The sequence below is a fragment of the Ictidomys tridecemlineatus genome, chromosome 10 (assembly GCF_052094955.1).
Source record: "Ictidomys tridecemlineatus isolate mIctTri1 chromosome 10, mIctTri1.hap1, whole genome shotgun sequence".
Lineage (NCBI taxonomy): Eukaryota > Metazoa > Chordata > Mammalia > Rodentia > Sciuridae > Ictidomys > Ictidomys tridecemlineatus.
In genome coordinates, this window is record NC_135486.1 from 88,955,686 (window position 1) to 89,471,433 (window position 515,748).

The 515,748-nt window shown below is 37.6% G+C and overlaps 3 protein-coding genes, 1 long non-coding RNA gene, 1 other non-coding gene and 1 pseudogene across 8 annotated transcripts; 2 read left to right on the forward strand and 4 right to left on the reverse strand.

The window, feature by feature from the left end:
• Positions 1-28,994: 28,994 nt before the first annotated feature.
• Positions 28,995-39,458, forward strand: LOC144367377 (uncharacterized). Its single transcript, XR_013426706.1, has 2 exons — positions 28,995-29,448; positions 38,849-39,458. It is a non-coding gene; the product is annotated as an uncharacterized LOC144367377 (long non-coding RNA).
• Positions 39,459-156,868: 117,410 nt separating this feature from the next.
• Positions 156,869-163,825, forward strand: Fzd8 (frizzled class receptor 8). The gene has a single exon (XM_078023372.1). The coding sequence runs from the start codon at positions 157,737-157,739 to the stop codon at positions 159,825-159,827; it is 2,091 nt and encodes a 696-aa protein (XP_077879498.1). The 5' UTR covers positions 156,869-157,736; the 3' UTR covers positions 159,828-163,825.
• An 18,931-nt stretch (positions 163,826-182,756) lies between these two features.
• On the reverse strand, positions 182,757-197,729 carry Gjd4 (gap junction protein delta 4). Its single transcript, XM_013360970.4, has 2 exons — positions 185,953-197,729; positions 182,757-184,301 (listed from the first exon to the last, which is right to left on the reverse strand). Exons 1-2 carry the CDS (start codon positions 186,014-186,016, stop codon positions 183,175-183,177), a joined length of 1,191 nt encoding a protein of 396 aa, XP_013216424.2. The 5' UTR covers positions 186,017-197,729; the 3' UTR covers positions 182,757-183,174.
• Positions 197,730-216,444: 18,715 nt separating this feature from the next.
• Ccny (cyclin Y) lies at positions 216,445-435,794 on the reverse strand. Of its 3 annotated transcripts, none has more exons than XM_021730225.3 (11): positions 435,299-435,794; positions 344,796-344,924; positions 297,995-298,069; positions 286,300-286,334; positions 270,071-270,171; positions 265,285-265,320; positions 261,851-261,908; positions 261,642-261,761; positions 230,346-230,512; positions 222,380-222,542; positions 216,445-219,870 (listed from the first exon to the last, which is right to left on the reverse strand). In XM_021730225.3, the coding sequence occupies exons 1-11, from the start codon at positions 435,450-435,452 to the stop codon at positions 219,754-219,756; spliced, it is 1,155 nt and encodes a 384-aa protein (XP_021585900.1). In that variant the 5' UTR covers positions 435,453-435,794; the 3' UTR covers positions 216,445-219,753. The 3 variants fall into 3 exon arrangements, with proteins under 3 accessions (XP_021585900.1, XP_040134150.1, XP_005330915.1); XM_040278216.2 differs by having other exon boundaries at positions 344,808-344,924; positions 435,299-435,793; XM_005330858.5 differs by lacking the exon at positions 344,796-344,924 and having other exon boundaries at positions 435,299-435,778.
• On the reverse strand, positions 388,113-406,150 carry LOC144367379 (NTF2-related export protein 2-like; annotated as a pseudogene). The gene is made up of 2 exons (XR_013426707.1): positions 398,806-406,150; positions 388,113-396,644 (listed from the first exon to the last, which is right to left on the reverse strand). The product of XR_013426707.1 is annotated as an NTF2-related export protein 2-like (transcript).
• A 12,519-nt stretch (positions 435,795-448,313) lies between the features above and the next one.
• Positions 448,314-448,419, reverse strand: LOC120887759 (U6 spliceosomal RNA). Its single transcript, XR_005731085.1, has one exon. It is a non-coding gene; the product is annotated as a U6 spliceosomal RNA (small nuclear RNA).
• Positions 448,420-515,748: the final 67,329 nt, after the last annotated feature.

Sequence of the window (515,748 nt, forward strand, 5' to 3'; positions counted from 1 at the left end):
TAGGTTTAACACAACAAACCCAAAGGAAACAAACCAGCCCCACAGGGAACACAGCTCATAGCTCTATATTCCGGTGACTGACAGTTAATATGGCAAACTGCTGGAGGATATTCAGCAACTCCAGCCCATCTCTAGCTGAGGATTCAGATCTGACAGGTCAAATGAAACAAAATCATCCTTTACACCTCCCTGATCAAGTTTTCCAGAGAAACTGGTGAGAGAACAAAAAACAAATCCCTAGAATAATCTTTCATCAAATCCTTCTCAAGACTGTAACTAAACTAAAACAAAAGCCAATTTTTAAAAAAGCTAAAAGTTTTTCTCATTTTGTTTGAATTATAAGAGTCATGTTCTAATCTGGATAAGACTCATATATATATTTTTTTCTTTTGACTTTAGACACTAATAAAATAAGATTCTCACTAATCTATCATGAAAATACCTGAACAAATCTAAAATTTATGCTGTGATTTCACCTGAAGGAAATGAAGTCTGTCAAGTGTCTCTAGAAAATGTTTTCTATTACTAATAGAACCTTTTATTATTTCTATTATTATTATTATTATTATTATTATTATTATTAATACATGGACTTCTTTGATTTTCTTCATGTGATGCTTTGTAATGAAAAACTGGTAAGTGCATTAATTAAAAACAAAGACAAGATCTTTTTTTCCTCTCTCTCCAGAAAACCCTAGTCAAACTCCCTGCAAACCAACCTCAGTGTGAGCCTGCAGCCTGCCATCAGGGCCCACTGTTCAGGTTTCTGTTATTTGATCTGACACAAGCTTGATTCACTGATTAGAAGCGGTATTAATTGGAGGGTAAGAAGAAACCACGCAGTTGAGACAGGCAGAATGGGCACTTTCAAAATCTAAAAAGATGGTTCACCTACCTCCTGATTCCTCTGCTCTCTGCCCTCCTCTACCTCTAATCACATCTTAGGATCAGACTTGAGAAAGGAAGAACAAAAGGGGGTGGAGTCAAGGCTTCTCTCTCAGCCCTGGAAAGAGCCTGAGTTCCGCTTGCTTTCCACTATATGAAGAAATAGGTCCCAGGTGCATGGGGGACAGTATCATCTGAAGGCAATTCACAGGATCAAATTGTTCTATCTTCTCCTTCCTCAGGAAAACCACCTGTCATAAATGACAGTATCCGAGTACTACAGATAAATGTGTGCTTTCAGCCATATTATCCCATTTGAACCACATAAATCCTCACTAGGTCAGTAAGAGACCTTTGCAGTTTCAAGAAGAAACTGGTAGGTTTGCCCAAGATTGCCCTGTAGGAGAAAGAGAAGACATCATACCAGAATTTGGGTTTTCTTGCCTCTCTAACTTTCTTAAATGAGTAACTATCACAGAGTTAAGGAAAATGAAGAAATGCTAGATTCATCCATCTCTATCATCCAAGAACTTCCTGTTCATTTTGAGAATACAGGATGTCATACAGCTGTTGAGTTATAAGGTGTGAGATCTTAGTATAAATATTCTGATGTTAGGGAAGGGGCAATGAGTTTACAAGTTCATTCTAGGTATGGTCAGCTCCTAAGAGCTCTCTAGAATGCCCAGTCCAGAATTGGGTGAGAGTACTTTATCATAAAGGGCCACATGCTGAAATAGCAAGTGTAAGGTCTCCTGTTATTATTGTGACCAAAACCACATTTTGCTTAACAATATGGTGGCTCCTCAAAAAATTAAAAATAAAATTACCACATGATCCAGCAACCCCACTTCTGACCATGTTACCCCAAATAATTAAGCTGGGTATTGAAGGAATATTTGAACACCCATGTTTATAACATTATTATTCAAGGTGGCAAGTGGGCAGAAATCCAAGTGTCCATCCAAGTATGAATGGATGAACAAGATAGGTGTATAGAGGTGATGGAATTTTCTACCTTCACTTGAGCAAGGTAGAAAATTCTGATATATGCCACAACATGAATAAACCTTGAGGACATGGCACCAAGTGAAATAGGTCACAAGATAACAAGTACTATGTGGTTCCACCTAACGAGGTACTGAAATAGTTATAAAGAAGTGGAAGGATGGTTTCAGGAGCTCAGAGGATGAGATAATGGGGAGTGTTTAATCCATATAAAGTTTCCATTTTGCAAGATGAAAAGAATTCTAGACATGGATGGTGGTGATGGCTGTACAATAATGTGAGTGTACTTCATGTCATGAACTACACACTAAAAATTGTTAAAATAATAAATTTTGTATCATATGAACTTTACCACAATTTTATAAAGAAAAGAAAAGCTAACATTTTGCAAGTAAGTATACTACATGTCAAAAATGGATTTTCATTGCTGAAACTAGTGAATTTTAAGTAACACGATTAATATCAGTTGTCTTTCATGGTTAAAATTAAAAGCATTTGGAGCACAAAGATTCACTAAAATTGTTTAGAAATACTCCTCAGTCTTGCATGAACTGGGCATAGAAGAGCATTTGGCCAGGACTGAGTACCCAAAGGATAGCACTTGAAGTCCACTCTGCAATCAGGACAGAGTGTAGCCAGTCTGCCTGAGGCTGATAAAGCCCAGAATCCTACTGCAAGGTGCTATTTTAGAACCTCCATGGTGAGAACACTGAAAAGACCAGGGATTAGGATTTCACTGAGTTGCAGATATATCTAATTGTGTAGATATTTGGTGCTTGTTATGATGAATATTTGTCTAATCAATGCCTGGGTTAAAATGTCTGTTTACTATAACAGGGTATAACAGGGTGTGAGGGATTGCCCAGCCCTCACCACCTTGAACATCTTTTCAAAACTTCAGCTAGGGCTGGTGATGTTTCTATAGCAAAGCCCCACTTATGTGAGGACCTCTTCTCAAACTCTAGATCTAATTCTCTAGGCAGTTTTGCAGGTTTGTTCCTGCAAAATTAAATGCATTTTCAGGTCTCACAGTCCATGGCTAGACCCTGGATTTGGGAATGACTAAGTAAGCTTAGGTCAGTTCTCACACCTGTTATCTGGAAGTAATAATCTGATTGTTCTCCAGGGTACCCCCCTCCCACCCCTGCCTTTCTTCTTTGGACCACAAGGACCATTTTTCCTTCCCTGATCCAGGAGAAGATTAGGGGAAAATGCAGCCTAAGTTCCAGGCAAGACTCCCTGTATGGTGTTTGCTAAACTAGATGGACCCTCTAGGGTCCATCTAGATAAGATGTGGCTGGGAAAGAGAAGAGGAGGGGAAAGGGCCACACAGAGGGCACACTTGGAGTCCCCATGGGGACAAAAGCCTTCTGATACAAATACAGGGAACCTGTTGGAAGGACCCAATGGAGAAGACCATCTTGAGGTATGGAAACCCCAGTCACCTATGATGACTGACATATGTCAGTGTCCAAAACAGGGGTGGGGAACTTGGATGCCTTGTGTTGCAACAGGGAAATATAGGGAGAACCCTGACCATGGTGAATAAGAACCTCGCCATGGAGAGTTAGACATGGTGGTGCCACTTCTCTACCTAAGTTGAAAAATAAAAAGTCCTACAAAGCAGCATCCCCCAGGCATAGCAAAGAAACATCAGAGAGTAGCAGAAATGGAGGTTTTGTAATCTGATGTGAGTTCAAGTCTCTATCCTGTTGCTTAGGGGGGTGAGTTGTTTGCAGCAAGTCAGTAGACATTCTAGAGTTTCAGTTCCCTCTTCTGTAAGCAAGAAAAAAAAATGTTTACTTTTTAGGATTGTTTAAAGTCTGAAATGAAAGAATACATGTGAAGAGCCTACACTTAGTAGCCGCTTCTTAAGTATCAGTAATTATCATTCAGATGACCTCCTCCACTTTGCTCCCAGAAGGTGCACCAACAGAGACTGGTCAGGGTAGGGCCACGTTGGCAGAAAAGACCGTTTTGTTCTCCACGGTTGTTACTCAATCCCCTCCATGAGGCATTATTTCATTGTATCACAAACCCAGACATTTTTATGAGGCCAGAGAAACTGCATTAAGTATTTTTAGGTGAAAACAGAACCTCTGTGCTTCTATTATTAAATTGCCAGGTTTGGATTTTTAGAACCAAACGTGTGTCTTTTTTTCCACCAGCCAGTGTCTCCATCCCAACTTTTGCACGCCAGGACCTGCAAAAGTGTACCGGCCATCCCCACTTACAACCCTGTTTCTGGGTGGGTGTAGGTTTTATTGTAGAAATTCCTCATTCACTACCCTTTTCCTATCCCTTGTGTGTATTTGGCCAGCTGAAATTCCATAAATAGCTGCCAGGAACCAGGTTATGACCACCCAAGACCAAGAAGCAACAAGCCAAAGACAGAAGACAAAAGGCTTCTTCCAACCTCCTCAACAGCCCTAGGAAGGCAGAGAGAAGACCCAGCAAGATACCCACTCTCTAGTGCCAAGACTGTATTACCTCCTTCTACCTCCATGGTTTCCCAGAAGGAGAAAAGCAGAGCATGTATTTTAGAATTACTCATCTGGAGTCAAGCCTCAGCTGCTTATTTTAAAAGTTGTGTGATCTGGATCAAACTACTTACCCTCTCTGAGCCTTATTTACTTTATTTATAAAATGAAGAAAATAATAACATAATGTTGGGTCTCAATGAGAACTAAATAGTCTGTGATATGCCTGATAGACATTAGGTACCTACAGAGCATAATATCTGTGATGGTTTTTATTATCAAGAATAGTCTATAATCTTCCACAAGGGACTTCTCAGTTCTCACACCAAAAAAAAAAAAAAAAAAAAAAAAATCATCAAAACCCAGAAGTGTGAGACCCTGCCAGGACAACCAGGAGTCTCTGCACCACATGCATGGCACGGGACAAGACAACTGGCCTAAAGACATAGGAACACAGGCAGGAGGATGGGAGTAAGGAATGCTGCCTCTTGTCTGGGATTGGTTCAGTTACACTGCTCATCAGATCCTACTAGAACAGCATGAAGAAAAATTACAAATATTTCCATTTTAGCCTGACAAGAGATAATCACACGACTAGCAAAACTGACTTTATAACACATAGAGTAATAACTATTCTCTATCTTTATCCTTTGTAAAAATGTGCCTGTGTGCTTGCTATTTTCCAACTCCAGACCATGCCACCAAGGTTGCTGATCTCTGACAGGCCCTGTCAGGGCTACCTTCCCCTGGAGCACCGTGATTTTGTTCTTTTTCTTCTTTGGTACCCCCAAACTCCATTCCAAACTCAAGGGAAAAGCCCAACAGCCCATATTCAACCAGAGGTAACATCAAGAACAGTCATCAACCTTGCCCACTTTTTTACATCCTCCCAATTTCAAGGTGATCTTCTTCTCTCTCTGGCGACTTCTCGGAAACAATTTGAAAACTGATTCCCTTTCCTTTTGCCTTTCCCAGGGTCAGACCTTTCCCAGCATCTGTGCAGAGCATTCATATGGAGAAGGAAGGGGATGTGTCTGACTTTTCCTCTCTTGCCTTTGTGGCTTCTTTCTGTTTGGGCCACAGAGGGTTTTGCAGGAAAGGAGAGATGAAATCACGTTCTTTTTTTTTTTTTAAATCTCACCCGCTGAATATTCATCAGGTGATGGATTCTACCTCAACAATCAGCCAAGGGAATAAAAATAGTTTGCAGCGAGCTCTTTGCCACAGATAGAGCTCCAAACCATTGTAAGGTAGACTTTTTCCTACCGGGTAAGGTTAAGACAAGCAGCTGTGATTTCCCCAGACATAGACCCATGTTCAGAGCAGATGCCTGTCACACCAGGCCCCTAGTAAGTGGCAAGAGTGATCTCACTTCCTTTCCCTAAAGGTAACCATCCTCATTACTCTCATTACTGAGCTGAATGAACCTTGGGTGCATAATAGAATTTTCTTTAAAATATTCATTATCTGACAGCTGATATTTCAACCATATTTCACTTAAAGACTACAGTGGGAGATGGAGAATGAGCAGCGGTGCTCAATTAACTCCATATTTTACTCACCTCCTGAAAGGACTTTTCAAGTTCAAAACTCATTAAAAATTCATGGCACCGTGTAACATGTTACTCTCCTGTGAGCTCTCAGTGCAGGACAGAGGTGGCCACTGATGCACAAACTGGCCTGCTGACACCTACCAGCAGCTTCAGAAATCAGGGCTTGTCCTGCAAGGGAGAAATGGAAATCTTCCTCACCTTTTCTTTATGCTCCTGCTTTCCCCAGTGCATCATTTTATGCAAAAAGAATTAACACCTCTTTCTAAGACCCAAGTGGGGTCTTGCAAGTGAGTAGACTATCTTTTTTTTTTTTTTTTTTGTGGTTCCAGATTAAAAGGAAGACTTGGGTTCACAGGCACACATTTGAAATATGGAAGTGGGAAAAGCTTGAGACAGACGCTTGAATTCACATCCCAGTTTTGCCATTTGCTTTTCTGAGCCTCAGTTTCCTCATCTATAAATACAAGGTTAAAGTGTAAGGATTAGGAATGGCAGAGAGAAGACATATTAAACAGCATCTGCCACTTGACGGATGCTAAATAAATGGCCTCTGGTATCCCCACTGTGGGGGAGAGTACTCAGTCCCATCTGAGGCTACCACAGACCACCAATTTGTCTTCTCTACTGCAAGGTAAGCTTACAAGGCCAGGGCCCATGCCTTAGCACCTTAGTCCTCAGTGCTCAACAGCATCTGGCTTGTGAAAGGTATTCAATTGAACTTTTATGAGGTAATTGTAACCACAAGTAATTTTAATTATTCTAATTATTCATTAATTCATAAAATCATTGTTTTATTATAATTATGCATTACTAACCCCTTCATCATTATAAATTCTGAGGATATGAAAATTATGAACGGAGCACAAGTTAGTCGGTGCCAATATAATCATTTGGGGGCAAAATTTTAACAGGAAACTGACAAAAATAAGTTGTTCTTCTAATTACTGTTGCTGCCAGGTCCTACGCAAGCGGGAATTGCACTTCAGAGGAGAGCAACTGAAAACAAAAACTGACCCTTTGGACCTAGGCTAAAAACCAGCTTGAGAATTGCATCCTAGTTGCTAATGGACATTTGCCCATACCCCCTAAACCATCCCATAATTTGAAAATCTTTGGTTTGTTTGTCATTTCTCAGTTTGCTGAGGTTCGGTTTTGTCTCCACATCCAAATGTTCAGAATCTTATTCAACCTGATCCAAACCACTCTGGTCTAGAAATAAGCCTTGAAATCTGGCCAGCCTGGGGTTTTATGCAATATTTCCAGTACTTCTGCTTTCAAAACAAGGTGGTGGAAAGAGAACACTAGACAAGCCCTACTGTGGTATTCCAGAACTTTCTCAGTGCAGCCTGGATATTTTGATCTTATTCAGAGAATTTTTGTGAGATACAATCAAGAAAAAGAAAAATAACATATTAGTTATACTTTACCTTTGTTGAAAATTTGATAGTTACACTTATATCCTAACGGGATTCACTATTATTTAGCAGGTGGTATAGCACAGTGGCTGGTCACTCTAGAGTCAGACTGTCTGGGTTTAATCCTTTCTCTACTCTCTGTTTGGGGATGTAGGGCCATTACTTAAACTCTCCATGTCTCTAGTTCCTCAGCAGCAAAACAGTCATACTACTATTAACTATCTCATGGAGATGATGCATTAATGGTTTTAGAATAGTCCTCAGCACATGGCAAGCACAAGATAAGCTTTTTCTATTATTATTGACTACCCAGATCCTCCAGATGATTCATTGCTGCCTTCCACTCTATGCCATGTAGATGTACTGATCTCTGCTGTCCTGAGTGCATATTGTGTAGTACAGTGAGATTAAATTCCCTGAGGGCAGAGGTATTTTGTTATTCATTTGGTCCCTCAAATATCTAGAAGAGTAGTAGGCACACAGTCAGAGATTAAAAAATACAAATGGAAATGATAAGCCAATTTTAAACTCTTATGTTGCCACATACCAATTCCAAAGTCTCCAGTGCTTTCTGTCAGCTACAGATCAAGTCTGACCTGAGCCAGGGTGCTGAGTCTCTCTTAGATGACCCAAGGCTTCTCCTCAACCCACCCTGCTCTTGTCTTGGCTGATCCACTCAACCCAGGATGGCAATTCCTACCCCACTGTCACTTCTTGTTTTCTTCTTCTACCTCAGGTGCTCTTCCCTGTGCTTTGCCTATCTGAATCATATACTCCATTCAAAGTCCACCTAGCCCCTGTCAAGAGTTGCTCTCCATCTCCTCCTGTCAAACAGTATCTTCATCTTCTCTTGACTCATAGAGCAGACATCCACAGCTCACTTGAAAGGTCTTACATTAAGTCTCCCATCATATTTATTTTTTATTTGCTCTTATTAGTTATACATGACAGTAGATTGCATTTTGACACATCATACATGAATGGAGTATAACTTCTCCTTCTTCTGGTCGTACATGATATAGAATCACACCAGTCAGGTAATAACATATGCATATGAAGTAATAAAGTCCGATGCATTCTACTATCCTTCTTACCACGGTACCCACTCCTCTCCCTTCACTCTCCTCTGTCTAACCCAAAGTACCTCTATTCTTCCCTAGCACCTACCCGTTGTATTGTGAATTAACATCCGCATATCCGAGGAAACATTCAGCCTTTGGTTTAGGGGGAGGGGTGGTTGACTTATTTTGCTTCTCATGATATTCTCCAGCTCCATCCATTTACCAGCAAATGCATGATTTCATTCTTCTTTAAAGCTGAGTAATATTTCATTGTGGAGAGATACCAAGTTTCTTTATCCATTCATCTGTTGAGGGGGACTTAGATTGGTTCCATAGTTTAGCTATTGTGAATTGAGATGCTATAAGCATTGACCATCATATTTATTTTTTAACTGATTGTCTCCTTAACAGATCATAAACTATGGAAGTTTGCAGGCATGGCCAGGATTACTCTCCATTTTGACCACCAAAATAGCACCTGGCATAGGCCAGCTGCTCCGTGTATTAGTTATCTATTGTTGCATAACAAATCACCTCCCCCCCCAAACTTGGCAACTGAAAACAAAAATAATCACTAATTGCCACTCACATTTTCTGTGGGCCGGGAATTCAGGAGCAGCTCGTCTGGTGGTTCTGGCTCTGAGTCTCCCTTGAGGTTGCTGCAGATGTGGGCTGGGGCCGTAGGGATCTGAAGACGCCACTAGGGCTGGAGGATGTGCTTCCGAGGTAGCTCACACACCACGCTGGCAAGTTAGTGCTGGCTGTTGGCAAAGGTCTCTGTGCTTCCCACATTGGCCTCCCCAGAGGGCTGCTAGAATGTTCTCCTAGCAGAAGATGGGCTTTCTCCCTTCCAAAAGAAGAATATGAAAGAACGCTTACAGAAGCTGCAACGTCTTTTAATGACCCAGCTTTGGGAGTCAAACAGTGACTAGGAGTCTGGCTTTTACAGTCAACAGATAATTGCTTTTGATTAAGAGTCTTTTTTACTAGTTTATAAGCTCTTTGAAAGAAGAAACCCTCTCACCCTCCTTTCAATATTTAGCACAGTGCTTTGTGTCGAATAAGCACTCAGATCTTTAATGTATTTGCAATTAATAGAATTAATTCCTGGTAAATATTGTTCAACATTTTCATAATCAGCCAACTTGAGATTTCATTTTTAGGTTTTCGTCAAAGAATTATTATATTTACAGAAATAATGTTTGAGGAAATAGAATTCCTGTCTTCGAAATTCTTTAAACAAGCTGGGAATTTTGATGGACACCATCAGGAGCAAGTTGAAGATAATCTCCTTTAGCTACTGAGCAGAGCGCTTTGTAATTTTCTTATTTAAGTGTTATGTCTACATGTTTGAGGTTTTCCTTTGCTTTTGTTGGCATAAACTCACTGCTTTTAGACCACCAGCACTCCTAAAGACCAAAATTAATTGCTAGTTTTATAGTTTTATATGTCTAAATGATAGGGATGCCAGATTGTTTCAAAATGAAAACACATCCAAATTTAATGAAGTTCAAAGGAAGAAATGTTTATTTATGGATTAAAGAATAAAACGATCTGTTGCTTGTAGTTCCTGAGATTGTGACAGCTTGTCTTGGGGGGGGTGGTCTGGGCAAGCAGAGAAGAGCAAGGCAGAAAGTCCTTCTGTGATGCCAAGAGTGAATCAACAATCCAGACAGACAAATAAAAGGCTCCTGGGTCTTTTGACACCAGTTGAGAACTCAGATGATATACCAGTGAAGTCTGAGCAGGGAGGGGGGCCTCTGGTAAGAGGACGGAGGTTTTGTTCTGTCAGCTCATCACACATCTGCACGGGCATGTGGCGACATATCTTCAGGAACAGAGCACACTTTGTCCCTCTGGGGCACAGCTTTTCTGGTTGTTGAACTTCAATGATATCATTAAACATTCCCAGAGTTGCTGGAATGGAGGGCACAGAGAATCTAAACTACGAGGCCACCAAAGAGATGTATTTCCATGTCTTTCATAACTACCAAATCCCTGTGCAAACATTGCTTGAGAGCAAACCATTGGGTGTCATAGATGCTGGAGCAGAAAGAACTGGCCAGGATGTATTATAATTGGGCAGCAGTCTTGAACTAGTCTTTAAAGCTCTTGATTATCACCAAGCACTTAAACAAAATTTTTAACCTTAAATGTAACAATCTGATTTCTATTATTATATTTTAATTGACACATGATAATGGCACATCTTCACAGGGCACATTGTGACATTTCAATACATGTATACAATGTGTAATGATCAGTTAAAGGTGACTGGCATCTGCTACCTCAGACAGTGGTCATTTCTTTGTGTTGGGAACATTCAAAAATCCTTCAGAACATCTCAACAAACACTTTTTCCCATCACAGGATAGACCAGTATCTAATTACATTCATTTCATACTGTAAGACACTGAAACTATTATGTTCTTCATTTTTGTTCCGTTTGAACTTGGGCTAATTCTAGAATTTGTGAATACTTAACGATGATTCATAACTTATACATTTAGGTAACTTTATTTTGTTAATCTACTTTTAAATTCATCCAGACTCGACATCAGCTTTCTTTGAAATGAATTGCACTTTGGATGTAGTAGAAGAACATGAGATCTAGAGTCAGAAAATCTAAGTCCAAATCTCAAATTTCCTGCTTATTTTCCATGTGATCATGAATACATCACTTAAGTTCTCAAGTTTCGACTCAGTTTCATCGATGTAAAGCAAAGATAATCCTATATCTGCACTTCACAGGTACTGTGAAAAACTAAATCATTGATGTATGTATATAAAAGTCCTGGTAAATAGAAGACTCACAAAAACTGAGATTTGTAAATGCTTTTTTCCTTGCACATAAAATATCCAAGAACAATATTTCCACTAACAGCCAAGATGTTCCTCTACACTTCTACCTCCATCCTGGCTTAAAAAAGCTAAGTGGTCATGTTAACTGATCTACTATAAGCTTCTTATTTCATAGATAAGCATTGTCCATGGGTCAATTTGTGGGTACTGGTGTGGATTGTCAGCTATTGATGCCCTTCAAAGCCTGTTCATAATCCATTACTAGCAATCTGAGTGGGCAACAATGATTTTCTCACAGATCCAAATTTAATTCCTAATGGTGTGGGACCAGGCTGTTTTCTAGTCCTCTTCTTGCTACATGTCTAATTTAGTAATCATCTTTTTGATGAATTAGAGATATAATTTTACTACAGTGAACATAAAAAGGTCTCAAGGAAAACAAAAACAAAAAAGACTGGACCTGACATTTAATAACCATGAAAAAGAACCACTCAACAAAAACAGTCATCATCTTGGCCATACCATCTCTCCCTACAGGCTAGTCTGGTTATGTGGTGGCACGTTATGTAGCTAATTCCCAGTGTAGAGAGACAGAAGCACTCAAGACCAAATGTTCCACAGGAATCATGGCAAGGTTTTTTCATGGTCAAGCTGGCCAACTGGCAGTACCTTGCCTCAACATTTTCCAGGCGAGTCACCGATTCCTTGATCTATGGCATGGAACAGTGGGTTTTAACTATAGCGGCAAATCCAAAGACAACATCCCCCCAGCTCAAATCCTCACTGGGATGAGCAGGGCTTTCCTAGCAAGGAGGTATTCTGTCTGCAAGGGTCCCATGACCTTCATGAACAAGTGTCAGTTTTGCTACCTGTGTGTTGGGTGTCTGATTAATTAGGAAGTCCCTTCAATCAGCCCCAGAGGCTCTGCCCTTTAGGCACTTGCCAAAGAAACCTTGCCAGGCTTGAAATCTCAGCTTTTGGTGTTGCAAAAAGCCCATGGAAACAACCATAATTCAGAACGGGAGAGTTCCAAGTCCCTTAAATAACGATCCACATGATACATTCCTTTTAGAATTTAGTACCAAGAAAAAGTCTGTTTCTCCTGATGAATTTCCTTCTTTATTTTATCAGAAAAATGAAAGTATAAAACATATCTCTCCATCGGCTATTCAGAGGTGAATTTATTATCGAAATATAAAAGCTCAGTTAACCTACAATTTTAATTCTATTCCTCCTTCTCTCTCTCTTTAAATTTTCTCAGTGGATGTAAATGTACACACAACATAGACACATTGTCATCAGCCTCATCAAGTCTAATAACTTTTGGAAATAAGTAAAATACAAATTACAAAGAAGTATATTTTACCAATTTCAGGCCTTTAACAAACAGAAGATAGCAAGGCCTGAAAACACAAAACAAAGTATACATTATTGGATTTAAAATATCACGAATGTCACCATAAACCAACGCCTAACACTAAGCTGATTAATTTGTATTCATTACTCAAAAAATCTCAGGTCTCTTCATTTCTAAGAAGCTTTTCAACTCCCCAGAATTCCAGCCTCTGTTTGTCCGCCTGCCCTATAGTCAATGGTGCATATCATAACCCCGAGTACACTCTGCTATAACTTGTGTGCTTCCTGAGATGGGGAACCTTTCTTTAAGACCCAAGCATCCAGTATAAGGTCATGCATAGAATAAAGACATTAAAAGGTATATAAAAGGGCTGGGGTTGTGGCTCAGTGGTAGAATGCTTGCCTAGCATTTCTGAGGCCCTAGGTTCTATCCACAGCACCACATTAAAAATAAATAAATAAAATAAATGCATTGTGTCCAACAACAACTAAAAAATAAATATTAAAAAGGTATATAGAATAAATATCAAAATTTGTATTATACTTCTCTTAATAAGAAGCAGCTACTTTGCAAAGAATAGATCAGACACTAAAACATCTGGTTTTAAAACTTAAGTCATTAAATTCACATACACTGAAATAAGCAAGCCCTTTTATAGAATGTTCCAACATCAATATTGTTCTTTTGTCAAAGGAGAATTGGCATGAATATTAAGTAGTACACCCTTAAAATATCTTTAAACTGACAAGTATCAATGTGCCCATCTTGTATTAGTAAAAGACATAGGGTAAGAGGTCTCTAAGGAGACAAAATGCACTTTTAAGAAAAATTTAATTTAGAAAAAAACAATGAAAATTAAGCCTTCTGAAGGAAACAAGTGAAAATGTTCATGATAGATTCTTCAAAACAATTTTAAAATACCTAATGTTGGTCAAATGAAGTCTAAATTTATACATAGAATTACCCCATTGAGATTTTATTTAATTAGATATATAAGACAGCAGAATGCATTTTGATTCATTGTACACAATTGCAACACAACTTTACATTTCTATGGTTGTACACAAAGTAGCATCCCACCATATGTGCAGTCATACATGTACATGATGTCCATTTCATCCCACCATCTTTCCTAACCCTAACCCCATACCCTCTCCTTAACCCTCCCTCCCCTTTGCCCCATTAAAGTTCTTCCACTTTTCCCATGTCCCCCCACCCCATTACAAATCAGCATCCACTTATTACAGAGAACATTCAGCCTTTGTTTTTTGGGGATTGGCTTACTTAGCATGATATTCTCCAACTCCATCCATATACCTGCAAATGCCATGATCTTTTTTTTTTTTTAATACTGAGTCCATTGTGTATATATACCACAGTTTCTTTACTCATTCATCTACTGAAGGGCATCTAGTTTGCTTCCACAGTTTAGCTATTGTGAATTGAGCTACTGTAAATATTGAAGTGGCTGCGTTACTATAGTATGCTGATTTTAAGTCCTTTGGGTATAGACTGAAGAGTGGGATAGCTGTGTCAAATGGTGGTTCCATTCTAAATTTTCTGTGAAATATCCATAATGATTTCCAAAGTGGTTGTACCAATTTGCAGTCCTACCAGCAATGTATGAGTGTGCCTTTCCCTCATATCCTTGCCAACATTTATTGTTGTCTGTATTCTTGATAGCTGTCATTCTGACTGGCATGAGATAAAATCTTAGTTTTGATTTGCATTTCTCTAATTACTAGAGATGTTGAAAAATTTTTTAATATATTTGTTGATCAAATGTATATCTTCTTCTGAGAAGTGTCTGTTCCAGCTTCTTAGCCCATTTATTGATTGGGTTGTTTGTTTTTAGGTGTTAAGTTTTTTGAGTTCTTTGTATATCCTGGAAATTAGTGCTCTATCTAACTGCATGTGGCAAAAATTTGCTATCCAAATGTAGGTTCTCTCTTCACTTCATTGATCGTTTCTTTTGCTGAGAAGAAGCTTTTTAGTTTGAGTCAATACCATTTTAATAAATTAATTTTAAAGAATTAATTTTAAAGAATTAATTTCTTGATTTTTTTTCTTACTTTAGGAGTCTTGTTAAGGAAGTTGGGGGCCTTGAACATGATGAAGATTTGGGCCTACCTTTAGGCATAGGGTCTCTGGTCTAATTCCCAGATCCTTGATTCACTTTGAGTTGAGTTTTGTGCAAGGTGAGATAGGGGTTTATTTTCATTTTGCTGCATATGGATTTCCAGATCAATATTCCTGATGAACATTGATGAAAAAATTCTCAATAAAATTCTGGCAAATCGCATACAAAAACATATTAAAAAAATAGTGCACCATGATCAAGTGGGGTTCATTCCAGGTTGGTTCAACATATGGAAATCAATAAATATAATTCATCACATCAATAGACTTAAAGATAAGAATCATATGATTATATCATATGATTCATATCAGAGAAAGCATTTGACAAAATACAACACTCTTTCATTTTCAAAACACTAGAAAGATAGAAAGAGTGTTGTATTTTGTCAAATATTTTGACAAAAGAGTGTTGTATTTTGTCAACATTGTAAAAGCTATCTATGCTAAACCTGAGGCCAACATCATTCTAAATGGAGAAAACTTGGAAGCATTCCTTCTAAAATCTGAAACAAGACAGGGATGCCTTCTTTCACCACTTCTATTCAACATAGTCCTTGAAACTCTAGCCAGAGCAATTAAGCAATGAAAGAAATTAAAGGGATACAAATAGGAAAAGAACTCACATTATCATTATTTGCTGACAACATGATTCTATACTTGAAGGATCCAAAAAAACTCCACCAGAAAACTTCTAGAACTAATAAATGAATTCAGAAAATTATCAGGATATAAAATCAATACCCAGAAGTCAAATGCATTTCTATACATTGTTGAGAGCCACAGCCAAAGGGGCCCCAGCAAACTTCTAGCTGCCAGCAAGCTTCCAGCTGCCAGCTGATGATTGGCTCTCAGTGGCCCCAGCAACATCTAGCTGATTGGCTCCTCTGCAGTGATGTTCATTGGGCTGTTTCCCTGCCCTTCAGACTGCCAGCTGATGATTGGCTCACAGCGGCCCCAGCAACATCTAGCTGATTGGCTCCTCCACGGAGCTGCTCATTGGACTGTTTCCCTGCCCTTTCAGACCACGGAGCTGCTCATTGGGGGACTTCTTTGGCTCCGCCCACATGACCCAGCCAATCGGCCTCAAGAGCAGGAGGATTGTGGGAGGTGGTGAGGGTTGTGTGGGTGAGAGGCTTGTGGAAGCCGGTGGTGGCAGTTGGGCTCTGAGGGTTTTTCCTGAGGAGCTGTTTTGCTTGGTTTGTAGTTCTAAAAATAAAGTTAGTTTCTTTTGACAAGTGGCTCCTGAATTGTGCCCAGCCAGACTGCGGCAATACATCAGTGATAAATCCTCTGAAAGAGAAATTAGGAAAACTACCCCATTCATAAGAGCCTCAAAAAAAAATAAAATAAAATACTTAAGAATCAACAAAAAAAGTGAAAGACCTCTACAATGAAAACTATGGAACACTAAAGAAAGAAATTGAAGAAGACCTTAGAAGATGAAAAGATTTCCCATGCTCTTGGATAGGCAAAATTAATATTGTCAAAATGGCCATACTACCCAAAGGACTACACAGATTCAATGTAATTCCAATTAAAATCCCATTGTCATTTCTTATAGAAATAGAAAAAGCAATCATGAAATTCATCTGGAAAAATAAGAGACCCAGAATAGCCAAAGCAATCCTTAGCAAGAAGAGTGAAGCTGGAGGCATGACAACACCAGACCTTCAATTATACTACAGAGCGATAGTAACAAAAATGACATGGTATTGGCACCAAAGTAGACATGTAGACCAATGGTACAGAATAGAAGACACAGAGACGAACCCACAGAAATATAGTTATCTCATACTAGACAAAGGCTCCAAGAACATACATTGGAGAAAAGATAGCCTCTTCAACAAATAGTGCTGGGAGAACTGGAAATCCAAGTGACCTTAATATTAATCAGAAAATCACAAGAATTTTCAATCATTGAGAAGCACACATGAGGGGCTGGGGTTTTGACTCAGTGGTAGAGCTCTTACATAGCATATGAAGACACTGGGTTTGATTCTCAGCACTACATGTAAATAAATTTTAAAAAAATAATAATAAAGGTCCATAAACAACTAAAAAATATTTAAAAAATAAAAAGAAAGAAAGTACACATGAGAAGCCAATGAGAATAGAATTAGCACTATTATGTGTTCCCACCAAAACTCATGTTGAAATTTAGCTGTCACTGTGTTAGTATTAGGAGATGGGACCTGTAGGAGTGATAGAGCAAGGAAGACTCCTGCCTCCTGGATAGGATTAATGCCTTTATAAAAAGGAAAGTTTAGCCCCTTTTTCTTCTTGGCCTTTCTGTCTTCTGCTATGTGAAGATCAAGGCTTTCTCCCCTCTAGCGGATGAGGACATAATACGCCAGGTGCCATGTTGGAAGATCTGAATGGCCTCCCCAGGCATCAAACATTCTGAAATGTGGACTTTATTTCTCATACCCAGAACTGTGAGTTAAATAAGTTTCTATTGTTTAGAAATTGCCAAGTCTCAGGTATGCAGTTATGGCAAAAGAAAACAGAATAAGATCTGACCATCTGGTCAGTAAAATTAGAAGCAAAGTTTCTATATATTCTATTTATCTCATGCTTTTGAGATTGGATATTAAGAATTTCAATAGATACACAACAGATGTACAACAAACACATAAATATACTTACCAAAAAGCATGCTCCCTGGTCCCTCTTTCCATGGCCCCATTTAGGAAAGCTCTCCTGTTGTCCTTTTTAAAGGTCTCACAACTACAATGTTCCTGAAAAAGTTTAAATCCTCATGATAAGAGCTGGTTTTTCTGCCATCTTAGTCACTATGTCATTAACAGTGGGTCCATCAGATGGAGTAACCTCGTGAGAGATTAGATGGGACTAGAATCTGGCCTGTCTGAAATTTGTTGAGTGTAGGGAGACATAGTGCTCAGGAGCCAACTGTCCCTTATTAAGAAAAAAAGGGGAGGTCGTAAAAGAAAGCTTGTGACCACAGAGCCCAGAGATGGCATTTTAAAAGTCCCCAGAGAAACCCATTGCAGACAGCTGAGATACAAATTATATCTATTGATGTTTTGTATAAATGTGCTCAGCTTTTCTTACATGTAGACATGCCTACGAGGATGTGCAAAAAGAGAGAACCTTTAATGTGACAGATTGCTTTAACTAAACTGAGTTCATGTAAAAGACCTAGAAGCACAAGGAAGATGTGGTAGGAAGAGTTGGCACTGTTCATGACACAGGAATTTCTCCTTCTGAATTTAAACACGTACCCCTGAAATAAAATAGGAGAAATATCATACCCCTAATACATTCTGTCTCTGAAAGAGGGGCATTTCTCTTTTTCTCTCTTGCTCTATTTCTCTTCCTTTATGCCCTCCTCATACACTACCACCACACACACACACACACTCACTTTATCAAAAAGTAAGCTACTTATTTTCTTTGTTAGTACACAGAATGTCCTATAAACAGCATACGGTACGGCCTCTGAGAAAATCCATGCAGCTTTGGAAAATTAAACCAGAAAAATAACTCATAGTATGTACGTATGTGTTTGTGTATGTGTGTGCACAGGCTCGCCCTCCCACACACATAGTACACATGCATGCACATGTATGTCTATGTGTGCATGTGTATCTGTGCATGTATATGCTGTGTGTGCATGTGTGCTATGTAAGTCTGCACGTGTGTTTTGGTGTATACATTGTCTGTATGCATGTGTGTGCCTGTGTGCACATGTTGGGCATGGGGAGGGCGCATAACCAGAAGGGAGAAGATAAAAGAGGGACCAAGAAAAAAAGAGACTTCCTAAACACCTAAGGGATTTCTGCCTAAATAACCCAGCCACGCACTGTCCACAACAAAAACAAAGTCAAATAAAATTAGGGATGGAGGGATTTTTTTTTTAATCTAAGGAGGGAGGGGAAACATAAAACAGAATAAGCAAGCTAAGAAAAACAGGTCTCTACCTCAAAAAAAATTTTTTTGGCCAAATCCAAAATGCACTGCCTATAACATTGGCAGTTTACAATGGCAATTAACATCAATCCCAGGGTCTAATTAACCTCAATCAACAAGTCTAAGTAGGTTAATTAAATAGGATTTGGCTAAGCATAAAGCACAAAAATACAGCTGTCTTATTTAAATATGATTTACTAAGGAAAGTCACCATGTACCAAAGTTTTCAATTTCTTTTCCAGCAGCAGAGAATATTGGTGGGGCTAGGAACTGGGGAGAGGTGGAGATGTCATTAAGGGTCTGCCTCTTTGGGGGTTCCTTTGAGAATAGCCAGTCACAGGTAACTCAGTGCTTACCTCCCGGTTATCTGCATTCATCTCCAAGTAATGTTTTCTAAGCCTCAACTCATCCCTTTGTTGTTTACTTCTTGTCTATCCCACCCACGCCCACACCCACCTTATATTACAAATACCTTCAGGGCACAGAGCTTATTTGATTCATCCTTGCCTCCTTAAAATCATCAAGCAGAGTGCTTTGTGCGTAGTAAGTGCCCAATTAATTGTTCCTTTAATTGGATTTTCATTGAAATGTACTTTTTTCTCACCACATCCCCCATCATAATTTGGATTCCTAGGTTTCAGGATAAACTACCTAGACTCTCAGTGGGAGGGTGGCATCCCAAGTTTCACTTGCCTTTCTGGTCCTTTATCAGTGCCTTTTCCACCCTCCCCGCCCCACCCTCCATCCTTCTACTTCTAGGACCCGTGCCTGTCACCACGTTGCCAACCAGGCCAATTAAGTCAATGGTTGCCTCAAAGGTCCTGACTCTACTATTTTCAAAAGAACTTGCCAGTATCTAAATTAGGAGTCCCATGAACTTATGCCTCTGCCACTGCTTCACGAGGTCAAGCCAGCCAATTCTTATTCGGTACCGAGTCTGCCACTAGTAACCATCTACTGAATAGTGTGCCTTCATGAAGATGTGATTTTTTTTTATTAGACATATTTGGACTTGCCTAGGCAGAGCTGCTTTCTCCATGGCAGATGCAAATCTGATAGGTGGCTATCTGATTGCTGATCATCTGAAAGTAAACATGAGAGCTTTCCTGGATCTGTGTTCTGAGATCACAGAATCCTGATTGAAAAGGGCCTTAGAAGTCAGCCAGTTCAGCCCTCTGTGTCTGAGGCTGTGGGATAAACCAGTGGGCCAGTCCGCACCACATGGGACACACAAGCCAGGGTCACTGACCCCAGCTACCCCAGAGCTGGTTCTCTGCCTCTGTTCCTCTAGTTGGCAGGGAGCTGCTGTCAGTCACTCCAACAGGAATGAAAATACAGCATCATGCAGCTGGCTACCGCTACACCAGGTACGTGGAACTGCAGAATCCAGTGGAATTATTAGGTATTCCTCAGGGATTTGGTGTTATTTGCACTCACTCTAAAGAAAGGAGAGCACTACCAGATATGGTTTGCCTACTCAGGGCAGGGGACAATGCTGAGAATTATTTCCACATTTAATCTTCATAAGAACTCAAAAAAATCACTTTAATTCTTATTATGATGTTTGAACACTAAAGCTCTTTTTTTTTTCTTTTTTAAATCCAGATCAAATCCTACATTTTAAAAATTGAGCTAGAAAATTGGACAAGTTAGACTTAAGATGACATGAGCCATCCTAGCATTTGGACCAAGTCACATAAGGAGCCAATTATCCCAGACAAAATAGTTTAATAGTTTCTCTCCCCACCGCTCTCCCTCTCTCATTAGAACCTTGTCTTCTACTGTCTGCTCCACATTAATGCTTATTTTTCCCATTGTTTTTAAACGAGCCAGTTCTTATCATATGGCCTCTAAAATTGCTCCTCCTCTTAACCCCCATGCCTGTTTAAGATGATATGATGGTTTGTATGTGAGGTGTTCCCCCCAAATTCCCTGTGTTTATGCAGGAATAATCAGAGGTGAAATTATTAGATTACGAGAGCGTAACCTAATCCGTCTATCCTAGTTTGAGTGGACTAAGTCTAGGTGTCACTGGGGGCATTTTGCCCTGCAGCTCCATCCCCTTTCTTTTTCTGCTACAAGGAGCAAAGCAGCTAGCTGTCCTACAACATGCCCTTCTGCCATGTTGTTTTGACTCACTTGGGTTCAGAGCAGTAAAGTCGGTCAGCCATGGACTGAAACTCTGAAATCATGAGCCAAAATAAACTTTTTTTCTGCTTTAAGTTGTTCTTGTCAGGTATTTGGATCACAGTGATGAGAAGTGGACTAACATAGGTGATTTCATCCTCCAATCCCTCAGAATAGAGCTCAGAGTTACTGACTGAATTCTGTTCTCACATGTGATTCTGTCCACTCTGTCTACAGTGAAATCCATCTTCATTCCCACAGCCACTACTGTGACCCTTCCCCAAGCCGATTACCTCTTCCCCCAAATCCAGACTACTGGCCAATACTAGGTTACTCGTCTTAAAGAGAGCTTTCAATCTACATATTATATTACAGACCCGCCCTACCCAACAGAACTGTGTTGGACACCGATAATGAAAATGTTCTATGTTTACACGGTCCAGTATGTAGCCAGTAGTCATATATGGTTAATGAGCATGTGAAATGTGGCTGATATGACTGAGGAACTGAATTATTTTTCATTACTGCTTTATCTTATTTTATTTTAATGTATTGAAATTTTAAATAACCATATCTGGCTAGATGCTATTATATTGGATAGCACAGTTCTAGGCAAAGGTCTCACGATTACACTCTCATAATCTAATCTCTGTCTTTACATTTCCATAACAGCAAAAAACAGTGCCTGCTTTGTTCACAGCTGCAACCCAAGGGCCTAGACAAAGTCTTGAAATGTGGTATGTGTCCAAGAAATGCTTTAATAAACAAATATGTCTCTCCCACCTGCCCAACTCTTTTCTATTAATCCAAAAAAAAAAACAATAGCATGCAATACTATGTAACATTTGGCATAGAACTATAGTACAAGTTGTATTATTGCACAAATTCTTATGTGCTTTGCATTATATTTTTCAAGTTTCTTGAAGGCAAAGACCAAGTCACATGGACTTTGAATCTCATGGTACCAAATGCTGGATGCCACACATAAATGGTGCTTGGTCACTAGTGGACACTGTTTCTTAACTTAGTTCTCTCGCTTAGGTCTCAGGGCACCAGCACATCCTTTTCTTCTCAGCTCAGGCTGTAGCTCACCCTAATCCCCTGGCTCCTGTGGAAACTGGAGAAACTTCTTCCAATTAGTCTCATTTCTCAGACCACAAAGCTGAATCTCAGCTGGTCTCAATCCAACAGCAGCTTCTCTTTCATAGCAGTCAGAAATGTTCTCAGTGATACTTTTTCCTTATATACAAGAAAATGCCAGAATGGTAAGGAGAAAACCAGGGAAGTGGGCATCCCAAGAGCCATGTTCCCTCTCTTACTAATTACCTGGATTTCCTCAATGAGAAAATCAAAATAATTAAGAGTTGTCACATCTACTTCCCTAAGTGGATGTAAATAATTGTATATGAAAGCATTTTTAAAAATATAAAACCTTGTATAAACGCAAAAAATATCTAGGTCTGTGCATAGATGAATCACTGAGATTTTTACACAAATTATCTGAATAAACTATTGAGCTCATTTATTCAACAAAGTTTTTCTGAGCTAGATGGCATAGACACAACAAGACACATACAGCTCTAGACTCAAAAGAGTCTTTTGTCATTCTGCTTCTAGAGATAATAAACAATCGTTTTAAGCAATAAACATAGTAAATTAGATAATATTGTGATGTGAAGAGAATAACTCATAACACAGGTATGAGTACAGGAGAAGGAATTAACTGAGTAAAGCCTGACTGGGCAAAGAGAACAACCAGTACAGATACCCTGAGGTATGAAGGAGCGTGGGCACTTGAAGTAATCAAAGACGAGACAGCTTGAAAGCCATGGTCAGGAGTAGGTGGGAGTGAGAGTTAGTGTCAACGTGGAGGGAACGAAGGAGAGGTAGGGGAGAAAGAAGGTTGGAGGGAGAGGCAAGGACCAGATCAGCAGAGCCTTTAAGATAGTGGCTTTAGCCCAGTATCAATGGAAGATCACTGTATAGTCCTAAGAATGTAAGGTTATAAACAGATTTGTGTTTTTGGAAGATTTCTCTTGGAGTCTTTGTGGAGAGTGGACTGGTGGAAAGCAAGAGTAAACAAAGAGAACCACTAGGAGCCTCTTATAGTAAATTGGATGATGGGTGGTGTTAATTCAACCAGTGGTTAGCAAAGAAAATAGAAGTAAATGTGCAGACTCAAGAGCTTACAACTGTATTTAAGGAATACAGTTGTAAGATTCCTGGATTGACTGGTTATTAGCGAGAATTAAAGAAATAATAATATTTACCATAATAAAGCACACACTAAATAAGACACCACATACTGAGACAGTTAAAACCATTTATATGCATTATTCTGATTATTCTTCCACCTTACAGATGAAGGCACTGATACTCACCCAAGTCCCAGATGTAATAGATGGTGGAGCTGAGATTTGAATCCATGCAACCTAGCTCCAGAATCTTGAGGATAGAACTTCAGCACTATCAAGCCCCTTATAATAATAATGACTCTCAACTTTCTATTCCTAATGTTCATCACTAAGATAGGAACACTGTATAGAGACCAGGTATGAAGGTCCTGGGTGTGACAGTAATGAGTGTGTCTTTGGGGATATTAAAGATGCAGTCTGTGAGATGTTCTAGATCAGCTGTACATACCAGTCTGGAGTACAAAAGGAAATTTTCCACTGGAAACAGAACTGTCCATATATAATTGGTAACCAAAGCTATGGGTTTAGGTCAGAAGCCACAAAACTATGGCCCGCAAACCCAATCCAGCCTATCACTGGTTTTCGAAAATAAGTCTTACTGGAACACAGCCAACATCATTTATAAAGCTATCATCTACAGTTGCTTTCTTGCTGCAGTGGCAGAGCTGAGTAGTGGAAAGAGACCATAAAACCCACACAGCTTAAATATTTACTATCAGGCCTTTTATAGAAAAGGTTGTCCTATCCTGGTTTAGATGAAGTCACCCAGAGACACTGAGTCAAGTGTGAAAAAAAAAAAAACGGAGAAGAAGAAGAAGAACTTGACCAACATGTTTAAAGGCAAGACAGAGAAAAACTTAATTACTGGAAAAAGAAACTAAGAAGAACCTCAGCCAGAGAAAGAAAAAAGGAGTGAAGATGGTAGGGAAAAAAGAGGGATGAAATGGCATCAGAAGAGCTTACAAGAAGAGGAAGTGATTTGCTGTAAATTGAAAATAGAAAATGCTACTCAGTGATCACATAAGATGATGGAAAAGTGTCCACTTGATTTAACAAGATGGAGATTATTGATTCATTACTTTGTGGGTGGTTCAGTGCCTTGAAAATGCTAAGCTTAGAAATTACGTGACTGACAATGTTCCATCTACAACACGGACCCTGCAGTATTAAAGAGAACGAGGCAGATGCGCATATGTATGGAAGAATCTTCAGATATATTGATAGATGGGAAAAAAAATCAAGATGTAGAACCTGTTTCCAGGATGCCAATATTTTCAGTGTGCCAATATTTATGTTATAAAAGTGATAGGCATTTTAAGAAATATGTCTTTCTGTATGGAGTGCTACAATTTGTATAAGTGTTTCCCAAAGGCCCACGTACTGATGGTCAGCCTATGGCACTGTGGGGAGGTGATGAGGTCTTTTAGAGGCAGGACCTTCTTGGAGGAAATTAGGTCATCGAGGGTGTGCCTTGAAAGGAATTGTGGGATTGTGGCCCCTTCTTCTCTTTACTTCCCAGCCACCAGGATGTAAACAGGCCTCCTCTGCCATGCACTCTTACCATGATGATCTGTACCATCACAGGCCCACAGCAGCAGGGCCAGGTGACTGGACACTGGAACCTCTGAAACCAGGAACCAAAAAATAACCTCCTCCTCCTTTTAACTTGATTATTTAAGATATTTTTTCACATTAACACAGAGTATCTCTGAAAAAAAAAAAATGCAAAGAATGATAGTTTACTCTGAGGAGAGGAACTAGGGACTGAACACTGGAGTAGAAGATTTAGTTAGCTGAGTGTTTTACCATGCAGTTGCATTATCTAATCAAAAATTGATTAGATTTTAAACTACGTTAATACCTATGGTATTTAAACAGAGTTTGAGAAGCCAAAAGGGTTAGAATCTTAGAGAATTTTATTATGAACCTTTAAATTAAAAAAAAATTTCTCTTCCATTTCAAAATTCTCTACAAAATCCCCATATAGTTTATCCAAATCATTTTCCATTTAGACACTAAAAATTTGGTTTCCAAAAATATTTATACATGTAAAGAACTTTAAAAGTACAACTTCTAACCTCATTCTTTTCATAACTCTATTAATTTATATACTTTTTTCATTAATATTACCTTGACTTAAAGATACATCTTTGTACTTATATTTGGGTGCCATTTATTCATTATTCTTCAAAACATTTACATGAGTTAGTTTTTTATTATCCACATTGGAGAACAGAAAATAAAATATCGAACAACTCCTTGGTGTTTTTTATCCTGTTTTTCCCTGTGTCTATCAATATACCTTTAGCTAATGCTAAAAACATCATTTTCTAGAATTGCATCTGTTACTTGTGATGGGTAATGGTTCTCAAACTAACGGCCTATTGGTTGTTTCAACACTATCACCTCTTTCATAATGGTACTCGGCACTGGGGATGATGGTGGGGATGGATGTTAGGGCCAAGAGTAAGACATTCTAGAATTCTGTCCAGTCAATTTCTTTCTTTTTTTTTTTAAGTTATACATGGGCACAATCTCTTTATTTTTTTTTTTAACTTGGTACTGAGGATCCAACCCAGTGCCTCACATATGCGAGGCAAGTACTCTGTCACTGAGCCACAATCCCACTCCATGTCCAGTCGATTTGAATGATAAGATTTCCAAGGCAGTACTTTCTAGCCAAATGTAAAGACTGAGTGCTCCTTTATTGCCATCTGAGCTCGAAACCATCCAAGGCTGAGCCTCTCTACTCACCCTAGCTGGAGCACTTAGCTTGGGCTCAGGCTCCAAGCAGGGTCTTCCCTTTCTCTTCTAAATTTCAATTTTTATTTTTTGGGGTTTTTTTGGTTTTTTTTTTTTTTTTTTTTTTTTTTTTTTTGTGTGTGTGTGTGTGTGTGTGTGGTTCTGGGGATTGAACCCAGGGCCTTGTGCATGGGAGGTAAGCACTCTACCAACTGAGCTATATCTTCAGCCCCCTAAATTCCAATTTTGAAAGTGATTGACCACAACTACATGCAGCATTCCCAGACACCCAAGTCCACACTGAGGAAGTGAGAGGAGATGGGGAAACTAGTGACATCCTACAATGAGCAGGCAGAACTCGGGCCTCTATGTTTTAAAGTATTGTGACATTGACCACTAGTAAAATAGCCAACAGGGTCGTGGTGTGTGACCAATGAATGAGTAACCTCCAAACCCAGGAAAGAGAATCAGGACAGAGGAAGAGACTCAAAACTTTCCTCTTCCTCATACAACTTTTAATTATCTCGAAATATATGTTATGAGTGTGAATAATTTCTTTAAAAGATATCACAATCTGCTTGAGAGCTAAAAGAACAGCTGTTTTTTGGATTTGTTTGAATTGCTGGATTCTTCCATGGCCTTCCTGATCCCATGTTTTCCTTAGTGTCAAGGACACTAAGTAGCAGGATACTATGTCAGTCTAGTCTTGGGAGGAAGGAGATGTATATCTCACTGAAACTGGTTGGAACATAGCCACTATTTTTCCCAGTCTCCCACTGCTACATAGAGCTTGAAAGATCTGCAAAATTAGAGCCATAATTCTTCTGGTTCACATGGGACCCAGTACTGGGAACCTGTTGTCATCTCCGAGGAGCAGAAATATGTAGAAGATTGATGGGCTAACAATTTGAGATATTCTTGAATTTAAATGGGATAACAATATAAGTAGACTTTAATACAAGAAAGCAAGTATTAATCCACCCCAAACCATCACAAGCCTAAATATATTTAGCAGATTGTGCATTTATGAGCAGAGATCTCTTCCAATTCTCGCTCATCCACCTTTTAGCTAATTAATGGCAGACAAGCTAGTCCACTTGAGCTTTCCTTTCCTCATCTGCAATGAGGCCTTGCAAAGTCTAAGATCACTTTCATCCTCACAAATTTACTAGGGTTGGAAAATCCAAGACTTTCAGCTGAAAGTGTGATAAATAGTTTATTTGTGCATTTTAACTTTTATAAATGTAAACTGACTTTTAAAGTGAACACTGTTGGCTACCAGGAGTAGAAGAACCTCTCCCATCATTTTACTCATATAAACTTAAAAATACTCAAAATCTACCCAGGGTAATTTTGTGTGAATAATTTTCATTTCATTTCTTTTCTTTCTTTTTCTATTTTAGAAATAAGAAACTCTAACCTTAAGTCACCCACAAGCCACAAAAGCTGCTCACAAAGTACAGAAGAAGCACTATACATTTCATGCAAAGTCAGAAATTCACAAAAGTATATGCATATTAATTTCTACCTTTGGTAAGGTTATTCAAACTATTTAATCTATCGTATTAATTTGGAGGAATTTGGCATTTCACAAATATACTTGTGCAATATGGATTTGGAGAGGTTAGTCTGGGTAAGAGGGAGAAATGGCCTTTCTATATAAATATTGCACCAAAAGAGAATAATATTTTCTCCAAAAAGGATTATAGCTTAGCAGATTTAAACCACAAAGTATCAAGCTTCTCTTAGAAATAGTTACCTGATTTAAAAAAAAAAATGAAGAAGAAGAAGAAGAAGAAACTAATTATTTAGCCCTAAATACTGTCCAGCCAAATCATCTGATGGCAAAGAAGGGATGGTGGGCATCACCAAGCTTTGCTTGAGCCACTTTATTCCCAGTTACCTTTTGCTGCCACAGCCATTACCTTTGACATCTATGACATATTTCCATCATTGCTGCAGGGAGAAATCATGACGGGCCATCCAGAGAGACTCAGGGAAGCACAACATGACAGCAGAGTGAACAAACACTGTCACACAGGCCCAGAACAGTAGCAAGCTCTGCAGGAGTGGAGGAGTTCTAGCAACTTCTCTGCATTTTTGCGCAATGCCTGCAATAACTTACAGGTACTGACTTTATTAGGAATTAAATTGTTCCCACCACTTTTCTGCTCCTTCAGGCCACAATAATGTTGGAGGATTATTTTTAAATTTCACTTCAGCAGCAAACTCTGGGGAGGGTGAATATGTAGCAAAGAGTCGCTTCATCCAAAGTCTGCACAATCAATAAGAAAAATGGAGAGCAGAATCTGGAACTACCTCAGGGAAATGTGCAGTTAAAGAGTATGGAAATAGGGTAGGAAAGATTTCATCTCAGATTAGATGTCAGGACACATGACTGAATAATAAGAAAGACATTTTAGGTTTGGGTGAGGTGGGCGTTTGGAAATGGCTGGGCACCCGGTCATATATGCAACTCAAAAATACCCCTTGAGAATTTCAGTTCTAAGAACACAAAGGTTGTAACATATACACAGAGTTCAAACTTTTTAAAACAACATGAAGCATACCATGGTAAAAATAATATGAGCATTGGACACTAAAACAGGCCTGTGCTCAAATCTTTCCTCCAAACTTTTGCAAACTCGAACATGTCTTTTAAACTTTCTGAGCCTTGGTTCCTTTGTGTACAAACCATGATCGTAATCCCTACTTTTCAGGTCTGATGGGCATTGAAGAAAATGCACGTTCAGGGCTTCAAGTTCATTCTCAACAAAGAACAGTGGTTATTCTTTTATTGTTACATCACCAGAGGAGTGTAAAGGCTTCATGAGTTGGTGGCACTTTCCTTGGAGGAAGTGATGTTACCAAACCCTTCAGATTTGAAGGATCTCACCTGGCACCTGTCAGACTAAACCTCTGCCAAGATCTGTGTGTCTGGCAAACTCTGTCCCTCTTACCATCTATAGTGTTATTCTGTCCTCGTCCTGCACAACCCACAAATGCATATCAGTTCCCTATGAGGCGTGTCATGGTAACATGAGAACAGAGAGAAAATAGCATAGGACAGAAATTATGTCAACTACATTTCCTTCTCCAAAGGAGATTAGGAGCCAGAGTGACATGGACCCATTCAAGTTGACCGTTCATGCTGAATGTCACGCACAAGCTGGCCTGCCCCCGATGCACTGGCCAAGCACAGGGAACTGCCCAGCCTTGTCCTTGTTTACTTGATTGACCTGTCATGTGGCCTTTGGACGGGGAACGTGGCCAGGGTTGTTACTCTCTGAGGGATCCCTTATTTTCTATGAAGCCAGGGCCTGCTGCTCTAAGGCTTGCTCCCACTGTACACATTTTGGTCTCTCTTTGGTTTCTTCTCTGCCAACGTGTGAAACTTGCCTTAGATCAGAGTTGATGCACTGACTGACTAACTGACAGGCCACCCTGAAAAACTGCCAACCCAGGCTGGGGTTTGGATAGCAAAATATGAGGCTGGAAACCGCCTGAGAACTGAGCTCAGCTCCCTCTACTGAGATGGGCCTCTGTCCAACCTACAAGAAATGAAGAACAGTGGCCATTCAGCCAACCAGGAGTTCATTTCCAAATAATCCTTCCCACGACCTCGACAGAGTCCCCAAGCACAGCTCTGCAGGGGCATGTTCCAGAGGCCTGTGGAGCCCCACACCCCGGCCTGGCAGCCCCCAGCCCTGACTGCTGCCTGCTGCCCTCCTGCTGTGGCTAGCCAAGGAGAGGAGAGGTGAGGAGAGGTGCTGGGAGGCGGGACTGTGCTGTCCTGCATGCTCTGCACTCATGAGCCAAGAGGGAATTTTTCTGGCTTCAGAGGGACATTTGATTGCAATAGCCAGCAGTCAAGCCCCTTCGCAGATGGGACCTCTGAAGGCCACCCTTTGCTGCTGTGGCTACTCTCAACCTTTAAGGCTTTCCCTTTACCAGAGAGGTATCTCACAGGGGAGCTTTTCCTGACCAACCCCAGACAAGTCCAACCCCTGGTCTATTCTCCCTCAAAGCTGTATCACATTCTTGTCATGTTTCCCAGGCCCTGAACTTTGGGTGTTCCTGGAGGACAGGTTCCAAATCACATTTGTCTCTGAATTTTTATATCTGGCATATTCCTTGAATTAACATTTAAAATTTATTAAGTATCTAATATGTGGTTGACATTCTACCTGTTTAAACATATTGATTCTCACAATAACTTTAATATTGCCATTGCCATTTTATAGCATGGGAAAATCCAGAGCCATTAAGTAACTTGTGCAAAAGCACACTACTATCCAGTGACTGATTCCGAAAAGGTGTGTTTCCATTAACAGCTGTAATTGTACATAGTAGGCACGAATGTGTTTAAATATTATCCACCTACCACACACTCTGCATTCCATTTAATAACAGTTTTCTTAATTTGAAGGAAGAATGTGAAAGGAATTGAATTGCTCAGATATAATTACACAACGACTTTTTAATAATGTCAAATATAAGAGTGTTTTTCTTAAGACAGTGCTGATGAATAGCCCGCCTCGATCACAGAGGAATAAGAAAGTGGGAACAATTGTCAATTGAAGTAGGAAAGAACTTACTCTCTGAGAGTTCAACCAGTAAAAAGAGATATGATATTTTGGATCTTCCATCTCAGGAGATTTTTGAAAAAGAGAATGGGGATACCAGCTGTCCTGGATGGATTAGTCATCAAGCAGGCCTGGGTGTCCACGGGGCTTCTGATAAGAGGCCCCTTCGAGAGTCATCATTCATCATTCAGCGCTGGTATTCCAGGCCTGATGGAACAGGCCTCTCATTTGAAGAGCTTCTTGCAAAAGTGGAATTTTTCAGCTGGAATTTCATGCTGAAACACACAGAAAATGCCTGGTTGCCATTATACAAGCTGACTCCAGACAAAATTGAGATGTAGCATTTCAGATTTGCTTAAATTGTCAGCCTTCCCTTCCCTCACAAGCCTGTTCTTATACCCTCCTCGTCTCATTCTCCTCTCTCCTCATTCTTTCCTTTGATCAAATTCTGCTTCACCAGCAGTTTTTTGCTCTGTTTACATACTTACAAGCTATTAATTTGCCACAGTATCTACCTTTGCAGAGGCCCACTGGCCTTGTTGTCACCCATGAACTCTTCCCTTAACACCAATCTTATCTGTGACTTGAGATTCTTACCATGAGCACAATTCCCTTGATGCTTTTAGTTATGTTCAAGTTGGCTTCAGTGTGGTGACAGCTGTACCAGCTCCATGCCTCACACATAATGGATCCAAGTACCCTTCTCACTCTCAGAAAGAGAAGAAAGCACTCTCGTCCTCTCTCTGGTAATAATTTTATCTCATTTTCAAGCACATTGTTATCCATTTAATCTTTACTTTTATGAATAGTACCTTACTTGGATTCTCATGCAGAATCAGTAATCAAATTTATCAGAGAATATACAAAGACATCATCAGGAGCTTTTATCCTGAGCTGAGGTCCTAATTAAGCACTGTCACAGAAGTGAATAGTTTTGAGACTGATCTGGTAACCACCGTGTTCCCATTTTGAAGTGAATTTATCTCATGATGAATGGTTACATGTTTAAAGTGGGAAAGATAAGAGGTGCACCTGCTGCTACAAGCAGGAACCACACTCCTAAGAGAGGCCCACTTTTCCCTGCAGGTATAATGTGGCATTTTCTAATACTAATGCTGAATTGATGCATTTCCTCAGGTGTAGGACCTTACCAGAATATAAATTGGAATTAATGATGAAAAGTCTCACTATGACCTGAACACGCATAGATCAGGTTATGAGAAACCACCGCAATTGTTTCTCTGGCTTCTGTCTCTCTGTTCCATGCCATGAGGACTCTGTGGCCACAAATGATTCCAGGAATCAGCAACAAGCCAGACAAGTAGAAATGCAGACCCTGAAGCTGGTAGCTGTTAAACTTATCAATGATAAATCATTTCCTCCACCATACCTGTTATGGCTTTGAATTTGTAACATCTTTATACTGGCAAGTCCCAGCTCAGATAAGTTTAATTATTTATAGCTGCTGCTAAATTCAATTTTTATAAGACTTGAGCATATGTATAAGTATTCTATAGTCAATGAAGCAAATAAGATAACATCAGGAGGAATATAATGGAGAGGGACTTTATTACAGTTTAGAGAGAAAAAGCATTCTCCTTCTATAAATAAAGCCCATGCCTGCTATGAGTGTCTGTGTCTCTGAACACTCATCTTCCCAGTACAACCACCATACAGCATAAAACAGAGGAAGCTTCTAGAGGCAAAAGAGAAACGTACAGCAGAGCAAAGTACAGAATTTTAAGTACAGCAGGATGGGTAATACACTCCTGGGTCACAGCTCACTGCCTAAAATAATGAAAACTAGTCTTTTAACCAAGGTGATCTGCACATTCCAATGTCTAAATGATGCTTTCTTGCTTTTTGTTAATTTATTAATGTGCTACAAAACATTTTATTCAAATCTTTGGCATTGTTTTCAACATTCCTGATTAAGTAGTCTATATGTTCTACTATTTCTTAAAACAACTTTTTAAGAAGGATAAGAATCATTTGCTATGGAAGTTCTACCTTACAGATTGGAGGGGGAAATGATGACGTATGCATATAGTGCTAATAATTAAGGGAAGGTAAGTTTGGTATAACTCATTTAAAAATGTCATTTCAGTTGCTGTCATTTCATTTTTGTTTGTTTACTAAGAGCACTTTTTTAAAAAAATTGCTACAATTAATATCTCTCTAATTAAGACCTAGCAAAAGATCATTGATTCATTTGTTTTCTTTTTCCCTTCAACAAAGATGCATTGAGCATTTATTATATGCAAGACACTCTGATAGACACTGAGGGTTCATAATGAGTCAGGACTGATCCCTGCCCTTGGGGGACATGGATGTAAGATATATAAATAAGGGCTCAAATAAACCATTGTACACTATGTCATAAAGGCAGTGTACAATAGTCCAAAAATGAAAACATAAGTTCCATCAAGGCTATTAATGAGGACCTTCCCCTGGAGGCAACCCTGGGGTGTGAGTAGGAGCTCACCTGGCCAACAAGTGAGGTGAGTCACTCCAAAGAAGAGAGTCACATGGGGACAGGCACAAAGGGCTGGAACATGTACTTAAGCACTGACAGGTGTGTGCCCCTGAAGTGTCACATGCCCTGCAGTACAATGAGTAAGGCAGGGCCAACCAAACAGGCTATTACAGAGATTTGGGCCTTAATCCTAAATATGAAGGGAAGACTTTGCAGGATTGTCAGCAAAGGAATGGTGCTACAGTCTGAATGCTTTGATCTCCCAGATTCACAGGTTGAAACCTTTTCACTCATATGAAGGCATTAGGAGTGGGGCCTTCAGAGAGGATTCAATCATTATGGCAGAGACTACACAAATGGGATTAGTACCCTTTTAAGAGGTGCCAGATAGCCCCTTCCACCACGTGAGGACCCGGTGAAGGCACCATCTATGAGGAAGCAAACATTCACTAGTCTCTGATTCTACCAGTACCTTAATCTTGGACTTCCCTGACTCCAGAACTGTAAGAAATATGTTTCTGTTGATGACAAGCTACCAGGTTTCTGATACAAAGAATCTAAGGCAAGTAGCAAACTCACCTTTGCATTCTACAAAGGTGAGGGCTGACAGCACCATGCAAGGTGAACTAGAATAGATGAGGACAGAGAGGGAGAGAGGTAGCCATCATCACAGAGACCTAAGTAGGAGCTGAGAAAGGTTTAATCCAAGGTAGTGCCACAGGAGTGGATCCAGGTGACTCATTTTTACTCCTATGTGCCACGAAAGTGTAACTCCCTCATTTTTTCTGTAACATATAAGTTCCATCTGCTCAGGTGAGGAAACAAACTTTCTAATTAAAACTAATACAATCTACCTGGCGCCAGCAGCACATGCCTGTAATCCCAGTTGCTTGGGAGGCTGAAGCAGGAGGTTTGCAAGTTCAAAGCCAGCTTCAACAAACTTGAGGTGCTAAGCAACTCAGTGAGATCCTGTCTCTAAATAAAATACAAAATAGGGCTGGGAATGTGGCTCAGTAGTTGGGTGCCCCTGATATCAATCCCCAATGCCACAAAAAAAAATGTAATCTCATATCTTCTAAATTTTGTCTTTAACCCATGCAAGATTCAACTTCTTATCAGCACTGATGTGGGTTTTCTCTTTAGACAACTACAGCTCATTGGGTCAATGTTCAGTCTCTTAACTCTCCAGGGTAGGGTCTGAGTGGATGAGAAGTATTCCCTCTTAGCAGGAGATGGAGGCATTAAGATCCACATGTTCTGGCCATCTCACTGTCCTTGCTGGGGTGCTGCTCACCAGGTGTCATTCTCTGGTCCCAACTAGCTTTTTTGAATTATCCTGTTGCCTCCTTCCTCTGGGGTTTAGACCAGACCATCACAACAGGAGGAAAGATAGTGTAGAGGGACAGATGCAAGGAGGTAGCAGACAAGGTAAGGAAAGCGTGTGGTTACCTTTGCTTTCTCAGTTAAATAGGAAGCAAGAATGAAGAACATGAATGAAGAAGGTACAAGCGAGAAGAGAGGGAAAGGAGTCACAGACAAGGGCTCAGGGGACGAATAACCAGAGAAATATGGTCCAGTTACACATTGTATGCATGTAATGAAATTTCACACTATAATCCATATATATGTATAATTACTATGTCAAGAAAAAAAATTGAAAAAATATTTAAAGAGAGAAATGTAGTCTGATTACCATATGCATTCAAGGCCTACTGGAGACTCATGGTCATTTATTAGATAGGTCATGGGCCTGGGCGTCTGGTTTTCTCTGGCCGCTTTTAGCTATGTGATGCAGGTACAAATTAAGTGGAAATGATTTAACCAGTGTTCAGATTTTTCAAGGTAAGTTGGACGAGGAGAGAAGGGGAAAGCAATGAAGAGTGATTGAGGAGACTGGTTATAGAACGAAGCTGGAATCCAATCCAATCCCATCTGGATGTGTAGGGGAAGAAGGACATAAGGGAGTGAGGGACAGTGGAAAGGCAATAGGGTACATGAGCTATTGAGCCACAGCAATGCTGAGGAAGGGGTAGTACAGGAAGTAAGCAACAAAGAAAGAAAGCTGCAGCAGGAGGTTGGGATGTTTTAAATGGACAGTATAGAATCTCTAGATAGTACAGGGGATTGCTAAGAGGTGAGGATTGAAGAGGTGTCTAGAATGAGATCTCTGGAGAAGAGGTCAAAGAATTGAGAGACCAGTTTATGTGAACAGACATTTTAATCACCAAAAAATAGGGCAGTCATTGGTTTGGACAGGTCATCGTGAGCCAGGGAAGTAGCTCTGGGGTGGTGAATGATTGCAAGAGTGAACAGGCTGTGGATGGTTGTTTGACCCAGGAGTTCTAGAAGAGAGGAAAAGAGAGAAGGGAGAGTCTGGAAATGGCAAAGCAAAAAGTTACAAGGTGTCGCCTACCCCACCCAGAGCCTCAACATTAGGAAATGTATAAGAGATAAAAAGCTGCTTTTTTGAGAAGGGTGCAAGGAAAGAAAGGCATTAGCCTATGTACCAAGAAATTTGGTACTAGGGGAAGCATTCCCTCCCTCTCAGCAGACTGCCTCTTTCACTATTTGCAAAAATATTTTAAAAGGGTGATGACTTTTGAGGCAAAAAGACAAGATATGTTAAATGTTGGCTTTGTGGAGAAGTGCATTATCCCAGTTTATAGCAAATGTGAGAATCTATTAATACTGAACTGTGCCTACTGTATTTGGCTGGAGACATGGAAGAAATCTAGATCGATAGACCTGGGGTTTCCATTACCACTCACTCTAGTCTTTGTCCCGAGGTAACATAATAAGCAGTTTGGAACACTGTCCTATTGTTCACATTATATGGGTGGGAAGACTAAGCCCTTAATTAATCAGGGAATGGGTAATTGATAATTGCTGAGTCCCTGACAGTAGTCACGATTACAAACAGGTCTGTGAAATTGATAATTGTCTTTTTCCCTCCAAATGGTCATGATTGCTTATGAGTCATTTTGTAATGAACACTGAATCACCGTTCATTTGCCTGGGAATGGTGATTAGTGGTTTGGTAGAGCTGAGGGTTTTCTCTGTGTGGAAGCCTTCCCACTATTCATGTCAGCTTCCTTTGAGAAAGAGATTTCCAGATTTAAATACACCTGGAAGGGTTAAGGAGCAATGCAGGGGGGAAAAAAACTTGCAAAAAAGAAAACCGAACTTTTCAAACAAAAGTAATTTGAATTCAATGCCCAAAGAAACCTGGTGGCAAGGTTACCTTAAAGAGAAAAATTTCAACTCACAATATTAAATCTTGTTCTCAACTCTTCCCCCACTGGCATCATCTTTGTGGGAAGAAAGGAGAGGAAGGAGAGGAAGGAAAGTAATTACAAGTATGAATACAGAGTAACTGCCAACAAGACTTTAAAATTCACCTCCATTTCCTGGCTTTAATGGTCTCAAGTTAAGGATTAACTTTATCCGTGTTCTTCAAGTTATTGTTTTCCCAAAAACCTTCTTTCTGGGCTATGTTGAGACAAAGAAAGAATCAAAGGGGTTCTTTCAAGGCACAGCATCTGCGGTGTGTCTTCAACAGAAAAGTTCCTCTCCTTCTGCCAGACCTGCTGTTACCCTGGTGCTGAGAGCATCCACATAAATAAACATGATTGGATGCAAGCATGCAGCTCAACTTCACAAACACCCACAACACTTCCTGGTAATGTCATAGCATGAACTGCAAAGAAAATGAAAGACTCGCCAGGAGAATCTTCCTGAAGAGGTTATATAAATTGTCAGTGCTGGACGTGGTAGTTAACACACAGGGCCTTGATCAGCCATTGTACAAATGTTTATTCAGACAGATTTAGAAGGGGAATTATTTATTCTGCCAACTGCACTTGCCTGTTTGGTCAGGCAGTAATTCCCTCAGATTGTGGAAGAAATTCGAGAGCTATTCAGATGACTCTGACCTGCTCAACTAGAACTTGGGCTAACTGCGCACAGCACGTTCACAGTGCTCCATAGGAGCTGATGCAGGTTCGCTGAGCAAAGCAGATTCGAGGTAATTAAGACTTAAAAAGCAGAAGCAGTGAAAAGATTATTCACTTAACAATAAAACAGCCAAAGAATGTGTACTTCATCAGAATCCAACTCACTCCCACATTTCCTTAAATAGCAATATCTCTGAAAGCAATTTAAATATTAACTTTTATTGAAAAGGTTTTATTTACTGTTTTGCACAATGAAGCATCCCAGTGCATTAGGACCAGTCCCATGTCAAACCATCAGGATCAGGAAAAGTAAGTTAAAACAAAGACTGGATATCCTTGTCTCTTCTTTTTGCAAACACATAAGAATTCTTCATTCATACAAATGCCCAGTTAATACTGTATAATCTTTTCAAGCACGGTTTCTTCAATCATAGATTTTAAAAGAGGACATTTGATTTAGGAATACTTACCTTCTCTCTCCTCTTGCTTTCCTTCCTTTTGCCATTTCACCTTCAGCTCTCACAACTCTTTTTTAAATTTTTTAATTTGTTTTAATTAATTATACATGACAGTAGAATGCATTTACGCACTTTGATATATCATACATAGATGGGATATAATTTCTCATTTTTCAGAGTGTATGTGTTGCAGAATCATATTGGTCATATAGTCATATATACATACAGTAATAATGTCTGTTTAATTCTACTCTCCTTCCTATGCCCACATCCCATCCCCCCCCATCACTTCCCTCTACCTAATCTAAGGTAACACAATTCTTCCCTAGTTTCCCCTAACTTATTGTGAATTAGCATCCACATATTAGAGAAAACATTTGGCCTTTGGTTTTGTGGGATTGGCTTATTTCGCTTAGTATGACATTCTCCAACTCCAACCATTTACTGGCAAATGCCATAATTTCACTCTTCTTTAAAGCTGAGTAATATTCTATTGAGTATATACATACCACATTTTCTTTATCCAATCATCTATTGAGGGACACCTAGGTTGGTTCCATAGTCTAGCTATTGTGAATTGAGCTGCTATAAACATTGATGTGGCTGTGTCACTGTAGTGTGTTGATTTTAAGTCCTTTGGGTATAAACCAAGGAGTGGGATAGATGGGTCAAATGGTGGTTCCATTCCCAGTTTTCTGAGGAATCTCCATACTGCTTTCCATAGTGGTTGCACCAATTTTCAGTCCCACCAGCAATGTATGAGTGTACTTTTTTACCACACCCTCACCAATATTTATTGTTGCCTGTATTCTTGATGATTGCTATTCTGACAGGAGAAGTAAAATCAAGAATCAATAAATGGGATGGAATCAAATTAAAAAGTTTCTTTTCAGCAAAGGAAACAATAACATGAGGAGAGTGCCTACAGATTGGGAGAAAAATCTTTACCACATGCACCTCTGATAAAGCATTAATCCCTAGGATATATAAAGAATTCAAAAAAACTTAACACCAAAAAAAAAAAAAAACAAATAACCCAATCAGTAAATGGGCTAAGGAACTGAATAGACACTTCACTGAAGAAGAAATACAACTGATCAACAAATATATGAAAAAGTGTTCAACATCTCTAGCAATTAGAGAAATGCAAATCAAAACTACTTTAATATTCCATCTCACAGCTCTCTTGATGCCCCCTAACAACCTACAAGAATACAACACCTGTCTGCTCCATCCCTCCCTGGCAGGATCATATTGGGTCATCAAAATGTACCAGTTCTTATGACTCCGAAGGCTGAGGCAGGAGGATTGTGAGTTCAAAGCCAGCCTCAACAACTTAGTGAGGCCCTACACAGCTTAGCTCTTAACTCTTAACAACTTACTCTGTCTCAAAAAAAAAAAAAATAGAAAGGGCTAGGGATGTGACTCAGTGGTTAACTGCACCTAGGTTCAATCCCAGTACAAAAAAAAAAAAAAAAAAGTATCATTTCTTTGTCTAATTCTTCCAACCCTAAAGCCTGAAAATCTAATTTTGGAAACAAACCCATGCCTCAGTATTAATAGATAATAATTTCCATAGTATTGCCCCTTCTCAGTAATACATTTGCATTTAATTTGACTTCAAGCCAAAGATTGGAAACTCAAATCCCCCTCACATTAATGTCTTCTCTCTTTCTGTTCCCAGGACAGATGAAGATTCTTCCCTCAGTAACCCAGGAGAACATTTCTTATGAGCTCTGAAGAAGAATCGAAGCTGCCAGGCACATTTTATGGGTCATATGAAATTGATTTCCTGACTCCTGCCTTCACTGAAAATCACTAAACTGTGATAGAAAAAAAATTATGTGGTCTTTTTTTTAAAATCAGACATATGACTCTAGCTCAAATTAATGAAGATAAATTCTATGGGAAGCTGCCCCCGCCCCAAGACCTCTCTCCTCCAAACAGATTCTCATGTCTAATATTAGGATGGAGCATGAGACAGAGGGTTAGAAGGTCAGAACAATTCAAGAGAGATGTGATGTTTTTAAATGTTTGTAAGAGAAAATTGAATGAAAAACTATTAAGTAAAGGTACAATAGGGACCTGATTAAGATGGTTCTTAGTGGAAGCAATATGACATTGGAGGACTGAATGGCAGAGGGGAGTCAGAATGAGATGAAACATAAGGCTCTTCTTGGGTGACTTCTGACACTAGAAGAGACTGAGTTGAAACCAGGTAAAGCTCCAAAGGACTAGTCAATGGGAGCCAAGATAAGAAAAGACAAAACCTGAGAATAAACAATAGAAAAGCTTATTCATGGTGGTTTTCAATAATTCATGTACTCAACATTTTTTTTTTTTTGGTGGAGGTGGATTCTGGAGATGAACCCAGGGGTGCTTTACCTCTAAGCTGCATCCCCAGCCCTTTCATTTTTATTTTGATACAGGGTCTCATTAAGTTGTTAAATTGCTCATTAACTTGCTGAGGCTGGCCTTGAACTTCCTCCTATCTCAAAGTCCCCAGTTGCTGGTATTATAAGCATGCACCTGGCTCAACAAAACATTATTATGCATCCAAAATTGCTTGGTTAACAAGATACTCATTGTCTCTACTCTCAGGAAGCACATACTCTATTGAGGAAAATAGGTCATAAAATAAGCAATAACCTCAAAGGAGATACATAGGACCTCCTATGGAAACACAAAACAATAATACCCCTCAACAGAGATGGTGGTCCGATGGAGTTGTGATGGGAGACGTTAATGAAGACTTTCTAGAGGAAGTAGTATATTTAAGCTGAGAAATACAAATCAATGATTCTCATTTTAGACCAAATCCCCTCCTTTTTGTTACACATACTTTATAACATACTCCTTATTATCCTGAAATACAATTAATTGGTGATATAACTTTTTATACATATAATGTAGTCAATATGATTCCTTAACTGTAGTAAAGAAGAAAAAAAAGAAAAATCACTTATCAAAACGTGTTTCAATATGCAAATATATTGCTCATTTAATCAAGCCATCATAAAATCACCATGAAAAGTGATCGCCTCTGAGGCAGATTGATATCAGGATACCAAGATGGTAACTCAAACACCACTCAGGCATTGCTATTGGTAATTGATTTTCATAGATGATGAACAACTCTCAGCTCACTTCAAAACAACATTGTCTTGATCCTCAGCAGGACTGAAGGGTAACATTTATCGGGAACCTTTCAGAAATATCAATCTCACAGAACTAAATAAAGTATACCACAAATTTCCTCCCTGTGGAAAATCTCCTCGGGTACAAAAATCACTCTTTTAAAAGCACGTTTCTTGTCATCATATAACTTCCCTTAGGTATGCCATACATTTTTCCAACAACACTGCTAAATAAAAAATCATTGAAAGAAAGGAAGTTATTGAAATCCAGAAGCTGCTGAATTTAAGAATGCTGACCACACCTGGCATACTGCAATATGACATCTAACTTTTACATTAAGCATATTATAATTGGCCTTCGGATAAAAGAATTGGAAATTTCACAATAAGAATAAACTTGAGACCAATGTTCAATATCCAATGAGAACCAGAGATGGAAGAGAAACATTAGACAGGGTACTAGGCGTTCCTTCCATCCATATAACAGCTGTGTAGACAGAGGAGGATAGGAGTCCCTTCTAATATGGATCTGGAATGTCCAACATAAGCCTATGTGTTAGAAGCTTGGTACTCGGCCCACGGCACTATTGGAAAGTGGTAGAATCTTTGAGAGGAGCCTGATGGGAGATTGAGTTGTCATTTTTGCTTCACTGTGATCAAAAAACTTGACAAGAATACTACCTTTAAGTGAGGAAAAGTTTATTTTGGCTCCCAGTGTCAGAGGTTCAGTCCATGGTCAGCCTACTCCATAGCTCTGGGCCGAGTGTGAAGCAGAAGGATGTGGCTAAGGATAGCAGCTCAGGACATAGCAGCAAGGACCTAGAGAGCTCTGTTCACTTATAAACCCCAGAGGCACACTCCCACTGACCTACCTCTTCCAGCTATACCCTACTTGCCTACAGTTACTATCCAGTTAATCCAAATGAGTGGATTAAGCCACTGATTAGGTTACAATTCTTATACTCTGATCATTTCGTCTCTTGCATTCTCTCACACATGAGCTTTTGGGGGACACACATATCTAAATCACAGCAGGCCTTACATCATTGTGGGTGTGGAACCCCAATCTCTTCCTTTCTCTTTTTCCCATCCCAGCCAAGAAATGAGCAGCTTTGCTCCACTGCACATTCCCTACCATGATGTGCTGCCTTACCACAGGCCCAAAAGCAAGAGTCAACCAATTGAGGACTGACACCTCCCAAACTGTGGGCCAAAATAAACCGCTCCTCTTTATAATTTTATTATATATGGTATTGTTTTACAATAACCAAAACTGACATTATTCCAAGAGTAGCAAGGGACAGAGCTCATTTTCTAAGTCCAATTATCTTTAACAATATATCAAGTTGTTATATTGAAATGCTTCAACAAATTTCATGGAAAAAAAAGCATTTTCATTTTATTAAAGTGGCTTATTTGCAAATGATTGTTTCCCAGAACTTCCTGGAGGCCCAGGAGGCTTGAGAAGTGGGTTGCTTGGGCTCCTGATCAGGCCAGATCCAGTGAGAGAGCAGGTACTAGCTGCCCATTTTCTATACTGACCTTAGTAAAGGAATTTGGTGGAGAAATGTCAGCAGTCCATTTGTGTTCTGCTGACTTTCTAGTCAACAATTGCTCCTTCAGACGCATCCTCTTTAGCAAACTGGGTAAGATCATAGTTCACTTCTTGCTCACAATGGCCCGCTGCATGTCACCATCTCTGACTTTGGACACCTCTCCAGCATTTTATATTTGGATGCAGACTAGGTAAAGTGTGAGCCATTGGAGAAGATTCTATTCATTTCTAGAAGCTGCTTTTCTACCAACAGAATCATTCTAAAGTTTCTAGGGAGGTATAGCAAATGCATATCTCTACTTTTCTATTTCCATCATAAATAATCATTTGTAGCACAACATAAACACACTTTTAATTCACTTGCAGAGCTATGCACAGTTCACCTGTCATCTCATAACATACTTTCTGTGTTTTGTATATTTCAGTTTTTAAAAGTAGATATCTTTCAAAAAAAATGTTTATTCAACTATTTAGGAACATTGGATGTTAAATAAAGTTACTTAGTCTCCCTTTTACTTTTGGATTGGGAGACATCCTCCCAAAACTACTTCTGCTGCTCCTATTGAGCTTGGGAAAACCTTCACAAAATTCTTCTAAATACAGAAAGTGTCCTTCTATTGTAGCAGAGAATTTGGGAGTCATTTTTCTTTCATTATTCAAAATGTGCCTCATAATACTATTAGTTGAGGAATGCAAATTAAAACATTGAGATAGCATTTCTCACTTGCTAGAATGGACAAAATTCTGAACACTGACAACTGCAAATGCTGGCAAGGATTTGGGGCAATAGGAACTCTCATTTATTGCTGGTGGAAATGCAAAATAGTACAGCCACTCTAGAAGACAGCTGACAGTTTCCTAGGAAACCTAACATACCCTTAACATGCCATCTAGCAATCTCATTCCTTAATACTTACCTAAATTAGAAAAACATGTTCTCATAAAACCTGCATATGAATGTTTATAGCAGCTTTTTTTCATAATTTCCAAACTTAGAAGCAATTAATATGTCCTTCAGTTGGTGAATAAACTGTGGTGCTGTGTTAGTCACCTTTCTATTACTATATCAAAATACCCGAGATAATTGACTTATAAAGAAAAGTTTAGTGTGGCTTATACTTTTAGCAGTTTCACTCCATGTTTAATTGGTTCCCTTGTTTGTTTTTTTGTTTTTTGTTTTTTTGTTTTGGCCTATGGTAAGGCAGCATATCATGGCAGGGAGCATATGGCAGACCAAAGCTGTTTACCTCATGGCAGGCATTCAAAATAAGAAAGAGGAAAGTGCTGGGATCCTGTCTCCCCTTGAATGGCACACCTTTGATTACCTAAAACCTCCCACTAGTCTCAGTCTCTTAAAGCTTCTACCATCTCTTAATAGCTCTGCTCTGGAGAACAGGTCTTTAAAACATGTGCCTTTGGGGGACACTTCAGTTTCAAACTACAGCAGGTATATATAATTTATTATATAATATAATATATAATTTATTCTGAACTAAAAAGAAATGAGTTATCAATCCATGAAAAGACATGGAGGAAACTTACATGCTTATTGATAAGCCCATCTGAAAAAGCTGACCACTGTATGATTCTGGAAATGCAAAACTATAAAGAAAGTCAAAAGGTTAGTGGCTTCCAGGGTTTGAGGAGTAGGATGGATAAACAGGCAGAGCACAGGAAAATTTTAGGGCTGTGAAAATATTCTGTAGACTATGAAAATAAATACATAAACTCTCATATAAACTATAGATGTTGAGTGATTATAGTGTGTCAATCTAGTTTCATCAATCATAATAAATGTATTATTCTAAAAAGGGATGTTGATAATGGGGATGACGGATATGCATATGTAGAGGCAGGGGTATATGGAAAAATTCTGTACCTTCCTCTAAATTCTGCTATGAATCTAAATTTTCTTTAATTAAATTAATCAAATTAAATTAATTAAAATTAAATTCTTTAAAAATACTATGAGTTAGTTGCAACCTTTAGATCACTATAATTATAAATATTTGAAAGACAAGATAGCACATACTTATGAGACTTTTTTTCAGGGTTACCTGCAGCCACTCTGTAACCAACAAAACTTTCCCCAGCATTCAATAACAACTGTCCTGATTCAAAATTAGTTGAATCTTTTCAGATCCTTTGTAAGAGAGTTCCCTGGAGGGTTTTATTTTCCACTAACTTGTACAGAAATACTATTGGATTTCAAATCTCCTGAGCATGGTTTAGCTTGTAGCAGGCAGCAGTTTCCTTTCTGGCCCAATTTGTCTTATGTATGGTAAGAGAGAAAAATGAATTTCCAGATCAGGAAGTACGGTGAACCCTGTGCCTCCTTGTATTTACCAACTTGGGCATCCTCACCTTGAAATACTTGACAAGCAGTTTATTCTTAAGGGTTATTTTATTTTTTTATTCTTTGTGACTATCATATTCCAGAGGACAGAATAAGTAATTTTTTTAAATCAACCACAGGAAATGTGGCATATCAATATTTTAACATTTTAGTTAATTGTATTTTCATTATGTTTATCCTGAGGCATTGTAGGCTAAGAATAAAATGTATTAAATCTAAAATGGAGAAATCTAAAATGTAGAACTGAGTTAAGAAAACTAAAGCAAGTTCCTCAATGGCATTGGTTTCAGATTTGGATGGAAGAAACTATTGCATTGTGACCTTGGTAACACAGATAGCCTCTGCAGGGGTATTCTAATGAGGATCAAGTCTCCTGGTCCCAAATTAGCAATATCTCCCCAACACACACACACACACACACACACACACACACACACACTTAATGCCTGTTGTTACTTTACTATTTCTTTTGCTCTTGAAGGCTTCCTGGTCTTTTAAAATACCACTTGAAGGTATTAAGCCTTATCAGTTCATAGCTTTGTTATCAACCAACACCTTGGTTGACAACCAGCTGAGAGTGAGAGCTGGCCAGGAATGTGACCTGCATAGGTGCTGGGCCTGGGGAGGGAAAAGAGTTTGTCAGGAAGGAGAAAAAAGTATGAGGGAGCACAAGGACAGTCTAGTGACAGCCTGGGGTAAGATGCAGCCGGCCTTGCCATTAGGCAGGTTTTGCTCAGTGTTAGAGTTAAGCTTCCTGGTGAGAAAGACCTGAGCCTGTAGCATTAAGGAATTGAAAGGAGGGTGGCATCCAGGCTTTCCCCAATTCTCTACTCAGTCAGGGTCAGACCTGGTTGAAGAAGGGAACTGTGTAGCCAAAAGAGGTGATACAAATCCTGCTGCTGTCATTTGACAAATGGCTCCTCATGATTCTCAGACTATTTATATCAATGCCTCCATCCATATTGACAATGCAGTAATTCATATCATCAACGTAACTAGCTACCAGATGTATGACTGATGCTGCTTCTCACACTCCATTCTGAATGCTTTGAGTTTATTCTCTAATTTGATCCTTACTGCAGCTGTATGTGTGTGTGTGGGGGGACCAGTTATATGATCCACCAATTTCTATGGAGTAGAACTGAGTTAAGAAAACTAAAGCAAGTAACCCAAGAGCACACATTTAATAAACAGAAGATATTCTGCTAAACAGGATTTAAATGAAATCAGTATAATTCCAGAGCCTCGAATTTTAAAAAGCCATCTCCTTTACTTTGTTATATTTATGAAATGCTTTTAAAAACTATTATTTTACTTACTCTCAAAACATTCTGAAAAACATTACATAGTGCTCTAATACTGCTATTCTAGAAGTTAAAAACCAAGGACATAAAGTTAATGGCCCTGAGTCTTCTGTAAATTGCAGAGCATGGGCAGAAGGATGTCTTATAGGACCTATGTAAGATATCTTGTAAGAAAAAAATATCTTTCTTTTTCACCTCTCAATAATGTAAGTCTCATTTTTATTTGTTTGCTTTTGTTTTAGCATTTGCTCTGTTATCTCTTATTTACCATTGAGGGTAAACTGCTATATCAAGACTTGACTTGCAGCCTGGCTAGGCACAGTGGCACATACTTGTAATTCCAGCTACAGAGGAGGCTAAAGCAGGAGGATTGCAAATTTGAGGACACCTCAGACAACTGAGCAAGATCCTGTCTCAAAATAAAAAGCAAAAAGAGAGCTGAGGATGTAGCTCATTGATAGAGGTTCCCCTGAATTCAATCCTTTGCAAATTCCATTCATGGACTCAACTTGGTGCTTTCAAATATAATTTAGATAAAAATTATTAAATTAGAAAGTTCCAATTAGGGTAAACTGCATGAGTCATGGTTATCCTAAGCATTCCTAAGAAAGCCATCCCATGATCATATAGACTCGGGACAGTCCCCTGAAGAAATGGAATAGAGGGTACACAAAGTGACTGCCAACACAGCTTCCCAGAAGCTTTAACGAGCAGCCCTAGTTTTTTATTAACTGAAAGGGAAATGGAGTCAAGAGGGAAATTTCAATAAAATGGTAGGTAAGTCAAAGGTTTGTTTTTGTATCTACGGATTAGTTCTCACACATTTCCTGTTACTAGACTTAATTTTGGTAACGTGTAATTATAACCACAAACCTACTATTAGGCAATGAGTACTAAACTCTATTTCCTGATGAACTTGAGAAAGGTCAGAGGTTAATAAGGCCATGGCTAGTTAAAATGTCTTAAGCTTAAAGATATAGCTATTCCCCTCTAGGTAGAACCCTAAAACATTATCAGAAGCAGGGACAGTTGAATGGCTTTATTAAACATGAATGTGTTGGTTTTAGAGAAGCCAATCTAATTTTGTCTTCACTATGCTACACTAAATAAACTGTTCAAAACTTCCTGAGACCTTAAGAAAACACAAAAGGCTCTTAGTCTTAGAGTCTGGGCCCTACCAATATGACCTTACATCCCTGCCCTCACTACAAAGAACAGAAGCAACTGAAATTTATACTCATCATCAATTATGTAGAATCAGATCTGTCACCAAGCGCCAAGGCTGAATTTTCCTGGGGAAAATGAATAGCATATATTAACAAAAAGTCCAACAGGGATTTAGAAGGCAGGAAGAGGAACTCTTAAAAAGAGTTACAAAAGGTCTTGTGTATGTGTGATCACAGATTTGCACTGAAAAGTGAGTTCCAAATCAGACTTAGCCTAGAAATTCCATCAATGCCTCCATCCAAGAGTCCAAATGAGCAGTTTTTCGGAAACATAATTTTTAATTTTCACTTAAAATTTAAGTGACACACAGTGAGGTTGTTTGTCAGCAGCTAAGATCAGGTATGGAGAGAATAATTCCATACATGAATGTTCTTTCCAAGATTTTCCATCTTGGATCAGCAGAACCAACCAACCAATGAAGAGCCATGTGCAATTGCCCAAAGTCCAAGTCATAATAGAAAAGGGTATTAACAAAGAATTTACAGATAAGATTAACCAGGACAGCTGCTATACAGACTTCAAATCATATTTCTGTTTTCAGTTAATTGCTTAAGTTTCTTCATTTTGGTTATAATTAAAAACAAACAATAAAACTTGTCCCAAAAGCACGGAGTTGCTGAGAGCTTTTAAACCTCTCTAAAATCAGCTCAGTGTATTGCTGAAATCCACATTCCCAGGGCAAGAGAAGAATGTGTCAACAGAAGGGATTTAAAAAAAAAACTTGTGAACTAATTTCTCACAGGGACAAGTTAATGAAATGTCTTGACAGAAGAAACCAACAGCTGAAAGAAGATTTTGTTACTGGTACATTCTCTGACCATTCATTCAGAGCTTGAAGACAATCTTTCAAATGGAATAATATCTGACATTCCTTACTGAAAGAGAGTCTGGTATTTTAAATGGTTTGAATCATTTATTCAAAAAAAATTCTAGTTTAACTTAACAAGCTTGAGAATGCTTGATTTGGACAGAGAAAGGTGGAGATGTTTTCATGTTTGGGAAGATAAAAGATACAAATTAAAATTTTTCTTGATTTATATCTTTACATATTTTTACTCTAAAAGTATATGTTTGAAACTCTGAATGGCAGTATAGTGCTTTAAATATGACATTCATGTCCCAGATGCTAGTATGAGTCTTTCAAGGAAGGAATTAACATTCAGCCAAATTCTCTTAGTAAGTGAATTACAGGAAGAGGGCACATGGGGAAGTGACAGCACACTCTACAACACGTTCTGAAATAACATTCTTGATTTTTAGAATGTTATACAGTGAAACATTGAGAAGCTTAGACTGCTTGGTCATTTATACTTGCAGAACTATCCCATACAGAAAAAAAAAATGAGCTAATAAAAATGAACCATACCCTGCTAGGTGCCTTCCTTCAAAAATTTAATAAATCTAACAATATTTTTTAAATGTTTAAAATGTTTCTCTCCCTGATAAAATTTATGAAAATAGATGTTTATTAAAGCAGAAAGAAAAACCATGTCCATTAGGTTAAGCCAAAGTACAGAATGTAAAAAATGCATCATAGAGAAAAAAATACTAAAAATTAAAATAGGCACGTAGAAAATATGTCAAAACATTACCAGTGATTGCCCCAGCAATGCACAATTTTTCTTGATACTTTTCTCAAACTACCAAACTTTGTATAGTGAATAAGTATTATGTTGAAAGCCATTAAAAATAGAAGACAAATTCAGAACTTCTAGCCAAGATAGGTTTGTAAACCCATGATTTGAAAAATTCCCTTTGCTCCATACGTATGTGCTGAGGGCCATTGTCAAGTAGGAATGACGCATCGAAATTTCCTTGCCAAGCGTACCCCATGCTGCTTAGAGGACATTCCATGGGACATTGCATGCATGCTTTAATAAGGTGACCTTGCTCAAGGACCAAGGCGGATCCGGGTTTAGAGCTGATCAGGTTTGAGGAAGTAACCAGGCTCCTTGAGTTTAAGGCGTTGCCAGTTTAAGACAATGGGTTTTAGGGAAGTTGGAGGTTGAAGATTATTGCTGGGATTAGGGTGTTCCTGCTGCTTGTTCCCGTTGAGTTCTCGTGAGATTAAAATGGGATTTGGAGATAGCCTCGTGGAGTAGGTGAATTTTGCGGGCAGACGGCAGAACGGGCTTGCCCCTGGACCTGTGTGGAGGCGGTGTGAGAGCAGGAATAAAGAATTGCTGTTTGAACCTACAAAGGTGTGTGGTGACTCGTGATTCTGGTGCCAAGCCGAGACCTTGGCACGTATGCATATGACAATCGCTGATACAAATTTTTTAAAAAAGAAAAGTGGAAAGTATGCTTAAAGCATAAAAGATCAATAGTCATAATATACAAAGAACCCACATATAACAAAGTAGCTGAAAATGCAAACAGTAAATTTGCAAGAAAGATAGCCAAACTCTCTAATAATATGGTAATTGCAAACTGAAATAAGGTACCAAGTCATACCCATAATATTGAGAAAATAAAAGTATCAAAATTCCAAGTTTGGGCAAGCATATGAGGAAATGGAAATGTCATGTTATTGGTGGTCGCATAAATCAATATATTACTTTGGAGACAATTTGATGATGTCTAATACAAGGCATTTAGGCAAATTCTATGACTTATGAAAACTGTTACAAAGCACAACTTTACCATCTCCTCAGAAAAGGTATGTACGAGAATGTAGCATTTCTTGAAATGCTGACAATTGGAAACAACCTGCCAGTAGAAGAAAAGATAAATAAAATCATAATATTTCAAAAATAGATCACTTTAGAGAAATTTTTAAAAACAAGATAAAGTTGTATAAATATAGATGAACATTTGGAACATTAATTTGAATAAGAAAAGCAAATTATAGATTAATTCACTGTATACTTCATTATGGAACTTTCTTTTGGTATGCAATCTATTACCATTTGTGTGAATTTTAAATGCAAAAATAACACTGCCTATTAAATAAATGTCAACTTCATAATAGCTAAATAAATAAACTTTATTGCTAAATAAACAACCAAAAAACTTTCTCCAGGAAATTACAAAGTTTTTTTTTAATTTTGTAACTGAGCACATGGAAGTATATCCTATTATTATCTATATTTTTTGAAAAGCTTGTATATTTAATAATTTTAAAAATCCAGTGAACATGGTATTTGTCAATTAAGAGGCCATTTCAGATTTTAGTCAGAATACAGTTTAGAGTGGTAAGGGGAAAGTCTTTATTTCCAAGTCTAGAGAGAGAAATAGACTTAAGAGTTTTTAATTAATATGGACAAGATGTGAACTTGTTTATAGACCAAAGGGGCATGAAGGAACTGGAGTTGGCAAGGAACAGGGTAGAATGTGAAGCAATGATGGATCCCTGACCTTGTGAAGGAGAATTCAACCTAGAGGCTAACTGGGAGAAATAAGGTCCTAAAAGTGTTTGCAGTGGAAATGATTGAGGCCACGGAAGGGCTCAAGATCATGGAATGTTCTAGAGTATAAGGGTGACAGTGGTAAGGAAGAAAATGGTCAGATAACAGAAATCACAAGAGCAGTTCCAGAGATTGTTCAGGTTTAAGAAAACATGCAGCAAATATACTGAGGTTGTACTTAAGTGAGGGAGGGGCCACCCTAGAAGTCCCTGCGATTGAGCTGGGCTCTGAAGGAGGCAAGGAAACAGAAAAAAAAAAAATACTGTGAGCTGTAAAGCCAACACTTGAGGTAGCTGATGAGTGATGAGAGGGAAGCCACACAGAGGAAGACAGAGAGGGCCTTCCAAAAGAAGACTGCCATTACTTCTGCAAAAAAAAAAAAAAAAATTGTAATTAGGAAAAGCAAACACTGTTAGCAGAAGTGACTTGACATCATTTGAATCTGCCATTTCTAAGGCTCCTAGAGAAGGTCTAGCAGTACATTTGTAAGGGCACATGCTTTTGTGCAGTTCACTGCACTCAGTTTCCACTGCAATCTTTCTACTCTAATTTCTGCTCTGTGACACCACTGAGTATTGGACAGAGTTGTAAGTGCCCTGGACTTTTTTGCAATCTGGTTACAGAGATGAGATGAGGGTACATTTCATCTGGACCCAGAAGGATATATTTATACAGTTTGTAGTCACTTCTATATATATATAGTTATTGGTGGTCATCACATGATAGAAATGGCTTCCAGAATAACCCTACTATCCACCCTGCCAACTCATTTAGCATCATCATATAAGGGTCAGAAGTTTCACTATTAGAATAATGAGTCCCATGGTGCTCAATGATAGAAAAAGAGAAACAACATTTGAAACAGATGGAGGCAGAAGCTAGTCTGTGAAAAATTTTTTCAAATCGTCTAATGTTGTAAAATTATAAATCAAGGAAATGCAGGTAGATAGTACTTTAGCAGCATGTCATGGATTCCTTGGAAAAGATATTGTTGTTTCCTACATTTATAATGTTTGTGAAATCTGCCAAGCTTTTGTAAATGTGTGGTTTGATGTAATTTTTTTTTTCATTCTAAAGAAACATTCCATTTCAGACTTCACTTGATATTCACTTTAAAGAGGGTCTTTCAAAATTATGAAAGCCTCAGGGCTCCCCCAAACTTGGATTCTTTTCTGGTGAATAAAATTTAGATTCAAAACAATAACAATTAAAAACGAAATTTGCTTCTCCATCTTCAGTTCACAAGGTTTTGCCTTTTCCCCCAAAGAAATACAAGTTAAGATGTAGCCAAACATCATTTATTTTATTAAAATTTATGTAATCACTCTTCTTCTAAAATGTAATCCAAAGACCAAGGAATGAGACCAAAATTTTGAATATAGGAATTCTTGCCAAGTTTAATGACCTCCTAATGGTATGAGAGTTTCCATGAATTTTTTTTATTTCTAATTGCTTTTGCTATTATTGTTTGGACAAAACTTTGCAAAACAAAACAAAAACTATTATTAATGATAATCATAGATTTTTATTTAAATGAGAATGGCAGAATTCTGCTCATTATAAAAAAAAAAAAGAAAGAAAGAAAGAAAAGAAAAAAAAATCCAAACACTTAATCCCATAAAGCCATTTGGAAACAATCCAGAAGGAAAAGTCACAAAATCCCATAGAGCCCAACTAGAGTATATATGGTAGAAATTAATTCTATCCATACAAAAAGAAAGAAAATAGCTGCAAATCTCACAGGTAAAAACCACTCGATTCTGCACATTATTCCACAGAAAATGGACAAGCTTGCATGGTCATCAGACTTCAGACACATTTTTTTTTAATTACCTGTTTGGATATGATATATTCCAACTATAAATGTGTATTGGAACATTCCATTTAACAATACCTTCCAGTGATTTACTCATTCACTAAGCCATTAAAAGGCTGGTCTTTTGTCTTTCCAACAGGTCTCCTTTCATGTTTGAGATAGCTTAGGCTTTCTTCTTAAAATATCTTTAATTCTGTTTTGTTTCTTAGGAAAAAGTAATGACTTGTCCACTCAAGAAAAGTGTAAGCTACTCATTATGTTCATTCTTGGATTCTTTTGTTCCCGACCTGGAAAGAACATGGAACACAGAGTTCACCAGAGCCTTGCCTAATTCCTCCTTCCATGAAGTTTCCTTCACTGCTCTAGAGAGGGATCTCAACACCACCCAATCAACTCTGCTTCAAGTCAGGAAACATGTTCAACAACATGCTTTCTTTGATTGACCTTTGCCGGACATTGGAAATTGGAGAATGAAGAGTACCTTTTGTTAGAATTTACTAGTAACTGCTAGAATGCTTTTTAAATGTGTTTTTATCTTCTCTTGGCTCACTTGCCTATTTCCTATTTTTCTTTACTTCTCTCTTATCCTTTCTTTCTTGTTTTTTGTACATCAAAATAAGCAGGAAGCAGTAACTTTGATTTCTCCAAAATATTAATCTTTTGCTTACCAAAAATTACTCACTTCTGGGATAAGAAGCCATATCACCCAGGATTTTTTGGCAGTAAACAAAGAGGCAATAAGCCCTCAAGACTGGATGGGACCTCAGAGACCACCCACTCCAGCATGTGCATTTTATTTGAGGCCTAGAGGTAGGGGCTTACCATGGGTACGCTGATAGCAGTGAACTCCAAGACCACTAATTTCTGGTTTACTAGTTTTCCCATTATTCTAAGATCACCTGCTGAGTTGAAATGAAAACTAATAATTATACAGTTTAAAGAAAATTTTTTCTGGTAATTTTTTTTTTTTTTTGCCTATGTGCCTTTAAGAGATGTAATCTAAGCATATTTCTCCAGTCTGGCCCAAAGTATCCTCTATTCTTACCTCCTAGCTCTCCACTCTACAAACCCTAGCTAGCAGCCCAGCTGGCTTATGCATTACTCCAGATAGCTTGAATCTGGGAACTTTCTGGGGTCTTTGGGCTTTGACTCAAGCTATGAATCCTCTCTTGAGACTCTCTCTCCTCCTATACAGGTATAGAAAACCCTGCTAACCCTTCCACGTGTTAATTCAATTCCCACCTCCCTAACCCTGTGCTGGTCCCAATGGTATGTACAGAAGATCTTCCCCAATTCCCTTTGACATGATTCCTTTAACACTGTGTCTATAACACAATGAGAAAATCTTTCACTGTCACTTTCAGCTATTTGTACCTCTTGTGTTTTTGTTTAACATTTTCTGAATTTATACCCTAATATCTCAATTAGATTGGAATACTCTTATAGGGAGAGCTCTTTTTGATGTAATTCTCTACTTTCTAGAAAATTATTTAGTACAATTCTTTACTTACAGCAGGTACCCAATAAATATTAGTTATCTAATTTGTAAGGTGAATGGATAGAGGATAAGTAAACAAATTACACATCTATGCATAAATTATTAAGTTTAGGTATATGAATTCTAAAGAATTGTAATAATCTATAGCATATCCAAACAGAATTCTACTTTTTTATCTACTTTTGCCCACATCAACACTGATTTCAAGGATCAGGTAGCATTGTAGAGATAGATAGATGATAGAACAATAGAATGATTGATAGATAGATAGATAGATAGATACATAGATGAATGATAGACAGGAATAAATGAAAGTATATATGGAGAGAGGGATTCTTTAACTCAGAATATTATCAGAATGATGAAAGAACTTGTTAAGAATTACTGAACACTTGGTTCATGAAGAGAATCCTGATAATTTATGAAGCATATGTTTACATAATGACATACAACACACTAGTTGGGTGATAGAAGTTCTGTTCCTCCTGATTACAAATTGGCTGGTAATCCTATCCAGCAAGGAAGGACATCATTCTTCCCATCTGAATATTTTGAAGGTCCCACACAGCTCTATGCCATAATTATTGTTCTGGGGAATTTGTTTCCTAAAAGAACCCTCAAAACAGTTAGTGTTTGCTTATGCATTTACTCAAAGACGACTAGTACATACTGAGTCCTTAAGCACTACCAACTGCAGAAGATTCTATATATGCTACTCAAAGCTGATTGTAGCTGATTGAGTCATAGGTACTTCGCATGAAAAATGGTCTGGGCCTGGGATCTTCAATGTGTCTATCACTTCTCCATAGATCAGACCTTTCCTCTGTGTGAAAATCATGAGAGGAAATCTGAACATAAAAATTCAGAGTGTTTGAATAAAATGTTCTCCTTTCAACATGAAAACTTGGCAAAACTGTCAACAAAATCAAATCTCCTTGGATCCTCATAGGAGTGGTTTCATATCCAAAGAGAACCTTATAGACTTTATGCAAACTTCCAAGGTAAATGACCTCCATGAGAAACTCAAAATCAATTCAAACCATGAATTAAAGAGTCTCCAACAGGTCCCTTATAAGTCTAGAAATATTGACTTTACTATTTAAAAAATAATTAAAAGTTACTTCATATAAATGATTAGTTCAAAACTGTCTCCTTCTCATCTCTTTGCACTGAAACACAGACTATATTCCAACAATTAATTCACATGTCTCAGATATATTTCTCTTGTGGCACTTTTACCCAGTTTGTAGATGTTTACAACATACTCTACTTAGTTCCCCTTCAGGACCCTATCTGTGTTGGGTTCATCTTTGTGTCTTACACAGTGACCAGCACTAAGCTGTGCACATTTAATCTCCATAAGTATTGCTTGTATAAGGAAGTGCATCAATCTTTTTTTGTATTTGGCAAGATCAGAAGAAAAACAAATATTTTGGTGCCAGAAATAGGATGTCTAGGGCCAAAAATCATCCTCAAGGTAACAGATCATTCTCATTGTCTAATTCCTGCAAAGAAGAGTCACACAAATAAATTAAGTGCACTTAGTATGTGCCAGAACCCAGCAGTAGGCTTAGTAAGTCTATCTCTACTCCAGAGAAGGGTGTCTATCTATCCATTCATTCATTCATCCAGTAAACACTCATTGGTTTTATGAAAATAAGTAAAGCACAGAGGGTCTTCAAGAAACTCCCAGTCCATTGGGAAAGAACTCTAGTTCAAGTTACAAGTAAAAAAAAAAAAAAGAGCAAGGGCTAAAAGATTCAATACAAGGAGAATTAAAAAAAAAAAAAAAAAAAACAGTGTTTTTCTCCTCTAAGAACCGAGACGGGCTTCTGAAGGGAGATGGTGTTTGGGCAAAATTCTGTTGAAGGAAAAGTGTACTAGAGTGAAAAGCAAGGAGAGAATAGTTTAAGATGAGAAAATAGCCCATGGGTCCTGGGAGGAAGGTTAGGGTGAGAATGACAAGGTCAGAAAGAAGTCCAATTGGTGTGGCTCCTATGTGGAGTCAGGCAGAGCAGGGAAGACAGAAGGTGGAACTAATAAGAAATGTCAGGACCGATTATAATGAGTGTATGACATTAACATTCACAAGTTTGGGAAGCTACTAAAAAAAAACTGAAATGCAAGACAAACACAATGAAAAGGTGAAAATAATAAATAGGAAGGACAGATCTGAGAGTCTGCCTATGCTTAAGTGCATCCGCTGTGTTTCTTTAGTACTTCCATTTCCTGGAACCAGCTCTGGTTAACTTAAGCCCAAAGGGAAGCTGTTGGCAGGATCCACAAAGCACACTGTGTTGCCCAAGCAAGGCTAGAAATGTAGGCTGAGACAGAAGCAGAATGCTTGCCCGGGTCAGGGGAGTGGGGATTGTGGGAGAGTCTCATCCTGACATAATCACAGAAGAAAATGAACTCCAGCCTTGGTCAGACTCTTTATCACTCTGCTCAGAATTTGAATTCCAGTGGAAGGGCTCACATTCCTCAGCTAGGAAAGGGAAGGACTCCCGGATAAACAATCTCACCAGATTGTACCCAATGAGGGAATTGCAGTTCCCCCCAAAGAAATTAGGCTAGGGTCAATGACAGATCATTCAGAAACACAGACACAAAGACAAAAAGTTCATTGCAATAAGCAATACTCCAGAAGGGGAGCCAGTACAGAAAGAAGAAATACCCAGAGCTAAGAAGAATATATTTCTAGGCTGAAGAAAGATCTCCTCCTGCACAGCCATCATTCACAAACAGCTGGAAGCATTAATGAAAAGAATGTGACACCCAGCTATGTTCTGGAAAAATGTTCTTGGTGCCTCTTGTTCTTGTTCTGCACGAGGAATGAAAGAATTGTTCCTGCTACACTTGGAGAAATGGATAGAGGGAACCACACCCACAATTTGAACTGAACTGATGAAAAATGGAAGTGGATCTGCCCATTCTTTGGGTCTGTTAGTAGTCATGCCCAGAGCAGATGGTGGTGACATATACACAGGAGGATGAGTAGGGACTCATACAGCAGCTTTAGATGACAGATGAAACATTTTCATTACCACAAGCAGGAAAGCCCTGTATATGGTGCCTTTCGGAAAACAATTCTCTGAGCTGATTTTAAGATATTTTCAAAGATCCTCTCTCTCTAAATTATTATCTGTCTTTGGGAAAGGGGAAATGTGTGCTACTGAACATCAACCACAGACCAAAAGGCTTCATGTCTTAAGATGGAAGAATCACAGCTTCACCACCCCCGACATGCTAATAGACACCTTGGGAGGTGACATGGAGGTGACATGGACATTCCATACATATGAAGTAAATGTAATTAAATAAAAATCACCTGGATCTAGAATTCTAGTTTTATCAAAAAGAACTAGAAAATGAAGTGAGGAGTGACAGGAGAATTATTTCATTCAAAGTTTATCCTTTTTATAAAAAGGGAAAAATCTCATGAAAATAGAAGGCAAGGTCAACCAGTAAGGTAGAGGAAGGAGAGCTGGGGTAGGGAGGCAGGGAGGTGCTGGGAAATGAAACTGACCAAATTGCACATGCATGTTCAAATATGTCACAGTAAATCCCACTATGGTGTCTAATTGTATTGCATCAATCCAAAAAAAATTTGAAAAGCTTGATTCTGTCAGATTTTTTTTTTTTTTTTGCTATGACCAAAAGAACTGATAAGGACAATTTTAAAGAGGAAGAGTTTATTATGGGGCTCATAGTTTCAGAGGTCACAGTCGTCCATGGACAGGCAAGTCCATTCGTTAGAGCCTGTGATAAGGCAGAACATCATGGCAGAAGTGTGTGGCAGACAAGAGTGGATCAGGACATGGCACCAGCAAGCAGAGAGAGAGAACGTCACTCAACCAGGACAAAATATATACCTCAAAGGCACGTCTACAATAACTCATATTACGTTACCAGAGTAATGAGTGATGCTTGCTTCTACGTGCATTTATCTTTTCTTCTTGGCCACAAAATTGTAGGAGGCGTGGAGGGGCAGATAACAGACTTTCAGAATGAAACATTAATATTCCATAGAATTCTTTTCCTAGCTAAAAAGCTCACCAATCAAAGTTTTGGCCATATAATGAAAATGTCACTATCACAAATAGAAAATAGGATACCTATTAATTCTTATTTCCTCGGTACTAAGAAGTCTGTATCTTGCATTTTTCAGTTTATGTATTTTCCCTTTCCAGTCCACCAGTGAGACTAGGAATTACAGGAGTTTTCTTGACTTTTAAAAGGAATCAGAATTTTCACCTATGCTTTCCATTTGGTGAAATATGACTATGTATGAAATTATAAAGAATTCCTATGTCAGCTATCACAAAAATATTTTTTTTCATAGACGTGAACTTATAATCTCATACCAATGGCATGACTGTCAGCGATGACTTAAAATATCTGACTATGGTGTTTCTATATTACCTATTAAATATGAGGACTTAGGTAGATGACTTCTCATTTCTGCTTTTTACAAGCTGAATTCTGGGCTAAGTCTTTTGGCTTTTGGTCCTGGTAATTAAAGAGGGATATGTATGACTCTGTTAAGTGACACTCAATTAAAGAAGGCACCTTATACATTCCAACCTTAAATTAGGTCGAGAACTGTTCTTACATTTCTACCATCACTCTCAAGAAGAAAGAAACACTTGCAAAAGTTTCAGATTATTCTTAATACTCTACAGACAGATTGGACAAGAAAGCTTTCCAAACTAGCAAGAAAAAAAATTGTTTTTAATTAAGAAAGGTAACATTGGCTTTTATTCCAACTTTGATTCTCTAAGTCTAAGGAATTTTTTTAATCTAATGTTTATTTCTATTTGCTAAGTGGGTTGAAATTTAGGAATAATTCTTGAAAATTAAGCAAATATTCTGCCTTATGATAAAATTCTCCAGGAAAAAAAAAAGACAATTCTAGTTTTGATTAAGATCTCAGCTTTTATTGGTATCATTTTATATACTGCTGTCTTGAAACTAAAAGAACAATAGGTCTACAAGCCATAGGTGCTAAAAGCAATAGATCTGCAAAATATATCCTTCAAACACTTAGTTATTTGTTTCAGTTATAGCCAGGAATGACTGAACAGGCATGAAATAGGCCCTCACATTCCTGAGCTGTCTTTCCTGTATATTTAACTCCAAATTCAGCAGCTCATTAGATACCAACATGGCCATATGACCTGTCCACATTTATTGTGTTCATTGGCACAATTGTAGACAATTCATAGTCACATAGATATGACCACTGCATTTTAGGTTCAAAAAATAACCAAAACTCATGTGTTAGCTGTCTACTATGCTACCTAGAATTCTGCTGAGTGTTGTCCAGGATGTTGAGTGAAATTGTTTGGGCATACTTAGAAGAAATGTGGAAACAATGTAAAACTTATTTCATTAGAAATGCCTTTTAATATTTTATCTCCTGGGAAGACTGATGAATACTGATTACCCATTTTTCCATGTTCATTTCTCCTCACTGGTAAGACTGCTATATCAGACCCTCACATAATTGAGTAAGTACTATATGATGGGCATTATGCTGAGGACCGGACTTTAGTGATCTCATTCAACACGTGCTAGGTTTGAATTGTTTCTTTCTTAAAGTAGTTTTATTTCATAGAGTTTCCCTTTAGTCACATACATACCTTGGTCATTTTCATTGTCACAGAAACATTGCCCAAAGATTAAGTGTACATCTTTAAAACATCTCGGCTTAATATTAAATAGAGTTTATTGTTCATTTATCAGTGACTGAAATGTCAAGAGAAGCAAACCATGACATGTTTTTGTCCAATTAGACCTGGGCCAAGAAAGCTGGAACTCAGTTTTACAATCATACAACAATTGGGTCAAACTTGATTGCATAAACATTGATTTCAATGTACTCAGTTGTTCATGAAGAGGTGGGAAGAGCTGAAATCAAGGTGGGGGAATAGAATCATCCTCAATTAAAATTAGATTCCATGCATCTTAAGCACTGAAGCGCAGATTCAGACTCTGCCAAAGAACAATCAGACAGATGTCCCTCAGGAGTTGCTGAACAATTAGAGGAATCGGCCAGGAATGTTTCCTGGGAATACACGCTAGTGCCTATAAATCAGAGTTTGGCTTTCTTGGTTTCTAAAGTGGAACCACACGATATTCGCCCACCCTACAACATTGTGTACAACTGAGAAGCCCCTTCATCTCCAAATCATTTTGAATGAAGAAATTTAAATTAGTTTCTATTCCAGCTATGATTACAATAAGTCTGTAAAATACGGAAGCATTATGTTTGCAAAATTAATGGTAGAGATGAATGTAGCCCTGCATCAGTTGAGAGTGCAGAGCTCAATTCTCCTGGCTAGCCCAGTGGTCTTCTGTCTGCACACCCCTCCTAACCTGCTCACTGGAGCCCCTGGGAGTCAGGAAATGCTAGAGTATGGAACAACTATACTAGGGATGATTTGTTTCACTTGATATTGTTTTATTAAAATTTTATGTTAAACCTCCTTGGGTGCCTCTCTCTCCAGACTTAACCCAAAGTCAAATTAGACTTAAAGTAGAAAAGATCACTTATAGCTCTTTAATTTTCAAAAAGGCTAGCAAAATTCTAAAATGAAAAATATTACACACAAGCATCACTCCCCTCAACACACACACATACACACAAACCCTTTAGTAAACCACTGTCAAACTACATGCAGAAAGGTAAAACTATGCTCCTATTGCATCATAAAAAGAATCTACTCAAAATGGACCAAAGACCCAAATGTAAGAACTGAAACTATGAAATCACTTGAAAGGAAACCCTTCAGGACATCAATATGAACAAAGATTTTTTTTGGAAAAGACCCCCAGAGCCCAAGCAATAAGAGCAAAAATAGACAAATGGGTTGTGTTAAACTAAGAAACTTCCATACAATAAAGAAAACAATCAGTAGGATAAAGAGACAGCCAGAAGAACATAGGGAAATATTTGCAAATTATTCATCTGCCAGGAATTAAGAGCCAAATCACAAGGAATTCAAATAACTGAATATCAAAAACAGACAAAAAAAATCCAATTTCTTTTTTTAATCTTTATTTTATTGATTGACTTTTATGTAGTGCAGAGGATCAAATCCAGTGCCTCACATGTGCTAGACAAGTGCTCTACCACTGAGCCACAACCCCAGCCCCAAAACAATCCAGTTTCAATGTGAGCAAATGATCCGAATACACATTTATCGGAAGATGAACAAATGACCAATAGGTATGCGAAGAAATGCTCAAAATAACCAATCATCAGGAAAATGCAAATCAAAACCACAATGAGATCTCATCTCATTCCAGAAAGGCTGTAATCAAAAGGACAACAAATAATAGTAATAGCAAGTATAACATGTGTTTACAAGAATGTAAAGAAAAGAGAATAAGGGTACACAGTTTTAGGAATGCAAATTAGAATCACCATTTTGCAAAAGTATGGAGGTTTCTCAAAAAACTAAAAATAGAAATACCATATGATCCAATAATCTCAGTACTGGGTATATATTCAATATAAATTATGTGGAAGAAATATTAGTACTATCATGTTTATTGTAGCACTATTTACAATAGATGACATAGTTAATCTAGGTGTTCATCAATGGATAAATGGGTGGAAAAATGTGGTATATAATGAAATAGATCAAATCATGTTATATGCCTGTACAAATATGGCATAATGAATCCCACTATCATGTATGCACCAATAAAACTGTTAAAGGAAAAGAAAATGAACACAGATACACAATGGAGTATTGTTCATCCATTTAAAAAATAATTCAATTCTTTTATCACTTGCAATAATATGGATGGCAGTGGAGGACATCATGTTAAGAAAGACAACACAGTCACATAAATTCAAATGCTATCCCTGTTCTCACTTATATGTGGAAGCTAAAAAAAAAAAGTTGAAATCATAAAATTAGAGAGTAGAATAATAGTCACAAAAGATTAGAAAGGGGAGCAGGGGAAGAATGGAGAGAGGTTGGATGATGGGTACTAAAATCCTGTTGGGATAAATAAATTTCAGTTCTGCAACACAGTAGAGTAACTACAGTTTATCTCGTTTATTATGTATATCAAAATAATGAGAAAGGAGGATTTAAAGATTTCCAACACAAAGAAATAACGAATGTTTGAATTATGGAGAAGCTAGTTACCCTGATCTGATCACTACACATTGCACAAACACACTGAATTATCACACTATAGCTCATAAATATGTAGTTATTACGTGTCATTTAAAATATACAGATATGTGTTACTATTTGATTCCTTGAAACATATTTTTGTGGATAGTGAGAATTAAGGGGGGTCTAATTTCCTTACCCCAGTAGAGAGTCAACTTTCTTAAGAAAGTTATTAGTACCATTTCTACCCCATTAATCTGAAATGTCATCTTTATCCAAATAAAATTTCTATCTGTACTTCAGAGAAACATTTCTAACTATGGTTGAATTTGGTAGATGAAATTATAGAATCTGATGATGACAAATGACCATGCTGCAGGGAGAGATTTCAGAGCATCCTGAGGAGACTGGAGAGGCAGGGAATCCCAGTCAGTGATCTAGAAAATAGGAAAACACTAGATATTTTGAACAAAGAGAGTTAATATGGTGATCTGGTTATAAAATTAATGCAAGGGTTGCAAAAACAGAAAATAACAAGTAAATTAACCCAGAAAATGATGATTTTAGGAAGACTGTGGGTATGACAGAGACAAAGGCTATTAGTTCCAGTGTCCCTCTCACAGGAGGGTCTTTTGAAGATTGTCAACTGACTCGGACCCATTGTGACCTTCAGGCTCAACTCCATTGTCATCTTGGGACCCAGTTGAGTAAGCACAAAAGATATGACAAAATGAGAGACTAAGTTGAGAAGAATGTGGTCAGTTCCGTGTGGCATGAGATTCCTCTAAGGAAAAGCAAGATACCAGATGAGAGTAGCTCATTGAAATATAGATTGACTTTTTTGTTGAGAAGACACAAAACACATATTTGAATATTATCAAGATACTTTTCATTTGGATAGCTCTGTAATCACTAGTAACAGTTTTCATTTTGATAACTGTTTAATCTTTGCACTGTCACAAACATGGCTCCATTTGATTTCCACAAATTACAAAACTGCAGAAGGAAGAAGACTAGCAAAGACAAAGAAAAGGGTGACGGATAGATCCCTTCAGAAGGACAGAAAGACTGTCCAGGGGCCCCTTAGTGAGGAGGAGACCACTTCAGGAAGGAGGTGCTGGTGAGATGCTACCGACATTAAAAAGGAGGTGGTTAAGAAATGGCAGAAAAGGAGCCCCCTGGCAAAGTTCATTCAAGAGACCCGAAGGACAGAAGCAGGGTAACAAAGGTGAACAGAGAGTCAGAATAAATGGAAAAGGCAGATCATGAGACAACACTTCAAGAGTGTGTGTGTGTGTGTGTGTGTGTGTGTGTGAGAGAGAGAAAGAGAGAGAGAGAGAGAGAGAGAGAGAGAGAGAGAGAGAGAGAGAGAGTTGTTGCTGTTGGATTTTTATAATAACATTTACATTTTGATGTTTTTAAATTCTCTCCCTCTATGTCTCCGCACCCAACTTCCAGGGGAAGAATTACCAGGGATGGACAGAGGACACATTTGATCCAAACTGACACTCGTGTTTTTGTTTTCTCCCTTTGACTTTTTAGATGTTTTACATGCGGAGAAAACTTGTCAACAGATATCATCTTTGAATTAACAAAAGAAGTCAATCCTCAATACAATAAATATCCTTTTTGATGATAACGATTATTCAATTCCATTCCACGTTTTGAGGTTCCATTTTCCTGTTACCATCTCACATACAGGGAAATGGATCCTATTTGAGCATCAACGTTCTAGAAAATCATTCCAAATAGCACTACCACTTCTGGTGGAAAATAGGTTTAAATCTAAAAGAAAATGATTTAGGTGGACTTGAGGGGGAAGTTGTCTGTTTGCTTGGTCTGTTGGGTTTTTGTTGTGTTTGCTTATTTGATTTGGTGTTAGGATTGGAATTCAGGACCTCATCCTTGTTAAGCCCTCTACCACTGGGCTATGTCCCCAGCCCTGGACATTAGTTTTCTTTTGTTTATTTGAGGCCCTGGGGAAAACCAGTGTTTTGACAGACAGGACAAGAATCTCTCACTGGGGTCTTCAGAGTTAGGCAGATTCCGGGGGGAGGTGAGGTCTTGCCTAATTGCTGAGGGACACATTTCCCATCACTAAGGACTCCAAATCTGGGTTTACCTACTCACCAAGTTACAGGCCACAAGGCTGGGGCAGCATCATCTGACTTAAATGGATTTCCTGCTAGAGCAATATTATTTCACTGGAATTCATTCCTTCTTCCTCTCAGACATTTTTCCTTTTGCTGTTGGCAGACAGTGCAGTCCTAGGTGAGGTTCCCATTCTCATTGGGTAACTCTTTCCAAACAGACTAATGAAGAATTGGCCCCTGTTGATTACTTGAAAAACACAGTTGCTGCTCCACACAAGTCCCTTTTACATGACTTCAAGTATTAAAATTTTCCACAAACTGTGTCAGACGTTTGCCTGTCTAACTCTTTTTTGCTAAGACATTTTTAAATAGCTTAATCCTCATTTTACGCAATAGACCAAACATGACTGAATCAGTCATAGGCTAACGGAGGCCTGTTAAATCATATAACACCTGCCCTCTGGTATTATCTGGAAACCATCAGCTTTCCATCAACCTCACCAAGAATATCAGCCTTGTTAGACTGTATCACATCATGCTAGAAAGAGGTAGATTAAGGGGTTGAAGCTAGCACTCCTGAGTTCTTATTCACCCTCAAGTCTTCCTTCCCATGATTCTCCAGAGCCTATATTCTCTGCATCATTACAGCATTACTCAAAGAGTCAATATCAACTGCCACCTTTCCAGTGAAATCTTCATCAATAGCATTAGCTCAGAGTAATGTCCCTCACCTGGAATTCTGATAGCTTTGAGTCTGTCCTGCTCAGTAGCGATGAAGCATAATATGGCACCCCATATTATCATTTATATTTTCATGTTCTGCCTAGACTCTCATTTTAATATAAGTATACCCAAATTAAAAACACTTTGAGAATAGGGTTACCTCCTTTGTGCTTGCTGTGGGGATTGCCCATAGTAGTTGCTCAACAAATAGGAAAATGATTCCATGCTTATCACAACTTGCCTTGATGTACTCATAGCTCACTAAGCTCATAGGTCTTTTTCCAAATCATAACTTTATAGAGAACAGGACTATTTTCCTACACTCTTTGGTAATATTCATAGTGCTTAAGTCGGACCTGATACTCTCTGTGAAAATGTGTTGCTTGACTGATGGAGCCATCTTAATGCCCTATAAATTCTGGTGGACCGGAGGAAGTCCTGGTTCTGAGTAGAAAAAGTTTCAGCTGACTCAGCCTCTCTGTTTTCCTGTTTTAGACTTCAAAGGATCTAAGATGTATAAAATCAAATATACTCATATCAAAACCAGTAGGCCAGTCTGATGCAGGGCCTGAAGAGACATGTAAAGCTATAGGCTTCCTTTTTATTAGAAACCAGCATCCAGAATGTCTCATTGCAAATAGCTTAAGCCTATACCTTTTATGAGTCAATTAGCATTTTGAGCCAATGAAAAAACATAAATCTACTAGTTTTTAACCAGTTTGGGGGGGTAGGGAGATGCAAATATTTGAAATGAATAACTTCAAACTTCAACTATGGATACTGTGAAATCAATTCCCTAATTACATATATAATAAATCACTTTTCCCTCAGCAAGAAAACTAATTAATGAGCAAAACACAGGCAGACTATCACCCCCTCTTAACAGATGCTTATTTTTTTAATTGTCAAGATACCAGAAAAGGTTGTTTTCAAAAGGAATACATTCTAGTTCTTTCCATTTCCGGTCTCCCTGCCCTCGGTAATAATTGCTAGCTATATTGAAAGCCAAAACTCCCCTCAAGGAGAATAATCAGTGCACTGACAACTTGGAAACCCAGGTACCAGTTAATAATTCAGGAGCAGTAAGCTATCAAGTTGTTCTTGTGTGCTCTCTTCACAGAAATTTCTTTTTGGGCAAAGGATCTCTTGGAAAATTTTCCATCATTTCCACCAAAAAAGAGACCATTCTAGGAGGAAATGCCAGACCCTGACTAAGAGTCTGAGATAGATTGCAGACCTCACAAAACAGAGGCCATATTTTTAAAGATTTTTGCTTCTTTTATTGACTAGCTAAAGTAGTGTTACCTCTCTGGAATATCTCCTTTCATTTGAATGATAAATAGTTCTTGCACTTGCCTAGGCTCTTAAATGTTTGCAAGAGACTTCAAGTGACTAACTGATTCCTTCCAGCCTTCCAGACCTCCCCGCCTGAGCATGAGCTCACAGCTCTCTAAACTCCAATCCCACCCCGACCCAAAGGGCTGGAATTCAGGGCTGCAGCTCAGCTTCTTGCTAATGACTTTCAGCTCCATGTCTGTGCTCTCCTTTGACCTCCTTACTCCATTAGGAAACACTGTAGTATCACGTAGCTACTACTGAATTTTACTGCTCGGCTTCTTACCTGATGACTGCCAGAAAGCAGGTATTAAATAAGTAGGACTGTTTATAGCAGTTGTTCCTTCAAATTTGGTTCTAAGAAATTAGACTCTCTCTTCCAATGGTCAGGCTCTACCCTCTCCTTGAAAATTCATCCCAAATGGGATTCTGTGCAACTTGCAAGAGTACCTGGGTCCACAGTGAGGTATCTAAAAATTATTTTTTTTAAATTGCTTCTGAAAATAACAATAAATCCAGAGCCTTCTAAATGTCCCCTGCCTAATTCTTTGTTCTCACCAACATTCTTGGGACACTTGGTTAATAAAAAACAGAAATGGCCCTCAATCTTTCTGTTAAAAAAATTTTTAAAATCCCAAAACAGCTCATTTACTGCACACTCACCACGGGCTTGCCTCTAAGTCCTCACAGGCGTCATCTTATTTCATTCTCTGTGGCTCTAACAATAGATAGAACCGTCTATTTCCATAATCACCTCTGTTTTGCAGAAGGTGTGACCAGGCACCAGCTATGAAGCCTTTGTCCACACATTCACACAGCTGGAGTGTGAGGAGCCACTGGCCAGGAGGTCAGCCCTGCTCCTCACCTCTGCAGCATGCCACCTTTTCTCCACCAGCATCCAAACTCAATGGGCTCCTTTCCTGGTCCTCATACGACTTCTGGTACACCAGTTCAACCCAGGATTGATGAAACTTATCAAAGTTTCCTGATTGAAAGAGAATAGCTCTTCCTACCCTAATAAGTACCCTAATAATTCCCAGTTGTGACACTTTACAAATTCAGGGGTGCCTTGTCTTTCATACAAACAGCATCATCTGAAGTGATATCAGATAGCCACCCAAATTCCTTAGGCCTCCTTCTTTATTCTTTCTTTGAGAATCATAAGTGGTATTCATTTGAATATTGTACAAGTACAAAATGTGTTTGAGATTCTTGTGTTCCTGGATGCTATATAACTTAGAATGCTTCATGCTATAAGTCGTAGAGACTAACTCCAACTAGCTTCGGCACAAAGAAAATTTACTGGCTCATATAATTGAGAGAGCATCCAGGGGGTACACTGCCTCAGGAACAAAAGAATCAATTTGGACGCTCAAACAGTGTCATTAAGATATGGTCTTTCAATTTGCTTTGGTTTCTTCTGTACTGACATCAATCTCTTAAGATAGTCATCAAAAGTCTTTGACTTATAGCTAGCAATGATAGAGTACAGAAACCAGCATTTTTATGTAGTTCTAACAACAGGTCTGGTGAAGGCTCTAAGTGACCAGTCTAGGTTATTACCCATTCCTAAACCACTCATGTGTTCAGATGAGTATGAAATTCCAATTGGCCAAGCCAATGTGTTTGAGCCACCTATAGCAAGGTCACCAAAACTTGAATCCACATGAGGGAAAGGGGATGGTGAACAGAAAAAAAAGTCTAATAAAAATCCTGTCAATGAACATCAGAACACAATTAGAAGACATTCCCAAATGCAGTATTTTTTGTATACAATACTTTATCCTTTGCAGAATCTAGTAGGTCAGGCAAGTTAAAAGGATGTTCTAGCAGGCTGGTGACTATGGATAAATCAAATGCTATCTCTGAGCCTCAGGTTCAAGTGAGTAAACTGGCCTAAATTGACATCAAGAACCTCCTTTTCTTAAGGGAAAAAAATGCATAATTCATACAGCTTTCTCCATAAGAAAAATATGAACTCAAGGAATTACAGCATACTGGCAATCAAAACTACATTCTTCCCCATCTGCTAGATCACAGAATTATGCAAATGCTTTAATGCTTTCAATAATCTGAACCACAAGTTAACACAATAACTTTGTAAGAGAAACACTGCAGTTGCTTATTGTACAGGCTTTATCTATCAAGGATCATCACAGCAGCTGTACTCACAATTTGACTTTGAAATTTTGAAGTCTATGTTTCCTAAAAAACTACTTGAATTTGGCAGCATGGCAGTTTTGTTTTGTAGAACCCTTCATCAAGCGAAGCTATCCTTTTTGGATTGTTATTTTCTGGGAAGAAAAATAATTAAATGCGCCATAGTTTTTAGCCCCGTTCCCTCCTGACCTGCGGGAGAGATTGGGGGGCATGCTCCGACCAGGACGGGCCAAGAAAGGTAAAGGTCGACTGGCCGCCCGCACCCAGATCTCCCTCCCCGGAGGACAATCAGAAGCACCAGGGAGAACAGTCAAAGCAGAATCTCATTTATTGAGAAAACACACACAGCTAATATAATGTACAGGAGCCAATCAGGGTAAAGGTCAGCAGGGTGGGGAGAATTTACATCTACACCATCCTACAGGCAGTAATGGGAGACACAAGCTGTCAGTGAGGGCAGAAGGGTTCTGAGCCTATCCTAGAGGTGGTCCGATTCTTCATCACAACCCACCGCAATGCCTTCTGGCTAATTGCTAGGTGCTCTCTTAGCCACATGTGGCCCCAGGACTGGGAAGCGGGTAGCAGCCAGCAAGTTAGGTTTCCTCTTTTCTGATGCAACATGTCCCATGTTACATCATGCCCTACACATAGTATATTCCAAAACTTTTTTCACTGAAAACTGCATTTTCAATCTACACAAATTGTAACAAAGCAGACATATTCATGTCATGAGATAAAGGGCATTCAGTACAGAAATAAGGCCAAATACAAGGAAGAATGAAGTGTATTAAGGAAAGTCCCATCTTTGCTGATTTTGCCCTATATCATTTAAACTCTGCTTATAAGAAATTAAGCGGGTCAATTGATCTTTTTCTATATGGTAATATAAATGGGAAAATGCTTACCATAACTAAAAAATGTTTGAAGAATAAATTATAAAGCTCACATTTTGCCTCAAAACTTTCATTATAACATTTAAAACAACTTTCATCATTGCTTAAAAATCACAGTTTATGTTAAAAAAATCCAATAAGAACACACAGTAATAGCTAAGTAAGATGTAAAAAAATATCAGCCAGGCATCCAGATGATCTGGTTTTTTCTAAAATCACTAATGACTCTAGGGGAAACTTTGAGAATTTCAGGACCATGTAGCCAAAGTATAAATTCAATGAAACTTGCTTTCTTTCTTTGGCCTATGAACTCCTTTGTGTTCAACTCTACCGAGGTTCAATTATTCATACCAGTTATAATCTTATCATGTAATACTTTAATTTTAAATTTGACTCTGTATTTCTATTTTGTAGAGCCTACAACTTAATAGTCTTAAATTAAAAATTCACAAATTCTAACAAAGCAGACATATTCATATCTCAAATAAAAAAGTTCTTGCGAAGTGTTATCCACATCCTAGGACTGTGATTATTTATCTTGAAATATTGGTAGCATTTAGCTTTTCTTACAATTGTTCTCAAGCATGTTAGTATTTGACTCCTTTGTTTTGTGGTCAATAGAAAAATTTGTAGGACTCTTCATTGACCTTCAGCTGAGAGAAATTGCAAAGGATAGCTCAGAAGCAATAACCCTCAGGAAGTCTCTCCCAAACTCGAAATTCAAGCTTTATCCAGTTAAAAGGATGTCATAAATCCATACTCTGGGGCTGGGGTGATGGTGTTTTTAACTGCTGTATATACAGAACATATCTGTCATTATTCATAATATGAATCTGAAGAAGAATTAACTGCTCCAAATAAGAACAGTTTTATTTCATGACACTGATTGTGAGTTTAAAACAGCTCTAAGGTTCTTTTAAAAATAATAGTTGATAGGTGTTACTTGAATTGCAAATTCCTACAAAAAGGAATATTATCAGCTCAATTTGCAAGATATCTTAAGTCTTTATATAGCATATTCTATTGAAAAACTCTGGACAACTTTTTGTCATATTAACCCCTGAAACTGGTTTGTACCTGTTCCTTCTACTATGATTTCAAATATTTAACTGCAAATTCTTCTCCAGTGATAAAAGATAAGGGATTTTTATTTTTTAAAAAACTAATCAAAATATTATTGTAAAATAAAATTGCAATTAGTCCTAGTTTATGATTACCTTTACCTCAGCCTTAATTGCCAGTGGCCTACTACAAAACCACTTCTCCCTGGATTCCTGCATCAGAACATTAACTGGTCGACTTGCCCAGTGTCACCTATCTACAGTCTGTCCCTCTTATGCTTTTCAGCTAGAAACAAGCTTTTAAATCCCTCCATAGGGGTCCTTGTCTACAAAATAAGTGTTAGAATTTGAGCACACAATTTTTTCCCTTCATCCTTACTAATAAAACTCATAACTTTTATTAGAGTAGTAATGTGTCCAGTTAAAACTATCTATTTCCCCAGATCCACTGTGACCAGTTCTAGCCAATGAGATATAATGAGAAGCCACTTGGTACTTCTGCAAATATTGATTTCCAATCAATGGAAGAAATAACAGAAATTAGAAGTTGAATTCAAGTTCACTGGCCAAAACAATGTGGTGAATTCACACTTAGAAGTATCCTCTCTTTCAAACACAAACAAATTAGATCAAATTGTATTAAACCGTTTTCTATTGCTGTAACAAAATAACTTTTCATAAAGAAAAGAGACTCACAATTTGAGAGGGTTAAAGTCTAAGATCAGGCAGTCCCATCAGTGAGGGACTCATGGTAGATGGCCTCACAATGGTAGGAGTACATACAAAAGAGATTATTTGGTGATAAAGGAAGCCAGGAGATTTAGGGGCCAAGCTTGCTGTTTTGGTAAAAACTGTTTTCCTAGGAACTAACCAGCGTCCTCCAAGAACTGCGTTAATGCCTTCCAAGGGCAGTAACCCCAGTGATCTAATTACTTTCCACTAGGTTCTGCCTCCTGAAGACTCCACCATCTCTCAACATCTCCACACTGAGGACTAAGATCCCAGTACATGAACCTTTGGAGAGACAAACCGCATCCAAAGCATGTCAGAAAGTAAAAAGAAAGAGATGCAATCAGTCTCAAAATCAAGAGAAAGATATTCACAGAAGAAGGAAACAAAACAGCAAGTCTGAGTAAAACCACAAGCCTGCCTAGAGATGGTAGCCAGAGGTTGGTTCCTGTGGGTTAGACAAAACCAGACATTCTGTACGTCACATGGTTGAACAGGACTAGGCTTGAAGCCAGAAATGGGGTGGTGCTCTGTGCTGGAAGAAAAAAAAAAAAAAAAAGAAACCAGTACTGAACACATCCCCTAAAGAAATAGAGTTAAATAAGCTGCAGGCTCAGAAAAGGAGGAAAGTTCAGACACAACTTAATGACCGAAAAATTAAACAAGCCACCTGCTAGCCCAGGGACAACATACCCAATATCGATAGTGTGATTTGGGAGGGGAAGTCCCAAAACAACATTATAAAACCTACTTGGACTGCAGCCCAGAGGTCCCAAGGGAAGAAAACTTCAAAAACAAAAATGACAAAAAAAAAAAAAGGAGTAACAAAAAAAAATTTAAACCTGAATTTTAGTATTTGAAATTAACCTTAAAGTCTGAATTTGGAAAATTAGAGGAAAATCAATACAAACAATATAACGCTGGGAACAGTGGCATACTCCAGTAATCCCAGCAACTCAGGAAGCTGAAGAAGAGGATCCCAAGTTTAAGGCCAAATTGGGCAATTTAGACCCTCCCCAACTTAGCCAGACCCTGTCTCAAAACAAAAATTAAAAGGACTAGGGATGTATATAGCTCAGTGGCTTCAATCCCAGTACTAACAAGCAATCAATAAATAAATAAATCAATAAGATAGTCATAAAACTTTTTTTTTAATGGAGGTGGTATGAACTAAATGTTTGTGTTTCCCTAAAATTTATATATTAAAATCCTAAATCCTCAAAGTGGTGATATTTGGAGATGGGATCCTGAGGCAGTTATCATCACTTACAAAGAATCCTTCAAAAATTTTAGAAATAAATTTAATCAAGTAAACTTCATCAAGAAACCTTACCTGGATAAATGTAAAAACAAAAACAAGACACTAAACAAGAGAACTGGAAAGCACAGTGCTGAGGAACACACCTGAAACACAGGACAAAGAGGGTTTTTAAACACATGGAAAATCAGCTTAAGGCTTGCAAGTATTTTTAGGTGATTTTATCAATCAGGCACTGTTGACATTTTGGGCAAAAGAATCCTTTGGTTAAGGGACTGTCTTAGGCTATGTAGGATGTTTCTCAGAATCTCTGGTCTCTACTCCAACAGTCAGTAGCGTCCACCAGTTATCAGAACCAACCGAAATATTTCCAGGCTTTGTGAAATATCTCCTGGCAGGCAACTGTCTAAAATGTAATAAGAAAGAAGACAGAAAAGACAATGGAAGGAATGGAGAACAGTAATGCAGGAGAGATAGAGTACAACTTTTCAGAAATGAGTGCTCAAATTAAAAAAAAAAAAAAATTCTTTCCAAGTACTCAACAGATAAAGTAAGCAAAACCTACACAGAAACACATTTTGTTAAACATTATCACTAACAAGAAATCTAAAAAACCCTAGAAAGAAAGGGCAAATCACTTGTAGAGAAAAAGTAATAAGATATCAACAAAAGATTTCAAAAGACAGTGATGTAAGTGAAATTAGATAAAGAACTTCTCAATCTAGAATTGTATAAATTTATAGTTATAAGAGATATAACTAGATATTGACATTAATAAGCAATCCCTCATAAGAAAGGACAAAAAAATTGGAGGTATTTTCAAACATTTAAAAAGTTCTCTCTAAATACTAATGTAATAAACATTGAATTGGTACAAGAAATTATGTTAAACACAACAAATAAAAGCAGCATATTTGTTCATTTAATCAAAATTTAAGGGAAAAAACAATTTTTTGTATTAAAAAACTCATCAAAGCAAAACTAGATAATAATCATAAAGGAGTTATGGAGTGGTATTAATGGAACAGTATGCTAAGATTCACATGTTCAGGAACAGGAGAAAAATACTGAATGACTTTAATTCACATTAGAAAAAGTATGAGTTAGGATATATTTCTGAAGTAAATTAAAATATGATAATATAATGTATAGCTTCTAAATCAGCCAACATGAAAGAAATAATAATTTTTTATTAATTTCATTTTGTACTAGGATCTGCAAATTATATAACCTTGTAAACAGAGAAGTTCAGTGGCTCTGATAATCTGAGGATAGACTCATGGTGGAGGCAAACAATAAACCAGAAGAATATTCAGGAATTTAAAGGGTAGTTTAGGAGATGAGAGCCTTAAGGAGCTTCATAAAGAGCTCCAAGTCAACTTTCATTCCTGACAAAGCCCATGCACAGGCAGAGGATGCAAAAAAAAAAAAAATGGCATGAAATAATCACTGGATGGACTTGAAATGGGCTGTCTGACATTTTCCCTAACGAATATAAAGCAGAGAGTAGAGAAGCCTTACTGGCTTATTTATTTGAGTACAACCTCTGACTAATCTCTAACTGAATTCTAAGATAGGCAGACAATGGGACAAACCCTAGGAAACAAGGCTTAAAAATAAGAATTTAAAAAATACTGAGCAGAGACACCATCAGTCACACATTGTGGGGAGACAGAATCCCAGATTTAATCAGGAAAGATTAATACATAACAGGCAGACAATCCTCAGGGAGAAAAAGTCAAAGTCTAGGGTTTCATCAATATATTATCTAAATGTCCAGAATTCAACAAAAGCAAAAGTTAGTACAAAGAAATAAGGAAATGTTTCTCAAGAAAAGAAATAGTCAGTAGAAACAGTATCCCTGGATGTTGGATTTAGTAGACAAAGATGTAACAGTCACCTGTTATAAATATATTCAAAGAATTAAAAAGAAATCATGCTTAAAGATTCAAGGAAAGTATGACAACAAGGACTCAATAAATAAATAAAAAGACCAAAAAAATTATTTTTGAGAAGAACCAAATGGGCATTCTAAAGTTGAAAACTACAATAACTAAAAATAAAATATTCATTTGAGAAACTCAGTGGCAGATTTGAGATTCAGATGAAATAACTGGTCAACAGAAATTTGATAAACAAGGGAAAAAAGACTGAAAAATTTCATCAAAATATAAAAGAACTATAGGACATTAAGTGTACAAATAATACTTATTATAGTAGTTCTAGAAGAAAAGAAGAAATAAGGGGCAATTGACCTATTGAGTCAATGGAATCCCTGTTAAAGATCCAGTAGTGTTTTTTGTAGACTTTGACAAGATGATTCTAAATTGTAGAGGGGAATGTACAGGATCTACAGAGCCAGAATAAATTTTTTTATTTTTACTTATTTATTTGTTCTAATCAGTTATACATGGCAGCAGAATGTGTTCTTTGATTTATTGTATACAAATGGAGCGCAATTTTTTTACTTCTCTGGTTGTATCCAAAGTAGGGTCACACCATTCGTACAGTCATACCTATGTACCTATGGTAATGATGTCTGCCTCATTCCATCATGTTTCCCATCCCCATTCGCCTTCCCCACTCCCCTTTGTCCCATCCAAAGTTCCTCCACTTATTTCATGCCCCTCCCCCATTGTGGATTAGCATCCAACATTTGGCCTTTGGTTTTTTGGGATAGCCTTACTTCACTTAGCATGATATTCTCTAACTCCATCCATTTGCCTGAAAATGCTATAATTCTATTCTCTTGTATTGCTGAGTAATATTACATTGTGTATATATACCACAGTTTCAGCCAGAATAGTTTTGAAGATGAATAAATTAAAATATATACACTACCCAATTTTCAAATTTACTATAAAACTGTAATCATTAAATCTGTTTAGACTAAGAATAGGTTAAGAACAATACAACAGAATTAAGAATTCAGAAATAAACCTTTGTATTTATGTTCAATTGGTTTTTGACAAAGTTTCCAAGATAATTCAATCAAGAAAGTGTAGTCTTTTCAACAGACGGTACCAAGACAACTGAATATCTATGTAAAACAAGAAAAAAGGAACTTGATACTATACACAAAATTACTCAAATTGATACCAGATCTAAATTAAGAGTTTAAACAATTAAAACCACCTAAAACAAAATATAGGAGAAATATTTGTGACCCTGGGATAGGCAAAGAGTTCTTAGATATAACATTAAAATCACAAGTAATAAGAAAATTAAATTGGGCTTTATTAAAATTAAAAATGTTTTGCTTCTAAAGACACAAGTAATTGAAAAGACATGCCACAGTCTGGGGAAAATATTTGCAAATCATGTGTCTGATTTAAAAACTTTTATCTAGAATATATATAGTATTCTTTCTACTGAATATTAAAAAAACAGTTAAATAACTAATAAGCACATAAAAAGATGTTCCCCAGCATTAAATAGAGGGAAATGCATATTAAGACCACAATGGGAGTACCATGACACATCCATGGAATGACACTGTTCAAAAAGAAGATATCAAGTATTGATGATGAAGTAGACAGAATGAAACACTCAGCCATTGCTGATGGGAATTCACAATAGCATAGACACTTTGGAAAGCTGTATGGCAGGAAAACATATCTACAGAAATACTTATATGCCAACGTTGATAATAGCATTAATCCTAACAGCTAAAAGGCTAAAGACAATTCAAATGACCATCAACCAGTTAATGAATAAACAAAATATATTATTTTATCCACACAATGGAATACCACTCAGCATTAAAAAAAAAAAAAAAAAAAAAAAAAAAGCCAGTCACACTAGTGTACACCTATAATCCCAGAGGTTTGGGAGGCTGAGGCAGGAGGATCACAAGTTCAAAGGCAGCCTCAGCAAAAGTGAGGCACTAAGCAACTCACTGAGACCTGTCACTAAATAAAATTAAAAATGGAGCTGGGGATATGGCTCAGTGGTCAAGTGTCCCTGAGTTCAATCCCTGGTACTAAAAAACAAACAAACAAAAATACATGGGACAGCATAGATAAACCTCAAAAACATAATGCTTAATGAAAGAAGACAGACTAAAAAAATCATATGTGATTCATATATCAGCAATGTTCAGAAAGTAGACACAGAAAGTAGATCAATCATTGCCCTGTGTTTGTAGGAGGTAGAATGAGAGCAAAAACTGACTGAAAGAGGCTCAAGAGAAATTTGGGGAGTGTTGAAAAAGTTCTAAAGCAACATTATAATGATTTTTGCACAGCTCTTTTTTGTCAAATTATAAATTTTGTCAAATTTATAATTTGACCAAAAAAAACCTCTGAATTATACACTTCAGTGTATATAATCTGAATTTTATGGTATACACAATAAAGTCATAAAAATTCATGGATAAATGTAACTTGAAAAAGACCACAGACAAATCTGAAGGAATAAAATGGAGAAACATAATAAAGACACATATGGAAATAAATTAAAAATAAAATGAAGTAAATAAAGAGAAACAACATGAACAAAAGTTGATACCCAGGGGAAACATTGAAGATGGATAAGCCACTGGCAAAAGTGAGAAAATCAAAAAAGGGAAAATACAAGATTAAACAAAATTGGGGATAAGAAAATAACACAGGCACAATAGACTTACATAAAAGGAGGATGGAGACATATAGGTCAGGAAAGAATACGAGAGAAATTTACTTGAATGTTTGTAGTAGAGAAAGTAAATCAATTTGACTATTCTAGGAAGAGTAGTGAGAAATAACACCCAACATATGTAAGAAATTGTATTCTTTGAATGTATCAAATTAAAGTCATTAGAAAAAAAGTCAAGAGCTGAAATAAATCCTAAGACATGGTAAACATAGTATCTATGGTCTACGTACACCCTACACCCCCCCCCCCGCCCACACACACACACACACACACACACACACTATGAATAGGCTCAAACCTGAAATCCTGAGAAACTCTTATGTGGCAAATTCCACATAAAAACATTATAATGAAGAAGAGTGATATTCAATTAGAACAACTTATACTGAACCAGTGTGTAGAAATTACACTAGAATTCATGGCATATCAGGTAGTGTGAATGTAGGAATACAACACTGCCTCTCCAAATGGCTCAAGATTTTTCCAAATAAGCTCTTGTGTTTGAAAGAGCACCAATTCTAGTTTGTTATGATTGCAAACCTAAACAACCATCTATCAAAATCTACCAAGTACAAGAAGAAAGTCATATTAGCAATTCATTACCATCATATGTAACAAACTTGGTAGCTTCAACTGGAATATACTCACCCCTGAGAAGAAACACAGCCTTTTAACACCTCCATGGCTCACTCCCATCCCAGTCATCTGGTCTGGTGGAAAGGCATAAGTTCAAACTCAAATGGCATTTACAGCATAGTATAAATGATCTTTACAAATAGCATAAATTTTCATTACTTGTGAAGAAGGTTCCACATATTCAATTAGGCTAATATTTGTTGAGCTAATAAACATTGAACCATGAATGAGACACATTTTCACCTTGTAGGTCTCAAATGATAAAAACTGGAACATAAGTAAATGCTCAGATATGAGGCAAATGGTGAGAGGTATGGCAAATAACAAAGTTGCACCATGTTCAAGTGACCTGGGAAGGATTCCAGTGGAGGTGGAAAAGATTGAAGAAATGGATCTGACAGGTTACAGGACAGAAACAAGGCTATTCAACCAACACAAGATGACTTAGGCAGAGGAGTAGAGAAAAGGAAGTAGAAAAGGTATAGAAGAAACAGGATTAGACTCAGGGTTCAGAAGTGAGGAAGATAAGAACTGAAGAAGAAAGCAAGTAGAGAAACTTGAATACCAAGCAGAAAAGATGAACTTTGGTGACTAAGGAATGGGAAGTCATTCAAAGTTTTCCAAGAGGAGTAATAGAAGCAATAAGATCAGAGGATGATTTAGGTAGATCTCTGTATGAGTGGGAGGGGAGGGCTTTCACAGTAATCCAGACAAACCAAGAGACAGGACAGGGAAGACAGACACAGAAAGTTATAGAGATAGAACCTCCTCTTCCAATAAGTCATTGTTTCATAAAAAGTCATTTTTGTCAGTTTAGATCAAAGTCTTGACAGAGTCTTTCTTTCTTGTAAGACATAAATAAAGTTATACCACCAAATTTTCTTTCTCCTGGGTAGAGAATTTTCCCAACCTAGAGGTGCACGTCATCTCAAAGTTAGGAGGCATCCCTTGCTTTGAACAAGACCCCACACTGTACAATGGAATACAGATATTTTACATGAAAGTCCTCAACTGCACAATTCAAGTACAAGACTAGAAACCCATTCTCCAAAGTTCAAAAACTGAGTTTGAACATAAGCTCCTCTAGGTTTCTAAAGGCAGAAAGCGGCAGGCATAAAATCTCAAAGCTCACACTTCTGATAAATTCAAAAAACTAATGAGTGTTGAATCCCTTTCCTCTGTTTCCTCAGGTCAGCTTTCGATATTCCTAGCATGCAGAAAGTACCTGGGGAGCTCCCAACTTTGTCACAAATGTGCTCCTAGTGGGAACAGTAAAGCCATATAATTATAATTCAGACTTGCCAGTGTGCAAAATTTATTTAAAAATTTTTGTCAAAGAATTTCACAACATATTGAGTATCTTTGAGCACTTCCCCATATTAGGTATTTTACAATTTTTTTCTGTGCAATAGTCTCACAATGACCAGATTAAAAGGGTCTGGAATGGTATTTCCATTTTACAAGTAAGAGTAAGTCTCATGTAATGAAGCCTATCAGCAGCATGCTCCTCATGGTTTTGGGTGTAATGGCTACTCTTCAATAAACACAAAATGTATATACATAAATTGTTGTGGGCTGAATTGTGTCCCCCAAAATATTATGTTTTTATCCTAACCCCCAGTATCTCACCATATGACTGTATTTGGAAATAGGGGGGTTTTTTTACTGAAATAATAAAATATTATTAACTAAAAATTGATGCAAAAATAAAATACAAATCACAAGAATGGAGGAGGAAAATATTAGGGATAAAGATAGACTAAATTCTTTTGTGCATAAATGACATATCAACGTTTTTTTTTTCCAGTGTTAGATTTATTGTGTTCTCTAAGTTCAGAGGCATTATAAAAACTTCTCATGTAGATTATAATCGAATTGTATCTATCCAGTTGGAGGCATCTTGTGTCCTGAAGGCAGAGTGATGGCGAATGGCTTCCCTATCCACAGTCAACATGTGTTTCTCTCTATTGTGCGTTCCTTCAGGAAGGCTAAGTTTAGAAGATGGACTGAAGGCTTTCCCCACACAGAGAGCATTTATTGTGAGCTCTCTCTTGCTGTCAGGAACGAGAAGATAGACTGAAGTCTCTCCCACACAGATGACATATATATGCTTTCTCTCCATCGGGAACTCACTCGTGTTGCCAAAGGTGAGATGATTTCCTAAAGGCTTTCCCACACAGCAGGCATTGAAATGTTTTCTCTCCATTGTGGGTATTCTTGTGTTTTCCAAGGTTAGATTATTGACTGAAGGTTACTCCACACAGATGGCATTCATTCATATGGTTTCTCTCCTATATGGATTCTCTGGTCGTGTCTAAGCTCAGAGATGTGGAGATAGGTTTGAAATGAAGTTATTAAGTTAAAATGAGGTCATAGGACCTGATTTAATATGACTGGCATCCTTATAAGAAGAGAAAAATTGAGCCCATACAAGTGGAGAAAGAAGATCATGTGACAAAACAAGGAGAAATTGGCTGTACAGAAATCAAAGAGAGAGCTTCAGAAGAAATGAGCCTTGCTGACAACTTAATCTTAGAATTCTAGCCCCAGAACTGTGAGAAAATAAAATTCTCTTATTTAAGCCACCCAATCTTTGGTGACTTGACTTTACTATGTCAACTCTAGCAAACATATATGTTTTATGTACATAATATACATGGTTATTAGATATAATATATATGGTTATTATATAATATATAGATTAAGTGGATATGCATTATGTATAATATATTCTATATAGATAATATAGTTATAACATTTAAATTATATATAATATGCACATTAGCAAATTAATTATCTATGTATATATTGGCAAACTCATATACATTTCTATATGTGCTTACATATATACATGTACATATATACATGAATTTGTAATATATACACACACATATATAAATGTATGAGTTTGCTAATATATATATATACACTCATATATATATGATTTTATGATGTATATGAATAGACCTTTTAGATATAATTTAGTGAAATGAGAAATAAACCAATAATAAGTGGTTTAATCATTTTTCTACCCAGTTTTGGAAAAGAGTTAAACTGGAAGACCTTGATTCTGTCTTCTCACAGCTCTATGATCTTAGAAAAATCACCTAATCTAAGTTTCCATTTTTCTTATAGATTGGCTAAGGAACTGCTAACCTAGGTGAGTATTTTCCAAACTATATTGAGCACAATCTTAGGATTTCAAAAAGGTACCCCAGGAACTGCTGGGAACAGCAACAGTAGTTGTAACCTCTCCCTCTTTATTCTTTCAGCTTCTGCATGAGAATGTAAGAATTCATTTTTGATGAGAGAATTTGAAAAATAAATACTCCACTAAATGATCTTGAAAGGCACTCTGTCTCTTGGGTTCTGTATAATTCCACTCCGGAGCAAAAGCATCTCCACTTGTCAGTTCTATGTTTGTATAATATCCAAGTATTCATGACAAAGTGCAAGTCAGTCGACTGACCAACCTCAGGCATATTTATCAGAATGTTACACAGTGTTTCTCAATCTCATCACTATTGAAATTCTGGCTCACAGAATTCTTTGGTGTCGGAGGCTTCCCTGTGTGTTATTACAATCCTGTCTATACTTACCAGATGCCGGCAGCACCAACAACAACCCCACTCCCACTTTTGACACCTGAACATCTCTCTTCTGGTAACTGTTTTCTTGTTTCCCTGCCTCCAATCCCATCCTTCAATCTGATCTGCATCTCAGAGATGTGCCTTTCCAAAAATGTTTGGATGGCTTTGCTGTGTAAAACCTTTTTATGACTGCTGACCTCATTTGGGGGAACCATTAGTAGTTCCTATTATTGAATATAAGTTCTTTTGTGTTCTGGCTATATTTCCAATCAGGCTACATTCTCAACCTCAAATTTCACAATTTCTGAACACAGACCTTCCTTTACTGACACCCTTTTAGCAAAATTCTAAAATTCACCAAACAGAATATTCATATGCCTGTCTGTGCCTTTCTCGTGATATTTCCTCTGCCTAGAAGGTGTTTCCCCTAACTCATCCTAAATTTTAATATTCTTTTTTCCAAAATGTCTTCTTAGAAAACCCCACCAAGGCTGCCCATCTTTCCAAATCTCTTGCACCTGTGCCATTGACTGCAGCTCTCACCATAAAGCATCTTAATGGCTAATCTACTCATCTGTGTCCTATTTAAACTGTGATCATCTTGGATATAAAGATTGTGTCTTGTGCACCTGTCATGCACCAGAAGATAGCATGACATTTGCTCAATAGTTTTTTGGGGTTTTTTTCCAAGTAATGTGATAAGAACAGATGAATCAGAGATGATCTAGCTGACACCAGCCTATCTATTCTACTCTTAACTGAATTGCTATTAGAAAAATTAATTTATTCTGCTTTCCTGGAAATTATGGTTAATTAGGTTGATATTCTTCAAAAACACGTTTTTCCCTGTTAAGCACCAACTAAGTCTCTGTTCCATGGGCCCAGACCATGCTTGCTTTTGCTACTTGTGTCCTCCTTTTGCTACTTGTGGAACTTTAGCAGAGTGTCTGGAATATAATGAGTTCTCAATAAATATTTCTTAAGTGAATGAGTAAATAGGCCCCATCCTGCATAGCCCAGTTTTACTCTTTAGGAAATCCGATGGGTTTAATAAGTATTCTGTGAAAAAAAAAAAAAAGCAGATAAAATTTAAGAACTATACTTATATTTGGCTCCAAAAAAAACATCAAAGGTAAAGTCAGAAATAAGAGGCATTTATTTATTTACACATATAGAAGAAGGGGGGGAATTTCTTTAAAAATAAATTCTATGAAAACTTTAATATTCTGCCAAATTTTAAAAATACACCAATGAACTAGGATACCACAGGATAAAGAATGTCTTCATTTCCAGAATCACAGTAACATCTGCATCATGTTAAAGCTTGTATTGTGGTTTTGTAGTGATGGGTTAACCCAAACGGTTGTAACTGAGATTAATTGACCATTTCTCTAACAAAGTGTCCTAACTACTACTGAAGCTCACAACCAGGTGATTGAGGTTCTACAAGGAAATTCCTACTGCAGATAGAATTATAATCATGATCATGGAGTAAACTTTGTCATAATGTTCTGAATGATCTCTAAATGATAAAAAAGGTAATTTATAGGTTAATGATAAGCACTATATTTTTACCCTGGAAATTTTCCAAATAGTGATTAATGAACATCATTAAATTGACTAATGTGGGTCATGCAGCAATAGGTCAAAGCTGAATTAATTCTGAAAACTGACCTTTCACTGAGGTCTAAGAGAAGCACACAATCATTTCTCACCTTACATTGTTTTCTAAAGAAAAATAACAAAAGCAATGGGGTGTTCTACTTTCCTAGTTCTCCAATAATTAAACCAAGAAAGCTACCTATCATGGTCAATTTAATGTGCATTTGAATTCCAGAGGCAAATAAATGTCTGTTTCCAGGATATGTTCATATTCAAAAACTGCCAATCTGTCTCTGATTGTCTGCTAGCAAAGTAAGGAAGGAGAACAAATGGAATTGTATCAAATTTACCCCCTTCACAGCAAAAAAGTGAATAACAAAACAAACTATTTCAGTTTAAGTAGCTACTCCAATAGACAATGAAACAATTTCTAATGCATAGTGGACATGCAATCTTTTGAGTTGTAAATCTCAAGCATGGTGGGGTTATGGGTGGGGTTTTTTTTACATATAAAGAGCAAATATCAAATTATTCCAGATAAATGACATTGTGGAAATTGGCAAAAGCCTTGAATAATCTCCACTCCATTTCTAGTGTGTATTTTCTTATAATTCAAAATAGGAAAAAAAATCTCAATAATAAACGGAAAGGATAAACTTGAATACAGAGATTAGAATGTATAAAATAGTTGCTCATGGGAAATAGTGCCAAAAGTATTGAAAATATGAATATTTACAGCAACTTTTTATTCCTTATTGCTTGTCAAAAAATATGCTAGAAATTCATTAAGAAGAAAAAAATGTTTTCTTCCTCATAATTGCACCACTATATGATACCAGGCTTATCTGGTGATTGCAAACAACAAGTATTCAATTAAATTTTACTTTTGTGAATCATTATGAAAAAGAAGTTCCTATTGGTATGGATTCTTTTGATGGTAAATAATAGTATCTGACACAAAACGGCTAGAACAAAAAAGATTTTTTTGCTAATTCTCAAAAAAGAAGAAGAAGAAGAAGATGATCAGATGTAAGGAAACTTTCAGGTAGAGTTAGCAGCCTGACAATAACATCCAGAATCTGGTTGTTTTATATTTCTCCAATTTTCTATGCTCAGTATTAGTTTTAAATGTAGTAGTTCCTGGCACCCCATTCAGCCACAATAGTACAGTGGGAGAAAGTAAGAAAGAACAACTCTCTTGCAACTTTCTCACAAAAACTTTCCTCCCAGAGATGTCCTAACAGACTTACCGTCAGGTGTCATTTTCCATATTGGTTCACAAGCCCTCCATAAACCAGGCAACTACAAAAACAAATCAGATTAGCTCAGTTTTCTTTTCTGAGGCTCTTTGGTGATGAGGAGTCAACCACAATGAACACCACAAGCAAAACATGGCTTTCCCATCTGGTATGTCAATGCAAAGAATCTGACCCCTTAGCACAGGACAGATGGACATATGGAAGGAGCTGGGTCCCTAAATCACCATGTAGTGTGAATGTCCCTGCTGACCACTCACACTTACGTTGGGCCATTAGGTGAGTAAAACATGTGTACTGTGTTCAACTACTGAATCTTGTTATTTGTTATTTGTGGCAGCAGTTAATGCTCCGGTGTTTAAGAAGGATTTTTGAGGGAACATAAAATTTGTTGAGAATAACTGAACTCATATCCAGGAATCTGGATAGCATGTAGTGTATTCTGTGTCAATTGGAGCCAGTGAACCCTGCAGAATTTAAAGTGGGTCTTGACGTCTGACTCCAGCTTTCCATAGAAAGGAGCCTGTGAAATCTCTCTTGGGGAGCCAAGGACTGATTCATGTCGTATGGTCTCTGTGGAATATTTGCTTTTTGATTCAAGGAGCCTGTTACTCAACTTTGGGCTGTGTATGCACCCATGCATGCTCATGTGTGCTGCATTTTGTGTGTGGATTTCTACACAAATCTCTGCTCTCCTCCAATACACTTGCAGAATTCTAACCACCAGGCTCTATTGCTGCAGCTGATGTCTCTGGAACAGGAAAATGTAACTCTGATGTGTCTGTGTTCTTTTTAGAATCAGATTTTGCCCTGTGATAAGGCAGGAGACAGAGAAATGAGCAAAGTTGGTAGGGACCAATGGGATGGGATGGTTAACATCCTTTTATAGAGAAGACTTGCTTCCTCCTCAAAGGTGGAAACTTAAGCTGGTTCTCCAGTTTTTTCAGCACTGGCCCATTTAACACATCCACACAACAATCATTTGACATGGTTATTTATCCATACCCTGCCCAGCATTTTCTAGTCTATGATTGCATGAACAAAATGAATCTTTCGCTGAGCACGGTGGCACACGCCTGTAATCCCAGCAGCTTGGGAGGATGAGGCAGAAGGATCGTGAGTTCAAAGCCACCAGCCTCAGAAAAAGCAACTCTCTAAGCAACTCAGTGAGACCTTGTCTCTAAATGAAAAATACAAAATAAGTCTGAGGACATGGCTCAGTGGTTGAGTGCCCCTGAGTTTAATCCCCAGTACCAAAAAAAAAAAAAAAAGAATCTTTCTTCATGTTCTAGGATGTGTGTTGATTCAAATTAAATAATTCTAAAATGTGGAATTTAGGCAACTCATTTTGGAGAATACATGTTTTGAAGATCAAATTTAGGGTTAGGGTTAGGGTTAGGGTTAGGGTTAGCTATAGCTTAGTGGCAAAGCGCTTGCCTAGCATGCATGAGGCAATAGGTTTGATCCTCGGCATCACATAAAAATTAACAAATAAAATAAAGGCATTCTGTCCATCTACAACTACAAAAAAAATTAAAAAGAAAATCAAATTAAAAGGGGAGAATATTTTCCTCAGTTTTGGCTAGACCGTGTTCTGAAACGAATAGGCACAAGAATGGTTTTTGACCTTTCAGAAGGATTGGGATGAGTGAAAATTCTTCAAAGCAAAATTGAGTACATTATTCCTTCCTTTATTCTATTCCTGTTTCAAAACTGAAGGTTGAAGGGGAGTCGAAAGGGAGAGACTATTAGAATGCACCAGTTTTATTCCAGCTGGTTGGAAAACGTTTTGTGAAATAAGTGGAGTTTTTCAGGGTTTAGGTAATGACATAAGAGAAAAAAATTGAGCACACCATAGTTGAAGGCAGTAACTCAAGAGTAAGATGTCCTGACCCAGGCAAACCTCAAAGATGAAACAATTTATAAATTGAAGTCAATTTCATTTTCTCTCATCCATTCAGTCAAAAGGTTGGATTCAGAACTGGACATAAACACCTTTTTTTCTGAGTCTATGAAATGGGTCTTATGCCAAAATCCTGACTCTTACCACTTTTTGCTACAACTATTTGTCTCTTCAGCAACAAAATAAATCAACAAGGCACAGATTTTCTACGAACTAGCCATTATTCAGCTAGTCCACACATTTCTCCTAAGGTTGACTTAGAATATGATAGTTGTATTGATTTCTGAGAATTTTAAGGACAAGAGAGATTTAGTGAGGGAAAGCAGAGAAATTTTTTGCTTTGTTTTAAAGCACACTGGCAGATGAAGAAATTAATTTGTAGGAAAAAGTCTCCCAGAAGAGCAAAAGCAATTATATATAACAACTCACCCCCATAATGGAAACTCCCCAAATCTGCCATAATCATCTCACTTAAGGACTCAAATTATATGTCATCATGGCATGCCAGAAAGGACATGCAAGATTTCTATTCCAACATCCTATTTTTCAAATAAGAAACCAAAGGTCCAGAGACAGTCGGTGACTTTCCTAAGATTAAATCAGGAATTCTGAATTGCCTGAGCAAGAATTGTGACTAAGGGACCGGGGCTGTAGCTCATTGGTAGAGCGCCCGCCTTGCACGTGTGAGGCACTAGGTTCGATCCTCAGCACTACATAAAAAAAAATAAAGGTATTGTGTCCAACTGCAGCTAAAAAAATATTTAAGAAGAAAATAAAATATGTTTAAAAAAATTAAGAATTATGACTAAAGGTCTTCCCACTGCAGTAAACTTATTGTGGGAACATGCCCAGTTGCCTTCTCTAGGATTATTTATTAAACCAGTGGGTTTTAAATGAAGAAAAGGATAAGACACGTCATGGCTACTTGGAGAAGTTATTTGAAAGATGTTTGCTCTCTCTAGGTAAAGTTTTGCTATTGGTCCACTTGTCAGGAATTTTACTTGGTAAATCTACCTTTGAAAAAAACAGTACAGATCTTTCAAGCAAAATAAGTGCAAATGTGCACCAAGTTTCATTTTTATTTTATGAACTGAAGCATATTCTCAGCTTACACAAGAATTTACAAAGTCTGGCTCACTTCCTCTAGAAATTACGGGGTGTAGTAATGAGACTCACACACTAATTCCATTGTATTTCTAATTCCATTGACAACTTTGTATGCACAAAACCTCTAGTCCATGGCATAAATGCTTTTGTTTTCCTACTTCCATGTAATTATTAAACATGTAGCCTCAAAACATGCAAATTTGTAATAGTCAATGGAGAAGGGAAAAGTGTGGTTAGAAATTCTGCAAAACACCTAGGAATGTAAAAAAGAGGGAAAGGTCTACTTTAACAGCTTTTGCATATTGGAATTTGCTGCATCTTCTGAACAAATATTTATGGAAACGTAATCAAGACCTGTTCAAACTTCCTGCTTCCTCTTTAACATTTTCTTCCAATGTCTTAATAAGTTTAGCATTCCTTTCGTTTTCCACTTTAGCTCTTACTTAAAAAGCATCTGAATGTACATAAATCAAAATCAGATTAATGTTGTTGGATTTTTATTTTGTGAATTAAAATAAAAATAGTCACTGTTTCAATAAACACTGTAAAGTATAGGCATTTTCTGCATTTTAATTATGAAAATGTAAAACAAGGCAAAGAATCTCTGGGGAAAATTAGTCCAATATTTAAATTGCTTTAGCAATTACTCAAAGCCAATGGAAAAAAAAATAATCTACATTAAGATCACAGGCCGACAAATGCAAGATTTACAAAAACCAAATATTAAGAGCACTATGAACCTTCTATCTTTCTCTAATCCTGAAAAAAAATATTCTGGACTAATAAATAGACCAGTAATTGTGTGGAGACTTCAATTTTTTACTAAACAACTAGAATTCCTTTCCAAATTCCATCAAAACTATATTGCCATCTCCCTAAATTTACTGTTTACGGATTGGCTTTTTCTCTGCATCCATCAAAATAATATTAATAATAGTATTAAATGGGGTTGAAGAAATTAATGGAAACTGAGAATGAGAAAGGGAAGAAAACATGGAAGAAGGGAAACCCCTGAAGTACAAACTCTATATGATAAACTTCCACCTTCAGTTTAAGTCGCCCAGCTAGTACAAGAATAAATAAGCCACTGTGCCCCACTTAGATATTCTAAAATGATATTTTGTAATTGACAAATTAATAGGTGATTGGATTGACCATGTAGATTGACCCTAGAGAAATATCTACTAAGCTAAAAAGAGCCCTGGGCTTGTGTACTTATGAGTCCATAAGGAATATTCAGTTTCACTTGGCAACATTAAATGAAAAAAAAAATTATTAAGAAGGTTCTCAAGCAAATCAACATCGAGAATTTTTACTTCTCTCACTGACTACTTAAGTCATACCCTCCCTTCATAAATATAGAAATTGTATCCAAAACAAGAAGTCAGCCTGGCCCTTGAGGATATTGTTCCTTGAAGGGTGCTTTGGTGCCAACTATACACAAAATAATTTTTATAGTGAAGATTAATAAACCCTATCCCGAGATTCTCCAGGTTCTTATATTTACTGTTCTTCGTATGTAATTTTTAAATTGATCAAGTTTATTGCATACACACACTCATCCTTTCCTCCATCTCTTTGGGGATGACTTCAAAACCCTGAGGGACAATCTGTGGTCTCTGTCTCCGGGCTCTACATTTCCTTCAAGGTTCTCTACTGAAGGTTACTATTTTTAAAGGAGCATGTATGATTATTCTGAAGACTTTCTTTCCTAAACATGTTCACAATTTTTTTTCTTTTTCTTTAATGTTTTCAGTGGGATCTCTAGCAATTGATCTCTTTTCATTCATTTTACTTAAATTAGTTCTTTTATTTGTTGTTTTTAGATATACATGATAGTAGGGTGTACTTTGATATATTAAACATGAAATAAAACCCATTACAATTTTGATCCCATTCTTGTGGTTGAATATGCTGTGAAGCTACACTGGTCACATGTATGTACATAGGAAAGTTACATCTGATTCATTCTACTGTCTTTCCTATTCCCATTTCCCCTCCCTTTCCTTCATTCCCCTTTGTCTAATCCAAAGAACTTATACTTCTCCTCCCTACCCTCCCTTGTTACAGGTTAGCATCCACATATCAGAGACAACATTCAACCTTTGGTTTTCTGGGATTCGCTTATTTCATTTAAAATGATAATCGCTAGAGCCATCCATTTACCAGCAAGAGTCATAAAGTCATTCTTTTTTATGGCTGAGTAACATTCCATTGGGTATATATACCACATTTTCTTTATCCATTCATCTGCTGAAGGGTACCCAGGTTTATTCCATAGCTTAACTATTGTGAAATGAGCTGCTATAAATATTGAGGTGGCTGCATCACTGCAGTATGCTGATTTTAAGTCCTTTGGGTATAAGCCAAGAAGTGGGATAACTGAGACAAATGGTGGTTTCATTCTAAATTTTCTGAGTAATCTCCATACCGCTTTCCATATGGTTGCACCGATTTGCAGTTTCAGCAGCAATGTATGAGTATACCTTTTTCCCCACATCCTCGTCAACATTTATTGTTACTTGTATTCTTAATAATTACCATCTGACTGGAGTGACATGAAATCTCAGTGTAGTTTTAATTTGCATTTCTTTAATTGCCAGAGATGTTAAATATTATTTCATATATTTTTTGAGCAATCATATTTCTTCTTCTGTGAAGTACCTTTTTACTTCCTTTGCCCATTTGTTGATTGGGTTATTTGTTTTTTTTGTTTTTTGGGTGTTGTTTTTTTTTTTTTGATGATACATTTTTGAGTTATTTACATATCTTTGAGATTAATACTCTATCTGAGGTGCAGGTGTTAGAGATTTTAATTTTTATTCTTTGGTACTAGGGATTGAATTCGGGGCCTTGCCTATGCTATGCACACAGTCTACACCACCAACCTAAACCTTTTTATTGAAGTCTTCCTTTAAGTCAAGAATATTTTCTTTGAAAGGATTTGGAATGTCTTCACCATAAAGAAATGATAAATGTTAGAAGAGGTAGACAAGTTTATCCTTATTTGAACGGATGCAATGTATATATGTTCCAAACATTGCATAGCACCCAATCAATATGTACAATTTTATGTGTCAATTTAAAAATAAAATAAAATAATGAAACATTTCAAAAAATATTTTGTTTGATATTTTCTTATTTATGTTATTCTGTTCTTTCTGTTTTATTAATGAATTACTATTATTCTTACACAGATTACATGCCAACTAAATGCTATCCCTAAATATTACTTTCTTTTTTATATTTTCATCCTTTTATCTTTTTCTTCTTTGTTCTCCAAAAATTTTTCAAGTGTGCTTTCTGTCTAGCTGCTTTGATTCTCTTCAGCTAGCAATCTTACTACCTCTGTTGAATTTCTTTTTTCTTATAATAATTCTTTTTTCAGATTATTGCAACTATCTCAAAAATTAATTTTATTTTCTTTTTCTTTTTTGAACCCAGGGGCAAAAACCACTGAGTCATATCCCAAGACCTTTTTATTTTGAGACAGGGTTTCACTAAGTTGGTGAAGAACTCACCTGGTGATGGTGGCTTTGAACTTGAGATCTTCCTGCCTCAGCTTCTGGAGTCCCTGGGATTATAGGTGTATGTCAACACACCCAGCTCAAAAATTACTTTTTAATATTTTTTGTATTACTTCCATTGATAGGGAGATGTTCGTCCTTGAGTATTACTCAATATAAGTACAGTTTGGCTGTGTCTCCGATTTCAAAGAAGAAAAAAAGAATTTGAGTCAGTACAAACTGTTTTTGCTCAAGAAAGAGCAAGCTTTGTTTTACTTTCTTTCTTCTGCTAGGGTTTAGAAGATAACTGTTCTACTGTGAATCCTGGCAGAAGAGCCACCTTACAGAGCTCAGTACGGTGCATTCACGGCTGGAACCCTCCCTCTGCCGAAAAATAGATGAATCCCCAAAGGCTGGCCCCAGGTTCAGGTCTGTTTTATGTGCAGCCACATTGGAATCAAACAAGAGGACTTTAAAAACAGTTGAGAACCTACACTAGTGGCTCACAAACTTCAGGAAAAGCCAGAGAATCAGATGATCTGAAGTCCAGTCCACCCATTTCCATTACCATCTGGGCCCTGAATGTCAAGTTTCACCTCTCAGTAGCAGGAGCTATCAGCCAGCTCTGGTGGGCATCCTCATAGCTACACACAGTCCTCTCAGGACAAGTGTCATGATTTTGCTAGGGGTTTTCTTTTGTTTCATTCTAAGCCCGTTGGCAAATATTTAGCAGAAATTTCTCAGGGTTCCTGGTATGTGCATGGATCAGAGAGATTGAAAAAAGAGAGCAAAGGTTAGAAAAGAAGAAAATTGGTTATTTTAAAAGGTATTTATAGATAGAGGAGTTATATCTGTGTCCCTAGACTGACAAATAAACATCCTGCCTTGCTTCAGAAAATGTTCAAGTGTCCCCAAATTGCAGTATGTCAATGGTCATCTATAGGTGAGTCAGACGTGACTCTATTTCAATGGCACCTTCTTCACATAACCCCTCCCCATGGTTCTCTTTCTTTCACACTCCCTCCTTGTTTCACAGTCTCTAGTCCCAGTGTTAACTGTGAAACACGCAGAATGCATGCCCCAAGAAGAGCTCATCCTGTGTGGCTTGCCAGTCAGCCCTCAGTTCCCGCTGAGGTGGGGTCACAGGCCCTCACTGGGACCCAGACTGCAATGCAATACCTTGTCTGGCTCTTACTTAGCAGATGTGATGTGTTTTTACCCATAATGTTAAAACCAGGTTCAAAAATCGTCCAAAATAAGCAATTTGCTGTCATTAGAAATTTCCCTTATACCACAAAATGAATTCACACACACCAGACCTATACTTTCAGGAATCCAGAAACATCTCACGTTCAAGCCATGCAGCCAGTTGCTGTTCATCCAGGCCATTCAGCACCTTCAGGTCACTCATGCATTACTTCAGTTTTTCAGAAATTGAACTGCTTTGAGACCTTTGGGTCCCTGTTGTATAGCACAGAGCCAAGTATTGTGTTACAAATGCAAAAATTAATCACAGAAATTAGTCAGGAAAGGGAGGTGTCAGGGTCCCAGTTCCTGCAGCAGAGTTGGGTTACCACACATATATCACCACAGATAGTGCTGCAGTGAAGGTTGGATTGGAACCTGGAATTCTTCCATTTTAATTTCCTCATGGTTCTCAAATCTGGAACTGCTGATCATGAAACAACAGCAACAACAACAACAAAAAAAAATGCTGTTTTAATTTGCTTTGGGATACCTAGGGTTTCTCTACGTTGCATATCTTAATGAAAATAATCTCCCAGTGGTCATTTTCAGTTATGCAAAATATACACGAGACTCAAAATATCCCACTCCAAAATGTCTTTAATCCCTTTACAATGTGGACAATGCTTTTGTTTAAGCACAATCTCTTCTTTCACTTCTAGAAAGGCACAGGCTGTATGACCAGGTGCTAAACTATTCAGGAAGTGCAACAGAAGTTCAGCAAAGGAAGAGGTCCCAGGGGCCTAGAGTGGAAATGCTTTATGAAGAATTCAGGCCTTGAGTGAAACTGTGAAAGATCAGTGGGCAACGTAGAGGGCCAAGGGAAAGAGAAGATAGAGTGGTTGGATAAACAGAATATAGGGAAGATGGGAATCCAGCAATTACATAAAATAGATGCAAGGTGCTGCTCCAGGGTCTATGGAATAAGCAGATAAAATGTGTCCTTAAGAGTAAGAAACTCATTTGGAAAATTCACACAGAATTAGTTAGCGATCTATTTTGGAATGAGGAGCAGTCATTTAAAGCACTCCAATGAGGGATGCTGTGAGCAGAGGTGTGAAAGGAGGAGGCCTGAGGCCAGGGGTAAGAAACACATGGTGAGAAACTGAGTAGATGAGGGAAGTCTGGTCCCAGTCAGGGCTTGAATCTGACAAAGTGATAAGGAATCTGTAGATGTGTTCTTGGTCCAAGAATCAACACCAAGAAGGCAGAATTACCTGTTACCATATTACAGCACTTAAGACTGGACATGAATCATTTCATTATCTCATTGTTGTCCTCACAACTACATTTTATTACTGCATTTTATTACACTGCAAGGAAGATAAAGTAAATATTAAAAGGATGACAAGTTAACAAAAATCAAGACTCCTGTTTATCAAGAACAACCACTACTAGTTTTCCTCATTTCAAGTGCAATGTTCTCTCTACTCATCTGTGAGATCCTGAACTGGATTCTTTTTGCTTTCAGAGAGGACCTCTCCTCTCTCTGACCTGTTCACATATATTGCACAGGGCTCCCATTGCACTTGGCAAGGATTCAGAAGTGATTCAATGAGAGACTGGATAAGGCTGATCACAAGGAAGACAGATAAAGAGGAAAGGGGTGCACTCAACAGAAGAGTCAAAAAGACCCAAAGATTGATTAGTCACAGAGAATCAGGCACTTTTGCTGTCATGGACCCCTTCCTCCATAGGGGCAGAAAGAAATTTAAAATATATGTACATTTTATTACTGCACTGGTATAAAGATAAGTATATTCATATTATAAGAGAATTTTTACCTGAAAATTTTCTTCTTATTTAAAAGAAATTTAAAGCATTCATGGGCTCCTAGAATTATCATAGGCCCTAGGCATTGAACTTGGCGCTTGATGGATAATTCAGTCCTAGCTGAGGGGATAGGAGGAAGATAAGAGTTTTAAATGACTGCAAAACTCCTGACAAGCAGTGAAGAAGTTAAGAAGAGACATTCATTTGAAGAGGAAGATAATCATTTTTACTTTGGACTTGTGGAACTTGAAATGACTAATAAAAATCCAAGCAAAAAAAGGCCAATACATAATGCAAAATGTAGCACCTAGGTTCAGACTCACTTGAAAATCAACAGTTGTAATGGTGTTATTACAAACTGTGGGAGACTGTGGTGTAGCTCAGAGGTAAAGTCTCTGCCCCACATATGTAAGGCCCTCGGTTCCATTCCCAGAACTGCAAAAATAAAAGAAAAAAGAAAACCAAAAAAGTAAGTGATTTCAACAAAGTGACTTTATAGGAGGTACTGCCAACTAATACCCAGATTTATGAAATTCCCCATAATTAAAGAGAAAGAAGAAAAAGGGTTGGCAATGATTCCCCTGACCTGTAGAAATGGTAATTTCTTGTGCTCCTGAGGAGAGCTGTTGATGCTATGATTAGGACTGTGTCTGTATTTAATTTTCAAAATGTAATCCTAATTAGAAGTGGCATAATTACAAAGAGTGAAGATGAAGACAGAAGATATATCTTTTTCAGTACTGATTCCTGTGTCTTTGGTGTCCCTAAAAATCCAAACACATACACACACACACACACACACACACACACACACACACGTCCAACACCTCCAACCAAAGGCATCTAACTGCTAAATGAAGATACACAGATCTAACTGAAGGAAACAATCTGACAACTCAGCAACCTGAGGCAAGCAGAACAACTTGGCAAAGAAAAATTATAGAATGCGCATTTCTGGTCAAGATATGAGTAGAAGGGAAATTCAGAGCCTTTTTTTTTTTATCTAAAAAAAAAAAAAAAAAGAACCCTTGTTGGGTAAATGACTTCTTCCACAGCGTGCAATCCAAATTGTCCTAATCATTGTCACTGGCTTTGCTGAGGAAGTATAATGGAAGTAATACTTACAACTTATTATGAAAGGCTTGTTTTCTGTCCTAAAATTTCCTTAAAGAAAATTGCCACTGATGAGGATTGCAACACATTTCCCCTGAGACTGTGGATACTAGGTATTTTGGTGCAATTGCAGTAACCCACTCGGAAACAGATGGATTTGTGAATGATTGATGGATGAACAGGGAGGTGTTGTTTAAGGTCAGTCATCTGAATCATGTCCTGGGAGAGTTCCCAAAGAGTTACATAGGATGAAAATCTGGGCCAGTATTCACATGCCTGGATATTGAAGTAAGAACAGCTGCATTTATTTCAACATTCTCAACCTCACACATACATACATGCCAGTGAAGCTCAGAGGTTAAAATGCAAGACAGAAATCACAAATAGGATAATGAGAAAACAGAACTGAGAAAAATTATCCTGGAAAGTTAAGTCGATGCCTTCGCAAAGCTGGAAAATAAATCTGAATAAATTCTTCAGTGTACAGAGGAGAAGAAGAAAAATGGGAGATATTATGAAACATGGAGGAAAGAATGAGAAACTAACATCACACTGGAATCTTAGCAAGAGAGTAAATTCATAGAGTACAGAAAATATTTAAGGTGATAATGGCTAAAATTTTTCCAGAATCAGTCATGAATCTACAAATAAAGGAAACACAAAACACAACTTGCAGGTAAACAAAAGGAATATAATAATTTTTTATAATGAAATTGAGGAACAATTTTGAGAGATAGTATTAAAAGAGAGAAAGATCTTAGAAGCACCCAAAAAGAAAACCTAGATCACCATCCAAAGAGCATGGAGACAGCAGACTTCTCAGTAGCAGTAATAGAAAACAAGCAAGAGTTGAAGATCTTCAAAAAGATGAGATGCTTCATGTCAATGAAAAATTAGGAATTGAGCAAAACTCAAGAATAAAAATGATAATCAAAACATTTTTAAATTTAAAAAATATTGTAGTTGTAGATGTGGACAGCATGCCTTTATTTTATTTGCTTCACTTTTATGTGATGCTAAGTATGGAAGCCAATGCCTCACACATGCTAAGCAAGTGCACTGCCACTGAACTGCAGCCCCAGCCCAACATTTTCAGATTTTAAAACACCTGAAAACTCTAGTGAGAGAACTTTAAGAAGAAAGAAAATTATTCCAGAAGGAAAATCTAGTTTATAAGAAAAAATATGAGGAATAAAATCGGCAGCCATTCAAAATACAAACAATAAAAAAAAAAAAAACAATAGCATCTACTGTATGAGGTTTGCAGAATAGAAGATGAATTTGAAAGACCAGGCAGCAATAGCATGAAGGGCATGATGGGAGTTCGGTTAGAAGCATTTGTATTTTTTCCAGAGAAGTATGAAAGTTATTGATTTTTTTACATTAAATAAGTATAATTTTAAAAGAAACCAACAAAGAATTTAAATAAAATTGAATTTCCATATAGTAAGAGATGAAATGAAATACTAAGGGAGGGTGTGGATACAGCAAGAAATATACAGGGAGGGTATGAAGCAGATTAAAAGCAGGACAAGCAGTAACTAAATAAAATGATATAAGAAAATCCAAAGGTAAATAAAACTCACTGGTTAAGAGACATGGGATGATCACAATCTCTTTGTACAAATGAGATTTAATCATGGCCAGGGGAGCCCGATCCAGAGGGAAAAAAAAAATAGACTGAAGGTGGAATATTTCTAGTTTGAAATACTTTGGGGACCAAAAACAATTCAGATTTTAGCATTTTCTAATTTTTGAATGTATGCATATACACAATAGGTATCTTGGAGATGAGACCCAAATCTAAACACAAAACTCATTTTTTCCATATATACCTTGTACACATAACCTGAAGGTAATATCATACAATATTTTTCTGACTCATCACATAAAATCAGGTGTAAAATTTTCCATTTGTAACACTGTGCCAGCACTTCAACATTTTTAAATTTTGGAGTATTTCAGATGTTTGGATTGAGAGCACTCAATCTGCCTTACTAGAAATTAAAATATGCATCACTAACACTGTTGCTAAAACTGGGCAGAGGACAAAGAAGAGGGAAAGGTGACCGTGGCAGCAGACACAACCAGGGTGAGATAGGGCAAATATTTCACCAGAGTTTTATTTTCGGCATCAACGAAATTGAGATAATAATAGTATCTACTTCTCAGAATTATTATGAGGATCGAATGAGAAATGTACAGTCTTTAGTGCTTGGTGTGCGGATGGACACAGAGCAACTATTATTAGTGTGGCCTTGGGGACCTGGACGGGTTTTATCCTGCAAAAACCATTGAAAAGTTGGGGGGAGAATCAGGAAAGTAGAATAGTAAAAAGGACAGAAAATAGAAAAATATGCACAAAGCCTAAGAGACCACACTATGAAGATGAGAAGTTAACTTTAGGGTGGAACTCAGGCGGGCTGGCTGGGGACTGCCTCTTGCTTCCTTAGTATCCCATTTCCTCTTCACCTCTATTGTCCCTCCAGGATGTCTTACTGGAAGTCAACAGTTACCAGGAGAAAACATCTGTATCTGAAAACAGCTGTATGCGCATTCATCTCATTAAAAACACTTTTTCAGAGTTTGGACAATAATAATGTGTGTCACTAGCAATGTCATGAGAAATCCAGAGAGAAAAAATACGTTCTGTGCAATTAGTAACCCTCAGGCAATAAAGCTTCTGTTTCAGATGGTGTCAAAATTCTACAAGATCCAGAGAGGCAGAGTCCATTGCTAGGCAAATGTCTAAACTCTCATTGTTGCTGGATTCACAACCCACATACACATGCACACACACACAAACATATGCATGCACCCACACATGCATGCACAGGCACAATGCACGCACCCACATATGCCAAAACAGGACACACAAGCATATTCATGCACACATACATGCATACACAGGCATCATGATGCATGCACAGCATGTATATGCATGCATGCATGTGCCACATACATGCATACATACACCATATGTACACAAAAACTACACATGCAAAAAATATCTACTAGCAAAATAATTATTTGCACATAGAAATAACTTAATACCTAGCTTCATTTCAATTCTATATTTATATTCCTTGCACTCTTCCCAATTTTTGAATCATGAAAACAAGCCCTATCAATGTTAAATTCATTTTAGGAATAATTAAATATATTCTTAAGGGCTTACATTATTCAAATAGTATTCTATGTTTGAATCTGTCCTGAGTAATGAATTCATTTATGTACCTTGAGAATAGAGTGATTGTAATTTAATAACTATAAAATTCTCTCTCTAAACCAACAGTAAAATGTTCTATTGCTTTATTGTATTATGTTCCTGGTTAAACTATAGCTATATAATAAAAAACATATTTCTGTGTAGGCCATCGAATACTATTAAATTTGAGAAGGAAATCTTTGGCACAAAAATCATCTAACACTTGTAGAAGACAGTACAATGTTCTGAATTATCTGCTTACCTTTATGCCAATATGCAGCAATTCCTTGTCCTTTCTCTTATTTTCCCAATTCGGTTATGAATCTAAAATAGTTCAACTTTTCACAACTTCTTTTGTGGCATAGCAGAAAACAAAGCTACTTATAGATTCTACTATAATTTATCCTGGACCATTAGGGGGAAACTTTTCAAATTGTGTGTGTGTGTGTGTGTGTGTTTGTGTGTGCATGTGTGTGTGTTGAGGGGTACATGAGAGTCGCATGTGACCATACGTTGGAGATGTGTGTGTTGGTGTGTGTATTGGTGTGTATGTGTGTGAGTGTGTTTGTATGTGGGTGCATATCTGTGTTGTGCATGTATATGTTGGTGTGTATGTGTCTGTGAGTGCATACATAAGTGTGTTGGAGTTGTGCGTGTGCATTTGTGTGTGATGACAAATGTATAATCCTATGAAATCAGCTAACTCAAGAAAGCAATTCATATTAACATTTCCATACTAAGTAATAGCATATGTGCATATGAGATTGCATCTTTTGTAAAAAGCCTTTCAAAAAAAAAGAAATTTGTATAGAATTGATAAGCTTTAATTGTTATATGAAAAGTAAAATGGCTCAACAAAAACAGAATGAAATCAGAGTTTAATGTAAGTCATCCTATTTTGTGGTTAAAAACAGAATCCTTCACGACTACCATCCCTGTTTCACCAGCAAGACCCAGGGAGTTACCATGTTCTCTCACTGAACATGATTTGCTCCAATTTTGGTCTCTGAATTTTAAGAGGGGTAGGAAGACATCAATGAAGATACAGAGAAGACTAACAAGCTGACCAGGGGCATGAAGACAGGGCCGACAGAGGAAACACGAGAAGGCATTATTTCAACCAGATGTGGATAGCAGAAAAGAAACTGGTTGCTGTCCTCAGATCTAGAGGAGACCATTACACTGTGTATCTTCTTTAAGGAGGAGGGGTTGGGAGCCAGATTTGTGCATCATTGGTGGAGGTATTGGCTATTTGTTTGGGGCCATCCTAAAGGAGAACTTCCAACCAGGTCCAGATCCCCTCAGAAAGTATTAAACTCAATTGTTCATTTTCTGGTAAGAATACGTTTGGTGAGGCATTGCACTGTAGAAATCAGCACCACATTGCACTACAGTTGATGAAAGCGTGGGGCCTCCTACGATTCAGAAACAGAAGGCCCGGGATCAGGTTGAGTCATAATCTCTGCCACTGACTAACAGGAAATTTGGTCAAGTAATTTCAGCCCTCTGTTTCTCCATTTCCTTATCTACAACATGAGGACAGTGATCACAGGTACCTCCTAGGAAAACAAACAAGTCCAGTATAGAAGACATTCACCTGGAATATGGCACATGGTCAGCCCTCCGTCTGTCAGGTAGTCTGTACCATTTAACCATATAGTCAACTGGGAATGGTTGACAAAAATAGCTAAGTGAAACTCAGGGGTTTTCAAAGAACATGCTGTATGCTTTTTTAACCAACTATTTAAACTATGAATGAGGACACTTCCTCATCATTTCTGATGGCATGAAGTGAACCCTATATTGGAATTCAGAAGACCTGGGTTTTCAAGTTCACCTCCATCAAATCTACACATGCAGTGCTCTCCTTGGGCCTGGTTTTCTCATCTCTGCCCCATTTATCTCAGGACTGTTGTGTGAATCAAATGAAAATATGTTTGTCATTTACCTGGTGTCAATAACTGGGCCACAGCCTGGGACGACTCCACAGGGAGGAACCTCAGTGGGAAGAATCATCATGAGCCAGTGTGCAGAGCTCTCAGATAGATGTTGGCACTAGGTGTTCCAGTGTTCTCTTAAGCTTTAAGGCACTGTGCTAGGTTAGTTGCTGTTGTGCATATTAAAACTTCTGGGATGCATTACAAAGTGATAAGCAGAGACTTGTAAAACTATTTTAAAATCCAAAATGGTATCCACCTAATATAAGCAGTCTAAATGTTTAGTCATTGAATTCAAATTCACATGCAGAACCAATGAGGTCAGAAAGACTTCCTTAGGAGTACACAGGATTCTTACAACCTCTAGGAAATTTAAGGTTTAGTGTTAATGCTTTAGACTTCTGCAATATCTAACCTACTATTTCTCATCTAAATTTGTTTTGGTGTAAATTCAGTCATTCTTTACAGTTTTGTCCCCATAAGTAGCCAGCCAGGTTAAACTGAGTGAATAGTTCACCCTCACTCAGGGCCTCATTTTTGACACCTATGAATGCAGCAGTGGTTCACACTTGTCCCAAACACACAGAGAATAAATTTTGAGGTAGGAAAGGACATTTTGAAGTAGTAAAATGTTTCTCCCTCAAAAGAACATATATTGGTATGTCAATAAGAAAGGAACTTTACAGTTTATTGGGAAACTTGGAATTAAATAACCAGGGATACTCGCCAGATGGAACAAAGAGTAAATCCTTCCCTTGCGGTTTTCAAAAGCAAAGGAAATGAGAAGCCTATACAATCAACTTTGCTGCTGCTACATTTATTTCAATCTTGCTTGCAAATTATTCAGGTCAATCACTGCAATTGATAGAATTATCCATTAGTTTATTGAGAAGATGCTTATATCCAAAGATTGAAGAGATTTAATGTGCCCTTTTGGAATATTAAGCCTCACCTAGATTTACTCCTGAAAACTTATCTACTGTGACAGCACATAAATGTTTTAAAACAGTGGGTTGTCAAACATCCATCAGCATCGTGGACAACTTAAACAAAGAAAGGAACCACTACTAGGTTTCCCCAGTTTCTGAGTGGCCTGGGAAGAGTGAGATGGGGGAAGAAATCAGACCACTCTGGCTCACAAGAAAGGTTTTCTGCTTCCAGGGACTGGCTGCCTTCCCAATTATTAATGAAGAAAGACTCCTCTTTTCCATTCCCTAATGATGTCCACAGTTGAAGTGCAAACTGACTACAGCTGAGTATTTAAGTGAAATATTTCAAGGACATTTATCATAAATGGATACAGACACCAGACTCCTGTTTCAGCTTCAAGGTTTAAATGTCAAACACCTGGAGACATAATTACTCAACCTTAAAATCTTTCTATGAGTTTATGGCTCTGGTTCAGGGAAAGTCAAACTACTAAGTTGAGTTCAAGGCACTGTTTGCGCTGGAGGAAGAGGAGACACTGAGGGACACAAGGCAAAGGGAGATGAGTCATGACCGTGTACTTAACACCCCTGGCTTACTTGCCCCCTTACACAATAGCCAAGAGTTCACATGCTGAGAAGACATGTTGGTGTATATCTTGGAAGGGAAGAATGAAAGTTTACCTGTGCATTTGAGAAATCAGAGGTACCAGCAGTTAAACTATTCTTACCAACAATAAAAACATCTAAAATTTGCTGTGAAGAGTTTTTTATTGGGACAGGAATTTTAATATTAAGATAGCAGCTTCTCTGATTCAAATTTAAGTTAACTAGTGTTTCTAATATCTTAGACCTAATTGTTTAGATCTAAAGGAGCATTCACAAGCATCAGCAAACACCAAGAACAGAACAGATATTTATCCTTAAAGTATATTCTCCTCCTGAATACTTTACACACTACACCCAATCCCCATCTACTATTCAGCCACCATATTCTTTTAGTCAAAGTCTAAATGTAAGTGACAAAGCAAAATAATACGTATGTTAAGAATGATCCAATTAATTTCATAACTTTCAGAAACCCTTCGATTTAAAAATGTTTCAGAATTCTGACAGGCAAAATTCACACACGCCTTTAATACACTTTTCTCGACTGACCAAATTCCATAGTGTGTTAATGTTCATAAATACAATTTTCCATTTCTATTGGACGTGGAGAACGGATTCCTACTATACTTGTATAGTAGTTAGAAAACAGCCTCTTAGCTGTCTTTACCAACCCACAGCAGCCAGGAATCATCCTGTCACCCCAGATGACTAACACCTACTCTCTTGGTGTGCCATAACACACACATGAAACTTATCAGAAGAGGAAGTAGGAAATAAAGAGGGAAAGTAACTCAGAAATAGTAACTGAAAAGGCAAACTGGAAGCATTCCTAAACTTATGACCTACCTAAGACAATAAAAATGCTGAATTCTGGTATGTTGTATGTATTCAAAATACTTATGATTCCTATCACTTACAAACACACACACACACACACACACACACACACACACACACACACCATTTTATTTTCCTGAATGTCCAGTGGGAAATTGACTCGAAGCCCATCTTATTCTCTAGAAAAAAAGATGAAAATTATGTTGATTTATTCACTCTTACTAAACACCAAAGGGAAACAATTCAAAAGAATTTTTTGACTCAAAGTCTCCATTTTAATTTTTCAATGTCACACTCCCACTTATTAAGAAGGTGAGAAAGCCTGGTGCAGTAATCCTGTAAGCCCAGCTAACTCAGGAGGCTAAGGCAGGAGGATTATTAAATCCAAGGACAGTCTCATCAAGTTTAGTGAAACCTTGTCTCAAAATAAAATTTCAATAGGGCTAAGGATGCAGCTCACTGGTAGAGCACTTGTCTGACACATCCTGGGTTTGCTCCCCAATATCTCCTGAAAAAAGTAAGGAAATAGAAAACGTAAATTGTAGCTGTGTTAGAAAGCAAGTCACTTCCATTCCCAAATGACCCAATTGACAACTAAAACCAGTTTTCTCTACAATGAAAAGTAGATAGGATAATCTTTCTCCTTGTTAAAGTACGGTTTACACAACTTTCTGCCTTTTAGAATGTCTTTCTCCTCCTGACCAATTGCTAAAGAAGAGAAAGTTCATTTCAATCTATTTTCACCAAAACTGAGTGTGATCATTTCAACTAGATTAACAGGAACCCTAGGGATACATATGCCATATATGTAAGAAGTAGTCAACATCAATCAAACCTAATTGTAATATTCATAGGACAATTTCACATAAAAGAAAAGTCAGAAAATTGGTAATTACTATACTATTTAAAGTCTGGTCAATTCACCAATGCAGAAAAATTCTCAAATTATTTATTTCACTTCCCAAGAGTAAGAGTTCAAAAATTCATTTTCCTAAATGGAGAGTCAAAGAAAGTAATTGTTCTTTTATGGCTATACTTAATCACTCGAAAACAACCAGCCCTAACCCTTTTTGCATGATCATTCATTCAAAAAAACACAACCCAAAGGCACTTTGCTAAGTGCTAGAAAAACTAGGGTAACTGGATGTGGCCTTTTCCATTAAGGAATTTACTATCCAAGAAGTAAGATAAATATAGAACTAATTTTAGAACAATATGATATAAATTAGTATGAAAATGTTATGTGATTTTCAAAGGAAAAACATTTAGATGGTCAGAGCATTACCTAGTGAAAATTCAATGCATACTTGTTGGATGAATAAATGAATGAATCAATTTTACAGGTGAGAAAGCAAATCTCAGAGAGACTAGGTCATTTTCCCCAAGTCACACAGCTAGTCAACTGAAGGGAAAGACTAGAACCTGTGTTCTCTAATTTGTGGTCAGTTTTTCATCTCCTCACTCTTTACAAACACAACCCCATGAAATGTTCCAGCCAAAAAGCGACTGTCATTTATTCTGTATTGCAGGACTCCTGCCTTGTTGGAAATCAAGGAGCTTTGGAGTAGTGCTCATTCCCTTGCATAAGTTCAAATTCTTGTTCTAGAGCTCCCGATATCCAGAAAAGCTAAAGAAAAAAAAAAAAAGAGACCCAGAGCTTAAGATCAAGCCCCCCCCCAAAAAATAAAAATAAGATGCCAATATAAAAAAGATCAAGCCCATAAAAGAGAAAATAATCTTAAATAAAAATTTTAATGTTAAAATTAGTTTTGAAAGGAAGGAAGACATGATGAATACAAAACTATTATCAGCAACTTGAAAACATGAACAGCCCCCTGCCTGGAGAAATTTAATTGAATAGACAAGAAATATGGGGGAAAAGTAGAGTCAAAAAATGGGCAGAGCTGGGGATGTAGCTCAAGCGGTAACGTGCTCACCTGGCATGCGTGGGGCACTGGGTTTGATCCTCAGCACCACATAAAAATTAAAAAAGGATATTGTGTCCACCAAAAACTAAAAAATAAATATTAAAAAAATTCTCTCTCTCTCTCTCTCTCTCTCTCTCTCTCTCTCTCTCTCTCTCTCTCTTTCTCTTAAAAAAATAAAAAATGGGCAATCAATGTTGACTCCTTGCTGAGTGATCAGACCCAGACAATGGAGCGTTCAGTTAAGAATTTTACTGCAGTGGTCAGGGAAGCTTCTACAAGGAAGGGAAACTGGGCACAGCTGTGGGAGATGGATAGATAAGATGAGGGAAGGAAGAAGGCAAGATGTGGCAGCCTGGGGACTTCATCCATAAATGTACAAAATCTGTCTGAGCAGTGTGTCTAACTATAGCATATTTACACACAGGAGATACTGGGACCAAATGTGTGGAGAATTTGAATTTATTCTGGACATAAGCAAAGGAGTTTAGGAGTCCACTGGATATTTCTGAGCCTGTGAATGACGATGATACCAAATAGTTCATTAGAAGGATAAATATAGTTATGGTGTTCAAAATGAACATGTGAAGCAATAAGCAACTTTTCTTTTTTTTTTTTATTGGTTGTTCACAACATTACAAAGCTCTTGACCTATCATATTTCATACATTAGATTCAAGTGGGTTAAGCAACTTATTTTCTAACAACAGAAAAATCTCTTGGCTCATGAGATTATCCAGTGAGAGCTTAAGTAGGCTAGCTGAAGACAGGATGAAATGAAACAAAGACAAGTTATGCCGAAAATATAGGGTGTGACTTAGAAATTGGTTGGAATCAGAGGGAAGATACCCCATCGATTTCCAAACACCACAGCAGATAAAATGGTGGTTTCATGAACAAAAATAGGAACTTGGAGGCAGAAAAATCACTTTTGATTTAGATAAACATGTAGGTACTTGAGAAGAAAATGATGCTTCTGGATTGAAATAGCCAACAAAGAGTCAGAAACCCAAAACATAAAGGGAAGTCAAGTTATGACATCGTTCAACCTAGGAACCCAAAAGTGTAACCTCTGAGGGTCCCAGGTTCTAAGGGCCTCAAAGGAAAAGGTGTAGGACACTGGGACAGAAGATGAGAAGGGCTTAAAGAGATGAGAGGAGAGCCAGGAGAAAATGGAGCCAGAGAGATCCCAGAGCAGAGAGCTTCCAGAAAGAAAAGCAAGAAGCATCCACAGGAAGCCAACAGTGAGGTTTAACAATCACCCCACTTGCAGTAAGCCAGGTTAGTATGTGAAAATGTTCATCTATGATCAAATTCTGATCATCTCATATAATCATTTAGAGGGCACCCTTAGGGATGTGGCTGTGATCGAGAGCCCTTTTTAAAATACAGCATTATCAGCTTCTCCAAATAGCCTTTGGATTTCAAGAGTGTTCAGGTTTATTGAAATTATTTTCCTATATTGTAAGCCTAAGAAGTCGAAAGAATATATTTTGATAGAGAGGATTTTAATGTTCTAAACACAAAGAAAGGACCTATGTCTAATGTGATCCATTCACCAATTTCCCTCATCTGATCTTTACACATTAAATACATATATTGAAATGCCACACTGAACCCTATAAATATGTGCAACTACTCTGTCACATAAAGTTAAAAACATCTTTTTAAAAACATATTTTAAAAGGGGGGAGAAAGAAGCTTACTGTATGTGTATAAATTTTGCGTGCTGTTTTAAACAGTTTAAAAGACTATAAAATCAATACTACCATGTTTCTTCGTGGCAGCACAAAGTACAGACTGCAAACACAAATAGGCTTCTACACTCACTTTATAAGGCCAAGACCGCATTAAAAAAAAAAAAACTCAATTTGCATCAGTATGACTTAAGAAGTTTTCCCTTCTCGCTTCTGGTTTTCTATTTTTTTATATATTCCTTTTCCAGGGAAGGTTACAAAAAGAAGAGTCCCAGAGTTGAAAATGTCAGCATTTGATTGATTAGAGTAGCTTTCCGGGCTTAACCAGTAAGTTGATTTGAACTGTTCATCTGCTAATACAGTAAAACACATGTTAAAGATTACAAATTGTTTAACAAGTTTTGACAAACAATTCCCCCGGTGGTCTGGAAATTTCTGTGAAGCAGATGGAAGAGGTACAATTTTATAGATTCCCCTTCCTATCTGCACAAAGCCAAAGAGGTCTAAAGTAGGTATTAGTGCAAATAAGGGACATCATCAGACAATAAAGAGACACAATTGCCTCTGTTAGCACAACAATTAATTTTGTTTGCAGAGGACCAGTCCGTCTATTTGTTACCAGGAATGTGCTAATTATTCTTGCTAATTACATGCAAAACATTCATTATCACCTATAAGTGGAGCTGGACCCCTCAGGTTTCAGTGACAAATTAATTACTGTGTTTTCCTTCTGAATGTATTTCCAGTCAGTTCCTGGTATTATCTGAAAAATAAATTGTTTAGCAGCTCTCTTGTCTCTCAGAGCCACTCATTAAAATGAAAAGTAGGCATGCAGAGCTGTATCGGTTTTCCTTCCCTGTTCTATTAGGACAGCGGTTCTTGAAAGTCCCCAATTCCAGCACGGATTTAGGAATCCTGAAGACTTGTAAAACCCACAATGCTAAGTTTCATTAGGTATTGGGTATGCGTTATACTCTAGCCACTAACTGAACCACAGAAAAGAAGGCAAACTGTGCCAGTACCTGAGATGGCAAAGTAACCTTCACCTATCCACAAATGTGCCTGCACCCTTCATCTTGTCTTTCAAAAGTTCTCAGTAATATTTAGTAATCTGGTCCAAATTGGGAGTTTTATTCCCAGTTTGCACTTTTGAGAATCCCAAAACAAATCCTGAATTCCCAACTTACTCCTATAGTCCTAGCACCCTAGTATAGATGCATGTATGTTTATTCTAAATGTGACTTGCACTGTAAAAACATGGTCATATATAATTTTGCCTTGATCCTAAATTGCCTGGTCTTATCCTCTGGCTGTGTTCTCCTTAACAGGGAAGGGGCCCATCTTCCTCTTTCACTCTCTTTCCATCTTATATTTGTTCCTCTCGTGGCAAACAACTAAAAGCCTTCTGGAATAAGAAGATGAATCTGCAGGGCTTCAGACCCATTCCAATTTGCATGATGAATCAATACATTAGGTTTGGCCCTTTCTCCTTTGTCTCCCCACCTTTCACTTCCAGGAAGACTTCAAATAGAAAGCATTGCACCTGAAAGGGGAATAGAAAAAGGCTCTGGCACTAACATTTCAAGGTCCCCAGGAGCCCCTCAAAGATTCCAGATAGGTGCATGACTTCCTGGAAAGCCAAGATCTCTTTGAACACTTAATGGGTTCATACAGAACCAGAACCTTCATCTTACGTAGGAAAAACTAGCTCTATTTAAATCAGTCTGTTCACTGACCTACTGTTTGTCTAACACTGTCATAGCACATTTTGCAAAGAACCAGGTACATACAGTCCCATGTGTCTGGAACCCTTTTTTTTTCTAACTATTCTTCCTTCTTGGTTCCTTCATATTTGCTTTGGCTCTTTTCCAGGTGCACATTCCAGGTGACACACTGTACACAAATGGAGCATAACTTCTCATTCCTCTGGCTGTACGTGGTTCAGAGTCACACCAGTAGTGTAATCATACATATATAGGGTAATCATGTCTGTCTCCTTCCACTATCCTTCCCATGCCCACCCCGCTACCCCTCCACTGACTCCCCTCTGCCCAATCCAAAGTTCCTTCCTTCTTCACTATCCACCCCACCCACCACTATGGATCAGCATCTGCTTTTCAGAGAAACCATTTGGCCTTTGGTTTTGGGGGATTTGCGTATTTCAATTAGCATGATATTCTCTAGTTCCATTCATTTACCTGCAAATGCCATAATTTCATTCTCCTTCAAGACTGACTAATATTGCATTGTGGATATGTACCACACTTTCTTTATCCATTCATCTGTTGAAAGGCGTCTAGGTTGGTTCCATAGTTTAGCTATTGTGAATTGAGCTGCATCAATGTCTTAGAGATTGAACATTGATGTAGCTGCATCACTGTAATATGCTGATTTTAAGTCTTTTGGGTATAAATTGAGCCTTTTGTCTGTCTATATTTGATCTATTTATATAGCAGCTCCACAACACTGAAGCAAATGGTAGTTCTTAATCATAGTAAAATAGGAAGGAAGTTTTCAGTGTCATTTAACTTACCTGTTCCAACCATGTTTTTCAATTTAGAACAATATTTAGAAACAGGAAATATAGGAAGGTAAATAATCCTCCTGTTGAGGTGCACATAAATATCACAGCATCTGAATAGCCCATTGTAGTTGCTTTTTTCTTCAGAATTTAGGTTATGGCTTTCATGTGTTGCACAGGAAGGAGTTTCAAGTTGTTTGGTTTTAGTAGATCACATGTATTTCTTTCTTTAGTTCCCTTAAGTTTTAATCATCTTGACTTAAATGGGTAAGTTTAAATGACTAAAGAAAATCACTGTGTGTTCTAAGACCATGGAACCAGAAAGTGTCTACAGCAGTCAAATAATGGGGTATTTGTGCCTGGTTTCTACTATGATGAAAGAGAAGAGGCCCATACACTAGGAGACAGGGCTGAATTCACCTCCATGACAGGTCAGGTCTGTCTCACCTTCCCTTTCTTTACGTGTCTGTCCCTTTATGATGTCCTGTTTCCTCTCCAGCCACCACCAAGTCAACTCCCTCCTCCTATTCCTCCCACCTTTCCCTCCCCCACCCCTGGTTTTCACTGACTTAACAGTGATTGTTTACTATATTCTAGGCACAGTTACACACTTTTATGTAATTATAACTGTCATATTTTCTATTATTTCAAAGTTTTGCTAATATGATCAAATCATTCAGGTTAAAATTTTAATGTGTAATTTCAATCACTTTCCTACCACTTGTAGATTATCAAGGGATATCTAGAGATCATTTTTAATCCAAGTAGGATGAATTTCTTATGGTAGAAATGGCTAATGATATAGGATTATGGTGATGGAATTATTTGGGGAGCAGGAGGAGACCACTGGCAACCCAACGTTAGATCATGACCAGTGAGTGACCACTTGGTCAACTAAAGCAGTAAGTCCTTTGAGGCCCTCAGGGGAAATGATCTCCCTCAGACATACTGTGAAGGAAATCTCTATCCTTACTTTGAAGTCAAACAATCAAATATCTAACTTATTTTCAATTTCATAAAAGTGTAGTTCTTTTACAATAGAAGATAACTGTTATCTCGAAGAGAATCATCCAGCATAGAACCTGGAATGTCAGGCTGGAGAATGTTCAGGATCATGGGTAAGGCGGCCCTTTGTCAGGGAAGGTTAAAAGCATGTGATTTGGAATCTAGGAGACCTTGAGCTTGTACCAGGCTCTTCCACTTGCCAAACATAAATCTTGCTTTCTGTGTGAGTCAAATTATGAGAACAGCACAGGGCAATGTGAGGACTAAAGGGGAAAAAATACCTGATATTTAACCACTCCATTTGCCTAATAATTTCAGATGTAATTTAAAAACATCCTTATTATCTTTGCATGTTTTATGGGCAGTGCATATCATTATCCCACCCAACTCCTACGAATTAAAGAAATAAGAAAACCAATTTGAGTAATTTTTAAGACTGAAGATTTTTTTTTCATTTAGCTTGCCCTTTCCAAAAAAAAAAAAAGAAAAAAAAATTCTTGCACAAGGAACTAAAAAAGAAGTTTCATGAATTTCTAGTATTAATCATATTATCATGATGTAGGCTTGGGGCCTACAATGAATCTTAGGACAAGTGGAAGGAGTGGGAAAAGAGGCACAGTGGGGCAGAAGAGAGGAGGGGACAGGCTTCAGGCCACTTTGGAGGATGATGGACACGAATTGTAGCAGGTTTCTCTGTAGTCCAAAGATAAGGATTCAGCTCTTGAGCTCCCCACACAGTATGTGAGTATGTAACCCTCCACCACTGACAGTCCAGCCTGAAACACACCCATGCTATTGGCAGCAGATAAGAGGAAAAGTCAGGGGAAGGCTTGGCATATCTCTGTTCTAGGATTGAATTTCACTTGTAAGTCTGAGCTTCCAAAACCCATCAATTCCTTTCTTCTTCTGGAGCAAGCTAACACTAAACTTATGTTTCTCCCAACCTATTTCAGAGCTGCAGATTCCAAAAGTCTTCCTCAAGAATAAGTTAAAATTATACAATGTATCCTTCATCAACATTCTTTTTTATCAATTCTTGCAGATACAGTAATCCAGCCCAGGCTTAGCCGTGGTTTCACTTTCCATAGTATAAACAATCATGGTCCAAAAATATTAAATAAAAAATTCCAGAAATAGATAATTTGTAAGTTTAAAATTGCATGCCATTCAGAGTAGCATAATGAAATCTAGAGCTGTCCACTCTGTTCCACTGGAGACATAAATCACCCATTTATCTAGTGTATCTACACTATGTGTATCACTTGTCCATAAGTAACTTAGTAGGCATCTTGGCTATCAGATTGACTCTCAGGATATTACTGTGCTTGTGTTCAATGATATTTTATTTAATGGCCCCCAAGCATAAAAGTAATGGTGTAGGCAACTTTATTACAGTATATTGTTATAGTTCTTCTGTTATTTCATTAGGATTGTGTTGATCTCTTAACTGTGCCTAATTTATAATATAAACTTTGTAATAATATGTATTGATAGGAAAAAAGAAATACAGTTTATACAGGGTTTGCTACTATCCTCAGTTTCAGAATCACCTAGGGGGCTTGTCATATATTTCCCAAGTCTTTCAGGAAGGACCACTGAAATGTCAGACTCCACTCCAGCAAGGGGAACTTTTGGCATACCACTGGTATGAACTACTAGGCCAGAATGAGTGTTCTGATCTTCAACTCTTCTCCAAATACCTCCAGCATATTCTACCCCCATACACATGCTTCTTTTCACAAACCAGCAACATATTATTATATTAGTCTCAAAGGTGTTTAAGAAATATACTTCCTTTTCATTTGGTAACTTTCATGTCAGTTGATTGAAAACATCACAGAAAGAACATACCTAATGAATGATCTTTCTGAGAAAGTCAGAAAGAGATTTCTGCCTCCTTTCCCCAGCTAAAAGCTCACAGCAGAAAGAAAATATAATCAGTGTTCCTTTAAGTTTTATTACCAAAAAGAAGTGATATCTGCATCCACCATTTTCTTTAGAACTTATAATACAACAGAAGATTTGAATCATTGCACCTATATTAAGATAATACATCCCTGGCAGAAAAAAAAAAGCCACTCGGATTCATTTCAAAAGAGACATCTAAGAATCAAATAATTCTTCCATATTCTAGACAGTGCTTAGCATATAATAGGCAATAAGTTCTAAGAGAATTGAGCTTATAGTCATCAATTAGGAGTCTAAAATCAAACCTGTTGTCATCTAGTATGGTCATACTATGAATTCAAGTGACCACAATAGGAGTCACAGCAAAAGTGAAGACCCCATTGAAATATGAAAAAGCATTTTTATGGAGGGCTAGGTCTTCTCTTGAATTTAATAAAATTAAGTAATTTAGTTAGTAAGACAGATTCAAATGTGTGTTAGGCATCTGAATTTTAAAGAATGGGGATGGAGGTTCTAGACAGTTCAGTTTTCCCATCTACTGCTTAATGAAAGAAATGCCCCTAGCTCCTGCTATTGCATGGTGTCAAGGTAACCAGCTGGGAGCCCAATGAGAAATAGTTGATGTGACCAGGACAGTACATAGATTTTTGTGAACTGATAATTAAAACTGGGAAAATTCACATAAAATCTACATTTCCAACTTCTTTATAAAATCTGAAATGTTGACGATAACAATGATATCTTGTAAATACACATCCCAGATTCCATACCAGCTAGCCTGAGTACAAACCACTCTCTTTAGCAGAGGCTGGTCCTCTTGGAGACTCCACTGTCCCACTTTCCATAGTTTTCAGTCTGACCCACTTGACTCCTACATTATCTGCTTGGTCCATGTTTGCATGAGAGTTTCTGACCCTGAGCTGTAAAGAAGTAATGAATGTATTAATCATTTACTGATTTCTTTATCTGTATTTTTTTAAAGGTCACCATGATCTTAAAGACAATCTTGGCAGAAAAAAAAATGGAAAGACTTTTAGTTACAATCTGGTGAAAAGAAATGATTTCTAAATAATTAACCCCAGAAGGGCTGAACAGGGTCAGACTCTGGAATTCCAACCAGGAAAGTTAGGAGAATAACTTGCATATGATCAAAATGTATATGAACAACTCTTTTCTTGTATAGACTAAGGCAATGAAGTGAAACCAAACCATTCCTGATGAAATTAACATATTGCCAGGCAAGTGGCAATATGTTAATTATAATCCCAGTGGCTCTGGAAGCTGAGATACCAGGATTGCAAGTTTCAAAGCCAGCCTCAGCAAAATGAGGTGCTAAACAACTCAGTGAGACTCTGTCTCTAAATAAAATACAAAATAGGGCTGGGGATGTGGCTCAGTAGCCTAAGTTCAAGTTCCTAAATTCAAGCTCTAGTACCAGAAAAAAAGAAAGAAGGAAATTTAACATATTTATGTTTTCTGAGATGTATTACACAGGAGGAGTACTGTATAAACCAATGTGCGCCTAAAAACTTGTATCAGTTTTATAAAAGATTTTGAAGTTAATTTGTTGATTATGATACTCTATGTGTCAGCTTTCTGTTACTTTAACAAATACCTGATGTATTCAACTAATAAGGGAAAAGGTTTATTTTGGCTCACAGTTTTGGAGGTTTTAATTCATGAATGGTTGACCCCATTGCATGTGGGCACATCATAGCAGGAACACATGGCAGAGGAAGCAGCCCATTCACCTCATGGCTGGGTGCAAAAGAGAAAGGAACAGAAAATGACTGTGATCCCACAATCCCATTTGAGAGCACGCCATCAGTGACCTAAGGACCTCCCATATAAGTCCCACCCTTTAAACTTACCGCCACCTCCAATAGCACCTTGGGCCAGGGACTAAGCCTTTTTAACATGTCAGCCTTTGGGGGGAACACTTACAATTGAAATTATAGCAGAGACCACTCAGAGATGGAAGTGGAAGGACAATAAACTATCAGAAAAAAATAAGGAGTAAAACAATCTCCAGAAAGATTAAGTAGTCTTATTCTCTAAGAAACAAGGTAGATATTGGGCAATCAGACAAATCAGGACAATCTGGACGAAATGATCCGAGAGCAAGCCCTCTCACAGCAAATCTGATGCTCGTGGCAGCTCCTAATGATGTCATAACCCACGACAGCAGCAGCAAACCCAAATCAAGGTTAGCAATGATAGCTTGTAAATCCTACATTTAAATAATGTTTAAAATGGTTTCACTGTTGGTCCAAAAGAGTCACCGAAGAGCACAGTTAAAAGGAACCTTGAAAATCACCTACACTAAAATTGTTCAACTTACAGATGAGGAAACCAAGGCTTAACGTTTTTCTCCCTTGGTTATGCACAACTAGTTAGTCAGTACACAACTAGTTAAAACTCCCTGCCTGCCTTCCTGTCACAGGAGCCTTCCAGTTTCTGAAACAATGCAAAGCACCATCCCTCAAGGAAATAGGAAACTTTCTGATGTTTTGAGTAAAAAAAAGAAAAAAAATCTTTGGAGAAAAAAATCTGAGTGAAAAAGGAGATAGAGTGGGCTTACTCCTTATTAATTGATAAGAAGGATTCTTCTGAAAGATGCTTATCATTTGTAGCTCTCATCTCCCATCTGCTTTTCTTTACCTCAGAGTAGAAAATGTTTCAAATATTTAACAAATGAAGCTAATTATTCAAAAATAGCTGAACCTCTAATATAATGCCTAAGAGTATTCATTTTTTGAGTATTTCTTTGTTTCCAATGTGAATTCCAAGAAGATAAGACGGCAGGCAGGTTTGGAGAAAGAAAAAAAAAAAAAAAGCCTTTACCTTTATTTTCAGGCCTGCACTTGACTCAGGAAATAAGTTAATTATTAAGCCTGATTCATTTTTAAAAAGTAAATGTAATCATTCTTTCTTTGTTCCAAATGTATGCTTTACTTAGGAGTAGAGATGTCATTCTATTTGAAGGACTGTTTGCTTGAGCTCAGAATTACCCCAGGGCAATGTATTATTGATAAGTCCATTTTCTTGTATAATCACCACTTCACATTTTACAACATTTCACAGGATTCCATCTATAACCTTCATGTGATTTTCCTAGGCAAGGGCACTGCAATCCATATTGTCCAGAGAAAGCAACCTTGTTTCTATGGGTTAACTTCTGCATTTGAATTTCCAAGGTAATTTGGTAAGACTTTCTCACAGAAATCCCACAATTGAGGTTACTTGTAGCTATAAGGCCTGCAACATTTTAAAACTCATATGCTTATCTGCATACATTTGCATGCACTTAAAGCTTCTCCATTCAGAAATAGAAAGGTCCACTTTATAGAGATGAATATGGAGGGTATGACTGAATGGCAACACAAAGGCCTATTTAAATGTTATTTGTCTTCACATTCATTTATTTTCTGATGACAGAAGGGTCACCCAACGACCTTTATCTCAAATTCACTTCAGTAAATCAGCATTGTCCTTTTCTTCTTCTTCTTTTTTTATTGTTGAGGGTTGGTTGGTTGGTTTTTGGCTTGTTTTTGCTTTCTTGTTGTGTATTTGGGGTTTATTTGCACAGTAGGGGGAAAAAGCCTCTGCCAGCCAACATGAGGTGAGAAAAATGCATGGTGTACTATTGCAGGATACTCAGGAATCTCTCAAGTGTTTGAATAAACACATACCACGCCAATTTACAAAAAAAAAAAAAAAAAGAAAGAAAGAAAGAAAGAAAAGGAAGGAAAAAAAAAAAAGAGCTGGTTTAGCAAAAAGACAAACACAGTCTTCTGAGCCTGTCCAGCAGGCAGGCATGTTCAAGTGCATTCCTGGCGCCTGGGATGGCCCTGACACTTCCTTTCAGCCTAATGGGTCCTGAGCCCTGTCCTTTGTCTGCTGATTAACTGCTCTGTTCATTGACCAAACCACTAATTGCATGTTCCTTATAGTTACCCTACATTACTGTAAGAATTAATGAGACACAATTACAGCTCCCAGAAATCTCAGGTCTAGCCAACTGCACAGCACTCCAAGTGAATTAAAACTCTCAAAGAGAAAAGAGGGGGGGAAAACTAGTCAATTGTTCACAGGAAGCAGAATGCTTTTTGTTTAAAAAAAAATTTGTATTTATTTGAAGTTGTTTCATAATTAGGCCCTGGGGGTGAAGGTAAGGGGGAAAAGAGAAAGAATAGACAAAGGACTTGGGAACTCGGCTTACACTGAGAAATGATGATGGATGCAAGAAAACATGTATTATGTAGTTGTACGAAAAACTTTGGAAACAGAATGAACAAATTCAATGTTGCAAATAACATATAAAACCAGTAACAAATCCTTGATTTGAATTGAGCATGTATTGCCATGGAAAATCACTACAGGAATATGCCTTTAGTCGTATCCTCCCACAGACATGGTATTTTGCCGAATTTAAGAAAAACTTCTATTTATATTGCTTGCTGTTCCTCAGCTTATGGAATTTGAGGTTCATTAGAACTCAGGGCTTATTTACCAAGATTTGCGGAAGAATTGCAAGTGGCCAAAGAGCGGTTAACTCTTTGATGAGTGAGAGAAAAGAAATAATTTTCCATGTACCAAACTTTTCACACTGAAAAACAGAATTAAAAAAAAAATTGTGTGGATCTAACTCCAAGACACTTTAAATGGCAATTATTCCAAAAGTCTTTTGCTGATCTCGGAGGTTTTTTTGTTTTGTTTTGTTTTTTTGTAGATGGTGACTTGTTCTGTTAAGATTAATTTTATTAACTATCTGATAAAAATACTAAAAGAATTATAATCTTAATTCTAAAAATAAGAACATATTTATGTATACATATATGCATAGACAGAGGATAGATAAGATGGCAGAGCAAGAAAAGAAAGGTGGTCGATTGATGATAGTTAGAAAGAAACTGAGAGAGAAAGAGCGAAGATAGCTCGTTATACAGACAGATAAATAGAAATTAGGATCAACGTCCCAAGTGAACTGACTGACTCCTTTTCAAACCTCAATACCAGAACTGTACTTTGGATGTTAATTTAGCATGGAGGTAGGGGTGGAAAGAATATCACCTTTTCAGGTTCATGTCTGAAGATGTCATATCCATATAAATAAAAGCCTTCCAACTATAAGAGAGGAGGCAGGATGCTTTTCAAAGCAGACAGGCCCCCAGGAAGAGGCAGAGCATTGGCAGAGGCTGAAACAACTCCGCAGGCCCACAGGAAAGCTCCGGTACAGATATGCATACATGTTCAATTTCTTAGCATTTATCAGAAGGCAAGAGAAAATCTCTCTGTCTCTGTGCTTCCATTAAAAATCCTGCCATTGGGTAGTATAGATTGGTCTCAGAGTGCTTGATTGGCATCCTGGAGGCCTTAGGTTCCAGCACCAGCATAGAAAAAAAAAAAAAATCTTATTGTAGAAAAAGAAAAGAGGGCTACAAATGATGTTCAGGTACTTCTTAAACAAATGATTGCTGGGGCTCTCAGAGGAGCGTACCTCCACACATCTCATCCGTTCCCTCAAGGCTGTGTCTGCGACCATATCTCCTTCCTCCCTGTGGAATTCTCTCACCCTCCCCTGCCTCTCAAATCTTATCCACACTTCAAGGCCAGTTCCTTTACACACCTACCTCCCAACCCATCCTCCTGTCAAAGAAAATTTGTCTTTCTTCTGACATCTCAAGGCACATATTGCTTGTACCAACTTGTACCAAACATTTGTCACTTAATCATATGCCCTATCAACTTTTCTATGAATATACGCCTCAGTATCCATTTAAATTACAAATTCCTGAGGAAAGATGAGATATTCCCCCCGCCCCTCCACGAAGGCCCACTACCCCCAGGGCACTTAGCAGGGTCTCACATACTTTGTGGATGATTAATAAATATCTTAAGGATAAATGAAGCTAGGAACAGATGAATCAGTACAGAAAAAAAGACAGTGAAGTGAAAAAAAAATAGGTAAGAAATGGTAATAATCAAACAACCTAAGTGGTTTCAGTACCAATATGGGAAGATTTGGCCCAGAGTTAGGGTTTAGACAAAAGACAGGACCCCATAGCTTCCTCTGATCCCCTTGATTAGGGTACGCTTCAGTGGTAGACAAGCTTATAAAAGAGTTTAAGGGGCAGGAGGACTTCCTCTGGAGCTGTAGAGGACCAAAGACCCCTTACAAGGAGGACCAACCAAGCCTATGGGTTAACTGGGCAATGAGAAGAGATGAGAGGTATATGAAGGAAGACATTTAGAGGCAAGAGTTTGGGCATTATTATGGAAATACCAAGAGTGTGAAAATGTTTATTTTAGTACCTAAATTAAGAATAGATGTGGTTGGTGGAGGCAATGACATGGAGACAGGAAAGTAGCCCAAAGTTCATACACTCAGCTCCTGTACCTCTGTGGTCAATGTTTTCTAACTCATCCAACTGTGGACTGAAAAGAGCCATATTTTCTGAATATACATATTTCAGTACAGATAGTAAAAGTGAATCTATACTGATCATGTACAGATATTTTTCCTCTAGTCTCCAAGCAATTTACTGTAGCAACAATTTATATAACATTTTCTTTGTTGGCATCATGAGTAATCTAGATAGAGATGATTTAAACTACATGAAAGGTTACATATAGGTTATATACAGTATTTACTATATATATACATAGTATTTACTATGCCATTTTATATAAGAGACCTGAGCATCCATGGGTTTTTGTATCTGCTGAGAGTCCTGGAGCCAATCTCTCATGGCCACTGATAGACAACTTCAATTTCCTTGCTCCAAAAATATACCTGGCTTGAAGGAAGATGGCACTGTGAATATAGAGAGGAAAGGAAGACACAGTTGTGAACGTACTGGAATAACAGCACAAAAGGGAAAATATAACAAGCTCTCTTCTCTCTCTAGAGCACTTTTTATCTAGACCCCTACATACCTTGGGACTTTTACCAGATTCAATTAGTTTTTCAAACAACAACAGCCAATGTTATCAATACCAGAACTATTTAATAAAGTGAAAAACAAGCTAGCTAAGAAAATAAAGCTTTGCTATGTAAATAGTTATTCAGTTTGGATAGGAAGTAATAATCTTAAGTAACCTTAAACTTAACCTGAATATTTAAAAGATTTTCAACAAGGAGAGCAGAAAACAATATATATTCCTATCAAGCACATAGAAAGTTCTGCAATTAGGGGCACAGAGATACTGAAAGAGGAAAATAAATTTTGAAGATAATGATGAAGCACTGTGAAGCCAAACATCTGGGTATCTTTTTGGGTTTTTTTTTTTTGTAGTCTATAGATTTTCAAAATAAATTTTCACTTTTTATCCAGATGTGTAATATATTGTCAAGATCATCAGAATGATCAATTTTGTAACTTTCAAGATGCTGTGTCAGGTTTTTTATAAGCTAAGCTTCATCAAGTTACACTTTCAGCTACGATCATTAGCTACTGGCATTCACAGTGTCAGCTAAAATCCAGAACAAAACCAAATACATCACTTTATCTAGTTACTTTAAAAAGTCAGTTGACTTGACCTCTTTAAATTTTTATTAAAGAAATAAACAGGTTAACTATAAAATCATGTTTGAACTAGCAAGACAGTAAAGTACTCAACTAGAAATTGCATCCTTAAAATATTGTGTTCTAATTAATGAAAGCATATCAGAAATGCTCAAACTCACTAATATTGTATTCCATGTGTATATCAAGCTTATAAATAAGAATTTTTACCCATCAAGTTGATTTAAGAAGATAAAGGATAAAAGGTTGGCCATCAAATAATTAGGCAGAAGTTCAAATGGGTAGCTTTTTGGAAGGTCATTTATCACTAGCTATTAAATTGAAAACATGCGTATCCTTTTTTACATATTATTCACCTTTACCTAATTTAGGTTTGATTTGCATCACCACATGGGGCTGGCAGCCACCATATTAGGTAGCACAGTTTTGTTTTTCAGATTTTTAAAAATTTGTTCGAATTGTTATACATGGCAGTAGAATGCATGTTGATACATCATACATAAATAGAGTATAACTTCTCGTTCTTCTGGTTGTACATGATATAGAGTCACATCAGTCATGTAATCACATATGTACATAGGGTAACGATGTCCAATTTATTCTACTATCCTTCCTACCTCTTCACTCCTCTCTCTTCACTCTCCTCTGCATAATCTAAAGTACCTCTATTTTCCCTAGCCTGCCCTCCCCCTTATCAGCAATTCTACTTATAGAAATTTTACTAAGGAAATGCTCTGGAAACACAAAGATCTTTTCAGCATTTTTTCTAAAAGTAAAAAAAGTCAGAAACAACACAGATATTCAAGTAGCAATTGATCAAGTAAACTGTTTAGTTTGTAAACAATGAAACAATATGAAACATTTTAATGAAATTACATAAACTAACCAAAACTGTATATGAGATATCATCAGTGAAAAAGTTAGTGCCAGAGAAATATTTATGTTATATGTATCAATAATAATTGGTTATAATTATTAGAACATATAAGAAAATATCTGAAGGAATTTATAAAATTTGACAGCAGTGTCATGAAGAAATGGCAACAAACTACAATAACATTAATTTCTGCGCTTCCTAGAGTTTTATGATAACAGGCATGTTGTTTGTGAGATTAGGAGGGGAAATTTAAAAATAAATAGCAAACACTAACTCTTTTGAAATTCCTTCCCAAGCAAGGTCAGCAATTCTACCATTAGGGAACATATAAAATTTGTTCCTCCTGAACAACATACCAGATAACATTACAACACATGCTCATAAACTAACCAGAAACTTTCTCAGACTCCTCAGTTTATTAGTTAATTTCCACATCTATCATTAGTCAATTCCATCATACTTTCTATTTTTTTAAATGTTTCAAAATGTATCTGTAACCATATGCAAAGAAGATGGAAATAATTTTAGAATTTGTAATTACGAAGAAGACTTTTTAAGTACAATAAAAAAGGCAAGCCCATCAAAGAAGTAAGTGATAAGCTGGACTTCATTAAAATTAAAAACTTTTGTTCTGTGAAGGATAATCTCAAAAGAACAAGAAGACAAGCCAAAAACTGAGAGAAAATATTTGCAAAAGATACATCTGATAAAGTACCATTATCCAAAATATACAAAGAACTCTTAAAACTCAACCGTCATAAAAAAGGAGTAAAAGATCTAATAAGATACCTCACCAAAGAAAACATGCACATAGCAAATAAACATATAAAAAGATATTCAGGCTTCCTACATCATTAGAAATTGCAAATCAAAACAATGAGCTACCACTACACACATGTTAGAATGGTCAACTACAAAGCACTGGCAAGACCAAATGCTGAAGAGAATGTGGAGCAACAGGAACTCTCATTCATTGCTGGTGGGAATGTAAAATGGTACAGCCACTTTGGAAGATATTTTGGCAGTTTCTTATAAAACTAAACAAACTCTTACTATGCAATCCAGCAATCACACTCCATGGTATTTACCCACATGAACTGGAAACCTAAGTCCACACAAAAATCAGACCACAGATGTTTATAGCAGCTTTTTTTTAAAAAAAAAAAAAAAATCATGCTGAAACCAGAAACAACAAGTTTGTACTTCAGTAGGCAGATGGACAAATAAACTGGTTTATTAAGACAATGAAATATTATTCATCGCTAAAAAGAAATGAGCGGGCTGGGGTTGTGGCTCAGAGGCCTACCATGCATGAGGCTCTGGGTTTGATCCTTAGTACCACATAAAAATAAAAGATATTGTGTCCATCTATAACTAAAAAATGAAGAAAAAAGAAATGAGCAAGAATTTCTGAAAAAAAATGTGGAGGAAACTTAAATGTATTACCAAGTAAGTGAAAGAAGTCAATCTGTACAAGCCAAATACTGTAAGATTTCAATTATATGATATTCTAGAAAAGGCAATCCTATGTAGACAGTAAGGAGGTTAGTGGCTACCATGGATAGAGGGAAGAAAGGATGAATAGATAGAGCAGAATTTTAGGGCAGTGAAACTACTCTGTACAAAATTATAAAGGTGAATACGTATCATATTCCTATAAAACATATCATATAAAATACTTTTGTCCTGATCTGTAGAATGTAAAACATCAAATATTAGCCTTAATGTAAACTATAAACTTTGGATGATAATGATGTGCCAATACAGGTTTGCCAATTATAACAAATACACTGCTGCAAGACGCCAGTAGTGGGAGAGGCTGTGCATATGGTAGGATAGAGTATATATACATATATATATGTGTGTGTGTGTGTGTGTGTGTGTGTGTGTGTGTGTGTGTGTGTGTGAAAACTCTGCACTTTTATAGTTTTATGCTATAAACCTCAAACTGCCCCTAAAAATGAAGTTCATTAGTTTAAAAAGAGAATGAAATCAGTCTACATTCTAGAAATTGCTCACTGTGTCATGATCAAAATGAACCCTCAATCATAATGATTTTTATAATTGGAATTTGTCTCAATTTATAATATACTTATACATTCAAATTATTTTAAGATACTAAATATATTAACTTCTAGATGTATACCACGAATCAGAATGTGCAGTCATCCTTTCTCATAAGACCTTATCTTTGCAAGGATCTAGGAACCAAGGAGACCCAGGAACTCTGTAATAATGTGTAAGATTAAACAAGATGTTGTCACCTATTTCAAAGCTGAGATAGAACTATTTTTAACAAAGATACCTGTCAGCTTTATTCTTCACACCACAAATTTGCTCTTAAAAGCCCAGCTGTTGTCATTATTGTTGGTATTAAGGCTGAAAAGGCACAATTTTGGAATTAACATGTAGGCCAGAGGCATGCTCTGGTTTGTACCACAGCTGGTTGTGGGCATAGGTAAGTGTGGCTTTCAGCCTGTTTCTGTCACAATCTAACTATGTCTACACACACAAAGACATAGAATGAACTATTACCTTTATCACACAATTAAATCCATCCTTTATTAAAGGTGCAAAGTGGTTTTGGTCCAATTTATTGGGTTAATTGCCTGATCATTCACATCAGTTTGTTTGTACAAGCAAAGACTTAGCATAAGAAGCTCCACTTTTTTTTTGTCATAGTTAAGTAAATAATGCTGTTTTTTCCAGTAGCAATATTTACAAAGTTCAAAATGAAATATTTATTTAACATTATAGACTAAGGCTAAACAATTTGAATTTAATCTATACTATACAACATGCTCTATAAGCAATAACAAGTGCCAAAACTTGAGGATACACTCATTAGATAAAATTTAAATCTTATTACAATTTTTCATCTATTCTAATTTTGTCATCTAGTTTGAAAAATGACCATGACTATTTAATTTTACAGATAAAATTCATCAATTCCATTTTTAGAGAAAAGAAATATGTTCTAAGTCTTAGATTAAGGAAAATTTTGTGAATTTACTTTCTAAATTAAAAGTAATGTGTACATAATTGTAAGACTTACTTGAAAGTATAGATCTACTTTAAGCATCTACCATAATGTGTAGGATTTAAAAAATTGCATTCAGTTTCTATTGAATGCATTCGTTGAATACCGACAATGTGCCAGGTGCCAAGTTAAGCAATGGGAAAAATAAATATCACTATCTTCATGGAGTTCACAATTTGAATGTTTATTTCCCAAACCTGACATCCTGGGAAAATGATGATCAACACAAAATTTTTTTATTTACTCATTTTTCTTCACCAATAGTCCCTCTTACCTAAAAGACCTTCCTCTTACCTACATCAATTATTCACTGGAATATGATTTGCTAAATTTTTCCAGTAGATGATTTTGGTAAAAATTTAAGAACTGCTGAATTCTGCATCTCTTCAAACAAATGGAAACACCTTCATGGACAAACTATTAATAAAGTGGCTGCAAGTTCCTTTGACATTGGCAATGAGGTCCTACTTTGGCTACACGTGTTTCAGCTGTACCTTTAATGCAGCTGCTACTTTTTAAAAATGGCTGGTGTTTTAGGAACCTCATGAGTAGCAACTTTTCTCCCAACTTACAAAGTTTTCAAGAAATTTGGCTTATGATATAGAAATCTTTATCCTTGTACATTAAGCCAAACAAAAGACCATTAAAGACAATTTTTTTCTCATGAAAATTCACTCTTTATGGCTCTTATACACCATAAAATGTATGTTATTTTGTGTGAGTGTGTGTGTGTGTGTGTACTGGGGATAGAACCCAGGACCTTGTGCATGCCAACCACACACTTTACTATTGAGCTACACCTCCAACCTATATAATTACATCTCTGCCCACTGGAAAAGAAAATGTTTAAGGCCAAAGAATGATAATTATATATTTTTTATAAATGTAAATAATTACATTTTAAGGTCATCTATGTTCAAACTAAAAGCATTTTCTGAGCACTATCTTTTTGTAAGTATAAGAGGAAGATTATATTTATGAGAAATGAATTATACCAAGAAAGATGAAAGAAGGAAGAAATAGTTTTGTATTATTTTATTTAGCAGGCATAAATCTGCAAATATTTAATACATTTTACAAGTCTACATGATTAGTGGTTCCATTTTAGAGGGATTTTTATTTTTATTTTTATTTTTTTTACATTGAAACAGAAAGTCCTGAATAAACCCTAGGTCATACAGGAAATGCTGGAGCTGGGATTTGTGGCCAAAACCTAGTGATCAACCTATTCTATCAATTATTCATATATTTCTATTAAAATGTGAGCTTTTTATGCCTGAAGTACACATATTATTGCTTTATGTCTTAACTTACTTTTATTTACAAACCATGGGAAACCTGCAATTACTAACAAAGTGACAAAATTCAGTACAACTTTTCCATAAAAGCTTAAGAGACTCTATTAAAGCAATGCAAAAGGTGAGGTCAAAGATAGTGCCCTTGTACATCTAGCCCTAGCACAAATTCATAAATTTTGATAACCTTTCATTTGCAAGAATCTCAGAAAATAATTTTAGCTTTCTGTCAGATATTTTCTCCAAGCAAATCTTGGCCTCGCCACTCCCCTCTGTAGCTCTGAGCTTATCTCCCATTCCAAATTCTGCTGACTTTCCTTCCAGCTGTTGCTACAGCATAAATAGGGCCCTTCATTTTATTTTAAATGAATTATCTTATATCCTCAATCTTCTGTATCTCAGTCCATTCCTCATTTGAGTGTATGGATCCTGGCTATACCACACCATTTCTTTTCTTTACAACCATCTGCTAATCTAAGGACCAAAGCCATTGCAGACTTCATGCACCACCCCACCCCAAACACATACATGATAAATATCCATTAATTTATTAGGGGCTTTGCAGTGGTTCAAGTTTTTGTTTCCATCTCAACTTCTACACTGGGGATCCACAGCATCAATATTCATGCAGAGGAATTCTATTTTCAGGAAGGACCTAAGGGATCAAAGGATACCTTCACTCCTGTTATGGTAAAAGAAAAAAGTAAACCAAAATCATGTTCTTAATGATCATCAATTCCAAAGGAGGCAAATAAACTAAATTTCAAAAGAAGCAAGACCTTCACAGATAAGCAAAGTTCAGCAGCTGCTTCCATATTTGATGACAACTGCATACCAACTGGGTGTGAGAAGATAGAAATTAGGGACTACCATAAGTAGAAAGACTGCTGAGGTATGGAAAAGCAAGCCAAACCTAACAGTTGAGCTGGCATGACAGACTGACTTCTGAAAGAGTCCTCTAAAATAAATCAATGTTTTCCAGAAGATAAGAACAAATAGATGATAATGATGATGATGAAGATTGTGGTCATTAATTAGGAGATAGATACATAGATAAATTGTTATTAGGAATTGGCTTATATAACTATGAAGAAGTCCCAAAATGACCAGTTGAACACCCAGGTCAGCCAACAGTACATTTTCAGTCTGAAACCAAACAATTGAGAACCAAGAGCCAATTATATAAGGTCCAGTTTGAGTCCAAATCCAAAGGCAGAAGAAGACCAATGTCCTAGCCTAGAAAGTCCGGCAGAGAAAAGTTCTTTCTTAGCCTATCTGTTCTATTCTACCCTTCAGTGTATTAGATGAGTACCAGCCACATTGGGCAGGACAATATACTTTACTCAGTCTATCAATTCAGATGTTAATCTTATCTAGAAACACTGTCACAGACACAACTAGAAATTACATTTAACCAAATACATGGGCACCCTATGGCCCAGTCAAGTTGACAAATAAAATTAACTATCACAAGTACCAAAAAAAAAACAGGTATGTGTTGCTTGATGGCAGACATATGTTCTCAAAAATGCCTCTTTAGGTGATTTCACTATATGGATATATGTACATCTATAATGTACTTATACAAATCTATATGGTATAGGACAATCACTCAGTGTGGCCTCTTGATGCCACCAAAAGACATGGTAAACACAAGATGTATGAGGTTGCTGCCAGTATAACACAGCATACAGTTTCATAGTAAATGCTTTAATAAGTAAAAAGAGTATACTCTAAAATAATAATTTAAACTATAGTAACCATTAAACCAGAAACAGTCATTTGTTGTCATTATCAAATATTATGTGCTGTACATAATGATATGTGCTATACTTTTATGGTACAACAAGTGCATTAACCCACTAACATCACTACAAACACACAAGTAATGCATTGTGCTGGGATCTTAAGCTGGTAATAACAAGCTAAGTGTGGTGGTGCACACCTTTAATACCAGCAATTCAGGAGGCTGAGGTAAGAGATTCATAAGTTTGAAGCCAGTTTTATCAAGTTAGTGAGGCCCTAAGCAACTTAGCGAGACCCTGTCTCAAAATTCAAAATAAAAAAGGGGGCTGGGGATGTGGCTCAGTGGCTAAGCACTAATGAGTTCAATCCCCTGTACCATAAAAACAAATAAAAGAACAAAAAGGTGGCTATGACATCATGAGATAATTGGACTTGTTTGGCTTCATCATAATTTTATGGGATCATTCTTTGTATTTGAGGTTTATCATTGACTAAAAATATTGCTGTATGGCTCATAACAGTAAGTCCATTAGCCTAACAATTCTACCCTGCAGAAATATTGCTGAGTAAGAGGCCATGGGGTAAAACTGGATAGTACTGAGATTTCATAGTTTTGTTCAGTGATTAGGTTCTAGGTCCTTGATGCCACTGATTTACAGGCAAAAATGGAAACTAACTAAAGATGAAATCCTATTTCTTGTCAGTCAAGTCCTTTAAATATCAAATGGATAAGGTTCTGTATAGCAGCAAGAACGTTTTGAGTTAAGCTAAAGGGTAAAGAGAGATCTCTATAATCTTACATGCAACCACAGGTTAACATAACTGATTTAAGCTGCAACCAGTCTCCTGCTCAGTTTGACCCAAGGTGGGATCTGAATGGTTATTTCCTCACCCCAGTTGCCTTCCATAGGAAAAGGAATACTGTGTCTAGGAAAAGCAAAGCAAAACAAAAACTATTGTCTAGCTCAGTCTTCACTGTTCTTTTATTAAAAAAGAAAAGTCATGCATACATTTTAACATTCAAGTTGTGGGGGAAAGAAGGAAAGTGATCAATAAGCAAAAGAAGAAAAAAAGCAAATAATAGAGGTATATCCACAAACGATCCTGATGTTGGAATTAGTAGACAAAGACTTTAGAAAATAGTTACTAGAAGTAAATTAGAGAATTTAGGAAAAAAATATGGATCAAATAAGTGAATGGATAGAGATTTTCATCATATAATTGTAAACTCTAAAACAGCAAATAAAAATCCTGTACTGAAAATCATAACACAGGAGATGAAGAATTTAGTGGTCTGACTGACAAGGTCAAAGAAATGATCCAACTCAAATTCAAATCAACTGAAAATACCCAAATTGAAATACAGATAAAAAGAGTGGAAAAAAAAAGCTGAACAGAACTTCGATAACTCTGGGATAATACTGTAATAAATGATAAATGTAATTAGAGTCACAAAAGAAGAGGATAGAGAGAATGAATAGAAGAAATATTGGGCAGAATTCTTTCAAAACTCATGGATAACCCTCCTCAAGAAGAGTAGGAAATCCCAAACAAGATTTAAACAAAAGAAAAAAAGATAAGCACCTATGCACCTCCTAGTCAAATTGCTGAATCTCAAAGAAAAAAAAATATTATTAGACAGTGGAATGACATCATAAGTATTCTTAAAGAAAAATATTGCCAAATTTAATTCTATATCCAGTGGTATGTGAAATATTTTTTTATATCCATGTGGAAAACCCAGGCACCACCCATGAAAGTTCCTAAATCTGTCAACAATCTCCTCCTCTGATGACAATGAATTCATAACCAAATCATTTCTAAGTAAATCACTCTTTACAACTACAGATGCCTTTTCTTTGAATATACTCATCTCCTTATTTTTACTGCATTTTCTCTCTCTCTCTCTCTCTCTCTCTCTCTCTCTCTCTCTCTCTCTCTCTCTCTCTCTCCTCTCTCTCTCTCCCAATTCCTTCACAGTCAATTTTAAATATTCTCCAGATATTTTCATCTTAAAAAATATTTTTTAAAGCATAGTTGGTCCTATATCTCCTTCTAGGTGTGACAATTTCTTACCATTTTTTATGGCCAAGTACTTCAAAGAGATGCTACATGTACTGCATTTATCTCCTGCAACTTGACATCTTCCCCACCAAACACCATTTAAACTACTCTGGCAAAGATCACCAATGGCATATTGTCAAATCAAATTGACATTTTCCAGTATCATCCTAACCTTTTAACAGCATTTAACCCCATTAACCACTCTTTTCAGGGAATTTTCTCCTCCTTTGGCTGTCTTTTCTGGCTCTCCTCCGGCATTTCTGATTACTCTTTTTCAGTTTCCTGTACAATGTATTACTTTTCTTTATTATATCACTTTTTTCCTGCCTTAACTGTTGTGGGGCTACTTGCCTGTAAGTATGCTACCTGTACCAGAATTCTAATATTTCTACACTCTTGGTAATAGAAGATTATACATCATTTCTCTATATGTGAGTGTTTTAAAATACTAGTGGCTTTTAAATGCCTGTTTGGAATGCCTGTTTCCAATATACTGAATCCCAGTGATTCAGAAAATCACATAGGATAATGAATTAAACCACTTTGAAAATGATGAGTCCTTAAATTTTGAGGAGGAAGAAAACCTTCATTATGTATTTTTACATTTTTATTCTTTCAAATAACTATGATAGTCACAATAATTTTAATTTCTATTTAAATTAAATAATATTTTTGTGCTATACGCTAGATATTATTATTCAATGAACTGTTTTAGGATATACATGAAAATGACAATGAAACTCTTTCAAATTTTGTTTGTTGTTGTTTTACTTGGACCAACATATTAAAATATTGGCTTCTATATTCTGTAGCAATAATTTCATTCCAATTTATTGTGTTTTGCTCCTGGCTTTATGAGAATGTTAAATCTGAATGTGTGTGTTTGTGTGTGTGCGTGTGTATGTGTTCAGTTATCAATTACCACAATAATGATGCATAGTAAACAACCATAGAACATCAGTGGCCTACAACAATAAGCATGTGTCTTCTGTTCACAAGTCTATCAGTTGTTGGGGTGACTATTGGGTTTGACTGATCTCAGCTGGGTCATTTGAGTCTGGATTCTGAGAGTTGATCCACTGGTGACTGATTTGTCTAGGGTGGTCTCAGCAGGGAAAGTTCAGTTCTCCTGCTTATGGTTTCCCATCTTGCAAAAGGCTAGCCCTGGCTAGTTCTCTCAGCAGTAGTGACAGGGCACTGGGAGACCTAGAAGAAGTGAACAAAGTTTTTCGAGTCATCAGTTTAGGAGTGAGTCATGAGGTCACTTCTGCCATATTCATAGTGTCAAAGGTGTGGATTCAAGGAAGAGCAAAGAGTTGGGATCATTTAGACAATTGGTTTATCACAGTATCCAAACTGATTTTATACTCTGACTTGCTCTACAGTTACAGATAATCACTGAATAAGTTACCAGTACATTGTTTAGTTATATTGTTTTCTACACAAACAAAAATAAAACACATACAAATAAAAGTAGACAGATATAAATATGTCCAGGCATGTGTGTTTGTCTGCCTTTAATTGCTGTGACCAAAATATCTGACCAGAACAACTTAGAGAAAAAAAAGTGTATTTGGGACTCAGTTTCAGAAGACAAAGTTCATGGTTGGCTGACTCCATTGCTCTGGGCCTGAAGTAAGGCCCATCATGGTAGAAAGATGTAGTAGAGGAAACTACTCAGCTCATGGAAGCCAGGAAATAGAAGTATTAAAAGAAAGGAATCAGGGACAAGTTATAGTCCAAGGGCACAAACCCACGGCCTACCTCCTTCAGCCATGCCCTATCTGCCTGCTGCTACCACACATTAATTCATTCAATTTTTTTTTATATTTTATAGTACTGGGGATTGAACCCAGGGTTGCACATGCTAGGTAAGTACTCTACTACTGAGCCACATCCCCAGGTCTCTGTTCAAATTATTAATTCAGCAAATGGAATAATTCATTAATGGATTAATTCATTAATTAACTCATTTGCTGGACTAATCCACTGATGAGTTTATTGCTCTCATAACCTAATCATTTCACCTTTAAACTTTCCTAGATTGCCTTACAACATGAGCTTTTCTAGCAATACTTCATATGTAGATCATAACAGTATGTACATGTGTGTTGCATATGTAGATCATAACAGTATGTACATGTGTGTTGCATATACAGCTCACAGACACATACACACCTGTATATATTAACTACATCAATTTCTACTTTTTCACAGAATACTAAAAACTTATAAATTACTATTGGATTCTGATATATCATATTACTTTAATATTTTCCCTGTATACTCACTTTAAGTTCACTTACAAGGAACATATGATAAAATATATTTTTCTGAAGAGAAGTCAAAGTGTATTCAGAAATGTACACACAGTATTTTCAAAAAAAGACCAGTATGAATCTCCTGAAACTGTATAGGAATATGTAGAAATAAATATATTACTTCTTTCTCTTTTTGACTTATAGTAATTTGCCTTTATCCAGTCTTTATTTGATACCATGGTGTCTAGAAGTGTGTTGCTGTCTTGTTGTCATAGAACTAGACATTGAGAAAACTCAAGAAAAGGGCATTAGAACAGGATGTTAGAATCACCTAGGCCTAGCAATTTTCTGTGCTAAAGCTACAGAAAGAACTGAATGAGATCTTTAAGAAAAACATCTCTGAAATTCTGAAATGCATGCAAAAGTCACAGCCATAAGCTCACTTCCCTCACTTCTTGTCCTTATGCCCCATCCAATGTTGTGTGAATGGAGGAGCAGGGTGCTAACCTAGAAACAGGCAATCAAACATGAACAAGGACATAACTGATATAAAAATTGGTGAAAGATTTTATATATGAGGTTGGAGCTTCTCCTCACCTACATTCAGGGACCAATACCCACTAAGGCATTGTTACACCAAGGAGTTTTCCAAGCCTGAGAAACCAGACTGATTCATTGCTCCTGACCAACTGGAAGGCCCTGATAACTTTCCTCCTTCACAATTTCTCTTCTGCATGCTCTCCAAATAAAATCTTGACTAGAGGTATCAGAGTCTCTCACTTTGGGCTCCTGACTATGTTCTCAGACACAATAAGTCACATTGCTATCTAGTCCCCTTCTTGCCTAGCCATCTTCAGTGGACCCATTTTGTGGGATAAAATCCATGTCACATCAGCATCTACCTCCTGCTATGACATTGAGCCTGGCACCAAGGACTTCCTGCTTCTGAGCTTTACTTTCAGTCTCTTGATTGCACCTCCCTACTCACCATCCCTACCAACAGATTTTACTGATCTTTTAAATTTTTAAAAATTTTTTAATTAGTTATACATGACAGTAGAATGCATTTATGCACTTTGATATATCATACATAGATGGGATATAATTTTATTTTTCTGAGTGTACATGTTGCAGAATCGTATTGGTCATGCAGTCACATATATACATAAAGTAAAAATGTCTGTTTCATTCTACTCTCCTTCCTATGCCCACATCCCCTCTCCTCCACTCCCATCACTTACCTCTACCTAATCTAAGGTAATGCTATTCTTATCTAGTGCCCCCCCTGCCTTATTGTGAATTAAGATCCACATATTAGCAAAAATAGGTTTTGTGGGATTGGCTTATTTCGCTTAGCATGATATTCTCCAACTCCAACCATTTACTGGCAAATGCCATAATTTCACTCCTCTTTTAAAGTGAGTAATATTCCATTGAGTACATATATACCACATTTTCTTTATCCATTCATCTATTGAGGGACACCTAGGTTGGTTCTGTAGTCTAGCTATTGTGAATTGAGCTTCTATAAACATTGATGTGGCTGCATCAATATAGAATGCTGATTTTAATTCCTTTGGTTATAAACCAAGGAGTAGGATAGCTGGGTCAAATGGTGGTTCCATTCACAATTTGCTGAGGAATCTCCATACTGCTTTCCATAGTGATTGCTCCAATTTGCAGCCCCACCAGCAATGTATGAGTGTACCTTTTTCACTACATCCTTGCCAACATTTATTGTTGCCTGTATTCTTGATGATTGCCATTCTGACAGGGGTGAGATGAAATCTTAAAGTAGTTTTGGTTTGCATTTCTCTAATTGTTAGAGATGTTGAACGCTTTTTCACGTATTTGTTGATCAATTGCGTTTCTTCTTCTGTGAAGTGTCTGTTTAGTTCCTTAGCCCATTTACTGATTGGGTTTTTTGGTTTTGGGGGGGAGGGGTTAAGTTTTTTGAGTTCTTTATATATCCTAGAGATAAATGTTTTATCAGAGGTGCACGTTAAAGATTTTCTCCCAATCTGTAGGCTCTTGCTTCACATTATTAATTGTTTCCTTTGCTGAGAAGAAACAGCTACTGATCTTTTAAGAAAATATCTGACTGCTACCTTCCCTAGGAAACCTCTTCAGAATTTCTTCCTCTCCCATTCTCTACACAAGAAAATCAGCCACTCCTTGTCAATCACCCTCCTCCTCCTGGCACTTGTTCATTACATGGAAGCTTTACATGGCTGTGCCCCAAGAGCAGGAGTCATGGCTCACTGCTACTGTAACCTGAGCGTCTGGGACTGGGCCTTCATCTAAGAATCAACTGGACTGAAGGTGTGGATGAATTCATAGGACTGAAGCTGTGCCTGGACATGCAGCCACATTGAAAACTGAATAAATGAATTAATGTTAACTCTTTAATCACAAGATTTACAATAGAATCAATTAATTGAATCAACATAGACTTTCCTTAAATAAACAACCAAAGGAAGTTACCCCAAGAATAAGAGCATCAGTGCATGATTATTTAACAAAACCAAACAAAGATATCAACAACAGATCCCTGCCGTTAACTAGGTCCATAAAGCATTTAAGTGTATTCTCAAAAGCTAGGAAAATAATCCTATTTTCCATAGGCATTATTTAAAAATCTATTCCAGTTCTTTAAAAGGGGAGAAATAAACACATTATGACAAAAAAAATGTTGTAACATAGCTTTAAGAATCTCATTCTTATTGAAAATCTTTCTCGAATTTGTGCGAGACCTCCTGATAGTTTCAAACCTGAAACTGTAGCAGCCCTTGTCAGCCTGGATGTCCCTGAAAGCAGAGCCCTTGATAAAGGCTGTTGTGCAGGTAGTTTAATTGGGAAGTGATCCCAGGGTGCAGAAGGGAAGGATTAGGGAGGATGAAATAAGGCCAAAGGGACAGCCGCTGTGGGGATGTGTAATTGAATTGGCCACTGCTACAGGCAACTGGTGCTAGATCCTGCCAGGACCTTCTGAGGAGCCTCATTGAGATGCACGTCAGAACTGTCTGCCTGGGGGAGGAAGAAGAAAAACATGTATTCATTGGCTTTTTGCCCCTTTTGGTCAAGGGTGGCCCCTAAAGCTATAACTTGCACATTAACTCTCCCTACACACACACCCACACACACACACACACACTCACACAGAGACTTCCTGATTGCTTATGCCTGATTGTTGAGTCAGTTCCATGGCTGAGTATCCCACCCAAAGAAGCTCCAAGACAAGTAGATACAGGTACTTGTCACATGCTGAGGTGATTACACTCTCAGAGTATGCCTGCACAAAACTGGTGAGTGCAGAAGCAGCTGGAAAGAGACAGGACTGAGCTGATGGTTCATGAGCTGTACCCAGTGGACTCAGGAACTATGTTCCCACTCCATCACTAGTTTTTAACAGGTGTTTGATGTACAGGCTTATATACTACATTGTAATGCTTTTTACTTAACAAATTTTTAATAAGAGACCTACTGTTATTTCAGTTTCTTTCCCAAAGATAATCTTCTCTCTCATTAGTTTAATGAAAAATGGAATGGAATGTTTTATTCATTCAATCAATGCTTACTCTGCATCAAAGTATGTGCCTCTTAGTGTGCTTTCTGTTACAAAGAGAAAAACTTGAAAAAGGAAAAATTTATTTTGTCTCACAAATTCAAAGGTTCAGTCCATGGTCAGAAAACTCCATAACTCTGGGCTTGAGTTAAGGCGGAACATCACTGGTAGAAGGGCATGGTGGAGGAAAGGTGTTCAACTCAAGACAGGAGGGAGAGAGAGAGAGAGAGAGAGAGAGAGAGAGAGAGAGAGAGAGAGAGAGAGAGAGAGAGAGAGAAAGCCAGAGAGAAAGTATGAACCCCAAAGGCATGAACCCAGTGACCTCCTTCCTCCAGCCACTCCTTACCTGCCTATAGTTACCATCCAGTTAATGCATTCAAATGGATTAATCCACTGATTCGGTTATAGCCCTCATAATCTGATCTTTTCACTTCTGAACAGTTTTGCATCATCTCACACATGGGCTTTTGGGGACAATTCATATACAAACCACAATAAACTGTAAGTGGGTATGTGGCTGCAGTCTGGGGACATGGAAGCTGCCAACATGAAATGAATATGGAGGGAGATTTTGAGGGGCTTTGTATCAGACCATGAGTTGACTTGTGGTGAAGAGGCGAATGGACTGAATTGTAAAAGAAGTAGAGTCATGATCAGATTTGTAGTCCTATGAAGTATGATAAGAGGTAAGAGAGAATGGAGAATATCAGTTAGGTGGCAGTTACAATCAATTAAGTCTATACATTTGGCACACATTTGTTGTATCTTGTATGTGGCAGGTATTGTGGGAACTAGGGACATATTAGTAGAAGGGCAGGTTAGGATGGTGATGGATGGTGGTGATGGGTATGACATTTCCAGTGGCTATGATAGTCATGGTGTGATTGTGATTGGTAGTGGTTATAGTGGTAGCAGTGATGGTCATCATGATGGTAGTGATGATCATGGAGTGATGATGGTGTTGAGGAAGACAAAAATGGTGTTCATGCATGTGATGTTAATGAAAGTGGTAATAATACCTAAATTTATTTGTCTCTGTACCAGGAAATTCCTAAGTATTTGACATATATTTGACTCATTTGATGCTCTCAACTATCCTATTAGGTAGATACTACATTATATTCCATTTCACATGTAGAAACTGACACCTAAATTATAGGGAGGCCTTTATAAGAAAGTAATGTCTAGCTAAAAGTTGAATGACAAGAAGATGCCCAACACACAAAATTCAGGCTCATCAGGGAGGGGTCACTTGGGGACAGGGGGACCTTCCAGGCAGAGATAAGCAGTACAAAGGCCTTACAAAGCACATGAGCCTAGAAAATCCCAAGACTCCAAGGAAGGAGGACCCATGAAGCCCACATCACCAGAGCTGTCCTCAAGCTAAGATGGTGACAACATCCTCAGTCAAGTGACAAATGGGGCAAGGCAGTGGGAATAGACTTTGACAGGAAAGGAGATCTGAGAGATTTAGGAAGTGGAATCATCAGGGATTGCCTGAGACCTGGATCAGGAAAGCTAAGTGAGAATGAAGAACTTTGGGAGACCAGATGCATGACAAAGCACTGGCCAAGGCACAGTTTATTTATTTAAAGAAAATAAATAATGTCTAAGGTCACACAGCTAGTAAGTAGTGAGGCAGGCATAATAATAGTCAATATGTCTAATTCCATAACAGAATCTTTCTTCCATAACAGAGATTTAGAAAAACAGTAAGAACTGAAGCCACTTCTACATGTGACATTATCAAGGACTTCTAACTTCCAATTCTGCTACTAATTCATAAATCACTGGGGTCCCAACAGGTTTTTCAGCCACCAATATAAGTAGATGAATTATACTTTTATGTTACATATAAATTTTATAGATATTCTACAAAGAACAGTTATTTCATTTTTTAAGAATTAAAATTTAAGCTCTTTTTAAAATTCATCATTGTTTTACCCCAGATTACATAAAAAGAAATTGAGGTATTGAAAGGCTCCATAATGAATACAAAATTACATGACACTGAAAGCAAAAAAGTCAGGATTAAAACTCTTACTGTCTAAATCCCACTTGGGCCATTAGCCACATATTGAAAATGTTACATTCTTCAATTATCTGAAAATCAAAAATTGGTTGATTCTGTCTAAACAGTGTAGAACTCTACCTTTAGTTAAAGCTCTTTCCCCACTTGTATATATTAAAAACAATTTTGATTCAAATGAAACAGAGAAGATGTTTAAAAGCTTTTCTTCCTGACAGAGTAATATAAATGTACACAATGAAAAAGAGCCCTTCAGCTGGTTTAATCTAAACAAACAAAAAAATTAAGAATTCAGCCTTCCTTTACTTTTTCCCCAGAAGATAGACTCATAATTAAACTTTTCACCTTTTCAAATTACTAAGTCTGTATCCTGCACAGTGGGTGGCTTTCTTTCCAGACATTCTGACTTGGAACAATGTATAAAGCAAGAGTCCTTGAATGGAATTTATAGCTAAATTTAACCAGGCATATTTTAATAAGATTAGCATATCTTTGTCTTTCAACACTAAGTACCTTACAATTAACTGAATGTAGACAGCACATTGTTTCATCAGAAGTGAGATTTGAAGGCTTCATTTCCATATTTATTGATGTTGTATGTGGAAGGAAGTCTAAGTCAAAACTGTTTGTGCCTGCCCTAGAAAGATCTCAAGAACAAGAGTGCATTAACCTTCCCAGGGAGTTTACAGAGACCCAGAATCTCACCTTCTCCATACTGACTTCTAGACAACATCACCATGACTTCTGTTGGGTCCCAGGGGAACACACTAAGGAGGAATGCGTCCATATTATAACTCTGGGGACTCTCTCTAGTCATCAAGGAACTCCAAGGGTATAAAGAGAATATGGCAGCCATTCAGGCTGATTCTTCTGGAAAAAACTATAAAGAAGACATTTTCAGAGCCTACTGTCTTCCTTGTTACAATTAAGTAACCAGATGAAAACTTTCAAGGTTAAACAAATCAATGTGTCTTGTTTTTCAATGAATTCAAAATTAGCCAAAGATCTTTAAAAGCATTTTCATGATGATGTCACCACAGGAACACAGTTTTTAATAAACTATTAAAATCAATCACGAGGGGCAGGAAAGATGGCCCTTTTTCATCTTCAAATTTTCCATCTTGGAAAGCATGTTTTAAAGAAGTCATCCAGTGAAGAGTGTGCATACATAGGCATTACCTACAGAGAACTACCTTGAAGGGGAGAAAATTAATTTGGCAAATTGCTCAATTCCTTACTAGAAGCTGCGAGCACAGCAGTTGGTCACTGATGGGGCTGGCTCTGTTTGCTGCAGGTAATGAGAGAGAGAGAAGAAGCTCTTCCCAGGTATGGGACCATCTCCTCATGGGGCCACAACCAAGAGCATGTGTAGAAATCTCCATCCCCCTTCCCCAAGCTAATTAGCAGCAATGCTGCATGTAAATAAACCCAGGAGGAGGTAAATAGAAGTGAGGAGAATTAGAGCTGCAAGTTATCACACATAAATAGCTGTGTGTCAATAATACAGTATATAAGATAATGAAGAGTTCAGAGATGTCAGAATCAATATTTCCCACATGTATATCTATGCTCTTTTAGCATATTACCAGATTTGAAACAGGCTTCTAAATATGAAGCCATTGTCTACCAAAATCAAACAGATAAATCATCTTTGCTGAACGAAAATTTGCACCCCATTAGCATGAATACCCTCTCAGAAAATAACATGTCACTATTAATTGAAACTTTTAGTGGTAGAGTGGACTTAAACATTAAACTGTGTTCATTTATTTGCACTAACAATGTGGCTACATAATAAATCTTATTCACTTTTAAGAAAACTGAATGAACTCAAAGATAAACATTTATAGAAGTCTCATTAACACATCCAAATATTTAATAATAAAAGAGTTTATTAAAAAAGAAAGTGCTATATGTTTTAATATTTCACTGACATATGGGAAACATTTGTAACAAATTCTTCCTTGACTCACTGTCCATAATGTTCTTTGTCAAACCAAATGCTTTGCTTTCTGCTGCTGTCCCTAAGTAATCGTCATCTTACAATTTGTGAAATAATTTACTAGTTTTCTGACTTTCAACAAACTATTTTATCTGGTGTACTGCATTGTACACCAATTTGGAAAAAAAAGTTTAAATATTAACAGCAAAATTTTTATGCATGCATCAGTTGCAACACAATTTCACCCAATTAGTATGGTGGCACTTGTAAAGGACACACAATACTCTAAAACCTAAACAGGAACCCACATAAACTCCGTTGAATCCAGAAGCTTATGGAAATCACCCACATTCCCATTCATATTTCATGGAATCCTACAGAAAGACTTAGAGATCTCATAATTTATAGGTATGCCAGTATCCCATTACTACCATTGGTTTTATGACATCAAACTGAAAAACTAAGAGTTTTCCTCAGAGAGAGGCAGTCTGTCCAAATAAATGGAAATGATGACATGAGGCATACTGTAAAAGAGTAGCAATGCGCACCTGCTTCATCCCTGGGTAATTGGTCCTCCTTAGAGAGCTAATGAACAATGGTGCATGTGTGAGTGTGTGTGTGTGTGTGTGTGTGTGTGTGTGTGTCTGTATGTATTATAAGAAAAATGAGTCTGTGTGTATACATTTTAAAACACAATAGGAGAGAACACAAATGTTTTTAAAGCCTGCAAGCCAATACATGAAATAGCACATTTTCATATTGCCAAAGTTTTTACATGAAACTTTGTATTTAGCAGTTGTAAATTTTACCTTTGAAATGACAAATCAGTACATTATGTAACCATACTATTTAGGCACATGTATAGGCAATCAATAAGAGAAAATAATATCATATACTTATCACTAGTATTCAATGGTTTCTTAAGTGTATAGTTAGAAATGTTGTGTTTTCATTCTTCATTTCTGTTTCTATTCTAATTGTTCACTAAAATGAAACAAAGCCTGCACTTCTTTCTGTAACTTATATGGGCAGGCTGAGGAGATAACTTTGGTATTTTTCCTGGCATTATTCCTTTCCCACAGAACCACAAGATGTTAGTATAGACAGACAAATAATAATTAAATGGCCAATCAGTCCCTAAAGACAGTGGATCGACTTTATATACTAAACTGTGGAATTATGCCTATTGGCCCTTTGGGCACCATAATCACTAAGATAAATGCTATAATTTTACCCTTATTTGGATTTAGTTTGTTAACTTTGAAACTCCAACCAAGTGACACAAAAGTAACTTGAATGATAAGACTGAAACACAATATATGAAAATCACATAAAGTTTTTCATTTTAAAAAATGTTACTTGTTTAAGTAAATACATGAATGCATTCATTTTTGTAAAAGAAAAAAAATTAAACAAAATTTCCTATTGACTATTACTCAATCCCCCCGACAGATGTAGCTACTGCTATTAATATAGTATTTATGCTTCTAAACATTTTATTATTCATATACATATGGTAAAATGTATATGTACTTATAGCAATTCAGCTTTCTGTATGAACTGGGACTTGTGTATAGTTCAGCTACTGGCTTTTTTTCATATTAAAAAATTGTCTTTTTAGGGCGACATACATGAATCTATAGTATTCTCTTTGCTTTTTGGTATTCAATACCAGTGGATTTTTGTTGTTGTTGACATTACCATTCCTCCATTAGTGAATATTTCAGTGGTTTCCATTTTTTTCCATTGTAAAAAGAGATTGACATAAAAGCCTTGTATATACCTGATATATGATATGTCACATGTGCAAGTCACCAACTATCATTGACATAAAAAAGAATGTATTTATTTTATATTATGGTAGATCACAATAATGGCCCAAGAATTTATCACCATTCCTACATGTACAATCTTAATAAAGTGACTTTCTTCTCCTTCCATCAAGAAATGCAAATTTCTGGGCTTACTTTGGCCCATGGGACATTAAGAAACATACCACAAGTAGAGGCTTGTAAAGTGTTTCTGCATCATTTACCTTCTCTTGCTGCTCTTCACTGTGAAGAAGCATGGACTAGCCTGCTGGAGGATAAGAGTTCATTTGGAGCAGAGGAAAATGTTATTTCAGCTGAGACTCCTTCCAAATGAACCAGCCTTCCAAATACCCAGACAAATGAATGAAGCCATCCTAGACCAACCAGCTCAGAGCAGGCCCAGAGAGAAGTGCCCAGCCAACTCACAAAACTGTAAGAAGTAATAAGTGTTTATTATTTCTAAAATGCTCGGTTTTACAATGGTTTATTAGATGGCAAAAGCTAATGAATTAAGAGAAAGAGTCAAATTGGCTATACCCTTCTATAGTCATACCAACAGGCAATGAGAGTTTCCACCTCCTCAATATTGTGGTATAGAAAAATTATCAGGTAATTAATTACCTTTCAAGTGAAAGAAAAAGAAATGCAACCAAATAGACATACAAAAAGGTGTTCTCTCTTCTTTTTAGATGATTAGCTACTCTGCATTTCTCTGACCACCATTTTTATCCCTACCCCCATCCACTTTTGTTTCTTTTTTCTTTTTTTTTTTTTTTTTTGTCTAACCTATCTGAAGTTACAAATCAGCAACTTGAAGAAGTACATTGGCAGCTGGGTGCAGTGGCACACACCTGTAATCCCAGCGGCTCCAGAGGCTGAGACTGGAGGGTTTTGAGTTCAAGGTCAGCCTCAGCAACTTAGTGAGGCCCTAAGCAACTCAATGAAACCCTGTCTCTAAATAAAATATGAAAAGGAGCTGGGAATGTGACTCAATGGTATAGTACCCCCTGGGTTCAATCCTTAGTACCAAAAAGAAGAAGTGGGGGGAGGCAGATGGAAGAAGAAGAAATAGTAGTAGTAGTAGTAGTAGTGGTGTTGGTGGTGGTGGTAGAGGAACATCTGCTATTTGTGGAGGTGACAACCAAAGGCTCCAGGGGGAGGAACTTCTGATATCTCAGATGTATAGCTGAGAAAGGCTGGCAAATCTTCAGAGGAGGCCTCTGACTTCAGTCTGATTAACTCACTCTGGGTGAGTAAATATATCGCCTTAAAAAATATATTTTACAATGTCCAAGGTTTCAATGAACCAGAAGTTGGGGGGAAAAAAAAGACACTAGAATTCCACTTTATTAAAAGTCTTAACTGCTTTGAATATTAATATAAATTTAATTATTTTAAATATTTATAAAATACATTGTGGAAAGAAAAATGCAGTGTTCTCAGAAAGTCCATAGAGAGGCAGAATGGGCCAATGAAAAAGCATTTCTAGAATCCATGAAAGATCTAAAAATGCAAGATAAAAATTTAATGCAGACTTTAACTCAGAAGATAAATTCCCAACAGCCAGCCAAAAAAGGAGGAGCCTGAAAATTAGAGGGATGAGTAGGGATAGAGAAAGGAAAGTAGAGAAAGAAGCCCGTTGCACATTTCAAGGGCGACTGACATGGGACTAAACCAGAGCCATGGAAAGGCTCTATTGCAAGGGGAAGAGGAAAATCCCCGCCTAACCTGAACAGAGATGTTAATAATGAGCTTATTTTTAAAACTGAGGGAAGAGGCAGGTTTAGAACTCAACTTATACTACCCACCCATTATCAAGAACTATAGCCTTCTTCTTCCCCTGTCCTCAGGGCAAGAAGTCTGTATTCATTTTAGCTATCATTTCAAAGTAAGGGCATAAAGCAGACATTTTCCATGACAAATGGTGCATCTCAGGAAAAGAAAACTGAATCCAGAAGGAAGAAGTGAAATATAACAAAACATATTAGTAAAGGTATGAATAAATCAGAGTAAGAATTGATCATAAAATAACAAAAATAACAATAACTTGGATTATTAAAAACAAGTACCTAAGATTGACTAGACTTTGTCAAGTAAGATACTGGATGTTAAATTCTACCTCCCCAAAAAGAACAAAATCACAGGGTATAATTTCCAGTTCAACAAAAGAGACTAAAAACACTGACCAATCTAATAAAGGGCAGGAAAAAAAGGAGAAAATAGTCCAGAAAAAAAGGACATGTCAAAGAGAAAACATTAAAAAAAATTTATATTTTTATATGTGTGGAGATATGTCGTCAATTCTAAGGTGCGCATTTGTTCACATTTTAACATCTCTGAAATCAGAATTCATATTTTTTTGATAATAGATCAATTTTTCTGGCAACCATGCAGCAAATGTGACATAGATGTCAGTGAGTAACTATACAGGCATGAACATCAAAAGTGCCAGAATCAGAACTTGCATAATGGGTGTTGGCATCTCAGAAAAAAAAAATTCTAAATTACAACAGTATTTAAACTCCTAAGAACCAAAAAGTTGTGGGAGAGAAGCAGGAAGGTCATGATCAAACAGGTTGAACCATATTCCCAAAAGCTGGATTCACAGAGAGGTTTGTTCCACATAATTTCAAAGTCAGCTTATGAGCAAATTCTAATAGCTTTTGTTTTTCTGAGAAATTCTGTATTATCAATGCTCTTGCACATATGGAGAATGATGGAGCCTGGAAAAGCACAAACAAAGAGTCAAAAAGCAATTCAGTAAGATTTGTGAATGTGATAATTTTTTAAAAATAGCTGTGAAATTTTTTCACTTATACATGTGCATAGGACCAACATATGATTTTTTTAATTATAAAATGTCCCTTTTAATTAGTTCAGAAAAGCATTATATTACTATTTGATGGTATTTTTTTCTTTCTTAATAGTATTTAAAATGATGGTGTATCTACAGCCAATGGTATTTTAGATTTGATGACATAAAGTATAAAGGTCTTCATAGTAAATATAAATAAACTAGAATATCTAAATGAAATACAAAGACTTTCAGACTTTATTTTGAAAATCTAGTTGTACTTCATTAATCAGAGACTCACCTTAAATATAAAAAAATTGAAAGTAAAAGAATAGAGGAATATATGAAAGTATTAACAATAACAACATAAAACCTCATATAACCATCAGCAAAATTAAGAGATGGGAGAAATTATGAGAGATAAAGAGTCATTGCCTACTAATGAGAGGAACAATTCAACAATCAGCAATTTGAACTTTTAAGTACATAGTAACATAATCTCAAAACAAACAAAATAAAGAAACAAAAATAGATTTGTGGAAAGAACCTAGAAATTTACAATTTTATCTGGGGATTTTAATTTATACTTCTTAACAATAATAACAATAACTTTATTATTATATGGAGCCTGCACATACAGAGAAACATATTCTTTCAACCACATGTGAAACATTTACAAAAATTTTCAATGGACTGAACTGCTAAATCTCAAAAAGCATCTTCAGCATAAAAAATCTGCTCTCTGACCAAAGTGCAATAAAAATTTGAATTTAAAAACACATAATTCATGATTCAAAAAAGAAACTAAAATAAAATTAGAAAGATTCAACAAAACCAAAAGCAGATTTCTTTGAAAGAATATTAAAGTGGACAAATAATGGAGAAACCAAACCATGTATACAACAGAATTTGCACAGATCTTGTGACAAGGCGGTCCTGAAATTCTTGGGAGGAAATGGATAAAAATAACTAACGTAATTTTGAAGAGGAAGATCAAGGTTCCTTCATGAGGAGCTAAATCTTACAAAACCTTAGCAATCAAAATATGTGTTAGAAGGGCAGAAATCATAAATAAATCAATGAAAATGAATAGAACCTAGGAATAAACTTAAGTACCTATAAAATTTGAGTATGTAGTAAAGGTTCCATTACACATGAGGAAAAGGAAAGGACTATTCAATACCCACGCTATCTTAATTGTTGACACACATGAAAAGAAATAAAATTAGACACCTACTTCACACAAATCACAAAAATAAATTCCATATTAAAACCTAAATATGACAAGAAAGGCTCAAAACTTTTAGAAATAATAGAGTAGAATAATTGCACCACATATTAAGGGAGAATTTCTTACATAGGACAAAAATATATAAAGGAAAAGATTAATAAAACTGAGTAGATTAAAAATCTAAAGTTATTTTTACCAAAGATACAATAAAATTAAAAGCCATAGACTCAGAGAAAACATTTTCTAAGCAAAAGAATGAACATTTAAGATATTTTCAGAAAGTCCCCAAATCAAAACAACAACAAAAAAGGTAAAACACAGGAGGAAAAAAATGGTCAAAGAATAAGAAGAGGTAAGTTGGGGGAAAAGTAACTCAACAGGTAAAAAAAAAAAAAAAAAACACGTAAAATGTGCTTACTGTCATTAGCCATCAGAACTGCAGACTAATAAAACAATGAGTTTCCTCCATATACTCTTTAGACGGGTAGGGTCAAGTCTCCCCAGGGCTGGTGAGGCGACAGGAAATCAGAAAGTCCTCTAGGCTTCAGAGGGTATGTGCTTGGTTCAGCCACTATGAAGAGTAACTTAGCAATAGATGGTGAATTTGGTGGTCTATATATACTCTACACATCATACATTTCATCTCTGGATAGCTACTTTAGAGAAACTCCCAAGCATGCATACAATGGGATATACACAAAGAATTCACAGCATCAGCAAGTGTTATCAATGGCAACAGAAGATCCACCAAATTATCACTCAGTTTCAGGGTCGAAACGAGGTGTGGCTAATTCATACAGTGGAGTGCTCTTATATGTGTAATAAGAATTGTAATGGGAAAAAAAACAAAGTACATGTATAAAGATACGAATTGTCATGAACATACTCTATATACAGATGTGAAAAATTATATTCTATATGTGTAATAAGAATTGCAATGCATTCCGCTGTCGTATATTTAAAAAAATAAAATCAATAAAACCAAACTAAAATAAAATAAAATAAAATCTTTAAGCAGAAGAATATTACGTAAAGTGATGAGTTTATAAAGTCATTTATAAAAGGGAATTTATTGTACCAAATTATAAGATACTTAAAAATCCATTTAAAATAATGTCATTTAGTTTTGTTCTTTTTTTTAACTTTCACCTTAAAAAAATTAAACTCCTTCTTTTAATATTTATTTTTTAGTTGTAGTTGGACACAATACCTTTATTTATTTATTTTTATTTTATGCTGAGGATCGAACCCAGGGCCTCGAACTTGCTAGGCGAGCGCTCTCCCTCTGAGCTACAGCCCCCACCCCGCCAACTAGTTTTGTAAAGAGATATGCATATATAAAAGCATAAAAAGTACAAAAACATTCCAAGGGTTCAATTCACACCACCTTTAGATTAGTACATACTTCTGTAGAGAAAAGGGGATGGGTATGAGATTTTAATTTATATTTGTAAAGTTTTACTTATTTAAAAGAAGATTTGAGACAAATATATCAAAATATTAATTCATTAGATATGACTTATGTATTTGATTTCTGTTTAAAATCTTTTAGGATATAATTTTTAATTGCATTATTTTATTCCTTTTAAGTATTGAGCACTCTTTTTATACTTCACATATTTTGATATGTAATTTTAAAAACATTTCCTCAAAATATGTAGTATACATTTTAATTTTCTTAACAATATCTTTTTGTTTGGTTTGTTTTTTTTAGTTTTGGGGGAGGTTTTTTTGGTACTAGGGATTGAACTCAGGGGCACTCCACCACTGAGCCACATCCCAGCCCTATTTTGTATTTTATTTAGAGACAGGGTCTCACAGTTGCTTAATGGCTCACTACGTTGCTGAGGCTGGCTTTGAACTCAGCAATCCTGCTGTCCCCAACCACTGAGATTACAGGCATGTGCCATGGCGCCTGGATAACAATATATTTTTTTTAAATCATTATTATTAGAGCTTTATAAACATAGTAGTTGGTTCATCCTGAAAAACTCATGCATATGTGGAAATTGATTCCTTTCATGATCCCTCTTTTCCTCCCCCTTTTCCTTCCCATCAAAGTCTATTAGAGAAAGGAGAATTTTGTTTTTATAAAAGAAAAATATACTCTATAGCAGGGTAGGGATAAATAAACGGAAAGTTTATTATACCCTAAATCACAAATGGTTGAAAAATAAAATATAAGATAGCTGATACAGAAGTTTTAAAAATCTTTAGAAGCAGCAAAGCTAATATTAGAAAATTTGGCTTCTTTAAGGGGCTAGTGTGTTTCCTCATACTGACTGCTAGCACTGAGCAGACTTGTCCTTGGTCATTGGAAATGCTCTAGAGAGGTGGGCCTGTGGTGGAGGGAACAGAGCTTGGCAGAAGAGCAGCACAGTGGAAAGAACAAGAGTGGCTGACTGAGGCATTCTCAAGGTCTCCTTCAAAAATCACAGCCAAGGTGTAGGAGGACTGAGTGAGCATCCGGAGGTGGGGTGGGAAGCAGCCAGGAGTACTATGCCAGTGAGGATACTTCCTTTAAAAGATATAGGAGAGACACTCCCCTGAATTATGTACACCATTCTAACACCTCAAAACCCTAAACACTGTCAATTATTCCTTCAGATCAGCATTTATGTGTAGCCCCCACATAAAGCATCTTGTATCATTTCTGTACACCTATCAAAACTTCTTATGAAACAGTGGTTAGGAAAGGTATAGGTCAGCATAGATTTTTTTTTCTTAAATTCAGGTGTATATAAGATGACATAGTCATCCCTAACTAACATTTTCAAATTTTTATGGTCATCAAAATAGCTTCATTGTGTTTTCTAAAATTACTTTCATAATTTGAATGTCCATTTCATAATCTGAACTTAAACATAGATATTTCGTGTTTGTATATCATAGTTTCATGCAAAATTTTGTTTGGAAGAGAGAGTTGCACTGTTTAAAAACAATACATGACAGTAGCATGAGCCTCCATCTGTAAACCACTATTTTCATACTTATTTTACACATTTGCTAAGAGGCCTAAACAGTATAAATTATAGAGATGGAGCTGGAGATAGAGGTGTTTATAGACATGTAGCAGAACGTCAGTTGCCTATTTAACATCCATCTCCATTTCCTTTCTTTCTTTCTTATAAACCTAAAATTCATTCAGGTATTCACCGTCCTTCACATGGCCAGGTACTTCAGAGAAAGATGAACTCTTTTCTACCTCCATAGATGCATGATGTCTTTAAGCCTATTCTGCTAATCCTACTTCTCTTGCCAATGACAGGCTTAGGAATGGCTAGTCAGCCTAATTTAGCCAATGAAATCTTCCAGGAGACTTCTGGGAAGATGCCTGGAATGCTGTAGCCATCTTGTAATCCTGAGATCACTACCACCAATACCTCTGAGGGTAGCAAGCCAGAGAAATAGATAACATCTAAATCCTTCAGGATATTTTTGAAAATCTCTATCACCTAAGCTAGGAATCTACATTACCTCTATACTTCTTGCTATGTGAGATAAGAATTTTCATTTTGCATGAACCAGTTTGAGTTGGGTTAACTGTTACTAGTTGTTGAATCATCTAAAATAATATTTTTTAAAAAGTGGGGGGGGCAGTGTCAATCTCAGAGCTTGACAAATAATAAGGCATGCAGTTAATATTATTATTCTACTCCAATCTTGCCTATCTGTCTTCTCTCTCACTATCCTCCAGTACATTAACAATGTAACACAGATCAAACCACTTCCCATCCTTATTCTGGTCACTCTTATTCTTAAGCAAAGTGTCTATTCCCTATAGTAATTATTAGCATAGAATCCAAACTTAGAACATTTTTCCAAGTACAGTTTTTATTGCTCACTTGGGGGATTGAGGAACAAGGCTCACATTTATCATTCTGCAATTATGAATTATATGTTAGGATTCACTCGATTTAGTTAAACCTACATTTTTTACTCTAATAAAAAAAATCATGATATATCATTTCAATAGGTTACCTTCCAGCAGAAACCTTGGTATTTTACTACCACCAGACAACCAAACTCTAATAGAATCCTAATGGAAAATGAATCTTTTCAGATTTTTGACAGATAAAACACAAGGCAAATCATTCCATTCTATTTAAGACTAGAGGACAAGTCCAAAGAGATCACAAAGTGAAGAGACAATGTCACAGTAAATATAGAGTTACACACGTTTTTTGAAATGGGAATCCAAAGGCCATATGAATCCCAGTGGAAAACAAAATGATTAATAGTCAATGGGATGACAAAGCAACAAGTAAAAATATGAGTCCTTTCCTTTTAGTACCAAAGTAACAGAACATCCTAAAGCCAACATACCTGAGAAAAAGATTGTCTGCACAAGTGGCAGTTGCTCACAGAGACAAAAACTCTCAAATAAGGATGTCAGCAAATACATAATTGTAAAAGGCTACCTACGTAACCCTTACATGGTTCATATAACAGGTGAACAAGCCCAGCAATCACATTTTCCTACCACCTTTTAGGGAAAACTTGATTAGAAAGAAGTCTCCCAAACAAGTATCTACAGAAGAAAAGCAACTACCAAATTCGAAACAGAATGTCCAACCATTATACCACCAATGTCTTTCTGAAAACAGAGAATAATCCAAAACTAGGAATAACATACAGAAAGTAAAATAGGCTAAAGAGGCAACGTGCTACAGCAAAGATAAAGAACAAATAAACCTTAGCACTTTCAGGGGGGCATAGTTCTTTAGAAATTGGTTGGTTTGGGCAACAACAGCAGCAGGGAATTTGATCCATCCTCAGACAAACACCCATATGGTTCCCCTGGACTCTTATGTTCTCTGCAGGTGCTGGAAGCTCTTTATTTCTCAGTCCTATTAGGTTCTAGAAAGCACACAGGTGAGAAATAAATTTCCATCCCTGGCAATTCTTCATAGCTTGCTTCCTGACTGTTTAGGAAGGTGTTCCTGCAAGTAATTACCCCGTAGGGAGTTTGTGGTGAGACAGGAACATGAACAAACACCACTAACCACCCAGCTTGTTCTGATCGACAGTCTTCATCTAACCTGGCCTGGCCAGGCCTAGAGGCCCTACAGGTAGTTGAATTTCTAAAGCAGAAATACACTCTTAAGCAAAACATTGTTACTCTGGTGAAATAAACAGCTGGAGCCTTATTAATGGATCCCACCTGCATGAAGTTATAGAGAAAGGAAGAGGAGAAAGGATTTCAGTTTTGTTGATAATTAACATACAAAAGAGTGTAAGAATCTTCCAAGACTACTAGCCTAACCCTCAACAGCAGAAGTTAGATCCAAAAAGACTCTCTCCTGCCATGAGATGTAACAAACCCTGAGGTTTGAGCAGACACCCTTGGTTATCTGCTCAAGGCCAGTGTACCCACCTTCTTCCTGCTAGCAAACCCCACTTCACTTAAGTGATTTCTTCCCCCCAGGGTCAGGGCTCAGTAACAGGGCTTGTCACCCAGTTCTGACCCATGAAACATGAGGGCAAGTCAGTTCCAGGAAAGCCTTCCTGGCACTTCAAAAGAGACAAAAAGGAGGGTTGGGGTTGTAGTTCAGTGGTAGAGTGCTTGCCTAGCATGTGCGAGGAACTGGGTTCAATCCTCAGCAACACACAAAAATAAATAAAGGTATTGTGTCCATCTACAGCTAATAGTATGGGGGGGTGGGAGGGGGAGGGAAGAGGCACAAAGGAAAAAAACATCCCTCTTTCTGCCTCTGGGTTTTGGCATGGTGAAGCCATGAACCTGATTCGGTAACCACTTAGGAACCATGAAGGAAACTAAGCAAACACAACAAGACAGAGAAAAAGATGGAAAGAACTTGGATCTTGAAACTGCATGGAGTCACAGAATCAACAGCTTGGCAGCCATCCCTCCTCCAGGTCTCAGGTAATGTGAGGTCAGTATCCTCTATGTCACTTTAGTTGGATTCGTATCACTCTAGGCAGAAAACATTGTACCATTTATTGGACTCTGTAGATTTTAAAATGTAACTATTCAAAGTTACAAATTATATCAATTAATTTGATACAAATGAAAATCTTTCTGTTCAAGGAAAATTCTTACTGTGTCACAATAGTAAATGCAAAGAGAATTTCATCTTTAAATTCTCTGTCCATATACCTAAAACTTCTCCTCTCTCCTCATGCACACAGTTCCTGATCAGTCTTCAACTCCTCTGTGTAGTCCTTTCCCAGCTCTTTTTTTTTGCAGGGGGGTGGGGTTTCCAGGGATTGAACCCAGGGGCACTCAAACACTGAGCCACATCCCCAGCCCTATTTTGCATTTTATTTAGAGACAGGGTCTCACTGAGTCGTTTAATGCCTCTCTTTTGCTAAGGCTGGCTTTGAACTTGCAATCCTCCTGCCTCAGCCTCCCAAGCCTCTGGGATTACAGGCGTGCACCACTGCACCCAGCTCCCAGCTCTTTAAAAACACTTACTTGTTCCCTATTTTTTTTCTGTGTACTTTATAAATGTCTACTCAGTAGCATTCTAACTGACTATCTGTGGCCATTCCACAAGAATTCCATGTAAAAGGGGCTACATGTTATCCATCTAATACTATGGTGATTTTAAAATACAGCCCCATTCCTTCTATTTTGAGGTAGGTCCATACACCTGTCTTTGAATCAGAGTACATCTGGGTGGCTTCAACTGACAGAGTACAGCTGAAACACTTCTGTTGTGTGAATTTGAGTATCATGCAGTTTTCACCTGGCTGGCTCTGGGAGATGCCCCACCATGCAAGAATCCAACCACTCTAAAGCAGCCAAGCTAAGAAAGGCTACATGGAGGCACTAGAGTAGATAGTCAGCATCAATGGAGAGCCACAGGAGCATGCCAGCTTGGTGGTTCAGCTCCGTCCAACAAACTTTCAAATGACTGCAGTCCTGTAGACAGCTGATTACAACTGCACAAGAGGTGCCAAGTAAGATCTGCCTAGCCAAGCCCTTCCTAAACTCGTGATCCTCAAAATATGAGCCAAATAAAAAGGTCTTGGAACCACTGTAATGCAACAATAATAATCAGAAGTTTGTATTAAATAGTGAATTTATGAGTGAGATGTAAAAAGAGAACTTCCTACCATTAAGAGAGGAAAGATCAAGATGATTTCATCCAGTCATAATTTTTGCAACCACAGATACAATTCTTATCACTCTATACATTAAGGGTAAAATTCATCTGTCAAAATCCAGGCACTGTACTTTGATGTCATATAACTCACAACCCACGAAGGACTCTTCCATTTGTCATTCCATGCTTTAAGTATGAGTAAGTAAAGATCTAAGAGGTTGCAGGTTATCTGCCCATCTAAGTAGCAAATACCTGAGCTGCATTCCCCCAGGAGTGCCCCATGCAAAGCCTAACTTCTCTATACTACCACAGGTCTTCTTCAGTTACTTTTACTTTGCTCATAAAAAATTAAAAAAAAAATTATTCAAGTGATAGTTTGGTGTGTCAATATGTGATACCATGGAGACAAAGTAGTTGGCAATAGGCCAATCAGCTCAGGGCAAAACCAGACAAGATGCCAAGGGTACTCAAGGCTGGTACTACTAAGAGTTCTACTTCTCACAAAAATCCTGTGGTCTCCCAACTATAAAAGCAAACTTTTTTCCTCTTTTCCATCTCCTCATCCCATTCAAAATCACAGATTCTCAATCAGAAGAACAACTCAGGGGAGCTAGAATTAGAGAATCCAACCAAAAGGAAAGATAATAATTCAATCTCTGAATCAGATAATACAGATAGCTAAACAGCACATGATCATACATGATAGACAATCTATATGGAAAGAGATAGCTAAGACATATTTTTTTCTCTTTGATAATTTTTATCTATATAATGAGAAAAAAAAGACACAAAATAACACATAATAGGTGTGAAGTTCACTAAGTCCAGGATTGTTTCAAGATCATTTTTCCCTAGTATAAAATCTAGATCATTATTTTTAAAAAGAAAACTTACTCCTAGTTAATCCACTCAAATACATTGTTAGGTACCATTTTGATGGATTTCTTTCTAGTCTTTTTCTATGAATATTTATGAATGTAATTGGACCCATACCATGTAGTTCAATAGTTCTATAGCCTGATTTTTCTTTTCACTTAAAAGTATATTTTGAAGTTAGTTCAGACCACATCCTACCGAGCAGGGTTTTAAGAAAGTGTGCAATAAGTTCATAATTATGTTGTATTATTATTTAAATAAACTCAACACCTCAATGCATGAATTTCCTTACTTTATCTTTAGAAATTATTTTTATGATACAAGTTATTCTTCCATTCACTAAACTACAAGGTTAGCCCTATGAGGTAAATTTGCTTCTAAAAATATGCAAGACTTATGCAATATTGGAAAAATTAATCAAGTGTAGTCACTTCTAGGAGAAAAAAAAAATTTACCCCTGTTTACCTGAATCTAATCAAAGAGAAACATATAACAGAAAAAAATTCCATTGTCATCCTTACCATCTCTATGTCCTTGGTGCCCTAATAATTATTATTTGTATTACTGAAGTAAAATATTATCATTATTTCAAGCCACCATTTAAAATGAATCACTGTTACCAGATGTAAACTCTTATCTGAATCAATATTTATTTTTAAAGAAAGATTCCTTTACAGCCATAAGCACTTCGGATATAGGATTTAATACAGTTTCTCCTGCATTATATGTAATTGTTAAAATAACAAAAATAAAAATTTTACATGGTATGGGACTTGAAAGAAAAAATAAACTAAAATTCTAGGATTGTCAATGTTTAGTGAAGTCTCCAATAGAAGGGTAGGGGGACAGTTTAACAAAAGGGAACTCAGGAGCTAGATTACCAAGTATTCACACCTTATAAGTAAAACTCATAGTTAACAGCAAAATTTCTTTCCCACCAACTATGCAGTGAACTGTACTGTATAAACTCCAAAAGGAAAAACATATAGGTAGCAAGATTTTCTTCAATCTAGATCATACTTAATTCATAACCCTGAACAAAATATCCTGGAAGACTAAGCATGCTAACTGACATATGCTTGAAAGCTAATTTCTTTCATAAAGTAATGTGTAGCTCACACTGTTGCTTGTCCCCTCTTTCCTTTTCTTGCTATCAGAACCCTCCCTCCCCCAAATCACTTGCTACTCACCAGATCTTCAATTTTACAGCCTCTCTTGCAGCTAAGTGTAGCCCTATGACAGATAAGACACTGTGCTTTATCAGGAGGTTAGTTCAAAGCCTTCAAGGCTCCCCTTTTCCAATAGGGGAGTTTCACAGGCTGAGGTCCTATCACTCCTCCTGCACTGTTTCCATTAACCAAAGGGGAACCTAAGGGCCTATAAGACAACCTAGTGATATAATACTGTTGAGGAACCTGTGGTGAAATTCCTGCAATCAGATGCATTGAAACGTGAGATGTCCTTCTTAACTAAGCTAGTTTTATTTAGGAGGTCTTTATTGTACTCAAAAGCTCCCAACTAATGCATGATACATCCCATAAGAGTTTCACCACCTGGCCAATATTCCAGTGTAAATGAAGGAGAGAAAAAAATCAATATTTGTTTTAAAACACATTTTAGAATAATTATAAAGTTACAAAGTGAGTAAAGTCTCCATTTTCCAAAATGGCAGCCACACAAAGTGAGCATCTGATTCCACATGTTTGCCTCAGTTATCTCCACCCATTTGAACATTGCTCTGTTTTTTTCAGACACAGCAAAAAGCATTTCCTTTTGATGGGATCCTTTTCCTGGTGATGAAGAAACTATGGGCAGCACATGTGTTGGGGAGGATGTAATGGAGGAAAGCCACTCACCTCACAGCAGCTTGAAAGCAAAGAGGAAAAGGAGAGGACAGGGTCCCAATATTCCCTTCCAAGGGACATGGCCAATGACCTAATTCACTCCCACTAAGCCCCACCTCCTAAAGGTTCCATTACCTCCAGGGGCTGGGAACCAAACCTTAATACATTGACCTTTCAGGGATATTCTAGATCCAAGCTATAGTAACTGTGTTAATTCCAGTAGAGATTTAAACAAGACCAGTTCACTCCTAACTTTACTTCTGTTTATGGAGTAGATAACTGAAGACACAATCCTTTGAAAGACAGATTTTTTTTTTAAAAGGCAAGATATCCCAATATTACCTGATAGAGTTGTATTTTCTCTAACAATAATAATACTTGATTATTTCCCTGAAAGAAAATGAGCTTTTAGAAGGGGAAAAAAAATGGTGTTTGATATAACACCTAAGAAATTTCATTAGTTACAAAATAGTTCTTCATGTAATCTTTCACATACCATTTTATTAATATATGTTAGACCCTCTCTAGTATCAAAACTCTCATGTTGGATTTTTAAATATAATGTACTGACACACAATTTCCCCAAAGTTTCTGAAATTTCATTTCATACAGACACAATTTTATTAGTCTCCTATTAGCTTGACCCTTGATTTTTTTTGGTAAAATCTTCCTTCCTTTGATTGATATGCATGCCTTTGACTGTGTTGTAGTTTGTAACTAGAATGTCCCCTAAAGGTATATGTGTTAAAACCTTGGTCCCCAGCTTGTGGTGCTATTGGGAGGTAGTGGAACAGTTAAGAGGGAGGTCTTCAGGTCACTGGGGGTGGGGGGGATGTCCTTCAAAGGGGATTTTGGGACCCAGGTCTTTTCTCTATTGTCATTACAGTTATGAGGTAACGAACTTTGCTCAAGCATGCATTCCCAGGATATGCTGCCTCACCACAGGCCCAAAAGCAATGGAGCCAACTGCCCATTGACTGAAACCTGAAAAACTGTGAGTCAAAATAAATTTTCTTTATAAGTTTATTATCTCAGGTAGTTGTTATAGTAATGGAAAGCTGATTAACCCAAACTATATTATTGTGTTTGTAGTCCATTCAATAACAATACATTTGTTCAGAAATTCCTTTAAGTTTCCTAATTTATTTATGTACCACTAAAACTATTTACCCTTCCCTAAAATGTAGCGGCTTTATACACACACACACACACACACACACACACAAATACCGTTATTTAGCTTGTAACCTAGATAAATGGTCCTGGTTTCTTTCATCCGACCTAGCATCAAAACTCTTTTTAACTAACTGGCTTCATAAGTCTCTACCTTCTCTCTGAATGACTGTCAAGTATCTGTTTAATTCAATAGTAAATTTAAGATGTTATATTTTTCAATTAAAAGTAATTATGTGACCTTATATAAGTGGTTTTAATATCACAAATCAGTTGTATCCTCCAAATAGCCTATAATTTTGAAAGTCCAAAATTTTGTCTGCTCTTTTTTTTTATTCAAGCCTAATACTTACCAAAAATTTCCACATTCCACATCATCAAAATTTTCATCTTGTCTCAAAAGAAAAATATTCAAATGCAATTAAGAGTCAAAATCAACGATCTTCAGCTTCAATTTTCAAATGCCAGTTTGTTTTTACCTAATTCTAGTAAATTTATGTAGTGTAATTCTAAACTTCAATATTTGACATTTCCCTGATGAAGAAAAGAGGTAGGAACTTTCCCCCATCTGTGTTGCTTTTGGAAACTAGCTCCTCCCTTCTGTGGTCTCTCTGTTCCAAGCAAGGTAGCTGCCTAAGACTGTGGATAAGGGTCTCTGCCTCCACCACTAAGATCAGATCAAAACTCTTTTAACTCTAGGAATTACCTCTAGATGAATGTTCTGGAAATTAGCCCTCTGGGAACAAGGTACCAGCTAAAGCTATAGGTGACTCTCCATTTAACATACCATGAATGGGATTTTTGGTGTGGAGAGGGAGGTAAAGGATCAATGTTTTTTGTTTTTTTGGTTTTTTTTTTTTAAAAAAGTAAAGGTCGAGTCCGCGTTTTCTAGTGATCCATTTTCTGCTGAATCAGCTAATATTTCTGAAGCTTTGAATTTCGGATTCCTATAGAGTAGTTTTATCAAAACTAAAGTGAGAAGTGTTGCTTTCAGTATAAAGAGGTTCCAAGTATTCTTCGTTGTTTTTTTTTTTTCTTAAAGTAAAAGAAAAAGAAGATGGGATGTAACTATAACCTGTGGATCTGCCTAAAAGGGAAAAAACACAGAACTTGCCAGAAAGGGGCGGGGGAGGTGCTTCTACTGGTCTACTTAAAGTGTGGTTCATAATAGGTTGCTAAACTAAGCCACAGAAAACTGAAAGGGGAAGAAATTTAGATTCCATTAGATCAAGCAATATACAAATGCTCCTAGTTAATTTTGTTTGGGTACAAAACTTGTTCATAAACAGATGACCGCCAACTCCAAACCCCCCACAACCACCCCCCCCCAAAATCCCTGAACTAACCTCAAATGTACCTTTATTTGTTTTTTTTTACTGTCCTCAAATGTACTTTTAATTCTTTTTCCTCTTTCCCCACGCCCTCGGCGACTTTTGTTGTCTAGTTCTTCTTGTTCTTGGTATGAAATCTGACAAAGAGCAAAAATCCTGAAACAAAAAGGAAAGAAAGGAGGAGAACAGGAGAGGAGGAAGAAAGGAGGATAAGGAGAGAGAAGGAGAGGAGGGGAGGGGAGGGAGGAAGAGAGAGAAACTATTTTGCCACCCTCCTGGCTAACTGAATGCTTGTTCCCGAGATTACAGTAATTACAGCCCCAGCATGAGTTCCATACAAGCGCTAAATGAAACAGCACATCAATTAAAAAATAAACACTCCATTCTAGGAGAAAGACAACCCCCTGGGACGTCCTAACAAGCGTAAATGAACCTGCCAGGCCGCCGGCCCCTCGCCACCGCTCCCCCCCCCCGCCCCCCCCCGCCCATGTCCCCTCTCCGCGTCCTTCTTAAGGTGGATGCAGAGCTGGCTGGGCCAGCGCTGGTTGGTGGCATCCCAAGTGGCTGCTAAAAGCAGCTAGGGCTGGGTGCAGATCACCGATACGTGTCCGCGCCTCCGCGCCAGGGCGCAGCCCCTCCTCCCGCAATAGAAAAGGAGGTTCTGGCAAAAACATGCGAACTTCGGATAGATGAATATATGTCCTGAAGTAGGAAGAGAATAGAGATTCCGGTGGCAGTTTCCAGTCTATTCTATTTATAAGTTTTTGTTTTGTTTTATTTTTTAAAGAGGAAATGGAATTACTTTTTGTAAAGGAAGCACTGCGTCCGGATGGTTTATGTATTTTATCTCACCCAATTATTAAAAACCCCTAAGAGATAGATGCGGTGATCACCCCACTTTCTAGGTAATGAAACTGAGGCTCCCGAAGTAAAACAGCTGAGCCACAGGGGGGTCCCAAGCGGGCATCTGTGCAGCGAGACCCTTGTGCGCTTGCAGCCCGACTCGAGAGCACCTAACTAGGCTGCCTCAAATCCAGCCCCTCATCTAGAATGAACTAAGGTCATTCCACTCCTGCCACATCTCCAAGGCTCAAAACCCATCACTCTGAGAACCCCAAGAACTGCGTCCTTCCAGGGTTCCCTAAGGGTCCAGGTCTGGGTAGGTCTTTGCGCTTTAGCCTGTTGCGCGACTTCCAAGTTGCCTTGGCTCTCAAGGGAGTCTCGGGGCCCCATCTCCAGCATGTCACCCCATTCGTGGAGACTTAGCAGGCAGGGGTTTGACCGATTTGAAAGAGCACTGGGAGGTGCACACTACAATAAAACTCCGTCCCCAAGCACAAACTCGGGGAAATAGGGCCAAGATCTCAGACTCACAGAGGTCCGTGGAGACACTCGTAACAAACGCTCCCTCTCTGCGGTCAATCCCAAGGTTATCAAAACTCTACATCTGCAGAAAACCCACATGGCCATCAGGACACTACGGACGTCCTTAAGGAAGGTTGAGCCTTGGGAGCGAGTAGACTCCGCCCTGTCGTCCGGTGATTGGCGAGCCTAGAGGTGGGCGGAGACCAAGTCCAGGCTGTATAAATATTCATGAGCCGGCCGCGCGGCGCTAGCGGGGCTGGAGCCGGGAAGTTGGGCTAAGGGCGCTGCTCCTGCCGAGGAGGCGGCGGCTGGGCGCGGGCCGAGGCGCTCAGGTGTCGGTTCCTTCTAGTCTGGATTTGCTTCTGTGTGTCTAGCGAGAAGCGGACTGCCTGTATCTCACTCGACTGCGGCCAGAGAGCGACGCGGACTTTTCCTGGAGACGGATCCTTCTGTCCCCGCGGCGTACAGATTGACGGACTCACGCCGGAGAAAGATCGCAGAGGCCTCGGGCGTGCGGGGTCCTGAACTCCAACAGTGGTGGCGCGGCCTTTGGGGCGGGCATGAGCCCTCGCAGGCCGAAAAGGGGCCGCGAGGGCTGACCCGGCACAGCGAGCAGCTTGGCCCAGCCATCTTGACTGCGCACCGCGGCCCGAAAGGAAACTTGCTGCGCCGCCGCCCTAGGTGCCCGACAAAGTCACCGCTGCTGGGCGCCAAGCAGAGAAGTGGCCAGACGAGCGGGAGAGGAAACAGAGTGTACGGGACGATGGACCAAGGGCCCGCCACCCTGCTCCGCGAGGGCTGAGTGAGACCCAGAGTAAGAGGGACAGACCCTCTGGGACTGTGGCACGCGACTGCAGCCACCTTCTCTCCTGGAGTGGCGGAAAGGAGGTGCGGACGACCTCTGCCCAGGCTTTCGACCGCTTCGTTGCAGACTTGCCCCAGACAGGAGCTAGATTATTGGAAAATCCCCTCTTCTCCCCAAGGAAAGGCAAAAGACCCGCAGGTTACCCCTTCTCCCCTTACCAGGCTCAATTGCTTGGATACCCCTGGGACCCTCCGCGCACTGCCTGAAAGACTAGGGCAAGGGCCGAGGCGCGCAGCATGGAGTGGGGTTACCTGTTGGAAGTGACCTCTCTGCTGGCCGCCTTGGCGCTGCTGCAGCGCTCAAGCGGCGCAGCAGCCGCCTCGGCCAAAGAGCTGGCGTGCCAAGAGATCACCGTGCCGCTGTGTAAAGGCATTGGCTACAACTACACCTACATGCCCAACCAGTTCAACCACGACACGCAGGACGAGGCGGGCCTTGAGGTGCATCAGTTCTGGCCGCTAGTGGAGATCCAGTGCTCCCCCGACCTCAAGTTTTTCCTGTGCAGCATGTACACGCCCATCTGCCTGGAGGACTACAAGAAGCCGCTGCCACCCTGCCGCTCGGTGTGCGAGCGCGCCAAGGCCGGCTGCGCGCCGCTTATGCGCCAGTACGGCTTCGCTTGGCCTGACCGCATGCGCTGCGACCGGCTGCCAGAGCAAGGCAACCCCGACACGCTGTGCATGGACTATAACCGCACAGACCTGACCACGGCCGCGCCCAGCCCGCCGCGCCGCCTGCCGCCGCCGTCTCCTGGAGAGCAGCCACCCTCCGGCAGCGGCCACGGCCGCCCGCCGGGGGCCAGGCCCCCGCACCGCGGCGGCAGCGGCAGGGGCGGTGGCGGAGGGGACGCAGCGGCGCCCCCAGCGCGAGGAGGCGGTGGCGGGAAGGCACGGCCCCCTGGTGGCGGCGCGGCTCCCTGCGAGCCCGGGTGCCAGTGCCGTGCGCCCATGGTAAGCGTGTCCAGCGAGCGGCACCCGCTGTACAACCGCGTCAAGACAGGTCAGATCGCCAACTGCGCACTACCCTGCCACAATCCCTTCTTCAGTCAGGACGAGCGCGCCTTCACGGTCTTCTGGATTGGCCTGTGGTCGGTGCTCTGCTTCGTGTCCACTTTCGCTACCGTCTCCACCTTCCTCATCGACATGGAGCGCTTCAAGTATCCGGAGCGGCCCATCATCTTCCTGTCTGCCTGCTACCTCTTCGTGTCAGTCGGCTACCTGGTGCGCCTGGTAGCGGGTCACGAGAAAGTGGCTTGCAGCGGCGGCGCGCCGGGCGCTGGCGGCGCTGGGGGTGCTGGCGGCGCGGCAGCTGCAGCGAGCGCGGGCGCGGCAGGCGCGGGAGCGAGCGGCGCGGGCGGGCGCGGCGAGTACGAGGAGCTGGGCGCTGTTGAGCAGCACGTGCGTTATGAGACTACCGGCCCTGCGCTGTGCACCGTAGTCTTCCTGCTAGTTTACTTCTTCGGCATGGCCAGCTCCATCTGGTGGGTTATCCTGTCGCTCACGTGGTTCCTGGCGGCAGGCATGAAGTGGGGCAACGAAGCCATTGCTGGCTACTCGCAGTACTTCCACCTGGCCGCTTGGCTTGTGCCCAGCGTCAAGTCCATTGCAGTTCTGGCGCTCAGTTCGGTGGACGGTGACCCAGTGGCAGGCATCTGCTACGTGGGCAACCAGAGCCTCGATAATCTGCGTGGCTTCGTGCTGGCCCCTCTTGTCATCTACCTCTTTATTGGCACTATGTTTCTGCTGGCCGGCTTCGTGTCGCTTTTCCGCATCCGCTCAGTCATCAAGCAGCAGGGTGGCCCCACCAAAACGCACAAGCTAGAGAAGCTCATGATCCGTTTGGGCCTCTTCACTGTGCTTTACACTGTGCCCGCCGCCGTCGTAGTCGCCTGCCTCTTCTATGAGCAGCACAACCGCCCTCGTTGGGAGGCCACACACAACTGCCCGTGCTTGCGGGACCTGCAGCCCGACCAGGCGCGCAGGCCCGACTACGCAGTCTTCATGCTCAAGTACTTCATGTGCCTGGTGGTGGGCATTACCTCTGGCGTATGGGTCTGGTCAGGCAAGACGCTGGAGTCTTGGCGCGCCCTGTGCACCCGTTGCTGCTGGGCCAGCAAGGGCGCCGCGGTGGGTGGGGGTCCAGCTGCAGGGGCCGCAGGGGGCGGCGGCGGGCCAGGGGGCGGTGGCAGCGCTGGACCCGGCGGGGGCGGGGGACCGGGTGGCGGCGGGGGCTCCCTCTACAGCGACGTCAGCACCGGCCTGACGTGGCGGTCTGGCACGGCCAGCTCCGTGTCTTATCCAAAGCAGATGCCATTGTCCCAGGTCTGAGCAGAGGGGAGGGGGCGCCCAGAAGGGGCGGAAAGGGGGAGGGGAAGGAGACCCAGTGTGGTGAAGGGACACTTAAGGGGCTGAGGTTCCCACCCCTTCACAGTGTTGATTGCTATTAGCATGATAATGAACTCTTAATGGTATCCATTAGCTGGGACTTAAATGACTCGCTTAGAACAAAGTACCTGGCATTGAAGCCTCCCAGACCCAACCCCCTTCCCTCCATTGATATTCTAGGAGCTCCTCCCGCCAGGCGTTAATTTCCTTTGGCAGAGCAGGGTGGACTCTGTAGTATTTCCAGAACCTGAGACTAGGAGCCCTTGTTGATTGCCCTTTGCTGAGCTTGAAGCCAGATCTACAGATTTCACCCGAGGGACCTCTTTTTCTCCCTCCACTTGCCTACATAAACTTACTCCTAACATATTCTAGAGGAGGGATGACTGCGACCTATTGGGATTGCACGGTTTGGGTATTCTTAATGACCAGGCAAATGCCTTAAATAAACAAGAAATGTCTTAATTATACACCCCAAGTAAATACGGGTTTCTTACATTAGAGGATGTATTTATATAATTATTTGTTAAATTGTAAAAATGTGTAAAATATGTATATATCCAAAGATATACAGTGTGTACATTTTTTGTAAAAAGTTTAGAGGCTACCCCTTGTAAGAACAAATATAAGTATTCTATTTTGTCAATAAAATGACTTTTGATAAATGATTTAAACATTGCCCTCTCCCCCTGCCTCTTCTAAGCTGTTACCTTTACATTGCTAACTAAGGACCCGTGGGGGAAATGGACATTTTCTGGTTGCCATTCTGTACACTGACTTTAGGCATGGAGAAAATTACCTGTTAACCTTTAGTTCTTAAACTGTGAGCAAAGTAAATATCATTGTTGAACTGAAATCAAAAGTGAGTTTTTGCACCTTCCCCAAAGATAGTGTTTTCATTGGTACCTCTTTTCTGATCAATGGATTACAACTCACCTTAGTGTATGTAAATGGAACTTTTGCAAAAGCAGAACTTCCACTTAGGCCTTGTTATTTATCTTGTATAATATCACTAAAGGTTTCAAAACCGCACATCCTTATCCCGCGTCGATGATTTTGAAAACACCTGGTTTTCCAGGGTTTGAACATACTGCTGAAGTGTGGAGGTTAATATTTTAAACCATAGATCACTCTTTTCAGCATAAGTCATTTGACAATCTGGTACTGGAGCAAGCACTCTTTAATGGATTAAACTAACGGGTTAACATCTTAATAACCTTCCATGCTTGTGTATACCAAATGTGCTTCTTTTCCTAGAGAAAAAGCTATTGTTCCTCTGTCAAGACTAAGCTAATTTATTTGAGCAGAAGGCTGTTGAATTAGCAGAAGAATGCTTTGGCAATTGTTGAACTTTTTACCTGTCTGCCCAGTGGCTCAGCACATCATTCCTTTAAGAGGAGCTAAATGAATAGGGTTAATCTGTAGGGAACTTGGTCTTTTGAGTTTGAAAAACTTTGATCTTTTCTCCTCTCCAAATGTGCTGTATAGTCTGAAGTTTCTTTCCCTGCTGCCCGGCTCCTCTTGGTGCAGACCAATTGGCCACCGTGGAGCCTTAAAGTTCTTCCATTAAAGGGATGTGGGACTTTTACTTTAAAAAGGAGAGAGAGCGAGGGAGAGGAAGACTTGTAACAGTTAGTGAAGACCAGAGGCACAAGTGCGCTCAGCCTTTTAAACAGCTTTTCCCGGCATTGTTAGCCAGCCTGCAGGCAGCTAGGCATGGGTTGAAGCATTATAGAAAAGGGCTCTGAATGCCCTACAGGTGGTCTGCGCACATAATCCCCCAATTTAAAGCGTTTTCCTTTGCTGGACAATTGCATTACAAAACTCCCTTCTTTTTCGCTCCTAATTGAACCAATGAACTATTATAAACTACAAGTTTTTCTTAAAAAAAAAAAAATCCTCAGTGCCTAAATTCTATTGACTAAATTCTGGCAAGTTTTCTGAACTGAACCTTTTAAAGCTCCGGAAGTAAAAGCTCCTTCATAGACATTTCTTTTTCAGATATTTTTATTCCTTATGCTTGTTATTTTCTGGCAGATTAGCAATAATTTAAAAGTAATTGCTAAGGTTGTGTGTTCATACTGAAAAGATAGCCCCAGGTCCCTTATTAACCTGTCAATCAAGATAAGAAATGGTCAGCTACCCTACTAATGACAGGGACATCAATCATTGTGGAAAGGGAGGGGACTTTTTCAGTGCATTCTTCATAGATGTTTGTTCTCTTTTCCTGGAAAAAAAAATTTTTTTTTGTTTTTTTTTTCTAACTAATGGGAGGAAAACTACTTACTTTACTGATTTTTCTCATGCAAGAGACTTTTAAGAAAAGTTTTGTGATAGTAGCATTTCCAGAGTCTTTCTTTGTGTTAGATTTTTTAAAATTAGATATGCAACAAGAATACCTACTTTAGCTATCATGCCAATTTTATTTTTGGCAGTCAGACATTGTAAAAATCTTTATCTTGCCAGCATTTTTATTTATTAAAGAACAATTATTTTGTAACTTAGGTATCAATGAATGTCCTGCATCTAACCCATGTGGTAACACTTGTGCTGTAGTGTGCATAAACCAGCCACAAACTTCACATATTCTGTTATATAGTAGAATTTTGAGGGCAGGTCTTGATCACATATGTGGGAAAAATGAGAGTTTAAAAACCACTGGTTAGCTTCCTGGTTGTCTAATGTGGTATTCTGAATAATGACACATTTTCAACTATACGATAGAGAAGGAATTGTTTGACTTTGAAGCTTTTGACCTTATTAATTCAAAATGTCCTTGTAAAATGCCATATTTGATAACTTTCACAAATAGCTGTAAGAATGCCCCATCTAAACAAGGTTGTCAAACAAACCAACCCTATTTACATTCTGAGGACAACATTCAGCAAAAAGACCTGTACCTATAATCACTATAGACTGATTTCAGAGACTGATATTTAAAATACAAGTGCTGGTCTTTGCCTTTAAAGCTAAAATTTTGATTAAAATGTTGCCAGTACCCAAATGGTATCTACTGGAATCAAAAACCCAAAATTGATTTTAGGGATGGGAAGAGTAAAGAAGGGTCTCTATAGGTCCACTTATGTTACACAAATGAATGAGTCCCTTGCCAGGACACCCATTTGTGCTCTGTAGAGGTATCCTTCATTACTATATGAAACAAGTGTTAGTTTTTAAAAATCTTGTCAATATTTGGGGGGTGGGGCGATGTGGTTGCTGTGTGGCTAGAAGATCAATGTAAATAAAATCTAATATGGTTAAAAACATTAGTAAAGCCAAAGCTCATTAAAATTACTTGTGGGAGAAGTTATGGGGGACACTTTCTTTTTGCTTTATAATAAATGCAATTTGAAAGTATGGGAAGACAAGGAGGAAAGCATAACAAAGTTTAAGGAGCAAACCGTGTCTTATTACAGTGTCTTAACCTGCACTGCCCACGTGCAGTTGCATGTAATACTTCAAAGTCTGCAGGAAAAAGTCAGATTCTCTTATCCAAAGAGAGTCAATGGCAGAGCAGATGGTGCAATTTAAAGAGTAGGTGCAAACATTCTAAGGAGGCTCAAAACAAATCCAGCAGCTATCAACTTTCCACATTTGATACTATACTGCCATCTTGTGGTGCCACAAAGTTCCAGAACATGGAGGATATAGCAGTTCATTCAATTCAATGCATCCAAAAATACTGAACAACCAGAGCTGGCCCTGTCACAAGCGCGGGCCCCACCCAGAAGGCCTTAACCTCCACAGAGTTAAATCCTCAATATAATGAATGGTTCTGCTAAAAATACAATTAGGCTGTGTTGAAATCAAAAGGTATATCTGTTTTAAAACTATCTTCTGAGGTACTTTATTTAGAGACTAGAAGTTTGCCAGTGGTCCACCAAGCCACATCTTTTCATGACAGAAAGACTGAATAATAAAGACTGTTTTGAGGTGGGATGTAACCAATTGGTTTGCTTAATGAAATGTACTGCCCGACATGGAAGAAACCACATAGAAGTCATTCTGCAGAGTCCAGTGGACACACGTAAGCTGTTGGTTTGGATGGGACATAGACTGCCCCTAAAGATCTAGCCAAGGTATTCAGGGAACACGCCAAGGAATAAAAACTACATGAGAAAATAAGGTCAGTCAAAGGGAAGAAAGGAGAAGCACTTGCTTTGGACTGTTGGGGCAGTCCTTTGGGAAGGAGGAGATGTGAGAGACCAGGCTTTTAAAGAAGGATGAGCATAAAAAGGAGGCAGCTACACCACGCTCACCTATAAAGATTTCTTGTTCCTGAGAACTAAAATTCACAATAGTTCTGTAGTTGTCACATGAATTTTTTCCTAGTTGGTACAAAATCCAAGGACCAGAAGCTGTGCTCTAGCTTTAGTGAGAAGCTGCAGTGCCCTAAGGGAGGAATGGAGGAGTCTGTTACTGATTGAGTTCACACTGGGGGGAGGGGCCAGATGTGAAAAACATCTGTCCTGGCCAGCAGAGGCCTGAGGCCCTTCAGGGAGGGCCTAGCCAGGGAGGAAGGCAAATAACAGAGCCACTAAGCAGCAAAGGTCGGTGCAGAAGCGGAAGCAGAGAGAGCAAAAAAGGCCTCTAAGATCTAGAAGAGCAGCACAGAAATTGCTGAAATGAGAAAACATTCTGAAGAGATTATAGTTCAGCTGACTTGACCAGCTCAGGAGAGGGGAGATGACCTAGGATGGTCAGGACAAATGATAGCCAGAGAAAGATAGAAGAGGTGAGGGTACATGTTAACTGAACAACCAAGTTTGAATGTCTTTCCAAACCTCCAGGTGAAATGGTTATTCAGAAGACAAAAATGCCTATATTTTTATCACCTTACTTAACATTCTGGAGAATCACATACTAAATTCAATCAGGAAACCAATGTCCAATTATTTCCCCCCATAAAGCCTGATTCTGATTGTCTGATATCCCAGCAGTAGTTCTGAACTTTGCCTAAACTTTAGAAGCACGTGGAGTGTTTTTTTAAAAAATACTGATGCCCAAGGTGCATCTCAGATTAATAGAGTAAGGATTTCTGGGGATGCCACCTAAGAATTCAACATTTTAAAAACTATTCATGGTGATTCGTTTTTCATATGTAGCCAAAAGCCTGTGACCAGTAAATGTAATTGAACGTGATATTATGATCTAAAATGAAATAAGCATAGATAAATAGAAATTAACTAAGCAAAACTAGTTATTATTATTCAACTTGACTGCTTTGCATGGAATTGGTTCTTTTTTTCTTTTTTTGTCACTTAAGAAAGTAAATATTTGGGAGAAGACAGGAGTGCCCCCACCTGGTCCAAAGAGAACACTTCATGCTTTGTTGTTTTTAACCAAACAGAACAGTTTGGGATGACCCTTGGGATAAAACTTTTCTTTTTAGAAATGTGTTTATCTCTGGTTATAGTAACAGAAACTGGGTAAGACAGTGATAGATACTTCAACGGCCATTATCTGATCATTCTACATTGTGTGCATGTATCATTCCATATTGTGTGCATGTATTTATGTACCCCATAAATATGTATATTTTTTCTGAGCCAATTAAAAGCAACAGTATATTAACAAAAAAGAACAGACAATATTACCTTAGTATATACATATATATGACTGCATGACTGATGTGATTCTACAGCATGTACAATCAGAAATATGAGAAATTATGCCCAATTTATGTATATCAAAGTGCATAAATGCATTCTACTCTCATGTCTAACTAATTAAAACAAATTGAAAAAAAAAAGAACATCCCTTGGACATACTTAATGGGAACTGAAAACAAGTTAACAACTCAATAATTTTAGAAAATTTCTTCCGGTGAACACTGTTTTTTCTTGATTAATTTACAGAATCCCCAGTGTACTGTAGAAAACCAGGAAAATTAGGTGGTTAAGAGAGGAAAGCTGGACTCCACTGCCTGCCACCACTAGTACCTTGGGAAGTTACTTAGTCTCCATCTTCCTTAGTTTTATCCTCTGTAAAATGTGGATGAAATCAACCTACCTTACAAGGGTATTGTCAGGATTAATCCTAATGTAAATAATAAGTGTAGGACAGTGCCCGCCTGGTGCAATGGATGTCAGTTATCATCATTAAAGGGATTTGTTTTAAAATATTGATGTTTCACAAGACCCAGATATAGATATACCACTCCATAGTGTTTATCCTATAGAATTAAAATCATCATACTATAGCAATATATGCATACCCACGTTTATAGCCGCACAACTGACAGTAGCCAAACTATTGCAACCAGCCTAGGTATCCATCTGTGGATGATACACACACACACACACACACATTGGAGTTTTATTCAGCTGTAAAGAAGAGTGAAATTCTGTCATTTGCAGGAAAATGGATGGAATTTGAAATCATTATGTTAAGCAAAACAAGTCAAACTCAGAAAGTCAAGGGTGGTATATTTTCTCTCATATTTGGAAGCTAGAGAGGAAAAAGAAAAAGAAAGGTAGGGGATGGTCTCATGAAAACTGAAGGGAGAACAAGAGAGGAAAAGGACCAGAGGGAGGAAGGAAGAGAGGGAAAGGTATATACTGGAGAATGATATTAACCAAATTATTTTGTTATATTGAATGCATGTATGACTATTAACAACAAATCCCACCACTATACACAACTATAATGCACCGATAAAAGTGTGGAGAAATAAAATACAGATGTTTCCATGAGCATTTCTTGTTTTTTATTGTGATAAGGAGCACATAATATAGATCTTATCATCTTAACAATTTTAATTGTCCATTTCTATAGTTGTAAGCATTTTCACATGTTTATGAAATACTTTCCCAGATCTTTTTCATCTTGCAAAACTGAAATATTATACCCATTAAATGCCTACACTTTATTCTCTTCACCTCTTTCAATCCTGGACAACCATCACTCTCCCTTTGTTTCTATGAATTTGACTACTTTAGATACAATTGGAATCAAAGTATTTTTTTCTTTTGCTGACTGACTTCTTTCACTTAGAAGGTTCATCCATGTTGTAGCATGTCATTATTTCCTTACTTTAGAGGCTGAATAATATTCCATTACATGTTTTAGTCAGCTTTTTTGCTGCTGTGACTGAAAGACCTAACCAGAACAACTGTAGAGGAGAAAATGTTTATTTGAGGACTCACAGTTTCAGAGGTCTTAATCCATAGAAGGTCAGCTCCATTCCGGAACTGATGAGGCAGAACATCATGGTGGAAGAACGTGGCAGAGGGAAGAAGCGCACATGATGATCAAGAAGCAGAGATCACTGGTCAGCTATGTACTCCAAAGCCATGCCCCCAATTCCCACCTCCTCCAGCCACACCCTACCTGTCTTCAATTACCACTCAATTAATCCCATTAGGTGATTAATTCACTGATTGGGTTAAGGCACTTACAACCCAATCCTTTCCCCCCTCTGAACCCTCTCACATTGTCTCATACATGAGCTTTTGGAGGACACCTCACATCCAAACCATAACAGTACATGACATATTTTATTTATCCTGTCATCTGTGGATGAACATCAGGATTTCTTCCAACTCTTGGTGATTTTCATTTTATTTGAGTCCATGTAGTGAGGATATTGGTGCAGAAAGAAGTTTGTCCCTCCAGTCTGATCTAGTCACCAATTATTATGTTGGTCCATTCATTCATTCATCCAAGCACCCATCCACCCATTGATCCAAGCAATCTTTATTCCCTTATTCACCTTCATTTTTATATCAATCAGAATAAGATGGGTGTTGCTACAATAACAACTCTAATCTCAGCAACTTCACACAACAAAAAATAATTTATCATTTATACATGTCTAATGTGTCAGTGAAGAGTTTTTATTCACTTGGTTGGGTAAAAAAAAAACCAGTTTGACAAAATCTTTATCTTGACCTCTGCTTCCATGATTCCTCCATCAGTGGGGAAGGAACGTATCAATTCGAGCACTTGAAGTTTCTGCCTGGAGATAACATGTGTCATCTGCGTGTGCCCTTAGCCAAGGAAAATCATATAGCCATATGGCAATCCAAATAGTGCAGGGCAGTCATCCTACCACTTGCTCAGAAAATAAAAACTGAAAATAGCTGTCAAATGGTACTAATGACTACAACTACCCACTCTAATATGCTCATCATATGTCTTCTTTCTCTTCCTCTCTGCCATAGTTAATTCTGATTTCTACTTAGAATAACAACATAAAATACAAAAACAATTAGATGAAGATCAGAATTTGTATTCTTGCCCTCATGTTTTATTAGTCTGGAACATTACTAATTTTTATGAATCCAGTTTGCCTCATCCACAAAATGATTTTCTCAAAATTATTGCCCTGTCCTTTTCACATGATTCTAAAACTCCATGGACATGATTAATATAAAAATAATCCATCTAAAATTTCTATTTACAAGAAAAGGGGAATTCAAGATATTATTCTCCTCAATGAGATATTTGTGCCCTCTGAAGTATTAATAATGGCAAGTGCTTTAACCAATTCAAAAGAGAAAATTTCTATTGTTTTTAAAAATGTTTGCTATTCTAAAAACAGAATTTTAACATTCATTGTATCAATTAATGACCATGATATGGGAGGGCATTAGAAGTACCATATTTACTATGGATACTTTCTTCATGTGAGACTGATGATGTGGAGAAAATGAACTTAAAGCAAAACTAAACAGTGAGAATAGAGAAGTGAAAAAAAATAGAGAAGAAATATTATAAGAAAAGCTTGATAAATAAAACAAAACAAAAAAATATTTTAAGTCACAATTGCAACGAAATGCTCCAGCCTCATTAGCAATATTTCATACATAGACTTTCCATATTTTAGGATTTATATTCTATATGCTGGAAAACTTTTAAAATCTTTACACTGGAAAGTTGGATTCCATAAAAAGGATATGACTAAGTTTAAAATATTTTAGGTTTAAAATGACTCACATACTCTTAAGATTAACAGAACCTTACACTGTATTATGATTTTGTATATTTGCACTTCAAAATTCTCAAAGGATTTAACAGTCTGAGACCAAAGGCTGAATTTTTCCAAATCACACAGAAGCTTTTAAGTCCAAGTTTAGTCTAATTAAAGGATGAATGCGGTGAATTCCATGAAACTTTCCAACACAATCATGTTGTGCCAACTGAAGAAGGATTAGTGCAAGACTAACACAGATGTTTCCAAATTCAATAAAGTAAGGGCAGGTCTGAAGCAAGTCAATAACTCTTTTCCAGGCCCCTAAAGTTACTGGTTTAGCTTTTTTGTAAATCTTTCGTTAACTTGTGTGAGAAGTGTCAAGTTAACAACAAAAGGTGTTAATTCCATTGGAATTATCAGCAGTGTTATTCCCCTAGCATAATCAGACTTTGCTGAAACAACCTGGATGACATTCCACCCTCTATTTCATGTGATTCCCCAGACAGACATGTTGTGTCTAAGTCTAGCACGGTTGTGTGGGTCGCCATCTACTATCAAACCAGAGCCTGTCTGGAGTCTCCCTTCCAGACTTGGGATAGGAAATGATTTGAGAAGTTGGTGAAGCACGTCTTTGGAGCCCCTCTTGCCTTCTTTTTTTTTTTTTTTTTTTTTTTTTTTTTTTTGTAGCCTTGGGTGACTTCCATGTTTTCTTCTCAGGTATTAAGCTCCATCCTATATCCCTTTATTTATTAACACTGAAGTTTGTTATTCGCTTTTTTGTTTTGTTTTTGTTTTCTAAACTTATCAAGACTCTAAGCAATACAGAACAGAGTACATGCCCCGGTCATGCCAGAATTTCTGTGCAGTATGACATTAATAATAAAGAAAATATGTTTTTTGATGCAGCAGTACCTAATGATAAAAATTTATTAGGAAATTCTGGCGTCAGAAATATACCTAAGGGAGTTGGTGATATAGCTTAGATGTAGAGCATTTGCCTAGCATGGACAAGGCCCTGGGTTCCATTCCCAGCACCACATAACAAAGAAAAACAGAAAAAGAAAAGAAATACACCTAGGTCGATAGTAAGGTCAATTGAAGTGCAGAGAAGTTTTCCAAAATCCCATCCATCCTCCACAAAGGGGGCTCTATATTACCCTCCATCTCAGATTGACCCAAAGGGGCCCTGGCTGAACACTCGATGGCCCCATTTAGAAATATGAAAGTTACTGACATATTAGTTTGCCCCTTTAGGCCTGTCTGTCCCACAAGCATGATTCCCACCCTGCCTTCAGTGTTCAAAGCTACCCGATTCCAAACCACATCTACCCAGTGTTGCTTATCCAGCCCCAATTACAAATCTGGAGTATTTCCACTCTGCTTCCTTCCAGGGCATAGCCTTAATCCTAGACCTCTGGAAGCCTAATGGAGCTGCCTATCCTGCTGCTCCCTGCCTGGCTCCTGGCTGTATCTCTTGGTGTCTCTGACAAAAAAACTGTCTTTGTGATTCCAGTCTGTTCTTGTCTCTCCCTTTCCTCTTTGGTGCCCATCACTCCACCTTTCCAGTCCCTAGTCCAAGGCACCCCCTCATTTCATCTTCTTCCTCTTCTTTTCATAACCTTCCCTCTAATCTTTCATGTTCAAAAGAGCATAAGTGATACAGGAAGACTTTCTTCCGGATGCGTTTGGATTTTACAGGGTATTCAAGCTCAAGAACTGAATTATTAATAGGTAATTTCAAATATCACCCATCAGTGGGCTCTATCCACCTAGACAAAAATCCTAAAAATTACAGAAACATCACTTCCCACCTCTCTTTTAATATCTTGTTAGATTGGATTTTACATCAGTTTTGATAATTAAGTTGCACAAAAAGAGATGGTTGTAGTGATATAGAGCAGACAGACTCAGTGCATATTGGGTATCTGATAAAAAGATCAAATGTGAACAAACTTCTACACACTCAAGAGGAAGAGAGACATGTAGAATAAATTCATCAAGCAGCTTAAAAATCCTCTTCTGGTTAAAAAATCAGCATTTGGCAAAGATAGTACTTCTGTGATCAGAAGCATCCTTTCTGTGTTCCCAGACAAGAAAAGAAATGATTACAAAGCCTTGAGCAAGCCAAGACTTGATTATGGGACAGTGATGGTTTGGTTTCCCCCGCCCCTGTTTCAAGCCAGAAGCTTGTAAGAGTTACTGGGGTGGGGAGAAAGAACACAGGTATTTGGGTCAGAACTAAATTTCTACCCCAGTTTTCTCTTTGTATGACTATGAGAAAATTACCAGTGATCCTCTGTTTCCTTATCTGTAAAATAGCAGTTATGAGGGTCCTAAGAGGATCAAATTACTACATCTGTGCTCTTGGTATGCAGTAGGCATGCATGCAGTTGACACCTCCTCCTCAAGTCAGGACACCAGGTGACTTCTGTTGTATGTCCTTCTCCCTTCCCAATAACTTACAGTAGCTTTTCCAGATTTAAGCCCTTTCTTTTAGAAGTTTAGAAGTTCCCACTGAATGGCTTCTCTGTGTGGTCAGAAGTGAGGCTACCTACAAAGGTGTGAGGAGAGTAGAAAAGGTTCAAAATGGTTGGCAAGGAGCTTATGGAATTCAACCAACCAGGAAAACGTGGAGCTGGAGGGAACAGAGTTGAGGACACCACTGGAGACCAGGGATTTAGAATGGCACTAACTTGGGTGTTTGAGCTATTTTCTGCAGAAAGATCAGACAGCCCCCAAGGCCACTTCCAGCCTTCTTGCCAGTACTTTGTGCTTTATCCCTGAGATATCATGATCATTTGTGTCTGGAGAGTAAAATCGGCAATAATATAGGTTAGCTTATTGAAATCAAACCTATATTCCCCAAGAAAAGTACATTTAATGTGAGAAACAGCAAAAAATAAATACAGTATAAGAATTGTTAAAAAGATCCGATTGATTTTATTCTCTTTTAAAGCTGAGTAAAATTCCATTGTGTACATATGCCACATTTTAAAAATCCATTCATCCACTGAAGGGCATCTAGGTTGGCTCCACAGTTTAGCCATTGTGAATTGTGCTGCTATAAGCATTGATGTGGTCATGTCCCTGTAGTATGCTGTCTTTAAGTCCTTTGGGTATAGACCGAGGAGAGGAAGCACTTGCAAGCAAATGGATGGCATTGGAGAAAATAATGCTAAGTGAAGTTAGCCAATCTCCAAAAAACAAATGGTGAATGTTTTCTCTGATATAAAGAGGGTGACTCATAGTGGGGTAGGGAGGGAGAGCATGAGTAGGACTCCATGGCAGTTATATTAATTATTTCTAATTCTAGATAGGGGAGAGGGGTGGGAGGGGAAGAGAAGGGGAAGGGGATTAGCAAGGATGGTGGAATGTGATGGACATCATTATATGAAGTACATGTATGAAGACTTGAATTGGGTGTCAACATACTTTATATACAAACAGAGATACGAAAAATTGTGGCATATATGTGTATTAAGAATTGTAATGCAAAAAAAAAGTACATGTATAAAGGCATAAATCGGCATGAACTTACTTTTTATACAGATACAAAAAACTGTGCTCTATATGTGTAATAAGAATTGTAATGCATTCCACTGTTGTCGTGTATTTAAAAAATGATAATGAAATCAATTTAAAAAAGATCAGATTGAACACTGTCTCATCACTATAAAGTTAATGTTAGATGAATACATAATTCTCTTCTCTTTCCATCACATAAGGTGATTTAGTCAGCCGTGGGGGCCTGCCTCAGACAGGACCAGACCATTCATTCCCTCAGAAGTTTGGGATAGAAGCCTAGGTGGGGTCAGAAGAGGGAACACAGAACAAAAGGGTTTGAAGTTGCAGAGAAATAAATAAGAATTAATATCGAAGAACTGTGGAATACTGCAGATCTGCTGCTTGTCCTATTGACCAAGTTATTAGATTGGGTAAATAAATCAGGACTGCTTTGCTGTAAGATCTGTTCTTAAATAGAAAACAAGGGAATTCATTTATTTAGGAGTAATTGTAGGGATCCCAATAGTCTTGCTGACACCACCTACTTTTCCTGTCTTTTAGGGCCACCAAGGAGGTGTCTAAAGCAGAGAATAGACTAATGGGTAGGACTCCATGGCAGTTATATTAATCATTCCTAAATCTATCTGCATCCAAACTCATCTCCAAGCTCTGGTCCAGTCACTCCAACTTCCTACTAGTCATCTTCTACCAAATGCCCCAGGGGCAACTCAGCCTGTCCTCTTCTGCAGCAGAAATTATGAGTATCCACCAGGATAAATTCCCATTTAGGTGAATGTGAATCAAGCAAACTGAGCCAGGTTCTCCTCTGATTCATCCCCGCTAATACAACAAGTAACAGAAGTGTATATGTACCACCTCCTGAATATCTGTCTCCTCCAGATACTACTTCTCAGCATTTCTATTTCCAAGGTATGGATGGGTCTGTGTGTTTCAAAGTATAAATGAAATGGTTTGGGTAGAAAAGCCAGGAAATAAAGCAAGACTGTCTCTCAATCAGAGCAGTTGGGAACCACAGACAGAAAAGGTAGACATCAATTTCTGAATTTAATCTAGATGAAATTTTTTTCTGGAAAGCGAATCACTTCGGGCATGGAGAAAAATCACATTTTAATCACATGGAAGGTGCATAAGCATACTAGCTGATCAAGTTCCTTTAGAAGTTAGCCTAATTTTTAGATTTCATTTAATTTAAATTTTCTAATATGTAAGTATGCTACCTTAATCACTGATTAATTACTAAAATATAATTAAAATGTTTTATCAATAACTCAGATAATATATCCTTGAGAAACTTCATTGACAGACTTGTTGGGAAGAGCTCAGATACCCCAACCACCCGGAGGGACATTACCACATTCTAGACAAGGCACCAGAGGGAAACAGCATATCCAAGGGTAGCATTTAAAGTTCAACCCATAAAATTGTGGCCACATCACAAATAGTAAGTAGTCCCCATATAGTTGGAACTAATAACAGTTGAGGATATATGTGAACTTATGACATTTCTATAAAGCTATCCTAAAGAAATAATCCAAAATTTGAGAAAAGGACTATACATATATTCTTGGTTTTTTTTTTCTAATATCAAAAAGTTAAAAGCATTTTGTTCAGTGACAGAGGCTGGGCAAATTAGTGAGCCACAAAGACTGGAGAACCATAAAAATTATTTTTGACTTAGCAAGTCAAGAAAGCAGACTATGAGTAGTAAAAATACAACTGTAAATTTACAACCTAAAAGATGTCGGGCGCATGCCTGTAATCTCAGCGGCTCAGGAGGCTGAGGCAGGAGGATCTGGAGTTCAAAGAAAGCCTCAGCAAAAGCAAGGTGCTAAGCAATTCAGTGAGACCCTGTCTCTAAGTAAAATACAAAATAGGGCTGGGGATGTGGGGTTGAGTGCCCCTGAGTTATAATCTTCGGTACCCACCCCCCAAAAAAACCACCCTAACAGACAAAGATTATAAGCAGATTATATTCTATTGCTGAGGGAGAATAGAAGCATTATTTTTAAAATTTCTGTGTTTTATATGTCTATGATAATTTTTAATTTCAAAAATGTTTGCCAATCTGATTTGTGATCAAATACCAATTTCGTTCTTAACCTTTGGGTCTCCTATAGAGTTCTCATAATATCCCCCCCCCTATTAATTTCCTCCTAGAAGGTTTATTCATAAGCTATTGTAAACAAGCATTCCTTCCATTTGACTGCTTTTGAGGCCACTGGCCAAGCATGATGGCACATTCCTGTAATCCCAGCTACCTAGAAGGCTGAGATAGGAGCACTGCAAGTTCAAAGCCAGTCCGGGCAATTTACTGAGACCCTGTATCAAAATTTTAAAATTTTTAATGTGCTGGGAATCTAGCTCAATGATAGAGTGCTTGCCTAACATGTGAGAGGTCCTGAGTTCGATTTCCAGGAAGAAAACAAAAAAAGAAGATGAAGGAAAAAAAAAAAGAAAGCCATCTGGAACAGTGAAAGGAGCCAAAGCCACCTGGGAAAGATATGCTTGGCCACCAATCACCAACTGACTAGATTGTTTTTGAAGAGTTACATCACCTTCTCAGACTTTCATTTGCTTAGGTGTAAAATGAACTGATTAGTCAAATTACTAAGCCCCCTGACAGGTTCCCCAATGTCAATGGTAGGTACTTGGTTTGGGGGGTGGCGGTATTCAGGCCTCCTGGGCAAGCTGGGTTAAGGGCTGTATTAGTCAACTTCACATCACTGAAACAAAATGCCTAACACAGCCTACTTATGAAATAAAGAAAGGTTTATTTGGGCTTATGGTTCTGGAGGTTTAAGTCCAAGGTCAGACAGCCCCATTGTCTTAGGCATCTAGTGAGGATCCTGGATAGCAATGGTGGGAGCCCATGTCAATATCTAGAGCCAGGAAGGAGGGTGACAGGTGGGAAAAAGTGGATTCCCACAATCCCTAAGAGATCATGCTCCCAGTGGCTTCAGGACTGCACAGCGTCCCTAATACTGCCACTCTGTAACAAAGCCTTTCTACACAGACCGTGGGGGGACACACAAACATAACAGGGGCCATGACTATGCAGGATAATGAGGGAGCAAGTGCCTGACAAGGGGAACCCAGAGGGAGCTGAGGGTCCCAGGAGGGTGATATGGGGTGACATCCAAAGGACCAGGCTTCTTACATTCCTCAATTGAGTGATGGAGATGGCCTGATTCCTTTACTTGATGAAAGAAGTTTTGCTGTTGACTCAGTGATGGTTTATTCACGAAATATAGAAAATTTATGGAGCAATATTCAAGTCTGTATCATAAAATTTCTTTTTGTATTTTATGTTGCCTTCATTTAGTACCCAATTATCTCATTTAAAGATATTCTCAAATTGAAAGATGGTCTTTCATATCACTTTCTTATAAATCACCCTATGCCTTGCATAAACACTAGATATACAAAAGATGCTTAATAGACACAGAACGAACAATCTTTCACTTTTACATTTCTAGCTTACTGCAAAGAGGTAAAGCCTCCTTCATCCACACTTTGACAGTAAATATTATGTCATACTTCTAGGTGGAAGGACAACACCTTCTTTTTGATATATAAGGGAACAGAGATATACAAATAAAAGTTATTGTCCTCAGAATCTTTTGGTAGTGAGAGAATGGAAATGGATTCCTATCCCCTAACTATGGTCTCAGTCTTTGTCTTAACTTCTCTCTGAAAATCCACTCTGGGAACACTACAGAATCTGATGAATTTGCTTTAGCCTAGAAATTTTTATATTCTTCTAATGGTCATTCCCACAAATCATCTTTACAAAATTACTGAATTTTCAATTCTGAAGGAAATGAAACTAGATATGCTTACTGTAAACTGTAATAATGCCTGAGGCTTTGGGGGGATCAAATATCTCAGGTGAGAAAGACTAATTCATAGACATTTAATTCCTTCTCGGATACCATTTCTGAGATCAAAAGCACTTTAACTTTCTAAAGTATAAGAAAAGGGGAAAAATTAAACGGGGAAAACACATTATTTCATAAACCAAGAGGGAAAACCCTACACACCTTCACAGAAATCTAATTTGACAAAGTATAGCCAAGAGGGAGTTTTGTAGCTGCTTAGTAAACAGCTGGAAGGAGGAATCAGAAGGGAAGGAAGAGAGAATATTTGTGTTCTGTTGGAATACCTGCTAGTCAGCTTTCCAAGTACTGGCACCGTGGGGCTTGCAATGTCTACCCAGTGCCACTATTGTCTCTCTTGGCTGTCACTTTTTATTACACACCCACATCTCAAGGCAAACCTCTGCAGGAAAAAAACAGGGAAAAGGACAATCAGTTGCTTGTGGGTAAAACAAAGAAAATAAATCCAAGACAAGGGGCTGCTTCTCATCTCCAAGAGGATGAAGTAAAGTCTTATTAAATTATCTCCTTCCCATGAGACCGGGTTGCATACAATTTTTCAAATCCCATGATTGCTCACCAACTCTATTATCCAAACAGACCTAATAGAATTCCTACATCTTCTGCTGATGATTCTTAAATCCTACTTTTTCTGGGCAGAGATAAGAGAGGAAAGAGGTGAGTGAAAAGAATGAGTTACAACACATGATTATGAGCTACAACACAAGATAACAACAAAAAAAATAGGTGATGTATGAAAAAAGTCAAAGGTATTTTTTAAGTCCATGGATGTCTTTCTCCTTAGGCAAATGTATGGTTACCAATTCCTGGAGAGACTTGTTTACATTAATCCATCAAGTATCTCTGGTTTCACAGTCCTGGAACCACTTCATGGTGACCCACAACGATGTCCCTCTTATGAAGCTTCCATTCCAAGCTTCCCAACAAGCCCACAAAGTATGACAGGAGTTACTTGCTCCATACAGGACTGAGAAGATGAAGATTCACAAGAGTTGGAATGGCACTAGAACTAGTGACTTCTCACTAGAACTTGTCCTACTGCAGTTTTCTGGTAGCTGATGTATTAAGTTGATATTTTCAAAGTTTCGTAAAAAGAAACAGAAGCAAAAGATTAAATTGAGATGCAAGGTCAACACTCAATAAATACTAGCTTATTGACTTAGCTCCACGGATTTGAAATCTTCTTTCTCAGACTACTGATAAAACAGTAAGGTGACTATGTGAAAAACAAGAAGTACCTCCTAGAGAGGTTGGAGGGAAGAAACCAGTCCTGTGACACACAGGTGATGTGCTGGGAAAACTTCCAGCTCTACGATGGCCAAAGTCAACGACCAATCAGTGTCATGCAGGGAGACTACAACCTGTCTCCAACTCCTCTGTTCCTCCCACTTGGGGAGAGAGGAAACCCTTTTTATTAAAATCTGGTTTGTTTTTTGTTTGTTTGTTTTTGTTTTAGTTTCAGTGCTGAAGATTGAACACAGCATTCTTGCACTTTGCTAGCACTCTATCACTGAGATCATCCCCCAGTCTCCTTATGACTTTTAATTTCCTGAATTTCCCATGAAATGCATTTCAACCACATTCAGTTTATTAGATAATTCTATAGAGTTCTTTTGACTTCACTGTGTGCCACTCACCTCTCTCAGGTCAAATATAGAGATGGAGCTCAAGCTGAAATTTCCCCAAGGAAGGGATTTGCTCCATGCTGATAGGAGGGGGGAAACACACACACACACACAACTTAGAGTGTTATACACACACATACACACACACACACACACACACACACACACACACACACACACACATACACACCTTACAAGGTTACAATGTAGGGGCAGGGGACGGGAGGAAGGCATCCAATTCCTTCCTAGGAAATGTTTATAGCACAGCACAACCAAAACACAGCTGGCAGGATTTACCAGATTCTGCTGCTAACACAGCCCCTGGAGTTGGAATGAAGTTGTAAGTGGAAGGCAGGTACATTGTAGATCTTTAGCAAGTCTGCACCTGAGAAATGCAGATGTCCCTTCTCCTTGTCTCTAAAGCACAACCCTCCCCAACTCTTCTTGCCTGAAACGAAATTTATACCCAGAAAAATTGAAATAGGCTCTTACAGCAGATTGTAATATCCTATTAAAAGTGAGAGTTGCATTTATTAATGCGACTCAAATAATTCCTCCTTTGGCTGAGCACAACGTTTTATCCTCACAATCCCCTTGATCCTCATAATCTCGCTTTCATTTTTGTCTCTGCAGGTAGCCAGCTGGAGGTGTTGGTTCAGAGTTTGGATTTCACTACTGGGCTCTTGTCAATGCTGGGTCACCTTAGAATCTGCCTGGGAAGAGATTTCTGAGAAGTCCTCAGCAAGTTGGAAAACATGAGCTTTTCATACTGTGCAAAAACCAAAGAGTTAAACTAAAACACACACGTGCACACTCACTTAAGCCAATTGCAATCCTTTGTTATTTAAAATGATTATAATTAAGAAGATAGCCCCAAGGTAGAAGAGATTTGGGTTGTAGGCCAAATTTAGTCAGTTCACTTTATCTTTTCTCTCAGATTTTTATTCCTAAAAGAAATATCACTAGATATGCTTAGCAAATTTAATAATGCCCAAGGCTTTTTCAGATCAAACATGCTATCTAAGGACCTGAGCTTAGCTTAGCTTTTCCTAGGAGACCAGTATATTGGTCACCAGAATTTATCAAATGCATCTTAGAGGGCAGGTATCCAGAAAGATGGTCCTGTCTGGGACAAACACTGGCTAACTGCTCATCCAAATGTTACCTCCTTCTTTCTAGCTATTTTTCTCAAAAGTTAGAATTAGGTTCTACTCAGAGAATGTGGCCAATTGAACCAATGCCCTTTCTATGAGTCCCCTTGTTATGGTTTGGATGTGAGGTGTCCCTCAAAAGCTCACATTCGATAAACTACAAGAAGGTTCAGAGGAGAAATGATTGGGTTGTGAGAATCTGAACCCAATCAGTGAATTAATCCCCTGATAGGGATTAACTAAGTGGTATCTAAAGTGGTAGGGTGTGGCTGGCTTGGGGGGTATATATTTATATCTAGATAGTTGGCTGGCGCTCTCTCTCTCTCTCTGCTTTCTGAGCTGCTTTTCTCTGCCACACTCTTCCACAGTGATATTCAGCTTCACCTCGAACCCTGAAGAATGGAGCCAGCCTTCTATGAATTAAGACCTATGAAGTTATGAGCCCTTAAATAAACTTCCTCCTTCAAAATTGTTCTGATTAATCTGGGTATGGTGGTGCACATCTGTAATCTCAGAGACTCGGGAGGCTGAGGCAGGAGGAACTCAAGTTCAAAGCCAGCCTCAGCAAACACGAGGTGCTAAGCAACTCAGTGAGATCCTTTCTCTAAATAAAATACAAAATAAGACTGAGGATGTGGCTCAGTGGCCAAGTGCCCCTGAATTCAATCCCTGGTACCCCCTCCCAATTGTTCTGGTCAGAAAGCTGACTAAAACACCCCTCTTTTCCCTTCCTCAGCAATTATGGCACTGTGGGCAGAAGATGTTAGAACTAGGAGATCTAGGAACCCCCCCCCCCACCTGCCAAGTCACCACCTAGAGCAGAGTTGCTCCTCAATCATGAACTTTACAAAATTTGTACTTTATAAAATTTCTTCTAAAATTGGGGTTTACCTGTTAGAACAGCTACAATCACTCTAATTTGGATGCTATCTCTGCCTTAGGCAAAAGGTACTTGGTAAACCTCTGGGGTGAGGGCAGGGACTGAACCTATGAATCATCTTTTATTCATCCAAAGTTTCAAAAAGAAGTAAATTAAAATCTCAAAAGGAAATGATAGTGACATGATTTTCTACTCTTGCAACCTTTTAGGTGTAGTCTGGGTTTTGTTGACGTTGTTTTTGTTTGGTTTGGCTTGGTTTGGTTTCCCTTATATGACCAGGAAAAAAAAATTAAGTCTTGAAACTCTAAATTACAAAACCAGGGGAGATTTTCAGAGTCCTGTGTGAAAGCAAAGAAAAGAGGAGGGACTCTTCCATCTGCATGTCCCAAGGGGTCATCCAAGGTCCAGAAAACCCAATACCTCTTCTGCAACCTTGCTCCTCGCATGATGGGGCAACATCAGAGGTCCTCTGTGTCTGTCCACTCAGCCCTCAGCCTTCATGCTGGAGGATGTAAAAGCAATGAATTGTCCTCATATCACCCACCCCCACTATCCATGAGATCCCCATCTCTCCATAGGGTAGCTCTTCTAAGGATATGCAGGCTGCTATGATTGGAATGTGTCTCCCGTAAGTTCATATGTTGGAAACCTAGTTCCCAAGTTCATATGTTTGGGAGGGTCCCATATTGACATGAGTGGCTTTGTAAGAATAGGAAGAGAGACCTGCACCAGCATACTTGCTCTGTCTCGCCATGCAGTGCCCTCTGCCATGACATGATGCAGCACCCCACCATATCTTGGACTGCCCAACCTTCAGAAGCATAAGAATTTTCTTTTCTTTATAATTTATCCAGTCTCAGGTATTTTGTTATAATAGCAAAAAAATGAACCATGCACAGGCCTCTCCTGATCTGATCAAAACCTGTGCTCAGGTAGTTAGCAAGATGGAAAGGCTACTGAATCAAACATCTCATTGATAGTCTTAAACTGGTAGTAAACTCAGGTTTAAGCACAGAGACTGTCTTCTTAATTACAATAATCTATTCTGGGTCCCTCATTGCTCAGGAAACTGAGACCCAGTGCAGTAAAGTGATCTACCAAGTAATGGGGGATATGGGATAAGAACCCAGATCTCCTTGGCTCATTAACTCTGCACTTCTCTTGTGGCACCCAATGGCTGAGGAGCGTATACAGATTCCCATGGAACAAGACTCAAAATTCTACTCATGGAAGAATTTTGGACATCACCAAAGAAGCAAAGCAGCCCTTCCCAGTGCCACCCACATAAAATCACTTTTGTTTGCAAACCCAAACTTGAGCATGGACTCCAGGAGCAGAAGGAACACAGCCATGATCTGCCCAATTCTCTCTGGGTCCATGGCCACGAGGGAGCCCCAGCCCTGCCTGGCCTTCTTTTCCCAACTATTATCCAGGCACCCTGCATGAGCACACACCACCAGTATTGGTGACTTGATTTCCTTTCTTCACTCAATATTATTAAGGTTCCTATTGAGGCACTCGAGAGTCATATGGTGCTTATTTTTAGAATAGTAATGTAATCCTAAGGAATTACTCTCTCTATAAGACTTTGTCCAACCTTGGAAAGTCCACCAGAATTACACACTGCAAGGGACACCAACAAGATTTTAGTCTGAGTACTTCATGAATATCAGACATAACAGCACATTAATTAAGCAGTCACTGTGTTCAGACATTGGTATAAATACTTAAGAAAGAGGTTATCTAAGGCATGGATTATAATTTTAAGTGGCTTGAGAGAGGCAAAGGGAGAGGTAAAGGAGAGAATTTACAAAATAAGTACATTTATTCAAACTGCTTTATGCCAAAACCAATTTTGGGTTTTGTTTTTTTTTTAAGTTTTAACCAATTGCTTTGCCACCCTATAGATACATCTAGCAGGCTATTATTCTCCATCTTAGCAACTATTGCTTTGCCAGACTCTTCTTTAGAACAGTTAAAAGTATCCATTGTTTTCATAAGTGCATTTATTCACCTTTTTATTACTTGCCAGAGTGAAGTAAGCTTCCTCAGCCATTCCATGTTTGGGGACCAGGAGCTATTACTCAATTCCAGAACTATACCCAGATGCTCTTTCTCCATCTAGGTATAGTTCTAGATGACCTGGAACTGTACCCAGAGTGAGTTGGTTTATACTGTCCCACAGCAGGTGCGTTCTCTCATCTGCCCAATTTAAGGCAGCAGTAAATCTAACACAGATACACACTTTAACTGGGGCAGTAGCTGAATTAAAAATCACAGTGACATCAGGAAGTTCAGAGACACACTTGGGTAAAGTCCATCCCAAGGCCTAGGGCAGCTGTTTCCAGTGTACACACACACAAAAAAAGAACAAACTGGGACCGTGCTCCCGTGACACTCATGTTTTTCTTTGTCTGATCCAAGAGAATGCAAACACTCTCAGAGCAATCTTAAAGTGTACAATTTTCTAAAGGGCACAGGCAAAACCTGGACTGAAAAACTTGTGACAAATCTGTGACCACTTATCAACAGTAAAAATATTCCTTCTACAGGGTGAAGGAAGCCATTCAGCAAACACTTAAGTGACACCTCAGGAAGCCATAGGGTCACCCCCATCCCGTGCACCCTATGTCCACATGCAATAACAATATAAGATGGCCCCCCAAACAAATTGCTCATGAGTTATATTTTCTGCATTGATCATTTCTCCCTTAACACAAGGGAGTATGAAATGTGCCTTCACAATGCAATCATCATGCTTTTTATTAAACTAGTTGCTCTCTATTGATGACATGCATAACTAATGTCTCTTTCATCCTAGCAGGAAAAAAAAAACCTCATGATATTTCACCAGAAAATATCAAAATATTAATGAGCTCCATTAATGTAAAAGAGCATGCTTTATTTAAGCAAATACCATGGAAAAGAATAAGATAATGGGACTGCTGATAGTGTAGCATATATACCAATCTCATGATAATCAGAAACTTTACAGTCTCCAGTTAATTATTTCAGCCTGATGCAGACATTTCAGTGTTTTTTTGTTGTTGTTTTATTTGTTTGTTTGTTTTGTTTTGTCAACAGCAAGCATCATCCAAATTGAATCTGTACCAGAGTCTTCCAGGAAGTCCATTTTTCCTTATGCCAGCTCACCTGTCTGCCTGTTAATAAACTACCAGGTGACAGATTTCACACCTGCTGAGGCGAGTAAGTTTCTTCATGGCTGTGGTCATTTGCACAGGACAGTGACACCCATGCTGGAGAATTGGGCTTGCTGGGCTGTGCATGACAGTCTCTCTTCATACCCACTCCGACTTTTTGGTTCTCAGGTGGGGGGTGCTGCCAGAGGTGGCCAGCCGGTCAGTGAGCTGTAGTTGACTGCTTGAGTAGTGTTCAGCCAGGTGGCTTCGAGAGGCTGAGGGCTGCTGCTCTGACCTAGCAAGGCCTTTGCTCCTGGTGTTCTGGGTGACTTCTCTGTGGGACCTGCCCCCAGGCCCTTTGTGAGCCATGGCCAACCTTTCACTGGCTGAGGACATCACTTCACTCCCATCTTCATCGGGGGGCTCCACCTGCCCCAATTTACTGCTGGGGCTGTTGGCATCCTGCCCTCTGGTGCACACACCAGGGAGAGTGGGCACCCCCTCTTCCCCCCATCTGCCATCCTCATCCATTTCACCTAGCCTCTCCCCCAGTCTCTGAGAGGCCTCACATCCCTCAGTGTGGTTAGGAGGCGAAGTCATGGCTCCACACTCCTTCCTGACAGAGAAGGAGTGTCCATCCCTGGGGCTTCCCTTCCTGCCCCTTCGTTTCCGAACACTGCAGATCAGGTCAATGACGCTGAAGAGGAAGGAGAGCACACTGACTGCCCAGATGAAAAGCATCATAATGGATTTCTCTGTGGGCCGAGAAACATAACAGTCCACCACGCTGGAGCAAGGAGAGTGTGTACAAGAGAATCTCTTAGGGACCAAGAATCCAAAGAAGAAGTAATGCAAGGCCCCGAAAGCTGCTTCCATCAGGGTCCGAAAAAAGAGGTGGATGACATAGCCAGAGGAGAAATCTGGCACACTCAGGCTACACCCCGCCCTGCAGGGCTGTGGGCAGTGCCTCTCCCCAGGGGTCAGGTCAGAAGGCTTATGGCTCGTGGCAACTCCATTTGACCAGCAGGCTCCTTGGGCTGCAAGCTGGGCTCCTTGGTGGAGGACATAGACACTGAAAACCACATAAGGCAGAAGGACAGACACACTCTGGATCAGCCAGAACCGCAGATGGGACACAGGAGAGAAGATGTCATAGCAAACGTTGGTACATCCTGGCTGCAGAGTGTTACAAACGAATCTCTCCTGCTCATCCTGGTAGATGGGGTACCCTGCCAAGATGAGCACCACCATCCTCAACAGTATCATGAAGATAAGCCAGATCTTTCCTGGAAAAGAGAAAGCAAGAATGGTCTCATCAAAATACAAACTCATTTCCTCTAAACTATAGTTTTTAAATACTGCCTGGGGCTGAGAATGGAGAACTGATAAATCAATAGATAGATATTTAGTCAGAGTAACAGTATCAGCTAGTTTGTTCATTTGATAAATAATTACGGAGCATTGGGGAATGTACAAGAATTATTTGCACTTGAACTCATTTGTACGATGCTTCCAAATGAGCAGATTTTTAAAGATCATTATATACCAAAAATGTTTCAATCTGACTCAAATTTTTGGGCATAGCTCTTGGACTAAAAGGCCCAGAAAGAAAATTTGGCTAAGCAAATCAATGATGTAAGTAAGATCTTATTCCTTTTAGGAGAATAAGCTTTTAAAGGATTTTAGCATATTCCTGTAACTGTGCTGAGCAAATACATGCTGCTAATTTCAGTATCCCCCTTATTTACGATAATGGCTCACAAGTTTGCCATTCAATCAAAGGGCTTGTATTTAATGTGCTCTGTGGTCCTTAAAATTAAATTTCTTTACTAATACTCATTTTTTCAGTAATTTAGAATTCCTTTCTCCCATTCCAATCACTATAAATTAAAACGAAGCTTGTCTTTCTTTAATTTAGCATTGATGAATGAGACTAATCTAGGAACCCAAAATAACTTTAAAGCTATACTTCCATGATATGGATAAACTATTTTGAAACACGTTTAAAACATACCCAGGATAATTTATAAATATTGTGTTTTGTGAAGAGATAGAGAAAACATCACCTGACATCAGAAAAACAAAACTCAATTATAAGAGAAGGCAGTTAAATTCAAAAAATATTATCATTAGGTGATAAAGTCATCTGCTTAACTTTTAACAGATTGATTTTCTTTAAATTTTACAAAATAATGAGTAAGGAAATTATCAATGACATCTCAGGCATATATCAGTCCTTTTGACAATCCCTTTTGCTATGATCCTTGCACCTCTCTGAAAATTTAATTCAATTGCATCCAGTGCAGACTTCTCTATTATTTCTTTTGTTTAAAGAATAACTAGGAGGCTGGGAGCAGAACTCAGTGGTAGAGTGCTTGTCTCCCATGTGCAAGGGCCTGGGTAACATTCCAGTGTTGCAAAAATGAAAAAAAAAAAGTAACTACACTGCATGTGTGTGGGGGCGAGGGCAACAACTGGGATTTGGTTTAAAATGTGTAAGAGAAATTACTAATCTTTACAAATTAAGCTCCAAGGATAAAATTGAAAAAAATAAATGAGAAGAAAGCATAATCCAGGCATTATTTTCTCATGAGTTCTTACTGAATTGTTTCTTTTCCTAGCAATGAAGAAGGGTTATACAAAAATACCCCCATCCACCTGCTTCAGCCTTCAGATTCAGCACCCACCTGTCAACATGCAGAAACCCTGTGATAGAACAAAGCCCTCACCCAACACTTCCTTCCATGATGGTGGAACCATGGAACAATTAGAGGAAAGCTGGTACCCACAGCTCCCTTACCTCTGGTCTGAACAGTGGCCTTTCTTTGGGGAGTGGGCCAGGCAAACTGAAAATTAGGATACACACTGACCCTTTAAGAAAGATTCAGTACAAACCTAAAAACAAAAGCAGAACAGGAAGGGTTTCCCAATACTCACCCACGATGGTCACATTGCAGTTTAATGTGATGATGAGGAAGCCCAACAAGTCCAAGTTCTCCATGCTTCCAGAACGCCACCACAGACTCAAGGCTGCTGGAGATGTGGAGGCCGGTGTTCACCAAGGAGGTGGAAAGTTCTTGCAGAAATAAATGTATTTTAGCTACAAAGGTGAGAGTTGTAGCTGTGAAAGGAAAGATTTGAGCCCAGGCTAGGAAGCAAGTCTCTGCCTCCAAGTTGAGACAGCCCTAAGCCACTTGCTTGCCTCTGAGGCACAGCATTCCTGACAACTGCAGGGACCAGAACGGCGGGAGTCATTTCTTATTATGGCTATTCTTACCCTCTTAGGATATTCCAGGCCTGTGGCTGTACTCAGATGTCTCTACCAGGACAGCCAGACGCTTCAGGATATAATAGAAGCACTACTTTTAGCCAAGAAAAAAAAAAAAAAAAACCAACTTTTGTTTTCTAGCCAAGCAAGTTTCTCTATTAAAAAGCCATTTCCTCCTTGCAAATATTTTCACAACCACTTCGTTTGTGAAAGAAGCCCTAAAAAGTTTATTTTGTCTTTTCTAGGAAGCATAACCCACTCATCATCACACTCTCATACAAAGATCTTGCCCTTATTCCGAATTCTTATGCCATCAAGGCCTGCATAAATCAGCACCTCAGTTGTGTGTCCCCATTGTGGATGTAGACTCTGACTCTGTTCTTCTCTGACTCTTTTCTGGGCAGGTAAACGATAAGAGCTTTTTACTGAGAGACTAAGGGCTTGGTGCAAATCCCAGGGCATTGAAGAAGTCACTAAATATCTCATAGATATTCTCATCTTGCAATAAGAAGTATCAGCATTCATGAGAGGCACAAATCAATTGATGACACTGGCAGCGCCTTGCATATGTGTGTGGGGGTGAGGGCAACAACTTACATCAGTAGTCTTCCAGTCCCTAACTGGCCTATAAAACCTCCAATAGAGTACATTTTCCTTTTGCATCTCCTGGCCTTATCAAATTTTAGGATTGCTCCTATTGAATCTGCTTAATAAATATCATTAAGTTTATAAGAAGATATCATCAACTGAACTTGGTGACATCAATCACAGCTCCAACAAGATCTTATCAAGGCAATTGCCTTTATACCTAGAAATGAACCCATCTTGCAAGGCCGGGGATCTAGCCTTAGTGTAGAAGTTGTAGACTTTAAAAGGAATGATTTCAATTTTCCATGAAAGCTAGTCTTTTATCCCTATCTATTCTTCATTTCTGATCTATTCTTGACTTTAGTAATATCCCTAGAAAGAGTCCCAGAAACGGAGCACAACAAAGCTGCTTTTATCTTCACCCACATGACTGATTCCCATCATGACCCTCTTGAAATGATCCGTGGTCTTGCTATATTTTAGTCAAATGCTTTGACGTGATCAATAAAATTAAAGGCAGTTGTAGTTAATAGTATTGAAACAGATATGTGGTATAAGTTTTAAAATAAAGGAGAACTTTTTTTTTTTTTTTGCCTTGTAGACTGTTCTGGACACTGGCTTAAAGATTGAAAAACTGAAAAATTGCTAAATTTTGCTGCATGATAAAAATAATCTATCCCAAATGTGGAGTACATTAAAAATGCATGACCTGGAGCAGAACACTAGCAGGTTTCATGCTTCAATTTTCTGATCAATAAAATAGAAAAAGAATGTGCCTTTCACATATTCATAGTTATGATATGCAAAATAAGATTATAGACATGAAAATTATTTTAAAATATAAAGAATTACATAGGTCTTATAGACACATCTCGAAGCCTGTTGCTCTGATTCCCATCCTTATCTTTCGGTTTGCCCCAGTATCTCTTTTGGAGCAGCCAACCCTGCCTGTCCCCACCCCATCCTGTTGCTTTTGCTGTTCTTCCTCCAGGTCCATTTTTCTCCCCATTCTTTGTCTTTCTTCTCTTTCTCTTCTTTTTATTCTCTCTCTCTTGGCAGGAGATGTTTTTTTGCTTTACTTAGAAATCTTGACCCCAATGGCTACCAGAAGCAAGATGGGAGCAAGAAAAGAGATAGAGGAGAATGTGGCTGGAGCACCCAGCATCTGGCTACCTCCTATAAAATTATCCCAGAATCAATAGGGAGGTTTCCACTGGGCAGCTGTTGGGAGTAGAGAGATCTGGGAGAGTGCTGTGCAGAAGCCAATGTAAAAGAAACCCCCGGGGCAGCAGGGAGAGACCAATAGGGCTGAATTGCGCAAGATGCCAAATCAGGATTAGTTCACAAAATGGAAGCAGTGATCCAAAAGGAAAGAAAACAACAGGACCTCCTACTATTTGGCTTTGGTTTTACCTCTCTCTACCTCAGTGACATTGACAAATTATCTAGGCCTCAGTTTTATTACTTATAAATCAAGGATAATATTACTTGATTTATAGGGTTGAGAATTAGGGTCAATTTAAATAAGCACATTTATTTTTTTCCTATAACAAACTCTTAGACTGGGCATAGTGGCACACATGTGTAATCCCAGTGACTCAGGAGGCTAAGGCAAGAGGATTGCAAGTTTGAGGCCACCTCAGCAACTAACAAGACCCTGTCTCCAAAAATATTTTTATTAAAGGGCTGGCCTTGCAGTTCAGTGGTAAAGTACCCCTGGGTTCAATCCCTAGTTGGTACCACAAAATAAATAAATATATATCTCAATGGTCGATTCTCATTATTTGTGGTAATTAAGCTCTCTAAAGTTGTCACAGACTCTGAATTAGTGAATATTATGAATCCTTGGGGAAATACAATGTTAGGTTCTATGTTAGCCAACTTTCCATTGAAGTGAAAAAAAATACTGAAACAATAAATTTAATAAGAGAAAATATTTATTTTGCCTCACAGTTTCAGAGGTTTAAGTACATGGCAACTTGTTCCTGTTGTAGCAGAGTTCACCACAGTTGGAGTACATGGCTATAGAGGCCTATTCACTTCATGGTGGCTGGGAAACAGAAAGAGAGAGGAATATTCCCTTTAAGGGATAATCTTATTCTACAGGCCCCACCTCCTAAAGGTTCTACCACCTTGCAAAAGCACCACAGGCTGGAAACCAAGCCTTCAACATATGAGCCTTTGGAGGATATTCAAGATTCAAACTATGAACTGTTCCTATGAGCCCCTGGTCACAACATTTTCTTACCAGTCAATATATATCTGTGTGTTTTTGTTCATCGACCTTATCTAGTATATCATATAACTCATTAACATTAAACTCATGGCCATCAGCATTATAACTCATGCGTGAATGAAGTTCATCAAACTCATAGGCTTCAGGTTTCTTGCACCTAGAAACACTAGACAACATTTCAGCATTATACTTGGGGCTGTTTAAGACAGCAAAATCACCAACAAAATGCACTAAAGTGAAAAAGACATGGCACTAAATAAACTATTTGGTTTATTTACTAAAAACTCATTTATAGTGTAGGAGGAGAAATAAGAAAGCACAGCCTCATCTGTTCAGCTTCAGCTGCAAATATGTATATTGGGTGATGCCAATTTTTCACTGTACTGTTTGTGTCCAAAAATGACTTTGACAGCACCACAAATATTGATTTGGGGTTACAAATGAACTTCAGCAAGAAGGTGAATTAGCGAATATGGAATTTGTGCAAAATGAGGTCTGAGAGCGTTTAATAAGAAGAATCTATTAGAGAGAAGCTCAGACAAATGAAAGGGCAATTTGGAAAAGAGATGTGTCCTTAGGAGCCCGAGCTATGAAGACTCAAGAGTTATAAAAGGTGGGGTGAGTGATGGAAGCTCCAGACCCTACCCACTCCCACTCCTCCTTCAGTAAAAATATTTCCACTTCTATTTGTTATTATTTATGCTTTGACCAAGTCTCACCTTGCATAATGGTGTTTGCGTTGAGAAAGAAGTATTACAAAACATCTGGTCTTTGAGACAGTTATTATGGGTAGCATAGATTATTAAGGCTAAGGGTACAAACTCTGCAGTCTGATGGCTTGGATCACACAGCTTTGTGACTGTGTGATCTTGGAATTTCCAGTTTCAATACTAAGGTCCTGGAATGATTGTGAGGTATAAATGAGGAACTACCTAAAACATATAAGACAATACCAGACAATCATGTTTCTCAATAATCATTCTGATTATTTCCAAGAGTAAAGTACCAGTGAAAGTTGAGGAGTACAGGGTCTCCATAACCTGGATTATTCGGTCCAGAAAGCTCGCAGGAGAAAAATATTTCCCCCACCTTTAAAATGCCAAATGGCACCAAGGGAAATAGAGTTCAGTTTCTGGAAGGTTTATAAATGATGGTATGTCCTGTTTTGCTCTGTGTTTGTGTTTAAAAAATAGCTTAATTGTCTCATTTCAAAAATGAATGCTTTTCTTGTACTTAAAATTTAAATGACTTCTTCAGTACTGTGGATAGAAAACAAATGTTCACCCACTGCACCAGCAGATGAATCATGCATAGAGTTGAGTTCCATCTGCATATGTAAATCTACTAAGAAAATACATTATAACTGATTCCTTTCCTGAGAGTCTAGTTGACCGCAGACGCGGGTGATCTAGGGTGAACTGCCTCTGGTTGTTCCCCAGTCCCAACCCACACACTAGACTTATAGAGAAAAATCAGCAACTGGGACAAGAAAGAAAGTGCCCTCAGTTGAGTCTTTTTTCTCCTAAGGTCTCACCGTCATTGTTGGACTGCATTTTCAATATCAGTTCAATTCAACATTACAGCTTCCCAATGTCTTTTGCCCTCCAAAATGGCATCGGTCATCTTGTTTTTATGGCACTTGGACTGGTTTTTATAAGCAGAGGGGTATGGCTTCTCTACTAAAGGAGGTAAAGAATGTTCAAGCATTATTCTCATTTAAAATAAGCTTAGGTAAAATCTTTTTTTTTTTTTTTCCTTTTGGTGTCAGGGATTGAACCCAAGTATACTCAATCACTGAGCCACCTCTCCAGACCTTTTTATTCCTTGACAGGGTCTTGCTAAGTTGCTTAGAGCCTTTCTAAGTTGCTGAGGCTGCCATCAAACCTTTGATCCTCTGGCCTCAGTCTCCTGAGCCACTAGGATCACAGTCATGCACTACCAAACCCAGAACTTGGTTAAAAATTTTAAGAAACTCTGAAGAAATACAAATTCATCCTCTCAATCATAACACAATGATGCACCCTCTCCAAGCCAAAGGAGGGCATGCTTACCAAAGAAGCCCCTGCTTACAATCTTTAAGAACAGTAATTAATTAAACATTTGGCTTTGAGATGCAAACCTACCAAGCCAATCACTTCCAAGGCTGCCCGTCAGTCCACAGAACTACATTACTCACAAGGCAAACTGGCTCCGTAGGGAATGCATAGGACGTCAAAATTCCATTTTCCACAGAACTGTTGAGCTATGCATCTTTGGAAATGAAAGTTTCTTTAAAATCTATTTAGTCTACCTTTCTAATTACAGATGAAATTAAAATGTGGCCAAGACCACCCAGCCTCAGTAGAGAGCTTAAATGATATTTGGTGTTCCCTCTCCTAACCAGAGAATTTTTGACACAAACCATATTAAAAATGAAGAAAAAATTTTTACCTGTCCAGCATGTTAAAGAAATACAAATATCTGAATAGCATAGTGTTAGCCCTTTAAGTGTTTGACAGTCTTCAGAAACTGAGCAGACAAGCAAGGCAGATCTTGTAGGTAGAAGGGGAGCACAGGTACCTAGCAGTCTCTCAAAATTTTGGATTTTCTTTGTGAAGAAAGCAAAAGACTCCACGTTAGCTTGCTTTTTGTTTATGGTCCTGGGCAATGTATGAGAACACACTCCTGTATTGTCAACTGAAATCAAATCCAACATATTTTCCCACCATCCAGGCAGACAAAAAATGATCCCCTTCCTTGACACTGTATCTATCAATGTCCTTTGACTTTCAATGCCTTCCAAAATATTATTAGTAGTACAAGGAACATAGTTCACTTAATACATATTTACTAAGCATCTACTATTTCTCAGGCACTGTTCTTGGCACTAGGGAAATGGCAGAGAATGAGACAGAGATAAAAATCCCCTTGAACATGTATTGTAGTGGGAAGCTTTAACAATAAAGGAGATAAATATCTTCAGCAAAATAAATTAATTAGATGGTGATAAATACTAAGGAGAAGAATAGAGCACAGAAGGAGAGAAGTGAACATCTGAATTTCATGGGGTGGCCATTGGCAGCCTCCCTAAAGGGGCACATTTAAGGAAACATTAAAGCAGGTAAAGCAGGCAGCCACACAATTATCACAAGCCACAATCCCCTCCTGGCCAATTCCTACCCTCTTTTCTAACTCACTTGGACCCATGGCCAGGTAGCAATGTTGTAAGAGTTATAAAATGAGTTATGCGCATATGGACCAAAATACCTTCCTGTAGCCTCTCAGGAACACCACTGAGAATCCTGCTCATAGGTGGAAGTAGTGGAGGAGCCCCACTGCAGACAAGGACTTAGTGGAAGTATTCTCAGGTATTAACAGTTTTCTCATGTGAACTGCACAAGTGTTCAGCAGCATTTTCCACACTTGCCACAAATAGGCCTATTCTTTTACTGATGGAATATTTAAAACTAGAATAAAATCAATTAAAAATTAATCATCAAAGCAATAACTGGTAATCAAAGAGGTAATAGGGATGAAAACAGCACAGACTTCAAAGTTGCAGAGAATGGGATTTAGTTCTTGTTCTGATTGCTTATAGTGTTTGAGCAAATATTAATCCATCTGAAATTTTTGTGTCTTTGAGATGAAAAGATGGTGCTTACTTTAAGGAGTCATGAAGATTCATTGTATTAATGTATTAAGGCCCAGCTAATAACTCTATCATGTCTTGGAAACTCAATCAAGAAAGAGTTAGATATTTTTACCTTCAAGAGAAAGATAGATTTTAAACCCAGGGGCACTTAGACACTGAGCCACATCCCCAGCCCTATTTTGTATTATATTTACAGACAGGGTCTCACTAAGTTGCTTAGGGCCTTGCTAAAGTGCAGAGGCTGGCTTTGAACTCACAATCCTCCTGCCTTGGCCTCCTGAGCTACTGGGATTACAGGTGTGCGCCATTGGGCCCGGCCAGATACTTGTAAAATGCAATAAATGAGCATGGGATGGCTGAAGTTTAGGGAAAGTATGGAGTGTTGCTTTATGGGAACTCAAGAAAAACTATTCAACTCATAAGTGATTTAGGGAAGATCTCCTGAAAGAAGTAGCCATTTTGCTAGGATCTGAAGTCAAGCTGTGACACAGTCACCAAACTCCTCCCTAATTTAATGTTTTGCCCTTATTATTTTGGAAAAGTTAGAGGAAAACTGGAAAACAAAAGTGGTCCCATCAGCATCAACATCCTAGAGCTGAGCAATTGATGGTGGGCATTGAGCAGACAGACCCAAAGGGGCCCAACTTTGGCCTGAACAAAGAATTAATTAGACTAAACTAGATAACTCAGTGTTCTGTCTTGAAGGAAAAAAAATAAAGTTGCATCTTAGACACAAAGTATATTTAAAGATTTCTTCTTTTTTAAAGCTCTCCAGAATCAATAGGATGATTTTGGCCTCTAGTATATTTAATATAATTAGAATTTTCAGGAAAGCATTGTGTGGGAAAGTAGAGTGTCAGCTCCAGTCTGGACATTGCTTGGAAAGCTTACACCTCAAATGTACATGTCCAAACCAATGGCACTTTCCCATGTTCTCTCTCTAGATATGTGACACCATGTCATCTAAAGGAAAAACTGGTACTCCATCTGCTTAGAATACTTTATTAAAATGCACTGCTTAAAGTTCATCAGCAGCCACCCATTACCTCACTGAGACTTGAACTCACCTTGACTTTCCTGCTTCATCTTCTAGTCTCCTACCCTGTACTCCACCCTCTAGCAGAATTAAACTTCTTGCCTCTGAGACCTGCCAGGGCTGTTTCTTCTAATCCAGGTACCTGATCTTCTTTCAGGATGGCTTCTAGTGACTTTGTTCTCCTGTGCCTGAGGCCGTTGGATGTGCTATGCTCACTATGACATGTACCACCAGGCAGCCTCAGTTTAGCGTCTTCCCCTGCCAGCCTCTTTCCCCTGCCACCCTGGCCCCACCATACCCCTGTCTGGCTTAGATCTCATCCCTGTCTGATGACCCTTTAGACTCACTACTTCTCCGCTGGGAGAGTACTTTCTCTACTCTTCATCAAGAGTAGAGAAAATACAATAGAAGGGTGTGGACTTGAGCCTTAGTCCCATCAATTCACTTGGGTCTTACTTGGTTGTAAAATGGAAATAATAACAGCACTTAGTTCTCAGGGTTGTTAAGACAATGAATAGGCGTAAACTGCCTGGCACAGGGGAAACATTCCATTAATGGAAGCTATAATTAAGTTCACCTTTTCCAGTCTCTCCCTGGCTCATTATCTATTTTTTACATAGAGTGCTGGCCTTTTGGGTATGGCCAATTTATGGGAAGCAGTCACAACACACTCGATGACATTTCTCGAATCTTTAACCCTTTCTGACTCAACTTCCCTTGGAATTAGAACTGCCATCAACCACTTGCCGCTACCTCTCTGTGACTCTAACAGTTTCCGAAGTCCAGAGGTATAGAAGGCCAGATGTTTTGTCCAAATCTTAATTACCTAGAAACAAAATGTATTGCATGGTTTGTCTTAGAGAACAGTTTACATTTCCCCCAGAGCACACCTCCCCATGTCCCATGGAAGCTCCAGCTGTCACTCTATGTTGGCTACCCTCGTATGGTGCTCTGCAAGCCACAGCCAATGTGCTTTGCAATCACAGGTTTCACCTGTTCCCATGCTGTGTGTGTGGAGATGATGCCCTCTCTATTTGGGACTAGTATATAGGCTTTGTTTTTTTAAAACATTTGAAGGTATACACATTTATGTTTGTGTTTTCCCAAGTAATAAAAACAGATGAAAAAATAGACCATTGTATCAATTCTTTCCCGCCCTGGATAACTCAGAGGCAAATTCAGGGGCCCTGGGTAGGACCACCTGCTTTAAAACATCTCATGTCTATCCTTAAATGTTAGCTGATTGAGATTCTTTGACTTTTAAAATGGATCAAAGTGAAAATGCTTATGAGAAAAGCAACTCACTGGTTTTTATCAGTCATCTTCACTATGAAAAACCATTCCTTAAAAGCAGGACTTTTTTTTTTTAACAAATAGGATTTTTATTTGTTGGTATTTATCTGAATTTTAAGCAGATTCTTGGACTGGTGGTTCATATTCATCATATTTCATGTCCTGTCTCATCCCTAGTAGCTTTTCCAAAACTACCACCTTTACCAATGAAGCTCCGTGAGTTTCCCCAATTCAAACTTGGGCTTCTTCAGCATTTTTACATTTCTAACAAAGACAGAATGAAATAATCTGGCAAACCTTTTCTGTGTCGTTCCGAATGCTGTCTGAAATCAATTTACTGATAGCTTTTTTTTTTTTTTTTTAAATACTGGGAAGTGAACCTAGGGGTGCTTAACAACTGAGCTAAATCTGTAGCTCCTTTTTATTTTTTATTTTGAGACAAAGTCTCCCCAAGTTGCTTTGGGCCTCGCTAAATTACTGAGGCTGTTCTGAAACTTGTGGTCCTCCTGCCTCAGTCTCCCGAGTCGCTGGGAGACGACTGGCTATTGTGTCTGGCTATTGACAACTTCTTGCAAATCAATTTGTCTGCTTCTCCCAGGTCATGATTTCCATAATCTTCTTTTGGACTTGGTAGACCTGATGGTACTAAATATAAGAGGTCTTCTATATCTGATTATTGTAATTTTTAATAAAATCAACACAGAACAGATGCAACAAGTAGTCTTGACATCAACATGAGCTTCAATCATGAGCTGCCTTTTTTTTTTTTTGACCAAGAAACGCATTTTGTCACAGATAAGATCCATGACATAGAAGTCAGAGCAGTGTTTTTTTTTTTTTTCTCCTCTGAATGTCTTTAGTGTCCTCAATAATTAGCTTGAGTTTTCTAAATGCAACTTCATCATTCTGCAGATCAGCAAGACTCAATTTTTATTTATTTACTTTTTAACAATTTTGAACCCAGGACCTTATGCATGTCAGGTAAGCTCTTGACCACTGAGCTATATCCCTAGTCCAGCAAGATGTACTTCAAACACATGACCCTTGAGACCCTCAGATGCAATTTTGGTTCTTTGAGACATTGTGACTAATGTTTTCTCAGTATTTCTTATGTTGAATATAGTTGGTGCTTTCACATCCTATGAATCTTTGTTAGAAAATGGATCAACCACAGTGAATTTCACCTTTATATATATCTATAAAGCACTAATTTAAAAAACTAAAACAAAAGGAAGGCCAGTAGAGTGGAGGAAAGGAAATAGGGAAGAGCATGGAGGAAGGGGAAAGGAGAAGTACTGGGGACTTAACTGGAGTAAATTACAGTCCATGTTTTTATGATTATGTCAAAATGAACCCCAATACTATGTATAACTGTAACACACTAACAAAAGAAAATGGATTGACCACTTTATTTTTGGCTCCCTTGCGGCCTTTTGTAGGTGTGTTTATGATTACCAACCATCATGGTGCTGCTCCAAGAGCCAAAAGGCTGGAAGCAGGCTTTTATGTGAAGGTAAGGACCTTGGTTAGGGAAAGGGGGCCAGTGAGTGTCTGCTACTTTCTCATTTTGCCAAATTCCAGCCCTTTAACACAGTCCAAGGGCCAAATCTAGGTTTAGTTATTCTTCATATTTACCTCTTATTTGTCTGATTTAGGCAAGAGCAGAAAGACAGAAGGAAAAAGAGAAGGAAGGGAGACAAAAGGGGAGGAGGGGGAAGGAAGGAGGGAAGGAGAGAAGGAAGGAAAAACCGTGGGTGGCTGTGACTGCAGTGACTTCAGTACTGGGTGAAGGAGTCTTGTTAAGAAGGACAGATCAAGCTGGGCACAGTGGGGACCAGAGGATCTCTTCAGCCCGTGAGTTGGAGACCAGCCTAAGCAACAACACAGTGAGACCCCACCTCATAAGAAAGTGGGGGAAAAGGGGGCTGGGGATGTGGCTCATGGAAGAAGACCTGGACTTGATCCCTAGCACTGTAAAAAAATCAAGAACAACCCAGTTTGTGATCCCATTATATATGTTTTACTCTCTCTCTGCCATGAAATACTAGAAGGGGAAGGAAGGAATTGGATCTATTTTTAAAACTCACAACTGTGACACACTCACCCTCCAAACATTCATGACCACTTTGATTTGGGACAAGTGATAGCCTGTTTGTCCCAAATGAAGGATATATTCAGAGGACCCAGACACTGGTATTTCAAAGAGCCACTGATGATTCCTCTCTGAGCTAATGTCCCAACCCTTTATGCCAGTTTGTTTTTTTGTACCAGGGATTGAACTCAGGGGCACTCAGCCACCGAGCCACATCCCTAGCTCTATTTTGTATTTTATTTAGAGACAGGGCCTGACTGAGTTGCTTAGCACCTCGCCATGGCTGAGGTTGGCTTTGAACTTGCAATTCCTGTGTCATCCTCCGGAGCCACTGGGATTAGAGGCGTGTGCCACTGTGCCTGGCTGTATGCCAGCAATTTGAGAGACAGGAATCTCCTCAAGAGGTCTTTTTGATTCTTGTTTTCTCTTAAGGAATGAAAAAGGAAAGGAAGGTAGGGGACATCCCGTTGTGTTTGTTGAGGTGAAGTTGATGCAGACTGGACCTCCACAGAAATTGGCAATGCAGGTACCAAGCTCCATTTCCACATGAAAGCAAAGACAACAATGAAGCAAAAAAAAAAAAAAAAAAAAAAATTACACTTACGTAGGAGAAAAATAGACAAGAGTTTAAAATAGAATGACAGGTGAAAGAATAGAGTTGGATCAGGTGACATCAACTGTCAGAAAGATAACTTTTTTTTTTTTTTAAAGCAGCACTGGGAATCAAAACCTAGGACCTGGAGCATGTTAGACCAGCTCTCTACTACTGAGCTGCATCCTCAGCCCCAGAATGATCACTTTTATATCTAAGAGACTGATCTGGGTAGGAGCAGGGACAGGAGAGGGACAAAAATGCTCTGTATCTCTATGAGCCATTTACTTGATGGCTCAAGTTTACCCACCTGGTAAATGGAGGAGCTGGGACCCAGCTAGGGGCCGGATGTTAAAGCTCTTCACCCTGCATCCCACAGAAGCGCTGTGGCCTCAGTTTCTGCTGTAGTTTGGACCTTAAGTATCTCCCAGATGTCCATGTGGTAAAGGTTTGATCCCCAAGGTGGCACTATGGGAGGCAATGGAACCTCTAATAGGTGGGACCTCCCGGGAGGATTTTAGGTCATCTGGAGTAGGCCCTTGAAAGGGACAGTGAGACCCTGGCCTCTTCCTCTTCTTTTTTTTTATGTTTCCGATAAAGAATGAGGATTTCTTTCAACAATAATACATGGAGCGTTTTAGTTTGTTATCTAAAATGTCCCACAAAGGCTTACAAGTTGAAGGCTTGGCCCCTAGCTGGTGGCACTCTTGGAGGGCGATGGAAACCTTAGGAGGGCACCTAGAAGGACTAAGTTATGCCACTGGATGCATGCTCCTGAAAGATTCACTTTGTTCCTAGACCCTTGACCCGTTTTTTTGGTTTTTTTTTTTTTTTTGAGAGAGACAGAAAGAGAGAAAGAATTTTTAAAATACTTATTTTTCAGTTTTCAGTGGACACAACATCTTTATTTTTTTATTTTTATGTGGTGCTGAGGATCGAACCCAGCGCCCCGCGCTTGCCAGGTGAGCGCGTTACCGCTTGAGCCACATCCCCAGCCCCCCCTTGACCCCTTTCTGCTTGCCATTAGCTGACAGCTTTCCTCTACCACGCCCTCTTTGTTATGATGTCCTACCTCATCCATAGGCCCAGAAAGTGGAGCCCACCATGATCGGAAATATCTGAAGTGGTGAGACAATATATATTTTTTTCCTCCTTTAAATTGATTTTCTCAGGTATTTTGTCACAAAAACAGAAGACTGATTCAAACACTGAGCTTCCACTTCATGCCAGACAATGTGCCAGGACTAAGAACACAGGTGAATAGACAGCCTTTCCCGGAGGCAGACAAGTATATTTCTAACAGTGAGAACACTGACCAACTTTCCAGACCCCAAGAGTCAGACATGGTCATGTGATGAAAATAAATAGCAAAGCCTATAATAGAGTGATCAGAGATCATTAAGGAGAGAACTAATATTTATATTATACACACACACACCTGTAAGTGAGGCAGATCATAGGAAAGGATTTAAGGCTTCATGAGATTTCAAAACTGCCTAATATCACACAGGTTGGAGATGGCAAAATTGGGATTCTATCCCAATTTATTTAACTCCAACATTTCATTATATACAAAGATAAGAGCAAAGAGAAAACCTGGCAAAGCTATATGGAGAAGCTCTCCTCATCAGGCAAGACTATAAAAGATCTATCCTTGGAGGAGTTGTTTTTCTTTTCTTGGAATCAGCTAAAGTCTAAAGAAAGAAATGGCATAAATCAATTCAGTCCTTTATTAAGGGGAGCAAAGAGCCCTGCCTATTAGCAGAGTATGTGTTTTTCAAAAAGCTCTTTTAGGAGTAATCCATTATAATCCTAACACTACCTCCAGGGTGGTTTCCTTGGGAAATACGACCAAATTTTAAAAGATTAAGTAAAGTGGATATTTTAGAATGATTTTTTTCCAACTAATAACAATTTTTAATCCCTAAATGGGTTTAATTAGCAGTAACAAGTGTGAATCATACTGAACCCTAATTTTTTAAAGAAAAAAAACATATTCTCAGAATGCAAGTGCATTGACAGCTCATCGCTTGTTTGGAGAACGAGTAGAAAGCAGGACAGGAGACATGCAACAGCTCATCCCAAGACTGACTGAGACCCTGAAGAAGAGCACTAGTTTTGTAGAATGTTAACAGTGATCCTCGACTACACTTCCAATGTTATGAGTTCCACCTGAATCAGAGTAAGGGTCATGGAGCCATGTGGGCCCAGCAGGGATGGCTAAGAAGCTCTGTGACACTTGTGAGGCCAAGCAGTTGATACCTCAAGATGGAAAACAGCCAACAATAGCTTAATAATATATTTGATTCAAAAACTGAGAGGTGGAGTTTAAGGGAAAAAACATATATCTTTTGATCTCTTAAATCTGTATTTTAAGCTTTTTGTGAACTTCTTGAGGCCAGAATCAAATCTGTTAAACTGCTTTCCTGTCAGATTAATGCCCTAGTTTAGTATCCTTTCCCAATAAATCTAGCTGAAATGACTTGGAAAATGTCGGTGTAGTATTTTCCTTTTTAATTTAATTTAGTCATGGGGAGCAGCTGCTTGACAGTAGGCTTCTTCAGTCTACCTCTTGACTCCCTTCCTTTTTAATTTAAAACAACAGGTATAAATGTTGTTTCCAGCCTGATGGTTTTCATATATTCTGAAATGTATGTAGCTCCCTCCTCTGTCTTACCCTACACATTTCAGCTCTGTTGATATCCCTAAACTTTGATCTGTGGCTTTGTCAGAGTGGATCTAGGTTAGCCCTACCACCAGAGTAATACAATTGTTGAGTTTTTTATTAATATATTTTCATATATTCTTAAGTTTTGTTATCAGATGTGTACATTTTGGAAGTTTTTGTCTTCTTAATGAATTCATCTTTTTGTTATTATGAAATGTCCTTGCTCATCTCTAGAATATTTCTTGTCCTGAGCATATTTTTCAGATACTAATGTAACCATTCTTTTTATTATATATTTTTAAAATTTTCTGGAGGAAAATTCTTTTTGTTTGTTTTTTGTTACTGGGGATTGAAGCTAGAGATGCTTTACCACTGAGATATATCCCCAACCCTGTTAATTTTTTTATTTTCAGTCAGGGTCTTATTAAGTTGCTGAGGCTGGCTTTGAACTTGTGATCCTCCTGCCTTGGCCTCCCTGTTGCTGGGATTACAGGCCTGTACCACTGCATTTGGCTATGTATTTTCTTTTAAATCCTTAAATATATTTATAGTAACTTGTCTAAAAGTACTTGAGTGGGAATTCCATCATCTAGATTATTATTTCTGAGTCAATTTAAACTGACTGATTTATCTCATTATGGTTCACACTTTCATTCCTCTTCATGTGTCTAGTTATTTTCACTGGATACTAGGTATTGTGTATGTTATATTGTTGAATGTCTGGATTTTATCTTCCTTCAAATAGTTTTGAATTTTGACTTGACAGTCAGTTAAAAGGCTTATTTTAGGCTTTGTCAGAATGGATCTATGCCGGAGTACGGCTGCAGCAAAATAACTGGGGTGTGGGGGGGTGACCAACAACTTGTGTACGTTGATACAGCAGGAGTGGGAGCCGTTTATTGTAGGACTGGAGCAATATTTTTACATTCCACACAGCTTATCTTAATTAGCATAAACTAGATACATCAGTCAACCAATAAGGAATCTCCACACTTAATGGCTCCCTGGCATTACTTCACAAACCACTCCCTCTGGCATTTTGTCAGGTGCCATCCAGACTTGTTTAAGACTCTAACAGATCTAGGTTAGCCCTACCACCAGAGTAATACAATTGTTGAGTTTTTTATTAAATTTCCCAAGTGTTTAACAAGGTCTATGAACTGAGATTGGCCAGTGCTTAAATGTCTCCCTGCTACACATAAGACCTATGAATTATTTAGCTTAACATTTCCTTGAAATCCATCATTTTCTGGCTCTATAGAGTTTCACAGTTTGCATAAACAGCTTAGTATTCTCTAAAGACTCAAGGGGACATCTACGCAGATCTTTAGATTTCTATGTAGCTCCCTCCTCTATCTTACCCTACATATTTCAGCTCTGTTGATCTCCCTAAACTTTGATCTGTGTCTTCTCAATTCATTCAATAATACATCCATGCTCTTTTGGGTTGCTTTCTGGGATCAGTTCTAAAAGTACCTCCAGGTAAAAGCTCAAAGCATTATAGACCTCACTTCATTTGTTTATTTTATATCAGACATTATGATACATTGCTGCCTATTTTCAACATCTGAAAAGTTTTGCTCCAAATTATTTTTTAAAAATGATAGCACTGCAAGCAAAATATATTTTTTCTTTGACTAGAGTTATTATTTTTTGACCTTGCACAAAATACTGTTTATCTTACTACCTTCTAATTTTCAATAAATAATAAACCATATTGATAAAGTCGGGTCTCTTAACCTTTACTGGTAAGGAGTTATATTTGTAATTTGACACCGAATTCTCTCCTGTGCCAAGATCCTTCTTACAACACAGGTGTCATGTGGTGCCTCTAATTTGGGCCTTCATTAGACACAGATTGGGAAACTCCTCACTGTGTCTCCTGTAAGAATGTGAACTTATTGTCCATTCCTCTACAATGAACCCCCTTTCTGCCGCTCCGATTCAAATCAAATTTGACAGATTTTTGTGATGTGAAAATATTTTAACTTAAGAACGCAAAAAATGAGAAGTTCTCAATGAAGACAGTAAATCTTGGCATTGAAGTGATGATGTATGTTGGGATTCTAGGTGTGCTGAGAACCCAGTCAACACATTATAGTTCCTCACGACTTCTGCAGCAAATAGCTTTGCTATGTGCAGTTTATGACATCAGTACATGATTCATCCCTAAAGCAACAGGTGCTGAGTTCTCCTTCTTCCTTATATTCTAGACTTAGCTTTTAAGAAAGAAACCCTCACACTGTTGCCAGAGTTCTTGAAAACTAAGGGTGTGCATTTCTGATAAAACACAGATGGATTGAAATATAAATGTATTTTTCTTGTTGAAGTTGTTGGTTTTGGTTTTTAGCTGGGGGAGGAGAAGCCCTTATTTGATATTTTAAAAAAAAAAAAAAAAGAAAGAGAAAAAAAGAAACTTTAGTAATGGACCAAAATAGGATGGGAATTGCACAGAATTTCTATGATTTCTTAGGAACAACCCAAATTTAAAATAGTTGCTTTCTGTTTTTTCCTCTTTTCTGTTAAATTGGAATATTTTGGCAGACCAGGAGCTAAAGATATCAGAAGACATCTCAAAGTGCGACTGTTTTAATATGGTGGTTGTGAACAACTCAAGTGACCAAGAATTGCACACACAGGAACTTCAAATAGTAACTATGTGAATGCTTACTTTATTTGGATCTGAGAGAAAAAAAACCTCTCCCGAAGGATGATTTCAACCAAGAATTTCTTTCACCCACAGACATAAGGTCATTTTTCTGTGTGCTGGGTTTTCCTGGTGGGTCCACAATCCTCCATATTGGAAGTGGGGTAACACTCATTGATTCTAACCTAAGGTGGGACTGTTAGCAAAAATGGGAGCCATTTAGGGCCCGTGAGGTGGGGATACATTTTGTGATCCACATACTCAACACCAGGGATCTGCCTCTGCCTCCCATCAAGTAGTGGTTTTATTGCATCTTCAGGAGGGATCTTAATTACAAATGCTGTGACCTGCAGGAACCGCTGCACACAGTGACCACATTATGGCTGGTTCAATCATCTCATGAGTCCCCACCTTCCTTCTCTTCATTAACTGCCATCCTGAAGTCCAAGCTGTCAGGGAGAACCGCTCAGATAACCTTGAGAAAGGCAACATTATAGTAGATGAAGTAGGAAAGAAGTTATCTTCAGATAGAGAAATATATGAAGGAAGAAAACAATGTGGCCCCTGCCATCTAATTATTTATGATTTCATGAGACTTCAGGAGAAGGAAAAGCCCACACTCTTAGTCGGCAGTTGTGGGTATTAAAATGACTTTAGAAATCGTTGGCTGAATTCCTTCGGACATCAAAGAGCAAAAATGAAGTTAAGAAGTGTTATGGGCTGAATTGTGTCCTCTCCAAATTTCTGTGTTGAAGCCCTAACTCCTAGTACCTCAAAATTTGACTGTATTTGGAGATAGGGTCTTATAGAGATAATTAAATTAAAAGGAGGCCACTAAGGTGAGTCATAATCTAATCTGACTGGTGTCCTAATGAGAAGAAATTAGGAAACACAGAGAAACACCAGGGACAAATATGCACAGAGGAGAGACTCAGGGAAAAGATGGGTGTCTGTGAGCCAAGGCAAAAGGCCTCAGCAGACACCAACCCTGCTGACACCTTGATCTTGAACTTCTAGCCTCCAGAACTTGTGAGAGAATAGATTCATGTTGTGGAAGCGACCAGTCTATATTCAGTTATGGCAATCCTAGCAAACTAATGCCCAAAGTGAAGGAATTTTCCCAAGATTATGTAGGAATTTGGGTTCAGAGCTGACTGGTCCAGGACCGCCATCTTTCCATTTAACCACAGAACCATCCATACACATTTGCAGGCAGGTGTGCACGTACAGGGGACTCATGCAAACCTTCAGAGGCTCTTACTCTAACGTGGTTCAATTCAAACAATACTCATGGTGTTCATAAGAAGCCTAACAGTGCAGACTCAAAGTAAAAGCAGAACTTGTAGTACGGCATTCTGAATCTGACTTCTTGGATGTGTGTGTGTGTGTGCGTGTGTGTGTGTGTGTGTGTGTGTGTGTGTGTGTAAGAGAGAAAAGGAGAGAGAAGAGTATAAGTCATGTAGATGATACTGTCACCATCAAGCACATCTAGCTCAAGGTGAATACTTTATTTTCCTGTAGTGCCTGAGAGCTTAGATCAGGGCTATTTTTGGAAGACCTTCACAAAGGAAGAATAAATAACTCCTACTTTCCTCCATGCTGCTTTGAAGTCAACTGTCTAAATCTATGGATGTTTTTCCATAGATATAGAACTTCCACAGGGCTCTCTCACTACCTCTGGTCAGAATCCTCCACACCTCACCCTTTCCTGGGCTTTTTATACAGTGCAGGTCACCAGCTCAGCCTAGAGTATGTCAGCTTCTTTTCATGGAATGATCATTTCCTGTTAAGTTAGTGTAGCTAATTTATTTTCACTGCTATAACTTTTCCTCCACAAGATGCCCTTTTTGACTTTTAATATCCTTTATATGGACATGATGTTTTGCTATTTTCAGAGTGTTTTGCAACCCAAATACCCACCTGTCTTCCCATGGGGCAGACAGTGGACACAGAACATCCATACTTCCATTTGCTCTGAACCCTAAGGTCACTACATTAGTTAGGGTTCTCCAGAGAAACTGAGCCATTAGAATATACTACCCCCCTCTCTTTCACACACAAACTCATACACACACATTTTATTCTAAGAGGAGATTTATTCGGTTGGTTTACATAGTCACAGAGGCTCAAAAATCCCACAATGGTTACTGCAGTTTGGAGAAACAGGGAATCCATAGTTCATTCTTAGAAGCCAAAAGCTTCAGAAAAGAGACCAATATGCAACTTCAGTTCAAGCTCAAAGGCCCAAATCTCTCTGGAGCTGATGCAAATCCACATTTAAGGCTGAAAAACTCAGAATGTGATGTCCAGGAGCAGAAAAAACATACCCACTCACGAAGGGAGAAAATCAGCAAGAGAGCAAGCTTCCTGCTTCTTGTACTTTTTCATTCTATCTAGGCCCCCAGCCTATTGAATGGTGTACCCACCTTCAGGATGGGTCTTCCCCTACTCAATTTAGTCTTCTCCAGAAACACTAACATACACCCGATGCATCCCTTAATCCAGTCAAGTTAACACCAAACATCAACCATCACGGCCATCTTTAGCATGCCTGCTTTCCAATCTTTCTCTGCCCCTTAATCTTGGTGGGAGAATAAAAATCCACTCTTCTCAAGGCAAGATGCTTTTAAAGTAGTCAAGTTCTATTAAGGCGCTGTTTTTCACTCAGTGAGTGACATATGCCAGGCAGAGTGCCTGGTCCTAGAGCTACAATGGTAGACATGTCTCTGCTCTGGGAGATCACCAGGTGGAGTGGGAGGCAGAAAAGTCACTTGTTGATTACAAATGTAAGGGGACAGTATTGGGGCTAGGGAAGTCTTCCAAAGGAGGGGCTTGATTGCCTCTGGAGGGACCAGTGCCAGTTGCAAGGCTAAGATGATTTGGGTACCTCAAATCTGACTGTAAGCAGCATGTGCAATGGCCCAAAGCTGGACATTGCTCCAGTGGGTATAGGGAACTGCCCATAATTCAGGATGACCAAAGCATGGGTTAGGAGTAGGCAGCACAACGGGAGTAGAAGTGGCTGGAAGCCTCGAAGGACTCCTATTTGATACTAGAGAGTATGGGTTTCAACTCCATAGACAGGGGGAGTCCTAAAGGTCTATGACAAAGGTGACACAATCAGATCTGCATTTCAGAAAGTAGCACTAACCTGCTATGAAAAGAATGAGTCAGAAAGAGGCAAAACTGGAAATTTGAGCTCCTACAGCTACGATAGTGATTCTGAGGTGAGGTGATGGACATCTAAATTAGGTGGGAGATAGAACCATGGAATCAAGGGTATTAAAGAAGCCAGGTGGATAGGGACAGGTGAGGATGTGCATATGTGTTAGGATGAAGACATAAGAGGAGGAACAGATATGGCACAGAGAGCTGGAAAGAGAAGAAGGGTGCCCTCAAGTCAAATAGAGATGTCTGTGACAGATATGAGAATAACATGAGTTATTTCGCAGAATAGCCTGAGAAATTTTCAAGTGTAAGTTTACTGAAGGCATCTCCTTGGTTTTTCAGTAAGTTTCCATCTTCTCTTGTATCACAGGTTCTTATCAAATGCAACTTCCCTTCTTTCAGGTGTACAGTGAGATCATTACTTTGGCATGTACGGTATCAGCTCTTTGTGGAAGGATTTGTTGACACAGAGACACTCATAACCTAATCAAAAAATGCCCTTTGTGGAATCTTTATCTGCTTTATCCCCTTCTTTCTTCTTCCATCCTCTTCCCTCTACATGCATTTACTCCTGTTTGCATCTTAAGTGGCTCATTTAAGTCTTTTTTGCTAACAAGAATGATGTTATATACCTCAGGCAGCAAGGTGTGCTTTCAGTATCAGCCACTTTTACACACCCTTTATGTGCTTAGACCATCCCTGGGGGGTGGGCAATCTCGTCTTCAGAGCCTCAGGTCTCCTGAGGCTTAGTGAAGAGGAATGCTCAGTAAGTGGCAATTTGTTTACCTTGAAAGGTCTCCTCCAAGAAAAGCCAATAGTGAGTTTTGTTCTCTTACTTCAAACTCTGGGGCCTCCCTCCTCTGCACCATACTAGAATTTCCTCCCTCCCCCAGAGACTGCTGGCCCTGAGCATTCAACTTTGGGCTTCAGCTCTAAATAAATAAACTGCAATGCTGGAAAATTCTGTGCTATGCTATGCCCAGTTGTTCTGGTTATTTCAAGACATTTTCTTGCTAACACGCTGACCCTAATTGCCACAAAATTTTCATAGGAGCACCAATCAAATTCATCTAAAGAAAAAAAAAACTCTTCAAAGTTTGAGAATAGAGCTGGTTTACTCTCACAAATATCATACGCAGGCAGAATCTACGTGGAGAAAATGTCTTAATGTCTTAAGTTGTAGATCACTTAAGAGAATGAGATGTGCATATAGTGAAAATATATAATCACAGAATCAAAGAAACTACAGCAGTTAGGTACATTCAGAATCCTTACAGCTTGCTTGTATTTGTTAATACAATGATGAATTTACCAATGTTTTAGGAAGCAATGTCAAGCAATTTACAAAACTAAAGGTCCTGTAGTGGAGATAGTTAAAATATAGAATTTGCGCATGCTTTGTTGTGAGCAATTTCTGCTACTGACCAGAAAGTGAAAAGATGCTGTAATTGGAACTGAAACCTTCAATCTCCCACAAATGTACTTCAAGCTCTGCTTTCCAATGTCCTAATTATGAGATACACCTGCCCCCGCTTTACTAAGAGACTATAACTTAGCAGCTGTTCCTTGCTTAGTGAGCAGTAAAGTCAGCTTTCAGTTGTGGTAGGTCTGCCTCTGATGGGGAGTCAAACTTAATCCCTAAGTATATAATCAGGGTACTATATAACATGCTACTAAATAAACAAACAAAATAAGGGTAATAGTGAGTGATGGGGTAGTGATTGGTAGTGAGTGAGATGTAGTGATTGGTGTTACTTTTAGATGAAGTGACCAAGAAAGGCCAATGAAGAGGTGACTTCTGAATTGAAGCAACCAATGAAAGTCACAGGATGGACACATTTTGAGCTAGAGAAAGCATTTGAGCATTTCAAAAACAAGAAGTTGCAAGTGCAGAAAAATAAAAGCACAGGTCAGCAGGATCCATATCTGCCAAAATAGGGGCCATGGCATCAGATGCATGAAATCATCAAATGTTCAGGATCTTTAAAGCTCCTAAACTGAGACTTGAAGGGAAGGAGACACCACTTGAGGGTCATGCAGCAATTCTGAAATAGCAACTCATAGACTTCTTTCAAATGCCACTAATAGGACAGACCACACATCTGTGTGATTTCTACATTTAGCAGCCATAAAAATAACAGAATCCCTACACAGCCCTGGTGCTTGTAAGTACATTATTTACTAAGTATTTTTTAGACTAAAATATTGCAGCTGTCTTTCTCCAAGGACTACCCATATGGAGATATGACAGGTGTAGCTTGCCTTACTCTGTGGTTTGAGGGGCAGCTGTAGAAGAAATGGAAAACCTGTTGGCTGGTGGTGGTGTGAACTTTGCAAAGTCACTTAATATTTCCAAACTTCAACTCCATGTAGAAAACAATCAGTGTGATTCTTGGGAGATGAAGAAGAATGTTTTGTGAATTGGAAATGTCTCAGAACATAAGTGATCAGTATTGTTTCTAGAAAAAAATATTAGGTTTAAACTAAGTATTTGTAGATTGATTGACACAGTTCAAACTTCCTTAGTTGACTTCCAAAGTCTCCCACATTTGTGACATATATTTGTGACCAGACTTTCTACCACTACCCCTCAGCAATGCAGGGAAGTGGGTAGGGGAGAATTTCTGACTTGGGCTCTACATTCCCTAGGCTAGAAATCCTTTCCTTCCCATTTATTGAGATTCTACACACACCTAGCTCAAGCTCTGTTTCTTTCCTTAAGCTACCTTATGGCTCAACTTCTTCCCTTAGTTTTAGTTTTGACAAATATATATATATATATATATATATATATATATATATATATATATATATAGTACCATGTGATGTTTTGCTATATCATAGAATGATTAAATCTAGGTATTTAGCAAATTTGCCACTTCACATACTTTTTGAGATAAAACATTTAAAATCCACTCTTTGGGCAGTTTTGAAATATACAATGTATTATCATTTATTGTAATCACCATTGTGTGCAATAGGTTTTCAAGCTTATTCTTCCTAACTGAAAACTTGTACCAATATCTCCCATTGCTCCATCCTCCTCCCTCTCCCAGCTTCTGGTAATGACCTATTCTACTCTCTACTTCCATGAGTTGGACTTTTGAGGTTCCACATGAGTAAGATCCTGCCACACATAGTCAGTCCTTCATATCTGAAATTTGCATCAGTAGACTCGATCAACTACACACGAAAAATAACCCCCACCAAATGCTCATTTTTACAAAATGCAGACTTTTTTTCTTGACATTCTCTAAATGATAACAGTATTTGCATGACACATTATATTATGTAGTTTAATTCATCTAGAGATTATTTAAAATATACAAGAGGATGTGCATAGGTTATATACAAATGCTATGCCACTTTTAAGGGATTTGAGCACCTGTGGATTGTGGCATAACCTGGAACAAATTCTCCATGGATACACAGGGACAACTATATTTTTGTTTATCTTTCTGTGCCATTTATTTCACTTAGCATAATGTCCTCTGGATTCATCCATTAGTAACAAATGAAGTAATTCCTCCTTTAAAGGCTAAATAGTATTTCATTGTGTGTAAATACCACGTTTTCTTTATGTATTCATCTGATAGACACCTAGATTTCTTCTATATCTTGGCTGTTGTGAACAGTGCTGCAATAAACATGGAATGCAGATGTCTTTTAGATATCCTGATTTTAATTCCTTTAGATACGTGCCCAGAAGTGAGGTAGCTGAGTCATCTGGTAGTTCTATTTTAGTTTTCTGAGGAATCTCTATACTGTTTTCCATAATGGTTGCATCTATTTATACTCCCAGCAACAGTGCAAGAGTTCCCTTTTCTCCACATCCATGACAACACTTGTGTTTTATCTACATAATAGTTATTCTGACATATGTGTGAGATGCTATCTCATTGTGGCATTGATTTACATGTCACTGATGATTAGTGATGATGAGCAATTTTTTATATCTGTTGGCCATTTGTATGTGTTTTTGTGCAATGCATCCCACTGTATTATTTTTGCTCAAAATTACTTTGATTGCAGCTCCACTTTGGCTCTTATTCTCTGAACTTGGGAACTACACCATCCACTCACTCACCCACTCATCTAAAGGCCTGGCCGGTGTTGAGCACCGGGATGTAGAAGGGAATGAGTTAGTCAAAACCCCCATCTCCCTGAGTAGGTATTCCAGGGACAAGAGAAAGACAATAAACAAATGAACAAACAGACAGGGCAAGAGGGAAGGGATTGTTGCCTTCTATGGGGGATGGTGTCAAGAGCAGGTCTATAAGAGGACATGACATTCAAGCACATATCCCAAAGAGAAGAATGAGCAATGTAATTTCAGAGGCAGAAGGATGCCAGAAATAACAGCTCAGAGAAGGATGCTAGACTGGGAGGGAGAGAGCTAGGTGTGCTTAAGAGCACACTGGACAAAGGGGAGAAGGGACAAAGAGAGATGTGACATTTTTTTCAGTACTGTGACTTCACACTCAGGAATATGCTATGTCTCACCCTTCAGATCTGTTTTGATGACTTACAGTAAAATTTAGGATTTCCTTTATTTAGGTACTTAGGTATTATATGAGTGCTAGTTTCCTAGGGCTGCCATAAACAAGTTTCCACACATTGGATAGCTTTAAGAGAAAATTTATACTCTATTTTGGAAGCTAGAAATCAGCAGATCATGCTCTCTGAAAAAAACTCCATAGAAGTCTGCCTTAGCTCTTTCAGTTTCTGGTGTCCTTAACAATCCTTGGTGTCTCTCTAATATCTGTGTCCATCCTCACATGGTGGTGTCCACATATCCCTGTATACCCTTGTTTCCAAATTTCCTTCTCTTTGTAAGGACAAGTCATAGGATTTAGAAACCATCCTTTTAAAATAAATAAATATTATCCACAAATATATGTGTATATGTGTGTGTGTGTGTGTGTGTGTGTGTATATATATTCTGATTGAGTTTATATATGACAGCAGAATGCATTTTGGTTTATCGTACACAACATGTACCTAGGGTAATAATATCCATCTCATTCCACCATCTTTCCTGCTCGTATGCCCCTTCCCCTCCCCCACCCTTTGCCCAAAGTTCCTCCATTCTTTCCATGCCTTCCCCCTCATTATGGATCAGCATCCACTTATCAGAGAGAACATTTGGCCTTTGGCTTTTTGGGATTGGCTTACTTTGCTTAGCATAATATTCTCCAACTCCATCCATTTACCTACAAATGCCATAATTTTATTCTTTTAATGCTGAGTAGTATTCCATTGTGTAGATATACCACAGTTTCTTTATCTATTCATCTATTGAAGGGCATCTAAGTTGGTTTCACAGTTTAGTTATTGTGAATTGAGCTGCTATAAACATTGATACAGCTACATCACTATAATATGCTGATTTTAAGTCCTTCAGATATAGACCAAGGAGTGAGACAGCTGAGTCAAATGGTGGTTCCATTCCAAGTTTTCTAAGGAATCTCCATTTTGCTTTCCAGAGTGGCTGCACCCATTTGCAGTGCCACCAACAATGTATGAGTGTACCTTTTCCTCCACATCCTTGCTAACGCTTGTTTCTTGGTAGTTCTTGATAAGTGCCATTCTGTCTGAAGTGAAATCAAATCTCAGTAGTTTTGATTTGCTTTTCTCTAATTACTAGAGATGGTAAACATTTTTTTCATGTATTTGTTGATCAGTTGCTGAGGGCCATTACCAAGTAGGAATGACGCATCGAAATTTCCTTGCCAAGCGTACCCCATGCTGCTTAGAGGACATTCGATGGGACATTGCATGCATGCTTTAATAAGGTGATCTTGCTCAAGGACCAAGGCGGATCCGGGTTTAGAGCTGATCAGGTTTGAGGAAGTAACCGGCTCCTTGAGTTTAAGGCGTTGCCAGTTTAAGATAATGGGTTTTAGGGAAGTTGGAAGTTGAAGATTATTGTTGGGATTAGGGTGTTCCTGCTGCTTGTTCCCCTTGAGATTAAAATGGGATTTGGAGATAGCCTCGTGGAGTAGGTGAATTGTGCGGGAGACGGCAGAACGCGATTGCCCCTGGACCTGTGTGGAGGTGGTGTGAGAGCTGGAATAAAGAATTGCTGTTTGAATCTACAAAGCTGTGTGGTGGCTCGTGATTCTGGTGCCAAACCGAGACATTGGCCTTTGGCAATCAGTTGTATATCTTCTGAGAAGTGTCTGTTCAGTTCCTTAGCCCTTTTATTGATTGGGTTCATTTATTTTTCTGGTATTAAGAGTTTTGAGTTCTTTATATATCCCAGAATTAGGGACCATCCTTATGGCCTATCTTAATTAGTTACATACACAAAGATCCTATTTCCAAATGAGATCACATTTGTAGGTTTAGGGTTGACCTGAATTTTGAAACACTGTTCAATCCACCGCAGGCTTAGAACAGGACCATGCAAGAGGGAAGGCATTATCTTCATGGGGAGGGTGGTGGTGTTAGACAAGATCTGTAAGAGAACAGGACATTTAAGCAGATATCCCTTTATTGATGGATTTCCTACTCATCAGAGGCAGTAAATGGCCATATAGCAGTGATTAAAAATAAGCCCTGAAGTCAGGTTTCTTTGCTTTATGGCTTATGGATCAGGTTTTTAATCTTTCCAAACTGAAACATCCTTATCTAGGAATGATAGCAGCAGGTATCATCACAAAATCGTGACAAGGAAGGATTAAAACATGTACCATGGGCTTAAATTGTTCTGAACTCATGGTAAACACCTGATAAATGTTTTTGTTCTTAAATATGTTATATAATCTGTTGCTATTTCGAATGGCATCTTTTCTCCATTATATTTTATCTTATTGGTTATTGCTGGTGAATTGGAAAGCTGTCAATTTTTGTGTATTGATCTCTCATAACTGCCATCTTGCTAACCTATTAACTTTCTAAATATTTCTCTTAGATTTTCATCATGGCAATCACATCAACTTCTAGGTCCTCAAAACAAGAGTTATATGTAATATTCAATAAATAGCTGTAGACTTATATGTAATATTCAATAATAACTGTAAAAGCCATGAATACCTGTCCAAAACACACCTCGTGTACATTTCTATCACCAGAGACAGGTTCTGGTAGTCTGCTTCATGCCCATAATAGGATAAGTACATATTTATTTTCATTATTGTTAAGTCAGAACTATTAATCCATCCCCCAAACTCTACAGTTTTAGAAAGGCAGGGGCCAGTTTTTAGTCCTGATATACTCCTATTACATCCAATACCTGGTAGAATGTAGATTCTGTATTTTGAAACTTTATAAATATATAACTAAATAATTGATAAATGGGTGATTCTTCCTAGTTGTGTAGTGAAACCCCATCTTATGAATTTGCTAGTTGTTCTTTTCCTGTATATAATCTATGAAGGTAGGAACGATGTTTCCTATGCCCCTGCACACCACAACAACATTTGGCAGAGTCGAATATAATAAATAGTACAATCCAATTAAATGTTTCAGGAGCATTCTACTGGACTCAATATCTGTGTTCTTGGGGCTGGAGTTGTGGCTCAGTGGTAGAGCACTTGCCTAGCATGCGTGAGGCACTGGGTTCAATTCTCAGCACCATGTATAAACAAATAAATAAACAAAGGCCCATCAATAACTTATAAAAAAATTTTTTTAAAAATCTGTGTTCTTTGCCAGGGTCTGCAAGGCCCAATTCTTCTCCACCCACATCTCCAACTACCCTTCCTTTCTCTCTAAGCTCTTCCTTTTCCAATTCTTCCATGGTGACCACTACTCACAAGGTCACTTCCACAAAGTTACCCCTGCACATTACTGTCACACCACCCAATTTCTTCCATGACATGTATCACAATCCAAAGTATGCTATCTGTATGGTGTGTAGTGACTTGATTACCCCACTAGAATGTCCGCAAGAAAAGCAAAGACCTCATCTCTTCTTGTTGTATTGGTCTCTAGCACATACAAGACATGGTGTCCAGCATAGCCCATGGTCAATATTTTTTGAATGGATAAGGTAAAGCCTTCAATAAAATTCACTCATTATGGAACAAATACATACATTTTCTTGAAAATACTTTAGAAACTGTTTCCTGTTTAGCTTACACTAAGGAGGCCACTGCTCTGCAGAATATTATAGAGAATAATTGAAGGGATGTAATAGGCATTTGGGACTCTGGATGCTTTGCTACAGTCTAACCCAAACTTTTTATTTTTTATTTTCCAAAGATTACAGGGGTAAGCAAGTCTGTGGTTAAGACTCTCAAAAGTGTCCAGAAAATCCCAGAATAACTAGGTCATTAATAGAATAACTTAGTGTTAGGTATGGGAAGGATCTTCAGAAATTTAAGATGATGAATTGCCAAACCATGTCATTCATGTCACAGGCCTTATACTCAGATGTTCTGAACTTATACAATGATCATTTATTTAATCATCATACCTCAAATGCTGGTCTTGTCCTTGGAGGGGACAACAACTTTCAGTACCAATAACTTTCAGTCCTTTCACACAGTCCCCAAGAGCTGATGATCAGAGGCAAATATAGGAAAATTGAAAGTGGCTGCTTTTCATCTTCCTGGATGAATAGCAGATGTCATAAAAAAGGAGCCAAATTCTTTCCTTCCAAGGTTGGGCTTCCTAAGCTCTGGTCTACAGGACTGCAATAAGCATCAATCAACGGTTAACCATGATGCAGCACCCCTTTCAGGACAGATTCATTTTGAGATGGATCCACACATTCAACTTTCCTGTTCCAAGGTTTTCTGCATCTGCCAGTATGGATAAGAAATCTTATCTAGACCCAGGAAAACCCAATTTAAGGACAAGCTGAAAGTTGAACTGCATTAGGAGATACCCAAGGGAAAATGAACAGTAGCTGAAATTTGGATACCCTTCCAATTTATGTAAGATCTGCTGCATCTACCAATGGCCACTCTTCTCTGGGAGGGGACATTGGAAAGATGATTGATTTCCCCCAGGGAAATTCAGTCAGGCTTGTACTTGTTTTTTATTAGGCCCGGCCTTCCTACATGTATCCAACAGTCATGATGTGAGAATGATTGCGCAGAGTGTGTTCAGAAACAAAGCAAGGTGGCAAAAACAACCAAGCAAGATTATATAGCCCAGTTCACTGAAAAGTCCAGAGGTGAAGCAATTTGTTCAAGATTACACTATAATTTTAGACTGAGATTCAAAAAAGTTTTCATTACAACACGGATCAATACCAATGTTAACAAAATGTTATGCATAAATTCAAGTTCCATTTAATATTTTTTTCCAAACTGTATTTATTTTGAAATAACATTCTTTTATCCCACATTTATTGATACCTGTAAAACCCAAATGCCATTCAGACACCATGTGTGAGTCCATTTCTTACGTTAACAGGTTCTTCTAGAATGTTTTACATAGATCTGCAAGGGACATATATAATTTCCAGCACAAATCTGTGTCTGGGTGCTTATGCACAGCTTTGACTTGCAGCAGTGCACACATATACAATCTCCAATGACTATTTCGCTTGAACATTTAATAAAAGCAGATCATTTCGGTAATGACAACCAACTCCTGAAGAAAATTTCTCATGGGAAGGGGCACATGAGGACCTGTAGTTCCTTCACATATACAGACTCTCTGTAAGGAAATCTAACCTGAAAAACTGAAGAGGAAATCTGCTGACTTGGTCAGGTCCAAATACCAAACACCAATTTTGTGGCTGCAAGCACTCCTAGACATCTCCCTAATCTCCATAGGAGCTTGTTTGGTACCTGTGGGGCAATCTGTTTTCAGGTGCAGATTTTCTCAGCATTCAGTAACAGCAAATCATTATCTTAATATTACTGTAGGGCTTTCCTTGCAGTCTGCAGGGTATAAGTGTCCTTTTCTCATCTCAACTCAGGGCCAGGTTTCTTATTTCCTTTTTGTTTTCCAACAAGGATGACTCCCTATAGTTGAGATCCAGCCAGTGTAAGTCTTGAGATGCTGATTCCAGTAAGTTCAGGGAGACAGTGACTTAAGATAAAACAGGGCAGTTAGGCCTCCATCACGCAAACATTTCCATTGATGGAGGATTCTAAGGAAGTCTCATCCTGTTTTGAATCTCTCAAGACTCACAGAACTCCCACTGTTCTTAAAAAGAATTCATTTTCTCAGCACCCACAAAATCTGTTGATTTTTATCTCAACATTATAACTAAAAAAAAAAAAAAGCAGCAGGAAGGCAGGCACTATTTGTTCTATGTATGTTTTTATTTATTTGACACTTATTAAACACCTAACAATGAACCAGGAATCATATTTTATTTTTTAAAAAATTCAAAGCCATAAAATGTGGCTTTAGGTGAGAAGTTACCCAAAAGCAGCAGGAAAAGTCAAAATCGCTCACTCACCCAAATTCTGCCTTACAACTCAGCTAAGGGGCAAAATGCCAAGAACCAAGAAAAACCCCAAGATGGAGACACCCCTGCCAAAGACCAAGAGAAGAAATACAAGAGAGCCAGCCTGAAAGAGCAGACAGGCGACAAGATGAAGCTGAGCCCCAGGCCTCACCTGGTACATTAAGGCACCAGAGCAGTTCCCAGGGCTTGCAGATCTACCACCTTGCCCACCAACTTGGTTTTAGACCCGACTTCCTTTCCTTCCCCAGTTAAAGAAAAGTAAAACAAAATTCTTTGGGATGTATATTTATTGTCCCAATGACTTGTTGTTTAAGTCAAATCTAAAATTAGAGTCAAAGAAATGTGTGGTTTTCTTCACCCTTCATTAATGACAAAAATCTCTCCATTCAAATATTACATTAAGACATTATATTCTTAAGTATCATCTGGTTTTAACTGTAGGGTATTGAATCACCCTGCAAACAAATTACAGACCCTAATATTTACCAATAGGTACTATACTGATTTGGGGTTTTGGTTTTGTTGTTTTCATCTTTTGGCAAACTTGGAACAAACCAGAAAACAAACTTTATGTCTTCATCATCATGTAGAAAAATAAAACCAAACCTAAGTTATCTACCGATGTGTCAAGTGATTCATACTGCAAAGGTAAAACTAAAAACTACACTTACAGCAAAGTTTTAAAAGTCCTTAGTGCAAGAAACATAACCAGTTAATACAGATCAATACCAATTAATGAATATGGAAAAATTTCCTATACAGAGGTAGAGTCCAGTGCACAAGGCTAAAACAATATTCAATAGTCTAAACAAGACTGAGCCAGGTTTTACGGAATCCACTTTAAGTTTCAGGTATCAGACTGTATGTACATACATACAATAAATAGACTATACAATTTTTTAAAGTAGTTTAATAAACTCCACAAAATTATAGTAGATGCATTGAAATATTTACATAGTTCAATTTTCAAATCTCTCATTCAAATAAAAGGGATAAAAATAAGATTTCTGCTATAAAGTCAGCAGAACCTCTTTCCTGAAATGGATCAGTAAAATAAGATATTTTACATGAGAGGAACAAATTTATGTCTAAGAGGTATTCATATTCAGCTAAGAAAATATGTCCCTTTTGAAGCTATATAGAGATTAGGGAATATAAAACGATACTTTCTACATTTTTAGACATCTGTTTAAAGTTCTAAATTCAACTCTTACTTGAAGAGAGAAAGTGATTTTGGTACTCATTCAGAATAAGTCAACACAATTACATGGGAAAGTAATTAACTCTTCATTTTCTGCTTGTCTGAAAGTTCAGTCCAGGGAGAACCTGATCATATTTCTGGTCTGAACAATTATGATCATACATAACACATACTCCATTGAAACCTGACTAGCACTTTTGGCTGGGTGTTCTTGAGATTTTGACTTTCTGAGTCCCCTCCATTTCCAAAGCTTGTTTCATTGAGAGTAGAGATGTTGGAGATTGGGGGTACAATTTTAAGGTACTCAAGACTAATGTAAGAGTCCAAAGTTTTCCAAGCTCACATAGAAGGGAGGTGAAACAGACCAACTGCTGCCATTTGCCTCAGAGACTTGAAAAAGGAAAAAGCTCAGAAACTTCAGTCACTGTTACCTAATAAAATAAGCAAAATCCAAAGTGTAAATGACTCAGATTCTCAGGCTTCATATCAAATTTACTATTTGACATTCTATCTTTAACCTTTTTACTTTTTTTGATATAAAAGATTCTTATCTAGCCCATAAGGAAATCAGGGATAGTCAGAAAATGACAAAGTACGGCCATAATTAATGAAGCATAAGCCTTCACAGTTTGAATTTTGTATAACTTCTCTAAGCACCCACAATGAAAATGCAAGTTGAGTTGTTTTATTCATCATTCTGTGAAAAATACCTCAGTAAATAGTAACATTTTCCCTTCGATGGTCCGCCCACTGGAATACCCCACCCACCCCATTTTTTTTTAATTTTAGATTTTTAAAAAATTTTATACAAATAGACTAACTTTGATTTAAAGTAAACATATAAAAATTGAGAATAATATTGCTTGCAACAATGGACATGGAAGTAGAAGAATGAACTAGGCTGGGAGTACAAAGAAATGGCTCCTACACAATGACTTAGGCAAACACTGAGCTCCCTGGGAAAGTTCTCAACCAGAGGATGCCCTTGGCTGCACATTGTTTCCTTCAGTCCACAAAGTCTGACTGATTTTTGAAACTAAAACTTCCGGTCAGAGGGGGAAAAACAGCAACTGCGAGAAAATTGGAAGGCACAAGCACCCATATGATCTAGAATTTCTTGGGGTGAGGGGTAAGAAGGGCAAGGGATACTTTTGGTTCAGCACTACAGTCAAGTTAATTTTGCCATGGTTGAAGAAAAACTGTATAAAATAAAGATGCACAGAAATATAACGAGCACAGCCCACTTGTGAGGAAGAAAGCTCAGAAGACAGCTTGCAGAGTAGTGCAGAGAAACAAACCAGTACTATTTATTTGGATGTCTGTGCCATGGTGGGTACAAACTATATTCTCTGCTCTGTGGGACCAAAATGAATAAAAACAAACAAACGAAAATCCCCCAAATCCCAAAAAAGCAGCAAGAAGGAATGCAAGAAGTCTTACAGAACATACTGATCCAAGTGGGGTGATAAACGTGGCACTCCTGTCTTTAATGCACATCCAACTCTGCTATCTAATGTGTGGTTTTTTTTGGTTGTTGTTGTTTTTTTGTTTTGTTTTTTTGTCATATTCATCTACTGACCAGATGGGGGAACTTAAGAAATGGCCAAGGCGTTCAACCATTTTCCCTGCCTCTACACGACTTCCCTTTCCCTTTATTTCCTCCTCCAGGATTAGAGTCTGTTTCCTCCACGAAGGAAGTGCTGTTGATGATGGGGAGAGGCATGAAACAGGATTTCCACAATACTGATCTTGCTTCCTCAAAGCCTTGCTGCGTGCAGTTCACACAGCGTGGAGGAGGTCATGAAGGCAGCCTGATGGAGCTATGAGTTAAAAAAGAAAAGGAAAGGGAAAAACAAAAACAAAACCACCCCAAGTTCGTCTTTTCTCAAACTAAAGGAGAAACTGAGGGATGGTGCGGCCTCCAGTGGGGACATCCATGGTTAGGAGATGATGGCTGGGGACCACCTCGCCAGATTCAGATTGTCAGCACTTGCTGACCGCTTCCTCGTGGATCTTCTCAGGTCCTTGTACTTGTCCTCGCAGAGGCGAGAAATAGCCTGAAGAGCAAGAGAGACAAAGCAGGTCAGAGATGGACTCCCACTTGGCCTGGAAGCAGCTCTTCCCTCAGCCAGGAGGGATCTGCAAGTCCAATTTCTCCCCTGCTTTTGTCTTTCCATGAACACCATGCACTCAACAAGGCTATGGAACACAGCAATTCCCTGGTCCTACTGCACTTTTCTTTTTTACCACCTTCTAACATACTAGCCAATTTATTTGTTGTGCTTATTGTTTGTTCTCTCTTTCCAGGAGAATGTAAACTCCCCAAATACAGTTTTGTTTCATAGTGGTACTCTTGTGTCAGTGTGCTGACTGGATGTGTAAGTTCCAACAGAGGCATGACACAACAGAGCATGAACACAACAGGGGTGTGTCAAAGCACCTGGAAGCAGAATGAGCAACTGACTCTATTTTGAGGGCACATTCATGACCAAGGATGGAACCAGGCTTCCAGGGATATGCCTGAGGAGAAGGAAGAGGAGGAAGAAACTGCCAAGAGGGTGAGAATATCCTCAGCAAGGGCAGAAGGTCCCAGCCACATGGTGCTGGCATGGTACGTGGTGGGCAAGGCCAGGGCTCAGGGATACCAAAGGACAGCAAGGGACAGAGACAGCAAGCCAGTTGCGACCAGATTGAAAAGGCCATCTACCACACTAGCTGGCTCAGGCTTTATTCTTTAGGTAGCACAATCTGCCAGTGATTTTAGGACAACATTCTAAAACCCCAAACTGCATTTTAGAAACACAATTCCTGTGATAGCATAAACAACGGACTGGAGGAGAGCTACAGGAATCAAGGATGTCTTCTGTCTGAATGAGATGTGAATTAGGGAAGCCAACAGATTATAACAGAGAATTCCTCATCTAAAACATATATCATACACATTATATAGAGGGCATATTTGAAGAAGAGAAAATCAGATTCCTTAGGGACAGGAGAGCTATCCTTTTTCAGAGCAAATTCTTTTCATTTATTTAAATTTCCTAAGATTACCATCTGTTGTTTCTCAGCTTACAACATTTAAAACTGAATGTAATATAGTAACAGATTAATAATGTTCTAACCTTATCCTAGATTTTATTATGCAAAGTGATGTTAGCTTTATTCACATCTCCCACATGTGCACAGGCATACTAATTTATTTTAAAGACAAAACCTCCTCTCCCCAGTACTAAAGGAACAAGTGGAGCCCATGGCAGTAGACCAAGGCCTACTGTATGGACTGAGAGAGGGTCATGCTCACCAGGAAACCCTAGTTGTATTTCATATGTTTGCAAAGATCTGAACATGTGCCTTGGAACAAATCATTTGGAGGGAAGGGTTTCCAACTGAACAGGTGAAAAATAGACCACATGAGTATTTTCATCCCAATGGCTGGGACAGGATCACAGCAGAATGACTTGAATTCTCAAAACCTCTTCTGGATTTTCGTTTAAACCCCAGTGCTAGGCAGCCGGTCTTTTCCAATGTTTTACCAGGTTTCCTTCTTGGGATTAACATATTATTTCCTTTTTAAAATGTTTGCTTTCCTAAATCTATAATCCATAATAATTCTCTTCTTCTACCTCTCAGCTTTGTTTCATTCAGTTTTTAGCCCTGTTAGACCACCACACTGCCCACCTGACACCATTCTGAAAAGGGATAGCATTTCACTTCACATGGATGGTGCAGCAGGCAGCACAGGACCTCTTGATTCTTACCAAGCCTGGGAAAGGACTATGTCATCTATCACGTTAGTCCAAGGCTCTCTGGAATAAAACCAAAATGTTGAGTGGTGAATTCCAGAGGCAAGAGGCCAGAGCCTCAGCACACCTTCTCTGGAGGAAAGTATCTTACCAGTGATCTTCTTACTACCCTGCCATTCCCTCCTGTCTTTTAAAAGTCAGAATGGATGAGCATGGTGAAAATAAAAAGGTGAGCTCCATACAAATACATTGTGATGAGATACAAAAGGTTAATAATGATGGCTCTAACCCAGACCAAGATCACCAGGTGTAGCTGGCTCCAGCTCTAACTGAACTAAAGAACAAATATTTAAGAAAAAAGGTCAAACTTTGTGGATTGCCAATTGTTAAGGTCATCTGGTAGTGTTCCCCTATTAAGTGCATACTGGGAAATACCTTTTTTGAAGGGGCTTATAATTTTTTTAAAGACCCTATTTATAAGGACAAGGGTTTTAAAAAATCTTTAATTTCAAAATAGAATCAATACATATGACATTAAGAAGGTTATTAGGCAGTGGGTTCCATCCTTAGCACCACACAAAAATAAACAAATAAAGGCATTCTGTCCATTTATAACAACAAATAATTTTTTAAAATAAAGTTTATTAAAAATGTGAAGCTGTGCAAGTTATCAACTAAATTAACTGAGCAGCAATAACTCCAAGGACTTTGTCCTTATTTTACAACAGCAAATGGGAGACATCATTGTGGTCACATACTTCTGTGGAATGAGAAGGTATATCTGCAACAGTGCACTAGAGGACAATGTCTTAAAACATCTTACCTCAAGCTTGTGGGCCCTTTCCCTGCTCAGCGGCTCCAAAGGAAAGCTCAGGTTATTTGCTTCTGCCAAAGAACGAAGATCAAAATAATACTTGGCGTATACACTGGAAGGGACGTTGATGTTGAACTGGAGCAATTCAAGAAACTGTCGCTCTAGCTCATTCCTGCAAAGCAAAAGCAAAAATAGCACACATTTAGCTGCCCACCAGGCTGCGTGGCCTGCCAAGCTGCTGGAGACCAGACTCCAGAAAACTGCCATCTTTCAGGGAGAAAAATGATCTAATTAATTGCCTGGTTGGACACCAGAGATGCAGTTTAACCACTAAATTGGTATTAAAAACCAAATCTGCTTGATCCAGTGCCCAGAAGGATGAAGCCTGATTAATTGGGATGATTACCAGGAAGTGCTTCAGGGTGATTCATTTCACTGACACCTAACACATACACAGCAGGCCTGGCTGCAAATCTCAGAACGAACATTCTGCTCGAATGATGTGGCCTGCACCTTGCTTGCATGGCAGACTAGATGAAGCAGTCAGGAGCTGTCAAGTGAAGTCTAGTGAGGGCCTCATGACAGTTACACACAGGAAAAAATGGCCTCTGTAGACCTAGAGAACTGGGATTTCTCAATGGCTCTTTCCTACTTTTTGAGAGAAAAAAGTGTAAGAATTGTTAGAGGCTTCTCAATCTCAAGGGGAGAAACTGCTGCAAAGGTTTCTGGGGAGTGTTCAATCCCAGCCCCAATCCTTAAAGGGAGCTCACAGACCCTGAAGAATCAAAGCAGCAGTTTCCTAGTTTCAGTATGCATGAAAGTCACCTGGGCGACTGTGAAAGCATGTTTTTTGGACTCCCCCCTCACATTTGGACTTAGTAGACCTGGGGTAGGCCTGAAAACATCACATTTATAACAAGTTCCCAGGTAAAAGTGATGCTGAGGCTGATGGGCCCTGGCCCACACTTTGAGAACCAGTCAACTAAAGAGATGGGTGAGAAAACATAGTGTTGTGATACATCTTGTCAATCCATTTACATTTTGAGGAAATGTTGAGTAGCTGGAAGGGGAGTGACAGATAAATTTCTTAAGCACTGGTTCTGGACAAAGTGCTCCACTTCAACACCACCTCCTCCATGAAGCATCTGGTGATACCAGGCTCACAGGACACTGCAGTCTTCTATCTCTGTCCTTTATCACACTAGTCTGTAATTGTTGTTTTACTCAATCTCTCCTATTTGTCTCCTCATAGCCAGGAATTGTGACATCTGACTTGACATGCCTGTTCCCTGAGCTAAACTAATTTTATGAAAGTGTGAAGTTCTGGCAGAAAGGAACAAGGGTTCATGGTGGGGTTCTTCTGGCTGAGTAGGCCCAGTATAGGAAGGTAGGCCATGGAGTCACCATATTTCACAGGTAAAGCTCAGCACTGGCAAGCTCTATACCCAGTGGTGGGCCTCTGTCCTCCAGATCCCATTCTGAGTCGTGCTCTGCCAACCTCATTGAATATACAATTTGATTTTTGGGATCTCAAATTATCTCAGGACTATCCTTTTCCCATGGTGTGTAGAGTGCCAGCTTGCCTGAGCCTGGTGGGTCACCTAACTGAGGTAGTAGAGGCAGAGAAGGAATATGCCCTCATTTCATGCTGTTGAAACAAGGGACAGAGCATAAAGAAGAAAAGGGAGGCTGATATCTGAATGATGGCTTTGGTGGGACAGAAACTATCAGGCACATAAGAATTTCAAAACAGTGAGTTGCTGATGAAAGCCTAAGTGAAGTCATGTGAATGAGGGTCTTTCAATGAGATAAAGAGAAGCATATCTTGCTTGCTATTTCCATACAGTCAAGTGAAAAGAATTAACATGCTCCAAATGTACAAACTGTTTTGAATCTTATATTTTTAAGGAGTTTACTTTTATTTGGAAAAACTTTTTAATTTTAATTTACTTTTATTTTATTGCTTAATTTAAATGAAATTTAGTAAGAGATCATCCTGTAAAATACTGGAATCCAGGTAAAATTTCAATAAAACAAGAGTGTCAAAAATACTGCCAAGACCAGAAGTGCCAAAAGGAAGGGTTAGGAGCAACAGCAAGCTGCCTGTGGAAAGATCGCCGTCTGGTGGCTAAGAAGTGCCACTATTCTCCCAATGCTAAGGCAGAAAATTCTAATTTTACATTTTAAGAGAACTAGTTTAATGATCCTATCCAAAATGGTATATGGGCAGCCATGTCTCCAGTTGGAGGTACACACAGTGGGCAAATTCAGGATGCACTCACTTAAGGTAAAAATAATGCGCCAAGAATGTTGGGGAATATAACATTAGGAAAGAGATTTCTAGATCTGTAATTCTGTCAGAGAACATATCCAAGGGAGCAGGTTTTCCTGTCAGCTTTGTCTTTCCCAGTCATTTTTCTCCTGCTCTGAGAGGAAAGAGGCCACTCATCCATACTGGCCTAAGATTCACTGTCCCAAGGCAAAAAATCCCCGAGGAGCTAAGCAAAGAGTTATGGTACCATTTGATGTTGTACAAATAACTACTGACCTGTAATAACTGAAAGGAATCCTGATTTTGCTTTCAACAATTTGAAGAAGAGGCTGGCAGACTTATTTAAATAACTTTTAATAATAGGTGACTATGTAATTTTACCATATAGTTTGGAAAGACTTGAGTGATGCTACTATAACAAAACACCTTGCAATTTCATCTACTTATATGAATATATTCCTCTCAGCACTTATGTTACAGAAGAAAGAGAAAAGATAAATGGAAATAAAACTTATGCTAAATTATTGCTTCATCCTATCAATAAGTAACAATCATAAATTAAAATATGAATTAATGGAGAAAAATAGGTATACTGATCTCATTAAGAGATCAATTTCCCATAACACTTTTCTTCTTCTATTTAATAATTTTTATAAAAATGTGATATATTGTTTTGATCAACTGAGTACTACGAACTCAGGCCTGAATATTTTTAATAAGTTAGAGCATTAAAGCCCAGAAAATAACAGTGCAGTTTTAACTTGTATGTACATTTTTTGTGATGGACAATTTTGAAGAATATTTTTAATGTGGGAGAAAACTAGAAAGGAAATAATGATTTTAAAAAGAAAAAGGAACAATATAAAATGCTCAACTCATAAAAAAATGGATGATGGTGGGAATCATATTGCTATGGTGTTCAGTCTACAATGCATACTTTTAACTTTAAAACAATATAACAGGGCTGGAGTTGTGGCTCAGAGGTAGAGAGCATGTCTAGCATGCGAGAGGCAGTGGGTTCAACCTTCAGCACCACATAAAAATAAATAAATAAAATAAACGTGTTATTTAAAAAAAAAACAACATAACATACTGCAAATGATCGCCTTTACAATTATCAAAACTTGTGAAAAAAATTCAATATCACCATAAAAATGAAATGGGGAGACAAATTTTTCTATATTTTTCTGTGATGGACAAGCCAAAATATGTGAAGAGCTTTGATGTCATGGTTACTGGCTTGTAACTCCAGATATGGAGATAAAACTGCTCTGAATACCTCTGTATAATCAGGAATTGTAAACATGATACAAGAGCACTCTTTTGGCTAATACCCCCATACTTTTAGTAGATACCTCTTGCTTCCTTCTACCTTTTGTCAGGGAAGAAACTGTAAATTCCTGATTTCACATATGCAACTGTTTGATCAATTCCTCTTTAGGAGAATATATAGTCTTTTATGGGATGTTAATACATATACCATTGATTAAACAGAATATTAAAAATGGACCACCAAGGAAGAGGGCATCAACCCAGTTTCTTCAGGAAGACTTTACAATCTGGTCTTTAAAGAACAAAGCATTCCCTGCATGCATTCTTCCTCTGCTCAGCCTTAGGCCTTTGAGTCATTAAATACTCAAATGTATGAATTAATGAGATTCAGCCAGTGGCTTGCATGATGATGCATCAATCTAGTCACCAATAGGTTTCAAGGAAAGAACAAAAACCAGGCTAAAAAAAAATTATCAATCCTCTCTGGACAAAATATGGAACAGAACTTTTGCACTACAGTGCCTGTTTTTTCCAAATAGTAAATAATGCAGTGGCTGGATTCAATAAAACATTTATTGTTACTATTTTGCTCTTGAAAAATAATTTAACTTCACTATAATGTAGTAATTGCCTGAAGTATTGATACTATCCAACAAAAACCAAATACTTTAAAATATCCTCATCAAAACAAATCTCTGTGTGTGTGGTGGTGGTGAGATGGTATTGGGGAACAAATTCAGGATCTTGCCACAGGCAAGCAAATACTCTACCACTGAACAACACCCCTCTCCCCCAAATAATTCTTGATATAACTTTAATTTCGGTTGCACAAACTCTGGCCTAATTTTTCAACTTCTTTATGTAGAAAAGTTTTGACTTTTGTTAAGGTTTATATATGAGGTGTGAGACAATACAAGTGAAATGATTAGGTTATGAGAGGTTTGACCTAATCAGCAAATTAATCCACTGATATAGATTAACAGAAGGGTAACTGGAAGGAGGTAGGGTGTGCCTTCAGACTTTATATCTTTTAATTGTGAGCAGAGTTCTTTCTGCCTCCTGACTATTATCTTGAGCTGCTTTCCTTCCACATGCTCTTCTACCATGATGTTCTGCCTCACCTGAGGCCCAGAGTAACAGATTGAACCTCTGAAACCGTAAGACAAAATAAACTATTCCTCCTCCACATTGTTTTTGTCAGGTCTTTTGATCATGGCAATGAAAAATCTGACTGAAATGACTTTCAAAAAATAGTTGTCATTTTTAATTATAAAATGCAGTTTTAACTTGTATGTACGTTTTTGTGATGGTGGCTAAGAAGTGTCACTAGTTCATTCTTCAAGTTCATGAAATACATAAATGAAACAATTCTAACCTAAACTGCGAAGAGGAGAAATATAAATTCTGGCTTTGTTACTTAGTAGCCAAGTGGCCTAGATATCCTACTTAACTTCCCACAGCCTCATTTTCATCTGTAAAATGGGAATAACATTAGTAATGAATCCAAGCCCTTGTCCCAGAAGAAGGAGCAGTGGAATAGTAGCCCAGGTAGGCTGGAGTGTGGACAGTTAGCAGTGGCTGCAGCGGCATGTCAGTGCAAGCCTGAGACAAGGTGAGCTAGGATATGCTGACCTATCACCCCAGGCAGCTCAGCCAATGAGCAGCAAGAAAATGGAAGTGGGGCAGATCTGAATGAAGATCACAGGGCTAATCAATAGCACTGGTACTTTTCCAAAGCCTTATTAGCATAAATGTGGACCACTAGTATTGACACAAGAGTGATATAAATCCCTAGACTAGCACACTCAAGTGGCAACCTGCTATCAGATTTCCTCTCGCCCTGAAAGAGTTCTGTTTCTTTTCTTCCCACCTGAATAAATCCTACTCTTTTAAACTCAAGAATCCAGTTTGGCCAGCAGTGACTGTCAGAGCAGGGTGTGATTAGCTGCTAACACCAAAACAGGCTTTCTTAGCTGCACAGGCTTACAACCATACGCAGACCCCATCTGCTAACACAAGAAGAGAATACAGTTTTATCTCAAACTCTGCTTTTAGTACTCCTTATGGACAAATATGAGAAATGAATTAACAAAAATTTTTCTTTACTGAGCTAAAAAGTGCTCAATAAATGATAGTGGCTATCATTATTATTATTACGGTTGTGGTGGTTACTATTGCTATTATAAATATCCCTAGTACTTAGTTTTTCCTAATTTAGTCATTTAAATCTTCAATGAATAGAGCCTAGATACTTGGAATTACAAATTACTTGTTATTTTTACCCTCTCATTCTTGTATTTAGGGAGAGAATAACAAATTAATAAATCTCATTTCAGGCACTTAATCTTCATGCATAGTTTAGGGATTGATACACATCATTTCTATCATTTTGTTGTTTGGCCACTGTATAATGAATGGTCATGGGTTTGAAATGGTTCTCACTTGGGGAAACTTCCCCACTTGGTTATTTGGATGGATCATTATTTAAACTCTCCAGGCCCCAGTATCCAGATCTGGAAAGTAGTACTATTAAGTACATATGTATACGGTTAATGAGAAGATCAAATTGAGACATGCATGAATTGACAAAGTGGGACTACTCACAAATATTTTACAAACATTTCCACAAAGTTTGTTGTTTTGCAATGCTGGGGATGAAATCCAGGGTTTTGCCCATGGTATGCAAGTGCTCTACCACTTTCTCAAAGTTTTAAATAAACTTTTCCCTTATGCTAAGTTTTCACAAAAGTTCAGTTTTGCTAGCACTTTGGCAAGTTAAACCCAGTGGATTAAAGAAAAGGACATAAAAGAAATCTCCTCCTCACCTCTAATTCATCTCACTATTGATTTTTCTTTGTTCTACTGTTTTAATGCTTCTGTGGTATCTGCAATTTGCATTTGTATCTCATTTCCTTTGAGAAACAACTGGGATATAAATAATAAAAATATTTAAGGCCCAAATTTGACTTCAGCAGTTACTTTCTTTAGATTTTAAATGGACATGACTACTTATAGTGCTCTTATAGAACTTGAGCATCACCACTCATGCCAAGTCACTGTTTGCATTATATAATTTACACAGGCAAAAGGGACAAACAGTATGTAATTCCATGGCATGTGGTTCAACATCAAACGATATCAGTAAGTTAATGAAAGAATAACCCTTGATGAAAGGACACAAGCCAGAATTTCTTACCACCTTGTACCCAAAGGCCTATCTCTTTTATGGTCTAAATGACAACTACTTTATAGCTGTTTTCACCTTGAAACATGATCAATAATTTCATTTTCCTTATTATATTATTCTGGTCAAAACTTGCTTCATGTTCTTCTTACCAAGATAAGGGTTACAGGCACAAAAGGAGATATAGGTCTGTCTCTACAATGAGATCCAAGAGCACAGTAGATGTGTTCCCAAAGGCCCAGGAAACCAGTGACCAGAGAGAGGAGGGCCATAGACTAGTGAGGATCCTGGGGACACCCTTACACTGGTGGGGTTTTATAATGATCCTATATCCCTAGGGTTGCTAGGGTCCACGGTTGTGGGGGAAGAGGGATTGGGATTCAGGAAGTTACCTTCCCTTGTCTAAGGCTTCATCCAGGAGATTTCTGGAAGAACTAAGCCAACAAAAAGTACCAGAAACCTTTTAGCAAGTGACTACAGTCACAAGGCATTCTAAATAGCTCATCCTGGTTGAGTGTTTCTATAACTCTTTCTTCCTAAGAGACTCTGATCCTATTTCCTGCATTTCCTGGCCCCATAGATTGCAGACAACAGTCTCAAAATCTACTATTAATAATTCTCACTGGAATTTGAGGACTGACCCATCTGAGAAGCACTAACACTGCCTTCAGGGCCGAGGATGGAGAGCTGTTTTCCAGGTTGGTAGTACTCCCATTGAACTATGGGGAGAACATTAGCCCTGATGATGACAACACAGGACAAGCCCCAGGGATTCAAGGCTGATTTTCAGCAACTGAACTTGTAAAAAAATGTCAAAGCAATGAAAATGTTTTCTTGGAAACTAAACAGACACAGGTAATATTTTAGCTCTTGCTTTGGGGGCTGCTCTGGCTGCCCACAGAGGAATGTATGAAGCATTAAAGTTTTATTATCAGTCTGCAGTGAAATGAGGAGCCCAAACATAAGTCTATACCTACGCCTTCCTAATTAAAGTAAAAGAATGTTTGCCTATGAATTAGTTTTAATAAACTAGTTTTATACAATCAGAATTCATTACCAATACCTGTTCATAATCTGAAAGTAAGAGAAATATCAGTTTTCTGTATTTCCACAACTGTGTCTCTGTTGCATCAGCTCACAACAGACATATAGCCAAATCATTCACTTTAGCTATACAGAGCATCCAAAAAGAGTGTGAGTTCCTTCCCAAACACTCTTTTGAGACACGAATGACATACTCCACTTACATGTCCTCCACCGTGATGTCTTTCAAGATCTGGCAGTAATCCACATTCCACACGGCCTGGTCATCCCATACCTTGGAGGCCAGAAGGATCGCCCCTAGAACAATTCGCTTCCAGTTGGCCGGACAGATATCTATTTCTGCATACGTTAAAAGTCTTTCAAGGTATACCTGCAGAGACACAACAATGCCAAAGCTAAATACCTTCAGTTTTCTCCTACATACCAGTGTACTTCAGGAAAATCTAAAGTTGCTAAATTCAACTTGACCATCCTTAAAACAGGGACTTCCTAATCATATTTATTTCTTAAAGGCCAAAGGGCTCAATGAGTCTGATGAAAAATGAAAAATCTATACTCTAAACAGTGTAGATTTAGCTGGACCTTAAAAAGACTCTAAGGCATGAACAATTCTAGAAGGCACAGGATAATTTCTTACTCCAGCAACTATGATATCAATACAAATTCAACAGATACTTCAACAAGTGAGCAAAGAATGTAAAGGAAATGAATCCATATTTTTTCATCTATAGTTTTATAAACTGTACTTGTAGAGGTAATTATAGATTTGCATGTGGTTACTGACAAACCTATTTTATTATTGTGGTAAAATATGCAGAACATTTACAATTTAACTATGTTCAACCACACAATTTGTGACATTAAATATATTCACACTGTTCTAGAACCATTCCCACCATCCGTTTGCAGAACTTTTTATCATCCCAAACAAACTCTACCCATTAAACAATACCTTCTGAGTCCTCCCTTGTCCCAGAGTCCCTGAAAATCACCACTATACTTTCTGTCCCTATACATTTGTCTATTCTAGGTATTTCACACAGGTAGAATCATACAATATTTGTTTTTTTCATGACTGGCTTACTTCATTTAGCATAATACCTTTGAGAGTCATTTATATTGTATCCCAAGACAGAATTCCTTTCTTCTCAACAATGAATAATATTCCACCTACTGTATGCAAGTACCCCATTTTGTTTATCCATTCATCTGTCAATGAACATTTCAGTTGCTTCTTCCTTTGGCTGTTGTGAATAATGTTGTAATGAATAATGATGTACAAATATCTGGTCAAATCGTGCTTTTGATTCTTTTGACTATACACTCAGAAGTGGGATTGCTACATCGTATGGCAATTCTACTTAAGTTTTTAAGGAGTCATTGTATTTTCTTCCACAGCATTCATACCAGCTTATATTTCCAGCAATATCAAAGGGTTCCAGCTTCTTCATATCCTCCCTAACACTTATTATTTTCTGTGTTTTTGGGGAGGAGGAGATAAAAAGTCATCCTAATGGGTATGAGTAGTATCTCATTGTGATTTTGATTCAATAAATCTATTTTTAAATAATTAAAATGAGATCATTTCAGCTGAATTTAGAAAATGAAACCAAATAATAATTTTTTTTAATTGGCAGAATTTAGTTTGAAGATAGACACCAGAAATAGCCACAAAGAATATTACTTAAGTTGCATCAGGGGTAAGATTGCCTTTTCATTTGCCCAACTAAAAAATCTGTTTATTAGGATGTCCTATACTCCTTTAAATCAGAGAATATTATTTTTATAGTTTTTATCAAATACATTTGCACACTGGAATTCTGTATCAGAAATAAATGAAATTCAACAAACATCATCCACTCTGTTTTAAAAATCTGCTTTCTAAAACAGATGAAATATATGTAATAATTATTCATAGTATATAATGTCTATAAAGTCTTAAATATTACAAAATGCAAAAATGGTGCCATGTGGAAAGGAAAATGTTAAGACTCACAAAATAAAGATTATTTTCAGTTGAATAATAACAATGTTCATAATGTTCAGTTATTTCACTTGGGGCTCTGGGGAGAAAGCTGAGTTTCAGGAAGTTCTTGAGAAAGAGGATAATTAACACTGGGAAAGATTTCTTAAATGATGTGAAAGCATAAATAGAAGTACAGGATTATGCCAGAAGTAGACTAATAATTATACCACAAAAAGACGAAGGGATGAGAACATATAAGTGAGAAGTGCATGCACACAATGAACTTAATTCACCATTCACTGTCTACCCAGTATGCACCACTATGTGGCAGGCACTGTGTAAACTGCTGCAGGCATGGGAGGGACAGGGGTGACCTCTCTGGCTGCAAAGTGAGGAAAGGACTGGAAAGGAGCATATCTCCAGAAGGTAAAGGCAGCCTGCTTTGGAAGACCTCAGGCTTTTGGCTTATGCCACTGGTAAATGCTATCCTCTGAGACTGGGAGCACCAGGAAGAGAGGTGGTGAAAGATAATCACAGGTCTCATTCTAAACATTTTATGTCTGAGATGTCCCAAAGATGTCATGTAGGCAGTAAACAAGCTCAAAGGAAAAAGCAATAATACATAAATTTAAGATTCTGTGACATAAAAAAATGAAGACATGGGTTTAGATCCAGTGGCTGGGGGAAGGGTTGAAAGAATAAGCCAGCCCTGAGCCTTCTAGGACCTTCCTATTTGAAGGGCTGGAGACTGTATGAAGGGGTAGTAAAAAAGAAGGAGGAATAAAATCTAGTATGTTCTAGTTTTATTAGACTTGTCATAGTTTAGAGTACTTACAAGGCAAAACTATGTGCTAGAGAGTGCCTGAATTAGGCTCACTACACTACACCGTTGAGAAGGAAAGAAGTAGTCTCTTTCACAATAATAAATAAAATTAAAATAAGTGATCATGTGGGTAAAGAGGGACAGATGAGGCAGTAGGAGTGGGAATTGAAGGGTAGAGGAGAAGAAAGGAGGAAAGAAGAAAGAAAATGGAAGCAATATCCTTAATGGAACCAAAATTCTGGACAGATTTAGAAAAGTCAAATGATCTGTGAGTGCAGGTTTGCCAGGCTTGACTGACTCCTCTGTAGAAACTCCTCCAATCCCTAAATTATAGACAAGTGAAGTGTTCCTCCCAAAGCAGCCAAAAGCTTCCTTATGTATTATTTTGGATCCAACAGTAAGCAACGCCCAATGAATTTGGCAGGGCATGGGAATTTAGGACCTTTTTCCACTGATATGGGCTCTGCCAAGATGCAGGGTTAGCACTTAATTGTTTGCTGAATGAATAGATACATGGGTAATACTTCTTTTGCTCAGAGAGATTACTGTTCTGTGCTTTATTAATGAAAAGAAAGTTTGGAAATCTTTTTTTTTCTTCAGGACTGGGAATTGAACTCGGGGGTGCTTTACCACTGAGCTACATCCCCAGCCCTTTTTATTCTGAGAAAGGATCTCACTAAATTGCTAAAGCTAATCTCAAACTTTCAATCTTTCTGCCTCAGCCTCCTGAGTCACTGGGATAACAGGTATGCACCACTGCATCTGGCAATTTTTCAAATCTTAGAAACACATATTTATTTTTGTGGGGGGAAAGGGGATTGAATCCAAAAGCGCTTAACCACTGAGCAGCAGCCCTTGTTATTTTTTATTTTGAGACAGGGTCTTGCTAAGTTGCTTAGGGACTCACTGAATTGCTGAGGCTGGTTTTGAATTTGTGATGGTCCTGCCTCAGCCCCCTGAGCTGCTGAGATTACAGGTGTGCACCACTGTGCCCCACAAAAAAGCCAGATTCTTATGGTTAATCTCAGACATCATGTGTTCCAAGCATAAATGAGAGGTATTTTATTTAGCAAAGAAAAAAATTGTGAACTAACATATTTCAAGTTGCAAATATAAAACAGCCAATGTGGTAAGAGGTTCCAAGTTTACTGAATAGTAATGAAACAGGAAACCATCAGGAGGAAAAGTCTACCAAATCAGTTCAGGTGATGCTTCCACATGCCCCCATTGTTTCATGTTCCTCAGCATAGTTTAGTTACCTTTTGGCCTGTCTCTCCCCCTAGTAAATGCTAAGTTCCCTGACACAGACACCTCACTTTACCCCCACTGTGTGCAGCACACTGCTATAGCAGAGTGATACCTCCCTTGAGAGCCTGCTTAGTGCACAGATGATCCTAAAGAAATGAATAAAGGACCACATCCACATAGGAGACACTAGCAGACTCCTGGAAAGGTGGTTACAAGAAGGCAGATTTCTAGTGCAAGGAAGTTTAGCAGGACTGTAACAGATTTGGCTAGGAAAACGACCCAAACTAAAGGCATCCAGGAAGGATAGCTGTACTGACAAAGATAGAGTAAATCAAAGGCAGAATTGTATTGGCTTATGAGACAGGTACAGTGAAGAGCAAGAGCAATGAAGTCCAGATGTAGCAGCACCAGTTAGACAGGGTCCACTCTGCTGTGCTAATAATTAGCAAAGTGAGAAGCCTTCAAATAAGGCCCAGGAATTCATAAAGCACTGTATTCTAACTGCACTATAAAAATCTTTGTGGGAGGCTCTAAATATCTTCTTCTGAACTGCAGTAGCAGTTGACAACTACTGGCAAATAAGTAGGTCATTCAACTGAACACAATAATCTTATTAATTTTTGAAGATTCTATTTTGTTTTTTTGGGGGGGGTATGGTACTGGAGATGAAACCAGGGCTCTGTACATGCTAGGAAAGTGCTCTACTTCTTTTTTTTTTGGAAGAGGTTCTTGCTAAATTGTGGAGACTGGCTTTGAGCTTATGATTCTCCTAGCCTCAGCCTCCAGAATAGCTGGAATTACAAGTGTGCACCACCACAACTTGAACTAATGTTTTGGATCATTATTTTTATTTGTATAGCAAAACACAATTTTTCAGATAAAGATCTAGGTGGGGCGCACAAGAATTTCAGCTGGGCCCTGACCTCCCCAGAATGCATATTTGCAAAGGTTGAAGACAAACTATTTTCATTCTCCACTGAGAAAGAATCAGAAAATGTGTAATAAAACTGGACTGCAGAAAACTTTGGACCTAACTAAGCCTGTAAATCTTTCAATCAATGGAAAAAAGGAGACTGTAAAGCAACATCCTCCTGGATTCTAAAGATTCTAGTCCTTATGTATATGAGCTATACAAATCTATCCAATGAAATAGATCTTACTGGCTCAGAGCAAAAAGGTGGCTACACAATTTTCTTCTGACTTAATTAAATTACCTTAGTTGATAGATAGTAATAAACACCCTAGATAATATTTAATGTTCATAAAAACCCAGTCATGTACATATGTGGTATCCCATCAGGGCCAAATGAAGGAATGAGACACTACAATGCACACTATATCTAAGGGAAAGCAGTTATGTTGGGAGAGAAGACATTTATAACAAGCTCTACATTTAACAGTATGCTATTTAGCAGAACTTGTCAGTAAAGAGTCAGTTGCAATTTCTTTAGTAAGCTCCCATGTGGGTATTTTAATTCTCTGCCAAGTAAAATAATGTACAATTGATTTGTGTAACAATATCCATAGACATTGCTATTAACTAAATTTGCACATTTAAATTCATGAGAAAGGCTCTCTTAAGGAATCTCTCTAGAAAACACAGATTAATAAGCAATCTTAGAATGAAGAGTATTCAGTTGATTGCACAAAACAAAACTGGTCAAATACCTTTGGGGGTAGAGGATAAAATGCAAACTGATGAAATCAGGGATATATAATAAAATCCCAATGATGCTGAAACTATTTCAATCTGATTTTAAAGAACTATAGTAGGTCAGTTAATAGTTTGAATCTACACAGATTCAAACTATTAACTGGGTTTTAATTCTGCTGTCCTTATAGCTATTTGACTTAGTCAAATACAGCATATTCTAATAAGGCCTTGGTCAAAAGCATAGGTCAAGAGTTTGTAAGAGGAGTTGGTAGCTTCAATCTATTCTCAATTATAACCTAATTTCAGACAGCCATCTCATAAGCTTAACTATTTTTGAGTCTGAGAATAATTACCCAAACTCATAGCATTTAAAAATGCTCTATGAATTATCACTTTCTTGGTCAAAAATTAAAATAAAAAAGTTTCAAAGGAATGGTTATAATTTCCTGTTTATAACAACAATAATTTCTTTAGTGGTTCCTGTGAAGAAATTTTCACAAAACACAAGCATGAATGTATAAATGTCCTGTTGTTATGGGCTGAATTGTGTCCCTTGAAATTCACAGGTTGAAGTTCTAACCTCTAGGTCCTCAGAGTGTGACTTTATCTGGCCATACGGGTTTTACAGAGGCAATCAAGATATAATGAGGTCATTTTAGTGCTCCCAAATTCAGTATGACTGGAGTCCTTCTATGAAGGAAGACAGACAAGTACACAGGCAGAATGCCACAGAAGCAAGAAGATGAGTATCTATAAGTTGAGGAAGAGAGGCATGGGACAAGTCCTTATACTGCAGTCCTCAGAAGGAATCAACCCTGCCAGCATCTATATTTAAAAGTTCTGGCCTCTAGAACTTCTTTTCTTTCTCTGGTCCCTCCTTTGAGACAGGGACATGCTCAGGCCTCAAACTCCTGGGCTCAAGTGATTCTTTTGCTTGGGCCTCTCAAGTAGCCATTAACTAAAGGAGTGTATCACTGCACCCAGTTAAGTTTCTACTTTTTAAGCCATCCAGTTTGTGGTACTTTGTTATGGAAGCATGTCTAAAAAACCTTTGATGACTCCCTACTGCCTAAAGTAAAATTGGCAGCTCACAGTTTTTATTTGGCTTGGAGCATCTGTTTAAAAATCTGAACTAATATTAACTGATAATTCTCAAAAGTCCAGATTTCCAGTTTATCTGTGACCACTGTAAGACCACAGCCCCATATTTTCAAATGGTCTGGTCATTAAGAAAATCCAAAATTACTAAGGGTAAATTGCACATCTGTACACAGACACACAAACACACACTCTGCCCTTTGTTCTATATAACAGTAGATCTTAGTAGGCCAGAAAATGATCCCAATCATATATCTAAAGAGGTATCAGCAGAAGAGAAAGAAGGAGCCCAGTGAGCAGACCAGAGTGAACACAACAGGCCTGAGACTGCTATCTTTAGAAAAGGACTGCTTCCAATTTGTAGTTCCACCAGCAACCTATGAGTGTGCCTCCCCCGCCCCCACATTCTCACCAACACTTATGGTTATTTGTATTCTCAACAGCTGCCATTCTGAGTAGGTTTTGATTTGCATTTCTCTAATTGTTAGAGATGTTGAACATTTTTTTTTCATATATTTACTGAATGATTATATATCATCTTCTTAGAAGTGTCTGTGTTCAGTTCCTTAGCCCATTGACTGGGTTATTTGTTGTTGTTGTTGTGTGTGTGTGTGTTAAGATTTTTGAGTTCTTTATATATCCTAGAAATTAGTGCTCTGATGTGCATGTGGTAAAAATTTGCTCCCATTCTGTAGGCTCTCTATTCATTTCACTGATTGTTTCTTTTGCTAAGAAGAAGCTTTTGAGTTTGAATCCATCCCATTTATTGATTCTTGATTTTAATTCTTGCGCTACAGGAGTCTTATTAAAGAAGTCAGGGCCTAATCTGACATGATGGAGATTTGAGCCTTTTCTTCTATTAGGTGCAAGTTCTCTGTGTTTAATTCCTAAGTCCTTGATCCACTTAGAGTTAAGTTTTGTGCATGGTGAGAGATAGAGCTTAATTTCATTTTGTTGCATATGGGTAATGCTAAATGAAGTAAGCCAATCCCAAAAAACCAAATGCGAAATGTTTTCTGATATAAGGATGCTGATTCATAATGGGGATGGGGGGAGCATGAGAGGAATGGACAAACTTTAGATAGGGCAAAAGGGAGGGAGGGGAATGGAGGGGACACGGGGTGAGGAAAACTGGTGGAATGAGATGGACATAATTATCCTAAGTACATGTATGAAAACACGAATGGTGTGACTCTACTTTGTGTATAACCAGAGACATGACAAATTGTGCTCTGTTTGTGTAATATGAATTGAATTACATTCTGATGTTATATATAAAAAATTAGAATAAATAAAATAAAAATAATTTTAAAAAAAGAAAAGGCCTGTTTCCAAGGCTGGTCCTCCATGAGGTTGTGGGGACTTAATTTCAGAAGTGTTCCCATCATTCCCACTATGTATTAAAAGTATCTCACTGTACCTAAACCATTTGTACAAACAACATAACTTATGCTGAACCTGTTTTTTCCTTCTGGGAGTTGGGAATTTTGGTATGTGCTAAGCAGAGAATGTCTATGTGACCAACCTTCAATTGAGTGCTAAATTTCCAATGGGGCTTTCTGGTAGGCAATGTTTTATAATTATCATCACAAAACACTGCGAAGCATACCCTTGGTTCCCATCAGACCTTATCCCTAGTATCCTCCCTGTGCTGATTTTGCTTTGCATCCTTTCACTGTTATAACATGGCAGTACCTACATGATGAGTGCTATGAGTCCTTGTGATTCATTAACTGGGGTGGTCATGGGGACTCTCAACATTGTATTTTATAAATTGTGAGTTGTAATTTAAAAAAAATACAAGACAATAAGCATTTTAAAAATGAAACAGAAAAAAAAGTGTCTCAGATCTGGCAAGTTAAAGTATTTGTGAAATCTTGGGAGGGGAGTGTACACTAAGACGAATATAATTTGTATTTTCTACTTAAAGCTAAATTGAAAAGTTTAAAAAAAAATCATTGCCTTAGACTCCTCTGAGTCACTCAAGGAAAAAAAAAAAAGCTCAAATGAGTGAAATGTAAAACAAAAAAGAAGACATTACAGACTACAGAAATAAAAAGAATCATAAAATAATATCAGGACCAACAAATGGGTAAGGCAGATGAAATAGCCAAATTCTTAGAAAGACATAAACAAACTCAAGAATAACAACTCATAGACCGATAACAAACAGGTGAAAAGACTAAATTGGTCATGTAAAAATTTCCAAAAGAGAAAAATTCTACCCAAGATAGCTTCACTGGTGAATTCTAGCAAAGATTTAAATAAGAATTAACACAAACCTTTCACAAATTCTCCCCTGATTGCAGTTAAAAAAAAAAAAAGTGGGAAGAACACTTCTTAATTCAATTTGGTATTATCCTCCTCACCCCTACAACACCCCAGTAGCAGGGATTGAACCCAAGAGCACTTTACCAGTAAGCTACATACATCTCTGTCCCTTTTTATTTTGAGATAGAGTATCACTAAGTTGTCCAAGATGGCTTCAAATTGGGGATCCTCCTGGCTCTGCCTCTGAAGTATTTGGGATTACAGAAGTGTACCACTACTCCTAGTGAGACCAGCATTATCCTGATATCAAAACCAAAGCTACTACAAGAAAACCACAAACCAATATTAATTACAAATATATACATAAAAATTCCAACAAAATACCAGTAAATTGAGTCCAGCAATATGTAACAAGAATTATATACCCCCATGGACAGGGGGAAAATTAAACACCACAGTCAAGTGTGATCTACCCCAGGAATGCAAGGTTGATTTAACATTCTAATTAAATACAGGACAAAACTCACACTATCAATCTCAATATATTGAGGGAAAATATCTGACAGAAATATAATGCCTTTTCAAAATATAAAGGCCCCAGAAAGAAGGAACATAAGGGAACTGATAGAGGGCATCTACGAAAAACCCACAACTAACATCATTAACTGAAGACTGAAAACTCTCCCCCTAAAATCAATAAGACAAGAATGCACACTCTATGCACTTCTACTCAACAATGTAACACAGATACTAACTTTAGGACAACTAAAAAATAAAAATAAAACACATCCAGATGGGAAAGGAAGGAAGAAACCTATCTCTATTTACAGATGACACAATTTTGTTTATAAAAAATTTAAAAGAATTGACTTAAAAAACAATGCAGACTAATAAATGAGTCCAGCCAATGTGGCAGAATACAAGATCAATAGAAAAATATCAACTGCATTCCTCCTGTACACTAGCCATAAACCACTGAAAATAAAGAAAGCAATTCCATTTAAAATAGCATGAAGATGAATTAAATACCCAGGAAGAAATTTAACAAAAGAAGTATAAGCAATGTACACTGAAAACTACAGAACACTGTCAGAAGAATTAAAGAAAATCTAAATAAATGGAAAGACACCTCTCCTCTTGGTTAGGGATTGAAAGACTTAATATAGATAAGACTGGCAATACTCTCCAATACACCACATATTCAATGAAATTTGTATCAAAAATCTCAAAATGAAAGGCAATGGCCAGTCATATCAATGAATGGTCCAAAGACAAATGTATATGTATATGTATATGTAGACGCAAAATACTGAATTTGGACTCCACCTCACAAAAATTAGCTCAAAATAGATGATGGACCTTAAGGTAAAAGCTACAGAGGAAAATGGAGGGGTAAATCATTATGATCATAGGTCTCACAATGTGCAGCAGGTTCTTGGATAAAACACCAAAGCAAAAGACACCAGTGTAGCAGTCGCCATTGGTGGACCTGAAGGTCTCTACTCTGGGCACAGTCTCCATGGCCTTGGTTACCTCAGTCGAAAATTCCAACCCTATCTCCGTGGTTGTTGTCGCTGAACCGGAAGTCTCCTGTCAATCAACCACCATCTGCACAGCTACCACCACTGCAGCCTCTGATTCCGCTGCTGCCAGCCTGAGATCACCTGGAGGTCTTTTTTTCTGGGCTGCCACAGAAGTCACTGCAGTGCCAGGAGGACTCATCTCTGGGCACGGCCTTGGCTACCTCCTATGTGAATTTTCTCACTACCTCTGTGGTTGCTGCCACTGAACTGGAAGTTTGTTAATCAACCGCCGCCTGTACCACTCCCACCATTGCTGCTGCCTCTGATTCCACTGTTGCCAGCCTGAGACAACCTGGAGGTCTTCTTTCTGGGTGCTACTGCCACAGAACAAACTGCTGCCCTGGATGCAATTGAAGCTGACACTGCTGCTGACCCCCGGAGATTGCCTGGAGACTATGGCCCCCACAGCTGCAGTTGTAGCTGCCTGCTACTGCTGATGCCCTTCCTACTGCCAATAACTACCGCCACTACTACTGTACCACAGCCTAGAGGACTATGTTGGGGGAGACTCCAGGTTTGGTTACATGTGACTGCACCCATTTTGGATGTATAACCAGGCCGGGGGCCTGGGTGCCAGCAAGTTTACCACCACAAGAGCCTCTGTCTGGAGACTCCATCTGGGACCTACAGGTCCAGTATGGGCCTGTAGGTTTCGAGGAGCCTTGGGTCTTCCTGCTGAGAGTGCTGGTTGCAATTGTCTTGCTGCTGCATCTTGGGGTTGCTCCTTTGCATGAGGGTATCCCTGTGGTCTCTCTGCAAGTAGGAGCAGCATTGAGATCTTGGGACTGCAATGTGGCCGATACTAAAGTATCTGAAGTCCAGATCGGTGGGACAGAGACTGGGTTTGCGAGGCTGATCTGAGTTTGGTGATCCCAAGAGATGTCAAAGACAGGGCTGAGAAACTGTTGAACATTGACAGAAACAGTTCGACTTTCTAGCAAGACTTATTTCATTTTGTTTTTTGATTCACTAATCTCTCTACCAGACTTGGAACAGGAGTTTTTTTATGCATCATTGTGTGGAGGACAATGATATATGGTTGGTGTTTTGCATTCTTATGGTATTCTTATATCTTTAATTTTTTCTCTTTGTTCGTATTCTTCCTTTCTCGCCTAGTTTCTTAGATTTTTTTCCAACTTTTCTCCAACTAACAGCTAATCTCTGTCAGCTACTCTTCCACTCTTCCTGTGAATTTTTACTTCTAGCTTCTATCTTCCTCTCTCATGAATATTGCATACTACACTACCTCTGTTCTCATCTACCATTTGAATTGTAAATCGGTTTAACAAATATTCTGTTTATACTATAGACAATTATTCAATTCTTCATTTTGGTTCAATGCAAGAAATGAGTAAACACTTCAGGGGAGCTATTAGGTTTAAGGCTATATATTGTGCTCACTGGGTACTGTTGATATTGGTCTTACCAGTAATAGGCAAAGCGCTAGAAACCTTCAGGGACACTATAGGACTACAGGGTACAATATATTCTGCCTGAGATCCACACTTTTAGAGGGAAAATACACAACATGAAAAAACAAGGGAATAAAGACGCCAAACAAACCAATATGCTTCAACAACAGAAGCCACTGAAAACACAGTAGAATAAATGTCCAAAAAGGAGTACAGATTGTATATAGTTAAACTGATATGTGAAGTAAAGGACAGTATAATGAGTGAAATAAAAAAAATACAGCAAGTGAAAGAACACTTCAATAAAGAGTTAGAGATCATGGGGGAAAAAAAGAAGCAGAAATCATCGAAACGAAGGAATCAGTAAATCAAATTAAAAATGCAACAGAAAGCATCTCCAACAGATTAGACCACTTGGAAGACAGAACCTCAGACAATGAAGACAAAATATATAACCTTGAAAGTAGAGTTGAACATGTGGAGAAGATAAAGAAACCATGAAGAGAACATCCAAGAATTATGGGATAACATGAAAAGACCAAATTTAAGAGTTATTAGAATAGAAGAAGGAGTAGAGATGCAAACCAAAGGAATGCAAAATATTTTCAATGATATAATAACAGAAAATTTCCCAAACCTAAGGAATGGAGTGGAAAATCAAATACAAGAGGCTTACAGGTCCCCCAAATTTCAAAATTACAGCAGACCCACAAGACACATTATAAAGAGAATGAATAACACAGAGAATAAAGATAAAATCCTAAAGGCTGTGTGAGAAGAAAATCAAATTATATATAGGGGAAAACCAATTCAGATCTCAATTGGTTTCTCAGCCCAGATCCACAAAGCTAGGAGGTCCTGGAATAATATATTTCAAGCTCTGAAAGAAAAAAGATGTCAACCAAGAATTTTATATCCAGTAAAATTAAGTTTCAGATTTGAAGATGAAATTAAAACAAAAATTAAAAGAATTCAAAACTAGAAAGCCTACAGAGCATTCTCAACAAAATATTCCATGAGGATAAAGTGAAAACCAGCAAAAGGAGGATCTACACTAAAGTGACATTCAATGAAATGAGAAACTTAGACTAATCAAAAACCAGAAATAAATCAAAATAATAGGGAATACAAATCATATCTCAATAATGACCTTTTTTTTTAAAGAGAGAGTGAGAGAGGAGAGAGAGACAGAGAGAATTTTTAATATTTACTTTATTTTTTAGTTCTCGGCGGACACAACATCTTTGTCGGTATGTGGTGCTGAGGATCGAACCCCGGCTGTACGCATGCCAGGCGAGCGCGCTACCGCTTGAGCCACATCCCCAGCCCCCTCAATAATAACCTTGAATGTTAATGGCCTAAACTCATCAATCAAAAGACATAGACTGGCAGATTGGATTAAAACGCAAGAGCCAACAATATGCTGTCTTCAAGAAACTCACCTCATGGGCAAAGACATCCACAGGCTGAAGGTGAAAGGATGGGAAAAAAAACTTATCACTTATATGGATTGCGTAAACAAGCAGGGGTTTCCATTCTCATTTCAGATGAAGTAGACTTCAAACCAAAGTTAATCAGAAGAGACCAAAAAGGACATTTCATACTTCTTAAAGGAAGTATATATAAGCAGGACCTAACAATTATAAATACTTATGCCCCAAACAATGTAACATCCATGTACATCAAACAAACCCTTTCAATTTTAAGAGTCAAATGGACCACAATACAGTAATACTGGGTGACTTTAACACACTTTTCTCACTACTGAACAGATCTTCCAAACAAAAACTAAATAAGGAAACTATAGAACTAAATAATACAATCAATAATTTAGACTTAACGGACATATATAGATATTTCATCCATCAACGAGCAAATATACTTTCTTCTCAGCAGCACATGGCTCCTTCTCTAAAATAGACCATATCTTATGCCACAAAACAACTCTTAGTAAATACAAAATATAGAGATAAGACCCTGCATTCTATCAGACCACAATGGAATGAAATTAGAAATCAACAATAAAATAAAAAATAGTAGCTACTGTAACAAATGGAGATTAATACACAATTGAATGATGAATGGAGAGTAGAAGAAACCAAGGATAAAATAAAAAAATTCTTAGAGGTAAATGAGAACACTGACACAACACATCGAAATCTCTGGGACACTAGAGATAAGACCCTGCATTCTATCAGACCACAATGAAATGAAATTCAAAATTTTTAAAAAAGTTTTTTTATTTATTTTAATTAGTTATATACATGACAGTAGAATGGATTTATGCACTTTGATATATCATACATACATGGGTTACAATTTCTTATTTTTCTGAGTGTACATGTTGCAGAATCATATTAGTAATAAATTAGTAATAATAAAACAGATATTATTACTATATACATATAGTAATAATATCTGTTTTATTCTACTCTCTTTCCTATTCCCACATCCCATCCCCTCCCCTCCAATCACTTCCCTCTACCAAATCTAAGGTAATGCCATTCTTCCCTAGTGCCCCCCCGCCTTATTGTGAATTAGTATCCTCATATTAGAGAAAACATTTGGTCTTTGGTTTTGTGGGATTGGTTTATTTCGCCTAGCATGATATTCTCCAACTCCAACCATTTACTGGCAAATGCCATAATTTTACTCTACTGTAAAGCTGAGAAATATCCATTGAGTATATATGCCTCATTTTCTTCATCCATTCATCTATTGAGGGACACCTACACTGGTTCTGTAGTTTAGCTATTGTGATTTGAGCTACTATAAACATTAATGTGGCTGTGTCACTATATTATGCTGATTTTAAGTCCTTTGGGTATAAACCAAGGATTGGGAGAGCTGGGTCAAATGGTAGTTCCAATTCCCAATTTTCTGAAGAATCTCCATTCTGCTTTCCAAAGTGGTTTCACCAGTTTGCAATCCCACCAGTAATGTATGAGTGTACATTTTCACCACATCCTCGCCAACGTTTATTGTTGCCTGGATTCCTATCCGAGTTCTACAAGACTTTCAAAGAATAATTAATACCACCACTAGATTGATTGCCACTCTGAAAGGAGTGAGATGAAATCTTAGTTTTGATTTGCATTTCTCTAATTGCTATAAATGTTGAACACATCCATATATTTGTTGATCCAGTTGTATTTCTTCTTCTGTGAAGTGTCTGTTCAGTTCCTTAGCCAATTTACTGATTGGGTTCTTTTCTTTTTTTGTTTGTTTTTTGGTGTAAAGTTTTTTGAGTTCTTTATATATCCTAGAGATTAATGCTTTATTGGAGGGGCACGTAGTGAAGATTTTCTCCCAATCCACAGGCCCTCTCCTCATTGTACTGTTTCCTTTGCTGAGAAAAAAGCTTTTTAATTTGAATCCATCCCATTTATTAATTCTTGATTTTCTTGCACTTTAGGAGTCTTGTTAAGGAAGTCAGAACCTAGGCCAATGTGGTAAAGATTTGGGCCTATGTTTTTTTTTTTTTTTCTATTAGGTGCAGGGTCTCTGTTTTAGTGCTTAAGTCTTTCATCCATTTTGAGCTGATTTTTGTGCCGAGTGAGAGATAGAGGTTTAATTTCATTTTGCTGCATATGGTTCTCCAGTTTTGCCAGCACCATTTGTTGAACAGGCGATCTTTTCTCCAGTGAATGTTTTTGGCACCTTTGTTTAGTGTGAAATAACCATATTTATTTATATGGGTTTGTCTGTGTGTCCTCTATTCTATACCATTGGTCTAAAAGTCTATTTTGGTGCCAATACCATGCCATTTTTATTACTTAGTTCTGTAGTATAGTTTATGGTCTGGTATTGTGATGCCTCCTGCTTCACTTTTTTTGCTTTAGCTATTCTGGGTCTTTTATTTTTCCAAATAAATTTCATGATGACTTTTCTATTTCTATGAAGAATGTCATTGAGATTTTTGTAGGAATTGCATTAAATTTGTATAATGCTTTTGGTAGTATGGCTATTTTGATAATATTAATTCTGCCTATGCAGGATCATGGGACATCTTTCCATCTTTTGAGGTTTTCTTCAGTTTCTTTCTTTAGTGTTCTATAGTTTTCATTGTAGAGGTTTTTCACCTCTTTTGTTAGATCGATTCCCAGGTTTTTTTGTTTTGTTTTGTTTTGTTTTTTGAGGCTATTGTGAATGGAGTAGTTTTCCTAATTTCTCTTTCAGTGGATTCATCGTTGATGTATAGGAATGCGTTTGATTAACAGGTGTTGATTTTATATCCTGCTACTTTGCTGAATTCATTTATTAGTTCTAGAAGTTTTCTCGTGGAATTTTTTTTTGATCTTTTAAATATAGAATCACGTCTGCCGAAGTCTGGCTTGGCACAAATCAGGAGCCACTTGTCAAAAAGAAACTAACTTTATTTTTAGAACTACAAACGCCAAACAAAACAGCTCCAGGGAAAAACCCTCAGAGCCCAACTGCCACCACCGGCTTCCACAAGCCTCTCTCCCCCACACCACCCTTTCAACCTCCCACAATCCTCCTCTCTTGAGGCCGATTGGCTGGGTTGCGTGGGCAGAGCCAAAGAAGTCACCCAATGAGCAGCTCCGTGGAGGAGCCAATCAGCTAGATGTTGCTGGGGCCGCTGTGAGCCAATCATCAGCTGGCAGTCTGAAGGGCAGGGAAACAGCCCAATGAACATCACCGCAGAGGAGCCAATCAGCTAGATGTTGCTGGGGCAGTCTGAAGCTTGCTGGCAGCTGGAAGTTTGCTGGGGCCCCTTTGGCTGTGGCTCTCAACATCTCCCCCTCTCTGTTTAAACAACAAGCATGTGGCTTAGGGACCGTGCCTGCCTTAGGTTGTCCAATACATATGGTCCTTACCCGTCTTCGGATGAGCTGACCTCAGGGCGTCAGCCTCCTGTCTTAGGTTGGTACCATTGTAATTGGATCTTACCCGTCATTGACTACCGGTCCAGTACAGCCACACCTGTGGAGAGGTCTCAGCGGGGGGGGGGGGTGAGGTTCTTTGCCTCACCTCTGTTGACCCCCAAATTTTAGCTGAATGATCATGACAAGCAGAAGGGAGGAAGATATACCAAGTCAATTGACGGCTCCTTTTGGGAAAATTGTACCACCGATGATATCATCAGCAAAAATACCCCAACACTACCACAAGTCGCTGCACCAACAGATAGTTCACAATGCATACAAATGACACATAGTTCTGTAAGCAGTTCAGTGCAAGTTCTGTAAGCAGTTCAGTGATGGCTATTGCAGAAACTGTAGATTAGTTTTATCTTTGTCTTCACCGGCACAGGGATGAAGATAGGAATTCTGGCAATAATGACTAAAGAAAAAATTAGGTAACATTCCAGAAGACACTAAAAGAAAACAATTTTCTTAACAATTTATATTATCTTCATCGGCACTGGGATGAAGATAGAAATTCTGGCAATAATGGCTAAAGAAAAAATTAGGTAACATTCCAGAAGGCACTAAAAGAAAACAATTTTCTTAAAAGAAAACAATTTTCTTAACAATTTATATTATCTTCATCGGCACTGGGATGAAGATAGAAATTCTGGCAATAATGGCTAAAGAAAAAATTAGGTAACATTCCAGAAGACACTAAAAGAAAACAATTTTCTTAACAATTTACATTATAGTGAAGAGAATTATTAAATATAATGAAAACTAAAGGTGAGAGTAAACAAACAGATCTGTTAACCTCCTTTTTTGTTTACATATTAAAACAATTCTTAACAGTTATTTACCCAATTTAAATTAAACCATTTAAATCACGTGAATAAAAAAAAAAAAAAAAATATTTGGATCCATCTTTTCATGAGCGCTCATCATATATGATATATAGAAATATGTACATTGGACATACGTACATTCAAACATATAACACAAAACACAAGTGTGCACACATAACATAATACATACAACACATAACACAATAGTAAAGGCCTTATAACTTTTTACAGGTAAAATCTCTATTGCAATGTTTAAAAACTCTATAGTCAAAAAAAAAAAAAAAATAGAACTGATCAGCAAAACATTAACCTAGGTCTGTATGAGCTCAAAAAAATAAAATAGAACTTCATGATATGGGAAAGGGCAATAATAAAATAGATATTGAAAAAAGCATCCTGGTTCTGTCGCAGATGTAAGGATAGCCAAATTGGAGTTTTGGATATCAGCTATTATGGATTTGAGCTAAATCATCTTCTTTTTGGTCTGTAGAAATCGCTTTAGTTAATCTCTCTGGAATCCAAATCGGCTGCTGTTCTCCCTGTGGAAACACAAAAACAGACCCCCGACTCCAGACAATCACTGGGTCAGGATTTTAGTTAATCTCTCCGGAATCCAAATCAGCTGCTGTTCTGGGTCAGAACCTTGGTTAATCTCTCTGGAATCCAAATCGGCTGCTGTTCTGGGTCAGAACCTTGGTTAATCTCTCTGGAATCCAAATCGGCTGCTGTTCTTCCTGTGGAAACACACAAACAGACCCCCGATTCCAGACAATTACTGGGTCAGGACCTTTCCATTGTCCTGTTAGAATATCTTTCCAAAGTACCTTGGGCTTATGTACATTTTTTGGACACATATGCCTTTCTGCAGCACTAAGTCCTGATGAATCCAAATTTAAAAAGTTTAGAGTAAAAAGGGTTATTTTAAGTTTATCTTTGGGGAATATATACCCCTTCCCAATTCCATCTTTTTGCTTTAATAAGTACATTTTAATAGTTTGATGAGCTCTTTCAACTATGCCTTGACCCTGTGGATTGTATGGGATTCCTGTTATATGAGTAATGCCAAATGATGAGCAAAATTGTTTAAAAGAAGTAGACGTATAACCAGGGGCATTATCTGTTTTTAACTGTTTTGGAATGCCCACAGTGGCAAAATTTTGTAAGCAATGAGCTATAACATCTTTAGTTTTTTCACCGGCATGAAGGGAGCCCATCAAAAATCCAGAAGAAGTATCAACTGTAACATGCAAATATTTTAATTTTCCAAATTCTGGCAAGTGTGTGACGTCCATCTGCCAAATATGGTTAGGCATCAATCCTCTAGGATTGACTCCAAGATTAACTTGTGGTAAAAAGGTCACACAATTTTGACATTGTTTTATTATTTGTCTAGCTTGTTCCTTAGTTATTTTAAAACGCTTTTGTAAAGTATTAGCATTGACATGGAATCTTTCATGAAAATTTATAGCTTCTTCTAGTACAGAGAAAATATGTATGTCACGTGTAGTTTTATCTGCTAAATCATTGCCTAAACTAAGGGCTCCAGGCAATCCTGTATGTGCCCTGATATGTCCTATAAAGAATGGATCTTTTCTGTCCCAGATTAAACTTTGTATAGTGGAAAACAAAGAGAAAACAGTAGAAGAAGGGGAAATTCTACCAGCATCTTCAAGGGATACTATAGCATTAACTATATACTGGCTATCAGAAAATAAATTAAATACAGAATCTTTAAACATCACAAAAGTTTGTAATACTGCATTAAGCTCTACCTTTTGAGCTGATTGTTTGGGTACTAAAAATGTAAAAGTTTGATCAGGTGTAACTATTGCTGCTGTACCATTATTTGACCCATCAGTGAATATATTTGGAGCATTCATGATAGGTGTTTTTCTTGTCATTTTTGGAAAAATTACAGGATGCAATGACCAAAAAGACAATAAAGGATTAGATGGTAAGTGGTTATCAAATGAAACATTAGATTTGCACATTATTATTGCCCAAGTATTTAACTCATTAGCTAATTCATCAATTTGATTCATAGTATATGGAGTAATAATTTTATGGGGAGAAATTCCAAACACTGCCTTTGCTGTTTTTATTCCTTTGAGTATTAATTGTCCTACAGCCTCAGGATATCTAGTAAGAATAGTGTTAGGAGAATAAGATAAATGTATCCATAATAATGGACCTTCTTGCCAAAATACTCCTGTAGGAATATTTTTTGTTGGTAATACAATAAATAATAAAGGCAAACTTATATCAATTCTATCCAAATGCATATTTTCCATATATGTTTCAATGATTTTTAATGCCTTTCTTGCTTCAGGCGTTAACATTCGGGGTGAATTTGGATCTGATGGACCTTTTAGGATATCAAATAAAGGTCCCAATTCTCCTGTTGGAATACCTAGATAAGGCCTTATCCAATTTATGTCTCCTAATAACTTTTGAAAGTCATTAAGTGATTTGAGTTGATCTACTCATATTTGAATTTTTGGTGGACGGACCATGGTTGAGGATAATAGAACTCCTAAATAATTAATTGGAAAATTTAATTGCACTTTATCTATTGCTATCTCTAGATTATAATTTTTTAATAAGTTTGTAAGTGTGGCATAACATTCTAGCAATGTGTTTTTAGCTTTGTGTGCCAATAACACATCATCCATATAGTGAAATATTTGTAGTTCAGGATTTTGATTTCTAAGTGGCTGGATTACTTTGTTAACATAAATTTGACACATAGTTGGGCTGTTAGCCATCCCTTGAGGGAGTACTTTCCATTCATATCTCTGATCAGGACCTTCATGATTTAGTGCAGGGATAGTAAATGCAAAACGTGGACTATCCTCAGGATGAATTGGAATTGAAAAAAAACAATCTTTAATATCTATAACTAAAACATACCAAGTTTTTGGCAAAGCAGACAATTGAGGAATCCCCGATTGAGCAGGTCCCATAATGACCATTTCATTGTTAATGGCTCTTAAATCTTGCAGTAATCTCCATTTACCAGATTTCTTTTTGATGACAAAAATGGGAGTATTATGATGCTTTAGATGCCAGAGACATTAATGAACAAGGGCAAATTGTGGCAGCTGCAGTAAAACAGGCTTTAGATGCCAGAGACATTAATGAACAAGGGCAAATTGTGGCAGCTGCAGTAAAACAGGTTTTAGATGCCAGAGACATTAATGAACAAGGGCAAATTGTGGCAGCTGCAGTAAAACAGGCTTTAGATGCCAGGCCAAGAACATGCTACAATTGTCAACAAACAGGACATTTTAAAAGGAATTGCCCCATAGGAGGAGGGTTTAACAAAACTAGGTATCAAACAAGTAGAATACCGGGTATTTGCCCACGATGCCGTAGAGGGAGACATTGGGCTAATGAATGCCGTTCTCAAACCACCATAGAGGGTACTCCATTATATTGGGCTAATGAATACCGTCCTCAAACCACCATAGAGGGTACTCCATTATCAAAAAACGAACAAGGACAAGGTGTTTATCCACAATATCGTGGACAAAGGCATCGGGCTCCGTTGCCAAAAAATGGACAGGGGGCCCCAATGCTCCGGGGCCCCAAACCACAAATATACGGAGCACTGGAGGAACCCAGCAACCCCAGCAACCCCATCAGGGTAGTGCCCAGCACATCAGATCCCTCATCAGACAAACCAGAGGGAGCGCAGGGTTGGACATCTGCGCCTCCACCAAATCAGTACTAACTCCAGAGATGGGAGTTCAAATCATTCCCACAGGGGTAAAAGGACCTCTTCCCAAAGGAACAGTAGGCTTATTATTGGGACGCAGCTCTTCTACTCTAAAAGGACTTTTGATAAGTCCTGGGGTAATTGATTCCAATTATGAAGGTGAAATAAAAATTATAGCCAGTTCTCCAAAGGGTATATCAGTAATTTCACCAGGAGATAGAATAGCACAGTTACTAATAATACCAAGCCTACATGATAAATTTTCCAGTCATGTTGTAGAAAGAGGTTCCAAGGGATTAGGCTCCACAGGTGTAGATTGGGCTATGCTTTCTTTAAATTTAGATTCTCGCCCCATGCTAAAACTAAATATTCAAGGACATGAATTTAATGGGCTACTGGATACAGGTGCAGATCTTAGCATCATCTCTCGTCAAGAATGGCCAAAACATTGGCCATTACAACAAGCCACTCAATCGCTTCGAGGCCTAGGAGTGGCGACTAATCCCGATAGAAGTGCAATGCTATTAGATTGGAAGGATCCTGAAGGATGTGAAGGAACTATACAGCCATATGTATTGGATCATCTTCCCGTAAATTTATGGGGACGAGATGTCTTAGATCAATTAGGTTTGACATTAACAAATAATATCAATCAAAATGCACCCACTATTATGGCTAGACAAGGTTTTAGGAAAGGAAAAAGATTAGAAAGACAAGAACAATGTATAGCAGCACCAATACAAATAGATCAAGGAACAGACAGACATGGGTTGGATTTTCACAAAGGGCCACTGAGACAATAAAAATTACATGGAAATCAGAAAGACCAGTATGGGTTCCTCAGTGGCCCTTGACTAAAGAAAAGACACAAGTAGCCCATGATCTGGTCAAACAACAATTAGCGGAAGGACATATACAACCTTCTGTATCTCCCCATAATACTCCCATTTTTGTCATCAAAAAGAAATCTGGTAAATGGAGATTACTGCAAGATTTAAGAGCCATTAACAATGAAATGGTCATTATGGGACCTGCTCAATCGGGGATTCCTCAATTGTCTGCTTTGCCAAAAACTTGGTATGTTTTAGTTATAGATATTAAAGATTGTTTTTTTTCAATTCCAATTCATCCTGAGGATAGTCCACGTTTTGCATTTACTATCCCTGCACTAAATCATGAAGGTCCTGATCAGAGATATGAATGGAAAGTACTCCCTCAAGGGATGGCTAACAGCCCAACTATGTGTCAAATTTATGTTAACAAAGTAATCCAGCCACTTAGAAATCAAAATCCTGAACTACAAATATTTCACTATATGGATGATGTGTTATTGGCACACAAAGCTAAAAACACATTGCTAGAATGTTATGCCACACTTACAAACTTATTAAAAAATTATAATCTAGAGATAGCAATAGATAAAGTGCAATTAAATTTTCCAATTAATTATTTAGGAGTTCTATTATCCTCAACCATGGTCCGTCCACCAAAAATTCAAATACGAGTAGATCAACTCAAATCACTTAATGACTTTCAAAAGTTATTAGGAGACATAAATTGGATAAGGCCTTATCTAGGTATTCCAACAGGAGAATTGGGACCTTTATTTGATATCCTAAAAGGTCCATCAGATCCAAATTCACCCCGAATGTTAACGCCTGAAGCAAGAAAGGCATTAAAAATCATTGAAACATATATGGAAAATATGCATTTGGATAGAATTGATATAAGTTTGCCTTTATTATTTATTGTATTACCAACAAAAAATATTCCTACAGGAGTATTTTGGCAAGAAGGTCCATTATTATGGATACATTTATCTTATTCTCCTAACACTATTCTTACTAGATATCCTGAGGCTGTAGGACAATTAATACTCAAAGGAATAAAAACAGCAAAGGCAGTGTTTGGAATTTCTCCCCATAAAATTATTACTCCATATACTATGAATCAAATTGATGAATTAGCTAATGAGTTAAATACTTGGGCAATAATAATGTGCAAATCTAATGTTTCATTTGATAACCACTTACCATCTAATCCTTTATTGTCTTTTTGGTCATTGCATCCTGTAATTTTTCCAAAAATGACAAGAAAAACACCTATCATGAATGCTCCAAATATATTCACTGATGGGTCAAATAATGGTACAGCAGCAATAGTTACACCTGATCAAACTTTTACATTTTTAGTACCCAAACAATCAGCTCAAAAGGTAGAGCTTAATGCAGTATTACAAACTTTTGTGATGTTTAAAGATTCTGTATTTAATTTATTTTCTGATAGCCAGTATATAGTTAATGCTATAGTATCCCTTGAAGATGCTGGTAGAATTTCCCCTTCTTCTACTGTTTTCTCTTTGTTTTCCACTATACAAAGTTTAATCTGGGACAGAAAAGATCCATTCTTTATAGGACATATCAGGGCACATACAGGATTGCCTGGAGCCCTTAGTTTAGGCAATGATTTAGCAGATAAAACTACACATGACATACATATTTTCTCTACACTAGAAGAAGCTATAAATTTTCATAAAAGATTCCATGTCAATGCTAATACTTTACAAAAGCGTTTTAAAATAACTAAGGAACAAGCTAGACAAATAATAAAACAATGTCAAAATTGTGTGACCTTTTTACCACAAGTTAATCTTGGAGTCAATCCTAGAGGATTGATGCCTAACCATATTTGGCAGATGGACGTCACACACTTGCCAGAATTTGGAAAATTAAAATATTTGCACGTTACAGTTGATACTACTTCTGGATTTTTGATGGGCTCCCTTCATGCCGGCGAAAAAACTAAAGATGTTATAGCTCATTGCTTACAAAATTTTGCCACTGTGGGCATTCCAAAACAGTTAAAAACAGATAATGCCCCTGGTTATACGTCTACTTCTTTTAAACAATTTTGCTCATCATTTGGCATTACTCATATAACAGGAATCCCATACAATCCACAGGGACAAGGCATAGTTGAAAGAGCTCATCAAACTATTAAAATGTACTTATTAAAGCAAAAAGATGGAATTGGGAAGGGGTATATATTCCCCAAAGATAAACTTAAAATAACCCTTTTTACTCTAAACTTTTTAAATTTGGATTCATCAGGACTTAGTGCTGCAGAAAGGCATATGTGTCCAAAAAATGTACATAAGCCCAAGGTACTTTGGAAAGATATTCTAACAGGACAATGGAAAGGTCCTGACCCAGTAATTGTCTGGAATCGGGGGTCTGTTTGTGTGTTTCCACAGGAAGAACAGCAGCCGATTTGGATTTCAGAGAGATTAACCAAGGTTCTGACCCAGTGATTGTCTGGAGTCGGGGGCCTGTTTGTGTGTTTCCACAGGGAGAACAGCAGCTGATTTGGATTCCGGAGAGATTAACTAAAATCCTGACCCAGTGATTGTCTGGAGTCGGGGGTCTGTTTTTGTGTTTCCACAGAGAGAACAGCAGCCGATTTGGATTCCAGAGAGATTAACTAAAGCGATTTCTACAGACCAAAAAGAAGATGATTTAGCTCAAATCCATAATAGCTGATATCCAAAACTCCAATTTGGCTATCCTTACATCTGCGACAGAACCAGGATGCTTTTTTCAATATCTATTTTATTATTGCCCTTTCCCATATCATGAAGTTCTATTTTATTTTTTTGAGCTCATACAGACCTAGGTTCATCACCGCAGAGGAGCCAATCAGCTAGATGTTGCTGGGGCAGTCTGAAGCTTGCTGGCAGCTGGAAGTTTGCTGGGGCCCCTTTGGCTGTGGCTCTCAACACACGTCATCAGCAAATAGTGATAATTTGAGTTGTTCTTTACCTATTTGACTCCCTTTAATTTCTTTCTTTTGTTTAATTGCTCTGGCTAGAGTTTAAGGATGATGTTGAATAGAAGTGGTGAGAGAGGACATCCTTTTCTTGTTCCAGTTTTTAGTGGAAATGCTTTCAATTTTTCTCCATTTAAAATGATGCCTGCTTTGGGTTTAGCATATATAGCTTTCACAGTGTTGAGGTATGTTTCTTCTATCCGTAGTTTTTTAGTGTTTTGAACATGAAGGTGTGCTGTATTTTGTCAAATGCTTTTTCTGCATCTATTGAGATGATCATATGATTCTTGTTTTTAAGTCTATTAATATGATGTATTACAGTTATTTTCATATGCAGAACTAATCCTGCATCCCTGGGATGAATCCCAGTTGATCACGGTGCATTATCTTTTTAATATGTTTTTGTATGTGATTTGCCAAAATTTTATTAACTATGTTCATCAGGGATATTGGTCTTAAGTTTTCTTTCCTTGATGTGTCTTTGGTTTTGGTTATCAGGGTGATATTAGCCTTATAGAATGAGTATGGAAGAGTTCTCTACTTTGAGGAGTAGTGGTGTTAATTCTTCTTTGAAAGTCTTGTATAACTTGGTTGAGAATCCATCTGGTCCTGTGCTTTTCTTGGTTGGTAGGCTTCTGATGGAGTTTTCTATTTCATTACTTGAAATTGATCTATTTAAATCATGTATGACCTCTTCATTTAGTTTGAGACTCTAGAAATTTTCAATGTCTTTGATATTTTCTACTTTATTAGAGTATTAATTTTCAAAATAGTTTTTAATTATCTTCTATACTTCAGACGTGTCTGTTGTGATATTTCCTTCTTTATCTTCTATTTTAGTAACGTGAGTTTTCTCTCTTTTTCTCTTCATTAGCATGGCCAGGGGTTCATCTATTTTTATTTAATTTTTCAAAGAACCAACTTTTTGTTTTGTCAATTTTTGAAATTGTTTCTTTTGTTTCAGTTTCATTATTTCAGCTCTGATTTTAATTATTTCCTGTATTCCACTGCTTTTGGTGTTGATTTGTTGTGTTTTTCTTCCCCTAGGGCTTTGAGATGTAGTGTTAAGTCATTTATCTGTTGACTTTTTATTCAATTTTAATGAATGCACTCAATGCAGTAAACTTTTCTCTTAGTACTGCCTTCTTAGTGTCCCAGAGATTTCGATGTGTCCTCCTTTACCTCTAAGAATTTTTTAAATTTATCCTTGGTTTCTTCTAATTTCTTCTGATTCTTTCTAATTTCATTCCATTGTGGTCTGATAGTAAATAGAGATAAGACCCTGCATTCTAAGAGTTGTTTTGTGGCATAAGATATGGTCTATTTTAGAGAAGGAGCCATGTGCTGCTGAGAAGAAAATATATTTTTTCGTTGATGGATGAAATATTCATGAAAATGAAAAGGTATGTTGCAAACAGTACTACTATTAAGAAAATGAAATGACAACCACAAAGACAACGATATTAAATAATTTGTGTCCAGAACATATAAAAATGTTTATTACTCAACAATTTTAAAAGCCCAATTTTAAAAATGGGCAAAGAATTTAAATACTTTTTCTAAAGAAAATATACAAATGGTCAATAAACACATGAAAAGATGGCTAGCATCATTAATCATCAAAGAAACATAAACCAGAACTACAATGAGATAACACTTCATACCCACTTAATACAATGCTGAAAATATAAAAGACAGATAATAACAAAGTGTCAAAATCAATGATGTGATATAATGTGGAGAAATTGGAAATCTCATAACATTACCAATGGGAACACATAATGCAACTTTGGAAAATAGTCTGTTCATCCAAAAGTTAAACACAGCATTACTAGATGACCTGCAATGCTGCTACTATATAGGCACCAAGAGGAACAAAAACCATACTAACCCCATACTAAACACAGATATCCTCAGAAGCATTATTCATAGGAGTTAAAGGATCTATCAGTGAAATATTGTTTGGCAATAAAGAAGAATGAAATACTATTCCACAATGCAGATGAACCTTGAAAACATTTTCACTGAAAGAAGCCAGTCACAAACGATCATAATATGATTCCATTTACAATAAATATCCAGCATAAGCAACTCCATAGAGATAGAAAGTGGGTTAGAAGTTCCCTATGTTTGGGATAAGGATTAGGAATAAGGAGTGGTTGCCCAAGGGTAAAGGGTTTCTTCCCAGAATATTCTGAAAATATTCTGGAATTAGGCTGCAGTGATGCTTGCACAATATCCTGAACACTGCAGAAGTGCTCATTTTAAATGGATGAGCATTATGGCATGTGAAATATATATTGATTGAGCTATAAAAATTAAGGGAGAAAAAGAGGAAATACTATCTCCTCTTATCTGATCAGTTCTCAGCTTGCAATCTGCATTTCTTCTTGATTTCCCTTTACTTTCTGCCTAACTCCTTTCCATAGATTACTAACTTCCCCTTCCATTGTTCATCAACTGCTGCTTTACTCAGAGAACCAATCTTGTATGTAACACTCAATCAGGGGCTATGGTCCCCAAAGCTAAAGAATTTGCCACCCTCCCTCCAGAAAGCTTACCTAAGTAACTCAGGCAATGAAGTAGCAGATTTACTGTTATAAAACTATAGGGTGGGGTAGATGATAACAAAGAGTTATTGAACAGTTCTTGTGCTTCAGGCAAAATATAAGATTCAAGACCATTTATGCTACTTCAGCAAGTAGGCAATTATTATCATGCATGCTTTATATGTTCAATAAATATTTATTCACTAGACTGGCATTTATTCATAGATTGGCATGCACTATGTACCAGTCTATGCTGGTCATGTTGTAGTGAAACAACCAGACAAAAGACAAAAAGCCTTACCGATGGAGCTGATAGACAAATAAATGAAATCTAAAAAATGTTAATAAGTGATAAGTACCATGGAGAAAAACAAAGCAGTAGATGATAAAAAGGGAACATGGAGGGAGGAAGGAGATTTCAACAGAAAATATGTGGTCATGCAAAAGCCCCACTGAAGCACCACGTGCATAGGTGGGGAAGTGGAGGCAAATGCAAATATTCTGAGGCAAGAATGTGTCCAGCATGTTTATTAGGGAATGGCAAGGAGTCGGAAGGCAGCAGCAGCATGCCCCTGTAGACAGTGAGTGAAGGCAGCTCAAAGGAGATAAGAGGAGGCCTACTCCTGCTGGGGCCTTTGTGTTCTCCTGGAAGGAAGACAAGGAACCACAGCAGGTTTTGAATAGAGGAGAGTATAAAATGACAAAAAAAAAAAAAACAAAAACAAAAAAACAATGGATCGGGACTTGGGATCATGACCAATATTGATCTACAGGTAAACATCTGATCCTAAAGGAAATGGACCAATCAATATTCATCCCCTCTCCAAAAGCTGAACTAAACAACTGGTGTTTAGCTAGTGTGGGACCTTAAATGGGAAAGTGGCATATGGTAGGACTGGGACAGCTGCTTTCCTGCCACATCCACTATTAAACATTTAAAGCCAACCTGCAGATTTATGCCACAGACCCACAGGGAGGAACAGAGGCAAACTGAAGGGAATGGGAGAGGGAGAGGGAAAGAGAGAAACCTGTCATTGATCTCATTATATGTTCTGATGTACTTATGATTCTCAAGGACAAGCGATATATGGGATACTTCTGTTCTTTCCAGTAAATCTCCTTCTGCTTTGGCCTCTCTGTGGGTTTCTTATCCTTACAATCAAACATCCCTGGTTCAGAGACATGGTGAGCTTTCTTTTGTCATTCAAGTACTACATGAGACTAAAAATGGGCATCTGTTCTAAGTACCACCCAGCTTGAGTAACTCCTGTGGGAAAAAAATGGGCCACTCAGAGGGGCAACCAAACAGATGTTATGGCATTCTATTCACCTCACCACAATGGCTCCATTTTCCCTTGGCTGTTGCTCAGAACATTATAAAATGTCCTATGTATAAAAAAAAAAAAAAACCTAGCTCAGCAAGGTGAACTCAATTATCTCACCTCTAGTTTAGTTTCCTCCTGTGTCAATGTCATTATGAGAGTTTCTAGCATATTCTGAAAAGCTAAAAATTATATACTTGTGATACTAAGTTATTGTTTTTCTTCTTTTTTTTTTTCCTTGCTTTCCTTTTTTTGTGGTGTTGGGGATTGAATCCAGGGTTTCACACATGCCAGGCAAGTACTCTACCACTGAGCTATACCCCCAGCTCTATTGTTACTCTTAAAATAAAGTCCATTAAACTCTGAAATACCTGGCTTTGGATTAATGAGGCTCTGGAAGGGGCACAGGCTCTCTTACCACAAACAGTCTGCAGTCCTGTTTCTTATGGATAGCAGGGCTATAGCTAACTGCTGTCCTTTCCCCTGCCTCCTAATGGCAGCATGCCAGTCACCTGCCAAATATATGTCCAAGAAAAAAGCAAGGATAAATGCATCTTGGTTAACTCTAGACCACATCTACCCTGAATGGCTTCTTCTAACTCTTAGGGACACAAGCAAACAAACTAGGGCCTCTGTCAGAGCATCAGTCTGTCTGCCTTTTGCCCACAGCATTCAAAATGCATCCTCGTCAAGGTAAGCAACAGCCAGAAGATGGCTGCAGTGGTAAGCCACTATATAGAACTCTAGAACTGCTCTTCTCCAGGTGATCATCACAAAACCGCAATACAAACTAGTATCCTACCTAAGCTGCCAGTTTACTTGTAGGGCAAGTGAAGACTTCAGTAGTTATAATTATTCACAATGTGCCACTCCTACATACTCCAACGACATGAACTAGTCAATCCTTCTGTCACTCTCAGTGACATCAAAGGACAACGGGGGATGTACTACTTTAAATGTTCTCTCCAGATCTCTGTGGAAACTGGGTGAACTGCAGGGATTTAAATGTTAGCCCTATATTCCACAGGTCACTTACCTTCTCCTTCACTCTAATAATAAATATAAACAAAGGAAATATCAGGTCATAGTCAGGCCTTATTTTTCATAGGAATTAAAGGTTAAAAAAAATCACCATTTTTCACTGAAGCAGTTTCAAAATAAATCTTTCTTCATGACATGAATTTTAGTCTAATTTCATTGATAGTTTCATCTGATTTTTTCAGCCCTTCAACCTAATCTCTCTACATAAAAAAATCACAACCCTGTTGCTCTGTTGTATGTTTTTGTCAGAACCTGAAATCCTTTGGGGGAAAAAATAAACACAATTCTCAATTACAATCTCAGAACCTATAATCATTCCAAATCACATAATGATTATTTGAATGTCTGTTTTGCCCTTTAGCCTGTAAGCTCAATGAGAAGGAATAAACCAACAACTGGATGGGCAGATGAATGAAAAAGCAAACTGGTTTACTGTTAAATTAGCCCAAGTGCACAAAGCTCTTAATGTGGCAGGGATACCAAAGTCCCTAGATACCTGTGAAATTTCTGTTAGACAATAATCTCAGAAACTACAAGGAATGGTATTCTGATCTATAGGCCAGCTAGTCACAGAAAAAGTTTCTTATTTGAGTTTCACACACTATAAAAGGTAAGGGACAATGAATTCCACTATAAAATATATTTCCCAAATGAGATTTGATCTTAAAAGTCCATAAAGTTCTAAGAATCTAAGAAAAAACATTTTAGTTTTTCCTCTTAAAATGCAGATTACTTTCATATAATTGCCATATAAATGCAATTATACAAAATTGACTAATCAGAGGCTAGAAAGATATATATACTCCTTCCCACATAGATGTTCATGTAGGATGAATGTATTCATCATATCATACATCATTCATGTATCATACATCTTAGGATGCATATATTTGTCATAACTTATTATCATCATTAAAATTAATGTAAAGAATAAACAAGAGGAAACCAGATGTTAAGAGGAAGTGACCTTGGTCCTTATTCCCCCTGAGCCAACTGTTCTATTTATCATCACTTAACATTTCAGCATTTACTGATGCTGAATGTGATTCCACAAATGACTTAGGTGGGAACTATGCGATAGACTTCACACCCTCTTTTCAGAGATCCATATTCTAATCTCCTAGAAAAGATACCACTGAAATTTATACCATAGTTTTCCAAGGGTAACCTTGTAAAGATCCCCTATGTGCCCCCCACATTGTTGAATTACAGATACAGGCTCATGCCTAGCCAGTGTGGAGACTGTTGCAATCATCCTGAATGCACTCACCAGGGTGACAATGGCACATTCGGCCGTCAGCTGAGCAGCACTAAACAGTGTTCGAACAAACCGGTAGATTTGTTTCTGCTCTGGGTTATGTTTGTCATAATCTGGTGGCACTTCGGATTTCTGAGGAAGGAAATATTTTCAGATGATCGGTCACTTAATAGGGGCAAACAAAAAATAAACAATCTCATGAAACACACAGAGGAGATTACCGAAAGAGGATGAAGGTTTTCATCAAAAATATCTAAGAGCATCCTTCCATCTGGGTCCCTGGTGGCAAAAATAGTAGAAAAACAGTTTACTTTCTGCAAGAATAAATATCATTAAAAATAAAACAAACACACATTTTGACTCAACTATTTCAAGAGACAGAAACATTGCTAAATTTAAGAGATGATTTTGGTTTTTTGTGAATAATGAGTTGTTTCTCTTGGATGCAATATTTAAGTATTTTGTTTAAAAAAATACATGGACATATAGGTTATGAACGGAAACATTTAGGTAAATGAAGCAAATATTCAGATTTTCTGAATTTTCAAATGAACCCAATATAAGCAAAAGACTTATATAAAAGTTCCTTTAACATCTTATTTCTGAACAAAGACTGACAGATCTAGGTAAGACATTACCCTATGATGGTTGATGGGAAACAATTCCAGATTAGCAACATTCATTGGGTCCTAGAGTTCAGTATAGGCAGCATTCACAACATGCAGTTTGGCAACTTCACTAAGTTTTCATAATTTTATGTTGAAAACACATTGAATGAGTACGCACTAAAAATTCTTTGTGTGTGGGGGGAGGGTACTGGGGATTAGAACCTAGGATCTTGTGCCTGCAAGGCAAAAACTATACCAACTGAGCTATATGCCCAGCCCTTCACTCAATAATCTATAAACCTATAAATGAATGAGTGGTTGTTACCAGGCTGGTAATGTACAAGACCATTTAAAGTGCTGGTTCACGGTCTACACAGTGCCTCAGGCTGCTGGCCTCTGCAGGGACCACCTGTATCTCACCAGTGACAGCTCACTTCATCTGTTTTATGTAATTTGAGTTCTGCCTAAAATTTTTTCTTTAAAACCCAAATTCGGAAATCAGTGCTTATGGGTTACAACATATAATTACCATATTCTGTGCTTCCAATGTCAGTTAGACTTAGAAGGCTTACAGACCTGTCCCTAACATACATTCAGCATGTCAAATATGACAGTTTTTGCTTTATTAATTTACCATCTGTGTAAAAATAAAAAGGAAAGGGCTAACAAAATGGCTCAATTTCATTCCTGCATATGCAATAATAGGCACTGTATTAAACCCTGGGCATGAACACCTGTACCTGACAACATGAAAAGCATCATCAACTGAAACAGACTTCAGTGAAAGAAGAGTTCAACCTGATGGTGGAGTCTTGAAGCAGAAACAGCTCTTTCTGGGAGCAGCACCAGGCTATGTACACTTCCAGCTATGAAGAACCAGCAATGTTCTATGCCTTCCTTATAGTCTTGTAAGACACAAAGCCTGGCCTACCCACCCCCCATTTCCTCAGGCAATCAAGGGCCCTGTTCAATTTTCCTGATGAACGAAAGCTCCTGAAAAGTCATCTAGCACAGTCATCTAGATACAGTCCCCAAAAGTAATTTTAAAAATGAAAACAGAAATTTGAAATACAAATGAAGATGAAGAACATGAGCTAACTCTGGGGAGAAAACTGTATCCTCTTGAGAAGTAGACTATTTCATGTATCCTAGCTGAACAGCACCATCTCTCTCAAGCTAATGGATCTACCACTAGCACCACAGGTGTTCAACATGATTTACCGAGGAGGTCTGCAAATAGTTGTGCCTCCCCTTTCCCAGAGATTGCAGGTTCCACTCTGCAGGTTAATACTGCTTATTCATAAATGTTCACTTTTTCAAGTTAACTTCCTACACACTTCCACTCACTTTTGGCCCAATTTATCACCATTAATCTAGAAGAGCAAAACAAATACAGTTCAAGGTGGTAGACTGGTTGGATTCAATTCTGAATTGCCCAATTTACTAGCTATATCATCTTAAACCTATTATTTAACTTCTCTGTGCCTCAACTTCCTTACTTATAAAATGGAGACACTATCAATATTACCTCTTGTAGTTAATAAAACTAAAATGACATAATACATGTAAAACAGACAATAGTAGTTTGAATAAACACTTCATAAAATTGGTTCTTACTATTATCAATTATGGCTAACTAAATTTGGGATCCATGAAAGTCTAAGAACCAATAAATATGAACTATGGGTATAGCTCAGCTAGTGTGTGTGCCCATCCCTGAGTTCAATCCTCAGCATAGGGGAATAAAAACCAAGAACTGAGAAATCTCTTAAGAGATGCTAATGCAAAATTAGTTTGAAAGCACATCTGAGTTTCACTAATGATATTGCGTTGTTATTGAATGCTTAAATGTTTAAAAAGTTTGACCTTCTATCATAGAAATAACAAGACAAAATCTACACTTCCAGTTATCTACTTCAAGAGTTCTAAGACTATTCCATTTGTTAAGTTCTTACATCCAAAATCCTCAAGCACCATATAGAACCATGATCACAATTACTATCTAGAAAATAAGTTACTCTAGAGAACACTTCCCCAGGTGTTTGCTTCAGTTTCCCAGAACACATTCAAGGGAAGCTCTTCCACACACCCTACACTTCACCAGCTTCCCACAACTCTCCCTGTTGAACAAGCTGAAGGTAATCTGCACCCACCAGCTGAGATCCATGCCTACCATATTGCTGCTCTGCTAGTTCCCAAACCAGTTCACACCAGTTGTACTTGCTAAACTCTTATATATGTAACTATTCCCTTAATCTATAAAATATAACTGCAGGAAGAGTGGCTTTATGCTTGTGCAAACTAAGAGGACACTTTAGGGAAACTCAATAAAAGAAAAATCACTGAAAATAAATTTGCCATAGAGTAGATATGGTCAAAACCTAAAAGATTCTACACTCAGAATGTTTTATGAAAGTCTTTAAGCTTCCCACTTTCAAAAAAAAAAAAAACAATTTGGAAAAGATGAATTATGAACATGGCTAAAAGTCCAAAGCTTGAAGCAACAGTTTTTTGACATTCAATTTTTTAAAATTCGAAAACATATGTATTCTTACATGTTTATTCTTACATGGAATAAAATATTTAAGGTAGATTTTAATTTTATTCCCTATTTGAGCTGACTTTTTAAATTAACTGAACCACCGCCATATACTTGTACACCAGGACTTCTACAATTTATGCCTAAGCGTACACCAAAATTTTCTTGACTGAATTCAAACTATAGTTTTTTCATGTTAATGTTTATGGAAGAATTCTACATAATGCTTAAACATTCTATAGAAAATAAAGAATGAAGAGGAAGCTGAATATTATCAAGTCCTTTTGTTCCATTTTGCTGTTTCAACCATAAACACCCATTTGGGTTCCTCTGATTCAGAAGTAGTTTAGTACTTACCTGCAAAGTTTTGGTAAATTATACTACTTTTAGAAATTCTATAAAAACATAAAAATATAATATTCAAAGATTGAAGCAATTAGAACATAATAGAAACAAAAGGAAAAATATATGTGTGATGCTTTTAGTACAAAGTTAATTGTACACATACCTGTTTTTGATGTGATAATATATTGCAAGAGCTACACTGTAAAATAAAACAGAAGAATTCAACATTTTATCGGTGTATTCAAACTTTCAGGTATTATCTACTATCAGTCTGAACATCAATATTTAAATTTAAATAAAAGTCCAACAACTCATCTGAATAATGCCATTTCATTCAGAATGCTGCTCAACAGAATGCACTCTTCAAATTAAATCAGTCTGGTACTCATCCCCAGAAACTGTTAAATCTTTTCTAGAAACAACAGAACCTCAAGTGACATTTAGAAACAAATAAGAAATTTTAAGCTTTTCTCACTTGCAAATACAGGAATTATGTAAAAGACAGGTGGTACAAATTAACATCTTTAGAAATTTCCAAGTCATTGTCTATTGAGGTTTAGAAAATTAGTAATTTCTTTATAACTACCAGAAAAATGTATCACCTATAGCAGTTTGCTATTTTTTCTCTTAGCAAACTACACATTTTCTTTATTCACTTGCTAAAATGGCACTTATTTGTAGCACTATCTTAAAATTACATTCTAAAATTGAAAAGATCCAATTTAATAAATAATTGCATTTTCTCTTATAAAATGTTATTTGACAATTAAATATATTATATTCATCATATAAATTTATATTCAGCATAAAAATTTTGGAAACTATAAGGAAATATAATACAGAAAACTACAAGAAAAAAATAATCCCTTTGCCTAAAGACAACTGTTATTAGCTTGAGAAATATAGTTAGCTATACACACACACACACACACACACACACACACACACGTAAACAAAAAGTTTATTTTCCATTTCTATCCTTTTCATGTTAAAATTTTTTCTGATCATTAAAATATTCTTCAAAACCATGATTTTAAATGGCTGATTATATTTCATAATGTACTTAACCATGCCCCCTACCATTATACATTTGTTTCTCACATTCATTAATTACAATTAACACCATAGTGAACATCCTTACAGATAAATATTTATGCAATCGGTGACTATATTATTTCACAAGAAAATATCTAGTAATTGGAATTGCTTGGTCTACAGTCATTTTAATAATTGTAGGACTCCCAGTATATACTGCCAAACATCTTTGCAGAAGGCCTATATCAACACAACTCCCCAAAAATGTTTGTTTTATCTCACGCTTGTTGACCCTTACCTGGGAAAAAAAAATATCTCCAACTGGATAGGAAAACAGTATTTTGATCATCTATTCAAGTTGGCAGAATTATTCATATGTGAGTGGTGCAAAGGATTGAAACCAGGGCCGTGTACACACTAAGCAAGTGCTCTAGAACTGAGCTGTACCCGAGCACTGGCCAATCTTTTGTAATTCCCTTTTTTATAAACTGTCAAGATTCTTCCACTCTTTCTGCTTTACTTTAAAATGTACTAAGGCAGTCAAAAATTTTCTTTTTAAAAAGTTTAAAAATTTTTTATATAAAAAGAGTTAATTGGCTACATCAAACAGTATAGTTCTCTCAAAGTTCTAGATCTTTCAAAGCTTGAAACTCCCAAGCAGGGAACCAACATGGAGAGATGACTACAGAGCCACCAGCTCAGAGATTTGAATATGCATCTTGAATTCCAAAGTGCTTAGCTGTTTATCTATAGCCCAAAATGATGATAGCTAATCGTGCTCTAACACAGAACTTATATTTTTCCAAGTCTCATTCTAGATCTACTCATGGAAAAATGGTAATAGATTCTCTTTCTCATAACTCTCCAAAGCATTTAAGCTGATGAGGGAATTCTAATTGGTGTGAAAAAGCTTCAGAAGCTTAAAAAAATAATAATGATTATTATTAGGATCATAAAATGTTTTCACATATACTAACACCTCAGTCTTGTTATAGAAAATAGTGAATGTTACTGATCCTTTTTTTTTTAAATGAAAAAAACTCAGTTTCAGAAAATAGGTGCTAAGATTTCTGACTTATATAATGGTTTTGTACCCTTCTGTTCTACTATGTTGCCTCTTTATTCATTTAACAGTCACACTGGGAGAACTGCTTTTCTAATCTAATGTCAGATTTAAATAGAATGTTTTATATGACCAGGTTTATTGTAGTGATTAATTTAATATCTTTGATTGATTAGAAAAAAAAAATGTTCCTTGCTCTTGCCTGCAAGGGAACATGACACAGGAGAAATATATCCATGGACTAATGTCAGACAAACTTGAGTTCAAAACCCAAGGGCTAATTTACTTCTCCAGGCTTTCATTTCCTCACCTATAAAAATTAAGACAATACAACCCACATTACAGAGTTGTTATTATGATCAAATGAAATAAAACAAAATGTATTAAAAGCATTATGTCACATATAAATTTATAAAATAAAAGTTTTTATTATCATTGTTCCCTATCAAAAGGTCTCTGGTTTGTGCAGAATGGTGAAACTCCTTATGTCAGGACTCCAAATAAACTCCTTAAGTCATCTCCAAAGATAAGACTGGGCATTATCATGGCCTAACATATCCTGAGGAAAGAGCTGTTCTGTAGACCAATTTCCATTCAAGGTTATTATCTTGGAAAGTGAGGACACTGTGCAGGGGATTTATGCATAGTACAACCCTACAGACCAGTTTAGCTAGTCTTTCTAAATGATGCAATTGCTGGGGAAAAGGGCAGCTAGTGGACAACCAGGTCAGTCTCAGACTATAGGCTTCATTCCAAATGACCAGCTTCAACAGCCTGGTCAGTTCTGCCATAGCCTCAAATGGTGAGATTTCATTAGGATGGCCTGGAGCCAACCTGGGAAACAGAAGTATATTTGGACTAAAGGGTTTTCTCAGCTCCTTTTGCCATATAGAAAGGAAGAAATGCTATTTTTCAATCCAAGAAAATAAAACAGATTTGTGATTGTTGGCACTGCCCCTGCCGTGTTTCTTTCCTAGAGCTAAGTTATTAGCAAACAATATGGCATTCCCAAGACTTCTTTAATCTAGAAGTTGTAGGTTCTATTAGCACAGAAGGGATGACCTTGGAGACAAAGGTGGAAGGTAATTATCTATTCTTTAACCCCCAGAGGCTAAAGGCCACAGACAACTTGGCTAGTTGTGTAAATGGGGCTCTCTACCAACCTATACTCTTCTTTGATCATAATGCCTATAACTGTTCCATATTTGAGGACTGAAATATAAATTGTCACCCAGTTTTCCCCATCAGGTTCCCAAGTGTCCATGTTGAGAATTGAGTCAGATCTACTTAACAATCTCAAGAGCTCCCACTAACTACCCTTCTCCTCTTCTCTGCCTCACTTCCTGGGAAGAGGATCTCAGTATTACAGGAAAGTGGGCAGCTTTCATTCTGGACTCTTCAGAGTTTAAGCAGGTGCCAAGAGCCAAATGGTACACAGATTTTCAGGGCTTCCCACTTCTCTCCCACAAGTCCTAATCACTTAATCTAGAAAATACCTCTAAGAAGTACTATACTATTCATTTTCCAGTAGTAAGCTTCTGCTCAAGGGTAATGAGGGCTCTACCATCTGTGTACAAGGTCACACAGATAGCTGCACTGTATAGCCAGAATACATCTCTTTCCAGCTTCAAGTGCTAACTGTTTGGGTTTATGCCCAGAAACCTTCGGGCAAAATCACCATCTCTTGCTTGTTCTGGTTATGACCAAGGTGCTAAGGAGTAAAAACCATTTACCATGCTTCTAAATGCTGGGGCAATGAGGGAAGAGACTACATTTCCATTTACATCCTGGATGCATACAACCCTATAGGAGAGAAGGGAACTCTACATCAGGCACCTTCACTCAGTGGTCTTGTCTTCCACCTCCCACCCAGACTGGACTCTGTCCATGGAAGATGCTTACAATCCTTACTGTCTGACAGAAGCTGTGATTGCACATGTGGTCCCATTCAGAATAGGGCTTCTAAATCTGAAAATGTGGTCATGGAAATAGCACCCTTCCTATTTAGAAACTGCAACACTTACTCCATATGCTAACATGAATTGTTGTTAAATGTGTGCTTTCTTAAAACAAGTAGAGAGAGAAAATATCCCAGATTTTTCACAGTTGGGCTGCTGAGTACAGACCCCAGCACATCAAGTTATCTGTGGTACCTGCTAAAGGTGGCTGTTCTCACAATGCTCAATAAGGTGGAAATCTTATAGCAAAGACCAGTATTCCCCTGGTTCTTAATGAGAAAACCAAGCTTCCAAAGGGAAAGGATGTGACTGAAAGACTCTACTTTCTCCCTCTTAAACTCCATTTCAAAATAATGAACTAAAAAAAACCCAAAGAGGGCTGGGAATACAGCTCAGTTGGTAGAGTGCTTGGCTCATATGCAAAAGGCCCTGGGATCGATCCCAGCACCACAACACACAACACACACACACACACACACACACACACACACACAGAGAAAGATTCTACTCAAATCCTTTGTCTTAGCAAAAGTCAGATCTCCCAGCTCTGGCCAAGTACATTCTCATTGTGCCAGGTGGGCTTCCAACCACAGCCCTGATCTTAAATTGGGACTACAGGAGCCATGTTTAGTTAGAAGGTAAAATATTGGCAAAGATATGCCAGGATAGCATCAATCAAAATAAAAGGATAAAAAGTATACACAAAAATTAAAAAATATACATTAGGTTATGTATGTTTAAAATAATTTAAAATGTTGGCCTTTTATATAAATAGTAAATTAGCTTCTCCTCCCCAGCCAATCTCATTACTCCAGATCCCATTACCAACTAGCTTAGCCATCAAATTAAGAAACAGAAAAGGCATTCAGTTAGGCAAAAATCTGTATACCCACCATTTAATTGTATACTTGAGGTTTGGTTGACTGACTGTGCTATCATCTAGGAAAATAGTAGAGCAGGAGCTGTATTTCCTTGTAATTTGTCCAGGAGGATGCTAGAAAACAACAGCAACAAGACAAAGATAATTACAGAGAGCTATAAATTCTTCCAAGGAGTATCACCCCCTTATTTGAGATCAGAACACAGAGGAAGAATGTCTTAGTGAGAATTGTTACCACCACAAACAGAACAACAAAATTTGATTATAAAATGAGTCTCCAGTTCTTTCACACATAAGTCTCCAACACCATTCCTAGTCCCAAACTTTCATGGGAGAACAGTAAACCTATGCAATCAAAGAGTACCTTTCAAAGTCCATAAAACCATCTGCCTTGGGGCCTGAGTAAAACATGGAATACACTGCTCTCTATGTTAATGAAAGCCCATAATTGAGGTGACATCTTATTTTATGCACTAAGATCAAGATGAGAATCCACTGTTGGGGTATAGTTGATTTATGGGCCATGGAAATGCAGCCAAGGTTGATTTAGAATCTCCTTGCTAATCCACTTAAATTTTTGCAAGTTACAAAGAAATGTATATCTTTGATAGGAACAAAATGCATTTTGAAGGAGGAAATTATTTGAAACTTTGGAAATACAACCAGATTATAACCTGTAGGTAGTATACTTGTACACTTTTAAAAAGTGGTTCTTTCACAAATGTACAAGTTTTGAGTTCTGCAGAGAATTTTAGAATGGAGAAACTACTTCTGAACAGTAATGACATAGAAAACAATTTTTAAAACTGTTTATTGATTGCACCTACTTGAATGCTAAGTGGACTTTGGATAACAATTTGGGCACCTGCCTGGCTTGCCTACCTCCAGCAAAACCCTCAGTTCATGAATTTAGTAAAGAAAATCAATTAAAGACCAAAAGCCCTGGTTCCAAATGCCAAAATTCTTTGCCATTGCCATTTACTTCCTATTTAATAGGTTTCCTCTGTAATAAAATTATGAAAATGTGCAGCAGCCTGAAAAATACATGGACAATATTATAATTTCCTCTCAAAACTAAATAATCAATGCTACTTACTATTTTGTATATCTAGTTCCTTAAAATACAGCTAGAGGGCACTGCACTACTGATGCATTATAACCTGTGAGCACTGGTTCTAACATAAATAACACAGGTCAGAAGGAAATAACCAGAGTCAGGAAATGGAAAAGATCAGACTTGTTCTCAGCTTCCCACTTAAGCTTACACTTTTATACATAATGAAAGGGCATGAAGAGAGTGTAGACAGTTCAAATTATGACTTTAAATGTTAATTTTCACATGACATCTTTCACATTTACCAAATTAATCACAATATTCTCATTAAGACAATCCTAAAGAATTAATACAATTCTCCTTCTTGCTTTAATTTCTTGATGTAATTATATAAGAAAAAAATCAAATTCTAACAAAAGCTGTTAAAATGGATGGCAAGCTTTAAAAATCCTTATGAAAATTTTTGTTCCCCACAAACAATAATCCCAATTGATACAATGTTTGACACAAAAATCCAGTTATTAATTGATGTGTTTGTTAATGAATTTGCAGAAATATAGGATAATTTTAATAATCCCAACGACGAAGCAAAAAAACAGTATTTCACACTTTCATTTCTTGTGAGGTTTCAACTATTTCCTCTGATACAAATTCCTTTAACATTAAAATGTGATGGGAACTTCAAAGAACAACTAGCTTCCCTAAGAAGACATAAGCCATAAAGTCAGGGAGAGGAAATAGGTGATTCACTTGGGTGAGTACAGTCTGCATCCTCATAATCTAAGAAATCAATTTTGTGACCTAAGGGGCAGAAAGACCCCTCTACATGCAAAGTCCTAAGGGTCAGAGGGTTAACTCAAACCAGTCACACTAAGGAACCCGCCCAGTCCTGGCCTCAGAATCACCCGTTGTTCAGTTTGTGCATCCCAAAACAAAGGGCTAACATAGCAAAGCCTTTATTTTCCAAGGGGACACCAATTCAGTTTTCAAACTATGTAACAGATTCTAAATTTAATAAAAACCATAAGGGGTTAAGTTATAAAGATTTCTGGTTTCAGGGTGCCTCATCATGCACACAGCTTTGAAACTCTACAATGCAACAAGGAAGCATTATATATGTTCACCAGGTATACTGTAGTTGTTAAACTTTTTAAATTAGCACAGTGTGCTGGCTAGTGCTAGGTTTAGTCAAAATATTTTATTAACTCAGTTGCCCCATGATGCTGAAAAATCAGTGTGTTTCACATATACTTACAAGCATACCAAGACCCTCCCATTTATTTTCTAATCTTTGCTAAAAACAAACAACGACGATGACAACAACAACAACAAAAACCAGCATTAAGATATAACTCTTTTGTGTGAATCTAACCCACTGTAACTACCTGTATGACCTGGGAAAGCTACTTAGCCTCCCCTCTCTGCACCCAAGTTTCCTTACCCGTAGAAGAGAGATAAAAATAATAGCCCCTTCTATTATCATGAGGGGTCATTATGAGGAGCACCTGAGCTAATATTTTATGTACTCAGAGCAGGGCTGCAACATAAGCTATAGATATTACATCTGTACTTAATGAGTAGGAAAAAATGTGTTAGCCATGTCAAAAAGAGTGATGGTAAGGTTTTTATGCCTAATGTAATAATGTTTTAGAATATTAAAAAAAATTCCCAAGACAATGTTTTACCAGAAAAGAATGGGCATACAGTTACAGAGATGTCTATAGATAAAGAGATTTCCCCAAGAAGGACAATCATCTTGACGAGAGAAGGTATCACAGGGACAAACATAACCTCTACTTAGAAGGGGAACAGGAAATAGTCTTAGTGAGAAGACCAATTATGGATCATTCTAAAGAAATTAAAGTTTATGTATTTGAAATAATGTATATTTTACAACTTAAAATATGAATATGTTGAATAATAGAATTTTAGAGCAATACTGAAACAAGATTATTTAGCCTACTTATTTACATAATGTCTCTAATACAAAATAGTTTTATTATTTACATCAAGATCCCCTAATACATAAAAACTGTTAGACCACATATTTAGTTGCCCAAATTATAAAAATATGAGCCAGCAGTGTTCTGGGTTGCTTTACATCAATTTATTTACAGCATATAAACACACCCTGCACAGCATCTAGAATTCCCAGTCAAAAGAGGTCAAAGAAATGAGGTAACATTTCTAAGATCAAATCTAAGACACCTGAGCTCAAAGCTTCATTCACCTCACTCCTTCCTAAACTGTAATTCTTCACACATCCGTGCTCTCCAAAACTTTTCATACCATACCCCCAAATGTCTTTGTCCTTCCCTGACCTCACTCATCCTTCAGAACTCAGTCCTTCCCCAGGATGTGTTCCACCACAGGACCATCTGGGCTGGGGGGTCCCTCCTATGTGTTCTGTGTGCACCCTGGCTTGCCCTCCACAGGACTGATCAATTCTACTGTCATTTTCTGCCCACTCATGTATGTTCTGCCTACGACCTAGACTCTAATGGTCTTGGAGGTACAAAGTGGATAGCTTCCTTAAATCAGCAATTAAGGAAAAGATCCATCCCTGGACTGATGTGTGCTCATACGCCTGCCACCAACCCAGCAAGTCTGCTTCCATGATGGCAGCAGGGACCTCTGTGAGGTGGTAATGACAGCATGGTTGCAGCAGTCACAACACAGCAGAAAAGTGTGAGTGTGTCAAACAGCTGGTACACAGGAGTTCACTGAAAAGAGCTGTGCCATTGGGCTGTGAAATGCTGACATGCTCAGGCACGTTGAAATGCAGCAGTAGCTGGCAGAATCAAGGAGCCAAAGGTAATGTGGTAAGACCCCATATATAGGCTGGGCAAGCATAGGGCTGGAGTCAGAGGACCTAGTACCTAGGTTTAGTTCTGTCACTGATTAGCCACATGAATTGGACAAGTTACTCAAGTGGAACTCACATGTTCTGGCTTGCTGGGGTTCATCCTAGTTTACCCCTATCTTCCTAGAATAGAAAGTAACAGCACACCCTTTCACATTCAAGTGTCCTCACTTGGGAAACAGAATACAAGGTCCCCTTAGGCTTAACCTCGTCAGTGTCCTCATTTATGAAATACAGAAATCAGAACCTGCCCCTTACTATGATGCTGTGAAGACTACACAGGATAGTACCTATAAAATGCTCAGCACATACAGTGCTCAATAAACAAGGTTAGGCCACTGAGTAACACTCAAAAGAGTCTCTGTGTTTTAACGTAATGATAAATGAATGAAATGGCCCAACTTCTTAGGGCTTGAGAAGACCAAATAAAAATTAAGCATCAAAAAAATGAGGTAATATTATTAGAGAAAAGCAACTGGAAGGCTGGGTTTGTAGCTCAGTGGTAGGACACTTGCCTAAAATGTGCAAGGTGCTGAGTTCCATCCCAAGTAATGCCAAAAAGAAAAATAAAAGGTGGTGAAATTTTTTTTGGAAGCGCTATTAGTGAAATCTCTAAAAACGAAAATTCCATAATTTTTTGTTTAATCCTAATGGTAAGGAAGCAATTTATGAGCTTCACAGAAGACACAGCATTCTATCTGTGCTGGGGCCCCTTTGCAGCTTCTTTGGAGCACAAATGAAATCTGAACTAGAGTTCTTTTATTAAGAACTAACTTAAGGGCCAAAGGTGCAGAACATTATAGGAAAGAGCCCAAGAGAAGTGGAGGAAGAGGCTGCCTCGCTCACCTTCTGCCACAAACTGAACCCTCAATATACACTCTCCATGGAACCACAAAAGAGACATGTCTTTCCCTCATTCTATAAGAGTCTCTCTTTCTCATTCACACAGCTATTGTGGGGTAGAAGTGAACTTGAGGACAGTTTGGCATTGTGAAGCCTACACAAACCCAAGGCACATATCAGAAAGGGCAGAAGCACTTATACTCAGGAGAATGTGCACCCACATGGAAGTCTCTGGGTGAGCAGAGGAAGGCTCCTCATCATTCTCCTATACTACCAGGTGCCACACAGTCACAAAGAAGGGAAAAAAAAAACAGAAAAAGAAACTCACATCCTTGACTTCAAGATGTTACTAAACTAATATTCCATGGAAAAGTAAGAAAAGGAATAAGCAGCTTTTAGCAAGATCAGTTTTTAATAGCAAGGAAAGGCAGAAAATGAAACAACCAACCAACAACAACAACAACAACAAAAAAAAAAAACAAAAAACCACTGAGCCATGGAGCTAAGAAAAGAGGAAAACTAAACTAAAAATTGGGAAAATGCCATCCTGAGACAGAACTCTGTTCTACTGTGAGTCAAGCATGAGGAAACTACAGAGTAATTACATTCATAATTTACTTCAATCCCAAGTCAAGTCTTGGCTTCATGACGGCTCCAAGCATAACATGCATTACTTCTAGAATGAGAAGTAATTTTTCTCATTATAGCTCTGGCTATGAGGTAGAATCCAGAAATACAGTCATCAAGGACTGGCATGATATGAGGCAGAGGTGTTCGTTATGGCACTGAGGCTGCAGGCAACAACTCCCAGCTCCCTCAGGAAGCTTCCCCTCAAAATCTCAGAGCTTTCTGAAGCCATGGAAGAGATTCACCAAAATAATATTTTCTACTATCTCATCAATTTCTGAATGCAATGATCATATGTATTTTAACTTATGGTTTTCAGGCCAGGGTGGGATGAGAAATAAAGTTAATCCTTAATGCTGGGGTGAAGGTAGATGTTTATCAAATCAAAGGTCTTAAAAAAGTCACTGGTCTTAAAATTTACTCTGTAGAAAGACTCAAAAATGAGTGAACCTTGAAGATACTATGTATGAAAGAAGCCAGTCACAAAAGGCCACACATATAAATGAATTCAGCAAAGTGGTAGGATATAAAATCAACACGCATAAATCAAAGGCATTCCTGTATATCAGCGACAAATCCTCTGAAATGGAAATGAGGACAACCACTCCATTCACAATATCCTCAAAAAAAATAAAATACTTGGGAATCAACCTAACAAAAGAGGTGAAAGATTTATACAATAAAAACTACAGAAACCTAAAGAGAGAGACAGAAGATCTTAGAAGATGGAAAAATGTACCCTGTTCATGGATAGGCAGAACCAACATCATCAAAATGGCCATATTACCAAAAGTTCTCTACAGGTTCAACGCAATGCCAATCAAAATGCCAATCAAAATCCCAACGGTATTTCTTGTAGAAGTAGATAAAGCTATCATGAAATTCATATGGAAAAACAAAAGACAAAAACAATTCTAAGCAGGAAGTGTGAATCTGGAGGTATAGCAATACCAGATTTCAAACTGTACTACAGAGCAATAGTAACAAAAACAGCATGGTACTGGTACCAAAACAGGCGGGTAGACCAATGGTACAGAATAGAGGACACAGTAACCAATCCACAAACTACAACTATCTTATATTTGATAAAGGGGCTAAAAGCATGCAATGGAGAAAGGATAGCATCTTCAACAAATGCTGCTGGGAAAACTGGAAATCCATATGCAACAAAATGAAGCTGAACCCCTTTCTCTCGCCATGCACAAAAGTTAATTCAAAATGGATCAAAGAGCTTGATATCAAATCAGAGACTCTGCGCCTGATAGAAGAAAAAGTTGGCTCCGATCTACATATTGTGGGGTCGGGCTCCAAATTCCTTAATAGGACGCCCATAGCCCAAGAGTTAAATACAAGAATAAACAAATGGGACTTTACTTAAACTAAAAAGTTTTTTCTCAGCAAGAGAAACAATAAGAGAGGTAAATAGGGAACCTACATCCTGGGAACAAATTTTTACTCCTCACACTTCAGATAGAGCCCTAATATCCAGAATATATAAAGAACTCAAAAAAAATTAAACAACAAGATAACAAATAACCCAATCAACAAATGGGCCAAGGACCTGAACAGACACTTCTCAGAGGAGGACATACAATCAATCAATAAGTACATGAAAAAATGCTCACCATCTCTAGCAGTCAGAGAAATGCAAATCAAAACCACCCTAAGATACCATCTCACTGCAGTAAGATTGGCAGCCATTATGAAGTCAAAAAACAATAAGTGCTGGCGAGGATGTGGGGAAAAGGGGACACTTGTACATTGCTGGTGGGACTGCAAACTGGTGCGGCCAATATGGAAAGCAATATGGAGATTCCTGGGAAAGCTGGGAATGGAACCACCATTTGACCCAGCAATCGCCTTTCTTGGTCTATTCCCTGAGGACCTTAAAAGAGCATACTATAGGGATACTGCCACATCAATGATCATAGCAGTACAATTCACAATAGCTAGACTCTGGAATCAACCTAGATGCCCTTCAATAGATGAATGGATTAAAAAATGTGGCATTTATACACAATGGAGTATTACACAGCACTAAAAAAAATCATGGATTTTGCAGGGAATGGATGGCATTAGAGCAGATTATGCTAAGTGAAGCTAGCCAATCCTTAAAAAACAAATGCCAAATGTCTTCTTTGATATAAAGAGAGCAACTAAGAACAGAACAGAGAAGAAGAGCATGAGGAAAAGATTAACACTAAACAGAGACGAGTGGGGGGAGAGAGAAGAAAAACTGTATGGAAATGGAAGGAGTCCCTCATTGTTACACAAAATTACATATAAGAGTTTGTGAGGGGAAAGGGGAATAAAAAAACAAGGGAGAGAATTGAATAACAGCAGATGGGGTAGAGAGGGAAGATGAAAGGGAAGGGGAGGGGGGATAGTAGGGGATAGGAAAGGTAGCAGAATACAACAGTCACTAATATGCCATTATGTAAAAATGTGGATGTGTAACCGATGTGATTCTGCAACTTGTATTTGGGGTAAAAATGGGAGTTCATAACCCACTTGAATCAAATGTATGAAAGATGATATGTCATGAGTTTTGTAATGTTTTGAACAACCAATAAAAAAAGGCCACATATTGTGATTACACTTATATTACACTTACGTGTTTATATGATTACATTTACATAAAATATCCGCACAGACAGAAAGTGATCACCAGAGTCTAAAAGGTGAGGAAGAAGGAATGACTATTAACAGGTACAAGATTTCTTTTTCAGATGATAATATTTCTAAAACTGGATGTGGTGATAACTATGTGGTGATAACTATGATTACACTATAATCACTGAATTGTATACTTTAAACGGGTGAATTTTATATATCATTAAAACTAATAAGTTTTTCAAAAAAGAAAGAAAAAAGTCAAAAGACCAAGAGATAAGAAAAAACTTTATGAGACCCTGGAATTAGAAAATTAAAATACCACATTAATCTCCAGGATATATAAAAAACTCAAAAAACCTAACACACACACAAAAAAATCAAAAATTGGTCACACGAATTGAACAGACACTTCACAGAAGAAGAAATACAATTGATCAACAACTATATGGAAAAACATTCAACATCTCTAGCAATTAGAGAAATGCAAATCAAAACTACACTGAGGGGCTAGGGTTGTGATTCAGTGGTAGAGTATTAGTCTACCATGTGTTAGGCACTGAGTTCAATTCTCAGCACTGCATATAAACAAACAAATAAAATAAAGATCCATCAACAGCTAATAAAAAAAAAATTTTAAACCCTACACTGGGATTCCATCTCACTCCAGTCAGAATGGCAATTATCAAGAATAAAAGCAATAGCCTGCTATCACGTATAACTAATTAGAACAAATTTTTTAAAATTTTTTTTAAAGAATAAAAGCAACAATAAATGTTGGTGAGGATGTGGGAAAAAAGGTTCACTTATGCATTGCTAGTGGGACTGCAGACTGATGCAACCACTCTGGAAAGCAGTATAGAGACTCCTCAGAAAACTTGGAATGGAACTACCACTTGACCCAGTTATCCTACTCTCCTTGGTATATACTCAAAGGACTTAAAATCAAGCATACTACAGTGACACAGCCACATCAATGTTTATACCAGCTCAATTCACAATGGCTAAACTATGAAACTAACTTAGATGCCCTTCAACAAATGAATGGATAAAGAAATTATTGTATATACACATACATATATATGTGTGTGGTGTGTGTGTATTTATTTATTTATTATAGTAACACACACACATACACACACACATAATGAAATATTCCTTAAAGAGGAATAAAATTATGGCATTTGCCCATAAATGGATGGAACCGGAAATTATCATGCTAAGTGAAATGAGCCAATCCCAAAGAACCAAAGACCAAATGTTTTCTTTGATATGCAGATGATAACTCACAATTAGGGAATTGGAATAGGAGTTGTTTGGATTAGACAGAAGGGAGCGAAGGGGAGGGGGGGATAGAAATGATAACAGAATGAATCAGACATTATTACTCTCTCTCTCTATATATATATATGATTTCACTGTCTATATCACGTACAAATGAAGTTATACTCCATTTATGTATGTGTCAAAATACATTCTACTGTCATGTATATAACTAATTAAAACCAAAAAAAAAATTTTTAAGTACCTGTATGAATATATGACTTTTGAAATATCTATTTCCTAACTACATCTGCTGAATAGGCCATCAAGCAATGACACACCCACAGCAATGAGCACTTGTGGTATCCAGATCTTGTTTCCAACTTCCGTTTGCTACCATAAGGAATCTGAGTTCCTTGGAGAAATGGCTGATTTGGGTTAAAGCAAAGGAGGTACAAGATGAACCTGGAATCTTTTACTATGTCAAAAAGCAAAGGAGCATGAAAGGAGGTCTGTCAGGAGACTGATTTGAAAAGACTGCCACTATCCAACTCTAGAACTGTGGGAATGTCAGAATAATTAAGGACAGGAATTAACTATGCAGAAATTTATGAGTCCATACTAAAGATGAACAAATTAATGGATGGACAGACAGTTGGGAAGAGGAGGTTCTCCCTTGGAGAAGAATGTAGAGTGACATGTACAGAGGGAGTGGTGAGGCTAAAAATTACCATAATAAAAATTGATTCAGGCAAAAATGATCAACAAATGCTAAAATAAGGGGAAGCTTTTTGCACACTTAGTAGGTTCAAGCGGGAAAATCATAAATATACAGTGGAGAATCCAGACAACACCCTGCCTGGCAATCAAAATCCACATTATTGATGGGACCCAGATGGAAATTACAAGTCTCCAGATCTGCTGCCCTAAGAGGAAGCTTTCCATGTAGTACTCATCTGATTGTAAATACTCATCTGAATCAGAGACACAGAAAGGCTCCAGGGACACACCCACTAAATGTCACATGTGACCCTGGACTAAAACTGGTATCAGAAAATAAAATGCTACAGAGGACATTATACAGCCAACTGTAATATAGGCATTTAATCAAAAAGAACTGTATAAAGTTAAGTTCTTAACATTGATAATGATATTGTAGTTATACATAGAATAGTATTTAGTCTTAGGAAATACATGGCAGAGTATTAGAGGGTAAAAAGTATGATGTAGGCAATCTACTCCCAAAAAAAATCAGATCAGAAAATTAGTAGATGTGATAAAATACTAATTTAAGCCTGGTGTATCTGAGAGAATACATGAATGTTCTGTATTACTATTATACCTGTTTAGTAATTTTGAAATTTTTCAAAATCAAAGTAAAAAAACATACCTATAAAAATTCAAAAAAGCACAGGGGCTGGAATTGTGGCTCAGCAGTGGAGCGTTCACCTAGCACATGTGAGGCCCGGGTTTGATCCTCAGCACCGCATATAAATAAATAGATAGATAGATAGAAGATAAATAAAATGAAGGCTTTGTGTCCAACTAAAACTAAATAAATAAATAAATATTTTTTTTTATAAAAGTCAAAGCACAGACTATAATACTGTTTGAAGGCTCAGGAAAAGTCTGCTTCTTAAAGGGCTTTTTTGACAAAGTCCCCTCTTGAAATACAAAGTTTGTGCCTTCCCAGACAGACTTCACATTTTTCCTTTCCTCTCTATTCCAGAAGTCCCTTGGCAAGGTGACAAAGCTGAAATTTTAGGTTAAGAGAGCAGTAAGAAAAAAATGGCATAGTGTGGCACAATGAAACAACATGCAAGACCTTGAGTCCAACTAGCTTAAGGAACAGCTGGACTCCCCCCATCCTCAGATAATGGCAGCAATGGAACCCGAAGCCACAAACTATGGTAAAAGCTGGCTAGCTCCAGCTGAGTGTAATGGAACATGTCTGTAATTCTAGCCACTGAGGAGGCAAAGGAAGGAGGATACCAAATTCTAGATCAGCCTGGGCAACTTAGTGAGACTCTGTCAAAAAGGATAGTAGATGTAGCCCGGCAGTAGAATGTTTGCCTAGCAGGTGTGAGGCCCCAGGTTCTATCACAGGCAGGAAAAGAAAAACAGAAAAAAGGAGAATCTTTTTACAGGTATAACCAATACACTCAAGGGGCTCACATCCTATACAAACTTCTCATCTGCCCCAGCACTTTCATGTGTATAGCATTTTCATTTTTAGAAATTCTGTGAAGGAGAAGGAAAAATAAGAAAGAACAAAACATCTATCACCTTTCAATATCCTGAAGTAGACTGACAGGTCTGAGACTAAGTATCTAAGGTTCCATTAGTAACATGTGAAAATTTTGTACTCTATATTATTACTGCAATTTTTCTATCAATTTGAAATTATTTCAAGAAGAAAGTTAAATTTCCTTATCTTAATGGATTTTTCAAATTTTATGAAATTCTAATCTTACTTTCACATCCTCCAAGTATACTATATTAATGGAGCATAGTAGCTGCTTAATAAACTTTTTCATAAGAGCACAACTCTGGTGGTTCACGCCTGAAACCAGCTATTTGGGAGGCCTTAGGCAGAAGAATCACAAGTTCAAGGCCAGCCTCAGCAACTCTCTCAAAATAAAAAGGTCTGGGGGTGAAACTCAGTGGTAGAACACCACTGGGTTCAATTCTTAGCATCCCTCTACCCTACTCCACCCAAAAGAGCAAATCTTCCAGAGACAAAAGCAAGGTTTAGAAATTTTTAAATATCAGTTTCTGGCCAGATGCAATGGACATGCCTCTAATCCCAGAGACACAGGAGACTGAGACAGAAGGACAGCAGGTTCAAGGTCAGCCTCAGCAATTTAGCAAGACCCTGCCTCAAAATAAAATAAAAGGTTGGGGATGTAGCTCAATGGCAAAGTCCCTCTGAGCACTGGGGATACTCAATCCCCAGTATCCGATATGGACCTCTTCAGCTCCATTTCTCACTTCATTCCTTAACTTCTATAACTTACAAATTAGAGTATAATCAGAGTACACACCATTTTATAAGGACTTCTATTTCTATACCACTCAAAACTAAAAGGCAAAAATCAGTTCAGAATTGAACTAGTAAAGAGGTACAAACTAAGTCAGTATTCCCAAAAGGAATTGAACAGAATATACCTCCCTTGGGAGTCCAGGTCTTAGTAAGTGGTGGGGTAGGGACTACAACTATACTCAAAATACAAAAAAGACTTTATCAGTTTTGAAAAACAAACTAAATTTACCTAATCTCCAATGGATAATAACATGAACATATTTATCTGGTACTAAAATCAGTTTACAAATTACCTTCCCTTCATTTGAGTCAAGCAGGCCAAAGAGTTGTGATCCATCTGGGAGAGAAGAGAACTGAAACTTGAAGACATTTCTAAGGTCACCCAGTTATCAAGTGGCAGAATTAGAGTCTGAGAAAAGTTCCTTTACACTTACTGAGAATAGTTCCATTACACTCAACTAACAATGTGATTTGTGCATAAATAATTGCTTTATTTCCTCACCAAGCTTATAGAACAATCACCTGTCTCAATGCTGAGACACATGCTTTGAATTTTTTTCATAAGTATGGGTGACCCTAAGTAGCATGCCATTTGGGCTTTCTCATTCAAAATGTATCAACAGCAGAAGAGAAATAAGGAAGGTTAGCTACTGAACTCCAAGTTCATTTTATTTGAATATCCTTTTTTTTTAAACTTCTTTGATCATATGACTTTAGGTATGCTGTCACCATGTGGCAGGAAAATGTCACAGAAGAATTAGGCTAAGGTAAAAGGCATGAGTTTCTCCTAAGTTACAGGGGTAATTCTAGACTACTGCTACTTACAAAGTCATCTACAACTTAATAGAGATTTTCACACTTAAGACATTTAAAAAAAATCAAAGCCAAATGTCAGCAAAATTAAAGCATAAACTTTAAATAAAGTTTGTTACAAGCATTTAAAAAATGCCTTTCATAATGCATTAAAATTTTCCTAAAACTATTCATTCTAATTATACCTAAAACTTAGGTGCTGATTAGACTATTAATCTTTATAAATCACCCTGATTTAACTTGCTGTCAAAATTCCCAGATCTTTCAGAAGCTGCCACCTTTTACTTAATCCCTTGAAGACACTAGGGTGGTTTTTTTCTTTCTCTCTCTCTCTCTCTCTTTTTTTTTTTTTTTTTTTTAGCCAGTCAAAGGCCTACCCCCTTAACCTGCCTGCCTGGGGTTCTATCCTCTACTGTCCCCACCCACCCCCAAGAAGGTTCTGAGTCTAAGTTTATTCTTTTCACTTGCTAATATGTGTTTGCAGAGAGCCAGAAAAACTTTCATTTCCCCTGTAGTTACCATTTATCCTAGGAGTAGAGCTGAACCACCCCTACTTCTCTTACTTGGCTTATGTATATCCACTTCTTCCACTTCTCTTCAATATCAGCTTCTTATAGATTACCTAAGCAACAGGTACTAAGTAGGCTATTCAGAATCATGAAGATGAAAATAAACAAAATCTCTCACATTAAATAAAATATGGTCAAAAACAAAGAATCTGTTATTCTAGAGTTAAACAAGAAATTAAAATTATAATTTTAATTACTACGGATCTTTATTCAGAAATGAATCCTATAGACTGCCCTATAAAAATTTAATTAAGATTATACTATCTAACTTCAGATAAGCAAATTAACCCCTGTCCCAATGGGAACTGGTCTTACTATCTGAGAAATGTACAGATGAACGCTGCTAAGTTCCAATCCTGGTTCCACTGTTATTTGGCTAACTTCTTTGCACCTCAGTTTCTGTATCAGTAAAATGGGAAGGATACACACATAAACCCAGCCTGGTTACTATGCTAAGTAATTAGTGAGTGCATTAAACCAATCAGAACAGAGCCTGGCACCCAATCAGTAAAGCACTGATTACTGCTATCCCTTATCTTTTCTCTACTGTTCTAACTTATTAGACCCAAGTCACAAAACCTGAAAAGCAGTTAGTTTATTAGCCTAATTGAATCTGCAGGTAATTTCACTCAAACTATATTTCAATGGGTTGGAACAACACACTCCAGTGGCTTTTCCCAGCAGTGGCAGGGCATAGGTGCTCATTTGCAGCTAGGTCTGTTCAGGGATTGGAGGGTCACGCTGTTCCAGGGTCACCTGTTACATAAGACATTCAGCACAGAGCTTTCTTCTATACAGAAACAAGTTCATGTGAGAGATCTCAGCACCTGTGTGATTTCACTCTTTGTGTCAGTAGATGAGAGGTTTTACAGAGTTTGAAGAGTGGGTTGAGTTGCAGTGGATACCTAAAGTTAGAATGCATAGCCTACTCCACCCTAATCCATATGCTGGTCCATGGAAATTGACTCAGTGTGTGGCAGGTGCCAGGACTGTGCAGGGCACAAAGTGTGAGGTTAAGTGAGAGAGCATATGAAATAAATGTGCAAGTCAGAACTATGAGAGCACACCTCTGTCTCATTAGCTACAATCACAGCAGAGTGGCATGGACAAACTCCTGTTCTCTTTCCTCATTACACCCTTAATGGAGCTGTAGTGAACTGCAAAGGTGGACTGGCTGCTTTTTCAGCTCTTCCTTCCCCTGCAAACTCCTTGGCAAACATGCTAATGGAAGGGAAAGAAGACAAATGCACTCGTCAGGTAAAAAATTGGAAGCAAGAACTTAGAGAATTAGTTTCAGTCACTCATATTTCTATATTCATGCATGCACTGCTTTCAGAAGAAAAGGCATGGCAATTACATCATCTTTTCTTTGTGACATATTATGATTTTACAGATGCTTTATACTGATGCTTCAAAATTTGAAAAGGTTATGAATTGCTTTAAGGATCTGATAAAAGCTATAGGCCCTCTGACCCCTAAAGAAGTATGTATGTTCATATATTTATTGACACCATCCACAGAGGAATCACTCTCCTAAGGATTGCCTAAGATCCCTATGTGGTGCCCAACCAATGAATCTTTCTCACTGCATTTTGTCCAGATTTTCAAGGGGCAGGAAATACAATATTATGGTTCTAAGTCTCATGAATACACAGCTTTAGTGCTAAATATTTTATGATCTACAAATATTTAAATGCAGACAAAAAATCCTGGGAAAGATCTCTGTGAGGTCAAATACATCATTCTTATTTTCATTATGAAGATTTATAGCACATTTATTTTGATAATTTACCTATTTGATCATACCACACCTTGTGATAGTTTTCTTTCCTAAAGGAAGAGACACTTCCTGAGAAGGAGAGGAGGAGTGGGTATAACTTTCCTGGTGACAAGCTTGTCATGAAGCATGGGGTGGGGATTAGAGGCTGGATACAGCCAGCTGCACTTGCTGCCGCTTAAGGTGGGTGGACTGGTGACAAAGTATCTCAGTGGAACACTTTCCACCTGGCCACCAAGGGAGGGGTATTCTGCTTAGAATAACCAAAGGACCAGAGGTGAAATTTTGAAAACTTTTAAAATAATAAAGTATTAAAAAAATGTTTCTCCTTTCTTTGGACAGCCCAAAAATGCACTCTGTTGTGTCTACAAAAAGTGAAAATGAGAGGCAGATAGCTTATGAAAAACAAGTATGTGTTCTTTCAATTGGAACTGAGCTACAAAGAAACAGTACTTTGGGAGTATAAAGAAAATTAAGGATTAGAAACTAAAAAGAAGTGCCTTTCACTTGGACCTGTGGTTTTTACTATGGCATCATTCACACATCTCTTATCATTAACAACATAGCTTAGGGAATCTGGAAAAACATTTGGGACAGTGTATAAATGCCAACTGAAGCTTGTCCAATTATACACAAAACTGAGCACTGTAACATTTTCCACATTTTTTTTAAGTATTGACAATACAAGAAGCATTTTCACCCATCAAACACATAGTTATTTAAGCTCTTTATACCATACAGTCATTATGAAAAACACAGGGAGACAACTTCACTTACATGGTTAATGAAGAGACTCTTGCGTTTTTCTCTCACTGTGAAAACAAAAGATGCAACAGAAATGTTACATGCCTGCATGCCAACCCCTGGCAGGTTGCTAAGGACTGGGCCTCAATGTTGTGGACCCATCCATCCACCAACCAATATACCCAGTTGCTCACTCAACAAATATAGGAATAAGGAACCTGCATGAATGCAGATCTGAACTTGGCTGACAGAAGGAAATATAAATCCAATTAAACAACAGCACCCAAAATAACCAACAATAAAATCAATTAAAGGTAAATGATCTCCATTAACTGAAAAAAATATTTATTAATTAGTAAATCGAATAAAACTTATATGCACCAAATACTTTAAGATGATTAATTAACAAGTAATAGGACATTTATTTCTAACCACTGTAACCATAAAGGTTCATATTATATTAATGAAATAACAACAATATCCATAACAGCATTAACATACATGACAGATGATGTATATCAGAAGTGTTCTTTATTATGGAAACTGACTCTCTCTATGCTGTGCGCTGATGAACAGGATTGGGCTTTCATCTAACATGCTTCCTGGAGCATCCTGCAGCATCCCCTATCCCAGGGAGACAGATAAAAAACTCAATAGTAATAAACACTGCTCTCTTAACAAGACTGCTTCTCACCCTGCTGTCTGCACAACCTGGCTGTACTAAGTGGCTCAGCTGCCAGCACCCCCAAGCCTCAGTGTTTGTTAAACAGGCTTTTAGCCCCAGGGATGCAGTAGGGCTCCACAGTAAATCTAATATCATTGAATTTTGCATTTTTGTTCTTGAAGACAAGCTTTTGGAGTGTATAACACTTTATGAGTAGTTCACTATAAAGGATATAAAGATCAGGTTTCCAGTAAGGAGACGACATTTTAGGTGGCTACCTTAGGGTATTCTAAAACCCTACGGTGCAAATCTAGCTTATCATCTGAGGAAAGTTTATTTTGTTTGTTTTTCCCCTGCAGTCCATATCCCAAAAGTAGATTCCCTTTAGTCTTCAGAAGTGTTCTGGCTAATCTGTCAGAGGAGCCCAGGAATTGTTTTCCAGTCCTTCATATGCAATTCTTAGATTCCCAAGGTAACACTTGTCTTTTCCTTAGGAACCCTATTCTCTGGGGCTGGGGTTTGTAAACTCAGCGATAGAGCACTTATCTAGGCATGTACAGACCCTGAGTTCAGACTCTAGCATTGGGGGGAAAAAAATCCTATACTCTCTGGAATGACTGCCATTTACCTTCCTATCTCAAAGATATTTGAGATATAAAAGCCAAAACTGGTCTAAGGATGCAGTAGAGACAGACGGTGTCTACACCTAGGTGTCAGAAGGATCATCTGTAGATGATCAGGTGAATTAGCCCCCTACTGTCACAGGATAGGGAGGTAAGTACCAGAGTGCAAGGTGCACAGGCAACACCTCAGGTCAGACCAACATGCACAAACCAGAGTGATAGAAGAATGTGCCTGCTGATGAGGTAACATGACTACTTTCTACCTAACTCCATGTAAATACCTACACATGAATCTTAACAAAAGAAAAATGATGGTGTGGCTGGAAGAGCTGGGTTCTAACTTAGGAACATTTGTGTACAAGTGTGTGTGAATGTTTGTGCATGTATACATATGTACATGTTTTTCTTAAACTAATCCATTACTATTCTACTAAGCATGTAGCCAGGAACAGGAAGTATAATGACATTGTTGTGGTGATTTCCCATTGACTAAATGGATGTGGAAACACTCCACATGGGCCACAGATCTAAAAGAGTTTCCAGCAAATTTTATAGATGACATCTAGCCTTTCTCAGAGGATTCTAACAATAGTTTTATGCAAAAGAGACTTTATGTCTCCCGATTATGGGACCCACTTTAGGTTGCCTTAGCCTTCCTAAACCAGGCCCTGCCTCCAGCAATACGTGCCTCAAGGAACTGTTTCCTTTAAGAAACACTAGAGTTTCTCATAAGGATACTATTGAGAAGATTAAACATTATTCAAACACAAGAGAAAGGGATAAAAAACAGATCCTTCGATATAGTTCAGACTGAAAGTTTTACCTAAAAAGTTTAACAACAAACAGAAATAAAACCATAGTATACAAATAGAAATATTATAAAAGTATATGCAATTCTCTGTGTACATTACCTACAAAGATCAACCTCAGGGATGAATCAGGCCATTTCCATGAACTCTAACTAGTTCCAATTAGAATAACAAAAACCAGAAGTTCAAGAAGACTATTATAAAATACTTAAGGTTAAGGTATCCAAATCTGTTACAGAATCTCTTAGGCATTGACTGATTTTCAACCAAATTAATTCCTATATTCTATCCTATTTCCTTCAAAGCAACTGGGCTTGCTGAATCTGATCTGAAAGTAGGGCTCTCAGACCAAATCAGGTATTACTTTCTTCTGTTACTTTGTAGTTCCTCTTACAGGGCCTTTGCAAGACAATGTCTGCAGTCTGAAAGACCTTTCCACACATGCATTCTTTGACTGATTTCCTTTTTGAGTCTTCCAAGCCTCAAATGAACCACCAGTCGTTACACAGAGAAAAACTCCTAATATCCATGTTCTGACTAGGTGGCCCATTTCTCCAACCTACTACCTGGATTAGATCATTATAAAACACTTCAGGATAAGGCTACCCTAGCTGGGTTAATTCTCTCTCTCTTAATAATTCGAAGCTGGAACTGGCAAGAAGCTAGTTCATTACAGACAAAATTATTCAAACCTATATTTGTCCTTGAAATACATTTGAAACCATTTGAGGCCATTAATCAGATCTGAAATTCAAAATGCTTTAGCTATTGTATTTTCTATAAACAATACATCAAAACTCATTATTAAGAGTTTGGCTTTAATCATTTTTAGGACCTTAATATTTTTGGTTTTGAGAAATATACTCATCAAAATCTCTGGAGTTTTCAGAGTTCCTACATATTTAAGTGGACTAATAGTCATATATTGCTTCATTAGAGAAACAAGCAATAAATTGATGTGGCTCATAAGTCTTCTCCTTCTTGGGAGAAGAATAACAGTGATATCCTTTGATCCAATCTACAATAGTTTGTTAAGAGGATTTTTTAATTGGCTATAGCAACAGTACATAATAACAAACAAAAAAAAATGTACAAACGGCTTTAAAAATAAGCCATCTAAAATCATCAAAAGCACTACTAAAATGGCATTAAAAGTCTTCTCCAAATAAAATGGAAAGCTAGAAGTAAGTGGCAGTGTTTGCAATCTGAGGAACAAACAAAATTTCACTTAAGTTACTAAGAAACACTCCTTTACCACAATATCACAGCAGTAAATTGTTTTTAGTCTTAAAAATAAGGCTTGAATTGGGCGGCAACATACTTTATATATAAACAGAGATATAAAAATTGTGGTATATATGTATATTAAGAATTGTAATGCAAAAAGAATAGCATTACCTTAGATTTAGGTAGAGGGAAGTGAAAGGAGGGGAAGACAGGGGATGTGGGGATAAGAGAGATAGTAGAATGAAAAAGACATTATTACTGTATGTATGTAGGTGACTGTATTACTAATGTGATTCTACAATATGTATACTCAAAAAAATGAAGAAATATATCCATCTATGTATGATATATCGAAGTATATAAGTGCATTCTACTGTCATGTATAACTTATTAAAACATAAAAATTTTTTTAAAAATACAACTTTTTGGAAAAAATCTAGTTCTTAATTATTAATAAGGATTTGTTATCAATCTAAAAGCTATTTCAGCTAACCTCTTTTATAGACAGGACTTTAAAAACTACCTTGGTTTCCCATCTTCCTTTTCTAAAATAGACCTTCCAGTGGCATATGTCAGCCATAGGATATTAGGACTAAAGAGGTCCTAATATACTATCTAATCCAACATCCTTCTCTTGGATATGAGGAAGCCACCCACACAGGTGCAGACAAGGAGTGACTAGAAGGGGTAGGAGAGAAAGGTGAATTAGCCCACTCCTGAAAGGGTTTGCTGGGCTCCTGGGGCTCCGTCCTTTGTACTACCCTTCCCTTGAAAGCATCAGTGATGGTGGAGGCTCCTAGAATCTGCATGAAATTAATACTTTTTTAAAAAACCAGAATGATAATTAGGATCCAATATGAACAGAGCTAAGCTATGCTACAAAGAAAAATTATTTAGTTTATTAATTACTCTGGATATGAAGAACTGGAAGTCACACAAGCCAAAGATTTCAACTCTGATGTAAAGAATTATGGCATCTAGTTTGGAGATGTAAAACTGAGTGTGAGATAGCATAGCTAATGTAGATTATAAAAAGCTGGTTCAAAAGAAAGATTTTATGTCTCCCCCTTTTTTCCCCTGTGGTTAACAGATCAGTAACGTTTATCTAAGTTTGAGATTACCACAAAATTCCTGCAGGTTTCAATACTGAAGTGGATTTGTTTACTTAATTCAAAACACAACTAATAAGCCCTCATTTAGACTACTAAAGTTCCTGCCTCCCTGAGCTCATAACCTGACAGGGAGGTCATGAAACACAATGAGCAGGACACAAAGTACACCATGGGAGGACAGCACCCCACACTTCCCCGAGCAAGGCATCCTGATGAGGTCATTTCCATGAGGCAGACCTCCTTCACTTCAGGAAGAGATCTCAGAACTGCCAAAGGAACGTGTTTATTTCTAAGTTCAGCACTGAGGAACAGGACATTCTGTGCAATTCAAATGGAAATCTAAATAGCAGGGCAGATGAAACAATAAAGAAAACAAAAGGAAAAAATTCAATGTCTAGGGCAGATCCAGTTACAGAGAGGAAAAAACTCTAGGAAAGGGAACAGGAGGCAGATGCTGGACACAGGAGAAGATACTCACAGAACAAGCATCTGTCTAAGCTGCCAACCTACCTTAAGACATTTTCTGTTTCCCATGGAGAAATGCTAGGGCCAAAGGATTTCTTCAGAAGCATAGAAACTTCAATTAAGTGGGATTCTTTTAAAACTATTTTATTATTTTAAAAATGCATGCATATATAGAAAATTTGGAACATACTGAGCAGTAAAAGGAAGAAAATATAATTACAAATGAAATTAAAACTTTGAAAATACACAGATACATAAAGAAAAAATATAATTCAACAACCCAGAGGTTCACTAGTTGAATTTTGGTATGTATCTTTCAATTCTTTTCCTTGTGTATACTTATACAGATGTGTTATGTGCACTTATGCAAATGGATGCAGTCACATGTAAACACACCAAGAAATATGTCTACTCTATTAGTGTGTTAGCACTTTCATTGGTTATACATTATTTCATTAAAATATAAATATTCTAAATCTTTGTATCATGTACTATGATATTCCCCCCACATAACATAAAGGGGTGAGAAAGCCATGCAATACGATGAACACGATAAAACAGAGAGGTATGCAGACTTAATGGAGGCAGAGGACTCAGGGGACATCTTCTAAAATGAATCAGATTTATTTTCCCAGAGCTCCTGAGTATATCGGGTTATGCCAAGTACAACAAAATTAAAAGAGTAGGACGAGGTAAAATTTAAAGTTATTTTGTTTCATCTGGTAACGCTTTTTTTTTTTGGTACTACAGAAAATGTTAGAGTAGCTCCTATAACTTTCACAAATCAAATCAAGTGGATTCCAATTATTTACTGTCAATAAAATTGAAGGAGAACAAGATTGAATTGTAGCTGAGTATTAGGAATTATTTTAAAAATCTCTGACACAAACCACATAGTGTAAAATAATTCGGTGATATTACTATAACAAAAGTCCCTCTATTCCTATTTATGTGTGTGCATAAAGGTCCTCGGCACTTCTAAAAACAAAGGCTTTGATGGTGAATATTCAACCACAGAAGCATCTTAATAAGAAATGTTTATTAGTGAACTGGGATTGTGGCTTAGTGGTAGAGTCCCTGCCACAAGCAAGTGAAGCACTGGGTTCAATCCTCAGCACCAAATAAATAAAAAAAGGCATTGTGTCCATCTACAACTTAAAATAAATAAATACATACATACATACATAAGCAAACAGATGAATAAATAAATAAACGATCTTTTTCTTTAAAAAAATCCACTTTAGCTTTAATACTCATTAAAATGTTAATGTTTGTATTCTGATCAAATGAGTAGTGATAACTATAATATATCTTTAATATTCTGAGCCTTATAACTGCCAGAAATAAAAAAATTAGATTTAAATTTAACTCTATATTTTTATATAAGAAGTATGATAGTATGAGAAATGACTTTCAGAAATCAAAACCTGCTATATTAGGATAAAATTCTGTGGAAAAAAAGAATGAAAATACAATGTTCAACTTGAAAATGGAATGATATGAAATTTCCTACTGCTAAAGAAGAGCATGTTCATACATTTTGAAATGACTTAGTGGATTATCAAAAGATTACAGTAATTAAAATTCTTTTGAAACTCATTTTTAATGAAGGGTACTTTATTTTAAATATCAGTATTTATAATACATCAGAAAATATATCCCTTGATAGGATGAAAATTTTAATATCAAAACAAAAATGTTTGAGGACATTCATAGTTTCTCAAAATTATTTTCAATGGTATGTAAGCAAAGAGGAAAAAAAATAAAGAAAATTGCTGATATAAGACATTTGATTCCTATGAATGCTTCAATATCTGACTATAGAATTCTTCCCTATAGAGACTGACAAGCTCCAGAGGAGACACACAGAGTGACAGACCAGGAACTGGAACAGGGCACCCCAACACCCAGTGTGCATGAAGGTAATAATGACAGCTGAGAAAATGTAGGTGAGGGAAAGGCAGGAAGCTCACAGGAATGAACCAAGGAAAGAGGGTTCATTCCCGTGACAGGACACACAGGGTCCTAATGCCAGATAAAAGGAAGACAAAAAGGTCAGTCCTCTTTCTATGTAAAGTTCAACTATGCCCAGGAGCAGACACATCCCACACAGAAATGGCCATAAAACATCACTTCAATTTTAGTATCTCTGAAAAAATTTGCAAAGAAAAACATGGCTCATATTTTTATTTCTGAATTTTTTGTTTCTACTTCAGATTTAGGCCACTCAAAGACAGTTTTTATTCTGTAATTATTTCTAAGGATTCTTGAGAAACATACAGAATTCTCTCATACACACAGGCATACCTGCGCAAACACATGATTTTATTTTTGTCCAACTTCTTTTTTAAGGAAAAGGGCTTCTAATGAAAAGAAACATGATGTAAATTGGCTCTTTTCTCCTATTTAAGCATAAGCTCTCATATCTTTGAACACAATAAATTAAAATAGGTGTACAAAAGGAGCAGACAACAGAAAATAGATGCATTTCTTCCCCACAAGCAAAGTGATCTTATGAAAAGGCAAGGCAGGCCTAGCAAACTAATTTCTCTCTTTCCTCTGGCAATTTTCTCCACCCTATAAGAAACCCTTGGTCCCTTCTTGGTTGAATGGCTCTTTTACAAAAGAAGTTTGCAATGACAACTCATTTGTGCAAAGAAATGACAAAGAGGGCAGTCACTCCAGCTTTGGATAAAATACCCCTAACTTCAAGCTGGAAGGGTCTAATTAGCAAGCACTCTATTATCACTCAGTTTTGCTGGAGTTTCCAGTATCTTTTTGAAGAATGAAAAAAAGTTTCAAAGTCCAGCCTAAACTTAACTCTTTGATACCTAGACAGAAAAGAAAATTAACAATCAAGAAACTCTACTTATTGCAGGTACCATCTAAATCAGACTAATGAATAGGTGGTAGGTGGAGCATATAGCCCACAGAGCTTGTCTATCAAGCACTGGAGAAGGCAAGAGGTTGAGGGGACTGCAGAGGAGAGCAAGCTGAAAAAACCATAGAGCTACAGGCTGTGATCTGAAAAAGTAGCTGCCCTAACATAACTGTCATCACCACAACAATGGCTTCCAACCCCCAAACTCAAGACTAAACCACTGAAGTAGTACATGAACCTGAAGAAAAGAGAAATCACCAGGTTCAAAAGAAAATAATCTAATAGTGGTGTGGGCCTTGCCATCTCAGATTACAACATTTCTTCCAATTATAACAAAAATAGAGTGGGTAGGTGGGTAGGACCCACAACAATGAACTGCTATGGAGTGTCATGCAATGGAAATGAGAATTTATCCAAGTGAAGAACTATAACAATCAAATCAAAAATGTTTACTGGCTCTGTCATTTTTCCTTCTTTCAACCAGTTGGGCTGGCACATCCACAAGCACTAAGGGAAGCTCAGGGAACATTATTCCTTGCTCTCTAGGAGTTAGTGGGTGGCACAGACAAGGCGAAAATCCTAAACACCCCAATTTGGTTCTGACTACAAAGAAAGCATTCACAGGCTGCTGCAGGAGCTCACCAAAGGCCTATCTAACCCAGCCTGAAGGGTCAAGGAAACTTTCATCAAGGAAGTGATGGCAGAAGTGAGCCTTGAAGGCAGAAGAAATGAGCCATGTGAAAGACAGAGGGGAACTCCAGGCAGAAAGCAAGTGTCATATTTGAGAAACTGCAAGAGCACAGAGACACACACAAAAAAAGAGAAAAGGTAGACTGGGAAGGAAGGCAGAGGCTTTAGTTCTAAGGTAACAGGGGAGTTGTTTTAAAAAACCAAGTGAAAAAGGCTGGAGTCATGGCTTAATGGTAGAGCTCAGTGGTAGAGCGCTTGCCTGGACATGTGTGAGGCCCTGGGTTCAGCAATGCATATAAATCAATCAATCAATCAATCAATCAATCCATTGACAACTAAAAAATACTTTTAAAAAAAAGTGACATAATCTTATTTGATTCATACAAAGTCCCTTCACTTAATAACAACACAGACCTGGGTCTGAAGAGGGATAAGGTCAAAGCTGAGAAGACCAACCTAGGGGGCTGCTGTAGTAATCCAAGGGAGGAAATTTTGAGCCCAACCTAAGCGGGCAGCAATGGGAATAAGAAAGTCAATCAGATTCAAGGGCTATGTTCTTACTGCTTGGTAAAAACTCAATATACCTTAGATAACCTACATGCCATGGTGTGCTGGAAAATGTTTTTAAAAAGAATGCCCTGATTTGTAGCATTTCCCAATTTCTGTGGTATAAGTACTCCCAGCATGGTGTCACTGAAAGTGGAGCTAGGAAGATGTGTGTGCAGTGCAAAGTCAGCTCCAGCATGGGTGCCTACTTGTGAGAACTGAGAAGCAGGCAGAGTCTAGGAAAATGCAAAGCCTTCCTTGGCTTAGGGACCCCAGGCAGGGTAGGAAATGGAGGAAGTTAACTGAGTTCCTAAGTTCCTTTTGGGACATACTGAGTTAAAGGAACCTATAATCTTTAATTGTAAATATGTCTAGCAGGCAGCTGGATACACAGGTTTTGAACACTGCAAAGAAAAAATCTGGTTGGATGTTATAGCTAAAATGAAAGTTAAAATGAACTGTGAAAAGACCAAAAAGATATGAGAGTGGAAGAAAGAACCCTGGGAAATATCAGAATTAATGGGATGAATGGAGGAAAAGAAGCTTATTTCTTAGAATGATGGCTAAGAAAGAATTTACAGAAAGGGAGGATTTCTTGGAACCAATTTGCCAAAAGCCAATTCACCAAATAGTCAATTCTCTGACAATCATTTCATCAAAAAATTCAGTTACCAAAGTTTTGTACTAGAGATCAAACCCAGGGCCTTGAACATACCAGGCATATGCTCTACCACTGAGTCACATTCCCAGCCCCAATCTATTTCTTTTAATTGTGGATAAAACAATTGTTTATTAGATGGACTTATTCTCAGCAAATTGGCCTGGTTGAAGATGGGAAGCCAAGCAGAGCATGGTAGTGCATACCTATAATCCCAGTGACTTGGGAGGCTGAGGCAGGAAGATAGTAAGTTTGAAGAAAACTCAACAACTTAGTGATATCCTAAGCAACTTAGTGAAATCCTATCTCAAAATAAAAAGTAAAAATCACTGAGAATATAATCTAGTTCAGTGGTAGAATACCCTTGCGCTCAATACCTAGTACCACAAAAAAAAAAAAAAAAAGAACAGGAAGTAAAAAGTTTTAAGAAGCTTGGGTAAGTGGGTGGTGGCAAGTGCCACCAAAGAGGTCAACAGCTCCAGGATGGAAAATGTCCTCTGGTAACCTTACTCCACAGAACTGAGGTGGGAAGGAAAACCTCAGAAGGAATGTGAATGAAAAGGAAAAGCAGGCAAAGTACAGAAGCACACAGGAGTAAAGGAAAACATATAAGGGGAAAGAGTATTGGTTATTTTTCTTTTCATTTGTAACATGTATGTTCACAGCATATTTCCACACTGAATGGAAAAGATCTAGCATTTAAGAAACTAAAGTGATAAACCAAGGGGTTAAAGTAATTAATGCCTGGTGTTCCAGAAGAGGAAGAGGAAGGAGTATGTCCCTAAGCTATTTCTGGCGCAATCCTTCTTCTGTTGTAGCAATCAAGATATGTATCATCCACCTAGAGGCCCTGATATAATTTCATGCAATCCTGTTAGAACATCTTTTAAATGATGCTAATATATACAATGAATTCTTCTATCCTTCATTTTTCATTGTCCCAAACTCTCATCCTCACTGTCATTTTCCTTCCCTTGTAATATTCTTCCCCTCCCAATGGCCTCCCATCTCATGAGGGGAAAATGTGGTGTTGTTTTTTTTTTTTTAAATGTATCCAATACATTCACAACTGCCTTCACAAGTATTTGATGCCTATATACTTTACTCTTACTTTTGAAAACATTTATGTTTCATAACTACACCAAAGTCTTTCATGCTTAATTACAGATAACCAGTATCACATCAACATCATGCCTTGCCAAAACTGTTAACCTAATCATTATTAAGGAGTTACCAATTTATTATGAACTTACTGTTTTAAACATGCTTGGCTATTTTCTAGTCACTTCAGGATCCTCTCTAAGTTAGAACTTAGTAACTTGCCAAAAAAGTCAAGGACAGAACCTATAGGACTTCTAGATCATAAAATAATATCCTATTATAATATATAATCACATGCCATACTTTTATATAGGCATCCTACCAAGATTTATGACCACTGAACCATATAAATGTTATCTTATTTCCCCTTTGTAGCCAAGGACCAGGGAACAGTGACATAAGCCAGAGGCTAAAAAAAAGAATAACCCCTAGGAAAAATCCCACATACATCTAGGATAAATCACAAAAGATCCTAGGCTCTTTAAGAACAAGCTGATTAAAAGCTTAGCAAAAAACATCTGCATCTAGTGTAGAGGTACAATTCAGCACTTAAGCAACACAAGAGAGAGAGTGGTGCTTTTACTTAAGGTTTATATTTTGCTTTCTTTTATACACTGTCCAATGTAACAAACCTGTATGATCTTTTGAGAACTGATGGAAGTATCAGTTCTTCAAGGTAAATTCCTGACTCAGAGTACAAACTCTAGCTACAGAATATGTATAGAGATAATCCAGCTAATTGGCAAAATTAAAAGAATTATTTCAAATGGCAAATTCTAAAAACAACTCATTACAAAAGAAGGAAAACGAAAAGGAATAACCATTAAACAATATACTTCAGGGTCACTAAAAGGCATTCTATTTTACATTGAAAACAGAAAAATCAAGATTTAGGCTAAATATAAACATGGGCATTTTTTTGTTTAAAGAAACAAATAAATTAGTAACATACCGTCTGTCTGAGATTTACTGAGGAATATTGTGCTGGCCCGGGGATGATCTGAAGGATTGAATTCCATGTTCAAATCTTTAAAGAAAGAAAAACAAATTGTGTGAATAACCATCTGATAACTACTAGGGAGAGCCAAGATTAGTTTTCAATTTTTTTCAACCTTGATTGCTAATATATCTCAAAGATTCTGAAAACCTACTATTGTTAATGGATTCCTTTGATTCAATTAAAAACACTATTCTTTAGAAATATGAACAAGTCCCATATAAAAATTAGCCATTAAGCTGGAGATATATTAGCCTCAATCTCTATTTTCTTTTTAAGAGTGTGTTCTACACCCAAGAGACCATAAAAGAGAAATACCAGTTATCATCTGCAATTATACACTGCAACAGGTTTGTCTGAACTCCACTATTAAGAGGTATTTCCTTGTCAAAGGTGACTAAAATAGGATATCTCAACTGGTTAGGCTCAATCAGCACCCACACACTCTGCTTGGTTAAAATTATTTTGAAAGGCAAAACTTATCCCTTAAGGTAAACACTGCATATTGGCCATTTATGGGCCTAATGTGGGCCACACGTGTGTTCTCTTTGATCCACAATTTGGAAAAACAATTCAGGCCAACATATAAAAAAATCAAGAGATATCAAACACACCACCACAAGGGGGAAAATTCCCTATTTCCAGCTTCTCTGAAGAAATCAGATCACTTGGTAAGACCAAATCCTCAGGCCCCAGTCCTCTTCCCCTTCCTGACACTCAGTAGCACTCCTTACTTCCCTTTCTTCCCACTCCCAGGTTTTGCAGCAGTCCCTGCATTAGAACAATTTCCAAAGGTTAAAGGGCTTGTCAACTTAGAATCACACTATAGAAGAATAATCAGTTGAACACAAAAACATAAGCAATAGCAACAAGAAGCTCAATCTGATTCTAAAGGAAAAGATTGGTTAAGCAAACCAAGAGAATTAAGTTAGGGGAGGAAAAAGAAAACATCTTTTTTAAAAAACCACTGAAATGTCAGAATCATCTTCAAATCAGCTTATATCTTCAGAATGAAAACTCTTTGGGGGTTAAATTACTTCAATAAATTTTTAAAAACCAAACACCACCAATAAAAACAGATGATGCATATGCTTAACTTAAATAGCTAATTAAATCAAAGATAAAAGGAAGAAAAAACAAGGATGGTCATGTGGACACCAAAAGCAACACTGCATCACTTATCCTCAGCAAATCCCTGACATGACATAGTGTTCTCACATAGCCAATCACATTCTGAATTGTACTTTCTAATTTTTCACTGGGACTTGATTTTAAAAACACCCACTGAATCTTAAACCCATGGTATATCAGTTATCTGGTCCTTCAGGTATCACATAATTTGTATTAAACTTACACCAGAGTTTCACAGTTAAAGGGCACTGATGGATTTTGATGGAAGGAGAAAGACGGCAAAGAGAAACAAATTTTCATACCCTTTAATTTAAATCTGATGAAGTTAGGCCAGAAAATTCCTGGAGAAAATGATTCTTTGTGGGAGGGTCTCCTGCTCAATCAAGATCATGTTTATTTTTTTTAATAGAGGAGTATTTAAATAACAAAGGTGTTAATTGTTTGAGGACCTCTATATATAAAAGTGAGGGCAATATGTAATTCTAAGCACACATGGATGCAGAAATCTTAATACATAATCCCCTCGGAGAAAGCATCAACTCAGAGAGAATGAGCACATGGTGCCTACATGTTCCTGGGGTGACAATAACAACCCAATGCTCTGGGCTCAAACAGTATCAAAACCACAAAGCCTCACTTCGTTGTGCTTTTTAATCCCTCATTTTTTTTAATTTGTTCTTTTTAGATACACATGACAGTAGAGTGTATTTTGACATACATACATGAAGTATAACTTATTTAAATTAGTATCCCATTCTTGTGATTGTACATGATGTGAAGTTTTCCTGGTCATGTATTATATATGAACATAGAAAAGCTATGTCCAGTTCATTCTACTGTCTTTCCTATTCCCATCCACCCTCCCTTCCCTTCATCCCCTTTTGTCTAATCCAAAGTATTTCTATTCTTCCCTCCCTCCACCCCTCTTGTGTGTATCATCTACATATGAGAGAGAAAATTAGGCCTTTGTTTTTTTGGGACTGGCTTATTTCACTTAGCATGAAGTACTTGCTCTAGTTCCACCCATTTGCTGGCAAATGGCATAATTCCATTCTTCTTTATGGCTGAGTAACATTCCATTTTGTATATATACAGTATTTTCTTTATCTACTCATCTATTAAAGGGTACCTAGATTGGTTCCATTGCTTAGATTAGCTATTATGAATTGAACTGCTATAAACATAGATGTGGCTGTATCACTATACTATGCTGATTTTAAGTCCTTTGGGTATATATCAAGGAGCTCGGGATAACTGGGTCAAATGGTGGTTCCATTCCAAGTTTTCTAAAGAATCTCCAAACTGCTTTCCAGGTGGCTGCACCAATTTGCAGTCCTACCAGCAATGTCTGAGTGCACCTTTTTGCCTACATCCTCACCAACATTCATATGGTTGCTTTTATTCTTGATAATTACCAATCTGGAGTGAAATGGAATCTCAATGTAATTTTGACTTGCATTTCTCTACTTGCTAGAAATGTTGAACATTTTTTTATATTTGTTGATTGATCATATTTCTTCTTCTGCAAAGTGTCTGTTCAGTTCCTTTGTCCATTTATTAATTGGGTTATTTGTTTTGTTTTGTTGGTGTTAAGTTTTATGAGTTCTTTTTATATCCTGAAGATTAATGCTCTATCTTAGGTGCAGGGGGCAAAGATTTTCTCCCATTCCGTAAGCTCTCTCTTCACATTATTGTTTCCTTTAATGTAAAGAAGCTTCTTAGGTTGATACTGTCCCATTTATTGATTCTTGATTTTACTTTTTGTACTTTAGGAGTCTTGTTGAGGAAGTCAGTTCATAAGCTTACATGATGGAAAGTTGGGTCTACATTTTCTTCTCGTGGGCACAAGAATCTCTGGTCTAATGTCTAGGTACTTGATCCACTTTCCCTGAGTTTTGTGTAGGGTAAGAGATACTAGCTTCATAGAATGGGTTTGGAAGGGTTCCCTCCTTTTCTACTTCATGGAATAATTTGAGGAGGTTTCGTGTTAGTTCTTCTTTGAAGATCTGGTAGAACTCAGCTGAGAATCTGTCTGGTCCTGGGCTTTTTTGTACGTAGGCTTTTGATGGCAACTTAAATTTCATTGCAAAGCTTTACTTTGTTCCTTAACATCCAATGTCTACTCATCAATCTTACAGTTTCTTTAAGACCCACATCTTAATATTAAAAGCTATCAGATGGGGTTTTTAGAACACTACAAAGCACGTAAAGCTTCCCTGTTTGGAGCCAAAACTATATAATACTGCCATTTGTTTCAGAATGAGAACCTGCTTCTAAATCCTAGAATGTCTTGGAGATTAAAATTCTTTACCACAATGCACACAAGCCCCCCCAAATTGCTAAGAATGGGGATGTCACAGACTCTAAGAGAGAGCTTCCAACAATAGGGCATTTGTTATAGTACATATAATATATCAATGTTATGGTTTAGATATGAGGTGTCCTCCAAAAGCTCATGTGTGACACAATCCAAGAAAGCTTAATCCAGATAGAGGATTAACTAAGTGGTAACTCCAGGCAGGCAGAATGTGGTTGGAGGAAATGGGTCACTGGGGGAGTGCCCCAAGGAATGTATCTTGGCCTTATTGAGCAGAGCTCAATTGTGCACTTGTACTCACTCGCATTCTCTCTCTCTCTCTCTCCCTCTCTCTCTCTGTTTCCTGGTGCCATGGTTCCAGCTGCTTTCCTCTACCACACTCTTCTACTGTGGTGTAACTGCCTTACTTTAGGCCTTGAGGAATGGAGTCTGCAAAACTGAGACATCTGAAACTGTGAGCCCCCAAATAAACTTTTCCTCCTATAAAATTTGTCTTGTCAAGTCTTTTGGTGTCAGCAGTGAAAAAGCTACAGGGTGAAATGCTAAACCACCATTTAAAAATCATACAAAGAATATTTTATTGCCATAGAAAGCCATGTGTCATTAGGTGAGGAAAGCAGTGTGATACCACCTTGGGGTATATGTACAGGCATATAAAACATATGTAAAAGAATATACACCAATATTCCTTAAGGGTTTTTTTAAATTTGTTTTTGGTTTTGCTTATCTGTGTTTTTTAAATTTCAACATTCAGCACACTTTTGTTGGTTTGATATTTACACTTTTGAAGTTTGAAAAAAAAATTTATGGCAACTTGTGAAAACTGATTTGAACGTCTTCTATCCTCTTAGATGGTGGTCTACTTCTCCAGCTCAAGCTAGTGTTCACAGGAGATGCCCAGAGCTCTCCTGGCTGTGGCTGTAGGACACTTTCCTGAAATCAGTGGAGACTCATGCACTGCCACTGGGATGAGTCTGCTCGCCAGTACTGTGTACTTGCTATTGGAACTCTGAACAAGAGGGACCTCTGAGGGAGGTGCCCTTATCCTCTAACAACTACCACTGTGTGTCTTCATTCTTCCTGCTTTAATGGGCCCAAAGGCCAAACAAACAAAACAATAGGAAGCCTGCTTTTTCTCCTATGGGCAAACCATGCAGCAGGAATTTCACTTTATACTTTCCCCAAGAGATGTGTATACCAATTATGTTTCTTTCAAGGCCATGTCATACTTCTAGGTCTGATCATAATGCTCACAGTGGCACAAAAGTGGTTTCCTGATGGGGATAGGCATTGTCTTGACCCTGTTCTGTGACGAAGAACAAGTCATGCTAACTTCAGAGAAAAGGAGATCAGGGTCTGCTGTGATGAGGAGAGTGTAGGTGCAAAGGATTAACTGTCCACCTGGGTGGTGAAAGAACTTGGTTCAGAACTCTGGCCAGAATCTTGGAATCCAGAGCTCTCCTGCCATCCCTGCTAGACCATGTCTTACCTGAGATCCTGGCTAACCTACAAGGACTGAAGCCTGCATTAGAGGTGAGGCAAAGATTGATGCAGAGGGAATAACAGAGGCCCCTAAAGCTGAATTTATATAACACAACAATATTCCTCAAGATCTCCCTGAAATTTAAATTTCAGAACCAGGTTTCCCCGGGGTAGGAGGTGGAAGGAGGGGAATCTCTAGGAATTCTCAGCTTCTGAACACCATGGCACAAAATGCTGAGGGGAGCTTCTGAGGATATCACTAGTTTTTATTTCAAAGCATGTTCAGATGCTTCTAACTTCCTGTACATTACTAAGAAAAAAACATTTATGCTAATTGTCAGCTTTTCAACTTTATGATGAAAATACCTGACAAAAACAACTTAGAAGAGGAAAAGTTTATTTGGGCTCATGGGTCACAGAGGTATCCCAGTCCACAGCAATCAATGCCACTGCTCTTGAGCCAAAGTGAGGCAGAATATCACAGCAGAAGTATGTGGCAGAGGAAAGTTGCTCAGCTCATAGCAGCCAGGAAGCAGGGAATGAGAAGGGGTCAAGGAGAAGATAGACTCTTCTAGGGTAACCCCCAATATTCCTCAAGATCTCCCTGAAATTTAAATTTCAGAACGTACTTCCTCCATATGGGTCCCGCTTCTCAGTAGTCCATGCATCTATCAGTGGATTAACCAATTGATGGACTGATAAAGTTTCAGCCCTCCAATTCAATCATTTCACCTCTAAACACTCCTTTATTACCTAACAGATGAGCTTTTGGGGGAACATTTCAGATCTACACCATAATAGCTAGTTTGCATTTTCTCTAAGCCTAACCCAGATTTATTTTCCAATAAAAGAGCAAAGTAATGAAACACAGTGTCAAATACAAGTCAATAGTCTATTTTTGTATAGAAGTCAATCTGAGGAACTAACTTACTTTGACTACCTGTAATGTGAAGGTGGGTGCTATGGACCGGATGTGGTTTGCGTATATCCCCCAAGACTTCCTGTTTAAGTTTAATCTTTATTGTGATGTATCAAAAAGGCAAAAAATTTAATCCAACTATACATTTAAAGGGCCTTTAAGAGGTAATAAGTATTAGATAAAGCCAGTAGGAGGGATCCCCATGATTAAATCCTAGCAGCAAGAGGGAGAAAAAAAAGAAAGACTCACATATGCATGCATGTTTTCTGTTTCTGCGCCCCCCCAAAAAGTCATTACCAGATGTGACCCTTGACTTTGAACCAAAATTAGGGGCCAAAATAAACCTCTTTTCTTTATAAAGTGACCTGTCTTGAATATCACTATATTTCATTACAGGAATAAAAAAAATACACTAATACAGAGGTCCGACCATAATAACAATCTTGATAGTTATAATAATCTGGCTTATCAAGCACAGGTAAATATCCAAAAAGGCAGAGTACTTGTATGCAGAACTGTCGGGTTGTTCTTAAGATTTGCATATAAGAGAACAGCTGGTTGCAGTGGCACATGCCTGTAAAATCCCAGCAGCCTGGGAGGTTGAGGAAAGTTCAAAGCCAGCCTCAGCAAAAGCAAGGCACTAAGCAACTCCATGAGACCTTGTCTCTAAATAAAATACAAAACAGGGCTGGGTGGTTCAGTGGTCAGGTGCCCAGGAGTTCAATCCCCAGTACCAAAAAAAAAAAAAAAAAAAACTTAGAGAGAAACTTCTTGAAGAGATACAATTATTACGATATTACAACTTTTTAGAGAACTAAAAATGGGGGGAAAAAACAGCATTCTCACAAGCCAAGCAAAATAAGCCTGTTGTATCATTTAACACTCTCAAATCAATCAAGCAAACCTGCTACTCCCCTCCCGATCACTGCAGAGAATCCCGAAAAAAATGGTACCCAAAACATGTACAAGTTGGAACACATTTGGGAGAGCATCATGATATTTTCGGCTCAGCTAGATGATGTTTCCAAATGACAAGAACTAAAAGCAAGAAATTCATGGAATATGAGTTTCAAATCAGAGATTATGGATGAAATGAACTTCATAGCTAAAGGATGCTAATCACTTTGCTAAAGTCAGTTCTAATGCCATTCAACCTATTTTTAAAGTACAATTTGAACTCTGATGGTCCACATAATCCTCCCTCCATCCAATAAAATATCCCTCTTCTTTGCAACACACCCTCCCCAGGAACTTCACACTGCCCCAGATCTAACCCTCAACCTGCCTTCCTAGAGCACAGATAGCTCTGACTTTCCTACCTGCTCCTCTTCAAGGACCTCACATGCTAACTTATCCAGAGAAGAAAAGTGTGAGACATGGTTTATCCTACATGAACTCACCACTTTAGTCAGGCAGATAAGATGGAGTACATAACACATTAGAGCACAGGACAAGCTAGAGAATAACAAAGAATGAACTATCTGCCCAAATCCTGTGAGACAGAGAGCAGTATGCTTAAAATTAATGAGCTTAAACAAAACAATGGACTCAGAAAGGGTCAAAAGTGAATATTTTTAAAAAATTTTTTATACCTTTATTTATTTTTGTGTGGTGCTGAGGATCAAACTCATGTGCTAGGCAAGCACTCTACCACTGAGCCACAGCCACAGACCAAATTTTGCTTTAAAAAAAAAAAATTCCTGTCAAGGCCATTCAGCTGAATTCAGTTAAACAAAATAAATATGTATCAAGTCCCTGCTATCTGCTAAGTATTATGTTCAATTCTATTGCTACTAAAAGACTATTTTAGGGAACTAGTCTCCTCTTTCCTATTCATAATCCTTTCCTATGAATGGTCATAAAAACACACTTTTTTATTTTCAAAGGGCTAATATCAATAATAGACAATTTTAACTGACTTCAAAATGCATCATATTTCTAACACATATTAACCTTTGCATTTGCATTGTGATGGCATAAATCAGTATTTGATAACAAGAGTATACTATCAAGGCCAACCTGCCATTATTTTCACTCACTTATTCATTCATTTAACATATTGTCACTGAACATCTCCAGATGCCAGAAAGCTGCTGGATTCCAGGTGCTGAGAATATAGAAGTGAACAAACTAGGTCAAGTCCCTGCTCTATTTGAGCATCCTTCTAAAATGAAGATGCACAAGAAAACAAATAACCCAATCAATAACAGACACTTCACAGAAGAAGAAATACAGTCAGTCAACAAATATATGAAAAAATGTTCAACATCTCTAACAAGTAGAGAAATGCAAATCAAAACTACATGGGGATTCCATCTCACTCCAGTCAGAATGGCACTTATCAAGAATATAAGTAACAATAAATGTTGGCAAGAATATAGGGGAAAAGTAGTCTCATACATTACTGGTGGGACTGCAAATTGGTGCAGTCACTCTGGAAAGCAGTATGGAGATTCTTCAAAAAACTTGGAATAGAACCACCATTTGACCCAGTTATCCTGCTCCTTGTTATATACCCAAAGGACTTAAATCAGCATAGTATAGTGATGCAACCACATTCATGTTGATAGCAGCTCAATTCACAATAGCTAAGCAATGAAACCAATCTAGGTGCCCTTCAACAGATGAGTGGATAAAGGAAATGTACATATGCTCAATGGAATGTTACTCAGCCATAAAAAAAATGAAATTATGGCATTTGCCAGCAAATGGATGGAGAGTATCTTGCTAAATGAAGTAAGTCATTCCCAAAAACCAAAAGGCTGAATGATCTCTCTACTATGTGGATAAAAACACAAAAGGGAGTGGGGGAATGGGGTGGGCAGAGAATGGAAGTTCATTGGACTAGACAAAGGGAAATGAAAATGAGGATGGGAATAGGAAACACAAGAATGAATCAGACATTACTTTCCTATGTGCATATATGATTACAAGACCAAAGTAATTCTTCATTATGTACTACCAGAAAAATAAGTTATACTCCTGAAAAAAAAAGAAGTTATACTCCAAATATGTATAATATCAAAACACATTCTACTAAAAGTAAAACTAATAAGAAGATAGACAGACAGATAGACAGATAGATAGATAGATAGATAGATAGATAGATAGATAGATAGATAGATAGATAGACAGATAGATAGATAGATAGACAGACAGACAGACAGACATATACATAGATTGAAAGTGTAGAGCACCAGTGAAGAAAATTTTTAAAAAGAATAAAATCCTTAGGAAGAACTATAAACTCCATAACCCACATTCAGAAAGCTGAGAGTAGTCTGTTCTGGAGGCCCCTCACGGAGAAGCTCAAATGGTGAATAGAAATATCACATTATAAAGTGTGAAAGACCTAGATTTGAATTAAAGTAAATTGTGATACTACTCTGGGTCTCATTTTCCTTATTTATAAAGTGACCTCATAACAACTAACAGAAGATTCCTGCAAAGATTGGAAGTCATTTATATAAAGCAATATGTAGTAGAGTGTCTACCATGTAACATATGCCCCATAATTAACAGCTATTAAAATGGGTATAAAAAAGCATTATAGCTCAGTGCTAGAGGAATAAAACACGCGTATGTTAAAGTCCATTTCAATCTTCATTACACAATTTGTTTTCAATTCTGAATATAATTATGTAGCATTAAAGTTAAGATTGTTCACTAAGATGATATCTTAGAATTAAACAAAACTATTACTAGGGATGGGGAAAAAAAAAAAGAATACTGGCTTGAACTTGGTATTTAAAATTTTGGTGATTCCTATCCCTGATAGAGATTTTCCCACATCTTCCTAAATGATCCACAAACCAGGCTCTTCTTTAGAGAGAGGCAATTTTAAGGAATGTCATGGAAGTTGACTTCAATCTAATCTTAAGAAGCAGAGTTCCAAACCATTACTTCTTTATGATTATGATATCTATTTAAGTAAGACACAATCAAATTAAAATATTAACAGGATGCGTGTTCTCAGGGCCTACTGCCAAGCTTTAAGATAACAAAGTACTTGGTCATATTGCTTGTAGTCCATATCTCTGCTAAGCGCAAAGTACAACACTATCCCTGTATTCAAAATCTAAAAGTAAACAACATGCTTATTAAAATAGTGTGGCCAGGCGCAGTGGGTGCACGCCTGTAATCCCAGCAGCTCAGCAGGCTGAAGCAGAAGGATTGCGAGTTCTAAGCCAGCCTCGCAAAAGTGAGGTACTAAGCAACTCAGTAAGATCCTGTCTCTAAATAAAATATAAAACAGGGCTAGGGATGTGGCTCAGTGGTCAAGTTCAATCCCCAGTCGCTCCCCACCCCCACCCCCGCCGCAGCCAAAGTGTAATTTAGCAGTATTCTCCTATGTCAGGCAACATGATTTTCTTCTGTCCTTTCCACACATGTCACAATAATAGTGATTTACAGTTGCTTATCTCAGATTTTAAACCAGAACCAAGTGTACTTACAGTCTTATAAAAAAAATTCAGGAAATAAAATGACTAGGCAAAGTGAGAATTATTACCTATCACTGGTAGTCTTGAAAATCAGTAAAATGAAAACAGAAAAGTACAGCAGGGTCTAAAGAGGACAAAAGAGGAGACTCTGCACAAAACCAAAACCTCCGTCCTACTCTTTCTGCACAGCTAGGCCCCAAGATGATCACTGTTTCCATCAGTCATCAAAAAAGATTACCTATCCATTTAGGTCTAGACAATGAATCCAAAAGATTCTGTCTGTGGTTCCATAATAGTTTTTAGAACATCATGGTGAAAAATCAATTTTGAATTGGAGGCCAATTGTGACCAGCTGACGATCCCAACAATAAACTCAGATGATAACACTACGTCTATTTCCTGTCTTTTGACAACTATTTAACATGGTCAAAATATCAAACTTTTAATTTCAATTTTAGGTGGTTACATTTCCAAATTTGATTTGTGAGGCAATGATGAAATCTACAAATGAAACCTGTTAATTTGAAAATATATTGGTTCCTTTAAAAAAAAAAAAGTTACTATTGACCCACTGACTGAAAATCAGTAATTACCTTATTCACTAGTGTCAATGAGACCAAATCAAGAACCCAACCAGTTGGTCAGCAAGATGCAACCAAGCAGCCTATATCAGCATCCTTAGTAACAGCACACTGCTGTTACTGCAATTCTGGCTAATTGTGAAGACACCTCTTCTACTCCCTATGATCTCAAGTGGGGGAATATTTTTTGATTATTTGTTTTTGATTATTTGATTTAGTGCAACACACTAAAGTCTGGTTATTTTCTATTTTGCTCTCTGCTGCTCATGTCCCCCTAGGTGATCCACATGTGTGTCTTTGTAAATAGTTGTCTCTTTGACCACATATCTATGTGTGCGGTCTCTAGGTCAGTTTCTCTGTGGGTGGGTTCATGTCTGGACTTGCGCTCATCTTCTTCTCTTTTTCTCTCCCCATAACTATTCCTTCTTTCCTTCTCTTCCTTAACCCTCTTTCTAATAGTCTCTTAAGGAGTATAATATTCTTTCTTAAGAGAAACCAAAGACAATAACAATCCTAATACTAAAAGTTAAGACAATTGTTCTGTCAATAAAGTAGGTAAAATAGCCTAAAGGTTCTCATGCTACAAGCACTGAGAAATGTGATATAAGAATATGAGACATTCTTTTACACACCTAGGAGAGTAAGGCAAGGAAGCAACATAAGGGATTTGAGGCCATAATGAAAAAGACTCTGCAGTCTTCCAGCAGGGGAGGGCTATCCAGCTGTGCAAGCTGGGTATTAGATTTAAAACAAAGGTGACACACATCCTGATTTACACCGTTAAAATCCTGGCATAATTACTAACTGTAACCCTTTTATACAAAAAAGTGTCTGGTTGGAAATCACCTTATTTTAATGTTCATGCAGGACAGGATACACGTCACAGGTTAGAACTAACATTTCTATATACAGTTGAAACCTTCAAAGGGCTATAGTCTCAGTGAAAAAACTAAACTGGGGAGCAGGGAGCGGGGGTCATGGGGAGGGGATGCAACTATGTACTCAAGAGGAGGAAAAGGCTGAACCTAGCATCCAGAGATCTTCCAGTACCCCAGTAACTGATAACCACTGGTCTGTCTGTATCCCTATTCTGGTGTTTGGCATTCAACTCCAGTCCCACACATGTATTCAGGAAATCCCTGGACAACAATTACTCCAACTGGTCATCTGCAGGGTGCCTGCCAGAAGCGACTATACCCACTCTGGAGAAGCCTATCTCCAACTCCACTAGATAGGTCCCTAAAGACAAGCTCACCATCCAAAATGGCAAAACAATGAACAGAATATCTGTAACCAGCAAGAAGCAAGATACTCAACCAACACCAAGAATTAGGCCCTCAAGAAATTGAAATAATAGAATAAGAAAATAAAAACCACACACAAAAATATGTGCACAATGATTAAACACAAAAGAAATAAAAACATAAGAGAGATATTCCAAAAAAAAATAGGTAATTTAAAAAAAAAGAACTGTATCCATATTTGTGTTAATATATACATATGCAGAAATATATACTCACAAACACATACTGCTCAACACTAAATATTTGTGCTCCTCCCCCAAATTTCATAAATTTAATCCTAACCCCCAATATGAGGAAAGAGGGATCTCTGGGAGTTGATTAGTGCAGAATGAAATCACTACCCTCATTAAAAAGGCCCCAAAGTACTCCCCTGGTCCTTTTGCATGGGAGGCTATAACAGAATATGCCAGAAGTGGTGGCACATTCCAAAAGGAGGCCGAGGCACAAAAATTACAAGATCAAGGCCAACCTGGGTAACTTAGTGAAGCCCTGTCTCAAAATAAAAAATAAAAGAACTAGGGATGTGATTTCATGGTAGAGCACACCTGGATTCAATTTCCAGGAAAGAAGAAAGAGAGAGAGAGGGAGAGAGAAGAAAGAGAGAGAGAGGGAGAGAGAGAGAGAGAGGGAGAGAGAGAGAGAGAGAGAGAGAGAGAGAGAGAGAGAGAGAGAGAGAGAGAGGGAGAGAGAAAGGGAGAGAGAAAGGGAGAGAGAAAGGAAGAAAGGAAAGGAAGAAAGGAAAGGAAAGGAAAGAAAGGAAGGAAAGGAAGGAAAGGAAGGAAAGGAAGGAAAGGAAGGAAGGAAGGAAGGAAGGAAGGAAGGAAGGAAGGAAGGAAAGAAAGAAAGAAAGAAAGAAAGAAAGAAAGAAAGAAAGAAAGAAAGAAAGAAAGAAAGAAAGAAAGAAAGAAAGAAAGGATAGAAAGGAAAGAAAGAAAGAAAGAAAGAAAGAAAGAAAGAAAGAAAGAAAGAAAGAAAGAAAGAAAGAAAGAAAGAAAGAAAGAAAGAAAGGAAAGAAAGGAAGAAAGGAAGGAAAGAAAGAAAGAAAGGAAGGAAGGAAAGAAAGGAAAGGAAAGGAAGGAAGGAAGGAAGGAAGGAAGGAAGGAAGGAAGGAAGGAAGGAAGGAAGGAAGGAAGAGAAAAGAAAGAGAGAAAGAAATGAAATAAAGGAAAGAAAAGAATATGGCCATCGATGAACAAAGAAATAGACCCTCAACCAGCCCCTCTGCCAGCCCCTTGATCTTAGACTTCCTAGCCTCTAAGAACAACAAGAAATAAATTTCTATTGTTTAGAATCTATGGTACTATGTTATAGATGCCCAAATGACTTAATATATTCTGGATATAAATTTTTTTTTAAAAAGTCACTGAAGTCTAAACCTCAATACGTGAACTAAATCACAAATGAGACACACTAGAACACAGAACTAGTGCCCTAAAACACAGATCTCAAGAAATTACTAAGAATGAAACAGAAAAAATTACATTGTACAGAATGAAATAGTGGCCCTACATTCCATAACCATTCAGGATAAAAGACTCTCAGCAAACTTCTTTAATCTGATAAAGGCTATCTGCCCAAACCTACAGTAATCCTCATTTTTAATGATTAAGTATCAGATGCCCTCTCTTTAAGTCAGGAATGGAACTGGGATCCAGCCACCTTCAACTCAACATTGTACAAGAGATTCAATCCCTTGCTTATTCTTGCTACCACATTGTTTAAGAGGTCCTAGTCAATGCAACAGGACAATAGGAAAACTGAATTTACTGGATTGAAAATAAACAATTGTTATTTATATATAATCTACACAGAAAATACCAGGAACTTTAAAAATCTATTGATGCTAAATGTAATACAAATTTACACATAAATCAACTTCATTCCTTTATTTCAGCAACAGTGCTCAAATAAAGAGTACTGTCATTCCCTTTAACCTGCAGGTGTTTAGAAAACCCACTTGCTCTAGGTTGGAACATCTGGTTCAATCTGGCTCCCAACTCAAGTCTCAAGTCAACTCTTTTGTTCTGGAAACTTTCTTCAACTCACCCAGGCTCACTTTCCTGCCTCCTCCACTTGCACCCGCCTAGTAGGTGCCTGTGTTCTACTAAACTTCTATGTCCCTATACATTGGTTTGAATGCACATGCCTCAGTTCTTCAAAATGGGTACTGAATGCAGAAAAGAGTAAGTCAATGAGTTCAAATGTATTTTATACACCACTAAAGGCATATGCCACTAGACACATGGGTTGACACAGGTATTTCAATACAGTCCCTGTTCTCAAGGAGCTTCTATCTATCCACCAGCAAACTCACAAATCTCAACCTTTATATCTCACCCTACACACACACACACACACACACACACACACACACACACACACACATCAAAACAAACAAAACTCCTTAAACAAAGCAGAACGATGTAATGATCACATATACTGCACTGACAAGACATGTTCCAGGTTTTACAAGTGGAGGAAAGATGACTGCATAGAATAGATGAGATTTCCAGAAGCCTGAGGAAGAGCTAGATTTTTATTTGGAGGAATGTGTTCAGAGGAGGTGCATTTTGGCCACAATGGGGAACAGGCCTGGGCATATAATGGACAGAGAAAAGCTTATTAAGGGACAGTGGGTAAGTATATGAGGATGAATAGAAGCAAAGCCACCACAAAGGAAAAAGGGAAAGGCAGACTTGGGCCAGATTGTGTAAAGCCTTGAGTGCTTGAAAAGAAGTTATACTTTTCCTGTGGACAAAGAGGGACAAGCCACTTGATGACATTTCAACAATTCAAGTTTGACTGCTAGTATTTATGTTTAGAAAGTTATCCACTGAAAGAAAAACGTGATGGTGAAGTGATTAGTTTAAATTCAGAAAAAGGAGGAAAAAAATTACACATCAGAAAAATATACATGTCAGCCTCATGTTTAAAGTTCAAATGCTCCATAATAATACATAATAATAATTAACAAATAAGCCAAATAATAGAAATAACCTTAAAAGAATGATCAAGTAAAACAGTTCCTCTTGACAACTTAGGGGGAGAAAGATGAAGAAAAAAAAAAAAACTGGCAAGGACCAACCATTATCTCACATACAGATAAACTCAAAAGAGAAAGAATCTCCTAGCAACCACTCTCTTCTGGGAGGCATTAATTAACACTATCATTGAAACAGGAAAAATACCACTTGGAACACTGATATTTCAATACCAGACAAATAACTAGGTCTTTTAATCATGGAGCAACACTGATGAAATCTCCTATTGTAGATAACTAAGAGAGTCTGAAATGACAATCTGAAAGCTAATAAAAAGAACGTTTAGTCCCCTATCATTATTTAATTCAACAGTCAACAAACACTTAACTGGGAATCAATTTCGTGTAGGCACTATATACAAGAAACATAATGGTGAAAAACTCTGCAAGCCCCAAAGTTTGAAGTCTGTGGTGAGGTGTGAGACAGCAAGGCACTTGGCAGTGACAAGTATTTTGCTAGGGATCAGTGCTATGGGAAAACCAAGGAAAAAACTGAGACTTGCTTCTCTCAAAGGGGAGAAAAGAAGAGAAATAAAAACATCAAACACAAAAAAGGCTTATCATTTTTTTAAAAAGCATACAGGGCCTTTAAGACACACTATGAGGGAGGAGAAGTAATATCAAAGAGTTCATGAAGGATTGTGGATTTTATCTCAATGGCACCAGAGACTCACGAGTGACCAAACACAATCTTGGGGGGAAATGTTACCACTGCACACTAGGAGGGAAATAAACCAAAGGAGGACAAGACTGGATGGCAGGATGGCAGCAGGTGGGAAGCAGGCTGAAGTACATGAGTTTGAAGATGCTGCAGAAGGGACAGGATGCACCCGGTGGGTGATGAGAGGTGAAACACAAGGACCAAGAAGCAGAGAAGGATGGCAACCAATGGTTGACAATGGGATGATGCACTGAAATATGGCACAGAAAAGGCAGCACAGAAGACCCAGTTCCATTTGGGGATAGATATGCAGCTGGCTGGGTTTAACTCTCCTGTGGAAACACTGTGGCCTATTTCTCCAATTAATACTATACACTTACAGCTATGCCAAATATCTTCAACAGTCCATCTTTACCATTTCCTAGAACCTTTTCTAAACAAGATGGCCTGTTACTGGCTCCAATACTGAAGAAACACCTAGATAGGGCAGAAGTTTTCTATACCTTCTCTGGCCACTGTAAATCATGACCTTCCATAACCCCACTTCTCTACTGATCAGGGGAGGAAGTCAATGTCACAAATTTTCTTTCAAAAACAGGTTCATAGCTGCTGCTGCCCAATCAAAAGAAAATGTGAACTTTAAGCGCTAAAGCATTTATCATTTGTTTATACCTTTAAATTACTAAAGGTAATTTTGATTTTATTTTTACCTTCTCTCTCCACATTGAAAATGTGCTGTGAATACACCCTTTAATAATCATGTTTTTTTAAAGTACTCTAATAAAACTTTCTAAAATAGTTCTACTTGAAATATGTTTTCTGAGGTGTTGGTACATGATGTCATTTATTATCAAATGTTACCTTCCTAGCATCATTGACTCTTGTTCCTTTTCAAACTTGTTGCTGCCAGTGTTCCATTACAGTATTTATTACTCTCCCCTAACATAATCTTATTGCCAAAAGTCATTGATTCCTCCTTGTATAAGATTCAATAGTTTATACACAAAGACATACATTCTGCAGTCTATTTTGGACCATCTGAGTTAGCATATTCCATGTCTTTTTTACTGTAATAGGTGCTTTTTAAAAGTTAACTCTATGGTTTCCCAAGAGCAAAGGAAAAAAACTAATGTTTACAAGCATCTACCATGTGCCAGATGACATATTTAATCCTCACAGACACCCTTTAATGTAGACATTATCAACTCTGTTTTTTTTTTATTTAGTTGTAGTTGAATACAATACCTTTATTTTATTTATTTATTTATTTTATGTGGTGCTGAGGACTGAACCCAGCACCCTGCACATGCTAGGTGAGCACTCTATCGCTGAGCCACAACCCCAGCCCCATCAACTCTGTTTTTTAGAAAATAAACACAGGATCTGAAAAGGTAAATTATAGTAAGAACTATGATTCTACATCTAGCATGCAGAATGCATCTAGCATGCCTGAATGCAAAAATATTAGTTTGAATGCCTCTGGTGAAAGAAGTCAATCAGAAGCCACTGGAGATCAGGAATCTCCATCTGGCAAAAGTCGATGCTAAGGAGTAAACCTGTAACATTCAATGTTCAGAAATCTCCAGTTTACCAGTGGTTATGGATTCTAACAGTCTTTACAAACTAACTTTTTAAATTTCATTTCCCCAAACATCTCTGATTAAAGCATTATGTAGCAGATACCCAATATTGATTCTGGGAATGCAAAAAAAATGCAAATCCTCTCTACCTTTCTCATGGCAAAGCAGCAGGACAATGTGGAGGCACAGGATAAAAGGAGTCCCTTCTTAAAAGGGCACACAAACTACACTGTGATCTTGGATGTGACTTGCATAGGCTGCTGGGAGGTGAGGGCTGGAAAATGTCATCAAAGTATCAAAACCCTGGGGGGTGCTACCTGCATCCTTCCAGACATTGTTATCCCCAAAGAAGTCCAATTCTATAGTAAAGTATACATAAAACATTACTTTTACCCTTGTAGGGGAAGAGGTAGGTACTGCACCCAATTTTCTTTTTAAACAATGACCATGTATATAACATGTCTTATTCTCTATCTTCCCTAAACCAAATAAGAGAGGAAAAAAGAACCCCTCTTGAAAAAAAAGAAAGGGGTGGCACAAGCCTGATAATTCCAGTGGCCCAGGAGGCTTGAGGCAGGAGGATCGCAAATTCAAAGCCAGCCTCAGCAACTTAGCAAGGCCCTAAGCAACATGATGAGAACCTATCTCAAAATAAAAAATAAAAAGAGTTGGGGATGGGATGTGGCTTAGTGGTTAAGCACCCTGGGTTCAATTTCCAGTACCAAAAAAGAAAAAAAAAGGAAGAAATTAAGTAGTTAAAATAACATTAAGAAAGAATTTCAGAAAGAATCTAACTCACATTCTACATTTATGATATCCCTGTAGGAAAGCTTAAAAACAAAAGTCTGAATTTGAACTATAGTAAAATAAATGTGAAGATTTATCATGAAGATGAAATGCAGATCTGGTTTGTGATTCAGTTATAAAATAGATTTCCAGCAAAGTGTATCACTGGTCAGAAGAAACTGAAAGCAAGGCCTCCCTGGACCAAGATGTGCCCATCTAACAAGGACAGTGGGAGTACACCCTATGGAGACCTGTGGATAAAATGATGGAGATAGCCTGGCACAGTGGTACATGCCTAAACTCAAGAGGATCTGAGGCAGAAGGATCTCAAGTGTGAGGCCAGCCTGGGCAATTTCACAAGACTCTGGCTCAAAATCAAAAGTAAAATCAAAATATATTTTATTGTCATATATAACTAAAAAGAACAAATTATTTTTTAAAAAATGGCTGGGATATAGCTCAGTAGTACAGTGCTTGTCTAGCATTGTGAGGCTCTGAATTCAGTCTCCAAAGAAAGGGACACAGACACAGGAAGGGAGAACATGAGAGCCTCAAGGCAAAAAATGAGGAAGGGAACACTGATGACCATAGTGAATTAAAGTGAAGCAGTCACCACCAAAGATGTTAATGAGGCATCAAGAACAAATTAAAACAGGAAAAGGTTTATTTTAGTTTGCTGTTTCAGAGGTCTAAGTCCATAGATGGCAGAATCTATAGCTTAGAGCCAAGGTGAGAGAGCATGGCCGAGGAAAGCTGCTCAACTTGTGACAGCCAGGAAGCAGAAACTCCAAAACAAGGACAAAATACACTCCAAGGCATGCCCCAGCTGCCCTTCTTCTCGCAGCCCATTAATCCATTCAAGTGGGCTGATTAAAAATCCACCAATCAGATTACAGCTCTCATAATCTAATCATTTCACCTATGAATATTCTTGCATTGTCTCACACTTCAGCTTTTGGGGGAACACCTCTTATACAAACCATAATGAGGGGTAACAGCCAAAGCAGATGGAGAAACACCTTAAAAATGAAATCACGCTATATAAGCAGAAATTATTTTAAAGAGAATGAAAAGAAGAAAGCACATAAAGAAACAAAAGACTATAAACAGCTATCACATCAAAAAAAGTGAAAAAAGACCATGTAATATAGGACAGAGTAGAACCAGCGTGTAAGAAAACCAGGGAGGAACAGCTAAACCAAATTGTGAATGCTAAGGTTATTTCTTCCCAGCATTGTCAGAAAAGAACAAAGAATTGGTTCACTATTTGAATCAGATGACATAATACTAACAAAGTGATAAAGAAAGCAAAACACTCCACCCTCTCTTTATAGTCATTGGTAGACCACAGAATCTGAACATTACTTTTCAATCTGCATATGCCATTCTAGATTACTTCTATAACTCTAACAAATCCATTACATTTGCAAGTGAGGTAATCATATATCAATATTTTACTCACTTTCAGACCTGATAAGTAACAAATTTTAAGAAGAAAGTTAAATACAGATTTTTCTTTCTATCTCATTCTGTAACTACAAACCTGCCTTCCAAACATTCTGATTCTGGGGAAAGTAGAGAGAAAGGGAATATCACAGCCTTTGTCACTTCATACACAAGGAAATGTGATGCATAACTAATAATAAAATTTAAGATGTAGTTAAGCAAGGCAGTGCTATTCTCAATTTAATCAAGTCTGTCAAGCTTCAGAGGGATGAATAATAGGCAGCCAGATGGACAAGATTTGCATTCAGAAAAGCTACACTGGAAGATCCATACACATGTGCTTCAGAATTCTGCCATCAAAGATAAGCTCCCCAGTTTAATAAAATGTGAATTAAAACAATCACAAAACTGACAGTGTTTAAACAATACATTTTGTTAGTGAGGCAGAATAAATAATAAGGCAACTCGCCCAGCTTCTAATTCTTTTTTGTTCCGTTTGAGTGCTCAGGAAGCACAGTACAGCCACATCAGGGCCCCACCCAGGCTGCACTGCAAGACAGAGGCCCCTAGAGTGAAAAAGATGACATGTATTCTCTATTCCAAACTCTCTGGTGAAGGATGAATGAAACTTTACAATATTTAAAACAGGTATAAGTGTACCTGCACACGTCACGGCACACAACAACTCTTACTCTCCTGCAAAATCTGAGACATTGAGATAAGGGGAAAACACTGAGAGGAGAAAACGCTAGGCTATGATGTAGCCAAGTACCTAAAGTTTAACATTTTAAATTACCATGACTATGAAAGAAAAATAAAGCCAGATTTTGCCAAGGTAGATTTTACTGACACCTTCAGAGGGTCTCTGAGACTTCTTGGTTTGTTAATCTAACATGCCAAACACCACGGGCATAGCACACTGGTCTAGTTTGTCTCCTCTTAAAAGAGGGTTAGAACAAGAAACTGACCACTACAGAACCTTCTCCACCTGAGATCATGCCCAGGGTCCTGGAGTGTGCACTTGAAGAAACAGCAATGCAGGGTGGGTCACTTGCCCCAGGTCCAAGGCCACTAAGGAGAGCTGAGATTGAGAGGCACTCTGGGCAAACTCACTAACTGAGCCTTACCATACTGGCTTAGTTGACAGTGACCCATGGAGAGCATTTTCCTTTTTTCTTTTTCTTTCTTTTTTGAGAGGAAATAGTTAGTGACAGAGCTCTCTGGCAGATTTCTGTACCAGAGAACAGGAAAAGGAAATACATATTTATTCTGTTTTGTTGTTTTTGTTTTTTCCCACTGCAATCTGCCAAGTTTGATAAAACTTAATTTTTAAAGCAGTACTTTTATCAGCATTCCAGAAAATCCAAGATCAACACTGTTTTTTAAATTCCAATGGATACGATTATGTTAAAAATAGGAAATACATTTATTTGCATGATTTGATAAACTTGCTCTTTAAGAACAGAAAATGTTATTAGTAATTAGCTTCAATTTCATGGTTTTACCTGGTGAAGGGGAGAAGTATTTTCTTCCTTAATTAGGAATGTCCAGAACAGCTAATTACATTCTATTCCAGGAAACGTTTTCAGTTTTATGAAGCTCTCTTGAAAATTTCCTAGGCAAAATGTATCTTTCCACATACAACTCTCAAATGATCACCCACATTGTCCTTCTGAGAAGTTAAAGTGAAGCAAGGATTTGTTGTGATTGCCAGCTTTCCCCCAGAAGCATGCTCAATATTCTTGTATCCTGGCAGAACCATTTAGATAAGGACAATTCAACCAAAAAAAAAGCCAGAAGGCAGGCTACCTATTGCCAGGATTATCACCAGAGAACACATGCCATCTTCTAGGCTTACTAAGGATGCTTCATGAAGTAACAGGTACTGAGGTGAGGTCTCTGTTGTCCACTGCATCGTGCATACAACACCTCCTCTCACACAGAGCCCTGCCAGTAGTTAAAGGGAAAGAGCAAGGGGAAGCCACTCAGGTTAGGAAAGCCCAACCAAAGCTATCAGTTTACATTAGATGATCCTTCAAGCAGTTGTGGAAGATACTCCTCCACTGTCCAACCATTTGTTTTCCACTTCTAACTCTCTTCTATATTCAGGATCAGGCATCACTTTAAGGAGCAAAAGACATGTTTTTCCCAGGTATACCTCCACTTTTTGTACCACAATGCCTTGGTGAGTTTCACAGTCCATTTAAAGTGAAGTCCATTTATCCTTTGGTAAATACAAACTTAACCAGTGTGGACAAGTCTTTCCTGCACACCGTGTGGTTCTTTTCTGGATGCCTCTAAGCCTTCTGGGACCCCACAAGCTGAAATGTCTTCTATGTTGCCAAGGGCTTCAGACTACTGAACTGTAAAACTCAGTACAAAGACCCTGAACCCAGGAAGCTGCCACCAATAGCTGCATGTCCTAGGACAAGCTATTTAACTTCCATAAGTCTCAGTTACTACTTGGATGAAAAACTGAAGGATTCCTACCACCCACAGAAATAGTAAAGGTAGTGTCAGAAAGGGGAAAAAACAGGTTTCATTGAATTTACTATCTGTTACACAGGATAATAGAGTGGTTTTTCAAACTGCAAATTGAACCCCTCAGAAGATAAAAATCAATTTAAAGGATTGTGCCTCAGCCTTTTAAAAAGTTAAATAAAACAAAATAGGAAAGTTTGAAACATAACAAAAAATATGAAGAGCATAGATATGATTTCATGCATGCCTACCAAAATGAAAAACAGATTTGAATTCAAGTAGGGCTTTCCTAACCTGAGTTACTTTATTTCACTCTGAAAAAACTGGAAGGCCACAATTACAAGAATGAAACATGGTTACTGGAGATACTGCCCAAGTAGACAAAAAGCCTTAAACATGCAAGATTTTCTTCAACTTCCTGATTAAAATTCTTTAAATATCAAATCACTTGAGAGAAGAAAATAATTTAAAAGAATAAAAATAAGCCTGCCAAAAGCTGCCCAATTTAGATAGTCAATAAGTAACTTGATAATTAATTAATAATTCCAATATTAGTATCAGGTACCTAGTCAGACAGTAATTTCAGACTGCATCTGAAACTCTGAGTCATGAATTATATTCCTGAGATTATCCTACAGAGATGATCTGATATGCAGTGCAGACAATTTTTTAGGTACAAAAATGTTCATTAGTGCATTATTTATAATTGGAAAAAAGAAAATCATTTAAAAAAAATACCTGTCTAGTGATAAAGGACTGAATAACTAGGTGACATTTTACCATGTGGAAATTATGTAGCTGATAAAAATAATTTTTAGGAATAGTTTATTACATCTTGGGGAAACATTTCTGTTTTTCATGCTAAGTGAAAAGACAAAATTTTATATGCAGTGTCACCACAATGACATACAGGTTTTGGAAGTTTGGGGTTTTATTGTTTTGGTAGAAGTGGTTTTATATTAAACAATCCATCTTCTGAAATTACTAGAAGAAATTATACTTAAATGTTCATAATGGAATAATAAAGATAGTAAAATGAATCACTCATAAACTTCCTGTTCACATATAAATGCATAACCAGTGTAATTTCACATCATGTACAACCTCAAGAATGGGAAATTATACTTTATGTATGTATGTATGTATGTATGTATATATGTATATGTCAAAACATTCTACTGTCATATATATCGAATAAGAATTTTTAGAATTACAAAAAAAATAAATGAATGTTCACAATTGTTCTCTTCATATAAAACAACCATAGGAGCTTTTTTTCTTAACAGGCATATAGTAAACCCCCCTAATCTGAGGTTTCACTTTCTACACTTTCATTTACCCATAATCATGGTAAGTGTAAAAAAAAAAAAGACATTTTGAGAGAGAAGACAGAGATCACATTCACCTCACTTTCATTTCTTTCATTATACTACTATAACTGTTTAATTTTATTATTGCTCATTTCTTACAGTACCTCATTTTTAAGTTAAATTTCATCACAATTATTCATGATGGTATGGATAGGGTCTGGCACCATCTGTAATTGAGGTATTTCTTTTTTTTTTGCAGATAAGGGGAACTACTATAATTCATATTCAAAATGGAAAGAATGATAACAACCTTTTCTTTGTAAGTACACCAATTCAATAGAGTTTTTTAATGTTAACAACATTAAATTTTCAACCTCAATGCATAAGAAATTTGTTCTAAAATGATGGAGACTTCAGCAGCCACTTGTAAAGGAAAAAAGGCTGGTAGAAATCTGATACCATGAATGGGGTAATAAACATTAAAAATTAAACAAGTAAAAGTTAAATTTGCCAGATGCAGTGGCACACACCTATAACCCAGCAGCTTGGGAAGCTAGGGCTGGAGGACTATGAGTTCAAACCAACCTCAGCAACATTTACCCTGTCCCTAAATAAAATACAAAATAGGACTAGGGACATGACATAGTGGTTAAGTGCTCCTTGAGTTCAATCCCCAGTACCAAAAAAAAAAAAGAAAAGTGAAATTTATTTACCTCTAAATAGGAACCAAAACCAGGGCTGGGATTATAGCTAAGTGGTAGAGTACTTGCCTAACATGTATGAAGTACTGGATTCAAGTTTCAGTACTGCATATATATAAATAAAATAAGGTCCATCAACAACTAAAAAAAAAAAAAAAAAAAAAGACCAAACCAAGCAGAGTGTAGCACCACATGCTTAATTGAGGCAGGAAGTAGCACGTGCCTGTAATCACAGCTGAGGCAGGAGGCTTATACATTCCAGGTCAGCCTCAGCAACAGAGTGAGTTCCTGTCTCAAAATTAAAAATAAAAATAAAAAAGGCTGAGGGCATAGTTCAGTGGTTGAGCATCCCTGGATTTAATCCCCAGTATCGGGGCAGGGGTCAAAAACCTAGTATTATTATTAACCTAACAGGAAGGAAAAGGCTGGCTTGATATAGGAGTGAAAGGGAAAAGTCTGTATTCATTTCCCATTTCTGTAGCATTGAATGACCTAAAGTATATGTACAGACCAACAAATATTCTCAGTCCTAGAGCAAATTAAATATTACAGTAATTGTTACAATCACCATGAGACTCAAACCTGGAATGTAGCACAGACTATTATGGAGGATATTTTCAACAACACAGTAAATAGCTGCATCTGCAATATATGTAACCTCACTATTTACCATCTCTTTTTCTCTGATACTCAACATGACAAATGCTACACTACCCCTTCACTTGCTCCCTAAATAAATTAATTCATGTAAAAACAAGAAGAAAACTATTGAGCTAATAATCTACTAAATATTAAATAAGCTAAAATACTTTAATATTTAATAAATATTAAATATTAACTACTAAAAATAAATCACTAAAGAACAAAATAAAGAAAAGGTAATGTCTTATCAAATCCTTCCCTAGAATACAAAACTGAAATAAAATTCTGAGTGAAATAAAATTCTAGCCACTGAGGAATGTACACAGGTGTTCCAGAGGGTAATTAATGCCCATGGCTTGGGGTGAGGGTAGACAGGACAAAGCATGTACTACCTACTTCTTCCTACCCAGGCCATTCCTTGAGGTTAGGTAATAACTACCTACAGAGAGCTGCACTGTTTAGAAGGTTGAAAGACAAGAACTCAAGAGCTTGTTCAGCGTCAGTCTGGCTCAAAGTCTATAAGGAACTAAACTCAGGAAAATCCTAGATGAGTCAGTGATCAATGACATTTTATTTCTCAAATCAAACCACCTCTGTTAAGTGCTATATAGAATTGAACCTCTTGAGATAATCAACAAAAGAGGAACACAATCAAAACTTTCTTGGAAAAGTACTCTGGTTTCATTTGTTCAGTACAGTGTGGCTGTACTCTGGAATCAAAAACATCTTGTTAATCACTGATTTTCATTGAATGGGTAATTTTCCATTCATTTTGATCTGAGGCACATGGTAACATTTACCATTTCCCAAACACATGCTCAAGGGGATGGGAGTGTAGCTTAGTGGGAGAGTGCTCACCTGAAAAGCAGGAAGGCCCCTGGTTCAATACCCAGCACAGCAAAAACAAACAAACAAATGGACAAGTAATGTATGCAAATAAAGCTAAAAATAATGCAGCAAGGTTCAAGCCCACCAAGCAAAACACCTATATCCAGGCAGCTAATTAATGCATGAGAGTGCAAATCATTTTTCTTCTCTCTTTCTCATGACTTCAAATTCATTTTTGTAAAAAAAGAAGGGGAAAAGGCAGAAGATGTTCTGTAATTTATATAAACAACATACTAATTCTGAATGCTCTGTAAATTTTTAGCAACAATCCCTTTTATGCCAGAAAATATGTGTTTACTCTGCATAATACTCTTGAAAAAAATACTGATTTGCATGAAGTTTAAAATTTATTTAATGTGAAATAAATTGATTTAAACTGAAATAAATTGGCAAATTTTAAAAAACAAAAGATACTTGAGATCATGACTGCAAAAAGTTAACTTCAATAAACTAATAGAATAGGGTTTAGGATTATACAATTAAACACTCTTCTCTCCAACACATACCTTTTTTAAAAGTGGTGTCAGAGGAAGCCATCTTTCCAAAGTCATAGGTAGAGGTGACCATAACACAGATCCCTGGATCCCAGCCCACTGCATTAACAGTCAAAAAAAAAAAAAAAAAACTCCCATTGAATTTAAATAGGTACCACTTAAAAAATAAATATAGATACATAAAATGCAAAGAGGGGGGAAATTCCCAGTACTACTGCCTCTCCCCAAGTGTTCTACCTCCAATATTCTGAAATAAAGAGGCAGCTCTATAATATATAATCCTGGCAAAATATCCTTCCCAGTACAAAATCCTCAATAACAAACTCTTTTAGTAAGAATGATTCCTTTGTCCTGTTTATCTCATTCAATAAGCCTGAACCTCCCAGGCTATTCCCTATCATGCTACTTTTGGCACCTGAACACTCCAAATAAATTCTACAGGCATCTTCCAACACCAAAAACCATTCCCCAGAGCTTTCTGCAAATCACAGCCCATCCTCAGCAAAATGCCCTATGTGCTCCATCCTCTATTACCAAAACCCCTCTATCCCAAGAATGACACTTCCCAGCAATGTCTAAAGTTTCCTCCTGAACCTCACTGTCACATTCATACCCCAACTACTCCCTCCTGCCCCTGCCCCTGACCCTCACCACCATCTCTCCTATACTACTTGATAATTCTTAGTTATTTAAAGTTCTAGATAAGTGTTCCTGCTACTTCCTTGGCCTCTTTTTGTGACCTTGTCCTCAACTCTACCCCAGTTTCCCATCCTCCATTCAAACATTCTGGACCTTGCAGTCACCAACAGCAACTCTCCCTGAGAGCCAAACAGTCTCTCCTACTACAAACTCTTCTGAGCTCACTGTCTCTAGTATTTCAAACCCAACAATTTTTCAGCCCATCAAGACCATACCCAGGTTGAACATCCCTAATTTTAAAGTCCAAAATTCTCCAAAACCTGAAACTTTCTGAGTGTTATTATTCATAAAGTTTTGGATTTTGGATACTAAATTTTAGAGATTAGGGAGACTCAACCAGAAAGGCTAAGTAAATATTCCCCAAACAAAATCCCAAATCTGATACACTTCCAAGCATTTCAGTTAAGGGTACTCGCCTGTATCCTGATCCTTCTACCTCTTTATCGTCCCTCACTCTCACTGTGTCTTCACTTCCATCTTTATCCAACTCTTAAGAGTTGATGACTCAACATTATAAAAGCTTCCTGGTATACTCACTTGCCACCATGCTCCTCTGTCTCTAAAGAACTTCCCCACAAACTCCAAAGCAGGTTAAATCTAACCATCTCTCCTACATCTGCCCCAAGAAGCTTGACACAGCTGGAAAAAATGCTGACTGGTCCCACTTTAAATTCTTGAAAACCCCCTCAAGTGGTTCCCTGGTAATGCCAAATAGCTCTTCTACATCTGCACAGTTCATAAAGCCCTCTTCTTTTTCTCCTCAATCCTCTAATGCACTCTCTCACTCTCAACTTGCTGCCAATCTAACTCAGGAGACGGAAGCCAGGAGAACCATGGCACCCACTCTGCTTCACCCTACCAACCACTGCACTCCTAGTTCCAAGAAGAGCTCTGTGCTCTATTCCAAGGCTACCTGTCCAAACTGCAATGGACCCTTACCCCTCTCATCTCTCTCCCCTGCATCATACATTTTCCTTCCCATCAGCACAGCCAAACACAGTAATTGCTCCTTTTTCAAAACAAAACTATAGCCAAGTATGGTGGCACATGCCTGTAATCCCAGCAACTCAAAGGGCTAAGGCAGGAGTATCATAAGTTTAAGAACAACCTGGACAATCTGGGAGACCCTGTTTCAAAATAAAAAAGGATGAGAACATCATAATGACTGGGAAAACACTGAACGTACTTTCTCTAAAATCAGTAACAAGTCAGGCTGTCTACTCTCACCACTCCTATTCAATATACAGTCCCTGAAATATTAGCCAGAGTGATCAAGAGAAGAAATACAAAGAGGAAAAGAAGTAGTCAAAACATCTATTTGCTGATGACATGATCATATAGAAGAACCAAAAACCTCCATCAGAAGACTTTTGGGGATTATAAATGTATTCAACAAAGTAGCAGGATACAAGATCAACAGCATTCTTATATTCTAAGAGTGATCCAGGTGAGGAAGAAATCAGTAAGACCAGCCTGTTCCCAATAACCTCAATAAAAAAATAAATAAAACACACTTGGGAGTTAACCCAACCAAGGAGGTAAAAAAAAAAAAAAAGAATTCTATAATGAATATTATAGAACACTGAAGAAAGAAATTGAAGATGACCTTAGAAGATGGAAAGATATTCCTCCCATGTTCATGGATAGGCAGAATTAATATTGTCCAAATGGTCAAACTACCAAAAGAAATATACAGATTCAATTCAATCCCATCCAAATAACAATGACATTCTTCACAGAATCAGAAAAAAAAATTAAAATTCATTTGAAAGAATCAGATACCCAGAAAATAGCCAAACCATAATTAACGAGAAAAGTGGAGCAGAAGGCATCACAATACCTAATCTGAAATTACATTACAGAGTTTTAGTTACAAAAAACAGCATGGTATTGGCGTCAAAACAACCTGAAGACCAATGAACAGAAGACACAGCAGAAATACATGTACCTACAGTCATCTGATACTCGACAAAGGTGGCAAAAATTATATTTTGGAGAAAATACAGAAAAAACTGGATAGCTATATATAAAAAAATGAAACTAGATCTTACATCCTGCACAAAACTCAAATCAAAATGGATCGAAGAATTTGGAAACCTTGAAACCAGCAACTACTAGATGTAAACATAGGGTCAACATTCCATCATATAGGTGCTGGCACCAATTTCCTTAGAAAGATCCCCAAAGCACAAGAAATAAAATTAAGAATCAAGTGGCATGCTATCAAAGTCAAAAGCTTCGGCACAGCAAAGGAAACAATTAAGAATGTGAAGAGAGAGCTTTCAGAAGGGGAGAAAATTCTTGGCTTACTTCTCCTCCAATAGAGAATATACAAAGAACTCAAAAAAAACACCTTAACTCCAATAGAACAAATAACCTACTCAATAAATCAACTAAGCAAAAATTACTTACACACACACAAATGGCCAACAAATATATGAAAAAATGCTCAACATCTGTAGCAACCAGGGAAATGCATATCAAAACTAAAATTTCTGTAATCCCAGCAGCTCAAGAGGCTGCAGCAGGAGGATAGTGAGGTCAAAGCCAGCCTCAGCAAAAGTGAGGCACTAAAGAATTCACTGAAACCTATCTCTAAATAAAATACAAAATAGGTTTGGGGATATGGCTCAGTGGTCAAATGCCCCTGAATTTAATCCTCAGTACCAAAAAAAAAAAAAAAAAAAAAAAAAAAAAAAAAAAAAAAACTAAGATTTCATCTTACTCTACTCAGAATGGCAATGATAAAGAATACAAACAATAATAAATGCCGATGAGATTATGGGGGAATATGTACACTTGTATATTGTGGGTGGGACTGTAGACTCATACAATCGCTCTGGAAAGCAGCATAGTGACTTGTTAAAAAACAAGAGATAGAACCACCTATGACCCAGCTAGCCCCACTTGTTGGTATTTTCTTTAATAATCTAAAATCAGCATATTGTAACAATACAGCCACCTCAATGTTTATAACAGCATAATTCACAATAGCTAAATTATGAAATCACCCCAGGTACCCATAAATAGATGAATGGATTAAGAAACTGTGGTGCATATATACAATGGATTTCTTCTCTGTCATTATGAAGAATGAAATTATGGCATTTTCTGGTAAATATATAGAAATGGAGAATATTATACTAAGTGAAATAAGCCAAATTCAGAAATTCAATGGTCAAATGTTTATCTTATATGTGGTAGCTAGAGTAAAATAAAGGAAAGGGGGAGTAAAGGACAGGATGTCATAAAGATAAAAGGAAGATCAGTGATATAGAAGAAGAAGATGATCAAGAGTCAGAGTGGACAGAAAAAGGAGGCAATACAGAATGAATTCTTTAAAAATCATGTTATGTGCATATATAAATATACTACAGAGAATTTCACCTCTATATATAAGTAAAAGAAACCAATCAAATATAATAGATGAGTAAAGGAAGTCTAGTAGAGAAGGAGGAGGAGAATGTGGGGAGGGTCATAAACTGAAATCAAATTCCATGCATGTATGAGTTTGTCACATTGAACCCAACCACTATATAACTACAGAACTCTAATTAAAAAAAAAAAGTTGGGCATAACGGCACATGCCTAAAATACCAGTGGCCCAAGAGGCTGAGGCAGGAGGATTGCAAGTTCAAAGTTAGCCTCAGTAACTCAGAGAGGCCCTAAGCAACCTAGTGAGACCTTGTCTCCAAATAAAATATAGAAAACGGCTGGGGATGTGGCTCAGTGGTTAAGCACTCCTGGATTCAATTTCCAGTACCCGGGGTGGGGGGAGGAGGGTGGAGGAGCTGGAGATGCCCCAAGTCCAATCCCCATTACAAAAAAGAACAAAACAACAACATAAAAAACCATAGGTCTCAAGCCAGCCTCCCTTCTCCAGTTTTCTATTTCTCTGTTTCTCTTTCCAGCAAGGCTCTTTAATGCTCCAATTCCTCTCCCTCAGCCTTTCTTGATCCCTGTCTAATCAGGTTTTTTCTCCTATCACACCAGTGAACTGGCTTTCATCAAGATCATTGCTAGTAGCCAAATTTTAGTCCTGTCTTACTACAAGAAGACTGTTCACTCCCTCCTTGAAATATTTTCGTCATCTAGCTAGTAGTTCTTGGCTGATCCTTTGGTATGTCTCTCTCCCTCTCTCTCTGTCTCTACATTTGTCTCAGCTCCTCCTACCATGCTGCCAGTTTCTATTCATGCTCCCTGGCTGCTTCCTAGTCTCCAAGCTCTTCCCTTCCCACCTACAGTTGCTTACTTGATGACCTCAGTGAAAGACTCTAAACAGTCTCAATATGTTAACTCCACACTGTCAGGTCCGGCACTGATCTTTCCCTGAACTCTCATACTGCCCATTCAACTTTCCCATTGACCCCTAAAACATAAAACAGGTTTTACACCTGCTCCTTCCAGCCTATATCAGTTCATCAAATGGCAACACTATACTTCGTAGCCTGGACAGCTCCTTAATTCCTTTCTTCTTCCTATACCCACAATTCAACCCATGATCACGCCCCATCAGTTTCCCCTTTGGCACATACCCAATCATCTAACCACTCTTCACCACCCACACAGCCACCACCCTGGGTGGAGGCCATCATCTCTCCCTGGTCTCATGCTTCTGCTCTTGACTCTTCTGTTGTCCATTCTCTCCACAGCATCCAGAAGAATTCTGTCAAAACTGAATGTGAATCATGTCTACTCAAATTTTACAATGGTGCCTATTCCAGAGGGCAAAGTCCTCACGACAGCCATAAGGCTGGGCACCATCCTCCCTGCTACCTTCACAATCTAATCTACCACAGATCCCTGTCAACCCTGGTTCCCCAACCTGGGTTGCCTAGCAGCTTCTCAAACCCACAGGCAATAAGCAAGCTCTGCCTGGATCTTCCCCCAGATATCTACAAGTTCATTTCCTCCCACTCTTCAGGATTCTTCTCAAATGCTGCCTTACATAAAAACCATACAGGGGCTGGCATTCTGGCTCAGTGGTAGAGTGCTCGCCTGGCATGCTTGAGGCAGTGAGTTCGATCCTCAGCACCACATAAATATAAAATAAAGACACTGTGTCTACTTATAACTAAATAATATATATTAAAAAATATAATAAAGAAAGTCACCTTATATAGTATTGTCATAGTAATACCTAACAGTGGTTACATGTCTGGTACTGTTCTAAGAACATTACCTTCTTTAATAACAAACTGCAATTAGAATGTGCTTACTGAGTTGTGCTCAGTGTCACAAGTCTGTAATTCCACTAACCTGGGAGGCTGAGGCAGAAGATCACAAGTTTGAGGCCACCCTCAGTAACTTAGCAAGCTCCCTAGCAACTTAGTGCACTATAACTCTCTTAAAATAAAAAATAAAAAAGAGATGGGGTTGTAGCTCAGTGGTAAAGTGCCCCTGAGCTAAATCCCTAGTACTTTAGTGGCTAGAGAATAACCTGGCAGAAGTACCCACTAGGAATAAGTGCTTTTCTAGGAGAGAAAAATGAAGAAGCAGGCTTACCACGAGCAGCCCAATGTAGCCCACAAGCACCTCTATCACAGAAAATATGAGAGAGAAACCTACACATTTTGGTTAAAAGCATTATCTTTTGCTTCCTTGAACATTACCAAACTGTCAGAGGTCACAGCCACATCTTCCAATCAAATTACTGGTGAAGTACAAATATCCAACCTTTGTTAAACAGATTAAGCCAACTAAAAAACAAAAATCACATGGAGTCCCAAAACTCCCCCAAAGTGTCAGAGTTGCTTATTATTTCTGCCATTACAAAGCAAAAATGAGGGCCTGGGGATATAGCTCAGCTGACAGAGTGCTTGCCTTGCATGTACAAAGCCATGGGTTCAACCCCCAGCACCACCACCAAAAAAAAAAAGACAAAGCAAAAATGATGCATTTTAGTTATTATGTATAAATATTTCAATCTGCTAAGATAATACTATTGCCAAGTTATATCTTAAACCACCTGAAATCTTGGAAATTAAGATTATTATTAATGTTATTTCAAGTGTGGCACAAATTCCATTTTTCTTCAACTTAGTGGTAAGCTTTTCAAAATCTGTACAATCAAATTTATGTAAGAATTACAGAAAAAAATAGAGTGAATTTTACATCTAGAACTTACTTCATGTGCAATTCTGACGATGTCAAGAAATGAATAGTCTGCTTACACCTAAGCACTGATCTTTATCCTCTCTTCATCTGTTCATGGAAATGAAACAGCCCTGGGATAACATCTAGAGAAGCCATGGGCCTTACAGACCCCACATGAGTGGGAGCAGAAGGAACAACCCAGTACCGTCAGTCTCTGTCTCTCCTAGCTCCAGTGAACCAGTGCCAAAGACAGGCAGGCACAAAAGGACCATGACAATCCACAAACAATTAGCCCAGTAAAGAAGGAAAAGATGCAACTGAAATTTGATATGATAGCTTGTATTCCTGTTCATGAGTTCTATGTTTAAAATATGCATTATACCTAGCAAATATATATTACCACACTTTTGTTTAAACAACAACCAAGGAATGACTTCCTGTAAACAAATGTCCTAGAGGTAAGTTTTAACTTAGGACAATTAAGTACTATTTAAGTGAAATAAAATATTCTATGTTTAGAAGAAAAAAGAACCCTCACTTATTTAGTGTCTCAACTGGGAACAACATTTGCTATTTATTTGACATAAGCATTTTGAAGAGACAACTTTTGAACCTCACTGATTTGTTATTTCATGTCTCAGGTGATAAATAAATATTGTTCTGTGGAACTGGACATTTGCTATTATTTGAAAAAGGCTCAAATAGCCATCATTTCCTTCCACCTTTTCTGTTGATCAGCAACCAATCAAGTGAGAGCAGTATTTCCAAGAATAATTTGTACTTCAGAAGTCTCCAGTAGAGTCCTTGTCCCAAATTTCCTGTTTTAGTTTCCTATGAGATAGAAAACCACAAAAATTTTTTAAAAGCAGAGAGGGTGTTCTAGTTATTTTTAATAGGACTTCCCAATGAACTTTCCTAATGAGAGTAAAGAATGTTAAATAAAGCTCATAAAAAATAAAATATTTAGAAGGAAAAACATCTGCCTTCAACTCATTCTCAAACAGTTCAGGAAAGAAATAGTATATATAAGAAAGAAAAAGAATTATAAAGCAAATGTGGCAAATGGTAACAAATGGTGACTACAATTGATGTTCACCCTTTTATTCCAATTTTTCTTTAGGTCTGAAATATTTTCCAAATCAAATGTTAAAGAAAATATACAGGGGCTGGGGTTGTGGCTCAGTAGTAGAGCGCTTGCCTACCATGTGTGAGGCCTGGGTTTGATCCTTAGCACCATATATAAATAAATGAATAAAATAAAGGTCCATCAATAACTTAAAAAAGGGAAATGTATAAACAGGATTATCACACAAAGAAGTGTTAATCAATTTACAAGCTACTTTTTATACACACTGCATCCTTCCTTACTTTGGGGTTTCAACCTACCTACCTTCTTTCCTAGTCAAGCTTCTAGGAAAAGTAGTCTCTCACCTCCCACTCCTTGCTCTAAATAGTCTCAAAACATGGATTTGGTGTCCCTCTCTCAATTGAAACTTTCTTACCAAAGTCATCAAGGACTTCCTGGTTCCCAAATCAACCAACATATTTCAGCTCTAACAGCAACCAACTCTCCTGGCAGGGATATGGATTAGCCTTCTCTGCTCAGTCGATATGCAAAATATTCCTCTGACACTTTTCTTTTGTTGCTGCACATAAGATGCACATTTTGCCCTAACTCCTGTCAATTCCTAGTAAACTGTCTTGAGAAAGAAGAGTCCTGAAGATCCCAAAGGCTCAGAGAGAAAAGTGGTCATCATTCAGTGCCATCTGCCATGGGTGCAGATAGGAAACACGAGGGAAATCGCACCAGTGTGCCTCCTGGGATACTACTCCTGGAATTTGACACTATTTCCTGCTCTACCTGGAATTTGACTTCCAGCTCTAAAAGCTCTCCTTCCTTAAAATTCATTTCCTCCTGTAATTCCAACTGTTTATTTCCAGTATCCATAAAAATCCATCCTTTTTTAAAATATTTATTTTTTAGTTGTAGTTGGACACAATACCTTTACTTTATTTTTATGTGGTGCTGAGGATCAAATCCAGGGCCCCGAACATCCTAGGTGAGCGCTCTACCGCTGAGCCATAACCCCAGCCCTCAAAATCCATCTTTTAAGGCAAACTTTCCTCACTGACTTCAAGATCTACAATGCCAGCCACTGGCAGGCCACTCCACTGACTATCCCAACAGGCATGGCATGAATTCAACCACTCCCAAAACACACTCTTCTTTCCATAATCCCAAACTGAGTTAAAGGCACCATTGGTCTCCCTAAATTTGCTAAGTCACAAATTTTATAATCTTCTCTGATCTCTCCCTCATATGCAAATCTGGTATTCCCTCCTATTTAACTGTTCTTGGAGGCTATTCTTTCCCTATTTCTACCACCTTAATTTAAATTCTCATCATCTGTCATCAGGATTATTCAATATCCTCCTAATTTATCTCTCTACTTCCCATCTCCCCTTACCCCTCCCCAAATCCATTCTCCAAACTGGTTATTAGGATTACCCTTTTAAAATGCAAATCAAAGCAGGACATCTTGGTATACACCTGTGGATCCAACTATGTGGTTAAGGCAGGGGGATCATTTGAACTCACAAGTTTGCAACCAGCCAGGGAAACATACACAGACACCATCTTATGAATGAATGAATGAATGAATGAATGAATGAATGAATGATCCTTAAATGGTGGGGGGGCGGGGAAATAGGGTTGCCAGGGATTAAACCCAGAGATGCTTAACCACTAAGATACAATCAAGCCAATTTTTTTTATTTTGAGACAGGATCTCACTAAGTTGCTGAGGTTGGCTTTGAATCTGCAATCCTCCTGCCTCAGCCTCCTGACCCACTGCTACCACATATGGTTTTGTTTTTAAAAAATAAGAAAAAATATTTTTTTATAACAAAAAATCAAGACCATGATCCCATCTCTATAGTTTTCCACCATCCATCATGAGAGGGAATGGATGACATTCCTCTTTGATACTCCCTATTTCATTACTCATACCCTATATGTTCCAAACATGACAATGTCTCTACTCTACAAATATACCCTTTTGTTTTACACCTCTGTATTTCAAATGGTTCTCCCTTAACCACACACACAAAAAAAATCCCTACAGGCAAACTCCTATTTATCTTTAAAACTATGTCAAGTTTTATCAGTAGACCTCCCTAATTCCCACCTCCATGCAATTTATTTATGTTTTTGGTTTCATTATTTTACCACCTTTTAATTAATCTCCCCTACTACACAAGAAACCTAACTCATATAGTGCTATGAGGCTAATATGCACTAAATGTGTGCTTATGATTGCTAATAAACTATGAATGTAATGTCCCTTTAATGGCATTGCTTGAGCTTCAAAGTTTAACTTTCAAGGCTACTTAATCTACCCTTTATTTAATTCACCAACTTTAATTTATACTTACTTTATGCTTTAATTTATCCATATCTTTCACATCCACAGAATTGATGTATTTATTCATGAACCATCCCCTATGTGATCAGCAAACTCTCTCTATGAAGGACCAGTATTTTAGGCTTTGTGGGTCTACAATCTCCATAGTAACTCCTCACTCAATTCTGTGTTGCAGAACAAAAGCAGCAACAGACTACACTTAAATACACTGGTGTGGTTTTGTTCCAATAAAACTTTATTTATAAAAGCAGGCATCCAGCATCATAGTTTGCCCTGCCCCAAACCAACTTTTACCTTCGAGGTTTGTTGACACCAGTCCTCTAAGCCTAGAAAGGCTTGCCTCTCTTTTCTGCTTGCCTGCTTGAGTTCCATTTAGCTTCTACACACTCCCATGTGCCTTTGCTCAAAGAAGCTTGTATGGTGCTCCTCCTTTCCAATTCCAGTGCTTATCTATCTGACATTTAACCCCTGCCACCTAAACTTGTTAATTATCTCTGAGCATAAGAGCCATTTCTCCAAATTTCTACTGTAACACCTTGAGGGGCAGGAAACCTTAATTTAAAAATCTACAGGTCCAATCCAAGCATGCTGCCCTGCACATCAGGAGTAACATCAACTCTCTGCGAGTTTTATAGGCTTAGCGACATCCCTTGGAATACGTGCCCCACATCTTTACTCACACTTTTAAACTATTATTTAAAATTAACACTAAATATGGCTTCTTTAAAATTATTTCATAATCTTCTCTAAAACTATAAATGGAAAACTTTCCTTTCATATATTCTTTTGTAACTACTGGGAATTCTCTTAAGTAAAATCTATTTTAAATCACAAAGCCAAGTATGTTTTCCAGAGAAACACATTTTATTTTAGGAGTAAAAAGGGAAACAGTGTCATTAACTGAAATGAACTTTTTATTAAAAAGTTCATCTAAAACCTTAAAATAAGATATACTAGGATTAACTCTATCAAGCTTATGCTAAAAACCTACTGCTTTTTCCATTTAAATTGCCCAATTCCTAAGCTAAAGTCATATTAGCAAAACACTAAAATTAAGAAACAACAACTGTTTCAAAGAGTGCACACACACACACACACACAGGAAAACTCTGTGCCACCCTCTAAGGCCACAAACACTCACCATCTGGGAAAGCTCTCACTTGTCTTGTCACTGTTCCTCCCAATGTGAAAGTATTTTCAAAGAAGACTGCTTCTGCTTCTTCACTAACAATAGCTTAAAAGCCAGTTTGTTCTTGGCTTACAATGGCTCCATTAGCCAACATGGTAAAACAAGGCTGCATTCAGAAGGAAAAAGGCAGTGCTGCAGCATCCCCCTCAAACCACACCAGGCCCCATTTTAGTTCCTTAAAGAACTAAAGGTCTCTGCATTGATATTTCAGTCAAATGGAAATGAGTTTTATCAGAGAAGTGCTGCTAATAACATAGAATGATCTCTGAATCTCAAGGTTAATACTCACAGCTGGAGAAAAATCACATGACTTTTCAATGTCTCAATCCCACAGGAACAGAATAGGAATAAGGGCACTCATGCTTAAACACATTCATGGAAACACTATTAAAACAAATGATGTGAGAAAAGAGAGGTCTTAAAATAGTGTTGTCACATGAAAATCTAGACATATTTCAGTTTAGTTAATTTATAAGATAGACTCTCTCTGTGGCATAATTAATGAGCATTATTCACAAATGGACATGATGCTTATCAGAAAGATAACTTAAGATGCTTAAAGATAACTAGAGGTTGAAATTCCAGTATGTTCCATTATGTGACATTTTATTTTGGAATCTGCTTTTAAGGCTCTATCAATCTGCTGCTCATCACCTAGCTATCTTGAAATTTCTTTTCTTTCCATAGGCAATTGCCACTAATAGAACTGGTTCAAGCTTCAAAAGTTCAAAACTGGATGCCATGGGCAGGGCTCTATTTCAGTGGTATAAGTTGCACTCAAGAAATTCAGAGCTCATTTTGAAAACATATTCAGGAAACTGGGAAATAAGAAGAGAAAAACATGCTGTCAGTCCAGCTTTTTTTTTTTTTTAAGTGATGTTTATGTGGAGCATAACCAGGGCATTTGCTTACATCTTCTCTAGGGTTGCTTATGAACAATAATGGCAGACCCGAGTAGCTGAAACAAAGATTATATGGCCCTTTTCAGAAAAGATTTGCTGACCTGTGGTCTAGAGCTAAAGAAAAAGTCAAGACTGGACAGGTATTGCTTAGGAACTATCTGGATACATGGGATGAAGACGTCAATTCTCTGAGAAAAACAGAATATCTAAAGTACAAGGTGTGTAGAAAAAGAGAAGCAAAGGCCATATCAGGCTGCTTTCAGAATAATCCCACGCTTTTTTCTTATTCCCACCTCCCAAATACCAACCTTCAACACCGCCCTCTTCTAAGTAAAAAGCAAGTACTTTAGTTCTCATAAACTCCTAGTAAGGAATATCATGAGAAACAGAAAATAATTGCGTTTAGCTGTCTCAAAACCGTGATTTAGAAAAGATTGTAGTAGTCCAATCTTTTTATCCATGTATGGAAGAAATACAGCAACATTTCATTTATTCATCTCTTACTCTATCTTGTTAAACATCCTCCAAATTTTCATACGCAAAAATTACAGTAGGCATTTTATATTCCAAACATTGTTTAAAAAAAATTTTAGATACTTTGCTCACAAGAGGACCTTTTCTGTTCTCACTTGCTACCACTTTACCTTTCCTCTGCACACAATTTTAATAAATGGGTTTGTGTTTGATCTGTTATGTGTTTGATAAATTAATAAAATCCTAACGAAGCTAAAGAAACCCTACAACACATTTTCATCCCCATTTTACAAATGGAAGCTGAGGCTTAAAGAGGAGAAATGTGCAAGGTTGCCAGCTATAATGATATGGAACCTGGATTTGAATTGAAGTCTGTTAAGTTATAATGGAGTAAAAAAAAATTTAATATGATTGTATACTGCTTGTTAAGAATATTAAGTGGAAAAGAAAGAAAAACCCATAAACTTAAGAAAATTTCAACCATTCAGACTAACATACTAAAGAAACAAAGGAAATTCACAAAATGTTCAAAGTAATTAAAATATCTGAGGAATAAAATTCAAAGTATTTGTTTCTTCTTTGTATTTATATTCAATTTTTCAAATTCCTTTGGTGACCATTTATCATTGCTATAAAAAACAAACTTAATTTTTACAAGCCACAGTTTTAGAGTATAGCCTTTTAGGTCAAATGAAGGTCGGAGCAAATAGTCCCACACATCTCAACTGAGGCTACAGATTGCTCTGTATTTCAATATAGGTAAATATCTGATGAATCATCAAGGAGAAGTTGAGTCTTAAATAAAATATTTTACACTAGAAAACAAGACAGCTCTTCATTAATGACATTTACTACCTTACTTTCAGAACTGGAATGGACCCCTTAGAGATTCATCAACCCCCTTTACAGATGAACAAACTAAGCCCAAAAGCTGAAAGGATTTCCCAAGGACTTACTAAATAACTATTTTATTTTTGACTATATCATATTAGAATGATTTCCATCAAATACAGTCAAAATTAAAAGGTTCAAGATTCTGAGTAGTAAACTTCAATTCTTAAACAAATATGTAGACAATTCGTGTCACTCCCTATTTAGGCCAATAAATAAGACACTTCTCATTATTTCTGAGTAGTTATAAAAATAAATGAAAGTCGGGCTGGGGATGTGGCTCAAGCGGTAGCGCGCTCGCCTGATGTGCGTGCGGCCCGGGTTCGATCCTCAGCACCACATACGAACAAAGATGTTGTGTCCGCCGAGAACTAAGAAGAAATAAATAAATATTTTAAAAATTCTCTCTCTCTCTCTCTCTATCCCCCTCTCTCTCTCACTCTCTCTAAAAAAAAATAAAATAAAATAAAATAAATAAATAAATGAAAGTAACTGCTGTTTCCGCCCTGCCTTTATAATTTCACTAGCTCTTACTCTGCTTCTCCTGCCAAACTGCCTGTTTATTTTCTGTATTTGTTGCTGGAACTGAGAATAGCATCTGTGCTTTCCCCAGAGCCCTTCTCCAAGCTAGATAAAGACAGATAATCATCTGTTTCAATGCCAGCTTGCTGCTTCTTTCCTTTCTTGGCAAAACTGGATCTGTGGATACTAATACAGAGTTCTGGATTTTGTAATTCTGTTTACGGCTTTTCGTGGCAACGAGAGAACATCAACATTGGTTTCCCATCACTCTCCCCCTCCATACAGATACTTTTCCTGTTGCTGGTGCAAGTACATTAACACACATAGCTCATAGCAGTTTGAGGTCATAGTTCAGTTTCAGTGGCATGCTTGGTGAAGGTTAGGCAATAGACCTCCATAGAGATGCAGGACAGTCTTTGTTATCCTCAATCCTCTAGATTCTGAGCATCCATCTAAGTAGAAACAACAAATCTCACAAGGACTCAGAACAATTCTCTCAAGAAATTCAGACAATAATCCTTCACAATGAATGATTACAAATTCATGAGTCCTTCTTTGGAGACTTGATAGTTCGCTAGAAATGCTCCCTGACAAAAGAAACTAACCACAAACTATGCTTTCAAAACAACCTTTAAGAATCTGAAAAAGTAGACAGCTGCAGTAGAGTCTCAGGAAAGAAATAAAAAATATAAAGAAGTATCAAATAAATAATAAATTTGAAAAAAGCTCGGTAGATGGGCTCAAGAGCAGAATAATTGAAAAAAGAAGAATTAGTAAACTAAAAAGACAGAACAAATTACCCAATCACAACAATACATGGATGCAGAACAATATGTGATAGGTGGATGCTAACACACAACAAGGGGTTGGGGAGGAGAAGAATATAAGTTCAGTACATTAGACAAAGAATGAAGGGAAGGAGGGGAGTGGATAGGAATAAGAAAGACAGTGGAATGAATCTGATATAACTTTCCTACATACATATACGAATATACCATGGTGAATTTCAACATCAAGTACATCCACAAGACTGGGATCTTAAAATAAGACATAATCTTATTTTAATGTCTTATTTTAATGTCTTATTTGTATAAATATGTCAAAACTGATCCTACTGTCATGTATAAACAACAACACCAAAAAAAGAATCTGACATTAGAATCACAAAACTAACTTTAGAGCAGGTGTGAATCTTCAAAGATCATCCAGTTTAATTCCTTCCACTAGCAAAAGGCAACTGACACCAACCCACTAGTGAGTTGTATCGCCAGACCAAGGTACAAGGTGCCTGTACTCCAGCCCAGCACCTATCACATATTGTTTCCTGATGTTATACATCATGAAGAGTCCAGAAATCAATCTTCCAATGGCACAGGGACAAGAAGGGGAGGAAGAAATAGCATGCTACTCACATGTGTCACCTTGTGTCTATCCTTGGAGCATTTCTTCTTCTCTGTTTTTCTAGTTGAAGAAAAGGGAATGGAAATGTAGGAATTTCAAGTTCATGAAAAATCAAATAAGGACATGCTGAAATGAAGTGAGCATTTACCGGCCATGGAGAACACTGCTCAGTAAGCCTCTCTGGCTCTCCCACCAGGGCATTAAAACCAAATAGGACACATCATGTGGCCTTTGATACCTGAGAATTTTCTGCTTTCATAAATTCCAAAAATGATCCAGGCATTCTATTATATTCCTAGTGGGAAATGTAAATTCAATGATAGGCAATTAGGAAATAGCTATCAAAATTTTAAATGCATATACCACATCTACCACCAGGATGTTAGAGCAGAGTGTACATTTTAAGTATACACACACACACACACACACACACACACACACACACACACACACACAATAAAATAAAATAAACCTGAACATTATATATAAAACAACTTAAATATGAAAAGATAAAACAGGCTGGCTACCAATACCAGGATCAGCAGATATGCCTCATAAATCTCAGACCTGTAGCTAAAACAGCAGACAATAAAAATAAGACCTCTTTCTAGCCAATGCAACAGAAAAGGGCCCTTCCAGCAAGTCAGAAGACTTTTCAACAATAACCACTCTACTTCAGACATGCACCAAAGAAAAGGCTGTGGCCTTAGCCCCTCCCACATCAACTGGGGATCCCAAACTTTGACCTTTGTGAGGTAGGCCCCAACACCCCTCCTAGGACAGAGTCAGAGAGGGCTAAGTAGGGGGCCAGCACATTCACCCTCCACCAGCAAGGACTACTATCCCATACCCTTAAAATCAAGGTGGGGAGAAAAGACTCCAACCAACCATAACAAAGAGTTCCACCCCACCCCTGTATGTCAGTAGTTTAAGTGAGAAAAGTGGGGAACCTCAGCTTCAGTCTCACCTGGCAGGGCTTCTCCACACCCTGCCAGGGCAATGACATAAGTCAACTAAAACAGAAGGTTAAAATAAGAACCAGGATCTCTTGCTTAATACTAAAATGTCCTAGACTGGGGGGTCTGGCTCAGTGGTACAATGTTTACCTAGCTTATGTGAGGCCCTGAGTTTCATTCCCAGCACAGAGCAGAGCAGAGAAGTCAAATATAGGTTTCAATCAAAAAATTCACTCATCATACCACCAAACTAGAAAATCTCTGAATAGAGATAATATATGCCAACACCAAGATGATAGAGATGTTAAAATTATCTGACATTTTAAAGCAACCATGATAAAATTCAATGAGCAATTACAAGCCCGCTTGAAAACACTGAAAAAGTAGATGGCTGCAGCAGAGTCTCAGCAAAGAAATAAAAAATATAAAGAAGTATCAAATAAATATTAAAATTTTTAAAAGCTCAATAGATGGGCTCAACAATAAAACAGAAGGAAAAGAAGAATCAGTAAACTTACAAATTACCAATCTCAACAACACAAAGAAAGAGAGAAATTGCCTTGATTTCCATGCCACCGCCTCCCCCACCAAAATAGAGTGTGATTATTTTAGCACAAAAACAACCTTTCACATCACTTATCCTCAGGTAAATCAGTCATCCCTGCAGATTGGCGCATGATCCTATAACACAGCCTAGTCTAACAGCCACTAAACCATATTGTTCCCCAGGGAAAAGACAGATTTACTCAAAAGTTGGGTCTGATCCTTTATGAGGGCCCTTTAATGTATTATACCTTATTCCACTTTCCCATTAAGTCTTTGAATAGGCAGAATTCATAGTTATTCCCATTACTTTACAGATGAAAAAATTAATTACCAAATAAGTCAGTCACTATCTGCAGCTACTAAAGACCTAGGACTGGCAGGAATAGGGTCCTAGAATTTGTGACTCCTCATCTCATACTATAGCCTTCAGTGGACACTATCCTCTACCCTCTTTTAGACTGACCAAAATCCACATACTGACATCTAATTTCCTACCCAGGCCACAGTCTCTGAGACAGGTTCCTTGCCTTGAAGTCTCTCCCCCTGGCTCTCCCTCAGGGCTTGGCATGGACAATCTGTTCATTTACATTCCAAACCCAAGTTAATAGTGGGGGCAGGGGTGCTCAGGAAGCAGAAGATAACACATTAGAAGGCAGAAAGAAAAGTAAGGAGTATAAAGGGAGAAAAATAGAACCAACAAATTATCACAGTAACAGAAAACAGTTTATAGCCAGTAGCAGCCACAACTCAAAACTGCAAATTTGCCTAGACTTGGATAACAAGTAAAATCATTCTCAGACCTGTGATATGAAGAAGGAAAACAGGAAAAGGAATTCTGAAGATACCTACCAATTTTTCTTAAAGCAGAATGGAGAGTAATACTTCATAAGTTAAAAAGCAAACCCTGTTTTTAAATTTTAAGGCAGGAGAGGAGGTATCTAAAAAAGGAACACATATGGATAAAGTATACATATACTAAAAGAAAATAAAGTTTAACATTATTCACTTCCCCTTTAAGGACTTTCAAAGATACCATATGTCAAATAGCACAGACCCACAAAATTATAAAAATCACCTAAAAGTAAGGAGTTTTGGTTCTATAAATAAGAACAGGACAAAATGCTCTAGTCAACAGTCAGTCTCCTTCCACACTAAGGATAAGCTACTCTACAGTCTGCACAGCTGGGCCTTGGAGGGGGGGTGGGGGGTGTTATAACTAATTCATGAGGATAGAAAAATTACATAGCCATCCCTTTTCCCTGAACCTGTTACGCCCAAATCCCCATTTCAGACAGAGGGAGACAACATAATAACTCATGGCAGTGCGCCAATCTTTTCTAGACTTAAAGCCTTTGTGGGGAAAAAACCCAAACCCATAATGAGCGCCCACGTCAGAATCACATTAGCAACTCGGGCTGATCTTCCTTCAAGTTACATGTCACTTTTTTTAACAGCCTAAAGGGAATGAATTAACTGAAGTTTATTTTCCAACAAAGAAAATCCACAGCCTCTTGCTCCCCTTCCTTATCTGTCAAACACAAGAGGGTGAATATGACTGACAAGACTTGTAGCACTCTAATTCACATTCAAGAAAATATTGCCAATCCTGATCAAACTCTTATAAGTAAAAGGCATCATGTTCAAAAAGCACAGATATATAAAAATACACTGGAGGCTGGGGTTGTGGCTCAAGGGTACAGTGCTCTCCTAGCATGATTGTGGAACTGGGTTCAATCCTTAGCATCACATAAAAAATAAAATAAATAAAAATAAAGGTATATGTTGTCCACCCACAACTAAAAAAAATATATATTAAAAAAAAGTACATTGGAAAAATCTGTGGTTTTTTATCCACAATAGTTAACACGTCTGCTTAATTATTTTCCTACTTTGGAATACTGAACATTACCTTCCATAGCTTTTCTTTGGCAAGATGGGTCACTATTTGACAAATACTTGTAAATAATTATACTTATATGAGTTCTTCCCAATGCTACTGTTTGAAAAGAAGTTTCTAATATGGTTTTATTAAATAAAATGGGGAAAGTATGTTCTGGAAGTTAAAAAAAAGTTAATTTAAAAGCTAAGAAGAGCACAAGAAGAAAAAATTTTATTTTATTCAAAAGTCTTAGGGGAAAAAAACCCCATCTTAGTTTATCTTAAAGAGATGTTAATCCATGTGCCAGACTGAATTCTCATCTAGCTGATAATGGTTAATAACATGCCCAGAAATCACACATTAGTCCAACTCAAAATATTTAAACATGTTTCAGGAGCCTTAAAGGATCAAATAAAAAGGCATTAACAAAAAAAGGCGAGTTTCTAAGTGTGGTGTGCACCTGTGGTCCAGCTACCTGGAAAGCTAAGGTGGTAAGATTACTTGAGTCCAAGCATTCATAAGATGATGATGATTCACAAGCAAATGACCACACTTAGCCCTACAGAACAGTGCTTACTGGGAAGGCCACTCAAGGGAGACTCCAGAGGCTGAGTCAGGCCACCTCTGAGCTCTGCTACTGACTAGCTGTGACCCTCTCTGATCACCAGTTATCTCAGCTGTGAAATTAGAAGATTAAAGTAGATGCTCTTTTAAGGTTATCTTTCTGTTTTAAAAATATACCTGGTGAATAAACTGCTAAAGAAGAAACAAAAGAAAAATTGGGGGGGGGGGGATTCTTGCCCTTTCTCACACTCTAGTTAAAAGATCTGTTTTGTCCTTCATATTTGAATACTGAATTTTCATTAGAACTAAAAAGTTACTTATTAGAAAACATTTTAATTTTCAAACTTAAGCATAATTAATTTATAAAGTCCAAAATGTGAATCTTAGGGTCTTTCACACACTCTCATTTAATCATCCCAACACTTTCTTTTTATTTGGGGGGGGGTACTCATTATGTTTTTTCTTCTTTTCCTTTTGTGTTAGTATATTATAATTTACATAATGGTGGGATTCATTGTTACATGTTCATACAGACATATACGGTATAACAATATAATCTGGTCAGTGCTGTTCCCAACAGTCTTCTTAGGAAGCTATTATTATTATCATTTTATGTAGCAGAAAACTAAAGCTGAGAAAAATTAAAACATTTTCCCAAAGTAAAATAGAGCCAAAATTCTAACACAGCTCTTCTGACTCAGATTAACTCTTTGCCCTACCCTCAATCAATATTAGCCTATACTAACAAAAATGTGACCATGACTCAAATATTTAATTACTGACATACCACAAGGATTCTCACACTGACATTCTCACCACAATATTACCTCCTCATCTGTGTTGATTCCACTTCTCAACAGGAAAAAATGCACCATAATTTTTCCTAGCCATTGTACTAAATACCTTTACACATCTCAATCCCAACAAACCCATGATGTAGATATTACTGTCTCCATTTCATAAATGCAAAAACAGAGATTAAAGATAATTCAAGGCTAAGTACTCACACAAGGCCACACCTGAAAGTGGTATACTTAAGTCTAAGCCGGTGTTATGAGACTGCTTGGCCTGAACCCAGGATGCCTCATGCCAAGATGTTTCTCCTTCCTCCAAAATGAGCAGAGCTCTATTGGATTCTGAAAACACATGTCAAAACTTGTAGTTTAGCCAAGGAAATAAAAAAGTACAGCATTAGTTTCTTAAGTATCTACAGCAAGACTGGAGAGAATTTAAAAATTACAAAATTGTTAAATTGTAGCTATATCAAGGACTGACTCTCTCTCTCTCTCTCTCTCTCTCTCTCTCTCTCTCTCTCTCTCTCTCTCTCTCACACACACACACACACACACACACACACACACACACACACACACACACACACACATCCCAGAGTGGGGTAGAAGAGGTAAAAAGCTGGAGAAAGGGGGAGGGAGACTACTTAAGTATGAGCAATTTCACTTATAAAATCAAAGACAGGGGACTAGAGTTGTGGCTCAGTGGTAGAGTGCTTGTCTGGCATGTGTGAGGCCCTGGGTTCGATCCTCAGCACCACATATAAATAAATAAATAAATAATCCATTTTTAGTTTAACAAATGATCAAAATTAGGTATAATTTAAAATATTTTAAAGGACAGTAATGGGCAATTTAAATTATGCTTCTCTACAATTAGTAGGCTTAGTTTATAAATATATTCCCCACAAAGGTTTAAGCAAAGGACCAAAAATTAAACCCTTTAAATTTTCAATAATTCTATACACATAATATTTTGAAATATTCCCACTGCAAAAATTATGTTCACCTACAGTTATGCTAGTGATACAAATATAAACGAGAAAATTTTTTTCTTCTTAAATTGTGTTAAACTTCAAATAATCATTATCCTCAATTCCAATAAGTATTCAGCTAACAAGTAAACTTGAAACTAATTTTCACTCCTCAGTTACTCTATTAAGTAGTTAACACTCCAACATCAAAGTTGCTATCATATGGCCAATCTATTTTTATGGTGAAAAACTCCTATACAATTTAAATGGTTACCTCCCAATTCATCTATTTGATAACTTCAGTCCCAAGATGATCCACCTTCTCTCTTCTGCCCACCCCTTCCTTTCACCAGTGTCTTAAAAAAAAAAAAAAAATGAAATTTACTTGGCAGGATTTTCAGCATCTGATCATATTGGGATTTTTTTTTGTTTTTGTTTGTGTTTGTGTTTGTATTTTAAACAACAAAATGAGCCAGACACTTGGCTATAATACCAGCAACTTGGGAAGCTGAGGCAGGAGAAACTCAAATTCAAGGGCAGGTTAGGCAACTTAGGGAGGCTCTAACCAAATTAGCAAGATCTCATCTCAAAATGAAAAATAAAGATGACTGGGGATGTAGTTAAGTAGAAAACACTCCTGGGTTTAATCCCTGGGAACAAAAAAAGAAAATGGAGATTTAGCTAAGGCAACATAGCTCATGTGTGGAAGAGCCAGTAATAGGGGTAGAAAAACATGCAATGTCTTCTATGTTCCAACACTATTCTTTAATTTTAGGCTAAAACTACAAGTAATAGAGGCTGTGATTACCAAACTGTAAGACAAATACCTAAGATTAGCTCCTGAATAAGCAAAGATTATTTCAAATTACACTCTAGGTATTTTCCAGTTCACCTAATAGGCATTTATTAAACAAATGCTCCACCAGTATCTCAAAATCTATACTTCTCTCATAATACATAGTCACATATCTAAGACAGTTTGCAATACATCAGTTCTTTTCAAACTCTTCAGCTGCAGAAACCCTTTATAAAAGACCCTAAAGGACTGTACCTCTGTGGGCTTTATCTTTCAAAATTTATCATACTGGAAATTAAAACTGAAAAACTTAAATAATATTTCTTTATCTATTTTAATTAATAAAAATAAGTTCATTTATGTTTTAATAAAAACCTGTTCCTACAAAAGTGACTATATTTCTCAAAACTAAAATTGAGAATGGTACTGTCGTCTTTGCAAATCTTTCTAACATCTGGCCAAAGAGAAAACAATTAGGCTCTTCTATTTGCTTCTACATTCAATCTGCTACTATAAGTTGCTTTGGTTGGAATTTATAAAGAAATCACAAAATCAAAGAATCCATTCCGTTACCCAAACTTTGTTATTTATGAAGTCAAAGTGTATAAAAAAAATCCCTAACCAAATCAAACATAAAAGAAAAAACTATTAACAATTAGATACAGTATGCCTACTCCTCAAGTTGTTTAGGTTAAAAAATTTGTGGGGCTGGAGCTGGGGCTCAGGGGTAGAACGCGGGTAGAGTGCTTGCTTAGCACGTGCAAGGCACTGGGTCTGATCCTTGGCACCACATAAAAATAAATAAATAAAATAAAGGTATTGTGTCCAACTACAACTAAAGGGGGGGGAAAAAAGAAAGAAAGTACTTGTGACTTATCTTGAATTAGTGGCCCAAGGATGTTACTGTCCTAGAGTGGGCTCTGTTGAAAATTTCCCCTAAAGATTGGTTTATAAACTGGAGATGTGGGCTGGGGATGCAACTCAAGGTAGAGCACATGCCCATCAAGCAAAAAGCCCTGGGTTTCATCTCCAGCAACAGAAAAAAAGAAAGAGAGGAAGAGGGAGGTGGAAAAGGGGGAGGGGCAGGGGCAGAGACAGATGTGGCACTTAAAACACAGAAATCAAGAAGCAGCTACACATTAAAAGTTGTAGTTAGTTTCTGAAAGGACTTGATTCATGTGGGTATCAATTCTCCTTACATGTCAGGAACTTGACATTCATCTAGGTGAGCTATGGAGAGTCACAGGCAGGCAGGACAAATAAATAATAGGTAGGTGTTTTTGCCATCTGTGCTACCACTCACAGGTATCAAAAAAAAAAAAAAAACCTGATAATAAAATACAAAATACAGTCACACATTGCTTAAGGACAGAAATATATTCTCAGAAATGCATTAGTAGGGGATTACTTCATTGCATAAACATCATGGAGTGTACTATACAAACCTAGGCATGTTGTCGATTACTTTACAGGCTTCTTTTTCTCTGTGTATGCGCATGCACACACAACCACATGTGTGTGTGTACTTGGGATCCAAACCAGGGCCTCACACATGCTAAGCATGGCAAAATAACCTCTTGATACAATCAGAAATGATAAACAAAAGATGCTACTACCAGCATAATATGGCATGCTGTTTTACAGTAAACTATGTCTAAGTAGAAGGAGTATATAATCAAAATATAATAAAAGTAAAACCCAAAGGACTATACAGATTCAATGTGATTCCAATTAAATTCCCATCATCATTCCTTATAGAAATAGAAAAGGCAATCATGAAATTCATTGGCAAAGAGACCCAGAATAGACAAAGCAATCCTTAGCAAGAAGAGTGAAGCAGGAGGCATCACAATACCAAACCTTAAACTATACTGCAAAGCTATAGTAACAAAAATGGCATGGTATTGGCACCAAAATAGACATGTAGACCAATGGTACAGAACAGAAGACACAGAGACAAACCCACATAAATACAGTTATCTCATACTAGACAAGGGCACCAAAAACACAGTGGGAAAAAAAGATAGCTTCTTCAACAAATGGTGCTGGGAGAACTGGAAATCCATATGCAGCTGGAAATAAATCTGTATCTCTCACTATGCACAAAACTCAAAGTGGAAGGAATTAAACCAGAGACCCTGCACCTAACAAAGGAAAAAGTAGGCCCAAATCTTCATCATGTCAGATTAGGCCCCGACTTCCTTAACAAGACTCCTAAAGTGCAAGAAATAAAATCAAGAATTAATAAATAGGATAGGCTCAAACTAAAAAGCTTCTTCTCAGCAAAAGAAACAATCAATGAGGTGAAAAGAGAGCCTACATTTTGGGAGCAAATTTTTGCCACATGCAAGTCAGAGCACTAATCTCCAGGATACATAGAGAACTCAAAAACCCTAACACCAAAAAAAAAAAAAAAAAAAAACCCAATCAATAAATGGTCTAAGGAGCTGAACAGACAACTTCTCAGAAGAAGATATACATTCGGATCAACAAATATATGAAAAAATGTCAAAATTAAGATTTCACCTCATGCCAGTTAGAATGACAGTTATCAAGAATACAGACAACAATAAATGTTGGCAAGGATGTGGGAAGAAAGGCACACTCATACATTGCTGGTGAAATTGCAAATTAGTGCAACCAATCTGGAAAGCAGTATGGAGATTCCTTAGAAAACTTGTAATGAAACCACCATTTGACCCAGCTATCCCACTTCCCAGTTTATACCCAAGGACTTAAAATCAGCATACTATAATGATGTAGCCACATCAGTGTTTACAGTAGCTCAATTCACAATAGCTAAACTGTGGAACCAACCTAGTTGCCCTTCAATAAATTAATGGATTTTAAAAAAAAAACTGTGGTGTATCTACAGACTGGAACATTACTCAGCATTAAAAGACAATAAAAATTATGGTATTTACACATAAATGAATGGAACTAGAGAATACTACAAACCAGAACTAGAGAATATCATGCTAAGCAAAGTAAGCCAATCCCCAAAAAAACTAAAGGCCGAATGTTCTCTCTGATAAGTAATGCTAATCCATAACGGGGGGGGGGGGGGGGGGGGGGGGGCAATGAAGAAAATGGAGGAACTGTGGGCAAAGGGAAGGGAATGGAGAGGAAGGAGTTTGGGAGCAGGAAAAATGGAGGAATAAGATAGATCTAGGTACAAGTATGACTGCACATATGGTGCAACGCTATATTGTGTACAAGCAAAGAAATGAAAAGTTGGTCTGCAGTTGTGTATAATGAATCAAAATGATGTCATATATTCCTTTTTAAAATTAATTAATTTTAAAAAGTAAATGATTAAATCAGTTATAGTTTATTACCAAGTATTATATACTGTACATAACTAACTGACAATACAGTAGTTTGTTTATTCCATCACCACCACAAACACAGAAGTAGTACACTGTGCTATGATGTTAAGATGGTTACAGTATCACTATGCAATTTAATTTTTCATCTCCATTATAATCTTACGGGATTGCATGCATCTGTCCTACAACCATCCTATAGGCAATATGCAGTCTGTCACTGACCAATAACATAGTTTACACAATAAATGACTGATAATATATCATATTTAGTAGTAAAACTAAAATTTCAAAACTGTGCAATCTTTTGTACAATTTAAATGTCATATGCACTGATATTTGAACAAAAATGTATGCTTATCATGTTTTTAAATTAAAATCCATAAGATGAGAACTTTTAAAACGAAAACAGGGCCCACCATTATGCCTCTAAAAACTTACCCAGACACGCTTGAAGAGTTCAAGTCTGTTGTAGACTCATCACCACAGTCAAGCAAAATATAGCTACAAAATTAATTCATTCATGCTCCAAAACAGCTACAATGGACATTTTCACTTTCACTGCATACAGACACGTCATTTTAAATAAATGATATTCAGTGTCATGTGTCACCAGTAAATGCTTAGTTATTTTCAAATAAGGAAATCAGTGTGAGATGTTCTCTCTGATTAAGTGGATGCTGGGAAATTATGAACTTGATATTTCAGCCAGCACACAACTGTAAGGACCCAAGTTTTAAAGATGTTAGGGCCATAGAAGAAATTCTATGAATTTCACTGTATTCTGGGAATAAAACGTTCATTTATATTTATGTCTTGTCTACTAGTCTGACTTTTAGACACGTTTTAGGAAAACCATTACATACAAATGAAGCAGTCATTTATAATCTATTGCCAAAGTCACTGGTAACAAATTAAAGGTGGTTTTTTTTTCTTTAAAGCAAGCACCAGAATACTAAAGGAATTGTAAAATTAAATGAAAAATCTATAGAAAATGGTCATTATCTCTAAAATGTCTGTTTTTATAAATCTTTGTTTTTATGAAACTTCATATTATCTGTCACAAAAAAAAATCTTGAGCCAAAAAAGAAAATGAAAATCTAGAGTAATACCTCTACCATCCTTCATACTACAAACCAGAAAAAAATTGCTATGAACCCTTTTGTAAGCTTTATTCCAGGGCCTTTATTTGCCCACGATGCCATAGAGGGAGACATTGGGCTAATGAATGCCGTTCTCAAACCACCATAGAGGGTACTCCATTATCAAAAAATGAACAAGGACCAGGTGTCTACCCATGATATTGTCGAGAAAGGCATCCGGCGGGCTCCATCGGCAAAAAACGAACAGGGGGGCCCAATGCTCCGGGGCCCACGACCACAAATATATGGGGCACTGGAGGTACCCAGCAACTCCATCAGGGTAGTGCCTAGGACACATTATCCATTGGATCCCTCACTAGACAAACCAAAGGAAGCGCAGGATTAGACATCTGCGCCTCCGCCAGAACAGTACTAACTCCAGAGATGGGAGTTCAAATCATTCCCACAGGGGTAAAAGGGCCGCTTCCCAAAGGAACAGTAGGCTTATTATTGGGACGAAGCTCTTCTACTCTAAAAGGACTGATGATAAGTCCTGGGGTAACTGATCTCGATTATGAAGGTGAAATAAAAATTATAGCCAGTTCTCCAAGGGGTATATCATTAATTTCACCAGGAGATAGAATAGCACAGTTACTAATAATACCCAGCCTACATGATAAATTTTCCAGTCGTACTGTAGAAAAGAGGTTCCAAGGGATTAGGCTCCACAGGTGTAGATTGGGCTACGCTTTCTTTAAATTTAGATTCTCGCCCCATGCTAAAACTAAATATTCAAGGACATGAATTTAATGGGCTACTGGATACAGGTGCAGACCTTAGCATTATCTCTCGTCAAGAATGGCCAAAACATTGGCCATTACAACAAGCCACTCAAACACTTCGAGGCCTAGGAGTGGCGACTAATCCCCATAGAAGTGCTATGGTATTAGATTGGAAGGATCCTGAAGGATGTGAAGGAACTATACAGCCCTATGTATTGGATCATCTTCCAGTAAATTTATGAGAACGAGATGTCCTAGATCAATTAGGACTAATATTAACAAATAACATCAATTCAAATGTGTCCACTATTATGGCTAGATAAGTTTTAGGAAAGGAAAAAGATTAGGAGAACAAGAACAAGGTATAGCAGCACCAATACAAATAGATCAAGGAATAGACAGACATGGATTGGATTTTCAGGAGGGGTCACTGAGACAATAAAAATTACTTGGAAATCAGAAAGACCAGTATGGGTTCCTCAGTGGCCCCTGACTAAAGAAAAGATACAGGCAGCCCATGACCTGGTCAAACAACAATTAGCAGAAGGACATATACAACCTTCTGTATCTCCCCATAATGCTCCCATTTTTGTCATCAAAAAGAAATCTGATAATTGGAGATTATTGCAAGATTTAAGAGCCATTAATAATGAGACAGTTATTATGGGACCTGCTCAATCGGGGATTCCTCAATTGACTGCTTTGCCAAAAACCTGGTATGTTTTAATTATAGATATTAAAGTTTTTTTTTCAATTCCAATTCATCCTGAGGATAATCCACGTTTTGCATTTACTATCCCTGCACTGAATCATGAAGGTCCTGATCAGAGATATGAATGGAAAGTACTCCCTCCAAGGGATGGCTAACAGCCCAACTATGTGTCAAATTTATGTTAACAAAGTAATCCAGCCACTTAGAAATCAAAATCCTGAACTACAAATATTTCACTATATGGATGATGTATTAGCACACAAAGATAAAAACACATTGCTAGAATGTTATGCCACACTTACAAACTTATTAAAAAATTATAATCTAGAGATAGCAATAGATAAAGTACAATTAAATTTTCCAATTAATTATTTAGGAGTTCTATTATCCTCAACCATGGTCCGTCCACCAAAAATTCAAATAAGAGTAGATCAACTCAAATCACTTAATGACTTTCAAAAGTTATTAGGAGACATAAATTGGATAAGGCCTTATCTAGGTATACCAACAGGAGAGTTAGGACCTTTATTTGATATCCTAAAAGGTCCATCAGATCCAAATTCATCCCAAATATTAACGCCTGAAGCAAGAAAGGCATTAAAAATCATTGAAATATATATGGAAAATATGCATTTGGACAGAATTGATATAAGTTTGCTTTTATTATTTATTGTACTACCAACAAAAAATATTCCTACAGGAGTATTTTGGCAAGAAGGTCCATTATTATGGATACATTTATCTTATTCTCCTAACACTATTCTTACTAGGTATCCTGAGGCTGTAGGACAATTAATACTCAAAGGAATAAAAGCAGCAAAGGGAGTGTTTGGAATTTCTCCCAATGAAATTATTACTCCATATACTATGAATCAAATTGATGAGTTAGCTAATGAGTTAAATACTTGGGCAATAATCATGTGCAAATCTAATGTTTCATTTGATAGGCGAGAGGCTTGTGGGAAGCCGGTGGTGGCAGTTGGGCTCTGAGTGTTTTTTCCTGAGGAGCTGTTTTGTTTGGCGTGTATAGTTCTAAAAATAAAGTTAGTTTCTTTTGACAAGTGGCTCCTGAATTGTGCCCAGCCAGACTGCAGCATTTATTTTAAGACAGGGTCTTGCTAAGTTGCCCATCTGACCTTTCTTGATATCCTCCTGCTTCAGTCTCCCAAGTTGCTAAGATTGCAGATGTGTGGTCACTATGTCTAACAGAAAGTTCAACAGTGTCTTGCACTGGCACTTTAACATCTCCTCGCCCATATTCAATGTGTTCTAGTCTCTTGCTTTTAAAATGAGGAGGAGAGACTTTCCTTTGATCCAATATCTCCACCCTAACCCCATCTAACAATCTCTTTCCCAAAGATCTTTAAAAAGTATCTATAGATACCGGCTTCATTTTTCTTGACTCCTACACCCTCCTTAACCTACTCAACTTTCTTATCATGCTGCCAAAACATGCCTACCATGTTTGCCACTAACTATCCTGTGGCCAAATGCAAAGGACTTTGCTGAATTCTCCTCCTGACTTGCTAGCATCATGTATCTACTCACCTTGTACTCCTATGACTCTATCTCCAGGATTGAATCCTGCCTGTCTAGACCCTCTTCTCAGTCTTCTTCAAACTCAGTCCTACTCTGTCCTGCCACTAAATATGAAAGGGGCCAAAGTCACATGCCCATAGACCCCTTCCTGGCTCATTCTTATCCCTCTCCTTTGGCCGGGTTGCCTATCTAGGAGAAAACTCAGAATTATGCCTCCATCCCAGACCTATCTTCTATGCTCAAGAACCAATCTAACTAAGTGTTTACTGTTCATGTCCATTTGGATGTCCCAAAGACAAAAAGTAATCATATATATGCCTGTCCACCCAACTTGACATCTTCTCCACTGTTTACCCAAGTACATGGAACCACCATCCAACTGTACAAACCAGAACATGACTCCCTTATACAGCTATTCAACATATCCTCAAACCAATATTACCACCTAAATCTGAAACACATTCACTTCTCTTTATTTTCATCATCATGTACTGGCTAAGAGGCTCCCACTAAGAGCTGCTGCCAGGCACAGAAGGGGGCTACAGTCCAAGATACAGCTTTGGGTCTAGATTCCTTCTCAATGGATGGCAACTGTTCAACACTTGGTTTGCTCTTCTTCCTTAAATCTCAATGGAGAAGATAATCTGAGGCTTGAAGGCTGCCTATCTTAACAAGATCTTTGGCAGGCTCCTACTGATGCGGTACCTTATTTTTTGGTAAATTTTACAGGTTAATTTCAACTTCCTTGTGGACTAATACAACTCTCTGGATCATGTTTCTCTTCTATCTATATGTAATATAAATGTGTATGTGGGGTGGAGATAACCAGGAATTGAACCCAGAGGTGCTTAACCAATGAGCCATATTCTCAGCCCTTTTTGTTTTTTATTTTGCAACAGGGTCTCACTAAGTTGCTCAGGTCCTCACTAAATTGCTGAGGCTGGCTTTGAACTTAGGATCCTCTTGCCTAAGCCTCCAAAGCCATTGGGATTACAGGTGTGCGCCACACCTGACTTATGATACCCATTTTTAAATGAGGAAACTGATGGTTTCCATATGAAGGGATACATAACTTGCCCAAGATCACAACCTGGTAAGGGCACAGCCAGCACTCGACCTTGCTGAACATTCCACTAACATGGGAAATTTTAAAATACACTGCAACTTGCATGCCACCCCAAAAGCTTCAGCACCAACAGGACTGGAATGAACTCAGGCACAGTAGTTTGTAAAGCCACTCTGGGGAATTCACAGACAGCCAGAGTTAAGAAGTACAACTGGAATTAGCCTCTGGCAGGGCACAACACTTGGCCACTGCTATGAAAGATATATCGAGGCCACCATGTCCAACCACACAATGCTTCATTCCAATATTTTAAAGCCTCTGTGTCTCCAAGTATCAACTATGTTTTACTGTCAAAATTGATTCCATCTAGCATGCCCTGGAACCGATCATGCTGTAGCTTAACAGCTGATTTTTTTATGCAGGTTTGGGTGTAAGTATATGAGAACAGGCAAGTGTGTGTTGGCATATCAGGGGAGGAAGAGTCAGGGTTTTATATGAACAAGGGCCAGGTGGCAGAAGACTGTTTTGCTCCTTGATGCTACAGGCCAACAACAAGGCTAAGAAGTCTTCCCCAAGGGCCAGAAAAAAAGTTGCAGGGCCCTCCTACAACCTCATAGCAACACCAACACGGTTCCTCAGAGGAGAACCAGCATAGGGCTAGTGACTGAGGAAACTGGCTGAGTCACTGATAGGGACAATAATTTTTAGCTTTTAGAATGCAAAAATAGACTGCAAAAGCAATAGATATAACTATTTAAACATTTATACAATTCAGAAATTAAAAAGTTATAAAGGAGAAAAAGTCCTCCATTGTAATATTTATATTCCCTCTACCCAGGAATGCTCTGTACTCTTAACTATGAATTTTTTCAAACCCCATCATTCATTTTCTCCCCAGTATACTGCCACTACCTTCTTGCCAGGTATATCATAAATAAGCACTGGATCATGCTTATCTTACTATTCTTCAGTAAAGCTTACTTTGGGTACCTTTTCATATTAGCATTTTTCATTCATTTTAAGCCACACATAACACCCCAGTGATTATATAATAATGTAACCAATCTCCTATTAAAGAGTTATTATAAACAATGTTTTGATGAAATTCCTATATTTTTACAAATATGTACAAGTATTTCTGGGATAAATTCCTTGAAGTGGAAATTCCTAGGTCAAAAAGCATGAATAAACTTAAACAGCTGCCTTCTAATCAGGATGTTACCAATTTAGGAGACCTAATTTTTTCTAATCTACTATAATACCAATGCAATCACCATCACACCTATCCAAAGTTTCTGATCAAAACAGGAATATAAGTAACAAAAATTCAGTCAAATGAATGAGCTATCATTAAATGTGTGGAAACTACAATGTCAAAGCCTCTTTGGAGAGTGGCAGCTCCTACATCAGATTGGCAACTTATATAGTAAAGGAACAAATGCGTTTCCCTGATCATCCAGCAGACATGAGTGCACATGTTCATGGTGCAAAAGAAATTTTTCACAGCCACTCCTGGGATCAAAGCACACAGCATAAGGGATTCTTCAGAGACAAATGGAAACCCTAGAGACTGAGGTTGCAGGCAGTTCACTGGAGTGGGAGGAAGTTATTAGTGATGTGAACCATGGTTTTGTTTAAATTTTTTGCTTCTATTTCCCAAGCTGGTATGGCTGGAGGACAATGTGGATTAGATATTTCTCTAAAATTGTACCTGAAAGCAAACAGGTTCTCAGTAAAGGCTCTAGGATTGTTTAAACATATGCAATAGACCATTTTTAAAGCATGAAATCTGGAACCTTTAGGTATTTGCTCAGGTACACTTAAGGACATAACACCTTGATTCTCACATGAACTCTTGAACAAGAGTTCCAAGTGGCTCATGCCTGTAGTTCCAGTTACTCAGGAGACTTAGGCAGGAGGATCACTTGCATCTAGGAGTTCAAGACTGGTTAGACAAATAAATAGTGAGATCCTATCTCCAAAAAAAAAAAAAAAAAATTTACAAGACTGGGTTTTGGTCATGCCACTTGAGACCTGGGTGACCCTGAGCAAACAATAATGTATACCTCTCTGAAATGATTTTTGAGCACTGAATTAGACAAGTGAGAAAACACACTCTATAAGCCATGAGGCACTGTGGAAATGAGGTCACTATTTATTTCCATTTTTATACAAGTAACACTTGAAAACTTATGATGGGCTGGATGCTGTTCCTAATGCTCTTCATATATTAACGCATTCAATCCTCACACCTACTCTGAAGGAATAGGTATTATTACTAACCCCTTCCGGAAGATAAGGAAAGGATACTCTGGAAATTTAAACAATTTACCCAACAAAGTTCCTGTCGCATTCAAGCAGCTGGGCCAAAATACAACCAAAGCTCAAGCAGTATGATTATGTAGCCAGGTTCTTTCTTTCTGCCTGGTCACCTTATTACTGGCATGAGAATTATCTTCTCCCAGCCTAAATTTTCTCATTTACTCATTGAGAGTCATCTCAGATGCTTTCTAAAGGATTCTAATGCTGATATTCTACTCTATGATTTCTATCAGATGAAGAATAAGTGAGCTAACTGAAGCCTTACTGGAATTCGGGGTTGGGGGGGGATGAGAATTATCAGAGGCCTGTGTCCACGAAAAGAGTTTTGTTTTTAATCATTTACCTAATTTTGTTAGAGCCAGTAACCCAGTAATTAAGGCAGACCAAAGTTGTTCTTTAACAAAAGGTTTCTTTATAAGATTCTCCAAAAGGATTCAGTCATTGAAACTAAACTGAGATATTTGCCACCATTCAACAAACTCCAGGATGGGGGTTGTGGGGTTCCTTAATGTTAATTTACAATGTACAAAAACAACCCGCTGCTTATAACCTACAACACCTTCAATGAACATTCTAAAAGCTTCTTTCAGTAGAAAATCGCTATATAAATGAAAGAAGACTACAGAAATCTGAGCTGAATTTAAAGGAAAACATCACACAGACTAACACCACCCAAGTGATCAGTTATTTTAGGAGACTAAAGGAGGTAGAGTGTTCAGCACATAAACATACATTATATAAAACATACTAACAAATCCTGTGATTTTTTTTCATTCCCTTTAAGGCAGTAAATGTGGTTCAAGATAACACATTAGTCATGTGGCTGGATTTAGTACAAAATTTGAAGTCAGTTTCAAAGACTTAATACAATTAAATAAAACAAATACTATTTTAATGTGCTTTTAAAGAAAAGTTTTATGAGTATCCTTATTCTAGCTAGACAACAAAATGTGTCAATGTTTTTTGTTTGTTTGTTTGAGGGGCAAGGGATCAAATCCAAGTCCTTATGTTTTTAGGCAGAAAATAAACAGGAAAACAAAATGCAAAAAATAAATAGATTAACACTTAACTAGATGTTAAAAATACTGTCCTTTTCTCCTTCCTTCCTTTCCTTTCTCCCTCCTTTTGCTGGCAAAAGAATCCAAAGACTTCAAGCAAGTACACATCTACCTCTGAGCTATATCCACAGTCCCAAAAGTATTTTCTCTTAAATGGCAAAGCTCACGCCTGTCATTTAATTCTTAAATAAAAATAAATTAATTTTAGAAAAGTAAACTAAATCCTTACTTGCTCCCTAATTGAATGATTACAAGAACTCTCTATCTTATAGACCCCATCAATTATAAACCAGAACTGATTAATCATAAACATACAGTAATATATTTTTAAAGTTAGTAACAGTTCTCAAGTTTTAAAATTATAATAGCTGTCATTATCTGATTGTCTTTATGTGCTAAATTGCTCTGATTTAATCCTGCCAAATGCTTATGATTTAGGCCATATCATAAAACAAGAAAACTGGGGTCAGAGCATGTGTTCAAGATAATACAATTAATCATGTGCTGGAGCCAAAACCCAACATCTAATCTAAGCCCAATACTTCTTTTTTCAAAACACCACAACTATTGTGTGTGGTAGCATAAATTTTAATCCCAATGACTCAAGAGGCTGAGGCAGGAGGGCTATAAGCTTTGGGCCCTCTTCGGTCATTTAGCAAGACCTTGTATCAACATTTTTTAAAAATTTAAAAACTGGGGGATGTAGCTAAGTGGCAAAGCACCTCTGGGTCCAATGAAAGAGAGAAAGGGAAGACCAACTGACCAACAAACCACAATTGCTTATGTAAAATTGTAGCTAAATATCATATGAAGGGCTAACTCATCCTGGCAGCAACTGGGCCAGAGGGAAGGACGATTCCTGAGAGAAGAACCGTAGACTAATAAGAAATATAGTACCATGTCTAAGAGAACAGATTCTGGAGCCAGTGTTTTTCAGTTTAAATTCTGGCTTCCCCACTTTGCAACTTGATACCTAGGGCAGTTACTTAAACTTTATTTGTGGTAAAAGGGCCACTAGAACAAAAAACTAAATAATAATAATAATAATAATAATAATAATAATAATAATAATAATAATAATAAAGCACCCCTGGCTTCAACCCTCATTATAAAAAAGAAAAGAAAATCATCTGAAGAAATGCAGAATGACCTAATTAGGACCAAAAGGGCCTGATTATTTGCACAAGGACAGAAAACAAAACAAATAGAATGAGAGAGGTAAGAAATGGAATCTCCAATGAGGATAAGTGGCTCAGCTCAGGAAAATAGGAGTTTATTACAGACTCCAAGTTAGTGGAGTCTAGGTAGGATTATATTGGATAACTAAGGATTACCATGGTGGCTTTGAAAAAAATATATATATCAAAGGTTACTAAACTGAGCCCCTTATTAAAAACATGTAACTCCTCTAAATATCAAAAAGAAAATGACTTGGCCTAAAACTAGAGATAAGGCAGATCAGCAAGCTTTATATCAGAGGTTCTAGAGAAACACAGAAAGTGGCACCAGGAAGGCACTGGTGCAGTAAAACTGCATTAAGTTAAGCAATGAAAGAGTTGGGATTCTCTGCAATTAGAGAGAAGTGTAAAACATCCATGTTTTGTTAAAGATTAATGGTGCCTTTGACCCATCCTACAGTATGGAGACAATGACTTCTGGAGAAGAGGAAGTAAGAGATCCATGGAATGCCATCCTACAGAAATTTCTATCCTTTTACACTTTGCCTTAGGAATGGAACTCAAGAATGGCACCCAAGAAGTGTGCTGTGTTCCCTGTCCTCAGTCAGATCCTCATCCTGAACCTAAGGACCAGCCTCAAAACAGAGCAGCACTGGCAGGAGGAAACAAAGCCTGACTTCAGATGACAGCCTATCAATTAAGCTGGCTGTGATATTAAGAAATAAATGAAAATATGCAAATTTATATGTGGTCATGACTCACTCAAATTTGGCTGAAAATGATACAGGTTATGATTCTTATTTAGTAAATAATGACACATTTTTTACCTCAGTCAACCAGAGTTCAAATAAGATTTTTAAATTAGAATTCAGACTATCTCCATTTAGACTCAGAATTAACAGTTAACAATTGATATCTACTCACATTCAGCTTAGGTTTGACAGGCAAAACTGCCAAAAGAAAGCATTTGTTTTTGCAGTTTAAAAGTCTATTAAACAATTTAAAGTTTACTACACTATTTTTTAGGTGACACTTTTTATTTTCAAATGAGTTTCTAAAGTAAATAAGGTGATGTTTTTCCCCATGAACTGACCATCAGAGAATGGAGAAATGATCTTGGAGCCCATACTCCACTCACCAGAATCCCCATCAGGTATGTGTTACGTCATTCATAACACACTCCAGATAGTTCCATCTATTTCTGCACCTCAAATTGAAGATTTGCAGGAGTAGTAGTTGTAAAGTCTCTGAAAAGCTACTGGAGTCAACTCAGGGGCATAAAAATACCACAGCAGTTTCACATCTTCACAGGAAGCAAATGGGAACCCTTTGGGAAAAAAAGAATATCCAAAAAGACTAGTTTCTAGAGCTATCTCCATGAAGACCACTGGGATCAGATTCCACAACCCTGCCTCCACTACTTACTAAGGCACACAACACTAAAACTCTACATTCTTCTTGTCATATAGCAATATATTGAATCATTCAGCATTTCTGCATATTCTTACATGCAAACAAAAGATGCAGCATGATGCAGATTTCTTAGTAATTTAAGTTAAAACTTCTGGAATTGTATATACAGGTTGATATCCTTGACCAAAATAGTTAGGACCTGAAGTATTTCACATTTCAGGTTTTTTTTTTTTTTAATTGTGGAATATTTGTATAGACTTTCCTGGTTGATGGTGTCCCTGATATGAAAAATCCAAAACCCAAAATGCACTTCTTGCTCAGATTTTGGAGCATTTCAATTTTGGATTTTCAGATTTGAAATGTTCAATCTTTGTATAATGATGTCTCTACTAGTGTATTTATCGAAGAAAAGAGTCACAGGGTAAAATCAAGCAAACATACCCACAGGACACAAATTAAGAACAATAAAAAATTTACTAACAGGAATCACTAAGACTATTCACATAGAGAGAAACAAAATTAGATAAGGAACAAACCATCTGTGGGGCCATAAAAGCATGATTTTATTTTGAACTGTGCTATATAAAACACCAAAGCCATATTTCTTTTAATAAGAAAAATTTATCAATGAGTAGTTGTCAACCTACTTTCTAATTTCAGCAAAGTAAGGACAGTCACAATGTTTTATCAATGCTCTGAAAGTATATACACACCCACATATATGTTTACATGTATATGAACAAAAAGCAAGATATAAATCAATACCAATCTATATGACTAAGGATAAAACTAAAATGGGAGTTTAGTTTTGGATAATGTCCAAATTATCTATTTAATCATTTCCTCAAATTTACAATTTACCTTAAAAACATTCACATTTCATAAAAAGAAAAATGTCTGATTAAATTCTTCTGTGCTCCCCTTGCTACCATCTGGTAAATATCCTGAATCACATCTGTATTAATTAATCCAGCAAGTTCCCAGTCAGTCTTACTGCCCCAATTCTCCTTCTACCTTGGATCCATTCTGAACCATTCTGTTAGTGTTCCAAAGTGATTAGTGTTCTCTCTAAACCATCATTTCTAAGCATTTTAATACTTTTTTTTAGTTATTGATAGACCTTTATTTTATTGATTTATATGTGGTGTTGAGAATCAAACCCAGTGCCTCACACATGGCAGGCAAGTGTACTACCGCCAAGCCACAGCCACAGCCCCTAAACATTTTAATAATTTTAGAGCAAGATTCAACCTACTTTTTATTAACTTTTCTTCAAGAATTCTCAAAATAAATGATAATACAACTGAGTACTCACAGCATGTCAAAACATTATACTTTACATACATTAATTCTCAAGTGCATTATTACTAGCATTATTATTATCCCAATTCTAGTATAATTCTATTAATATTAGTATTATTATTAATCCCAATTTTATAGAAAAGGACACTGACCACAGTGAAAGAAAGTCTGTTTCCTATCATGAACAAGCAATGAGATCAGGCTGGAACCAGGCATTCAGATTCCAGAGCCATACTCAGAACCACTGTCTCTACCCTCCACTGCCTCCATACACACCTGGAGCTCTCTATTCTCTAAGCTCCAATGGCACAGTCTCAGTTATCACTTATTCCATTTGTTATCATTTTTATGTAGGAATATTGCCATACTAGCCCTGAATGTATGGTAAATACCTTATAGTTAAAGAGTTATATCTAAACTCTGCTGGCAAGCCCAGGGGCTCTCAGTATTTGATATATGATACTGGTTAAATAATTTCTCTTCTTTTGTCTTGTCCTCTCTAGTTTCTCACTTTTAGAGAATGTTCTCTAGCACAGTAACCTTCCTTGGAAAGATCAGTGAGCAAGACTTCCTAGCTGGCATCCCTCATACAAGTACACACTGGGTATATATAGACCATGTTCATAAACTATGACTCTTGGCCACAAAGGAAAGTTTCCTATTTTTGTGCTCTGGGTCATTAGTGTTCAAAAGCTCTGATATAAAATAAAGCATTTAGCATCAACTCCTAGCTCTTCACTAAAATGGAAGCTAAGTGATTTGATTTCTACTTGCAGCACAAATCCCATTTTACATTTAACAACCTCAGCCTGGAGCTTTACTGATGATTTCCCCTAAAAGAGATACACTCCAAAAGGCCACAGGTATGGCCATGAGTGCAGAGGTTTTTCAGACTGACTGAAAATGGTATTAGCTGAGTACCACACAACATCTTGCTGGAGGCTTTTTGGATAAGCAAACAGACTACTGGAGAGAGAAACTATTCCTAGTACTTCTTCATTTTCTTAGTTTTGTCAACCCAGAAACATGATAAGAGGTCCTTAAAACATGCAGTGAAATATCTTACAATTCTCTGGAGCAAAGGAGAGTCAGCTCTGATAGGTGGCGTCTTCATTATTACTGAGCATGTGAGTTAAAAATAAATTAACACAGTTAAAAGATGCAGTTTTGATTCCCTCAAAAACCTAAGAGAAGTCACTAAAGACAAACACCAATAAGTTAGACCAACACAACCAAAAATTTCATACAAAGCATCCAGGCTTACACAAACTAACTTTCTAACTTTTCCCTTCATAAAATGGAGAAAAACATGCTCAAAACATTTTAACTGAAATTGGTCATAATTAATTTTTCCCCCCGCCACCATTAGAGAAAACTACAGACACAATTTTATATTTTCAACAATCCCATTAGTGACTACATTTTACCAATGAAAAAATCAAGGCAGAGAAGTTAAATCATTTGCCCACGATCACATAGTAAGTGGTAGAGGCCATATTCTAAGCCACCTCTGGGATCAGCTCATGGTCTTATTCCCTGAAAGGCTCTGACACCTCTTCTATCACAGTTCCTTAACAGGAAAGTTGTTATGAGTGGTCAAAACAGTGCAGCGGGTATAGCAAAGACTAGGGTTGTAGGTGCCTCCCTACATTTCCTAGTCAACCCTGTGATAAGCTAGAGCCATGGCACTGATTCAGATCAATGAAATGTCACTTCCAAAGTAACGCAGTTAAGTGTGTCTCTTCCATCTCTCTTCTCATGCTGAAGTGACCATGGAGAAGGCAGCCACAAGATGCAGAGCCACTTAAACTACATGGGACTTTGCTTAAGCAAAAAATGAACTCATACTGTATTAACCCTAAGCCTTGATGTTGGTGGATTATAAAAGCTAGTATTAATAACCCAGACTAATTTAAGAGGCATGAAAACATGATGCTGGGCTTGAAATTCCTTCCTGCTGGCTAGACTCAGGCAGGACTTTTTCTCTCAGTTTACTCGAGTTTGGTCCCACTACCACTTCTGTGACTCTGTGAAGAATTTACTTTACTCCTAGAAGCCACACCAAATCACAGCTGGAGTGATCTCCAGGACACAAGACCAGTAAGCAGATAGTTCAAGGTCCTTCTTCCAACTATGCCCCATTCCAATCCATCTGTCAAAAACTGTTCACGTTTAAAAAAAGACAATCAAATAAACCATTGCCACACAGCTTTAATAATGATGATTGTGATAAATAAATACATACACAAGCCAGCCCAGGAGGCAAGAAGGAACCTTGCTATTTGTGGTATATTCACTGCCATTTTGCCATTTTCTCAAACAAGTTTGTTTTTTTGGGGGGGGGCAGGGGGGCAGAGGGAACGCAGGGGGGACTGGGGGTTGAACCCACTGAGCTACATCCCAGTCTCTATTTGCAGAGGCTGACCTCTAATTTGCAATTCTCCTGCCTCAGCCTTTAGAGTTGCTATTATATTCATGTACCACCACATCCAGAACAGACAAATCTACCACAGTCCAAATCTAGAAAGTTAGATAACTGGGTAACTAATATGGTTTCATGTTTTTTCCAATTCTTGATTTGTTTTACCACCCTTCCCAGAAATGAAATTCCAGTTTCTGCTCAACCTAAATGACTCTCCATTTTAAATAGAGTGCAGTGTCCCTTGTTGAGTCTCACATTGTAGATCCCACAAATGTCAGCTTCATCAACGTGGTGGGCAGCCAAGAACAGAGGTAACACACCATACCTCACACAAACACACACAATCATAAGCTTCCAGGGCATGTTATATGATACTGATCTGTATACTTTATTCCCAGTATCATAATTGGCCACAAATGCCTACATTTTTTCCCCTCTTGAAAATCAGCTGCTAAAAAGATTGTTTAAAACTGCTTTTTAGAGAAGGATGGGGCAAATAAAAAATCATTTCTTCTTGATAGCCAATATGCCAACCCACATTAAGAAAATATGTCTTTTTTTAAAAAAAAATCACTGGTTTTTACATTTAAAACTCTCTGTCATAAGCTACTTTGTAAAAGGTGGCGTTGCCACTCACCTGGCCCACAGAATTATTGAGCCCCAGCATTAGAAAGATATGACAGGAGGGAACTGGCCTATAATGTTACTTGGAAGTTGGCAGTACTGATTCCTATATGGGGTTTTGTCTCCTGCCAACAGCAAATGAGGCAGTTCTAAATGACAAAAACATATCTGTCTCTCTGTCATCCCACCCTGGCAGCCTGAGATACCTTTACTTGAAGCACAAATCTAATCCTAATTCTCCTGATTAAAAGTCCTCTATTTCCTGGGAAGTTACACGCCATGTATGTATAATATGTCAAAATACAGTCTACAGTCATGTATAACTAAAAAAAAATTTTTTTAAAAAAAGTCCTCCATTTCCTTTGAAATGGCACCTACCCTTATAGCTTTATTCTCCCCTCCTGACCTAACACATCTTAAGATTCAGTCTCATGAAACTGCTAACCTTCTCCACAAAATACACCATGCTTTGTCAAATTCCTGTATCTCAGCTCCTGCTACTTCCTCTGGTAAGAATGATTAGCTTAATCCTAGTTTCTCAATCTACTGGGCAAAATCTCTGTATTCATCAGAGACGTAGCCTGAGACTGACACTACTGCCCAAGCTACTCCAAACAAGATATTTTTGTCAAACACTCCATTTCTAATCAGATTGTTACCTTATTTATAGTCCCATTTAACCTATGGAAATTCTGGAGCTAACACTTCAAAATTCAGTTCACATCTCTTCTGGCAGTGAATGGACCTTTTTCCAAGGCCCTCAATTTGCTTAAAGGCATTTTTCAAAGTCAAGATTATGAGATGTACTATGGAGATCTACTTGGAGGAAGGCTGCTTCTAAGATTGTCTTCACTGGCATTCATACATTCTAGAAATTCCCTTTCCTGAGGGGACTGCAGGGGGACATGAGACTCACTTCTATCAACAGCATGTGGCAGAGGTGATGCTACTCCTGTGGTAAGGTTACTCAGGGCAATGACTTCTATCTTGCCACATGAGTTTCTTATTAGCTTTGATGAAATTAACCAAGGAACTGAGGGCAGTCTCCAAGCCAACAAAGAGCTATGGCCTTCATTCCAATAACCTGCAAGAAATTGCATCTTTCCAACTCCCAAGATCCCTGAGTGAACTTAGAGAGCTATCCTTCTCCAGCAAAATCTTCAGATAACAGAAGACTGTGAAGCCCAGGACCCAGCGGAGCCATACCTAGACTTGTGACCCACAGAAACTGTGAGATTAATAAATGTGCATTGTTTTAAGCTGTGAAATTTGTGGTTGTGTGTTACACAACAAGAGAAAACTAATACCGAAGGAATGTGTTTAAAAGGCTAGAAATCCTTGGGCTAAAAGATCAACATCTGTAACTCTACCTCTGACAGTGGCTCATCAGTGGAGGGAAAGGCGAGTTTAACCTCTGCTGGCTCTGCTCCTCCCCTTTATGGAGGAGAAAGAGATGTGTCTACTATCATTACTACTATTTCTGTCTTTTACTTTTCAGTCTAGTCCTGACAAGTGGTCCTCCCCATCTCTATCTCATTTTCTATTCAAGTCCCACTGGTGGCTCAGCCTTTGCTTATCTGCCTTGTTACAGCAGCATGACTGATAGTCACTCCCTCTTTGCTTAACACCCTCCTCTACACAGACCATCACCTTATTTCTCCTCTCACCCAGAGAACATTCCCCTCTAATCTCCTTCAAACAGCCTCCTTGCTGCCTACCACACACTATGTGTCCCCAAGCTTCTGTCCTGGGCACTTTTCAGAGTTTACAGTTTTACTGGGCAATCTCATTCATTCTTACAGAAAACCACCATTTATGCACTGAAAATTCTTTTAGTAAAACCACCATTTCTATGCTGATAATGCTCAGATGTGCTTTTTTAAGATAGAATCATACATTTCCAATGGCTTACTAGACATCCTCACTGCAACACCTCACAGTCACCTCAATCTCTAAACAAAAAACTTAAATCACCTTCTTTCCTCTTACTCAGCTTACATGTGCCCTACTTTCTCCTGTATTCTCAACATTGATATTTCCAGTACCCAAGGTCCACTGAGTTGCCAATGGATTCATCCCAAACTACTATCCTTAAACCTCCCCACATCTAACCACCCCTAAATACCCCTTGAATCTGCCCCAATCACCTAACCTTCCTTCTGACCTTCACCACTTCCCTCCTACAACTCTTCTCACTCTAGTCTTGGCCTCCCTCCAACCTAATCCCCAAAGATCACATCAAAAATGTCATAAAAATTATCTCTTGGCCTCTCCTGGTCTTTCCTTCTTATCCCTCAACATAACACCAAAATACTCAACAGATCACTCTCATTTAATAGGCACTGCTCCACATAGGGGAGATACAAAAGAGAACAAAACAGTCATGGCTCCATGAAGCAGCCCACAATGTTGCGCTCTCAAGGTATTTAAGACTGTTCCTAATCCACAATCCACAACCAACTCTCATCTCTTACCATCAACAAATCTATGATAAGTTGAGTTATTGTTTCCAATTATCTGTTCCTTCCCCTAATTAAGGTGCTAGCTCCCAACCCCTGTCACAGGCTATATGCCCTCGTATCCAGGAGGAGTACACTTCTCTACCTCTGTGGCAGTGTGGCACCCTTAACCAACAGGGTGGCTGAAACATGGTGTCTTCTTCATCTCTGCAGAACCTACAAATAAAATCGCATGTTTTTTGACAGACTCTTCTGCACTCCTCCCCTCATCCATGAAAGTACAACTCAGAGCCAACAGGAGCTCCTCCTTCCTCAAGATCCTAAGAAGACACCTGGAGTCAACTGCAGCCCTGCAGACCCACAGCACACCTGTCGCCATCATGTTTGTGACATGAACAAGAAATGGTTTGTTCTTGTAAGTTTCTAAGATACTGGTGATGTTACCACACAAAATCTTCTCAGATTTTCCAGATCATTATAGTCAGTAAGTCTCAGCTTGCCACATCTAGCAACACCTTTATTGCTTTTTAAGGAATTACACTGCATTGTTATAAAATGCTTCTTAATATTTATCCTAAACTTAACATTCCATCAGTTTTTAGCCTTGGACCTTCTTTTATCGACTGGTGTTACATAAAACCCACCTTCCTTCCTTTTATTTGTAAACAAACAACAAATAATCTCTTAAATAGTCTCAGGCTAAACATGCCATGTTCCTTCCACTATACAGACAACCTCTAAAAATTTTGGTCTCTTCCCCTCAATATACACTTAATTTTGTCAAAATGTTAAATCATGGTACTAGAGTTGTACAAAACACTCCAGAAATGGCCTGACCATGACAGAAATCCTTTAGAAGAACATAAAATTTTTCTTGGTTTTTCTTTTCTTTCTCAGGTTAGGGTGAAAGAGAGACAGTGTGTCAGGTGGGATAGAGAGAGTCTACCATAATTTTATTTCAAATAATACCATGGTCAATCCAATCCCTAAGACTTTATTCCATAAGATTATTTTCAAGCCTCTTGCATGTAACTAGCTGCAGACATGTTATATTTGCTAAACCTTTCCAACACGCAAAGTTCATTTAAGCTAAACCTCATTCAACCATTCAACATCATTAGCTATCAATCCTAATTTTGTGGTGCTTCAGAATTAAGAACTATGCTTATCATCTTAGTTCCTGATTATTTAACACAACCAACTTCACTATTTTTTTCCAGAAGTTATGTCCTCCTCAAATCCAGCAACATTAAATAAACTGGCAGAAGTTCATGATATTAGCAAAGTCAGTGTCACCTAGAACTCATTAGAAATGTAAATTATTGCCTTACTCTGAACCTCTAGATCAGAAACAAACATTCAGGTCATTCTGATGCAGCTCCAAGTCAAGAACCAGAGGTCCTGAGCATTCCATTGGCTGCCCTGTCTGGCAATCCTCTCAAAACTGAATATAGTACACCTGTGCTGATTTCATCTATTTGAAATTACATGTGCTCTAGGTTAGTACTGGTCTCCTAAACACCCAACACTAACTGCTATATAAGACTTTTTAGTTCTCCGCCTGGAAGTAAAGTCATACTGGTAAGTCCACAGGGAACAGAAGCTGTCTGTCCCTTTAGGAAAATGAGTACATGATTTGCTTTATCTTATGACCGTATATAAGAACTCATGAATTACTTTTTCACATACGGATAGAATATCTCTATTGATACACAGACAAGTGTACATTATTTTTTAACCTTATTTTAATTCAGTGTGAGCTCTTTGACCTGTTTCCTATACTGTGTATTTCTTATTAGGAAATCACCTGAAAATGAGGGTGATTAGGGTAATTTTTTTTAATTTTAGAATTACATTTTTCTGTTCCTAGCTCTGTTCCTCAATCTCCTGTCTCTCTGCCACAGTCTCCAGAAAGAAGGACACCAGGCATTTTCTGTTCACAGCTGTTATTTCCCAGCTGCCTATAGTCACTTTCACGCTGACTCAAACTTCTTGGCACATGCAGCTGCCCTGCCTCAGACACCCAGACAGCAGCTGGGATGGCAGCATGCCGTCCCCCATGGCCAACGCCCATACCCAACTAAGCGTGGTAAACTCTCCCAGGCAGAGGATCTGAAAAAAAGGCAGCAAAGCAGCTTCATTGTTCTGACCTGGGCCCACCACAGCCAGCTCATCGGCCTGCAGCTGGTGAGGAGGGAATTGTGCCAGTGTTCAAGTGGGATCAGCACAGCAGATGTGGGCCCTACACCATCAGGCAGCTGGCCACAGTGCACTGCAGCTCACAGATGGACTGGTATCAGAAGCTTGATAAATCCTGGCTACAAAGCACAACCTAGCAATCCTTGTAGGAAGAAACAGACTCCTTAATAGAGTTTCTTTCTCTGCCTAGTAATGGGCTATTAAAATTAATTTGACTTCTGCTTTCATCTCTGTGTTTGGGTTGAGGCGAAAAATAATTCTTTATTTTTGTTTTTCTTCATATCCAGAAAACAAAAACAAGAATTAAGCGGTAATAGAAAGAAAGAATATAAGTGGAGCTATTAATGATGAAACAATCTGCTCTGTTCATTTTAATCAACTGCTAATCTAAGCCCTGTTTACCCTGCCTTCTCTAGTCTCCAGTAAAGCTAGAGATTTTTTATTTCTTCTTTGTTTAAACAACAAATTTTCTTAAACCCCATTATATTATACTATATTACTCCTACTAACTTCGAGCAAAAAATAATTTTTTTCCCCCAGAGGGATAAAGGAATGATGCTTTTGCTTTAAATTAGCCACTTCCTCTCTCCCCTCCTAAAAAAAAAAAAAAAATACTTTGGGGGTTGGGGCTGTAGCTCAGTGGCAAGAGTGCTTGCCCAGCATGTGTGAGGGAAGTGCTGGATTTGATCTTTAGAAACACATAAAAATAAGCAAATAAAATAAAAGCATCTACAACTACCAAAAAAAAAAAATTCTAAATACTTTGGAAAATTCAGAATTGATCTTTCTCCTAGCAAAACAAATTTTTGCTCCAGCTGTTCACAGAGAATGGCAGGTAATCATTTAATTTGGGAATAACAAGCACAAGGCCAGAGAATCTTCTCTGGCAGATTCTAGGGTTTCAATATGATTCCCCATGCAATGATGATTTAACTAGACAGATAAACATTATCACCAAAAAAACACTTCTGTAGCCTTCTCTCCTGCATGAGCAAATTTTACACAGACCTTTGCACCCACCTCTGCCCTCAACTGCCTTTCTCCACTCTTCCTAAACTGCCCAGCCATCACAAGGGCAGTAGAAGCCAAGGACTTTAAGCACATGGCGTTCACTATAAAATTCCACAAAACTAGAGACTATGCTGCCCAACACAGCTAAAACTCACTGCCTCCTAGACAGGAGTCTCTGTGAGACTCTGGATGCCTTCACTCTGGATGATTCTGTAGGTCCCTCAGGCTACAGTTTATTTCAGAATTTCAAAGAGTACACATTCTAAAGTCTCTTTTCTTGCCTACTACCTTCTCCTTCCCTCAAAAGAAGCAAAGAAAGTGCACAATGAAATAACAAATCAATGCCATGATACGCCTACTATGAAAATAAGTAAAACAAGACAATCTAGAAATTTATACTAGGGTTTCCACAGCAACTGGTCCTTGCCCAACTTGTATCATCAACCATCCCATTCCAAAATGCTTTAAAACTCCAGAAGAGAGAGGGAAAATAAAGTTACAGTCCAGGGAGAGGGAAAAGAAGCTCCCTCATTTTCATGTATTTGAACTCTCCCTATTAAAAAATATTGCTTTGGTCCATATTGTACCATTAATCTGGACTAAATTCTAAACTCTGGAAATATCTTCTGGTAGTTCTTTCAGTTGGGGGTGGGTAGAGAAGTTGATGAAGAAAAACACTTAAGTTTTCTGAAACAGAAATCTGCTTTCCCAACAAAGCATACTCTTAAGCAAGTACATGAGGTTATTTCAAGGAATCCAATCCAGTAAGCAATTACAAGGCTCCATACAAGGATGGCTTATGTTTTCCCCTTGTGAACTAATTCAAAGAGACCAACTTAAATGCCCCAACATTCACTCCCAAGGTGGGGGAAGGCTGAGAAGAGGTAACTGCACAGCTCTCTGCAAAAATGAGAACAGAACACCCAGCACTGTCCCAAGGAGATTCTGAATAAAATGTCTTTTCATCAAAATACAAGAATGAGTTTTGCAATGTTCCATAAATTCCAACAGGCTTCCTCTATAAACTGCCCACATCACGTAGTGTTAGAAGGAAAACAAATACAAAGAAAAGCTATCTACCTAGCTTAAATCAGACAAGAGGAATTTGGGTTGGGAAGTGGGGAGTTGTCAGGGGATACATGTGGCATATCCTAGAGGCTTCACTGAGACTCCTACTCCACATATTTTTGTGTTCCCATATTAACCAATATGCCTGGCCTTTCATTTCAATTTAATTTTATTTGTATTAGACATGAGCCTTATTCTGAAAATAAAAGCAAACACGAATCTGGAGGTCAATCCTGTTTAGCCAGAATGTCCCTAGTCTACAGAAGAAAGCTTTCTCCGGATTCTCAAAGTAATAGTAGTAAAATTTTCTTCCGCATGAGGTAATGATGGTATTACCTGGATCTCTTAAGAGGGAATCCAATTACATATTTCCCTGTCAATACCATGTACAAAAATAAAAGATACACTGCAGAAGAGATACTATTCCCTTTTCAACGGAGGAAAATGGGTTAGCCTACATTTCTCTTCACAGAAGCAAGCTTGCTCTTGAATTTTAAAAGTATATTTCCCATGTCAGCTAAACAAACAGGCAAGCTCATGACCTGAGGTCATGTGCCATCCTATCTCAAACCCAGTGGTGGAGCAGAAGGCTTCCAGAAAAGGATAGAATAAATACCAGCAAGCATCCTGCACAGAGAAAAGAACAATGGGCAGTTGACCTAAGTTGGCAGCCAAACAAGCAGTCCTGAGCCTTCACAGCACATCAAGGAATGACTCAACACACTAGAGGACTATTTAGAGATACAACCCTCACATCTAAGACTCCTTTAATACCCTTACCATCAATCACACACAAGCCTCCATCTGAAGCAGGAGCTTTATAAAATGTAACAAGTGAAAATGTGAGAGATCCATTCATTCCAAAATTTCACATGAGGTAGGTTCTGAAGGTCCATTTATGGAATATTTGTTTAGAACTCAAAAAGCACTGCTACAGCAAGTCTGCTATAAGCCTAGCTCGTGTAGGTCCATCTATGATGGACATACAGATAGAACTAAAGGATCATGGGACCCCAGTGTTTCATGTGTCTACCTCCATGTAAGGCAGCTTTGTCAGGCCAACCAGGCCCTCATAACTATGCCAGGCCATACCTGCCATGGTTTTCAGGCTAAACACCCTTCCAGAACAGCTTGGTGAAACCTTACTCTACAAATGAGCTTTGGTTAAACTATAAAATGGAAACTGAATACATGTTTAGTTGTTTTTAAAGAAAAAAACATGAACTGACGAATTTCACCTGCAAATTAACTACCCACTTCAAGATGGTTCAGAGACAAAAATTTACGTGCATTTTATAAAATACAAGGAGACCCACTGCAAGAGCAGTTAGCAAAACTATAGTCAGAGGAGTATGAATTACAGACTGACATATACAGAACTGGATGGCAAATGATTTTAACCATTGGGAATTTGACAATGCCCTAATCACACAAAACTGTTGGTCCCAGTTGCTACAACTCAACTGGACAGGGCTCTATAACGATAACAAAATTACCTGCTTAGAGGAAAGAGCAGAAATTCTTTATACAGGAGACAAAAGTTGATAATTTCTGAGGAAAGCAACTTGTATCTAGATGATGTTTACTCAGGACCCTGCTGACTGATAAGCCACTTCTGTCTCTCTGACATTTGTTCAATCTTACAATTTAGAGTATCAGAATCAAAGCTGGACGCAGTAGTAGGGCATGCCTGTAGTCCCAGCTACTCCAGAGATTGAGGCAAGAGGATCACCTGAGCCCAGAAGTTCAAGGCCAGTTTGAGCAACACAGTGAAACTCCATCTCAAAAAAAAAAAAAAAAAGAAAGAAAGAAAGAAAAGAAAAGGCAGGAGCAGTGCTGGGGGGAAGGGGGCTGGTATGAGGATCATAGCAGTCTCCTCACTCACTACAAAACAGGCAACAGCTCCCAACCAGAGCCCTGGCTCCAAAGTAGCACATGGCGGAGAGAGACCTCCTACTGGCCTATGGTCACACTCCTTGATCACCTGACTCTACTTTCAGTTCCACAGTACCCAGGAAAGCCCAGGTATTACTCTCAGGCTACCATCACCAACACCAGCTCCATATATGGATTAGAATGTTTCTCCTTCCCCAGTACTCGGAGAACAGATTATAGTATCACACTTTTTCCTTTCCCTCTAGTCCTGAAACCAAGCATGCAACCAGAGGGAGTGACTCCTTATATTTTAGGTCATAATTCCCTCTAAGAATCTTAACCCAAAGTGAAAATTGGCATTTTAAGATCCTCTCTTCAATCCACACAGGAATCAAAATGAGATGCCTGATGAACAAAGTGTCTCAAGCCCATAATCCCAGCAACTCGGAAGGCTGAGGCAGGAGGATTGCCAAATTCAAGGCCAGCCTCAGCAACTTAGCAAGGCCCTGTTCTCAAAATAAAAAATAAAAAGGGCTAGGGATGTGGCTCAGTGATAGAGCATCTCTGGGTTCAATCACCAGTATCACCAAAACAGCGGCGGGGAGAGGGGGAGAGAGAGATGCTGAAGGAAAGTGGAAGGGAAAGGACATGCACACAGGCCAAGTAGAAGAGAACACAGTTCCCACGGACCGAAATGGTGTCTGGAATCTCGTACATAATCACACAACTTTTCTTTCTTTAGTTTGGTCCAACTCAACTAGGCAGTCGGTTCAAAGCAACATCCCTGAACTATGGCAAAAAGGAAAAAGGTGATAGCTCCTTAGGATTCCCAAGGGTCAATCCTTGCTTCTAAATAATAACAAAACCTACTGCATTTAGTTGGCAGGACTTCAGACAACGAAGGTAAAGCTATCTATGTCCATAGGCAAATGTGAAACAAGGAAGCTATCAGAGACATCACTGCAGCCTGCACACAGGCTTAGCCCCAAAACTCCTCTGAACATCTGAGTTTTGTCACAGCTTTTCTTCTTCAGAATACAAATATTTCCTGCTGGCTCCAAGTTTATCTTGTATGTTCTGCACAAGAGTCCACTTAGCACTGATGAAAGGACTACAGTCTTGGGAAGGAAAAGAAAGGAATATTATAAAGTGTAGGGGCCAAGTGGGTACCTGGAGCTTCCACATATGCATTACTTCAAATCTACACCTGGAAGCTTGACACCAGAATTTCAGAAAGCAAAAAAAGTGATCTGACTCATGAGCTTCATATTTCCCCACCCAAGCAGCAATGGGATCACAACCCTCTATGACTTTATAATCCTTTATGACTAGAGATGGTAAGAAACACAGAGCTTACAGGAAACTTACAAAAGGCCATTTACCCACAAGAAAAAGAATGTTCCATATGTCCTTTTTTCTACTAAAGGACATGAATATTACCTGGAGAGCTTCCTGGGGGAGAGCAAGCAGAGAACTTCAGAGATGATGCCACACCATGCCCAGCAACATCAGATATCTGCCAGCAACCACTCCCACAGCTGCATGTACTCATCCTCCTCCAGGAAGGAATCCTCTTCTCTCATTCTAAATGTCCCTGCAGCCCATGTGAAACTGCCTTGAGCATCTCACAAACCCCACAGAGCAAAGCTAGAGTTATTTTTCCTACCTAACCCAGAGAACCCAGAATGGAGGAAATAATTTCTTTGGGGAGCTGGTGGAAACACCAAAGTACCTGGCCCACTGATGGTACCATATAAGACTGCATATCATTCAACAGCTTAGAGCTAAAAAGAGCTAATTATACAATCCAAGGATTATCCAGGCCTCAAGATTCCTCCTCCTCTTGGCAGCCTGCCCTTTCTCATTCACAAATGAGGCAGGTGAAACACCAGCTCGTCTGGCAAGTGGCTAGGGAAGAAGTGAGTATTAAACTATTTGTCAAGAAAGTCTTTTCTGTATCTCAAGCTCTATCTACTGTTTTCTGTATTCCATGATCCCTGATGACATTACCATGGATTTTAAAGAGATAAGTCTAATTTCCAAAAACCAGCAGATATTGATTGCTTCATGCACTACTATAGTTTGAATGTAGTTTAACTATGTCTCACCAGGTTTATGTGATTAGAGGCTTTGTCTCCAGGGAAGTACTACGGAGAGGAGTTGAGCCTCTAAGAGGTGGGGCCTACTAACAGGTTCTTAGGTCACGAGTATTAAGGTAGCTCTAATGAGACCCCTGAGTTCTTGCAAGAAAGCTGTTATAAAGGCATAAGCCTGGCCCCACCCAGCTCTCTTTGGTTCCTGTCTTGCCACATAATCCCTTCCTCCTGCATTTTTCACCTTACACCATAAGGCCTTCAGTAGGGTCTATAATATGTACACTATTTGGACTTTAAGCCTGCAAAACTGTGAGCTAAATACACCTTTTTCTTTCTGAAGTTAGCTGTCTCAGGCACTTTGTTGTGGTGACAAAGCTGACTAATACAGTATTTATTGGTTAATTGCTATGTGCAGACCACTATATTTAAGAGAAGAGATATAAAAGATCTTACCAAGATCCTAGTCCTCTGGAAAACAGCTTGCAGAAGGGGAACACAGAAAAAGATAACTGCAATGCTATACATCAATTTACATGCTGAGAGCAAAATCCTTTCTTGGGTGCCTCTCCAGCCCTACAGACCCACTCACATACCCACACACTGGACCAGCTGAGGGCAGCTTTAAACTTCCCCCTGCAGAAAATGAGTTCTCTTGCTCCATGGAGAAGCAGTCACCAATTCCCCAAACCTAAACCAAGCCTTTAAAAAGCACCCAGGGCAGCCAAAGGTAAAGCTTTCAAGACAAAAAATAAAGAGCCCAAAGAAACTAAAAATAACACACAGTCAGACACTGATGAATTGCTCCTTGACCAAATTCTAGTCAGGATCCTCTGAACCCTCTCCCCAACTAAGCTTCAAGACTTTTGGACTTCTGTGTCCTCTCCACCATCCAGCTTTCTCAAGAATCCTGCTAAGGAAGTATAACCAAAATCCCCCCTCTTGATATCTCATCACCCTTGATACCTAGTGAGGTTCTTCATTCTCCACCATCTCCCAGATGATGTCTAATCACCTCATCCTATCTTTAGCAAGAATCCTACTAGGTAAGTTTAGCTAGAATTCCCATTACCCTGAAGTTTTCTCTTAGTAATTTTCCATCTACTGACCATACCCCCCATCCCTGCACCTGCTCCTTAGCTATAAATTCCCACTTGCCTATGCTATATTCAGAATTGAGCCCTGTTCTAATATTGGGATGCCTGTTCCCTATTGCAATCGTTTTCCTAAATAAAATCTGTTTTTACCATCTAACTGCTGTCCAGCTTGGTTTTTTTTGTTGTTGTTGTTGTTGTTGTTGTTGTTGTTGTTGAACCCAGGGGTGCCTTAACCACTAAGCAATATCCCTCATCCTTTTAATTTTGAGACAGAGCCTTGGTAAATTGCTGAGACTGACCTCAAACTTGCAATCCTCCTTCTGCCTCAGCCTCCCAAGTCAAAAGTCAGAATTTGTTTTTTTAATACAGAGTCCTCCAGTAGAATGTATTCTACTGGATATACTGGCCATGTCATTTTATAGAGACCATGGTAGTCACAAAGTAAGGCTAAGTCAGAAATGAGAAACTTGCTCTAAAAATGAAAAAAAAAAATTCCTAGACTAAAAGGTGTGAGTAGTCACAGATACTTTAAATATTAACAAGGGTCCAGGTCTGCATGAGAAAACATCAAAAAGACTAGTCTGGCTGAGAACCAACTGCGATGTAGGCATCACAGAGCCATACCCAGCACCCCTGATTGGCCCAAACACTGCACAGGGCCATGTACCAATGTGACCCACATATTTCAATTTGAAAACTGATTCTCAGCCATCAACCAATTGCCCGTTTCCCTATGATGTCTTTTTTTTTTTTTAACAATTGCAACTCTTGAAGTCTGCAGTCAAATGAATGGTTTTGTCAAACAATTTAAATCACAATTATTAGGCTTTTCACAGTGTGAAATTCTTAAAGACAGCTGAAAATGCAAATGACCCTGTGAAATTCTTTAAAGACAGCCCAAAATGCAAATGTTAACTTAATCAGGGCAGTTTGGGCAGTTCCTTTCAGCATTCTCTCCATTAACCCATTCCTATAAATTGTCCCTATTAGGCTTCTAAAAGTGGAAGAACTTTGGTAGTTAGAAATCTGAAAACATCCAGATGGTTCTAAGAGGAGAAGTGGGGAGATCACAGCACTAATGAGCCTCAGACTCAAATGTCTGGAAGAAGGCAGGAGGTAAGGCACTGTGTGCAAGGAGTCCATTTCCCAGCTCTGATTAAAAGAATGGCACCCAAAAACAAAGAACAGGTTCACCGAATCAGACTTTCAAAGAAAGGGTCAACTCATCCCAGTCACCCAGAGTCATACCCCTGCCTCAATACAACTGTTTTCTTAAATGTCAGCAGACATCTCCACTGCCTTCTCCTCCTGACTACTTACCAAATAAAGCCTTCACCACCATTTTAAAAAATAAAATAAAATAAAAAATGCAAGCAGGAGCTAAAGCTGAGACAGCCATGACCAAAACACATAGGTTCTAAGGCCTAGTCCATAAATTATTTGTTACTCACTAAAATCTTTCCCTATCCTACCCATTCTTTCAGTAGTGTATGGATTGTGCCTTTTCCCCTCTGGGTACAGGTACAGGATGATGTCATCAAGATGCCTCCAAGAATTTGTCCCTACCTTAACTACTCAATAAAAAGCTAGCCCCCTTCCTTTGTTTGTGGCCAGCTGGTCTCCTTCTCCTGGAGGTGAGCCCCCTCACCTTTTTCTTCTACCCAATTAAAGTCTTGCCTGTGTATGGTACTCTTTAGCCAGATTTCATTTCCATTGTCATTGGATGAGAAGTTCTTGTCTCTGGTTTCACAGGTACAGCTCACTGGTCAGATGCCTCTTGACATTGAGAATGGATGAGAACCAGAGAAGAGAGAAAATGTGAGAAAAAGTAAGGGAGATGAAAACTAGCTGCATGGGGCCTACAGATCAATACTAGTCTTTACATAAATTCTCCAGAAAACATCCTATGAGTAAGACAAGTGTTCCTAAGACATGGGTACAGAAAAAGTGGAAGGTGGAAAGACAAGGGATAAAAGGAAAGGAAGGGAAGAGATGTATTAAATAGCACAATTCACACTTGACTCACAGATAAACAAGTAGGCCACAATTTCTCTCTGAATAAATAATAGCACAGAATACCACTAAGGACAATGTCAATAAAAAGCCTAGGTCAACTAGGAAGAAAACACTTGTATTTGATCATTTCCTTTTCCTAGCGCAAGTCAACTCTATTTACCATGTATTTATTAGAGCATCCCTCTACTAGATATGTGTTAAAGAAAAAAAAATTATTCTGAGATTCATTAAAATGGTAAAGATGACTCTAACCAGACTGTTGTAGATTTATAGATTACCATTAATATAGAAGAAAGATCCAGCTCAATTAAGAACATACAAAGACAGCTGGGGATTTATAAACAGTAGAAAGAGGGACCAATGGATGGAAAATCACAAAAAGGAGAGACATATGAAGGGTAGGAAGATTTTTATTAAAACAATTTAACAAGATGTTTACCAAGGGTTGGGAGTATAGCTCAGTGGTATAGCAACTGTCTAGCATGCATGAAGCCCTGATCAGTTCAATCCCTAGCAAGGAGTCTTACTAAATGTATTGAATGCAGGACAGAGTGTTCAGATGAGGCAGGAATCTCCCTAAACTGACTTATTAAACTGACTTAAATATTCCTAGTAAAACTAGGTAGGCTAGACAGGCTCAAGAAAGAGGCTTACCTAAAAATAGGGCTCAGAGGAGCCTGACTAAAGTTTGGTCAGGGAAAGAATGTGACCTGGGATAAGGCCACACAAAGTCTTCTTGGCCTCTATGTCCCAAGCCTCTCTGGCTGCCCTATTACCTGGTCATCTCATTTCTCCACTCTCATTCTGCAGAATTAACCTAAGACTTAGGCAGGGCTCTCCTACCTTTCTCCCCTTCTCCCCTGCTCTCCTACCAAAGAACAGAATGCTCCCTTTCCTTTCAGTAAAAAAAGAGTTACCCAAACATGTCTTATACTTTCCCACACCCTCACCTTTCCCCTACCCATCTCCCCATCACCAGAATGTTCTCTGTGTCCTTGTGACATCTAAAGAAAATTCTTACTCACTTTGAGAACAGATTTTAATCCCAATGCCTTGAAAGTCTTCCCACACCCTCTGCTGGACTTACCTCCTCATCTACACAAGGTATTGTACCTAATCACCAACTATATTGCTTTTTAAAGCACTCAGTCACATATGAACTGTAAACTCCTTAAAGAAAGGAATCCTTTCCAGGGCCACTTATATCTCTCACAATACCTAGAACAGTGCTTTTCCATGGTCTTTATGTACACAACTTCATGGGAGACACTTTTTCCTTGTTTGCCCCCCCCAAAAAAAATCAAAATTTCTTTCAAATTAGCTAATTTTTTAAAATGCTCATAGAATGAATAGGTTTTCTCTATGATAAATATCAGTAAGCATGAAGTGAGTTATTCCTACTATACACGGTGATGAAAGGAAATCAATAAAAAGAGAGTTCCTGGGAACACTCATTCTATTTTATAGAAATGAGGTGTTACCCAATTCTAAAATCACAAATGAAAGCCAATTAGATCATAAATAAAAGTCAATCAAGATCTATAACAAAGTGAATGAGAGATACTGTCTTTAAAGATCCTGTAGTTATTTTCTTTTAGACTGTTACAATTTGGATGTGGAATGACTCCCCAAGGCTCATTTGTGGAGGGCTTGGTTCCCAATAGACAAGGTTCAGAGGTGAGGCCTTTGGGAAATGACTGGATCGTAAGGGCTCTTCTCTGTTCTCATCAGTGGGTTAATCCACTGATGGATTCACAGCTAAATAAACTACAGGGGAGTGGTAGAAACTGCAGAAGGTAGAACCTAGTTGAAGGGAGTATACTTAGGGACATAACCTTGGAAACTACATCTTGTTTCCAAGCCCTTTCTTGCCCCCAATCCATGCTTCTCTGTTTCCCAGCTGTCATGAAATAAGTAGCTGTGTTCCACAATGCCTTCTACCATAATGTACAGTCTCACCACAGGCCCAGAAACAATGAAGCCACCTGAAAACAGATTACAATCTCTGAAACCATGAGTTAAAATAAATTTTTCCTTGGTTTTTCTCAGGTATTCTGCCACAGGGATATAAAGCTGACTACACACAGGTTTAGGTTTTTTTTCTGCAATAAACATGATATTTCTTTTATAATACAGAAAATGCCATTCTGAAGACATTTTCACAAAATAAATAATAAGTATTATAGAAATTTAGAAAAGACTGAGAATCATATATCTAGCATCAGGTGGTCATAGGAGAAGTAGCCAGTACTATTTAAGCAAATAAAAACAGGAAGGGGGAAAAGGGGAAGTGTAAGAGAAGTAGAACAACAAGGAGAGAGAGGAAGGGGCAGACAAGCAATCAATAATTGCATCTACCATTTATTGAGAACCTGCTAGACACCAGGCTCTCTACAAACATCATCTAATTTCTCAACTACTCAGTAAGGTATATATTATAATTCCCATTTTAAAGATGAGAAAACTGAAAACTAGAGTAACTTGCCCAAAGTCACATCCTGCCCATCTAGTAAGCCACAAATACATGTGATAAAAGCAAGATCAAGTTATGCTTCTGTGCTATTTTATATGCTAAATTTTGTAGTGGTAAGTGGTATAAAGTACACTCTTTTTACTCTGCTAGAATTTTGGCCTGAGTTCTGTGTTCCTAACAGGGATCCTTAGATGCTTGGACTCAGGCTCCATCTCTCAGCAGGGAAGGCTCTAGGTTCCCACTTAGCTTCAACTTGAGCAGTCTTACTTTTAATCCATTTAACATATCATGAGTATTTGCATAAGATACTATTTTTTTTTAAATACAAGAATTCCAGTACTTCCAAAACTAAAACAATTTGAAACCATTGCCTTATGCCATACTGCCAACCACAAAGGTCCTAAGGGACTCAAAATATATTTGGTAGGTATGCTGAGCTGCAGAATACTGAAGGAAGTAGAGTCCTGCCCTGAGCATCTGCTGGGAAACAAAGGAAAATGAGACTGAAATATGAGGGCCCAGAAGTTCCAGAGGCTCTAAGGTATGGAAGCCCTCTTATTGGTTGATTACTGCCTGCTATTGGCTTAAACCAAAACCAAATCTGCAGATATATCTTCAAAGCAGCCAGCATTTAAATTAAAACTTGAAAAAGCCTATTATTTTCTTATAGCTAGCTTTGATATAATAAATTTCAACATCAAAACTAATACAACAAAAATGCAACTCTATTTTAAAATCATCTCAAAGTATGCCAATCTTAAGTTGGGTTTTCTCAGCATTCCTATTCCTGGGGTGAGGATACTGTCTGCTGGTGCTGCAGGCATACTGGGCAACTGTTTCAAGGTGTTTCTCCAGCCTAGGTTTGTCTCCTACTTATTAATCTTTGAAGCCATCAAAAAGGAAATGTAGAAAAAGTGAAAATTAATTGATGAGAACTTATCTATACTCAGATACAAATATATATGATAAAAGCAAGATCAAGTTATGCTTTCATGCTAATTTATATGCTATATTTTGTACAAACAAAATCTGATAGTTCTCACTTTCGGAAATTATAATTCTTAAAAGCAAACCAATAAATGGTGTAAGATTGTCCTCATTTTCCATTTACTAAATACTATTATAAGTGATATTCTCTGTTTAGAGGAGAACAGTTTTCAGATACACAGCATAGATTCATTTTGTTTATTTTATTTTACACTCATGACCAATATCAAATGCTGCCTTTATGAAAGCAGGCAACAATAATGCATTCTTATTGTACACATAGGTTTCATTCTAAGCACAGAAGAGCCAAGTCTGACACTTACTGGTTTTATAAAGTCAAGATAAAAAAGGATTTTTGAATTCTCACTACTTTGTTATAAAAGTTACAATTCTCTAGCTCTCAGTTTGTTCATAAATAAAATCAGGAGGTTGAAATTCCCCAATGGCAAACACTGAGCAGTAGGTACTGTAGTAATGCTGGGAATTCAAAGATGAAACATAGTGCTGGCCTGGAGTTTATGAAATCTAGTAGGAATGATATACATGTAAATAGGCCACTTCTATATAATTTGGTACACATCAGGGTATTATGGAAAAACAAAAAAGTTTACAGAAAGCAAAATAATGGCTCCAAAGATGACCATGTCCTAATCCCTGGAAAACTATATATTACCTTACAAAATGACAAAAGGGGATTAAGAATTCAAATAGCATTAAAGTTTCTAATCAACTGACTTTAAAATAGATTATCCTGGATAATCTAGGTGGGTCCAATGAAATCCACTTAAAAATGGAAGAAGGCAGCAAAAGAAGAAAGAGATGTGATGACAGAAACAGACTAGATGCTAGGTTACTAGCTTTGAAGATTGGAGGGGACCAGCAGCCAAGGAATATAGGCAGGCTCTAGCAGCTGAGAAAGGTAAGGAAACAGATTCTCGCCTAAAGCTTCCATAGAAGAATGCAGTACTGTCTACCTCTTGATTTTAGCCTAGTGACAACCCCATGTCAGATTTCTAAACTATAGAACCACAATATATCTGTATTGTTTTAAGCCACTAAGTCTGCAGTAGAAAATACACAGTCCTTTAGTAAGCAAATGCTATTATTTGTATGTCAAAAGAGAACACTCTTTCTTACAAATATTTCATCAGCCATACTTCACAAGGAGATCAAGGACATCCACCTACAGCTTGATGCATAAACAAACTAAATTATACACATTCACCATGTTAGATTAAGTCTCCAGTGCCTGCTTGTAAACATCCTTCACAAACTGACCAGTCAAAAGAGCTGTGATTTGGGAGACAAACTACTCGCCAATACAAGGTCATGCCTATTCATACCAAAATGGCCAGTATTACCACACTGCTGACTTAAGTGCCACATATGCAAATGCTTCTGCAGGCCTTCTGAAATGTCTACTCTGAGATACTCTAAAAATACAGATAGAATGTAACATTCAATGTGATACCAGGAAAAACTGCAGACTCCTCTGAAGCCAGAGTGTGATCCTCTGGAAATGCTCTCATGAGAAGTCAAAAGAGCCCCACAGTTATCTGTAAGGCCACATTCTGAAATATTAGAGACCATGAACAAACACAAAGGGGTTGCTTCCCCCAGGGTGTAAGTCTTGTATTTGTTTGCTTACTTGAGATGACTCAGAGGAGCAAAACCTGGACAGGTCTGAGGCCAAATGAGCAAGGGCCACATCTTTTAATTGTTTTCATGAAAGCTGCACTCCACTGTGAAATTCTACCACTACATTCAGAATCCATCAACCATCTGTGGCTTTTAAATACTATCTTGTGGATCCTGGCAACCAGAATATTCAGGAGGAAATGTTTAACTCTACGTGCTGTGTATTAACTACTAAATTTATTTATATAAACTCCAAAGATTTATTCTTGCTTTTTTGAAAAAAACTCTGAAAAACTGGCCACAATAAGTTTTAACAAACAAGGAAACTGTATGTATATAATCACTTTTAAGAAAAGGTGTACATGTATTCCCTCCTCCCTCTTCTTAATCTCTTTACTCACCCTTTGTTAGGATTGTCACTTTACATCCTATTTTTCATATGGAATAAATGGACTGTATGAAAGCCTTCTCCCCATCCTTGTCCTACCTCTGCACCAAACAGAATACTGAATAAAAAGTCTTAATTCAGCCTAGGATTTCTTGGGTTTCTTGGTTACCATAAGTGTAGAGTAACCTCTTCATTTCTATCCTCCATGGGCCTAAGAACCATCATTCTAATCTTATGTTTTCTTTTGAGAGCTCCTCAGCTCTTCAGGACAATAAAGGAGAAAAGAAGTCAACATCCTGAGGAAAAAAAGAAAGAAATATACCACTTGCCATATTATCTTGTTTTTTATTATTTATTTGTTATTTTTAGTTACACATAAAAGAATTATTTTGACATATTACACATACATGGAGTATAACTCCCCATTTTTGTGGTTGTATATGATGTGGAGTTACACTGGTCATATATTCATATATGTACATAGGAAAGATATGTCTGATTCATTCTACTGTCTTTTCTATTCCCATCCCTCCTCTCTTCCCCCTCATTCCCCTTTGTCTCATCCAAAGTACTTCTATTCTTCACCCCACCCCCACTTATTTTATGTTAGCATCCACATATCAGAGATAACATCTGGCCTTTGATTTTGGAGATTTGCTTATTTCATTGAGAATGACAGTCTCCAGTTCCGTCCATTTACCAGCAAATGCCATGATTTTATTCTTATTTATGGCTGAATAATATTCTGTTGTGTATATATATATCACTTTTTCTTCATGCATTCATCCACTGAAGGGTACCTAGGTTGATTCCATAGTTTAGCTATTGTGGATTAAGCTCTATAAACACTGATGTGGCCACATCACTATATTATGCTGATTTTAAGTCCTTTTGACTATATACCAAGGAGTGGAATAACTAGGTCAAACAGGTGGTTCCATTCCAAATTTTCTGAGGAATCTCCATACTGCTTTCCAGAATGGTTGTACCAATTTGCAGTCCCACCAGCAATCTATGTGTACACCTTTTTCCCCACATCCTCACCAACATTTATTATTACTTGTATTCTTGATAACTGACACTCTGACCGGAATGAGATGAAACCTCAGTGTAGTTTTAATCTTCATTTCTCTAATTGCCAGAGATGTTGATATTTTTTTCTTATATTTGTTGACTGATCATATTTCTTCTTCTGTGAAGTGTCTGTTCAGTTCCTTTGCCTATTTATTGATTGGTTTATTTGTGTGTGTGTGTGTGTGTGTGTGTGTGTGTGTGTGTGTGTGTGTGTGTATGTTAAGTTTTTAGAGTTCTTTTTATATCTTGGAGATTAATGCTCTGAGGTACAGGTGGCAAAGATTTTCTCCTATTCTGTAGGCTCTTTTTTCACATTCTTGATTGTTTCCTTTGCTGTGAAGCAGCTTTTTAGTTTGATTCCATAGTTTAGCTATTGTGAATTAAACTCTATAATATATTGATTCTAGATTTTACTTCTTGTGCTTTAGGAGTCTTGTTGAGGAAGTCAGTTCCTACACCTATGTGATGGAAAGTTGGGCCTACATTTTCTTCTCACGGGCACAGAGTCTCCGTCTAAGGTCTAGGTCCTTGATCCACTTTCAGTTGAGTTTTGTGTAGGGTGACAGAGAGGAGTTCAATTTCATTCTGCCACATATGGTTTCCAGTTTTCCCAGCACCACTTCTTGAAAGGGCTATGTTTTCTCCAATGAATGTTTATGGCTCCTTTATCTAGTATGAATAACAGTATTTATGTGGGTTTTTCCTGTGTGTCTTCTATTCTGTTCGGTTGGTCTTCATGTCTGTTTGATACCAATACCATGTCATTTTTGTTTCTATAGCTCGTTAGAATAATTTAAGATCTGGTATTGTGATGCCTCCTATTTCACTTTTCTTGATAAGGAAAATTGCTTTGGCTATTCTGGGCCTCTTATTTTTCCAAATGAATTTCATGACTGCTTTTTCTATTTCTGTGAAGAATATCATTGGAAATTTAATAGGAATTGCATTAAATCTGTATAGCACTTTTGGTAGATAGGGCCATTTTGACAATATTAATTCTGCCTATCCAATAACATGGGAGATCTTTCCATCTTCTATGGTCTTCTTCAATTTCTTCATTTAGTGTTCTATAGTTTTTATTGTAGAAGTCTTTCATCTCTTTTGTTAGACTGATTCCCAATTTTCTTTTTTAGGCTATTGTGAATGGGATAGTTTTCCTATTTTTTCTTTTAGTTGATTCATCACTAATATATAGAAATACAATTGACTTATGGGTGTTAATTTTATATCCGTTACTTTGTTGAATTCATTTATGAGTTCTAGAAGTTTTCTAGTGGAGTTGTAATTTCTTAAATGTAATCAAAAAGCAAGAAAACAATCCAATTTAAAAGTGGGCAAAGAAATTGAATATACATTTTTCAAAAGAACATATACAAATGGCCAAATGTTTAACATCACTAATCATCAGGGAAATGTAAATTAAAACAACAATAAGACATCATCCTACTACTGTTAGAATGCCTATTATCAAAAAGACAAAAAATTATAAATATTGGGGAAGAGGGAATCCTTAAACTGCTGGTAGGAATGAAAAATTAATATAGTCATTATGGAAAACAGTATGGAAGTTCTTCAAAAAATAAAAAATATAACTACCATGTGATCCAGCAATCCCACTCCTGAGTATGTATCCAAGTCAATAGCAGGAAACAACTGAAGGGGCCAAAGACTTTTATTTAGGAAACATGAATATAAACAAAAGCAATACTGCACTTTAAGTAACTGCCAGCTTTTCATTTTGATGCTTTCAGAGAACTATCCCTACCCCAACCCCATGCAAACACATACAACAAAATCACAGGTTTCACTAGCCTAAATTATTAAAAATCAATTAAAGGATTTGACATTATCTACAGAATGAACTGTCCATACAGAATCAATCCTACCAAAGTAACTATATCATATTAAGATGAGTTCCCAGGAATCCACTAGAATTCCCTTCAAATCTGACAATACTGGAAGGCCACACAATGCAAAAAGACTCACCAAAGTCATCACCCTGTGCACTCTACAGCCATCCAGTTAGCTAAACCTGCATTCCCATACAGTAAAAGTAAAAAATAAAGTACCATATTCATGATGGAAAATGGCATAAAAGGATACTGCAATATATAATTAACTTTTAAAGCTCCAAAATACAAATACTACCTAGACTGTCACTATCAAAGAACTATAAGTCTAAGTTGAGCACCAGAGGCCCACCGTTTACCTGCCATTTTCTAAGAACCATAACACTTGTAGTTCTCCTGGGGGAGACCTACAAGCCAAAAATACTATCATTCTGTACTGATGATACCATTCTATTCTAATCTGCCTTTTTTCTCACATCAGGTTAATACCTAAGGATAACAGGCTCCAGACTCTCATAATACAAACATTTTTAAAAAGGAAAAATTCACAGAGGGTAATAGATGACTTCTCAACCAGCCTATAAGAAGTTAAGCATCCCAGGTCACCAGCTCTCTTCTTTCACAGGAACATGACACAGATTTTCACCTAAATCTAACTTGAATTATACATCCAGAGGCCCTAAAGCACAACCAATTTCTACCCTTCTAATTCTCACTTCAGAATGCTGGGAAAGAAACAAGACACTTAAATCACACGAAACACCAACACAGAAATGTAATGATGTTAGGATTCACATGTATTCCCAATAAATTGTGTCTTCAAGCTCATTGGAATCGACAATATAAGGCTGATGTTTTCTCTTTCAAGTGCTCAGCAAAGGGCACTGACATTATCAATCCAAGTAACTAAAAATCTCATTCTCAGAAAAAAAAAATAATAATAATTTTCTCCTTTACCAAACAACCCCAATATCCAACACTAAATGTTTTTGATAATGCACATTACAAAACACAACTGGATTCTAAAATTTTTTTATCTTTTAGGAATATAACAGTAAAAGTAAATTTTTTAATTGCTTAAAAATAAGTACCAGTGGTCCTAGGTACTCTGAAACAAGTTTTCTAAACTATCACAAGTCCCTGCTGTGCTAATTAGACCATATAACCTCTTGAAGATTTTTACTATGTCAGGGAATCCTCAATTTTAATAGTATTCCTAGGTGATTCTTAAGACCAAGCAAGTATGGGAAACAGTTCTTTTAGGTAGAAAAAGTATCCCTTTCCCCATCCCCAAGATGGATGTCGGGGGTTTTTAGCCCCCCATTCCCTCCTGACCTGTGGGAGAGATTGGGGGAGCATGTCCCGACCAGGACAGACCAAGAAAGGTAAAGGTCAACTGGCCGCCCACACCCAGCCCTCCCTCCCTGGAGGACATCAGACTTGCCAGGGAAAACTGTCAAAGCAGGATCTCATTTAATGAGAAAACATACACAGCTAATATAATGTACAGGAGCCAATTGGATAAAGGTCAGCAGGGTGGGGAGAATTTACATCTGCACCCATCCTCCATGAGGGCAGAAGGGTTCTAAGCCTATCCTAGAGGTGGTCCGATTCTTCATCACAACCCACCACAATGCCCTCTGGCTAATCACTAGATGCTCTCTGAACCACTTGTGGGCCCAGGACTGGGAAGCGGGTAGCAGCCAGCAAGTTAAGTTTCCTCTTTTCTGATGTAACATGTCCCACTTTACATCATGCCCTACAGATGGCATCTCTTTACATTTCTCAGGCTGGCCTTGAACTCCTGGACTCAAGTGATTCTCTCACCCTCAGCCTTATGAAAAGCTGTGACTCTCTAGGGCTGTGCCACCTTTCTTTGCTTAAATGATTCCTTCTTATTGAATAACTCCAGGAATTCCTACCTTAGAGTAAAGCTGGTTTCTTTTAACACTTTAATGAGGCTTGAATGTGGTAAGTTACATCATGCATTATGGGGAGTTGGAGTAAAAATATAGTTAAGTGCTGTTTCCCAAACTTATTTTACTATCCTCTAAATAAAAAACAGTAGCAATTTGATGTTCAGTAGATAAGGTACTCTGAAACAATCAATTACAACAATTCCCTTCCTACAAATTCTAGTTAAAGGATGGGACAGTTTTCCTGTTAGTATTTTAGCAGAATAGTTACTCAGCTTTGCACTGCTCCAGAAGATAAGCAGATGGGAGTGACCCTGCAGTGGTGGGGTGGGGTTGGTATGTGTCATGACTCACAGAGGAGTTCAACATGCATTGATTCCATCTGGGTCTACACTCATGCACTGAAATGGCTCCAGGCCAGTCTTTTTTATTTTTATTTTTTTCTTCCAGGACAGTCTTATGCATATTGCCTTTTCTCTTCCCCAGGGAATTTTTTTGAAATTTTCAAAATAAATGTTTGAAGCTAGTTGTTTAGGTTCCTTACACTTAAGACACAGGAGAAATAATGATCTCTAAGGTCGCCTTGATCTTTTCTAGAACCTATTATATATATCCAGGATTAGAAAGAGAGCTCAATTTCCAGGCATAATAAGGAGTGAAAGAGTAAGGGAAGGACATTTCAGAAATATGCTTTGCCACCTTTCATATCCTAGAGTATTAAATACTCAATACCCTGTACATAAAAGCTTAAATAATTGGAAGTCAAAATGATTCCAGGTATTCATAACAAAATCAAAACCAAAATAGGACCAGCACTAAGATCTAAGTTTTCAGTGACTTGGAACCAGTGCCTGACCAGCCAGTGGCCTTAATATTAAAAACACCTAAGCAGGGCTGGGAGTATAGCTTAGTGGTAGAGCGACTACCTAGGAAGTATGAGTCTCTGGGTTGAAGTTCCCCCAAAAGAAAACAAGAAGAAACAAAGCAAAATAGTGATCTGTTAGAATTCATGTCCTGCTTCCAAAAATCATCTTCCAAGTAACCCCTAACAAATAACTTAGACAATTTTCCATGTTTAAAGCAAACTTCCATACAATCCATTGATTTGTTCACATTTCTTCACCAAGCTATATGAACTCCTTTAGGGACACCTTATAAGCATTAAATTCCTAAAGGGGATGGTTTTGATTCCCCTTTTCTATGGTGGACAGGATTCAAATCAATCAACTGACAGGCAAGACTAATTTTCTTCCTACTTAATCTCAGGGTGAAACAGCTGGGGAGACAGAGGATAGCGATCTGCAAGAGATTTCTCATCAAAAGAAGCAGTGTCACTATGTTTGTGGCCTTTTCTGCACTACTTTATCTTTTTCCCCCACATGCTTCACTTTTTTCCCCACTCAGCTAAAGTGAAGTTATAACATGTGCAGGGTTGAAATCATGCAGAATTATAACTGTAGCTAAGTCAACAAGTCCTGCCAGTAACCTACTTCATCACTCCTCTTGCTTCTCTATCTAAGCACTAACTTAGAATCAAACTTCTAGTTATTAAGAATAGACATCTTCTGCTATAAGACAAAGTCTGGCTCTATTTCTAATGTCTGAATGCTGACAGCTTTCAATCCCTACCACTCTCCTATCTTCCCCTTCTGGGAAAGGTAATAAAAAGACTTGGGACCCCTTCCTTTGGCAGATGGAGAAAGTTCAAAACATCTAAGTCTAGGTAGGAAGCTCTGGAAGAAGCCTTCAGCAGTCCGACCCTACCACCATCACCCCATCACAATACAGCCAAGACAGTTTCTTCCCTACTCTCTCAAGATACTTTTGTACATAGTCTAGGGCCTGCCCTGCTCTCCCCCAGAAAGCCTCTATTACAAGGAATAAGCCTTTCCAGATCTCCTCGTGCACTGTGTGATCTCATTAGTCTTTGAATTATGAACAACTGTTGGGCAGAGTCCAACAGTCCCAAAGTGAAAGATCCTGCATATGCCATTAGACCTTCACCTGATCCAAGGTAGCAATATGATGCCTCAACTTCCCCAAAGATTCCTTTGGCTCTAACCATGAGAAGCCTCCATTTTGTCTTCTAATAAAACAAGCCCTTTATAGTTACAAATACATCAGCACATATCAGGAGACAGGTCTAAGGACTGGTGCACATTCTAAGCAGCCAACCATAAGATTTTAGATAATTCAACTGACATTTCTGAGTCTTGCTTTTTTTCATCTATAAAACAAATGTAATAATTAATATACTCTCCCAGTCTAACTGGTAGGATTCAAGGTAAGGATCAAAATGAGCAAGATCTGGAAGTACCTAGACAGATTCCCTGGGACAGGAGGCCCGTTTCCCTCCCCCCCCAACACTCAACTTTGCTCTTTCATTCTCCTCCTAACTCCCCCTTCCTCTCTATACTGAAGTTACTAGTTCATTAAAACAAACCCATCCACCTCACTTTTCTCAACACACATATACTCTACTCTTGCATAAAGAAGCAACATAAAGCAGGACAAAATCAACCCCTACAAGGAAGTTACCTATATAAACAGGTTAACACCAGACAAAATTTTGCCCTCAAAATCCTTTATTTCTATTACATTATATTATATTATAAAACATTCAAGATCACATCCACAAAAGCCAATCACGTTTATCACACAGAAGTTAAAATAACTAAAAACTCTCTATCTACCACCATGAGCTCACTGAATGCTTCCCAAAGTTTTCTGATGGGATCAGTGATGATATTAACAAATGTGATTTTTAGGTAGCTAGACAACTAATGAAATGTGTCAATATTTAAAAGATCTGCATAACTCAGTGAACCAGCACTTTTCCAAATGAGGAAGCATGATAATTATAAAATATTGCAGGGATAAAAGATCACTCAAAGTACAAGCTAGATAAATACATTATTAAATGATTTTGTTCAAACTGCAACTAGCTTTAATAAACTAGCATTTGTCAAGTTATGATGTATCAAAGAATATTCACATTGTCTAAAAAGGCTATAATGCAATCCTCTTTCCTTTTCCAACCACATCTGTATAAAGTTGGATTTATATCATATATTTTAACCAAAGCAATGTATCACAAAAGACTCACTACTAAAACATAAATGAGATTCTCACTATCTTTTATTAACCAGATAATACAGACATAAAAAATCTCTCATTATATTTTTTATTTTGGCAATATCAGTTTTTTATTTTAAAAATTCCATATTAATATATACTGGGTATGTAATAATGCTATTTTTTAAATTTAATATTTTAAATTCTCAATTTTATACTATGATAAATATCTAGACATAAAAACTCCTTGGGGTGCAAGAATTTTTAATTGGTACACTATACTTATACAGATAAGTGGAATTCACTGTAATATGTAAATACATGCACATGATATAGCTTGGTTCATTTCATTCTGCTGTTCCTACCCTTTGCAATCCCTCCCCCAAGCCCCACCATTTTCTCTCCTCTATTCCACTATTCTCCCTTTTATTTTTTTTTTAATTCCTTAACACTCACTAACTTCTAAGTATAAGAGAAAACAGACAACTCTAGACTTTCTGTGTCTGAATGGGGGTGGGTGAGGGGTGGGGGGGAGCCAGTGATTGAACTCCACATTCCCAGCCCTACTTTGTATTTATAGAGACAGGGTCTCACTGAGTTGCTCAGTGCCTTGTTTTTGCCAAAGCTGGTTTTGAACTTGCAATCCTCCTGTCTCAGCCTCTCAAGCCACTGGGATTAGAGATGTGTGCCACCATGCCCAGCTCTGCATCTGATTTATTTCACTCAAAATGATGTTTTCCAGTTCCACCCATTTACCAACAAATGATAGAATTTTATTCTTCTTTGTGACCGAGTAAAGCTCCATTGTGTCAAGAATTTTTAACTGAGATATAATTCACGCACACCACAAAATTCACCATTTAAAAGTGAACAATTTGGAGCTGAGGTGCTTGCCTCACACATACGAGGCACTGGGTTTGATCCTCAGCACCACATAAAAATAAATAAATAAATAAAGGTATCATGTCCATCTATAACTAAAATTGTTTTTTTTTAAAGTGAACAATTTAATAGTTTTTAGTATATTCACAAGGCTGTACAATCATCACCACTAATTCATTCCAAAACATTTCATCACTTTAAACAGAAGCCAAATCTCCATCCTCCCCATCACTTCCATCCTCCTCTCCCCCATCCACTGGTGATCATTAACCTACTTTGTCTCTGAATTTTTCTACTCCGAACATTTCATATAAATGAATTCATCTATATATGGCCTTTTGTGGCTGACTTTTTTCACTTGGCATGAAGTTTTTAGGGTTCATCCATGTTGTAGAAGGTATTAGTACTTCCCTTCTTTCTATGACAAAATAATATTCCACGGATAGGTACACATTTTGTTTGTTCATTCAACCCAGACATTTGGGTTAGTCTACCTTTTGACTGTTATAAATAATGTTGCTATGAACGTGTTCTCAATTCTCTACAGCATATACTGAATATTTGAGAAGCCCACCAAACTACCTCCCATAGTGCTGAGTAGCATTTAATGTTCCTATGAGTTTTTCTATAATTTTTAACACTATAAATGAGGTCCGTCCTGAGAACAAAAAGTTTGAGAACTGCTATGCTAGTTGAGGGGATACTGAGCTAACAGGACAGTCCCTTTCTTCACTGAGGTCAGAATGTACTACAGGAACTCATACTTAGATTTAAAAACCACCCCAAGAGTTTTTGAGATACAATACAAGAATAGCTTTCCTGTCCCCACACAATTATGCAAAAGTTCTTTCAACTTCTGTTCTGACACTAGTGCCTATAGGGCTCTGGAGACATTGTTGTCCCCCTCCCTGACTCTCTCTTCTTATGCCTCTTTTATTTTCTTCATTACTGTCTTTTTCTCCTGTTGCCTCACTACGCTTCTTAGCTTCTCACAAAACTATCTGTCACAAATATAAACAGGCAAACTGAGCACTTCACTTTTTGCACTTATTAGGCTCCATTCCGTGCACCTGTCATAAGTCTTCACATCTTCACCTTTTGTCCCTTCCTAATTCTAAGAACCTGCTTCATCTATCAACACAGTTACAATTCCCTTTTTGTAGAGTCTACAAAAAGGAGCACAGCCTATTGACAGCTTGATTTTTGCCCGTGAGACCTGTGTCAGGCCCCCAATATAGACTACTAAAAAATTTTTAAAGTGTGTGTTGTTTTAAGTCACTAACTTGTAGTAATCTGTTATGTCAGCAATGAAAAAAAAAACCTAATCCTTTTTCTTTCCAAGAAATTATATTTTTAAGAATTCTGCCTCCCATTCTCCCTTCCTTCAGTCGCTTCCCCATTTCATAGGATGGAAGCACTAAACTACCCATATTCTTCTTCCTGAGCTTTTCAATCTCCCTTCTTGAGGTTTAAACCATTTTTCTTTTTTTTCTTTTAAGTTTATCATGAAGATTTGTTGTTCTCTATTTTTCTCTCAAAAAAGACAATTAAATAGTCATATTAACAAGAACATGTTTTAAAATAATTGTGCCCAATGTCATATGGAAGAATAAATCACAAACCAAATAATTTTAACTTTTAAATAATAGTTAATATAGTTGACAGCACAAAACATGGGGGTGGGTAATACATGGGAATCTTTGGGCCTAAAATTCACTGGAAGACTTAGAAGTTAAGGGTATCACAAAAATATAGCAATGGCTTTGTTTCCAACTTTCCTTTTAGACCTTGTTACAAGGTTAGACTTATTGCTGACATTCTACCCCCATAAGTTCTTGAATAAACAGATAAATGATGCTGACAAGTATAAGGTGAAGTATAAAGACCTTAAAAATCATTCTTAGAACAAGTGTGACCCTCATAATATTTGGCAAGGATGCATATTAACTTAGTGATTTAAATCCTAAAAACAGGTTACATTTTTAGGAGGTAGTAAATGAGTACAAAAATTTTACCATTTGGTCACTCCCCTCACTTTTGGCTTCAACCTTGGAACGTTTCTCATTCCCCATTCTCCCATTAAAGCTATTAGTTTTTCTAGCACTCATTACCAAAATTTCTAGACCTGGAGCTGCCAATATATATGTTTTTAAGAAGTTTTAATCCACCAAATGCACCCAATAATCAAGTGTCAATTTAAAACATTTTTTACTTATTTAGTTATTAATTCTACTCAAAATAAGAAAACTTAACATGAAAACATCTATTAAATATTCCACTTATAATTCTCATGTGTCATAGTAGTTTTGAACTGATAAACTGTACTATATATTGCAACTGTATTACCAGTGTTAACTGAAAATAGGCATGTGGTTTACTAAAAATTTAACCTATTAACCAAAAAAAAAAAAAAATTCCACTTACTCCCAAAGAGTTATATTGTGCTGATACTCCACAGATAGTATTACAAAAGGATTCCAATTTTGCAATAGGCTGGGTTCACAGTGAGTATGTCAGTACCAAGATCATGTGTTTAACATTACTTTAAGAATATCATTAGTGGAAAATATATATATATAAGGCATGTAAAAAACTAGCATTAAAGCTCTGAAGGGCAACAATCCAAACTGGCAGCTACTAGAAAAGGTGTTACTAGGAATTTAAAAAAAAAAAAAAAAATCAAAGAAATTTAGCACAAACTGGTTTACAGTGTTTTTCTAATTAAATGAATTAATTCACAAAGACCTCTGCTTCAGGAACTAGCAAAAAAAAAAAATGAATAGACTTTTACCCCTTCAACTACTAGCCAAATCTTGGAAATAGAAGCAATAACCAGCAATCTTCCACACAGTGCTATTAGGAGCGGATGGAGCAGTCAGCAGGAAGTTCTGGTTGAAGAAATGTTATTTGTTTCCATCAAACTTCATAGTTCCACTGGTTACAACAAGAACTATAGTCTGGGACTGGGTAGCTTGCACATGGTCTGGTTGGCAATCTAACATATTGATCTGGAACTCACTAGAAGGCAACATCTTGAAAAAATTACTTAGGGCATCCAGCCCTGTAACAACATTTCCATTCCATATTAAAGTGGCCTTGTCCACATACAGCCTGGTAAGTGTCCTTCTTCTTTTGTCCATTGTCTCATAGTAAATATGGACAAATTCCTCAGTAGCTCTACATGCCTGAGCTACATGTAGTAGCTCTACATGTAAGTTTTAAAATCCACCGATATGGTCCTAGGGGAGTTTGAATAAGTATGTTCTAGCTGTGGCGGCGTCACTATGTCCTCATGTGTCTGCCTCGCTCGGCTTTCTTCCTCCTCTGCAGGCTTCTGACTCTGAACCATTATTCTTGAGCTCTTTTTTCTGTCAAATGACAAACATCAGAGTATTCATTTATAACAAGTGTGGACAGTATGTTTTTGTCTCCTCTGTATCCTTGTTTTAACAATCCAAAATTTCTCCCATGGTCAATGATTCCACTTTTTCATCACTACATTTGGCATATTACCTATTTTTCAGGGACACATGCCTTAGGTCTTACATATGCTCTGAACATCAACTGATCCAGAATGCATACCTGAGAGACCAAGAAATATAGATCTTCCAGCTGGGGTTGTGGCTCAGCGGTAGAGCACTCACCTAGCATTTGCAAGGCGCTGGATTCGATCCTCAGAACCACATGAAAATAAATAAAATAAAGGTATTGTGTCCAACTACTTCTAAAAAAAAAATAAATATTTCAAAAAAAGAAATATAGACCAAATCTGTATCACCATTCAGTGGAATACTTTCAACTGGCTCAATTAGGAAATAGCAAAATAGCACCCCTTGCAATTTTTAAGTATCTCAGTACAATCTGTTAGATGATAATGTCATTTGTCATTATTTAACATCACTAAAAATTAAAATGCACCCATTTATCACAGAGATTGGTAAGAGATAAAATCCTAATGACTGACCATGGAGTTCAATAGAACACTCTGTTAAAACTTTTATATTGATTGTCAATTCTCCCATAGCCAACTTTTACTCTTCCTGTTGCTATGAGGAGATTCTTGTGTTCCCTCCAAGGAAATGGTAGAATGAGCTAACCAGGAACAATGTTAAATACCTTTAAAAAAATATTAATAAAAAATAGGGGCTGGGGATGTGGCTCAAGTGGTAGCGCTCTCGCCTGGCGTGCGTGCAGCCCGGGTTCGATCCTCAGCACCACATACCAACAAAGATGTTTTGTCCGCCGAGAACTAAAAAATAAATATTAAAAATAAAATTCTCTCTCTCTCTTTAAAAAAAAAAGAAAAAATATTAATAAAAAACTAACTCCATGGGAATATTCCATCTATGATTTCATAAGCCATAATAATATGTACACTTCATATAAATGTCCTACTAAAGCTCTAGGCCCTACCATTGTTCTGAAAAGGAGAACACCAAAAACAAATCATCCAATAATGCCCAGAGTTCTGTGGACAAAAACAGACTTTAACTCAGAATTTTATATGCTGTACCCCTTGCTATAAATGCTATATGAGCATTTAATTTTGTGCTATTTCCAATTAGTTACAATTTTTTAAAAAACTGTTAAAAAAAAATGATACTACCATCCATACATAAACTTTTCCCAGAATACTTCCGTCTATGCAACCATTTTTTAAAGTTATTTGCATACAACACTTTAGAAAACAAATTAATATTGTCATAAAAATTCAGTTCCTCTTTACTTTATACACAGACTGAAATTCAAAGTGGAATACACCAACCTTGCCCTCAGCAAAGAGGATGTGGAAACACACTAATCCTCTCTCTGCTACTATTCAGCATCCATCCGGATGTTCAACCAAACACTGCTGGAAAGCAAGGAATCCAACAGTAACAACTATAGTGGGGTCTATGAAGCACTTTGCTTTTCTTGTCTTGTCTCATTTAATCTTCCAACATCCCTACAAAGTAGGTTTCATTATTCCCATGTGGTAAATTAAGGGAATAAGGTGGCAGGATGTAAACATCCAAAACCACAACCAGAATGAAATAGGGACAAAATTCAAAGTCAAGTATGTCTTAGGCTGTCTTCTGACACTTAAGTTTGCTTATTACAATTTAATTTATTCCTGGGTTCTAAAATCCTTTCTGTTCACAATCTAGCATGGGGTGGGGGTGGGGGGACATTTTAAGCTATGTTTCAATTCTCTATTTGAGACACAGAATTAACAAATATAATGGGACACAAAAGAGACAAATGGAGCCAGGAAGGTTAATTCCCTGGAAAAGCCTGAGCCACAGTGAGCAAAGACTAAACAGGAGCCAGGCAATGTTCAGAGTATAAGACAGAATTGGAAATTTCAAGCAACACACCAAATTGTCATCAATAACTCCTAAAATAGTGATTTTCTCAGTCTTCATCAACTTGCCTAAAATACTCAACATTACTGACCATCCTTCTTCATCTTGAAGTTCTTTCCTTCTTTCACTTTTTGACTGCCTGTCTAGGTTCCTGCCCTCTCTGCCCATTCTTTATATGTTTTACCTTGTTATTTGCCTCCAAATCATGAGACTGTGAAAGAGCTTCCATTCTGGCTCAACTGTCAGTGCCTTAGAAACACAGCATTCCTGCCCTGTCCCCATCCTCCTTCTAAGCTCAAACACCACATTTAAAACTGTGAGGAAAATGACAAACACCTGTCATCAGTGGGTACAAAAAGGACAGGATGAGACATTTAGGAAGGCAGGGAAAGGCAAGATTATGCAGGGCTTCGAATGCCAAGGACTGTCACTGAAGGCCACTTTGAAGGACAGTGAATTGTTCAAAGTAGTGTTTGCATAAAATGAGCCTGGCAAGATTATAAACAATGAATCTAAAAGAAAGAAACTAAGGCAAGAAGACCACTACATACATATTTAGTAAATAAAGACAGAAACTAGTATGGAATCCATGGAAAAAGGAAGGAAAGAGGTTTTCTCAGAGTCCAAGTTAGAGAAACAAGGAGCATTGCTAATATAAATGTTCAGGTCACATCTCATCCATCAGTCATCACATGCAAGTATCACATTCCTCCCATGTCCAAGAACTGGGCTGAACAGAGGTATTACCAACATTATCCATGAACAATCCCTGCTTTGAAAGTACATAAGCTAAGGGTGGGGGCGGGGGGGAGACAGGCAAAGAAATCTAGCTTTTTTGTTAAAACCTTATAGAACAGCAAGTAAAACAAGCAACCTAATAGACAACAATTCACAAGGATTGAGAGTTTCTGAGATTAGATAGTTGGTGCAACAAAGAAAAGTAATAATAGGGAAAATATAAGGCACTTCCCATTACCTAGTTAAGCCTTTGGAGTAACTGCACAGAAATACAAAGTCAGAAAAGATTCAAAATCATTATCATCCCAGGCCTATAATTAGCTAATATTTAATTTAGGCCTTGCATCTAGCCTGATTCGAGCATACCACAATGTACATGAACATTGTGAGTATGGGTAAGGGATACATGAATCAATATAACAAAATACTTATCTTCTTTGAGCACATGCCCTCACTAGCAAAACTCTGATTGTTATGAAGTCTCTATAAACTAATAAAGCATTCAGTGATTTTCAAACTTTTGAGTAAATTATCTAGGCAATTTACTAAAAATGCAGTTCTCCAATCCTATCTCTGCAAATTCTGATTTAGAAATCTCTTGTTTTCTAAATACAAATAGGGATTTTTCTCAGTCTTCATCAACTTGCCTAAATACTCAACATTACTAACCATCCTTCTTCGTCTTAAAGTTCTTTCCTTCCTTCACTTTTTGACTGCTTGTCCAGGTTCCTGTCCTCTCTGACCACTCTTTCTATGTTTTATTTCTTTATTTGCCTCCAAATCATGAGACTTCAAGTCCTGTCCTAGAGCCTCCATCCTCACTACCTGGGAAATTCAAATGCAATAAGTGTACAGGTCACATTTATTAATGTTCTTGAAAAGTCTGAAAATTTTAGAGTTCCAAAGGTCTTCATTCAAACATACTTATTAAGGCATTTGGTCACCTCTAATATAAAAGAATATTGACTAGAAATTAGTTTTCAGGAGGTCCAGTGAATTGCCCTCATATATATTAAGATTTTACACACAAACACTTAGATAATGCTCTGAAGGAGAAAAACAAGTTACACATTAGTAGGCTTAATCTCAGAAACACATTTCAGTAACAGATTTTTATGTATCTTCAGCTCACTTAAGTGGTTGGTTCAGCACTTAAGTCCTATAAAAATCTCAGTCAAGATAAACTTAATTGGGGAAAGCCCCAAAGGAATAGTTTTCACAAAAGGGTATACTAAGCCAAGCACTAATTCTCTTAATTTATATTTTCCTGACTCTTTCATATAAAGTTTATTCAATTTTTAGAATCTTTTCTTTTCTGAAAGCAAAAATCCAAGTTTTCGGAGACCAAAACAATTCTGTTTAAATCTTATCCACAGATTCCCTTATAAGACTATAACTTCCCTAAGTTGTGCTAAACCTTTTATTCTCAGCTTCAGCTGATTTGATGACATCAAATCTACCTGTAAAACCAAACAATGCTCAAACTCTTAGCAGTTCAGCTGATGCTTCTGGCTAATGAGTCTAAGGTCACAGGTAAAGTCTCAAGACTCACATGTCCTGCTCTGTCCCTCAGACACACTGATGCACCTGTGTGAAAATCAGTACTGAAAGTCACCAGAAACTCACATACTCTTGCCAATCTTGTCCACAGTGCTCTGCAAAGCTATTTCTGCTTAATATTTTATTTGTTAATCCAGACTCTTTTTTATATGTTGACACTGAACTACTTCCACAAAGTAAGGTAGGCAGATTTCCATGATGTCACATCAGCAAGAAGTTCCTCAAGGTAACAGTTCACTGCTACTCTTTCCTGTACACCAAAAAAGTGAAGAAAGCTGGCCATTTCTTAAGACCAGTGGTGATAAGATCTCAGAATTCAGAAGTGGAAATACACCAGACTGGAGCCTAAAGCCCTGTTTACTCAGCCCTGCTGAGTCTCTTGCCCACTCCTGATCTCAAATAATTTGAATCCTGATGAAGGAGGGTCAAACAAGGAGGATGACCTGACTCCCTTGGAGGATCTGACCTTTATTTAATCCCAAATTAGATTAAAGCTTCTACTTTAATCCCAAATTATAAGGCATTCCTGTGCCATACTGCTCAGGCACAGAAGGGCCGGCCTGACCCTCAGGGCCCAGCAGTGGAGCAGACAGAGTCCAAGGGAGTCCCTCATGTCTAATTATTCCATTAGTCATGATCTCTGGAGAACATTCTGAAAATACCATGAAAGGGGGATGCAGACAGTTCCGCCACAAACTAGAATCAGTTTCACTAGCAGAGATGTACTCATGACATCTGAACAGAGTATAAAATGACCACCACCAACCATGTCTGTGAAAAGTAACAAGAACACATATAAACACCTCATAGCAAGTAAAAAAATGACAAAAAAAGTTTAAGATAATTGTATACAATAAAAACTGAAAAAACAGAAAAGTTATCAATTCAATTGAAAAGGTTTTTTTTTCAAATTAAAGAAGATTGATTATTCCATTTTAGTGGCAGAACAGTTTCTGAAGAGAGAAATACTGAGAGAGTTTATAAATAAATGCTAGAGATGAAGATGGAACTTGAAGCCTAGAAAATGTACAAGACTCACAGCCTAAGATTGAGTAAACGTTGAAACAGGTCTCCAGACTTCTAGTTATGTGACTCCTCAAATAAGATTTTTCATCTTCATTGTAATAACCTCCAGGCAAGAGGACTCCACACCATCATCAGTAATCAATTCCCAATTCTAGCCTTGCTTGCTCTCAAGTTTCCTTGGCATGTGCATCATCTTCTGACCATTTTAACCTGCTTCTAATACCCTTCCAATTATTAGCCAGGTGTTTAAACCAGCATAATCAAAAAATTTTTAAGGGTGTGGAAGAGGAACAGTAAGTCTGTGACTGGTTTTTGTTCCTTGATACTTAGGAGAATGTACAAAATTACAGGTCCCTTGAGAGCAGGTTTGGGTAAATGAAATCTTTTACTTCTGTTAACTCAGACACCTTTTTCTGGTTTAGAAATTCTATTGTCCTACTGCAGACCTGTGAAGCTTTCCAAGACACTGACCTCACCATACCTGATAGTCCTGTCACGCTCAGATGCCTTGGCTCAAGGTAGGAGCGGAGACATGTGCTCTGGTGATATCCAGAAGGCCACCTCTAGGAAGCCAGTTTCTTTCAGAACTGTATTCCAGAGATGTCTAAATAGCCCCTATTTTTAATGTTTGATAAAATCCATGACATCTGTGCTCATGTAATCTCACAAGAAGAAATGTTCTTTACCTAGCAATATTATTAATAACTAATATTTACTGAGCACCTACTTTGTAAGAATCACTTTATCTTATTGTTTCATTTTATCCCTAATTTTATGAAGTAGATATTTTTATTATCCCCATTTGGTAAGAAGGGAGTTAATTAGCAGGCCCAGGTTCAAATGAGTAGCATCTAGTAAAGCAGGGATTCAAACCTACAGATAGACTAAAATTTAGATCCTCAGTTTTTCCAGGGCCCCTAAATCTTCCTGCCTTTCAGTTGTAACTTCAAGAGCAAGGACAGCCAATGGCACTGGGAAGTATTTACTTCTCTCTCTGCAGTCAGGAGTTCTGGTGTCCTTGCTTTTAACCTTTTCCTCCAATATATCCCTACTTATTAATTCCTAATGAATCATCTTAAAACTCCAATTTAATCACATCACTGCCTGCTGAAAAATCTTCCTCACTGCTTTGAGAATATAGCTCAAATTCCCTTCTTCCATGTGGCTTCAACCAATTTCTGCATTCTTTTCTTTTCACCTCTACATGAACCTTTATAGCAGCCAGAATTATTGTCTGAAACACTTGTTTAAGAAGTAATAACTGACCACCTACTGTACCTACTCTATTACCATCCATTGAACATCCGCTAGCACCAGCACTATGTGGTAAATGTGACTGATCTGGCTTCTGCCTTCACAGAACCTAGAAATAATCCTTGTTGGTAACCTCTCCATGCCTGGAACACTCATCTTCTCACTCTTCATCAAAATGCCACTAGGGTCCAATGCTCAACTTAAGCCCTTGCCTCATGCCATTTCCACCCAGGCTTTTCCTCCTCCTCTGACATAGGTCCTATAGCTGGTAGCACTGTAGCACTGGCAGGACTATACACCTCGAGAGTGCCAGGCACTCAATGGTGCTTAATAAATACTAATTCACTCGTTTCTTGCACCTTCTTATATAATAAAGATTTCTTATTTTGTGACTTTTCATGTCTAGTTCCTCAAACAGTGATCAGTTCTTTCTTATTTCTCACATAAACTTTCTATTCTTTGGTGAGTACTGTTATTTCTATCCTTATGCTATCCTGCATTTTGCACATGTCCAGTACTTGTTGAGAGAAAAACTCTATCCATTGTCTCTAAAGCACTGCTGATTAATATTTTAGTACAGGCCCATTCCATCACAATTTTAAAATGACTGTTTAAAAACTGCAGGCCACTTTCTTTCAAGAAGGCTTTGAATTTGAGACCTTCCTTAAAAATTAAGACATCATTCTTTTATTTTTTTAATTTTAGCTGGTTATGTTAAAAAAAACACACTAATGGGGTAACATTGTTGTTTCAATAGATATACATTTACAATGTTTAAATCAAGTTAAACATGTCTAGTTCCTCAAACATTGATCATTTCTTTCTGATATTAAAAATAAGACTTAATTCTAACAAAAGTGTGAAAAAGAAAAGGGTCTCCTTTTGTCCCAAATTTAAAATAAGCACCTATTTTCAGTACCAAACTGGAAGCATAGACCACTGACAATTGGCTAAATCCAGGAGATCAACCCAGAACCGTGAAAAATACACCACTATGCTTAGAAGTGAACTTCAGATTATAGAGGCAGTCATGCTGATACCAGGGCAGAGTCCCTGTTCACAGTGGGTGAAGGGACAGCTACAGGGCTCTGGACTTGCAGTCCCAGAAACTGAGTTTCTCTACTGAGCAACACAAGAGGCAGCACAGCATAAACCACAGGCAGACAGAATGGTGGCAAGAACTCCAAAAGTCCTGCCACATTAGCCTCAACCCTAGTCAACCCCAAAAAGCCAAATGTCAAATACACCACACTGAGGGACACTTGTTTTTTCCCTGAGCACAGCAGAAATAGACCAAACAAAAGCTGTGTAAGTATATATATGCTACCTTATAGCTGCCAGTTCTTCAGATTACATATCAGAGGGTAAACTGGTGCAACCTGGGGTGGGATGGGGGGGGTAATAATAATTAAACAATAAAAACTCTAAACATATACCTAACTCTTGACTTGACAATTCTAATTTTTCCTAAGCAAAATGACAAAGATGAAATGCAACCCCAGTACATATATGCATAATCAATCTTCTCAGAATTTTATCTAATATTAAAAACTCTAAAACAAGAACTCAGATAAACAATGAGACACTCAAAAATAAACTACTACCCATAGTCACTAAAAATGATGAGATAGGGCTGGGTATAGCTGAGTGGTAGAGTGCTCACCTAGCATGCAGAAGGCTTTGGGCTGGATCCCTAACACAGGAAATAATATATTTACTGCCATGGAAGGGTTTGTAAAAAGTTAAATTTAAAATGGCACCCAAAAAGAATCTCTTACAAAATGTACCCCAAATACAAGAAGTCAACATGACAATATTTCTACAAGTCTATTAAAACTCTTTCAATGTATTTTTGGTTATTGTTGTTTCTTGTTTTTTCTTTGTAATGCTGGGGATCAAACTCAGGGCCTCAAGTATACCAGGCATGAAGTCTACTACTGAGCTACATTCCTAGTCCTAATGGAAATTTTATGTTAGAACAAAAGGCAATTCAGTTGCCCTATAAAAGTCTGTGTCCAATTCCTTCTCCAACATACCCTGGCATTCAAGGAAGACCACTGAAGGAGCTAGCAATAAATAGTAGCCCCCAATCTACGCTACTAATACAGTAGCCAGTACCACATATAACCATATAAATCTATTTCTTATAATTAAATAAAATTTGCCAGATGTGGTGACACATGCCTGTCATCCCAATGACTCAGGAGGCCGAGGCAAGAGGATCAAGTTCCACGCCAGTGTGGGTAACTTAATGAGACCCTGTCCTAAAAATAAATAAATAAATAGGATTGAGGATGCATCTCAGTGGTAGAGCAACTGTGGGTTCAATCCCCAGTGCCTCCAAAAAAATTTTAATATAAAATTTTGATCTTCAATCACACCAGCTGCATTTCAAGTACTTAACAACCACATGTTGTACACAAGACACGACCACACTGGACGGTATAGACAGAGGACATTTCCATCTTCACAGAAAGCTCTAGTAGAGAGTGCTACCTTAGAACAAAAGGGAAAAGTGTGAAGATAACAAAGTATAGAAGTAGAGCCCAAGTTTCCAGGCTAGTGTCCACACTAAACTTTAACATAGGCCTGAGTAGAGTAACTGCTGAAAAACCTTGGACTCTTTCATCTCTTTGTTAATAGAGGTAACAACAATCACAAATATAAATGGTTAAGTATGCATATGATATCCTTTGACATTAAAATTCACAAATGTTAGATTTAGTCCAATGTTGAGACCACTGAATAAAGATGTGTACTATTCTTTAGAAATGAACTGAGCCAAAGGGCACAGTGGCACACGCTTATAATCCCAGGGATTCGGGAGGCTGAGGCAGGAGAATCACAAGTTTGAGTCAGTCTCAGCAACTTAGTGGACCTTTGTCTCAAAATAAAGAGCTGACTAAAAAGGGTTGGGGATATAAGTCAGAGTTAAATTAAAGCACCCTGGGATCAATCACCAGTACCAAAAAAAAAAAAGAAGAGAAGAAAAGAAAAGAAAAGGAAGAAAAAGAAGAGAGAGAAAAATAAATAAATTGAGCCAACTTATTTTTTTAAATCATTTCTTAAGTTTAGATATAAATAAGTATTTAAAAACCTGATTACTCCACTTTTACATTAAGCCCCAAATCTTTGCTATTTTCAAAATAAAATAAGCTTATTCTCAAAAGGCAAATGATTAGCACTATCTCATCAAGAAAACAAATGTGTAACAAGCTGTTATGATTTCAATATTAAGTATCCCCCAAAAGCTCATGTGTGAGACAATGCAAGAAAGTTTAGATGATTGGGTTATGAGAACCTTAACCTAATCAGTGCAATAATTCCCTGGTAGGGATACACTAGGTGGTGATTATAGGCAGGTACAGTGTGACTAGAGGAGATAGGTCAATGGGGACAGACATGCCTTTGGATTTTATATTTTGTCCACAGTGAAGGGAAGTCTATCTCTTTCACTCTGCTTCATGGTGGCTATATCCTGAGCCATTTTTCTCCACTACATTCTTCCACCATGATGTGTTGCCTCATGTTAGGTCCAGAGCAATGGAGCTGGCCATCTAAGGACTGAGATCTCTGAAACTGTGAGCCTTAAATTTTTCCTCTTCTAAAACTGTCTTGTCAGGTCTTTTGGTTATAGTAGCAAAAAAGCTGGCTAAAACTCAAGCTAAAATGAAATTCTGTAAAATTTTTAGAAAGTCAATAACCTCATTTTAGAAGTACATGTATGCGTGCAAAATAATACTGCTCAGGTATTTATGCATATAATGATACATAACATGTAAAAAGAGAAAGAACAGGTCCAAGCTACAAAACACTCTAATATCAGTATCTTCATCCTGAGACAAAGCATCAACTCTCAATTTTTCAGGTAAATAAAAATGAACAAGGAATTCAACCATACAAACAAAAGAATCTCTGGCTGCTCCTTACAACACAGAAATCACTCCTTTTCAGTTTTATAATGCACTAATATTTTTGCAGCTGATAAATCAGCCAAATTGTTTTTTTGTTTTGTTTTGTTTTGTTGTGGTTTTTTTTGTTTTTTTTGTTTTTTTTTTTTTGGTGGTACTGAGAATCAAACCCACTGCCTTACATTTGCTAGGCAAGCACTCTACCACTGAGCCACAACTCCAGGCCCCAATTATTATTCTTATTTTGAAATAATTTTCAGATTACAGGAGAATTATAAAAATAGTTCAGAGTTCCCATATACCCTTCACTCAATCTCCTCTAAGGTTTACACTTTATATAGCCATAATACAATTTTCAAAACTAAGAAACTGACAGTCATATAATACTATTTATGTTAAAGATTTTATTTACACTTCTAATTACTTTCTCTTCCCCTAATATTATACTTAACTGGAAACTTCTAAAATAACAAGATTAGCAGAAGTAAAAGAGAAATAACAATCTCAAAACCCAGAAGTTAACCAAAAATATATCAATTTGCAATACGTAATTCAGTAGTGGATAATCTTGACAATAACAACATACAAATAAGGGATACTCTTAGTTCTATTTTTCTTCTGCAGTTTTTTATTTCTGATGTTCAACTTCTTTTTATTTGGCAAGTAGGAAGCACAGATAAGTCTTCTCAATTTTAATTTGAAAAATAAAGCAGAGAAGAAATTAATCTAGGTTCTGTATAAGATATTAAGGCTTCAATTAAAAAAATACCACTGTAAAGAGACTAAAAACAAGTTTTACATCATGAGTCCTAAGTTAAAACATAAATATGCATATATATTTTTTCCTTTCTAGCTGAATACCAGATTTATGTTACTCTTGCTTTCTCTCCATTTCAAAAGTCCTACAGTAAAGATAACTAATGTTCTCCAGGAAAGATAACCTATCTATTTATACCCCATAAGCTTCCCAGCTCAAGAAACATTACCAGGTACATTTGAGACAGGACTTATTATTAAGAAATAAAACCCAGTGATAGAAATCTCTCATTTGCATTTGGAATTTTCCACCTTCCAAAGTTCTAGTGTCCAAAGTGCAACAGTGATGCAAAATACACTTAGGTCTACTGATAATTAAACATATGCTATTTGGCTTCTTCAAAAGTATATACATGTCAGTTTTGGTCTTAAGTAAGCAAAGTAAGCACTAGGAAAATTCAAGATAGACAATTTCCATATTTCAGCAAGAGGACAATTCTCACTTAGAACCACTCCCCAAATTTAATTTATACCACCTTTGTTTTGGTAAAGATCTAATTTGTAAAAGATAAACTGTCTTATGTTAAGAAAGAGTTACTAGGCTAACTTATAAAGAAATTGAATTATTGAGAAAACACTAAATCGATAGCTGGAAAAAAAGTATAAAAACACAATTCACAGACATAAGAATTAAATGCCTAAAAAGCATACTAATCTAAGTAATGGTCCTATTAAAGCTTACGTCACATAAGAATTCAAACTCAAAGATGGCAATATAATACACTGCTGTATGAATTCAAAAAGCATCCTAATGGTACTTTTACCCTTCATCACAACTCTATTCTTAACTACATAATGTTATTTTTAACTAATTTAAAAACATGTCTGTGGATCAGAAAGCAATCTTCTAACATATCTGACATGTGGGACAAACAGCATGTAAAATTCAGTCAACTCTGTTAGTGGTGTTGATGTAATCCGTGCTAGTCTGGAAAATTTGAGAAATAATCCAAATGAAATTTTTCAGTTTAATCTGAGTACTAGAGTTTTCCTGCTTTAAAAAAAAAAATAGAATCACATGAGAATTAAAGGACTCCAGACTAACAAGAGCTGTTATAAACACAGATTCTCATCAAGCAAAGTGGACTATAAATCTGGGTCCTTCCGTCATCTCTTTGACAACAATTCACAATCAGAACATTCCAATCTTTTTGCATTACTGGAAGTAGAAATTACATTTTTAACAGTAATACGTTAAAGTGAATTTTGGAAACACTAATTATCCTGTAACATTGAGAAAGATTACATAAACCTGTTCAAACCCAATATTTTTGCCGTCTCCCTCCTCAAAGCCAATCCCTCTTCCTCACTTCTCCAATTTTTCTATCCACTGAAACAGCATTCATCATCCAATCACCCAGGCTCCAAAACACTCAAGGTCAACCCTGAGAATCCCCCTTTTCTCTATACCTCTAGACATAAAATTATATTGCTGTTTCTCTCATTCTTTCATTATGATTTCATTCCTACTCAGTGTCAGGCAGGCAGGGAATACAAAGATCTTTAAAAGTTTCTTTTCTGACACAGTCCTGGCACATTCAAAGTATTGGGAGGTTGGGGGAAGGAGGTAACAACAGCAGGGTTGCTTCTGAAACTTCTTTCCCACCTGTCTTACACTCAGAATTTCTCATTGAACCAGTACAAGTTACCTCATCAGCTCTAGTCTTTTCCTATTCCCATCTGATTCTCCTATTTCCAATATAATCTTCCTGGGGCCACATGGATCAGATAAGCCTACAACCCCAAACCTGGCACTCCCTCGCCTGGCATTCATAGCCCTACACCTCATGGACCCGCTAGAATGTAACAGACCCAAAAACTGGATAAGTCACCCCAATCTTCTTCAGCAAAATGCTCACACTCACCATGACCCAAATAAATCCTGTATTTTTTCACATCTAGACTTTTCCTACTGACTTACTCCTGCCAGAAATGTTCTCTATGTTATATCTCTTCCATGAAACTGTTCCATATCACCCAAGCTAAAAGTCATCTCCTTCCACTTTTGACATTTTATCACACATTCTCTTCTTGGTTTGATTTTAGCACCTACTTCTGTACAACCAATACATTTCTTTTCACACATTGCCTTAAATGATAACATATGTGCTTTTTATCTTCCCAATTAGAGTTTAAAGACCTAGAAAGCAAAGATCATATATTGTATGTACTTAAATTAAATTTGTATGTACTTAAATAAAATGTCATCATCTTCGGTAGATGATCAATACATTTAAAAAAAAAATAATGAAGACTCCTGTAAGCAAAATGCCAATTCTCAAATGTATAAGTTATTCACACAAACTTGAAAATTATCATTCAATATATTTCAAAATCTTGCCTCTTCAAAAGGCAAAAAACAGATTTTCAGAAAGCATCCTAGGTAAATCCCTCAATGACATGCAAACAAAATATTATGAGAGTTTAAAAAGAAAAACCTAAAGGACCAAAATCTAAGGACTTAAATTCTAGCATAATTAGTACTGTTGTGATTAAATAAATTATGGAATTGATTTTAAATAGTAGTCAATAATCATGTTTTAGAAAATTACTTAGAATTATTCCTTTTACAATAAGAGAAAAAGAAAACTATAACTGGGACCATATGTACAACACAGTCTCAATTATATACACATAAATACATATATCAAGCAGTTCATGATGGCGCGCACACACCTGTAATCCCAGCTATTCGGAGACTGAGGCAAGAAAATCATAAGTTCAAGGCCAGCTTGGGCAACTTAGTGAGACCCTATCTCAAAATAAAAAATAAAAATGGCTAGGATATAGCTCAGTGGTAGCATGCCCCTTGGCTCAATCCCCAGTAATAAAAATAATAATAAAATAAATATCAGAAAGAAAATGAATTGATGAATCAATGAATGAATAAATACCTTTATCTAGTAAATTCATATGGTAAAAATTACATAAGTTTTCTTTCTGACCCATATGATATGGGTTGAAATTTTCAAACTTTTGAAGCTATACACTATACATTCCATTAGGGTATTCTATAACAATACTAGTTTAAAATGTTAAGAACAAGCATTGTTCTCCATGCTTGTGAGAGTAAAGGTGATTTTTTTTTCTGTTTATCTTTCCAAAGTTTCCACAATTAATATACTGTTTCCATAATCAAAAATAAAAATAACAAATACTCCCTTAAAAGTAAATCCTAATTTAAAAATTTTGGGCTTCATAAGATATGCATAATATAGTAATCCAGCTTCTCATCACTTTTATTCAGATTAAATTTAACTTAAATTACAACAATAGATTCACCAAAAATCAAAATTTCAAATCACAGAAGTCTATTCTAGCAATTCCACTGCTTGGTATAGACCCAAAAGAATTAAATGCAAGAACTCCACACCCTTGTTCATAGCAAAATTATTCCCAATAGCCAAAGGGTAAAAGCAACCTAAATGTTCATCAAGAGAAGAATGGATAAACAAAATGTAGCATACAGATACAATGAAATATTTTTCAGTCTTAAAAAGGTAGGAAATTTTGATATATGCTAAAACATGGATGAACCTTGAAGACATTAATCTGAGTGAAACTGGCCAACTGCAAAAAACACAAATATTTTAAAATTCCATTTATATAAGTGATGTATAACAGTCAAATTCAGGGGAAAAAAATAATGATGGTTGCCAGGGGCTAGGAGAGATGTAGGAATAATTATTATTTCATAATTTAGTATGGAAGTCTGGGAAACAGATGGTGGTGATGGTTGCACAACAATGTGCATGTAATTAATACCACCACTGAACCATACTCTTAAAAACGACTAAAATGATAAATTTTACTCTACATACATTTTGCCATAAAATTTGTTTTTAAAAACAAAAGCAAACAAAAGACAAAAACACAGTCATCTGCAAACACTGGGGCACAGTCTAACAGCTCTGGATATACACAAAGAAGCCTGACCTAAGATTCTCAAATTTACTTGAGAATCCATTAGTTTAGGGTGAATATAAAGGACAGGGGCAAGAGTGGTGGTGCTTATAATCCCAGCTGTTGGGGAGGCTGAGGAAGGAGGATCCTAAATTTGAGGCCAGCTTAGACAAATTAGCAATACCCTCTTTCAAAAATTTTTAAACGATGGGAGGGGATCTGAGGGATAGCTCAGTGGTAGAACATTTGCCTGGTGTGCTCAACACCCTGGGTTCAAGTTCAATCCCCAGCAATGGGAAACAAATAAGCAAATGGACAGGACAGGACAGGACAGGACAGGACAGGAAAAGAAAAGGAAAGGAAAGAAAAGTCTGAAGACCCAGATGCAACAACCATTAATTATAGAACAGACCTAGAGCCTGTTGCAACAGGACAGTGGTCAGCATAACAGGTAGGTGAGTGGCAGTCAGAGGCAACAGGACTATTTTTGTGTGAAGACATTAGTTATGCTGCAAATCCAGAAAAGTACAGGGGATTATCTCTGCCACAGAGCTCTGTAAACATGCACTTACCTAAATAAGATATGCAGGCAAGGCATGAATCACAGTTTTCTGTTTTGGAGGACCACTGTATGTTGCCCCTGAAACACAGGAGGCAAGAAACTTCTAGAAGGTCATATCCCATTCACCTCCCTATCACCCTAATGGCTGTCAGGCGGCAGGTCCTCATGGTTTCCTAGGCTCTGGAAAAGGACAGACTTTGGTCCCTCCTTACTCTGCATCAAGTCAAGCTCCAGAAAATAAAGCCCACTTGCTACACTAGCTGGAGCTCCTCAGTAGCAGAGTATCCCATAACTCATGCAGTCATCACCTTCTCATTTCAGTACTACCCTATCTAGTGTGCTCAATAGGGATTACAGAAAGCTGGTATCTTTGCCCTGTTCTTCTGTGTGTGATAAGTAACCATTCAAATCTGAAAGTTGTGTCTTTCTTCAAGCCTTCCCTTGATTTGTCTTTGGTATGAGCCTGAGAAGTAGTAGTCCAAAATTATATCAAATTCTTAAGACTGATTACAGCTACTAATCAAATGATAATCTTTTCTCTGTGTGTGGTACTAGAGATTGAACACAGGGGTCTTGCACATACCCAGAAATTCTTCTACCACTGAACTACATTCCCAGCACCCATCCACTCTCCCTCCATTTTTTCTTTTAGCAAGACCCATAGCAAGACCCAACTTGCTAAATTGCCCAGGCTGGCCTTGAACTACTAATCCTCCTGCCTCAGACTCCTAAGTAGCTGAAATTATGGACATACATCACCATGTCCAGCTTTAAGTGGTGATCTTTACATGTAACCAGGTTAAGGAAGACTTTCAATTTCATTTGAAATGTTCTTATTGCAATACATTCTTGTTTTCCTCCACTAAATCCCACCATCCCTTTGAGCAAAACTATGTTCTCTTCTACTTTCCTTTGTTATTCTTTCTAGCTACAGAACAATGCTTTATGCACTTGAAGTACTCAATAAATAATGTTGACCATTTCTCACATGATTTTGTCCCTGAGCTGCAAATAAATATGCTGCTGCTTTTAGACGTCACAAAAACAGTAAGCAAAACTATGTAGGTTTTAAAAAATAAATAAATATGCCAGGTGTGATAGCACAAATCTATAATCCCAGAAATTCAGGGAGCTAAGACAGAAGGATCTCAAGGCCCTTCTAGGCAATTTAAAAGACCCTGTCTCAAAATAAGACACGGCTGGGATTGTAGCTCAGTAATAAAGCATTTATGGAGTCAATCTCCAGTATTGCAAAAATAAATATTTAGAAAGCCTTGCTTAAGGTCACATTTTCAGGCAAAAGATTGACTTTATGTTACTATGATGTTGTATAAAAGGAAAATATTGCATCCACATGTCTTAATTGGGGGGGGGTGCATTTTTTTTTCCTAAACCAAGAGAGAAAGAATTTCTAAAGAGCAAATATCCTCACAGAAACTAAGGAAGTACTCAAGGAAAAGATAGGAACAGCTTGAAGAGAAAATAATATAAAGAGGCTTTCACCAACCAAATTTGGGACAATCTGAGCCGTAATAAGATAGAAAGAACAGATTACAACTTGCTGAAGGCAGTAAGAATCCATAAATCCATACTAACGAATATATAAGCTATGAGAAGAAACAGCTCTTCCTTACTATCAAATGCCTACTAAAAAATATGGAACAGGCTGTTATCAAAGTGAACGTTTGATAAGAAGTAGACATAGTTACATAGTCTCAAATTCCCCACAAGTTATTTTCTAATTACAAAGGAAAACACAGCAATACCACATTGAAGACATTAGCAGATATTACATTTTAACCACTTGATTCAAAGTAAACATCAGCAGTGCAGGATTAAACAAGGAGCATGCATCTCTTGATATGATGCATCTCTTCTGTAATATTCCTGATAAAATGCATAATTAGAATTGAATCAAGAAGAAACATTAGACAAATCCAAATTGAGGGATATTTTACAAAATAACTGGCCTGTGCTCTTTGAAAATGCCAAGGTCAAGAAACAAACACGAAGAAAAGTTAGATGCTAAGTGAATGTAGTACCTCTTTTCATTCAACTTTTACTGAGTACCTACTATTAGTCAGGTACAATTCCAGGTAATGGGAATATCATGATAGGCAAGACAAACATAGTCCCTACTGTGATTAAGTTTATAATCAGGGTGTGATGACCAAGGAATACACAAGAAATAGGCAAAAATAATAATAAGATAATGCCAGACTATGGTAAACATTGCATTAAAAAAGAAAAAGTAATAAGAGTGATGAGACTGGAGCAAAGGCTTCTGGATCACATTTTAGGGAAAGACCCCTAAGTAGATGGCATAGGATGCCCAGGAGCCAGTCAGGTAATGACCTCTCAGAAGAGAGTGCATAATAGAAGGAATAACATGTGCATACCCAAAGAAAAGGCCAGACAAGTTAGCTTGAGAAAGGATCTCAAGAAGGCCCTAGAGGCTGAGTCACTATATGAGAAAGGTTTACCTGGCAGGCAGCAGCTGGCAAACACCAATGACTGGGAACCCTGGGAAGGAGTTTGTGTAGTGCTCTAAACACAACTGGAGCCAAGTGGGGATTATAAACAGGGCAGTGACAAGGTCATCTCCACATTCTTTAAGGAAAAAGACAGAATTATAAGAACAGCTCAAGAAGCAATTAACAAGAAGCCAGGGAAACTTGTTGCATCTTTGCAAAGATCCCTGTGACTTCAGTATACACAGTCTTTTTCGCTCTACCTGGTTCTAACAGTGAACAGCAGCATTACTGCCAAAACAAAATCCACAATAGTGGAATACAAGGTAAATAATATGTGACTAGGTTAAATAATGGGAATGGATTTTTCCCAAAAACTACTGCCCAGCAAAATTTGCTGAAGCATTCTTCTGGTCTCCACATCTATCTTCCCTAACACCACCTTCCCTGCTTTCTCCAACAACATATACTATCAGCTTCCCTAACACAGGAGCCTGCAGATTGTCTAACAGGGCTTTCCATTGCTTGGTAATTCCCAGAGACCACTATGCCAGTTTCACTTTTTAAAACTTGATTTTAACAAAACAAGATATTAAAAATGTACAAGTCTGAACCAGGGATACAGCTCAGTGGTAGAGCACTTGCCTACTATGTGTGTAGGTTCTATCCCCAGTACTGAAGGAAAAAAAAAAAGAAAAAAGATGTACAAACTTAAGTATTTCCCACATACTAACCTGTGTTCATCAATGCTATCAGTGGACTGCTCGAATCAAATTCCAAGGAACAAAACCATACAATGTGTGAACGGTCTTTACAAATAGGTTTCACAAAATTAATCTAATTTATCTACAAAGCAAAAAGAAATAGACCTATATACCTTTAAGGAAAGGGTCTTGGTTTCTATCTTTATAATAAAAAAATTCTTGCAGCTAAATCAGAGTACACATCATTTTTAAATGAAAATAAACCAGCATGCAAAAAGACAATGAAAATCCTTTCTACATCTCTATAATTCATTGAAGACAATTAAAACCAAAAGAAAAACTATGAAGACACAAAATGGGCAGTTTTAGAACAGAAATGCTTATTTTATTTCAAGTTATAAAAAATCTAAGATGGGAAAGCTGACAGATGTTCACAACTTAAAAACATTTTTTAAATGTGAATAAAGATGGAATTTATACAAGATAACTTGAGAAAGAAAAATAGTAACTTTAATAACCAATATGGTTTCCAGCTTAAGATAACAAAAGTCTCAGAGACTCAACCCCTGCACATTGGGCATTAAATCCAGGGCCTCATGCATGCTAGGCAAGCACTCTCACACTAAGCCACATCCCCATCCCTCACAGACATTTTTTTTTTAATTTCTTAATAAAGATAACCTTGTTTTTCATCTTATCTCTACTATACTTTGCAATTCCTTAGGAAAATAAAATATGGTTTTAAAAAATAAATACATGAGAAAATCATTGCAAATGCTCTTCTCTGAAGTCTACTTCTACAGATCATTCATCAACCTCCTCCCCCTCATCCATTCTCCACGACAAACAAAAAGTAAAGTTCCTGTACTCCCAGGCATACCCTTGACCTCATCTTCCACTCTGTCCACATCCAACTGGACACCTTTCACAAAGGAGCCATCCCATTAACTGGGCTGTCAACTCAATCCTCTCTACTGGGTCACAGGGATTCCAGTCAATTTTTGAGGTCCTAGAACTAACGATGTTAGGAGCCATTTCCACCATGTATAGGCAAAGAAAACTATTTGATAAAGAATTACAAAAAGGTAAGCTCAAGACACAGAAAAAGATAAAACCAACTAAAACTGATAAGAGAATTTAAAATTAAGATACTAAAAAGGAGATAGCTGCTTCAGTTTCTACAGGCTGTCCAACTCCCTTCTCCAACTCCTAATGAGACTCAGGCTTCCTGCCCTTGGTCTCCATAGAAATTCCTCATATATAACTCCTCCTCTCTCCGCTCCCCACCTGTGTGCTCAAGTCAGTTTTAGTGAGCTTCTATTACATATGACCAACAGAATCTTAATTAGTGCTTTTCATTGCAGCCTTCAAGATGGCCTCCAATGCATCTCCTGGTATTCACACTCTATAGATATAATACCATCCCCCTTGAAGTGTGGCCTGGACTTTAGTGATTTGAATCTAACAAAGAGCAGTGGTGGAAGGTCAATTCTGGGCTTATAAGACTTCCCTCACTGGGGCAGGGAGGTAGGTGTCTTGTTCTCCCTTGAATCATATGGCCTGGTTGAAGCCTTGTTGTTTGCTGGTCTATGAAAGGCCAATGAGGGGAGGGGGAAAAAAATGATGTCTCCAGTCAAGAGTCACTGTGCACATGGTACCCGCAACAGCCATGTAAGTAAGCTTGAAAGCAAGCACAATCACCCCTGCTTGAGTTTTAAGATGATTACCACCCCAGCTGACAGCTCAAAAGACAGCATTCTCAAAAGACACCGTCAGCCAGAGGCTCCCAAGTAAGCTGTGCCTGGAGTCCTGACCCACAGAAACTAAGAGATAATTAATATTGTTTTAGGCTACTAAGTGTTGGGGTGATTTGTTAACAGCCTATAACTTCTCTAAAACATAGTTCTTCCTAGGATTAACATCACATATAACATTAATATGGGCCAGTTTCTTCTTGAAGATATTTCACCATGCTATGGAAACCAGTTTAAAAAGAGGTGGAGCCTATTACAGTAAGAGCTCTAATTCCAATGTCAGGAGACTTGCTCTCAGACCAGAGCTGCCAATGAATTAGATGGGTGATGCTGAGGAACAACTCTTCTTAGCAACTCAGTTGTCTTAACTATAAAATGGGGGTTTCTACATTCCTTGAGGTATGAACATTCTATGATTCTATGAAAACCCACAAAAATAATGCTTTTTATAATTCTAAAGACATCAATTCTATGTTCCATACTACAACTTTGATCAGTTTCCAGAATCCAGAATATATGGGAAATTAAAAGAAAATCCATCATGAAATCTACTCTCCAACAAATAATCTTAATGGTTATATCATTAAATAAGTCTAATTCACTGCAAAACAACATGTTTGGGAACTAAGCCACTAAACAAATGTAGTAAAGCCATGCATGGGTGTGCTAACCTGTAGTTCCTGCTAGTCAGGAGTCTGAAAAAGGAGGTTCACTTGACCCTAGGAGTTGGAGACCAGGCTGGGCAACAAACTGAGACCCCCCATTTCAGAAAAGAAGGAAAAAATCTTTCGGGAGCAAATATCCCCCTGGTGGCACTTACATGCCTCTTCCCCACCCACTGTTTTGACCTCATGCATCATGCTGTCTTACAAATTTTCACTGAACACATTCCTTCATCACCCAGGGATAGGTAGGTAGTCACTCTGGCATCCTTCACCTCTGTACATAGTACTGTAATCATTTATTTGCATATGTGTCTCCCCTGGTAAACCATTAGGTCCTGAAGGACAAGACGCAAATAATACTAATTTTTATGTTCCCAGCACCTAGCAGGGAGCCTGGAATTTAGTACTTGTACTAAACAATTTGTTGACTTACAAAAGAACTGAACCTGGGGGCATCAAATTCTGATATTTCTAAATAGTGTCCCCTTCCTCAAGGTTCACATATCTGTGGACCACCTACATTGGCCTTGGCTCTAAGCCTAGTCATCACAGGCAATGGTATCCTCTCTCAGCAACACATACCTACTGAACTCTATTTCCAACAATTTCTCTGTGATTGAGGAGAATATAATCTAGAAACACTTCCACATGAGAAATGTAACCACTCGGTAGAAATGATAGTTTAAAAGGAAAGGAAATCTACTAACTTCTTAGCTTGTCTAGTTCCTTAAAGTACTAGCATTTTGCTTATGTAACTTCTTTATAGGAAGACATCCAAACAAAAGAACTATCACCGTTTTTGAACTCTGACAAAAAAATTTAAATACAGCTTTGCAATCAGTTTTTCAGCCACAGCTAGCCCACACAATGACCTCAACATCAGCATTAATCTTATTTAAAAAAAAAAAAAAAGTAATGAGACACATACTCTGGATAAAAATTTAAATGGAATAAAACAAGTAAACTGAAGGCCAAAACATCATACATCAATAATCTTAAAAGAAGAAGCAAACAAAACAACATAGCTGACTTAGATCTATTCTCAGCTAAACAGCTAACAGAATCACAACATTGTATACAAGAATGGCTCCTTAGATGTTTAGCTTGAAGACATTCATCAAGAGGAGCACTAATTAACATTATTAAGAAAATGTTATCTCATACTCCCTTACATATAATAACCTAATGATTAACTAATTACCTGTTCAACTTCTGCTAACATTGTTCCAATGATTTTATGCAATGAAATTTTTTGAATGTTCCATAATCATAATTTTCCCTATTTCCAGAGTATAGCTCTGGTCTCCCCACAAACTACTAAGCACCACTGTGATGGTACTATATAATGTTCTGCTACATTTTCATTTTGTGCACTTTCCAGATTATTTGCATTTGAAAAAAAAAACAGATGAAAAAACTAAAAAACACATTTAAACTTGGAATCAGGCTTGTACTGGGTTTATTTAAATGTCAGATCCACTCTAAAAACAATATTCCAGGTCACTTTGGAATAAAAAGAGGACAGAAAATAACCAAGGTGAGGCTGCTTCTGCAGGAGTAACTCTCTGAACAAGAAGAGGTTCATTGTCATGACTCCAAATAAGCTACTAACTGATTCTACCCACATGGAAAATTGCCCTAGCAGTCACAATGGCAATCACTTAGTTAACCCCTCTTTCTTCCAGGTGTTTTTAATCCAAGTGCCTAAGGCCAAGCCACCCAGTTTCCTCTGTGCTCTGTAACAAGCATGTTGAAAACCACCTTTTTAATGACTCATTGTGCTTCCATAATGATAACTTTCCTAACAAATGTTTTGTGCTACATAGACAAAGCATGAATTGATAACACACTTTCAAACCTCAGCCCTTGGAAAACATCTCCAACTTCAAAAATCGCTTCCAATTGTATAATTTATAAAACATTCACTTTTAAGGAACTGACATTTTTGTTAAATATTCTTGGAGGCAATACGTAATTGTCAAGAATACTATACTACCACATTTTTCAGAGCTCCTTTGACCTCAGCAAGCTGCAAATCCAGATTTGAATTTCTAGATCTCAATCTCCAAAAATCCATATTAGCATTTCCTCAACTTAGCAGCAATGTGCTTAAAGAAACTAACTCTTGAAATTGTTTAAATAGACTCATCTCTATTTTTTTTCCTTAAGATGCAACAGAGAATAACACTAGGGCTGTCCAGCCCCTCCCACAAAGTTTTCTACTAAAGATGTCCTTAAACACCAGATCTCTGAATCAAACATCAGTTCTATTCACCACCACCAGTCTCAGGAGGCCAGTTTACCTCACTGCAGTTGAAGAGACTTTGAAAGGTACACAAAAATATAAAATTGCACTGAGCCCTTGAATCAAGTCAAAGATACTACCAGAAAATGTAGTCAGATCAGAGCTTCACAGACTTCTCAGTCATTCCTTCTCTATGTTCCTCATCAGAACAGATTCTCAAAAGGAAAATCATTGCTGAGTACTACTTAAAAAAAAAAAAACTAGCTAATTTTAAAACTGAAATGAAAAATAAAATTGCAGGCTTAAAGAAGAAAAATATACCACTCTTTCACTATGATATACTGCACCAAAAGTGGGGGAAGAGAGGTATAAGAGAACTTAAGTGAGTTATGAATCTCAGTAAAGAAATTCATAATTTGCTTGTACAAAGAATATTACCCCATCATTCACTGTCAGAACTGCAAGGTAATGTATTTTCTTTGAATATTGATGTTGGTTCTAATGAGTTGAAATAAACAATGCAATCCTTTATAGAATTGAAGTAGGGCATCATTTCCATCAAAATCAGAAATTACTGGTGCCCTGAAAAAGTGCAACCCAGAGTCTGTGAAGTCCTCCCTGAGACCTTGAATATGTGAGAGTGACAAACGCAAAGAAGAACCATTAGGAAGTCACTCTACTGAAGTAGTTTCTTCACCTTGAATCCTAGAGCTTGTCACTCATTCTCAAAAGGATTAGAGGAGTTTATCCCCACCAGGGAAATTTTTTATTGTCTCGACTGAGGTTGGGGCTATAAGTGGGAATTTGCTAAACATCCTCCAGTGGACAAGACAGCCCCAAACAACCAAAACAACAAAAAAAAGAACTCACCAAAAAAAGTCAATAGAGCTGAGGTTGAGAAACTCTGCTATAGCTTCATCATCTTACTCCTGCTTTACTGAAAGTGACCCTGAATTTCACAAGAAGAATCTAGACTCAGCAAATAGACTTTTACATGTGAATATGACTAATCAAGACAGAAATCCACTTAAAAAATTACTTTCAGGAATAGAACACTAAAATGTGTATAGCCAATTTACAGAGAATCTTCCTCCAGCGGACATCCATATTGTACTTTAACACATTCCAAATCACGCTAAAATTAAAATTAAAGCCAGAAATAAATGACATGTGGAAAAGCACATATTCAGTGCCTTTACTATCAACCTTCCACATCCAAAGTGAAGGCACAGATACAGTATGAGGACACAGGAGACTGGTTGGAAGAATAAGGTTGTATTAAACCATCCTGCACCAATGAACAGACCAAAGACTGTATTCTACAAACTGCTTTACCAAGCTCATTGACCTACACGTACTCTTTTCTCTGATTCTCACTTTGGTCAATCTTCTCCTTTTTGCAAACCCCTCCATTCTTTCCTTTTATTCCTGTCATTATGCTGTCCTATAATATTCTGGACACAAGAATAAGTTTCATTCTCAAAACACTCAGTTTACACTCCAACAAATGTTCCCCTAAGAAAATTTAGGAAAAGAAAAGAAAATTTTTGTTTCAATAGCCCATTTCCTGGTTTCATGTCGGAGGTTCCCAGGAACCTGCAAGACCATCTAACTGACTCTGAAAATTGTCACCATGCTTGCTATCCAGCTCAAGTCATTCTTGGCAAACAAACCTCACACCAAGAATAAAAGCACCACCCCACTACTGACCACCTACTTCCACCCTCTGAGGGCTTTGTGGGTTTCCCCAGTTGTGCTGTGTTTTACATTTGGGTCATCCCTGACTCATCTCATCCCAGGAATGCCATCACATCTCCTCATACTCTTTGTCCACATCTTCTATTTCCAACATCCAGAGCCTGCCTGGTTTCAAGAAGTGAATTACCCAGTAGTATTTTCCTGCCTCAGAAGAGAACTCTACAAACAGCCAACTGTACTTGCAGAGTACACAGGGTGCTTAAGATATGTAGCCTGTCAGACACAATCTTCCACAGAAGCCAAGAATATGTGAAGAAAGAACATGTTCCTGTCCCCTGGATTTATGCCCATATGGTAAATGCCCAAGGTCATCTCCCCCCAACACCTCCCAGGTACTGAGGACTGAACCAAGGGGAGCTTTGCCATCAAGCTACATCAACAGACCCTTTTGTTTTGAGATAGGATCTTGCTAAATTGCCAAGGCTGGCCTTGAATTTGTAATCCTCCAGCCTCAGAATCCCAAATATCTGGGATTACAGGCCTAAACTGACACCAGCCATGCCCAAGGCACCCTTTTCTGAATACAGTCATCCTTTGTTTTTTAAGAAGGTTTGGTTCCAGGATTCCCAGGGATACTAAAATCCAAGATGTTCAAGTCCTTTATATAAAATGGCATATTATTTGCATATAACCTACACTCATCCTCCTGTACACTCTAAATCACTTATAGGTTATTTATAATACCTACTACAATCTAAATAGTTGTTTCACTGTACTGGTTGGGGAATAATGACACAAAACAAGTCTGTACATGTTCAGTACAGACACAATTTTTAAACCCACAGATATGGAGGTTAACATACCAACTTTGCTAGGCTTCCGCCAGACTTCCTACCACAAAAAAGAAATGAAATATTAGACATCAAACTAATCTTGTAGAAAAATGAAAGAGTCAAACATATGCTAAAATTAAAGTGAATAAGCAACTTGTAGCTCTTCAATAACAAAACTGGCTTTCAGAACACTGAAGGCAAACTCTTGATATTACATAAACCATTTACTAACACTTTTCAAACAAAAGAGCAACAAACACTACACATTCAAAAACGGTCATCATTTACACATGCCTTGAGAAAAAAAATGCCGTGGAAAAATAAGGTCTTCCCACAGATTGACAAAAATTGACAAAAGTAATGTTGTAAGTGAAAATAATTCTTAAGTGAATTTGTGAATTTGAAATTTTTGAAACTATATTAAAACATAGACATCATCACGACTTCTTTCTCATCCTGAATTTTGGAAAGGGACACAGACTGGGAATAACAAAACCTGCACCTTTAAGAATCACACATAGTCTATATTCACATATAAAAACCTATTATAAATGGGCTGGGGTTGTGGCTCAATGGTAGAGCACTCACCAAGCATGTTCAAGGTGCTAGGTTCGATCATTAGCACCAATAAAAATAAATAGATAAATAAAATAAAGGTTATTTGTGTCCGACTAAAAAAAAAAAAACAAACTTTTTTTTAAAAACCTATTACAAGAACCAAAGAATCAGCATGGAGGCACATTCCTGTAATCCCAGCTTGTGAAGCTGAAGCAGGAGGATGGCAAGTTCCAAGCCAGCCTGGGCAACTTAGTGAGACCCTATCTCAAAATAAAAATTTTAAAATGACTGCAGATGTAGTTCAGAGGCAGAATGCTCCTAGGTTCAATCCCCAGTATCATTGGTGCGGTGGGGAGAAAGAAAGAAAAAAAAATAATAATAACTACCACCACAGATAATTTAAAGGATAACTGTGATTATGCTTACTGAAATAGCATAATCCTGAAAGTCAATTAAAATCCTGAACTCCTAGGCTGGGATTGTGGCTCAGCGGTAGAGCGCTCACCTAGCACGGGTGGGACACAGGTTTGATTCTCAGCACCACATCAAAAAAAATAAAGGCATTGTGTTGTGTCCATCGACCAAAAAAAAAAAAAAAAAAGATTCTCTCTCTCTCTCTCTCTCTCTCTCTCTCTCTCTCCTCTCACAAAAAAAAAAAAAAAAAAAAGAGTCCTGAACTCCTATAATAATTAATGGGCAAAATACTAAATTTGGTAGTGCAATCTTTTCTCTAGATTAATGGTAAATTTTGAAAGGAGTTTACCAAATATAAACAAGAATTTTTAATGATTTTTCTTTTCCCTTTTTGCCCACCAAGAACAGAAGCATTCATCCAAAGTAAAACACTTGCTTTTAAAAATGTTTTAAGCTCGACACTCATGGTTGTGCCACATATGTCTATAATACACATGAACTCCCATGCAGAGTATTTCCTATTCATCCTTCAGAGTCAGAGGTCTACAATCAAGAGATATCTAAAATAGAAGTGACTTGCATTTCACCACCCAATTAAGACTGCTACAAGGCTTACAAAGCAAACTGGCACAGATGTAATTGTAGTTGCTAACAATTATCTTTAGTGTACCCCAGCTGTATTTCTCTCAGTACCAGGAGCCAGCTGTCATGTCTTACAGACGCTGTTACATCTCTGCTGAACATGACACTCAAGTCTATCACATCCAATGAAGCCCCACTACACATCTTGACAAAGGGACAAAGATCACAAAATAATTACCCAGGAATTAAAATTATATATCCTAGGTAACATGTCTAAAAGCAATGAAACCTGGTTCGAAATCTCTTTTTCTCAGGAATAAAAATCAAACCCAGAACCTCACATGTTAGTCAACTACTCTACAACTGAACTATATCATCAGAGCAAAAATCTTTCTTCTTCTTTTTTTTTTTTTTTTTTTGGAGGGGGGTACCAGGGCTTGAACCCAGGGGCACTTAACCACTGAGCCACATCCCCATCCCTTTTCTGTATTTTATTTAGAGACAGGATCTCACTGAGTTGCTCAGGGCCTCACTAAATTGTTGAGGCTGGACCCAAACTCACAATCCTCCAGCCTCAGACTCCCAAACTCCCAAACATGCTGGGATTACAGGCATGTGCCACTGCACCCAGTTAGCAGAAATCATTTTTAACCATAGTAATAAATTCATGGAAGACTAGACACTTAGCCTAGAGACATTAGCATTGACCAAACATTTCAGAACTCCCTTTACAGAATTTCTTCAGACCAATTATTAACCATACTTTTTACAAAACTTTTAATTCTTTACAAAGTCAAAACAAATGTATAGCATGTCAAAATTGTGTGAAAGGTGAAAAAAAAATTATAAGATTTTCCAATTCTGTATTTAAAAAGCAACCTCACTAAGAGACTTTTCAGGCAAAATCTTGCTGAATGCAGGGATATACCAATATGAGCATTGTCAGAGGGCTAATACTCAATTTTAACTTCAGCAGACCCCCTTTCTCCAAGAAAGCAGAGAGCAAAAGAAGTCCCTAGAAGAAGTAAGGGAACCACAGCAACAGCTATAAATGGCTTAAGTAGCTAAAAAAGGGAAAGAAAAGTTGAGTTAGATGTCTTGTGTGTGGTCTCTTCAACTGTGGATCTAAGACAAATAGACTGTTTCATAAAAGAAATTAACACAGATTGGCCCTGCTCAAGACTGTGTTTATTTTTTTCAGTCCATCAGCTCCCCTTTATTGAAAGTAATATTTTAAATTAACAAAATTTACATTTAAATTATGTGCAATATTATGTATAATATTGTGTGATATTTTGTTATTGTTATTATTACATACACATAATAATAAAATATTACACACATAAGGTAGAATTATGCACAGCTCTAAATCCCATTCTTTGAAGACTTTTCTTTAAAAAAAAAAAAAGTTTCAGGACTAGGGATGTGGCTCAATGGTAGAATGCTTGAGTAGCATACAGGAAACCCTGGATTCAACTCCCAGCACTGGGAAAAAAAGGAAAAAAGCAAGCTCCAGCTTCACCTTCCATCTAAGGGTGCATGCCGACATTCCTAGGAATGTGGCTCTTTTGACAGTCAATAAACTGCCCAGGTATGCTTCCTCATCCCCAAGAGCCAGGAAAAAGCTTTCTCACATACTCATCACTGTGTGGTATCACATTTTGACTTTGGAAATGTACAACTCAGAAGAGGAATAAATGCTAGAAAGAAAGGTATTTCTATTCCAAATTATACAGCCAGTAAGATTCTCATTCAAAGGTTATACAGCTCTATATAACCTCACCCTTCCCAGCTTTAACAAGCTTTATGCTTCAGTACTGCCTTCAATGCCACGTTGATGTCTTTGTTAAGATAAGTCCCTTGGGCTCCTAGCTTCTCTGGGTATGGATATTTCAAAACAATTGGTTGTAGATCTTGGTACATACTTCACAAAATACAAAAAAATAATAATAACAACACAAGAAAGTCAGTATAGGTGCCATGTTCATAATGACATGCATTCATCTAGTTTTTCTGGTTTATTAAGCATTTCGGGCCTCATTTTGATTCTTGCATACCATTTTAGGATGTAAGACAAGGCAGTTAAGCACATTTTTTTAAGCAGAAGAGAGTGAGGCTCATCAGGATGGAGGTACTTAGGAACCCCAGGGGCTGGGATTGTGGCTCAGCAGTAGAGCGCTCGCCTAGCACAGGCAGGACCAGGGTTCGATCCCCAGCACCACATAAAAATAAAGTCATTGTGTTGTATCTATCTACACCTAAAAAAAAAAAAAAAAAGAGGAGCCCCATCTGGAATGCCAGTCTTCCAATTATTAGGCTCTTGCCCTTTGCCTATAGCCACACTTTATGGGAGCTGTGTGCATGCACTATAAACCCCCTGAAGAGACTCCTCTCTGAATTTACCCTCCTTGGGCCTCTTCTTTGCTCCTCAGGAACAACAGAATAGAATAATGTTGGGTCTCAGAACACTGAGAAGAAATGGTCTCCTCACCAAGACCCTTAGCAATAAAATCTTCAACATGTCAAGATGAGAAATGCTTCAGGGAAAGTGAACTCTAGCCTTTCTTCCAGCTATTAGCTGGAAATGATACTGAAAGTACTAGGGGGGTTTACATCAACTAATAATGCTGTGGACTGATCCTTCTTACCTAAATGTTGAAAAATGAAAGGAATCATACTTTGAAGTATGACAAGTATTGAAGCCAGATTTAAAATTAGGTAGTCAGTGTACTTAGGTAAATCAGGTCTAATATCGAGTGAAATCTAAAATGGAGGCCATGTTGAGAATGAATTTCTGGAAAAGTTGGGCAACTCTCCGAATATTAATGAAGTCCAGGAAACAGCCCCCAACAGATTTGAAGAAAGCCCATCCCAAAGAAATGTTAACAGCAAACTTGAAGATGCTGACAGGGAAGTGCCCAGATTACTTCTTTGGCCCATCTGTGTCCCACCCCTCGGGCCTTCCCACCTACATTCCATCACTGAAAGAACTATAAAAAGGGGAAACAACTGCACTTTCACGGATTCCATCTCTTGGGTCCCCTTCTTCCTCCAGAAGAAGTCTTTTCTGCTGTCCTTTAATAAACTTCTAATTTTCCACTCTGACCTTGCCTCGGCATGCTTCTCTGATGTTATTCTTCAACATTGGGGAAGCAAGGACTCGTCACCGGTCAACGGTAACAGTATGATATTGTCAATAGCCCTCTTGTGAAAGACATCACTGTTTCTTTAAAGTACTCCAACATGACACACTTGAAGCTAAAATCTCTGACCCTGAGAAACTAAAACAGAATACCAACGTCACTCACATGACCTGTCCCTCATTATTTTTTCCTTTTGGTTTTGCCCCTTCCTGGGTATGAATGAATTTACCTTTGTGCTAGTTTCAACTAGCCAGAAATGTAAAAGCATCCATCTGTAGGGCATGATGTAACATGGGATATGTTGCATCAGAAAAGAGGAAACTTATATGGGGTAAAAATGGGAGTTCATAACCCACTTGAATCAAATGTATGAAATATGATATGTCAAGAACTATGTAATGTTTTAACAACTAATACTAAAAATTAAAAAAAAGAAAGAAAGAAAGAAAAGGAGAAACTTAACTTGCTGGCTGCTACCCGCTTCCCAGTCCTGGGGCCACATGTGGCTAAGAGAGCACCTAGCAATTAGCCAGAAGGCATTGCCATGGGTTGTGATGAAGAATTGGACCACCTCTAGAATAGGCTCAGAATCCTTCTGCCCTCATAGTCTTTCATGCCTGTAGGATGGGTGTAGATGTAAATTCTCCCCACCCTGCTGACCTTTATCCTGATTGGCTCCTGTACATTATATTAGCTGTGTATGTTTTCTCATTAAACAAGAGATCCTGCTTTGACCATTCTCCCTGCTCCCTGGCCTGCCTGATTGTCCTCCAGGGAGGGAGGGCTAGGTGTGGGCGGCCAGTCGACCTTTACCTTTCTCAGCTAGTCCTGGTCTGGGCGTGCTTTCCCCATCTCTCTCACAGGTCAGGAGGGGGGGGGGCTAAAAAAACCCCAACATCCATCTATTTAAGATGATAGAGACAGTTTTGTAGAAGAGGGTAAGAAAATCTATCAATCCATAAAATTATAGAATCACCACTCCTCTCAAAAATTAGGAAGAAAAGTAAAAATCCTAACCACAAAGTATAGCTAGCCAAAAGCAAATTTGCTGTGATGGGATCCTCTTAAAGCTATAAGAGGGCCACACACCAGGAGGTTTGGATTCTAGACATGGATCCATTCCTAATTGGCTGTCACAAGTCAGCTGAGGCATAGAGCTTTCACACAAGATGGCAGATTAACTGCTACTAACAAATTGTAGAACCCTGAACAAATTTCTTAATCTCTTAAGGCTCAATTTCTGTTGCAAAATGGGGAGAATAATATTAAGAATAAAAAAGATAATATAGGTCAAGTAATTAGTTCTTGACTCAGAATTAACCCACCACAAATTCAACTCATGATCTATGTGACCTAAGCAAGAGACTGCTACACCTCTCTGAGACTCAGTTTTACTATCTGAATGAGGGTGTAGAGCAAATGACTCCCTGTTTCTAAATTAAAGAGAAAAATAAGATAAGTAAATGGAAACAGAGAGGTCATGGAATCATCACCAATGTTGTGAAGAACAACTCCCTGAGCAAATTTTTAAAACATATGTCTATACACTGCTAGTATACAATGAGACCTAAATCTCCTCTCACATCTTGTATCCAGTGAGGCTAATATCCTTCAATGAAAATCCATAGGTATGGTTTTACCCACCAGGACTAGTTTTAAGACAAGACTCAACAAAAAGAACACTGAAAACATGAGATTAATACAGATATTCAAAAAACCAAGAGCAATGTTCAAGCTAATACTATAAAAGACACTTAAAATTGTTCCTTCAATGTCCTACCCTTATGGGCTGGAGCTGAGACTCAGCGGTAGAGTGCTCGCCTAGCACATGAAAGGCACTGGGTTTGATCCTCAGTACCACATAAAATAAAGGTATTGTGTCCAACTACAAATATATATATATTTATATATATATATGTATATATATATATACATATATATATATAAATTTCCTACACTTATAAAATCAAATGTACTTTTTCCAACTGTCTTTCCAATTCTTAGAATGAGTCCCTTAGGCTTCCAGCTTCCCTATAAAAGATAAGTACCATTTTACTATATATCCTGTAATACTTCATATTAAATACTAGAAATGCAACATGAGGATAAGGCTGTGTTGATAATTGCATATGTTCATCTACTGTTTTTGGTTAAGAATTTGAGCCTCACTTTGTCCTAAAAGACAAAATAAGAATACTATAGCTAAAGTCATTCACTGGAAGAGACAAGGAAAAAAAAAAAAAAAACATTTCACATTATTAAACATATTCCCATTATCCATGCTTTCCTTTCAGTTATGGTTTGGATTTGGGTTTGGGGGGTAGGAAGAAGTCATGAAAACCTTTCTTAAGTTTCATTTTCAGAGCTTTACCTTCTCTGCTACCTCTCAGGTTAAAATGGAAACAAAACCAAAAAGTTCGATATCTACCCTAGTTTCATTATTAAAGTCCTGTTCACTACCGCTTCCCCACCCACCATTTCTCCCTCACCTAATAAATGCACATGATGTTGTGCTGACTCAGATATCACTAGTTCATTCAAGTAATCAGGCATTTTTGTAGTCATTTGGATTATACCAGTGAACAACAACAACAAAAATACTATTGGAACTTCCATTCTAATCGGTGAGAAAAGCTGTTATTACACATGCATATACTTAACAGTTATATCATAAGCTGATACAGTAAATCAGAAAACTGTAGTGTGGAAAATGCATAGTAGGATTGCTGTGGGGTGGCAGGAGGGACATTAAGTGAAGTAACTCAGATAGCCTTGCTAAAAAGTGAGACTTGAACCAAGACTGAAGGCAATGAGGACTTTAGCTAAGAGTAAACACAGTGAACAGTCCAGTCAGAAGAATAGTGCAAAGGCCCAGGATGGGTGGTGTCTCTGGTATGTTCAAGAACAGTGCAGAAAAGGTTGAGCCAGGCATGGTGGCACATGCCTGCAATCTAGTGGCTTGGGAGGCTGAGGCAGGAAGATTGCAAATTCAAAACCAGCCTCAACAACTTTATGAGGTGAGACTCTGTTTCTAAAACATGAAAAGGGCTGGAGATATGGCTCAGTGGCAAGGTGCCCTGGGTTTCAATCCCTAGTCAAAAAAAAAAAAAAAGATGTACAAAAGGAGGCTAGTATGGCTGGATTGAGCCCAGCAAGTAAGTAAAGAGGGCAGGAAGATCACAAAGGGCATATATTCTTGGTGTATAATAAGAAGTCGCTGAAATTTTTTTTAAGTTGTAGATGGACCCAATACCTTTCTTTATATGTATGTGGTGCTGAGAATCAAACCCAGTGCATCACACATGTGAAGCAAGTGCTCCACCATTGAGCTACAAAGTCACTGAAATTTTTTGGACAGAGTAATGATATGTCTGAGTTTCAAATAAATCTCAAACTCAAAGGCTGATATGGTAAGAGCAGACTGCAGAGGGCAAGGGTACAAACAGGGATTCTAGGGAGACTGCCAGAATTGAACACAACCTAGATCTGGAGAGGTTTTAAGAAGCAATCAGATTCTAGATATATTCTGAAGGCAGAGAGTCATGCTTTCCTAACAGATTGGATCTAGGAATGAGGCAGAAATTCAGTTGTCAAGGATGGCAGGCAAGTTATAAAAGGATGCAGTTGCCTTCAATCACTTCAAAGCAAAACCTCAAAAAGACACTATGGCACAGATGTTCCAGTAATCCTGATTTATTTGACCTCATCACATTTTAAAGTCTCTTTTATTCATGCCTCATGTCCTCCCATCTAATCATGGAAGTCTAGACTGAATAACTGTTGCAGACAAATAACTATTTTTTTTCTTTAAGAAACCATGGGTAAACCAGGTACACAGGTAAATGTCTATAATCCCAGCAGCTCGTGAGGCTGAGGCAGGAGGATTCCAAATTCAAAGATAGCCTCAGCCACTTAGTGAGGCCCTAAGCAACTTAGTGAGATGCTGGTATCACATACCTGTAATCCCAGGAGGCTGAGGGAGGAGGAACCCAAATACAAGGCCAGCCTCAGCAACTAACCAACTTAGTCTCAAATAAAATATGGAAAAGGGCTGGGAATATTGCCTAGTAGTTAAGGTCCCTGGATTCAATCCCTGGTACCAACAGGAAAAAAAAAAAAAGAAAAAGAAAGAAAGAAAAAGAAACTATGGGTATAAATACATTGACAAGAAACACCCTATCCCAAAAGACAACCCCAGGCTAGACAGTGTATAACAGCTGGTCAAGCAACACTTGCCATTTCTCAGCTATGTGACTTTGGGCAACTCATTTCTCCTCTCTATGCCTCATTTCTTTGTCTTACAATAATAATATTACCCATAGGGTAATTGTGAACTCCTGAACAGAAGCCAAGCACTTCAGAGCAGCATCCAGAACAGAGTATAAAATGTATGCATGTTCCAGTTATTAATGTCACTGTTGAGTTATCTTGTTTCTAAAACTCTGCATGACTTTATAAAAAATAACAGCTGGGAAACAGATGACTCTAATAAAATTTCATAAACAAATAACCTAACACTAATATATTCTGAGTACAAAGACTCAGCATTATCACAGAACTCTACCTACCCAAACAGTCACTGAAATTCTATGGGACACATATCACCCCTTTTTGTGTCTGGGGGTGAGGTGAGGAAAACAGGTATGTGTTGTATCTCTGTGATTTAAAAGAAACTGAACTATCATAGAAGACCCATAAACTCTGAACTTTTCAATACTGGTAGATGCTTGAGATGTTTTCCAGAATATAAGATACTTGAGCACTTCAGAGTTTTTTGTTTTTCTTTTGTTTTTTTTTTTGGGGGGGGGTGTTGGTACTAGAGATTGAATGCAAGTCCTTATGCCTGCTTGGCAAGTGCTCCACCTCTGAGCTATATCCCTAGTCCCACTTCAGTTTTTTATTATACTAGAATTGAGAATTTTTGAGATGTAGTTTACAATGTTAACTAGTAATATAACAGTCAATAAAAACAGTCATCCCTCAATATCTGCAGAACACTGGTTCCAGAACCCCAGCAGGAAACAAAATTACTTAAGCCCCTTATATAAAAGGCCTAATATTTGCATATAACCTACACACATCTTCCCATTTACCTTTAATCATCCCTATAATACTGAATATAATATACGTACTATGCATTTAGTCTTTAATTCAGTATATTCAGGGAATAATGAAAAAGTTAATATGTATTCAGTACAGACACAAAATTTTTTGGACTATTTCATCTGCAGCTGGATGAACCCACAATTATGCAACCTAATGATACAGAGGGCCAACTGGAACTCAGAAACTCCAATACAAATCAACAAATACAAGTATATGTTGACATTAGTATACATACATATATGAATTACTTAACCTAAACAAATCTGTCCTCTTCTCCCAGTCTCTGACATCACAAGAACTTCTACTAAAATACCTCGGAATAGCAGATAAAACTTCCAATCAATGATTCTCAAGCCCAGATGCATCTTAGAATTTCTTGGAGAGCTTTAAATAAACATATTAATACTAAAGTCCAGCCCTAGATTTCTGGTCAAATGAAAACCAATGCTGAAAAAACTAAAAAGTAATAAAATCTATGTTGAAAATGCCAGTCAGATAAGTCCTGGAGTAGTATCTGAATCTGAGAGACAGAACATTATTTAAATGGTAACTTAAAATTGGAGTTTAAACTAGCATCATCAAATGAACCAGTATTAGCTCACAAGATGAAATGATACTACAAACCTAATTAGAAACTATCTTAACCTGCCCTTTGCACTCTCAAACAATCCCAAATCTGTAAAACAACAGTTGGTAGCCATAATCCCAGGAGGCTGAGGGAGGAAGAACCCAAATACAAACCCAGCCCCAGCAACTAACCAACTTAGAGAGACCTTCAAAATAAAAAAATAAAGAGGACTAGGGATATATCTCAGTGGTAAAAGCACCCTGGTTTCTATCCCCACTACTACCACCCCCCCAAAAAAAAGTTGTAATCTTCCAAAATTTCTCTAAAAATATGCTGAATGACTGAAACTTAGATTTCTTTCAAATGAAAAAACACATCATAGTACTGCATTGTCCACTGGCAAAATCCTACTAGCCTTAGTGCCAAATAGCTGGTTACAGTTATATGCTACACTCACACACACCCCTTCATTGCTATAGTCCATATTAATAATATGAAGCTTAGCTCTTAGAAATGTGAAAACTTTTGCTTTTTCTTTTTTTTTAAATCTACTGTTTAAAACAAGGTATCCATCAAATATTAGTGCACAACATAAAGATAAAAATATTTCCAAATGTTGTTGCCTGTCCACATTGTGCAGGACTAGTTAACAACTTCCTATAATAAACTCATTCATTCCCCGTTTCCTTTAAAATATAATAGTGAAACTTTATTAAATGTTAGGCGTTTATTAAATGCTTGGGGCTATAGCAGTTCTGGCCTTGATATCCTTCTAGATGCTTTATCGCATATAAATGCCAAAATAAAGAATGCTGTTAGTTCAAAGACATCTAAAGAATAAGCTAAGGTAATGGACAGCTAAAGTAACAACAATAAAAAGGACATGGAACTAGAATTTACGAAGAACCTATTATAAACCAAATGTTGTATTGTTAGTCTATGTATGGTACTTATTTAATAAACTTGCCATCCTAAGATGAAATTACCACTTAAAAGAAATTAACAGAAGCCAAACAGTGAGAAAATTCTTTCTTAGTAATTTAAACATAGCTTTCCACATTACAGAGAATGTCCCATCTAATCAACCAGAAATAATTAAAAGAGTTTTGTCAATTCATTCACAAGAAACTTTTTCAGGTTAATCCAACTAGGTTTTAACTGTAAGAGGACTTGAGGGTTAAAAAAAAGAAAAATCAAGTTTTCATAAAAATATCTAATTTCAAATATTTTAAAGTTAAAAACTATGTAAACTGTATTTTATGTAGCTATTCATAGACCACAGAGCTTCCTGATAAAACAGTACTAACAAGGATACTGCACAACCATAAGATAAATATTATCAGATTCAGTAATGAGTCTTTTAACTTTTTTTCCCTCTGACACAAATTCTAGGCCAAACCAAACATTATCCAGATGAATCAAATTCATAGGACTGTAACTCAAATCTACGCAAAAACTAGGAGACTTAACCCAAAGCCTTATGACAATCTTCTTAAAAGCATTTCGGGTAAGGTTATTTGACTTCAATCATACTCCTGTCATACTTTTTTTCCCCTGAATATAGATATAATTTTTTTTTCTTGCGATGTTTTCATTTTTAACGGCATTAGGGATAGGGGACAGCCCAGTGGAGTCTACTGAAAAGTGTCAGGGATACCGACTCGGACAACTGAAGTCCATAATTTCAAAATGGAAATTCACTTCTCAGTTTTGCCAAGGCTCATCTATATTCCTTCCCTTTTCAAAAAACACACTTCTACCCCGTGGCGCCTAACTTGGCCTCAGGCTACATTCTGTCAGTGCCTGGAACCCGCCCCCCCTCGCTCTCAGCCGCCGCCCTGGACGCTCAGGTCCGGACAAGGACGTAGTTCACGTCACCTCGCGACCTGCACACAAGCATTCCCCACGCTCGGCCCCGCGAGGACTCCGAGCCACGGCTGGCAAAGTTTCCCTGGCCGCTCACTAGGGAAAGCTTGGGGGCAGCTCGGAGGCTGCGGGAACTGAGCGCCCGGTGGCTCGGACCAAGAGCCAGACGAGCACCGTTGACAGAGACCGGCTGAGAGCCAATGCAGCGCGGACGCGGGTTGTGCAGCTGAGCGCCGAGGCGCAGCGGGTGGGGTGCGGGGCTGCGGAAGGGGGCTCCGCGGGGCCGCCGCCCGCGCTCACCGTCGATGTTCTCCCGGTCGCTGATGTGCTGCAGGTTGCAGCCCGTGTCCTCACGGCTCAGGTCCGTATCGGGCCGGTAGGACTCCAGCCGGGAGTGGGCATTCCTCCGGAGCTTGGGGCTGGACGACACGCAGCACGAGGTAGTGTTCCCCATCTTCGGCTGCCCCCCGATTCCTGCTGCTTTCGCCTTCTTCCCGGTCCCCTGTGCGGGGCGCGGGGGCGTGGAGGGAGGCCCGCCCGCCGCCGCCGCGGGAGGGGGAGGAAGCCGCGGCCGGCCGCCGGGTTAGCAGCGGCGGCGGCGGCGGGGCCTCGCCATGGGCGTCGGCGGCGACGAGCGGACGGCGGCAGCGATGAGCGGGCGGCGGCACCGGCTCTCCTTGGCCTCCGTGCGCGCCCGCCCGAGCCCGGCCGGCGTGTCCGCGGCGGAGGAGCGCTCAGGTCCGCGCGCGACTGCGGCCGCCGTGCGGAGCTCACCCCGCCGCGGCCATGGCGGGCGGCGCCGCGCAGGCCGCCTCCACCCCCCGCGCTTCGCTGTCGGCGCCCGGTGCCCCAGCGGCAGCGGCGGCCTCGGCAAGCGGTTCCGGTTCAGGCCAGGGACACGCGGGTGCGCGCCAGGCAGCCGGGAGGACGTGGGCGCGGCCCTCCGCTGGCGCGGCTAGTTACGGCGCGGTGCGGCTGGAGGATGCTCGCGCCCGCCCCCGCCGGCGCTCCCGCCCCCGCCGCAGCCCCCGCCCCGCCCCGCAGCCCCCGCCCCGCCCCGTCGCCGCCTCTTCCCTCTGCCCTGGAAGCAGATCCGCAGCTTAGGGAGTTGCAGAGTCGCCCCGCGGCCTGGGCCTTAAGCGACTACCGGGAGTCGCAGGCTAGGGCGACGGGAACTCGGCCTCTGGAAATGCGTCCTCCTCTGCTGGTCTCGCTCCCTCCACCTCCCCCGGTCTCGCTCCCTCCACGTCCCCCGGGTCGCCGGCATAAGAGGTGTGTCTGGCGGCCCCAAGGCTGGCGGGTTCCAGGACCCTGGGGAATACGCGGAGAGGTCAGAATCCGCGAGAGCGCCGCAGAGGGACACGGTTCGTTGTGGGGGACACTAGCATTGCCCCAGGAGCGCTAGGGCTGCTCCAGCCTCTCGGGAACGGCAGAAGCTTTTATTATTACCAATATTATTAAAAGCGTTTAAAGAAGTTAAGCCTTAATGGAAATTAGGCTCTTCTGTTTAGACCTTTTTTCTGAGGACATGATAAAGTGATCTTGTTTTAAATCCCAAAATAAATCGTGGGGACCCAAGGGCTATTTTAATGAAGAATTAGGCCCAAAGTTGAGATCCTAGAGGTTCTTGAGAGGTTCCTAGCGGTTCATTAGACAAGTTAATACATCTCGTCGACCCTTGTTTTTACTTTTTAAACGCCGTCGGTTTTTGGAAACCATCTGAACTAAGGCCAGTTAACTAAGCTAAAAGTCTGTGAAAGCTCCTGGCACCTGGGAGGCATATCAGTAAAAGTCGGTCCCCAGTGCCAAAGATTGTAGAGACTATTGCTTCTTGCCTTCAACCTCACCCTTTTTCCAAATAGCGAAGGAATCATGAGAGGGCATTGATGTGGGGGATGTATAATACCCTCCACAGATATAGTTAATAATACTATAATAATAAAATAATAATAGAATAAGGGAGTTGGTGTTTACATAGCATCAGCAATGCTATAGACAGCTTTTCAGGTTTTACAGATTTTTTTTTAATTCTCCACATCTAGTCTTTTTTTTTTTTAAATCTGCCTGTACCTCCATCAAACAGTAATTTTATAAATTTATTCATCAATTTGTTTTTTTTTAAGCACATGCTCCGAGCTGTGGTATTGGCATTTGTTGGGATAAGTGACAGATGCCCTTGGGAAATAAACCACCGCAAAGTAGTGATGAGACCACAAATGTAAAAGAGATATTCTAAAGAATTGCAGCCCTCCAAAGGAGGCACAGATGGCAACAAGACAAAATAATGTTTTTACCTGTCCCGACCTTGTGGCCCAGAGAATGTGTATATTCCCATTTTCAGGACATAATGTGTGGTGGGTAAGGTGGCTGAAAATTGGGAGAGGGGTTTTCCATATTGTCTGTTTAGATTGCTGGTTTGTAATCTGGGGCATTGTGTGAGAGTAAGTAGCCCAGCATTGACCTGTATGTATAAAGTGTGTATCTATTCAGGCATGTGTATTTGATCAGGAAATTTATATTTATAATAAGTTAAGGTTTAAAGACTTTGAGGAGAGAAAGAAGGGGGCTCAAAAGCCAGCATAGCTGTCTACATGCTTCTCTATTGGGCAGTGTTAACTGAGAGGGACATTCTGGAAGTGGGGTAGAGTGACTGGGGGTCAGGGGAGCCACATGCCCTTACCAAAGGATGTTCTATTGGTATTCAGGGATTTTTTTTTATCCCACTGATCCCCTTCTTCCTCTGTAACATTCCAGCCATCCCTAGAACACAGAAAACAAAAGAAGGGAAATGCAGAGTCAGGAAAGGGAGGAAAAAAAAAAACTGCTAAGGGTATAGCTGCCCTATTCTTATCACCTGGTAGCCAGTTTCCTGTATCAATTACTAAAACATTTCTAAAGCAATTGTAGAATAACTAAGACCCTTTGTGTGTTGTACAACTGATGCTCTCCTATAACTCTTACTTTACAATGACCTTTTCTAATTAGGAATCCTTTTGATATTTGATGGGAAACAGTTATAGAGGAAGTATTTACTTTGATAGCTACTTGACCTTGACCAGTGCAAGGCAATTCATATGTATACTGAGCCAGGCACCTTGGAGATAGAGGTAGATAAGATATAGTCCCTGTCCTTGAGAAACTCACAGTCCAGTGAGGTAAACAATCACAAGAACAAGGTTAGAAAGTGTCCTGCAATGAAGATGCTTATAGCCAGTTAATGATAAAAATCTGAAAATGCCAGCCTGCTACTTATAAATACCTACATTTATCACTTGTGCATGTATCTAAAATTTCACTATGAGATGGTTTATTCCCATGAAGTAACAAAATATCCAGAGATTCCCTATCAGAATGAAAATTCCCACAAGAAAATAAGGATGGGTGATAAATGTAAGTACTAGTTCCAAGTCTTTTGAACCAGAGTAACTGCCAGAAACAGGAACATTGTATTGAGTATGAGGTTGTTTCAGCTCAGCAGAGAAGAGTGGTCCCATGAATGAAGTTGGGGGAAGATATCAGTTAAGCCACGCAGTTTCTATTCATGGAATAAATGATGAAGCAGGAGGAAGTCACCTCTGGATATCTGGAAGAAGGAAACTGGTTAATCTACCTCACTATTGAGAATTCACCATCTATCCCCAGACTAAATGGCCTTAAGAAGCCCAGTTTCTCTCTTGCCAGAATAGAATCTACCTTCATCCTTCTGGGCTCACCAAGAATGGGAATGGTAAGTGCATATGTGCTCCCTAAGAGCTAGTATACCTTTTTTTTTTTCTTCAACATTTTTAGTTGTAGATTAAAACAATACCTTTATTTATTTATTTTTATGTGGTTTGAGAATTGAACCCAGTGCCTCACACATGTGAGGCAAGCAGTCCATCCCTGAGCCCCAGCCTGCTAGCATACTTCTGATAAGACAAAGTAGGTAGAGTCAGGCATAAATCAGGGTGGAAGAGCCTACTGCATGCACATCCAGTGTCCATTCTTCCCTCTCCCTTGGTTATAAGGCCTTCCATTTTGTGAGCAATAGCAGTTGGCCCCACTCAAAGAAGACAGCGAGCCCTGTGACAAAGTGTGGTCTAGCCAATGAGATGTGAATGGAAGCTTCCAGGAAAACTCTGAAAAGGCTTCCACTTCTGTTTTTTTTTGGAATGTGGATATAATGGCTGGAATTCTGGTCCACTTTGGAATACCAGGTGACCTTGAAGATGGAAGCCATTAACTAAGATACTGTTCTTGTAAGCTTCTACAAACTATGTTGTATAAACCACTGCTAATTTGAATTCCCAAGTTATATGCAGCCAAACCTTATCCTGATATGGCTAAAATTTAATATTATTCTTTGATAAGAGTTTTATATATTCAAAGCTGGGTGTAGTGGCAGATAATCCCAACAACTCAGGAGGCTGAAGGAAGAGGATCATTTCAAAGCCAGCCTCGGCAACTTAGTAAGGCCTAAGCAATTCAGCAAGACTCTATCTCTAAATAAAACACAAAAAAGGGCTAGGTATATGGCTCAGTGGTTAAGTGCCCCTAGGTCAATCCCCAATACCAAAAAAAAAAAAAGTTTTATATGCTCACATTGACAATTTTCACAAGAACTTGGGATAGTCATATGGACCTGGCTCACCATAGCAGAGTCCAGCATGGGATTGGAGCAGGCAATAGGCAAGCTGAGGAGTTAAAGTAGAATTTGGGGACAAAAGAAAATTGTTTGTCCAAAAGGCAGATTAATCCCCAAGGAAATTAAAAAAAAAAATTGTTTGGGTTATTAGAAGTTGAACATCCCTAATTCAAAACCTGAAATGTTTGAGCTCAAAAAGTTTTGGGGGCTGGGATTGTGGCTCAGTGATAGAGCGCTCGCCTAGCATGGGCAGGACCCGGGTTCAATCCTCAGGACCACATAAAAATAAAGGCATTGTATTGTGTCCATCTTAAAAAAAAAAAAAAAGATTCATATTCTCTCTCTCTCTCTCTCTCTCTCTCTCTCTCTCTCTCTCAAAAAAAAAAAAAAAAAAGTTTTGGATTTTGCATTTCCAGATTAGGGGTGCTCAACAGATAAAGTCTACACATATATTTCAAAATTTGAAAAAAAAAAAAATCAAATCTGAAACACTTCTGGGCCCAAGCATTTCAGATAAGGGATACTCAGCCTATACTTTACAATAGCACTCCTTCAATATTCCCAGAAGTGGAGGCTCCCACCTACTTTGTTTTGTTTTTAAAGAACCTGCCACCTTCTATGCAATAGGCATTTCACATATCTTAAATTAACTGACCCTGGTTTCTAACACTATAAAACCTGACAGCATTTAAAAGTAAAACAAGAGTAGTTTATGACGTGCTAATGTATTGCCTCTATCTCACATTAGTAACCTTCAAGGAACTCAAAATATATTGCTGCTATTATTTGACATTAAAATAGCTCTGGGGCCTCTGTGAGCAGCCAAGTAGATCCTAGAGACTGGCAGTACAATCACTCCCCTGCTTAGAACCTGTCAATAACTTGTTGTTTTTAGAGTTTCAGCCCACTGGGCACTCAAGTCCACCTTCTCTCCAGCCAATCAGAACTACTCACAACTCACTTTTGTTCCTGTCATTCTAGCTTCACTCAGCTAACTTCACCCCCCTCAAGTCATTCTTCCTCCCCTGCCCCAGCTGCCTGTTTTAAATTCTGCTGATCTTCCAGATCTAACACTAGCAATGCTCTTTCTCTGTCCCTCATATTGGAGATCATAAACTCTCATGGACCAGCTTGGGGTATAGCTCAGAGTGCTTTCCTAACATACAAGGCCTGGGCTTGATTCGTTTCACATGGATTTTACAGGAAACTCTCAGAAGTTACTTTCCTCTTCCTTTTGTTGTTTGTATGCATTGAATTGCTTTATCTTACCGTAAGCTTCCAAAAAGAACACACACTTCTTGGATCCCTCTGGCATCTAGGAGGTACCCAGGATTAGAAAGTGAATAAGAGGTTAAAGAAGTACCTAGATAGGCTCCTTTTTTCTATCTCCTCTCAGTCTAAGTATTCTGGTACTTTTCTTTCCTTCATTTCTTTCTCAGCAAAGGAAAGACAAGGGATGAATTAGGGACAGGGAAGGTGTTGACTGTAGAAAGCTAGATTTTTTTCCACTGGTAATTAATCCCCTTTTACTATAGATGAAGTTTTTGAGAAAATATTTTCCATCATTTGCAATGTGATGCTTTTGAGATTCATAGTTACCTGTTAGCAATACATTCATTGCCTTTATGATTTCTCTTTTAATTAGCCAGGGAAATAGCTCTGATGAAATAGAGTTGTATAATTCATTAAGTTGTCTTTCTTAAAGGGAGCAATCAGAATTTCACAGCCTCAGCTGTTTTCTTAAACTGGAAAGCACACAAATCTTCCAGAAGAATGCACTGTACATACCTACTAATAAGCCATATGTTTTTTTTAGTTGTCAAATTTTTTCAATTTGTCTAAATCAATGGTTCTCAATCTTAGGAAAATTTGCTATAAAAATTTTTATGTCATCACTGGAGAGGGGATACCGCTAGCATCTAGTGGGTAGAAGCCAGTGATTCTGCCAAACCTATGGACAGAACAGCCCATACCATAAAGAACTATACAACCCAAAATGATGGAATGCAAAAATTGAGTTATTTACCCTGATCAAATAAATTTGGCAGTTATTCACTTCACATATATTCATTCCTTCCATCAGAACATACATTCAAATACTTTAAAATCTGAAAGAGAATAACAAACTACATTTTATAAAGAATGCATTCTGTCATTTAGCTTCCCACTGAAAATGGTTTGAAGGGAAAAATACTTATTTTCTAAAGAAAAAACAAAGGTTGTTAATTTCAAAACACTTCTTAAAATCAACTTCCTACAGAAGGGCTTTTTAAACAGTCATTCTAGTTCCAGTTGTTTTGAAATCACTCTAGAAATATGGATGTGAGTCTGGAAATCTGCCTAGTTTAGATAAGCAGGCCTATAACAGAAATTTTTTCCTTAAACTCAATGAGAACAAATCCATTAAGAGTTCAGAAGGCAAAGAAACTTTAAGAACATTGTTGAGATCATGTGCAAGCATAGAAAACACTAGATTTATTCTGTTTAAAGTCAGAGATAATATTTCCTTCACATCATTCAATATTTTGCTAACATTTTTTCTTCCTTTTTTCCCCCCTTGTGTTACTAGGTATGAAACCCAAGGACTTGCCCATACTAGGCAAGCACTTTAGCACTGAGTTACAATCGCAGCCCTATTTTTCCTTTCTAATGAGGCAAGGGAGATTTCTGTTGATCATTTGATCATTTTCCATATTTTTCTTTTACAATAATAATATCATGTAAAAATTTGGTAGCCTCCATGTTTTCTATAGCATCACAAATATTTTTCCATGCCAATTAACATTTTTAAAAACTATAGACTGAAAAATGTCATATTGATCTACCATAATTGATTTAACCATTCCCCAATTAATGAACTTTCTCTTGTTTATTTTTCATCAAAAACATTTAAGATGAGTATTTTTGTATCTTAAAAAAATACATTTTATACTTATATAAAAATATATCAGGTATATATTTTATAGATGATCTTTATCTTATTTCCATAAAAGGAATTAGAATTGCCTCATACAGATTTCTTCCTGTTTCTTATTTGTCAGACTTCTACCTTTCCTAGGGACTTTACCTGACAAAGTATACAATGCCAAGTTTTAATAAATGCTGACTAGTCAACATTCTAGACATTTATAAATGCCCGAAAAACAATGGATAATACAAAGAAAGAATTGAGGATCCCTATATTCTATCTTCATCTGGGCTATACTTGTATGCCTTTTTGCATAAGCCCCAGGGATTTGGGGGCTTACTTCCCTTCTGAAATCGAGATCATTTCCTAGCATTAAATAGCTCTTCTTGCTATGGTACTGGAACTGGAAAGAAGTTGGTCCAAATATGAAGACCCCTGCTCACTTGGTGTTACCTGAGGATGCAAAGACCCCCTCTTTTTTGCCTGGTGATGACAACCTCACTCCCTAACAATGTGCCCCAGATTCCCAGTTAACCCATCTTTGGGAAACTTAAGGCCTTAACATTTCAATTTGTTTTGTTTTGTTTTTGCTGTATTAAGAATTGGACCCAGGGGTGCTATATCACTAGGCTACATCCCAAGCCCTTTTTTATTTTTTATTCTGAGACTGGGTCTTTCTAAGTTGCCCAGGTGGGCCTTGAACTTGAGGATCCCCCTGCCCTAGCCTCCTGAGTTGCTGAGATCCCAGACATGCACCACTATGGCTGGCTTTAAAATCTAATCTTTTCTTTGTTAAGTGATATTGGGAGTATTCAAACATTTACTTGTCACAGTTCTGTAGCAGTGCAGTACCAGCAAATGGTTAGCCAGATGGTTCACATTGCAAGGCACTGAAGGAATGGAAGAACATAGGGAAGCATCTTTAAGCCTGACTTCCTCACCTAATAAGCTCTGAGGAGCTAGAGAAAGGAGTACTGAGAATACAAGACCTATCTGGGAGGGAAGTCAGACCTAGAGCCACTATGGAGGGTCTGGGGCACTCCAAGGACAACACAGGGGCGATCAAGTAGCCAGGGAACCAGATAAAAACAGTAAAATTCACATAGGGCAGACTTTTGCCTAATATATAGTTAATAACTTTGCCTTGGCTTCTTTGTACACAGTGCCAAACAAAAGAGGAATAGTACTTGGGTCACCCTAAAATATGCATCATAATGTTATGAATGGAGTAGAAAAGGGAAAAGCCTTCTCAGGAAGTAAAAATACTTCCACTTTTACTAATAGTTTTCTTCACTCACAAATCTGTAATACTAATTTAAAGGAAAAAATAAACTTGAAAAAACATTAATATGCATAGATGTTAAATTAGTTGGGAAAAGTATCTTCAAATTGTTACCTAATTTTAATGAAAAACTGAAGCAACCTAAATGCTCACAGATGATGAGTAGTCAAGTAAATTCTGCCACATACAATGGTATTCAAATAACAAAAATAAGGTTGTACATCATATTTATTGTTATAAAGAAAGCCATGAAATATTGTTGAGAGTCAAAACAGATTACAAAACTGAAGGCACCATTTGATCTGTTTATGAAAAGCTATTTCCATATTAATATATGTGCAACCAGACAAAGCCAGCACACAACTGTAATCTGAGCTACATGGGAGCCTGAAGCAAGAGGTTTGCAAGTCCAAGACAGCCTGGACAACTTAGCAAGACCCTGTCTCAAAAATAGAAAAGCAAAGAGTGCCCCTGGGTTCTGTCCCTCATACCAAAGCTATGAATGCGTGCACGCTCATGCATGCACACACACACAGATGATTGTAGGAATATTCCCAAATAGACTATTGACAATGATTATCTTCAAAATACATAATTAAGGGGCTGGGGATGTGGCTCAAGTGGTAGTGCGCCCGTCTGGCGTGCGTGCGGCCCGGGTTCAATCCTCAGCACCACATACAAACAAAGATGTTGTGTCCACCAATAAATAAAAATAAATATTTTTTAAAATACATAATTTGATTTTGTTTTCTTTTGTCCTTTTTTTTAATTTTTTACTTTAAATCTGTTTCTTCTCTAAAAGCAACAATGTATTTCCTCTCTCCAAAAAGAAAAGCCTAGCTAAATCCTTTTTATTTCAAGTTCTTCCATTCTGATAATCTAAACAATTGTGATTTACTAAAACAGGATTGTAGAGTAAAATCCACACCCATGATAGAACAAAATTCAAGCTGGAGGACACCTCATCCATGACTGTAAAACCAGGAGACAAATGGAAGCAGCAATTCTGATGCAGGAAAAGAGCAACCTGGATTTTGGCATCCTGTTCAGAATCCTAAATCTTAGACTAAAAAAGCATCAACTGGTACAATTTCTTGCCCTTGAGCACTGATCATGTTATCTTCCATTTTTAACTTAAACCATAAAATTGTATTAGCTATGCTACAAATTAAGCTAAGCTGTCTTGTACCCAGTCATTTCGATTCTGTCCTTTGGAGGGTGATTCTGTCCTCTTTGAGTTGAAAGTGAAGGAATTGTATTGTGCCTTTTACTTACTAAAATATTTTAAAAGATAACATCTCTAAGCAAACAGTGTTTTTTATTGAAAAATATTTTCCAAAGATCTAAACTTGAAAGACAACAAAAATTAAGTATTTAGTGTACAAAGGGAAAGTGAAAAGGAAGAATTTCAAACCCAGCAAACTAGGAACAATTCCTTTAAGAAACCTCCACTTAAAGGACCCTGGCACCTATAGTTCAGAACCTTGTCCTAAATGAGGTGATAAGAGATTTCAAGTACCTGCTTTGTAAAACCAGATTCAGTCCTGTTACTGCCCACTCTGGAATCCAGGTGTCTAGCTGCTCAGCTAATGCCTGCTCCTCTACATCATCCACTCTTGACAAAAAAAGCTGAGCTCTGTAAATTAAATGGCATGATTAAACAATATTAATCTGAATACCTACAATATTTCTACAGAATTACCAAAAATAAGAGTTTGTTTTAATTGGTAGTGAAAGGCCTATAAACAAACTATTTGAATAAACCCCTTGAATTCAATAAATCAATACAACAGAATTACACCAATAGTTACTTAGGTATCTACTACGGTCTGAAGGAACTGAAGACTCCATTGAATAGTTTGTAAGCATGGAAGAGTTACATTGCCAAATAAATAGTACACCTGATAATTTCTCCAAGGGCCAAGAAAAAGAAGCATCACTTTGGGCTTTAGTCATCTAAAGAAGCTTAATGAGAAAGTCATACTTACTTAGAAACAAAAATCCAAAAGATCAGTAAGGAATTTTGTCTTAAAATGCTGTTTTGGGGCCTGAAGCTTTTTTCTATAAGGTTGTAAGGTGAATCTGAAGAATTAAAAAAAGAGATTATATTTAACAGTGATCTTCATAAAGAATATTTTGTATGATTCTAATTCTTTGAATGATATTATATGTGCACACTTGTATATAGTCAGTATTCCAAAGTCCCCAATGAGAATATCCACATCATCCCAGTTCTACTCACATAACCACTGGGACAGATCAATTTTTTTTTTTTTAGTTATTTTAGTTGCAGGTATTAAACACAGGGCCTAGCACATGCCAGGCACATGTCTGCCACTGAGCTACATACCCAGACCCAAAAGATTGGAATTTTAAATGTCAACGTCCTATAAAATGTAAAGAATTCACTAGCTTTGTAAATAATATAAATTGCTTACAAAAATTTTATTTGGACATGCAGCATTGACATTTTTTGGCAATCCAATTCAGTTAGAATAACCATCACAGTCTCAGAGAAGCAGAACCAAATTTTAATTTGAACTAAAAATTTATACTTTATTGGTAATGCCTCTTCTTTCCCTTTTTCCTTTTCTTAATTGGTCCTTTTTAGTTATACATGACAGTAGAATCCATTTGGACATAATTATACAAGTATGTAATATATCTTATTTTAATTAGGATCCCATTCTTATGGACGTACATGATAGGGAGATTCACTGTACTATATTCATATATGTACATAGGAAAATTATGTCAGATTCATTCCACTGTCTTTTTCCTATCACCCTTCCCTTCCCCTCATTCCCCTTTGTCTAAACTAATAAACTTCTGTTCTTGCTCTCCCTCCTCCTTTATTGTGGGTAAACTTCCACTATCAAGAAAACATTCGACCTTTGTTTTTTGGGATTTACCTTATTTCTACTAGCATGGTATTCTCCAAATCCATGCATTAACTGGCAAATGTCATAAAGTCATTCTTAATGGCTAAGTAATATCCATTGTGTATATATATGCCAAATTCATCTGTTGAAGGGCACCTAGATTGGCTCCATAGCTTAGCTATTTTGAATTGAGTTGCTATAAACACTGATGTGACTGCTTCACTATAGTATGCTGACTTTAAATCCTTTGGATATATACCAAGGAGAGGGATAGCTGGGTCAAATGGTGCTTTCATTCCTCATTTTTTTGCAGAATCTTTCTACTACTTTCCAGAGTGGTTGCTCCAATTTGCAGTTTCTCCAGCAATGTATGAGTCTACCTTTTCTCCACATCCTCACCAGCATTTATTGTTACTTATATTCTTCATAATTGCCATTATGACTGGAATGATATGAAATCTCAGTGTAGTTTTAATTTGCATTTCTCTAATTTCTGGAGAGGTTGAACATTTTTTCATATATTTGTTGGCCATTCATATTTCCTCCTTTGAGAAGTGTCTGTCCAGTTCCTTTGCACATTGGTTGGGTTATTTGTTCTGTTTTTGTTTATTTATGTTAAGTTTTTGGAGTTCTTTGTATATACTAGAAATTAAAATCCTATTTGAGGTGCAGGTAGCAAAGATTTTTCTCCCATTCTATAGGTGCTCTCTTCCACTCTTGTTTTTCCTTCCCATTTTTAAAACTCAATTTTAATGAGGCACAGTTTACATAAAATAAAATTTAGCCATTTAACTATATATTTTGATGAGTTTAGTGAAATTAATACTCTTATGTAACCATCATCACTACAATCAATATTTAAAATATTTCCATCCCCCAAATTTCCTTGTACTCATCCAGTCATCCATCCTTCCAAGGGGAAAATCTCCCTAGATGGGTCTTGCCCAATTTGAGCAGCAACTGCTTCCAAACATGCTCACCCATCCACTGACTGGGATACTTGAAGACAGAAAGTGACTCTCCCCACCATTTCCTTTCCCCAACTCCACTTTTCTCTGTGAGCCAGCACAGCTGAGACTATAGTGCTCCTTCCTCCACTTGAGCAGCTGAGCCATCCAGGACTTATAAAACAAAGCTCTCACTGAAACATGCTCTGGTGCTACCATGTTGAGAGGTGCCAGGTGTTGAGAAGGCAGGTGCAGCCCTTATCCAGTTCTGCCTTGGTCTCCCAAATTCAAAGACAGTTGAATCTGGGAGACCAGATTCAACTCACAGTTTTCTGGGTTCTAACTCAAAACTTGGTCTAATTTTTGGTTTAAATCCAAAAGACTCCACAGGAAATCAGATTAAACGCATGGTGCTTGGTAATGCAAGTTGACTGGAATAGAAAGAAATAGCTATTGTCTTCTTTATCCTGAAAGCTAAGACCTCTGCAGGCAGAGCTTGCTGCCATTTCCCCAATTCCTGAAATAGGGCCTAGGACATAGCATGTGAACAGAAAATGTTTGTTGACTGAATAGAATAATATCTCCTACTCTCTGAATTCTTTTTTTTTTCACTTTTAGATCCACTTTTATTTTCTCTTTTCCTCCTCACATATAGAACTTCTTCACACACATTAAAATATGGAATGCTTCACAAATTTGTGTGTCATCCTTACACAGGGGTCATGCTAATCTTCTCTGTATCATTCCAATTTTAGTATATGTGCTGCCAAGCAAGCACCTCTCTGAATTCTTATAACCTAACAACCTTTGTTTTATTTATCTACATTCTATCTTATATTCTTCCTGCATATTACATAAGCAAGTATAAAACATTATTTGAGGACTTTAGAAACCTTTCATAACTTTGTTGATATTAATCTCTCAAATCATGTTAGAAAGATACAGTTATACCAGCTAGCAATTACATTTGAAGTATTCATGAAACAAGGAATCATAATATGTTAAATATATGTGGGGAGAAAGTACTTATTTAGAAAGTACTTTCATAACAGGTGTGAAAGCTATAATAATGGGATGCTTTCTGGGGTAGAATCAGATTATTAACAAAATGTGGTACATCAGTGTTCTGGGGCTGCCATAACGAAGACTGGGAGCTTGAGCCACAGAAATTGATTTCCTCACAGTTCTGGAGCCTAGACATCCAAGGTCAAGGTGTCATCAGGGTTGGTTTCTTCTGAGGGCCTTTCTCCCTGCTTGAGAATTGTCATCATCTTATATCTTCACACAATCTTCCCTTTATGTCTGTCAGTGCCCTATTCTGTTCTTATGAGGACACCAGTCATACTGGATTAGGCCTACCAATATTACCTTATTTTATTTTAATTGCCTCTTTAAAGATTCTGTCTCCTAATATGATCAATTTCTGATACACTCAACATATGAATTGGGGGTACAATTCATCCCATTATATGGGAATAGAGAAAAGATTATACTACAATATGTAAAATGTTTTTGCTAATGTTACCAAGTTTTAAAATACTAGATTACCTTGGCAAGCTAGACTTGTGATGTCAATCAAATTTTATTAGCAGCCAGTATCATAGATGGAGGGAAAGAGGACATAGAGATTAAATCCTACTGAAACATCAAGATGCCATTTCCCTAAAACCTAGGATTCACCTCATAATCTGTTACAGAAGGATTGGGTAATTGGTCCTGTTTTCAGAAATGAGCCTAAGTTTGAAAGCACAAGTTTCCTTTATTAATATTTAATAAATTCTTACTTCTAAATGTTGATCCTGGCCCAGGTGATTTGTTTTGTTGAGATGGTCTCATTATGTTACCCAGGGTGGTCTTCAACTTCTAGGTTCAAGCAATCCTTCTGCTTCATTCTCTGGAGTATCTGGAACTGTAGGCAGCACTGCCATATCTCATTGATTCTTACACATTATAATCTAAAATATCTTCTCCCAATACCTTAGTCATTGAATTCTTGCCTATAAGAATGATTTATTGGGCTGAGGATGTGGCTCAAGTGGTAACGCGCTCGGCTGGCATGCTCCGGGCACTGGGTTGGATACTCGGCACCACATAAAAATAAATAAATAAATAAATAAAAATAAAAGATGTTGTGTCCACTGAAAACTAAAAAATAAATATTAAAATTCTCTCTCTCTCTCTTTAAAAAAAAAGAATGCTTTATTAACACATCCTAGTATTCAGTTGTGATTGTAGTACTCTGTCTTGCTAATTTTCTGCTTTCATGCCTCATTGCATTCACTATTGCCTTTAAAACAAACAAAAAAACTAACACAATTTCACAACCATCCAAAAGAAGCCCAGAAATAGTAAAATTTTTTGGAAAAGATATCTGTTATACCAATTAGTTCAGTGTAAGGCCTACTTGCTTTATAACCTTAGATTTGTGAAATTCTGCCCCTCCACAGATAATTCATGCCTTCAAACATGCCCACTTCATTTAATTCTAAAAAGAAACAAAGATGACCCTTCTTTGATTGACTCACAGATAGAATCTCCATCACCTTCATCCCTCCTCCACCTACTTCATACTGACCTCCACCCTCATGGTCTACTGATCTTTAAGTCTACTTCCACAAAGCACCCAAGTAATAGCCTCCTGACCTAACCTAAGAGGACCGTCATTTCTTCTACCTTTCTCTTTCAATTTTTTTTCTGTTGTCATACTAGGGATTGAAACCATGGGTGTTCTACTACTGAGCCACATCCCCAGATCTTTTTATTTTTTATTTTGAGACAGGGTTTTGCTAAATTACTAAAACTGACCTCAAACTTGTAATCCTTTTACCTCAGCCAACTTAGTCACTGGGATTACAGTCATGTGTCACCATGCCTGGGTCAGAAGACCACTGTTTCTTGAAATACTTATGTTTCCAATTTTCTTGTAACCATCTAAACCAATCATTCCTATTGTCTTTGTGCCTCCTTTCTGTTATTTTGGGCCCCCAGCATGAACATTACCATCACTGTGGAGATGTATCCTTTTTCTCTGCGTGGTTGATTCTCAAAACTTTTTCTGCAGCCTTGATCTTTCACAAATACTCCAATGTCTGTTTGTCCAAATGTTTACAGAATTTCTAATTTTTGCCCTAAGCTCAGTATATGTTAAACAAAATGCATCTTTTTCCACTTGTCTCCCAAATTTTCCCTTCTCTATCAGAGACATTATTATTTTCAGGACTGGAAGAGCAAAGAACTCTCAGATCATGTTCAGTCTCCCCTCTTATTTATTGTCCTCATTCAAGCTGTCACCAAGACCTCAATATTTTCTTTAAAGAGTCCTACATATTTTATGGCTTCCTCTCTCTGGTCTTTTTGTCACCCCACCCTACATCTGCACCTCTCCTACTTCCTTTTACCTGGCTGTCTTCCTTCAAGCTGAAACTTACCCTTCCAATCTGCCACTACCCCACTATCCTCCAGGCAGACTAAATTTGGTAAGAGTATATTTCCTCACATTATGCACTCTCAGGTTCAGGGGTTAGTACCAGCTTCCCATTGTTACCAGATCAGGTCCCAACACCTTAACTTGGCTTGTGACGTCCTTACTAAGCAGAATCTCCTACCCTCATAGCAATCCCAGTTTATCGCTGACTCCCAATAGCTGGCTCTGCTCCCATTAGCATATCAGCTTCCTTTATTCCCTGCCCTCCACTCCTCTCAGTCTCCATCTCTGCTCTTTAATACCCTACACATTCCTTTTGCCTGCTCTGCCATTCAAACCTGTGCTCCCTTCTCAGCTTCCATTTGTTAGTGCTTTGACCTTAGACAAACTACCCACTCTGGAACCTCAATTTCTTCCTATGTAAAATGGAAAGTTTAACACCTACTTCTAGGATCATTGAAAGAATTAAATGGTACATTATGTTGAAAGCTGATTCAGCCTACCCCTCTCCCCTGCCGTGCCCCAAGTACCTACCCATAATTGTAACTCCCCTTAAGATTAGCAAAACATGATCAGGAGAATGAATGTTATACAGTAAACACAAAATTGGGTGAGTAATAGGAGTAATAAATGCTTAATATATGTTGATTTAACAACCTATAAGCCCTAACATTATTTCCCTCCTCTATTTACATTGCCTGACTGCTCACACACTGAAAAACTTCATACTTCTTCAATTGCACAACACTTTTTTTGTAATTCTTTCATATGTGTTGTTCCATCTCTTTTGCAAAGACTTTGAGGATAAGAATAGTGATATTCCTGTAACCAACATTTGGTGATTGTGGACTATGGAGCATCACTTTACATGTATAAAATCATTTAACCTTCTCAATAACTTGATGAATGTGCTTACATTGTTATCCTTGTGAATAGAGACCCAGGATGCTAGCAGATTACCCAAGGGCACAATATTAGTGAGCAGTAGATCTGAGACCCGGCAGGCTGGCGCAACAGCTGGTTGTACAACAGGTGACTACTTCCCAGGGGATGGGGTCACACTCAATCAGGTAAGTATAAGTGCATTCATTCATTGATTCCCTAGCTGGTACAACCTTCTCAAAGCTACAAGTTCTCTTGTAGCAGAAACTTGCACTCCCAGATGTGTTGTTTTAAGGCTATTTGAGAGAGCATTACTGTTGCCCTCCTGGCACCCTGAAAACTAAACTTCCTTTAAAAAGCATTTAAGAAAAAGAAAAAGAACCAGAAGCACACACAAAATCCAGGATTACTACTAAGCAAATGCTTTTGGTACTGAAGGCTATTTTATCATGTAAAAAGTGAATGAAAAAAGAAAAAGAAAAGGGAGAGAGAAGGGGCATATGAGAGAAATAATGAGTATGATGTACAGAAAAAAAAGGAAACACCAGGGAGGTCAGATCTTCTCATTCAGCCTCCACTATGATGGGCACCTTTTTCCAAATGACAAGAGCCTTTATTTACATGTTAGTTTGCACTTACTCCTTTTGATGCCCTAAGCAGAGGTGGAGTTTTGATTTGAGAAACTGGAATGTATTGAAAGCTAGGGAAGATACTAGTGGAAACCCAAGACAGAGGCCAGTGGAACTAGCATTTATCAGGGAAGCTGCTCCTAAACTGAAACAATCCTGGAAGATTGAAACATTACAGGAGGAAGCAAGATACTTTCTGCTGACTTTTGCACTGTGTCAGATGACAAATTCAAGATGGCATGTAAAATGTTAAAGTGCAAAACTACACAGATGTTTTACAACACTAGAAACTAACTTTGAAAAATATGAGTGGATTCCCTTCACTTTGTATCAATTTGGTTTTAGAAAAATATGCACATTTGTTGTTTATTCCAATGGCATGAGTTAATAGTGTGTTCACTGTAACTTACTGATGTTGCAGCAGCATCTGGTGGCACATAACCACTTTAATGAGAAATGTATCAACCACTTTAATGAGAAATGAAACACAAACTAAATGATATCAGGCATATTTGTAAAAGGTGATAAAAGGGCCAGACTGGCACTGTGGTTCTAAGAGACCTTACCTGCAAGGATTGTGTATCAAGAACCAGATTCCAGTCAGGGAATTTTTCATACTGTCATCAGCATGAAGGGTACCAAATAAACATCTACAAATAGACCTCTAGAAGTGTCCACAAACTCTAATCATCAATATTCAAAGATAGGCAGACAGTATGACTATTCTTTATTTCTTGCAGGGAATAAAAAAAAATGAGGATTAGAAAAATGAAGCCATGACAACAAATCATAGGCAGTCCAAACCTTGCTTAATCTTTGCCTTATTTAACTGGGCAAAAAGCAGTTATGTGCCACCGGATGCTGCTGCAACATCAGTAGGTTACAGTGAACACATTATTAACTCATGCTATTGGAATAAACAACAAATGTGCATATTTTTCTAAAACCAAATTGTTTGCATCTGTTACATATTTCTTAGTCCTCTTCCCTCAAGCCTGTCTGAAAACTGATCTGATGCAATGAAATGCTACACATTTCAAAGGGTGGATTTTTACAATACAATCCTTGATACACAATACAGCAGGGGAAAATTAGAGCATCAACTTAGGAAAATGAATATACCATAAACCAAAACCTTTATAAAAACAAGATGACAGTTTTCATTAAAAGGTGCATGTTTACTTTTGGACTTTCCAGTTATAGAAAGGATAAATATATTCAGGAAACTGCCCATAACCTCTTCCTAACAACCCTGACTATAGTTTTCTCCAAGTGATGTCAAGTTTTGTATTTTTCCAGAGGAGACAAACAGTAATACCACATGAATTGTTCCTTTGATTTTTAACTCAATACCACACAGCACTTCTATGTTGGGCTCTAAAATACTGCATGCAATTTTAGTACAACAATAATAAGAGTCACTATCCTAAGAGCAAATTGTGTTTGAATTAATATCTCCTCCATCTACTTTTTATTTTTTTTTTTGGTTTCTTTTTATCTGATCTGAAGAATATTCTACTCAGCCTTTAACCAGGTGTACTGGAATCTAATGTGTGTAGGTCAGGGATTTTGCTAAACATGTCACAATGCACAGGACAGCCTTCCTACCCCTACCCCCCATCCCACTCAATGAAAAATTATCAAGTACCAAATACCAGTTGAGAAATGCTAAAACAACTTGGCAAAATTACTTATAATTAAAAGAAGGAGGAAAAAATATCTTCTAATATCTTCACTAGCTCCTTATTTACTGGATTACAAATAGCAATCTGCTGAGCTTTACTTTCAACACCTTCCCCAATCTATTTCTAAGCTCCATTCTACGTGAACTGAATAAACATATGATGAGTTTTTGACATGTGCTAGAGCTGCAAAGATACTAAAAGAGTAAGAGAGCCAGGAGCAGTGTCGCACACGTGTAATCCCAGGGACTCAGAGGCTGAGGCAGGAGGATCATAAGTACAAAGCCAGCTTGGGCAATTTAGTGATACCCTGTCTTAAAAAAAAAAAAAAAAATACAGCCTGGGCTGTAGCTCAGTGGTAGAGTGCTTGCCTTGCATGCATGAGGTCCTCAGTTCAAATCCCCAGCACCACACATACACGAAGTACAAGAGGTCAGTGTCCTCCAGAAGCTCACCTACTGATGCATAATACAGAGAAAATGAGACTGGCTAGTTCCCAGTAGGTGTCAAGGATGATCTTTCCATTCCTAATGTAGCTCTAATTCCAAGCTGACTGTAATGAGTGTGGTGAAGAGAGCAATGGAACTTTGTCTCCCATATAAATCATGCTCTTGTCATTTGCAAATAAAAACTATTCATCAGTCACTGAACACACATTTCTCAGGAGAAAGCTGACTGTGTGCTGAGACTTTCTACAGTTTGCTCATGGAGTTGTAGATAGCCAGCAAGAGCTAAAGAAGGAACAATGCAAATCAACCAACACCTTAGGAATTTAAATCAATGTATTCAAACCTATGTCACTAACATCAATTATATTCAGAATCCCGAGGAAGAAAGAAAATAATGTGTAAATTCAATGTGCATTTGTTATATGGAGAGTACAATATAAACTACATGGTTTTCCTCTTCATGTTCCCTTTGTAATTATAATTCCCAATAAATAATATTTACTTATGCTGTACACTGGGTATGCAGTATTTACAAGAAGTCTTTAATCTGGCATTTATCAAAATGCAGTTTCTACCCAGCCTTGATGGTCTTTTCACGTACATGATCTCTGCTCTTGCTGATAATTGAGAAATTAATATTTTTATCAATGGCTATGATATAGATTGAATTTGTCAGCCATAAGTTATTCATCCCAGATACCCTTGGGTTCCTGTAAATTGTTTCTCTTAGGTTGGCAGTTTTGCTCTTGGTTTTTAAATATTAACACATCAAAATATTGACCTGCTATTTCAATAGAAAGATAGCAATGAAGACTTTTTTTCTGGTGAAATATCCCATGTGGTCAAGGAATGAGAAGTTCTATGGATAAAAGCTCTGTGCAGCCAAGAATATTTGCAAAATATGGCAATTTGCTGTGAAACACATGTCTCAGCCCCATGGCCACATATCTTAAACAAAAACACTAAGCCTGCATTCCCTAAACAATTGTCTTGAAACCTACTGTAGTGTCATGGTTAAGATCTCAGCTCTGATTCCAGCTTGCCTTAGTCTGAATCCTGTTCCTGCCATTTACTAGCTGTATGACTTCTCTAAACTATCTTTCCTCCCACTTAAATAGAGATAATAATGAGACCTGTCATAGGGTTATGCTGAGCTCTATATTAATCCATGTAAAATTCTTAGACTGAACTGGTACATAATCAACATTCAGCAAATGTTATTTTATAATGTTATACATGAACTGTATCCACTTTGTGTGTGTGTGTGTGTGTGTGTGTGTGTGTGTGTGTGTGTGTGTCTGTGTCTGTGTCTGTGTCTCTGTGTGTGTATGGTGCTGGGGCTTGAACCCATCATCTACTTTCTTTCAGAATGAAAAATCTTCCTAACTATATTTGCTTCATAGTAACTACAAACAACAACATAATAAACAGACATGAATAAAGAAGAAAGGAAAAAGTCCCCTCTGACCCTAACCCTGAAAAATAACCACTACTCAGAGCTTGGTGCAGATCTTTCCATGCTCATGCTCATTTACACACACGTATATACACAAGCTAATTTTTTTCTTTGAGGTTTCAGGCCTTGGTTTCCTCTCCAAAAATTTGAACACATTTATCTTTAAGAATTTAGTTACATGCTTAATTGTCTAATCTACTTGGGCTTTATTTTGGTATGTATGATGAAATAAGAATATAATTCTCAGCCAGGCACAGTGGTGCACACCTGTAGTCCCACCTGCTCAGGAGGCTGAGGCAGAAGTATCAATTGAGCCAAGGAGTTTGGGTCCAGTCTAGGTAACAGTGAGATACCATCTTTTAAAAGTAAGTGTTTAAAAAATATTGTAATTCTCCCCCTAAATGGTGCTCTAATTGTCTTAATACCGATTATTAAATAATTCCTTCTTTTCCTCACTGATTTGAAATGCTAATTTTATCATATGCTAAATTCCCATATATAAAAGAGCCTATTTCTAGCCTTATTGTTTTCCATTAATGTATCTATCAGTCTCTTAGCACTTCTTAGCAAAATGGTAATTATTTCTAATTTCATAGGTAAGGGGATTCACTAATGTTACAAATGCAACAAAATAAAAGGGGAGCCATTAAAAGTCAACTACCCAGACAGAATTATAACTGGTCTTTAGCAACAAAAATAGGGTCTTATTCCTGCCAGCAGTACCTGAGAAAGATTTTTTAAATATTAAGCCTGCCAAGACTAGTCTTGCACTCCTTTAATCCCAGCAACTCAGGAGGCTGAGGAAGGAAGATGGCAAGTTCAAGGCCAACCTAGGCAACTTAGTGAAACCCTGTCTCAAAATAAAAATAAAAATGGCTGGGGATAAAGCTCAGTAGTAAAGATCCCTTGGATTCAATTCCCAGTACTAAAAACAAACAAACCAAACCAAATAAAAACAATATTAAGCCCTCAAATGGGTATTTGTTGTTTTTTGGTGTATATGATAAATACCGTCCATTGCTCTACTAATGTTTTGAAACCTTGGCAGGTACAAGTCCCTTTAGTAAAGATAGGAAAAGAGAAGGTAAACTTGAATTGCAAGGGAACAAGTTTAGGCTAGATATGTATATTGGAATTTCCTAGTTATGAAGATAACAATGAAGCATGCTCTATTTTTTTTTTTAATTTTTCCCTTGGAGGGGTGCACATTTTGAACCGAATATAGGGCCTCACACATGTTCAACAAGTACTCTACCACTGAACTAGAATCTAAGCTTTTTTTTTTTTTTTTTTTTTTTTTTTGAGTCAAGATCTCGCTCAGTTAATTTAAGGCTGGCCTTGAATTTGGGATCCTCCTGCCTCAGACTCTTGAGTAATTGAGATTACAGGCATGCACCACTGCATTGATTATCTTTATTATTATTATTATTACTGTTATTATTATAAGTTCTTAAGAAAGACTTAGCTTACTGTAAAGACAGCATGAGTCTGCTTCTTTCTCATGATAAGAATCTAGATTGGAAAACTTCTCTGCAATACCTAAGTTACTCTGAGAGTATGCTTTTTCTATTCTTTGTTTGTTTTTAGTTATAGATGAACACAATACCTTTGTTTCTTTTATTTATTTTTATATGGTGCTGAGGATGGAACTTAGTGCCTCATATATGCTAGGCAAGTGCTCTACATTGAGCTGTAAACCTCAGCCCGCTTTTTCTATTCTATTAGTCATATTCTTATTTATTTATGACTGAAAATTACATATGCACTACTAATTAATAATACCAGTGTAGTGAATACTAAAATATTAGCTTGAATAAGTAATAGACAGTACTATAAAAGTCTAAGAAAACTTAAAATGCTATAAGCAGCATGTCTGCAAGTACATTTGACTCACTGAGAGAAATAATCATTAAGTAGAAAAAATAAACAGATTTCAGTGAAATCTATTGCATGGTAATGATAAATGAAAGATAGGTTATATGACCAATGCAAAAGTAAAGTTATAAAAACTATAAACAAAACCAAAGAGGACTCTAATTCTGGCTGTGAATCAGTACCTAGTACTAGACTTGCCCTACTGTAATGAAGAACAGGATTCTACAGAAGATATATGAATCAGTTGTTTTCTAACATTGAACAACAAAGCAGAACTGTGAACCCTTAGAGAAGTGATACAAACAATGAGGGGCCCATGATGGTCTTCTTTTTCTTCCTGAAGCTGCTATGTAGATTGTGATGTAGGGAGGGAGGAACTCAAGCAAAACTTAACAATCTTGCTGAGATGAAGAGACAAGAGGGCAGAGTTATAGAGGAGGCCAAGGCAGTTGGAATTCACAGGGCAGGCTGTTGAGAGCCACAGCCTAAGGGGCCCCAGCAAACTTCCAGCTGCCAGCTGATGATTGGCTCACAGCGGCCCCAGCAACATCTAGCTGATTGGCTCCTCTGGGGTGATGCTCATTGGGCTGTTTCCCTGCCCTTTCAAACCATGGAGCTGCTCATTGGGGGACTTCTTTGGCTCCGCCCACACGACCCAGCCAATCGGCCTCAAGAGCAGGAGGATTGTGGGAGGTGGAGAGGCTGGTGTTGGGGTGAGAGGCTTTTGGGAAGCCAGTGGTGGCAGTTGGGCTCTAAGGGTTTTTTCCTGAGGAGCTGTTTTGTTTGGCTTGTGTGGTTCTAAAAATAAAGTTAGTTTCTTTTGACAAGTGGCTCCTGAATTGTGCCCAGCCAGACTGTGGGAGCAGGCACCAGAGGTGAGTAAGCTAGACAGAGCAAGAGTCAGAAACCTGCATGAGAGCTTTCATGCATTCTGGGAACATCTAAATGGTGAAAACTCTCCGAGGCCAGGCAAAGAATATTTACAAGGGCACTGTAAAGTGAACAATCACCATTCGGTACAGAGATCTCTGAGATGTTCAAGTTGTGACTAGATAGAGCAGAAAGAACTTGGAAGTATACTATTGTGAAAGTATTAATTATTGGAGAAGTGGCATGATATAATTTGGGGGCACACTAATAAATGGAAGATGCATACCATAAATCTTACAATGACCATCTAAAAAAGAAACAATTTTACTAGTTGATAATAGGAAGTAAAACAAAATATTGAAAAATATTCAATTAAACAAAAAAGCAGGGATAGAAGAAAAAAGAATAGCATTTGGGGCAAAGAGAAAGTAAATAACAAAAAAAATAGTTTTAAATTTAATAGTTTTGAATTTAAATATTATATTAAACAAGTATGGACAAAAAATTTGTAATTAAAATTCAAATTGTCCAATTGGCCTAACTATCTGTTGTCTACAAGAAATCTAACTTAGGGTCTGGGATTGTAGTTCAGTGGTAGAACACTTGCATAGATGTGTGAGGCACTGGGTTCGATCCTCAGCTCTACATAAAAATAAAATAAAGGTATATGTGTCCATCTACAATTAAAAAATATTTTATAAAAAGAAATAGGGAATATGCACGCAAAGGAAGAACAAAGACAAAAGGATGAAAAAAGATAGAACATGTAAACACACAACAGAAGAAAGCTGGTTAGACTATTCATTAAAGTACATATGAAGACAAGGGTTATTATCATAAATAAGAGGGACGTTTCATAATGATAAAATATCAAGTAACTAAGAAGAAATAACAATACTAAATGTGAATCTACATTATCACAGAGCTTCAGAATACATACTTGAAGCAAAACCTGATAGAATAGTGTTGGGAGACGCAGAATGGCAGAATGTTTGCCGAGCATGTGTAAAGCCCCATGTTCAATCCTCAGCACTACAAAAACCATAATAAAATTAAGCAACCTGACAGAATAGAATGGAGAAAGAAATCCACATTAGAGTTGAGTATCTCATCCTGCCTCTCTCCATAATTGATAGAAATAGTAGATATAAATTGTTACATATATGAAAGACAAACTACACTCTCAATTAACTGGATCTACAGTTAGTTGTTCTGTGGAATTTTATAGAACACTCCAGTCAGTAGTGGCAGACTATAGAAGGCTTTCAGTGCAAATGCAACATTCATTCTACACGAAGCCTTGAAACTAGTGTCAGTAAATTTGACAGGATTGAAATCACATCAAGGATTTGTCTGACAAAGTGCAACTTAATTGGAAATCAATAACTGAAATATTGATGGTAGGAATGTGAAATATTATGATCATTTTGAAAACAGGGTTTTTTATTTTTTATTCTAATTTGTTATATATGACAGCATAATGCATTAAAATTCATATTACACATATAGAGTACAATTTTTCATATCTCTGGTTGTATACAAAGTATATTCACACCATTCGTGTCTTCATACATGAACTTAGGGCAACGATGTCCATCTCATTCCACCATCTTTTTTTACACCCTTTGATCCCTCCCTTCTCCCCTCCTTCCCCTTTCCCCTATCTAGTGAGTTCTTCTAATCTTCCTGTGCTCCCCGTCCCAACCCCATTATGAATTAGCCTCCTTATATCAGAGAAAACATTCAGCATTTGGTTTAGGGGAATTGGCTAACTTCACTTAGAATTATATTCTACAACTTCATCCATTAACCTGCAAATGTCATGATTTCATTCTCTTTTATAGCAAAGTAATATTCCATTGTGTATATATAACACATTTTCTTTATCCATTCATCTACTGAAGGGCATCTAGATTGGTACCAAAGTTTAGCTATTGTGAACTGAACTGCAACAAACATTGATGTAGCTGTGTCCCTATAGTATGCTGGGGTTTTGGTTTTCTTAAAGAAAAATTAAAACATATCCATGCAAATTTTATTTTATTTTTTTTTTAGAGAGAGAATTTTAATATTAATTTTTTTTTTTTTTTTTTTTTTTTTTTTTTTTTAGTTTTCGGCGGGACACAACATCTTTGTATATGGTGCTGAGGATCAAACCCGGGCTGCATGCATGCCAGGCGAGCGTGCTGCCCTTTGAGCCATATCCCCAACCCCCATACAAATTTTATATATAAATATTCTTATTTTCTTCTTAATTTTCAAAAACTGGAAACAACCGACACAAATGTCCATCAACAGATAGCTGGATAAACAGATTATGGCACAATAAAAAAAATGGAAGCGCATTCAGCAATAAAAAAGGAAAATTATCAATATGTACAACATTAATAAACTCTAAGACATGCTAAAAGAAGTGAGTCATGAAAGAGTATATTGGGGAATGGGGATGTGGCTCAAGCGGTAGCGTGCTCGCCTGGCATGCATGGGGCGCTGGGTTTGATCTTCAGCCCCACATAAAAATAAAATAAAGATGTTGTGTCTACCGAAAACTAAAAAATAAATATTAAAAAGAAATTCTCTCTCTCTCTCTCTAAAAAAAAAAAGAGTATATTGGTATCATTCTATTTCTAAAAATTGTAGAAAATGCATATATAATCAATAGTGACACAAAGTAAATCAATCATTCTTGATGCTAAGAACTGAGAGTGGGATTGTTGTAGAGGGACATGAGGGAAAATATTCTTTATGTTGATTGTGGTGTGGTTTATATTTGTCAAAAATTATTGAAAAGTACACTAAAATGGGTGTGGTTATTTTATATTTATTAATTATACATAAATAAATTCTTACCAAAATAGATCACTCATAACTTACCATGATGGCATGCTCCTGTAACTCTAGCACTTGGGAAGCTGAGGCAAGAAGGTCACTGTAGCCTGTGAGTTCAAGACCATCCTGGTCAACATAGTGAGACCCTATTCTCAACAATAAATAAATAAAAACCACTCAAGGGCTGGGAAAGTAGCTCAGTGGTTACAGTAATTGCGTAGCATATGCAAGACCCTGAATTCAATACCCAGCATAGCAAAAGTGAAAAAAATAATAATAAACCACTCAAAATTCTATACCCAGTGGTCATCAAAATTACTATTTTATATATTTATACCTAGATCTATTTAAATGTGTTTTTATGTTGTATAATTAAAGGCATTCCCTCAGTAGAATAAAATAAATAGTATTTGTGAAATGGTGGCATAAAAACCTCTATGGACATGCTAACAGTGAAACAACCATAACTCTAGACATTCATTGTCTAAGGAAAAATGGTGAATGAAGAAACATTTGTCCAATAAAATCTACTACACCTCTATAAGAACAATGTGACTTTGTGGTATTTGAGCCATTGCCCTTCTTTCCCCACCCCCAGTCAACTCAGTATAATGGAAGAACCATCCAGGCATATGGGGCAAAACATGGGGCTCCCTATTCCCTCTCTCTCCAGTCAAGAGATGCAGCATTTCTGCAGGAGCCTTTCTTAACCCTGCCAAGTCTGAGTTATAGAGTCTAAATTCCTAGTGAGTGCAGCCAAGAGGGTGGCAGATCTCTTTGTCCACCTAGAGCCCCCACTCTAAGGGTAAATGTTCTACCAGTGACACACAATCCAAGAATACTAGGGCCTTAGTCCCCTTCACCCCAGCTTGCTTCTAGGGGAAAGGGTCTGTGTAGAAGGAGATAAACCCAGAAAACCAGTGGCTGGTTTACCTCCACAGTGCCTGGTGCAGTGACTCCCAAGACATTGTCCAGACTAACAGGCAGTTTATAAAAACAAAGAGCTCCAAGGCTGTGCCCAGAACAGCTTTATTGGAATTTACCTTATTTGAAACAGAGTAGTGGAGAGATTCAAGCTCAAGAACATGCTCAAAAACAATGGAGACTTTGGTGGTAAGCAGTTAAGAGAAGGTTGCCGACTATGCAAGCAACAAGCTAAAGGCCAGCCAGATGAGAGGAGCCCTTCTATGCCACAACAAACTTCATAGACTGATCTCAAAAACTACCTCTGCCCAAATTTAATTAGATCAGACTATAGGGCAATTTATACCCCAGAGCCTTATACACACACACACACACACAAAAAAAAATAGGACAGTGACAGCCTCATAAATGTGTGTGATAGCAAATGAGACAGAATGATACCAAATGGGAAGAACAGACTTGACTGAAACACTTTAGTTTCAAACATGCAAACAACAACAAAAGTGAGCCCAATGGAGATCAGGACAATTAATATCTAGAGTTGCTATAATATTGACCACAAATGTCCAGTTTTCAATAACAACAAATTAGGCATGCAGATAAACAGGAAAGTATGACCAAAATACAAGGGAAATAAAAGCAGGCAATGTAAAATACTGGTGAATGATCTTAATATCAGATTTAACAGACAAATATTCAAAGTAGCAATTATAAATATGTTTAAGAAGCTAAAGGAAGCCAAGCACAGTGGTAAATGCCTGTAATCCCAGCAGCTCGGGAGGCTGAGGCAGGAGGATTCCAAGTTCAAGACCAGCCTCAGCAACTCAGTGAGGCCCTATTTCAAAATAAAAAAAATAAATGGGGCTAGGGATGTAGTTCTGTGGTAAAACACCCCTGGGTTTAATTCCCAGTACCAAAAAAAAAAAAAAAAAAGGAAGAAGCAGCAACAAAAGGAAGCCACAATTATAGAAGTAAAGGATAATGTTATAGCATCATTGCTCACAATAGCCAAATGGTGGGGAAGACCCAAATATTTGTCAACAGGTGGATGGATAAAAAAAATGTGATGTAAATGGAATATTACTCAGTCTTAAAGAAGAATGAAATTATGGCATTTACCAGTAAATGGATGGAGTTGGAGGATATCATGCCAAAGTAAGCCAATCCCAAAAAAACAAAGACCAAATGTTTTCTCTGATAAATAGATGCTGATCCTTAATGGTTGAAGGCAAGGAAAGAATGGAGCAACTTTGGATTGGGCAGAGGGAAGTGAAAGGAGGGGAGTGGGTATTGGGGTATGAGGGAAGATGGTAGAATGAATTAGACATTATTACCCAGTGTATGTGTATGATTGCACAAATGGTGTGATTCTGCATTGTGTACAACCAGAGAAATGAAAAGTTGTGCTCCATTTGTGTACACCAAATCGAAATGCATTTTGCTGTCATGCATTACTAATTAGAACAAATGAAAAAAGAAAAAATATGGTATATTCCTACAGTAGAATATTATTTATCCTGAAAAGGAATGAAATTCTGATACATGCTACAAGATGGATGAACCTAAATGAGATATGTCAAACTCAGAGGGACAAATACTGTATAATTCTACTTATATGAGGTATCTAGAATAGGCAAATGCATAAAGACATGAAGTAAATTAGAGGTTACCATGGGCTGGGATGATAGGGTAAAATGGAGAATTATTGATAAATAGGTAGAGTTTCTATTTGTGATGGTAAAAAGTTTGGGAAATGAATAGCAGTGATGGTAATACAACACTGTAATGTACTTAATGCCACTGAATCATACATTTAAAAATGATAATTCTTACATATATTTTATCACAATGAAAGAAAAAAGAAGAAAACTGTGATGACAGTACTGAATCAAATAGAGAATATCAATAAAGGTATAGAAATTATTTTTTAAAAAAGGAATAAAAGGAAATTCAGTGTGGAAAGGTCTAATAACCAAAATAAAGAAAAATTACTAGAGGGACTCAATAGAGTGTTTGAGATAGCTGCAGAAAGAATCAGTGAACTTTAAAGTTAAATTATGAAATTTAAGGAGGAGAGAGGAAATAGAACAAAGAATAGTGGATAGGGCTTAGAGGGATGTGGGATAACATTAAGTGTACCAATATACATGTAATGGAAGCACCACAGAGGAAAAGATACAAGGAAAGAAAAAATATTGGATGATATGGTAGCTTGAAAACATACCACATTTGATGTTTTTAAAAACATTAATCTACAATCCAAGAAACTCAAAGGATTCACAGAGATTCACATTCGAAAAAAACTGTAGTAAAAAATGCTGATAACCAAGACAAGAAGAAAACTTTGGAAACAGCAAGAGAAAAATTACATGCCACTTAAAAGGGAACCCTAATAAGATGAATAACTGAATTTCATAGGAAATAATGGGACCAGAGAGCAGTGGGATAGGCTATTTATAAGGTGCTGAAAGAAAACCAATTGCAACCATGAACCTTCTGTCTAGCAAAACTATCTTTCAAAATGAAAGTCAAATAAAGACATTCTGAGGGTACTGGGGTTGTGGCTCAGCGGTAGCACACTTGCCTGGCATGTGTGAAACACTGGGTTCGATTCTCAGTACCACATGTAAATAAATAAAGATCTAGCAACAATTAAAAAAAGATTTAAAAAGATACTAAGGAACCTTCTTCTAGGCTGAGCCCTGGAGGTAAAAAACAAACAATGAACAACAGAAAAGGTATTTATATAATTATATTATTTTTTACTTTTTTTCCTTTTTGCAGTGCTGGAAAACAAACCCAGGACCTTGTACATAGTAGGCAAATACTCTACCACTGAGCTGTATACCCCCAGCCCATGCATTTGTGTAATTTTAAAAGGCTATATATGTACATATTTCTACACTTTCTTCCCTTCACTTAGTTTAAAAGCAACTACATAAACAATGTATATATAAAATGCAGTTGGGCTTATAGCATTTAGAAATATAACATGTTTACCAGTAAAATCACAAACATTTTATAATGATAAGAAGGTCAATCTAGCAGGAAGATACAACAATTATGTATGCATCTAAAAAACAAAGCCCCCAAAATACATGAATTAAAAACTTACAGAGTTGAAAGAAGAACCTGACAATTCAACCATGATAGTTGGAAACCCCACTACTGCATTTTCAATAGTAGAATTAACTAGACAGATACTGACAAGGAAACAGAGATGTCAATGACATAATGAATAAAGTATAGTCAACAGACTGGTTTAGAACACTCTGCTCAACAGATAGAAATTCTTATCCAGTACAGACCTTGGCTAAGTTATAAAACAAACATTAATATTTTAAAATAATCAAAAGAAGATGTTTTCTATTTAAATCTTACAAAGAGTTACTCTTAACAAACTCAAAAGTTAGAATCCCTTTAAAGAATCAAAGCACTCATGATTATAAAAATATGTTCTACTATATTTTGCTCAAATAGGAGTACTGAGTGCTTCAAAAAAAAAAAGAAAAGAAGGACTAGTGGTAAAGTGCTTGCCTAATATGCCTAAGGCAGTGGGTTTGATTCTCAGCACCATATATAAACAAATAAATAAGTAAAGGTTTATCTATAACTAATAAAATTAAAAAAAAAAAAAAAGAAGAAGAAAAGAGGGGCTGGGGATGTGGCTCAAGCTGTAGCGTTCTCACCTGGCATGCGCAGGGCGCTGGATTTGATCCTCAGCACCACATAAAAAAAAAATAAAGATGTTGTGTCCACTGAAAACTAAAAAATAAATATTAAAATAAAAATTCTCTCTCTTAAAAAAAAAGAAAGAAAGAAAAGAAAAGCCTAGGGCTGAGGATGTGGCTCAAGCGGTAGCGCGCTCGCCTGGCATGCGTGCAGCCGGGTTCCATCCTCAGCACCACATACCAACAGAGATGTTGTGTCCACCGAGAACTAAAAAATAAATATTAAAATTTTTAAAAAAAGAAAAGCCTAAAATAATTTTGAGGATTTCTTGTTGCTCTATTCTATTAATTAAAATTATTTTAATGATCTTTATTATACACAGACACATTTAATTGTTAGAATAAATATTTTGAATTAATTGACATACAATGTCAACATACAATAAGATGCACCTATATGTATATTATACAGCCAAAATGAAGTGAAATTAGAAATCAATGACAAAAAAAATTAGGGATTTTCACAAATAAGTACAAAATATCACATTCTCAAATAATTAAGAAAAAATTATAACAAGAAAAAATTTAAAAATACTTTGATATTAATGAAAATGAAGACACAGCTTACCAAAATTCATGAGAAGTATTTAAAACAGTGCTTAAAGGAAAAGTTATAAATGTAAACACCAAATTAAAAAAGATTTGCATTTATGTAAATCAAATAAAAAACCTAATATTGTACCCAAAGACACTGTAGAAAAAATACAAGCTAACCCCAAACAACAAAAGGAAGGAAATAATAAAGATTATTTATTTTTATAATAATAAAGATTAGAGCAGAAATTAGTAGAGAATTTAAAAAAATAGAGAAAATAAATGAGATTACATTTATTTGTAATTTGTTGTTGGTTTTTTTAAACTGGTCAACAAAATTGCTAGACTAATCAAACAAAAAGGAAAAAAGAAATATCCAAATTACTACATTTACCTTATTTGTTAAACCATGTTTTGGAGTCCAGGGATGAAAGGGAATGAAGAGTGACAGATATGATGCCTGAACTTTTGGGGGAATGGATGTGTTCTATATATTGATTTTGGTGGTCATTGCTCAGATGTATTTATTTGTCACAATTTATCAAACTACATGCTTTATATAAGTGCATCTTATTGTATGTCAACTTATTGTATGTCAATTAATTAAAAATGTTTATTCTAAAAATTAAATGTGTCTGTGTGTAATAAAGATCATTAAAATAATTTTAATTCTTGAAATAGAGCAACAAAAAATCCTCAAAAATATTTTAGGCTTTTCTTTTCTTTTTTTCTTTTTCTTTTTTTTTTTTAATTTTTATTAGTTATTGATGGACCTTTACTTATTTGTCTATATATGGTGCTGAAAATCGAACCCAGTGCCTCATGCATACTAGGCAAGCACTCTACCACTGAGCCATAACCCCAGCCACTCTTTTCTTTTCTTTTTCTTTTTTGAAGAAGCACCCAGTACTCCTATTTGAGCAAAATATAGTAGAACACATTTTTATAATCATGAGTGCTTTGATTCTTTAGGGATTTTAACTTTTGAGTTTGTTAAGAGTAAATTTTTTTTTGTACAGTATATGTTCTTTAATTTTAATAACATGTTATTTTAATAACATTTATTAACTCAATATTTCCCCTTCTTATTACCATTTCAGAATATAATAAATGTAAAATTATTAATATTTTATTTTGTACTGTTTTTAAACCCAGTGTCTATTTTACATTAAAGCATATCAATTATTTTATATTAATTTTTAAAATTTATATATGACAGTGGAATGCATTATGATTCATATTACACATATAGAGCACAATTTTTCATATCTCTGGTTGTATACAAAGTATATTCATACTAATTCATGTCTTCATACATGTACTTTGGTATTCCACCATCATTTCTAACTTCATGCCCCCTCCCTTCCCCACCTATCCCTCTGCCCTATCTAGAGTTCGTCTATTCCTCCCATGCTCCCCTCCCAACCCCACTATGAATCAGCCTCCTTATATCAGTGAAAACATTTGGAATTTGGTTTTTAGGGATTGGCTAACTTCACTCAGCATTATATTCTTCAATTCCATCCATTTACCTGCAAATGCCATGATTTTATTGCTGAATAATATTCCATTGTGTATAAATCTGTGAGGTGAATAGAGAGCCTACATCTTGGGAACAAATTTTTATCCCTCACACATCAGATAGAGCACTAATCTCTAGGGTATATAAAGAACTCAAAAAGCTAAACACCAAAAAAATAAATAAATAATCACTAAATGGGCCAAGGACCTGAACAGACACTTCTCAGAAGATGATGTACAATCAATCAACAAATACATGAAAAAAATGTTGATCATTGCTAGCAATTAGAGAAATGCAAATTAAAACTACTCTAAGATTTCATCTCACTCCAGTCAGAATGGCAGCTATTATGAAGACAAACAACAATAAGTGTTGGGAAGGATATGGGGGAAAATGTGCACTCTTACACTGCTGGTAGGACTACAAATTGGTGCTGTCAATATGGAAAGTATGGAGACTTCTTGGAAAATGGGAATGGAACCACCATTTGACCCAGCTATCCCTTTCCTCAGTCTATAATCAAAGGACTTAATAGATAGCACAGTACAGGGACACAGCCACATCAATGCTTATAGCAGCACAAATCACAATAGCTAAACTGTGGAGCCAACCTAAATGCCCTTCAGTGGATGAATGGATAAAAGAGTAAATCTTTTTAAGACTTAAATAGAAAACACCTTTTTGAATTCTGAATAAAAGGAAATTACTCTGCTTCCAAAATTTTTTACTGCCAAAGAAATTGTGGTTAAGCGATCTACCTGTTTGATGGAGAGAAAAAGGGCAGCCTTAAATATCTCTCTGCTTTCCATGTGGTCTGGAAAAAGACACAGAGGAAAAGATGGAAGTAAGGACCCCTTTTGTCTCATAAAGTTCTGACAGACAGAAAGGTGTCTTTAATAGCTGCACATGAAAAATTAAGCTTATGCTGCCTTCTTATTGACAATTTTTTAAAACAAATAATGTACAAATAATCTATTTTTTTCCTTTTTTTAAACATTACTGGGGATTAAACCCAGGGACATACTACCATTGAGCTACATCCCCAGCCCCCCACCTTTTTAATATTTTTAGTTGTAGATATGCACAATGCTTTTATTTTTATTTTTTGTTACAGTGATACAAAGCTGACTAACACACTGAGCGTTACTATCAACCACTGTAATTGATATTGATAGAGCACTTGAAACAACAATAACAGAATATTATTCTTTTCAAATAAACATGTAATATTCACTAAGAAAACCATCTGAGTCATCAAACAAACAGCAATAAATTTGAAATAATTGAAATCATATAAGGTATGGTTCTCCATACATAAGAAATTAAAGTAAAACTTTAAGAGAAAGTTAGGAAAATGCCCAAATGCTTGGAAATTAAACGATCACACACTAAGTTATTCACAGTTCAAAGAGGAAGTCTCAAGAGAAATTACAATTATTTTGCATTTGTTTATTGTTGTCTGGAGTTTTGTTTTGTTTGTGGTATTAAAGATTGAACCAGGGCTTCCTGCATGCCAGGCAAGTACTTCATCACCAAGCTACACCCCAAACCCACAATTGATTTTGAATTGAATAAAAATGAAAACACAACATATCAAAATTTGATGAAAGGGAAATTTTTACCATCAACTGCTTAATATTAGAAAGAAAAGCAATCTCAAATCAATAATCTACGCTTTTACTTCAGGCAACTAAAAAAAAAATGAAATAAACCTGACACAAGCAGAAGGAAGAAAAACAAGATCAGAAAAGAAATCACCAAAACAGAAAACAGAAAAGAAAAAAATAGAAAAAGTCAATGATGATTCTTGGAAAAATCAATAGAATTAATAAGCCTCTAGAAAGACTGACAAAGGTCGGGGGAGCAGACTCAAATTACCAATGCCAGGAATGAAGAAAGACATTAAAAGAGTAATAGACATTAAAAGAGTAATAAAGGAATACTATGAACAATTCTATGTGCATAAATTTGGAAAAAGCAGAAGGAAAGGATTACAATGGGATGTGAGGAAACTTTGGGAATGATGAACATGTTCATTTTCATAATTATGGTGATGGTTTCACAAATGCATACATCCATCAAAATTAATCAAATAGCACACTTTAAATGTGTAATTTATTCCATATAAAGCATACCTCAATAAAACTATCTTTAAAAACTTCATGGAATAGTCCATTATTTCTTGGAGATGGTTGGAGCCATCTCCAACCATTACCCATTGCAGCCATTACTCAATATCACAGCTGTCCCACCCCTGCACATATGTCACATTTAATGTTCCTCCAGCATTGATTTTCTCAAGTCACTGTAACTGTCCCTGATATTTCTAGTATGTGTACATTTCATTGTAATGAAATATTATAATATTTTCTATTCACTTCTAACTTATCATCTATACATAGGATCATAAAACCAAAAGATTTTAGTGGCTACTGCTGTCCAGTTTATCATCTAATTTTATCATCTAGTATCATCAATTATAGTACACTGAAATTATTCCGAAGTATGTTCACCAGCAAAGTTCCTAAAATCACATGAATCAAAAGCTGGTTTGGGCCTCCAGGAGAAAGCACTGTCTTCATTAATGTTACAGACTGGAGAACTGCTCCCAAATGATCCCAGTGGGATGGTGAAACCCAGGTGAAGTTCACTCAACGTACAGCACATCTCAACTACCAAAGAAATACAACCTCAGAACGCATTATAGCATGTAATTACAAGATAGAACTCTCCCGGGCGTGCTAAGCTTGAGCAGCATAAGATTTATCTCTTTGCTGTCAGTTGTTAAGAGGCAATATACAATTTATGTGTCCTAACAGCCCAGAAATAGCCTCTACTTCATTGAGAGAACAGAGCAACATAAACTAACAGTACCAGAGCCAATATCAATGTTCAGCAAATAGAATGCATGTACACAGAGAGTCCCCTTTTTGGTAGAAGCTTTGATTCACTCTGTAACTTCCTTCTGCTCCCCTCCCCCCTCCTGGTTTTTCCTTTACCCATTACCTTCCCCTCCTACCTTATCCTATCACTGAGTGGTTTCCATCATGCTCTCCCATCTCTTTCTTCCTTTTAAAAATGAAGATAAGGGGCTGGGGTTGTGGCTCAGTGGTAGAGCACTCACCTAGCACATGCAAGGCTCTGGGTTCGATCCTCAGCACCACATAAAAATAATTAAATAAAGGTATTGTGTCTAACTACAACTAAAAACAATATTTCAAAAAAAATGAAGATATGAATGCCTACCTTGCAAGTCTTTTGTGCAGAGTTTTAAAACAAAGCTAAACCAAAACCACACACTAGCATAGTGCCTGGCATGGAGTAGCAGCTCAAAACAATGTGAATTCACTTTCACCCTCTTCAAGACCAAAGGAATTAACAGCAGGAGTAAAGAAGAAAATGTGCAGGAGTAGGGATGGAAAAATAGAGAGAAATAATTCCAAATACATATATTCTCTTCTTAGAATAGGGGTTTTGCTCAAAATGATTGCTCTCTATATAATTCTTTCATAGCAGGTTCAGGTAAGAGGCTTACTGGAGTGGCCCAGCTCCCAAGACACTTCTATACTCCCCTTCCTCTTTTTGCCTCAACCACCATTCACTATTTGATCACTAATTCAGACTATCCAGGGTATTTAGTCCATCCCTTTCCTAACTACGACCCATCATTATTTAAACAACACCAAGACTCCATCTTAATTAAAAACCCTTGTCCAGTTGTGTCTCTTCCTTTGGAAATGGCCCTCATTCTCCCTTGAATGGGTATTCCTTACTTCTCACTCCCAAGGTGGCCAGCATTCTCCTTTATACTCTTCAAGATGGCCAGCATTCTTATTATACCCCAAAGGATGCCTCTCCCTTGAGATAGCCTGTATTCTCCCTTGAGTGCGTAACTGTGTCTAAATAAATCCTCTGAAAAACAAAACAAAACAAAATTCCTGTCTCCAGCCCTGTTCCCCCACCAACTATGAATGTCTGATCTCTTACCTCCTCTTCAATAGCCAAATTCCATAAAAATGTTTTTTCACTTTTCATCTCACACTCTTCAACCTACTACAACCCGGCTTCTGCCCCCAAATCATGAAATTGTTTATACCTCACCATTTAAAATATACCTATTCTCTCTCACTTCTTGCTGAGTTGCTTAGGGCCTTACTAAATAGCTGAGGCTAGCTTTGAACTCTCAATCCTCCCACCTCAGCCTCATGAGTATCTGTTTTTTTCTTTAATTGCTTGTGCTTTTGGTGTCCTAGCTAAAAATCTATTGCTAAACCCAAGGTCCTAATTTCTATGTTTTCTTTTAAAAGTCTTATTCTTTGGGCTCTTACATTTAGTATGTTACTCCATTTCAAGTTAACTTTTGTATATGGTGGGAGTTAAGGATCCAATTCCTTCTTTTGTGTATAGTTCTTCAGTTGTCCCATTACCATTTGTTTTAAGACTCTTCCTTCATTATCCAATAGTGGTGATGCACTAGTCAGAATAAATTAACCATAAATTAAGAGGAGGGGGAGAAGCCTAGCTTCTAGCTAAATCTCTGTACATGGACTTTCAAAACTGAACACAGGCAATCAGAAAGGCTTCATGCCAGGCCCTACAGGGGAACATAGCCTACTGAAGGAAATTACTACTGAAGGAAATTAATGACCTAAGTTAATAGAGAAGTATTCCATGTTCATGGATTGGAAAAGACTCCATATTATTAAGATGCCAATTCTTAAATATATCTATCAGTTCACTGCCATTCAAATACAAATCCCAGAAGACTTTTTGTAGAATCTGAATTGTGAATATAAATTTTCTGTGGAAAAGCAAAGGATCTAAAATAATTTAATTTATTAGAAGGGCCCCAAAATTTCTTTTTGTTGTTGTTGTTGGTATTGGAGATTGAATCCAGGGGTACTCTGTTACTGACCTATACCTCTGTCCTTTTTATTTTTTATTTTGAGACAGACTTTTTCTAAGGTGCACAGGCTGAACTTAAATTTGCAATTCCCCTGTTTCAGCCTCCCAAGTATTGCTGGGAGATTACAGGTGTGTGCCACACACCTGGTTATGATTCCAATTTAAAATTAGTAGTTAATAATTATTTTATCTTTGTGATTTTTACATCAAAACTTTACTAAGATGAGGAGTATTAGAACAATTAAGACAATTTGTTTATTATTATTATTTATTATATCTGTAAATTTAATTTGTTTGATTTGTAGGAACTACCTGATTAAAGAGAGGGGATTCTTTGTGATATGATGAAAATGTTCTACAATTGATTGCAATGGTGGTTGCATATCTTTTTAAGGATATTCAAGTCATCAAATTAAATACTTTAAATTGTACACTTTAATTTTTTACTTTGAATAGGTGAATTATATGGCATGTGAATCATATCTCAATAAAGCTGATAAAATAAAAAAATAAGAAAATGAAATAATTTTAAAAAAAACAATGACAAAGAATAAAGTTGAAATATTGACCTCATTGAAATATTCACTATAACATTATAGTAATACAGATAGTATGGTTTAACAGAAAGACAGACAAACTTATCAGTGGAACAAAGGAAACAATCCACAACTAGATCTGCACACAGTTGGTTGACTTGACAGACACTATAATTGTTAAATTTATGTGTCTATTGACTAGGCTATGTACCAGTTGTTTGCCCAAAGACTTCTAGATGTTGCTATAAAGATATTTGTAAATATGATTAACATTTAAATCAGTTGACTTAAAGAATAACATCCTCCTAATAAGAGTGGGAATGGGACTCATCCAATCAGTTGAAGACCTTGGGAGCAAAAACAGGTTTCCAGGAGAAGAAGGAACCCTGCCTTAAGATTGTAAAACAGAAATCCTGCCTAAATTTCCACCTCGTTAGCCTGCCCTACAGATTTTGGACTTGCCAGCTCTCAAAATCACACAATCCAATTCCTTAAAATATCCATATAGACAGATGGCATGATCTCTCTTTTTTTCTCTCCCTGTTCCTCTCCACCCCACATACAATGTCTATGAGCATATGGTAATTCATTGAGAAAAGGAAATCTTTTTTAATGACTAATTTTATAAAAACTGGATAAACTAGACAGATGCAGCAGCACACACTTGTAATCCCAGCAATTTGGGAGCTGAGGCAGGATGATCGCAAGTTCAAGCCAGCCTCAGCAACTTTGCAAGGCCCTAAGCAACTCAGTGAGACCCTGTCTCAAAAAAATTAAAAAAAAAAAAAAAAGAGCTGAGGATGTAACTCAGTGGTAAATTTCCCCTGGGTTAAATCCCCAATACCCTCCCCTCCAAAAAAAAAAAAAAAAATAGATAAACTAGAATAAAAAATTAACCTTAAACCTCCATCCTATAAATAAATAAAATTTGAAATAGCTCTTAGACCTAAAAATAAAAACCAAAAAACAAGAGTTCCTAAAAGAAAACACAGGAGAATATGTTTGTGATTTTGAAATAACCAAAGATTTTTTTATAAGACACAAAAGCACTAAAAATTGAATGCAAAATTGATACATAAAAACTCCAACTCATCAAAAATACTATTAAAGAAATGAAATGCAAGCCACAGACTACAAAACCTATTTCAATACATATATCAGACAATCAAGAATATATAAATAACTTCTAAAAGCAGTAACGGACAATTCAATTAAAAATATATGGTTATGGGCTGGGACGGTGGCTCAGTGGTAGCACACTTGCCTGGCATGTGTCAGGCACTGGGCTCGATTCTCAGCACCACATATAAATAAATAAAATAAAGGTCTATCAACAACTGAAAATTTAAAAAAAAAATATATGGTTAAAAAAAGTTTTAAAAGTCAACATTTTTAAAAGTATAGACATTTTTACAAAAGAAGATGCATAATTAGCCAATAAAGATGTTCGAGAAAACCAGTCATCAGGAAAAGGCAAAGTAAAATCACATTGAGATACCTATCATTTTACCCTCACTACATTATAGTCATCCCTCAATATCCACTGCAAATTGGTTCCATGACCCTTGGTGGATAGAGTTTTCTATATATGTTTATATATATCCTAGAATTTGCTTTATATGTTTATAACTATTCAAGTCTACCTTTAAATAACACTATATCTCTTACTGAGTATGTTCAAGCATTTGTGTATTTATAACAAAATATTCCTGATATCTGCCTCCCATCCCTGATATCATTGCTGTCATTCATTTCAGATACACACAATATGCATGCACACATACATATCAGCATACATAATTAAGTACATTTTGCTACTACTATTTTAAACAAATTATTATCTATTAGTCAGTTAATAATAAGAAGAATGAAAGCTGGTTTTGGTTTTTTGTTTTGTTTTTGCAGCACCTTGGATTTGAACCTCAAGCCTTGGGCATGCTAGGCAAACACTCTACCACAGAGCCACAACCTCTACCCAAGAATAAAATGTTTTATTTTACCTTTACTTATTCATTCTCTGATGTCTGTCTCTCTCTCTCTTCTCTTCTCTTCTTTCTCTCTCTCTCTCTCTCTCTCTCTCTCTCTCTCTCTCTCTCTCTCTCTCTTTTCATGTAGATCTGAGTTTTTGACAAATTTTCCTTCTCTCTGGAGAACTTTTTAAAACATTTGTTGCAAGGCAGGTCTATCTACAAAAAATCATGCAATTTTTTTTTTTTTGCCTGAAAAAGTCTATTTCTTTTTCCCTTGTGAAAACTAATTTCACAGAGTGAAGAATTCTAGGTTGCTGGGTTTTTTTCTGCCAACACTTTAAATATTCCACTCCATTCTCTTCTTGCTTACATGGTTTCTAAGAAGTTGTATGTAAGTCTTATCTTTATTTTTCCATAAGCAAGGGGTTTTTTCCTTGCCATTTAGTTTCTTTCAAGATTTATTCTTTTCTTTTTTTTAATATTTCTTAGTTGTTTGTGGAACTTTATTTTATTTACTTATTTATTTATATGCGGCACTGAGAATTGAACCCAGTGATTCACATGTGCTAGGCAAGCACTGTACCACTGAGTTACAACTCCAGGCCCAAGATTTTTTCTTTATCTTTAATTTTTTTGAAGTTTGAATAGATATGCCTAGAGATTTGTTTCTAGTCTACCAATGATCCCATCCACTCTATTCTCCATCTCTGTTACAGTGGTGTTTTTTTTTTTAATAGTATCTAGCTTTTCTTTTTGAACCTCATTAATTTCTGTCTTTCTATTTCTGTTATCCATTTGTTCCTGCATGTTTTCCACTCTTTTCATCAATGTCTTTAGCCTATTAATCATAGTTTTTAAAAAAATATATTGGTTGAATAATTCCAACATTCCCGCCATAGCTGATTTTGGTTCTACTAGTTGTTCAATCTCTTCAAACTATGTTTTTGTCTTTTAGTATGCCTTATAATTTTTTGTTGAAAGGAAAATATGATATACAGGCTAAAAGAAACTGTGGTCCATTAGCTATTAGTAACATGGTGGTAGAGGAAGAGTTCCAGAGTCCCATGATTGTCTTAATCTTTGGGTGAACCTATGCCCCTAGACTGTGACCTTCAGTGCCTCTCAGTCCCGCCCATAATGCTCCCTCCACCTGGAACTAGAGTGGACTAAAGATGGATATTTCCCTTCCCCCAGGGAGGCTAGGCCATGATAAAACCCCTGCAAGTTATATTTCCTGAGGGCCAACCTTGTTTCGTGAATCGTTTTCTGGAGTATTTCAAATGGTTGCTTTCTCCCTTCATCTGCCAGAAGTACAAGTGAGTTTTTCTGGTAGAGTTTCAGGAGATAAAAGTCAAAATGGCGGGGGAGGGTCCTCTTTTGAGTGGCTCCCCCTGAAGTTCTTAATTTTTAAACTTGTTTACATGGGCTTGCAGCAATTTATCAATCCCAGTTCAGGTTTTCCTACCCCAGCACTCAGTCTCACTGAAGTTTCTGTTCATGAGATTTTGCTCCCATAAGTTGTGATTCTCTCTTTGCCCATCTGTCTCTCATATTCTGGGGGCAGTGGTTTGCCCTGTGACCTCACTTCTCTTACAGTTCTAAGAAAGAGCAGTGCTTTGCCAGTTTGTTAAACTTTTCTTTTATTAAGGCTAATGTGATTTCTAAATTTCTTACATGTCAGACTGGAAACTGCTATAAACTTTAACTCAATAAAAAAAAAAAGACATTAAGACTAGGCAACAAAAAAGTGAAGGCATGATCGGCAGGTATACTATACAAGTTGTTCAAAGTGGAGCATTCACACTTTTAGCAGATGTATCAATTTAGATAAAATGGACAATGGAAATGGGTTTAGTGTAGCCTCGATTTTTTAAGATATAATTTTGTGAGTGGCAGACAAAATCTGAAAATTTCTCTGCAATTAAGTTACAACACTGAAACAAGAAAGTGACATCTGATATAAGCTAATGTGGATTACAGAGAATATGTTGGTGATTTTTTTCCCTCTTCTCTTTCTCTACCCCTTCCCTACAACCCCTGGTGGTGCTGGAAATGAAACCCAAGACCTCAGGCATGCTAGACAAGTGCTCTATCACTGAGCTACATCATCAGGACTAATTTCCCCCTTTTCTATTTTTCTGTGTATTCATGCTATGATTTGAATGGTTTTGCCTTTCCAAAATTCATGTTGAAACTTAAGGCTCAATGCAACAGTATTCAAAGATGTGACCTTTAAAAGTGATTTAGTCAGGAGGACTCTGCCATCATGAATAGAGTTAAGCGTATAAAAGTACTTATTAGGGCTGGGGCTGTAGCTCAGTGGTAAAGCACTTGTGTGAAGCATTGGGTTCGATCCTCAGGACCACATACAAAAGTAAAGATACTATGTGTTCATCTACAACTCAATAAATATTTTTTTAAAGTGTTTATTAGCCTTATAAAAGTGTTTGACAGGAGTTCACCCTTTTAATGGCTCCTTCTGTCCCTTCCATCATGTGAGGACACAATGTTCACCCTCTCTGGAGAGGCAGCAGCAAGTTGTCATCTTACAAGCAGAGAGCAGCTTTCACCAGCACCAAACCTGCTGGCACCTTGACCTTGGACTTCCTACCCTCCAGACCACGAGAAATAATTTTTTTTTTGCTTATGATTTTCCCAGTCTGTAGTATACTGTTATAGTAGCACAAACAGACCAAGACAATCTGTAATGTAGGTTCGTACATTTCATTAAAGCAGAGTACATAGCCCAGGCATACCAAGTGGCATGCAGAAAAGGGGCATCAGGAATTGTGATGCCTAAGTGGTGGTGGAGGGCGTACTGAGGGGAGGGTTCAGGGAGAGCAGTGGGGAGAGTTCTGGTTAGGGTGTCACTGGAAATAGGGCTTCAGGAAGACCTTAGACAATATTATCACACAGAGGGTGGAGAATGAAACAAAACTTGTTAAAACGAAACAGTCTTCCTCTCTATTTTTAATAATGGAAACTTAATAAAAAATGGCATACATACCTTAAGCTTTTTCCTTTTGATTGCTATAGAGAAAACTATGGCATGACATGTTTGTTTTCGTTTTACAGAATATTCAGACACTAGGCTTTAGTAGATATAATCATAGAGCTAGTGGAGTTCTGCAAAAGTGTGGAATCCCCCATTTTTAGAACTTCCCAGGAACTAGAAAATTGCTATGCTGGGGGAGGGGAGAATAGAAGTTAATTGGATTAGATAAAGGGGAAGGGAGGAAGGATGGGAATAGGAAAGACAGTAGAGTGAGACAGACATAACTTTCCTATGTTCATTATGAATATCCAACCAGTGTAACTCCACATATCATGTAAAACCACAAAAATGGGAAGTAATACTCCATGTATGTATAATATATCAAAATACATTCTACTGTCATGTATAACTAAAAAGAAAAAATTTTAAAAAAAGAAAATTATTGTGCTGACACCATGAGGTAATACACACACACACACACACACACACACACACACACACACATATATATTCAGTTCTGTTTGTTCAGTTAAAAAGAATTTGGGGGCTGAGGATGTGGCTCAAGCGGTAGCGTGCTCGCCTGGCATGTGTGCGGCCCGGGTTCGATCCTCAGCACCACATACCAACAAAGATGTTGTGTCCGCCCAAAACTAAAAGATAAATATTGAAATTCTCTCTCTCTCTCTCTCTCTCTCTCTCTCTCTCTCTCTCTCTCTCTCTCTCTCTTAAAAAAAAAAAAAAAAAAGAATTTGGCCCCACCTTGCATCCTTCCACACCTGACTGCCTCAAATGTAAAAAGAGGGCTTGTTGAGGACCATGGGCCTGATCTTGGATAAGCCTGGATGAGAACACATCAACTATTGTGACTCGATTAAATTTTAAGTTCTTCTCACTTTTCCAGCTCTGTGTTAACCCATCACATTCTTCAACTTTGTAAACCAGTTACTGTACTCAGCAATTCACCTGACATTGCTCAGGGCAATCAGGAACTTAAAAGGTTGCCAAAAGTAACACTTTCGCCTGAGCTGGCCCTTTTTTCATTTGTTTCTTTGGTCTCATCTTGGGAGTCAAAACTTGGCCCCATTTTCTAACACAAGCAAGGTGGCAGGAGACCCATTGTGTTCCTTTCCCATCTGCATCCTGAAAGGAACCTCCCTCTACCATGGCTTCCTGCCAAACTCAGACCAAATCTCTTCCCAATCTTCCACTGCCATGGAGACACTGGACTATAGCTGTTTATCCTGGCAGAACTGAGTGCTCTCTTGTACCCACAGCACAATAGCTCCACACTGGGCTGTTCAGCCCATTCCTCAATTGGCAGCTGTGGTACTAGTGGATCCAGGAGTGTTCAAATATGTAAACAGGCAGGAGAACTGGAGAGGAAAGAGGCCTGAGGAGGGAAAGGCTTTCCAACAGCTAAGACAAAAGTCCTAGGCTGAGACAGGAACAACACTGTAATAGAAAGGACTGTTCTATTCCTCTCATTACCCATACTATGTCTTCTTTCAAGGGAAGTCTTAGAAAATGGGATGAATTCCATTTAATCAAATCAACAAATATTTTCTAATCTATGCAAATAGAATATAAGATTTCTACACAAGACCTTTCCAAATGCCAATGATTCCTCACTGGCCCTGCCCCCCAACACACACACACACACACACACACACACACACACACACACACTCTGTAGGCACTATCTCTGCAACAGAATCTCAACAACAGAATTGTTTTATTCCGTTCTGTTCATTTACTGCCAGTGAGAAATATTTTTGGTGTTTCATAAGAACATCTTTTATTTGCACAAGTAACAGAACAAGGGATATGTGTGCCTGTGTCCATAAGAGTGAGAATGTTTTAAATCATTCTAACATGAAATTCCTCCACAGAGTAATGAAGAGAACCAGGTGTGTTCCTGACCATGTGGAATAGATTAATAAGCTAATGACACACTGCTGAGCTTCACATTGCCCCAGCCTTGGCTAACCCACCAGATCTATTTTCAGATTCTCAGAAGCTCTGTGCTTTGGAGCACCATTTCCTGAAAAGCCCCACTTTCTCTTTAACCACCAAGAAAAAGTAGCTTAATTAGGGCAACCATGTGACAAGATGTCTTTTCACATCTTCCAATAATAATTTAAGCTTGGACTGGCAGCTTTACCTTGAGTTCTTTGTTCTTTTGGTGCTCTATTCCAATAGTTCTCAACTTTGGCTATACAAAGTCGAGATCCAGTATAGAATAGAGTCACTACAGGCAAAATACCCTCAGGAAATAAATTACTTAGGCATGAAAAACACAAAGATATATTTCATAACTGACAATGGAAATGACCCAGAAATCTACAACCAAAATTACTATAGAAACAAATCTCATTCTAATAATATTATTTTATTCTTAATTAGTATAATTATTATTTGTAAATTAAAAAAACCTTAACCTCCAGTTTCCTTCTTAATTTAATTTTCCTTCTAACAAGGAAATAAACAAGTTAGTCCATAATAATTTATAAACACTTATGGACCTAAAAATAAAGTATCAAAATGTATGCAGTAGAATCAGAAAAAGTAGTCAGGAAATTCATTTGAAAAATAAGAGACCCAGAATAGCCAAAGCAATGCTTAGCAAAAAAAAAGTGAAGCAGGAGGCATCACAACACCAGACCTTTAAATTATACTACAGAGCTGTAGGTAACAAAAATGGCATGATATTGGCACCAAAACAGACAGGAAGACCAATGGAAGAGAATAGAAGACAGAGACAAACCCAAATAAATACAGTTATCTCACACTAGACAAAGTAAGATAATAGAGTACTTATCACAATAAATCAATTGGATCTAATACACAAATACAGTATACTTCACTCAACAGGATACACATTCTTCTCAAGTACACATGGGACATTTTCTACACTTTAATTTTTTCATGTCACAAATTAGCCTTAATATAGTTATTATACAAAGTATGTCTTCTGACCATAACAGGATGAAGTTTTTCCAATAACAGGAAAAAAACTGGAAAATTCATAAATTTGTGAAAATTAAGCAACCAGCACACACACTTTTAAACAACCAATGAATCAAAAAAGAAATCCCAAAGGAAATGAGAAAATACTTACAATTAAAAAGGAAATACAGTATGCCAAAACTGACAGAACATAGTAAAAGCACTCCTAATGTGCTTATTAGTTATAATTAATAGTTATAAAAGCATTAAAAGCCAAGAAATATCTCAAATCAATAACCTAATTTCCATAAGGAACTAGAAAAATAAGAAACTAAACCCAAAGATACCTGAAGTAAGGAAATAATAAATATTAGAGAAGAGATAAACAAAATACAGAATAGAAAAATAATAGAGAAAAGTAAAATCAAAAGTTGGTTCTTCAAAAAGGTCAACAAAACTGACAAATTTTTAGCTATATGTGTTAAGATTTTAAAAAGACAAGACTCAAAATACTAAAGTCAGAAATGAGAAAACATTACTACCAAGTTTACAAAAATAAGAAAGATTATAAGAAAGTACCATTAACAACTATAAATTCCTAGAAATAGAAAACCTGACAAGATGTATTAACAAAGAAACAGAAATTCTGAACATGTCTATTATTAGTAAGGAAATTGAATCAATAATGAAAAATATTCTGACAAAGAAAAGCCCTGGATCTGATGGCTTCCATGGTGAAATCTATCAAAAACATTTAAAGAAATAATAGTACCAGTCTTTCCAAAACATTTCCAAAAATGGTAGAGGAAGGATCACTTTTAACTCATTCTGTATGACCAGCAGTATCCTGATACCAAAGCCAAAGACATTATAAGAAAAGAAAATTATAGACCAATATCCCAAATGAGCACTGATGCAAAAATCCTCAACAAGATACCAGCAAACTGAATTCAGCTGCATACTGAAGGGATTATATACCATGACCAAATGGGATTTACTCCTAGAATGCAAAGATGGTTCGACATGTGAAAATTAATCAATGTATATGTCATAGTAGCAGAAGAAAGAGAAAATAAAACTCTCATGATCAATTGATACAAAACACCTATTTGACAAAATTCTATATCCTTATATGGAAAAAATAATATACCAAGTAGGAACAGAAGGAAACTATCTCAGAACAATAAGAGCCATATATGAAAACCCCACAGAGAAAATCACATTCAGTATTGAAAGTGTATCCTCTAAGATCAGGAACAAGGTAAAAAGGACCACATTTGCCACTTTTATTCAACATAGTATTGGAAATTATAGCTACAGAAATTATGCAAAAAGGAGAAATAAAATGGAAAGGGAGAAATATTTTCTATTCACCAAAGATTTGGTCCTAAATAGAGAAGACCTTCAAGATTACACACATACACATGTACACACACAAAACTGAACTAATAACTGAATTCAGCAAAGTAGTGGGATTCAAAAAGTCAACACATTAAAATCAGTTGCATTTCTACATACTAACAATATAACATGTAAAACAATTCCATTTACAAAAACATCAAAACCAGTAAATCCTTAGGAGTTAATCAAGGAGGTGAAAGATTGTACAGATTTTTTTTTCATGAAATAAAAATGAGGCTGTAAACAAAGTTTCCAAAAATGGCTCAGTTGTTAGACAAGTATGGAAGCTACAAAAACAGCCAAAATAAATTAAAAACATAAATAAATGGAAATATGTACCCGTTATCAATCTTGTCAATATGTTGATTCTACCAAATGCAGTGTATAAATTCAATACAGTCTTTACTAAAATTCCAAGTATGATTTTTTTTGCAGAAACAGAAAAATCCAAAATTGATACCGAATCAAAAGAGGCCTTGAATAGCCAAAACACTCTTGAAAACAAAAAGCAAAGCTGGAAGACTCACACTTCCTGATTTTAAAACTTGCTACAAAGCTATAACAATGGCATTTTCACACACAATACTTCTCAGTCTTCTGAGATGGAGTCTTCTTGAAATCAAATTACACAAAGCATCAGCCAGGATAACAAAAAAGTATATCACAAGTACAGAAATAAGCATTGATTTCAGCACTGAATCTATGTAGCAAGAAGCCAAGCAAGTGGGTGGAGAGATTTATGAAGATATGCTACTCATAAAGGAGACAGAAGAGTGAGGAAGACCAATGTACTGCAAGACTGGATTAGAGATGATTGTTAACTTGTCCTGGCGCATGAATTCTAATTCCGCTCAAACTGAAAAACAAAGTCAAGTTATCACACTGAGAGAAAGGGATATTTTCAACACTGTTGAGTTGTTGTTGTTTATTCAAGTAAGTCAATGCAGGTCTGAAATCACTCAACATCTATCTTTGTGAATGGTCTATGCAGAACAAATATGCTCGATAATATTTTCAGAGAAATTAAGAAAACACTAATTCAATTCAACCCTGAGTGGAATCTGCTAAGATGTGTTATAACTGATGGTGATAAAATGTTTGTGGAGAAGAAAAAAGATTAGTTGGACAAATTTACAAAGTTTTTGAAAATTTAAGGTGTCTGAAGATTTCACTGTATTCATCATCTGATGAAAATATTTGATGCTATCTTGTTACTGAATCATGAATCAGCAGTGAACTTCATTTGTTCTCATGGACTTAGTAATTTTCACTTTCAAGAATTTCTGACATAAATAACAGCAGATATTCTCACTTGTTCTACTACATAGCAGTTCAATGGCTTAGTGGTAGCAAACTTTTATTGAGTTTTTCTGTTGTTTTTTTTTTTCTAACCTAGGACTAAGATTAAAATTTGTTGGAATGAGATTTTTTTCCCTCAACCACTATTATTGAACTTTAAATGCCTTAGGAAATTGGCTTTTGCTACTGACTTGATAATATTTCCTAAGGCATTGAGGCAAAAACTACTAGGCAAAACAGATTTTACATACAAAACATATATTGCAAAAAAGTCATTTTGATGGCAACAAATGTGAATGGAATCATTAGCAATTTAAAGTTACTTTATTTGTTTCCTGTGATGTCAAAAATTAAAACAAGAAGTGAGATCTTCATTCTATACAAATTTGCAGAGAATATATTTTCTGGGCTCAACACATAGTACAAGCTGAATTCTTTGAATCTTAATACAAGTCCAAAAGAAATTCTCATATTTCAAAATCCATTTTCTGTGTAGATGAGGAGCTTCCACTTAACCTTTGATTGGAAGTATTAATGTACAGTACAAAAACACACTAACAGGCAAATATCAAGGAAAGACATAGTAGAATTCTATAAATGTCTTCCAGTGATGAGTACTCTTAATTAAAACCATATGTTTATTTTATGATTGAGATCAGTATTCAAAAGTATCTTATTTGGACAAGACATTTTCTTGTTTTGTAAGTAACTATTTAACATCTCAATTTGCCTCGGCCTGCAAAGGCTAAAATATTTATCATCTAGCCCTTTTCAGGGAAAAAACAAAAAACAACTCCCTTTCCCTGTGTAGAGTCTATGAATCTGTGGGAATCTGAAAGTGCAGGGAAACCTCTTTTAAAGTGGCATGGAAGGATTGCTTGCTAGGGAAAGTTTGGTAAATATGAAATCTAATTATTCTGATTTAGCAAGCAAAGCTTGTCTACAGTCATGTTACTTTAATCAAAAATAGAAGTGGACCTGAAGCTACATCCTTCTACCATAAACCCAATGTGCAATTTAGTTTCAGCAAATACCACCATCTGTCTCTCATCAGAGTTGCCAATTTGAATTTTTATTAGTTTTATAATTTTGTTTGTATTTCATTTGTATGCCTTGTACTAGATTCACCCATCAATAAGATTTATCTGGGTATGAAGTTTAACATTATAGTTGCTCATATATATGTAACGTTATAAAAATATAGTCAATAGTGACAACTCTGAGGTCAACATTTTTTTCTTTACAAAGATCCATTTAAATACTTGAGTTTGAGAAAGCACTACCTTAAGTCACACTTCCCCAATGTCAGAGCCATTGTCTCAGAACCTCTTCATCCTCCCAGATATATTTTCATTCATGGAAGAAGAAATTTGTGAATACACATAAATCTTTCACTTCAAGAAGTGTTAAGAAGTTAAGTGAAATAGTTCTCATCAAGCGCTCATGGAAATGACAGAGTATCCAGAAGAGGTTATAATAGGCAGAATCAAATACCTGGTCTTACCTCTTCAGGAGCAATGTTCTGAGACTTAATATGTGCATAGAATCATGTAAGAGAGTTTGTTTCACACAGATTCCCCAACTTCTTTTTTTAGTTAAAGCCTTGATTTTTTTAAAATTTGTTCTACTTAGTTGTACATGACAGCAGAATGCATTTCAATTCATTGTACACAAATGGAATGCAACACTTCAATTCTCTGGTTGTACATGGTGCAGAGACATACCATTCATGCAATCATATGAGTGCCTAGGGTAATGATGTCCATCTCTTTCTACCATCTTTCCTACCCTCATAACCTCTCACCACTCTCCCCTTTGGCCAATCCAAAGATTCTCCATTCTTCCCATGCACTCCCCACATCATAGATCAGCATCCACTAATCAGAGAAAACATTCAGCCTTTAGTTTTTTGGGGTTGACTTACTTCGCTTAGCATAATATTCTCCAACTCCATCAATTTACCTGCAAATGCCACAATTTTATTCTCTTTTAATACTGAGTAATATTCCATTGTATACATACAACACAATTTCTTTTTTTAGTGGCAGAGTATATAGTAAATTTTTATTTTATAATGCAATTATGTATATTACAATTATACATAATAATGGGATTTGTTGTTACATTTGTACACATAAACACAATAGAATAATAAAATTTGGTCAATTTCAATTCCCTAGTACTTTCCTTTCCTTCTCCTTCTCCCTCTCCCTGGTCCCCTTCCTATATTAACACAGTTTCTTTATCCATTCATCTACTGATGGGCATCTAGGTTGGTTTCACAGTTTAGTTATTGTGAATTCAGCTTCTATAAACATTGGTGTGGGAATGTCACTATAGCATGCTGATTTTAAGTCCTTTGGGCATACATTGAGGAGTGGGATAGCTGGGTCAAATGGGGTTCCATTCCAAGTTTTCTGAGGAATGTCCACACTGCTTTCCAAAGTGGTTGCACCAATTTTCAGTCCCACCAGCAATGTATGAGTGTACCTTTTTCCCCACATCATTTTTAACACTTATTTTTTAAAATATTTTTTAATTGTAAATGGATCTTTTATTTATTTATATGCGGTGCTAAGGATCAAACCTAGGGCCTCACACATACCAGACAAGTGCTCTACCACTGAGCCACAACTCCAGCCCTTCACCAGCAATTATTATTGCTTGTATTCTTGATAACTACCATTCTGACGGGGGTGAGATGAAATTTTAGAGTAGTTTTGATTTGCATTTCTCTAATTACTGAAGATCTTGAACACTTTTTCATATATTTGTTGATTGCATGTATATCTTCTTCTGAGAAGTGTCTGTTCGATTCCTTAATCTATTTATTGATTGGGTTGTTTGGGTTTTTTTTGGTATTAAGTTTTTTGAGTTTTGGCCAATTGCATACAAAAACATTGAAAAAATAGTGCACCACGAGAAAGTAGAGTTCATCACAAGGATGTACAAAATTGATATAACATACGAAAATTTAAAAATGTAATACATCACATCAATAGACTTTCACCGTTATCTCAATAACGGTGAAAAAGCATTCAGTAAAATAAGGCACCTCTTCATGTTCAAAACAGTAGAAAAACTAGGAATAGTAGGATCAAACCTCAACATTATAAAAGCTATTTATAATAAGCCCCAGGCCAACATCATTCTAAATGGAGAAAAATTGGAAGCATTCCTTCTAAAAACTAGAAGAACACAGAGATGTCCTCTTTCACTACTTCTATTCAATATCGTCTTTGAAACTCTAGTCAGAGCGATCAGATGAAAAAAATGAAAGGAATATGAATAGGAAAAGAACTCAAACTATCACTATTTGCTGATGACTTGATTCTATATTTCGAAGATCCAAAAAATTCCACCAAAACACTTCTAGAACTAATAAATGAATTCAGCAAAGTAGCAGGATATAAAATCAATACCCATAAATCAAATGCATTTCTATACATAAGTGATGAATCCCCTGAAAGAGAAATGAGAAAAATTACCACATTCAAAATAGCCTCAAAAAAATTAAAATACCTCGGAATCAATCTAACAAAAGAGTTGAAAGACCTCTACAATTACAAGTATAGAAAACTAAAGAAGTTGAAGAAGACCTTAGAGGATGGAATGGAAAAATCTCCCATCCTCTTGGATAGGCTGAGTTAACATTGTCAAAATGACCATACAACCAAAAGTGTTATACAGTGTTAATGCAATTCCTATTAAAATCCCAATGGCATTCTTCATAGAACTAGAAAAAGCAATCATGAAATTCATTTGGAAAAATAAGAGACCCAGAATAGCCAAAGCAATCCTTAGCAAGAAAAGTGAAGCAGGAGGCATCACAACACCAGATCTTAAACTATACTACAGAGAAATAGTAACAAAAACTGCATGGTATTAGCACCAAAACAGACATGTAGACCATGGTACAAAATACAAAACGCAGAGACCAACCTACATAAATACTAGACAAAGGTGCTAAAAAATACATTGGAGAAAAGATAGCCTCTTCAACAAATAGTGCTGGGAAAACTGGAAATCCATATATAGCAAAATGAAATTAAACCTCTATCTATCACCCTACATAAAAACAACGCAAAGCAGATCAAAGACTTAGGCACTAGAACAGAGACCCTGTACCTAACAGAAGAAAGAGTAGACCCAGATCTTCATCATGTAGGATTAAGCCCTGACTTCCTTAACAAGGCTCCTAAAGCGCAAGAAGTAAAATCAAGAATCAATAAATGAGTGGACTGAAACTATAAGCTTCTTCTCAGCAACAGAAGCAATCAATAACTTGATGAGAGAGCTTACAGAACATGAGAAAATTTTTACCACACGCACCTCAGATAGAGCATTAATCTCCAGGATATACAAAGAACTCAAAAAATACAGATTCCCCAACTTCTCTCTCAAAGATTCTCACTCAGTAATTCTAGAGCAAGACCCAGGAGTATTCATTTCTGACAAACATGTCAGTATGTTCTGATGCTGAGGACACATGGACCAGTATGTTTTGAAAAACATGCCTTACTGGTTCCTGATTTCCTCACTTTCATTCTGTCATGTTTTAGATTCCAGAGCATCTATCTCAAATTTCAAGTTTTTTTTTCTACAAAGACTCCTTACTGTAAGAGGTGAGGCAGAAAGAATTCAGCTCATTCTACCATAGCATTTCATTAATTATAAATTCTAAACCACACTTTTTAGAGAACATTCTAGAACAGAGCAACATGTGAAGCGTTTTGTTTGTAACTAACTAAAAATAAGTTTCTTGCCTTCATATTTAAAGAGTCAAATATCAAATAAGGAAACTTTCAGTTGGAAATTAAAATATGACCAAGATTCTATCCAGCAATTTTTAAAATGCCTTGATAACATAAACAACCTTCACTTCACATTTTAGTGATTATCTGAAATCTCCACTCAAGGTTCAAACACACATGAGAAAGCCCTTGCTTCATTGCCTATGAAACAAGTGAATACTTTTCATTTTGGATGAGAATCACTATACCAAGACACGCTCAAGGTTCAACACAGAAAACCTACTACTTAACTATACTACAGAGCAGTAGTAACTCTAGCATCTAAATAAGACTTTAGGTATGTGAGCCATCCAAAATTTAGGACATGTCCTCAGCTAACTTTGCTGAGGAAACCAGACTACTTGTTGTGATTTTTAATGAAAATGTCTACACAAGTCACCCTCTATAGCCAATCCCCACTGCTCATTAAAACATCATATATTTATCTATTAAGAAGGAAAAACTTTCTGATTCTGGAAAAATTACAGGAAACGTGCTTACCTGGTAGCAAAACCTTGATGGCAGAATATTCTGATTTGGTTCAGGTCCTGATGCAGAGGTGACTGGAGGAGATGTGGGTTCACTGCCCGGTCTCCTCACTGTGAACCTGGAAAACAATGGACCTTACTTTACAAAAGGACCATGAGTGTTGCAAATAACGTGACAACAGTATTTTCCCAGAAAAAGAGATGAAATAACAACCTTACTGTTTTGTGATATTCCTTTCACACTCTTCAATGGCTCTGCCATTTAAAGTATTAATTGCTTTATTCTCAATTTCAGTAACTTCTCTTTAGATTGTTTCATGTTTCCTGACCACCACCCCACCTCACCCCCGCCATGTCTCCTTGGCTTCAGTCTCTGTTTGGTGAACCCCTTGATCAAGGTTTTTGACAAACGTTCCTCCTGACTCCCGAATCACACACACACACATCCCCCCATGAACTCTCGCCTGGCTCCTCTCCACACCCAGCTCACCGCCATGCCTCTGCCCACGCTGCATCAGGACAAGCCTGCCAGTCTGGCAGCTGTGGATGGGGTGGCCGTGCTAGCTCTTGCATGGGATAGAGCATACATCTCTCCGGACTCCCTCCCATCCTGCCCCTGTGCAGCCCTGTACACACTGTAACAATGCCTCTTGTGTGTCATAGCTATGTCATGACCCTCTTCAGGACCTATGTCACCCCCTCACTTCTTTCAGATTCCTAGTACTCTGTACGTAAAGTACAGTTCAATATTTGCCCCCTAGATGGTGATGAATTGTAAGAGGTGTCATTTTTGAATGGTTTGGTCTGTAAGGTTGGGATGAGAAAAGACGAGAGGAGAGAAGGGGTGCAGCTTTAGGGAGCCTATAGTACCCCCAAATCCTCATTTTATCTTCATCCTCACTTATCCTATTTCACAGATGTCTAGATATTAGTTCACTCCACAGGATTTTTCCTACCTAAATAGATTCCCTCTTTTATCAATCAAGAAAAACAAGTACACAAACACCATCAACAAAAAATACTGTTTTAGCTTAGTATTTATCCTTATAGCAGCATAATTTATATTTGGGCAGGCATTTGTATGATTTATTATTGCACATGAATATAGCAACATCCCACCAATGTGGCATTATAAGGAAGCAATTAATACTATATAAATAAAATTTCTGGATAAATGAAAACAACCTCCTTAAAGACTAGTCCTTTTAATTTTTTTTTTACCATATTTGATGGAACACTTAATTTTCAAAGTAATAAAATTAAACACTGCACAAATCATATAATTGAGATTCCATGGATGTCTTTCTGAAATACATATAGATAACTGCCTCATTAGAAAATGAAAAATTAAATGAAATTTAACTTTTTTGAATGACCTCTCCAGAGCATCAATAACAGCATCCATTATTAAGTATTATAAAAATTCAGTAGAGCCAGGTGTGCGGGCACACACTTGTAATTCCAACACCTGGGGAGGCAGAGGTAAGAGGATGGCAGATTCAAAGCCAGCATCAGCAACTTAGTGAAAACCTAAGCAATTTAGCAACACCCTGTCTCAAAAAATTAAAAAGTGCCTCTGGTTGTGACTCAGTGGTAGAGTGCTCACCTAGCATGTGTGAGGCACTGGGTTCAATCTTCAGCACCATGAAATAAATAAACAAACAAACAAACAAACAAACAAACAAATAAATAAATAAATGCATTCTGTCCATCTACAACTAAAATTTTTTTAAAAAATAAAATAAAAAGGACTGGGGATTTGGCTCAGTGGTAAAGTACCTCTGGGTTCAATCTCCCATGCAAAAACAAACAAACAAAAAAAAACAGTAGTAATTTTGTTTCTTAAAAGTCTTGCCTATTAATGTTATATTGATATCTGATTCTTTCCCTTCCTCCTGCAATACTGGGCACTAAACCCAGAGGCACTGAGCTATATCCCCAGCCTTTTTATTTTTAATTTTGAGATAGTATCTCACAAAGTTGCCAAGGCTGGACTCAAACTTATGATCCTCCTGCCTCAGCCTCCCAAGTCACTGAGATCACAATCTTAAATTGCCAAGTTTCTTCAGGTTATTATTTTACCTGCCAACCCTTTCTAATTTACTGCTTCTGATCTATATCAGACCAGGAAAGCAGACAATTAAACTTAAGAGTTAGAAACATGCTTGTGCACCGCTAATGGGAATGTAAAATGTAAAATGGCATGGCCACTATGGAAAACAGTATGGTAGTTCCTCAGAAAGTTAAAAGTAGAATTCTACATGATTCAGCAATTTACTTCTGGTTATATACCCAAAAGAACTGAAAGTAGGATGTTGAAGAAGTATTTGTATATCCATTTTTATATCAACATTATTCATGCTAGCCAAAAGATGGATACTAGTATCCATCAAGAGAGGAATAGAGGGACTGGGGTTGTGGCTCAGTGGTAGAGTGCTTGCTTGCCACATGAGAGGCTCTGGGTTCAATCCTTAGCACCACATAAAAATAAATAAAATAAAGATATTGTATCCAACTATAACTAAAAAATATTTTTAAAAGAGAGAGGAAATGATAAAGAAAATGTAGTATATACATATAATGGAATATTATTCAACCCTATAAAGGAAGAAGACTCTACATGCTATAACATGGATAATCCTTGAGACCATCATGCTAAGTGAAATAAGCCACTCACAAAAGGACACATACTGTATTATTCCCTTACATAAACTACCTAGAGTAGTCCAATTCACGGAGACAGAAAGTAGAAGAGTGGTTTCCAGGAACTGGGGGAGTGGAAAATGGCAAGTTGTATAATAGTTACAGTTTTAGCCTTACAAAATAAAAGGAGTTTTGGAGATCCATTGTACAACAATGTGAATGTATTTAACACTACTGAACTGTACATTTTAAAATGGTTAAGATGGTAAATTTTATGTTGTGTATTTTGCCACGGTTAAAATAACTTTTTTTTGAAAAAGTGAGGGGCTGAGGTGGTGGCTCAGTGGTAGAGCACTTTCATAGCATGTGTGAGGCACTGAGTTTGATTCTCAGCACTGCATATAATTAAGTAAAATAAAGGTCCATTGACAACTAAAAAATATTTTTTAAAAAGTTAGATGCATGGGGCTGGAGTTGTAGCTCAGGGGTAGAGCGCTTGCCTTGTAAGCGTGAGACACTGGGTTCAATTGCTAGCACCACATATCAATAAGGAAATAAAATAAAGGTCCATCAACAACTAAAAAAAAATTTTTTTAAAGTTAGATGCATGCATGAATTCAAGCAAAAATAGATCTTGTATTCTTGGTGACATGGATAAGGGTGCTGAACAAAAAACAAAGTTTGGGTCTTCATGGAGTTTATATTATAATACAGAATATCATACATAATGGCATTCTTACCTTTGCAGTCTACCTAATAAATTGCTTTATTTTACAATAATTTTGTGAAAACCATATAGATATAGTAATCTGGCTCCTTCCTGCATGCCTGATTGATAACAGGCTGATTTCCTGGGTTATTTATTGAAGATAAGGATAGATTTCCGGAGGAGTTTGATGAAGCCAGATTACTATATCTATATGGTTTTTACAAAATAAAAGTTTTACCCAGAATATGTACAACCTGTCTTACTCTATGTTGCTGTAACAAAATATGTAAAACTGAATGATTTATAAAGAAAAGTGGTTTATTTAGCTCATCAAATGGAGCCCCAAGAACACAGCATGGCATCTGCTTGGTTTCTGGTGAGGGCTTCAGGGTGGCATAGCATCACATGGGGGGAGCATGTGCAAAAGAGAGGAAAATAACCAAGGGGTAAACTTGCTTTATAATAACCCACTCTGGTGGTAACTAATCCAGTTCCTTGAGATTCAACTTACTCCCAGAAGACCCAATCTTGAACCACCTTACCCTATCTCTAGAGAAAGAAGTTAATCCATCCACGAGTGAGGAGCCCCCCCCCACATGATCTAATTATTTTTTCAAGGTCCCACCATGTCTCAGCATTATTATCAGGGGAATCAAATCTCAACATGAGTTTCAGTGGGGATAAAACATACCCAAACCATCACACTGACCTATTTCAATGAAGAATACATCTGAAGTTTAAATATCTTAATTCTAAAAGAGCATAATGATTAAAATTTTTAAATCAATGGCCAGACCATATATATTAATAGCACCCTGATGCCCAATCTGCAGCAAACTCCTCCAGAAATCTATCCTTATCTTCAATAAATAACCCAGAAAATCAGCCTGCTATCAATCAGGCATGCAGGAAGCAGCCAGATAACTACATCTACTGGCAATCCAGGGAGCTAAACAATAACTTCCATTACAGGACTTGAATAATAACTCACAGCTTCCCCACTTCTAGCTTAGGACTAATCAGAAAAAGACAAAAGTACATCCCAAATCAATCAATATTCCTCATGCCAATAACCTCCATCAAGACACACCTGAATCCTTCCCTTTTTTCCACCTACTTTCCCACCTACTTTCAGTCTCTGCCAAAATCAATCATGGCTGACTCCCTTGATACAGAAACTCAGGATAGAAAAACCTTTGCCTTTCTCGGTTGGTCTTCATTTCCCCAGATATATATCACATAATTGCAAATTGCTACTCAATTCAAGAAATAATTAATAATTAATTACCTAAATTCATAAAACTACCCAAAACTGTTTAAACTACTGGGCTACTAGCAAGATCACTTTCCTGGCCCATTGCCATCTCTGCCCACCTGTACCTCTCAGACCAGATTGCCAGCACATTCTCCAGTCCCTCAACGGAGCTGTGATCACCATGTACCAAATAGTACTGTAATTATTGTAAGAACATAATTTTTAACAATGTCTTACTCGACAAATTATTTTAAAACAAATTCTTTTGCCATTTAAACTTGTTGTTAAATGATTTTCTATTGTAGTTACTTTAGGCATTGAGAAATAGTTTCCATTTTTTGTTCACTGTAATGTGTGTGGAAGGCTGGAGGGGTGCTAAAAGATGAAATCCAAATAATCAGGCCATGTGTACATCTTAATCAAGAATGTCAAGAGATTAGGAACAATTTTTGTTTGCTTGGATCAGAGTTCTACCTACACATTAGGCATAAAAAAGCACTTAATAAAACTGAGCAGACTGTGGTACCAAGTGATCATTGTAATTGATATTAGTTTTAAACCACATAATGTGCTTGTCTCCCTGTATCTCCAAGTACGTGACCTCCTCCTATTCCACTAACAGCAACCATTTTCCTCAGGCAGGATTATAATTCTTGTGACGGGAAGGCAAAGGGAAAGAATAAATGTTTCATTATTGCAGTTTAGTTTTTGCTTTTGATAACTTTTAAGATCAAAACCAGAAAAGATTTTCAAATTCCAAATGTTTCCTCTTTATATTTCAAGAGACAGACTTGACTGGGTCATGGATTATTATAATGGTATGATTTTTAAACAATGAATGGTCACTTGAAATTTTAAAGTAAAATAGAAATTTAATTTAAACCCCAATGTAAGTGAATCCTTGAAATAGAAAGGAAAATAGGAAGCTAGGTGTGGTGTGCACGCCTGTAATCCCGGCAACTAGGGAAGGTAAGGCAGGAGGATTGTAAATTTGAGGACAACCTGGGAAAATTAGCAAGACCATCCTCTCGGAAAAAATAAATAAATAAATAAATAAATAAAGGGCTGGGGGTGTAGCTTAGTGGTAGAGCAGCTGCCTGGTATTCGTGAGGTCCTGGGTTCAATCAGAACCATGCATAAGTGGGGGCAGAGAGCAGTAAAAAAAGCCCTTCTCTTTCAAGTCTGAGAATGGAAAGCAGCAGCAAGACAAGAGTCCTAATTTTTCATTTCTAGTCAAAATATTATCAGTGAGCCAATTATCTCAGAGGCAGGGTGAGCAGAGAGGGTGACATCTGATAGTTTAAGGGAGACCTTAGAAATTCCTACTAGTTTCCCCACTGTTTTTCTCATGGAGTGGATATCCCCCTTATCAGTGATGAGTTCTGCTTCCTCACACGTTGAAGTTTGAACCTTAGAGAAGCATGCAGAAGCAAGCATATAAAGCAGGGTTTACTTTAAAAGGGGTAACATAGACCTCTCCTGGGAGGGAGAAGGATGGCCGTAGCTGGTATCCTGGTATCCCAAGAAGCAAGGTGTTCTGCTCTTTTTGTCTTAGGCTTCCTTTGTTCTCCTGCCCTCTTCCCCTTCCTGCGGATGTGACTAGGCCTAGGAAATACTGCTTGGTGGGATGGCCAAAGGGTGGGAAACAGGTGGGTTGAAGGGGGAAGGGCAGAATGGAGCAGCCAATGACACATTAATTAATTAGGGCTCCCTGTAGGGAGGGGCAATTCCTGGGACAGGTTACCCTGGCAACAGGCTGGTGCAGGGGCAGGTTCTTCATAAGGGTGGAGGAAGCGCTCTGAAGGGATTAACATTTTAATCCCTCAGGGGACAGTTTCCAACTTCCTGAACTCACTCAAAATTGGCCCCCTTGATCCGATCTGACTCGATTTACCTATCTATACTGACTGCCTGTCTAATTCTGGCTTCAATCACTAAACCTTTAAATTACACTCTTGTTTACAATTTTTACTTCAATGCATTATATAATCAATTTTAGAATTCATTATTCAGGCATTTCCTGAGTTTTCACCCTGCTTTCTAACCACTCCTCCATCTCTGTGAGCAAATGGAAAAGGTTTAAAAGCAAAGGATTCTTTCATTGAAAATCACATATTATTTGTTATCTTCTTTTTAGAGGTTGAATGTGTTATTTGTGCCATTTCATAAAAAGAAGAAAAAAACACATTTTTTTAGGAAAATGATCAATTTTCCTATAGGGCTTCTTTTGAATCCTTGTATGAAAACCAAGGAGCCTGGATATAGGATATCGTTTTAGCTCCCTCTAGCGGGAAGTTTGCAAATTTTAGTAGGTTTGAGTTCTGCATTCTTTGCTCCCCTTTAAAACAGAATCATTTTTTCAAAGCAAGCTTTTGGGGAAAATAACTGATTGATTAGTAGAATATGTTTTATAGAAAGCATTACATTTAATCTTCATTTATTGCTAATATTTTATATAGGACTTTAGATTTAGAAAATAAAAATACAGAACACCCAGTAAAATTTCAATTTTGAGGATCTTGCAACCCCAACACCCAGGTCAATGCAGACGAACAGATCCACACTGTTAGAGCTTTCCAGATAATTCCAAAATTAAGAGCCAGTCCTCTAAGCAGGGAACGATAAGCATTCTCTCTGAAGGGCCCACATAAATAAACAAGTAAATAAGTAAAACCTAAATATTTAGGCTTTGCAGGCCACACAGTCTCTGTTACACAATTACCTAACTCTGCTCTTATATTACAGAAGCAGACAATACAGAAATGACTAAACACTTAAACTTGAATTTTATAGAATTTTCATGTGTCATTATATATAATTCCTTTGACTTTTTCAGTCCTTTTAAAATATAAAAGCCATACTTAGCTCTAGAGTAAACCAGGATCTATAGGTCAAATTCGATCCTCTGCCTGTTTTTTTTTTTGTTTGTTTGTTTTTTGGGGGGGGGGTACCAGGGATTGAACTCAGGGGCACTCAACCACTGAGTCACATCTCTGGCCTTATTTTGTATTTTTTATTAGAGACAGGGTCTTACTGAATTGCTTAGTGCCTCGCTAAATTGCTAAGGCCGGCTTTGAACTCTTGATCCTCCTGCCTCTGCCTCCCAAGCCCCTGAGATTACAGGCATGTACCACTGCGCCCGGCCTCTCTGCCTGTTGTTGTAAATAAACTTATTCCTCTTTCCTCTTCCTGGTTTTCCTCTTGTAGAATATTTTCATTAATTCTTCAAGCAAGACAAATTCATACAACAGACAAAATGAATCTACTCAATAATGATTCCATGGTACAATGGTGCTTTTACTTCAGGAATTGGCTTATATTTGTCAGGAGATCATTTTAAAAATGAATTGATATCATTACATTCTACCCATGAATTAGCATAAAGCCAGTGTATTATTTTAGCAAAATTGTTCTTTAACCAGATAGACCGCGAAGTGCTTTCCTCTTATGTGCATAAATCTAGGTTCAACAACTATAAAAAGAAATGCACATACCTATTGTGACAATATATCAGACCACATTTTTATATTTTTCTTTGTAATTACATCTGTGCTCATGCCTTGTGAAGCAAAAAATAGCTATGATAATCGGTTAAATCCAGATGGCACCTCACTAAATTCCTCACCCAGATAGGAAAGCGTTTAAAAAGAAAAAAAAAAAAAAAAAGGCAGGGGTGGAGGGAGTGGGGGGGTGGGAGCCAGACATCTACCTAAGATTTTTCTGATACTTATTATATCGACATTTTACATCTTTTCCTTTTAGGCAGTTTTTTTTCTTTGTCTGAATAAATGATTTTTAAGCCCTATCAAAATGCATAGCATCCAAGACAAAAGGTACATTCAAAATTGCTTTTACAGCCGGAGGTGGTGGCACATGCCTGTAATCCAGTGACTCAGGAGGCTGAGGCAGAAGGATGGCAAATTCAAAGCCAGCCTCAACAACTTAGTGATGCCCTAAGCAACTCAGTGAGACCCTATCTCTAAATAAATGATAAAAGGGGCTGGAGATGTGGCTCAGTAGTAAAGAGTCCCTGTATTCAATCCCCAGTACCAAAATTAAATTTCCTTTAGAAATTATAATTTTAATTATGTCTTCTTAACTTTCCAATAAATGGATGAATCATACTGGTCTATGGGAAATGGTTAAGGTATTAGGTATCTGCAATGATGTTCTCTGCTTCACAAAGGGGATTGTGTTCCTGGAACAGTACATCTCTATCACCACCACAACATAATGGAGGCCAAGTTTCAGGTCACAGCAGAGGAGGAAAAAAGGGTCTCTATGGAAGCAGTTCTCAACCCCAGCTGGGTATCAGAGTTGTCTGTAGAGCTTTGTAAAAATATAGTTTCCCTAGAGTTTCTGATTCAGTATCCTGGGCTTGTGGCACCCTGGTTTTATTGATACACAGAGAGCTTTTCCTTCCTATTGTGTGTGTTCAGAAACATGACATGTGACTCCTGACAACACTCTTCACTGCTGAGTTCTCCTCTGAATGTTTCAAGCATTCTATCCAATGAACCAGGGGCTTGAGAGCTCTAAATTCATTCCATATTCTAAAGGTATGGCTCTATAAATTCTTTCTTAAATGTTTTGCTTCTCTGCCCCAGCAGCTGTCATTACTGCAATCTTCCTCTCCCTGGGGATGGAATCCAGGGCCTCAGGCAAGATAAACTCGCACTCCACCACTGAGCTACATCCCCAGTCCCTGAGGCAAGTTCCAAAGATGTACGAAAAGATGTCTTTTTAGCTGGGTGTGGTGGCACAGAGTTATAGTCCCAGCTATTCTACAGGTCAAAGCAGGAGGATCACAAGTTCAAGGTCAGCCTTGGCAAGCAGAAAGACCCTGTTTCAAAATAGAAAATAAAAAGGGACGGGATGTAGCTCAGTGGTAAAGTGTTTGCCTAGCATGCTCAAGGCCCTGGTTTGATGCCCAGCACTACAATAAACAACAACAACAACAACAACAAAAAAAACTCTCTTCAGTTTCTGTCCTGCATTACCTAGTATCATACTTGGATTCTGGTATCTTCTAACTGCAAACAGGAGTCTCAGTGCTTGCCTCGATGGCCAGGCTCCTACCAGGACCACAGGCTTCAAGGGTTTCCATTTCACTGATAAAGCAGAGCAGAGTTGAATTCAATCCAGATAAGACTATCAAGTATTCCCTTCTGTGAAAGTTTTTCATTTCTCTTTTGAAGTTATGTGTCTATTCTAGACCTCCGGTGTAAAGACAGAAACCAAAAGAGATCATCTCTCACCAAAATGAATGACAACAAAAAATGCAAAAAAAAAAAAAAAAAAAAAAAAAAGCCCTTATCTTGCTTTTTTTTTTTTAGCAAGATAAGGGCTGGAGATGTGGCTCAAGCGGTAGCGCTCGCCTGGCATGCATGCGGCCGGGGTTGGATTCCCAGCACCACATACAAACAAAGATGTTGTGTCTGCCGAAAACTAAAAAATAATAAATATTAAAATTCTCTCTCTTAAAAAGAAGAAGAAGAAGAAGAAGCAGCAGCAAGATAATGAAGTAGTAATACCAATGGTATGGGTGTATGGAGGTGTGTGTGGGGGGGGGTTGCTTCAATATCACAAGCTTTAAAAATTACCATGAAGAAGCTGGGTGTGTAGCTCGATGCTTGCCTGGCATACATGAGTCCCTGGGTTCCAACCCCAGCACTGCAAAAACAAAACACAACAAACAAACAAATACAAACCATGAAAAAGAGAAAGGCAAAAGATTCCCACTATCTTTTTTCCCCCTGTACTGGGGTTGGAACCTAGGGCCTCATATATGCTGGGTAAGTGCTCTACCACTGAACTACATCCCCAGCCCTTGTTTTTGTTTTTTTGGAAACAGGTTTATGCTAAGTTGCCCAGGCTGGCTCAAACTTGCCATCCTCCTGCCTCAGCCTCCTGAATAGCTAGGATTGCAGGCAGGTACACTACACCTGATTCCCGCTACCCTCTACCCTCTAGATGTTCCTAATTCATCCCAGTCCCCACTCCCAGAAGTGGTATAAGAGAAAGGAGGTAAATGGGGTAGAGAAAGTTTCTTAAGAATCATCATAATATACCCAGTAAGAAAGAGGCAGCTACTATAGTTTTGGGGGCTGAAAGACCCCCCTCAAAGGCCCATGTGGTATAGGCCTGGTCCCCAGGGCGGTGAAACCTTTAGGACATGTGGCCTTATGGGAGGTCTTTAGGCATTGGATAGGATAACCTTGAAGAAAATTGCTGGACACCAGCCCCTTCTAGTCTCACTTTGCTTTCTGGCTCCCAGGTGAGCCATTTGCTGTGCCATGTGCTCCTGCCATGACAGGTCACTCTTGCCAGAGATCTGAAGGTTGGGGCCACTTGATCTTGAACTGAAACCTCCAGAACTGTGAACCAAAAGAAGCCTTTACTCTTTGTAAATTAATCACCTTGGTATTTCACTGTAGTAACCTTAAGCTGAGAATACAGCAGGCTATAGGGATATGAGTCCAATCATGCATTTTCCTCAAACACAGAACATGATGCATGTCAGTGGCCATTTAGTTTGCTCCTGGCTGGGAGGGAAGCTGAAAGAAGCAGAGCAATCAAAACCAACCAGAGTTGATTATAGCAAAAATCAGGGGCTTTGGAAATTAGTAAACTAAAGTGGAAGAAGGGGATAAAAAAAGAGTCAAAGTACAAGTCTAGTCGTTTTCATCTGCTGGTTTGTCTTTCTTCACGACTTTTAGTTTTTGGCGTCAAACATGATGTTAAGTGTTGCCTTGGGATACACATTTAAAAGCATACTTAAAAAAATCAAATTAACTCTTCTACTATAGTTTTTTAAAAATCAGAAATGGATGTTGAAAGCAGTCAAATTTTTGGCATCTATAGAGATAATCATATGATTTTTCCTGCTTAAGTAATTTATATGAGTTATATTCATAGATTTCTTAATGTTGAACTGTTTTTCATTCCTGAGATGAACCTTGCATAGTTGATCTGTGTTATTCTTTAAATGTACTTTTAAATCATATTTGTGAATATTTTATTCAGGATTTTGGTTTCCATCTTTAAAAAGTAAGTTGGTCTCTAATTCTTTCTCACCTTCTGGCACCAGGTCCCATTGGTTTCGGCAGCCATGGTGATGAACTTCTACATCCTAGAGTAGTATAGTATCTCAGAGGATAGCAAAAAGAAATTCAAAATCCAACTAAGTCATCAACTGGAGGCAGGTCCCTTGATTTCTATAATTACTGTCTCTATTTTGCCCTGAGTTTGTGCCTTTATACACACAGAGTATATATATGTTTGTGATTCATGAAGGTTCAGGATTTCAGAGAGACCCCATACCTCATAAACTTACACTCTGGAATTACAGAATTGTCTCCTTAAATACAGAGTAGTTTTCAGTTGCCTCAAACCCAGGGCCAATAGAAGTCAGCTTTTACCTAAAGCACACAAATTAATTTTCCCAAAGAAATAGTTATTTTTTTCTCTCTCACAAGCATTCTTATGCCAGCTTTTTTAAAATTTAAAATTTCTACCTTGTAATGGTGGCCTCAAAATAAATTTGTATTGTCTTCAATTATATATTTAGAATGATATTTGTATTATGTATGTTTTATCTATGGAAGTAGTTGTAGTCAATGTTATCACCTTCTTACTTAACAATATAAAACTATAAATGATAGTAGAATGAATCAGACATTATTACCTTATGTGCATATATGATTACATGACCTGTATAACTCTACATCATGTGCAACCAGAAGAATGAGAAATTATGCTCCATTATGTATTAAGTGTCGAAATGCATTCTACTGTCATGTATAACTAATTAGAACAAATAAAATTAAATAAATAAATAAATTTTAAGAACAAAAAATATGAAACTATAGATAAAATCTAAAATGCATACTCCATTACACCATGGATAATAATGGAGTCTGTAATCTACAGTTTTGTGAATAACATCACAAGTGATATTCAAATTTATGGGACCAAAGTTAAACTGAATCACTGGAATTGCCATAGTACAGATTTATCTGATTAGGCTAGATCTCAGAATATGGTTGCCATATCAGTTAGGGGTCACATTCCCATAGGAGTAAGAGAAATTTCAAGATAGTGGTTTAACCACAAAACTATATTATTCATATAATGCCAGATATAGGTAGACTCTTCTGGAACCTGTATGGTTCCAGAATGGTTTCACATGGAAGGAGCCAAGTTGAAGTCTTTATGGTCATGTTTCTGTCTCTCCATCCTCGGGTAATCATCAGGATTGTGCCCTTATACACACAGAGCATATATATGTTTGTGATTCAGGAAGGTACAGGGTCCAAGACCATCTGGATTCTCAATAATTGTGTTTGCAAACCAGGAAGCAAGAAAAGCAAAAATGAGGTCCCTCTGACCTGAACTGGCTTCTATAAAGGGACCACAAATATTTCCACTGATAGGCAGGGATGCCGCTCAGTGATAGAGTGCTTACCTAGTGCTTATATGAGGCCCTGCTTGAGTTCCATCCCCAGGAAAAGGAAAGGAAAGAAAAGAAAAATGACATGATTCCACTTACATTTCCTCAGTCACCTTGCCATACCTCCAAACATATGGAAGATTGGGAAATAATTTCATCTTCATTATAAGATGCAATATGCCTAGCCAAAGAAAGGAAAGGGACATCTATCACTAAGAAAAAATAGATATTTGATGAATGGATGATAGCTTCTTCTATAACTAAACTCCATTAATGTGCCTTATAAAACCAATGTTTCAAGTTATGAAATATTTCAAAAGTATGTCACTTGTGTACCTACAATTCAAGAAATTTTTGTTCTTTTATTTTTTGTCTGTTTTAGAAGCAAAAGATGCCAGGTATAGTGACACATGCTTGTAATGCAAGCAACTCAGGGAGCTGGGGCAGGAGGACCATAAGTTCTAGGCTCGGTTAGGCAATTTTGTGAAACCCTGTCTTAAAATAAATAAAAAGGACTGGAGATGTAGCTTAGGGGAAAAATGCTTCTGGATTCTAGACTCAGTCCTGGGGGGAAAAAAAAGGAAAGTAAAAGTAAAAGATATAAAATGTTATAGACATACCTTAGGCCCCCATGTTCCCAGATGTATTCACTACCTGCACACTAGGACATGTTCTTCCCATCCTTGCAGGCCTATGTTGTACTTGTTGAATAATGTATGCCTTTTTAACTACAGAGTGTTATTATATGTGCATAAAATTTACACAAATGGTGTCAACACATAAATGATGCTACCATTTTTCCTTTTTCAGAGGCAGGATCTCAACACTGATCCTTTTGATATATGTAGATATAATTCACACATTTAAACTCCTGAACAGCATTTCATTGTTGAAAAACTCACAATTATCATTCTTTTACTGAAGAATCCTTAGGTTGTTTCCAAAATGTTCTGTCATATTCATTATTGCAATAAAAAGCATCCTTATGCCTGCCTCCTTCGGCCCACATATGAGAATCTCTCTTTAATGTATAGCCAGGAATTGCTGAGAGATGGCATTTGTGCCTCTTCAACATTGGTAGATACGAAGAAATTATGAAATGTACCAATTTACATTCCAACCAGTAGTATATAAATCCCCATTCCTCCTTGTCCTTCCAATGCTAGATAGTAATACACTTAAATATTTTTGCCCATCATAGGATATGAAAGGCTAATTATTGTTTTAGTCTCCATTTCCCTAATACAGGTAAGACTGAACATGTTTTGCTACATTTGTTTTCCCTTTTGCGAACACAGTTTTTGCCCATTTTATATCTAGATCATCGTATTTTTCTCTATTAATTTACATTAGCTCATGTTATACTCTAAATACTAATCCTCTGCCACTTTTACATACTGAAAATATCTTCTCCTGGTCTATATTTTGCCTTTGATACCTTTGATATGACATTATTTGTGATTTTTTCTTTTTTTTTTTTTTAAACATATTCAATCTCTACTTGACTTATCTGAGCACCTAACAAATGTTTGAACAAAGAATATCTTTTTTTTTTTTTTTTTTTTTGGTACTAGGGACTGGGGATTGAAACCAGAGGTATTTCACCACTCTTAACCACCATAAATCCCAAGCAGTTTTTATTTTTTATTTTGAGACAGAGTATTGCTAAATTGCTTAGGGCTTCACTAAGTTGCTGAGGTTGGTCTCCAACTTATGATTCTCCTGCCTCAGCCTCTTGAGTGGCTGGAATCAGAGGTATGCAACACTATGCCTGGCAAAGACTATCTTAACATAGACATTATTCTATTTTTTTTTTAATTTTTAAAGTTTTGATTGATAGAATTTATTTATTTATCTTTATTTTACAATATCTTTATTTATTTTTATTTGGTGCTAAGGATCAAATCCAGGGCCTTGCACGTGTTAGGCAAGGGCTCTACCACTGAGCTACAGCCTCTGCTCCTAGAATTAATTAGCAGGAGGGGCTGGGTGCAGTGACACATGCCTGTAATCCCAGTGGCTAGGGAGGCTGAGACAGGAAGATTGAGAGTTCAAAGCCAGCCTCAGCAACAGTGAGGCGCTAAGCAACTCAGTGAGACCCTGTCTTTAAATAAAATATAAAATATGGCTGGGAATGTGACTCAGTGGCCTAGTGTCCCTGAGTTCAATCCCTGGTACCTCCCCCCTACCCCAAAAAAAATAACAGAAAGGAAGCACCTCATTTTCAATGCATAAGCAGTGTCCAGCACCATTTATTTTATTTTTTATGAACCAGTTTTATTTTATTTGCATTTAACATGATTATATACATTCATGAGACTAACAAGATCTGCACTGTTACATTAAAAATACAGTACAATAGCATTCAATATGAGATACTTCATATTCATTGTTTTTCCTTCATACATAATAGTATAAGCTGCTAAAGTCAAGCACACTGATGTGTAAGTTGCTATAGTATCTTAAGTTGGCTGAGCTTTTAAACACTTAAAAAACAAAAAAGACAGTTCAATGCAATAATTATGAGGAAATTAGATCAGTTACTTAAATACTATTTTAAGATATGCTTAAATAATGCTACATTAGCATTAGCTAGCCTAGTTACCCTTAATCCCCAGTATGAACAAGAACACAGACTGCCAGAGACATTGGGAAAAGCATCTATAGTGTACTATGTTTAATAGAGTTGACTGACTTGTCAGAACAATGGTTTCTAATTTTAAAAGCTATAAAATTCAAAATTACCAAAGAAAATAAAGCAAGCATATTAGCTTTCATTCCACTTTGTCAAAAAATGCAGAAAGAAGACCAGGATTTAAATATATATAATTTTTTATTCTAAATACAATTTTTAAATGTTACTCACAGGCAAATCAGATGGTGGATGTAGTTTTTCTTTTTAATAGAAATAACAGAAAATTAACTTCTTCTGTACCCAGTATATAAGATCTCATGTGGCTTTCAGGCAGCTGTTTCTTGGCCTGCAGAGGGCCACTGGGAGCACTGGCAGTGAGCAGTGAAGGAATGACACAACTTAAGGCTGTCATTCAGCTCCTAAACTCTAAGATAGGTCCAGCACTGGTTTCTGAAGAATAGTCTTTTCCTCATAGGTCTGTAATACGATCTCTAGACCAACCACTCAAGTATTATTCATAGCTCAGTATTTCATTGATACATCTGTCTATCTCTACATCAGTTACACATGATTTGAAACACAACAACTTTTTTTTTTTTAAAGTTCTTGCATACATGACAATTCTATAAAGATTTGATACCTGGAAGGCAACTCTTCCTCCTTATTCCTCTTCTCAAAATTATTTAGGCTATTTCTTACCATTAAATTTCCTTTTTATTCAAATAATTTATTAGTTTTGATGGACCTTTATTTATTTTTATGTGGTGCTGAGAATCAAACCCAGTGCCTCACACATGCTAGGCTAGTGCTCTACCACTGAGCCACAACCCCAGCCCCTATATTAATTTTGTATTGCTGTTATAACAAATTGCCACAAACTTAGTGGCTGAAAACAACACAGATTTATTTTTTTCCAACTATTTTGGAGATTAGAAGTGCATAATGAGGGTGTCAGGTCCCTTCTGAAGGCTTTTGAGGAGGATCCAATTCTTTGTCTTTTCAAGCTTCTAGAAACTACCTATGTTCCTTGGTCATGGTTCCTTCCCCCTTCTTCAAGGGGTTTAGCATCTTCTAATCTGTTTCATATAGCCTTTCTCCCATTCTTACCATCCTACCTCCCTCTTATAGGGACCCCAGTGATTGGGCCTACACAGTTAATCCAGAGTAGTTTCCATCTCAAGACCCTAAACTTAACCATACCAGTAAAGTGTCTTTTACTATTGTGAGATAATTTATTCACAGTTTTCCACCACTGAGGTGGACAGGTATCCAGGTGCAGTGGTGCATGTCTGTCATCCCAGCTACCCCAGAGGCTAACACAGAAGGATTGCAAATTAGAGGGTCAGCTCCAGAAATTTAGCAAGATCCTAGAAAGGGTTGGGGATGTGGGTCAGTAATAGAGGGCCCCTGGGTTCAATTATCAGTACTGGAAAAAAAAAAGTCAACATTTTTGAAGGAGCCATTATTCAGCCACCTTAATGGCCTTTTGTAATTTACATTCTACTTTAAAATTTGCCATGTGCTTTCTTTTTTTTTTTTAATTTTTAATATTTATTTTTTTATTTTTCGGCGGACACAACATCTTTGTATGTGGTGCTGAGGATCGAACCTGGGCCGCATGCATGCCAGGAGAGCTTGCTACCACTTGAGCCACATCCCCAGCCCATTTTTTTTTTTTTTTTTGGTGTGGTGCTGGGGATTGAACCCAGGGCCTTGTGCATGCGAGGCAAGCACTCTACCAACTGAGCTATATCTCCAGCCCTGTGCTTTCAAAATAAAGAAAAAGGACTATTAGGATGTTGATTGGAAGAGCAATAGCATTGAATTTATAGACTAATTTAAGAATTGGCATCCTTAGAATACCGAGTTTTTCTGTTCATGATTTCTCTATTGAGACCTTTTGTGTGCTTTAGTAAAGACATAATTTTTTCTGCAAAACTATGATACATACTTTATTATATTTATTTCTATGCTCTGTGTATATTTTGGCTGTTGAATACGACTTTTTATTATTATATTTTCTATTTATTTTATAGGTGTATGGGAATACTATTGAATTTTAATTTTAATTTACAGGGCAATCTTATTAAAGTTTCTTTTTATTTCTAAAATTTTGTTAAATCTCTTACATTTTTTATATAGACACTTTATTTGTAAATAATGACAACTTCTTTTTGGTTTTATTTTTTGTCTTTTGGTAATACTGGAGATTGAACCCTGGTCTTCTTACATGCTAAACAAATACTCTATCACTGAGCTGTGTTCCCAGTCATGACAACTTTTTGTCATATCTTTTATTTATTTATTTAGTCTTAATACACTGGATAGGTACTTTCTTACAATACTGAATTATGTTTCTAACTTGTTGCTAAGCAATATATAGGTTGCTGTTTGTGCTTTGTTAAGTTTTGCAAATTCCCTTCTATTCTTGGTTTTCCAAGAGATCTGTTTTATTGTTTCTGTTTTTAAATCAAGAAAGTGTTCCATTTTATCTAAGAATTTTTGTATCTAGTGAAATTTTGTATCTAGTGAAAACCCAGTGAAATTGGGTTTTTCCCTTTTTATGTTAATATAATCTTTAAATGTGTATTCCTACAAGAAACCATCCTTGATCAAATTGTAATAAATTTTTTTCTGTTTTTTATTGGTGCATCATAATAACATATAATGGTGGGATTTGTTGTTACATATTTGTACAAGCACAGAATATAACAATATAATTTGACTAATATTCCTCAGTATTTCTCCTTTCCTTCCCCTCCTTTCTGTCCTGATCTCTTTCCTTCATCTCTCTTTGATTTTCATGAGATCCTCCCCCTCAAACTTTATTTTCCTTTTTCCTCTCTAGCTTCCACATATGAAAAAAAACAAAAAAACAAAAAAAAACATACCGGGCTTAAACCCAGAGGTGCTTAACCCCTGAGCAACATCCGCAGCCCTTTTAATTTTTTATTTTGAGATAGGGTCTTGCTAAGTTGTTTAGGGCCTTGCTAAATTGCTGAGGTTAGCTTTGAACTTGTGATCCTCTTGCCTCAGCCTCTTGAGTTTCTGGGATTATAGGCATGAGTCCACGTCATCTGGCAAAACAAAACATACAACCTTTGACTTTCTGAGTTTGATTTAACTTAACATAATGTTCTGAAGTTTCATCCATTTTCTTATAAATGACACAATTGCAGTCTTCTTTAAGGCTAAATAAAATTTCATTGTGTATATATACAACATTTTCTTTATCCATTCATCTATTGAGAGATACTTAGGCTGTTTCCATAGTTTGGCTATTGTGAGTTGAGTAGCTATAAACATGGATATACATGTATAATTATAATATGATGATTTTAATTCTTTAGGGAAAATACCAAGTTGTGGTATATCTGGGTTATATAGGGATTCTATGCCTAGTCTTTTGAGGAATCTCCATATTGAGTTCCATAGTTGTATTTATTTACAATCCCACCAATAGTGTAAAAGTGTTCCTTTTTCTCCACATCCTCTCCAGCATTTACTATTGTTTGTATTCCTGATGACTACCATTCTGACTGGAGTAAGATGAAATTTCAGGGGAGTTTAGATTTGTATTTCCTTATTTGTTAATGATGTTAATTGAATATGTTTTCATATATTTGTTGATCGGTTGTATTTCTCCTTTTGAGAAGCATCTGTTTAGTTCATTTACTCATTTATTAATTGGGCTATTTGGGGGTGGTTAATTTTTTTTCGAGTTCTTTATATATTTTAGACATTAATCCTCTGTTAGCTAACCATCCTCTTCCAAATTTCCCTCCAGGAAAAGTTCCCTCCAGAATCTCAAAAGAGCTGTTCTCTTAATACCTGAGCAGCTTAAGGAGTCGAATGTAACAAATACTGTGATATTCTCTTATCTCCCCTTCAATGAAAGAACTGTATCCTTAGCTGCTGTTAGGAGACACCTTTCTTTCAGGCCCTTCTGGGATTGCCTCTACTGAAAGAGCTGCCTCACCTGCCATTCTTAGCAACCCACATCCAGATCCTGAGCTCCTGTAGGGTCAGATGAGGCTGTCATTTGGCCCATGCAGTGGCTCATTTTCCCTCCCTGCTCAATCTTATATTTTTCTGCTGCCTTATCTACAGTTTGTTATTCCTCCCATGCTCCCCTTCCCTACCCCACTATGAGTCAGTCACATTATATCAGAGAAAACATTTGGCATTTGTCTTTTGGGGATTGGCTAACTTCACTTAGCATTATATTCTCCAACTCCATCAAATGCCATGACTTTATTCTCTTTTATTGCTGAGTAATATTCCATTGTGTATATATGCCACATTTTAAAAATCCATTCCTCTACTAAAGGGCATCTAGGTTAGTTCCATAGTTTAGCTATTGTGAATTGTGCTACTTTATACATTGATGTGACTGTGTCCCTCTAGTATGCTTAAGTCCTTTGGGTATAGACTGAGGAGAGGGATAGCTGGGTCACTAGTGGTGTGACTTTCCCCCTCTCTTAGGTTCTCTCTTTTCTTTATTGTTTACTTTGTTATGCATAAGCTTTTGAATTTGAGGCCATCCCATTTATTATATCTTGGCATTATTTCCTAAGTTTCAGGGGTCATTGCCTGTGCCTATATGCTTAAGTGTTGACCCTATATTTTCTTCTAGGAGTTGCATAGTTTCTATTCTAATTTCTAAGTCGTTGGTCCATTTTGAGTCAACTTTCATGCAGGATGAAAGGATCAAGTCTCATCCTTCTACATAAGGATAACCAGTTTTCCTAGCACCATTTGTTTAAAAGGCTATCTTTTCTCCAATGTATGTTTTTGGCATCTTTCTCAAGGATTAGATGACTGTATATGTGTGGGTTTGTCTGTGTCTTCTGTTCTGTATCATTGGTCTATTTATTTGTTTTTATGCCAGTACCATGCAGTTTTTATTACTATAGCTCTGTAGTATGATTTGAAGTCAGATATCGTGATGCCTCCAGCATTGCTTTTTTTTGGCTTAGAATTGCTTTGACTATTCTGAGTCTTTTATTCTTTCAAATGAATTTTAGCCAAATTGTAATATTTTCAATATATAGACAATTTAGTTTACTAAAATTTTATTTAGATCTTTATGTTAGTTTATCAATTAGATTAACCTACATATTTTATTTTTCATACTGGACTTTCCTAATTGTAATATAAATGTTATATTAATCTCATAAAACCCCTTACTATTCTTTTTCTTAAATATATATATATTTTTAGTTGTAGGTGGATACAATACCTTTATTTTCTTTTTATGTAGTGCTGAGGATTGAACCCAGTGCCTCACACATGCTAGGTGAATGCTCTACCACCTACAACCCCAGCTCCCTATATTACTATTATTTATAACAAGTTTTTCTAAGGTAGAACTCCATTCCTTGAAATTTGATAGCACTTTCCTATGAAGTTGAATGAGCTTGGTATTATCTTTTTAATATTTATTTTTTTAGTTGTAATTGAACACAATAGCTTTATTCTATTTATGTAGTGCTGAGGATCAAACCCAGGACCTTGCACAAGCTAGGCGAGTGCTCTACCGCTGAGCCCTAGCCCCAGCCCCTGGTATTATTTTTTATAACTAATTTTTGTTACTGTCTCTTACTATTCAAGTTTTCTCTTTGAGTCAGCTTAGAAATTTATAATTTTCTGAATAAATGTCCCAACTTGTCTAAGTTTTGACATTGTCTGGCAAACAGTTGCTGCCAGAGATTGGGGCTCCATGGGAACCAACACTGAGATGACTTAGCATGCAAAAGATTTAGCAAGGATGTGTTTGAAACCAAATCCATGGAAGGCAGCAGAAAAATGTAAGACTGGGCAGGGAGGGAAAATGAGCCACTGCATGGGCCAAATGACAGCCTCATCTGACCCCACAGGAGCTCCGGATCTGGATGTGGGTTGCTAAGAATGGCAGGTGAGGCAGTTCTTTCAGTAGAGGCAATCCCAGAAGGGCCTGAAAGAAAGGTGTCTCCTAACATCAGCTAAGGATACAGTTCTTCCATTGAAGGGGAGATAAGTGAATATCACAGTATTTGTTACATTCAACTCCTTAAGCTGCTCAGGTATTAAGAGAACAGCTCCTTTGAGATTCTGGAGGAAACTTTTCCTGGAGGGAAATTTATAAGAGGATGGTTAGCAGCACAAGCTGTAGCCCATTCGACAGCAGCTGACCTTAGGGACTACAATCAATACTCACTGCCTTCTTCCTCCATTATTTCCTTGGATTTCTCTATTCCATGGCTACCATGGTGCTATCCTTCTGAGGCTAGGCTTGGTGAAGTTGCCCATTTACATTTAAATAGATTGCCTAGGTGCCAAACATATTCTTCCAGTATAGAACAGAGTCCTTCCTCCTCCTGGTGATTATGGCCAATTCATGCTACCAGGTGGGTGTCTCCTCTTCCTGATGCTAGGCTTCTTGGCACAAGGAATCTGAATACCCTGATGGCACTTCTTTTTTATTTCTTTAATTTTTAAATTTTATTCTAATTAGTTATACATAACAATAAAGTGCATTTTGACACATGGTAAACAAGCGGAGCACAACTTCTCATTCCTCTGGCTATACATGGTGCAAAGACACACCACTAGTATAATCATACATGTATATAGAGTAGTAATATCTGCCTCATTCAAACGTCCTTCCCACACCCACATCCCTTCCCCTCCATTCAATCCCCTCTACACAATCCAAAAAACTTCCTTCATTCTTCCCTGCCTCACCCCAACTATGGATCAGCATCTGCTTTCAGAGAAGACATTCAGCCTTTGGTTTTTTGGGACTGGCTTATTTCACTTAGCATGATGTTCTCTAGTTTCATCCATTTACCTGCAAATGCCATGATTTCAATCTTATTTAAGCTGAGTAATATTCTATTGTGTAAATGTACCACATTTTCTTTATCCATTCATCTGTTGAAGGGCTTCCAGGTTGGTTCCATAGTTTAGCTATTGTGACTTTAGCTGCTATAAATATTGATGTGGCTGTGCCACTATTAGTATGCTGATTTTAAGTCCTTTATAAACCAAGGAGTGGAATAGCTAGGCCAAATAGTTGTTCCATTGCAAGTTTTCTGAAGAATATCTATACTGCTTTCCATAGTGATTATACCAATTTGAAGTCCCACCAGCAATGTATGAGTGTACCTTTTGTCCCACATCCTCACCAATCTTATTGCTTGTATTCTTAATAATTGCCATTCTGATTAGAGATGAAATCTTAAGAGTAGTTTTGATTTGCATTTCTCTAATTGCTAGAGATGATTATTTTTTCATATGTTTGTTGATTGTGTTTCTTCTGTGAAGTGTCTGTTCAGTAATTTAGCCCATGTATAGATTGGGTTTTGTTTGGTTTGGGGTTTGGGGTGTGTGTGTGTGTGTGTAGTTTTTTATGTATCCTGGAGATTAGTGATCTGAAGTTCATGTGATAAAGATTTTCTCCTATTCTGTAGGCTCTCTCATCATGTTATTGTTTTCTTTGCTGAGAAGAAGCTTATAGTTTCAATCCATCCCATTGATTGATTCTTGATTTTATTTCTTGCGCTTTAGGAGTCTTGTTAAGGAAGTCAGGGCCTAATCATACATGATGAAGATTTGGGTCTACTTTTTCTCCTGTTAGGCACAGAGTCTCTGTTCTAGTGCCTAAGTCTTTGATCCACTTTGAGTTGTTTTTATGCAGGGTGAGAGATAGAGGTTTAATTTCATTTTGCTATATATGGATTTCCAGTTTTCCCAGACCATTTGTTAAAGAGGCTATCTTTTCTCCAATGTATATTTTTGGCACTTTTGTCTAGTATGATGGTTTGTCTCTGTCTTCTATTTTGTACCATTGGGCTACATATCTATTTTGGTGCCAATACTATGCCATTTTTGTTACTATTGCTCTGTAGTATAGTTTAAGGTCTGGTATTGTGATGCTCCTGCTTCACTTTTCTTGCTAAAGATTGCTTTGGCTATTCTGGGTCATTTTTCCAAATGAATTTCATGATTACTTTTTCTATTTCTTTTTTTATATCTTTTTTTAATGGACTTTTATTTTATTCATATATGGTGCTGAGAATTGAACCCAATGCCTCACACATGAGGCAAGTGCTCTACCACTGAGCCACAACCTCAGCCCCTCCTTTTTCTAATTTTATAAGGAATGGTGTTGGGATTTTAATTGGAATCATACTGAATCTGTATAGCACTTTGCATAGTATGGCTATTTTGACAATATTAATTTTTCATGGGAGATCTTTCCATCTCCTAAGGTCTTCTTCAATTTCTTTTAGTGTTCTGTAGTTTTCATTTCATTTCTTTCACCTTTTTTGTTGATTCCCAAGTATTTTTTTAAATATATATTTTTTTATGTGGTGCTGAGAATCAAACCTAGTGCCTCACGCATGCTAGGCGAGCGCGCTACCACTTGAGCCACATTTCCAGCCCCCAAGTATTTTATTTATTTTTTTGAGGCTTTTGTGAATGGAGTAGTTTTTCTAATTTCTCTTTAAGTGGATTTATCACTTATGTATAGAAATGTATTTGACTTATGGGTATTGATTTTATATCCTGCTACGTTGATGAATTCATTTATTCAAGAAGTTTTCTAGTGGAATTTTTTAGATCTTTGAAATATATAATCACGTCATCTGCAAATGGTGATAGTTTGAGTTCTTCTTTCCCTATTCATATCCCTTTCATGTCTTTTATCTGATTGCTCTGGCTAGAGTTTCAAATGAGACTATGTTGAATAGAAGTGGTGAAAGAGGACATCCCTGTCTTCTTCCAGTTTTTAGAGAGAATGCTTCCAATTTTTCTCCATTTAGAATGATATTGGCCTTAGGTTTATCATAGGTAGCTTTACAATGTTGAAGTATGTTCCTACTATTCCTAGTTTTTTTAGTGTTTTGAACATGAAGGGATGCTGTATTTTGTCAAATGCTTTTTCTGCATGTATTGAGATGATATGAATCTTGTCTTTAAGTCTACCAATGTGTTGTATTACATTTATTGATTTCTGTGTGTTGAATTAACCTCGCATCCTTGGGAGGAACCCCACTTGATCGTGGTGCATTATCTTTTTAATGTTTTTGTATGTGATTTGCTAGAATTTTAATAAGAATTTTTGCATCTTTGCTCATCAGGAATATTGGTCTGAAGTTTTCTTTCCTTGATATGTCTGTCTGGTTTTGGTATCAGGTAATAATACTAGCTTCATAAAATGAGTTTGGAAGGGTTCCCTCCTTTTCTATTTCATGGAATAATTTGAGAAGTATTGGTGTTACTTCTTCTTTGAAGGTCTTGTAGAACTCGGCTGAGAATTTATCTGGTCCTGGGCTTTTATTGGTTAGTAGGCTTTTGATGGCATCTTCTATTTCATTGCTTTAAATGATCTGCTTAAATTGTGTATGTCCTCCTGATTCAATTCAGGTAGATCATATGTCTCTTGAAATTTGTCAGTGTCTTCGAGATTTTCTATTTTATAGAAGTATACATTTTCAAAATAGTTACTAATTATCTCCTGTATTTCAGTAGTGTCTGTTGTGATATTTCCTTTTTCATTGGGAATTTTAGTAATTTGAGTTTTCTCATTCTCTTCATTAATGTAGCTAAGGGTTTATCAATATTATTTACTTTTTCAAAAAAACCAATTTTTCGTTTTGTCAATTTTTTAAATTTTTTTTTTAAATTTCACTTTCATTGATTTCAGCCTTGATTTTAATTATTTCCTGTCTTCTACTGTTTTGGTGTTGATTTCTTCTTTTTCTAGGGCTTTGAGATGTAATGTTACATTTTTTGTTGACTTTTTATTCTTTAATGTATGAGCTCAATGCACTGAGTTTTCATTGTTCTCATTAACCTATATTTCCTCCCTGATTTCTTCTATCCATTCATCATTCAATAGCATGCTATTTAGTCTCCAGTTGTTGGAGTAACTTTTATTTTTTATTTTATTATTATTTCTAGCTTCATCCATTATGATCTGATGAAATTCAAGGCAGTATTCTCTTTTTTTGTATTTGCTGAGAGTTGTTTTGTGGCATAACATATGGTCTATTTTAGAGAAGGATCCCTGTGCTGCTGAGAATAAAGTATATTCACTCCATGATGGATGAAATACTCTATATATGTTCATTGAGTCTAAATCTTTGATTATATTATTTAGCTCTATAGTTTGTTTAGTTTTTGTTTGGAAGATCTATCCAGTGGTGAGAGAGATTTGTTAAAGTCACCCAGTATTATTGTGTGGTGGTCTATTTGATTCTTGAAATTGAGAAGGGTCTGTCTG

What these genes read in the sequence shown, in the direction of transcription:
- Fzd8 (XM_078023372.1), top strand. Translation starts at nt 157,737, where the DNA reads ATGGAGTGGGGTTACCTGTTGGAAGTGACCTCTCTGCTGGCCGCCTTG.
- Gjd4 (XM_013360970.4), bottom strand. Translation starts at nt 186,016, where the DNA reads ATGGAGAACTTGGACTTGTTGGGCTTCCTCATCATCACATTAAACTGC. An exon ending in CTGCAATGTGACCATCGTGG is followed by an intron (nt 184,302 to 185,952) that starts GTGAGTATTGGG and finishes TCTCTTTTCCAG; the next exon opens with GAAAGATCTGGCTTATCTTC.
- Ccny (XM_021730225.3), bottom strand. Translation starts at nt 435,452, where the DNA reads ATGGGGAACACTACCTCGTGCTGCGTGTCGTCCAGCCCCAAGCTCCGG. An exon ending in CGACCGGGAGAACATCGACG is followed by an intron (nt 344,925 to 435,298) that starts GTGAGCGCGGGC and finishes ATGTGTTTTCAG; the next exon opens with AATCCAATAGAGCTCTGCTC. An exon ending in ACTTTCAGGTGTGGCCTTGT is followed by an intron (nt 298,070 to 344,795) that starts GTGAGTACTTAG and finishes CTTTCTTTAAAG; the next exon opens with ATTTGAACATGGAATTCAAT.